The 576716-nt window shown below is 39.6% G+C and overlaps 3 protein-coding genes, 2 long non-coding RNA genes and 1 other non-coding gene across 22 annotated transcripts; 2 read left to right on the forward strand and 4 right to left on the reverse strand.

The window, feature by feature from the left end:
- On the reverse strand, nucleotides 994-17134 carry HINT3 (histidine triad nucleotide binding protein 3). Its single transcript, XM_001928728.4, has 5 exons — nucleotides 16652-17134; nucleotides 9535-9652; nucleotides 7182-7251; nucleotides 5165-5291; nucleotides 994-3165 (listed from the first exon to the last, which is right to left on the reverse strand). The coding sequence occupies exons 1-5, from the start codon at nucleotides 16850-16852 to the stop codon at nucleotides 3133-3135; spliced, it is 549 nt and encodes a 182-aa protein (XP_001928763.2). The 5' UTR covers nucleotides 16853-17134; the 3' UTR covers nucleotides 994-3132.
- Nucleotides 36734-187644, reverse strand: NCOA7 (nuclear receptor coactivator 7). 13 transcript variants are annotated; one of them, XM_021088639.1, is made up of 17 exons: nucleotides 187217-187644; nucleotides 159972-160081; nucleotides 115958-116115; nucleotides 115100-115320; nucleotides 99765-99844; nucleotides 96194-96301; nucleotides 93454-93567; nucleotides 92773-92898; nucleotides 90878-91062; nucleotides 85933-86978; nucleotides 84425-84593; nucleotides 53126-53273; nucleotides 46415-46540; nucleotides 45021-45173; nucleotides 39911-40006; nucleotides 39429-39502; nucleotides 36748-39105 (listed from the first exon to the last, which is right to left on the reverse strand). In XM_021088639.1, the coding sequence occupies exons 3-17, from the start codon at nucleotides 116080-116082 to the stop codon at nucleotides 38970-38972; spliced, it is 2907 nt and encodes a 968-aa protein (XP_020944298.1). In that variant the 5' UTR covers nucleotides 116083-116115; nucleotides 159972-160081; nucleotides 187217-187644; the 3' UTR covers nucleotides 36748-38969. The 13 variants fall into 13 exon arrangements, with proteins under 13 accessions (XP_005659268.1, XP_003353272.1, XP_020944298.1 ...); XM_021088642.1 differs by lacking the exon at nucleotides 115958-116115 and adding an exon at nucleotides 186495-186770; XM_005659208.3 differs by lacking the exons at nucleotides 115958-116115; nucleotides 187217-187644 and adding exons at nucleotides 183369-183492; nucleotides 186495-186627.
- LOC110260188 lies at nucleotides 192367-196491 on the reverse strand. Its single transcript, XR_002343030.1, has 2 exons — nucleotides 195560-196491; nucleotides 192367-194970 (listed from the first exon to the last, which is right to left on the reverse strand). It is a non-coding gene; the product is annotated as an uncharacterized LOC110260188 (long non-coding RNA).
- TRNAE-CUC lies at nucleotides 196589-196660 on the forward strand. Its single transcript has one exon. It is a non-coding gene; the product is annotated as a tRNA-Glu (tRNA).
- HEY2 (hes related family bHLH transcription factor with YRPW motif 2) lies at nucleotides 212818-224252 on the reverse strand. 3 transcript variants are annotated; one of them, XM_013992576.2, is made up of 5 exons: nucleotides 223971-224097; nucleotides 222020-222098; nucleotides 221808-221891; nucleotides 219487-219568; nucleotides 212818-214937 (listed from the first exon to the last, which is right to left on the reverse strand). In XM_013992576.2, coding segments are annotated over exons 1-5 (933 nt in total). In that variant the 5' UTR covers nucleotides 223973-224097; the 3' UTR covers nucleotides 212818-214251. The 3 variants fall into 3 exon arrangements, with proteins under 3 accessions (XP_013848030.1, XP_020941952.1, NP_001230258.1); XM_021086293.1 differs by lacking the exon at nucleotides 223971-224097 and adding an exon at nucleotides 222904-223830; NM_001243329.1 differs by having other exon boundaries at nucleotides 214094-214937; nucleotides 224025-224252.
- On the forward strand, nucleotides 224596-475662 carry LOC110260189. 3 transcript variants are annotated; one of them, XR_002343031.1, is made up of 5 exons: nucleotides 224596-224938; nucleotides 243810-243917; nucleotides 258798-258907; nucleotides 470541-470657; nucleotides 474827-475662. It is a non-coding gene; the product is annotated as an uncharacterized LOC110260189 (long non-coding RNA). The 3 variants fall into 3 exon arrangements; XR_002343032.1 differs by lacking the exons at nucleotides 470541-470657; nucleotides 474827-475662 and adding an exon at nucleotides 443270-444001; XR_002343033.1 differs by lacking the exons at nucleotides 470541-470657; nucleotides 474827-475662 and adding an exon at nucleotides 281483-282475.

Here is a 576716-nt window from a genome sequence, read left to right on the forward strand (position 1 = left end):
TTTCCAAACAATGAACTATTATTCAGTACTAAAATAGAGATGAACTATCAAGCTACGAAAACACATGGGGAACCTTAAATTCATATTACCAAGTAAAACAAGCCAGTCAGGAATGTTACATACTGTATGATTCCAACTATATAACATTCTGGAAAAGACAAAACTATGGAAACAGTAAAAAATCAGTAGTTGCCAGGGGATAAAGAAGGAGGGATGAGCAGGCAGAGGACCTTAAGGGCACTGAAAATACATAGTCTAGATGATACTATAATGCTACGTGGCATTACACATTTGTCCAAAACCAGAGAGTATACAGTGCTGAGTGAACCCTAAGATAAAGTATGATGTGGACTTTTAGGTGATTATATCAGTATAGGTTAGGGTTTTTTTTTTATTTTTTTGGGTTTTTTTGTTTTGTCTTTTGTCTTTTTAGGGCCACGCCCATGGCATATAGAGGTTCCCAGGCTAGAGGTCAAATTGTAGCTGTAGCTGCTGGCCTAGGCCACAGCCACAGCAACATGGGAATATCAGTGTAGGTTAATCAGTTGTAACAAATGCACCACTCTGATAGGGAATGTTGATAATGGAAGAGACTGCATGTGTGGGGGCGGGGGGTATATAGGAAACTCAATTTTGCTATGAACCTAAATCTGCTCTATAAAAGTAGTCTTGGAGTTCCCATCATGGCGCAGTGGTTAACGAATCCAACTAGGAACCATGAGGTTGCTGGTTCAATCCCTGGCCTTGCTCAGTGGGCTAAGGATCACAGTGTTGCTGTGAGCTGTGGTGAGGGTCGCAGACTCAGCTCGGATCCTGCGTTGCTGTGGCTCTGGCATAGGCTGGTGGCTACAGCTCTGATTGGACCCCTAGCCTGGGAACCTCCATATGCCGAGGGAGCGGCCCTAGAAAAGGCAAAAAGACAAAAAAATAAAAAATAAAAAAGTAAAGTCTTTCAAAAACAAAAGAAAACCTTTCAAGTCCAGAGAGGCAAAATTTTACACAGTATTTTCCCATATTTATTTAGCAGAAATTAAGTGAACAGTTTGAAATAGTTTATTATTTATAATTTTACAATTCTGTAGTTACAAAAAACAGTATCACAACATGCATAAATAATGCTCTTGATAGTACTTTAAACATTTTTAAGACAGGTTATGAGTTATCTTTGTATTGAGCTAAAGTTATATATAGCCAGAAAGTTACCAAGTAATTAAACTACTGAAAAGAATGAGTGAATTTTAATTGTCATAATTCGATTATTAATCTTTACAAGAAAAGTGCCACTAAAAATGTAAGGTTCCAAGGGTTTTCCAACAAAGGAGGAAAAAAACTTACTATGAGGGTATAATTCCATATAAATTAAATCAAATGGCTAATAAAATTTTTCTTTCTCTCTCTCTCTCTCTTTTTTTTTTTTTTTTTTTTTTTTTGCTGCACCGGTGACATACGGAAGTTCCCAGGCCAGGAATTGAATAGGAGCCATAGCTTCAACCTACGCCACAGCTGTGGCAATGCCGGATCCTTAAACCACTGTGCCACAGCAGGAACTCCTCAAAGGGCTAACAACATTTTTTAAGAGGTCCATAAGGCATTTAAAAATTCTTTAGGAGTTCCAGTCGTGGCTCAGTGGTTAACGAATCTGACTAGGAACCATGAGGTTGAGGGTTCGATCCCTGGCCTTGCTCAGTGGGTTAAGGATCCGGCTTTGCCATGAGCTGTGGTGTAGGTCGCAGACATGGCTCAGATCCCGCATTGCTGTGGCTGTGGCGTAGGCCGGTGGCAACAGCTCCGATGAGACCCCTAGCCTGGGAATCTCCATATGCCGCAGAAGCAGCCCTAGAAAAAGGCAAAAGACAAAAAAAAAAAAAAAATTCTTTAGATACCTTACAGTTATTATCATAATATTGTCAATTACATCACTCTAAGTTCACATAGTACAACATGTTGCACATATTGAACATTCTTTTTCTGAAGCTGGTCACAGTTGAAGTGATTTATGGAAATGTGAAACTGCTAATCTGTGAAGGTGCTCAGTGAGCTACTTAATAAAGCAGTGCTGAAACACTTGTAAATCTAATTTTGAGAGCCCATAACCCCTACTTCCAGATCCCTCTGTCCACCTCCAGTGAATAAAATAGAATTTGGACATTCAACTGTAAAGTGAATAATAATGGAAGCAGAACTCCAGAAAAATGCATGTTGGTCTCAGCCTAAACTTCCACTCTCTACTACCAATGAGTCTCAAATACTCAGTTCTACTGCCACTTCTCTCAAAAGGGTTTTCCTCTCCACGGCCTCATCTATGAACATTTTTGCACCCAACATACTAAATTGTACTCACTGGTTTTGTAATTAAAGGCAGACTGTCCTTCCTCACTTCTCTGTTTTCTGATCCTGGCAGTGTCTGGTACATACTAAATGCTTAGCAAATGTTTGTTGAATAAATAAATGAACAAATGAACTAAACTATTGTTTCCAGTGGTTGTAGCTCAACATTATAGTATTTAATTACTTATAACTATTTTTTAATATCATGCCCCCCAAAAAGGAAGGAAAAAAAAAAAAAACCTAGTCTTCTCAGCCTATTTCTAAAGTCAATACTTTAATCCTTACGTTCATTTATATTCACGTACATGGTACTTTTATATACTGGCACAATGTAAGATTAACTTTCAGTACTTACTCTTCATTAACATTCATTATTGTTAGTGTGGATTAGCACCAAAAGACAATTCCTAAAGAAATATGTCTCATGAAATGATTTATCAATATTAACATTGTTATTAAAATAAACTTTTTCATCCAACCCTATCTATCTCCACTTTCAAATCAGTACTTTTTCATGATAAAAGATAGGTCTAACCACTTTTTAATTCTAATTTTCCTCTGGAACAATAAACAAGCCATAAAGCAACAGTTTCTGCCAGTTTTAATACATTAACATAACCACTTTATGTTTCTTTCCCATTTACAGTCTTACAGATAAAATTCCATTACAATGCATTTAAGTCTACTCAGTAATAGCTTCCCATAAAACCCAATGAACCTTACAATTGTAATTAGACTTCATAGAGACGAAGATATTAGTTTATGTTGAGCCAAGATTGCAAAAATCTTCCACTGCTGACATTTTCATGTTCTTAATTTTTCAATCAAATAATCAGCCTGTAATTAAAATATAACATTTTTATTCTAGTTATCATAGCTCACATGAAATAATTCTACTGGAATCCCTATTATAATAATCCACAGCAGAAGAGCTGGATACTACATATTCTGTTCCTAAAAATATCTTACAGAAAACTCTCCATATAATAGTTTTTATAGTAAAGGTTATTTTTTCTATATTATATATAAATAGGCAGGTTTTCATCCACATTGCCTACTTGTTAGGAAGTTTTAATAAGGAAAATAAATATAGTACTAAAATTTAAAAAAGTAAACTAGACATGGAAGAACCTGAAATTAATTTTACTAAGTGAAAGAAGCTAATCTGAAAAAGCTACATATTGTATGATTCTAATTATTTGATACTGAGGAAAAGGCAAAACTGGATACATTAAAAAGATCAGTAGTTACCATGGATTAAGGGGGAGGGAGAAATGAATGGTCAGAGCAGAAAGGCTTGTCAGGGCAGTTAAGCTATTCTGTATGATAGTGTAATTGTGGATACATGTCATTATACACTTCTCCAAACCCACAGAATGTACATCAAGGATGAACCCTAATGTAAACTACGGACTTTGAGTGACAATGATGTGTCAATTCAGTTTCATGGATTATAACAAATTTAGCACTGTGGTATAGGATGATGACAGTAGGGGAGATTTTGAGTATATGGGGACAGAGCGTATGTGGGAACTCCCTGTATTTTCCATTCAATTTTGCTGTCACCTAAAACTGCTCTAAAAAAATTAATCAATTGAAAAGTTAAAAGTAAACTGATGTCTTCTAATTATATCATTTCAGATACATGTCTAAATCATCTTATACATTATATAATATTTTAGAATAAACTTTAATATCTCTATCTTGATTTTTTTCAAAGGCTCATAATATATACTTAAATACTTAGATTTAAGAAGAGTTCAGATTCCCAGGGTGAACCATTAGCAGATCTCATAACCCTGTTCACTCATTTTTTTATCCCCAACTAAAATATATAATAAATAGTTTAAAAATTATAAAAATGTATTTTTAATTATTTTTATTATAAAAACATATAGTGTAGAATATTAGAAGTACAAATATTAGAAATATTTGTGTCATACTAATTTTTTTTAAAGAGACCACATCAACTTCCTAAAAAATGTCCAACACACATACACACTTTAAATATACTCTTAAATACATAAAATTGTCCAGACAAGATGAGGAGAGGGATAGCAAGTTTGAAATATGAAATTTCTAGAAATCAGATACTTTTTAATTTATGCTATGACTAATAATTATATGCATTAACTAATGATAATTATTTAATTTATAATTTGATGATCATTCAGATTATTTGACTGTCAGGTTATAAGGCTATAACCAACTGAATTCTGTTCTACTTTTCCCCTAGCAAAGCAAAATTCTGCAATTTTTTAGGTTCAAAGTTTAAACCTGAGATCTAGCAGCTGATGCTTTACTGGCATCAATTTCTACAATGACATTCATTGATGATAGAGGCAGTGGGTAGCATCTACTGAGCCCTTACTATCTGCCAGATACAATTTTAAGTGCATCACATGTTAAATATTTCATTAATCCTCTTATCAACCCTGGAGGTAGGCTCTATTACCAATATACATGTAATAGATATATTAAGAAAAAAACAAAAACTTGGGCCTTAAAAAGTTAAGTAACTTGCACATGGTCACTCAAGTAACTAATAAAGCTAGAACTTAGAATTCTAAACTATTAATGTCATGAACTTCTATATCATATCTTCTGCTTACAATTAAGAGACTTTGCCATAGTGTCTCTTCCTACAGATTTGATTACCTGGAAAGACCCTCAAATTAAAAATATTATTTTAGATATGTGCAAATAGTAGGCTAAAACAAAGGACCAAGTCTCTAAGAGCTGTAAGTACCTACTGTTGACAAGAAAAAGTACAACAAAAAGGATAAATATGCTATATATTTTTCTATGTTGCTAGCATAACAATAACAACACTTACTGTGATAAACCAATAGGAATTCTCTTTATAAACCAATCTTGATAAGAAGCTAAGATGATCGACTGGTGCCAAAACATGAAGGTGCAAGTGGGAAATGGAACAAAACGGTGGGATATGGAAACCCATTCTAAAATAGAAAGAGATAGTTGACAAATTTAGTGTGACAAGAGTTTAAGGCTGTATTTTCATGTTAAAACACATAAACAGTAAAGACAACCAAATAGGTTGCCTAAAGTAGATAGATTACTACTCAAACATCTCTTTCACTGTTTTTCTTTATGAACTTCAAGGTACTCACACAGTTCTTTTCATGTTGATATTCACCGTAAGATAAACTCTTCACTGAGAGTTTACAGCATATTATGCCTCTGCATAACCTTTATGAATTCTGAGCTGGGATTATATCTTATTACTTCAGTTCTTATGACATTAAGCTTTAATTCTCCTAAAAGATACCTCTGCAATGACACTTAAAATTACTGGGCACTCAAGTAGTTAAGCACCATTCTCTTTTCCAAGACATAGCCAGTAGATGGCATGCTTTCTCCTTTAATAAAGTAGTCATTTCCTTACCACCACTAAAAAGACTGGATCATCACTTAAGCTTCTTGAATACTGAAAATAAATTAGATGATAACTATTTACAATTACTTACTTTAAAAAACATTTACAAGAGAATTCCTTTGGTAAAAAATAAATTGTAATATTATTTAACCTCTTAAAATCCATTTACAAACAGTCCACTGACTCTGAATGGAGCAAGGCACACCTGTAACAATAATCTAAGCCTAGAAATATTTGCCTGTTCAAACTAGAAGTGAGTCTCAGTTTTAAAAATAAGGACTAAAAGTGACTGGGAATGTGGAAGAAGGCACGGGAGAGATGCTATATTGTATCAATACAGGACAGACTGGGTGAAGTCAGATTCACAACATGTACTGAAAAGCTTCCACCACTACCCAGAAAAGGAGACAAAGTTTTTCCTCCAGGAAACAGGAGCCATATAATGGTATCATGCAATCTAATAGCCAGAAGCAAATCAAGGGTTCATTCAACCTTTTTGTTTTAAAGATGGGAACACCAAGACCCAAAAAGTTGAGGAGACTTCCTATGGTCACAATGCTAGGCAGTGGTTAAGCTAGAATTGAGACTCAGGGCTCTTGATTCCTACTCCAATGTTCATTCTTCTAATAAGCACTCCTATGACTGGGGCAGGAACTTGCTGCTTTTGACCAAAGAGTCTCAAATACCACCTGTTCAATGGATATGGTACGTTAACAGCTTGCACAGTATTTTCACACGCACAATCTCAGGTTTGAGCCTATAAGTAGGCAGTGCAGGTATTACCTTGGAGAGGTTAAATGACTTATTTAAAGTAACCTAACAAGTACAAGTACAGTAAACACAGCCAATACAAGTATAGTTACAGCGAGTAGCATGAGAGCATTAGAATTCAGGTCACTCTAAATTCCAGTTCAGAAGTAATCTCCACACTGCCTGCATTGGTACTGCTTTGATCATACAAGGCAAAATGAGAAATCTTATTAAAAGAAAAAACAATTTAATTAAAAATATTACCAGATTGAACACTGTGCTTTTGCTCAAACTTTGGAGAATACCAGAGTTCTGTTCAGCAGGCAACAAATTCAAGTTACTTTCAGGCTAGAAGCATAATAATGTATTTTTAAACCACATAAAATATGTTTTTTCCTAAGGAAACTCAATTTACACACAATTTTACAGGAATGCATACTCTGAACAAAGAAAAATGGACTAAGTAATTAATTTTACCTACCCACTGCTTGAGTATACTTGTCAGTCCAAATGGTAAGTAGTGATTATTAGAAGATGTTGAGACATGAAAAGTTGTTTGGTTTATTAAATTTACCAATGAACAATATGCTCACTTTCAGAAAAACTGCATTTGAACCATGAACTCTACTTTCATTTTCCTGAGGAAATAACACTTAAGAAAAATCAACTGCATATATTGATTTCTATCTAGAGGTATACATACCTAATATTGTTGAAGTCAGTGAAATTATTCCTTTCAAGAATGGTTTTTCCAACAGTTACCATGTTCTCAACTATAAAACAGGAAAGAAGCTACATTATACTATAGGAGACATAAGGTTCACTACGTAGTTATTAATCTCAACTTTTAGGGTCCTTGTAAAACATCATATCAAATGGATACACATTTAAAGACACATTCAATAGCTCTAAGTTACTGAGAGGTTTCCTCTATTGTTTCTTTCCTATTTCACTGACATCGACCCTATTATTTCCTTCTTTATACTTTGGTCTGATTTGCTTGCCTCTTTCTAGCGTCCTAAACTGAAAACTTAGGTCATTGATTTTATACCTCCTTTTCTAGTATAAGTACTTAAAGCTAAAAATTTCCTTCTAGGCACTGCTTGAGCTACATTCTATGAATTCTTATATTTTTGTAATCAATCAATTCAAAATATTATCTTTTTGACCTGTTTATTTAGAAGTTATGTGAGGGAGTTCCTGTTGTGGCTCAGTGGTTAACAAAACCGACTTGGAACCATGAGGTTACAGGTTCGATCCCTGGCCTTGCTCAGTGGGTTAAGGATCCGGTGTTGCCGTGAGCTGTGGTATAGGTTGCAGACACGGCTCGGATCCTGCATTGCTGTGGCTCTGGCATAGGCCGATAGCTACAGCTCTGATTAGACCCCTAGGCTGGGAACCTACATATGCCTCGGGAGCAGCCCTAGAAAAGGCAAAAAAACAAAACAACAACAACAAAAAAGTTATGTAAAACTGTATTAATTTTAAAATATTTAGTTCTAGACTAGATTTTATCATTTTTAAATTTAATTCCACTGTCATCAGATGACATATTTTGATCTTTTGAAATGTACGGAGACTTGTTTTATTGTCCAGAATATGGTCTATCTTGTTGAACATGTGCTCATAAAAAGTGTATTCTATAGTTAAGTGACTATAATTAATGTCAATTATAGTCACAGTGCTTGCTAATGTTCTTGAGCTCTTCCATACACTTATTATTTCCCCAACTTTACTGCCTATATAAAGATATTAATTCAAAAACTTTTACTGTACAAATAAATAATCAGAAAGAACTGTATGTAAAGAGAAATCTCCAAATATCCACCATGGTGCTTCAAAATGCAATTCAATTTACAATAGTTACAAAAACTTTTAACAAGACATACTAGAAAAAGAAAAGCAAGGATAAACACATTTCTCTCTCTTCAAGAAAAACCATATAAAAGGAAATACTTAAGGCTATGGTAGCTGTTGCCTAGTTCTAAATATCAGATACCGACTCACAGACTTTGAAAAACTTATGGTTTCCAAATGAGACAGTTTGGGGGGTGGGGGGATGCATTGAGGGTTTGGGATGGAAATGCTGTAAAATTTGGTTGTGATGATTGTTGTACACCTATAAATGTAATAAAATTAAAAAAAATAGTGCATGTATATTGGCCTCCATCTGTTGGAATGAGCATGAAACACCAACACAACTTAAAGAGAACTAAGGAACTTTGCAATATTTAGAAAAAAATAGTTTAAAAAAACTGGTAATTCAACAGTCTAAATACTAACAAAGCACAAGTCAAGGTTTTCATCAAAGAGATTTCTTAGTAACCTTCAAAAATCTGGCCCAACTTATCTATCTTGCCAAGCTACCTTAAAGTTCTGACCAAACTAATCCAGATCCTGATGACAATGGCCAACCAAGCATATTGGAAATCAACTTAGAAATGTCTTAGTAAACGGTAGCTGACAAGTCACAAAAATCATGAATAAGAAAATACAGGATAATCCTGCAAGAGATATGACTCCAGAATCTCTTTTTCAGAGGCTGAAAGTCCATCACTAAAATCTCATAATCTTTTGTCCTAGCTCATCATATAGGAAACTACAAGGCAAGTATCAATAAGGTCTCACTTTCAGGCAATATGAACTCATATGTCATACCATAACTTATTTGTTTATAACTTTTTGTGCACCTTTTACTTTCAGAGTCAAGAAAGCCATCATTTAAAAAATATAAAGAGGCATTATCTTTTAGATTTCAAAGGTTAAATAACATGATGTCTGGGATTTGCTTCAAACCCACTGTGGGAGAAGGTTAGTACATGTAAAAAGATCATTCACAAGTTAATAAATGTTGCAGCTGGCTGAAAAATACATGAAGATTATTACTATTTTCTTTATTTTTGTATATATTTGAACTTTTTCAGAATGAAAGTTTCAAAAAGCCACAATGCTCCTTTATTATATTACCCGGCTAAACTGTTTTTTTCGATTGTTACTGCCATCACTGATGCCAATTCAACATGATATAACCATTATGAATACGGCCATCATCTTACCCAGCCCTATTTGATCTTTCTTTAAATAGTTGCAATTTACAATATGCTTCTTTGGTGCCACAAGATAATGATGAGGTGCCGCTGGTTTGATATCTTTGAAGCAAACTAGGTCTTCATTCTGAAGGAAAAAAATGTATCATTTGTTAGTGAATTTTTAAAAATAATTTCCTAATACTGTTCTGGTATGTCTTAAATATCATAAATCTCAGCCCAATAAGGAAATATTACAACTAAAACCCATTGGACAATTTTGTGATTTTGCATTAAATCTATAAAGACAGGCTTTAGCTTCCTTCATGAGATGCTCATTTATTCCAGAGGAAAAAAAGACACATACAAAGTCAATTTCAGGAAAAAAAATTATGAATGAAGTTTATTAAAAACTTCATTGCCATAATCCCAGAATTTTTAAAACTTCATTATATACTTCTCCGTCTCTACCCTAAGATTTTTCCACTTCTTTTTTTTTTTTTTTTTTTTTTTTTTTTGTCTTTTTTGCTATTTCTTTGGGCCGCTCCCGCGGCATACAGAGGTTCCCAGGCTAGGGGTCGAATCGGAGCTGTAGCCACTGGCCTATGCCAGAGCCACAGCAACGCGGGACCCGAGCCGCGTCTGCAACCTACACCACAGCTCACGGGCAACGCCGGATCGTTAACCCACTGAGCAAGGGCAGGGATCAAACCCACGACCTCATGGTTCCTAGTCGGATTCGTTAACCACTGCACCACGACAGGAACTCCGATTTTTCCACTTCTAACATGTACTTTTAGAGGTCTGAATACAGAATCACAGCAAGATTGACAAATCCTTTTTTATATTTAACTTTTTCCAAGGTGACATTTTCTTCGATTATAACATCATCTAACATCTACATATCTAGGGCTTACATTTTGAAACACATTTTATACTACTTACAAATACTTTTTGTTTATGTTTACTTGCTACTTTCCAGCATTAAAAAGACTTGGAGGAGTTCCCATTGTGGCGTAGAGGAAATAAATCCCACTAGTACTCATGAGGATGTGGGTTTGATCCCTGGCCTCGCTCAGTGGGTTAAGGATCCAGCACTGCTGAGAGCTATGGTGTGGGTAACAGATATGACTCAGGTCCCATGTTGCTGTGGCTGTGGTGCAGGCTAGCAGCTGTAGCTCTGATTTGACCCCTAGCGTGGAACTTCCACATGCTGCAAGTGCAGCCTCAAAAAGCAAAAAAAAAAAAAAAAAAAAGACTCCAAAATGTTGAAACAAACTCCAGCATATTGTACTAAGTTATGTGCACATCCATTACATGTGTGGCATCAATTCTCTGGTTTACATACTCCACACAGCAATGTAAGGAAAAAAAGGAAAAGGAAACAAAAAAGGGACTCTTTCAACCTATTAAGTTTTAATCTTTTCCAAGAGAAAAATCTGTATCCCCTGAATAACCTTATTTAATATCTTAGAATTTAAAAATTAGTCAAAATTAAACAGAATCAGTAGCAATAAGCATAGTTTCCTTCAGAAAAATTCCTAGAATGCTCTGTTGTTCATTAGTTCTCCATTCCAAGAACCAAAATTCAGTTTGAACGAGAGCCTTATATCCATGCCAAAAATTTTGATTTGAGCGAGAATAATAATGAAAGGCAACTGTATATGCTGTACTTGAACTTTCTTATCAGTATCTATACTGCTCATCTAAGCTTCAAATGACTGACAGTGAGACCCGAGTTCAGTGAATGGGACTTTCTGTCAACTTTAAGCGCCAGCAGAGTCCTGACTGAAATGGAAGGCAGCAAAAGCAAGGTATTATGTGTCCCTTTTGTACCTCAAGGCTTCTATAAAATGCCCACAATATCACTTTATTAAAATATTGTTAAAAATGTTGATTTTGTTGCTGTTCTCACTTACATACCTTTATCTTAGAGCTGATAAAATGTGGAGGCACAACAACACAAAACTATCAATTATTTTTTCCCACTATTAAGTGTAACCTGCCTATAAAATGAGACTGGAGAAGGGAAAAAAAATATAGCTTTTAAGATCTTGAGGCAAACACAGTGATGGGTCAAATGAATGTAGCAGGAGCTAGGAGAAAAGTACACAAACAAAAAGTGAACTGAAGTGCCTGCCGACAGAAACAGGGATCTGATGCTGTGTTTAAAAAATATGAGCGTCCTAATTGCCCCCAGACTTTCAGGAAAATCTACAGCAACTGTTGCTTTGTGTCACCTATCAGGAAAAGGAAAGGAAAAGAATCTGCTGCTCTCTTTGGCTGATGCAAGACAAAGGTCTGAAGCTGAGATAAAAAATTTAATAGAAAGAGAAAATCATGAGAAGTGACTAGGGATAATGTATGAAGAATCCTCTCCCCAGCTCCAAGAAAAAAATCTTCTGAAATGCTGGGGACAGTGATGGGTTTCTTGAAACTCATGGATTGAGACTCAGACCAGGGTGTGTGTGTGTGTGTGTGTGTGTGTGTGTGTGTGTGTGTGTGTGTGTGTGTGTGTGTTTGCAAGCGCACCCAAGCACACATGCACACACATACATATGTATGCAAATGTGTGTGTGTGTGTGTGTGCAAGCGCACCCAAGCACACATGCACACACATACATATGTATGCAAATATGCATACGTGTGTGAGTCTATGTATAGTCATGTAGGGAAATCCCAAGAGCTAACCCTAACCCTAAAATAACCAACCTCACAATTATTATCAATTTTAATCCATTTTTATTATGGTTTTCCTATCTAGTAGTAACCTTTTTTTTTTTTTTAACGGCCTGTGGCATATGCAAGATCCCAAGCTAGGAGTTGAATCAGCTGTAGCTGCTGGCCTACACCACAGTTTGTGGCAACACTGGATCCTTAACCCACTAAGCGAGGCCAGGGATCGAACCTGCAACCTCATGGTTCCTAGTCGGATTCTTTTCTGCTGTGCCATGATGGGAACTCCACTGATGACTGTTTTTAGACAAAGCTTTCCACAGCTACTGGTATCTATTTTCTATTACTTTTCTTCAACATTAGTACTAGAGCATGTGAAATTTAAAAGCAGTTTCTGGAGTTCCCATTGTAGCTCAGTGGTAAAGAACTCAACTAGTATCCATGAGGATGTCGGTTCCATCCCTGGCCTCACTCAGTTGGTTAAGGATCCGGTGTTGCCATGTGCTGCAGTGTAGGTTGAAGACGTAGCTTGGTGTAGGCCAGCAGCTGTAGCTCCAGTTAGACCCTTAGCCTGGGAACTTCCATTTGCCAAGGGTGCAGCCCTAAAAATAAAAAAAAAAATAAATAAATAAATTCCGTTTCCAAGAATCTAAGGAACACTGAACACTGTGAGGTGAGAAAACTCACCTGACCTCTTGCTTTCTTCACTTTATTTTATTTTTTGTCTTTTCTAAGCCTGCTCCCAAGGCATATGGAGGTTCCCAGGATAGGGGTCGAATTGGAGCTGTAGCCCCTGGCCCACATCAGAGCCACAGCAATGCCAAATCCGAGCTGCGTCTGTGACCTACACCACAGCTCACGGCAACGCCGGATCCCTAACCCACTAAGCAAGGCCAGGGATTGAACCTGCAACCCCATGGTTCCTAGTCAGAGTGGTTAACCACTGCGCCGTGATGGGAACTCCCTCTTCATTTTAAATTTCGTAAAATAAGGAATGAATGAAGAGGCAGAGCTCAGTCCCTTCTGACTCTATGGATCAGCTCAGCAGATGCCTCTTTTACAGACAAACAACTGATATCTGTAGCCTTTCTCCCTGTCAGCTGCTCTCTGTTCTCATTTTCTTCTAGTCACTCTTTCTCTGGCCATAAATTCTTATCTTGGCCCCACCACACTTCAGTAACAACTACACGGCTGGACTCCAACCCTGATACACCTGCTGACCTTATCTAAAACTAGACTTCAGCTGCTGCCGGAGGGGAGGAAAAAAAATCACACGGCCGAGCATTCTCAACCTCAGCTGATCCTCATCACTGCACCAGAATCCTTATTTCCCTGATGCTCTCTCCTTTGCCTCCAGAGGTGCTACTTCAAACTTTTTCACTTTAAAATTAACCATACACTTGGCTTCTTCGCCTCCTTCAGGGCTTCATTCAAGTGCCATCTTCTTAGTGCAGCTTTTCGAGATTAAAAATTTTAAATTGCATCCCTTTTCTCTTTCTCTCTCTCTTTTTTTTTTTTTTTGTTTATTTTTGGTCTTTTGTCTTTTTTTAGGCCTGCACCCACCGCATATGGAGGTCCCCAGGCTAGGGGTTGAATCGGAGCTATAGCTGCCAAGCCTACGCCAGAGCCACAGCAACACGGGATCGGAGCCACGTCTGCAACCTACACAGCTCACAACAATGCGGGATCCTTAACTCCCTGAGTGGGGCCAGGGGTTGAAACTGCATCTTCATGGATACTAGTCTGGTTTGTTAACCACTGAGCCATGATGGGAATTCCTCCCATTTTTATTGTTCACCATCTAATAAACTACGAATTTCACTTATTATGTGTTTCATTTGTTATCTATTTCCTGTAAGTAGAATGTAAGCTCCATGAGGACAGGGATTTCTGCACATTTTATTTACTGCTGTGTCCCAGTGTCTCCAACAGTGCCTGGTACACAAAAGGCACCTATTCAAATATTGAATAATGGATGAGTGGCTGGGTTTCCTCTTTCCCAGGGACAAAGCTCTACCACCCTGAACCATTTTAAACCTCTCTCCATTGGCACCTTCCCATCAGCATTTAAACACACCAGTTTTCACTGTTTTTAAACGCTTTCTCTTAACCCACTTCGTCCTATAGTTAACACTCCACTTCCCTTCTCCCCAAGAGTGCTAAACTTCCTTCAAAAGTTGTCTATATTTGCTGCCTTCAATTTTTCATCCTCCAAGTTCTTATCAACTACAATCTGCTTTCTGCTCATGATTGCACCACAACTGCTTTCCTAAAGGTCAGTGACCATCATTCTGGGGACAAAACCAGTTCTAATCTAGCTTGGCCTCTCTGTAAGCAGAGTGGAGAGCTACCTAACCCTGATTGGAGGATTTGGGAAGGCTCAAACAGTTACCAATTCCTATCTTCTTGACATAGTTTCCCCTCTATTTCTTCGTCCCCTTTTCAGATCCTCTGCCTCTCTCTTATGTTGCTAGTGTTCTTTAGAGTTCAGTGTAGGGGTCCTTTCACATCTTACTCCACATATACTCCTAGGTGGTCTCATTAATTCTCCTCTTTTCAATTTCAATCTATAAACTGGCAGTTCCTATAGTCTAGGCTGGAAATGCAGATCTTGCCAGTGTCAGACTCCTAAATATCCTTAAATTGATGCCCTTTTCTTCATCCCACTACATTCTATTATTATTCTTTATTTCAGGCCGTCATCAAGGTGGATTACTTGAAAAGCCTCATAACCAAACTCCATGCCTTCAGATTGGTCCTCTCCAAATCATTCTCCACAATAGTGCCAGATGATCTTTCAAAGAGCAATCCCTTTCTTGTAACTCCTCATCCTCTTCCTTCCCACCCAGCATGAATGGTAGCATTAAACATTCTACTGTAGAGCTTCTCTTCACTCTTCAAATAAAGCCAAAACTCCTTAACATGAATTACAATATCCTTAATAATATGGCCCCTTGCCTACCTCTCCAGCCTCGTCTTTCATGACTCATCCCCGCAAACTTTATGCTCCAGTTAGACTGAATTTCTTTCTGTTCTCCTATAGCAGAAACCAAACCACTTGAGGTCCTCTTAGAGGGAACTTCTCTCCTCCTCCTCACCTGGCCAATACCTATTTATTTTTTCATGCCTCACTTCCTCTGGAAAACCTTCCCCAACCCTTCAAATCTGGGTCAGGTACCCCTCCACAGGGGAGCCTTGCAAAATAGTACAGGTGGTAAAACTATTTCACCACAGCACAGGGCACTGGAATCAGCTGCCTCCTCTGTCTGTATTCATTCCACCCTTTAGATTATAAAATCTAGACAGGGACTATCCTTTACCTTGCTCACCACTGAATCTCCAACAGTGCTTGGAAGGAATTCAATTTACTTTTAACAAGTGAATGGGAGTTCTCTGGTGGACTAGCAGTTAAGGACTCAGTGTTGTCACCGCAACCTTGGGTTTATCCTGACCTGGGAACTTCCGAGTGCTATGCCATGGCCAAAAAAAAAAAAAAAAAAAAAGGATAAAATAAAACAAAAACAAGTGAATGAATGTTTACTTCAAAAACAAAACAAGACCAGACTCTGGAGCTGATTCTCTCAAAAGACTGTTTCTTCAAAGGTAAGCAGAGTTGGTAGAAGAAAGTGACTAACAGATATGTGTTTTAAAATATTTGGGGAGTTCCCATCGTGGCACAGTGGTTAACGAATCTGACTAGGAACCATGAGGTTGCGGGTTCCATCCCTAGCCTTGCTCAGTGGGTTAAGGATCCGGCGTTACCATGAGCTGTGGTGTAGGTCGCAGACACGGCTCTGATCCCGTGTTGCTGTGGCTCTGGCATAGGCTTGGCAGCTACAGCTCTGATTAGACCCCTAGCCTGGGAACCTCCATATGCAGCGGGAGCGGCCCTAGAAAAGTCGAAAAGACTAAATAAATAAATACATACATACATACATAAAATACCTGGGTAAAGTCTTAATGCTCTGAAAATGTCCATACATTCCAATTAATAACACTTCTAAAGCACTGGACCCTTTAGTGGAAATCATTACTAAGTAGCAGTTCGTACTAATAGTGGACCCGCTCCTGCCAGCCTATTTTCAATCAATCTAACAGACTTTTCACGATTACCATTATCTATTTTCTACTAGTTTTATCTTCAGTATCAGTATTAAGAGTGCATAACGTAAAAGCAATATCTAAAAAGGAGAGACTGGGAGGGAGAGAACCCTTTAATAAAATGAGGCCATACGTGCTATTTTCTACCAATTATCACTACATGTTCTCCCCTAAGAACAGCAAAGAGGCCGCAGGTGACCCTCCCCGCCCCTAGAGAAGCAACTCCGTCGCGAACACTAGAACACCCGGGCGCCCCCCGCTTCATTTACATAGGACCCTCCCACCCGATCCCCCCCATCGAGGCCCTCCTGGCGGAGTCCCCAGGAGCGATCAGGCCCCCACCCACGCCCAGTCGCGCGTTGCCGCCCACCTCACAGTACAGGAGTTCCGTGCCGGGTTCCTGCTGCCCCGCGATCCGGCAGAACACGCACTTTCTACTGTAGCCCTCGCGCTCCGATGACTCTGCGGCGACCGTGGTGGTCCCCGCTGGAGACCCCGAGGTGTCTGCAGTCGCTGCTGCTTCAAGGCGTGCACATGACTTCGCAAAATCGCCTTCCCACTCCTCCGCCATCTCTGCCCCCGCGCGGCTCAAAGCCTCAGGCTTCTCCCGGACAGCGGGGCCCACGTAGAGTTCCCCTCCTGCACCTCCTCGATTTCACCTCGAGGCGTCGCCTCTAGCCTGGCGCTTGGCGAGTCAGCGCGTTGGGCGCCCGCGCAGTTGGAGGCTGACGCCAGAGCTAGAGCGACTCTCGGCGGAGCTGCAAAGCCATAGGCTGTGGCCCACACGCCAGCAACCACGAGGGGGCGTGAGAGGGCGCGACCGGCAGGAGCCGGAGGCCTTGGCGGCAGTCGCCCCGCCCCTTGCGTCTCCCTGGTAACAGCGCACGACGTCCCCCAAAACGCAGACTCGCGCCGCACGTCACAGTGACCGCACCGGCGCGCGGTATCCTGGGTCCAGAAGGAACTTGGCAGTTTTCAGCGTCGTTTCGCAGAACCCTGTAACGTATAAGGTGTCCCGGAGTGAATTATGATGTCGTAAGAAAAAGTTTTTTAAAACTTAGGATTTAAGAGAATGAACAAAATTTCCAGAACTTTGTTTCAACTCAGATCATATTTGAAGCTTTGTTTATGCATTTTCAGCCAGGATAATTTTGGGTGCTAAGCTCAAAATATGAAACTGAACGTCACCTCTGTCTTTGCCTTTTTTTTTTTTTTTTTAAGGGCCGTAGCTACGACTTATGGAATTTCCCAGGTTAGGGCATTGGTCTTCTGTTGTTGTAAACAGCACCAACTAGATCAAAATAGTGGGCTTTAATCTCATTCTTCATACCCAGGAAATTCGGAATCCTATAGTTTATAGTCCGAAATATTCCAGAAATTCACTGCGAGTGCTTTTTTTTTGCCTCACTTGGACAACTGCAATATCTTTCAGACTCTTTTCCCTCCTTGATTTTTCTGCCACTTGGACAAAAATCCTGTGTTTCCAACCTGGGTTCCTGGACTCCTCACTCAGTAGAAATTGCTAAGAGGCCAGATAAGAAATTCGGGCATGACTTTACTGGGGCTGTGCTATAGTGCACCAGAGAGGGAAAACAAGAAACAGGTTTCCTTGCATGCTCCCTGGGGTGCACAGGGCAAGCTGGTTCCTTAAATGTGATGAGGATAGGGGTGAATACATGAGTCTGGCCAGAAGGATGGCTCACGTGGTCTTCCCATCCCTTTAGTGGTGCTTTGTGTAGCCGTCTTGCACAATAACCTGCTTTTGCTCCCTTTACCTCAGAGGTGGCAGTTGGGTTTTTGGTCTTTTTGTTTATTGTTTTTTTTACAATTTGCCCCAGCGGTAGAGGCACAGTTGTTTTTAGTCCCTTATAGTTTCTTTGTAGTTTGTTGCTCAGGAAATGTTTGGGGAGAAGTTTTGTCCAGGTATAAGCACTGCAACAAAGGGTCCCAGGTCCAATCCCTCTCACCTGCAGTAACTATCTAGCCTGAAAAAGTACCAGCTCCTTAGCTTGACATTCAAGGTGGACTCTGATTTAACCTCAGCTTTTCATTTTGTAATACTTAGCATTTTCTGAATGCCTAAAACATGCCATGATTTTCTCTATCAGAACAAGTAAGGTTGGTTTTATAATTCCTGCTACAGAGATGAAGAAACAAACTTGAAAGATTTGTCTAATACCATACAATAATTATTGGTAGCGATGGAATTCAGATAAGGGTTTGTGTAACTACAGAATTCATCAGCCTTTTGAACACGGGATTCCTTTTATTAACACTGCAAACTTTCTTAGACTAGCTCATCATAGTAGTTCTACACTTGGTATTTATTGATTTAGAAAGTATATAACAGTGTTCTATTATGAATTCAGTAGCGTTTTTGAAGGAATTTATGTTATATTAATCAAAAGCACTAATGTGTTTTTAAATTAGTTGTAATATGTGTTTAAGACATTTGTCAGTCTTTTTATATTTTGCCAGTATTTTGGAAAAGCACTGTAACAGCTTCATAGTCCTTCAGGAGTCCAAGGCAGGATTCAGAATCAGTACATTACTTTGCTCAACTTAAGCATCCAATGTTTCCGTGTGTGTAGCACACTTTCACTTCTTTCTGCTTTTATCTACACTCTCCCCTCTGAAATATGCTTTCTTCTCTTTCTGCACATCCAAATTCCATCTTCCAAGCCACTCCTCAAGTGTTTCCTCCTTCATGAAATTTTCTTTACTTAATCAAACTGAAACATTTCCTCTTGTGAATTCACTTAGCAATTTTTCAATACTTTTCTTACAGAACTTATCACTTTGTAATGTATACTCTTTGTGTGCATATTTTTCTTACTGGAAATTATGTTCCTTGATAAAAAGAGCAAGTTCTTAGCATCTCCTGTAGCACCTAGTACAGTGCTTTCCATGTAGTTGTCTAATGAACCAAAGACTGATTAGGAGTAAGGCAGCTGCATAGGAGTATTCAGGTTGTCCACTGTACAAGAACATCACAATTAAGAATGTCCTAATTGACATCGTAAGACATGTATTAATATATATAAAAGCACAGACAGGCCTGGAGATTCCAGACCTCTTGGCCAAGTTCTGGAGCAGTGGAAAGTTGACTCGTACAAAAACCCACATTGGCTGCATATGGACACACACACATACTCAGGAAACCATTCATCTGTATACTGCCACACACCTGCATGAGGTGTACCTGTTCTGACCATGTTCCTAGTGACACCTGGGATTGCTTCGCCCAGTTTCCTGATACTTTCACCAAAACCTGCTTCCAATTCCCCAACCTTGGACTTGATGTAGTTCCCTACAGTAAAGGAGGAACAGTAAAAAGTATTTAAAGATTGCGTGGAGTATGTGTCCTGGTGTGGAAGCAGGCAAAAGTATAGGCATCGTATGTGTACAGGTAGAGTGGCTGCCAGCTGTTTTTCTGGATAGAGCCCCTTGGAAATAGTCATTTGGGTTGTGTGACAAGAAACTAACTTTAAATTTTATTTGCAAAATGGAGTGCTGTTTAGCACTGTTTTCTAATTGCCAAAGGGCACTGTATGGGCTAGTAGCAGCCCTGCTTCAGAGCATGCCTTGGGGTTAGACAGCCACATAGCTTATCATCTGTGAAGACCTGGCTAAGTTTTCATCTCTTTCTGCTGAGGCTTTCTATTTCTTCATGTATACAGTGAGGATAATAATAATGCCTAATGCAAACTTTTTTTGTGAGAACTAAAGCCTGGCCGCTTGGCACAAAACCGTCAATGAATGTTAACAATTATTACCAATAGTAGTGATTGTATGTAAAATGATTTAAGTCATCAGATGGTTCACTTTCACTTGAATACAGAAGCTGTAGTGCTCCTATCTATAACAGAGACCAGGTTGTGCTTTGGCAATGTCTTTTATCCTGTGTGATGCTAACTGGAATAAACGTAAAGCAATTAATCATCTGGTTTTTACTTTAGAAAATAATGTTTCCATTTAGAGTCAAGGTTCTTATTTGCCGAAGTGTTTCCTATATAATAACTGAACAACTTGTAAATTTGAGTAATGGGAAATTTACCTATCATTCTTATATATTTAGCTACTTTTTTAGTTAAAATCACCACGGAGCAGAGGAGGGTGGGAACGTGAATGTATTGTATGTAGAGAGATGTATCAGAATGTCATCTTATTTGAAAATAATTTACCATGTGTATGTAAGTCACATTACCGTTAATCAGTAGCAAACATGGTAAGAGCCAACTTTGAACATCATACTATAATTAAAACACACCTTCATTCGTCTGTGCTTTTCTGTCACCTACTGATCCATTTCTCTGTCCTTCATTGTAACCAAAGTCCCCCCCCAAAGTTGGCTATACTCTTTTCTTTCCCTCTCCCCGCTTCTCTCACGCTGTCCCCCATCAGACTTTCCGTGCCATCATTCTACCCAAACGGTTGTGTCAAGGTGACCAGTGACCTCCATGTCACCAGATCTGATGGTCTCTTCTCAGTGCTCATCTTTTCAGCAAAAGTTGACTATTACCTCCCCCTTGATAAACTTTTCTTCTCTTGGTTTCCAGGATACCACACTTCCTCAGCTTTCCTCCTACTCGACTTGTTATTCTTTCTCAAGTCTCCTTGGCTGCTTCCCTTCTCCCAAACCTCTCTCATCACCAACGAGCTTTTGTCCTAGGTTTCTCTCTCCCTCTCTCGCTCGCTCTCTCTCTCTCATAAAAAATTATATACGTATTTAACATATACAACTTGATGATACCCTTTAGCTACGTGCACTTCCTAGGTGATCTCACACAGCCAGATGTCATCCCATTAGTCAGTGACAGCTGAGATCCAAACCCAGGCAGACTGACAGGCACCTGTTCTCTTAAATCACAGTACGCCGACACGTACATATGTTCAGTAGGTTACAAGATGGTATATGTCCAGTGTGAGTCATGTGTATTAAACATACATATGAATTTGTAAGAAATATGCCTGAAAGGGTATATACCAAATATATTTGCTCTGTGATCTCTGGATGGATAAATTGTGGCTTGATGTTTTTCCTTCTTTTGGTTTATCTATATTGTTATCCTCAAGAATGAAAATATGTTACATTTGTCATTAGGAAGAACATTTTAACAGATTTTTAAAATTCGATATTCCAGATAAACTTCATTTCCTTTAATCATTCTGTTTTGTAAACAGTCTCATTCCGTAAACTTTTGAGTTGTTTGACCCTGATGTCAAAAGCCATGAGGCATTTTTTAGGCAGATTTCTTGGTATTTATGGTAGAGATAGACAGTGGAGCTGCTGCAGCCATATGTCTGGTACAGTGCAGTGTTTAGTCTATTTTATAGTGGGAATATGGAAAGTGTGTTGGTGAATTTGTCTTAGTCTCATGAAGTATCATCTCGACAGTAGACTCCCCTCTTCTACAACCTTAATAGAAATTTCCTTAACATAAATACAAATACCTTCTTTGACCTATATTTAATAAATAGGAATAATTTTTGCTGTTTTACAGTGTCTCAAGGAAATTAGATTATTCTGAAGGTAAAATAAAAACAAGCATGGACACATTTCTCCCTTCTTTAGAAAACAAGTATAAAAGAAAATACTTACGGTTAAAGTGGCTGTTGCATATATTGACCTACATTTGTTGAAACTAGTAAAATATCTAACAGACGAGAAGGCGGGAGAATGCTGGTGTGTGGGAAAGGAGAGAAATTTCCAGTTTCTGATTATTAAACTACCTTATTTAGAGCTGTCTTTGAACAAATATTGGCAAGTGGCCAGAGTTCCAACTTGTGGCTGTTTGAGCTTTCCTGAAGGACTTTAAGGGAAGACCTGATCACTTGTCCTGAACTGGAAACTGTGTAAATTATTCATAATGGAGAGAATGACAATAGAAAAAAAAAAATCCCATCTCCTTATAATGACTTTCCTATTCCTGCCACTTCCCTGATAAATTATTTTATGTACTTGTTTACAGAGTATAATGCACACACTTCTGCTTTTTTTTTTTAATATTTTTTCTCTTTTGCCCTTTTAGGGCGGTACCTACAGCATATGGAGGTTCCCAAACTAGGGGTGGAATTGGAGCTGTAGCTGCCAGCCTACACCGCACACACAACCATGTCAGATCTGAGCTGCACCTGCAACCTACACCACAGCTTGCGACAATGCCAAATCCTTAACCCACTGATCAGGGCCAGGGATTGAACCTGTGTCCTCATGGATGCTAGTCAGATTCATTTGCACTGAGTCATGATGGGAACTTGGTTTTTTTTTTTGTTTGTTTTTGTTTTTGTTTTTGAAAGAAATTTCTACTCTTACCAGGAACAAAATTACACTTGGACTTTGCATTTCTGATAAAGAGTTCAGCATAGACAAAGCTTGACGTCCTAACACCAACACCATAATAAGTACTTCCTTCCTTTTTTTGGTCTAACCTGTGGCATATGAGCGTACCCCAGACAGGGATTGAATCTGAGCCACACCTGCAGCCTACACCACAACTGCAGCAGCACCAGATCCTTAAGCCACTGCACTTGCCCAGGGATCGAACCCGTACCTCCTCAGCAAATTGAGCCACGGCAGAGACAACACCAGATCCTTAACCTGCTGTGCCACAGTGGGAACTCCAGTACTACCTTACTTTTGTCTGTCATTTTGCAATTTTTAAGGCACTTTCATATATGTAAATTAATTTGATTCTCATGGCAACTCAGAGAAGTAGATATTATTACCCCTATTATAGAAATGGAGAAAATGGGACACAGGAAGATGGGTCAGCCTACTCTGGATCATTTAGTTGGTGTATGAAGTCCATCTTTCAGACCTTAGTAGGGTCAGAGACACTTCCTATCTCCCTAAACCAACAGAAAACAAATACCATGTAAATCAACACAGCTCCATCATCTTGAAGTTAATGTCAATTTTCTTATGAAATTCATACCAGTATTTTTTCATAATCTCAAGGCCAATAAATCTCATCTTCACCATTCATTCTCTTTCTTATTTTAAAAATTTAAAAAATTCCGGGGGAGTTCTGTCGTCACAGTGGTTAACGAATCTGACTAGGAACCATAAGGTTGTGGGTTCAATCCCTGGCCTCGCTCAGTGGGTTAAGGATCCCGCGTTGCCATGAGCTGTGGTGTAGGTTGCAGATGCGGCTCGGATCCCACATTGCTCTGGTTCTGGCATAGGCCAGCATCTATAGCACCAATTAGCCCCCTAGCCTGGGAACCTCCATATGTCTCGGGAGCGCCCTAGAAAAGACAAAAAAAAAAAAAAATTAAAAAAATAAAAACCTAAAAATTCCTATTTACTCATACCCAAATTGTCCTGTGCTTCTTTTTTCTCTCCCTTTTTCCACTTCTGACCTCTGAGAATCTCTCTCCACTGTCAAAGCCACTATTTGATTGTAAGCTTCCTAATCTCCATCCCCAGCCTCCTCACAAAACTGAAACCTTCACCTTCCAACATGCTAAGAGAGATTTGGAAGCAGTGTTGGCATTCTCCTAGTTTATAACTCCCAGTTCAGATGAATCCCATTCTTGCCTGTATGTAACTCTCCACACTCTGCACCTTTTGAGTCTCATGGTATAGCATGAAGCATAACCAACATCATGTACCAGCTTCTTGTTCACTCCCCAGAGTAACAGATCTTCAATACCTGGCCCACAAAAGGTGCCAGCCTCTCTAGTTACCTCAGACAACCTCAGCATTTATGATTCACAGGTTCTCAAGCAACTGAATTCCAGTGCCCTTTGCCTCAATTCCTCTTTAACACAACTCATTCCTATAGCAAAACCCTAATTTGACATTTAGCGAGATGCTCAGAAAACCTGAACTTCAGTGGCTCTTCACACCCCTGAAAGCACGTTTCCTCACAACTTTCACACTCTCCTAACTTGTTAGTGATTTTTTTTTTTTTTTTTTTTTTTTTTTTTTTTTTTTTTTTTGGCCGCCCTGAGGTATGGGAGTTCTTGGGCCAGGGATCAGATCTGAGCTGCAGTTGAGACCTAAGCAGCTGCGGCAACACCAGATCCTTAACCCACAGTTTGGGGCAGGGGATCAAACCTGATCCCAGTGCTCCCAAGACACTGCAGAGCTTGCTGCACCACAGCAGGAATTCTGTGATTTCTTTCCTTGCTCTTTCTCTGGTGTTCCCACCTCACTTTCTTCCCTACCCAGAATAAACCCAAGTCTCATTAATTCACCAAATTGCTTCTGGGCATCCACCATGCCCTCCCTTTATTTGTGCTGTACTCTCAACTAACTTGTTGTCGCCTGTGGTTATCTAAGTGGTTAAAGCATGGGCTGGTGAGTCAGACTCGCAGAATTTGAAGCCTGTTTCTACCATTTAGTGATTCTACCTTAGACAAATCATTAATTTTTCAGGGCTTCCATTTCCTCAGCTGGGGAATAGTAATAGAATACTTAACTTCATGACCATCACAGATTATTATGAAGATTGAGATAATATATGTGTGTATAAATATTCTTTTTTCAGATTCTTTTCCCTTATAGATTATTGCACAATATTGAGTATAGCTCCCTGTGTTCTACAGTAGGGCCTTGTTGGTTATCTGTTTTATATATAGTAAAGTGTATATGTCAATCTCAAACTTCTAATTTATTCCCTCCCTTGGCTTTTCTCTTTGGCAACTATAGATTTGTTTTCTGTGTCCGTGGGTCTATTTTCATTTTGCATATGAATTCATTTTACCATTTTTTTTAGGTTCTGCATGTAAGTGATATCATATGATATTTGCCTTTCTCTGACTTTATGGTATAATAATCTCTAGGTCCATCTGTATTACTGTAAATGGTATTATTTTATTTGTTTTTTGTGCAAATGAAAATACTGAATTGTATTCCACTGTGCGTGTGTGTGTGTGTGTACACACTTCATCTTTATCCATTCATCTATCAGTGGACATTTAGGCGTTTCTATGTCTTGCCTATTGTAAATAGTGCTACAGTAAATACTGGGGAGCATGTATCTCTTCAGATTATAGTTTCTTCAGATATACTGCCCAGAGGTGGAATTCTAGGATCATATGGTAGCACTGTTTTTAGATTTTTTTAAGGAGCCTCCATGTTATTCTCCACAGTGGCTATACCAGTTTTCATTCCCACTAACAGTGTAGAAGGGTTCCTTTTTCTCCACACCTCTCCAGTATTTATTATTTGTAGATTTTTTAAAAATAAATTTTATTGGCATATAGTTGATTTACAAAGTTTTGTTAGTTTCAGGTGTACAATGAAGTAAATCTGTTATAGATATACATTTATCCATTCTTCTTCAGATTTCCCCGTATAGGTTATTACACAGCATTGAGTAGGTTACCCTGTGCTATACAATAGTTTCTTTTTATCCATCTGTTTTATATACAGCAGTGTGCATATGTCAATCCTAATCCCCTAGTTTATCCTTTCCCCACCCAACATTTCCCCTTTGGTAAACATATATTTGGTTTCAAAATCTTTGCCTCTATTTCTGTTTTCTAAGCTTTTTTTGTATCATTTTTCATTAGATTTTACATATGAGTGACCTCATATGATATTTGTCTTTCTCTGTCTGACTATGTCACTTAGTATGATGATTTCTAGGCCCATTCATATTGTTTCATTCTTTTTTATGGCTGAATACTATTCCATTGTATATATGTACCACATTTTCTTTATCCAATCCTCTGTTGATGGACATTTACATTGCTTCCATGTATTGGCTATTGTAAATAGTGCTGCAGTGAACATTGGGGTACATGTATCATTTTGAATTATGGTTTTTCTCTTGAATATTTGCCCAGGAGTGGGATTGCTGGATCATATGGTAATTCTACATTTAGTTTCTTTAAGGAATCTCCATACTGATCTCCATAGTGGTTTCACTAGCTTATATTCCCACCAACAGTATAAGAGGGTTCTCTTTTCTCCACATCCTCTCCAGCATTTACTGTTTGTAGATGTTTTAATGATGGCCATTCTCACTGGTCTAATATGGTGCCTCATTGTGGTTTCGATTTGCATTTCTCAAATAATTAGTGATATTCATCATCTTTTCATGTGCGTTTTGGCCATATGTCTTCTTTGGAGAGAGGTATATTTAGATCTTCTGACCATTTGAAAAAAATTTGTTTGGTATAGAGTTATCTTTTAATTTTATTTAAAGTTTCCTTTGCTGTACAAAAGCTCTTAAGTTAAATTAGGTCCCATTTGTTTATTTTTGTTTTTATTTTCATTACTTTAGGAGGAGGGTCAAAAAAGACATTGCTGCAACTTATGTTAAAGAATATTCTGCCTTTGTTTTCCTCTAAGAGTTTTATAATATTGAGTTTTACATTTAGGTCTTTCATCCATTTTGAGTCTATTTTTGTGTATGGTGTTAAAGTGTTCTGATTTCATTCTTGTACATATAGCTGTTTAGTTTCCCCAGTACCACTTGTTGAAGAGACTGTCTTTTCTCCATTGTATATTCTTGCCTCCTTTGTTACAGAGTAATTGACCATAGGTTCATAGGTTTATATATGGGCTTTCCATCCTATTTCATTGACCTATATTTTTGTTTTTGTACCAGTACCATACTACTTTGATTACTCTAGCTTTGTAGTATAGTCTAAACTCAGGGAGCCTGATTCTTCTGGCTGCATTTTTCTTTCTCAAGATTACTTTGGCTATTTGATGTATTTTGTGTTTACATACAAATTTTAAAGTTTTTTGTTCTAATTCTATGAAGAATGCCATTGGTAATTTGATAGGGATCACATTGAATCTTTAGATTGCCTTGGTCGATTTAGTCATTTTGACAATATTGATTCTTCCAATCCAAGACTATGGTATATCTTTTTAATCTCTTTGTGTCATCTTTGATTTCTCTCATCATCTTACATTTTTCAGAATATAGGTCTTTTGCCTTCTTAAGTAAGTTTTTTCCTAGATGTATTATTCTTTTTTTTTTTTTTTTGGTCTTTTTTGTCTTTTTATGGCCACACCCACAGCATATGGAGCCTCCCAGACTAGGGGTCCAATCAGAGCTGAAGCCACTGGCCTAAACCACAGCCACAACGCAGAATCGTGCTGTGTCTGTGACCTACACCACAGCTCATGGCAATGCCAGATCCTTAACCCACTGAGTGAGGCCAGGGATCAAACCCACAACCTCATGGTTCCTAGTTGGATTTGTTTCTGCTGCACCATGATGGGAACTCCATATTATTCTTTTTGATGCAATGGCAAATGAGATCATTTTCTTAATTTCCCTTTCTGATCTTTCATTGTTGCTGTATAGAAATGCAACAGATTTCTGCATGTTATTTTTGTATCCTGCAACTTGACCAGAATCATTGATGAGCTCTAGTCATTTTCTTTCAGCATCTTTAGGACTTTCTATGTATAATGACATATCATCTGCAAACAGTGACAATTTTTACTTCTTTTCCAATTCAGATCTCTTTTATTTCTTTTTCTTCTCTGATTACTGTGGCTAGAACTTCCAAAACTCTGCTGAATGAAAATGAGAGGGAGTTACCATTGTTGCTCAGTGGAAATAAATCTGACTAATATCCATGAGTACATAGGTTGGAGCCCTGGCCCCACTCAGTGGGTTAGAGATCCAGCATTGCTGTGAGCTGTGGTGTAGGTCACAGATGTGGCTTGGATCTAGCATTGCTGTGGTTGCGGCTTAGGCCAGTGGCTACAGCTCCAATTAGACCCCTAGCCTGGGAACCTCCATATGCCACAGGTGCAGCACTAAAAAGACAAAAAAAAAAAAAAAAAAAAAAAAGGTTGTAAGAGTGGAAATCCTTGTATTGTTCCTGATCCTAGAGGCAATGCTCTTACATTTTCACCATTAAGTATGATGTTAGCTTTGTGTTTTTCATACATGGTCTTTATTATGTTGAGATATGTTCCCTATATGCCCACTTTCTGAAGAGGTTTTTAACCATAAATGGATATTGAATTTAATCTGTAACTATTGAGATGATCATATGAGATGATCATATGGTTTTCATTTTTCAATTTGTTAATATAGTATATCACAGCTGATTGATGTGCAAATACTAAAAAATATCCTTGCATTCCTATAATAAACCTCACTTGATCATGATGTATGATCCTTTTTATATATTGTTGGATTTGGTTTGCCAGTACTTTGCTGAGGATCTTTACATCTATGTTTATCAGTGGTGTTGGCCTGTAATTTTCTTTTTCTGTGATATCTTTGGCTTGGTATCAGGGTAATGGTGGCCTCATAGAATAAGTTGGAAAGTTTTCCTTCCTCTGAAGTTTTTTGGAATAGTTTCAGAAGAATAAATGTTAACTCTTCTCTAAATGTTTGGTAGAATTTGCCTGCAAAGCCATCTGGTCCTGGAATTTTGTTTGTTAGGAGTTTTTAATCACAGATTTAATTTCAGTGCTTGTAATTTGTCTGTTCATATTTTCTATTTCTTCCTGGTTCAGTCTTGGGAGAATGTACGTTTCTGAGTATTTGTCCATTTCTTCCAGGTTGTCCATTTTATTGGCCTGTAGTTGCTTGTAGTAGTCTCTCTCTCTTTTTTTTTTTTTTTTTTTTTTTATCTTTATAGGACTGCACCCATGGCATATGGAGGTTCCCAGGCTAGGGGTCCAATCAGAGCTACAACTGCCGGCCTACGCCAAAGGCACAGCAATGCCAGATCTGAGCCACATCTGCAACCTACAGCACAGCTCATGGCAACGCCAGATCCTTAACCCACTAAGCGAGGCCAGGAATCGAACCCGCAACCTTATGGTTCCTAGTCGGATTCTTTTCTGCTGCGCCAGGACAGGAACTCCAAAGAGGTCTTTTCTTTTTTTTTTCTATCATTTTTTAGGGCCACACCTGCAACATATGGAGGTTCCTAGGCTAGGGGTAGAATCAGAGCTGTAGCCGACAGACTACACACAACCCCAGCAACGCAGGATGCAAGCCACATCTGTGACCTACATCACAGCTCACGGCAATGCTGGATCATTAACTCACTGAGTGAGGCCAGGGATTGAACCTGCATCCTCATGGATACTAGTTGAGTTCGTAATCACTGAGCCACGACAGGAACTCCTCTAGTAGTCTCTTATAGTCCTTTGTATTTCTGTGGTGTTGGCTGTAACTTCTTTTTCATTTCTAATTTTATTGATTTGTGCCCATTATCTTTTCTCGATAATTCTGGGTAAAAGTTTATCAATTTTGTTTATCTTTTCAAAGAATTATTTTTTAGTTTCGTTGATCTTTTCTACTGTTTTCTTCATCTATATTTCATTTATTTCTGTTCTGATCTTTATGATTTCTTTCCTTCTAATAATTGGGGGTTTTGTTTTTTTCTTTTTTTTCTAATGCGTAAGGTTGGGTTGTGTTAGATTTTTCTTATTTCTGAGCTTGTATCTCTGTGGATTTCCTTCTTAGAACTGTTTTTGCTGCCTCCCATGTTTTGGATTGTCATGTTTTCATTTTCATTTTTCTCTATTTTTTTATTTCCTCTTTGATTTCTTCAGTGATCCATTGGTTGTTTAGTTGCATATTGTTTAGCCTCCATGTGTTTGTGATTTTTTGCAGATTTTTTTCTTTGTAGTTAATTTCTAATCTTATAGTGTTGTGGTCAGAAGAGATGGTTGATTATGATTTCAGTTTTCTTAAATTTACTGAGGCTTGCTTTATGGACCACCTTGTGATCTCTTCTGTAGAATGTTTTGTGTGCATTTGAAGAGAATGTGTATTCTACTGCTTTCTGATGGAACATGCTATAGATATCAATTAAGTCCATCTAGTCTAATATGTCATTTAAGGCCTGTATTTCCTTACTGATTTTCTGTCTGGATGATCTCTCCATTGATGTGAGTGGCTGTTAGATTCCCCCACTATTATTTTGTTACTGTCAGTTTCTCCTTTTATATCTCTTAATTTTCTGTTTCAAATGTGACCTTTTCTTTTCTGCCTAGAGAAATTCCTTTAGCATTTGTTGTAAAGCTGGTTTATTGGTGCTGGATTTTTTTTTTCTTTTTGCAACTGCACTTTCAGCATAAGGGCTAGGGGTCGAATCAGAGCCACAGCTGCCAGCCTATGCCACGGCCACAGTGATGCAGGATTAAGGCCACATTTACTACCTACCCTGCAGCTTGTGGCAATGCCACTGAGCAAGGCCAGGGATCGAACCTGCATACTCATAGATACTGGTAAGGTTCTTAACCTGCTAAGCCACAGCTGGAACTCTGCTGCTGAATTCTTTGAGCTTTTGCCTATGTAGCTTTTGATTTCTCTGTCAAATATGAATGAGAGCCTTGCTGGGTAGAGTGTTCTTTGTTGTATGTTTTTCCTTTTCATCACTTTAAAAATATCATGCCACTCTCTTTCAGTCTGCAGAGTTTCTGCTGAAAAATCAGCTGGTAACCTCATGGGAATTACCTTGTGTGTTATTTGTTTCTTTTCCATTGTTGCTTTTAATATTTTCTCTTGACCTTTAATTTTTGTCAGCTTGATTACTATGTGTCTCGACATGTTCCTCCTTGGCTTAATCCTGTATGGAACTCTGTACTTCCTGGAATTGGGTGACTGTTTCCTTTCACTTGTTATGGAAGTTTTCAACTAGTATCTCTTCAAATGTTTTCTCAGACAGTTTCTCTCTCTCTTCTCGTTTTGGGACCCCTGTAATGAGTTTCTCTTGATCTTCTACTTCTGGGACCCCCATAATATTGGTGCATTTGAAGTTGACCCAGAAGCCTCTTAAATCATCCTCATTTCTTTTCTCTTTTTCTTTCTTCCTCAGCAGTGATTTCCACCACTCTGTCTTCCAGCTCATTTATCCACTTTTCTGCCTCATTTATTCTGCTATTGATTCCTTCTAATGTATTTTTCATTTCAGTTATTTTACTCTTCCACTCTAGTTGTACTTTATATTTTCTAACTCTTTGTTTAAAAGTTCTTATAACATCTTTCTCTGTGCATCCATTCTTTACCAAGTTCTTGGCTCATCTTTATGATCATTATCTGAACTCCTTCTCAGGTAGATTGCATGTCTCTACTTTGCTTAGTTGTTCTGGAGATTATTTCTTCATCCGGAACATATTCCTTTGTCATCTCATTTTGTTTATATTCTATTTGTATTTTTATGTATGTAGTAGGCTAATTACATTTCTTGACCTTGGAGAAGTGGACCTCTGTAGGGGATGTCCTGTGTGTCCCACCAGTATTCTCCTCTCTTGTTGCCCAAGGGCCTAGGACCAGCTCATCCCAGGGTAGGTTCTGACCTGTATTTGTGGACTCAGTTATGCAGTCTGCAGAATTATAGTTTTTTTACTTCTGTATCTCCCTCTGGTGGGTGAGGCTGGTCTAGAGGCCAGTGCAGGCCTCCTGGTGGGCAGGGCCAGTGCCTGTCCACTAGTGGATGGAGATGTTCTTGGTCCTCTGGTGGCCAGGTCCATGTCAAAGGGCATGTCTAATGGTAGCTGTGGGCTCAGCAAGTTTTTAGGCAGCCTCTCTGCTGATGGATGGGGCTTTATTCCTGCCCTGTTGGTTGTTTAGCCTGAGGCATCCCAGCACTGGAGCCTATAGGCTATTTGGTTGGGCTGGGTCTTGGTACTAATTATCCAAGTAGCTTGTGTCTAGCAAGAGTTCATTAGATAAACACTCCCTGAGATTTTTTCCACCTGCTGTTACAACCCCAGAGAGCACCCCAGCTGCCCCCACCCTCTTTAGACACCTTCTAGGAACAGCAAGCAGGTCTGCAACAGGCTCCTAAGAAGTCACTGCTTTTGCCCTGGGTCCCATTGTACATGAGAAGTCTTGTGCACTCTCCCAGAGTGGAGTCTTCCCCACTCCTGTGGAGCTCCTGCAGTCAAGCCCTGTGGACCATCAAAGCCAAATGGTCTGGGGGTTCCTCCTCCCAATGCCAAACTCCCAGACTGGGGAGCCTGACATGGGGCTCAGAACTCTCATTCTGGTGGGAGAGCTTCTGCGATATAACTATTCTACAGTTTATCGGTCGCCCACCCTGGAGTGTAGGATTTGATTATATCATAAGTGCAACTCTCCTACCATCTAGTGATTTCTTCTTTGTTTTTGGATGTATAATATCTTTTTTTTTTTTTTTGGTAGGTTGTAGTCTTTTTTTTAATCAATGGTTGTTCAGCTCATAGTTGTGATTTTGGTGTTCTTGTGAGAGGAATTGAGCTCAAGGTCCTTCTGCTCTGCCATCTTGTGCGTAGTAGAAATGGTCTGTAAAGAATTGTAGATGCTTTTACCTCACATTACAATCCTGTTATCCTTTCAAGAGCTTTGTAAATATTAGGACTCATAGTCACCCTGCTCAGAAGGTACCAGCTCACTCCAGGGGAAGTTCTTAGCCTGTGATGGCCTTTCAGAGTTATCCCGTAATTGAGATAATATATGTAAAGTGCTTGGAATAATACTTAAGGCATAAGTGCTCAACAAGTGTTTACTGTTATTACAAATGAATTGCTTGACGCTGCTTCTAAAAAAAAAAAAATCACATAATCAAATTAATAAGTGCCAATGCATGCCCAGATATTCAAAACAAAACACAAATCAGCAAACATCCTCCTTTTTCACAGCTTTACCTAGATATTGCCCACTTAAGGGAGATGCCTGTAAAGTCTGAGAACCTCTGATAGCCTCATGTCAACTATTTGTCTTCCTCATCAAAATTAAATGGAATTAATGAGGAACTGACTAATGCCTATTGTTCTTAAAGCTGTAACAGCAAGGATTTCACGTGACCTCTTCCCAGAAGACAGACTAGAAGAAACAAGCATAACGAAGTTCTCGTTGTGACTCAGCAGTAATGAGCCTGGCTACTAGTATCCATGAGGATGTGGATTTGATCCCTGATCTTGCTCAGTGGGTTAAGGATCTGGCATTTCTGTGAGCTGTGGTGTAGGCCACAGATGCAACTTGGATCCCAAGTTGCTATGACTGTGGTGTAGGAACTTCCATATGTCACGGGTATGGTCCTAAAAAGAAAAGAAAAGAAACAGGTCTAAGATACGAATAGACATCTCACAAAGAAGAAAACGTAAATGGCTAAGACCTATATTAAAAGGTACACATCCTCACTATGATGGAGAAAAAGAAAGCCCTGTGGAACACATTAGGGAGATCTCCTAATCCAGCTGCTGTAGATTTTCAGATTTATTTTATTTTTGGTTTTTTAGAAAGACTAGGTAGTGAAGGACAATTCATAAGAAATAAAGACACATCTATTTTAAAGCATGAAGTATGAGCAGGGGTTGGGAGAAGAAAAACAAAAATGTACAAAGGCTAGAAGACTGAAATATCCAGTAAAATATTCAAAGACAGCAACAGGAAGCGCTAAACCTAGAGATGTAGAAAGGAAAGAGATGAAAGATAAAATTGAAAAGCAGAGAAACCGAATGCCAGAATGCCAGTGGGGTGACTATAGCAAGAGTTCACAGGAGAGCTAACTAAGGCAGTGGCAACGGGAAAAGAAAAGGTAGGGTATCTTTGTAAATTCTGTGTATTCAAGGTTCAATAAATAATGCATGACAATAGGATTTGGTGACTGATTGCTTCTGTAGGGTAAAGAAGAAAGAGAAGATTGACTCTGAGGTTTATAATTTGAGGGGTTAGATTGAAATTGATTATATAAATTGGAAATAGGGTCATTGAGAAGATTTTGTGGTTAAATTAGTGCGTTTAATTTTGGCCATAACTTGGTTAAGAAATCTGCCTGCCATCTCTTTGGTGTTGCCTAGAAGAGTGGAAATATATGTGGAACTCAAATATCATAATGTTAAAGGACAATTCTAGAAGAATCCTCTCCATCACACAACCATGTAGCAATTTTTTCTTTTCATGGAAGGCAAATGGAATTAATAATGTTAACTATTTCTACTGCTCTTAAGTAAGCGATTGTCACTATGTGATTGCTTGGCCTTTCCAAAAAGATAGGCTGGCTGCTTCTCTTTCATTAAGAGATTACACAATATCGGCAAATCTCGTACTTAAAGCCATTTTACTTAGAAATCATGCTTGTTTATCTTTGTATATTTATGCCTAAATAAATAACTTGTGGGAAAATATGTCCCTTTGAATATTGAATAAAGCCAAACAAAATTAAAAAAAAAAAAGGTACACATCCTCATAGTAATCAGGGAAATGCAAATTAGAACGACAGTGAAATAACATTACATACCCTAGAAATTGGCCAAAACTAAGAAATCTAATAATATGAGATATTGGACAGAATATTTTAATAGGCATGTAAATGGTATAATCACTTTGTGAAACATTGAGGGGTTATCTTGTAACATCAAGTACTCACATATTCCATGGACCATCCATTCCATCTCAGTGAAGTTCTCTCACATGGGCCTCAGGACAATGTCAGAGCAAGATAAACCTGCAAGCACCTTTCTCCACCGACAGGAGAGTGGCATAAATAGTGATATAGTGGTACATTCACACGGAATAATATAAAATACACACAAACGAAATAACAAAGAATCTTAGAAACAATGTTGAAGGGAAAACAACATATCTCTAACAAATAAGTGTGTGTAGTACAATAGTATTTTACATATATTAATCCATTTAATTCTCCTGACATCTCTTTAAGGAAGGTACTCTTGCTCTCATTTTACAGATGAAGAAGCGGAGGCACAGAGAGTTTAAATAACTTGCTGGTAAGTGAAGATTCCAGGATGTATTTATTGCATCTTTACACAAGTACCACACACTTGCCTAGATTATTTATCTTATGAAAATGCTCCACATAAAATTCCTGATAAATCTTCCTTGCAAAATCGACACAATTAGTGGAGAGTCCAGTTTACCATAAGCCTTGGCACTCTTCTATCATCCCTATCACCAAAGTATAAACTCACTGGATAGTTTGGTCTTCCCTTAAACGGTCTTCTGAACTGTTTTCTAGATTGCACTTTAGGAAACATTGTGACTCATTCTCAATGCCCTGAAGCCCTGAGGCCCTGGAACTTCCTCTTCAGTTGACATTTTTCAGAATGCCAGTAACCAAGAGATCTGAAAATGAAGGAATTCTTTTCCCAGAAAGTATTCACACATACCACCACCACCTTAACTCCCCAGAAATTCCCTCCATCTTTTTCTTAACAGCCCTAAGACCCAAAGGAAAGAATTTGAGCAGCTATTGGAAAGATCATTTCTTCCTGCATCACAATCTTTAGAATAATGCTTACAAACTTGTGACTGAGTACTGTACAGCGAGGAGGGGAAGAGAGCTAGGAATCCAAAACCTGTGTTTAGTTCCAAGTTCTGCTGCTTAACTCTGCACCATTGGGTGAATTCATTAACTTCTCTGGGATACATTCCTTTAGTTATGCACTTCATTCAGTCAAACTTGACAAGCATTTTTGAAATACCTCCAAGGTGCCATGCACCTTCACTGGAGGATGGTACTTTAGCTGGACCTTCAGGTTTTGTCCCAAGACCTTTCCTGAAGATGTAGACATGTATTAATGGTATGATTACAGGCCAGTGCAAAGTAAATTGATCTTGGAAGGGGTAATTAAGCATAGAATAAACAAGAAGGTAGGAACAGAGGATATGATGTGCTGAGGTTTGGACTTCCCCTGAATGAGAACAAAGGTGTGACCTGATTGGGCAGAAGGAAGTGGTCAAAGGTACTTTTGATACTTGCACAAAGGGCGAGTATGCCTGATGTTTAGTTTCTGAAACTTCCTTTGGTTTCTGACCTCTGTACCTTTATCTGCTTATATTGGTAAAAATGGTATAGGCAACCTAAGAAGAAGATGAATTTCAGTATCTCTTTCTGGTTTAAGAGATTCTTAACACCTTCCTCAAAAGGAAGTACTTCCTTTATTAGTCCTGTTTTATATACATCTAAAACTTTAAAAGGAATTAAGGAAAGGGAAATCAAACAAAAGCTAAAAATATTTCTCACACTAGTTCAAGGTGTCCCTAGTGGCTTGTAGCGTGGGAATGTATCTAAATCATTTTCAACAGTCTGGTGAGGCATTTGGTTCCTTCCCCCCCCCCCCATCCATGTCTTTTGATGCAAACTCCCTAAGTTAAGAATTGAGAAGGAATGAACACTGCTTGAGGTCTTTATCTTTAGGGGCTAGGAGACACAATGCCCAAGAAAATTAGAGGGTAAGGTGTCTCTCACGGAAGTTAGGAGGTAGGTCAAGGGAGAAATGTTAAAAAGAGGAAGTCACTATTCAGTGAACAGCTAGGATTAAGAATAGAGAAACTAGCAGGCAGAGCCAAGACTTGTCTCATAACTATAACAGAAGCAGTTTTCATGAACTGATGAGAGAATGGTGGGTGACTACAGGGAACAAAGAGGGAATTTCCAAGGCAGCGATAAAAACTTGAGCACTGGGCTTTATTAGTCTTGGATATTTCATCATCCTTTCAATCAAGTAAACACTCTAGCATGCAGTAGAATGAATCCTCGGGAAAGAAAACCACACTTAATGCATAAATTCCTTTATTGAAAATATTGGGCTAGCACTGCATTACATATATTCAATAGCCGTAAATGAAGGGCCACACATTTCTGATTGGACAATACTGTTTTAAATAGAGAATGCAGCATCTGGATATGCTCTCACAAGTATAATATCATGGACTAAACTAAGTAAGAGTGAACTATATGCAAAATGACCATTTTGTTAATAGTATATGGTTGCAAATGGCATAAATGGTAAATGTGATCATGAGACATTCCTGATATCTCACACCAGCACATTATTTAACAAGCAGATTAAGGTTAAACTGCTAATAAGTTGTTAATCAAGGGTTCTAAATATGAGAACTTGGGTGAAAGTACACCCAGACTACAGATTTAAAATTTTACAGCGTTTAAACTTGCATGGATTGTAAGTAGAGTAAAATAATTGTTGATCTGACAGGAGGCCACTTGGCAATTTGTTCTTTTTTATAAACACTCTAAGAGAATAAGCAAAAGGGGATATCCTGCCAACTTAAGGCCAACATTCTAAGGACTTTTTTTTTTTTTTTAATGCAGGTATATAATATACTACTTTTCATTAATTTTTCCTTTCAAAGATCACTAGGGTTGTCACTTTTTTTTGCTTTTTAGGGCTGCACCTGAGGCATATGGACGTTTCCAGGCTAGGGGTCGAATTGGAGCTACAGCTGCCAGCCTACGTCACAGGCACAGCAACTTGGGATCTGAGCCATGTGTGCAATCTACACCCTGGCTCATGGCAACGCTGGATCCCTGACTCACTAAGTGAGGTCAGAGATCAAACCCACATCCTTACGGATACTAGTTGGATTCGTTTCTGCTGAGCCATGACGGGAACTCCCTGGGGATGTAATTTATGACAGATCACTTTCTCAGCTTTGGCTATTACTTGAAAATTTTTTCCATTAGCAGTCTTTGGCTTTCATAAAGTGACAATATTGTTTAAAATTTTAACAAGGCTTTATTATTAACTTTAATAAGAGTGTTTTATGATGTGAAAGTGAGTTGTATTAAAAAACAGGGTTTTTTTCCCTTTTTATTCCAAATTTGGTATTAATGCACTTCTTTGCATTGCTTTTTCTCAAGTAAAATAGCCTAGAAACCAAGGTAATAGGGCTAATTTGACATTTTTCATTTGATATAAAGTATACAGAAATTAAAATACTTAGTATTATTTAAAACAATGGCCTACTTGTTAATATACAAACTTGGGGAAAATTATGCAAAAAAATCCAATGAAAGTACAATTTTTTTTTGTTAGGAACACACATGATTTTATGAGAAGCAAAACATTTTTTTTCAAAAGCAGGGTTTGTTCTAAGTCTAGGGTCATAAAGGTATACATTCCTGTATTATTAACTTATGACTATGAGAAATGGCTTCTTTACACAATAATGTTCAGAGTAAATAACTAAAATGTACCTTTTTAATGACTAAATGGAAAGCTAGCCTACAATATTCAAATCAATAGACATTGGTGATGAGTTTTAAAAAATTTAGAATTATGTGTGTTTGTATATATATGTGTGTGTGTATATACGGACATCAAGCAGCACATACATATACATATCACCCTAAACAATCAGGGCAAAAAAAATTAATATAAAACTATATAAATCAAATGGGTTTGTTGCCAAACATAGCACAAAATGTATACATTTCTTTGAGTTGACACATTAAAAGAAATAAACTGCCAACACATTTCAGACAGTATACTAAAAATAATAAATAAAAGTTTTAAAAAATCATATATTCCCTTTAAGTGCTGTGCACTTTCAATTTTTCTAAATGAGACTAACTTTTCCATGGCAAACAATAGTATGCTGTACATTTTGGTAATGAAAATTATGTTGATAACTGTACAAGGCATGTATATATTTCCACAGTATCTTCTTTTTCACAGTTACCAAAAATAAAAATTGCATTCAACTCATACCTCTATAAATATTTGGATTCCTCACTGTATGGATTTGAAAGAAGTGCGAGTATAAAGTCTTTTGACAATCTGGACTTCAGATTTCTTTCTCTTCATCGTCTGCCTTCCACATGTACCTTTCAGAATCTCTCTGCAGTGTGATCACGCTCTGAGATGACGGCAGAAAGAAAGCACTATGATGGGATGAGGCAGTCAGGCTGGGGCTTCATCTCCCAGCCAGCCTTAGGAGGGCTGATCAAACCCAGTCTTTTTAATATTCTATTTTAAGGCAGTCTCAATTTCACTCGAATGTCCATACCTCCAGGTCTTGAACTATGAAGTCTTCCTTTTTGGATAGAATATCATTATTAAAAGTGCTGCAGGAGTTGCTTCGTCCATGGTATAAATCAGCATCTAGCCATAAACCAAATCGTCCCCTGAAAAAATTTAAAATAAGCAAAATGGTGAAATCATTTTAATCTTATGTGTACACTTTCTCTCCTCCTTTGCCCCATCTTCTTTCTTTTAAGCTATAGACAGACAAAACCAAGGGAACATTTCCTTTATTTCATTTAAATGACCCGTCTTTCCTAAAAACAGGTGGCAGTAATCCCACATTTAGACAAATAATTTTGTCTTCAATTCTTAGTGTCATGTGTTAGACCACATTGTCCTAACATAGTCTAAGTACATGGACTAGCTAAAATCAGTCAATCACTTGGGCCAAGTCAGGTGGTAATAACAACAACAAAAACCTTACCCTCCACCACCAAGTTCCAAAGAACTTAAGTCTCCATTGATAAAGTATGAGTTTTCTCCACTCCACTTAAAGACCTTAGGGTAGAAATAGAAGACAGAGAACAGACATTTCAATCTGGAGAATTAGCAAAGAGGGAGTATCAGTTATCTGTGTGGGAAAGGGCACTACCCACTGGCTGAGGAATGCCAGGATGTAATCTCCCAAGGGGTTAGGAGATACAAAAGATCCCTCAGGCACATGTTGGCTCCGACCTGCAACCCCTCCCTGGATCTCAGACCATGCAAAAGGGCAGTTTTCAAGGCCCAGGGAAGGCATCTAAGCAGCTTCTGTGGTGCAGTTATGAAGTACTGGCCGGGCTAGAGTGAGACCAGATACAGTTATAGGATGGGACAGCTGCTGCTCCAACAACAGCTCCCCACCTCCAACCCTAGACACACTCCTGACACCATGACACCAGGACGTTGGGTATTCCATCTAGGTACCTTGAAATTAGGACTGAATGTGTAGAGAAAAGTTTCGCCTGTGCCATAATAGTGATCACTGAACTTGAAGGGATGAGTTGCGTATGCTCCAAAAATCTGTCAGAAGAAAACAGAAACATTATCAATTTTCAAATATAAACCTCCCAAAGAAATGCTTGGGAAATATTTTAGCAAAATCCTGTTCTGAGATCTCACATCTCTTCTAGCAAAGATTATTACTATGTCAGAGTTCCTATATTTAAAAAAAAAAAAGACCACCAACAAACAAAACGTCCCCAGTTCTCATTAGAACCCAAGTGGCTTAGAGAATTTATCTGTCAAAGGCCAACAATTGCTCCAATTTTAAAAGATGTCTGAAGTCCTCTATAGAGGCAAGATTCCCTTTAGTGAATACAGATGACATATTGGGAACAATAAACAACAAGATGCATCTTGCACACAGAAATGAGTAGTTAAAAGGAAAAAGGCAGGTCTCTGATGTGTTTTATAAGTGTAATTATGGCCAGACATTTCCCCAGAGAAAATAAATTTTTCTCTCTTGTGATTTGCAAAAATGAGTTTTCAATATCCTTATTAAAATGGTATCCTTAACAAGGCTGATCTAATATATCTTAGTTCAAAATGGCTTCTAAGAAAAAAGTAACGATTCCATAATACTGTAGGTTTTAAAAAGGTGATTTAGATGTATCTGAATCAATGATTTTTCAGTGTTTTCTTGATGGGGGTTGGAAGGAGCAGTGTTTTCAGAATACACATGCTCACTACTTGCACTTCCCATCCTCCTGCTCAGATCCTGACCAGTACTTGCAGGAGTGAGGACTGCAAGAGTGAGAGAGTGTGTTTATGTTTATGTATCATATATATATATTACACACACACACACACATATATATATATGCCTATGAAATGTCCTTAGGTGATTCTGACATACCTTATGCTCCAATCCCACTTGAGAAACAATAATTTAAATGGAGTCTATCTGAAAAAATGTGTTAGAACTTTTCAAAATAACTTAAATTGGATTATCACTGTGGAATCTCTTCATCAATCACACTCAGTTCCTAGTTCTTGAAATACTAAAAATTAGGTAGAGGAGAAGTCTAGAAACTCTAATACTGTGTTCTTCATACCAAAATCTCTCCCTAGAGCTGCTAAGAACAAAAGAAAACAAACATCCATCCATAAATATCCACTGCCCTTCTGCTGATATTTCAATAAAAGAAAATACAACTAAGTATTTTTAAAAAAGCATGTGCTAAAATATGGCAAGGGCAATAGCCATACGTGGAAGAAAGTTAGTACCTTTCTGATCAATGAGTAGAAAAAGCCATTCCTGCTCTCTCACCCTATACAGGATTCTAATTATACTCTTTCTTGGCTAATTTTTTTTTTTTTTTGTGGCTTTTTAGGGCTGTACCCATGCATGTGGAGATTCCCAGACTAAGGGTCAAATCAGAGCTACAGCTGCAGGCCTATGCCAGGAATCAAACCCGCAACCTCGTGGTTCCTAATCAGATTGTTTCCACTGTGCCATGATGGAAACATTTTTTTTTTTTTTTTTTTTGGTCTTTTTGCCTTTTTCTTGATCTGCTCCCATGGTATATGGATGTTCCCAGGCTAGGGGTCAGATCAGAGCTGTAGCCACTGGCCTACTCCACAGCCACAGCAACTCGGGATCCGAGCCACGTCTGCGACCTACACCACAGCTCACGGCAATGCCAGATCCTTAACCCACTGAGCAAGGCCAAGGATCAAACCTGCAACCTCATGGTTCCTAGTCGGATTTGTTAACCACTGTGCCACAACGGGAACTCCTACTCCTTTTTTTTTAAGCTAAAATTTTCTTAGCAATCATGGACATCTGTTTAAGGACTGGAGATTGGATGATACTAAGAAATTCCTGTTTATTTTTAATACTGTATATAGCATTGTGGTTTTGTAAGAAAATGTCTATTATTAACTTAATTAGAAAGAAATTGTATAATATGTATATAATGGTATTGTTTGATCTATACCATCTAGAAACTTAATATATTTGATAATAATTGAACAAAGGAATCTGGGGGGAATGAATAAAGTCAGCCAGAAGTGGTAAAAGGAAATTTAATGTTACAAAACCTATAAATGCATATTTGTTTTCCTTTTTCTCTCAGATTATTTAGTAGATAAAAACTATTTTAAAAACTAGATAACAATTTATTGTTTGGTCTGTAATATATATCAATGCAAAATGTGTAAAATTACCACGAAATGTAGAAAAATGTAGTAGGGTGATATAGGAGTAACATTTCTACACTTCACTGGAATAAATTTATTAGTATAAATAAGACTCTATTACCTGATCATTGCTCTATTACTTTCCACAACGCCTTGGGGATTACTGATTCAATTAAATTTGAGCCCCTTTGCAGGGGTAGTTTCTTTGGCCAGTCTATGAAGTTTATCCTGACTCTGGGAAGGCTCTCCTTAGCTCTTTCTCTGGTTCTTTCTGGTAAACCAGATGGTCTGCAGCTTAGTTTGCTGCCTTCATGGAACCACCAGCATCCTCTTAATTGTTTCCCACCAAAATTTTCCTTATATTCTACAGAGCACTTTGGACTTCTCCATGTTCTTGTAAATAATGTCAGTTCCCTTACAGTCTGCCTCTTTCCTCTTTGGAGCTAGGGGCTGCACGAGGTCAAATCCCCTTTTATGAGCAGGATGCTGGGCAAAGGCAGGAGACCTTGTATTCTCAGCTGGCCATGCCTAAGGTAGAGCTTTGTCCTCTGAGTAGGGGCTGGTTAGAGAAAGAGAGTCCCTTACCTCTATACCACTTGCCTGAAATCTAGCTGCAGAGATACAGCTCTTGGGCAGGGCATAAGAAGTGCTGGGGACCTGCCCTTAGCAGAAGCATATCATAGCTGTTGCCTGGGAGCTGTGGGCTGAGGGAGCCTCACTTCGTCCTCATGTGCCCAAGTGAAGCTTCCGTCTGAATGGTGGTTGGGGAGGGAGCAGACTGTGCCTCAAGTGCCACAGAATCTCACTGTGATGACTGAGACTGATTAGATTTTCTTAAATAAATGATTCTTCATTTGCTGTATGCCCTTAAGACAATTTCTAGAGACATAATTTAAGTGACTATTGTTTTTATAATCTCTACCAGTAATGGTTGTTTCACTGGGAATTGATTTTGTAGAGCCTCTTATGCCTGCCATTCTGCATATGTAATGCTTTTATATTAGAATTTTATATAATTCATTTCCAGATACATTTATAGGAGTTGTTCTATCATGTTCATAAACACAGCAAAGCCACATACTTGCCTTGGGGGTAGATGGGGTGGGCAAAGTAAGAGCTTTCAAATAACACAAGTGCCTCCAGGGTACCAGATTCAGTAAGATTATACCTCTGGGCAGATGATTAACCTTCTGGACAGGTGTAGACCTCCTTTACAAATCTGATAGGAAGCTGGGCGAAACTGTGTCATCAAAACCTGCTCTATATGGCCAACACATTCCCCAACAAGTCTGTTATCTTTTGGTAAATTAGTAGGAGAACTAATCTATACTTATGGTGCAGGTGTGTATGAGGTAAAAAACCATCTAGCCCTATCTCATCTAAAACACTGTACCTAACTTTGCAAATATTTCACTAAATTCCCAAGTAATTCCATGTTAAATCTTTGTTATTGTTATTGAAATTTTTAAATTGACTCTCCCTACTATTCAGCTTGGATTATGATTAAAGTATTCTCAAGCAATAAATAATAGTAGTAACAATGATAACAGCCAACCTCTTAATCTATAATTATACTGCAATAAAGTAACAGAAAAGATCATGGCTGATAAAGACAGTGCCTTTAGTACCCACCTCTTTGCTACTTTTCCCCAAGACAAATTATGACAGCAAAAATCTATTTCTCCTAAAATGATCCCAATGATATGGCTTCACAGCAGGCTCACCAGTGCTTAATAGTGCCCCACACTTAACAGGCACTCATTATACATTTCCCAAATGAATGAATAAATGAATGGTTTTAAGTAAACCCTGCTTCAAATGTCAGAAAGAGAAAATAATGATCTCTACACCTTAAAAGTGTAAAGAAATTTCTTCTTGCTGTTATATAGACCAAATTGAAATGTATAAAGAGCAGACTTGAAAGATGCCTTCCTTTTGTGAAGCAGAAGTCAGCCTAGACGGTATATGAAAGAAACCTGGTCAGATTCCACTCATACACCAAGCTGATTGAGGGAAGAATTATTAATGCAGAGTAGAGGGAGGGCCTCCAAGACCAACTGCAACACAGGGAAGAGTGCAATAAGCAATGGTCCAGATCATTTTCTCCTGTTTCGTAACAACTAGGCCCTTCAGGTACAACACACCATGGCCTTGACTGGCTCTCCATCTCAGCAACTATACAGGCAAGGCTGGTCGGCATTACTTCAGCTACCAGGAAAAAGTTGTGGTATGTCACTAGAACTTCTTTCTGCAACTACCTCCAAATCTAGACCTGATTTTTCTTCCAGCTTCTCCAGTTTTAGGTTGCAGAATATCATTATTGCTTCCTACTCTATGGTGAGCACAGGAAAAAAATTCTTTAGAATGTAAATATATTTTGAGATATATTCCATTTCCTTTTTTAGAGATGCATTTTGAAATATGTAGGGGTCGAATGACATAATTAATTGGAGTTTACTTCAAAATACCAAAGAAAAGCCAACAAAGAATGAAGTGGGGAGTTCCCTTCATGGCTCAGTGATTAACGATCCCAACTAGGATCCATGAGGATGCGGGTTCAATCCCTGGCCTCACTCAATGGGTTAAGGATCTGGTGTTGCTGTGGGCTATGGTGTAGGTTGCAGTCACGGTTCAGATCCCACGTTGCTGTGGCTGTGGTGAAGGCCAGCAGCTACAACTCCAATTCGACCCCTAGCCTGGGAACTTCCATATACCACGAGTGCAGCCCTAAAAAGCAAAAAAAAAAAAAAAAAAAAAAAAAAGTGTCTGTGGCAAAACCTGCTAACTATGGAATGTAGGTGATGGGGGTCTATTGTACTAGTTTTTCTAGTGTTGTGTAGGTTTGAAAAACTTCATTAAAAAAAAGTTCCTCTATAAGAGGAATAAGCCTCACCTGATTGTCCATATCTTTGATGACCAATAGGACAGGACTGTCTAATGATGCAGATTTCCGGTAGAGAGTCTTCAAGCTGGTTCCATGTTCTAATGTGCTATATGCGAGTCTCCATGGATACCCCTGTACCCTTGCTGGAAGGCGTCGAGCCAGCTGTGAATCCAAAGATGGAGATGTAAATACACAGTTTGCCTACAAATAACTCATGAGCTAGTAGCACAGAACAGATACCTGTGGCTCAAACTCAAAATTCACACTTATTTCCAGATTGCTCCCCTTTACTCTAGCAGATACTTGCCACTCTAAACCAATAAGGGAAAACCATGGCTTGACAGTGTTTACTTTGGCAGGGATGCTCCCCAGAGCATGAATTTCCTCTCATGAATGATCCTGCAGGGTCACTATGCCCCTATGCACTTGAAGATATAACACCTGCCTTGATAAAGAGCTATGAATTAGACACATGCTCTCTCTTTTAGACTTCAACCTGACTTTCACCAAGCAGTTCATATTTCTCCAGTTGTTACTTCTAAACCTTCATAGGCTCAGGGCTGCTACTGACAACAGCAGCTTCCCACAGAACTGAGAACAAGAAAATATGGATGTTTTGTACTAGTAGTCAGTTGTAGTCCTCATTGCACTTGCCTCTTTCACTTACATTAATATTTAACTTAAACTTGGCTGCCATAAACATCAATAATGCATATCTCTTCAAAAAATACATAGGAGGCTATGTAAAGGGTTGAAGTCTTCAGTCTGACAGAGTTCTAGTATCAGCAAAAACTCCCTCTCTGTAACTGCTTGGTCAAGTCACTCAGCTTTCCTGGGCCTTTACAGATGCATTTGTAAGTTAAGGGATTTGAATGATGATTCTTTAAGGTCTCTGAAATTCAGGTTTCTAGTCTGACTGATGGGGGAAATACAAGAGGTCCCTTACTAAAGTTCAAATACAAGCACATTATAGTATTTCATAAAAGCTAAAATAACAGATTTTCAGAAAATATAAAGTAAACAAAATTACAGAAAAAGGAAAATCACTCTTAGTGGTAGGTGGTTTCATAAAGCAAGTAGTGTCCTTCCTATATGACTTTTACTGAGCCCAATAAATTAAAACCATCAGACCTCTGAAGTAATCATTAGGATAAATTTGGATCCTTTTAAAATACATTAGGACTATAGTAGGATACTTTAAAAATTGTTTTGAATAAGTGGCTTTTTGTTTAGGTTTGGGGAATGGATGTAGCTATCTGGCCAAGTCCTCACAGTCCCAAGAAGGTGGCAGGGATGCTGCCTTTCAGAAGCAGAGAAGCGGACACTGGCCATGGTTAGGCTGCTGGTGTTCTTCCTCTAAAACCTGGCTCATCCTTCACCCCGGGTCCCCAGGGAGAACCCACCTGCTCGATGTGCATGTTCTCCAGAAGCGCGCTGTGGGGCTGCAGGATTGGCAGGGCTGCTTCGTCCTCATCTTCATAGTAGCTGCATGTGCTCTTCCTGCGCTTTGCCTCCTCAACTGTGATGATCTGAAATGGAGAAGACAGACCAAGGAAAATGATATTGTTGCTAATCCTTCACCTGCTAAAAAGGACCTCAGGTACACAACTGTCTATAACAGATAGGGTTTTAGCAGGACATAAATTAAACCAGGACTTTGTGGGAAACTGCTAATTAAAATTTCAATTTCAGAGCAAATAAAGAATTTAACATAGTACAGATACAGCACTTAATGTACAAATTAAGTCACAAGTTTTCCAGTTTTACTATTGCTCTGCTGTCATGTCATCAGGTACAAATTAAGCATAACTCCACAAGCAAACTCCACAATTTATATCCTTGAAATGCCCTAAATTATTCTGCATTAGCCTGCATCTAAATTTGAATTGCTTAGGGACTAATCAGAGACCGTACTATGAGTAGGTCTTCTAGAAATTGGGAAATTGGGAAGATAAGATAGTTTTTTAATCAAGACTCCTAATGTTTTCTCTCAAGGTTGTGCACATAGCAACCAACCCTGACAGAAATAGCAAATGGCAACATCTACAGAGAGCAACAATACAGAGAGAGCAAGCTTTAGTTTGAATTACAATTGAGTTACAATTCTTTACTGACAATTCAGAAACCATTAAAAGTCATCTTTCCTTCAGAGCTGAGAACAGAAACATGATGTTGTATACAGCACTTATTATTTCATTGTAGATACACTTATAAACTACCAAAGTCAATTTCATGTTAAAAATCTTTTTTCCCCCTCTCTGAAAGTCTGGAGAAATCACTAAAATTGAAGGATATAGATAGAAGGTGACTAATTCACCAAAATTCCTGAGTACCAATATTAATGCGACTTTTGCACCATAGAGAAAAACATTTACATAACATCTTGTGAAGGTTGTAAGATAATGACTACTCAGTTTCCAAAAAGCTGTCATTTGAGCTTTACAGGTAAGGAAATTAGTCATTGAATTTTACCATCTTCTCAAGGAGCATTTACTTAAAAAAAAAAAAAAAAACAAACCTGTTAAAACAAAAAAAATCACAAATCCAGCATTTTAAATGTGTTAAATAAAGCACATGTTTTGGGGGAACTCTGCATTTAACACAGATACAAAAATGAAGCTGCAGAATGAAAAAAAAATCAAGTATGGGTTTTTGACTCCAAAGAAAAGTGGCAAACCACCACCACATCTATCTCGGAAGTGAGTAAAATACCTGCTCTGGCCGCAATGTCAGCACAGTCCTTTCTCTTTAGAAAGCATTTCAAAACCTACTGAGTGGCAGAGCCGGAGGATTCCTAGGCACCTGGTTCACTCTCGGACTCCAACATACCTTCACAAAAGGCTCTTGATCTGGTCTGGCACAATAGAAAATCTGAATGTCCAGGGGCAGTCTTCGGACTCTCATGGTGACGGCGTGGGAACTGCCTGCTTGCTGTCTAAAGAGGAACAGGTTTTTTCTCTATCTGCCTTCACAGTACTGTTACAGCCACGCTAAGCTACAACTGTTTATGCAGTATCTAGTTTCCTGCATGGTTGAGTTTCTTTTTCCCTTAGGAGAGGGTTCAGTATTTCTACAGGAACACACCAAATTAGGATTTAGAGCAAACACACACTTCCTGTTAAGCAGAGCTACAAGGCTGTAAAACGACACTTTCACCTTTGAAAGGGTGGTTTCCTAATAGTACAACAAAACCTCGTGTTTTTTTTTCCCTTCTTCGTCTTACACTTTTCTTCTCAATTGTCCTCCGGCTGGCTGAGCTAGCTTTTCTAGCCCTGCCTTTTCAGAGTTTTTTTTTTTTCCCCTGCATCTTCTCTAGAAGCAAACCTCCATTTTAAAACTATATGTATGTTCCCTAACATCAGTTTAAATCTCAGAGGAAGGATGAAAAGAAGCTTTTACCAGAGGTAGGTAGGTTCATTACACGTAGAACAATGGTGTTTCACTTCAATACCATGTCATATATTTTGTTTGGGTTTTTTTTTTTTTTGGTCTTTTTGCTATTTCTTGGGCCGCTCCTGCGGCATATGGAGGTTCCCAGGCTAGGGGTCGAATCGGAGCTGTAGCCACTGGCCTACACCAGAGCCACAGCAACGCAGGATCCGAGCCGAGTCTGCAACCTACACCACAGCTCACGGCAACGCCGGATCGTTAACCCACTGAGCAAGGGCAGGGACCGAACCCGCAACCTCATGGTTCCCAGTCGGATTCGTTAACCACTGCGCCACGACGGGAACTCCTTTTTTTGGTCTTTTTTAATTTCACACATGCGGCATATGGAGGTTGGAGGTTCCCAGGCTAGGGGTCAAATTGGAGCTATAGCTGCTGGCCTGCACCATTGCAACGCAGGATCCAAGCCGCATCTGCAACCTACACAACAGCTCATGGCAACACTGGATCCTTAACCCACTGAGCGAGGCCAGAGATCAAACCTGTGTTCTCATGGATACTAGTCAGATTCATTTCCACTGAGCCACAATGGGAACTCCCCATGTCATGTTTGCTGGGTGTGAGAAGCTTCAAAGAATGGAAGAACATCTGGTTTATATGAGGCTGAGAAAAATGTTACTTTAGACTCAGTTTTTCAAAACAGTTGGCAAAGTAATATTTACCTTTTTACCTTTTGAAATATTAATCTTGATGACTGCTAAGCATGATGCATATTCTACTGCCTAGATCTGATGTCAGGAGATCGGAAAGAAATGTACATCACCATTGGAGCAATTTTCAGGGATCCTTCTATGAGTTTTCCAGATCTGAAACGGCCTCTCAGTCTCTGGTACCCCAAAGGGATCAAGCGCTACTAGGTAGGTCTCCCTGGGGGTCAGTTCTAAGGAGGCTCTGGCAGATACGTGGTAACCAATCTCAGGTCAGCCAGAACTTAATGCAGGAATCTGGGCACAATCTGGGACTGAATCACTTGGATTTTGTACTAATGAGACAGCAGTCTCTTCAGTACCTGACACTTAATGACAGCTAACATTTATCGAGTGCTTTCTATATGACAGCGGATACTTGGCCAGACATGAGGACACAAAATTACAGTATACCACTGGTCAGCTCTTCAAATTAGCAAAAGTTTTAAGAAAGGAATAACAGTAATAATACTTTCTGTTGGCAGAAGCACAGTGAGAAGAAGGGTGTTCCCCACATTTCTGGCAAGTTGTCATTATATAAAAAATTAGAGGAGCCTTAAAAAATTAATACCCTTATACTAAGTAATTTCACTTCTAGGAAATCAGGGGAATAGTCAGGTCATTTCACCCTTGTGAAAAACTTTAACAAACACAACGATTCTTAAAAGTGGGGAATTGTTAAATTGAGATTTAAAATATTACGTAACCATTAAAGTGAGGCTTTGAAATCTTTAATGTGATCCATTTCTCACAAGACATCAGATGAGAAAAACTAGATAGCAACCTATACATAGAATGTGATCCCATTTTGCAAAAATAAAAAGCAAGACTCACTCTCTCAACCCATACCCCCTAGAAAACATCCTAAAATAGAAAAAAGGAGTCAAAGAAAATGTACAAAGGTGTTAAAGTGCAGTTAGATATTATTTTTAAATATTCTGCATTGTACTTTTCTGTAGTTTCCAAATTTCCTATAATAAGCAGGTGTTACTTTTACAATATTAGGAAATACAGCTTATTTTAAGAGCTCAGGCATGGAGGATGGACTGGTGGTTGGGTGGCAGGAGGTGCCCTTGAGCATCTAAGCGAAGGTTGCAGACAGCTGACTAGGGCAGTGGTCCCCACCCCACATAAGATCAGAAACAACAAATTCTAACTAGAGATGAATGACTAGATATGATGATGAAAGAAGAATCTGGGATGATATCTAGCTTTCTGGCTTGGGGTGCCACTAATTAAGATGGGAATACATGAGGAGAAACAAGTTTAGGGAAAGATGATGAGATATTTTGGACATGCTGAGGACTGGACGTGTTTGGAGACTGAAGGTTCCTCCTCCCACCCACAGAGTAGGAGCAAGGCTATTATAGTGGCTTGACCTTAAGGTAATGCCAGAGAGCAGAGTTTGCTCCTGCATGGGAAGGAGCTTGGCTGGCATGCTTCTCACTGTACTTTGTACTCTCTCCTCCATGTGGCAAAAAATAGGGATAACAGTCCAGTCATGTTTCCAGTTTTCTTTCCATTGTCCCAAGTGTTACCAAGAGCACTAGGAGCTTAGAACAGGCCAACCTATTTCTTCCTCCTTCTCCATCGCTTTTTCTTGTCCTCTTCTACCACACATCTAGAGACACCTTCTAAAGGAATTTGCCCTCTCTTTCATTCTCCTCAGCAGCTCAGTCTGCGTGGCTCACTCAAGCCCACTCTGCTCTAGATCTGGAAGGAGACCTTTCTCTCTCTGCACGCCTCTTTAGCTCCTTTTCCTCTGATGCTGGTCGGCATGGCCTCTAGTCCGACTGGAATTGTCAAGAGCTGAGATTCGAGGTTGGAATTAGTGGAAAGATACAGAACAGGCCTTAAAGAAGGCTGCTTCAGCTCAAGCTATTCAGGCCTAGTCAGGAAAGGATTGAATCCCCAGTGCAATTTTAAACCTTCTCTCTGGAACTCCATATTGGGGCAAAAGACCACAGCCTCCGTAAGAAAATATACCTTTCCTAGCTTTGCTTCCTCTGTGCACATATCTCATGGGGGGAGGAGGGAGCTCTTGGGCAGGGATGTTTAGACGAGGAGGATAGGACTTTGTGTTCCCTGGTGTCTTGGCCAGAATACCAGTGTCACAACCCTCTGCCTGGTGAGACCCAGCAATAACTGTGGGGCATCTACGTGCTCTGGAGGAGCAGCATGGAAGAAGGAGATGTGTGGTGGAAGCAGATGTGTGAGTCAGCAGCATAAACCCCAAAGGTTAATGAGCTCATTCAAGGAAGATGTAATAAATGAGAAGAAAAGATGGCCAAAGATGAAGTCCTAGAGAACACCATGAGAAAAGGAACAAATAAGTATTCTCAGACTGGCCAGAGACAGAAGGAAACACAGAAAAGAAAAAGGGGGGGGGACCTGATATGAAAAGCCGAGGGAGGGGGAGCCTAATGGTTTTAAATTTTGGTTTGTTTTGGTTTTTTTTATGCTTCACTCGAAACATATGGAAGTTCCCAGGCTAGGGGTCGAATCGGAGCTGTAGCTGCTGGCCTACACCACACCTTAACCCACTGATCAAGGCCAGGGATCGAACCTGCGTCCTCATGGATACTAGTTGGATTCATTTCCACTGAGCCACAACAGGAACTCCTAAATATTTTTAATCAATGGTTTCAAACCAGAAGCTTAGGAACTATGAGAAGAAAAACATATAAACAGGTAAACTGGTGGGCATCAGACTGCAGAGCTGTGGGCAACGGGCCGTGGGAAGATAGGAGGAGTAACCTCGACTGAAAGCATCACAGAAGTGACAGATGAGCTACAACTTAAGGATGACAGGAGTCTGCCGCAGAAAGCCGTGGGTGCGTGCATACGTTTGGGCTGGGAGGGAGTGAATAATGAAGGGACAAGCGAGGAAAGCACACATATGAAAGGACCTGGCATTCCAGAAGGAATTAGACTCAAAGGGCAGGGCTCATCCCCTCAATCATCCCAACCTGACAGAGTTCCAGCCTTGGAAGATCTGACTGCCCACGTAAGGAGTCTAAAACCAGATTGGGCAGTTTTATCGCTCAACATTGATCACTGAGAGAACCTCCTAATAGGTCTTCAAGCCTCAAGTGCTATCCAGTTCCAATCTACTGAACATTTGCCAGCAAGAGTGACCTCTCCAAAATGAGTATCTGTGTTTACTTTTCCAGGCTCAAAATAGCTCAATGCCTTCCTGCTGCACTTAGGAAAATAACCAAACTCCTACAAACGGTTCATAGGTCCTTTATGATCTGCCATTTCATTATCTCCAGCTTTCTTTCTTGCCACTTCCTCGGCTTTGCACTCTGTGATCCAGCTACACTGAACTTCCATTCATTTATTAAATATCCTGTACTCTTGGTTTCTTCCCTGGGGCATTCCTGTGCACAGACTTTTCTCTCTGGCCAGAACATGTCCCACCTTGACCCCAACTGCTTGTCCTTCCACTTTTTCTGATCTCAGCTCAGACTACTCCTGGGTGGCTTCTCCTGATCCCCCAGCACCATTCAGCTGCCTGGGTGCATGCTCTCACAGCACAGAGCACTTCGCCTACAATGACAATTATCTTATTATGTCGTACTGTCTTATCTATACTTCTTGATGCTACAGTTGACTTATTTCATCCATTGTGCCCCTAACATAAGAAGGGCTTGGTAAAGGCTCAAAAAAATTATGAGCAGTTTTTCAGGTCAAATTAAGAAGCTTGACTTTCATACTGTACGTAATGGGGACTCAGCACAGTTTCCAAAAAGGGAAGTGAAATTACTAGGTGGTAGGGGTGGTGATGGAATCTTTCTGACACATGCAACTAGCTTCAAACAGAGGAAAAGGTTTTTCTTCTTCCCAGGTAATTTCAAAGGTGTACAGGAAATCTAACTTCTTGCCAGCCAAGAAGTTCTTGAAATTTGGACACAATAACATTTGTTTGTGCACTGTACTTTAAGGACCACGACAGTCTGGCCCTCTCTTGAGTCTTACCTCCCAACTTTTAGTGGTTGGCTCACTGAAGAAGTTGTCAATCATATTCAGTTCTTCTTTTTCTACCACCACAAAGCCTTGCTCTTTGGCATCTTTCCCATAGACATCAGGAGACCACTGAACAAAGAAGGTGTACAAGTGATCCACCCTGAAAAACATGTTCATCACAGGAGTTAACATGAAATCTACTTTCCTGGCAGGCACTAGTAGGAACCTGAACATGTACAACTATCTTTTTCCTGCTTGGCAACCCACTGTGCTAATTGGGAAATCTCCCATGTTGAAGATAATCTCCATGAGTGCATTCAAAACTTGGAAAGGAGGTCAATCAATGAAGGCAGAAGCCCATAGACCCTGAGAAAAAAGTCTTTCAGTCTGAGGGAAAAGATCAAGACATGGGACGTAGAGCTTTAAAAAACAAACAAACAAACAAAAAACAACGCTGAAATATTTATACCAAATTCTTTTTCCTCATCAAGTTTTCATTTATTGGACACCTGTATTCATGGAGAAAAAATTCAACCTGAAGCTTTAGATGGGAACAAAGATAAGCAATATTCCAATGAGTCTTCACATAGATTGAAGCATTATTATATCATAATTTTAATAATATCTTTAATAACTAGAAAGAATGAGGGATAATAGTAGCTATTATTTTAACATTAGAAAGAGACAATTTTATTGATATAGGAATGTAGTTTGCTTCCAATCTCTGTTCTTTTATACATGTTTAACATCTGAGGGTTCTAAAGCATCTCCCTCTCCAGGCTTAATCAATAGAGAAGTGGCTACTTCCTGAGCAGACAGTGGGGGCTCTCATTCCTAGCACCTAAAGTACCTCCCTCCCCCCGCCCCCATGTAGGAAGAGTTACAAGACCTCTGGCCTTAGATTCCACACCTGCAACCATCACAGTGGGGGAGTGGAAGACAAATAGGATCAAATGATTCTTTAAAGTCTTTCCTAATTAAAAAGTGGTCGTTTCAATTTGAGGCTACTGTTTGGGACAACGCTAAGTTATTGCCATGTTTTTAAAAGTTCTAACTGTAAAAACATTATAACACTATTGCTCTATAGAAATTCTGTGCCCCCCTGACATTGCATATGTTGAAATCTAACCCCCAATGTGTTGGTATTTGGAGGTAGGACCTTTGGGAGGTGCTGAGGTTATGAGGCAGAGCCCTCACCAGACATCAAATCTGCCAGCACCTTAATACCTTGACCTTGGACTTCCCGGCCTCTAGAACTGTAAAGAATAAATCTCTTTTTTTTATGAGCCACCCAGTCTATGGCATACTGTCATTGTAGCCTGAACAAACTAAGACAAATATTAACAGGATGAAAACGAAAAAGATATGCCACCATATTTCTAATATTCCAATGGATCAAACAGTTTTTAGGCTCCTTGTTCTTCTCTGTTCTTGTCCACATGCACACAATTTTTTTTCATTGTTATCAGGGCTAAGACATAATTTTTGGTTTTATGTAACATTAAATAATGCATATTTACTATGTCACTAGTCTTTATACTGACTTTTAATGGCTACGTTTCATTAAAGCAATAAATTACAATTACTCAAATTCCTATGTCCTGAGGGAGATCAGTTTGTTTCCATTTCTTTGATTGTACAAACAACATTACAATGAATATCCTCATGATCTATGCCTTTTGCCATCTTCTGAATTATTTCCTTAAGATGAGTTCCCAGAAAAGGGATTATCAGGCCAAAAGGCATGATGTTATAGCTTGTGACTCACCCTGTCAAGCTGCTCTTGAAAGGCTTAGTTTACTCTGACATGAACACTGAAGTTTGCATCCAATTCTTATAACAATCTTGCTTATCATATTTTAAGTTTTATCTGACTCCCTCTGAATTTCTTCGAGTGGTAGTGGGTTGAACATTTTTCAAATGTTTTCTTCCTGGCTGCAGCTTTTCTTTCATAAGTTGGCTCTTTGTGATTATGGAGTCAATGTTTTTCTTCTTAATATGTGGAAGCTTTAATGTAAACATTCACCACTATCAAATGTCTTTCTAAGCTTTTTTTTACCTTTTTATATTAATTATACCTTTTCTTCCATAGTACAGAATTACCAATTTTCATATATTTTAAAGGTAGAGTTCCTTCGAGACATCTCCCACTCCTTCAAAACAAGGAAAGTTGCCACCCAAGACAAGGTGTGTATCCATGTGTATGATATGCTACCATTTCTATTTTTTTTAAAAAGAGATATAGATATATGTTATAATTGTACATGGAAGTGATGATTAATTTTACATGTCAACTCGGTTAGGCCATGGACAGTTTTAGTCAAACACTGGTCTAGATGTTGCTGTGCAGGGTTTTTTGGTGTGTTTTTTAAGATGTGATTAACAAGTAAGCAGCCTTTCAGTAAAGCAGATTACATTCCATAATATGAGTGGGCCTCATTCAATCAGTCAAAGGCCTTAAGAGAAGATGACTAGGGTCTCCTGAGCATGAAGGAATTCTGTCTCCATGGCCTTTAAACTGGAAACTACCATATTGACTCCTCCCATATCAATATCCAGCCTACCTTGTGAATTTTGAACCTGTCAGCCCCCCATAACCATGTAAGTGAACACCTTAAAAGAAATCTTTCGCTACACACAAACATACACACACCCCCTGGGTTCTGTTTCTCTAGAGATCCTTAACTAATACAACAGACTACGCTGAAAAGCTACATAAGAAACTGAACAAAATGGTTATCTTTGGAGAATGGAATGAAGTGTGAGTTACATTATATATGTGTGTGTGTATCTTATTTAAATTTTTGGACTTTGAGAATTAAAATTATATTTAAAAAAGCAAATAATGAGAAGTTTCTATCTCACTCACATCCAGTCATCCATCACATTCCAGATCTACCCTTTTCCCCTAAAGGTGACCAAAATTTTCTTGTTTTTATGGTGTTACTTTTATAGATCAAAATAAATATGAACATACATACTTTTTTTTTTTTTTTTGTCTGTTTGTCTTTTAGGGCCACACCTGCAGCATATGGAGGTTCCCAGGCTAGGGGTCTAATCTGAGCTGCAGCTGTGGGCCTACACCACAGCCACAGCAACACAGGATCTGAACCACGTCTGCAACCTACACCACAGCTCATGGCAATACCAGATCCTTAACCCACTGAGTGAGGCCAGGGATCAAACCTGTGTCTTCATGGATGCTAGTCGGGTTTGTTAACTGCTGAGCCACAACAGGAACTCCATGAACATAGATTTTGTCTTTCATTTCTACAAGAGAGTACTATTCTAGCTTTTTTTACCTAAAAATATAGAGAGCCAGGATATCCTTCCATATCAGTATAGAGATGGCTTCCTCATTCTTTCTTTCATAGCTACACAGCACTGTACCAAGTGGATTTCCCGTTGTTCCTATAACCGTCCTCTCTAGATGGACACTTGCTTTGTTTCCAGGACGGCACTGTTATAAACAATGCTATGATGAGTAACTCCGTATGCAAGTCATTTTGCCCATAGACACACAGAGCTGTGGGATCCATTTCCAGAAGTGGAACTGTGTCATCCAAGAAGCATTTCACTTATACTTTTGATATATACTATGTTGCCCTTTTAAGGATGATGTCATTTTTTGCCCTCCTACCAGCCATATATACACTCTTAAATCTTTGAACTATCTGAATCATGTAGTAGGACATTTCCTACTAAAAGTGAACTTAGAATAAAATAAATCACAACTCTAGAAAGGTTTGATAAGTATACAATCCTAACTCTTAGTTTTCTAACACTTAAAATTTAGTCCATCTTAACTGAATTTTGGAAAAAAGTTGAGAACCAAATATACTTCACTCTAACTTTTGGAAAAGGACACATTTATTATGTGCTTATCCGCATCAAATAAAATGGCTTTCTAAATATTTTGTTGGCTAGCTTATTTGTGATAAAGAGAAAAGCGGTCTCTGATACCTGGGAGCTAGCCTGGTCCTACTGGTCAGGCCCCAGTGTTGCACGGAGCTGGCCTGGGGCTCACAGCGAGGCCCTGGTAGTCTCCTGTTGAATGTAACTTCACAGAACATAAACATCAGGCAAAGCCACTTTATGACCATGATGAATCATGAAAGAAAAGAGACCACTCTGAGGTCTCCTATCTGAACACAAACATCGTCCAGCCACAAAAATGACCAAACATCCCTCGAATCTGGCCAATGTAAATGGCTGTACTTCTTTACCAATTATGGCATTAGCCTCTCTGGTCTTCCTACCTCCCACGTAGGATTTTATAAGATACTCAGTCATAGAATGACCTCTGCTTCCTGACGGCTTCCAATCTATAGCAAAGTCTCACTTCTTTAAGTTCTCCCTTAAATCACCTAACGTAAACCTAAACCCTGCGACTCCTTTCTGGCAACCCCTTCCTGAGATGGCCCTCGGTCCCAGGCTGTGTTCTCCTCATTGCTCAAGTCAACCCAACTCACTCCACTTCAGATGTGTTTCTGGTGGTCCCTGGCTGGAGGGCATTGCTTCCTTCAACAATACTCTCTGGGCACCCACTGAGTGCTAGTGATCCTGCCCTTGAGGAGCTATCTTTTGGAATATTAGGGCTGGTGGGGATATAGGCTGTCATTTAATCCATTCTTTATCTATTCTTGGATATAAGAGAACAGGGCCTCTGAAGTCTATTATCAGAATCACAGCCAGGACTAGATCTCCTGAGGTGGCAATCAGCGTTCTTTGAACTACACTGCAAAGTCCTCCGCTTATCCCACATGGATTCCTGAATTGTTTCCCAGTTAACTTCCTGGTTATAACACATTTTTAAATCACTTTTTAAACTTACTTTCCATGAAGGGCTGCTCATTTGTCCTCTAACATTTTACTCTCATAGGAGAAGCCACTGTACAAGCATAAACATTGAAGAAGCATTCCAAGAAATGCTAAAAACTCATGCTGACATATAGCCCTGTGTCAGACTGCAAGGGAATGAGGGATGAGGCACAGATTTGAAGTTAAGATTTCATTTCTTCTTAGACATTGTAAGAAAACATAAATTGTGAAAACTGCAGATCAATAAAGATTTTATGGTTCGATTCTATCTTAGCAATTGCCAGTCACTTCCCTTTCTGGGACAAAGACCTGAAGTTGCCTGGGGAAACCATTTGTGCAATCCTTTTTATTATGCAGATGCAAGGAGAGTAGGACTTACTATTCTGGAGGAGAATATAATTGAGCATCCCCCGCTTGATGAAGACAACTCATTTCTACAACCCACTGGGTGGGGTAGATGGGATAGAAGATGGAAGAGAGGGAAGATCTGTGTAAGGGCCAAATGATTTCCTGAGAAAAAGGAATCTTGTGCCTAATACCTTATCTTTCAAAGTTCAAGATGATTAGAGCATCTCTGGTGAATTAAGATGGTCCTAATAGAGGACCTTTCCTTAGGAAAGGATAACACCCTTTCTTCTGCCCCATCCTTCTTGAAGAGAAACTCTTCAAGGGGGTGGGGAAAGTGGTCTGTCCTGGACTGATGACCTCGGATTCATATGAATGCCATGGTTATGTTGGGAGCAAGTTAAGCTGGACATGATGTGCTGCTGCTGAAAAAACTTCGACTAAGCACTTGTCACAGGGGACATACTATGGAGGGAAATGGCTACATATGTCACACATATTATGTGAGTCCTTAGAAGCTGTAGCAAGTGAGGGGCTGGGAGCAAGGTCTGTTTTGACCAGAGCATTCTTGGCTGCATGTGCCATTCTCTATAGAAGAAGCACGTCCACCTGGGGCAAGAATCTGGGGTGACCAAGCAAGGAGGTTTATTCCAAGTCTCTTCTCTTGGGACTGCCAGGTTTCCAATGAGTGGTTAATCAAGCCTCTGGATTGGTTGGTCGCCAGAGTGAGTGGTCTATTCCACAGCAGTCAGTGGTGGGTCAAGAGCAGCCAAGGCCAGCCCTTTAAACTGGGTAAGCACTTATCGAGTTTGTCGAACTTATAACAAAAGTAAATATCTAGAAAGGAGCAAAAAGGCATTCTCAAGATACCACAGAAAGGAGGGTCAGAGTCATAAAAATTTTAATGTTAAACAGAAACAACCTTATGGTTTAAGCAATGATGATGAAATATATCAGCTACCTAAAATGTGATTCCCTGCCTTAAGGACCTCACAGTGCACAACAGCTCAAAAAGGCAAGCATTATTATACCCAGTTTAAAGATAGGGAAACTGAGGCTCAGAAGATTGAATACCATGGAAATGCCCAGCCAGTCTAAGCTCACTGCCTCTTTTATGAATGTTGGACCCCAAGCAGGGTGGGACATTTTTATACCTGCCCACAGTCAGAGGTTTCACAGTATAGGTCAACTACTTCCTTGGCTTTGAGTTTTATTAAGTTTAAGTAAGTGTGAGATGCCCTGGGTGGCCCTTAGGGCACATGCTGCCCACTTCCCAGCCCTCCTGCTCCATCTTCCACGCTCAGTTCCACGCCCAGAACTGTCAGCACTGTGCTCCATGCCTGGGGACCATCATGGGGGCCACCCCGCCTCAGCCATGCTCCTGGGAATGGTTCTCCACTGGCTGCAACAGGCAAGTTGCATCAACCCATCTCCCAGGCAGTGGGCTCTATTTCTGCAGCCAAGAAAGTCACCCCAGCCTCGAGAAGCCTCAGGTCAGATGAGGTGAGATGGGAAACCTCCAAAGGAGGTTCCGCAATGGGGAAACCTGAAGGAAGTGCTCCTGCTTCTTCTCTCTGACATCCAGGGCATTGGCACACCCCTACTTCCCTTAACAACAGCCTCTCACATAAACACTCCCCATTCTCTTATGTAGAGAAACCTTCACACTATCCCCTGGGCGAAAAGCAGAGGAGTGAACAATTAAAATGGCCTATTTCAAAAATAATGCCATTTGTAGCATTTGCATGGAAAACCAGAGGCTCTCATAGTAAGTGAAGTAAGTCAGAAGGAGAAAGACAAATAGCATATGATATCACTTATATCTGGAATCTAATACAGAAAAGAAACAAACTCATGGACATAGAGAACAGACTTGTGTTTGCCAAGAGGGAGGGGGAGGGAGTGGGGGGGACTGAGAGTTTGGGGTTAGTAGATGCAAACTTGCATTTGGAATGGATAAGCAATGAGATTCTGCTATATAGCACAGGGAACTACATCTGATCACTTGTGATGGAACATGATGGAGGATAATGTGAAAGAATATATATATAATATATATATATGTACACACACACTTATATATAAATAACTGGGTCACTTTGCTGTACAGTAGAAATTGACAGAACATTATAAATCAAGTATAATAAAAATTTAAAAAAAAATAAAAATAAATAAAATGGCTTGTTTCCACAAGAGAAAATTAAAGTTGATTTGGAACTAATTTGATTGCTTAATTCTTAGGCCTTCAAAGACCAAAGAGAAGAGGATGTAACTTCATCTTTTTCCTTCTAGATTAGAGGAGCCCTAAGTTTATTTAACCTAATTCTTGGAATGGTTCTTTTGGCTCATTTAACTGGGTATTCCTGGAGGTTAGTTCCCAGAACTGAACCCTGCCCCCTTGGAAACAGGCCTCAATTTCTGAAAATTCCCCTCCTTGTTCCTCTGCTTCCGCTTCACCCACTGCTTCCTCAAGTTCATATCAGTTCTGCTCTCACCTTGACCCTCATGCCTCCTTTCCCCAGCATTAGCCCCTCCTGGATTCACACACTTCCAGGCCAGTCTTTCCACTTTACACGCACCGGCGCCCCCTAGAGGCACACAGCTTTGATCTCCCATTGGACCTGCCCTTCCCATACCTACTCACAGAAACAGAAACAAGCATCATTCTAACTCCTCTCATGGAGTGAGGGATGTCCCTGGGTTCGCTTATTTGTGCTTGATGGAACCACTGCAAGTCAAAGGCACCTAACGTTGGCCAGGAAAAAACCCTCCCTGGTGGGGCTGCCTACTCTCCTCTAGCTCTCTTCCTTGACCACTCCACACAGCAGCTATTCCAGACCTCTACTGCCTCTCTTTTTTTCCTTTTTTTTAGGGCCGCACCCACGGCATAAAGAGGTTCCTGGGGTTGGGGCTGAATTGGAGCTGTAGCTGCTGGCCTACACCACAGCCACGCCAGATCCGAGCCATGTCTGTGACCTACATCACAGCTCGTGGCAACGCTGGATCCTTAATTCACTGATCAAGGCCAGGGATCGAACCTGATACTAGTCAGATTTGTTTCTGTTGAGCCATGATGGGAACTCCTATCTCCTTCATCTTAACCCCCAACCTTACTTGCACATCTCCATCCTTAAAAAAATAAGTCTCCAGATTTTGTTTCTCCCTAAAGCTTCCCTCCTATACGTCATCTTCCCTTCAGATTATATTGTTAACATTTGGGTTAGTATTTTTTTTTCAAACTCCTTTTCATAACTAGTTGTATTAACCTTTTATATATCCTTTGTTAAGCCTGCCTCAGATACTATCTGTAAGGAGACAGGATTTTTAAATTTTTGCCCTTCCTCACCACTTTAACTTTAGTGGAGCTGATTTTCTCAAGTGTGACCTATTGTGGGACTTAACTGTATCCCAGTGGTCATTTGTCTTGTCCTGTGAAAGCCTGTTGACAGTTTTTTTTGAAACTCAGTGACTCAGCCTGTAGTCTCCAATGAGTCACTGAACTTCTGGCCTCAGTTACTCAGAACACTATCTATGGCCTCTGGCCAAGCCAACACGATTACCAGTAATTACTACCATGCTGGCTACCATGTGGTCAGGAAGAAAGAAATGGGGTAACCTGTGTGAGCAGGGAACTCATGGGTCAGAAACCGGGTCCCAGAAAAAAGCTAACACTAAAGGAAGATGCAGTAGAAGTCGTCCTGGAAGGAAGCCAAGAGGAACTGGCAGAGAGATAGAAGGGAGCTGAGAATGCAAATCTGATCACTTTACCCAACTGTGTAAAATCCTCCCCATCTCCCTGTATGTTTTAGGATAATTTCAAACTTGGGGCAGCCTTCAAGCTTTGTTGTGTCCCACTTTCCCAAATGTGCTCTTTGCTGCAGCCAGAGGCTCTTGTGTCTGTTCTCCGACATCCATTCTAGACTCTGGGCTCAAGCTGTTACCTCTTTTCTTTATTGTTATTATAATTATGTATCATTTCAAGAAGACTGACCATAACAGTAAGCCCAGAGGAGAATCATCTCACCCTGAGAATCATCTCACCCAGGGAAGTCTTCCCAGGGGCCAAGGTTAAGGTGAGCTCTGAGGAAAGAGGAAAAGTCATTTAAAGGAGGAAGGGGACACGGTCTGTTACCGAGGGAACATGTGTACAGGGATCTGGCATCTTAAGAGCAGGGTGATCCTGGAAGGAGGTCAAACTAGACAGGGCAGAGGGAAAGAGAGATACTGCAGTCATGTCCCCAATACTTTCTGATAGAGGATTCTGTCATAGGGACAGGGCTCCTGACACACAGGCCCTGCCCCAAGGGATCCAGGCCCTGCCCTAGAGCCATCACGTTGAAGGGAATGAGCAAAAAATCCTAACACAGTTCCAACAGCACAGTGACAGAAGCCAGCAGCCACTTGAGCTGGGATTTCCGTGTTGAACAGGAACTCCTCAGGCAGGTTAGGAATTCCTGACAGGTAGAATGAAACAGCAAGTTTTATTCTTTGTATAATGGAGAGGCAGGAGGTTTAAAAAAAAAAAAAAAAGCCAGAGGGGCTGGGTCACGGGTCATGGAAAGTCCTGGACACGGGATAAAATGCCTTGACCTTATCCTGAGACCATTATTTCTCAAAGTGCAACAAAGGAGTTCCAGGGACTATTCAGAGAATACACAGAGGAACATATTTTCATAGGTACATATTCATTTAAAGCGTATTAAGAGTAAATACAATTGGCATATACTTCAGATTTCACAGATATCACTGCTCAAAAATAGGCTAAGTTAAAACAATAAAAAAAGATCTGATCTAAATCCTTTGAAGATAACATATAAGTCCATAGTAGTAGGAGTGTTTTGCAGATGTGGGGATATTTGTGAAGGAAGCTTGAGTTGAGAAGCACTGCTGGCTGAGGCAACACCCGTGCCTCCAGCAGCCCGGGAGCCCCGGCTAGATTAAGAGTGGAGTCAAGGAGGGAAGGTCAGGAAAAGACAGGACTGATTAGAAACAAAGGCTTTGTGGAAAAGGCTACGAGGTGATAGAGCCAAGAGCTGATCAACGCCAGAGCCCAGGTGAGGCAGTGGACATATGGGAAAGCTTGGTGTCCACACATTTCCAGGCACAAAATCAGTTCCCTCCCATCCAGCAACCGTTAATACCCAAACCCAGCACTCAAGCTTTGTTTAGGTTTTCCAATTACAAATTTGGGATTCATCAGATTTCTTGAGAAGCCTTAAGGCTCCTGTAGGGATTCACCCCAAAGGAGGCACTGTATTCAAGTTACGAATCCCCATTTTGCAGAGAAAGTGGTCATCTCTGAAAAAGAAATTCAAAGATAAGTGATAGAGGTTCTTGGAAGGCACCACTTACATCAGAGGCAACAAAGCACTGCTGATTATAGGAAAGGAAGCAGCAGCAGCAGCAACTAATGTTCATTTAATGTGTGGATAAGCTCATTTGTTTCTCCTGATAACCTCAGGAGACAGCTGCTCTAATTATTGGTCCTATTTAATGCTGGAAAAAACTGATGCTTACATAGATTAACTAACTTGCCCAGAGCCACACAGTGTGTTAGGGATGGACCTGGCATCAAACTCAGGGCAGTTCATGGTCTCAACCAATATGCTTCTCCATGTTCTTTCTAGTTAGTCTCACTGTCCTGGTTTTTACAAGCCCATAATAGTCCGTCCCTGACAAAGCTGTAGGGTCAAGAGATGTAACCCCTAATGACAAATATGAGATGATGCTTGGAACAAAACGTTATTCTAACTATTCATAGTTTAGGCATATGGGTTTTAGGTATGATTATCATTTATGCTTTCAAACAAGACTACTAGTTATGATGGAATTTTATTAACTGTTGTGTTTTTTGGTTTTATAACATAATCATGAGGTAAAATACAAACAGCATATGTTTCTAAGTTAAAGACCTGAACTCCCAAATTGGTCACACTTGTTATCAGCTGGAGGCTTTGAGAAAGTTCCTTAATCTCCTTGAGCTTCTCAAATGAAGATAAGAAAATCTAGCTCCTTATATGGGTATCTGGAGCATTAAATGTGTAAGTTCATTCTACTTTTGGAACAGACCTTTTAGAAAGTCCCTTCCATGTGATTATCTAAAATCCTGCAACCACATAAACCAACAAACTTGATGAAAATGACCTAGAAGCAGTTAGGCACTCTTGTCTTTTCAATGGTAAGAAAAGAAATTAGAGCAATACACAGCAAGATATAACCCCCCAAACCACCCACTTGATTTAAAAGCTATAAGCAGGAAACCACTGAAAAATTTAATGGCTATTGCATTAAAAATATACTTTAGAGTATATTATGGCACAGAGAGTAGGAAATAAGGGAAGAAGAAAAAAATGTGACCTAGAGAGTTTTGAAATATATACACATGCAGCCCCACTGTTCACGTGAGCAGTTCTGACTATAAATTAAAGCTGTTCCGATGCATTTCAGCCTAAAACCTTCCCAGGCTCCTCCCCTTCTGATTATAGCCACAGAAGCCCAAACTATCACCTTTTAAAACCCACTTTCCAATGGCCTGACACAAGGACCTTATATAAAAGGGGTCATTTTACTTGCTTGTAAGGCCCCTTCTGGATTCAATATTCTACAACTCCAAATAAAATTGATGGTTAGTAATGCCCTGGGGCTCATTCTTAAAGGGCCTTAGGGTGTCTATATAGAGAAAACTTTACTTACAAAGCACCAACTAAATAAGCTGCTTTGTTCTGGTTCACCAAATACAATAGAAAAGTTCTTTTGAAAATCATTGATCAAAGCAAAGATTTTAGCTATAAAAAGGATCACTCAAAAATAAGTAAAAACTGGAGTTCCCATTGTGGCTCAGTGGTTAACGAATCCGACTAGGAACCATGAGGTTGTGGTTTCAATCCCTGCCCTTGCTCAGTGGGTTAAGGATCCCGCGTGCCGTGAGCTGTGGTGTAGGTTGCAGACGCGGCTCGGATCCCGTGTTGCTGTGGCTCTGGTGTAGGCCGGTGGCTACAGCTCCGATTCGACCCCTAGCCTGAGAACCTCCATATGCCGCCAGAGCAGCCCTAGAAAAGGCAAAAAGAAAAGAAAAATAAGTAAAAACTGCAAGTTCATATTAATACCCATGCTGGAGGCCTACGATTGGCAGCCTGAAGTCTGTGTGCTTTTTGGACTGCTTGCTGCTTTAAAAAAAAATTAAACAGTGGCTAATACTTTAAAATTGGGGAAATTTGACACACATAACCTATAGTTCAGTTTCTTTTGAAAAAAATGGGAAGAGGCAACAACACCAGGTTCATGTTCCCACATAGCAACACTAGGTTGGAGGTACAGAGTCATTCAGCATCAGATCCCCAGAGCAGGTAATCAACACAGGGCCCTGAGCTTCCCTCCCTCCGTTCCTTTATCTGGCCTCTGCAAACATTTAGCCTGCAATAATTACTGTGTCTGCATACTTACTCCCAAACACTATGTGCAGCACCCATTGGCAGGGATTAATTATCCTGCAGTGGAAAAAAGGCGACAAGCTACTCTTCAAAGGGCTGGCACCTACTCCTCCACCAAAAGGCACAGCCACCAGAATGAAGAGCTCACTTTTAAAGCAGCTTGTTTTCTCATGCACTTAAGTCTGACTACAGAGTCACTGATTAACTCAAGGCATTTGCCAAAGCAGTTAGTGAAGTTACTGAAGCGTGGCTGCCTAACAAGGCTGCTTCTAGAAAATGATGATGAATTTCTAGAACTTTAAGTTGGTGAAACAAAAGGCAAAATGACCAGGAAAAGAATGAGAGGGAGCAAGGTCACATCAAAACATTTTAAAGTATTAAAAGAAGAAGTGAGAATATTTATATATGTTGACTAATAATCTTATAACTTACATTTGTTCAGTAGTTTCCCAAGACTTGGAATTTGTGTTAAATACAAAGATAGAAAGATAATTCCTTTAGGAATTATTTTGGAGACTTTGATGACTTTTTTCTTTGTTAATGACATTCATTATAAGACTATAGTTTGACATAATGGTATGTGATACATAAAAACCATCCAATTTGTATTATGAAAAATATACCTAATTTGGCTAAGGAGGCCCAAGTTGTTCTAGAAAGTTCCTGGCACTGACAGTCATTAAAGATTTCAGTTTAGCCCTGATACCATTAAAGGCAAGATGACTTTTGATCAGAAAATTCAGCATTAACTATGGTTAAAGATTTCATGGTAGGGACTTCCCGTTGTGGCACAGCAGAAACAAATCCAACTAGGAATGATGAGTTTCGGGTTTGATCCCTGGCCTCGCTCAGTTGGTTAAGGATCTGGTGTTGCCACAAGCTGTAGTATAGGACGCAGACGCAGCTTGTACCCTGCATTGCTGTGGCTGTGGCTGTGGCATAGGCAGCAGCTGTAGCTCTGATTTAAGCCCTAGCCTGGGAACCTCCATATGCCAAGCCACGGATGCAGCCCTAAAAAGCAGTAATAATAATAATAACAATAATAAAAGATTTCTTGGTAGAAAACTAAGTCAGTCTGTGTGATTCCTTTAATTCACCTCTTTTTCTCTAAGGGAAATGTAAAGAGTTTTGCTTAGTTCTTCATGAGAGTCCTTAGGACTTGGGTACCTTCCTATTGAAAAGTGAGTTTAATAGGAGAATCAATTTTTTTTAAATGATTTTACTTCTTGGTAACAAAAGTAATGCATGTTCACTAAATGTATGCAGATATAGAACATTTAATGGCAGAGAAGGATACGCTTAAGTAAAAGCAGTTTACAGAATAGTGTTATGTGTGTGTATACATACACAATGTATAGATGTATATTACATTATTATTGCATTAATACACGCATAGAAAAGAGGCTGAAAGGCTACAAAAATAAATTGTAGTCAGCTTTATGCAACAAAATTATGTACTTTTTGCTTCTTTGTATTCTTCTAAATACTATATAAAGTTTATGCATTATTTTAATTACTAGTGATTAGTTATTTATAACGTTTTTATCTATTAAACTATAGGCTAATGTATTCATGCACTCGTCTAACTAATATTTAGGAATATATTATATTCTAGACCCTACGCTGTTTCTAGGACACAGTGTCATAAGACTTGGTCTCTGCCCTCAGAAGGTTAAAGTCCAGTAGGAAAAAGCCAAGAGCAGAAGAGAGTTTGTAGAAGAGCATAGTAAGTCCTGTGACAGAGGTAAGAGTACAGTTGGAGGGAGGAGGTGGGAAGGGTGGTATTCTAAACCAGACAGGGAAAGTTCTCAGAGAAGACGTCTGAACTAATATGTGCACTTAGGTGATATGGATCAAGGGACAGGAGGTGGGCATCCCAAGCAAGCCAGCTACTAAGTCTCATTCATGTTTCTTTTTTTTTTTAATTTATTTTTTTTATTGTTTTTATTTTGGCCACGCTTGTGGCATGTGGAATTTCCTAGGCCAGGGATCGAACCCACGACACAGCAGTGACAACACTGGGTCCTTAACTGCTAGGCCACCAGGGAATTCCTAATTCACATTTCTTAACATTGAAACACAGAAAGGTCACAGTGGGAGCAAGGGTTCCTAGAGATATTGAGTGGATAGAATCAGCATGGGAGATGACCAAGAAGCAAAACAGTCTGCCTTTGGGGACTGAAAGGTTGGTGGTACCAGTTACTATGATGGAAAAAAACAGGAGTTCGGGGGATAGTGGCAAGGACATAGATGGAAATAAGGAACCAAGTTTAAGGGCATGATATGCTTTGAGGGTATCTGATCCATGGATGATCCAAATATTGAAAGTAATTAGGTATATATTGTTTGGGGCTTAGTAAAAAGTTTTAGACTAAAGACGGCTGGAAATGGTTGGTACATAATAAAGATTAAGTGTAGGCAATTGTATATACAATGAGAAAGAGTCATTTAAAGGGCAACATTTAATGAAGCAACAGACTGGGAAGGGATGATGGAAAGAAGGTGTTAGAGAAATGGGGGCTGGTCAATGGAATAAAATGCTGTGGACTGTTAAAATAAGAAAAAGTAATGCCCATGTATACATCACAACACAGAGAATGACTATCAGTTTCTAGCATTCAATGCAAATCCAAAGTAACAGAATGTTCAGAGAAGGACTTGCCACCATGTGCGTTTAAAGGCTCCTGGATGAGGAGTGAAACAGAATACATTCCTCCACAGGCTTTAGGCCCCAACATTTCTAAATTTAGAAACGAAGGAAGACTGCTCCTGTAAGAGGAAAAGGTGCCAGACTTCACATCCTCTCTGCAGTACCTCTGTGCCTTGGGTTGTACACCTGTCAAGGGCAGGCTGGATGAGCACTATAATGATCAGCCTAGGGAGGAATCATGCAGGGTGCACTGTTTTGGGAAACATGGATTTACCCAGGTAGAAGAGAGGAGCGAACCACCTAAGTTCAGGAATATAATACTTCAAAAAATTTTATTAAAGTATAGTTAATGTACAGTGTTCTGTGAATTTCTGCTAAACAGCAACACATATAGTATTTTTAAAGCTGCCAAGCTAGAAAGGTTCTAGGTGTACTGCGGGAAAGCCCATAAACTGACTAATCTCTGTGAAAACCCACAGTCAGGCATATGAGGAAAAAGCTAGAAAGGTAGGCCAGTCTGCAAAGACTTTTAAAAAACAAACAAACAGGAGTTCCCGTCGTGGTGCAGTGGTTAACGAATCCGACTAGGAACCATGAGGTTGCGGGTTCGGTCCCTGCCCTTGCTCAGTGGGTTAACGATCCGGCGTTGCCGTGAGCTGTGGTGTAGGTTGCAGACGCGGCTCGGATCCCGCGTTGCTGTGGCTCTGGCGTAGGCAGGTGGATACAGCTCCGACTGGACCCCTAGCCTGGGAACCTCCATATGCAGCGGGAGCGGCCCAAGAAATAGCAACAACAACAAAAGACAAAAGAAACAAACAAACAAACAAACAAATGGTTTAGACTTGAATCCTGAAGACAAGATATTCCGGGGCAGAGGGGGGCAATGTAACAAGATCAAAATATCTTTTTAGAAGATGTGAGAAAGGAATTTTAATCAAGCTTGATTTCCAAACAATATTTCAATTAGACCACTTCAATTCAACTAATGAGTACCCATGGAGTATCATCCATAAAATATCAGTCACTTCCTCTCCTCGCAATTGCCAAAATACATCTAGTCAGGTAGAAGATACTTTGTCAAAGTCTGAGTTGAATAAATTGGAGGACACTACAAATTTTCATTCCCTCACCAGCCAACAAATGACTGAGTGTATGACGTATCCCTTTCTCACTCCCATTTCAGTGATTTGTCAGCCCAAAGAATATAATCAATACAGTATCAACTCCCTGCTCTGGCATGGGGTTATAAGAATGGGATTTGAAATCAAATGGATTTGAGTGGAAAACCTGGATTCGCCATCTGCCAGTTTGAGCAAGGTGTTGAAACTCAGTGTGTCCCAGTTTTTCCACTTGTAAAATGAGGAATAATGCTACATAGCTCACAGAACTATCATGAGTAACGCATGAGATAACCCATGCAAAACAGCATCCAGAGTACCATGCCCAGCAAAGAGTCAAGAACATCGACTGAGTGTCCTGCTTGCTCTCTTAGTCTTCTGACTTAGAGCTGGGGAAACTGATAGTTGAGCTGGTGAGTTAATTTCTTTGATATTCCCCTTTGAGTTTCTAAGAGTACAATCATACTTTAGATGATGAAGATATCATAAAAGCATCTTTGTAAAGGTAGGTGCTCAACCAGAAGTATCTGATGCATTTTAGATTCATTTTAGATTAGTTGCAATTCAGGCACCAAAATTATATTAGGGTCCAAAGAAACTCAGACCCATAGTTGAAAAATGAACTAAGATTTCATTGGAATGAGATAGCAATGAGATCCTGCTGTGTAGCACTGGGAACTATGTCTGGTCACTTATGATGGAGCCTGATAATCTGAGAAAGAAGAACGTATACATGTATGTGAAGCTGGGTCACCATGCTGTACAGTAGAAAATTGACAGAACACTGTAAACCAGCTATACCAGAAAAAATATCATTATATACATAAAAAAAGAAAAAAAATCCCTTGAAATAATAAAAAAAAAGATGAATAAGATTTCAGATAGATGGCACATCATGAAAACCTCAGTATGCATGACTTTCAGGATTTACTCTATAAATATTCCAAAACTAGGAAAGAATACTTGTTAGAGATGAGAGAACAATAAAAAGAGAGTGGAAAAGTAGGTCCTGACTAGGATCTGGCATCAACCAGTCCCTCCTAAAAACACAAAATAGCTTTGATGGCCAATACAAAATAATCTTTGTATGTATGGCTGCTACTTCTAGAAATGTGAAAAATAAAATAAATCTCAATTTGTATTTACTATAGTATAGAACCAACAGAGATTTGACTAAAATGGTTTCATATGTGTATGTCTGTGTGTGCGCATGTGCATGTATGTATATCCAAGTATCTCATAAAATTAAAACCTGATTAGAGATTTGAAAAGTTTTAATCAGTTATATTCCATTATACCAGTACCAGGAAAAATAGTAAAGAACAGAAAATAAAATTAAGAATATTTACAGGGGAGTTCCCGTCGTGGCGCAGTGGTTAACGAATCCGACTAGGAACCATGAGGTTGCAGGTTCGGTCCCTGTCCTTGCTCAGTGGGTTAACGATCCGGCGTTGCCATGAGCTGTGGTGTAGGTTGCAGACGTGGCTTGGATCCCGCGTTGCTGTGGCTCTGGCCTAGGCTGGCAGCTACAGTTCCGATTAGACCCCTAGCCTGGGAAGCTCCATATGCCGCGGGAGCGGCCCAAGAAATGGCAAAAAAAGACAAAAAAAAAAAAAAAGAAAAGAAAAGAATACTTACAAAAGTTTATTTAGAAAATAGTAACTATGAGCATAAAGCTCTAGATAAAGGAGTTCTCATCATGGCTCAGTGGTAGCAAATTTGACTAGCATCCATGAGGATGCTGGTTCAATCCCTGGCCTTGCTCAGTGGGTTAAGGATCACATGTTGCGGTGAGCTGTGGTGTGGGACACAGACACAGCTCAGATCCCAAGCTGCTGTGGCTGTGGCGTAGAATGGAAGCTGTAGCTCTGATTTGACCCTTGGCCTGGGAACTTCCATATGCTAAAAAGTCAAGGAAAAAAAAAAAAAAAAAAAAAACCACCTCTGGATAGAGCTAAGAACTAACTAACTAACTACGAAACATATTTAACTATGAAACACTTATTACTTACTTATCCCTGGATTGAGGTTTCCATTGCATATCTTTGGGGGAAATGCTGACCTTAAAAAAAAGCCACCCTTCCTATAAAGGAGGCTTTTACCACTTGCTTTTCTTTGGGCTAGGCAACTATGGAGAAGTTTGGAGAGAGAATACACGCACAGGAGGAAGTAATACCACCACTCACAAACTGGATCTGAGAAACAGGCATACGACATGGAGAGCATCTTTTAAATGGACAGGCATACATTACTTAGATGTTTAAAGTATACAAAAAAAAATTCAACTATTACAAATGCTTGGGAACTTCAGTTATTCCTGACATTGTGTAAAGAAATACCATGCTTTCTAAAACAGAATCAACTTAACAGGTGTGATGAGTTTATTCTAAATGTAGAAAGGCACAACATGTTAAATATCCCACGTAAACCAAGGGGCTTGGTGATCTTAATTAGAAACAGATTATAAAAACATGGTATTGTAGGGAGTTCCCATCATGGCTCAGTGGTTAACAAATCTAAGAACCATGAGGTTGGGGGTTCGATCCCTAGCCTTGCTCAGTGGGTTAAGGATCCTGCATTGCCATGAGCTGTGGTATACGCTGCAGATGCGGCTCAGATCCTGTGTTGCTGCGGCTCTGGCGTAGGCTGGCGGCTATAGCTCCAATTCGACCCCTAGCCTGGGAACCTCCATATGCCGCGAGAGTGGCCCTAGAAAGGCAAAAAGCCAAAACAAACAAACAACAGACATGGTATTATAGAATAATTTTTTAACAAATAAGTATCAAGGTATAAATTAATTTCTTATTAAAGCAATCACATAGAATAAAAATTCACGTCACTACTGACTTAACTCTCTATCAAACAAATATTATACAACGAGTATTCAGACAACTTTAAAATAAAACTTTTTTTTTGCTTTTTAGGGCCACACTCATGGCATATGGAAGTTCCCAGACGAGGGATCGAATGGAAGCTACAGCTGCCGGCCTATGCCACAGCCACAACAACAGCAACACGGGATCCGAGCCACGTCTGGGACCTACACCACAGCTCACTACAATGCTGGATCCCCAACCCACTGAGTCAAGCAAGGTATTAAACCCACATCCTCAATGGATACTAGTCAGATTCATTTCCACTGAGCCACAACAGGAACTTCCAAAATAAAATATTTTAAAAGCTACATTTGCTTCATCTCTTATCTACTAAATGAATAAAGAAAAGAATCATACCACTTAAGATTTCCCAGTATGTGAGGAAAAGGGCACTCACGCTGGTGGTGTATAAACTACTATACATTTTCATGTGCAACCTGTATTTCAAAGCCTTAAATATATCTTTTGACTTGGTAAGACAACCTGAAGGATTTTCCAAAGGTGTTTAATGTGCTTATAATGGGAAAAAAAAAATTGGAACAACCTAATTTCCAAATCAGGAACATAATTAAATCAACCAGGAAACACAATGAGGGTGCTAATTATATTGTTCACATATCTACAATATTATAGTATATAATGTGGAAAAGACACATAACATATTAAGCTGGGGAAAGAAGCAAACTGCCAATAGATTCCCTCCCCTTCCCGCTTATCTGTATGTTCAAGTGTTGCTAAAACTATCTAAGCATAATTATTTTCAAGTTTAAAAATACTTAAAAATACCCACAGGCTTTTCCTCTCCCCTTCTCTTATCCGCTTACTTATTACAAAAGTCATACTAACCAATTAATTCACCTTGGATTAAACATTTACACATGATTTGGCAAATTTTACATATAATTCCTGCTGTTTAATTCCATTTCCATCTTATTTATTTTAAAAGCTGGTTAGTACAAAATCAACTATTAGGAAATATTTCAGAGATTAAGGGATCATAACCTGAAAAAAATTAGAAAAGTTTTATTTATTTATTTTTTTTTGTCTTTTTGCCATTTCTTGGGCCGCTTCCCTCGGCATATGGAGGTTCCCAGGCTAGGGGTCTAATTGGAGCTGTAGCCACCGGCCTACGCCAGAGCCACAGTAACGTTGGATCCGAGCCACGTCTGCAACCTACACCACAGCTCACGGCAATGCCGGATTGTTAACCCACTGAGCAAGGGCAGGGACCGAACCCGCAACCTCATGGTTCCTAGTCGGATTCGTTAACCACTGTGCCACGACAGGAACTCCAGAAAAGTTTTAATTCGAATAGGAATTATAGGTTCTTTCTAAGACAGGAAATGATCTCTCAGTGTTAGGAAAAAAGACAAAAAGACTTTTTTTTTTTTACATAGAACAGTATTCAAATGATTGGAATACAATCTATATTAAGTCTCCAGAAAGTGCTGGAAATTATTTTCATAAAATCCTCAGGATAGGAGTTCCCATTGTGGCTCAGTGGTAATGAACCCAACCAGTATCCATGAGGATGTGGGTTTGACCCCTAGCCTCAGTGGGTTAAGGATCCGGTGTTGCTGTGAACAGCTGTGTAGGTCATAGATTCAGCTCGGATCCTGCATGGCTGTGGGTGTGCCGTGATTCCATCCCCAGCCTGGGAACTTCCACATGACACAGATCCGGTCCTCAAAAAAAAAAAAAAAAAAAGAAAATCCTTAGGGTGGTGTCCCAGTCTGATTTACTTATAACCAGCCCAGTGCCTGCCAGGATGTACACACTCAAAAAATGTTTGTTCAAATATGATCTACTTACTTAACACTCACCATGACCCATTTTTCAAATTAGGAAATCATGTTTCAAATGGCTAAAGTATCTCATTCTAGGGCCCACAATTCCTAGGGATTGTCACTCATCTCTGTCCAGTGCTGGGGCTTATTATTCCACTGGCCAGAGCAGGGCAGCCCAAGGCTCCATGTCTCTTCCAGAGCAGGACAGGACTCTTTTTGTACTTCAGATAGCTTCCAGCACAGGCTTGCACAAGCAAAGGTGAAAAAATAGATGCTTGTCAATACCAACAATCTTACTGCCTGTGGTACTTTATCAATTTAGGATTATCTTCCAGATAAAATATTCCTTTAGGAACAACAGTGTTGTTTTTTGTTTTATTTTCAAATTGTAGTCTAAATGACTTACACCATTCTTTTAGTTTCAGGTGTACAACACAGTGTTTCGATATTTTATACATTATGAAATGATTGCCACAGGAAGTCTAGTTACCATCAAAGTTATCTATCATAGGTTTTTGATTTTGTGGTTATCATTGGATTCATGTATGTTGACCTATAACTACATCCACTTGTTTTAAAGAGGCAGCCATTTAAGTTCAAACACATTTGAAAAGATTTACCCTTTTACCCCCTCTCCCATTTTGTGTTTCTGATGTCATATTTGACATCTTAATGCTTATCCCTAAACTATTTGTGGTAGTTGATTTTACAACTGCTGGTCTTTGAATCTTCATACTGGCTTATTTAAATGGTTGCTCCACAGCCTTTACTATATATGTGCCTTTACTAGGGGAATTTTCCTTTCCTATAAATTCCAACTCTTGTTGGAGTCCTTTTTTTCCTGGCTGCACTCGCAGCGTATGGAAGTTCCCGGGTCAGGGAAAACCCATGCCACAGCAGCATCTCCAGCTGCTGCAGTGAAACGCCAGATGCTTAACCTGCTGCACCACAAGAGAATACCTGGACCTTTTCTTTTCTCCTTAGAGAAGACACTTTGACATCTCTTTTAGGGTAGATTTAACATTGATGAACTGCTTTAGTTTTTGCTTATCTGAGAAGTTCTTGTCTTTTTTTTTTTTTTTGACTTTTATTATTATTTTTGTTAATAGTTATTTCCCCAATACAATTTTTTGTCTACTGTACAGCATGGTGACCCAGTACACATACATGTACACATTCTATTTTTGCACATTATCATGCTCCGTCATTAGTGAGTAGACATAGTTCCCAGTGCTACATATCTGAGAAGTTCTTTATCTCTCCCTCTATTCTGAATGATAATCTTGCCAGGGAGAGTATCCTTAGCTATAGGTTTTTCCCTTTTAGCACTCCAAAATTTCATGCCACTCCTTTCTGGCTTGCAAAGTTTCGGCAGACAAATCAGCTGATAGCCTTATGGCAATTCTGTTGTGACATTCTTCTCACTGCCATTAGAGTTCTCTCTTTAATTTATGCCATTTTAATTATGATGTGTTGGTGTGGGTCTCTTTGGGTTCACTTTGTTTGGGACCCTCTGGGATTCCTGTACCTGGATATTTGCTTCCTTCTTCAGGTTTGGGAAGTTCTCTGCCATAATTTTATCAAATACACTTTTGACCCTTTTCTCTCCCTTCTCCTTCTGGGACCCCTAATGGTACACCTGATGTTGCCCCAAAGGTCTCTTAAACTGTTCTCATTTTTGTTTTTCTTTTTGCTCTTCTGATTGGGTGATTTCCATCATTCTATCTTCCAGATCACTCATGCATGCCTCTGTATCACCCAGTCTACTGCTAATTCCTTCTAGTGTGCTTTTAATTTCAGCTACTGTAGTCTTCAGTTCTGACTGCTTTTTATATTTTCTAGTTTCTTGTTAAAATTCTCACTCTGTTCATCTGTTCTTTTCCCTAGTTCAGTTAGCATTCTTATTACTAATGTTTTGAACTCTTTATCTGATACATTTATGCATCTGTGCCATTAGTTTTTTGGTTTTTTTTTTTCAGAGAGTTTTCTTGTTCTTCTGTGTGAAACAAATTCCTCTCTTCTTCCTGTTTTGCTTAACTTTATGAAGTTAGGTGAAACAGTAGGTAGAGGTATACACTTATCTTGAAGGAGTGCCCTTATTTGGGAAAGTCCTGATAACAGTCTGCATGTGGCTCCGGATGGAGAGCTGAATAAAGTGAGCACAGGTCATGTCTTTCCTCAAGGTGTGCTGTCAGCTCTCACCTTGGTGGGTGGTGGAGCTGCCAGTGGAGGGGCTAGAGCCAGAGCCAAGTATGAGCTGGGGCCTCTCCTGGGATCAGTAGCTAAGTACCACCCTACTGGGGGTAGGGACAGGTCCCAAGGTGCTGAAGTAGAAGCCCTGAGGTTCAGGTCTGAGCTGGTTTTGTTCCAAGTATTTGCTGTCCTAGCTTCCAACATTAGCACCTTTGCCCCAGAGGGGAGCAGCATTGGAGCAAGAGGCTGGAAGTGTGAGTTACATGTGTGTATTAGTGGGCTGCAGCACTGTAAATAATGCAGTGAACACTGGGGTGCATATATCTTTTTGAATTAATGTTTTCTTCAGATAAATACCAAGAAGTAGAATTACTGGATCGTATGGTAGTTCTATTTTTAATATTTTTGCAGAACCTCCATACTGTTGACCATAGTGGTTATAACAATTTGCATTCCCACCAATAGCGCATGAAGCTTCCCTTTCCCCACATCCTCACCAACATTTTTTACATCTTATATTTTTGATGACAGCCATTCTGACAGGTGTGAGGTCCGTAGCTCATCCTGGTTTTGATTTGCATTTCCCTGATGATTAGTGATTTAAGCAACTTTTCACATACCTGTAGGATATCTGTATATCTTCCTTGGAAAAATGTCTATTCAGATCCTTCACCCACTTTTTAATTGAATTGTTTTCTCTGAGTTATAAGAGTTCTTTATGTTTTCAATATTAACCACTTATCACACATACAATTTGAAAATATCTTCTTCCAGAAGGTTGCCTTTCCAATTTGTTGATGGTTTACTTCACTGTGAAAAACCTTGTTTGATGTAGTCCCATTAGTTTATTTTTGCTTCTGTTGGCTTTGCCCAAGGGGACATAGCCAAAAAAATATTGCTGAGACCTATGTCAAAGATCTTACTGCTTATGTTTTCCTCAAGGAGTATTATTGTTTCAGGTCTTACATTTACATCTTTAGTTTACTTTATTTTCGTATGTGATGTAAGAAAGTGGTACAGTTTTCCCAACACCATTTATTGAAGAGACTGTCTTTGCCTCATATTCTTGTCTCCTTATTTATAGATTAATTGACCATAACAGTGTGGGTTTATTTGGGGGCTCTCCATTCTGTTCCACTGATCCATGTATGTTTTGTACCAGTGCCATACTGTTTTGATTATGATAGCTTTGCTGTATAGTTTAAAATCAAGAAGTGTGATGCCCCAGCTTTATTGTTCTTTCTCAAGCTTGCTTTGGTTATTGAGGGGTTTTATGGTACCATAGAAATTTTAAGATTATTTGTTCTATTTCTTTGAAAAATGCTACTGGAATTTTGATAGGTATTGCATTAAACTTGTAGTATGGATATTTTAACAATATTAATTTTTCCAAATAAGGAGCATGGGATAGCTTTCCATTTATTTGTGCCTTCAATTTCTTTTATCAATGTCTTACAGTTTTCAGAATTCAAGTCTTTCACTTCCTTGGTTAAGTTTATAAATAGGCATTTTATTTTCTTTAATACAATCATAACTGGAATTTTCTTAATTTCTTTCTGATAATTTATTATGAATATATAAAAATGCAACTGCTTTTTTATATTGGTTTTTGTATTCTGAAACGTTACTGAATCATTTACTAGTTTTTATTGGTGGAGTCTTTTGGGTTTTCTATATATGATATTGTGTTATCTACAAATTGTGCAGTTTTAGCTCTTCCTTTCCAGTTTAGATGCCTTTTCTTTTTCTTGTCTAATTGCTATAGTGAGGACTTTTAATACTATGTTGAATAAAAGTGGCAAAAATGGGTATCCTTGTCTTGTTCCTAACCTTAGAGAAAAGCTTTTCAACTGAAGTGAGTCTTTTGTAAGTAGTATATAGATGGGTCTTGTGCATTTTTTTAAAAAAATACATTCAACCATGCTGTCTTTCATGATTGGAACATTTAGTCCAACTAAAGTGATTACTGATAGATATGTACTTATAGCCATTTCTTCCCACTGTTTTCTGGATGTTTTTGTATTTCTTCTCTGTCCCCTTCTACTCTTGGTCTCTTCCCCTGTGGTTTAGTAATTTTCTTTAGTGCTATGTTTAGGTTCCTTTCTCTTTTTGTGTCTCTATTGTAGGTTTTTAATTAATTAATTAATTAATTTTTTGTCTTTTTGTCTTTTTAGGGCCACACCCACAGCATACGGAGGTTCCCAGGCTAGGGATCCAATTGGAGCTATAGCCGCCAGCCTATGCCACAGCCACAGCAACAACGGATCCAAGCCATGTCTGTGACCTACATCACAGCTCATAGCAGCACAGACTCCTTAACCCACTGAGCGAGGCCAGGGCTCAAACCTGCATCCTCAGGGATGCTAGTTGGGCTCACTAACCACTGAGCCACAACAGGAACTCCTTTTATTTTATTATTTATTCATTTTTGTCTTTTTAGGGCCACACCCATGGCACATGGAGGTTCCCAGGCTAGGGGTCCAACTGGAGCTGTAGCCATAGGCCTACACGACGGCCATAGCAAAGTCATATTGTAGGTTTTTGTTTGTGGTACTATGAGGATCATACATATTGACCTATGTATTTGTGTGTGTGTATGTGTGTGAGTTATACGTGTGTATTATATGCATGTGTATCATTGATTTTAATCTGATAGTCACTTAAGTTCAAACATATCCCCAAAGCACATTTCTACAACTTCCCTCCACATGTTATGTTTTTGACATCCTCTTTTAACTTTCATTTTGTGTATTCCTTAACTATTTATTGCAGTGACAGTTGATTTTCCTCACTTTATCTTTTAACCTTCATATTAGCTTTTGAAGTAGTTAATCCTCCACTGCCTTTATTACATATTTGCCTTTACCAGTAAGATTTTTTTTCTTACATATATTTTTAAATTTCTAATTATGGCCTTTTCTATTTAAAGACCTTTTAACATTTCTTGTAAAGCCTGTTAAACAGTGATTAATTTCTTTAGTTTTTGCTTGTCTGGGAAGCTCTGTTTCTCACCTTCAATTCTAAATGATAACCTTGCTGGGTAGAGTATTCTTGATTGTATGTATTTTTCTTTTCTACACTTTAAATATACCCTACTATTCCTTCTGGCTTACAAAGTTTCTCCTGGAAAATCAGTGGATAGCCTCATAGGCGTCCTTTGTATGTAACTAGTTGTTTTTCTCTTGCTGCCTTCAAAATTCCCTTTAACGTCTGTCTACATTTTTAATTGCGATGTATCTTGGTTATAGATGTCTTTAGGTTCATCTTTCTTGGGACTCTGTGATTTCTGGATCTGGATGTCTGTTTCCCTCCCCAGATTAGGAAAGTTTTCTGCCATTATATCTTCAGCTAAGTTTTCTGCCATTTTCTCTCTCCTTTTTCTGGGACCCTTCCTAGGCAAATGTTAGCATATTCAATGTTGTCCCAGAGGTCCCTCAAACTATCCTCAATTAATTTTTTTTCTTTTTGATGTTCTTATTGGGTTATTTCCATTATGTCTTCCAGATCACTGATCTATTCTTCTGTATCATCTAATCTGATGTTGATTCCCTTTAGTGTGTTTTTCTTTTCTTCTCTCTCTCTTTTTTTTTTTTTTTTTGTCTTTTGTCTTCTTTTATAGGGCTGCACCTGAGGCATATGGAGATTCCCAGGCTAGGGATCTAATTGGAGCTGTTACTGCTGGCCTATGCCAGAGCCACAGTAAAGCCAGATCCAAGCATCTGTGACCTACACCACAGCTCACAGAAACACCAGATCCTTAACCCACTGAGAGAGGCCAGGGATCAAACCCACAACCTGGTGATTCCTAGTCAGGTTCGTTTCCACTGTGCCATGAAGGGAACTCCTTAGTGTATTTTTCATTTCTGTTACTATATTCTTCAACTCCGATTGGTTTATTCTTATATTTTCTAACTCTTTTTTGAAGTTTTCACTGTGTTCTTCCATTATTCTCCCGAGTTCAGTGAGCATCTTTATAAACATTACTTTGAACATTTTATCAGGTAAATTACCTATGTCCATTTCATTAGGGTTTTTCTGGGGACTTACCTTATTCTTTTGTTTGGGACATAATCCATTGTCTCTTCATTTTGTTTGACTTTATCTATTTGTTTCCATGAATTGAATGAAACAGCTATCTCTACCAGTCTTGAAGGTATGTTCTTGTGTAGTCATATCTGCTGTGTAGACTCGGTGGCTCTGGCAGGCTAGATAGAGCAAGTACAGGCAAGGATGTTTTGGGGTGTGTTCACTGGGGCCACCTTGACAGGATGGCTGGAGCTGGAGAGAGCTTGGGCTATTATGGCTGATAATCACTTTTTAAATGGCATATCATCCCCAGTATAATAGTCCAATACTTACAATGTTTCTCAATTTCGTCCCTCAGGGGATATTTGGCAAGGCTGAGAGACACTTTTGGTTGTCACAATTGGAGATGTACTACTGTCGTCTAGTAGATAAAGATGACTGATGCTGCTAAACATCCTGCCGTGCACAGGATTTCCCCTCAAAGAATTATGCAGCTAAAATTATGCAGCTAAACCCTCAGTAGTGCTAAGGTTGAGAAATCCTGTACTACATGATTAAAATAAGAAATTATCCACTGTCTTGATGTTTAATTTATCAAGAAGAAAGCAGGAAAAGCCTGGATGCCCTAGGTTTATAAGTTAAATTCTGGATACTGTGCACATCTCTCAAACACACCACTGTCACCTTTAGCTGATTCAAGAGAAGCACATGATTCTTCAAATTGCATTGGCAACAGGAAGGGTTTAAAGTTGGTATGTACTTTATCCTCAGTGAATGTGGGCAGATCTCAAATAGAAAAATATGAGTGTGCTTCTAAAAACACTACCAGCTTTTCTGGATCCATGATGGTCTTAGCTCTCTTGACAACTTCTACCAAGTTAAATAAAGCTATTATGTATTTAGGCAGTTCTTAACTACACACGACTGATTTCTAGGATCTAAAATTTTAATAACTGATGTTACAGGGGAAGAAGTCCACCAAAAACAAAGGATATAAATAGAGACCATACGCAGGACTCCATCTTTGCTTCCCCTGCCTTCAACTGTTCCCAGCCTTGTACTTTGGGGACTATTCATTCAGTGACAGCATTGAGGAAGCCATAAAGCACATTATAAATGATGAAGGAATGTTTTAGTAGACTTAATTTCTTAGTAATAATAATAATAAAGGAAAAAATCTTTTAAAAGTACTAGGAACATAGAGAGGAATAGTGAAACATGTTTTTGAACATATGTCAACAGGAAAACACTAATCTCCTATGACAAAGAGCTATAGTGCGTTGCACTAGTCGAAACCTGCCAATGAGAGTAATTGTCACCTCTAGAAGGTCTATGAGAGTACCCTGTGACCTAGAAAAAAAAGCCACTGCTAGGCGACTTCACTCTGCTACAAAAAGTCCAATGATCCAAGGATCCATTAAAAAGAAAGGCAAGTAGAAATGCTCAGTTTGATGTACTAAGGGAATCCAGAAATTAGAGTGAGAAAAGCACCACAGGCCACTACCTACCTCCTTAAGGACTTCATTGAGCCTAATATCCTAAGGAATTTCATCAAGTGGAAATAAAAATGAACTTTCCTTATTTCTCATTGTGTACTTGGAGTGCTGAGTGGAAATGCCTGGACGGAATTTCTTCATTTTTTCCCAGTCTTAAACTAAAATGTAGCTTCCTTTAGGATAGGTAGAGGCGGAAATATATAAAGGAACAACTGAAAAAAATTTCCTAACATCTACACACACAGGAAAAAATTAGCATAGTGAGATATAATGTCTCCCAGAAAATCTTTGGTTAATTAATAATTAGTTTAAGAAAGAAAACTAAGTATGTTAGGCTATTTGCTAGCCAAAGAGAGGTAAGTCATGGACACTATAAAATGCAATATAGGCATTCCCACTGTGGCTCAGTGGGTTAAGAACTCGACTAGCATCCATGAGGATGAAGGTTTGATCCCTGACCTTGCTCAGTGAGTTAAGGATCTGGTGTTGCCACAAGCTGTGGCATAGGCCACAGAGGCAGTTTGAATTCCACATTGCTGTGGCTGTGGTGTAGACCAGCAGCTGCACTCTGACTGGACCCTTAGCCTGGGAATTTCTATCTGCGGCAGGTGCAGCCCTAAACAGAAACCCACCCCCACCCCCACAAAAAAAACAATAGAATTCAACACATGACCTATGTTAAAAAGTTCACAAAAACTACTTGTATATAAGGTCCAAGAGAAGTACTATTCCAACATTACAGATTTATACCGGATTAAAGAATGACAGTAAAATAACTATATAGGTCTGATCGCAAAAACTACTCTGGAAGATTCCTTGGTACATACAGTCTCATTAAATAAAATTGAAAAAAAACCCTAATTTCCTTATATCATATTTTTTTCCAGAGGAAAAAAAATATGATGTATGGTAAGTAGTTTTTCCAGTAGACCAGGAAATCCACATAACCTAAATGTGGCTGAAAGTTTCAGTGCTTTGTTTTCCCTATCTATAAAATCAGGAATTGGCCTAAACGCTAAGGTATTGTTGATTTATGAAATCTGTTTCTACAACTCTGATTTTAACAGGGCTTCAGAAGTTTATTATTTAAAAGTATTTTAAACAGAAGCAATGTGAAAGACACGCATTTTCTATCTCTACATAGTTTAATGTTTCAATGGGATAGTTTAAAGTTTCAATGAGATAGTATTGAGTTTGCAAGCATAGGGAGAGGAGTATATTTTATAAATTCAAAACAAATTACTTTTAACATCTATGTTAACATGGGTTTGTGTCTAAGACAGAAAAGATATTAGCAAATGCATTAATTAAAACCCTTTTCACTCTTTTCACATTAAACTATGACTTATTAAAATCAGGCAACTTTTGATGAGCGCTATCATTCTGGGTGCTAATCAGTCTAAACATGTGATTATGCCTGGAATTTAATTTTGCCCTAAGAAAGATTAATGCTGAAGGAAGCTGAGTGTATTTGTTCTTGGTAGGTATGTTAGCCAAAAGGTCTGCCCAGATGATGATACTTGATGACTAGTCAGGAAAAGGAAAAATGTCTGAGTTTAACAACTTTGAAAACTAATTGCAAGGCCTTTGTAAAGATATTTTTATTCTATCACATTGAAAAGAAAACCTTTTTTTTTCCTAAAAATAATGTTTCCTAAATATTTATATCATAAAGATGTCCTCAGTGATGTACTGCTGAAGATTGTCTATGCCACTATTCCTGCTATCCTAGACTGGCACATCACAAAAAAAAAAAAAAAAAAAAAGCCTTCCTTTGCCAATTTGAAAATACCAGTCTCTTGAGAGGTACATAGCCCCTTGAGCTCACCCAGGTGATCTCATGATGTCACGTTTCCCACTCTGCTTGCTAAGCCACAGACACTTTCTTCATAAAGAAAAAGTAATCTTTGGAGTTCCCATCATGGCACAGGGGAAATGAATCCCACTAGGAACCATGAGGATGAGGGCTCGATCTCTGGCCTCGCTCAGTGGGTTAGGGATCCGGCATTGCTGTGAGCTGTGGTATAGGTCACCAAAGTGGCTCAGATCCCTCATTGCTGTGGCTGTGGTGTAGGCCGGCAATTGTAGCTACGATTCGACTCCTAGCCTGGGAATTTCCATATGCCTCCAGTGCGGCCGATAAAAGCCAAAAAAGAGAGAGAGAGAGAGAAAGCAATCTTTAGTCCCCCAGAATAATGGGCATTTTTAAACCATGCCTCTCTACTGCACTTGGGGTTTGGATCTGTTCCATAACACTCCTTTATTTCCAACAGACTAGCACTTGCGAATATCCCAATCTTCCTTCATTTAAAATTCAACTGGGTAGAAAGTTTTAAAAGTGGTTCAGCACACAGTATCTGTAGTGACCCCAAATTTGCTATATTGAGGCTACCCTTTAGCAGAAAGCTCCTGAAATAATACCCTTCTAGAAATTCCAAAATGTACAATTAAGAGAAATTTAAGCATTAAATTTCAGGAATAAAATTAAGTATTCCAAGATTAAATTAAAAATCAAGAGGCAAGTAGAATTTAACTGACCACCAGATTTCCAATTCTAGCCCACACCTACCTCTCCCGAGGAACAGCAAACCAGTATTCTGGTTGCTTTCTTCGTTTGCCATACTGCTGGACCATGGCTGCAGTGTGAGTGGCAAAGGACTTTCTCATTGGTTTTCCTACTTTAATGCACAGAAACATGGGTGGAGTCTTACTTTTCTCTTCTTTTGAAGGAAGTATATCTGAATCACACATCAAAAAAAAAAAAAAAACCAAAAAACCTTCCTCATTATTGACAATATTGGTGATAGTAAAACATTTCAGCTTACATAGAATAGTGTCCAGTCCTCTCTTAAAGGTGAAAAGTGAAAACATTTAACACAAACATCATCATATTAGGACTAATTAAGTTGTTCAAACTTTCAGCACAAAAGGAAAAAGCTATGGATATTACAGGTTGGTATACATCGTACCAAGATGCTACAAACTAGGAATAAGGATAAAAACCAACACTACAGCAAAGAGTGTACCCTAACCCAAAGGGTACATATGAATGAACAGTACTGAGGACCTAATCACACCATAATGCAATTCGGTTCAGAACTGAAATAGCTTCAAAAAGCTTTTAAACTCCTTTAGATTTAGAAATTCAAAGTAAAAATGGAAGTTACTTGAAAGAGTTAAAAAGGTACATGACTTTTGAGATTGAATGTTCAAAACAGACAGCATATATTGCTAATTTTTCCCTATTACAGGCAACCCTTGAACAGCAAGGGTTTAAAGGTGCTGAACCCACATGGTTAAAAATCCATGTATAACTCAACTTTAGAGTCGGCCCTCCATATCCCTCCTCCATGGATTCAACCAACCATGGATAGTATAGCACTGCGTTTCATATTTCTTGAAAAAAAAAGTCTGTGTGTAAATGGACCTGTTCAAACTCCTCTAATTTGAAAACACTGTTCTCAAATAATTTGTACTACTTCTGCTACTGCATGTGCAAATTTTATTTATTTTTTTTTATTTTTGGCCACACTCACAGCACATGGAAGTTTCCAGGCCAGGGATTGAACCCACACCACAGAGTTAATCTGCTGTACCACAAGGGAACTTCCTGCACATGCAGATTTTAAAAAGGCAACTATATAGGCGTACTTTGGAGATATTGTGGGTTTGGTTCCAGACCACTACAACAAGGTAAATATCACAATCAAATGAATTAACACCCTTTTTTCTGGTTTCCCAGTGCATGGAAAAGTTATGTTTATACTCTACTTTAGTCTATTAAATGTGCAATAGCATTATGTATAAAAAAATACATACCTTAATTAAAGAATCGTTTATTGTTAAAAAATGATATAATCTAAGCCTTCCCTTCTGTGGTTGTAACGAAGATCACTGATGATATATATACATATATAAAGATCATCATAACAGATATAATAATGAAAAAGTCTGAAGTAATTGTAAGAATTACCAAAATGTGACACAGAAAATAAAGTGAGCAAATGCTGTTGAAAAAAGAACTTGCTTGACACAGATCTTTGATTTTTGTAAAAAAAAAAATTAAAAATGGCTTACCTTCAATGGGTACCTGAATTCTCTTCAATAGCCATAACTGAATTTCAGATTTATTATCCATTTGTGCACCTTGGCAGCTATTATCCAGAGTCGATTCCAAAGAGGAGTCTGGATAGTCTTTATTCATGTTTTCTTCTGTAGCAGAGCCTAGTTGCAATGGAAGAGATGCTCTTTCTTTCACCCGGGTTTTATCTGGCTCTTTAGTGCCTTTAATTGGGGGATCACCTTCTTGGGGAAGAGAACTACTAAGCGTGATGTCTATTCCCACTGGCTCAATATTTTTGTCATCATGTAATTCGTCCTTCTGCGAGTTATCAGATAACTGGGTCCCTTCCTTGTTCTTATTAAGGTAATATTCGATAAGTTTAACTTTATCTAGATCTTCATGTATGTTCAGCGTGTTTTCCACCTGGCTCTCTGGGGAACCAGACTGCTTGTCTACCTCTGGCATCATATCTTGCTTCTCACAGGTTTCTAAATCTAGGGCTCCCTTCAGTTCAGCATCACACTCTGTTCCTGAAACGTTCTGGGCTGACTGTACCTGTGTTTCCATAGTTGAACTGATTTTTTGTGGTTTCGTCTTCCTTAGCTCCTCTGGGTCAAGAGAAAGGCACTCCTTTGAAGTGTCTGTTTTGTCCATTCCACTATCAGTTTGAGAAGAAAGTTCTTCTAAGTCAACAAAGTCATCATCTTCCCCTAAAAGAGAATTTTCTTTGGCTATAGATTTAAATGCAGCCCGAGTGTCAGAAGATGCCGTGAGGACGTTAGCCACTGGGATAGATCTGGTGGTCGCCTCTGTAGAGGACTCTAGTTTCTTTAACTTGCCTGAGCCAGAGCTATCTGAGGGTCTCGATTGTGTATATTCTGTTGACTTCTCTAAAGGTCTTGTTGATTTAGAATCTGAAGTGATGGCTCTCTCTACATCCTGCTGCCGCTTTTCTTTGTTGAGAGATTTGAACTTACTGAATGGGTTGATATCCTTTTCCGAAGCCAGGTCTTCCCATTCTCCAGGCCTGTACAGAGGACAAAGATCCTGAGGTAGGTCACTGTGGGGGGAGAAATGGTGGGTGCACATGGAATGTTAAAAACAAAAACCAAAAGCAAAATGGATGAAAAGCAAAAACTCAAACAAAACCCAACCAAAAACCAAAACGTAAATACACCACAACTTAAAATTTATGTTTAAAGGACTTTGCAATAAGGAAATAAAATCAAGAAACTGACTTCAGAATGAAAAATAAATCAACTAAAAAGAGTGGTAAAACAAAGAACCATGAGCGTTGTTGGCATGTCCTATTAGAAGCAAATGAATGGCATCTGAGGTCATTTATGAACATGGAGATGTCACCCACCAGATTTTTAATGATGAAATAATGTTTCTGATGTTCATGAAGGACAAAGGAGAGGGAACGTTTTAGGAGTATGACAAATTTCTTAAACAGTCAAGGCTTTTCCTTTTTACCAGCACAATATACAAACCAACTACATTAGTTCTGAATGGCTCACTGGCTGAGTAGTTCTACAAAGTGACCAACACTGAACCCTAATTCCAGGTTTCATGGTTTAGGATCTGATGCTTCCAATTAGAGACATCCTCCTTCTGTTCCTGAGGGAGATGCAAGAGGATGTTTCCTCTACTCTTGTGATATCGAGCACCTGCTCCATTTTACGTTTAAAAATTTATAGAAAAGCAAACCAAATAAGAAATTTACGTGAGTTAATATAAGAGCTTAACTCTTTCATTTTATTACAATATCATTTTAACTTTATAGCCACGAGCAACTGTTTTATCAGCTAAAACATACTACCCTGGGACACAGTTAATTGTTTTCCTTAGTAACAGATGTTGTACTACCCAGATTTGAATTACACAAAAGTATTAATTAAACATGTTCTCCAAAGTGTACAATAAATTGTCAAGAAACATTTTAAACTGTGATTGGATATATCTTGAGCAATCTGTTATTTTCACTCATCTCAGTGGCGATACTGGGTTAAAACACAGATATAAAAACCCTTTTCAAAAATAACGTTTTCAAATTTCAGAAATAAATTTTCTAGAAAGGCTAGATCATATGCAGGTAATATTTTATTATTCTGGCTTTGAAATAATCATGACAGTAAAGCAACAAATTGCCAGGAACTTCTCAAATTATAAGACTGTCTCCCCAAAGTTACTCAAAAAATCACTTACATGGAATGTGCATGCTTTTACCAATGTAAAATAAAAGCCTGTGTAATTGTTAGGCTCTGACAAATGCTTCAAGGAGCGTCTTTAATTCACAATTCATTTCAACTCAATAACCATTCATTCAGTCCCTAAATGCCACATGCTAAAAGATAATTGTGACAGTGTCTCTGTTCTACAAAACCTCCATACACAAAAATGTTCTGCCCAACATGAGCATCCCACAAGACATTAAAGATACTTCAAATAAATTAGTGTAATGTAGTATAATTTCCATTTTCAGACCCCAAATTTAAGCTGGGCATATTAAAGGCTTTAAAAAGTCCTGTAACAAAGGAGCCCAGCTCTTCACATACTTAATTAGCAGATCATTTAAAAAGACTGTCTTCCGTGAAAACTCAAGCCCCTTTCTCCTCTCTCTAGCTAGCTTGATCCCCACAAAGAATGCATTTGACCACATGCTAATCACCCTCTTATATCACCTTCTGGTCTACCCCTCCCTTCTTGTTCTACCTAATCCAAGCCAGGATTAATTTAGCCATCTGTTTTTTCTGCATTGCAGCTGCCAAGCTCTGCTGGGGCAAAGTACATACAGGTGTCAATTGGCTCTGCTGTTCATTAATGTTTTCTAGACTCAGTCAAGCATCCACTGATGACCAATCACTCCCTCGGTTGTTGCCTTCCCAGTTTCCGTGGCAAGTGAAGTTACAAAACATCTTCCACAAAATATACAAAGCTTTAAAATGGGGATGGAGAGATTTTACACATACACACACCTTTAAAAACTATTTGCATGTGGCGGCTAGATAATTGGCACTTGTTTTACCATACAACTTCAAATAACGAAATTTAAACTACTTTAAACTGGGAAATAGCTGATGGATTTCCGAAATCGATACCAAGTTCATTTCACACTGATTCCACTAACACATTCTATTCTGCTCATTGGTGCACATATTGTTCATTAGACAAAAATATCTTTATATACCTGCATCCCACAGCAGGAACCACTGTATAACTCTGAAATAACAGCAACACAACTGGAGCCAATTCTCAACTCCTCTCTTTCCCATCATCTCCAGCGTTAACCCCGGATTGTTAAACACAATCTCACATTGAGAGAAATCTTCCCGTAAGGATATACCTTCCCTATTATTAAAAGAATAGTTAACATCCTAAGCTAAAGGTGTGCAATAGTATTATTCTATTAGAAGCCATCACTGGGCAAGAAATGCGCCCATCTACCTGGCCATCCACTTCCAAACTTAACTGTATCCTTACCTACTTACTCTTCTTTCCTCTTGTCACAAAGAACCCCATATTCATACTTCCTTTCAAAACCACCTCTTTCACTCTCTTATCATCAAGGATTCCAAAGCAGCTGGATACTCCTTCACATGGGTTTCATGGAATTAGGGGTGCACTTCTGTGTTTTGGGGCCATTCAATTACCACTCTGTCTACCTGTCATCCCCAGTAGACCCACACACATTTATATCCTTGCCACACAAGAGGCATGCACTAAGATGCATGAGAAGCCTCAATCTGCATGGATAAAAGATTCCCACAGAATAATGAACAGAGAGTTTTGGATATGAATTGAAGGTTCAAAGAAATCATCTATACATTTTAGGCCCCAGGCTGTTGTCTAAGAGGTTTTGGTATATCAATGCTTTTAGTTCTTGTAACAGTTCTGCAAGCTGAAAAATACTGTTAAATCCATTTTACAGATGAGAAAACTGAGGCTTGAGATTGAGTCACTCATAAAGTTCATGGAGCCATAAATGCTAGAGCCAGAGAAACTCAGGCAGTGTGGCTCTAGACCTCATCATCATGTAGGACTGTCTCCTACACCTCTGGCTTAGACACTTCAGCCAGAGCTTAGAAACCACCTTGGTGGCCATGTTCTGATGGTTGCTTCAGTGGCTTGACATTGTGTAAGGACTCAGTGGACCAGATGCGAAGGATTACAGAAGTCCAGGGGAACTTGCTGGCATAAACTCCTAGGGACTTTGGGTTATTTTCCTAGTTTCTTTCCCTTTTCTTCACGAGTCCAATGGCCCTTTGTACTGCTGGACCCACTGCTTTGCCTCTGCCTCCCATCACTGAGAGTTTTTAGAGCTTTTGACTGCTAGCATATATAGTATACAGAAGGAAACACATGGACAAATGACAGAATCACAGTATCCCTGTAAGTGAATCAATTCCCTGGGCTTTAACTCCTTTTCAAAGGAAGCTTCATTTTTTTAAAACAAACAAACAAAAAATCAGTTATATAAGGCAAAAGTACTCAGAACTAAAGCAATATCTATCCATCTACACTTCAGAGACAAAAACAAACTAGTAATACTCCCTTTCCACACCACTTAAGGCAGTCTGGCTATAGGGCAGTATCTCTGCACCAACCACTCTCAGCTGGGAAGATGGTCTGGCCTAGAATCTGAATGTGGAAGAAGGGAACGCTGCTTACCAATTTAACCAAATAAAAAATAAACCATTTTAACGTGCTGGCTTTTCGATTTTCTCCTTTCATCCTTGTATGTTCCATTCTTCCTTATTATTGACTTTACCATTTCCATTTCCTCTCACTTTCATATTTTTTAAACTTTAGGGCACAAACCTTCTAGCTTCAAACTCACCACTACACGATCTCTCACTCCTATCAAGTCCCTCCTATAATTTTTGAACTGCATTTAATTCTCCCAACACCACCACCACCTCCCTTCTTTTTCCTGGTAAACAAAGGAATGTCTCTTACGATGGCAAGGCATCTTTGATCTTCATGTGCGAGATGTCATTGTACAGGGCGATGGAAACGACCTCTTCCATGGGGCAAATGAGGCCGTACTCCTCGCACCCATTTTCAATGACCAGGGGATCAGACTTGTGAGGGTCAAACATGATGTTGTTAGGAGTGACGATCATGACGCCTCCAACCACACCCTGAAGAAAAAGACAGGACAGAGTTGAACAGGCAAGACGCCACCACCACAGAAGCTTTGCTTTTCTTTTTGCCTTTTTAGGGCCCCACCCATGGCATATGTAAGTTCCCTGGCTGGGGTCGAATCAGAGCTGCAGCTGCTGGCCTACACCATAGCCACAGCAATGCCAGATCCGAGCTGTGTCTTCAAGCTATACAGCATCTCACAGCAACACCAGATCCCTAACACACTGAGCAGAGCCAGGGATCGAACCCACATCCTCATGGATCCTAGTCAGGGTCGTTACCACTGAGCCACAATGGGAACTCCCCACAGCAGTTTTAATGAACTCGAGTTGCCACTACATTGACTATGTGAACCACGGTATCCTACAAGACAACTGCACTCTCTCTACAAGGACTGGAAAAACAGGCTGAAGAAATGCAAAGGTGTGTGCTGAGGCAGACCAACAGATTGCCTCGCTGGTACAACTTGGGTAGGATCTTGGGCTTCCCAGGAACATCTCAGTTTCCCCAATTCCCTGTCTGTAAGAACAAAGGGCTGTCCCAGGTGCTCTCCTGCCTGAGAACTGGGTACTTTACAGTTCTCTCAGCACGCATTCACCACATGTCCAACAAGTGCGTGGTGGTGTGCTCTGGAAGCAGCTGGTTCAGAGCCACGGGGCCAAAGAACACTCATGATAGTTCACTCTAAAATGCTTAGAAAGGGCACATTCAGCAAAATTCAACACAAATCAGAATATGAGATCTTTGCGGACAAAAGTGAATATATCTGAACTATGGAAACCGAAAGCAAACAGTAGCTTGGTGGAAACCCAAAGCCTGCAACTTGGTCAGTTTACATGGTAGACCTTGCTGGCCACACAGATGTTATCTACCAGGGATGGCAGGATAGAAATGACCCCCCCCCCTTTAGGTAAATAATTTATTTTGATGCTCTTAATGAGTTTAGTGATCATCTTCGCAAAAAAAAAGTGTTGCATTCCAGACATTACTTAATTCTTCACTGCAAAAGTTTTAAGTGCATATCAATAATGTATTTCCCTACCATTTGAACCTGGCAATGATGCCTCTACTATGAGCACAGGAATTCACTTTATATCATTACTCCTTCTTCAGAGGCTCACTAAAAGTTACATTTGTTCTATGTACAAAACACCAACAACCAAAAAACTGAAAACATGACATAACGTTTATCATACCAGCTTCTCTAACAACAAATGGGTTGAGAACTTAACCATTTTCCAGTTTAGGTGTTAAATTCTTTACATGAATTAGCTTTTAAATATAACACACTAATTAGTTAAATTTTATTATTGTTCCTATTTTATAGTTGAGAGAAACAGAAGCTTAGGAAATTTAAATGCTTTGCCCATGGTCTCAGAACTAGTGATGATAGAGCTGGAGTTTAAATTCAGAGAGTCTGACTCTAGCATTTGCTATGAAACATATTCTACACTGTCTCCCTAACAATTTACAGGCTAAGAACCAAAATAGAAGTGACAAATCCAAGGTCACAAAGAATCGCATTTCCACTCAATGATCCTTCCCTTGGTAAGTAAAATGCCAGGGATCCAAGAGGGGACAGCTGAGAACTCTTAAGCTGAAAATTTGGGTAAGATATTTTCATGTAGCCTGTCTTCAGTAATTTGGAACCTAATTAGATTTTCCATAGATTTCAAGAAAAGGAAAGAAATTTCATAGCCATATACCTTTCCATCGGTGAAGTATCGACAGTTCATTTTTAAAAATTTTACCACGCCTGGCTCGTCTTCTTCAGAAGTAGATGATAAGACTCTCTCGATGGGTTTTAAGGCCTTTCTTGCTAAGTCAGCATCCTTCAGAAAGCAAAAGTTTCCAAAATCAAATAGAAGCACTTTTTCAAAAGATTACTTATCTAATCATATGAATCAAGTCATCTGAGTTCCCTGTAAGTAACCTATTTCTACTTAAGTTGAACATAAAAAGGCAAACATCTTTCCTCCTCCAAAAATATCACAGATACCCAAATCGAACTAAGATTTTACAAAAGTACTTATGCATGAACCCATACCTCATCAAATATCTTTAGAAAATACCTAACATGAAATAATTTATATTTGACTCATGGTTTAAATTCTTTGGAAAAAGGAGTAAAAGTAGAACAAATAAACTATCGCTCTCAATGAGAGTTTAACATCATACTTCTATGTAAACAAGGAATGCATTTCTGTCTTTGGGACCTTAAATGTGAACAGGTTTCTTCTCTCAACTAATGACAAACTACTTAACCCCACCTCTTGTGGGGGTGGGGAGAGTTTCAAATGAACCCATGAAAAATAACATGTAGCATTCTATTACTCAAAAGCTATGGTTGATAAATATGAGCTTGAGTGCACGACTGACATACATACAGGCAGTTTATCATATTCTGCATCTGATGATGATGGAGAGACAGTAGCACCAGGACTGGATGATGATAATCTTAAGGTACTGGAAGGAAAGTTGGCATCTGGCACAAAAAGAACCTGAGAATGGGAAAGAAAAGCTAGATGAGTCCCAAGAATTGGGCAAACCACGAGGCAGTTTTTATAACACTTGGTCTCCACACAGTATCATTCTTGGTGCAATGACTAAGACCTAGTTGGCTTTCACAGAACTCCTGAGCAACCTGGGGTCTCACAGAGCAATCCATGAAACAATACTCAGCAATATGAATGTGTGCTGAACACAATGCAGGAGCTCACAGAAGGGGTGAGAAAGATGGGCAGGTATTCTGAACAGGTCAAATGAAGCAGGTGGGTCCATGGGAAACTTTGAACAGTATGTAGGATTTGGATAGAAAGGGAAGAGCCTTTCAGGGAAGGCACTAATAGCACAAAGGAATAGAGCAAGATTAGCACCGGCATGCCTGCAAAAATAACACCTGGAGTTTCCGTCATAGCTTAGTGGTTAACGAACCCGATGAGTATCCATGAGGATGCAGGTTCAATCCCTGGTCTTGCTCAGTGAGTTAAGGATCCAGCGTTGCTGTGAGCTGGGGTGTAGGTCACAGATGTGGATCAGATCTGGCGTTCCTGTGCCTGTGGCATAGGCCAGCAGCTACAGCTTCGATTAGACCCCTAGCCTGGGAATCTCCATATGCCACAGGTATGGCCCTAAAAAAGCAAAAAATAAATAAAAAACAAATAAAATGCATTAAGATGGAAAAATCAACATCAAAGAGAAATAAAATGAGGACTGATTATACTGAAAACACGTTCTCCAAAATTACCATGAAAACTGGCTCAAAGTTTCCAAATAACCAATAAGAAGAAACAGATATCCTAAGTTAGCAGAATTCAATGTCCCTAAAATAAAAAGTTTCTCAGAAGTACAAGTATTCTCCCATGAAATCTCATAGAAAAGTGTCTCATACTGTACCATTTGTCCCTGATGACAAACTGACAGTAAATATAGTAACCCTGATGACAAACTGACGGTTTTGGAGGACTGTTCTTCACAACATCTTCGAAATGGGTCAGTGGCAAATGTCAACACTTTAGAGTTCCTACTGTATAGCAAAGGGACCTATATTCAATATCCTATAATAAACTATAATGAAAAAGATTTTTTTTCTCTCTTTTTAGGGCCATACCTGAGGCATATAGAGGTTCTCAGGCTAGGGGTCAAATTGGAGCTACAGCTGCCAGCTTATGGCACAGCCACAGCAACATCAGATTGGAGCAGCATCTGCAACCTACACCACAGCTCACGGCAATGCTGGATCGTTAACCCACTGAGCAAGGCCAGGGATCAAAGGATACTAGACCAGTTTGTTATTGCTGCCACAATGAGAACTCCAGAAAAGAATATTTTGAAAAAGAATATATGTATAACTGAATCCTTTTATGTATAGTAAAAATCAACAACACTGTAAATCAACTGTACTTCAATTAAAAAAAAAAAAAGGATTAGGAGTTCCCTGGTGACTCAGTGGGTTAAGGATCCAGCATTATCACTTCTGTGGCCTGGGTTCAACTCCTGGCCCAGGGAACTCCTACATGCCCTGGTCTGGGCAAAAAAAAAAAGTTTAGAGTTCCATAAAATCAGTTTACAGAAGGCTAAAATAACATGGTCTTGGTATACAGCTCTCTTATTTATTGCATGTATCTAGACTAGAGGGATGAATAGATATCATTTCTTCATCCTCCATTAATATTTTTCATACCTGAGCTTTTGACAAGCGTTGGGCAACATAGGTTGAGGTTTCATTGTTTTATACTCTCTATGTCAAATCAAATGATAATTCCTATGCTTAAACAGTTCATTGCGCCATGGATGGAAGTGACAGCAGAACACTGGGAAGCTCAACCAGAATATGTTCTGCCTTAACATGGAAGTGTTCCTGGATCACTCTTCTCAATTCCTGATCTGTGCCAGCAAAACTGTGAGTATAGCCAGCTCCTGGGACAATCAACAGCACATAACTGCTTAGTTCTATGAGGGTAAGACAGCCCAGTAAAGGCTAGAAGGGACATCTGAGATAAAGCAGTGCAGCCCCTCATTTCAGAGCTAAGGAAATGGAGGTCAGACTTGGGCTTATCAGACACAACCTAGAATAGATTTACAAGGAGATCCTGCTGAATAGCATTGAGAACTATGTCTAGATACTCATGTTGCAACAGAAGAAAGAGTGGGGGAAAAACTGTAATTGCAATGTATACATGTAAGGATAACCTGACCCCCTTGCTGTACAGTGGGAAAATAAAAAAAAAAAAAAAAAAAAAAAAAGGAAGTGACGTGCCCAGTTGAAGGAAATGAGGCTTTGGGGCAAACTGGATTAAACTGAAACTTGTCATTCTCGATTCGACATTCTAAGAATATCTGTATGAAATGCTACAAGGAGAAAGTTATATTAATTTAGCTTTTCTGGATGGAAGCATCTATAACATAAATAGTTAAATAAACTGGTTTAATTATTTGCAAATCATTCATCTCTGATCAGTTCATAAGTACCAGGATGTGTTCAGAAGTCTTGGATCTAAATGAAAGACTAAAACAACACACAGTATCATTAATGATAATCCTGTGACACTAAGAATAAGTCATTAAAAATGGCAATAAAAATAAATGCACAATTTCTAGAGTAAAGGTCAACAAGAAAATCATTACCTGGCCTGGAACAATAGTATGTGTGAAAAGCTTATTCAGCTCCACTAGTTTATTGGGAGTGATGTTAAATTTCAGTGCTATAGAGTTTAGGGTGTCCTGGATTTCAGCCTAGAATAATCAAACAAACAAGATTCAAAACACAGAGCAAAAACAAACAAAATCTTCCTTTCAATAGTCAACAGTAATCATTTGTAATATGCAAGCATACATCCAAAGGTATTATGAAAAAGGTGAACAGATGTTCAATTCTTAATAAAAAGTCTTGAATATTATTCATTTCTGGACTCCCTTATCTTCAGATTTTATTGTCTACTAATAGATTTCTAAGCTTACTCTGGTACAATTTGGGGGTATGGAGTAGAGGGTTCATGAGATATAATACAAAACTAAGAAGAAACAGAACATACACACAGTACTGCTAATAGGGGAAATGGGACTACTCTCTCCCTCTTTGCATTTTTCTGTCTATTCACCTGTCTCTTCACTGCACTTTAGGCTCCTGGATTGTAGCCTGTTAGTGGCCTTTTTCCCCTAACTCACAGAAGGCACTTAAATATTTGATAAATGAATAGAGATGAATGCAGTGAAAGGCAGGGAAATCATCCAAGAACTTCAGCTTAGCTACTAGAAATTATTCACCGACTTTAAAATGACAATTTCCCCTGGTCAGCCAAATTAATGTTACCTCTAAAACTTGTGACATCAGTCTCAAGTGAATGCTTCTTTCCTTCTCTAATAGAGGGGGAATAGAAATAAAGAGGGCAGGAAGAAGATGTGAAACTTCAGAGAAAAAGCTCCACCCAAAAAGAAGTCTGCTGCCTCTGGTCAGGTCAACTGCCCAGGACAGACTCCCTATCCAGGGTCCCTGGATGGGACTTGTTAGTAGGAACTCACTCTGCGGAATGTCACAGAGAAGTTCCCAATTATAGCCCTGAGTCAACACTGGTGGCTGTCCCTATAAGAAGAACTGGCTTTACCAGAGGAGGCTTGACTTATGGGTGGAGATTGGTGGTGGCTTCAGAAAGTTGTGGACAGGTGAAAAGATACTTGCCACTCACTGCCCTTGAGGATTAAAAACCCACCAACAAGAAGAACTATCTCAGGCTAACCAGGTAGAGATTGCACTAAAATTACCTCAAAGCATTTCTGGAACAAGATGTAAATTAATATAATTTTAAAATCATTGAAAACTTAAAATATGCCCCTACCTTTACCCTGAACAAAATCACTTGTACTAAAAATGGAAAAAATGTTTGAAATATACATATATACGTATATTCAAAATGTTATATATTTACATAATATATTAAAATCCAGGGGTATTCCAGGGTTTAGAGTCAGTAAAAGACATAGATTCATAATACAGACTAGAGCCAACTGTTGGATCTGAAGTCTGTATCTGCCCCTTGCCAGCTTGTGCCCTTGGGTCATTTGGTTAACTTTTCTGTACCTTGATTTCTTTATTCAAATAGGGATCATGCAATTGTAATTTCTACTTTAGAGCACTAACTCCATGCAAATGATCAATACATTTGCTTCGTGTTTTCATGCAAAAACTTGAAGATACTATGTATAAGGGGTTCAGGGAAGGAGAGAAACTTTCAACAATCAGGAATTATTACACACGGATAAGATATACATATAAACCCAAATTACAGATGCTGGGAGGAATACTAGTATCATTAAATACTTGAAAATAAACAAAATTTTTGAATAGCCACAGCTCTGGAGCAACACAAGCAATCTGGTAAGTGGTTTTGGTCATGATTCTCTAAACACGAACTTACGGATCATCTTTTATTTCCAATGATAAGTAAACAAAATAACCTGCCAACTAAAACTAATTTCTATAACATAAATCAACGGGCAGATCTGTATTACTAATTCGACCATTTACTTATATGAATTAATGTGGGGTTGATTTTTTCACTCTTACAGCATTGCTTAGTCTATGCCATGGGAAGCATCTCCTAGCAAACAATACTACTCATTTCCTTGGAGGGGCTTGTGAATCACACTGCTGGATACATACATGGCTTTAGAAGTAATACTGTTATTAATGATAAATAATCCAGCACCTCCTCAGTATTTTCTATGAAGTAAGGCACCATGCTAGGTGTTACGGAGTATCAACAAATATTGTAGACAGTGGTAATGTAAGATATATAACCATCCCAAATCCTTTCTGGAGGGGATCAAGCCTATCAACTACAGAAAGATGCCTAAGGATGTTCGCAGAGCACCAGCATGAAATGCCGGTGCAGGGGCTTTTCAATGTGACCCTACAGAGACTTGGAGAAGATTTACCATTATAGATGAAATGCCAGGGAAAGACAAGTCTTGCTGTTTGTGTAATACAGAGCCTGGCATGGCACACAAAAAATGAGTAAAAAATAAACACACATGAGGAAAATACAAGGGCAATGGCAACAGCATTTAATTTCTTCCCTAGAAGTCACAACACTCCCCGGCAATGTTAGTTCAAAGCGAATTAAAACAGATCCCTGGCCAAATGCCCACTCTGTATCAGGCCTGGGATGAGGACACAGCTCCTGGCCTCCAAGAGCTCAGGGAGCAAGGAGAGAGGCGAGTACATGGCACACAAGGAGGAGGGAGCAGTAGCGGACACACACATCGTATTACTCCTGTGTTGATACAACCATATGGAGGCCTATATCCTGCAAGCACCATCAATAGAATGGTGACCAAAAAGAGGTCTAGTTTCTCTTCACAGGCATGTAAATTAAGGCACAAGGTAGACATTAAAGTAACAACCATACTAGTGAGTCAATAATGTTAAACTGAGATAAATTATGTAAAGGAAGATGAGTCAGTGAGGGAGTAAAATGAAGGGATCCGGCTTCAATTTGCTGGACGGTCCCAGAAAGGAAGCATGCACATGGAGGATGATAGGAAGAAGATGGTAAGGATAAGGTTCTGGTTTGTAGGAATGGACAGATGATGGCGCCACTGCTTTTTGACAAAACAGGAAGCTTGGAGGTCAAAGTGGATATGTTGAGCAGACAACTTAATTTATAGTTTGGGAACTCAGAAAGCACATCTGGGATGGAGACCTAAAATTGGCCATCAATGGCATATCAAAGGTCATTCAAGTAACAGGTTTACATGAGTTTGCCCAGGGTAAAAATAAGGAAGGAAGAGAAATGAGTTAGAATGGGTCTTAAGGAGGAGTTCCCATTGTGGCTCAGGGGTTAATGAACCGACTAGCACCTATGAGGACACAGGTTCGACCCTTGGCCTCGCTCAGTGGGTTAAGGATCCAGCATTGCTGTGAGCTGCGCTGTAGGTCACAATCGCAGCTCGGATCCCGCATTGCTGTGGCTGTGGCATAACGTAGGCCAGTGGCTACAGCTCTGACTAGACCCCTAGGCTGGGAGCCTCCATGTGCCATGGGTGTGGCCCTAAAAAAAATAAAAAAGAATGGGTCTTAAGGAGCTTTGCTATTTAATGGCTACACAAGAGGAAGGCAGCAAAGGGGCAGGATGTGTCAGGAAGCAACATTATGTAAATCTAGTGATATTAAATCTTCGTATTATCTATTTATACTTACAGTGTACTCCATAGTACCATGGGGCTTCTGAACCACCATCTTCTTTTCTTTTTTATCGTGTGTTTTGTTTTGATTGTCATCTGAAGAACAAAAGGTATGTAAGCAAATGATTTCATTTTTAGGAATTGAGGGTAGGGTCACATACAGTATATTAAAACCCACTTTGAAATCGATTTTGAGAAAAAAAGAATCTAAAGGGGAGTTCCCATCGTGGCTCAGCGGTTAAGGAATCTGACTAGGAACCATGAGGTTGCGGATTTGATCCCTGGCCTTGCTTAGTGGATTAAGGATCCGGCGTTGCCATGAGCTGTGGTATAGGCCACAGACTTGGCTTGGATCCTCTGTTGGGGTGGCTCTGGTGTAGGCCGGTGGCTACAGCTCCGATGAGACCCCTAGCCTGGGAACTTCAATATGCCGTAGGAGTGGTCCAATAAATAGCAAAAAGACAAAAAAAAAAAAAAAAAAAAAAGAAAAGAAAAAAGAATCTAAAGGAAAAATGGACTAAAGGCACAAACAGATCATACTCATAAAAATATATTGTTCATCAAGGAGTCCTTGAATAGATGATTAATGTTCATCATAATCAAATAGTACAAACAATAATGAGTTTCTGTTGTATAGTTATTAAAGGATTAGTTTAAATGATGAAGTATAATGAGGAAGTTAAAGTAAAACTAGTACAGTCACAATATAAACAATGTATAATGTAAACCAGTGTAGCACTTTAAGAAGGTGGTTTGTCCATATGTAACAAATGCCATAAAAAGTTCATCTTTTGACTCAGTAATCTTTCCCTTATCTATCCTAAAGAAAAATTCAAAAGAAAAATGCTATGCACAGCATGTGTTTACTGCAATATTATTTTTAATAATGGAAACATGGAAAGACCTATACGTCCAACAACATATTAAGTAGGACCATAGATTTTGTGGTTTTTAAAGGTCAAAATGGTCAACCTGGAGTTCCTGTTATGGCTCAGCAGTAATGAATATGAGTAGCATCCATGAGGATGCAGGTTCAATCTCTGGCCTCCCTAAGTGAGGTAAGGATCTCGGCATTGCTGTGAGTTGTGGTACAGGTCACAGGCATGACTCAGATCCCGTGTTGTTGTGGCTGTGGTATAGGTCGGCAGCTGCAGCTCCAATTCGACCCCTAGCCTGGGACCTTCCATATGCCATGGGTGTGGCCCTAAAAAGGACCAAAACGCCCCCCCAAGACCAAAAAAAAAAAAAACGGTCTACCTAATAGTTTGGCAGCTGCACATGATTCAACCTAATTGTTATGATTAAACACATTTTAATATAATCAACCCAGACATCGAAAACTAGAGAGACATAGTTCAAATGGATACCAATTTAAGTGACAAAAATACAAAACCTAATTGACGATGAAAAGATGCTCTTACTTGCACGATATCAGAAAAATGCGAATTAAGACAGTGTATCGTGTTACATCTATTAGCATGACAAAAATCAGGAAGCTGGATGATTCTAGTGTTGACAAAGATGTGAACTGCTCCTAGGAATGTACACTGGTACAGACATTCATTCCATCAGAGTAAGTGTACATAGCCCATCTGACTCAGCAAACCAGCTCATAGACATCCATGCTCCCCTGGGAGACATCATAAAGTGACCTGTTTGAGGGTGTACACAGCAGCCTTACCTGTGGCGGTGGGAAGCAGGAGGGTGAGCCAAACATGCTCTGGGATTCTAGGCAGTAATTAGAAACAACAAGCCGGAAGTACACATGCAACATGTTTATATCGAGAGGGACAGAATGGGATGTGCAGAACGATAACATTATGTACATTTAAAAGAGGTGCACGCAAAAATACAAACTCTCTTCAAGGCCACATTCAAATAAAAGACTATGCACACTGAACACACTAGAATGGAGTGGAGCAGACAGAGAAATGGGGGTGCGGAATGAGGATAAAGAGGAACTCAGGAATCAGCAGCAAGGGGTCCAGGTCTGACCAGTGATGACAAGCCATGAGCTCTGACGTGTGATTAACACATCCCTCTAAGTCTAAGGTCCTATAATCTCCCCGCCCCCACACACGGACCAACAATATCATCTACATAACAAATATTGGTGAACTGCGTGAGAACTGGAAAGTAACACAGAAAATATTTAAAAGCAGATGAATGCCATGTGAATTAAGTATTTCCTTTATGCTATTTTAACATTAAGAACCAAGAAAAAATAATAAATGCTGCTATTAGAGTCCTTTTCTGGTGATTTAACCAGAGACACTGTGAAAATCCCTCTGGCCCGTAAAAAGTGACCTCCCTTTTTTCAGGTGAGCACACCTAAATCACCTTAGGAAGGTGGGACCACACTGACTGCGTTTTAGATCTCCAGCCTCTGCAGCTTAGGAGCTTCCCCACAGCCTGCTGAAAAACCCAATCATAGTGGTTTAGAACTCTCGAGACCTACCTGGTATTCCCTCCTTTTAATATCTCAGCTCCACACTCTGTCCCACATGACTGCCCTTCTCCGTGTCACCATAAACAGCTGTCCCTTTAGGTCTGCATGTTTTCAGCACAGTCTTCGTAACCTTCTGTAGGTGCTTCCTATTTCTAGAGTCTAAGTGGCTGCTTCCCACCCAGGCAGCTCTAGCCCCTGCCCTTCCATCTGCTGTGCCTAATTCTCTCTGGCCTCACTGGGGGTACTGCCACCAAATCATGAGCGTTCCCGTATTGTTCAGCTGCCAAGGAAAAACAGGTGCTGGCTGAACTTTTCAGGGTAAAGTCTTAACTATGTACACCTGAAATACTATGAAAAGTAAATTACTTTCCTTTGGTACAGGTGGGTGGGTCAGAAAAATGGCAAACAGGGTAATATTACAAAAAGAAAAAAAAAGCCAAAAACCTTTCTTCCAGGGTCTAAGATTTTGAAATACTTGAGGAAAGGACCGCAACGTACCCATCTTTGAACGTCTTGTGCCTTCACGTGATACCCATTATATATGCAGGCATGAGCTTTCCAATACAGATCAAGGAGCCCAACGTGTTGGATTGCAGGCAACAACGTTTCACTGATAGATCATCACACCAGAAAACCATCTGAACCAATCAGCCATAAACTGGACACTGTCTTACAGTTGATGGAATATAGAAAGCAGAGAACTGGCACATGCTAAGGACTTGACTGAACTGTCTTCATATCATTATAGCATAAGATCAGGTTTTGCATTGCTTCTCAAATTTTTTTTTTGCAGCAAGTCTTAAAGACGGCCAAAAAAAAAAAAAAAGATGGTCAGCTATTGTCTTGGTAAGTGAAGCTCATAGATGTGCGATATCAACCCTCATAGCTGTGCAATATTAAACATGTCACTTGATATATTTATGTCTTCATTTCCTTATCTCTAAAATGAAGATCTCACAAAGTTGTTTGAGAGATTAAATGAGATAATAGATGGTGTTTTTATCTCAGAGCCTGGCACAAGTTAAGTATTTAATAAATGCTATTAATAATAACGCAGTCAACATAAGTAAGCAGCAATTAGAATAGGGTAGGGTGTTGGAAGAATTACACCCTAAGCAAAAAGGTATCATTCCAGAACATAGGAGTGAATTATGACATATATTATGTCACACACACACACACACACACACACACACAGGCACACATTCTTTTTCTCATATTATCTTCCATCGTGTTCTATCCCAAGAGATTGGATATAGTTCCCTGCATACATTAGGATCTCATTGCATATCCATTCTAAATATAATAGTTTGCATCTACTAACCCCAAACTCCCAGTCCATCCCACTCCCTTCCCCTCCCCCCTTGACAACCAAAGGAAGAAAGGAAGAAACATACTCACAGACATTATATTTTTACAAAGAACAAAATTTTAAAAAATCCAACTGTTAGAAAACTAAGAATAAGAATGACTGTCCTTACATGATGAAAAATGTTTAGTTACTCTTTGATATTCATTAGAAATATGCTTCTGAACAAGCAGTGGGTTCCTAAAGAGTGTATATCAAAAGAAATTTCCTCATAAGAGCAAAAACTGAATGAGTTCATGATATCACTTCCAGGACTGCAGGGGCTCGTTCATCATCTAAACGCAGCCTAAACTAAAGCACTAGTGAGGCCCCCACCCCTGCCTTAGAGAAGAAGGATTGCAGGGTGTGCAGTGGAAGAGAGACCCACAAGCACTGGCTCCACCCATTCTTTTTATTCCTGTTGTTCTGTGAAGACAAGTGCCTGAGAGCACTTCCAGCGAAGCTTTTAAGGCTTCTGGGCATAATATCTCCCATTCCACTAAACTACAACAAAGAGGCTAACCTAATGTGATGCAAGGCTAAACCACAAGTATTTAAGGTCATAAAAATAAACTCTGTAGTGGAGATGAAAGCAGAAACACTTCAAACATAAGGAGACAGCTTGGAAACCCGGAGGAGGAAGAGGGGACCCCTGCCATTTTCAGGAGGCCACCTTTTCTTTCTGTAAGGCAACACGTGTGCAGAAAGGACACCAGGCACCCACTTGTTCCCTGATGGCCTCTAGAAATTATAAGCACTATAAGCACGCTTCTAAATGCTCCAAAAGTATACCTGAGTAAATGGAGATGAATTCTTGTAACAGAAATATAAAAAGTAAAACACTAACCAAAATAAATGCAGGAATTCCTACCACCAAGTTTATACTCAACTTTGTTCTGGAATCTCTAGTCAAAAAAGCAACACATAAAAGAGTTTTGACTACTGGAAAGAAAGAAATGAAAATCTAATTATTAGCAGATGAATTATCTACCTAAAGAGCAAACATCATAAAAACCTTCAGAAATCATAAAGCGGTTCAGTAAGGTGGCCAGATTTGTCTTTTATGCATATGATAGAAATGTATTTGGAAAAGTCCCAGGCACAATGGTATCAAACTAGAAAATACCTAGGAGTGAATACAGCGATAATGGCAAGAGATACATAAAGGAATTTGTAAAGGTTCTCTGAAGTCTATAGATGGAAGCTTGACTAAATGGTGGTATATACACAATATTCCTAAATAGGAAATCTCATTCCTGTGAATATTTCACTTTCTCTTCAAATTAATTTTTAAATTAAATGCAATCTAGGTCACAAGATAAAAAACATTTTGGAGAGGGGAAACATGTCAAGTTGAAAACCAGGTTTACCCAGAAGCATTAAATACATAAGACTCTCCAAAATTATTTTTGGAAGAGAAATGAGGGATGAGGATAGGTATACTGTATTGATGCTAAAACACATGATTATAAAGCCACAGCAATTAAAATATTATGGTGAAATACTAAAAATAGAGTTGTATTGAAAGAATTTCGTGTAAAATAAAAGTGCCTCTATAAAGCAGAAAGAAAAGGCTGAGTTTTCACATAAATGTCTTAACTCCACGTTACAGAGGAGGCTCTGGCATCAGGCAGAGTCTCCCTCTGTCCCTGGCTCACAGTGTGACCTTGGACAAGCGACTGTACTTAATCAGAGACAGTTTCCCAGGGCGTAAAACGGGAATGCTAACTGGACTCCCACAGAGGGTCAGTGTAAGGGTGAGATTATGTAAAGCTCTCTGCCGTGTGTGAAGAAAGGGCTCAGGCAACCTTAAGGATTATTACGAAGTGATGTTGGTGAACTAGCTTACATCTGGAGAAAAACCCAGATCACTCTCAAATCAATGCAGATGGATCAAAGATTTAATAGTAATAAGTAAAGTCATAAATGTCTTTGAAGAAACCTGTTGTGGCTCAGTGGGTTAAGTATCCAACTAGTATCCACTAGGATGCAGGTTCTCTTCCTGGCCTCCTTCAGTGGGTTAAGGATCCGGCATTGCTGTGAGCCGAGGTGTAGGCTGCAGACACAGCTCGGATCTGGCATTGCTGTGGCTCTGGCGTAGGCCAGCAGCTGCAGCTCTGATTCAACCCCTAGCCTGGGAACTTCCATATGCTGTGGGTTCAGGCCTAAAAAGACAAAAAAGAAAAGAAAGAAAGAAAGAAAAAAAGGTAGGAACTAAAGAAGTAACATCTACCTTACTGGTGATTATACCCATGCAATGCAACTAAAATATTAAATATTATTATTTAGTATTCTAAGCATAACTTCTAAAATACCTGAATCACTGTTAACAATAAAATTTTAAATAGCTACGTCATGAAGAGCCTTCCTCTCCTGAGCGTAGAGGGGGCAGGACTGTGAGGAAAAACCCTCTACTCTGGGGAACTCTATATTTCATCCTCTGTTGACACAAAGGGAAACCAGGGATTATTTTCCTTCCTTTAAGCACTACACAGGCACGACAGTCTTTGACCAAAATTAGTCACACAGAAGCAAAACCTCAACTGGGAGAAGGGCAGAGGAGTTGCCCACCACAGAACGTTCTTACCTCAGAGCTCAGTACCTGCCTCGGCTCTGAGCAAGCCCTCAATTTTTTGTGGAATGAATAAACTAGTCTCACTCTGACTCCGAAGAACCAGGTTATTTTGGTTGTTCCATCGACATTTGATGTCACTGTAAGAACAGTGAGTGTTCTGAATGTAACTACATATGTGACAAGGTCAAGAGGTTAAGCCCAGAGAGAACTTTCAACCTTATCATCAGTTACTACAGCTCCGGGGAAAAGGAAATTCCGTGTATAGCTAACTTTTTCTTCCTTACTAAGATCCAACCATGTTCTTGGGGCAGTGGAAAAAACATTACAATCTTATTTACTAACTTTTTGCCTTAATTTTCTCTCAGAGTTGATTCAGGGGAAACAGACTGATGTGGGAGGCTTCACTTGGGCTTTGGTACCACACAGCTGGGCTTGAACCCTACTTCATGCTGGCCCTCGGTGGGACCTCTTGCAGGCTTTTCAGCTTCTAGGTGTTCTCACTTGTAAAGGAGGCTACTGCTGCCTGCAGTAGATCATGATGAGAAGGAAATTAATGAAATAAAGCATCTAGTCCACAGGAGATATTCACCCAGAACAGAACCTTTCTGCTTTTCCTCAAGCCTGGATACTGCTTCTCCTCTCCTTCCCAAGCTCTTTCCCACCTTCTGAAAACTCTTTCAAAATGGCTTTTGTTTTTCTTTTTTATAAATGGATCTAGGGCTTAATTGAGTAAATTTAAACTTTAGGAGAAAGTTGAGGAACTATGAAAAATAATTCTATATGAATCAAAACTATATATGGTCAGAGTTCCCATTGTGGCACAGTGGAAATGAATCCAACTAGTAACTGTGAGGTTGCGGGTTTGATCCCTGACCTTGCTCAGTGGGTAAAGGATCCAGTGTTGCTGTAAGCTGTGGTATAGGCCAACAGCTGTAGCTCGAGTTCAGTCCCCAGTATGGGAATCTCCAAATGCTATAGGTGTGGCCCTAAAAAGGGGAAAAAAAAAAAAACCAAAAAAAACCAAACAAACAAACCCTATATATAATCATCTTAAAATACAGTTGAACAGGAGTTCTCGCCATGGCTCAGCAGTAACAAACCTGACTAGGAAGGACTCCTGAGAACATGGGTTCGACCCCGGCCTTGCTCAGTGGGTTAAGGATGCTGTTGCCATGAACTGTGGTGTAGGTTGTAGACATGGCTGGGATCCCGCATTGCTGTGGCTGAGGCTGTGGCTGGCAGCTGCAACTCCGATTCAGCCCCTAGTCTGGGAACGTCCATATGCTGTGAGTGCCACCCTAAAAAGACCGAAAAACAAACAAACAAACAAACAAACAAAAAAACCAGTTGAACAAAAGAAGAAAATATCAATCACCCATTTTATCCACATTGAGAGAGAACCAATGTTGCATTCTGGTAAATACACCTCCAGTAGCTCACTTCTTTTAAACAAAAACAGAGTCATGATCTGTACACTACTGCCAAACTGCTTTTCTACAAAATTTCCCACGTGATTGACTGTGTTCCTCCGTCATTAAAAAGAGGCACAGAGTATTCCATTTTAAGTTATTTATGTTATTTTTACTTTCCCAGTATTTTAAACAATGAAGTGATAGTCACTGCAGTCAAATCTATTATGCTCATGATCATTTCCTTAGGGTAAGTTTCTGCAAACAGAATTGTTGGGTCAAAGGGCATGCAAAAGTAAAGCTCTGGATAAAAATGGCCAAAATGCCTTCTAAAAAAAAAAAATTCAACCACATTACTCTCCCACTAGCAATATATTAAGAGTGTTTTTCCCTTGCACACTCCCCAGTTCACTTCTAATTTGATTTTTCTTTTTTTCTTTCTTTTTTTTTTTTTTTTGGTAGGCTAAGTATTTATTTATTTATTTTATATAATGATTTTTGTTTTTTTCATTATAGCTGGTTTACAGTGTTCTGTCAATTTTCTACTGTACAGCATGGTGACCCAGTTACACATACACATATAGATTCTTTTAATTTGATTTTTCAAACTCACTCAAACTGAAAAATCACTCACCTTATTTAGTCTAATCTGTTGTCCTCCCCTCAGCCCAAACCACATTTGGGTGTTTCTTTTACAGAGATTTCTCATAATACAAATGTGATCTCACATTCTGACAAGCTGGATAGGAAATGAGATTTGCATGATGCCACGACTATGATCATAACAGGACTAGACTCGGAACTCACAGGACAGCAGTAGACACAGCTGCTGGGTTCCGTGACTAAAATGGATTACAACATACTGTGTTAACGGGAGGGTTGGAGTTGTGAGAAGAAAAGGAGGGGGTTCCCTTTAGGTCCCTTAAGTGACACTCAGCCAGGTGGCCAGGGGCTGTGAAGGTGTGAGGGAAATGGAAAAGTTGCTAAGAGAGTAGATCTTAACTGTTCTCACCACACAGAAGAAATGGAATTGTGTGACCAGAAGGTGCTAGCTAATGTTATGGTGGTAATTATGTTGCAACATATCCATGTATCAAATTGCTGTATACCTTAGCCTTATACAACGTTATGTCCATTTTATCTCAATAAATAAAGCTGGAAGAAAAGAATTACGATGCCTTTTTATATTCATGCTTATAACCATATTTATGTATTTTTCACTTCGTGTTTAACTAGTTGCAATGCTGACCGCCACTTCTTCCATAAAATGACATTTTCCCTCTGTCTCTCTTTTTTTTTTTTTCTTTTTGGCAGCTGCAGCTTGTGGAAGTTCTCAGGCCAGGGAATGAACCTGTACCACAGCAGAGACAATCCTAGATCCTTAACCTGCTGTGCCACCAAGGCAGTCCAATTTTTTCATTCTTGAGGACTACATTTTGACATGTATCTCAGAAAAGAATATCCCTTCCTCTCACTAACTGTTTTAGGAGAGCTATGACACAAACAGTATGTTTTCTGAGACCTTAGTATGTCTGAGGATATCTCTTGTTCTCTTTTGAGCCTGAAAAGCAACTTTCTTCACAATTCTGAAGGTTTAATTCCTCTGGTTTTCACTACTGTGGAGGAGTCTGTGCCTCTCTTCTTTGCTCCTTTGTAGGCAACATTTTAAAAAAGTTTTTCTTTTTTTTCCTTTTTTTTCTTTTCTTTTTTTTTTTTTTTTTTTTTTTTTTGCCTGTTGTTCGTTTGTTTGACCATTTAACCATGCCACAGTTTATCTGAGGGCAGTTCCCCCCTTAATTCTGCTTAACTAGGAACCATGAGGTTGCAGGTTCGATCCCTGGCCTTGCTCAGCAGGCTAAGGACCAGCGTTGCTGTGACCTGTGGTGTAGGTCGTAGATGGGGCTCGGACCCTGCATTGCTGTGGCTGTGGTGTAGGCTGGCTGCAACAGCTCCAATTAGACCCCTAGCCTGGGAACCTCCATATGCCTCGGGAAGTGGTCCTAGAAAAAGGCAAAAAGACAAAAAAAAAAAAAGATTCTACCTAAATATGGTGAGCTCTTCTGATTTCTTAAGTCCGGTATGAGTTTTACCTCCCAAAAGCACTTCTTATACTAAGTCTTATTCCCATTGTTCTGACCTACTCGCCAAGAACACCTTTAATTCATAGACTCTTCATTCATGCCTCCCATATGTGACATCTCTCCTAACACTTCTTCTGCAACAATCCTAAGCATCTTTTGGGCACCACTCAGATTGGACCTGGTCACCACTTAGGTTTTCATGGTGTAACTTCACTTTAAACATTAATCTGACTTCCTTGATGGCCCCAAGAAGCACAGGCCTAATTATTTCCATCCTAATAATTTCAGTTTATTTTATAGCCAAGTTCCTCAAGTGTTTATATTCCGTCTGATTTTACAAAATATGAATTAAGTTCTTGATATCTCTTTCCACTTCAAAGGCCATTTTAATCTTTTAATTTGAGCTCTAAAGTACTAGAAAGATCATTACTTTTAAACAGAAGAGTGATGCTGTTGTATGTGGCTTGACCTACTTTTATGTTTGGGAATGAAATTTATCAAAATAGCCTAACTTTGGCTTTCTGAACTTGCTTTGTGAAACACAGACAAATGACAGGAAATCTTCAAATACGTGGTTAAAAAATACCCTAAAAAATGTAATCTGTATGAGGGAAAGTGTCAGGGTTGCCATTGTGGGAAATAATTCAGTAGTTGGTTAATTTCATCCTGTAGTAAACCCCTCAAATGTTTAACAAACGAAAAGCAGAGAATTCATAGATTTTACTCTTAAGTTTCTTTTAAACTCGGGAAGGAAAATTATGATTGAAATGATTTAGACATTACAGACTTATTATTGAAAAGCTAAATTCATTCTTTACATTGAAGAAGTTTTCTCTAAATAAATTTGTGCAACCATAACCACAAAACTGACCATACTCTTACTTAAGTGTCTTCTGTTTATTAAATAACCTCCCAATTCTCTTAAAATATCCTCTTTACTATTAGGATTCTTAGTATTAATCTTTTATATTAAAATACTACAAAAGCATAATAATATACTTTATTCCAATTTAGGTTTGCCTTCCATATGTATAAAATTTCTCTATCTCTTTTGCCTTATGCTTACATATCTGTGTTTCAGTTAAATGACTTCCCACTGAGAAGTTATCCACATTTGTAAAATTCTCATTCCTGCCTCCACATCCATAGAAGCAAAGATGTATACTATTCCAGGATTAAAGAATAATGTATTCCTTTAATACAAAAGAATTTGGGGATATAATTCCTGACATTTAATATATTTTGATACTGTAATATGGACCAAACAGCTTCTGAAATGTATGTAATCATTCCTACCTACTTGTGCCAAATTTAATTACAACTTAAAAGCTAATTTTCAAAAGTATACTAGGATATATTGTCAATTCCTTAAGGGCTTATATAAATAAATAGAATAAGTGACTAAGGAAGTAAATACAAGTATATGTGCTCAACAGGAGGGTTGAGTTCACTTATTCTAGAAGTTTTTATCTGGATGCTTACTTACCGTGTACCCGCTGCTATACTAGGTGTTAGATCTAGATTTATCTGAAGCCATCTGCCTCAATGTTATTACTCTACTTCCTTTCTCCTGCTTCCCGTCTCAAAAACAAAACATTCTTAGAACTGGCACCGCTTTGTTACAAGGCAACTCTAGTGACTCAATCTTTCCATAATATCTTTTATCAGTACTTTAGCTGCTGTGTTCTTCTAAATATAAGGAGAAAGTAATGAACTATTACCCAAGGCTTATATGAGGCATAGATAAATCTAAGTTAACAAGTCAAAAACATTATTTTGTTAAAATACGCTCCCTTAGATCAGGTAGGTATTGTTATAGATGCAGAAATAGGTATCTACAGAAAATAATTATTTTCTTTCACATTGATTACAGAACAATTTTCTGATTAATATTAAAAATAATTTTTAGATGTGTACTGTACAAAAAAATGAAGAAAACAAAACTTCCTTGTAAATTCTGTACCCAGAGGAAACAATAATCAATGTATTGTATATAGATCCTTCCAGTCTGTTTTTCTATAAATCCATTATCATTTGCCATCTATTAACTCTTTGTTTTAACTTTCTGTGCATTCCTTGGATTACTTCTTCTGCACATATTTAATCTCACACCTTAAGTAGCAATTTCCAGCCGTTTCACCTGGGATCCAGGCCCCTCTAGACAAATCCACTTGGTACTTCTAAAACACCTCCACACGCAAATTCATTATTTTTCTCCTTTCTTTCTGAGTTTTCTAGTTTGTCAATTCTTGATTCTGTTCTTTTTCTCCCTCGTATACTACACTGGTCACAAAATACTGCTGTCTCTATGAACAAAATCTCTTCTTCAGGTGCTATTTCTCCTCTGCCCAAATCCCAACAAGCACAACCTGCCTTCAGGTTCACTTCCACCCACTGTCCTTAGATTTATCCTCTTAAATAGAGGGTTAATGGAATTCACCCAAAGGCTTCCCACTGATACCAGATAAAGTCTAAATCTTTAATGTGGCTGACAAGATCCTCCCATTTTAGCATCTCTCCTCCCCAGATTAGAGCTACCAAAAAGAACTCGAATTGGATTATTTTTGACTTGAGGTCTAACGCTCCACCTAGTGGTACAGGACAACATCTGGGATGGGAATCAAGGGACTATGCCAGGTCAGCTCTGTGAGAGCAAGCTAACCTGCCAGCACCGGTGTTGACCACCTAGAGTCAGATGCGAAAGGGGACAAGGAATCTAGTAGTTTTCTATAAATACTGTATTCTTTTAAGGAAATGCCTCAAACCTCCACATCAGTTATCATTGCCATTCTCGAGAGAAGATAAAAAGTTTTGATGGCATCTCTTTATGTATTATCACCAAATAAAATCACAGAATAATTTTGACCCAGCTAATGTACTGTACAGCCTATATACTTCCAGAATTTTCAAGAAATTCAAATGAATCAGAGTATTCATTTATCTGTGTATATAATTCATCTACTCAGTGCACATTTAAAGAGCACCTGTAATGCAGATACTACATTAAGCTAATAATAGGGGGTCCATGCCATGACAGCCCTAAACAGGAAAGCAGATAGATAAATCCATGATGATCATGCAGAAGGGAAGTTAACTTCTTCCCTTCATGGAGGGCTTCCTGGAAGAAATGATGACTGAGGAGATTTTGCGAATTATCTGGTAGGAATTACTTAGGTAAAGAGTAGAGTGAAGGGCATTGTTTCAGACTCAAAGCGTTATACATCCAACAGAGTGCAGCATGTTAAAAAGCTATCCTAGTATAGCATCCACAGTTAGCAAAGCATCATGAAGAAAGCAACCTCAATGGATAGGACTCGATCAGCCTCTTTCAGGGAAACCCTATGGAGCAAAATGTCTCCATTTTAAAATACTTCATAAGCAACAGCAGTTAAAGTAGGATGAGAAAAGATAGTATTTTAAACGCACAACTGGGAGTTCCCGTCGTGGTGCAGTGGTTAACGAATCCGACTGGGAACCATGAGGTTGCGGTTCGATCCCTGCCCTTGCTCAGTGAGTTAACAATCCGGCGTTGCTGTGAGCTGTGGTGTAGGTCGCAGACACAGCTCGGTTCCCTCATTGCTGTGGCTCTGGCGTAGGCTGGCAGCTACAGCTCCGATGAGACCCCTAGCCTGGGAACCTCCATATGCCACGGGAGCAGCCCAAGAAATGGCAAAAAGACCAAAAAAATAAATAAAAAATAAAAAAAAATAAACACACAACTGTAAAAACTACACATTTGCAAATGTCCCATGTGTACAAATCATATGTAAAATATGAGAGATGGAATTTTCCTTACTTCTCTTTCCCTCTTAGGAAATAAGGGATAATACTCAACACTTTAAAGAGGAAGTTTAGTAAGCATCCAGAAATCTCTTTCATTAGGTTGACAGTTACAGTTTTCTATAAAATGTGAATGAAAAAAAAAAAAAAAAAGACAAAAAAAAAAAAAGGAGTTCCCGTCGTGGCGCAGTGGTTAACGAATCCGACTAGGAACCATGAGGTTGCGGGTTCGGTCCCTGCCCTTGCTCAGTGGGTTAACGATCCGGCGTTGCCGTGAGCTGTGGTGTAGGTTGCAGACGCGGCTCGGATCCCGCGTTGCTGTGGCTCTGGCGTAGGCCGGTGGCTACAGCTCCGATTGGACCCCTAGCCTGGGAACCTCCATATGCCGCGGGAGCGGCCCAAGAAATAGCAACAACAACAACAACAAAAAAAAAAAAAAAAAAAAAAAAAAGATAAAATGTGAATGGCTTCAGATTAAAAGCATCAATAAAGCCATGTAATATGTGACATAATCACAGGAACCCACTGGAATGCTATAAACCACAGGTTCTCCACTGCAAACACCCATGCACCTCTGTTGGAGAGACGTCATCAAAACGTTCTTCCAATGGCAGCCCATTTTATCTTTGATGAGCACTAGTAGAAAATTATATTAAACACAGAGACAAGATATGTCTCTTGGTAACCGGTAACTCTGGCATTTACTGGGACCAAGCTTGGACCTCTGTGGACCAAGTCCCTGCTACCAGACAGGCTTCATAGACTGGAAGGAGGTCTCAGAGACCTCCTTCGTCTCCTCTCTCTGAGCCTAGCCATGTCAAGAACACCATAACCTGGTTGCCATACCAAGTTAGTTTCATCTCCAGGTTCCCTTTCTTTGCATTCTCTTTTGAACCTACTCCAGGTCTGCATGTGACAGGAGCAGCAGGAATGAGACAGATGATAAAGTAAGACAGGATTGTCACCTCTGTGATGCCAGACCTGCCATTTGTGCTAATGCAGCAGCAGATACAACGACTAGCCTCAGAAACCATATACACTGTGGACTCACTTTATGATTCCCCTTAATTCAACTACCAAGTCTTCATAGGCATATGGAGGTTTCCAGCTAGAGGTCGAATCAGAGGTATAGCCACTGGCCTACGCTACAGCCTCAGCAACATGGGATCTGAGCTGTGTCTGCAACCTACACCACAGCTCACAGCAACACTGGATCCTTAACCCACTGAGTGAGGCCAGGGATCGAACCTGCTTCCTCATGGATACTAGTCAGATATATTTCTGCTGAACCACGATGGAAACTCCTAAGCCTGCCTCTTCCATCTCCTATTGCCTGGTTGATACCAAACAGTGCAGGCATTTCTAGCAATACTTTTATGGATATGTCTGTATACACTAAGGAAAGTATTTCTCATACAAGAAAAGTGACCATTCATTTAATAAATATTATGAGCAGACACTATACTCTAGGCACTGTGTTAGATGCTGGGAACATAAAATGAAACAAGACACACTAATGTTACTTATTCCCTTTATACAAGATTATGTATATAAAACAAGGGCTGGAGGCACTTAGTACTTGCTCAATAAACTGTTACTATGATGATGATGATAAATTATAATGTTTATATAGTATGACCAGTTAAAATTAGCATCTTTTAAAAATTATTACAGATTTTTAAAATGAAAATACTGCCACCAATACTCACCAATACTATAATATCTCTTTAGTTCTGTACGCCTGATCTCCTTTAACTGGTTACTTTTTCTCTTTTTTTTCTCATCAGTAATATATTCCTCTTCCACAGCAATGTTGCACTTGTCTTGCTCTAAAATGACTGTGTTAGCATCTTCTTTTCCAGTATGAGTCCTTGTGGCCATTGCTGAGGCTGTCTCTGCATTTTGTTTGGCTTGCTTTTTCTTTTTCAGTCTAGGAATGAGGGGAAAAAAGGAAAAACATGGGAGAAATAATTTGCTAGGAGAAATTATGCTAATTCCATGCTATTGGGCTTCGAGAAACTGATATTGAAAACATTTTCTTTATATTATTGTTAGTTAGACTTTCCTGTTGTTTTTTTTTTTTTCATTTCTAATTACTTAACAATTCTTCTGTGGTGATCTGTGGCTTTCCCTCAGTTTTAAGTCCTCGATACTTGTGTCTCAAAAAATTACTGGGAAATGCTCTAGACTTAAGGAAAAACTAGATTCTTCTATGGGCTACAAAAAGTTGAGTATTTTTTTATCCAGATATATAGTTACCCTACTATAATGCCATGTTTGGTGTGTTACACTTTTTTTACTTCTTAAAGTTTTATTGAAGTATAGTTGATTTATAATGCTGTGATCGTTTCTGCCATATGACAAAGTGATTCAGTTATACACACATACACACACACACACACACACACACATGCACACGTGCACACACACACACGTACACATACATTCTTTTTCAGATTCTTTTCCCATATGTATTATCACAGCATGCTGGACAGAGTTCCCCACAGCAGGTCCCCATTGACCAGTCATTCCAACACTTTAAAAAGTGTTTCTTGTTTCAAAAGTACCTCTGGTCTGATGGGCAAGCACATTTATGAAAACAAATCCCTTGTAATTGGCTCACACACTGAGTATAAAGGTTTGGCCAGGTGTGAACTGGTTCAGGTCTGCGTAATTCTTTTCCTTTATTCATATGATAGCAGTACTGAAGAAAGAGCTGCACTTCCTGAGAAAGAGAATGTCATAATGACAATACATAGTTGTGATGGTTACTAATATAATAGTTCATTGACACATTAGTGAACATATTTGATGTTCTCAATTCTTCACTCCGGAGTCAAAAACATAAAAGATGAAGTTTATCATAATTCACTGAAATTTAATAACTCCAAATATTTTCCAGTTTATGTATCACTCTGATTTTTTTTTCTTCTATTTTAGGGCCACACCTGTGGCATATGGAAGTTCCCAGGCCAGGGGTCGAATCGGAGCTACAGCCACCAGCCTACGACATAGCCACAGCAACATGGAATCCTAGCCACGTCTGCAAACTACACCACAGTTCATGGCAATGCCAGAGCCTTAACCTACTGAGCGAGGCCAGGGATTGAACTCAAGTCCTCATGGATCCTGGTTCGTTAACCACTCCCAATGTATCTTTCTGATTAATTGTCATGTCACTCTGTATTCAGCAGTCCTTCTTAAGAATGTTTTTACCTTCCCAGAATGTAAAGAATAAGGGTCTTGGCTTCTACTCTATGTGGCAGTCTGGTTATATATAAACATTTTTAAAATTGGGATCCTTTCCTCCCCTTCTATCTAGGCAGTCAGCTTTCTCTCACATGTTTCTACTTCCTTTGTTCTTTTGAGCATCTCTAGAATGTGATGTTGGGCAATGGATGAGGAAATGTTTTGGGAGAGAAAGGAAATAACTACAGAATCAAACAGGGACTAAGGTTTGATTTTATGCTGTTTTGCTCTGTAATGTTGGAAAATCAATTTAACAGTCTAAAGAGGCTCATCACCTAGGCTCAGTAATCTAAAAGGGTTTTCATTAAAATTAACTGAAGGAGTTCCCTTCATGGCTCAGCAGTAATGAACCTGACTAGGATCCATGAGCGTGCAGGTTCAACCTCTGGCCTTGTTCAGCAGGTTAAGGATCCGGCATTGCTGTGAGCTGTGGTGTAGGTCACAGATGAAGCTTGAATCTTGTGTGGCTGTGGCTGTGGCTGTGGCTGTGGCAGACAGCTGTAGCTCTGATTTGACCCCTAGCCTGGGAACTTGCAAATGCAGCGGGCGTGGCCCTAAAAGAACAAAAAGATAAAATAAAAAATTTTTTAAATTTAAAAATTTAAAAATAAACTGAAATAATGTGTCAACAGTAGAACACAAACCAAGAGAAACAGAATATACCCAATCATTTGAAGACATGAGAACGACACATGGTTCCACATACAACACGTTCAGCTTTTGAGATAACGGTCCCATGTTCTAACAAAATATTTCAACTAGCTGTTATTCATTGAACACTGAGCAGCCAAGTTCTTAGATTTTTCACTGGCGAATAAATGAGTACATGGCTAGGAGAAAGAACAGCTGGAAAAAAAAAATCTTAGATGAATGTATTCCCCACCTCTTGGTTTAGCTATTTCTTTAGGTTTACCTGTTAAAAAACAAGCAAAGCAAACAAGAACACAAACTAAACAAAATTGGAAACTCATAAAAAAAAAACTGTATCTAGTAAACATTTTTATCTTCTATCTTCAGATTTTAAACTTTTTTTTTTTTTCTGGTAAAAGAGTAGGTGGCTCTTTGCAAAAGTGAGTCAGATAATACTCCTAATAAGATGATTTCTCCTGATCAAGATTTCTGTACAAGGCTGAAATTAATATGCAGTAACCTAGAAACCATACAGAGATCAGCTCTTTGCTTAGGGAGGTCTCTACAAAGAGGTAATCTCTGTATCCAGAAGGACATGCAGATCTTGTTCAGATAAATTGGTTTAAGAAAAACATGCCTGAGATAAATGTTACTGGCTACTTCCAAAAAAGATTCTTTGGGGAGGAAAGAAAAGAGACTTAAAAAAGGAGTTCTATGCAGCCTGAGATATACTGTTGCTTCTTAATCTTCTGAATTTTTCCACTGTAAGCTAATTTAAATGTCCTCATTTCACTGTCCCCACAATAATTAAACTCACTCAGATCTGGGGCACATGTTTTGATGAAGAGCAGCACTGTTTGGGGACATCTCATGAGAGACTGATTTTCACAGGCGCAAATTTAAAAAATGGGATACATTGTTTCATTCATTTCCCTCCCTTTCCACACAGATGGTTATTGTTAACCCATATAGCCAAAGGCAGTTGTTATTTCAGGGAGGAAAAAAAAGCTAGATAATAGCAATACCAAACTTGTTTAAGGGAAGACAGAGTTCACCTTAATACTTCAGTAATTTTACAACCAGCTACATCTTTTGTTTTGACTAGAGAACTCATGAGAATTTGTTTCTCTGGGGGTGATCAATATGAGTGAAACATTCTGATGTTGTAACTGGCAATCAGTTGTGAATTCTGGAAGCCCACCATAAAATCCTTCTTCAAAGCATGGAAATACATTTTTAACACCTCTGACACCTTTTCTAAGGAGGATGAACTGCCAATCTAATGAACATGGAAACCGTTAATGTTCTTCAAACATTCATTTTTAGGCTTTTATCTTTTAGGCCTTCTCTTTTGTTCTTTAAGTCAATATCTGTCATTATAAGACATTCTCACAAAACGGTTTTGTTATCACTAAACTAAGGTAAACTGGAATCAAAAGGTTATATAAGAAAATAAACTCCCTTTATTTCACCCAAGCTTTTTTAATGACCCCCCCAAATGCACATGTTTATTTGGTGGTCTAAAAAAATATACCTGGCAAATCATTTCAAACAGATTGAAAATATTGAGACAGAAGTTTCTGCTGTGGCTCAATGGGTTAAGAATCTGACTGCAGCAGCTCAGGTTGCTGTGGAGGTACAGGTTTGATTCCAGGCCCATTGCCACGGGTTAAAGGATCTTGCACTGCCACAACTATGGCAGAGATTCAATCCCTGGCCCAGGAATTTCCGTATGCCACAGGTGTGGCTGTAAAGAAAAGGAAAGAAAATAATGAGACATATTTAACATTTCATATCTGTGAATGCAAAAAAAATCCCCCCAAAACTAAAAATCAAAAGTCCTTTGTGATGATACATTTGTCTTTTTAAAAAATAGGTCACAATTACATAAAACAAGTGTTTATCACTCAATCTCCTCTCACCACTGTAATGAAGCCCTGTCAATTTTATTTCCTGAATCTTTCTCAAATTCACCTTCTCTTCTTGGTATCTGCTCCCATGGAATGATTTCAGGGTTTCATCATCTCTCTGATTAAGCTTTTTTTTAAAATATAATTTATCATTCTTTGTTTTATTATGAAAATAATACATGTTCATGCTAGGAAATTTTGAAAATACAGAAAAGTAAAAAGAATAACAGTTAAATCCAGTGAAATGCCAACACTCAGAAGTAATCGATGTTTGGGGGAAAGAATGTAAACTAGGGGCAACTTCCCCAAGGGCAGAAGAATAAGGCAGTATGTCTCCCACCCCATCATGATTCTGAGCTTCCTACACATACTTTCCATAAAGGAATATTAAAGAGCTTATTTTGGAATCTCTTGGCTCTTTTTACATTAAAATTGTATGCAGTTGAAAGACACATGCACTCCTCATTTTTTTCCTACTCATATCCTAACAAGGAGTTCGCCAACTGAAGAAATCAGTAAGGTGATACTGCTAAAGAAAGCCTTTTTTAGTAGCTAAATAAAACTGTTTTCCTTTGAAGGAAACTGTTTTTCATTTACTAAAGGAAGTTCAGAGAAAGCCAGGGCCTGGAGCAAGCTCCTTTCTCTGTCTCTTCTATTGCTCATTGATATCCAGTGGAACACAACACCAAAAGGCACCAAGTGGAGGCAGGAAGTTTTCATTAGCACTAGAGGGAAAGCTTCATGAGGTCAGGGATTTGTCCAAGTTTGGTTTTTTATTTTTTTGTTTGTTTTTTTAGGGCCACACCTGCAACATATGGAAGTTTCCAGGCTAGGGGTAGAATCAGAGCTACAGCTGCCAGCCTACACCACAGCCACAGAAAACCCAGAATCTGAGCCATGTCTGTGACCTACACCACAGCTCACAATAACGCTGGACCCCCAACCCACTGAGTGAGGCCAGGGATTGAACCCATATCCTCATGGATCCTAGGCGGGTTTGCTAACCACTGAGCCATGACGGCAACTCCCTATCCACGTTTTGTTAAATGCCATACTCCTATGCATGGTAGACATCAGATAATAAATACTTTTTGAATAGGTAAATGGATGAATGAGGCATATGTTCTGATTTGTTTGAGATCCGTTCCCCTACAAACACGCCATTTCTCATTTTTATTTTTTTCTTTTTTTCTCTTGGTCTTGCCCACAGCATATGGAAGTTCCCAGGCCAGGGATCAATCCCACACCACAGCAGAAACCCCAGCCACTGCAGAGACAGCACCAGATCCTTAACTCTCTATGCCATAAGGGAACTCCATCACAGCTTTCTCTGATTGGCAACATGTTCTAAAAAATAAACTACCATCTCCTTATTTAGATACTTAAAAAGAAAATAAATTAGCCACATGTAATCGGAAATGCATTAAATAGTGGACTCATATCATTAATATTAAACCAATGGTTCTCTATAACTCTTTCCTTAATTGCAAAATTTGATGTCCATGTGTTTTTTTAAAAAGTGCTATAGACTTAAGTACCTAGCACACCATTGTCTAATGTGGAGGCCACTAACTAGCCACCTGTGGTTATTAAATTTAATAAAAATTAAATAAAATTTTTAAAATCAGTTCTTCATCTGCAAGAGCCATATTTTAAGAACTCAAGAGACTCAGGTGCTCGTGCACTGTACTGAACACATAGGTATAGAACACTTTCATCATCATAGAAAGTACAGGATGGTATTGACCTAGAGCTTCTGACTCAACAGTTAGCTTTATTAGTTAAGAGTCTAGAGTGAAGAGGGAAAATAGAGATCATTTCATATTTAAAGCTTATTGAGTATGCTCATAGAATATATCTATAAGAATGCAACAAAAAAATTGGTCAAGTGAGTTTCCAGCAAAAGAAAGGTAGTCACTGTGGGAAAAGAGTGAGAAAAATTACTTTTCACTGTGTTCTCTTTTGTATATTTTGGATTTTAAACCACATAAAACAGTCGGTACAAAAATTTTTTTAGGTATTTAATCTTTGAAGTCTCCTTCCCACAGTAATTTAGTATTGTCAGATATTTAAAACTGAGTTTTACTTAAACTCATATTGTCAGATTTTTTAAAACTGAGTTTTACTTAAAAAAAAAAAAAAAAAACGATTATGAAAAGATTGGAAGAGCTTTCTTCTGACAGCAACTCCTACTGAGTTGACCAGGGAACCAGGCACTGTGTTATGTACTTTACAAATATTATCCCACCCTCACAAAAGGCCAAGGAGATAGGCAATCTTATCTCCATGTTACAGGTAACAAAAGGAAGGCTGAGAAAAATCAGGGCCATTTTGCAAGGTCACAGGGTTTAGTTAAGTTGTGGAACAGGAATCACAATGGTCAAAGGGCCTCCCAGGACCTCTCCAAAAAATATCCTATGGCATATGTGCATATCCTGACTTTAAAATAAAATCCACTGGACTTTGGAAATTCTTTGAACTATTTTGGGGAAAATGGTTTGGCAATCTAGTGGGTTTCAATGGAGAGCAGGTTCACAGGAAGGAAAGAGTTAGATCTGGGCTTGGCTGTCTGGTAATCAGTTGTGACCTTCTTTGGAAATAAGATAAACTTTCCAGGACTTCTAAGGTAAACAAAAGCAAGGGGCTGACATGATTTTCAAGGTCCTGTCTGGCTTTAACAGTTGGCTGAGATTAAGAAATGTGCTAAAGCTATTTTTGAGCTTAAAAAAAAAAATCTTTTTTTTTTTTTTTAAACTAAACCTTCCTAAGAGTCTGCACGTCCCTATGCTCCCTCACATCTCATAATGTTTTCCCTCCACTGCAGAGCTTCCAGCCCTGGGAAAATCCAGAGGCCAAGAAAGAACACCCTTCACATACAAAAGATTAAAAGAAGAAAAAAAGCAAAGACACTCTGATCTACAATTTGGAGCTAATAACTCCATGAAGAAAAGTAGAAAATGTCAAAACTGATGAGCCATGGAGGCAATATAATCTTTTTTCTTTTAGTTTTTGGGGTTCTTTTTTTAAGCCTTTTTTCATTTTTTAATTTTCTTAAGCATACCGCTTAGTGGCTCATTTTATCCAGTTAGAGAAGAGAGGATGAGATTTGGTCTGTGGAACTCTAGAGAACACATTAAGAAATGAGAGAAAGTCACAGGGAAATAAACGTTAGTTCATATATCACTTTCTAATAGAGCAATACAATAACGGAATGGGCTGCCTCATAAAGAAGTGAACGCCCCATCACTGGAAGCATACAAGCAGGTCAGATCCAAGTTGTGGCCTCCCACATCACATGTAATAGCCCCGTCTATTTTTTTTTTTAATTGGGATATGTGACAGAAAACATTATATTAGTTGCAGGTATATAACATAATGACTCAATATATGTATATATTACAAAATGACCACTGTAAGTCTAGTTAACATCCATCACCACATACAGATACAATTTTTTTATTGTGATGAGAATTTTTAAGATCTACTCTCTTAGTGACCTGCAAAATATACAATATGGTATTATATGTTATTTTTATTTTTATTTTTTTGTCTTTTTAGGGCCACAGCTGTGACATAAAAGTTTCTAGGCAAGGGGTCAAATCAGAATTGTAACTGCCAGCCACAGCCACAGCCACAGCAATGCAAGATTTGAGCCACATCTGTGACCTACACCACAGTTTGCGGCAACACAGGATCCTTAACCCACTGAATGAGGCCAGGGATTGAACCCACATCCTCATGATACTAGCTGAGTTCTTACCCTGCTGAGCCACAATGGGAACCCCCTACAATACAGTATTATTAACTATAGCCACCATGCTGCAAATTACATCCCCAGAACTTATTTCAAAACTGGCAGTTTGTACCTTTTGATCATCCTCACCCATTTCACACACAATCTTTTTTTTTTTTTTTTGGCTTTTTGCCATTTCTTGGGCCGCTCCTGCGGCATATGGAGGTTCCCAGGCTAGGGGTCGAATCGGAGCCATAGCCACCAGCCTATGCCAGAGCCACAGCAATGCGGGATCTGAGCCATGTCTGCAACCTACACCACAGCTCATGGCCATGCCGGATCCTTAACCCACTGAGCAAGGCCAGGGATCGAACCCGCAACCTCATGGTTCCTAGTTGGATTTGTTAACCATTGAGCCACGAAGGGAACTCCCATAGTCTTCTTTAATATGAAGATTTTCCCTCAAATTGCTTCCGTAAGGAAATAAGAATTCTAACATAAAAGATGTCCATGTAATATTATTTCATTAAAAAATTATAGAACCGTATTACAGCATGACCCTATTTTTGTGAAATAGAACAAAACATAAAGGAAACCCCTCCAAGACCAACAACTATTCTATTCAGCTCTATGTGTTCACAGGTTTAGAAATTAAAGTCAGGACAGTGGTTGGTCAATGGGGAAGGAGCGAAGAGGAGCCACTTTTTGCTTTACCTTCAAATAATTTAGTGTTGCTACATTTTTTTGGTACAGCAAGCACATATATTACTTTTGTAATTATAAGACAAATATACTTTTAAAAACTAGACAACTGCAGCTATGACACCATTTCGCTAAATCACATTCAGGGGTTTATTCTATCCCAGCAAACTGGGGCGTTGCAGCCCCAACTCCCTTCTTTATCAAGGCAGAACTGGTCTGTGGCCCTCAGGGGACCTTCTCTCAGTTCTCGTTCTGAGTTGTTCCACCACAACCTTGTCACTGCATTGTCCTGATCTTCAGAGTCCAGGCTGTTTTTTCCTGGTTACTTAAACCTAACTCTTGCCATTTCTAGACTCAGGGAAATGGGGTGTTGCTGCGGACCACACCCGGGCTGTGGGCCAGAAACTCCGGGTTTGACTCTTCATTACTCTGTATTAGGTAAGTAACAAAATCTCAGCCTCAGGTTCCCTGTCTGTGAAACGGAAATGGCGACTCAGACAGGGTTTTTTGATGATTAAACTGAGTAGTATAGGGAAAGTTTACTTGCACAACCCCTGCCTGGTTCTCCGTAAGAGCTCAATAACCAGAGGTTACTACCTGGTTGGGCCACTGTTGCTGTCACTACTTGGGGACTTCTCAGGGACCAAAAAAAAAAAGAAGTAACAAAACAAGCAATAAAATACCACAAAAAAGGCATCTGAGAGATTCCAGACATTCTTCTCACTGGACATAAATATTAATTTTTGTTAACTGTTATAAATTAACAAGCACAAAGCTATTTTTTCTAGGAGAACACCACTTGTGGTATTCCCTTTCATTTTGTGACTTCACAAATGCAAGGTTAGTTTTCAGTTTCCACTACAAATTCCCAACTGGGATAAATGCCAAATAAAATCAAACTTAAAGCTGGGGGTGGGGTGAGGGTGGGGGAAATCACTGAAAAGGGAAAAAAAAAAAATTCCAAAACACTCACCTAATGAAAATTCTCTCTCAGAGTTATGATCAAATAAAACCAAAAAGTTTAGACATTTATTTGTAATCCCTGGAAAAATATGTAAATGTACCTGATCCCAGTGTCACCCTTTGAAATGTGCATGTATTTTTTTACTTTAAGTTTGATAATGAAATTCTCCCCACTCCAAGAGAATTCATCAGTACAAATGGAAACACTCTGGTTCCAAACAACCAATACAGTTAGAAAAAGAGATCCTTTGGCTTTCAATTCAACAACCAGCAATATGCCCATAGAAGTGAATAGACATAAGACAATTTCCCTTGGCCTCACAAAACAACTGCATTCCAACAAAGACTGCTAAACAGATTGCTAATCGGGGACACACCACAAAATATTCCCTTTTCCAGGACTTCTTTGGGCTATTTTAACAGTAAGGGAATCAGCAGATCTTAGGGAACTCTGGTCATCAGCATGCAAGTACCAGGAGTGGACGTCAACAAAGTGTCACACTCTCAGAGGAGCCTGGAGGTGGGTTCATAATGGACATTTCAGAGGACCTTACATGCTCCCCCCAGTACCAGGATGACAATGGCACTGCCACAAAAATGGATGCCCACTGTGTAGAATGTTTGCCTTGTATTTATGAAACAAGACAGGCTTTTGTTGCTATATAGATTGCCCATGTGGGAGTCTGGTTCCCTTTTCTAAAAATCAGGATGCTGAGTCACAGCCTAAAAAAGTTACAGGGAAATCAACAGCACCAACAATGGTAATATATACTTCGGCTATAAACTGAAGAGGGGAACCAGAAAAGGGAACTTGCTCCGTGAGATAAAGAGAATTGCCTTGTGTTCAGAGTAATCAGCAAAAGTCTTATGAATATAATATTTAAATCTTAGCAGTTTTACTGATTAGCAATCATGAATAAGCTGGTAAACACAGCAACCCAGAAGTCAACCAAAATCTGCAAATAGAAATTGAAAAAAAATTTTTAAAAATTTATTTTTGTAAATAGAAATGTTAAGAAATAACTACATATTGGGCAGTTTTTAAATCACCTTTTAAATAATTATAAATTCTTATTTATAATACTAATTTAATAAACCATATTAGGGTTTATTTAACTTAAGGGCATCAAACTAAGTCGCTGTCTTAGCTTCCTAGGGCTGCTGTTGTGAATTACCACAAACTTGGTAGCTTAAAACAACACACACAAGTATTCTCTTACAATTCTGAAGGTCAGAAGTCCGAAATCAGCTGCAAGGCCACACTCCCCGAAGAGGCTTTTTCCCTGCCTTTTCCAGCTGCAAGCCCCTTCCTCCATCTTCAAAGCCAGCAGCATAGGATCTGGTTTCAATGTCATACTGCATTCTTCTCTGCAGTCAGACCTCCCTCTGCCTCCTTCTTATATGGACACTGAGATTGCATTTAAGAAGTCTATCCAGATCATCCGGATAATTTCCCCAACTCATGAGCCTTAATCTTATCTCTCCAAGGTCTTTTAGCCAGAGTAGGTAACATTCCCAGGTCCCGGGGGATTAGAGCCTGGATAGCTCTGGGGGTCATTATTCAGCCTGCCACACTGGCTAAGTCAGCTTTTGTGTCATAAATAATCATAAACTGAGCAGCCTATTGCTGGAGTGCCTTAGTTTCCCATGTCTGAATGACTACGAGGCCTATGCAATGTATTGTCAATGTGACTTGAAAAAGTTCACTGCTGGCGATGACCGACAGTTAAGCACTTATTTCTCAAGGAAAAAAAGTTTACGCAGGACTATCCTGAAATCTAAAGGTGCAATGAAAATACTACAGACATAAACTCTAATGTTATGTGGGGTGACTGCAAAACAGCCTGTGGAGGGGGAGGTACTGGAAGGAAAATTTTTAATGGACATTGTCATATCTGATTACCTTAATCTTCACTGAAACTAGTTAGTCTCTGTTTATGATGACTTACAAAGCCAAGAAATCCTCCAAATATTTTTTCCTTTTACTAAAGCCCATTAGCATGCTCAGAAATCTTTTTTAAAAGTCAGTTAAATTGTTATAAATTTTTTTTATTTTTTATTTTTTGCTTTTTAGGGCCACCCCCTGGCGGTATATGGAGATTCCCAGGCTAGGGGTTGAATTGGAGCTACAGTCTATATCACAGCCACAGCAATGCCAGATCCAAGCTGCGTTTGAGACCTATACCACAGCTCAAGGCAGCACTGGATCCTTAACCCACTGAGCAAGGCCAGGGATAGAACCCGCATCCTTGTGGATCCTAGTCAGGTTTGTTAACTGCTGAACTACGAAGGGAACTCCTAAATATTTTTTAAAACATTTTTTACTCAAAATGAATCATATGCTCAGCCTCCCCAGTGACATTTACAGGCAATAGCACTGGGATATATATTTCAATAACAAAATATTTCAGTATAACAGCAACATAATTCAAGGACACACTTCTGAAGAAACAGAAAATTCTGATTTATTGAAGACAGCAAAACAAGCAACTAATTAAGGCATAGCTCCTTTGGAAACTTTCAAGCTGAAACACAAAAATGCCAGAGATGTTGTTCTCAGATTTTAACATAATTCCCTATGAACTGCTTAAAGTAGAAACATGGAAGGAAAATAAGCTTCTTTTAAAAAAACACAATCCTGAAAACAATCAATTTAGTATATAAATTAACATTCTTCTGAAGGCCTAGTGAGTGAGCTATAATATTTATGATCAGCAGACATGGTCTGCTGACAGAAAATAATTATGAGTGGCATAAAATTATAATATGCTCTAACAACTTCTCTCCCCCTTCCAGCCTTTAAAATATATTCTAATAATTTTTAACTGCTTTCAAACAACTTTAGACATACACATATACTTAGCCTTTTACGATAATGTCATTTCAGTGTCATAAACTAGACATGGCCTCATAACTCCTATCGTTATAGGTACTTGCAGAAAGAACAACCTTCTATGAGGCATAAAATTTTTCAAATTATTTTGGCAGATGCCCACAATTCAGCTGGTCTGCATCCAGTATGTAAATGTATTGTTTGCAATTAATATATACAAGTTGTGTCCTTGGGAAATGACATCGCTCAAAAATAGGATTTAGGAAAAGAATACTTAGGTGTTTTTTTGTTTGTTTGTTTGTTTGTTTGTCTTTTTTAGGGTCATACCCGTGGCATATGGAGGTTCCCAGGCTAGGGGCCCAATTAGAGCTGTAGCTGCCTGCCTACGCCACAGCCACAGCAATGCAGGATCCGAGCTGTGCCTGTGACCCACACCACAGCAATGCCAGATCCTTAACCCACTGAGACAGGCCAGGGATCGAACCCACATCCTCATGGATACTAGCGGGGTTTGTTAAAACCACTGAGCCATGATGGAACTCCAGAAAAATAATATTTAAAAAGTGAATGTATATATACATATATAAACTATATATATATATATATATGACTAAATCACTTTGCTGAACAGCAGAAGTTAGCACAACACTGTAAGTCAACTATACTTTAATAAAAAATTTAAAAAATAGGCCTTAGGGAGTGGGAGACTAGTAATACCTAATTTGAAATTATTCCCTCCTAAAATTAGAATAAAACTCTGGGCTAATTCATGTGTAAGGGTGAACCAAACAGATTTTTGAAGAAAAATCCTGGCCGTGCTTTCCTGTATCCGAGGGCCCATCTGTAGCGTAAAGATCTTCTGACCACATAGCAGTCTTGGTCATGACCTTCAAAAAACCTCATCAGTGGTCATCTCTCAAGTATAATAGTTTGTTCTTAACCAACCAAAAAAGAAGACCTGTGGTTTGATAAGAAATACTATTTGACCTTTTTCCTCCCTTGGTTTCTGGCATGGAATTCCCAGAATACTTGGTATCTCCTGAGAGATAAGAATGTCTTTGTATGCTAATCAGATAGCTCCTGGTCTGCATGGGGAGGAGCCTGGGAAGGGAGTGAGCCTAGATAGCTCCAAAATAAAGGCTGGTCACCTGAAGCACCAAGACTTGATTAGAATCTTGGAACTTTCAGCACCGCTCCCAGACCTCAGGAGAAAGGAGAGAGGAGAGGGCCTAGAGAGGAGTTCAATCACCAATGGCCAATGATCCAATCAATCATGCCCACCCAATGAAGCCTCTCTAAAAGCCCTTAAATGAGAGAGTTCAGAGAGCTTCCAGGCTGGTGAACACACTGGTATTCTAGGAGGTGGCACACCCACAGAGCACAGGGAAGCTCTCCTCATCCCCACCCGGATACTTTGCCCTATGCTTGTCTTCTGTCGCTCTGTTCCTGAGTTACAGCCTTTATAAAAAAAAAAAAAAAAAACTGGTAAAGTGTTTTCCTGAGTTCTATGAGTCATTCTAGCAAATTCAAAATCAAGAAGGGGAATCACAGGAACCCCCAAATTTGCAGCCAAGTTGGCTGTGTGTATGACTGACCAGGGATGTGGAACTGATAAGGAGCATCTGGAATGAGGGCAGTCTTGAGAAAATGAGCCCTTAAACCAGTGGAGTCTGACACTGACTCAAAGCTGTTGGTGTCAGAACTGAATTGCATAGTTGGACACCCAGCTCGTGCTGGAGAATCACAGAATACCAGATTCTAGACTTGGCCAGAGAGCCAATCTTGAGCACAGCAGAGAAGATGAGGTAAGGCTGACAAAGCCTTGTGTGAAAAACAGCCTTCCTTTGATGAGAGCTGGATGGCTGGACGCCTGCTGGCAAGTTCTGCTTGGGCCACAAGCATTTTCTAAAAATCCGAAAGACCAAATGATGAGCACTTAAAGTGGGGACATTTCACAATAAAATCTAGATTTCAGGCTCACCTTGAAGAATAAAAAGATGAACCAGTGATGGACTAGAGCCCCATGTGGCAAAAGAGGACAAAGCAGAGTGACAGCAGCCTCCCTGCCCTGAAAAGGCAAGTGCTGTCCAGTCACCAGTCTCTTCCTTCCATGCTGTGTTGTCACCCGCTCCCGCCACCTGAGCCTGGCAGCTACTACCTGTCATCCATTCATTGACATCACCGCTTTGGTCCCTAGGGTCACTCTTTGCATTTTTTGCTACAGAGAGCATAAAGTTTTATTCTTAGGTCAATTCAGATCATCAGGAAGCTGTAGTCTGGTGCTATAGTGTGTTGGCCTACTGTAGAATGTCTTTAACTGAGTCCTATTTTGGCATCATATCCTCTTTTCACTGACAGTCACTGCAATAAATTGCTTTTATGGATGTTAAAGATGGTAACACTACATTTTTTATTATTAGCACCACGCTCTAACCAACTGAGCTAACCCTGGCCACCTAACACTACATTTTTTAGTGTTCCTTTTATCTAAGATGTGAAGTCCTGATATATTATTTTAAAACTAAAGGTTAGGAAGGCCTTTGTCACCTAGGGAACTGGTATGTGCCCCACTCCTGATTAGGGATTGAACCTGTGTCCTGGTGCTGTAGAGACACTGCTAACCCCACTGCGCCACAGGGAGAACTCCCTGTATTAAGTTTTTTGAGTCACAGTTGGATGAATCCAGGGATGCAGGATCCACAGACACAGAAGGCTGACTGCATATTTATTGAAAAAAATATGCATATAAGTGGATCAAGCATGTTGTTTAAAAATCCATGTTGTTTAAAGGTCAACTGTAGTCCTGAGTCAACTCTACAACTAATAACATGCAGTTTTGCGTTCTGGTTTTCATCTCAATTTGTACATGCCCTAGCCTGAACTTTGCATTTTTAATTAGGATTTTACAGTTTTTTATAAGGGCAACAAAGAGAAAATATGTTAATATGTGGATAACTGCAACCCCATTCCTTGTGCTACCTCCAAAGGGAAACTCTGGGTTTGAGTCTCAGCTTTTTCCCATCCCCTAGTTCTGGGCTTATTGTCACAAATGTGAAAAATAAATAAATAAATAAGGAGAAAGGGATAAGTAGAGAACATACAGTGAGAGAAGAAAAGATACCTCTGAGTTCCTGTTGTGGCTCAGCGGTACGAACCCAGCTAGTATCCATGAGGACACAGGTTTGATCCCTGGCTTCACTCAGTGGGTTAAGGACCTGGTGTTGCTGTGAGCTGTGGTGTAGGTCACAGATGCCACTTGGATCTGTCATTGCTGTGACTGTGGTGTAGGCCAGCAGCTATGGCTCCGATTTGACCCCTGGCCTGGGAACTTCCATGTGTCGCATGTGTGGGCCTAAAAAGCAAAAAAAAAAAAAAAGAAGCGGGAAAGAAGGGGAAATTTTGAGGAGACCTTGTGGGTAGGTTTTAGGAAGAACAGAAAGTTAGGGAAATAGCTGACAACCATGTTAAAGTTCAGGGAGATGGGAGAGAAGATTTTTTTTTTTAAGTTCAATTATATATACTGCATTTACTCCATTCTTAGATGTTTTCTGAGACATGAAGTAAATTATTTGAATTATTTTCAATTCTTTTCACTGTCATACTTATTCCTTTGAATGTGACTTACTTTAGGACTGGACCAAAACAAGGCTGCTGGTACATATTTGGGTTATATATATGTAGTTTTTTAATAAGGCATCTCAAATCTCTATGGAATAAGATGGAACATGAATGAATGGACAGATAAAAAATGAAAAAAATCTCAGTCCTGGAATGATAAAGCAGACTAATTATAAGTTGAGATCTATGTCAAATTTCACAAATTGATAAAAGCCTTGAATCCCACCACGTCCCGTGGACTAAAAGGGACTAATACTGCAAGGGAGGTTGTTTCACACCTTTACAATGACAGACATCAAACTCCACCCAACGCCAATCTCCCAATTTAAAGAATATACGATGCTTTGAGGGAGACACCTAACAACTTCCCCACCAGTCGAACACTTACCCATTTCCCCAAATAAAAAAAGGACTTTCCTATCATTAACTCTTCTTCATACCTACAATGTCCCAGAGCACAATGAAGTAAAACAAATTTCATGATATGCCACTAACTGAGTAATCAAGCCACCCTCTCCTAGAGCAGTCCTTCCCAAGAAACTTCCACTGTTATTTCGTTACATTTTTCTTTTTTTTTTTTTTTTTTTTTTTGTCTTTTTGCTATTTCTTTGGGCCGCTCCCGCGGCATATGGAGATTCCCAGGCTAGGGGTTGAATCAGAGCTGTAGCCACTGGCCTACACCGGAGCCACAGCAACGCGGGATCCGAGCTGCGTCTGCAACCTACACCACAGCTCACGGCAACGCCAGATCGTTAACCCACTGAGCAAGGGCAGGGACCGAACCCGCAACCTCATGGTTCCTAGTCAGATTCGTTAACCACTGCACCACGACGGGAACTCCTACATTTTCTTTTAAGGCAAGGTAATCTAAGATAGATGTACATTTGTTTTTTTGTTTTTTTTGTTTTGTTTTGTTTTGTTTTTTTCAATGATTGAGAATTCCACGATGGAAACTCCCTTTTTATTTATTTATTTATTTATTTATTTAGTCTTCTATCTTTTCTAGGGCTGCACCCGCAGCATATGGAGGTTCCCAGGCTAGGGGTCGAATCAGAGCTGTAGACGCTGGTCTATCCCAGAGCCACAGCCACGCGGGATCCGAGCCACGTCTGTAACCTACACCACAGCTCACAGCAATGCCAGATCCTTTACCCACTGAGTGAGGCCAGGGATCGAACCCACAACCTCATGGTTCCTAGTTGGATTTGTTAACCACTGCGTCATGACAGGAACTCCAGATGTGCGTTTGTTTATGTAGTTTTAAATGTTCTGCTCTGAGAAATTCCTTTTAATTTTCATATACATCATAGAACTCTTTTACTGCTTTAAAATCTTAAAACAATAACCATTCAAATTTCCTATGGATTTGTATGCTCCTGCACTAAGCTATAAGAAAACTCAGCTGGGAGTTCCCGTCCTGGCGCAGCGGAAACAAATCTGACTAGAAACCATGAGGTTGCGGGTTCTATCCCTGGACTCGCTCAGTGGATCAGTTGGTACCAGCACTGGTGTGAGCTGTGGTGTAGGTCACAGATGTGGCTCAGGTCCCACGTTGCTGTGGCTGTGGCCAGCAGTTACAGCTCCGATTAGACCCCTACCTAGCCCAGGAAACTTCCTATGCCTCGGGTGCGGCTCTTAAAAAAAAAAGAAAAAAGAAAGAAAACTCAGCTGGACTTTATTTTGGCTCAGATTGAAGAAAGTGTCTGAACAAAACCAAAATGTAACGATACCAGTATTTTATAAAACAAAGGAAAATAAATATGTTTTTAAATGTCGCTAAGATTGTCTGCAAGGAATATATTAGGTACAGTTCAAATCAAAGTCATATAAAAGAGTTTTATTGCTGTTTATATGGATTAGGGCAAAGAAACTCCAATCAATCAGTAAAAAGCAAGGCTCAATATTTAACCCAGTATACAAATTACAATTTCCAGCAACATGGGCAAAAACTAAAATTCAGCACTTAACTATTATATCCATAGTAAAACTACTAGACACAGAAAAATAAGGTGTTTATAGTTCTCTTATGGCTCAGCAGGTTAAGGATCTGGTGTTATCACTGCTGTGGCTCTAGTTACAGCTATGGCGTGGGTTTAATTCCTGACCCAGGAACTTCAATGTGCCACAGGTATAGTAAAAACAAAACAAAACAAAACAAAAAAAAAACCCCACACATATAAGGTGTTCTTCATATATACGTGTGTGCGTACATATATATATATATAATCTTTTTTATGGCTGTTCCAGCGGCATATGGAAGTTTCCAGGCTAGGAGTCGAATCGGAGCTACAGCTGCCAGCCTACACACAGCCACAGAAAAACCAGATCCAAGCCTCGTCTGCAACCTATACCTCAGCTCACAGCAATGCCGGATCCTTAACCCACCTCATCAATATATATCAATTCCTCTATATTCAGATACTGTTTTAGGGGACTTGTGATATTAAAGAAAGCAAGAATTGAGTTTTCAGAATTCTACATATAACTGTCAAAATATTTAAAATTTTAAAATGGTAAAATAACAATAATTTAAAATAATAGTTACCTAAGCTAATAAAGAAGTGTCTTTTCCAGAGTTCCCGTCATGACTTAGCAGTAACAAACCCGACTAGTATCCGTAAGGATGCAGGCCTTGCTCAGTGGATTAAGGATCTGGCATTGCCATGAGCTGTAGGTTGCAGATGTGGTTTGGACCCTGTGCTGCTGTGGCTGAGTAGGCTGGTGGCAGCAGCTCTGATTTGACCCTTAGCCTAAGAACTTCCATATGCCACAGGAGCAGCCCTAAAAAAGAAAAAAAAAAAAAAAAAAAAAAAGAAGAAGAAGAAAAAGAAGCATCTTTTCTATTTTGTTTTTCAAGAAGCACAAATCATAAAATTTCAGGTAAGAAACTCCTTAAAAGACATTTCATTGAATTATCCAATGATGAACTCTTTTATTTCTAGCCTCTTTCAAAACAGTGCCTAGAAATTCACCAAGATTCAACATATATCATTCCTCTTTTTAAAAACTTCAACCCCAGTGCCCGGTTCAGGGTCTGACACACCACAGATAATTGTAGTAGGCTTTTGTTGACCTCCCTACAATCTTTTCCTCCTTCTTTTGCCATCAAAGACCAATTTTCAATAAATACACCCTTCCTCCACTTTTAATACCATATCGGGTAGGGGTCCACCCCAGCTCCATTGATGAAAAATGCAGTTGACTCATGAACAATACAGGTTAGAACTGCTATGGGTCCACTCCTATGGGGATTTTTTCCAACAGTAAATACTATGGTATTACTGATCCAAAGTTGGTTGAACCATGGATATAGCAGAATCGCAGATTTCAACCCACATAAGTCATATGTGGGTTTTTGACTACTTGGAAGGTTGGGGCCCTTACTCTTGTGTTGGTCAAGGGTCAACTGCATTTGACCCAGCCCAGTCAAAGCACTGAGGACCCCCTACCCAGCTGCAGTGAATCCTCCAAGAACCAGTACATGATCTAAGCTGGTCCAATCAGAGTGAGTCTCAGGACTCCCATGAACTATCAGTAACACACTCACTTTGCCCACTGTTGCACAGGGGAAATCCTGTGTTGTCAGTGTTTGCCAAGAAGGAAGACAAAAGAATGGAAGAGCTTAGGGAGTTCCCATTGTGGCTCAGGGGTTTATGAACGATTAGTATCCTTGAGGATGCAGGTTCAATCCCTGGCCTGGCTCGGTGGGTTAATGATCCAGCGTTGCTGTGAGCTGTGGTGTAGTCTGCAGACACAGCTCAGATCCCATGTTGCTATGGGTGTGGTGTGGGCTGGCAGATACAGCTCCAATTTGACCCCTACCATGGAAACTTCCATATGCCTCTGGTGCAGCCCAAAAAAGAAAAAAGAAAAAAAAAAAAAAGAAGAAGAAGAAGGGAAGAGATTATATACAGAGAAACTGAGTCATGATGACATTCTTTGGGCCCCAAATCCCAGTATTCCTTAATCCCAGGACTTTTAATTTATGGATGCCAGTAAATCCCCCAACTCCTTTTTCTCCCCTAGGGTGGTCTGATCTGTTTTCTGTTACTACATGCATGCATGCACCCCCGCCCCCAAGAGAGTCCAGACTACTATATAAATTTACACGTGAATGACCAAAACATGTGGACTAGCTAAGCTGAGGTTGAATGGCAGCTGGGAAGTTGGCCACTTTCATCATGTGACAATAAAATGGATGCCTGCTGTATCTTAAAACTACATTGTGTGTCTATCAGGACTGCATTATTAGGGGACTTAAGAGAATTTTTAGGATTCTGGAGTAAACTGTATACTTATTTAGCCTTTAGTAAGGTCTTACAAAAGACCAGTTTGGACTGTAACTGACCTGCTAAAAGTAGGGCCAGATGAAAACACAATTCTGAGCAGAAAAAACCTTGGTTTGTTGTTTGCAATAACTGTGGGTCCAGTGACCTAGAGTCTTATACAGGTGGAAAGGCCAAATTATCTGCTCCAAACTGAAGTTAGTACAAGGAAAGTAGGGGACTTTGCTGTCCTGAGATGAGGATTTGTGAGAAGCTGATCTTTCTCAGGCCCCTCCCAAACATCTCCATGTATTCCCAGACACACATGATGATGGCTGCACTGCACAGATGAAGTGAGACGATAGTTCAGGGCTCCTAAGAAGGTAATCAGTAGTGCCTCCCCACCTCAGGCCACTGCCCTGAAGCAGAGACCCAGAGGGCAGCACTCCTCTCAAAACTGTGGAGAGGGGGTTAGTGCCTTCCCATGGTGGAGAAACCAAATTCCATTTCCATCCAAAGACCACGGCTCCCCTAAGTCTATGGTTCTGGTTCCCAGCTATGGTGTATGGCCAGAATGAAAGCCTGCTAAATTTTTTAAATGGAATTGCATTGCCAGAAAAAAAATAAACACCCTGATTTGTCAAACAAAATGGACTTGTAATTGATCAGCTTCCAAAGGAATCCCTTGGTCCCCAAATCTATGCCATCAGAAGACAGCCACTGGAGAAATCCAGCTCCCAGAAGATTCATCCCCCATGTTGCCAAAACAGTGGACAAAGTAAGTGGCTTGAGCAGAACTGGGGCTGCCCTAAGGCTGCCCAGGGAACTGATCCACTGCCAGAGCAGCAGAACCTGCCGTTCCTGCTCAGCAAGACGGGCTGGTGCAGCAGACCCCTGGCCACTGTGTACTCCTCCCCAGGCTCCCTTCCCAAAGCGGAGTTTTTCACTTCAGCCCCATCAGGGCGCCTCTGAGGCTGACAACTAGGTGAGATCCCTCCTACCCAGGAAGATGTGAGGCTGGCACTCAGGCTGTCTTCCTGTCACCATAGAATGAGGGTCTAGAGCCACTACAGCAACTCAGTGTGGAGTCTGAGAATGACGAGGAAACAGCTGAGAGATGTTGTGTACGAACCCAGAAGTCCTTTCTTAATGTCCTATTTACTTGTTGAGATTTTTTTTTCCATGTGCATGAAAAGGAACACTAACTGAACAATGATTCCTTATAAATAAATAAATGGCATTTATAAAGTTCTTCACTAGGCCAAATGCCAGAATCTGCCTCTGAAGTTTCCATCCATTGGTTTGGCTTCTCATCTGTACCACAAAGAACTGAGATTTCTGCTCCTTGTTGTGTCACGCTTTCAAAATGTGAGACAGAGAGCTCACCCACTCTCACATCAAGTTTTTTTTTTCCTTATTCATCTGGCTAAACACCTCCAGTCCCTTCCACTTCTCTTCACACAAGATATGTAAGTGCTCCTGTTACACTCATTGCTCTCAAATGAACATGGTCCAGTGCCTGCAGTATCTTATCCAGGGCTGGAGCAGGCAGGCATGAAACTCTATTACCCACTCCTCAAGGTGACACTAGCTGTTTAGCGATGTTACAGCACACTGTCGAGGGTGGAACAGCCTCTTGGTAAATACTGATGACTGGATAGGTAAAAAAGGAGAAGGGGAGAAAATGAAGGAGAGGAGTTCCCTCTGTGCAGGGGGTTAAGAATGAAGGAGAGGAGTTCCCTCTGTGCAGGGGGTTAAGAATCCAACTGCCATGGCTCTGGTGGTTGTGGAGGCACAGGTTCGGTCCCTGGCCAGCACAATGTGTTAAAAAATCCAGTGTTGGAGTTCCCCTTATGGCTCAGGAGGTTAAGAACCTGACTAGTATGCATGAAGATGTAGGTTCGATCCCTGGTCTCGTTCAGTGGGTTAAGAAGGTGGAGGTGCTGCAAGCTGCAGCAAAGGTTGCATATGTGGCTTGGATCCCGTGTTGCCGTGGCTGTGGTGCAGGCCGGCAGCTGCAGCTCTGATTCGACCACTAGCCTGGGAATTTCCATATGCTACAAGTATGGCCCTAAAAAGAAAAAAGAAGAAAGAAAAAAAAATTCTAGTGTTGTGGCAGCAATAGTTTGAATTCAATCCATGGCCCAGGAACCGCAGGTGTCACCACTAAAAAGAAGAAAGAAAGGAAGGAAGGAGAGAAAGAAGAGAGAAAAATAAGAAAGACATAAAATGAGGAAAGAAAGACAAAAAGAGGAGTTCCCATTTTGGCTCAGTGGTAACAACTCGACTAGAATCCATGAGGACACATGTTTAATTCCTGGCCTTGCTTAGTGGATTAAGGATCCAGCATTGTGCTCAGATCTGGTATTGTTCCACTTGCTGGAACAGAAAAAAAAAAAAAAAAAAGGAAAGAAAGACACAAAGACAGGAAAGGGGAAGGAAGGGAGAAGGTGAATAGACCGAGATGTCCCCAAAGTAGCAGAATAGTAGCATCCTACAAAAACACTGCTTGTGGGAGTTCATTCAAACTGTGGCAAAAATTTTTAGATGGCAATTTGGAGTAAATTTCAAAATTTTAACTGTACATAGGTTTTAATCACTGCTAGGATTATTTTTAAGTTTATGGCCGCGCCCCTGGCATATGGAAGTTCTTGGACCAGGGACTGAATCTGAGCCACAGCTAATACCTATGCTACAGCTTTGACAATGCTGGATACTTTAACCTACCGCACCAAGGGGAGATCGAATCCACAGCTCCTCAGCGACCCAAGCCACTAAAGTTGGATTCTTTTTTTTTTTTTTTTTTTTTTTTTTGCCTTTTCTAGAGCTGCTCCTGTGGCATATGGAGGTTCCCAGGCTAAGGGTCTAATCAGAGCTGTAGCCGATGGCCTACACCAGAGCCACAGCAACGCGGGATCCGAGCTATGTCTGCGACCTACACCACAGTTCAAGGCAACGCCAGATCTTTAACCCACTGAGCAAGGCCAGGGATCAAGCCTATAACTTCATGGTTCCTAGTTGGATTTGTTTTTTTTTTTTTTTTTTTTTGTCTTTTTTGCTATTTCTTGGGCCGCCCCTGCGGCATATGGAGGTTCCCAGGCTAGGGGTCGAATCGGAGCCATAGCCACCGGCCTACGCCAGAGCCACAGCAACGCGGGATCCAAGCCGCGTCTGCAACCTACACCACAGCTCACGGCAACGCCGGATCGTTAACCCACTGAGCAAGGGCAGGGACCGAACCCGCAACCTCATGGTTCCTAGTCAGATTCGTTAACCACTGCGCCACGACGGGAACTCCCCTAGTTGGATTTGTTAACCACTGAGCCACGACAGGAACTCCTGAAGTTGGATTCTTAACTCACTGTGCCATGGATTTTTTTTTTTTTAATTTTGAATTTTTTGTCCATGCCCATGCAGAAGTTTCCAGGCCAGGGATCGAACCTGCACCATAGCAGTGATCACAGTGAATCCTTAACTGCTGAGCCATCAGGAGACTCCCAACTGTTAGGAATTTTTCCTACAGAAATGTTTGCACAAAAACACAAAGTTATATATACAATGCAATTCAATGTATCATAGCAATAGAAAAAAATAGAGCCATCATGTAAAAATGTCTTTATACATGTTAAGTTAAAAAAAAGGAAGCTATAGAGCAATAAGAGTCAATTTATAGGGGTAAGGGAGAAAACATAGGTATGATCCTATTATCCAGATTACCTTTGGGGAATAGAAATTGCAGAAGACTCAGTAACTCATCTCTACCAAGAAGTTAGCTTAAGCAGTTTTTAAGGTATTTTCTAGCCCTAAATATCTATAAACATTAAAAAGTAAGTAAATAACAAATATAAATCACATGGAGATTATTCAGAAAACAAAAATCATTATTCTTTTGAAATTTTTTTTTTATTTTCTTATAGCTGCAGAGGACTAACTATTCTCTGCCCCCTTGTATTTAATACATATTATTTACACTTTTAAGTCATTTCAGTTGTATGTAGTGATTTCAGACACACAGATAAGTGTTTCATGAGAACTGGATAAAGCCAAACAGTTTTGCTTATTAAAAAACAAAAACAAAATAAGCCACCCACATGTTTCTTTTAATACTCTCCCACTGTGTATCAAAGTACACATCTTACTTTTAAAGATTATCATTTCTTGATAATCTACCTACCAAATGTTTTCGCATGCATTATGATTTTTAAAAAACAGTGAAAAATTCACAGCTTAACATGACAGTTTTTTTTTTTTTAAATCCATTATTATTTCTCAGAGGAAACAATTTTGTAGAACCAACAAAAAGGAAGGAAGAGACAGAGGGAAGGAGGCCTTTCTTAAGCTAGCAACCACTCTATAATTTCTCCACGGGAAGAAGTGAGGGGCAGAACTGAGTTTTGGAGGGGTTAGGGAAGACTTGGGGACTTGCCTGCATGAGCTGAGAAGGCAGACTCCTCTTAGATATGCCTGCATGTTTATTTGAAGTGGCACAGGGAGGTACTAAAACCCCAAAGCACCTCCTTCCTCCTTCCTTATTGACAGAAAAGACCAGCTCCACTTATTCCTTCTAAGCATTTTAGTTGTCTGCCTAGACAACCAAATGTTTTATGTGTCTGTGTGATCTTCACTATGAGCACATTTGTCTTTCCGGGTTTCTGCTTTTTTCTTAATTTACCATTTTCTCTACAATGAGGTTAAACTATAAGAATGTCTTAAAAGTGCATGACCTCAAATTAATATGTCACTACATTTCTAGGGCCAACAGATTAATTTTTTATCTTGAAAAAAATGTGTTTCATTAAACACTATTTCTAGAAGTTGTAAAATAATTTATGTAAGATGCAAGGAGGAAAAGGATTCAGTGGCTTCAGACAGAAACTGAACCTAGTAAGGGAATTTTGGTGGCAGAACCCACGGCGGGGAGAGAGCAGGCACAGAGAGCCGCCATGTTGGGATGCAGGACGATGACCTCACTCGGCTGTGGGCTCTGGAAGCCCAAGGCTGGGGAAAAACAACAAAAGCTGCTGAGAGATCCTAGCTGTCCTTCAGAGGCCTGCCAGACAAGTTCCCACTTCCCCAGGAGGTTAACTGGGTGCTGAGTTTCACTATAACAGGTTGTGAATTCCGAGTGGCCGATCAGCCAAAGCTGAAGAAAAAACCATCAACCTTGGAGCATTGTGTCGTGCTAGACCCACAGGGTCGATAAATGAAGACTCTTTACTGACCAATGACAAATGGGACTCGTTAAAACCAGTTGTTTGTGGGTTTATGGACTCATTCCTCCTCTCTAGAATGCAAATTCCAATCCTTCATTAGCATAACTAATCAATTGCTGTGTGGGTCTCTTGCCTAGCAGGTAATAAATTAATTCAATGCTTGTTTTATTGATCACTTTAACAGTTGAAAAACAAGGAGTAAAGTACTGGGTGCTCCCTGTGGGGGTGTGTGTGAAAGCAACCAAAGTTTGACCAGGTGGAGTTAATTCGGACAAAGTAGCAGAGAATCTCCTAAGAGTTATCAAACTGTCAGTCAAGAGGAACTTGTCCAGACACAGAACATGTGTTGATCTACAATGGAAAAAACCTGAAATGATTCTCTAGTATCTTTGAAGTTCTGGGTAGAAAATCTTATGGATGTGGGTCTTCAATGATGTGTTCCCCTTACCTTTCAACTGAAGATTGGGACTATAAATCAAAAGACAGACATGGAAACAAACAGTAGATAGTGCAAGACAACTGACCCAAATGACAGAAGGAAATTTCTCTTTGTGTCCCAGTCACATGGAACCCCAAGCATTTTCATATGACCATGCATCTACAGTTTTCCCTCTGTGTGAAATGAAGCTCCCCTCCTTCATTCTCTCTTCCTGGTATCTGGAGACAACCAGATGTCCAGGCTCTTCTGGACAGTCACTTCTTCTGCCCCACACTCACAGCACTTGACAGTCACATTAGTTCCAATATGTATCCCACTGTTACCACTTTATAAGGATCCTACTGTTATTACACCAGATGGTGCATTTCTACAAATGTCTGCTGAGGGGAAAGACAGATAAGTATGACTTCAAGGCCAAAGTCTAAACGAGAAATGGCTCAAGAGGCATATGTTCTTTCAAAACAAATTCTGCCAACTCCATTACAAATGAGTCTGTTGAAGTGGCAAAGCAGAAAGCATCTCCAGAAACAAATCTTCCCTGAAGAACTCACGTTTTCAATGAACATGCATAAAAGATGGCAGAAAGGCACGTAATAAAAGGTCAAACAAAAGCAGAGAGCAAATGACAGAAATCTGTAAGAACAATGGAAAGCTGAAGATCAGAATGAGCAGAAGTTTGTAAACAATGTAAAGGTGAAAAAGCAACAAAAACATTTTAGGATGTTGAGAGGATGAAGGGAGGATAAGCAATAGGCCCCACTGCCTCTGGCACCATGGATGAAGTTAATTTACAAGAGAGAGAAAGTAGATCTAGTCCAATCCCTTTTTGCAGCTCTATCAAACAGACTAAATGAAAAAACTAAGAAGAATAGAGCATCCTGGCTAAGAAGAAAATGAAATCCAGGATGAAGTCTCTAGCCCTACAAGAAGCAACTCCTTGAGTGGTAGAACCATTGATGGTAATCTCTGGAGAATCATGGAGAAAGATTAAAAGAAAAAAAAATACCCTTTTTAAAAAACAAACAAATAGTCTAGATATGACACACTAATCAGCTTGATATATACTCCCAGAAAATAAACTGACAGATACCAGACAAATCATTTGTGATTACTTGAATTATTGACTACTAGGAGCCACCATGAGTATGCCAAAAATGAGTGAATCCAAACTAAAATAATTCCTTTTTTTTTTTTTTTTTTTTTTTGTCTTTTCCTAGGGCTGCACCTGCAGCATACGGAGGTTCGTTCCCAGGCAAGGGGTCTAATCGGAGCTGTAGCCGCCCGGCCTACACCACAGCCATAGCAACTCAGGATCCGAACCGCATATGTGACCTACACTACAGCTCACGGCAACGCAGGATCCTTAACCCACTGAGCAAGACCAGGGATCGAACCGGAAACCTCGTGGTTCCTAGTCAGATTTGTTAACCGCTGCGCCACAACAGGAACTCCGAAAATAACTCTCTTTTTAATAGGGCTGCTAGATTTGGCATATTGATGGGCATGTCACAGGAGCCAATATTCAAGATTTCACTAAGGCTCTTGAAAATGTCTGTTACTACCTTTGAGCTAGAGAATTTGGTTAAGTGAACTTAGAAAAAATTGATTTACAGCTAGTTAACAGACTTAAAGATAACTGTTTAATTCACTGATGGTACTACTATGCCATAATGCATAAAGCTCTCTAATTCAGCATTTTTATCAACTATCTGGATAAGGGCAAAGAAGGTATGCTGTTCAGGTGGTATATTTTGGCCCAAGCTGGAAAAGACAGCAAATATGTCTGATGTTAAGTATCAGGCTTCAAATATTCTGGAAATTAGAACAATGGATGGAAAATAAGATAAAATTGAAATTCCAATTTACAAGGAAAAACTTTTTTTTTTCCCTTGGTGTGAATATGACTGTCAACAAACTAATTAAACATGATGCTTATTAACAAAAATAAAAAGATACAAGTAATATTCCTATAAATATATTAATTAGATATACCAAGATGGTGAAGAATCTGAAAACTGTTTTAGTTGAAGAGATTTAGAAACTTAGGATAGTCAGCCTGGAAAAGAGAAGGTTCAGAGAAAACACTATGTTATCATCAAATACATGTGATGATATTATAGGAAAGGAGGATTTGATTTATCTTGTATAGATCCTAAGTAACCGGAAGTGAGTAGAATAAGTTGCAAGGAAATAATTTTAACTGAAATTTAAAAAAAACAACTGTCCACTAACAAGAGTTTCAAGAAGAAACAAATAGCCTTGGGAGTCCTTGGGGCATTCCTATAGCTGGAAAAGCTAAAATCCAGGTTGGAAAAAATCCTATTTGTCAGATGCAGCAGAGTTTCTGGCGTGATGACCCAGAGGACCTCTGTCTTTCAATTAAAAGATTTTATGGTAGTAAAGTCAGACGTGGTGCCCGTACTAAGATGAGGAAGAAGAAAAAGGAGATGCCACGTTAACATAAACTTGACTCCTGGTTAAGAAAATGCTGTCCTTTCTTTCTAATCTCTCAATCACTTCTTTCAAGCCCTCAGGGCATTCATTATATAGTTATTATATAACCTGGTGCTTCCACATCCCAGACCTACTCTTAGAGAATTTCTTAGATGATGTGCCTATAAAATTAAGTTGTTGTGAAATAGTGCACTAAACAAAAGTCATGGAGATACTCATTAGATTGTTGGGGCTTTTTCTCTTTTCTTTTTTTTTTTTTTTTGGCTTTTTAGGGCCACACCCTTGGCATGGAAGTTTCCGGGCTAGGGGTTGAATCAGAGCTATAGCTGCCAGTCTGAGCCAAAGCCACAGCAATGCAGGATCCCAGACGCGTCTGCAAAATGCACCACAGCTCACCGCAACACCAGATCCCAGACCCAATGAGCAAGGCCAGAGATCGAACCCACAACCTCATGGATACTAGTGGGATTCCTTTCTGCTGCACCACAGCACACAACAGGACCTCCCTCATTAGATTGTTGAATGCAGGAAAAGAAATGTACCAGCTGTTAGCCAAGTTGCAGCCTCTCCAGTGCACATTATTACTTGACAATGCAAGAATATTTGCTAGTGCCTCGCTTTCTGTACATAGAAGCAGATACTACAACAGGTCCGACAAGCCCTTCTCATCAAACATACTGTCCATCAAGCTCCTACACAGATGTTACTGCCCACAGAATTAAGATGAGCATTTTTCATTTAAAATAGACATAAACGATTGATGCTCACCTACAAGAATAACGATATTAAAACCTCGGTATTTTAAAGTTCAGTCATTTACAGTTTATTTTTAAAATGCACACGTGCAAAAAGTTAATACTACCAAGGTACTCTAATGCCAAGCTTGTACATCTGTTTCTTAAAATAATACACAAAAGCTCTACTCAGTAAACTTAGACTCTTAGGAATTCTCCAACTACCTTTGGACATATACTACACAAAGGGGATATTCTAAAAAAAATTGTTTTTACTAACTGTTAAAAAATCTTTTATGGGAAAATTTCTATAAAGTTTTCAGTGAAGATACTACCATTGAAAATTTCTATTATGGAACAGATTTACCTACTTGTATCAGACCATATAAAAACCAAATGTAAATTTAAAGATTTTCCTGTGCATTAAAAATAAACAGGAAGGAGGTAAAGATTACATACATTAGGTTTATAATTCAACCAATTTTATTTTTTTTTTCAATGACCTGTTAGGACAGTGCACATTGCACCTAAAGATAAATATATGTGTTTATAACTAATTCATTTATTTTAAAGGTCCACATACTCTTATAAAAGAAAAGTTCAGAGTTGCAGTTAAAAAAAATAAACGTCTCTCATTAGCTAGTGAAAGCAGTTGATTTGGCAAAGTAAAAGGAAATACCCCCCACTTAAAAAAATTATGGTGCTATTGAAATGGAGATGGCTCACTCCCTGATGACCTCACCAGCATCTGCTTCAATTACCTTCTGAAAATGAAATAACCAAATTACCATTGAGTTTTCTGCTGTGCTAACAAAATTAATCTGAAATATCAAAATCATCTGCTTTAAATTATACATTACACAACTTCTAAAACAAAACCCCTTCAAGCTCTAAATTATGAAGAACAAGCACCAAGGTTGTCATAATCAACAGTAACATATTCTCACATACACAGGAAACATTAATGGAAAGATTAATGACTTAGCTCAAATCATCCTTGACAGTAATTTGTTTTTTTGTTATTTTGGGGTTTTTTTTTGTTTGTTTGTTTGTTTTTTTGTCTTTTTGCCATTTTCTTGGGCCGCTCCCACAGGGGTCGAATCAGAGCCACAGCAACACGGGATCGGAGCCGTGTCTGCAACCTACACCACAGCTCACTGCAATGCCGGATTCTCAACCCACTGATTAAGGGCAGGGACCGAACCCGCAACCTCATGGTTCCTAGTCAGATTCGTCAACCACTGAGCCACGGGAACTCCATCCTTGACAGTAATTTGATTCAAATCATTCCACCTATTCAGAAGTGAGATCAATCCATTTTGAATCTATTTTGCTTCATATAACAGATGTGTTCCTGGACATGCATGTGCAAACTGTATGTTAAATGGCATGGAGTGATTTAGAAATATAATTAGGTTTCATGGTCTTTTTAGAAAATAATATTTTAAGCATGAATAACTGCCCTCTAATTTAACTGTTTCCTAAGTTCACAGGATCATGTTTTGGACATCTGGTCTGTCATGTAGCTCATAAACACATTAATAAATACCATTTTAAATTTTTTGTCTTTCTTTTTAAGGCCTCATCCTTGGTATATCAAGTTCCCAGGCCAGGGATTGAATCAGAGCTGCAGCTTCCAGCCACAGCCACAGCCACAGCAACACTGGATCCAGACAACATCTGCAACCTACACTGCAGCTTGCGGCAACACTGGATCCTTAAACCACTGAGTGAGGCCAGGAACGGAACCAGCGTCCTCATGGATACTATGTCAGATTCTTAACCCACTGAACCACAATGGGAACTCCCCATTTTTAAATTCCGATATAACCCACAGCCTTGTTCTCTGATTCTTCTGTATATACATCATACTCTCTGTTCACACCTAAACAAACCATGCCTCCGAACCACCAAGCAACATTTCTCCTTGCAGTCTATGATATGGCTACCTCAAAGTCACTTTTGATTCCTCTTCAAGTGAAATTCAGATGCATGGTTCCAGTGGCAGAACTAATAAGAAAAGCCCTCCTTCTTGCTCTCCACCACCTTCTGCCTCAGCAGATGCCAGATCATGTCTTGCTTTGGAAAGAGAACCAGGAGGTCCTGCAATCTAACTAACATCTTCTCTTCTCATCCTTAGGACACTTAGATTCATGCTCAGTGGTGCAGACTCACCTGTCTGTTTTATTTGGTGCTGAATCACATTTGCAAACTATGAGCCACCCTCTGCTTTCTCAGTCTCTTTAGACCTAGCCTACTATCCTTTCCAATACTGTTTCCATTTACATGTGAGAAGCAAAAAGCTAAGAAAAGTAAGACTGCCTAAGGCCTGCTTCATGTTCACTGATATAATATACCGCAAAATGATGATAAAGATAGATGGGGCATTGAACATTTTGTTTATGCAAACTTGATTTAAAATGGTAAACAAAGGTGAAGCGGGAAGTGAAAATGCATGAACACGTGCCCTGTGACTCAAGCATGAGGTTATTGCCTTTACAACAGAAGTAACCAAGCTGGGAGAATTTCACATGTGAGGACCTCCGACTCTGAATCTAGAGGAGAAATAATAGGGGAATTCTTGATATACTCCCCAAATACAGAGGGAGGTCAGAAAATTGCTGACTTTTTGTTGATAATAGGGACCTACAAAGTTTCCATGAGAGAGCAGAGATTCCTCAGCTTGTTCCGAAGTTCCCAATAATTCCTTCACACCGAAAATCAGAAAATGTCAGTTTAGTTCTTAAATACACTGAATTATTTTATAATTTAGATCAGTGAATCCTCTTTATCCTTATATGAGTAATTGATAGGGTTCTGTAAAATTCAACTCAACATAGTTTAATGAAGAATGTGACATAATAATTAAGAACATGGTCTCTGAGATCAGGCACGCCAGGGTTGAGTCCTAGATATGCTACTTCATAGTTATATGACCTTGGGCAAATTACATAATATCTATGATACAGCTTAGCATCTTTGTCTGTAATTAGGATGATAACAGGGTAATTATGAGATTACCTGAGTACGCAAATCAGTCTCTGTTTTATAGTATATGTTCAACCAATGTTAGTTATTCAGAGTGAATGACTGTCAGTGCAGGGCATGAAGCTAGACGCTAGAAGGAATAGAAAAATGAAAAAGAACTGACAATAAATCACACAAGCAAATAAGGCAGAGAAGATGACCGTGCAAAGACAGACCACATCAAGGGCTCCAAGAGAAGGCATAAGGAAGCCTAGCAATGCCTTGGGTCCAGTGGCAAAGGAGGGCATATCTAGTTATATGCGAAGGTGGTGGTGAGAATTAAATGAAACACGAGAGGCCTCAGTTAAAGATGGGCTTTCCAGAGTGGTAGGTTTGACATCACTGAAAATAAAAGAGGATCATGTCTCTGCCCTTGCTCAGTGGGTCGGGGATCTGGCATTGCCGAGAGTTGTGGTGTAGGTGGCAGACCACTGAGATCCTGCGTTCCTATGGCTGTGGTGTAGGTCAGCAGCTGTAGCTATGATTGGACCCCGAGCGTGGGAACTTCCATAGGCCAAGTATGCAGTCCTAAAAACCAAAAAAAAAAAAAAAAAGAGGATCATGAAGAGCAGTATAATGAAAGCAAAGTTCTGAAGGGGCAAAAAGTAATACATGTAGAGAAAATCAAAGTAGGAGATAAAGACAGAAAGGTAGAAATAAGCCAGATTGCACAGAACCTCAAATTCATGAGAAGCACTGGGAATGCAGACGTGACATATCTGGAGGGTGTATCAGGAAGACTAATCTGGGAGGATGTGTTGGAGGATATGCAATTAGCATCTGACTTATGAGTTAGAGGGGGTGAAGGCTGTTGGAGTTTTCAGATATGAATCTGGGGAAAAAAAGAAAAATTTCTACTAAAATCACGAACAGCTGGAGTATGAGCATAAGTTACGAACTTTCAAAGCTATGAGCAGAGAGCATTTTCTAATTTCAGACCTCAATTTTTCTCCTGGTGAACAGTTATGGTACCAGCAACAATGAAAGGTTTCAACTGGAAGTGACAAAAATATCTTGAACTGGTAGTGCCAAGTTTAAGTCCAAACTCAGAAGTGAGTCCAGTTGAAGTCTTTTTTCACTGTCAGCAACCTAAAGATGGAAGGAGGCAGCCTAAATCATTTACTTTCCATGTGCTTTGGTCTTTTCTGTGTCTTGGAGTCATGTCTTGGACTTTCACTGAAGGCTGAGACCAGAGCATGGTCAAGTTTCAACAGATAGATAAAGTCCCTGAAATGTACACTAGATTTGTGCCTATGTATTTATTCTTAATTTTTCTCAGTTTCTCTTTTATTCCTGTATTCCTTATTTACCCATGATGTGTTTTTTGGGTTTTTGTTTTGTTTTGTTTTGTTTTGTCTTTTTGTGCTTTTAGGGCTGCACCAGCAGCATACGGAGGTTCCCAGGCTAGGGGTCAAATCAGAGCTGCAGCTACAGCAACTCGAGATCTGAGCGGCGTCTGCAACCTACACCACAGTTCATGGCAACACCGGATCCTCAACCCACTGATTGAGGCCAGGGAGCAAACTCAAGTCATCATGGACGCTAGTCGGGTTCGTTAACTGCTGAGCCACAGTGGGAACTCCCCATGATGTTTTTGCATTAAAATTCATCACCGATTATTTTTCTGTAGTTCTTATTGCAAATACTTTATATATTTTAAGTCAGTCAATCCTCTCAACAATCTTGTAAGGTTGGTACTATTATTATTCTCATTTAAGAGAAAAGAAAACTATATAGCCCTTATAGCTAGCAAGTAGTTCTACAGAGATGAAACCTGAAAGAGGTCCCAAAGCAGAAAGTGCCCAAGCTTAGTTCCTTCTGGTGGTTTGTTGAATTAGTTTCCCTCAGTCTCACTCCAGGATTTGGGACAGTCCATATCAGCAAGGGATTTCAGCTTAAAATAGACAAGCCTGTCACTCATCCTTAAAATTAGTTTTACAGTGGCCCATTACATTATACTGTGAGAAACTATATTTACATAACAAGTAGTTTATGTACAGGGGTCCTTAAACAATTGGTTAATGTGTGTGAGATCAACAATTGTCGAGGAAATATGTTTTTCAGTGAGGAAAAATAACCTCACTCCCAGGACACTAGCCTCCAAAAAAATCCTCTAAGTCAATGATTATTCGATACGGCCCACAAAAATTTTTTTTTCTAAATTGTGATTCAATTACAAGTATTTAAAACAAAATTTTCATGAAATATTATTTATTCTGACTACATATAACACACACTGCTATTTTCTATTCAGTCTAGATCAGTCCAGACTAACCTATTCTATTTCATTCCATTAAAACAATACTGGTTCCTATCCACTAAATTAATTTCATGACGTCCCTATGGGCTAGTAACCTACAGCCTGAAGAGCAGAATTCTACATGGAATTAAATAAAGGAACTCTGCCTGTTCTTTAAAAATGAAGCAAAAAGCATGGAGCCTGTTAATGGCTAAATGTTTATATGCCTTTTTTTAATCCGTAAAGAAAAAAAAGGTTAATGATTTCCTGAAAGTGTTAGCAGGTCCAACTTGACCATAGATGTTTTTCTCAATAATGAATGACAAACAATATGTAAATATTCCCTCAAGAGCCACCTGATATGAACTCAAACCAAGAAAATAGGAAACAGAAGCCTTAAAAAAACATTACAGCTCATGCAAGAGCTTACTTGGTAATGAGTAATATTTTCAAATAAGGCACATATAACTTTTTCATATGAAATAGTTTTAAAATATTCTTTAGTTCTTTCATATTAATAAAATTCCTGAATACTGAAAATGTTATAGTGATAAAAATTAAGACTCACTAACCATTGTATCCTACATTGAAGAAGCTGTTTTTAGCACTATTGACAATATCCAAGACATGGAAGCAACCTAAATGTCCATCAGCAGATGAATGGATAAAGACAATGTGGGATACATACATACACACACACACACACACACAATGCAATAGTACTCAATCATAAAAAATAGTGAAATAATGCCATTTGCAGCAACATGGATGGATCTAGAGATTACCATACTAAGTGAAGTTAGTCAGTCAAAGAAAAATACCATATGATATTGCTTATATGTGGAATCTAAAATATGACACAAATAAATTAATTTGTAAAGCAGAAATAGACTCACAAACATAGAAAACAAACTTATGATTACCAAAGGGGAAATGAGGCAGGGGTGAGGATAAGTTAGGAGTTTGGGATTAACATGTACACACTACTATGTATAAAACAGGTAAACAATAAGGACCTACTACACAGCACAGTGAACTACGTTCAATATCTTGTAATAACCTATAGCGGAAAGGAATCTGAAAAACAATATACATATTATACATATATATGTATAATATATATTACATACATATATATGTATAATTGAATCACTCTGCTATATACATGAAATATTGTACATCAACTTCATTGCAATTTAAAAAAAAACTTTAAAAAAGAAATTGTTTTAAATAAATATCTGCAGTCTATCAGTTGGTCAAAAAATACTTAATATTTGTTATATGTCAACCAGTATTTAATTAGGAACATGGACGGAGCACCAAACTATTTCTGAGTTCCTTCCCTCCAGCTGACCCATTTGGAGGTAGAATGACTGTAAACACAAACATAAACCAGCAGATAAGAGCTGTGTTCTTGGGGAGGGCTATGGATCATTTCAGGTGTGTCTTTAACAGCAACAACAGTTCTCTGGGATGGCTCCTAGCCGTTGAAATCAGATAAGGTTTCCAATAAAGTCAGCTAGAACACTCTACTTCCAAATCCACATACAACATTTCCTACTTATCACAGTATGATGCTACAAATATGTTCTTCCTCTCAAGTAAAAATTAATGCTTAATGCAATTTAAACTGAGATAACATGGGATGAAGAAAAATAAGCAGTGATACAAACAAAGCAGGCTGGTATTCAGCGCTCAGATCCTCCACTGAAAGGCTAAATGACTGGAGGCAAGCTGTCTAACCTTCTGAACTATAGCTTCATCATCCACATTTACATCCACTCATAGGATCATGCTGAGGTTCAAGTGAGGGGATGTTATAAAGTACCACAAATGCTATTAGTAATAACCTTATTAGAATCTATAAGCATAGTTAAAACTGAAAAGATATTAACCAAGTATTAAGATAGAGAGTTAACATGTACCAAGCACTTAAAATGGTTCTATTTGCCTTTCATATATCAACTCAATAAAAACCTGTAGTATGACCAAATATCTGAAATCCAACAGCTGGCAACAATAAGGTTTTTCCTCAAATTGGGGACATACTAAGGTTCTTCTCTAATGGCCCTTGGCCGGCAGGAAAAAACAATCCAGAGACTGTTAATTAAAGGAAGGGCAAGAGTTCACATCACACCACTCCACCCATGTGGTGTATGTATTCTTAGCACAGGCAGCCATACCACAAGGAGACAGCTCTTTCTTAAGGTTCAAAGTCTGCCTCTGTGGGGAGGAATGGGGAGCACTCCCTGTGTCCTCAGCAGTGCTGCTGATCAACCAGCCAGACCCATTCAGGTGACACCTTCCACTGCATCTTAGACTTTGTACTTGACCAAGAGGGCAAGCAGACATAGTCTGTCCAAATGTATTTCTGCATTCATTTCAATTATAGGCAACTACGTTTTAGACAGGAGGCACTCCTAGGGTGTAAAGTGAATCACTGTAACGCAAACCCTTAACTTAACACAGGTCAGGTATTCAACCTACATATTTTCTACTGCCTTGATTGGTTAATACTCTGACATTAACCATACTATGTGTGGATGAAGGTGATAAGACATCGATATAGGATGTCTTCAAGTTGTAAACAAGTTGCTTTTAGAAAAGATCACTTGTAAGTTAGAGTCTTAGAATCTGGGAGGCGTTTCTACACATTAACTTATAGTGGTATAAATTGATGTTAAGTTGCTAGAATCATCCACAGAAATCCAATCAATGTGAGAAGCAGCAGGTCAGATAACTTGTATCTATGGGGCCCCCTCTGCCACTGAGTTGCCACATGGCCCTGGACAGCATCCAGAGCACATGCTCTGAACGGGAGAGGACAGAGCTGGGTGCAAATGCTGCCTCACCCACCAACCCCTCTGAGTCCAAATTTCCACAGGAGTCAAATCCTATTTGGGGATGAAAATTTTTATATATCAGAGACTTGATATAAAGATTAAAGATCCAAACTATGGATGAATTCTCCTAACTCTTTGCATATCAAAACATGCACAAAAGAGGAAAAATACTTCATACTGCACACTGGGGTAAAACGCTGCTCATGGCTAAAGATAACCAGCCCAGCTCTCTGGGGCTGAGGTGTGTCTCTGCCATGAGACAAGAGATTATGTCACACAACCCCAGCAGTGAGACTGATTAGCAGTTAATACACATAAAGCACCCTGGTCTAGGGCCAACCCATAATTGACACCTCTTCCTCATGAACTTAGGGTCCAACTGGTAAATAAAAGGGTGCCAGAGATTTTTCAAAGCCTCCTAGACTACCTAAATGCCCCTCATATTCCAGAACCTAACTTGGTCTCAAAATATACTTTTGGGAAACCGATTCCACTTTGGTCTATAGTAATAGCCCTTTGCTCCCTGATCTATCTGAAGAGGAACAGCCCATGAGGTGGGAGTGGTAAGGATTCTTTTGGGTGAAGATGAAGGTGCAGGTAGCAATAGGAGAAAGGTCAGAAATGAACTGTCTTTAAAGGAATGATTCAGTACTCGCTGTGCCAGGCACTCTATGGTACCTCAACCTTCACAGCCATCTTGGTTTGGTTTAAATGAGAGCTACATAGTTGACTGCGTATACTTAACAAAAAGACTATCCAGTGGGTTCAAATATCAGATTCCAGATACTCCTCCCTGAAGAAGAGGTCTCCATCAGTGTGGACAAGGGGCCAGCTCTGGTTCAGTTCTGGACCTCCTTGCTGTGTCCCATTTGGGCCTCTCCTCTCTGGTCCTCTCAGCTCTGGGCTGAGAGACTTCCTTCTTTAAAGCCATTTTGGGAGTTCCCCTCGTGGCTCAGTGGTTAACGAATCCGACTAGGAACCATGAGGTTGTGGGTTTGATCCCTGACCTTGCTCAGTGGGTTAAGGATCCAACGTTGCCATGAGCTGTGGTGTAGGTTGCAAATGCCAGCTCAGATCCTGCGTTGCTGTGGCATAGGCCAGCGGCTACAGCTCTGATATGACTCCTCGTCTGGGAACCTCCATATGTCACAGGTGCAGCCCTAAAAAGACTGAAAAAATAAAAAATAAATAAAGCCATTTTGTTAGTGGTTTATTATCAGCCACACTTAACAATTGAAGAAATGCAGGGTGAAATTCAGAAAGCTTAGCCAATGTATCCATTGGGGGGATGTTTAAACACGAGGCATTCTGCTAATGGGTCAGAGGACCAGGATTGAAGAATTGCTGGGGCAGAGGCTGGAGATCAAGTGGGAGGCGCCAGGGAAGTGGGGACAGGAGCTAAGAAGTGTTCTATATGCTGCATCCTTTGGGAATTGTGGGGCAATGAAGCAAAAAGAAGAAAATCATCTCCCTCCCCACTGCATACCACTCTCTGAAGGCCATGGGTGGGTGGGTAAGAGGAGAGCAGACACAGCAGCAGTCCTGTTTTTCCTGACAATCAGGGAAGGGGCAGGGAGGGGGCGGCAAGCCTAGGATAGCAGGACCCACAAGGACCACACAGTCTCTGATGACTTCTAACATCAGTGTCTCATCACAGGCTCTCTCAGACCTGTCAGCAGAAAGGTAAGTCTACAAAACACCACTCTGGGTTGACAAAAAAAAAAATTTTTTTTGATATACTAAATTAAGCTCTGATCCTGAAAAAACACCTTTTGAAAGAATTTTCAAACACATATACAAAGAGCACAAAGGGACCCACACAAAAATCACTAAAAGGGTTCTAAAGTGTGCAGCTGCCAAACAATGTCAAAATGAGTGTGGAAGAGGAGAGCCCCCATGTCACTCTGAAAAAAGTACCTGCATTCTAAGGACGAGGGAAGGAAGAGGGAGCAGCGGCCATGGTGGATAATGATCATGCTGGAGGATAGTACAGAAAGTACTTTAAGAATAAAGTACTTGCTTTAATAATTTGGTTTTTCATTTGGTTTCAAGACCTGTCAAGTATATTAGTCAAGAATATTAGTATATAATATACTGATAATATACACATATACTAATTTTGTATACACAAATTATTCACAAAAGTATGGGATAATGTCTCATGAATCATTTGATATGGAACAAACAACTCATACAAAACACTAAAAATGCTGGAGTTCTCGTCGTGGCGCAGTGGTTAACGAATCCGACAAGGAACCAAGAGGTTGCAGGTTTGATTCCTGCCCTTGCTCAGTGGGTTAACGATCCGGTGTTGCCGTGAGCTGTGGTGTAGGTCGCAGACAAAGCTCGGATCCCGCGTTGCTGTGGCTCTGGCGTAGGCTGGTGGCTACAGCTCTGATTAGACCCCTAGCCTGGGAACCTCCATATTGCCGAGGGAGCAGCCCAAGAAATGGCAAAAAGACAAAAAAAAAAAAAAAAAAAAAAACCACTAAAAATGCTGAAAATGAGGTGGGCCAAGGCCAGGAGATGCTGAAAATTCCTTAGGGCTGATAACAGAAGAGATTATCTAGTAGTGATGCTAATGCACACTTCCATTTAGGGATGCACAGGCATATTTCAAGATAAAGCAATAGAAAGCAACTATTAGGTGATCCTCAAATCAGGAGTTTCAATCCAAAATTATTAAGATAAGGTCTTTGAAACTTAACTTTTTGGTTTTTTTTTTTTTTTTCCTTTTTTTTTTTTTGTCTTTTATCTTTTTAGGGCCACACCTGCAGCATGTGGAGGTTCCCAGGCTAGGGGTCCAATTGGAGCTGTAGCCGCTGGCCTACGCCACAGCCACAGCAATGCCAGATCCGAGCTGTGTCTGCGATCTATACCACCATTCACGGCAACACTGGATCCTTAACCCACTGAGCGAGGCCTGGGATCGAACCCACAATTTCTTGGTTCCTAGTTGGATTCATGTCCGCTGCACCACCACGGAAACTCCGAAACTTAACTTTTTATTTATTCATTTACTTATTTGTTTATTTATTTATTAGGGTCTCAGCCACAGCATATGGAGGTTCCCAGGCAGGCATCAAATTGGAGCTGTAGCTGCCAGCCTACACCACAGCCACAGGGGCCACAGCTACAGCCACAGGGGCCTACGCCACAGTCACAGCAACACAGGATTCTTAATCCATTGAGTAAGGCCAGGGACTGAACCTGCTTCTATATGGACACTAGTTGGGTTTGTTAACCCCTGAGCCACAATGGGAACTCTGAAACTTAACTTTAGTTTGATGTTAACGATGTTATCAGAGAGAGAGAGAACCATCAGCAAAGCAGGTAGATAAAGGATTATTTACTAAACACAATCATACAATGTTTATGAAACCACAGGGTAAAAGAGGGCAATAGGAAAACAGAGACTAACTACTCAGGAAGGAAAAGAGATGGGGTTGTGGGGGGGAGAGTTTAAAAGCAGTTTTTAGGATTTCTGATACATACTGCGGTAGCAGGCAAAAATCAGGGCAAATCTTCCCTTTGCTCTCCTCTGCACACCAGTAGAGATTTGTGCAACGTGGTGCGGCCGTATGGGTTTGGCCTAACCCTTTCCTGACTTTACATTTCTCCCTGGAGCTCTTGCATGGGTACATGCCACAGAGCAAACTGCCCTAGGTTGTCACAGGCTGGCTTTTAAGCAGGTTCTGTTGGTAATTCCACTTTATGGAATTAAGTCAGAGGCATTTGAAAAGCTTTAATCACTTGGGCTGCCTCTTTTCTGATAATGTTTGTTTGTTTGTTTTTGCTTTCAGTAGCTTGATGCATTCTAATAGCCAAACTGCAAGTTTATCTTTTCTCAATCTTTCTCTCATTTCCTCGTAATTAATCATGGTGATTTACTATTTTAATAGTACCACTGATTGTTGGCCTTGTCCTGCTATCCCCATGCTCCTGAAGTGACATTCCTTCGGATATGTTTTTCTTTTTCACTGCTAATCTTCACAAAAGGTCAAGGCAAGCATGACAATTAAATCGTGCATTTCTGAGTTGAAATAACTACGCTGTTCTTTCATCTTGCATTCTCAGCTTAAGCAGCCCCCTCACTCTACATTTTAGGAACAACTGAGTAGGTTTTCATGAACCAAGGTCACTCTTACTATCAGAATCAGTTCGGATGCAGACTGAGAAGGTGCTAGAGCTTTTGGAATCACTATGTAGAACATCCGTAAGTAAAAAAGAACCCTGATCTAAATTCACATCTTATATAAAACCTAACACAAGATGAATCACCAACTTAAACATGAAACACAATACTGCATATGTTTAGAAAAAAATGAAAGAAAATCTTCAGGACCTAGGGCTGGGCAAAGGGTTGTTAGACTTAATGCCCAAAGCATAATCCATAAAAGGAGAAACTAATAAACTGAATTACATCAAAATTAAAAACTTTTGCTTTGCAAAGACTCTGTTTGAAAAGCCACAAACTGAAAGAAAATATTGGCAAACCACATATCAAAGGACTCATTTCTAGTCTGTATAAAAAACTCTCAACACTGCCCAATAGGAGAATAAACAAGCCAGCTTGAACCCAGGCAAATGACATGAAAAGACATTGCATTAAAGAAGATGGATACCACGTGAAAAGATGTTCAACTTCATTAGTCATTAAAGAAATGCAAACTAAAATCACAATGAGATGTCACTACAAACCTATAAGTATGGTTCAAATAAGAGTGACAATACCAAATGCTGACAAGGATGCCAAGAAACTGGATCATTTATACACTGCTGGTAAGAAGGAATGGAAAATGGTATAGTCACTCTAGAAAAGAGTCTGGAAGTTTCTTACAAAATTAAACATATCCTTATCATTTGACTCAGCTATTCCACTGGGCATTTATCCCAGATAAATTGAAACTGATATTCACACACAAAACATTTTTACACAAATGATCCTAGCTTTATTTGTAATAGTCCCAAGCTGGAAACAACCCAAATGTCCTTCGGTGGGTGAATGGTTTAAAAATTTTGATACATCCAGTAAGAAAAAGGAACAAACTATTGATACTTGCAACACCTTGGCCAGATCTCAAATGCTATGAGCTGAATGTCTGTGTCTCCCAAAACTTCATACTTTGGAACCTTATGCCCAATGTGATGGTATTAGGAGGTACAGGCCTTTGGGAGGTGATTAGGCCATGAGGGGAGAACTCTTATGACTGGGATTAGTGCACTTATGAAAGAGGTCTTGCCCTTTTCACCACGTGAGGGTACAGTGAGAAGAGGGCCTTTGATGAACCACGAAGAGGGTTTTCACCAGATATAGAACCTGACCATGATGGCACCCTGACCTTGGACTTCCAGCCACCAGAACTGTGAGCAATAAATTGTTGTTGCTTATAAGCCATTCAGTCTGTGGTATTTTGTTAGACCAGTCTGAATAGACTAATATACTAAGGGAACTCAGCTAAGTGAAAAAACCCAATCTCAAAAGGTTAGATACTGTATGACTGCATGAATATAGTCTTTTTGAAATGACAAGCTATAGAAATGGAGAACAGATTAGTGGTTGTCAGGAGTGATGAGCAGAAGGAAGGAGGTGAAAATAGCTCTTTGATGGAACTGTTATGTTTCTTGTCTGTGATGGTGGCCACACAAATCTCCATGTAATAAAACTGAGCAGAACTAAATACATACACACACACACTCACACATAAATGAGCACTTATAAACCTGGCAAAATCTGAATAAGATCAGTGGATTGTATCAATTTCAACTTCTGAGTTGTGATATTTATTATATGATAGTTATGTAAGATGAGAAACTGAATGAAGGGTATAAGATATCTCTGTATTATTTCTTAGAACTACATATGAATCAAAAATGAAAAAAAGAAAAAAAAAGAACTACATGAGAATCTATAATTACCTCAAAATAGACATTTTTGAAAATCACTATATAGTTTTAATTCATTGTAAGTGTCCTAACTTTCTATGTTTCACCCATTAGATGCCTGATTTCTTCCTTCCCCAATCTTGCTACTCTCTGTGATCCTAAACGGGAAAATAATTCCTTACAATTAGTAGTTTAACTCTTGCTTTCCCAAAACTCTTATTTATGGTTTACCAATACCAAGTGACAAATGTCCTTTGGATATAACCTTATATTTGAATATTGACTCTCGGAGTTCCTCTCATGGCTCAGTGGTTAACGAATCCGATTAGGAACCATGAGGTTGCAGGTTCGATCCCTGGCGTTGCTCAGTGGGTTAAGGATCCACATTGCCGTCAGCTGCGGTGTAGGTTGCAGACGCGGCTCAGATCCCACGTTGCTGTGGCTGTGGTGTAGGCCAGCAGCTACAGCTCTGATTCCACCCCTAGCCTGGGAACCTCCATATGCCTTGGGAGCGGCCCTAGGAAAGGCAAAAAGACAAAATAAATAAAGAAAGAAAAGAAAAGAAAAAGAAATTATCACAACATGGTCAATCAACTATACTTCAATAAAACGTTAAAAAACGAAAAAAAAAATGTACTTTTAGGATTTCTTGCTGTGGTGCAGTGGGTTAAGATGGAGAAGCAAATTTAATTTAATTGTGACGTAGGCCGGCGGCTACAGCTCCAATAAGACCCCAGCCCAGGAACCTCCATATGCTGAGGGAACAGCCCTAGAAAAAGGCAAAAAGACAAAAAAAAAAAAGGAATATTGACTCTTACACTATATAAAATGGAGAAAACACTTTCTGAGTTATTTCATCAGTAAAATGGGGAAAACCTATTTCAGAAAAAGTTTATTGTGAAGAAAGTAAAGTTAGTAAGTGAAGTACTTGTCACACAGTGGTTCCTTAAATGTTCATTCCCTTTGTTTTCCCATTAACAATCAAAAAGCTAACTTAATTTCTGGAGAAAAACCTCAACAAAAAACTTTGGTTTTTGGTTTCCAAGATTTATATTTGTAAAATAGGAAATGCATCTTTAACAAGCATAGACAGGCGGTTGCGGATGTGGCGAGGCTGAATTCATTTCTTAAAAAATGGTTCAGTTTGGGAGACTATAATGACCATTTCAAGCCTCTGTTCTCGCTCTGAGTCTGAACATTCCAGCCATCAAAATGATTTATACATGTTTTAGCATACCATTTATGTTATTTTGATTAGTGAGTGGCTGCCACAGAGATGTTTAAATCTGTAAATGGTAACCAGTCAACACTAGATTGCTTCTATTCAGACACCAACACATGTATGTATGTTGGACAAGTTGAAGCTTTAAAAATCACAAGGACTCTAATGATACAATTTCATCCAAAATTTACCTGCAAAGATACTTCTTCATAATGAACTGCCCATGCAGTCATAAGCTTTAAATATGTCATAAATTTTTTAATATAGCTCAGCTAATTAAGCCACAGAGCAGCAGGAACTAAGTCCTTAGGATTTAAAATGCAATGTCAATGGCTAAACATGAGATTCTCAGCAATCTGCAGTTCTAGTGCATAATGATCACTAGATTCCCTGAGCAGCACTGACCTGAGAGAACTGTCAAAGGTGTAAAGAGAAGAAATAAATGTTATTTCTCTAGTGTAAATTAGAGAAAAGATGAAATGAAGTATATCTAACTTCTACCAATTATCTTCTCTGTTTATGAATGGTCACAAATCACAAAATGCCAAGTAACACTTAAGGACAAAGTCCCCTCAAAAAAATTTTTAAGTACTTATATAATTTTGCAAAACAAATGCTTACCGAGCAAAATAACTTTGTTTCCGTTCCTTCTTCTCCTCCTTGGTATCCATAATATGCTATCAAAAGTGCAAAGTATTTGGAAAGTCCTTTTTAATCAATGAGTCATAACCCTGTAATAAAAAAAAATGACCTTAAATTAAGTAGTTTATAATGGCCAATGTGAAGAATTAAGCAGAGTAGAATTACATGGCCCCAACAAATGGAAGCTAAACTTTAACCAGTAAGCACAGTCACATGAGCATACATGAAACACAAATGCCCCTGCAGGAAAAGAGGGGTCAGGAAACTACAATTAGAACAGAGGTGTCAAACTGTAAAATAAAAAGTGCCCAGGAAAATAAACTGAAGCATTTTCCTCCTAATTAACAATTATTTCAAAATGTGCTAAAACAAAAATCACTGACTTTGGAAGTTCTGGGGCTAGCTGTGCAGGAGCTAATTTTTTTTTTTTTTAATTCACTCTTTTCAAGCCACTAATGACAAACATGTCTCATAAGTAATGATGGATCACTTTGGCATTTTACAAGAATGCTTTTTCTTCAAAAATAAAAATAACATCATGTGTTTTATTTTGGAAACATGCCAATGAGTACATCCCACTTGAGCAAATGTGGAAATAAAAGTACAAAGCCCCAGGAGTTCCCGTCGCAGTGCAGCGAAAACGAATCCGACCAGGAACCAGGATGTTTCGGGTTCGATCCCAGGCCTCACACAGTGGGTTAAGGATCCTGTGTTGTCGTGAGCTGTGGTGTAGGTTACAGATGTGGCTCGGATCTGGTGTTGCTGTGCCTGTGGCGTAGGTTGGAAGCAACAGCTCCAATTAGACCCCTAGTCTGGGAATCTCCATATGCCGTGGGCGTGGCCCTAAAAGGACAAAAGACAAAAAAAAAAAAAAATACAAAGCCCCAGGAAGCTATTCTTCAGAAGGGCTTTAGACATGAGCCTCCTGCCCTCCTCCTCTCCCACCCCTGCAATCCTCACCTGTGTTTCCCAGGAGCAACCCAGTTTAAACCTATAATAAGAGGTTGTCTCCAGATCAATCTTCCTTAAATACCACTTTCATCAGGACATGCCTCTGCTCAAAAATTTCCAATGCTGTAGTTCCTGTTGTGGCTCAGCAGGTTAAGAATCCAACTAGAAGCCATGAGGATAGGGGTTCGATCCCTGGCCTCGCTCAGTTGGTTGAGGATCCAGCGCTGCCATGAGCTGTGGTGTAGGCTACAGATGCAGCTCGGATCCCAAGTTGCTATGGCTGTGGTACAGGTCAGCAGCTGAGGCTCCAATTCAACCCCCAGCCTGGGAATTTCCATATGCCACAGGCAAGGCCCTAAAAAGGTTAAAAAAAAAAAAAAATTACCGATGTCTACTTACTGCCTGATTCACTAATCTAAATTTTCTGCGGAGCATTAACCTTTCCTTAACTGCTTTTTTACCCTGAATGGGTCTCAAAGTGAAAGCAAAGAATGTTCATCAATCAAAATTAGTTACTAATTCATTTCAACTCCATAAACAACTGAATTCACAATACACATTCCAAGAAAGGTACTGTGATAAGTATCAGAGACCAGAGATAAATAAGACATGATATTTGCCCTAATGGAATGGACTGTTTTGTGAAGGAGACACTTAGGATTTCAGGTCATTGGGATACGAACTGCTATGGAGAAGGCACAGAGCCTAGAGGAAGAACACTTAGCCTTATGCAGGGCCCACCCCACTCAAGATCTGAAAGAGAGTATGGGTTCCTAGTTACAGGGTATAGGAAGCAGGTCCAGCTTGGACAAAAGCAAGAAAACACAATATCACTCTGCTGCTCCAGGATCAACTGTGAAGCAGGGCAACAGTGGGAGTTGAGGATGAAGACACGGGCAGGACGAGGGCCATGCTGCCAAAGAGCTTGCACTTCACCCTCTCCATGCACTGTGTGCTGCCCACTGCCTTCGCTGTACATCTGGAGCACCTGTGTCACTAAGTGGTTATGCTGACCCAGCAGACATTACCAAAGGGAGGGAGGGAGTGTAAGAGGCACAATGACAGAAGATGGACTCGAGAGGATCACAGCAGGGTGAACAGACCTATTAGAAAGATATTACAGTAATATGAGTTGAGAGAGCAAGGCCCACACTTAGGCCAGCAGTACTGGACACAGTAAGAGGGGCCATGACTTCAAAAAATATTTAGAAGGCAAATGAGTCCAGTTTGGGTGACTCATTCCATGTAGACAATAGGGAACAGGAAGGAATGACAAATGCCCTCCAAGTTTCTATTTAGGGACTGGGTAGACTGTGATACCACAGATAGGGCACAATCTAGGAAGGGGGCATGTGTGTGGGATGGGGGAGCAGAGCTAGATGAAAGATCGGATTTGGACATGTTGCCTCTGAATGTCCACGGAATAGTCAGGTGCAGGTATTCACCAGATGTTTGGTTTCATGGAAAGCACAGGAGTGCAGGGAGGGCTTGAGAAAAAGAATTAGAAATTATCAGCACATGGCGGAAGTTAAGGAAAAAGAAAAAAACACTACAATGAGGAGAACACCCTGCATGCAGAACTACTGTACCCAAGGCCCTACATGGAAACAATGGGGGACAAGGTCTCAATTGCTACTGGTTTATCTCTGCATCCTTGACATGGTGCCGCCCTCAAGGAATTTACCAACCAGTACGGAAAATAAGATGTGTGCCAGTTAACTAAAATGTAGGGTTAGTAACCGTGAGCTGTCCAAAGAATTAACACTCAGAATCCAGAAGACACTAAGTTCCATTTTGACTGAGGTGACAAAGTCAACCTTCCAGCGTGGTGAGGATTTCAATCGGTAACGAATAAAGAGAGACAGCATTCCAGACAGAGGGGACACCGAGCATACGTACGAACATGAAAGGGCAAGACACATTAGGTAAGACGGGGAGAGTAGCCTCTGAGCTGGGAAAAGGAAGCAGCGGTGATGCCTGCTTGCCATGTCATTATTCCAACAGATCCGAGTGTCCTTTCTTTTTATCCTAACACCCACATTACGACGTAGGTATCTTTACTTCCCTTAAACTGAGGCTGAGAGACACTAATTTCCCAAGTTCAACATTACCAGCTATGGTGGAGCAGGGATTTAAATCTGGTTTGGTGTACATTTCAATGCCTTTTGATAACCTTTTGGGGCCAGAAAGCATTTAGAGATAATCTAGGAAAAGTGGCCTGGAATCAGCAGCATCTGATGCCTTGGCATAGATTCTACAGGTTAAGACAAAGGTACCTGGCCACAGGCAGGGAGGGGCTCATTGAGACCTTCAACAGGACCTCCCAGGTGGAGCAGCAGGAATGAAGCCGTGCCTCAGTGAATCGGGGTGGTACTCATTCAAGAATGTGGGCAATGATGGGGGGGGCATAAGCTGGGGTTGTGGGATGGAAATCCTATAAAATTGGATTGTGATGCTCATTGTACAACTACAAATGTAATAAATTCATTGAGTTTAAAAAAAAAAAAAAAGAATCAGGCCTGGAATAAGTACGTAGGTAAATAAATAAATAATTTGAGCAATGAAAGAAGGAAAAGAAAAGATGTTGGCCAAGTGTCCAAGCCTCTCACACTGTGACCTGAACCCACTGGGCTCCTCCCCTACTCTGTACCTTAATCCTGACTCTCTTCCCAAGCTTGAGGTAGCCTTGCCACACTCCTTCTCTGACCAGATCTAGCATAAGCCCCCATCCTGCTGCAAAGCCTTCCCTGATTACTTGCAGGCCCTTCCCTCTCTTTCTTATGAGTTTATTTCACATGTCACCTACCACTGACTGTGAGGCGCTGAACCATATGCTAGCTGACAATGCCACTTCACTCCACCTTCTCAGCCCCAAACAAACCACAGTTCCTTCAAGTCAAAAACCACCATGTTTCATATTTTCCTTATACTTCCCTAAATACCTAATGCAGAACTAGGCGGAAACTCCACACAAAAGCACAAAGAGGAACTAATCTAGTCCTGGGGATAAGGTCAATTTTTTGGCAGACTGATATCAACCCAAGGATTCCTCTCAAATTAACAATTACTTGGAAATGGGGAAGGGAGGCTCAAGCCAGGCTCTCTCAAACTCCAGAAAGAATTAGAATCCTGGCTCTCCAACCCCACCCTGGGCCAGGTGGTTTATTTTAAAGTTCCTCTCCTGCGTGCCACCATATGTGATGATCTCTGTTTATTAGATTTCCTCTCATGAATAAAAATGAAGTCATAACAATCTAATTGGAAAATTTTTATATTTCAGGCTGAGCCAGAAACTAATATTTGGTTCTAGTGGAAAAATATTGACAAAATAAGCACGAGAGAAAAAGATTAAGTGATCCAAGAACTGACATCTGGTGCTGCTGTGTCCATTTAGAACTGGCAGAGCTCTTTATCCATTTTCTACTTGATAAATTAAAAATATCCTAATCTTTGGTTTCTTTTAAATTTCTGGGTAGGTATATATTTCTTAAACAAGACAGATATGGTCCTTTCAGATCCAGACACACCAACAGATTAACCAGAAAGAGACTGGCAAAGGATGTTATAAAAATGATTTGCACAGAGCACCACCCAGCAGCTTTCACGCTTCAGTGAAGAACCGGAGCTCCCTAAATCAATCTCTAATGGGAACTACATTTTCCATTATATGTGGTTATAATGGGCTTCTTAAAAGCCCTTCTTTCACTTAGTGTTGACTTTTCCCTCACATCAATAAACCCTAGACTCATCCAAATACTGCATTATAAGAGTCTCCTGCATTTACAGTTTATTACAGGCCAAAAAGAATTTTATGGGGGAGCACAAGATGTTTCTTCTCTCTAAACATTTCTTGTTGTGATCTTAAATCAGGATGGTCAATTTAGACCTAAATTCAGTTCATTATTTAAAAAAAAAAAAAAAAAAGTCAATACGAGTCCTTACCTCATAAAAGCTGTGTGGAATACAGAGAATTTTCTGTATTATTAACAAATGTCTGATGCTCCTCATGACACTACTTAGAAGAGATTTAAGGACAGTGCTATCAGACCCCCTAACTACAGCAATCCAGTGTGGACCCACACAGCCCAGAGTGGCTTTTTGGTTTCATTCTAACACGCTGCAGCTCTGTTCACTCAGATACAACCAGTTGGGACTAGAAAAACACTGGAGCACCCGTGATGTCCATCACTTGTTTTCCCAACAACATGTTTCCTATTATACAAATGAAATAATGACAAGAACATGCTTTGAGGCTTGGTCATACTAAATTTGGCCACATAAGGAACAGACTAAAATGTACCTTTGTATGCAGACATTTCCACCTAGAAAATACTTCATTTATACTAAAAGATGACAGATGTGTAGTTTTTCTCAAAGCCACACAGCCATCTAAACATAGAAAGGGCATTCAAATATCAGCATTAACCAAAGTTCAGAAATTTGAATAGTCTCTTTAACAAGAAACCTGGGAAGAAAGACATAGAAATAGAACAAAAGTGCATCACAAACATATAAGGCGAGCCATCTAGGAGATAATGCCCCCAGATAAACAAATGTGTGTCACAGAAACAAAGCAACAGAAAACAGAACTTAACAGCAACAAAGATGGAAAAAGTTTTGCCTGAATCAAAGTGATGATCGGGAGTTCCCGTTGTGGCACAGTGGTTAATGAATCCAACTAGGAACCATGAGGCTGCAGGTTCGATCCCTGGCCTTGCCCAGTGGGTTAAGGATCTGGTGTTGCTGTGAGCTGTGGTGTAGTTTGCAGACATGGTTTGGGTCCCGCGTTGCTGTGGCTCTGGTATAGGCCGGCGGCTACAGCTCCGATTTGACCCCTAGCCTGGGAACCTCCATATGCCACAGAACGGCCCAAGAAAATGGCAAAAAGACAAAAAACAAACAAAAAAACAAACAAAAAAAACCAAAGTGATGATCAAGGACAGGCCCGTGGTCTACTGCCTGAACGGGACAATAGATGGCAAAATGCATGGAGACCACATCAACCCTTAGTCCACTACACTTTGTCTAGGGAATTGAAATTAGACCTGAAAAGAATTAAATAAATGAGGGTTTCGGTGCCCTTTTACCTAAGATGAGTACGGGATTTCATTAAAGTTCCTAGGTACTCTAAACGAAGACCCATTTCTGGGCTAAACCAATCACTTCATAAATTCTCCCTAGGAAGAGAATGTGCAAATGACATTTCTAAAACATCACTGGCAGGGTCAGGAATTGTTGAACATGTGGTGGAAAGTGCCAAAAGCCTGACAAGAGGCAAATACATTTCAATTCTCAACAAGAGTTATAAAAGGGAGTGTGCAAATTATACACTGGAGATCATCATAGATCCCCAGCAAAACTTTAGACATAATAATTTAGGGCAAGGACTTGGAAGAGGCAGCAGTGAACCCTGAGATCCAGGCTGTTCACAGAAAACCAGCCATTCAGCAGAACAACAGCAAGTAGATCTCTTTTTGAAGCATCTGCCATGGACCAAGTATTCTGCTGGAGAAAACGAAGATGCAGGCGGCATTCACAGGCCAGGAAGCTCAGGTGCAATAGGCAACTGACACCCATCGGCTAGGAAGACGAGCAGCAAATGGTGACACTGGTGATACAAGGAACCACCCAGCACAGAGGGGAAGCAACTACTCTGCCAGGAAGGGAAGGAGGGTCAGAGACACCCCTGCAGATGAGGCCAGAGCTGACTATGAAGAATAGAATTTGATGCTGAACACAGAGGAGGTTGACCTCATCAGGCAGAATGAGGATGTACAAGCCACGAGGAGGGCATGTGTAGTCTCAGGGAGGCCTGCATGGTTGGGGTGGCTGGAGTGCAGGGCTGGTGGAGGGGAGGAAGTTCAAGGAACGGTGACTTAGCCAAATTACATTGACCTAATTTCCCTCTCGGACATAGTTACTGTGCTAGGGCATCAAGGAAATTAGGTAGACACAGTGTAACTGTAGATAAAAGGCACTTACTTGATAAGTTTCTCTTGATCTGCTTACAAATAAGATTGACAAATGTGGCCCAGACATGGATGGATGCTTCTAGGATTAGATGGATCAAGGCAAGCATTGAACCATTGTACCAAGAAGTATGTGCTGACCAACTGACTGGCCTCAACCCAGAGCTGGGAGCTGGCCTTCATCCTTAGCCTGGAGGGAGGATGTTAACAACGTAATGCAGCATTCATTCTTAAGCTTTGTCCTCATTAGTAAATTTACTACTGACTTAATGAAAATAGGGGCTTTATTAGACTTTTTGGAGAGATAAATACAATCCTGGATAACAGTGTTTGGATTCAGACAGAAGTCAGCTGTCTGTAGATGAATTTTGGGCTCTATTCCTGGGCAATGTGCTAAAGAATGAAAGAGAGGGAGAACCTAGCATTGGTTTGAGTAAGATAGGCATTCTCAGGAGACGCTAAGATCCATATACCCAGTGTGTGATTTCACTGTTCCACATCCATCCCCCCAAAAACACTAGTGCAATCAACCCCTAATAAAAAAGACTATGATGGTCTATCCCACCCTTACTGAGGATTAGAATACATCAAGGTATTGCATTTAGCTCTGGGTTTCCAACCACAGGAGAACTATAAGGAAACTGGAGCAAATAGAATGATTAAGTAACAAAAAACTAAATTTTAAGAATATTAGTCAAAGGATCTGGTCAGGCTGGGCATGGAAAGAGTTGAGATGAAATGACAGCTAGTCTCAAATCTCTCAAGGATCTTACCTGGGAGAGGATTAAGGCTTGTACCAATAGACCTTCAAGGGTGTACCTAGGACCAGGCACCGGATATTGGGGGGTGGGGGGGGTTGGCTCAACAGAAGGGCTTGATGCAAACACCTGCCTCCAGAGACAGCAGCTTCCTAATGTGCAAACGTGATCAAGCACAAGCTGGACGACCATGTCATGGGATGGCTGCAGACTAGCAGTTCTCCGTCTTATCAAAAACCAACACCCCACCCCTAAAGTAGTACGGCTGACCCTTGAACAACAGGGATTTGAACTTTGTGGGTCCATCAGATTTTTCAGTAAATATACTATAATAATACTAGACGACCTGTGGATACAGAGGAATTGCATATATGGAGGGCCCACTGTAAGTTATACACATTTTTTTAACTACACGGAGGGTTGGTACCCCAAACCCCCACCTTTTTCACTGGTCAGTAGAATATAAACATTTTATTACATGCCCATTATAGGAGTTCCTGTTGTGGCTCAGCAGAAACGAATCTGACTAGCATCCATGTGGACACAGGTTTGATCCCTGGCCTTGCTCAGTGGGTTAAGAATCCAGCATTGCCGTGAGCTGTGGTGTAGGTTACAGACATGGCTTGGATTCTGCACTGCTGTGACTGTGGTATAGGCCAGCAGCTACAGCTCTGATTCAACCCCCGGCCTGGGAACTTTCATATCTTGCTGGTGTGGCCCTAAAATGACAAAAGAAAAAAAAAAAGCCCATTATAATGTTGAAATGAAGTTCATAGATGATATAACCTACCCATACACTTAATTTTGTGAAGCTGATGTAATTCCCCAGAGGAAAGTGATAACAATACATAAATTCCCAGGTTTCAAAAATCAATATAACGCCAAAAGAAAAGTAACTTATAACAGGTAAGTTATAATTTTTTTTTTTTGTCTTTTGTTCTTTTTAGGGCTGCTCCCACAGCATATGGAGGTTCCCAGGCAAGGGGGTCAAATCCGAGCTGTAGCTGCCAGCCTACACCACAGCCACAGCAACAGGGGACCTGAGCCATGCCTGCGACCTACTCCACAGCTCACAGCAATGCTGGATCCTTAACCCACTGAGCGAGGCCAGGGATCAAACCTGAAACCTCATGGTTCTTAGTCAGATTCATTTCTGCTGTGTCACAACAGGAGCTTCCTGTTAATCATTCTTAATAATAAGTTCTCAGGCCCAAGTTCATTACACAACAAAATACTCAAAGGCTTATACCAACTTATAAGGCACAAGTTTAGCTACAGGTGAAATGAGATGAGAAATAACTTCATTACATAAGAGAAGTACAGGAGATGACAGAGCAAAGATGAGGGGTTGGGAGGGGATGGGTAATGGGGAGGTGGGGGTGCACAGAACATCAGAATAAAACTAGTGCTATGAATAATTACCAAATAGATGTTTCTAATACATAGTAATTTAGAACCAATCTCTCTTTTCTTCAGAATGACCCAATAAATACTCATGTAGGACCTAGAGATGATATGAAATTCTCAAATATAAGGGACAGGTATGTGTTGTCTAGAATTGTCCTGCTCATTGCAGGGCACCTGGCACCTCTGTTTCCCCCAACTAAAAGCAAGGGCCCTTCCCCCAAAACCATGTCAACCAAACTGAATTCTGGTGGGTGAATCTACACTGAAAACCACTACTGTAAAGTCAAGTTCTATGGATAAACCGTATCTTTTTTCATTTTACTTTTCAAGTCTGCGCCTGAGGCATATGGAGGTTGCCAGGCTAGGGGTCAAATCCGAGCTACAGCTGCTGGCCTATGCCAGAACTATAGCAACGTGGGATCCAAGCTATGTCTGCGACCTACACCACAGCTCATGGCAATGTCGGATCCTTAACCCACTGAGCGAGGACAGGGATCAAACCCACAACCTCATGGTTCCCAGTCGGGTTTGTTAACCGCTGAGCTGCGAAGGGAACTCCAGTATCTTTATTTTTTAATATAAAAAATTTTAACTTCAAAAATTCCTTCAGGAGTTCTTGTCATGGTGCAGTGGCAATGAATCTGACCAGGAAGCATGAGGTTGCAGGTGAGAAGTTAGAGCCAGAAAGATCAGCTCTGTCTGATGCCAAAGTCAAAACCACTAACAAAGGCCTCTAATGTAAGACTCTACTACTCTACCGAATATGCACATCAATTGCCTAGTTCTTCCAGGATCCACCCACCATTAAAAGAACAAGAAGGTGAACACCAGTTTTCCGGTCAACCATCCTTTAGGACATCAATCCTAAACTGTATTCAAGTTAATCCATTACTATTCATTAATAAATGCACAGCACTGAACATGTCCCCATGCATTTCAAACACACTGATTAGCCTGAATTAGATTTTCAAAGAGCTATGTGGGAACCACATTCCCTTAATTCACTAACTTCTTAAGTTTTAAGGACAGAAGTAATGTATAACTTTGAACATGCCAGAAGTATTTCCCTTAGCAGTTGGCAATGTTTTCGTTTCCGTTGTTTTGGAAAGGAATCTTCTGCCAGCCCAATCATTTCTCCAGTGAAAATGCAATTAGTAAATACAGAGAATCAGAATTTTAAAACTGAATTTTGCTCTTTTAAAAAATAACATTTGGCACTCCTGTTGTGGCGCAATGGACAAATCTGACTGGGAACCATGAGGTTGCAGGTTCAATCCCTGGCCTTGCTCAGTGGCTTAAGGATCCGGTGTGGCTGTGAGCTGTCGCAGATGCGGCTCGGATCTGGCATTTCTGTGGCTGTGGCGTAGGCCAGTAGCTGTAGTCTGATTAGACCCCTCGCCTGGGAACTTCCATATGCCACAGGTGCGGCCCTAAAAAGCGAGGAAAAAAAAAAAAAGTAAAATAAAATAAAAATAACATTTCTTTATTAAGTTACAAATGTCCCCTTTTTCTAAGAACTAAAACTGAAGGTCCTTTTTAGAACTCAAAATTATGACTCTATAAAAATTCCACTAGAGGTTTTTTAATATATTGCATGCATGTCCTCGTTAATACTTATAAGGATATAAGAAATCAGTTTTGAACAGTTTTCTGCTTGTACACAAAGACATATTAAATGGGGAAAATATGCAGAAAGTCATATAAAGTTACTGGGGACAATGAAAACAGGAAAGTTTACTCTGCTGATCTCATGTCTCAACCATAAGAGAAAAGTTCTTTCTCACCATCAGTCACTATTTACTGGATGTCTGCTACATGAATATGATTATCCCTACCTTCACAAGAGCTGAAAAAAATCTGATGCCTGCATCACCACTGATTCCAGGGATACCCCCTACTATTGCTCCAGCTCCGTAAGATCACTTCAGGCAATCTCCAAAATGAATCTAAAGGTGGTAAGCCCCCAATGGCATCAATAAATAAACAGGTGACATGAGAAGAAAAATTTCTCTTCAGTTACTTCTGGAATTCATTTTAATATTGTTATATCCACTGCTAAAATCCTAAGATCCCTGGCCAGTTTGATTTTCTTTGCAGATATTTTCTAGCTCTGGCCCCAAAGAAATAAGCTCTCCAGTGTTCTAGAGCCTGAAAGAACACAAGCCTATCCCCCAGGGCTTCCACAGGGTAGGCACGAAGATGAATCACTGCACCAGCTGCTTGTGCTCACAGCAAATGCCATCACCACTGCTGGGGTTCTGATCTTGCACTATGCCTCAGCTGCTCCAATTGTAGGACAGAACAGGAGTTCTCTCATGACACAGCAGGTTAAGGATCCAGCATTGTCACTGCAGTAGCTTGGGTTGCTGCTATGATGCAGATTTAACCCCTGGCCCAGGAAACTTCCACATGGCACAGGTGTGGCCCCCCAAAATATTTTAGGACAAAAATAAGTGTGAGTAGTGGTTACTACTTTATTATTTGGTGGCAGTATCTATTTGATGGATCCAAATTAGAGTTCATTGATGCAAACAAAACCAACAAAATTTGATGGATGAAAGATGTAATAAAAAGAATGCCTTTCCAAAGAACATACAGTTTATGGGCTGCGAACACTAGTTTCGAAGAATTAAATTTGAGTGTCTTTTGAGACTATCAAGAGATATAAAGTTCACTTAACCAGATAAATTGCCATTTCACTAAGGAAAAACCACATGCTTCTCTGCGTTCATGTGGATGGTGTTGGCAACTGAATGCATTTTCATAATACACTAGCATATACTGGCATGCTACTTGTAGAAATGCAAATAAAAATAATTGAATTATCACTCTTTTTTAATATGCTTTCAGCATATTTATTTACATGGAATGAACAGGTGGCTATAAACAATTTACACTTACTTCAAAAAAGTGCCTTGTCACATACTGACAAGCAGTCTCTTCAATTCAGCAAGCATTTACTAAGAACTCGTTTAATGCCTACCACTGTACTATTTATCCAAAACCTATGCATATAAAAAGGACTCAATGTACTCTAAGAAAACTTCAAGTTTTGACAAGGAAATGAAATTTACATAAATAAAACAACCTGAAAGAAAAGGTAAGATGGAAAGTAATGCCAAATAAAATGTTATCTGCACAGAGAAGTGCTAACAGAAAGAAAAAGGCCAAATCACTCAGGCCAGTGTTCTTAGGGAAGGGGTCTGAAGTGGGGCAGCACCAAAACCACCCTTCATGATTACAGGTCAACACTGCTACACACTCAGCCATCACCTCTGTAAAGCAAAAAGAGTTTCATCCTTAATGAAAAGGTTTTCTATCAGAGCACGCTCAAGAGGACCACAATGCCAGCTGACTCTGCCTCAGGTGCGTGGGATAAAGATGGAGAAGGGCATGTGGTACTTTGGTAGGTATGGTACAAACTGTGGCAAATAGGCAACTGTGGGTTCAGGAAGAAGGCACATGAAAAGTGTCTGAGGGGCAGGAAATCTGCCCAACACAAAATTAAACCAACGCTGGGGAGTCCTTTGACCTCTATTTCAAAAATGCATAGGATACAATTCTCGCTTTCGAAGCAACTGGGTGAAGAAATGAAGTCTATGGCTTAAGTATGTTTTCTTTTAAAGATTTATTAAGCTAGAGTTCCCAAAATGGCTCAGTGGTTAATGAACCCAAATAGGATCCATGAGGATGAGGGTTCGATCCCTGACCTCACTCGGTGGGTTAAGGATCCAGCGTTACCATGAGCTATGGTGTAGGTCACAGATGCAGCTTGGATCTGGTGTTGCTGTGGCTGTGGCGTAGGCCTGCGGCTACAGCTCCGATTTGACCCCTAGCCTGGGAACTTCCATGTGCCACAGGTGTGGCCCTAAAAAGACAAAAAAAAAAAAATTTATTAGGTTGTTTGACATAAAAATTCATGTAGAATTCAAAGTAAAAGGGCTCTTTGGCCATCTGGCAGGACTGGATTGTTGTCTCAATCTTGCACCCCCCTCCTTGTAAGAGAAGCGTACACTCATCTCCTGTGCTACACCCTTGGCGGTACTTTGCCTGAGCACACAGAATACACTTTTCCACCTCATTGGCCATGTGGCTTGTTTTGACCAACAGACTGAAGATTAACCATGTACCCATTTCAGCTTGAGGCTCTAAGAAGCCTGGCAAGGGTCTGTTTTCAGTTGGAAGAGGATGCCCCAGGGAGCGGCTTTTCCTTCTTCAGCACAGGTCCCAGGATGAAGCCGTGTGGATCAGACCTGAACTCCTACCTCAGCTTTGGAGTGCAGCCCAGCCCACTGGACCCAGCCAAGCGTAGCCAAACCGCAGTCAACCTGCAGATTCATGAATGTGAAATAAATATTTGTGGTTCTAAGCCACTAAGATTTGGAGGCTATTGTGCAGTATTATCACACACACACACACACACACACACACAAACCCCAATACCCCTTTAGAAATATCCTGATCCACAAATCACCTTGTGGATTTTTACCAGGAAGATCAAAGCCACATAGTACATATTATTGTCTATAGATATAATTCTACTCAGCCTGGAATACCAGAGCCCAGAAACAGAAGCAGCCAATTAAAAAAGTTGCCAAGAAAGCATCTTTTCCTTCCAGTTGTCATTTACCCCATAACCAATGTGCAGAGCTACAGAAAGTTCAGCTGTAAGGAGGCATCATTTGACACCAAGCGTGACTTATGCACATCTTGGTACATTCATCTACAGGATGTGATATTGTTATGGGTTGAACTGTGTCACCCCCTCTGTACACGCTGAAGTAGTAACCACCGCATCCAAGGATGTGACCTTATTTGGAAAGAGGGTCACTGCAGAGGTAATCAGTTAAGAGGAAGTCATACTGAAGTAGGGTGGGCCTCTAATCCGATATGACCAGTGTCTTTATAAGAAAGTGGCCGTGGGAAGATCAAGACACACAGGGAACACACCACCTGAAGACAGAAGTAGAGTTAGAGTTAGGCAGTTCCAAGCCAAGGAATGCCAAGGACAGCCAGCAGATCACCAGAGGCCAGAAGAGGAAGGATTCCTCTACAGGTTTCAGAGACATGGTCCTCCCAACATCTTAATTTTAGGCCTCTATCCTCCAGAATTGTGAGACAATGAAGTTCTATTGTTTTAAGCTACTCGGTTTTGGGTACTTTGTCAGAGCAGCCCTAGGAAACTAATTCACTTTAAATCTTACACACTACCACTGTTCCTAAAGGATACTGCATCGAAAATAGTATGACCTTCCCATCATGTCTATTCTGCCACTTTCTTTCATAATTTAAAGGAAATGCGGACATGTAATTGAGAGCATTGGTAAGTATTATTTTTTCTTTTTTTTTTTTTTTTTTTTTTTGTTTTTTTGCTATTTCTTGGGCCACTCCCACAGCATATGGAGGTTCCCAGGCTAGGGGTCTAATGGGAGCTATAGCTGCCAGCCTACGCCAGAGCCACAGCAACGCAGGATCCGAGCTGCGTCTGCAACCTACACCACAGCTCATGGCAACACCAGATGGTTAACCCACTGAGCAAGGGCAGGGATTGAACCCGCAACCTCATGGTTCCTAGTTGGATTCGTTAACCACTGCGCCATGACGGGAACTCCGGTAAGTATTATTTTGAATATTCGTACAAAAAAGCTCCCACAGTTAATATCTGTACTCAGAAGATAATTTAAGCACAGCTTATTTGAGCAGATGGACTAAGAACTGACCTGATTATCAAGGAAAAAAATTTTAAGAAAAAAATTTTTTTCTTTTTATGGTAGCACCTGTGGCATATGGAAGTTCTCAGGCTAGGGGGCAAATGGGAGCTACAGCTGCCAGCCTCGCCACAGCCAGTCATGCCAGATCTGAGCCACGTCTGAGACCTACACTGCAGCTTGTAGCAACACCAGATCCTTAACCCACTGAGGCCAGTGGATGGAACCCTCATCCTCACAGACACTATGTCAGTTTATTTTTTGGGTTTTTTTTTTTTTTTTTTTTTGTCATTTTGCCATTTTCTTGGGCAAGGTTCCCAGGCTAGGGGTCGAATCGGAGCTGTAGCCGCTGGCCTATGCCAGAGCCACAGCAACACAGGATCCGAGCCGTGTCTGAGACCTACACCACAGCTCACAGCAACGCTGGATCCTTAACCCATCGAGCAAGGCCAGGGATCGAACCCGCAACCCCATGGTTCCTAGTCGGATTCGTTAACCACTGGGCCATGACGGGAACTCCATATGTCAGGTGCTTGACCCACTGAGACACGACAAGAACTCCTCAAGGAAAATTCTTAACATAGAGAGGGTTTTTAAATATTCTGAGACTGTGGCCTCACCATGTATTATGCCACTCTTACAATGATTTTAGTCTAACAAATTCATACGGCTAAGTTTCTCACATACACACTTATGCTATCTCGTACCATCGTCTAATTAATTGCCCTCATGCCCACATTCCTTTCAAACAGACTGTAAGCTCTCAAAAGGCAGGGCCCGTGTCTTGTTTTACATGCATGAACAAGACTGCCTGTGTGTACACACACACATACACACATTACAATTCTTAGTTCGGGTCAGATATAGTATTTACCTTTAGTAAGTTGATTTTTTATTTATCATGGCTAAATTCATGACAGAAATTGACTTCAGGCTATAGAACAATAAGATCTTGCCTTTATCTTTCTGTATAGCGCAGGGAACTATATCCAATCACCTGTGATAGAACATGATGGAAGATAATATGAGAAAAAGAATGCATATAGATATATGACTAGGTCACTCTGCTGTACAGAAGAAACTGACACAACATTGTAAATCAACTATACATTAATTAAAAATTATTTTAAAGTGTGTATAAAAATTCTTGCCTTATATTTAAATTAGTGGTCTCCATTTTTTAAAAGTTATATTCTACATCAATAAAAATATCTGAGCATAAAATCCCAATGTATGGTTCATATAAAACAGGTCCTCTGCACTAATATATGCATTATAAAACATGTAACAAAAAAAGAAGTCATGAAAAGGTGGTATAAACCTTCTAACAATTTCTTTCTATACCCTCAAGGGGCACATGAACCCCAGCTGGGAAACTACTGGTCCAGACTAAGAGAGCAGATACATGAAAACATTTCCAAGGATTTGGTCCTTTCTAGGAAACACAAGATCTACAAGAATCTAACATATTCATGAACTTTAAGCACATTCTCTGGCAGGTTCATGAAACTGTCTTGATCCAACAAGCAATATTTTAGAGTCAATGGATAGAGTTATCCTTTCAACTAGCAGTAGTTTAAGTAAATTGCCCTAACTGTAAATGCATTTGCTAACTGTCGTGTTCTTTGCAGCTGGACCCTTTAGCTTTTAGACTTTAGGAATGAAAATTGACTATCAAAATTTCAGGCAAATATCTATAAGACATAGTGAGCCAAGTGATATAACATTCTGATCTTGAAAATAAAGGAATGAGAAGGAGGGGCAAAAGGAAAAATGGAACAAAAGACTTATAAATCATCTCCTCAGAATACTATCAACACGGCAATATTCAATCTTCCTGTGCCCCATGTCCATGTATGTGGACAACATTGTGCTCGAAACCTGAGGGCACGGAGTGATAGAAAATGCAAACCCTATCAGCTTACTGTAAGAACTACTAAGCCATAAAGCAAGACTATATTCAATTTGCAGTAAATAGTTAAGCGCCAAAAGAAACTAAAATCGGGAGTAGAATAAATGTCTTAGAAAGTGTTGATAGACTTAAGTTTCGACCTGGTGCAGAATATTGGCTTTAAAGGAAGAAGTGTGTGAGGAGGAGTTCCCATCGTGGCTCAGTGGTTAACGAATCCGACTAGGAACCATGAGGTTGTGGGTTGTGGGTTCAACCCCTAGCCTTGCTCAGTGGGTTAAGGATCCAGCATTGCCGTGAGCTGTGGTGTAGGTTGCAGACATGGTTTGGATCCTGAGTTGCTGTGGCTCTGGCGTAGGCCAGTGGCTATAGCTCCAATTAGACCCCCAGCCTGGGAACCTCCATATGCCACAGGAGCAGCCCTAGAAATGGCAAAAAGATGAAAAAAAATAAAATAAAATAAATGTGTGAGGAAATTAAGACAGAGCAGGCAAGAACTTCCATTTGATCCAGCAATCCTACTCTTGGGCATCTACCCAGAGAAAACCACGACTTGCAAAGACACATGTACTCCAATGTTCATTGCAGCACTATTTACAATAGCCAAGACATGGAAACAACCTAAATGTCCATCGACAGAGGAGTGGATCAAGAAGATGTGGTACATATACACAATGGAATATTACTCAGCCATTAAAAAGAACGAAATACCAGCATTTTTTGCAACATGGATGGACCTAGAAACTATCATGCTAAGTAAAGTCAGCCATACAATGAGACACCAACATCAGATGCTTTCACTGACATGTGGAATCTGAAAAAAGGACAGACTGAACTTTGCAGAACAGATGCTGACTCACAGACACTGAAAAACTTAAGGTCTCTGGAGGAGACAGTTTGGGGGGTGGGGGGATGTGCTTGGGCTGTGGGATGGAAATCCTGTGAAATCAGATTGTTATAATCATTATACAACTACAGATGTGATAAATTCATTTGAGTAATTAAAAAAAAAAAAAAAAAAAAAAGACAGAGCAGGCAGCCAAAAGCCTGAATGCAGGAATTACCCTGTGTTTGTGAGGGGTACTGAGGATTCTTCTGACCCTACTAAAGTGCTGAGTTTATGCAGGTGGGGAGTGGGAAATAAAGCTGAGAGCCTGAAATGTGGAGAGGATACATACAGTGCCATTATCACCCAAATAGCATTCTTTGGCTTCAATTTCCCAGAGAAAGTCACCACCACTAAAATCTCATAAATCCTTTCACTTGGTCTATTTATTCTTGAAAAGCTAGCCTTAGTTGATCTATACACAAAACAAGCAAGCAAGCTAAACGCAAGAAAATACCAAGCAGATGGCGTGTGGGTGAAGATATGGAGGAAGTGAAATATTAGCTTTGAAAAGAGGAAGAGAAAGTAAAATATGTCAAAGTGAATATGCATTTGATAAAAGAGAAGTCAAGAATATAAGAATCCTATGATATATCAATTTTAATTACTTCTGACAATTATCATTGTAATACATACGGATTAACAAATAAAATGCAAAAATAGAAATCGCCTATGATCCCATCAATGGAGACAGGAGTCTCAATATTTTGTCACTTTCCTGTCTTTTCTTCTGTGCTGCTATTTTAAAATCAGCATCTTTTTGTACACAGTTTGGTGTACCATCTCATAAAAAAGACTCCACTGTTGCATATGTCTCCAATTTTCACAATACCACCTTTGCTAACAACTAATACTTACATAGTTGCTTACTCTGTGGTAGAGTCTCAAGTACTTTTCATATATTAACTTACCTAATTCTTAATACAATGTGGAAAGTGGATACTATGATTATCTTCATTTCACAGATGAAAAAACCAAGGAGAAATTAACTTGCCTAGGTCCTCCAGGCTCATAAGTGGTAGCAAAGGACTCCAAGCCAGGCAACTGGCTCTAGCATCACCGCTCTTTACTCACCCACAATACCACCTGCCTCCCAGAGACCGTGTACTCATCCGTGTAATTAAGCCTCATCTCTGATTTTTTTTTTTTTTTTATGATGTACTCTTACAACAGAATCACTGGTGCCAAGGAATTCTATGAACTAGACTGTTTTCCCTTAGAGGCATAATACCCCCATTACCCTCCTACCATCTATGAAAAGGGAGTATCACCCAACCTCAACCTTACTGGCATTGCTATGGACTTTTAAAATCTAATTATAGGCGTTCCCATTGTGGTGCAGTGTAAATGAATCCAACTAGGAACCATGAGGTTGCAGCCTCGCTCAGTGGGTTAAGAATCCGGCGTTGTGGTGAGCTCTGGTGTAGGTCGCAGACCCGGCTGGGATCTGGTGTTGCTGTGCCTCTGGTGTAGGCTGGTGGCTACAGTTCTGATTAGACCCTAGCTTGGGAACCTCCATATGCTGTGAGTGCAGCCCTCAAAAAGACAAAAGACAAAAAAGTAAATAAATAAGGTAAAATCTAATTATAGTCTGCATTTCTTTGATACAATGAAGGTGAATTTTTTTTAATGTTTTGTCCATCTGCAGTTCCTGTGTAGTGAAATTTCTACTCCTGCTATATATATATATATAGTAGACTGTTTGTGTCCCCCTCCCCCACCCCAAATTCATATGTTAAAAACTTAACCCTGTGGGTGATGGTAAGAGGTAAGAGGTAGGGTATTCAGGAGGTGATTAGGTCATGAAGGCTCTGCCCTCATGGGATTAGTACCCTCATAAAGGAGGCTCAGAGAGACTCCTAGCCCCTTCCACCATCTGAGGACACAAGAAGTCCATAATCTACAACCTGGAAGAGGGTGCTTACTAGAGCCTGACCATGTTAGCAGCCTGATCTTGGACTTCCAGCCTCAAGAACTAGGAGCAATAAATTTCTGTTTTTTATAAGCCACCCAGTCCATGGTATTTTGTTACAGCAGCCCAAATGGACTAAAACAATTTCTTCCTAGACTGCTTTTTAAAAAGTTCAAGTGTGTTAAATTGAAACTATTTTAGAAGGCGCTATAATTGAAGATATCGGAAGGTTGCTAACTAGTTGTTTAGTGGGAAGCTATAGACGGGCAAGTACCTTAGGGGAATCACCAGGACCCAGGCTGAGAGTTCAGCTATAAACACCTGGGACCATAAGGACTGAGCAGGCCCTCCCAACAGACTAACAGCCTGAAACTTTACACCATACATCAGGGGCTGTACTTATCCAATACCTGGAACAGTCATTACTGCTACTCAGGGCACACGCGATTCCTCGCATCAGCATGTCTGGGGAAACAAATCAGTAAATGTGATGTTTGCTTAGTGAGGTCAGAATTACAGAAAGAAAATGAAAGATCGCAAGGGATCGCACACCTCAGGAGCAGTCTCACACGTTTTTCCTATTTAACATGGCTAGTTTGGTTAGAGATCACAATCCCCACTAGTCAGGGAATTCCACAGGAACAGTGTTGAACAAGCAATAATAAATGCTAAATCCTCTGCTAATCAGTCAACAGCAATTTACCTCGTGCCAGTCACTTTGCCATAAAACCAGGCACCTGGGACACTCTGATTACTTGGCTTAGAAAGAAAAAAACACACTTCAGCCACATATTTAGGAGTCACTTTTTAGGATGGGCTATTATCTCCAGATGGTTCATGTTAATTACCAAGGATGATGGTTAACACTTTTGATTTTTTGAGAGTAACACCATACTTGGAGGGTTTCACCAACTTCTGAGGCAAACCCAGGGACAGAGGCATAAAAGGCACTCTCTCAAAAAAAAAAAAAGAAAAAGAAAAAGAGTTCCCATCATGGCTTATCAGTAATGAACCCGACTAGGATGCGGGAGGTTCGATCCCTGGCCTCGATCCCTGGCCTCATTCAGGGAGTGTTGCCGTGAACTGTGGTATAGGTGACAGATGCGGCTCTGATCCCCAAGTGGCTATGGCTGTGGCATAGGCTGGCCAATTGGACCCCTAGCCTGGGGACTTCCATATGCCGCATGTGCAGCCCCCAAAAGCAAAAACGAAAAAACAATGTGTGTTAACACAATGTTTGAGAGAGAATTAGTAAATTAAGGCAAGGACGCTAAAGAAATGATATGTATTCTGCTTTGGGGGGGGGTGTAGGAGGGTAGAGAGGGATGAATAGTTATGTAAAAGCTGCAGCCTTGGGCTTTTTTTTTGACCAATCATAGCATGTTATCCAAAATCATAATTAATTTTTACTAGAAGGGCAATTTTGCTATTTATGAGAAATGCCTGTTCCCAGTATGGAAACCTACCTGGGACATAACATGTGGAAAGCTCTGTGAGTTTATGGAATCTCAAGTAAGAATGGCCCTAGAGATGACACCAGATCTGAATGTAGGTCACTAATGAAAACAGGAGGACAGAGTGTTCCATGTTTCCTCTTAAACAGCATGGAGAAAAGTCAAATGCAACGCACATGCAGGAAGTGACAAACAGTTTTGCATTACCAAAACAGAGATTTTGAACTTGGGTCCATAAACTGGGACATGTAGGCTAAATGGTGTGTTTAGTGTGTGATGAGACCATGAACTTTCATCAGATTTTTTTAAAGGGTCCCTGCCTGATGGAGGGTGGGGAGGGTGAGTTAAGAACAATTGTGAGCCAAATGCACGACAGGGAGGGGCAGAGGACAAGAGATGAATTCCTCAGGGCCCAAGAGTCCAGGCTAAGATTCATGGTAGACGCCTTCTGTGCAAGATGGGAACGCCTCAGAAGGCTGAAAAAGGAAGTTCAGAAGGAAGACGGGGTGAAATGTAGGGAAAAGTAAAGTGCAGGCAACAGTCCAAAGCATCTGAGGAGCCAAACAAGGGCAGTGGGAATGGAGAGAAGGGAATTGCAGAACAGATGAGAAGATAAAATGAGCAGGCTGAATGTTCACATTTGCTTGTATACGCATAAAATGTCACTGGAGACGTTTGAATTAACTGAAAACACTGGTTGCCAGTGGACAGGAGAAGCAGGTAACCAGGGAAAGAGGATGAGAAGGAGTCCTTTACTCATTCGTACCTTCTGAATCACATTAAGGTATTACCTACCACAAAAATTAAAAAAAAAAAAAATTAAATGGAGGTTATCGGAATGTGATGCCTCTATGTAAAAATCTGCCCACATCTCTCTCCAAACCCCATCCAGTGTTTCAAATTGCTGTCCTGAATTCACATTATTTTTACCTCAAAGGCTCCTGGACTGCACCAATCTCTTGAGAAGGGCCAGTCTCTCTGCTGACCTGGGTGATAAATGTATGAAACCGAAGTTGACACCATACAGATATAAATAACTATTTACCCCGTTAAATTCAACCAACTTAAGAGGTAGTTGTCAAAATACCAGAATGAAGAAAGTCTGATCAATTAACTCAGGGTGCTCAGTCTTTTATGGTAACTAAGAGAGGCTCAAAGAAAAATCTCTGATTTATTAAAACAAAGATGAATCAAATAAATCAGGAATGTGAAAGAGGTCAGATGTGAGGGCCAGTGTGATGAGTGTTAATTTAGGCTAGCCCTTTGGCTAAAAGTGATTTAAAAAAAATTAAATGGAATGAATCTCCTGATCAGCCTAATAATATCATATAAGGCAGGTACTCCAGAAATAACTGACTTAAACTGGTTTGATCAATTTTAAATTAGTCAATAGTAGACATAAATACAATAGTTAAAAAAATAAGTGGAACTAAGTTTTGCAAAACTATGTAACATTGTTTTCCATTTGGCTATATAAGCTCAAATATAGTAAACTTTGGCAATACTTGCTCAAAACATATTTAATGGAAACTATTAAACGTGTTAATCAAAAACATACTGTGTCCAGAGATCAAATCTGCAAATGTTTTCATTTAGTGATTTTGTTTTATATTTTGCCTTGTTCTACAAAGGAAGTGAGTCAGCTTAAAAATAATAAATTCAATAAAATGGGAAAATATAATTAGATAAAAATTGGAATTAAAAAAAAACAAAAAACGGGAGTTCCCTTTGTGGTGCAGCTGAAACTAATCTGACTAGTATCCATGAGGATGTAGGTTTGATCCCTGGCTTTGCTCAGTGGGTCGGGGATCAGCATTAATGTGAGCGTGGTGTAGATCACAGATGCCACTTGGATCCCGCACTGCTGAGGCTGTGGCGTGGGCTGGCATCTGTAGCTCCAATTGGATCCCTAGCCTGGGAACTTCCATATGCCTCGGGTGTGGCTCTAAAAAGAAAAAAGAAAAAAAAAAAAAAAAAAAACCAACAGAGTAGAACAGAAGCTTAAGACCAAAGAAAGGGAAGGTTAGATCATCAATATTAGGTCACAGATTTTTACAGGGTTATTAAAATTAACTTGTAAATTTGACTCCGCATTTCCTAGTTGCCAAATCAGAAAGGGAAATAAAATCAATTATCTAATTCTAGTTTTGCATGATGAAAAAAAAGACACTCAATAGTTGTTCAGGGGAAGTAAAGCTTTTCTTTGGCATTAGATCTGGATGGAACTTGCAAATAAGATGGAACTTGCAAATAAGAGCTGTAGCAGAACTACGATCTTAACCACATCTCTTAAGTAGCATAACAGTAGATTTCTTGAGACTATCTTTATTAATAGAACGCTTCCGTGTGAGCACTGTTTTGGAGGAGGGGTGCAAAGGATACAAAACAAGGTAACCAAAGCCCAAGGTTTCTGAGGACCCACCTAGAACTGGAGGGGACTAGGTAGCCATCATGGCCTTTGTTCAGCCAACTCTCTATAAACATCATTTCTCTCAATTGAGCTCTTGATCAAATTTATGAGCAGACAATTCATGGTCTCTGGCATTCTATATAAAGGGAGACAGTAGGCAACAATTATCTTTCAACCATTAGTTCTCTGTAGTTGAAATTCAACTTTATACAAATTTTCTTTTTTATACTTTTTCTGCATCAATAACAATTTTTCTTCTAACATATGTGAATTGAGTGGATCCTACTGGATGTAAACAATAACAATGAAAACTGGGCTGGGAGAAAAAAGGACAATATGCATTTTTTGGCAAAGAAGGGATAAAGTTTTTGGTAATAAAACCTTAGGAAAGATACAGAAAGAAAAAAAAAAGATAGGGTAAATTCAGGTTTTAGGCTTGCATTCCAGTGGTGCATGTGGAGGCAGGGTGCCTGGAGCTCAGGAGTCAGGACCCAGGTGGTGAGTCATTCAATCGCAGAGGCGCTGCGCATTGAATGCAGGACGAACACAGAAAAATGCCCCCTCCCTTCTGACAAACCGACTGCAAGGCCAGGAGTGCCAGCATAGTCTAAGTATTCGACTTCTCTTTGTTCAATAAACAAATAAGTGTTTATTATCTGCAACAAAGTAAAGAGAGTTTACTGTAACTATAGGGGAGGGCTCTTTTGAGATGTTTAAAGTGAGCAAGGAAGAACAATGTAAATTAAATGCTCAATCTCCTTGACTATATATTTAAGATGTGTAAAACGTAATTATCTTTATTTCATGGGAGAACTTTTGCTCTGTTTGAATAAATTGTGACATATTTTTCAAAGCTCCCTCCCACTGCTGGTTCCCCCAATCTCACGGCATTTTACATAAACGTGTTACTCCCTCACCAGCCAGGAAGAGCCCAACTAGGCTGGAGAAGCAATAGTAATAACTTATAGCTTACCATAGTTTTGTGAAAACAAGGCATTTGGTGAGTATGTAGTAAGGATGGTGAAGACATATTAAAATGACCAAAAAGAAGGAAAGAAAGAAAATAAGTGACCGGGCCATTCCCAGATAATTTTGTTGAACAAAGTGACTGGCTCATAAAACTTACATAACCAGAAAATAAAACAAAATCAAAATAGGAAATATCATAGTGTAAGAGAAAAAAAAAACATGTAAAGTGATGCAGTTATCCTAGATTATTTCAAGATAACATAAACTTAAAAGCAGAAGGGCACTAAATCTTCCAAACCCTTGATTTCACAACGACCCTGGTTGTCAAACTTGAAAACTGATATGCTTCTATACTGAGAAAACCCGTACAATTGAAAATGTATATCTATACCATGTATTTTGAATCATTTAGGCATCACAGACACTTCTAAATGCTTTATTTTTGCCTCTACCTGTAATAAAATACATTATAATTAGGTCAACCACAACAACTCAACTCTAAATTGAGTTAATATGTCACTTATTAACCAAATCACTGTTACCTCTGGAGTAACCTAGAATCTCCTTTCAACATGAATTGTACTTTTTAATTGTATTTTAGAGTTTAATTAAAATAAGTTCGATTACCAATTGGGGAAAAAATGTAAGCTTATAAATGAAAGTAACTTATATTAAGATTTGGGCTGAATTACCTTATTTAATAACACAGAGAAGAATACATATGGTCCTAAAATTATCAAAATTCAACTTGTGTTGGAATAACTGAATTGGACTATTAAAAAAAAAGAAATAATTTTAAAATCCAGTTAAACCTCAATGGCCAGAGGACAAATACATTTTAATCCTAAATTGTCTTTAGATGAAGTTTGAAATATAGTTTATTCAAAAAAAAAAAAATAACTAATGAGTTCCCATCGTGGCTCATGGGAAACGAATCTGTCCATGAGGACACAGGTTCTACCCCTGGCCTCACTCTCTGTTGCCCTGAGCTGTGGTGTAGGTCAAAGAAGGGGCTCAGATCTGGCGTGGCTGTGGCTGTGGCTGGCGGCTACAGATTCAATCCTTAACCTGGGAACCTCCATATGTCGCAGGTGTGTCCCTAAAAAGACAAAATACAAACATACATATCATACGTACATACATACAAAATAGAATAACTAATGAGCGCTCATTGTGCACCAGGCCAAGGGGTTACAAGATTGAACAAGAGGAAGGCTCTGTCCTGGAGTTTCCACAGGTTCATCTTCCAAAGCTCTAAAATCATAATACGTTAATAAAAAGAGTTTACAATCATCCACTTTCCAAAACTCTAAACCTTATTGCTTGATACAAAACTGAAAAATGATTGCCTTTGAAGAGATAATCTTGCCAAAAGCCCTGATATATGAACTTTACACTTGGGAGAGAAAGAATTCATAACCAGTTCCTCAGAAATACATGCGCCCAAGGCTGCCTCTGCTGGCCAACTCCGAGCATCCTTCCAGCAGATTCCCAACTCCCTACACCTGTATCAAACTTACCTCGCTCCTTAAACGCATCCCTTCACGAAAGCAAGAGGCTCCCAAGTAGGCAGCACAGGAATACCCCAGCCTCATCTATCTCCTGAATGTTCGACTTCTAGAAGGGCCTCCTTTAACTGGCCCCAAAATGCTGACTGTAAGGGTTTGAGATATCAGTCTTACATATCAGTCAGCCAGCTCTGAAATACACAAAATCCAGAGCGACTTCTATATGCCGCTAAATTAACGCTTTGAGCGGCTATATATTGGGAGAAAACAGGAAGAAGGCATCTGTTTATCAAGCCGAAAAAAATACGGTGACACATTTCCACCTGAGCTGCTGAAAATCAAACGCTCCCCCCAACCCCCAATAACCCACAAACCAACTCGTCCTCCCCACCCTCGCCCGCAGCGCGCACCCCACCGGGCCCAGGAGGTGGGCGGGGAAGGGTCAAGCTCTCCTTCGCCACCGCTCGGCCTCCGGAGCTCCAGAAGAGGTGGTCAGGTATCCAGGGGCTGTGCCCAGCGCCATTAGCACACCTCCGAGAGCCGCACCGAGCCCCGGCAGGAGGCAAGTTTGACGGGTCCTGGCCCCAGCCCCCCGCCCCTCCCCAGCGGCAGCATCAGCCGCGGGCGGCGGCGAGGGCTGGTCCCCTCCTCACCTACCTACCTACAGGGCGGCTGCGCCGGCTCCTCGGGTCCCGGAGAAGGGGATCCAGTGCACGCATTTCTGGGAGCCGTGGCCTCTGCCGCTGGGCGCGGGGGAGCGCATCCTCCAGGGTGGGTGGAAGGAGGGGTCGGGGGAGGACCGTGTGGTGACGAGGAGCTAGGGCAGGAGGGAGGAACGCCCAGGCGCGCGCCCCGGGGGACCAGCGTCCGGAGCTGCTGGACGCTGCCGCCGCCGGGACTCCTCAGGCCTCTTCCCAAGAGCGGCGCCTGGCCAACCCTGCAGATGCGCCACCGGTCAGGACATCGGCCACGACTGACTCCCTGGCCGGCCGGAGGCGGAGAGCTGCGGGTGGCGCGACGCGGTGCAGACGCCCGCCTCTAGCTCCGCCCGGCCGGTGCCACGCTCTGCGCCCCTCCGCTGCGGCGGGCGCCGGGGAGCTCCGCGGACCCGCTTGGCAGCTCGGGCTGCAGCTGCAGCATCCTCTCCGCCCCGGCGACCTCCGAGCTGGGAGGCTGGGCACCCCCCGCCACCCCCCACCCGCCCCGGCGGCTGCAGCCTCCGCTAAGCCGGCGCAGCCTCAGCCCGGGCCGGGCGGCTCCGCCCCGGAGAGCTGCGCGCGCGGCCTCCGCAGGCCTCGGCCCTTTGTGACGCCTCCCGGGAGCGAGCTCGTTCCGCTCAGGCGGCCGGACTTGGGGCGGCGGATCCTGAGAGGGTCTTCTTACCTCGCCCCGGACCGCACCCCGTGCCGCTAACAGGCAGTAGCCTTCACTCTTCGTGGAGATTAAGCTTTGAGAGCAGAGCTGGAGTTAGAGGGTCTCCCCGAGCTTTAAAGCCTTGAGTTTCCTTCCAACTCGGGGATCACTGGTCACAATAAATTCATCCTGTCTTTTCTGGCGTTGTGTTTTGCAAAGGGGCCCAACATCTCCTCCCCCTTCCCGCTCCTGTCCTCTGTACAGCATCCCGGATGCTGTCAAATTGCAACCATTACAGCAAATTGAGCCCTCCAGGCCAACTCTTGGCAGAGACCCGAGAGAGCCTGGGCTGGGAAGATTTGCATCAGCAACGGGGCAGTGCCTGTTAGCTTCCCATCCCCATTTGGGAGCCGTTCCCTCTACAGTCCCGTGACCAGCACTGCAAGATGATTAGGAGGATTTGGCCATGAGGTTTACCCTCACACACAGAAAAAAAAAAAAAAAAAAAAAAAAAAAAAACACTTCATGGTGGAGCCTGCAGCTGGTCTGATAACATTGGTGTGTCAGAGGCCAAACACCCAGGCACACTAGATAGCGGCCTCCTCTGGCTAGTTGATGCTGCTTATGCTCTAAGAGCCTCCCCAGGAAGGCGGAGTGAAGCGTTTAACAGTGATGGCTTTGGGATTTCAGTTGCAAGTGGTCAAGTTATACTATCTTGCAAAATATGGAATAATCGCCCAATTCTGCACTAAGCATGTATAAAACTGGACCTCGGGCTTACATCTTTTTGGTTTGAATGTGAAGAATTGGGTATTTTTCTTTTTTTCCTTTAGGTATTATGTTAATTGTAAATTATTTTCCAAGGGATATTAGGCTCCTAAAATATAAAGAGCTGATTTCATTGAATCAAAAGAACATGGTTTGGGATCTCCAGAGAAACTGGGCCACTTTCTTTGATGATTCTGAAATCTAAGATTAAATTTTTAAAAAACAGCAAAGAAAAGACAAGTTCTATAGCAGCACAAACTGTGATAAAATCACTAAGACTTCTGGAGATGCATTCTTTTAAATAAAGTGGACATCAGGTGGGGAGCAGGGTAGGAGCTGCATTGTGTATGTGGGTCAGGAAATAGGGCACAGGACTTGACCATTTCCAGGGACTCTGATTGGATCTAGAACCCCAGTTTATTTTCAAAAGATACCTATTATTATTCATGATATTTTGCCCCGTATTCAGAACATGACTATAAGAAGGTATATGTATATATATGATGAATAAGTGACAGAATGAAGTCAATGAGAACTTGGCAGTTGTTTACTCTAAAAACATTTGAAGGAGTTCCCATCCTGACTCAGTGGAAATGAATATGACCAGCATCCATGAGGACACAGGTTCGATCCCTGGCCTCACTCAGTGGGTTAAGGATCTGGCATTGTCACAAGCTGTGATGTAGGTTGCAGATGCAGCTTGGATCCGGCATTGCTGCGGCTGTGTCCTAGGCCAGCGGCTACAGTTCCAATCTGACCCCTAGCCCAGGAATTTCCATAAGTGTAGGGTGCAGCCCTAAAAAGACAAAAAAAACAAAAGCAAAATAAAAAAACAAAAAACATTTATAAAGAGGTCTGCTGTAGAGTGCAGTTTCTGCAGGAAATGCCCATTTAGTTGCAATTCTTAACCATTTTCATCCCTTCATCACACCTTATTGTTTTTCTCTCTATGGATTCCATATTTTGTCAAGAAATAATTAAGCAGTGATCTTTTTTATTAGGCAAAGCTATAACTATGTATTTAAAGTAGAAGCCATCATTGCCACAGCTGTGGTGGAGGTCCCAGCTACAGCTTAGATTTGATCCCTTGCCCAGGAACTTCCATATGCTGTGGGTATGGCCAAAAAACAAAGAAAAAAAGCAGTAGCCAGCAATTATAAAAGATTGTCAGCCTTTCAAAAAACACTGCTTGTAATTTATAGATCCTCTTTATTATCTCCATGAACTCCTCTAGACGGCAGGCTGTATCATATGCTTATTATAAGGTTTTATTACAGTGAAAGTCCTGGTATAATGAGGATTTCAGCTCTTTAGTTTAAAGGTGAGAAAATTCCCCCTTAAAGACTGTTCATTCTTTGTCATTAACTCAGCATTTACTGATCTCCCTAAGCCTTGTCTTCACAGAGAATCAGAAGAAATAAAACCATTCCTTATCCTCTAGATCCATGCGATCCAATACAGTACCCACCAGCCACATGTGGCCATTGAAATTTAAATTAAATTTAAAATGTAGCTTTTCATTCCACTATCCATATATCAAGTGCTAAAGAGCCACACATGGCTAGAGACCACTCACTGGACAGCACAGAATAAAATATTTCCATTATTGCAGCAAATTCTTCTGGACAGCACTGTTCTAAATAGAAGGTGAAATTTTAATTGGGAGATAAGATATAGTATATAAAGTTACTTGGGAAATCTTAGTATGCTCCAGACCAAACCTCATTAGAACGTACTTTTTAAGAACAGGGTAAGCTCTAAAACTTCAGGCTCTGGCTTCAGTCACATCACATGCTGACCTTGGGTACATTATTTAACCTCTGTAAAATTATTTAACCTCTGTAAAAAAAATATTTAATATCTGTAAAAGGGGGATGATAATAGTAACAAATTTCAGGATGGATATAAGGATTACATGAGATAATCCACGAATGATGCTTAGGCTAAAGTCTAGAACATGACCTTCAAGAAAAGTTAGGTATTTTTTGGAGTTCCTGTCATGGCTCAGTGGTTAACAAATCTGACTAGGAATCATGAGGTTGTGGGCTCGATCCCTGGCCTTGCTCAGTGGGTTAAGGATCCAGCATTGGCCTGAGCTGTGGTGTAGGTTGCAGATGCAGCTCGGATCTGGTATTGCTGTGGCTCTGGCACAGTCTGGCAGCTGTAGCTCTGATTTGACCCCTAGCCTGGGAACCTCCACATGCTGCGGGAGTGGCCCTAGAAAAGGCAAAAAAACAAAAAATAAACAAATAAATAAAAAGGAGGAGGAGTCTGCCAGAGCATACTGAGAAAGTAATATATAGGAACAGATTGCTGTCCAGGTACACATATTAGTGACTGGAACTTGTGACTGATTATTTAGAATAAGCCCAATAAATTTGCCCTTTTCTTTTATGCACACCTAATTAAAAAGTTTCTACCGTTGGACAGTTTCTGCTGTCTTATTTCTGCTAGAAATAGTCTATTTAAATAGCTTGAGAATAGCTTGCATTTTACATATATATATAATTTTTCTTTATCTTTTTTGGGGGGCCACACTTGCGGCATATACAGTAAGTTCCTAGGCAAGGGGTTGAATCAGAGCTGCAGTTGCCAGCCTACACCACAGCCACGACAACACCAGATCTGAGCCGCATTTTGACCTACACCAGAACTCACGGCAACACAGTATACTCAACCCTCTAAGTGTGGCCAGGGATAGAACCTGCATCCTCCTGGATACTAGTCGGGTTTGTGACTGCTGAGCCACAGCAGGAACTCCAAGAATGGATATATATTTTTTATACTTTCTGAAAAACATATTTAAATAATCTAATGCTAAGATATAATTTAAAATTCTGAAGTGAGGGAGTTCCTGTTGTAGTGAAGCAGAAAAGAATCCAACTAGTATCCATGATGACATGGGTTGGATCCCTGGCCTTGCTCAGTGGGTTGGGGATCCAGCGTTGTTGTGGCTGTGATGTAGGCCAGCAGCTGCAGGTCTGATTTGACCCCTAGTGTGGGAACTTCCATATACTGCAAGTGGGGCCCTAAAAAGAAAAAAAAATCTGAAGTGGATCCCTAAACTCAAAGTGACATTAAGTGGTAATTTTTGCTTGTATTTATCGGGTAAAAGAAATTTACAGTGCTACAAGCAGAAAAGGAGTTTGTCTAAGGACATAATTAGAGATTCACAAAAAGTTGTTAAAAATGTACTGGGAAGTCCCAGGTTTCCCTCCAGTTATATGCCAGTGATAACATCTTGTACAACTACAGTACAATAGCAAAACCAGAACACTGACATGGGTATGACCTTTAGAGCTCAGTGAGATTTCACCAGCTTTACACATACTTTTGCTTGCTTGTGAGTGTGTGTGATTTTTATGCAATTTTATCATCTGTATAGATTCTTCTACTTACACCACAATAACGTACAGGACCGTTCTATCCCTCCCACAGAGGTACCACACATACCCTTTCACAGTGACCTCCATCCTCCTCCCCACCACATCTCTAATTCCTGTCAATCACTAATCTATTCCCATCTCTATAATTTCAAAAATTCTATATAAATGAGATCATACAATTTATCATCTTTTGGATGGACTTTTTTTTTTTTTCCACTCAGCATAATTCCCTTGGGATCCATCCAAGTTGTTATGTGTATCAATAGTATGTTTCTTTCTTGATAAATCTTCCACGGTACAGGGGTACTACAGTTTAACCATTCACCCACTGAAGGATGTTTGAGCTGATTCTAGTTTTAGGCTATTATGAATGAGGCTGCTGTAAATATTCATGTGCAGATTTTATGTGAACATAAGTTTTCATTTCTCTGGTATAAGTGCCTAAGGGTACAATTGATGAGTCATATATTAAATGCATACTGAGCTTTATAAGAAACTGCCAAACTATTTTCCAGAGTGGCTGTACCATTTTACATTCCTATCAACAGAGTATGCATAATAAATGATGTTTTGGAACTTATTAAATTGAATTATAGTCAAAAGTTTCTTTTACTATTCACCACTCTACAAACTGTAATTGCTTGTTTACTTGAATCCTGCCAGACTAAGCTTCAAGTTCAGGCATCCTGTACCTAACATAGTGACTTACATATAATAGATAGTCAATAAATGTTTGTTCAGTGAATGAACAAATTAATGAATAGAAGAATAGCTGAGTCAAGTTAAAATCAAATTGAAAAATTAAACTGTTGAAAAATTAAAACTATACCTGAATTTGAATTAGATGCCGTGATTTTTCTCCCAATACATAACATTCTTAAGTCAGAAACTGGCACTCTATAAAGTAAGTTAGTTGTGTGGCAATTAATAAAAACTAAATGACAAATTATATTGGGCCAAGATTATTCATTGTAATACTTTGGAAATAGCAAAAAAAAAAAAAAAAGAGAGAATAATCTAAATGACTAATGATGTAAAATTGCTTTAATAGAATGGAATACTACATAGTTATCCAAACAATAAGAAACCTCTATATGTAAAGAATAGACATCTTTTAAAAGAAATTAATTTTTAAAAAGTTACAGAACAGTATGTTGAGTATGCCCCACCTTGTGTAAAATTTTTAAAAAGGAAATTAAAAGAGAAAAGATATATGCATAAAGATGTTTATTCTCCCTACATCAATTTATAAAGTACAGGATGTGCCTGGACCATCTTGTGCCAGAAGGTAAAGAAGTGTTCAAAAATTTATGGGGACATGTCAAACGAATATAGAAGCCAGCACAAAGGGACTCTCTCTGGCCAAACTTGGGACAATTTAAGTATTAAATGAATAAGGACAGCAGTAGATTATAACACACTGACTAGAAACACAAAAATACAAAAAAGAATATGAATCCAAACTGACATTTTAAAATTAAATAAAGAATAAAAAGAGGGAGGAGAGAAAGGAAAGTTTTTACACGAGAATGATAAAATAACACCATTTTGCATGCACTAGAATAATGATTGATTCAGGCAAGGATCATTAGCAGATGCTAAAGCCAGTTAGTGGAATTTTTCTGGGGAACAGAAAATCCATATATTTTCAAAATATAACTTTCACAGGTGATATTTGCTATCTTTTAAAAAATATTTGTAAATTACAAGTGTAAAAGGTAACTTTACCATGGAAAGGAGTTCTGGCTAAGGCACAGCGGGTTAAGGATCCCCGTGTTATCTCTGCGGCAGTGCCAGTTGGCTCCCCAGCCAGTGCGGTGGGTTAAGGATCCAGCGTTGTGGTAAAGGTTGCAGCTGTGATATAGGTGACTCAGATTTGATCGCTGGCCAGACATCTTCCATGAGCCGGGGGTATGGCCAAAAAAGAAAAAAACCAAAACCAAAACCAAACCAAACCAAACCATACAAAACAACAACAAAAAAAGGAGAAATATGGCAGACACCTTCACCAAATTATCAGACTTACTGTATTGGTTTCCTACTGGTACTGCAAAAATTTACCACAAACTCAATGGCTTACAACAGCACAAATTTATATCTAACAGTCCTGTAGTCCAGAATTTTGATGGAGGTCTCACTAGGCTAAACCCTAGGTGCTGGCAGGGCTGTTTTCTTTCTGGAGGCTCTAGGGAAGAACCCCATTTCCTTGCCTTTCTCTGCTTCTAGAGGCCCCCTGCATTCCTTAGTTCATGGTCCCCTTCCTCTGTCTTCAAAGCCTCCTGGCATTATATCACTGGGACTCCAACTCTCCAACCTCCCTCCTTGTCTTAGAAGGATCCCTGTGATGATTTTGGATGTACCCCCCCTCCCATAACATAGGATAATTTTTGCTCTCTCAAAACCCTTAATTAATCACATTTGCAAAACTCCTACTGCCACAGGAAGCATTCATTATTCTGGAGATTAGGACAGAAACATCTCCTGCGGGACATTATTCTGCCTACCCAATTCACCATTAGACATAACACAATACATCAGCAGTATTTGAATTCTGATGTAATGCCCTGAGAAGGACACATCACTTAAGACAGTTTTTCTAACAAAAGAAATATTTATTTAAATGGAGGGAGTTTCTGAAGCAACTGTCCTCCACTATTCAAAAAGGTCAATGCTGTAAAAACAAAACAAAACAAAACAAAAACAAAAACAAACAAAAAAAACAGGATTGGAGAATTGTTTCAGATCAAAAGGAGACTACAGGAGTTCCCGTCGTGGCTCAGTGGTTAACGAATACGACTAGGAACCGTGAGGTTAAGGATCTGGCGTTGCCGTGAGCTGGGGTGTAGGTTGCAGACGCAGCTCGGATACCGCGTTGCTGTGGCTCTGGCGTAGGCTGGCAGCTATAGCTCCCATTAGACCCCTAGCCTGGGAACCTCCATATGCTGTGGGAGCAGCCCAAGAAATGGCAAAAAACAAAAAAATAAATAAATAATAAAAGACTACAGAAACATGACAACTAAATGCACTGTTTAATCCTTGAGTGGATCCTGGATAAAAAGGAAAAAATATAAAAAGTGTTAGGACAATGGGAAAATTTGACTAGGAACTGTACAATAAATAATGTTGAATTAAATTTAATTTCCTGAGTGACAACTGTATTGCTTGTTCTTTGGAAATAAATGATATAGTAGTTGGAAGTTAAATTTCATGATGTCTGCAACTAACCTCAAATGGTTTCAAATAAAAGATCAAAAGAAAGCAAATTATGGCAAAATGTTAACTACTGAATCTAGATTAGCACTATAAAATAGAAATATAAGGCAAACAGTATATACAACTTAAAATAATCTAGTAGCTACATTAAAAAAAGGAAAATGATGTTAATATTTTAACTCAGTCTTTAGCATTTAGAATGTAATCAATGTAAACGTTATTAACATTTTACATACTTTTTTCTTCATACTAATGCTTAAAAATCCAGTATGTATTCAACAGTTACAGAACACCTCAATTCTTACTCACCACAATGCAGTGGACAAAGTCACATGAAGGAGGCTGGTGTTAATTAGACAGCACAGGTCTAGATGAAGTATATAGGTCATGTGTTCATTGTTTTATACTTGCAGGTTTCTGTAGGTTTGGTATGTTTCAAGTCAAAAATTTGGGGAAAAAAGAAATAGCTATTAAATAAATAAGAAATAAAATAAATAAAATGAAAGATAGCATTTTAACAGAAAAAACTTAACATTGGTTAACTCTGGAAAGAAGAAATAAGGACTGATTAGGGCATAAAAGCAGGATGATGGTTCTCCCTGTACCTTGCTATACCTATTGTACAAGATTGTGACTCTACCTATTAAAACTTAAATTTTTTCTGAAAGTAATATCTGCTTTATTTTTTTTAATTCAAAACTAGGTATTCTTATGCTAAGCAAGTGCTGGTAATCCCCAGTTAAGAGGTAAGAGCTCCACCTACTGCACTCGAGTTCCTAAAAATTCCTTGATATAGGAAAGAGGTGTGTGTCCCATCTAAAATACAGTAATTAAGTTTAGAAATTTCTTCTGGTGATGGTTCCATCTTTACTTATTAGTCTTAATAAGTCATTCTAATCTTCCTGCTTGCATATTATTAAATAATTTCAGATAAATTTTAATCAATAAGCTAAACATCACTTCCCAATTGCTGAAAACCGGAAAAAATAATCCAGTTCAGCCTCACCTATATTCTATGGTGCTGGACAAAGGCTGTAATTCACAGTGGCGCCGGATATTGCGAGCAAGTTCATTACACATTTATGTCTATTTTACTTAAGCCTCCTTTCATCTTGCAGCGGAGCGGGATCTCTTGGGTTACATTTATTCAACTGTAATGGTTGGCACTTTCAAAGTTACATTCTCTTGCCGTCTGCTCCTATTTCATGCGAGTTTCTGAACTGATGGCGGGCTAGAAGGTTTCTTGACTTCTTTGGTAATTGCATCATTTCCTGGTCGTGTCTCGCTCACGACGCGGAGAGGGGAAGCAATTGCCGAGATAATAACACCGTTTGAAAAAACAGGAAGATAATGGAAACAGTGGGTTTTCAGGGTTTTCTTGGATCAGGGTGCAGAGGCCCCAGTTCTTCACTAAGCAAATCACCCACAGCTATCTCAGCTTCTTTAATCTTACTCTCACACAAGTAAATAGAAACAGCCGCGTCCTACGAGGCCAAGAGGCCCTTCCTCACTCGCATTTACAGTGCTCTGTGCCAGGGACGTGTGCAGTGTCGCACCCAGCTCTACAACCGGAAACGCTCTCCGCCGGCGGCAGTCTGTCGTTAGATTTAGCAAAATGTTTAGTGGGAGAGAGGGCAAAACAGAAAGACATATACAGAGACAGAGGTCAGATTCAGCAAGAGCAGCTAAAATGATCGAGAAAATAATAAAGCAAATTACAAGGTTCTGGACAGTACTCTCACTTTGGCTAAGTATAGATATTTACATTTAACACAGTTGGGACGAAGTCTAAGGATGCCTTTTCCAGCATGGCAGTCGGAAGAAGATTCTGTTTGGAAGATCTGGCTTTTTTTTCTTGGGAGCCGCTGCCGAGCTCGCCGAGTGCGCAGCGCGAATTTGATGGAGTTTAGGAGACTGAAACCTAAAATAAGAACGAGGTGGGCAGGGCTTACAAGCAGTCTTACTTTCCACTGGTCACGCCTAGGTGACGATTTGTAAAGAAGCAAATGCACTCTGAAGAGCAGCCTAAGCAGGTTCCCTGGTGGTCTAGTGGTTAGGATTCGGCGCTCTCACCGCCGCGGCCCGGGTTCGATTCCCGGTCAGGGAATTACCTCTTTTCCTCAATGGTAACTGAGTCGCGTTTTGTTACTCTTTCATTCGTGATTTGCTACTTTTTCCATTATAGAAATTCAATTCGTTTTTAATATTACTGAATCTAAAATTTAGAATACATAATGCTTTTTTAAACAGATGTTATTTACAATCAACTAATAAAAAGGAACTTGACTCTAAAGTACTCTAAATACAACTTAAGCCACTTCTAAAATTGCATTTTCCAGTTTTTGAAGATAATTCAGATATGTATACAAGCATTAATTTTTTAAGTCTTTGTTAACCTGTAACTTCGTTTGACTAATAAATAATTATAGGAGGGCTATTTCCTATTTTGCATGATGCTTAAAGTCAAGTTACACATACTCAGATTAGGTGCTTCTAGATTGAATGTACTGAAGCCTTTCTTATCCTCCTGTTCTCCTATATGAATCTAAGATTTTTTTTTTTTTTGACTTATGCTGTTGGTTAGTTATCAATCAGCTGCCTTATATTTTCTCCTACGAACCCATTTTAGTTAATTATTTTATATTTTAACTTTTCTCAAAGAGATTCACACAAACATGGCAAATTTCTTGCATCCAGTGTGTTGGTTCTCTGAAGGTAAAACATACAGGCTTCACAGAAAATGAAGGTAAGTATCATTTGGAATTCTTACTTTTCTGGCAAAGAAGGACTCTAGGAGTTCCCCAAAAGAAAATATGAAAATGTTGGAGTCAAAAAGAAGACAAAATGGTGCTACATAGACATTCTTTTTTTTTAATCCTGAAATTTCAAAATTATTCTAACCTTTGCTACTTTTTTTTTTTTTTTTTTTTTTTTTTTGTCTTTTTGCTATTTCTTGGGCCGCTCCCGCGGCATATGGAGGTTCCCAGGCTAGGGGTCCAATCAGAGCTGTAGTCTCCGGCCTACGCCAGAGCCACAGCAACGCAGGATCCGATCCGCATCTGCGGCCTACACCACAGCTCACGGCACGCGGGATCCTTAACCCACTGAGCAAGGGCAGGGACCGAACCGCAAACTCATGGTTCCTAGTTGGATTCGCTAACCACTGCGCCACAACGGGAACTCTCCCTTTGCTACTTTTTAAGTTATTGCGTTTTGGCCATTTCATTTTAAACTTGAAATTTCTTAAGAAATAGACAAAGGGCTTGATTACAGCTAATATGGATTTGTCTTCCTTTCATTTCAGCTGTGCTGAGACTAGTTTGGAAGAGGAAAATGAGGAGTATTTATTAATGGTCCAAGGGGCTTAAAAAGGAGAAGTGTTTTAGGAGTCTCTCATTGGGGAATTGAGACAAATATATTTGTTATTATCACCATTAACAAAAACAATAGGAAACACTAATCCACTGCTGTGTGATAGGTACTTTAATTAAAATACGTGGTGAGTGGAGGGAGAAAGAGCTGGATATGAGAATGAAAACAAAATGGGAAAACTGGTTCTCTGAATAACCTAAAGGCTGGTAGGATGTGGACAGTCTGTTTACAGGAGAATGGGCCTTCAATATTAGGGGATCCAGGATGACCTGAATGGCCTGGCCTCTGCACGGAGGGAGGCTATATCAGGCTGGCTATAGATGGGGACCTGTTCTAGGAACACTGCAGCTCCAGGTCAGTCAGGTTCCTATTGCCAGATCATGGAGGACCCTAGACAAGCTAAAGAGTTACAAAGGGAATGGAAGAAGCCTTGATGTTTGATAGGATAGAAAAGCTGAGAATGACTGGGAAGAATCAGTAGTGACTCTATGAGCTGGGTTCTATGTGGTTAGTCAAGTTGGAATGGCATGGCTATTAGTAGGAAGGTTGTGGTGGGGAAACAGACTAGGGAGAGAAGGTAGAGTTGGATCCTGACAGAGGCAGCACAGCCAAATGGTGATTGGCAATACAGGTTGGAACTTAAGAAGGTAAGGATTTGGGAGCTATTAGCTTAGAAGTTTGAGACAATTTGGGCTCTATCAAAAAGACACTGTATATGCAAACTATTACATTTAGAATGGGTAAGCAATGAGGTCCTACTGTATAGCAGATGGAACTATATCCAATCTCTTGGGATAGACTATGATGGAAGACTATATAAAAAAAGGAATACACACACACACACACACATAACTAGGTTACTTTGCTCTACAGCAGAAATTGTCACAATATCGTAAACCAACTATCCTTTAATAATAAACAAATAAATACATACATAAATAAAATCTCTAAAGGACAGAAGACAAAGGAATAAACCAAGGTGAGAATATAAGAGAATGGGAAGAAGTAGAATACCTGTAAAGGAAAGAGCAAAGAAGAAGTAAGAGAGTTTATAACCAGATCAGAGAAATTCAGGAAGGAAGTAGCAGTGAAGAGAACAGGATATTATAAAATATCGAGGAGAAGATGAAGGAGATTAAGCAAACATGGGTGGTGAGATATAGCTGTTGGGTGCAGAAAAGACCAGTGCAATCCAGACCATAGTAAGCAAGTCTGTCCAGGAGGCCAGAGCTATAAACAGGACTCCAGGTGCTCAGGGTCTGAACTAGTGTGAAAAAGAGACAGCAAACCTCTCAATAACTAGATATTGCAGAAGAGCAAATGTGGAGAAGAAAAAGAGTTTTTCAGAAAGCAAAGAAAATACTCTTGTACAGGAGTCAGAGACTGAATTAATCCTGTTAATAGCAGCTGAGTTACCTTGAGTAAATGACTCAGCTTCTCTGAGCCTCTGGATCTTTACCTGTACAGTGGAGATGCTAATAGCTCCCATGCACACTTCACAGAGTTATTGTCATTCATTCATTCATTCATTTATTCACTGATTCAGCAAACACGGAATTTTTACTCTATGCCAGTCACTGTTGTAGGCATAGGTAAGAAGTGGCATAAGACTGTCCATCACAGTTGAGTAGGAATCAAAGGAGAAAATGATGAAAGTTTTGATTATGGTCTATTGATTTGGAAAGAGTATTGATTCAGAGTGATGCAGAGCAGGAAGTCCAGTTGCATTGAGGTTTGGACTAAAAAGAGGTCATCCAAGTGAAACTGTCCTGTACATGGGTTGATATTTTTGACTAATGATGATAGATTTGGAGGAGATTCAGCTTTGAAGTGAGAACTGAAACCTCAAGAGGGGAAATGCTGGCCAAGAGATTGAGTGCAGCAAAAAAAAAAAAAAAAAAAAAAAAGGCTGAGGTTTGCAGGCTGACTGGCTAGAGGAGGACAAACAAGGAAAGTCTTCTGAGCAGAGTCAGAGCAAATCAGGGACAAAGACGTCAGGGAAGAATGAGTCTGGAGATTGCAGCACAGCCATTAATAGCAAGAGCATATTTCTTTTCTTTTCTTTTTTTTTCTTCTTCTTAATGGCAGCACCTGTGGCATATGGAAGTTCCCAGACTAGGGGCTGAATCAGAGCTGCCCCTGGAGCCTATGCCACAGCCACAGCAATGCTGGATCCAAGCTGCATCTGGGACCTACATCATAGCTTACAGCAATGCTGGATCCTTAACCCACTGAGTGAGGCCAGGGATTGAACCCAAGTCCTCATGGACACTATGTCAGGTTCTTGACCCATTGAACCACAATGAGAACTCCTGATTTATTTATTTAGTGGAGTTTTATTTGATTACGGTTAGAATCATTTTAATTGAACTTTACCTATTCTATCGTAATTTTTAGTCAGAGAAGTACATTTTTCTACATGATATTGTCATTTAGACATAGAAATATGTCATACAAGCTACACATAGCACAAAATTGCTGCATTGTAGAGCCAGAATATAGTGCTCCATTCTGTGCTTTTGAAGAATGGGAAATGCTGAAGGGCTGTTTGCAGAAATACTCATATGAATAGGTTCCTTAAAGGTAAAGGAATACAAATGATCTAACCTGCACAAAATAGAGCAAAGGTTAGTAGCTGCATACCAAAAATAGTTTCCTGGACTTGTCAAATTACTTTATTTAAATACAAAATTGTTATTCATCTAGGGTTGGGCTACTGCAGTGGATCTTGACTTGGGCTGACAAATGCTAGAATTATAAGGATGTCTGAGAGTAACCAAGGGTGGGGAGAAAGGATGGGAAGGACTTTCAACAGCATCTAATACAGTGCTTGATATATGGCTGGTGCTTAATGAACAAATTAAATAATCAGTCAAGCCAAGAAGTAGATTGCTAGGTCTTCACTTGAAAGTGCACCCCTCATAATAATTTTTATGAATCATACTATATTTCCACTGACAGGAGAACGTGAAAATAGAATTAAATTGAATCATCCTGAATAATGTCTACCTCTTATTGTGTTCTTTTAGATACATTTCTAAATTATTTCTACAAATTTCTATAATATGTACAACATAACATATAGTATTTTTCATAATTTGCTATTGTTTTGTGTATGTTATGCTTTTTGAACTTGAACTGAACACTTTATTGACAATATTAGAATCAATTCTTACAAGTATCTTTGCTTTGTAGCTTAGGAAACTTAGAAAGTTTATAACTTAAAGTCACGTAAGTGTGTGTAAGAACCAAAATTTCAACCTGGAAGGGCCCAACCTAAATCCTGTATTCTTTAAGACTCCTTATAGTACAAGAAATTTTTGAGTGGCACTACAGAGTGTTCTTTAGAGTAGTCTTTACAAATAGGGTGGTTCATGGGGAGTGTTGCATAGAAGGAAAAAGTTTTAGATGCTATTTCATGTTCTCTTTCAAGTGTGTACTTGAACTCTGTGCATTACAACTTGGTGAGAGTCAATCCTAGTAGCTGCTTATTGGTGGTTATCAGATTCCCAGAAAGTTGGGGAAAACTTTCAGTTAAGAAATAGGTTTTAGGAGTTCCCGTCGTGGCACAGTGGTTAACGAATCCGACTAGGAACCATGAGGTTGCGGGTTCTATCCCTGCCCTTGCTCAGTGGGTTGACGATCCGACGTTGCCGTGAGCTGTGGTGCAGGGTCGATCCGACGTTGCCGTGAGCTGTGGTGCAGGTTGCAGACGCGGCTCGGATCACGCGTTGCTGTGGCTCTGGCGTAGGCCAGGGGCTATAGCTCTGATTCGACCCCTAGCCTGGGAATCTCCATACGCCACGGGAGCGGCCCAAGAAACAGCAAAAAGACAAAAAAAAAAAAAAAAAGTTTTAATAGCAAACACTGTGTACTTACATTAATTGGATAAGCATGTTGATGTGTAAAAGTGTTTCTTTCTTCAGTATCACTTTTAGTTAATCAAAACTAATCTTTACCACATCTCCATGTTGATCACTATTATTTTATTGACATAAATAAAAATGGTTCTTTTTCCCCCCATTTTGCTCCTTTAATGAGTAGGCTATAGAAAAAAAAAAGTTTTTATATTAGTTATATAAAAGTGATTTAGGAGTTCCCGTCGTGGCGCAGTGGTTAACCAATCGGACTAGGAACCATGAGGTTGTGGGTTCGATCCCTGGCCTTGCTCAGTGGGTTAACGATCCGGCGTTGCCATGACCTGTGGTGTAGGTCACAGACGCGGCTCGGATCCCGCGTTGCTGTGGCTCTGGTGTAGGCCAGTAGCTACAGCTCCGATGAGACCCCTAGCCTGGGAACGTCCATATGCCGCGGGAGCGGCCCAAGAAATGGCAAAAAGACAAAAAAAAAAAAAAAAAAAAAGTGATTTAAATGTAAACCATGGACACACTTGATCAATTATTGCTTTTTGTTTATTACCTCCTCTGATTTTCTATAATTATATAACATAATATATAATACTTTGCTATTGTTGTGTGTAAGTTATGGTTTTATAAATTCCTTGAGGTCAGAGTTCATAAAATATACTTCTGTCTTACAAAGGGATAATCATATAATTTGTGCGCAAAATTTTTGGTTTTTTTTTTTTCTTGATAATTAGTATGATCCCTGAAGGTAATAAAGTGATGGTAAGCCAAGAGTTTCAAAAAAAAGGGTCTATGGAGTTCCCGTCGTGGTTCAGTGGTTAAAAAATCTGACTAGGAACCATGAGGTTGTGGGTTTGATCCCTGGCCTTGCTCAGTGGGTTAAGGATCCAGCGTTGCAGTGAGCTGTGGTGTAGGTTGAAGACGAGGCTCAGATCCCCCATTGCTGTGGCTGTGGCGTAGGCCGGAGGCTACAGCCCTGATTCGACCCCTAGCCTGGGAACCTCCATATGCCACTGGAGCAGCCCAAGAAATGGCAAAAAGACAAAAAAAAAAAAAAAAAAAAAAAAAAAAAAAAAAAAAGGGTCTATGTCATATTCATCTTTGTTTCCTCTGGACAATGACAGTATTTGGCATGTAGCAGCAATTCAAATGACTCTTGAGTGGATAAATGGAAGAATGAGACAAAAAACTGTAACTGGCAGTGTTCAGGAGAAACATGGGTCACCAATAAACCTTTGAAAAGAGGACTGCTTTCTTGTGTAGTCAAGAAAAGCAAATTAAAATGTTTCTTTTTACAGCCACAAAGTAGCAAAATGGAAAAAATATAACAATATCAACTGTTGATAACGATTTAGAACTGAAACTCCTATACACTAATGGTGGGAGTATAAATTGGAGCAATAAGGTAACTTTGAAAAACAATTTGAGTCTCTAGTTCCATCCATGTTGCTGGAGTGAATAAGCAATAAGATCCTGCTATATAGCACAGGGAACAATATGTAGTCACTTACAATGGAACATGATGGAGGATAATGTGAGAAAAAGAATGTATACATATGAGTGACTAGGTCACTTTGCTGTGCAATAGAAATTGACACAACACTGTAAACCAAGTATAATGGAAAAAAAATCATTAAGAAAAAAAAGAAAGAAAAACAATTAGATATTATCTAGCAAAGTGGAGATTCTGATGCCCAGCAATTCAATTCCTGGGAGAAAGCCTGCATGCCAGTACCAGAAGATATATACAAGAATGTTCACCCTAGCACTATCATAATAGACCCAAACTGGAAGCAACCTAAATGTCCATCAAGAGTAGAATAGCTAGGAGTTCCCATAATGATGCTGTGAGTTGAGAACCCGACTAGTATCCATGAAGATTAGGGTTTCGATCCCTGGCCTTGTTCAGTGGGTTAAGGATCCCGCATTGCTGTGAACTGTCTCTGGCTTGGAACCAGCATTGCTGTTGCATAGACCGGCAGCTGCAGCTCTGATTTGACCCCTAGCCTGGGAATTTCCAGATGCCACAGGTGTGGCCCTAAAAAGGAAAAAAAAAAAAAAAAGCAAAAAAGAGTAGAATAGTTAAACATACTGTAGTATAGTCATACAGTGAAATACTATGGAGCAGTGAAAACAAACGGATCACAGCTGCTCTTATTAACATGATGAATCACAGGAAAATACTATTTAATTTAAAAAGCAGGGGGAGTTCCTGTTGTGGCTCAGTGGTTAACGAATCCGACTAGGAATCATGAGGTTGCAGGTTGGATCCCTAGCCTTGCTCAGTGGGTTAAGGATCCGGCATTGCCTTGAGCTGTGGTGTAGGTTGCAGATTCGGCTCGGATCCTGTGTTGCTGTGGCTCTGGCATAGGCTGGTGGCTACAGCTCCAACTGGACCCCTAGCCTGGGAACCTCCGTATGCCGCGGGAGCAGCCCAAGAAATGGCAAAAAGACAAAAAAAATAAAAAAAAAATAAAATAAATAAAAAGCAGGGAGTTCCTCTGTGGCTCAGTGGGTTAGGGACCTGGTATTGTCACTACTGCTCCTTGGGCCACTGCTGTGGCACAAGTTTGGTCTTTGGCCAGGGAACTTCCAAATACTGTGGGCGTGGCTGAAAGAAGAATAGAAAAGCAAATTAAATACAGTGATCTCATTTCATATAAAGCTTTACAATGCCAAATTAAAACTATTACTTATTGATAGGTACATGGATGGTAAACTATAAATAAAAGCAAAGTAGTGGGTATGCCTGGTTAATGGAGATGTAAAAAAGATTCAGCATGGAGTTCCCATCGTGGCACAGTGGTTAACAAATCCGACTAGAAACCATGAGGTTGCGGGTTCGATCCCTGGCCTTGCTCAGTGGGTTAAGGATCTGGCGTTGCCGTGAGCTGTGGTGTAGGTCTCAGACGCGGCTCGGATCTGGCGTTGCTGTGGCTGTGGTGTAGGCCGGTGGCTACAGCTCTGATTCAACCCCTAGCTCAGGAACCTCCACATGCCGCCAGTGCGGCCCTAGAAAAGGCAAAAAGACAAAAAAAAAAAAAAAAAAAAAAAAAAAGATTCAGCATAGAGTTCCTGTCCCAGCTCAGCGGTTAGCAAATCCGACTAGGAACCATGAGGTGGAGGGTTCAATCCTTGGCCTCGCTCAGTGGGTTAAGGATCTGGCATTGCCATGAGCTGTGGTGTGGGTTGCAGACTCGGCTCGGATCCCTCGTTGCTGTTTCTCTGGCGTAGGCTAGTGGCTACAACTCCGATTAGACCCCTAGCCTGGGAATCTCCATATGCCGCAGGAGTGGCCCTAGAATAAGACAAAAAAAAAAAAAAACAAACAAAAACAAAAAAAAACAAACCAAAACAAACAAACAAACAAAAGATTCAGCATGTACACAAGTGTCTTTCAAAATACTGGTAGTGCTAAGCTGGGTGTGGGTACGCAGGTGTTAATTCTCTTTTCATTGTAACACATATATCAACACTGTTTTTCTCTACTAATTTAATATTTAAAATAAAAAGGAATGAATGATAATGTTTGAATACAGCCTTTGTGATAATGACAATGCAGGTAGTATCTAGCTGAGCAAAAAATCCTTTCTACTGCTTTTCATTTTTAATGGTGTTTTTTATTTCTAAAATAGCCAAATTCCGGGCAGGTTGAAAATGATAAATATGAATATAAACCACAAGGTGGCGTCCTAGCCTCATGTGTCTCAGACACATTTAATCCAAGTAACTGATGCTTAACCTTAGATATGCTGAATATAGTTAAAATCTAGAGTTGATTGTATTCATAGGAAGCAACGGAGGATTTTTTTCTTTTAGCTTCTTTCTTTTCATTTTATCAATTAATTATGCTTGATTTTATTTGCATATATATTGTGCTATCAGATAAAAGTTTGTGGGAAAGCAATTTAGATAAACAATGAAATAAGTATGCAGGTCCAGCATATGACATTTATTCATTCATTCCTTACTCACTCAATCCATCAGTCATGCATTCATATACTCGGTCATTTAACGTCCACACATATTTTTGAGCTTCTCTTCTATACCAGACACAGGGCAAAAAGGCCCTGGAAACTTAATGTTGAACAAAAACGTAGTCGCTATCATTTACTTTCTGTGTAGTGGTGGAGACAAATTAGTCATATCATCACAAATTTAAATTGCAACAGATGAATTCTGTGTAGGAGAACTATGTGGTTCACAAGATTCCACAACATGGTTTTGAACCAATAGGAGATGTCGAAGGAATGACCCATCTGTTGAGATCTGAAAAATGAAGACGAGTAACCTAAGTAAAAAGAACATTTTGAATAGAAAGAACATGAGCAGGGCCTTGCAGCAGGAGAAAGCAATGAAAAGAAGGTGGGAAAAAAAGGAGGATGACTGGGGTGGCAAGTCAGAGGCAGCAGAGATGGGTGAGGAGAGGCCTAAGAAGGGGGCAAGGAAAAGATCTAGCCTGGCCTTAAGCCTGAGGTTGAGAATTTTGTCTTCATACTAAGAGCACTATGGAACCACAGAAAGGAGGGTGGAAACAGCTCAAAGTCCCTGTCTAGTCACTAGTAACTCAGTAGCTTTATCAGTGGATGTGAAGGATTCTGCCTTAAGTGCATGACTCTGTTCGCCTAGGTGTGATTAGCTTTTTGATAGTGAAGGACATCATTTAAAAACAGTAGCAGAATTTCAACCGCAGCCATATTTATTCTATTTAAGATTTTTCTCTTCCTTCCTCCCTTCCTTCCTTCCTCCCTCCCACCCTTCCCTCCCTCCTTTCTTTCTTTCTTTCTTTCTTTCTTTCTTTCTTTCTTTCTTTCTTTCTTTCTTTCTTTCTTTCTTTCTTTCTTTCTTTCTTCTTTCATCTTTTGAGGGCCGCACCCATGGCACATGGAGGTTCCCAGGCTAGGGGTAGAATCGGAGCTGGAGCTGCCGGCCATAGCCACAGCCACAGCCACAGCCACAGCAATGCGGGATCTGAGCCACATCTGTGACCTACACCACAGCTCATGGCAATGCCAGATCCTTAACCCACTGAGGCCAGGAATCCAACCTGCTTCCTCATGGATACTAGTCAGATTTGTTTCCACTGAGCCACAATGGGAACTCCAGGTGTTGCTTTTTAAATCCTACTTTACTGATGAGAAAAACAAAGCTTTCGCAGATACAGTTATTTGTCCAACATCACCCAGTTACTATAGCTCAAGATGTATCCAGGTCCATCTGATTTCAGAACTTGTCCTTTTAGTCACTATACTATGTATTTTACTCACTGAAGAGTTAGGATTTTAAAATGACTTATCAATATTGATAGACTAGAGAGAAATTCACTAGAATTATAAATAGAGATTTCAAATTATTTATAAATGATCTGAATAAGGACCAAAATTTTTAATAGGCTGCCACATCTTAAACAAAACTGCTTAATAGACCTGATTTAACTAGTTAAATATGCAGTGTCCTGGATAGGACTATAAAGTGGCACAATTGTTCAGCAAACCACCTCCTTGTTCATATGTCTCTCCTGTGTCAGCCGTGGATATACCTACAGACTTTGACTCCTAAGCCACACATTTAAAAGGAGCAATTAAATAACTTTTACACTTCTCTCACTCCTCCTGTCCTGAAAAAAAACAATGGTGAACTTTGTTTCTCCTTCTGTCTCAGGCTCCTAATACCCAAAGCAAGTACACTGCCTGCTGGACTTTGGTGTCTGGAGAAGTGGCTAAATGCATTTACATTGAGTCATTCACTGCTCCTGTGTTGTTTTGTCTGTGGCTCCTACTGTTGGGCATGCTTGGGGTTTGACAGTTACATCAAAGGGGTAGCTGTGCTGTGAGAACTGGTTAAGTGTGGGCCAGATAATTCATAGGTTTATTGCTAAGACCTCTTCCCATGATAGTCATGGTCAGATGGTACTTGGTGTTTAAGCCTGTTCTCTTGGTGTAACACATATGCCTTGAGCCTGCCTAATGGTTCAGCAGTCGTGGACTCATGGATATCTTTTGGGGGGCTTTCTGAACCTTGAAAGGGGACACAACAACCCCTCCAGCCTCCTTGTACTAGCAGTAAAAAGGATGTTTGTCACCATAGGCAACACTTGCCCACTGAGCTTGACTGTACCCTTGTCTGAGGGTCACCAGGCTGTATGTGGGTTTTGATGTCACCACACTTGACCATTTGCACTATGCTATGCTTATCTTTCTGCCGTCAGAAATATGTCAAAATAACAAAATAAATTTAACAGTGGCTGCTTGTGAGACAAAAAAGTGACTGGCATAGTTCCTGTTTAGGAGGTGGCTGGCGACTGTGACAGAGAAATGTGTTATGATGACAATAAAATGTGGTCTGTGTGCCTCTATGTTTTGCCCTCCTGACAGCGAACACGCCTCCATCATCTTGCCAGACCCCAAGAGAAGCCTATTTAAAGCCGCTGTGCTGAGACAGACTGGCTAGGATGTGGGAAGAGGCCAGCTATGGCTGGCCCAGGAGAAAGGCTACACAAACAGAGTTACACAAAGCTCTGGTGCCTGTTGTTTTTGGTGAAGAAAAAAGAAAGTCTTTAGGGTCTCTGCAATTAATGACAAAGGTTAAAAAAAAAAAAAAAGAAAAGAAAAGAAAAGAAGAGAAGCAGCAATGAGTGATCTAGGAAGCAGAGCTTTATACTTTTATAGTACCGTAAATAATATTCAACTTGGTAATTTATGATCAGGAAAGGAGGGGTTAACTCAAGATTCTCAGTTGTTTTAGGACTTTATGAGCAATATAAAATTTATCACCCCACTTACACAAGCGAAACATTACGAATAATAGCCATTCTTTGCAAAACTGTTTTTCTTCCGCATGAGAAAAGCTGACTTTGTTTTCATTGCAATGAAAATATAAAACTATCACAATGCACACTTAACGCAAGAAACTTTAGAGTTAACTTGCCTCTTTCTACTCCTTAGAAAATAAGCTTATAAGGCATCCTATTACATGCATATTCCATTTCATATGCATAAACCTCTTCATTCCCACAGACTAATAGAATGGCAACAGAGGTCAAGGAAATGGAATATACAGTTCTCGGAAGACTGAGAATTTAGAGGCATATAAAAATGTCTCTGGATATGAGATTTTTGAAAAGTTATATACATATAAACTGTTAACTGCTATAGAAAGCATGCTTAACTGCAGGCCGGAGTTTAGGTTAGTTAAAAAGCCCTTCCTGATAACAAAACTCATTAAAGTGAATGGATTACTGAGCGGGCCAAATGAAGAATGTTGTTTTATGACATGAGGGACCTGGAATGTATAAACATTCAGAATAATCCAGCATTTTCCCTCACAAAAATCTATCTTTTACATCTAATGGAAGACTGAGAATTTTTTTTTCCCTCAAACCCAATTTACTCAGTTATCTAGTCACTATTTTGCCTCACTGTTGTCAACCACCTTGACCGAGATCATATAGAATCCTCTTTGGTAGTGTTTATAGAGGGTAACTTTACTGATAAAGACAGGCAGTTTAAAACCTTAACTCTCAACTGCTTGACAGGTGAAAGTTAAAACTAGTGAACTGTCAAAATAATTTCCCTTTATGTTGTACTATAGAATAAGGCAGAGTTCTTTTTCTTTTCTTAAAAATCTTTCGTATATTAAAAGGGTGAGATGGTGGAGATTTTTATGCTAATACTATAGACATTTACTGTTGTCTTCAGCTCAAAGTGATTTCAGGCAGGATGAAATGCTGAAAGTCTGAATGAGTGAGTCCAGAAGAAGGGCCAAAAGCCACAGCCTAGAGGTCAAAGGTACAGGCTTAAGAATCAGACAGGCCTGGGCTGAGTCATAACTCAACCTACCAGGTGTGACCTCGGAAAATCAACCTTTTATTCTCCCATTCCTAATATGTAAAGGTGATAATCTATAGGACAGTTAGCCAGGCTTAAATGAGCTAACAGATTCCAAACACTTAGCATGGAGCTTAGCACAGAGAACTCAACAGTTAATATTACATTTTATATTCATGTTTAGACCTATGACTTAGAGTGGGGATTGATTCTATCAGTTATAACAGAGGACCTGATTCTCTGATCAACCCCATCCCTGTGAAGTTAGGAGGGAGAAAGTGCCACCTAGTACCTAAGGAGCCATTTCTCATCTGCCTTTGGACTCTCGTAAAATATTGTCTATGGAAGCTAAAAGATTTCTCTTCTTTTAAAGATCTCTCATCCAAGTTCAAAGACTTATCCTTCCTTCCAAAGAATATGAACTATAGCCATAGTTTATGATGTCATCTTTGCTGCAAAGCTTTGTTGTAGTTACTGAAATATTCACAACCTCAGTTATTGCTTAGATCTTAAAAGAATTACAAGGGGAAGCCTAACTCCATTCTTCAGGAAAACACAGAACTATGAATAGTCCCATTGGGCCATAAAAACATGAAACACTTTAAAAATACATCTTTAGATCATTAAGCCATTACAAAGTCAACCCAGATTCTTTGATTTGACTAAGACCCTAAGCTGATGAGATGTTTTTAAGTAAGCTAAATCACTTACATTTTAATCTATATACATTTCTAGCCATGAGTTTTTAAATTGCATTTGAGTGTAATATTATAGTATTGCCTCAAATACAAGATGCACTTTTTTTTTTTTTTTTTTGTCTTTTTGCTATTTCTTGGGCCGCTCCCGCGGCATATGGACGTTCCCAGGCTAGGGGTCTCATCGGCTCTCTAGCCACTGGCCTACACCAGAGCCACAGCAACGCGGGATCCGAGCCGCGCCTGCAACCTACACCACAGCTCACGGCAACGCTGGATCCTTAACCCACTGAGCAAGGCCAGGGATCGAACCGGCAACCTCATGGTTCCTAGTAGGATTTGTTAACCACTGCACCACGACGGGAACTCCCAAGATGCACTTTTTAAAGAAGTTTTACTGTGGAAATTGGGATGGGTAGAGTTATGCTGTGTTTTCCTTAAAAAACTGACCTTAAACCAACACTACATCTTGCAACGGACAGACTTATGGAAATATGAAATTCTAAAATCATCTTGCTTTGTGATGATGTTACCTAAGGTAATATTACTCCTACTCTGTATTAATTATTGGCAAAAGGGACAAGTTGAATACATAAGGATGGTAGTTAAAAAGGCTTCATTAAGATTGATGATACATATGTAAATATAGATCAGAGTCATCACTCTAGCTAATATTTGAACTATTTTAAAAGTCCCTCAGATTTGTCCAAATATGATATGAAACAACACGTTTGTAATTACAAAAGACCCCAAGGAGAGGAAAAGCCTCCTTGACCAGTTCCTAGAAACCCCTTTCCTCATTCTCTGGGCCCCTCCTTGTTTTGAGGGTCCCTATAAACAGCCACGGTGGCAGCCACACCTCTATCACTGTCAGGCTGCAGGATCACACCTTTCAATGCTACTACACACCATCAGAAGGCTGATACACAGCACAGTGCTGGGCACAAAGTGGTTATTCAATAAGTACATTCTAGCTCACTGATGTAAAACATCAAACTGTTCTAATTAGATATCATATAGCTTCTATCATTTGGGAAAACCAAATTTCTAAAAATGTCCTCTTATTCCTTTTTTTCCTTTCCTCTTTCCACACCAAAAATCCTTTGAGTTAACTTTGGGACTAACTTTTACACAAACGAAAGCCACCAATAAATCAAACCCCAAAAGTTCTTTTTCCCTTAAACTGCAGAAAATAAACTTTTTCATATTTTGGTAGCAAACATGAAAATATATGGAAACGCAGAACACTACTCTCACAAAACACTGGATCAGAGATGGAAAACTCAATAGTAATGTTAATAGAGTGAAATATGATGTTAAAAACTGATGATGTGAAACAGTGATCAAGAACCAATTAACTTTAAACAAATGCAATGACTGACAGTGTATTTAAGGACACCGATAACCTTAGGAACTATTTAGCAAGTTGGTTGGCCAATATTTTAATCAATTAAACTGAAAAATAATAACCCACATGTAACTGGAAGGAAAAAAAGAAAAAAAAAAAAAAAGGAAGAGAAAGGGAGGAAAGAAGGGTGTTTATCTTAAAATACTTAATCCAATTTTAAAAGAAATTCCTGATCGATAAAACAGTTTACATTCCAAAAACAGGAAAAATGGCTATTTGAATGCTGATATTATAGTAGGCACAGAATCAGCTATGAGTTCCTAACTAGAAATATTTCTATGCCTCTTGTCCATAAATCATGATTAAAAAGCAAACTCCAAATACCTCTAAATCCATTTTCTTATTTGTTACCTAATCCCAACTGAAGATATAATAACCATGGAGCTTTTGGACAAGAGGAACGAGATGATTTGTTTTTGTTCATTTTTTTTTAACCCACTTACACAGACAAAAAAAATTAGATAAAGTACATGCCTGATTTTTTGGAACGAAAATAATGTAAGAGGTCTCTCACTTTTTCCTTTAAGTATAATTGATAAACTTAATAAAAACATTCTTTTTCTTCTCATGTTTGGTGCGACAGCTTCAGGAACACTGAAACAGTATATTTTAGGCTTCTTGGAAGAAGGAGGGATAGCTGCATAACTCCCAATGCATCAAAGCAATCTTGAGGTAGGTGCGGAGGGTTTATCATCAGGCAGCATATATATACCCACTATGTATGCGTGTGATGTTTTATAAACATTCTACAAACACTTCTAAGTTACAAAATCTATGGCATGTTCAAGTTTATTACCCTACGTTCAGTATACTATTATTTGGAGTTCTGGTAGTTTCACTTTTCCAAGAACCACGGTTAAGAATAAAAGATGGAAGAAAAAGATCACTTCCTTCCTCCAAATAATGTCATAGTTGCCTATACTTAACTGATTTACAAGCTCGGAAAAATGCTATTTTCAAGCAAGCTATGAGTTGTATCAAATGACTTTGAAAGAGAAAGAGAAAAGCCATGGCTTAACTAGTTGGTGAAAGAAGGCCTTGCTTGAAATTCATGTCAACCTTTGATTCTGCAAAGCAACTCATCCACATAAAAATGGTCAAAAAGGACTTCATTTAATTAGTGGTATGTAGACTTTTGCATAGAAAAAGGTTACAAAGTAATGCAAAAAAAAGAGACTAGGTACAGTAATTTTAAAACAAATATTTTAAGGTATAATTTTGCATAATGTTTAACATTCTCATAATGTTTATTGCTTTCTCCACACAGCAGAGAAATGAAGTGCATAATACATGCTGTGTCTTTATTTCTCAAACATAAAATCTCACGTGCTTAATTTCAAAGTATTAAGAGATTATTTTGTCAATAAACGAAATAAAAACAAAAAAAAAAACCAAAACACCATTATGTAGCACTAGTCTAGGCATGGACAAAAATAATTTATGTACATCCCATTTGCATACATTCATCTTGATTTGGGATCAAACACAATCACAAGCTTGACAAAGAACATTTAAAAATCGTGGCTTTGCGCTTCCCAATATTCTTTCCCTGTCTCATCACCTCCAGAAATGCAACTGCTCCCCAAAAGGTGACAAGAATAGATATTATGCGGTATCGGGATGAAATGAAGACGATAAGTATGAAAAAAATAGTCCAAATGAAGCTGAATAAATTAATCTGAACTTTTACAAACTGGAGAGTTTTCAAGTTGGCATGAATCAAAGAGTGGCTGATGGGCACACAGTAGGCAACTGCTTCTAGGTGCACCCTATAAACATATGGTTTATATAAAGATGCACCATATTTTGAGCCATGAAAAAAAGTGCCTGGGGGTTTGCAGGCAGGGCAGAAATGCTTGTTAATCTGAGCACTGATGTAATAATTGCTTATACTAATGCATTGCTAAATGTCACCACTTGGCAAGTCTGTACAAAGAAAGCAAACTAAGATAAAACTAGGTCTTTCAACTTGAAAATTATTTTCAGCAATTCTTTTGGCCAATAAAAACCTGTTGGTTTCAACAGAGTGCTCCTCTCTGATACTGTATTAAAATGTCTGCAGCCAAATGCAAGACTTCTCTCCCTTTCCTTTCTCAATCTAATCTCTACACTCTTTATTTGTGCAATGTTATTATGTTCAAAACAAAACTTTACTAGCTTAGGCACTTATGAAACATGAATATTGTTTTCCATCTAGCTTCAAGAGAATTCAGTCAGGGCACTTTTCCTCCCCAATTCAGGCATCCTGATGCACTGCTGGATAATATAGTTCATGTATTTTCCAGGAAACTTCTAAATGGAAACGAGTGTGAAAGTTGCTGATGTCAGTTACCAAACTGCCTTAAGTCAAAAAAGAGAAAAAAGATAATACCACATTTCCACATGTGAGGTTTGTGTCTCAAATTTAGCTTTAGTGTTCCTTTGTGGATCTGCAGGCAGAATCTGTATGGCTACTTTCAGGGTGCAGAAGTTTTGAGCTGACTCTGAAATTAAGGACATTCAGTTACTGTTGCAAGAAGTTCAGTGAAAACTTAAAAAGCTCCCACTTCTGTCCCCCAGGGTCGGTAAGGTTTATTGTTTGTTCCACTGCTTGTCTGCTGAGGGCTGGACGTGGCTGATACTGACAAGGGGGGGCTGATGGCGGTCGCGGCTGCCACTGCCGCAGCTGCATTTGGGGGGAGCATGGGGAATGCCCCAGCGAAGGACAGAGGGAAGCTGTGTGCAGCTGCCGTGGCTGCGGCGGCGGCCGCATGGACAGTGGCTGACAGGGACAAGAGAGAAGTGGAAAGAGGTGGCACGCAGGGGGCCACGCTGCCCGTCGATGGCATCCGAAGGGCAGAATCTGCGTGGGCAAACGTGGCCGTGAGGAGGGCGGAGCCGTGGGCAGGAGGCACTTCTGAAGCGGTGGAGAGGCGACAAGGCGTGGACTCGGAGGTGTGGAGTCCACTGGGTTGGAACAGGGCTGCCGGGAGATGGTGGAATGCGGCCGCCCAGTGGTGCGGATGCAGGGGGTGGTGGTGATGGGCCAGAGAGGAAGTCATTGCCGCCGCCTCTCGCTGCGAGGCACAGGTGCTGAGATGAGAGACCAGGCGCACCCGCAGTGGGTCGGAGGAGTCCAGGCCTTCCACGGAGCTCAAGTACCTTGCCACTTCTGTTAAGCACTCTCGGAATCCAATGCTCATGAAGTCCATGGCGAGAGCATGTGCGTCAAAGTAGCCTGAAACCAGGTGGGGGCATAGTGGGGGCCAGGAGAGAGAGCAAGAGAGAGAATGTACAGTTACAAAGGGTAACCACCAACTACCTACCTTCCACTCTGTCCTGCAGAGATTTAAGCAGAGCACTATCCTTTCTGAAAAGTTGCCAGCTATTTATGGTTGTAATTTGTGCAGAAGTTAAGAAAGTGTACTTTGCAATTCACATGTGTGACAACTCTGGCAATGCTATACACTACAGTTGTTCTTGCAACCAAATATCACTGTGGGGGAAAAAATTGAGAACATCTGTGTTTCAAACACTTTCGGGGAAAAAAAAAAAAAACGGTGCCTCTTCTTTTGTATTGTGGGACAGTGAAATTCTCTAGTAAACTTTTTCACGGTAATACAGAGTACCAGTCTCTCTGTCTCTGTCACATGAGTTGGAGATTAAAGGGTTTATCTGAAACCTCCTCACTCTCCCTGCATTTATAACAGAGATGTGAAATGCATAGGAGCAGTTTGAGGGCTTTTTCAGAAATATGCTAGAATCTCTTTATAAATTCATAAATGCTTCTTGACTTGTAGTGTTGTTTAATCAACAAAATGAAAACGTCATTTCTTTGTATGAAAAAATTTAAACTAAGTAAAATGATTTTTAAAAAATTTTGGGGAGTTCCCGTCGTGGCGCAGTGGTTAACGAATCCGACTAGGAACCATGAGGTTGCGGGTTCAGTCCCTGCCCTTGCTCAGTGGGTTAAGGATCCAGTGTTGCCGTGAGCTGTGGTGTAGGTTGCAGACGCGGCTCGGATCCCATGTTGCTGTGGCTCTGGTGTAGGCTGGTGGCTACAGCTCCGATTGGACCCCTAGCCTGGGAACCTCCATATGCTGCGGGAGTGGCCCAAAGAAATAGTAAAAAGACAAAATAAATAAATAAATAAAAAATTTGGTTACTAATTTGAAGATCTTATTTTTCCATCAGGCAATATAAGGCTCCTTTACTGATACGAGATTCCTAAAACTCAGTTTTCCTGAAGTTCAAATAAATATATATTTCTTTCACTGGCTAGCTCACTTTTTCCTGGCATCCACCCAAGAAAAAAATGTATATTACTTGTGTCAGTGTGTATGCATGGACCTTCACACCTAAGTTTATTACCATAAAAATGGCTAGAGCTGGTCACATTTATGAGAATTCCTTTTTATCCAAAGATAATACATTAAAATAGAAAATAGTAATGTCTGATTAGAATCAGTGCCAATTTAGGGTACTGATAATAATAAGACATTTGGGGACATGTCACCACTTTGAATTAATGACCTCTAATATGTATAAATGTAGCCCTTTTAGATTTTTTTCTCATTTGCAACTTTTTTTTTTTTTTTTTTTTGTCTTTTTGCCATCTCTAGGGCCACTCCCATGGCATATGGAGGTTCCCAAGCTAGGGGTCAAATCGGAGTTGTAGCCGCTGGCCTACACCACAGCCACGGCTATGCCAGATCTGAGCCGAGTCTGCGACCTACACCACAGCCCATGGCAACGCCGGATCCTTAACCCACTGAGCAAGGCCAGGGATCATACCCGCAACCTCACGGTTCCTAGTCAGATTCTTTAACCACTGAGCCACGATGGGAACACCTACACCTTTTTTTTTAAAGCAATTTTCAAAGTAAAATTTAGTCTACTCACTTTTGGGATGTGTGAATACATAAAGGAGAAATATCACATCTAAACAAGATTATTTTCATCTAAGGCATTGATTACATTCTCTTTTTTGTGTTTCTAGAGATCAAAGTATTACCTGTTCCATTTGTCATCAATTAACAATTAAACTTAGTTATTGTGCCATCAAAGCACTTTGGAAAAGAGTAGTCACAATATTATAAAGTCTAAGAGCTAGAATACCAACAGAAATTTGGAAATCCCAAAGAGAAATTTGGGGCAAAAATATATACCATTAAGACAGTAACAACAACAGCACAAAGTTGATATAAGAGAATATCATGAAACGTGGAAGATCAGCAATAAAAACAGTTATCACCCCAGGACATGTGCATAGTTAGCCATAAAGCTCCGGCATTAGGAGAGAAACTCTTCCTAAAGAAGATGCCGCCAAAGACTTCACATGAGTCCTCAGGGTTTTCTGTAAAGCTCTGCAGATTACTGACGTCTATGAGAGAAGAAGGGAGGGGAGGTAATCACCAGAGTAGACAGAGTCCAGAAACCCAGAGGGATCCAGAAATTTAGGCTACTCTACTAAATTCTCTCTAGAAACTATCGCAATACCAATACAGACTGAAGAATGGACCAACAAAACTGAACCCCAGAACCTTCCAAGACACAAACTTGTGACTTGCCAGCTATATGCTGTTGTGTATGGCTGAGTCCTCTGTTGCATCTTAAGGAATATAGGTGTGGAATTCCTATTCTGTTGCTGACAGCAGAAGGAAATGATGATAAACAGCTGCTTCCTATGAATGGCTCTTGGGCCAATAATAATAGCACACAGGTCTAACTTCCATCCCTGCCCTACTGGGTTTAAGCAAATAAATTCAACAACCTTGTGAAGTGAACACTATCACTGGTCTCATTTTGCAGATGAAGAAACTGGGGCTCAGAGAAGGTTAGTCATTTTGCCAGGGTCACAGAGCTTAAAAAAACATGGCAGAGTCAGGATTTGAAACCAAGCAACCCAACTGCAGAGTCTCTGCCCCTCACCCGGACATTTGGAGGCCCCAGTAGCAGTTGTGAGTCCAACAATTTGAGCCCACGCTGCCAGCCCCCCTTGTTCAGGGCCCACACATTCTCCTGAGAGATGACCTCTCTAATGACCTGGCAGTCAGGAGACTCGTGTGCAGCTTGCTCGGAAATGTCGGTTCACAAACTATTTTGGGACGTATTTTAGGACTGTTCAGGTAGCCAAGAATAGCAACCAAGATGGAACTTAGTTTTTATAATAAGGCATAAGAACAATATTACTCTTTAGAAGTATAATTCCTGCCAAATATTTGAAACACCGATAAAAATTCTTAGCCTTGTAGCCAGCAATGCCAAGGGAGGTAATGCAGTCAAACAACTTTTCCTGTACCATCACTCACTTGATCTGTCTGCTAAGATCCTGTGGTTGTAGGTGAGAGACAGAATCACGGGGCTGGAGGGGCCTGGAGAGGTCTGAGTGCTAGGGCAGGCCTCACAGTGCAGCTCAGCACTTTTGTCCCAGCTTACAGGGGAGGCAGTGACCAAGCTGGGCTGGATCACTGGCTTGTAAGATTTCATCCAGTTCTCTTCTCTATTATGTAAGAATATTTGCATCCTGTGCTGAGGGTTACATTTGAATGAGTAGAAATCACAATTCTCTACCCACTCGGGATGCTTTTCATTCAAGATGGTTCCTTGAGAAGATACCACAGAGGCTGAGTCACACCATGTGTGAGAGCTTCTCCTTTATAATGATCGCCTCCTACCTGACATGAGTAAAAGATGGTGAAGGTCAGGGCTGATGCTCCACAGATCCTCAGCAGCATGGCCATACTGGAGTTAAATACTGAAACACTTCCACACCAACTGGAATGGAAGCAGTAGCTTCCCTCCAATGCCCTATCCAGGCCCCAATTGAGAGCAGGCTATGATACTACATAGTTACAAGGCTAATGCTGAGCAGAGGGAGGCCTGCAGGGTGCACCTGCAGCACTTAGCCCCTCTCCTTACTCAGTTATCAAGGAGGAACAGGACCCTGGGCCAAGATGATTACCAAAGGCCTGCTTGAAGGGTGGAAAAAGACAGAAGAGGGCAAAATCAAGTCTGAGGTATGTGTGAGAAGTGGGATAATGAAATCTGAATGAACAGTCAGCTTTCAGGATCTCAAGTTCATTCTTAGTATGAAGTGAATGAAGGTCCCTGACTCTCTGGATGATTCTTCCCTAAATCACTACCCAATACAGAAGACATCTCTCCAGGGCACCAGGCTCAGGGCATCTGCTCCTGTCTGCTCTCCACAGGTATGCCTGCTCCATCAGCGGTTTTCAAGGCAGAGATTCACCACCTGGCACTTCAAAAGCTCTGTGTAGTTTAAATCCAAGACCAACCAAACTCTGAAAACGACAATGAAAATTCACTTCCTTTGGGATAGCTGCATTACACTGAGTCCTATCCCTGATTTAATGAGGTGCAGGGTGGGGGTTAGGGGAAGGGAAAGAAGAAGAGAAAAAGATTGCCTCTAACCTCCTGTTTATGTTTGGATGTTTGTGTGTTTGTTTTGTCTTTCTGTACAAATTCCAGCATGCGCTTCTGAAAGTCCCAAACAAATCTCTGACCAGGCTGCTGTGAATGAAGCTTTACTCCCACAGTATTATGAAAGCAAACACAAGCCCAGGGTCAAGTGCTTCTTTTGTTCCAGAAGTTCTTTCCCACGAGTTCAATCCTGCCATTAGCATTGATTTCCATGGCTTTAATCTGGGACCTCCTATCTCAGCTTGTTAAAGAACTGTTCAACTATGACTTCCTTACAATCTTAGGGAGAAAAAAATGAAAAGAAAAAGGTGGAGAGGGGGAAAAAAATGAAGTCACCTACTTACCTTTACCCCCGGTTGCCTGGAGCATTTTTAAATGATCCACTGTCATTTGCAATATTTCGGCCTTTTCTAACTTTGCAGATCCCTGTATAAACAAATAAACTCTTATAAGTTCCATAGGAAAAAATGGAACAATTTACCCTGAATTTTTAATTTGCCCTCTCACTAGAAAATTATGTTCATTTTTTTCATAGGAAAAATCTGAAGTTTTTCCAGCCTTTCCACGAAAACACTAATTATGTCCCACTTAATGACAGATATTTGACATTTTACAGATATTTTACTACTGCAAAAATCTCAAACTTTGCATCCAATTTCTGCCCTGGTTAATAACATACTTTATTTTACTAGGGGACATACAATAGTCTTATGTAACCCTGAAGTCTAGATCAGGTGAGTTTAACTCTGGAGGAAAAGGAGATATGATTGCAACAAATTATTGTTATAATATGTTCTAATATGTCTTTAAGGTGATTCATACTATACCACTGGTAAGTAGAACCAAAAGTGCAAAGACTTTCAAGGTTTTTTTTCCTTCTCGATAATTACCAGCAGGTGTCACTGTAAATTCCAAGTTCATAAAAAAGAAAGCATAATCTTCCTCTTATCTAATAAACATCAAGAATGCTTAAGAATATTGGAACTCTTTAAAATAGTTCTTAACAAAATTGTCTTGGAAATATATTTTATGCCCCTCCCTCCATTTTAGAAGAAGGCTACCTCTGGAAACGAACTGAAACACAAATGTGCCACCTCAAACTGTGGATATGTATGGCTTCTAATTTCTTGGTAGAGCTAAGTAATTAAATCAGTTTTTTAATTTTTTTTTTTTTTTGAAAAGGAAACTGAAGTTTATTTCAGGTTCCTATGCTTTCCTTTTTTTGTGAAAATTTCCAGCACCCAGTACCTGGTGAGGGTGCCAGAGTTATTTAAAGTGCTCGAAAGAACAGTCTTCTAATCATATTGTGACAGGGCCAGCTCGCTAGGGTTGGTCGCCAAGCTCAGCAAATGGGAAAGCCTGTGTTTATGGTAACAAACTGCCAAACAACTGAGGTTTGCTTTTAAGGTTTGTTTTAAGTTGACATTTTAAGAGAAAAAAAAAAATCTAACAAACCAAGGAAAAAAAAAAAATCACCAAACTGTTTCTCACAACTGTTGATGCTTCAGTACTCAAAGTAAAAATATCATTGATTACTGATATTTTTATCTTTAGTCTGTTGTCATGAGAAATGCTAGTAATCAAAACCGCAATTTGCATGTTACATTTAGCTTATCAAAGACAATTTCAGTATATAGAAGGGGTGCCTTTTCTCCCTTCGAAATCGATAGCATATGGCATCTTGTACTTGCCTCAATGTTCAGTTTTTCCATGAAGATGTACAGTAGTTTCAGCAAAAGTGAGTAATAATAAAACTGCAGTTTCTGGATAATTTCCAAGGGCTTTGTAGGGTTTGCTTTATAGTGTTTGCGGTTCATGAAGTAAACAACAAATTGGAATAAACAAACAACTGCTGTCGTATACCCTATTTGAATTTAATTGAAAGCATTTTCAAAAGGGTATGATGTCACAGTCTTTGAAAGATGCTCTTAGAAATCTGACCATCAGCCCTTGAGGCAGGAGGAAAAACACAATTTTTCCAAAATGATAAAGGAAGATTTAAACATCTGGCTTCCCACCTAAGTGTGCAAAATCTTTCTTTCTTTTTCTTTTTTTTGTAAAGACATACTTGAATTCCGAAAAGGGAAATGTATAGCTAGCTTGATTTTTACAAAATTTGCACAAAGCTGCCTCAAATCAAACATCATTCTATTAACCCAAGGATTAAAAACGAAACTAAGTAGTTCAGTAAACAAATTTTGTTAGTATTATTACTTAGAAAATAGAGATAGAGATATCACTTCGTTGGCTTTGGTTTTTTTTTTTTAGACAAAAAGCTTACTTTTTCTTTTAACAGTTTGAGACAAAAATGAAACTTCACATATGATATCTTTTTTTTTTTTTTTTTTAAATAAGTACTACATACAGCTCGGTTTTTTAAACAAAACCACTACTGGTATTCATAGAAAGAACAGAGAAAGCATGAACATGTTACCCTTAAGGGGGAAATAAGCTAGAGAATGGAAATGTTTTTCAACTTCATGATGGATTATGTTTTTAATAGTTTTGCCACAACAAAGCATTTTATTGAAATAGCTGCTCTGTGCCAGATCAGGGCACATACACCATTATTTTAATGAGCTTTAACAAGAACCCACATTCCCAGATGAGAGAATCAGATTTTTTCAGCTCTTTGGTGGGGTGGTCAGGGGTGGGGGCAGCTTACTTGTTTTTCAAAAGCGGTTGGCACCAGTCGTCTCAACTCAGATAAACTGTTATTTATCCGATCTCGACGCCTTTTCTCTATTATCTATTCCCCGAAAAGCAAAACAACAACAAAACTTTGTGAATACACATGTGATAAAATTACTCATAATGGAAAAATACAACTGCTACACATTAGGCTAGATTAAATGAAATAAAAAAAAAATCACATACCCCTCTCCTTTTCTTTCTTGCCATAATCTGAGATGTCGTTGTTGGAGAATTCGATCTAATCACAGAGCTAGTACTTTGCCTATGAAATAAGAAAAGTCTGTCAGGTGCTGCGTTGACAGTTGTTTCTTTTGGGGGCTTGATGGCATGCATTAAACATTCAGATTAGTTTAGGTCAGTTTTTTTTTTATTCTTGGTCAGTGTTTTTTTATTCTTCATTCTTGCTCTTAACAGACTTTGCTTTCAACCCTTTTATCTCTTTTCAGGTAGGAATCATGCCTTTTTTCCTTTCAATTTTAATGAGTAATCCAGATGCCAAATCCACTGGCAACAATGTCCCTAAACTTTTATTAAGTCTCCCAGTGAAATAATTATTGGCAGTCGGGGTGAGAAATTAGGCATTAGCACTTTCTAGTTTCCCTCATAAATGTTTCTTAAAAGTCAAATAATCTCTAATAGCATCCCTCCTCCTCCATCTGGGCAGACCCACTGAACAAAGCAAAGCTATTTTAAAATAAAGGCCATGTTCAGCACCACTATCAAACAGATATACAGTCATCCCATGTCAATGTGTTGTCCCTAGATGCAATCTTTAAAATAAACAGAAGTTACCCTACTATTTCAAAACTTCAATTAGTCATACAGGAGAAAAAAATGACAAATTCAATGTTTTCTATACTAATCTTTCAAAAGAATGCCCCCAAATTAAATACGCCACTGATAGAAAAAGTAAATTAGATGAACTACTAGGTGAAAGTTTTACTTTGAAAATAAAACTCTGAGTATTTCTCAGCCTTCAATCTAAGCTTAAACCTTTCAGAGTTGTAGTCCATCTTGAGCGTGCTAATGAAAAATATTTTATATTGCAAGTTCAGTCAAATCACTACCTTGTCACTTTTAATTTTTACAATCCTTTCTAGCTTGTATCTGCTTCTCTTCATAATTCATGGATACTGCTTCTTCATGTTCTCAAATTCTCCAGGTTCCTGTTATTCTCTTTCATTTTAGAAATGTTGCACACACCAGGTTCTTATTACCTCACCTTCTCACTTCTGGATCTTATTTCTGAATTAACTGTTCCCTTCATTCCCACCCCTTCTCAACTGGTGTCACCTTTCACATGACATCTTTTGTTTTTCAGATCTCATTTTTTAAGATGACACAACACTTTAATGATTAGAAGATACTTTGCAAACAACGTTTCATGTAAGTGTCTTTGCTTCTGCTGATTCCAGACTAAAGTTTGTACATATTAAAATAATAATATTGAAAGAAAACTAGTTTTCCAAAGGTGGAAAGAATTTTGCTCTTTGAGTGACAGCTGCAGATAAATAATTAAGGTGCTTCTGGGGATGCCAATTAGAAGCAATTATCATCTGACCCGCCTCCGCACTAAAACGCCTCCGTAACCTCTGTCACTGGAAAGTGGAGGTCTGGCTTTCCTGATCACGACCCCGATCTTTTTCCAGACTTAAGAACAAGCAAAGATGATGCCCGAAACGATCCTTCCATCTGTCACCCACTCTCCCGTCAGCCAAGTCACAGAGGATCAACCTGGAAATCTCAACCTACTTATCCTTAACATAGCAACTTGCTTTAATTTCTCCAAAAAGCAAGCCATCTTTCGGTCCCTTTTTTAAAAAAATCAATTTTAAAAATCTTCGTCTGGCTTATTTTGAAAATGTTTCTAAAGACAATTTCGGTGTCTCCCGGACGTGCCAGTCCGCGCGCCCAACGCTGACAGCCGAGGACCCTCCTTCGCCAACTCCTGCACTCTTTCGGCCGCGTCCAGAGTCCTCTCCGCCCCACCCCTACAGTGAAAACCCAAATGCCTCGCCCCACCCCAACGCGCGCTCCGCGAGCGCCCACCACTCAGTCTTTCCGGCAAAAGCTTCCCCCCTCGGCTAGGACTGGGCGGAGAGGAACCTCGGGATTTCCAAGGAGCCGCTCGTACATGAAACTCCCGGACGCCTTGGGCTCCAGACAGCTCCGCCGAGCCCGCGCTCACCCCGAGTAATTGTTTTCGCTCCCCACGTCGATAGTCTCGTCCATGTCGCTCTCAGAGGTGGTCTCCTCGCAAGGGCGCTTCATTGCGGCCCAGACCGCGCGGAGCGCAGCCCGGCCAAAACTAGGGACGCCGAGGTGGATGCAGCGTCCTCCCGGTCTGCCTGCCTCCTCCCTGGAACCGGCGACAGCGCGGTCCCGCGGCGGCGCGCTCGGCTCCTCGCCGCTCTTTCCCACGCCGCAGCCCAGCGCGGCCGCAAGAGCCGGCGCCAGCCACGCCTCCCCGCGCGGGCGGGGGCCCCTCTCCCGCCTCCGCGCGCAGGCCCCCGTGGCCGGGTCTGGCACCGCCTCCTTGAGGGTCGGCGTGGCCCGCGATTGGCTTGAGCGGAGGGGCGGGGCCGCGCTCGCCAATGCCCGCCTCGGACCTGGGACGGAGGCGTGGGAACGCGTTCGCGCATCTGGGCCCAGAGAGCTGAGCGCGGGCTGGGAGAGGCCGCGGCGGGCGTGAGCGCGAAGTTGCTAACTCTAGATAGGGAAGCGCGCGGACGTGGGCGCGGGCGCGGGCGCGGAGGGAAGGGGGCGGGCCGGGTGGGGCGGGCTCTGGACCGCAGGTTTTGGCGCTCCTTCGCACCGGGCTCTCTGCGGCCGAAGTTTCAGGCGTATGCTAATAACCCCCGGCGCGTGGCTGAGTGTGAGCGAGCGTGTGGGACGTCGGGAGGCGTCGTGGATTAACTGAACCGCCACACTCGGCTGTCCCTTGTCTGGACCAAAACTGCTGACTGACCCTGGCGGTCACATTTGCCCTCTGGGGTTTTTGAAAACCTTAAATCAAAGTTACTTTTCTCCCTGGCAACTCCCAAGGCTACTTCCGCGGCCTCTGGGCTGTGAACTGATAAGGACGTGAGTTTTCCCGACCAGGTACTTAACCGCTGGCGGTCGGAGGGTCTGAGAGACCGGCCACCAGGCGATTTTCGATTTGCTCTGAATCAGTTCTTTCCATTTAACCACTGGGGCTGTGGATGATAGATCCCGCTGAGTAGACTGTGGGCTGGAGTTTTGTCTACTCTGGAGGCAGAAAGGACTAGAGCAGTGATGCGGGTATTTCAGGACAGTTTTAGTAGTTCTTCAAGTTCGAGTCTTCCGGGCTTGGATTATCCAGATAATTGTAGTTCTCCACACCCCTGGGTTTGTGTAGTCGCAGCGGTAGAGTTAATTAGAATCCCGGAGTGAAAAAAAAATCGCGCTTGAAAAATTCGTGTCCAGTTTTTAGTGCATTGGACAGTGTGCGTTGTATAAAACTCTAGATGTGCTTTTAAAACATGTTTTTAAGCTGTTCTTTCTCTCCATGCTGAGTTTTGGGGGTTTTTGTTTTTGTTTTGAACCGCCTACGCCGCTGTATCTCTGTGAGGGCAGCCCGGGTCGGTTTGCCAGCCCGGGCGCCGCGGTAGCGGTCTGCGCTCACCGGCTTGGTCGCGGTCGAGCCCGAGACTCCACTCTTTGCCCTGGGACAGCTCTGTGCTTAGTGCGGAAAACCGTCAGAGAGAGGCGTCTATCAATATTCACCACGACCCCACGCCACAGACGATTCTTATTTTATTGGGGATCTGCTTAGGGCGTCCTTCTGACATTACATTCTCTCCCCGGACAAGAGCGGCGCAGGGCGGAGAGAAGAGGAAGGACTTAAATACACCGGTCCGGGCGGGGGTGGGCCAGGGGAGAGCGGGAAGGACCTGTAGCCCGCGTGTTAAGCCCTTGTTAAACCACAAAACCCCTTCCCCACACGCCCTCGCCTCTTTTGTGTTGTTCCCACCGCGGCGCCTGCAATAACAGTGTGAACAGAAACCCGAACCGTTTCATCCTGACTTCTGAAACTTAACACCGGGCCAAGCACACAGTCGGCGGGGCCGGGCGGGGCCTAGTGGGACTGGACTGGGTCAGCTCCGGGCTGCGGGGGGAGGTGACCCCCCAGCTCTGCCGTGGGCCTTGGGGCAGGTGTCCGGCCCGAGCAGGTCTCCAGGCCTTTGCCTCACTGCAGCCCGGGCTACCAGAGCCTGCTGCGCAGAGCTGAGCGGGTTCGCGCCACATCGGCTGCGACATCCCCCGGCGCCGATCGGCTCCCGGTTCATAGCCCGGAGAGGGATGTGCCCGACGCGCGCAAATTGCGGGTCCCACCTCTGCGGAGGATGCGCAGGAGGCTAGTCCCCTCGGGCCACGGGGGACACGTCGCTTCAGGCCTGGCGCGAGCTCAGCTTTCGTAACTTTCCTCAAAAAGTTTCCTCAAAGGCGGCGCATTTTTCTGAATGCCTACAGGTGCAGTTAACCTTGGCCACTGGCGATTCCAGACGCCTGGGGTAAATTCTAAGATCTTCACCGGAAAGGAAAAAAAAAAAAAAAAAAAAAAAAAAGTCGAGTTCTTTCTCACTGTACTAGTGTATTTAATTCAATACTTGCGGGAAAAAATTGCGAAGAGGGAAATGGTTTGCTTGCAATAAAGTAGCAACTGGTTAAAAATTTTCCATATTTGTCTTTTAAGACTTAACCACCGTACCATGTAATAAAGAAAAAGATGGCAGGGACGTCCGAAAAGCACACACGGATTTAATATAGCTTAGAGAATATGTTTTTAAAGTGTTTAGAACAGTGGTACGTGGCAAGTGCTATATACGTCTGTTGGACAAGAATGCAAAAGGCAAAAGACCTCGGCGTTTTGAACACTGCCAAAACAATAATATGCTCACTTATCTCCAAAATACTTAATCGCAATTAGGCAGCATGGGGTTTTTTAATAGGTCTTTAATTCCGCTCAAATATCCCATTTATCTATCCCCTAGTCAGGCGACTTATCTAAGACTGAAAGTGCTTCTCGGGAGGGAGAAACGGAGGAAACTCTGTAAAATGTCCCAGCATACCTAAAAACAGTGGTTGATTGTCAGGGGTAGGGGAGCGAGGTGTAGGGTTGGCTTCTGCGGAGAAAAAGAAAAGAGAATGAGAAAACCGCGGGATTTCAAGTTTCCTCGCCCCCCAGACGTTCTTTTCATCGAAAGTTGGTTGGAGGCTTAGTAAGAGCCCAGGCAGAAGAAAAGACGTCCGCGTGCAGAGCAAACCACAATTCTTTCCTTTTCAAAGATTTGTAAGAGATACTTAGACCAAAAGATACGGAGAACTTTCCTGCAAACCATTTTCCTGAACTGCCATTAGGAAGGAAGTCCAGAAAGATCTAAAGGAAATGGAGGAAGGAAGACAGATGCCTTCCTGAATCTGGTCCTCTCATCCCCGTTTTGTCCTCGTGCGATTTAACTCACTTTTGACATGAGAGTGACATGTCAAATGTCGAGATCTGGAAACATCAAACTGAGTGGTGCCCATCCTCCTCCCCAACTCTTCCTGCACCCATTTAATGTAAAGTTACAGTTTTTGCACCTGTGTATCTGGCCATCTTGACCATCTTGACCCGGTCGTATCTTGTCCCATGAAATTTGAGTTTTGTTGCATAAATGAATGACATGATTACTTTGCAGCATTTTAAACCTCTCCTTGTGGCATTTTTGGAAGGAACCGGGATTTTTTTTTTTTTTTAAATTCTTGTCTGCTTTTTCCTCATTAGAGCACTGATTTTTCAGGATTAACGGTCACACTTTGTTATTTGTTGCTTCTCTGAATCCTTTGAGACGCTGCTTACAGTTACTTAAAAAGTGTTGGCGACTTGAGTCTTTGGGTTCCTTAGAAAGTCACCAAGGCATGACACCAGTTTTTAAAAATGTTTTAACTTAGCTTCTCAGTGAAATACAGGCAGCTCTGTTGTTTAAATGCTTTATGTTAGTTTGAGAAGGCTAAATGCACATAGTTCAAATTGAGAAATCAATTTTGCCCTTTCTGAAATATAAGTATTTACACAGCTTTTCTTGCAAAAGGAAGGCAAGGGGATCATCCCAGACAAGCTGATCTTATTTACAATTGCTGGGGCAGGTGACATGCACGTGCATCTGTGGGCGGCCTTGTTGGGCTGGCTTCCTTGACTACAAGGCTATTGTGAATTGGCAATGCTTTTAAGTGTGTGAGAATGCTGCACCCTGAGTAGAGGCCAAGGGCAAGATCCTTATAAATTTCAATACTTTTCTCAACATCGGGCAGGCAGCAGGCAGGCCAGAGTAGGGTCACTGTGTAACACATATTTGCAAACCAGTAATGCAAAACAAAGCTGGAAGCAAGGGCAAATTTAGGCCCACCAACCTTGAAGTCATCCATAAATGGGAACTGCTTTACCAGTTAACAATTATCCTTGCCTGGTTAGCGACACAAAGCGAAATGTATTTCTTGGCCTTCCTCAATAGGTGTTACTTATCACATCAGAAGCTCCAAGGTAGGAAATCTAAGACCCAAAGGCCCCCTTCTTGGAAGATAGAATGTTTAAATTGATCTCTGTTATTAAGGGGTAATTTATGTAAAAGTTTTCTTTCATGAGTGATGTTATTAAAACTTAGCACATGCCCAAGGATGAAGGCTGGTTTTATTCTAGGACCCTTGAGAAGACGGGGTTGTATAGTCAAGTAACCAGTTTTCCATAACCTCCTAAGCAACAGTCAAAAGATAACTATACTTACCATGTTAACTTCCTCCTTGAGAGGCTGAAATTGATGTGAGCAGGCTTTGCTTTTAAGGAAGTTCTTCAAAATTTTAATTTTCTCGAAGTTAGTTTGATCAGCAGATTCCCCCCCACCCCCCCACACTTAAGAATACAGTCAGGTATATTCACTTCTCTTATGAAAATCATCTTTAACCAACTGTATCCTCATCCTCTAGAATAGAATAGTACTTGACACATAATGGTCATAATAAATGGCCTGGAATGAATTTCTTACTGAAATTAGTGTGCTCTGCTTCTTTCCCTATATATAAAACTTGGATAAATTGGAATAATGAAATAAACAACCATGAAATTTAAAAAATTATGAAAAATGAAGAGAATATACTTAATGTTAGCAGGAAAGCATTTACTGTAAATGTGCTCTTAGTTCAGCCCTGAGCTTCCTGGCAGCCAAGTCAGAAAGAAAAGCAGAGTGAGTTTTCTTATTTCTAATTTCCAATTTCAGGAAAGAGGAAGCACATTATTTTTCCAAAAAAGAAAAACTATCCAGCTACTGAATTCTAAAAGAACTATATGATTGCCCTGTTCACAGATTATAAATTTTTAAGACAAGTATTTTCTTTGTCTAAAATTCTTCCCCAAGTATCTACATTATTTCATGAACATGAACAATAACACTCCTATTATGTGTAAATAAAGACAGTAGTTTATCTCCTAATAGCTGAATAAGTCATTCCCTATGCTCTCAAGATTAGTTGACATTAATAGGACCAGTGCCTCACAGAGTTACAAAAATTGATTCTTTATAGGGAAGTTTCTGCTTTCAGTTTTAGAAAAAAAAAAAATCAAATAGTCCTGAATCTTGCTGGTTGGCATTTCTAGATGAAAGTGAAAGAAAAGGCTGTACAGCTTTCTGAAACATTAAGTGTTATGGAAAAATTTAAGATTAAAAGTATTTCCCACTAGAATGCAAATGAACATTTATATCTTTTCTTAGCACTTTTATTAGAATACTTTTATTAGATGTGTGCACATTTATGCCCTTATATGCTTAGTTTTAAATTGACAGAGACTTTATGGGGGAAAAAACCCTCATAGGTTAGAAATAAGAAGTTGCTAATTTTACTTATCATGGAAAAATACATGCTATTTTTGGAACTTCATGCTTTGTAAACCTATTGAAGTAATACTTTATAAGAAACAGAAAACTAACAAGCTTGGCATCTATTGGTTAAAGGGACAGCCCAACTTTAACTTTCAGAATAATTTAATAATGTCAGAATGTACTGGGAACATGTGACTAAAATTTTTAAGTGACAGATTAAGTAGTGGGTCTTAAGTAATAGGTCATTCCATTTCTAGGAAATGAATAGGGAAAACTGTTCTGTGAGGAACTGCAGTATTCATTAGGGCACTGCAATCTGCTTGGAAACGAAATGTCATGGTGCTTAGTGATGATGATCAGCTGAAGCATGGAGAAGGGCTGTGTACTATGCCTTGAATATGTGGGAAAGGTGCACTGACCATACATTTCCATAGCACTTTTAATCTGAGAATCCTAGGGCAGTATTGAATCATGAATCAAAACACAGCATTGCAGGATTCACTTGTTAAGGCTGGCTATCAGGATTTTGCTAGACTAACAGTCTCAACAGGAACATGAATGAAGTCTGAAAATAGAAGACCAAGTTAGGAATAGAAAACATAAAACAAATAAAAATGATTTAGGTGGGTATTTATATATGTATGTATGTATCCACCTACCTACAAATGGATAGAAGTTATTTCTGCTTAGATAGCTATAAAAGGCACAAAATAAAGGTTTTTTTTTTTAATTGACATGACCTAATTGTTAACATGTTAAAGTCAATTATAATATCTGGCACTGACCAGTAGCTCACATCACAGAGGAGAAGTCTGTATTTGGTAATTAAACCACCATTTGTAATGTGATATTTACAAAGTGTGTATTTTTGTGTATATTTTCTCTACTTTAAAATTGCATTCACTTATTCCATTTATATTATTTTAGATACTAAAATATATTATCTTTTATCTGTTCCATTGTCTACATTTTAAATTAGTTTCCTTATGCAATTTAAAAAAATGTAGATCCTTAGAAAAGCAGACTTTAGAGTTGACCCCCTTGATGCAATGTTATATTAAAGGCTTTTGTTAGGTTAAAAGTTGGGGAGTGTGGTCTTGCTGGTGTTCAGGTGAACAACTGAAATATCATGTTCTTTTTACATGAACCCATGAAATATTGATAAGTTAATGATATACTGCATGTATGGCTTCTAGTTGAGATAAAGATTTGAGCAAAATTTTAGATGAAAGCACTCTTTTCTTTCTTTTTTTTTTTTTTTTTGTCTTTTTGCCATTTCTTGGGCTGCTTCCCTCGGCATATGGAGGCTCCCAGGCTTGGGTTCTCATCGGAGCTGTAGCTGCCAGCCTACACCAGAGCCACAGCAACGCGGGATCTGAGCTGCGTCTGCAACCTACACCACAGCTCACGGCAACGCCAGATCCTTAACCCACTGAGCAAGGGCAGGGATTGAACCTGCAACCTCATGGTTCCTAGTCAGATACGTTAACCACTGCGCCATGACAGGAACTCCAAAAGCACTCTTTTCATTTTTTAAAGTTTTATTGAAGTATAGTTGATTTACCATGTTGTGATAATTTCTGGCTGTATATGACAAAGTGATTTACTTATACATATGCACACATCCATTCTTTCTCAGATTCTTTTCCCATATGTAAAATGAAAACATTCTAGCCATAAATTTGTGTGTGTGTGTATTGGGAAAAAATGTCTGTACTTTAATATTAACAGTGAAGCATTTTTTTCTCATTCAAAAATGTAGTTTGAGAACTAATAGGGTGGTTAGGAGCATCACAGTGGGGACGAAATGAACAGAACTGTGGGAGGAAATGATCTGAAACTAAAGCTGAAGAGATTATAGACAGTGATCACTGGCAGAACTATTAGTGTGGGTACTTGAAAGTAATAAGGCTACCTTATTAATCATGGCCCGATTCATCAGATTGTGCCTCTCTTCATTTGTCTGGTCTCATATTCAGGCCACGAAGTACTGAACACCTACTTTGAACAATGCTCTCTGTTAGGCAGCTTGGTTGATACCTGATGAAGAAGCCTCAATTCCTGTTCTCATGAAATAGTGGAAATAATGTATTAGCCTAAACAAAAACAACTGTTACCAAGATGGGATGTATTCAAGGCCGAAGTTAAAAGTAAACTGCGTGCTATGGGCACAAAGAGAAAGAAGATTCATTTTAAATGAGATATTTCATCCATGACAGCTCTTAAATTTTTATGTAAGATTAGAGGTAGCAATCCTGTTGGAAGGGTAGGAGTGACCCAGGGATTTTTGTTTTCAAATTCTTTTTATATGACAATCATGCTGTTTTTATTTAGGTAGTATGTTTATTGAGATATCTTTGTATTGCTGTTTAACATGAGAAGGGGAGGTTTCTAATCCCTTATCTATCCTTTGGTGCAATCATGGGATTAAGGGAAGAAGTGAGTTTGAGCAGAGCCTTGAAGGATGTCCACCATAACTACAGTCTTTTTTTTCTTTTTTTTTTCTAAACTTTATTATCTTTTTTTTTTTTAATTTTTATTTTTTTTTAATTTTCCCACTGTATAGCAAGGGGGTCAGGTTATCCTTACATGTATACATTGCAGTTACAGTTTTTCCCCCACCCTTTCTTCTGTTGCAACATGAGTATCTAGACATAGTTCTCAATGCTATTCAGCAGGATCTCCTTGTAAATCTATTATAACTACAGTCTTGACATGGTGTCTGTGAGAGGGACCAGCATTTGCAAAGACACATGGAGGCTGAAAAATGCAAGTGATTCTTAGGGCAAGATGGGTGATTCTTTGTTGCAATGGAAGATATGGGGGAAATGTAGGTAGAAGGGAGAGAGTTTAGGCTGTAGCTAGATCTTGGTGGAGATTTCGTGCCCACCGGGTGTTTTGAAGTCATTTGAGAGTCACTGGAGGTTTCTAAGAGAAGTGATGTGTTTAGAGCTATAATTCATTAGACTGCTCCAGTCAAGTTTCTTCCTTGTTTTAGTTGTTGTCACTAACTTGTTTTTTGTTTTTCTTTTTTGTCTTTCTGCCATTTCTTGGGCTGCTTCCCTCGGCATATGGAGGCTCCTAGGCTAGGGGTTGAATCAGAGTTGTAGCCACTGGCCTACACCAGAGCCACAGCAACACCAGATCCGAGCTGCATCTGCAACCTACACCACAGCTCACGGCAACGCCGGATAGTTAACCCACTGAGCAAGGGCAGGGATCGAACCCGCAACCCTATGGTTCCTAGTTGAGTTCATTAGCCACTGAGCCAGGATGGGAACTCCATCACTAACTTATTTTTCATTTTTTTTTTTTTTTTTTTGGCTGTGCCTGCAGCGTATAAAAATTCCCAGGCCAGGGTTCAAACCCATGCCACAGCAGCAACCTAAGCCACTGCAATGACAACCCTGGATTCTTAACCCACTGCCCCCTAAGAGAACTCATGTTGTCACTAATTTGACTTGAAAGTATTATAGTCGAAAAAGAATTCCAGGACAATTTATAAATGAAATTCTTAATCTTTTTTTCTCAGTGCAAGTCATTTAGCCACTAGAAGAATATTGTTAAGTAGGACTGTTAACTCAGCTCTTGGGCAACTCATTGCTTTTAATTGGGTTCCTGGGGTTTATAATATGATGAAAAAACATGTTCACTACCTGTTTTGTAGAGTATTCACAGACTTATCAGGACTTGCACACCGATATTTATAGATTTGTTTCACAATCTGTCTTGTCACAATTAAAATCAGCACACTGTTATACTCTCAAGGATTAAGAGAACTTTCTAAAGTGAGGTTTTCACCTTCATCAACTTCAAAGTAACACATAGAATGGGAAGGCTGCTAGCTATTTCAGATTTATCCAGATTGAATACTTTAAGTGAGGGATTGAGCTGGGATTCTTTCCTGCTGCTTTCTTGTGAAAGAGAGAAATAGGTTACAGTTACTTTTCTGCAGGGTGCTATAGATAAATATTCATGGATGTTACTGTTCAAGTGTTACTTAACTTTTTATTTTTTACTTATGTATTTTAAAACTATTTTTAGACCAGTAAAGTTATACATCCTTTCCTGAAAGGCCTTGTCGAAATGGCAGTAATTTGCATGTAAATATTGGATATTCAATGGGTGAACAGCAATAATGTTTAATTAGGAAATGCAAGACAGGTTAAAATCATGATTTTCTTTTAGTCACTGCACTGGAGATGAGAATAAAACAAGGCTACAATTAGTGAACCAAGGTTAGCCAGATAGGGTTCTAGTTGAAGTTGAATCAGAGCAGAGATCTTGCAGTGCAGAGACTTCCCATCAGACAGCCTTTCACATCCAGCTTCATCCTCTGATCAATCATCTAGTGCGCTCATCAGGGAATTGAAAAGCAACATAACATGTGATTTTTTGCCTTTGGAGAGTTTACTATCCAGAGAAAACATTTGAGTAACTGCCATTTATCAAGTACTTGCTATGTGTCAGGCACTTAGCTAAGAGAGCACTATGTGGATTAGTTCATTTTATCCTCACCAGAACTCCTTGAGGTCGGACAATCATTGTAAGTATGTATGATGTATGTGAGTTTAGATTTATTTATAAAAATTTTTTTTCTGGTTTTATTGAGATATAATTGACAAAGTATTCAGTGTAATGATTCAACTTACATACATCATGAACTTATTGATACAATGAGTGTAGTGAACAGCCATCATATCACATAGTTACGAAATTAAAGGAATAGGAAAAATTTTTCCTTGTGGTAAAAACTGTTAGGAATTACTTTCTTAACAACTTTTGTGTATAACATATAGGAGTGTTCATTTTAACATATTGTACATTACATCCTTAGTCCCTGTTTTTATTATAACTGGAAGTTTCATTATCTTTTATCTTACTGGTGAGGAATCAGACCCACTGATGTTAAGTACCTGCCTGGGGTTTTATGGGTATTAAGGGATATGTAAAGTTTGACCTAGGGAATCTAATTCTGGGCTAGTGCTCTTACCCATTGCTGGATATTGCCTCTGAGAAGAATTTATGTGACACCGACACAGACTGAAAATTGATAGAAGTGATGCACAGTATAAGAAAAATTTGTTTCCCAAAGACCATTTGTAGGTGTGTTGTTTGAAATCCAAAAACATTTTCTCATAGAATCTGTCATACCTGGTGGTTACTTTTCTGAGTCTATCCTCAAAAGGCCGTGTTACTCCATAACAGACCCAGGAAAGTTTGTGGTTAAGAATATAAGCTTTAGCATCAGACACTGGCCGGGGTGGGGGGTGGGGTAGGGTGGGCATTCCTAGGTTTGCCTCTAGTTCCATGGCCTTGAACATGCTCTTTTTTCTGAAACCAGGACCTCATTCATGGGCTTAATGATACCTAATGAAGGATAAGGATCAAATAAAATAGGGGATGTCAAGTCCTTCGTAATGTGCTTGACTCAGGGAAAAAGAGATATTACAATCATGGGTCCTAAGAACAGGGGACCAACTTCCTTGTTACTTTCTTTCCTTAAGAAATTTAGGAGTCCGTCGTGGCGGGTTCGATGATAGGAACAGGTTGGGTTGTTGCCTTGTCAGTGTTACGATGGCGTTGCGTGAGCTGTGTGTAGGTTGCAGACGGCTCGATTGGTTGCTGTGGTCTGGGTAGGCTGGTACACTCGATTCAATAGCTAACTCATATGGCAGAAAAAACAAAAAAAAAAAAAAAAAAAAAAAAAAAAAAAAAAAAAAAAAAAAATTTAAAGCATCTTGTATTGCTTTTATATTGTAGTAGCAATACATGCTCATTGCAGAAAAATTAGTAGATTGTGTTAGCAATAATATTTAAATTGCAATTTAACCTGACAATCAGAGAGGATCATTATTAGAGCTTTGATAATTATTCTTTCAGTTTTTGTGTTTTTTCCTATTCACAAAACATGGAATAATTTTGCCTAGTAATATTTGATAATCTGTTTTTAGACCTAAATGTGTGTAATGAACATTTCCCTCATTTCGCTAAAAATACCTGTAACTTTTTTTTCTGATACAGTAGTAATCTTTGGTATGGATGTACCTTAAATTTACTTAACCATTTCTTCTTCTTATTTTGTTTGTTTGTTTGGCATCACCTGAGGCATATGCAAGTTCTCAGGCCAGGGACTGAATCTGAGCCTCAGCTACAACCTCACCACAGCTGCAGCAACACCAGATTCTTAATCCACTCTGCTGGACTGGATATTGAATCTGTGCCTCAGCAGCAACCCAAGCCTCCACAGAGTCAATGCTGGATCCTTAATGCAGTGTGCCACAGTGGGAACTCGTATTACTGGGCATTTAAATGTTTTTAAATCTTTCTATTATAAACAATGCTAAAAAAATCTTGTAAGTAAAAAGCATATACATTTTATTAATTGTTTTTAGTCTAAATTATTAAAAATAGAATCAGATGACCAAATGGTATTCACATATTAAACATTTTTGGCATTTCCTGCCAAATTACCTTTCATAACAGTTGGAACAATTTATATCCCTTCCGGCAGTGTTAGAACCCTCATTTCTCTAAATAATCACCAACACTAGATAGTTTGATGGTTGCCAACCTGATAGGTGAAACAGTATCTATCATTTTGATTTTAGGTTTTTTTTTTTTTTTTTTTTTTTTAATCTTTTTAGAGCTGTACCTGCGGCATATAGAGGTTCCCAGGCTAGGGGTCAAATCTGAGCTGTAGCTGCTGGCCTACACTGAATCCTGCACTGCAGGATCTGAGCTGCATCTGCAACTTACACCACAATTCATGGCAATGCCAGATTCTTAACCCACTGAGCAATGCCAGAGATGGATCTTGGGTCCTCATGGATACTAGTCGGGTTCATTAACCACTGAGCCATGATGGGACCTCCAGTTTTAGGATTTTTTTGATTATTGATGATGTAGGGATTTTTTCATGGTCTTACTGGCCATTTGTAGTTTTTCATGAGTGTTGATACACTTTATTTCTCTTTCGAGGGAGTTGTCCTTTTATTATTGCATTACAAGTGCTAATTATAAATCAAAGCACCTAATGTTTATCTTATATATTGCATATATATTTTTTTCAGCTTCTCTTCTTTTAAATCTTATTTATGCAAAATTTAGTGTGCATATATAGAGGTTTTTACTTTTTCATTGCTCAGTACTTGACATTTTTTTCCCAGTTAAAAAAAAACTTTATTCAATCCAGATTTTTTTTAAAATTTTATTCAATATAGAATTCATTCTGGTATGTTTTATTATATAGGGATGAATTTTAGTTCATTCAACAAACATTAACTACATGCTTACAATGTACCAGGTGTCATATACTTTTGCTTGATGGATAATTGCTTGAGGGATACAAGGCAGGCAGAATCCTGCCCTCAGGAGGCAACTCCTCTTTCAAGTGGCTCATTAATTGATAGTCATACATTACTTTTCTTTCATTGACTTAAATTACTCCTTCATTACATACCAAAAACATGTATATAATCAGGTCTGCCCATAGGCTTTCTATTTGATACAATTAATTTGTTTCTTTGTTTCTGTGTCAGTATCTCACTATTTTAGTGATCATAATTTTAAAATAGTATATTTTAATAAATAGCAAGGCTTGGACTAGTTTCATTTCTCTTGCTTTTTTCTTTAGTTGTTTTCTTGACTTGTTCTTTCTATTTTTTTTATTACTATTTTAAAATCGTGACATGATATGCACAACATAAAATATTCCATTTTAACCATTTTAAAGTCTACAATTCAGTGGCATTAATTATGTTTACAACATTCTACAGCCATCACAACTATCTTTTTCCAAAATTTATCATCACCTCAAACAGAAACTCTGTGTCCATTAAGCAATAACTTCTTACAGCCCTTTTGCCCCAGTCCCTGGTAACCTCTAATCTGCTTTCTCTCTCTCAATAAATATGCCTATTCTAGATATTTTATATAAGTGGAATCATAGAGTATTTATCCTTTTATGCCTGGCTTATTTCACTTAGCGTTATGTTTTTTAGGTTCATCCATGTTGTAGCATGTGTCAGAACCTAATTCCTTTCTATGGCTGAGTAATATTCCATTGTAAGTAATACCGCATTTTGGGTATCCATTCACCTGTCAGTGGTATCCCTTGTGTATATACTTCCTGAAGAACTTCAGAATCATTTTGTCAAATATCTCCCCCAAATCCTCTAATGTCTTCTTAGCATCCTCTCATTTTCCTTTCTATCTATCTTTCTTTCTACTAACCCTAGCTCTCCTGGTTATTTGTCCTGAATACCTTCACACTGGTCTGAGCCTCGCCTTGTACCTTGATTCTTGAACTTTCTGCAAGCTGCCCCATGTTTCAGAATTAGCTACCTCCATCTTCATTCTTCTAAAAAATTGGTCAGTTCTTCAGTGCAATTGATTTCCTAGAAGTATTGGGAAAAAAATCTTAATTATCCCTAAGTTGTGAAAGTAAGATGCCTCTTGGTGGAATGTATATTTTAGGAAAAGAGTGTGAACTAAATGATTTGGCTTTTTTTCCCAAATTCCAAGAGCATAACAGTGTATCTTTAAAAAGTTCAATTTACAGGAGGACAACTTAATTTTGAGTTGAGAGTCAGCTTTTTGAGTCTGCCTGTCCATCATGGTATCTTAAGGCATTCCCATTTTGTCAGTTATTGTCTTTGTTTACACTGAGGAACCCATTCACTTTCTTTCCTTTTGGAATTCCTACCGTAGTAATGGCATTATTGACCCCAGTGATGGTGGAAGCATTGGAGGTAGTTTGTGTGTCTGATTGGCGGTAGGTAGGTGTAAATTAGGTACTGTTTTAAAATAGAGGCTTCCTGTAAATAATCAAATGCTAAACTGTGTATTCTGGTCCACAATTCATGGATAGAAAAGAGAAATGAGGGCTGGCATGGTGTGAGATGGCTTCATGAATATTTCAAGAATAATTTATTTGAAATCAACAACAAAACCAAGAATAATTTATTTGAAAAAGATATGTTTTATTCTGTTCTTTGCAAAAGTAAGGACAAGCTCCTAGAAGAAAGAAACTACTAGACTGGTGGTGCTATTAGTGCACTGTTGTACACGTAGTGGAAAGGGCAATGGCTCTAGAATCATGCAATCTTGGCTTAAGTTCTCGGCTCTGTCCCTTGGTAGCCCATGTTAACTCAACCAAATTAATGTTTCCACTAAACCTTAGTTTCCTCAACTATAAAATATACCTCACTGAGTTGTTTTAAAGATCAAATAAAATAATATGAGACCTCCTAGCAATATGTAGTCCATTGTATACAGTTGGTGAAGATCAATTTCCTTTTCCTTCATTCCCTAAATAACAACAAACATAGTCTGCATGAGGAAAAGCATTTGTGGTACTGAATGTCAACCCTTGGTTAATGACTGAATAAAGATTATCTCTTAATTTTTCAAAATGCTTCAACTTTCCTATGTGTAGCTTTCATTTCATGCTTCGCTAAATTATGATGCTTGCAAAGTGCCTTGAACTTTTCCAGTACAAAGCATACTGTAAGCAGGATGGAATTAACATTATCCCTGGTCTATAAAGTATCGTACCGGCATTCTTAGTGATTGACAGGATATAAGTTTATACAGTTGATGTCGCCTAGGGACATATTCTTGCCTGAGTCCTACAGCAGTGTTTTGCCACCTGTAACTGGGCTGAATAAAAGTGGTCCCATCTATCATTTCTGTAGCTTTTCCTCATAGAAGCGGACTTGATAAGGATAAGACATCCAGGACGTCATAGTATCAACAATCTTTTCCTCTTCAAAGGCATCTTTCAGACCAGGCTCTAGCAGTCCCTTACAAACACTAATTATATAAATCTTACACACTATTGCTTTGTGGGAGGTGAAGTGTTTAGTAAAAATGATCATCTGAACAGAGGTTGGCTATTTCTAGCAGGATAGAAATTTAGAACGTGTGAAGAAGGTGCACACATTCAGCAGATACCAGCTGCACGCTTGACTGGTCCTGTGTACACTTCTGCTAGGTTTTTGACTAATATATACAATTCAGGCTGTTTTTTTGTAGAGAAATGTGCAAATGGTATGAGCTACTTAAATGCTAAAGATATTAATTCTTAAGGTTAATTCTGCATATATCCAGTGGCACCCTGAGGTTTGGGATTGATTGCCCTGTGTCATATGATGAAGAAACAACCCCAGGTTGAGCTCAGATTGAGTCAGGGAGGCTCAGTCTGATTCCTGTAGGGAATTAAATGACAAATAAGAAATTTGGAAGCCCTTTATCAGAGTATGTCTTCTTGCTGGAAAGTGATTTAGTGGAGGATTGAGCTTTAAAGTTAATAGCAATAATGTATAAGATTTATATGATATATGTATTTATATTTGTGTCTATACTTTTTGTTTTATTTTGATCATTGTTCCTAATTTGAGGCCCTCATGTCACTAGTGATTCACAACAGTAGTCAGTATTTTTTGTGGGGAGGAGAGCCATTATTTCTAAAAGCCTAAGAGATGTTTTATATATATATATATATATATACACATACACATACATACAGACACTATTAAGTTAAACTTTAAAAAATACTTTTGCTTTTTAGGCTACTAGAAATTATGTTATCAATTTATTTATATCAAAATGATACTGAATAGACTAATAAAAATGTCACCTGTCTTCAAAGTTTCAGCACTGGTCATTTTTTACCTTTTTGGATTTCTTAAAATTTATATCATTTTTTATCTTTTAGGATTTCTTTTAGCTTATGTGTCTGATTAATCTTTAAGAAAACAAGTTAGTGGCTTTGTAGTTTGGTAGGTAATATTTTTTTGCAATGTAGAATTAGTGAAGAAAAATAATAAAGAGATCCTTACTGTCCAGAACCTAGCATAGCACCTGGTATATGTAAGCACTCTGGTATATTTAAATACTCAAATAATATTTGCTAAATGAATCAGAACTATGGCCATACACCATTTTCTGTAGCTTAAATACTTGCTAATTTGATTCTTTGATTTGTTTCAGATAAATTCATTATTTCTGTATTTTTAAAAACATAATTTATAACATAAGGTTTTTTTTTTTCTGGTGAAAATCTTATACTTTCCCATAGTTATACTTGCCCAGAAGATATGAGCTGCTGTGACAATTCATATGAGCTACTTGTAGTGAACATCAGTTATCTTCCCAGTAGCCAATACCCCTTTTCCTTTCTTCCTTGCAGTACTTAGATTTTCCTCAGGACAGCCACCCCTCTTCTTTGTGGAGTGGGGTGGGATTGAACTGCTTTCAGTCCAGGGGTGGGGTTTGAATTGGTCTAGACCAATCAGGACATGCTTGTGTTTGGCTTCCTATAGGCTTGTGTACGCATGTGCAGCAGTCCTAGCCACTGAGATCATGCCTGGGAAGTTCAGTCAGTGAGCTGATTGAGGGATATGAGCGAGAACATGTGAAACCCACCTTCCTGGGAGACTTGTTTTGCAATCATGAGGGGTGCCTGAAGGTGACATTATGGAGAAGGGCAAAACCAAGGAAATCATAGAAAAACAGAGACATGTTCCTGATTGAGCTATTTCTGAAACGAGTCCTAAGTCATAATAGTTATGTGAATCACTTTTGGTTTTTAAACTATTTTGTAAGGGATTACCAATCTTTTGTAAGGGGGATAAAACCCACCCTAATTGGTATATAGCCTTATCTTAATTGTATCATTTTATAGGTAAATATTTAAAAATACTAGATTTTCCACAAAATATTTCAAGATTTGTTTTTAGAGAGAGGCACAATTAATTTCAAAAGTACAATAGCTTCTCTCTGACTAGAAGACAAAAATACATTTACGTATTTCAGATAACAAAACCACCAGAAACGCAGGTTGAAACTTATGAGAAACTCATCATTTTTTTTTTTTTCCACAAGTACCTAAGGTGTTAAGGGCTTTTGCATGGCACGGTCATTCATCTGTCATTGCATACACCAGATATTTATCATTGTACATTTTACACACTATTCATGGGGGTAACCTCATTGTGAAGGAAGTTAGGAAAAAGAAATAGTCATGTCAACAAAAAGTCCATTTAGGTAAACTTCATGGAGTTGGTGTTTTTTCATGTCAACAAGTCTTTGGCTTTATATTCTGCTTTGGTTTCCATCATTGTTCATTTTAAAACCTCCCCAGGTCAGACTTTCCATGAAGAATCAACCAAAACAATATATTTGGCATTCTGCTTCTTATGACCTAGTTGTATCACAAGAGGGATCAAAGAGGTTTTGTTCTGTTTCTATAATCAGCTATTTCTTTGAGAGGGCAGATTCATAAGAGTTTGAATTATGCTTAGAAATGCATACAAGGCAAGCAGCTACATGGCATTTTAATTATCTCCCTCCTCTCCAATGAAAAAAACACCAGGCTCAAACAACAGATGTCTAAAGTTAAATTCAGTTTTATTGTCTTAACATAGGAAATAATTGCACTGTTTCCTTTCTTCCTAGGGTTTCTTTTTTCTTTTTTTTCCTGTCCTTAGTCTATTTGCTCCTTAGCCCTTCTTTTTTTTCCCCTATGCCTTCACCTCTTGCTAATGTTAAGAAAATTTCTACTTGACAGATTCTTCTTGCTAGACTCTATAGGATATAATATTAATACTCACAAAGGGAACAGATGGCTGCCTTTGGAATCCACCAATTATAGTAGTACTTTGCTTAATCTGAATTGACTAATTAAAATACTCAATTAACTGGAATTAATAATTCAGCATACATGACCCCTACAGTGACCTCGTGATGTAGTGAGCTTGCTAATGAGTACTTAGAATTATTTTTCTGCCCTTTGTCACATGGACATGAAAACAAAAGGCAAGGAAATTGACTCATGTAAGGGATTTATTAAAATTCTTAAAAAAAAAATCAAACCCTGGTATGTAAGATTTGTTATGAAATCAGAATACATCTAACCTAAGTTTCCATATTTTCAACATAGACATAGGTAACTTTGTTCTTTTCAATCATTATTGAAATTTAGATTAATTACTAGGACTTTGAGATTTCCCATTTTTTTCATTCAATTTGATGAGCATTTATTAGCCTTCCAAAATATTCAAAATACTATGCTAACTGTCAAAAAAAAAAGAGTTTTCCAGTTACTATTATTGTCCAAGAAATCACTCTAAAACTAATGGCTTAAGATAATAGCAGTCACTTTCTTATGAGCACGGGTTCTATGAGACAGGAATTGAGGAAGGGCTTACTCAGATGAGTGGTTATAGCATTGGGTTGCACTCAGTGGTTGGAGTTGGAACAGCAAGAGCTAGAGGAGCTGAGGACTCTGTTTTCCTTCAAGTAGCTTCAGAGCCCATTAATATAGTCTCTTTGAGTGGGCTAGTCTGGACTTCCTTACAGCATGGTGACATCAAGGCTGTTGGATTTTTTACATGGCAGCTCAGAGCAAGGGTTCCAGGTAACAAGGTGTGTGGTCCATCACCTGTTATGACCCCCGACTTGAAAGTCATGCAGTGTCATTGCCACTGCATTCCTTTGATTACAAATGAGTCAACAGTCCATTCAAATTCAAGCGGAAGGGAATTAGACTTTGTATCTCATGGAGAGAGTGGTAAGTTTCTAGAAAAGTATGTGGGGCTGGAATGTGGTAATTTTTGGAGAATATAATTTGCCAATGATGAATGGGACACAGTATATTTTCCAAAGAAATCGGTACTCTATTATGTAGAACCACAGTTCTCAAATTGTACACTGAGTTATCCCAGATCTCTGGCAAATATACAAGGTAGCTGCCAGATACTTTACATTTCTGAGGGAAACAATGTGACATCTGTCAGATACCGTGTGAATTACTACTATTAAGTAGTTTGGATTTACTTAATAAATGGAACTGTTAGGTATTTCTTGTGTCCTAGTTATTCCATGCCATACAAAGACACTAAAAAATTACAGAGGTAGAGAAAGTTTAGGAACCTCTGGGTTAAAAACAATGCGTGGACATCCAGCTACAGTATTAGCAGGTTCATACTGACATGTGTAAGGTCTGGGGCATTACAGCCTAAGAGCTCTCGCTTAATTGCCAGGCTCTGTACCTTCTCTACCCCACTGTAATAACAGCTTCTTCTTGGTCTTAGGGGTGAGCATACCAGTGACAAATCAGCTCTCTAGAGGAAGGACCAGGCTAAGAAGCCCATGAAGAAGCAGATTGGTATGCATTTAAGCAAGGAATTCTGGAGTCCCAGGTATGTGATCTAGGAAAGGAAACCAGGGCTCTGGATGAGTGTGTGCCCCATTGTGCCCACAGACCTCCAGCCTGTTTGGAAGGATGTGGCTGGAGAGCCTTATTTTATTTTATTTTATTTTTGGTCTTTTTGCCTTTTCTAGGGCCGCTCTTGCGGCATATGGAGGTTCCCAGGCTAGGGGTCCAATTGGAGCTGCAGCCGCCGGCCTACACCAGAGCCACAGCAACGTGGGATCTGAGCCCTGTCTGCGACCTACACCACAGCTCACGGCAATGCTGGATCCGTAACCCACTGAGCAAGGCCAGGGATCGAACCCGCATTGGAGGGCCTTTTAAAATTCAGCGGCCTGGGAGTTCCCGTTGTGGCGCGGTGGTTAAAGAATCTGACTAGGAACCATGAGGTTGCTGGTTCGATCCCTGGCCTTGCTCAGTGGGTTAAGGATCTGGTGTTGCCGTGAGCTGTGATGTAGGTCGCAGACGCGGCTCAGATCCTGTGTTGCTGTGGCTCTGGTGTAGGCCGGCAGCTACAGCTCCGATTAGACCCCTAGCCTAGGAATGTCCATATGCCGCAGGAGCGGCCCTAGAAAAGGCAAAAAAAAAAAAAAAAAAGAGTTCTGGCTATGGCACAGTGGGTTATGATCCAGTGTTGTCTCTATGGTGGCATGGGTTCAATCCCCAGCAGTGGGTTAAGGATCCAGCATTGGTATGGCTGTGGCTCATATTCAATCCCTGGCCTGGGATTGCCACAATCCAGCCAAAAAGGAATAAAATGATAATTAAATAAAGTTATAAAATATTAAAAAAAATAATAAAAATGAGCAAGGCCTGGGCCAAGGGGGGTACAGACCCCACACAGAACTCAGCATATAATTGATCCTCAATATACATATGACATATAAATTAATCCAGGGCAGATTCTGATAAATATAATGTCAGAGGCAAGTACTGGCTGCTGTGAAAATTGCAAAAAAAAAAAAAAAAAAAAAAAAAAAAAGGCGATTAATTCTGACTAGGTATCTTGGGAAGACTTCTGTGTATTTACTTTCAAGGAAGAGAGATTGAAGAGGTAGGGGAAAATGGGATGAGAAGTCAGGAAAATGCAGGGATTAATGAAGCTGCTAGAGGCAAGCATCAAAAGCAAATCTAAAACTATGCTCCCTGTCAGGGTGCATCTGAGTTTAATGGCTTCCTGAAGCATATACAATTTGAGGGACCTTCTTTCAAAAAAAGAATACAAAATTAGGTACACGTACACATGCAAATTACAAATATATGAAAGCTTATAAAGCCACGAAAACCAAAATGAAAATCTAGAAAGAGTAATTTTTAAATTAATAGTATGGCACACCTCTATACTGCTTTTTTTTTTTTTTTTTTTTTTAGGGTTTCACCTGAGGCATATGGAAATCCCCAGGCTAGAGGATGAATCAAACCTGCAGCCGCCAGCCTATGATACAGCCACAGCCACAGCAACACCAGATTCGAGCTGCCTCTGCAACCTAATACTGCAGCTTGATGCAACGCTGGATCCTTAACCCACTGAGTGAGGCCAGGGATTGAACCTGCATCCTCATGGATACTAGTCAGGTTCTTAACCTGCTGAGGCACAATAGGAACTTCCTATACTGCTTTTAAAAAAATACTGTCTTGGCTGTATATTCTTCGCTTTTTACTAAATGTCAATTTTATGTTTTAGACTAGAAAGATGTTTTAGTCTTGATAGAATATTTTTAAAAAGTAAAAATTTTAGCATTATCATTGTTAGTAATGTCATAACATTGTACAGCTGTTGTCAAATTGGGAAAACCTTTTGCCATGCTATTGAACAGTGATAGATCTGCTCTCTATTTTTAATATAGTTAATGGTTTGTTCCCTTCAAATCTAGAAGTTCTAATAAATTCTGTCTCACACAATTATCACAAACTGAGAGAAATATGGGCCTTTTATAATTGTAGTTACTGCTTTTAAAAATATATTCCTGACAAGATAACATCCGTTTTGATTAGATCTTGATGAGAACCAAATTCTCTGTTAAAATTTTATACATTTGGTGATTGAAAAAATTTTGTACAAATTAGCTTCTGGCTCCATACATTTCAAGCTCATTTCTCCACAGTCCCATGCTATTAGAGCTGAGCTATGAAGGAGTCAGCCTTTAGTCCTGCACCTCTATGTCAGGAGATCAGGGAGGTAAGGGGATTCTTAGAACCTATACCTGCCTAGGGATAGCTGGTGATGACTTTCATGGGGCTATCTGTGAACCATGTCCATATATGACAATGTACTCAAACTGTATGTATCTCCAACTGAATGAACCGCCCCTTAATCATATCTCCAAAAGGCACATGGCCACCCAGTGCCACCTAGTAGGAAGGGAAGCTGGAGTGCAAAGAGATAGTGGCTTTAACCAATTTCTGTTAAAAAAATATTACTTTGCACATTTTGCAAATTCAGGTGCCTGTGTGAACCCAATGCTGTGGCTCTCTAAGGACCTTAAAAAGAGCCCATGCAAATTAGGCCCTTGAAGCTTAAACTTCATTCACTTAAATTCACCTCTGCTCGCATTCTCTCTATATTCACTAAAGGAGAGAAATAGCCCAAACTGAGAAAGCTTGTTCTGTGAGAGAAAGGACACTGATCTAGAGCCTGGAGGATGTGAGCTTTGTCCCAGCTCTCCCAGCTCTGTTCCTTTGGGCCACCATCTGGGATTTACTGTTGTAATCTGTTAAGTGTTGGCTCTTCCTCAATTGCAAAAGGAAGTGAGAAATCAGAATTCTAGTCATGGGACCCTTTGTGGCCCTACCTGGAAGGTAAATCAAATTAAATCATGGCAATTATGTACTTTTTTTTTTTTTTCCTGGGGCCACACCTGTGGTATATAGAAGTTCCCAGGCAAGGTGTCAAACTGAAGCTGCAGCTGCTAGTCTACACAACAGCTATAGCAAAGCCAGATCCGAGCTGCATCTGTGACCTACAGCCACAGCTCGCAGCAATGCCTTATCTTGAATCCACTGACTGGGGCCAGGGATTGAACCTGCATTCTCATAGATACTAGTCAGGTTTCCTTCCGCTGAACCACAATGGGATCTCCCCCATTATGTATGTTTTAATCTTTATTGTTTCCATCAGTTAATACTGCCGTTTCTATAGCTCACATTAATGTTATCATTTAAACAATGAGCAAGAACTTAAACATGGTCTGACTTGACCATAGCAAGATAGCTATAGCACAAAGCACTAATAAGAAGGGAGAACAAACAAGTTATCTTTCTGGATACTATCATTAAAAGTATACTGGAGCATTTTTTCCCCCCAGTTTTAAACAAGTCTGCCTTCCAAAAAATTGCAAAAGTCACACAAGCTCCTTATAAAAACAATTCAAATGCAGAAATTTATATAGCAAAAAAGAAAGGTCTCATCTCCAAAATCCACTCCTGAGAATTACTGCTAACAGTTCAGACAAGTATAGCCTTCCAGTGCTAGTCTGTGCCCACAGAGTGGTAAGATGACATTTTGAAATGTTAATTGAGGGTTTTTTCCCCCACTGTATTTCCTGGTGGTCCTGGCCTTTCACCCATTCCATCACTTGCCTCAGGGAAAAGATGACCCAACTGAATGCACTTAAAAAAGGAAGTCGTCAACTTTTGAGACTCAACATTTTGAGCCCTTGTGGGAATAGAAAAAGACCCAGGGGATAAAAAGCATTTTTGAAGAAGATAGGGAAAGTCAGAAGACGCCTTAACGCTTTCAAGTTTAGATAAAAAAAAGAGAACAATTCTTGTGAGATGAAAGAGATTTTAGAGAGGAAGAAAGAACCTCTAGTGGCTTATGCAGCTTCATTCTGAAAATTAGAAAAATGCCATATTTTGGTGTATGAATTACCATAAAGTGCCTTGTTGAGTGGATCCTTCTCAAGGATAGTAGCTTAAGTGGCTGACAACACCTTTGTATACATTTGTACAAAAGCCCGTCCTCCTTCCAACAGCCTCGGCTTTCTAGATTTTCTCCCCACTCATACTCAAGCAATACCTTTGTGCATTATTCAAACCACACGACTGTATGTGACATCCTTTCTTAAGGGTCCTGGGAAAGAAGGTCCTCTGCCTTGACTCCCCAGTTCAGGTGAACATGGTGGTGTAGAGACAGGACTCAAACCAATTTATTGAATCGAATCTGAAGGTGGAGTGGTTGTGCCCACTTTCCTGGTAGACCTTCGGGCAAGGTGTCAAGATCCCAGGAAATGCCACTGGGGTTTGTCTAGACCCATGGGACTTTAGATAGTCTCTGGGAATTTCCTATAGCCTAGCAAGAATGGAATGACTCTTGGGAACAACATGGCAGTAGCTGGGAGAGCCACACTCAGGGAGGAGAGGATGCAGAAATGACTAGCGTGATCCTAAGATGTGTGACCAGACAGGGTGAAATGTACCTAGGACCTAGTACTGAGCGAGGAGAAAATCCAAGACCAGATGTCTCTTCACCCATATCTTGACCGTAGACCATCTTTCCCGGGACACAACTGCAATATCAGTAATTAACTTTCTATTATCACATAAAAATAAGGTTATAACAGAAAATAAGTTCGTTGTTTTTAGGAAGTTACATTTCTTGTACATCTGAATTTGTAAATTGAGATTCACACTTTGTTAGTCTTGTAATGCTAATAAAATTGTAGGTATATTAGACAGTAATCTTTTTGATGGGCACATATTAATCAACTTCCTTAAAAAAATTCCCTTCATAATTTGGCTTGGGGTAGCATTTACCTAACCATTCCCTGGATGTTTAAGTTGTATCAGTGTTTCACTCTTATGAATGTTACAGCAATATTTATCTTTTTACATAAACCAACTCTTGTTAGCACAGCCTCTTTGAATAATCTTTTTGTGTACCTAGATGCAAGGTATTGAGAGAACTACATCCCAACTGAAAACGCACACACACACACACACACACAGACATACACAGACACACATTTTTTTCTTGAGAAATCATGTTTGGTTTAATTTTTTTTTTTTTTTTTTAGCACCGATCTTTTTATCAAATGAACTGCTATTTTGTGGTGTCTGTATCTTAGTGCAGTGAAGTGGAGGCACTCTGTATGGGTGGAGGTACAAAGCCAGGAGATCTGCTGCTTTGATCAATTTGCTCCCCTCCCCAGGGCCTCACCTTTTCCCTGCCCCCGCCTCTGAGTCAGTTCGAAGGTATAAGAATGATACCTAATCCCTTTCCGTGTTCACAGAAATACCGCAGACAAGGCTTTGGATGTTAGTCTGGAAGAGGGATGGAAATCAGGTGTCTTTTATAACTTTTTTGACTCTTGCCTCTGTGAGTGAGTATCAACTGCTGTGAGGTTAATCATGCTGTCCTTTGTGTTTCTATAATACTTAGTATATAATTCAATTACTGCACTTACCACATTGTTCTTCACCAAAAATACTGTTCCAGAAGAGGAACATTTCCTTTAGCCCTAAAATCTGCAGAACTTAACCATAAAACTTGATGAGTACTAGTTTTTCCATGAAGACCTTGTGAATGAAAGAATGAATGAATGAGTCATACACATTTGCGCAGTGCTTTAGTATAGTGTAGACAAGCCCTTCTCCAAATACGTAGATATTTTTTAAAAAGTACAAATGGTCCTATTTTAGCCTTCCTTAGTCATCTTTAGATGGACTATGTAGGTGTCTAAGAGTTCCTGCTTTAGAGTAGATTTATAGAAAAGGATTGGAATTGGCCCAAATGTCTCACATCATATTCCTGCAGCCACCTTTGGTAGATGACATAATGAGAGCAGCATATGTACCTATAACAACTACTACTGTGTGCGAAGGATGGATTTGCTACATGTTAAACAAAAATGGAAATATGTCTGCTTTTTACATCTAAGCGTAAGGAGAATTAAAGGCTGCCCACTCCACCCAAACTTTCAATTTTGTTACCAGGATGTGTAGGCGGAAGATCCCATAGAATGCAACACAGATGGAGTAGAGTAGAGTATAGAGCCTACGATAAATGCTTAGTACGCAATGGCGATATCATCCCCAAGAGGATAATAGTATTTTCTCCTCTGTGTTTTTATTTTGACCTAATTTCAAATTTCAGAAAAGTTGCCAGACAATTGCAGAGAATTTACTTATACTCTTTACCTAGAGTCTCAAAAAGGTAGAAATTGAAACTGGCAGACATGATACCACTTACCCCTACTTATTTCAAGTGTGTATACTAAAATCGAGGACATTCTCTTACATAACTAAGCGTAATTATCAAAATCTGGAAATTTAACACTGATACCTCACTATTACCTAATATACAGATAGATTTTTCAGATTGTCCAAACAAAAAAGCAAAAACACAACACCAGCCAAAAACCCAAAAACAACCCCCCCAAAAACCCCTGCAGAATCTCACATTGCATTCAGTTTAGTCTCCTTTAACTTGAAACAATTCTTCAGTATTGCTTTGTATTTTATGATACTGACATTTTTGAAGTGTGTGGCCAATTATGTTTTGGAATGTTCTTTAATTTGAATTTGATGTTTCCTCATGATTAGATTCAGTGTATACATTTTCAGCAGGAATCTCCTAGGAGTGATGCTATGTCCTTCTCAGGGCATCATATCATTAGGCATGTGATGTTGATGCACCATTACTGATAATGTTTGGTTATTTGATTAAGGAGGTGTCTGCCAGTTTTCTCCAATGAAAAGTTACTATTTTATTCATTGTAGTTAATAAATCTTTTATGGAAGAAACTTTTAAAGACTATGTAAATACTCTATTACTCATCAAATTCACATATACTAGTTTAGCACCCATTAATGATTCTTGCCTGAATCAATTGTTTCAATGATGGTTGCTAATGGTGGCTTTCTAAGTCCATCATTTTTTCTATATTTATTAATTCGTTTCATACTATGAGGAAGAACTTTCTCTTTATATGTATATATGTATGAATAATACTGTGGACTCATGGATTCTTTTTTTTTTTTTTACAGCCACACCCACAGCATGTGAAGTTCCTGGGTTAGGAGTTGAATTGGAGCTATAGCTGCTGGCCTACACCACAGCCACAGCAACACCATATCTGAGCCGGTCTGTGACCTATACCACAGCTCATGGCAATGGTGGATCCCCAGCTCACTGAACGAGGCCAGGGATTGAACCTGCATCCTCATGGATACTAATTGGATTTGTCTCTGCTGCACCACAATGGGAACTCCCATATTCTTATTTTATTCAATGGGTTATAATAAGTTACTGTTATTATTATTTTTTATTTTTATTTTTTTGTCTTTTTGCTATTTCTTGGGCCGCTCCTGCAGCATATGGAGGTTCCCAGGCTAGGGGTCCAATTGGAGCTGTAGCCACCGGCCTACGCCAGGGCCACAGCAACGCGGGATCTGAGCCGCGTCTGCAACCTACACCACAGCTCATGGCAACGCTGGATCGTTAACCCACTGAGCAAGGGCAGGGACCGAACCCGCAACCTCATGGTTCCTAATCGGATTGGTTAATCACTGCGCCACGACGGGAACTCCCTATTATTTTTTTTAAAGTTAAAGTGTAGTTGATTTACAATGTTGTGCCAGTTTCTGTTGTATAGCAAAGTGACCCAGCTACACATATGTATACATTATTTTTCTCGTATTATCTTCCATCATGTTCTATCATAAGAGATTGGATATAGTTCCCTGTGCTATACAGCAGGATTTCATTGCTTATCCATTCTAAATGTAATAATTTGCATCTACTAAATCCTAAACTCCCAGTTCCTTGCATTTCCTCCCGTACTCTGTGGCAACCATAAATCTGTTCTCCATGTCTACGAGTCTGTTTCTGTATTGTAGATAGGTTCATTTGTGCCACATCTTTGATGCCACATATAAGTGATATGATATGGTGTTTGTATTTCTCTTTCTGACTTACTTTGCTTAGTATGAGAATCTCTTTTTGCATCCATGTTGCTGAAAATGGCATTATTTTTGGTTATTTTTTATGGCTGAGTAGTATTCCATTGTGTACATATACCACACCGTCTTAATCCATTCATCTGTTGATGGACATTTAGGTGGTTTCCATGTCTTGGCTATTGTGAATAGTGCTGTAATGAACATATGGTTGCATGTTATCTTTTTGAATTGTAGTTTTGTCTGGCTATGTGTCCAGGAGTGGGATTTCTGAATCATTCTATATTTAGTTTTCTGAGGAACCTCCATACTGTTTTCCATAGTGGTTGTACCAACAGTGTAGGAGGGTTCTAGTCGCCTCAGCAAGTGGTGCTGGCAAAACTGGATCGCCCCATGTAAATCAATAAAACTAGAACTCACCCTCACGTCATGCACAAACTCATAATGGCTTAAAGCGTTAAACATAAGATAAGACACCATAAAACTCCTAGAAGAGAACATAGGAAAACATTCTCTGACATTAACTGTGCAAATGTTTTTCTTAAGTCAGTCTCCCAAAGCAATAGAAATACAAACATAAATAAACATACGGGACCTAGTCAACTTACAAGCTTTTGCGTAGCAAAGGAAACCATAAACAAAATGAAAAGACAACCTACAGAATGGGAGAAAATAGTTGTAAATGATGCATCTGACAAGTGTTTAATATCCAAAATATACAAACAACTCATGCAACTCAACAACAAAAAACAAACAACCCAACTGAAAAATGAGAGGACGATCTAGACATTTCTCCAGAGAAGACATACAGATGGCCAGAGAACTCATGAAAAGATGCCCAACATTACTAATTATTAGAGAAATGTAAATCAAAACTACGGTGAAGTACCACATCACACCAGTCATAATGGCCATCACTAATAAATTAGCAAATGCTGGAGAGGATGTGGAGAAAAGGGAACTTTCCTATACTGTTGTTATTATTTTGGTACTTAAATTTCCAAGGTTTGACTTGTGGGAAACTCTTTAAGTTAGCTTCTTTGCCCTTTTGGTATGTCCCCATCATTTCTTTGAGCAATTCCTTATTTTCTGCCGCAAAAAGATTTTCCAGACCAAAGTTGTCCTTTCCACACCCCAGACTTGTTTTGTTTTGTGAGTGGAGAATGGGTGTCACTGCTTCTAAGCCTTCTCAGCTGACAGAGCTGGGAAAAACCCCAGGGATCATTTAGACCTTCCCTCTTTTCAACTTTTGTAACTCTTCTTTGTCAGTGAGAAATCAGGCTCCCCTGACCACCATATATGTACTTATTTGCTTAATCCTAGAATATACAGAAAATAGTTTCATGTCTACATGTCAGTGAGAAAAAGAAACCCTGTCGATTAGAGTTCAGTAATTGTTAATGCTTTTTGCTTTTAGCCCAAAGGTATGTACTCCAGCTATTTCACTTAAAAATTACTTGAATTAGTTTTCTCCCCATCCCCCAGTGTGGCTCATTTGTTCATGTTTGCATTCCGTTTAGTTTTTTCCCATCCTTGTTTTCTTGAGTACATGAATCATTCAAATGATTCCACCAGTCAGGATTATACAAAAAGTGATATAATTTCCTACCATTCCTTTTATTCCTTTCACTGGTATCATTAGTTTCTATTTTATCCTATGTTTCTTTATGTGTAGATGAGTAGATGTATGCATCTTTTCTAAATTTCTCTTCTTTCTTACACAAAAATAACTAGATATGCTTTTCTTTTTTCATTTAACAATATATCCTAGAGAGCACTCCATATTGGTTCCATAGATATCTTACTCATTCTTTTTACAGCTGCCTAGTACTCCACTGTGTGCCTACACAATTGTTTATTCAACTGCTTTCCTATAAGTGGGCATTCTGGCTGTTTCCTATATTTAAAAATTATAAGCAATACTGCAATGAATAATTTGAATAATATTGTGTGTGTATATATATATATATTTTTTTTTTTTGGAGGTGTATTTTCAGGGTAAAATTCCTAGTAGTGGTATTGAGGAGTTAAATGTTAGACACATATGTAGTTTTGTTAGATATTGCAAATCCCTGTCCATAAAGGCTTTGTACACCCTGATTAGCCATGTATGAGAGTGCCTGTTTTAAACTTTTGTCATATGATAGATGAGAAATATTTTATTGTAATTTTAATTTATATTTATCTTACTACGAGTGAGTTTTATTGTAGTTTAATATGTTTATGGGCCATTTGTATATCTTTTTGATGAATCATCTACTTATAGTTTCTGGGGACAATATTTAGTTGTCCTATGGAATAACTGGAGTAAGTGAAATAAATGTGTTCCTCTTGAAACCTTTTTTGAGAGAGAGACCAACTCTATGTTCAGAGGATTGTAGGTTTCCTCATCTATAGTCTGCTGTCTACTCTAAGTATCTCAGAGTGAGGAGAATCCACTTGGGTTTAAAGAGTATCCAAAGCAGGAAGTTCTGTAACAACTAGAGACATTGTACCGATGTTTGCAATTGAGTGTGAGAAGTCAGGAAGAAAGAATGAAAATAAGAGCTGGTTTTTCCACTTAGTCGAGTGGTTGAATTAGCTGACCTTTAAGGTCTCGTCCACCCTGAGTTTTATGATTCCATGAATCATTCCCCTGATTCAAGCCAAGTGAGTGATGAAATGGCTGGGGAGGTATAGGGGTCAGAGGTGAGCTGGAGATGTGGTAAGTGGGTGAGAACAAGGGGAAGAGGGGAGAGATTTTAAATGAGAGTACAGAGTTAGGAAAAAAATAATTTTTTTTCTTTCAAAACCCAGTATTAGAAGGAGGAGCAAAAGATGTCCATTGGTGGAAAGGAATACTGAGTGGATAGGGAATGGCAGGGGGGTGGTAGCGTGGTTGTGGTAGGGACTGGATTCAGAGGGTTGGACAGGATTTTAGGATGAATAGGATGACAAAAGCATCACTGGCCACTATTCCAACAGGGAGAACAAAGCAGTTATGGGGACGCACAAAGTCCTTAGTCTAATCCCAACCTCCTTCTTCCAATCCCAACTGCTTTGTAAAAACGTATATTTAAAAAACTACTTTGGATAAAATGAACCTTTAACATTTTCTGAATAGAAACAAATTCACTGCCTTTTGGAAAGCTATTCCAGATTTTAAGGCCATCCTTGGAGAGAGACATTAAGGGAGAAGTGAGAATCTTCTAGAGGTTAAGGTTTTATAAGAGATTGAAAGTGACTTGAAGCTGCTTCATGTTATTTAGCTCTTCAATTGTGGAGGATGTTTTCCTTCAGTTGACCAGGGAGAGGGTAAGTTTGGAAATCATTATGAAACTGGACATGCCATTTTCCTTTTGTCTTAAAAAATATTCAAAATAAAGCTATACAAAGGAGAAATAAACCTGGAGAATGATATCGGTGACTATATGTTTGCCTGTTGTAGCAATGATGATGATGATGATGATGATAGTAATAAGAAAGAAACTCCCTGGAAAGCCCGGGCTGTTTTTTTACAGGTATGATGGAATCTTTCTATCACCACAGGAGTGAAAAAAGTCTCAGAGTGCAAGCAGCACCAAGATTGCATAAATAAGGAAATAATATTCCCTTTAAAGTGACCTCCATGGTTCCCTTGTCCTTCTGTGTTGGTTTCACTTTGCTCAACTCCTGAAAGTTTGAGCTGTAGAAGATGAGTTCTTGGTGTCCTTTTATTGCTCTCATACTTTTTCTCCCTCTCCTCCTATCACAATGTGCTTTCAGGACTTTCTTTACATTTGAGTATATGGGTCCACTAAGTTTGACATGCTGTTTCCCGCCTGAGCATTTCTAAGAGCAGAAGTACTAAGATCAAGGAGTAAACCTCTAGCTGGAGAATCTCAGTCGCTAGCTAATGGAACATGTTTGAGGGGAAAAGAATCTTTAAAAATGCTCCTTAACTTATACCACTTTATCCATCCATTCATTTCTCAAGGATTTATTGGGTACATAATGGGTTTGTTGCAGGCTGTGTTCTCTGGAAGCATCTGGAGTCCAAGATGTTTATTAGGGACCAACACCTGTGAAAAGAAGAGGGCAGCAGCAGAATTGGGCCAAGAGAGAAGTCAAATTGCAAAGCAGAACTGACAAGATCTTGGCCCGTTTGGCAGGGAACTCTGAAGTCAGACTGCCCATCAGAGCTGACTCACATCAGCCTCAGGCCTTTATCCTTCAGCGCCACTCTCCTCTCTTTGCTCTGTTACTGGATGCAGGCTTTTGGAACAGGGCGTGATATCAGGTGAGGCAATTTTTAATCTACAGCTGAGGGTAACCTTGTTGGAAGTGGCAGCTGAAGGCTGACCACGATCCGGCAGCTGGGCAGCAAGACTTTCCTTGAAGGTACATTGGTGTGTCTCCTACAGGTTCCAGACCCTGGGCTAAATGCAAGGAGTAAGTAGATAGTCCCTTTGCTCAAGGAGAAATAGTTCCACATGATCTATCAATGGTTACCTCTGACTGCTTTTTTCCTTCGTGATTTTTGATTGCCCAAAGCCCTAGATAAGGGGCTTTCCTATTCATGAGCAAACAGTAACGGTGTATTGAAAATAGCACAGATAGACCTGGGTTTGTCCTTGGAGAAGTCACTTTTCCTGAGTCTCTCTTTTTTTTTAAATCTATGTGATGAATATAATAATATCCTTTAGAGAGTGTTTTAAAAATGAAACAATTTCTTACAAAAGTGTTCTAATACTTAGTAAGTACTCAACAAATAGTAGCTATTATTACTATCCTCTTGATCCTTATTGGATTCATGGCCACCACCATCAGCCTTCTCTATAAACCCACCATGGTGGGCTTGAGTTGTTTTTTCCATCCTTTATTTTGACCATGACATATCCTTTCAAATATATCTGGGTCCTCTCCTCCTATTTCAAAGCTCTTTGGCACTCTGATTCTTATGAGTTTACTTCTGTCCATTTTCCCCACCCCTGCTGCTTTTATTTGCTCCTTTCTGAGCAAAAAATTCCTTAATGCTTCTATTCCATCCTTAAGTTTTATCTCCTCAGCTAAAACTCATTTCTAGGAAGTTTGCACCCTTTAGCTCAGTAGGCATTCTTACACATTAAGACATCCTATTTTTTCATAAATTTCTCCAGGGTGACTGGAAAAGAACAGCAAATTCTCACTGACACATATCCTTCATGATTCCCTTTTTACTATTATCAACTATATCTTACTGCATATGTTTTCTACTTGGCTTACCTACAGCATTCACAAAGTTCATTACCAAGGACAGAGAATCATATAGTTATAAAGCCAGAAGAAATCTGAAAAACTTTTGGCTTCATCTGTCACATTTAGAAGATGGGGAAATAGTTTCTAGATAAGTTAATTAAGTTGCTCATATTCACACAACTAGTTAAGCAGACACGAGGACTCTGATGTTTAAAGTTGTTTACATCTGTGCTCCCTGTCTGTTTTTTATTTCCTGTGCCCTTAATGTCATCTTAAATTTATGTTCCTAAGGTATAAATAAATGAATCAATATAGTCAGTGGAGAATTACTCTTTAAGAACTTAATAAACACGTGAGGGGAGAAGTCCTCACTTATCTTATGTTTTCCCAGTTAGTTATCCCAGAGTGAGAGGAGATGGGCAGTCTTGAGCTGGGAGCTGTCTTTGTCTCCATCCTCCCTCCCTTTTCCCCTTTACATACACCTCTGCCAGGGACCCCATACCACTAGTTAGGCTATCTCTGTCAAGTGATGCTTCGGGAAGAATTAAGATTCTTTGCTAATCTCAGGTTCTGATCATCCTATAATCCCAGGTCTTAGATAGCAATTTCCTGAGACCTTCTTTTTTTTTTTTTTTTTTGCTTTTTAGGGCCACACCCACAGCATATGGAAGTTCCCAGGCTCTAGGGGTCCAATTGGAGCTACAGCTGCTGTCCTACACCATAGCCACAGCAACATCAGATCTGAGCCATGTCTTCAACCTATGCCACAGCTCACAGCAACACCGGATCCTTAACCCACTGAGTGAGGCCAGGGATTGAACTGGCAACCTCATGGTTCCTAGTCGGATTCACTTCCACTATACCACGACTCTCCTCCTGACACCTTCTTTTAAGATGAGGGTAGGGCCCTATACTGCAAGACTCAGAGCAGATATGAGAATCAATAAGTCCAACAAGTGCTCTCTCAAAACTGAGCAGCTCAGAAGAATGCATACTTCACCTGCGATAAAGAAAGGGAAATCATTCCAGTTTTGTGCTCATGAAGAGGTTTTGCTGGGGCTTGGATGGACACATTTTAAACAGGTGGTTGTGTGCCCTCTCCCTAAAACAACTCATGGAACCAGTGACTTCAGAGGGCTATGGAGTTTTCTCTTTGTTCGAGTTCTAGGTTGTGGTGCTCTTTGCTGACAGTTTTATGTATATTCAGAAAAATTCAGTTTGGCTTGGGTCAGGTCCAAACCACAAACCTACTTTGCATTCCTGCCCTCTCTACTGTATCTTCTGTGGGGTTTGTAGAGGAGGATGAGACTATTTAGAGAAAAAAAAATTTTTTTTTGTATTTATTAATCATAATGATAAATTTGTCAAGTTGGGAAGTTTAAGTCAAAAGGTAGATACCAAAGACCATGTAAGTGAGAAATCTCAGGCTGTCTCAGGTGTTTCTGAACGATGCAATTTAGGTTTCTACAACTTCCTCTGAATAACTCAGCAAGTTTCAAATGGGGTATCCTTTCAAAATAATGGTTGTTTGGGAAATTCTTTTCTTTAACTTTTGGGGTCATAGGTTCAGCAAACATATCTTTCCCATTGTGTTTCAAAGCCCAGGCACTGCTTTTGCTCATTAATTGATAATGAACTGGTTTATATTATTGAGGTTGCTAAGAATATCAATGCTACTTTATAGTTGTCAAAAGCCATAGAGTTTTACCTTACTCTTTTTCCCAGTAAAGAGGTCATGGCACACTTTCTTCTTATTATAAACATCTTGTCACAGGGATGGAATGGGGACTAAGGAATGAATTGTCCCTGTCCTCATGAAATTTAAAGTCTGGAGAGAAACTGGACATTGAGCAGGCAATCATGTGCCAGGAAGAGATCATCTCTGTAAGTACTGAATGTTGTTTAATAAGATTACAATTGAACACCGAGTAAGAATGATTAGAAATGACCAAAGAGATAAATGCACCTAAGAATATTTCCATCTATGTGGAATACTGTGGTGATTGCTCAGCAACATTTACTTAAGAGGGTTGGAGAAGAAAAGTGAAAATTTTTATAAAGCGAACTCTTGTTTTTAAGTTTGTAGTTTCTCCCTTTCTCAAAGGAAACCTTGGTAATGACCTTTAGGCTTCGTTTCAGAGCATAACTCTTTAATCTGGTTGTTCCTGGAATGGCCTGGGGAGTCACAGTGGGCAGGGAGGGAATGTTGGCCTGGCTTCATCTTTACTTGCACAGATTCAAAACACTGACTTCTTTTCAGAGACCCTGAAGCTATTTTATTTAAAAAATAAATTAATAAATAGGAACAATGGGAACCTCAAGAAAAGAGACTGTATCTGAATATCAAGAAGGCTATATCAGTCAGATCTGCCAGCCTCTGGAAGAGCTTGTCTCGGGAAGTATGAGAAACCCTGTTGCTCACTATCATTTCAAACTAGAGTAACTAATCGGATAGTAAAACAAAAGAGATCATAGCTTGCATCAGCAAAAGAATAGATGAAAAGAGTAAAGCTTTTCTACTTCTACGTTTTTTGCTGTAGTTTTTGTGTTTGACCCTTGCCAGCACAGTAAAGATAATCATTTCCTAGTTTAATAGGCTTTTATTAGATGTATATTCTCATAAACACATGGCACAATAATAAAGAACAAGAAATTTTGAAATCATTACATGACAATAAAATTACAGTAAGGCATGTATTTGATCTGCACATATGGAATAAATATCACCCAGAAAAAAAGAGCTATTGGGTGAGTTTTCAGTCTGTTTTAATTCTAGAAGCGCATGGTGGATATACTGTATTAGAGTCTTCTTTTGCTTTCATAACAGATAGAAACACACAAATGTGGCACCATAGTAAAATAGTAGCTGGGGGTCCCCTGTCATCCTTCTACCCCTATCCATCCCAAGCACTTGGTATCATTTTTGAAATTTAACCCAGGATGCAGAAGTCAGATTCACTGTATTGTACACCTTCAGAATGCATTGTTTTCAACCTTTTAACAGTTTGTATTTATTATTGTTTATAGAATGAATGTAGGAAGATATTTGCTTCTATATAGTAAATGAATAAAAATATATACATATATATATATTTTTTTTTAACTGGAAGAAAAAAAAAAGATGACAAATATTGGATACGTCTGGAATATGTTTCATTAGTACAAGGAAATTTTAACATTTAAACAAGTTAGAAAGGATCCAGTATTTCAGGAGAATCAGGAGATTGTTCTAAAATATGCAGACCAGGGTGTGGACTGCATCAGGCCAGGGCATTTGGTCAAAGTTCTAGAAATAGAAACAGGGCTGGGCATTTTAGGTAGGAAGCTCTAAGGCACAGAAGAGCTTGGTACTTGAGCAGGAATGGTCAAGCAGAATCCTATAGCCATAAGTCAACAGGCCCACCTTCTGGGAGGCTAGTAGATCAGGAGACACTCAAGGTAAGCAGTGAAAAAAAGACAGAAGCAATTTGTTCTTGGCCGGTCTCCTTTTGAACTTCTGCTATGTGGGTGGGCCAGGGCTTGCAGGTGTCTGTAGCCAGGAGAGAAGGGCCTCTCTAGGATCAGCTTTCAGTTTTCTGTTATCCTCACCCCTTGTCTCAAGCTATTCAGCAATATTGCATCTTTAATGGTTAAGCTCTGGGGCAGGTGGCTATTTGTAAGGCTACTAATTAGATAAAGGGACTGATTTGCACCAGGATGCAGATAATGCATGGAATTGTGCCAAGACCCACAGCTCAGGAGTTTATGACCCCCAGCTACCATGGCGACCATGTCTATTCAGTCGGAAGAGCCTTTTTGTTGTGGGATAGGAAGTAGCACCGGGCAGAGCATCAGCTTCTGTGGGGTTTGAAATTGAAAACTGAAAATGGAAGAAAAGAGACAAGAGGCAAGAGGGCATTAGATTTATACCCAAATGGGTAGATTATTCTGTGGGTTCACTTCTCTTTGCTTATTAGAAAAAACAGGGCCTTTCCTTGAGGGCAACTGTCTGATAAGCCTGAGATTTGCAAGGAAACATGTATTTTTGAATCATTTCTTGCATTGTCTTCACACTTCACAATCCTTACCTCTATGCCTCTGATTTCATATTCTTATCTTTGATTTTTCCAATTAAAAAATATTTACTAAACAGAATATCATAAACAGCAAGCTCATGACTCCAGAAAAAACTGAGATCTATTTTCTGGTTTTAATGTGTGTAATATGTTTTAGAAATAGAAGAGGCTACAGAGATAGATGGTTACATGCCCAATTTCACTGGGACTGTCCTGTTATCTTAGTGCGAGAGTCAACAGCTCCTTGTTTTTACCTTCAAAAGCAACCTGGTTAGGGGCAATGACTCTCCTAGTTAGAGATTAGGTTATCCAACTCTTCATTTTGTAGACAAAGAAAGGCCCAGGGTATTTAAGAAACTTGAACACCAGACTGAGGAGTCAGAACTCTTAGAAATGGAGAGAACTTTTATAAAAGGGAGAACATAAAGATGGATGAAGTGAAAGACTATTGAATCTAGGCTGGATTGGGGAGAAAAGAAATCAGAAAAAGGCTGAAATGTGGGGAAAAGCAGGAGAGGGAGGGATCCGGCACAGAAATGGAGAAAGATAGATTAAGAGTCATAGAAGTAGAAAACTGAAAGGGTAGGAAGCTGTGGTCAAAGATTGGGGTATTGCGTTTATTTCAAAGATTAAGCAATAATGGTTTGGCCTGGGGCTGTGGAGGTCCTAGCAGGAAAAAAAATGACCCACATAAGCATAAGGATAACTTGGAAAGATTTTAATAAAGGGATTGTTTAAAGGTGTGAGCAGGTACCCAAAAAGGGATGGTGATACATTCAGGAATGACAGAAAGCCAAGCTATTTTCATCCCTAGGCCTGAGGAACCAAGCAGAGGGAGTGGTGTTATTGAACCTTAGCTGTTACTTAGCCATGGCAGAGGTATTGTTCTTTGGCCATAACTAGATGGAATGCAGCTACTGGCAAAACTTTGGCTAGAAAAGGATGTATGAAGATGAGATCAAGGAGTCCTTCTACTCTTGGATCTCCTTCCAGGACCCCTTTAATTAAATCTAAACAGAAGGTAGGAAGAAACAGAGAAACTCAGAGGATGGATCTGACAAGCTTGTAAAAAATAATCAACACTTTGAAGTATTGTGAAAATAGAGAATTGCAGCAATTTTCTGTAGATATTGGTTTCACCAAGGATGATAGTGAAATGGGGAGGGGGTGGAGAAAAGATGTAATAGTCTCTCTCAGAAGCTTATATACATTCAATTTTATTCTGCAGAATTCTTTTTTTTTTTTTTTTTGTCTTTTCTAGGGCTGCTCCCGAGGTATATGGAGGTTCCCAGGCTAGGGGTCGAATCGGAGTTGTAGCCACTGGCCTACACCAGAGTCACAGCAATACCAGATCCGAGCCGCATCTGTGACCTACACCACAGCTCAAGGCAACGCTGGATCCTTAACCCACTGAGCGAGGCCAGGGATCGAACCAGCAACCTCATGGTTCCTACTTGGATTCATTAACCACTGAGCCACAATGGGAACTCCTTATTCTGCAGAATTCTAATGTATGATAACTGCTTCTTAGAAATATGACCAAAAGAACACTCTACAGTTTTGAAGTCTCATAAAAAGTAAAGTTTTAGTCAGATAGTTTTGGATGTTATCTGTGTTTTGTATTCCTATTGTTTACAAATTTTATAAATCTTTATGTAGGTCATTATAGAGTAAGGGACTGGATGTACATCCTAAAAAACCAGAGAAAATATATGAAGCAATGGTTTTTAGTCATAGTCAAAGGCAGCTCAGGAGAGTGATCCCTGAGAGAAGGGGCGCAATTAGTAGAACACGATTTCCACAGTTTAATGCTTGGGAGAGATTCTAGGCTGCAAACTATGGCATGGAATCCAAGGAGAGCCTGCATAATTTTCTGAATTAAGAAGATAAAGTTGCAGTTCAGGAATGTCAACATAGCTAGGATTTGCAGAGAAATATGCCAGAAAGGAGGGAACTACAAAATGAGAAAGAATTCAAAGAGATTTACGGAGGGGTTCCCTCGAGCCTTTAACTGAATACTTTTATGAACATGCATATAAAAAACTATTCAGGCTGGGAAAAGAACCATTGTAAAGGAGTAGGTAGAATATTCTTTGGAGTTTAGACAGACTAGGAATTGTTCAGGTTTCCATCAGTGGGAGTAGAAAGACCTCCCAATGCCTGGGGCATTATGTAGAATTCTTTAGAAGGACCAAATTAGTTGTAGACTAAAGACTACTCTGGACTTAGCCTGATACATTTTATTTGTTTATTTATTTTTTGTCTTTTTGCCTTTTCTAGGGCTGCTCCCGTGGCATATGGAGGTTCCCAGGCTTGGGGTCTAATTGGAGCTGTAGCCGCTGGCCTATGCCAGAGCCACAGCAACGTGGGATCCGAGCCGCGTCTGCGACCTACACCACAGCTCACAGCAACACCAGATCCTTAACCCACTGAGCAAGGCCAGGAATCAAACCTGCAACCTCATGATTCCTAGTCAGATTCATTAACCACTGCACCACGACAGGAACTCCATACCCAAACCATTTTAAAAGTAAGCACCAATAGAATCAAAATGATTTCAAACTGTGCCCCAGAAAAACTTTGTAATATTAAAAGACTACAACAAAATTCATCATCTAAAAGCATAATATATGCTAGGTCTGTCATACAAATAAAAAGATAATCAGAGGAGTTCCCACTGTGGTACAGTGGAAATGAATCCAACTAGTATCCATGAGGATGAGGGATCAATCCCTGGCCTGGCTCAGTGGGTCAGCATCCAGTGTTGCTGTGATCCATGGTATAAGTCACAGATATGGGTCAGATCCCGCATTGCTGTGGCTGTGGCATAGGCCAGCAGCTGTAGCTTCGATTCGACCCCTAGCCTGGGAACTTAACACATGCCATGGGTGCAGCCCTAAAAAAGCAAAAAAAAAAAAAAAAAAAAAAAAAAAAAAATCAAACATTCAAAGAAACAGGAAAATATGACTCCAGAACAACAATTTTTAGGGAGTTGCCATCCATGAGGATGTGGGCTCGATCCCTGCCCTTGCTCAGTGGGTTAAGTATCCGGCATTCCTGCAAGCTGTGGCATACAGTCACAGATGGCTAAGATCCAGCATTGCCATGGCTATGCATAGGCCTGTAGCTGCAGGTTCAGTTTGACCCCACCCTGGGAACTTCCATATGCCACAGATGTGGCCATAACCCCCCCTCAGCAATTATAAATTGAAAAAGATAAAAAACAACATGAAGGCAATGAGTAGTGGAGATATAAGATATAAAAAAGACAAAAGTGAATTTTCTAGAGTTGAAAAATACAAGTCTGAAATAAAAAACACAATGGAAGTAATTAACACCATGTTAGATACTGCAAAAGAAAAGACAAGTGAATTCAGGAGTTCCCATCATGGCACAGTGGTTAATGAATCTGACTAAGAACTGTGAGGTTGCACGTTCAATCCCTGGCCTTGCTTAGTGGGTTAAGGATCTGGCGTTGCATTGCTGTGAGCTGTGGTGGTCACAGACGTGGCTCAGATCCCGCGTTGCCGTGTCTCTGGCGTAGGCTGGCGGCTACAGCTCCGATTAGACCCCAAGCCTGGGAACCTCCATATGCCACGGGAGCGGCCCTAGAAAAGGCAAAAAGACCAAAAAAATAAATAAAAATAAAAATTAAAAAAGACAAGTGAATTCAAAGACATGATGATAGAGTATCCAAATGGAAATACAGAAAGAAAAAATGACTAAGAAAAAGTGAACAAAACATTCATCACATGTGGGACATAATGTGAGAAAATATCAAGTCATCTAATGTAGATGTAAAAAGGGAAGGGCAAGAAAATATTAAAATAATAATCAATGAAAAATTTCTAAATTTGATGAAAACTGTATATCCATAGATCCAAGAGTCTCCATGACAAGCAGAAGAAATATTAAGAAAACTACACCAAGGCAGATTATAATAACATTAAAATCACTCAAAACTGGCATTAAAGAGACATTTTTGGAAGCAGGTAGTGGGAAAAAGACCTCTTAAATACAGAGGAACAAAGATAAAGGTACCAGTTGATTTGTCATTGAAAACAATGCAAGTCAAGAGTCAGTGGAGCAACATTTTTAACTTGTTTGAAAGAAAAAAACTTGTCAGACTAGGATTCTTTGCACAGTGAAAAGATCATTTGAAGTCAAAGGAGGAATAAAGCCTTTTTCAGACATACAGATGCTGAGAAAAAAATTTTAACAGCATATCTACATTACAGGAAATATTAAAGGAAATTTAAACTTCCTTCAGGTAGAAGAAAAATGATACCGTATAGGAATCTGGATCTGCACAAAGGAAAGAAGAGCTCTGGAAATCACACTTTGTGGGTTAAAAAAAATGTTTTCATTTTATTTAAATCCTTTTAAAAGATAATGAACTTTTATGACTACAGAGACAAATATGCAAATATCTATCCCAGAGCTCGTTATCACTCAGAAAAACTACAACACAACAATGAAGAAAGTAAACTTTGCACAGATAAAAACCAATGGAATAAACTCAATAGTGTATTTTTGATAGTATATTATCAATGAAAATATATTTTCAATGATGTATTTTTAAAAGGTATTTTATTAATTGAGTAGTGCATATCAGATCAGAAAATTTTGTAAACAGATGGATTAGGAAAATATTTAAAATTACCTAAATCCCTATAGATGAGCATTTTGTAGTGTCCTTGCATCTAACTTTTATATGGAGAGGCAAAAATACCCAGAGTAGCCAACATCATATGAAAGGAGAAGAACAAAAGTTGAAGGATTGATGCTACCCAACTTCAAGTCTTATTATAAAGCTACAGTAAAATGAAACTGGACACAGACCTTATATACTTCACAAAAAACTCAAAGTGGACCATAGACCTAAATGTAAAATACAAAACTATCCTAGAAGATAACATAGGAGAAAACTTAGATAATCTTGGATATGGTGATGACTTTTTAGATCTAATGCCAAAGGTACAATCCACAAAAAAATAAAAATAATCAATAAACTGGACTTCATTAAAATTAAAAATTTCTGCTCTGTGATAGACAATGTGAAGCGAATGAGAAGACAAGCCACACACTGGGGGAAAATATTTGCAAAAGACACATTTGATGAAGGATTGTTTTCCAAAATATACAAAGCACTTGTAAAACTCAATAATGCTCAACATCACTAATTACTAGAGAAATGAAAATCAAAACTACAATGAGGTACCACCTCACACTAGTCAGAATGGCCATCATTAACAAGTCAACAAAAAGCAAGTGTTAGAGAGGGTGTGAAGGAAAGGTACCCTCCTTCTTTGCTGATAGGAGTGTAAATGGTACAACCACTATGGAAAACATTATGGAGGTACCTCAGGAAACTAAATATAGAACTACTATATGACCCAGCAATCCTACTCCTGGACATATATCAAGACAAAACTTTCATTGAAAAATATACATGCATCCCTATGTTCATCACAGCACTATTCACAATAGCCAAGACATGGAAACCACCTAAATGTCCATCTGCAGAGGAATGAATTAAGAAGATGTGGTATATATACACAATGGAATAGTACTCAGTCATAAAAAGAACAAAATAATGCCAGTTGCAGCAACATGGATGCAACTAGACTCTCATACTGAGTGAAGTACATCAGAAAGAGAAAGACAAATACCATATGATATCACTTATATCTGGAATCTATGGCACAAATGAACCTATCTACAGAAAGGAAACAAACTCATGGACTTGGAGAACTGACTTGTGGTTGCCAAGGGCGGGGGGCGGGGAGGGAGTGGAATGGACTGGGAGTTTGGGGTTAGTAGATGCAAACTATTACATTTGGAGTGGATAAGCAATAAGGATCTTGCTGTATAGCACTTGGAACTATATCTAGTCACTTATGTTGGAACATGATGGAGGAAAATGTGAGAAAAAGAATATGTACATATTCATTCACTGGGTCACTTTGCTGTACAGTAGAAATTGACAGAACATTGTAAAGCAACTACAATAGAAAAAATAAGAATCTTAAAAAAACCTCAATAATAAGAAAATGAACAACCCAGGTAAAAAATGGGCCAAAGATCTTAGCAGACATCTCACTAAAGAAGCCTATATATGGCTATACAGATGACAAACAGGCCTATGGAAAGATGCTCCACTACCTATGTCATCAGAGAAATGCACATTACAACAATGAAATGCCACTATATACCTACTGGAGTGAGCAAAATCTGGAACACTGACAACACCAAATGCTAGCAAGGACGTGGAGCAACAGAAACTCTCATTTATTGCTGATGGGAGTTCAGAGTAGAATAGCCACTTTGGAAGACAGTTTGGCTGTTTCTTATAAAACTAAGCATATACTTACCATATGATCCAGCAATCATGCTCCTTGGTGTTCACCCAAAGAAGCTGAACACATAAGCCCACATGAAACCCTGTGCATGTTGCGGGTTCAATCCCTGGCCTTGCTCAGTGGATCTGGCGTTGCTGTGAGCTGTGGTATAGGCTGGCAGCTGTAGCTCTGATTTGACTCCTGGCCTGGGAACCTCCATATGTGGTGGGTGTGGCCCTAAAAAGTGGAAAAAAAAAGTCAAATATTGTCAGATTTAAGAAAACTAAGATATATATCACTATATATCATCTATAAGAAACACAAATTAATGTAAAGATACAGATGTTATAAGGAATATAAGAATATATTCAATTCGACCCTCAGCAAAAAAAAATTTGGAGTCACTATATTAATATTGAAGTAAATTTTAGAATAAGAAATATACCAGGAATAAGCAGAGATATTTCATAAGAACGAAGTGGTAAATTCATCATGAGACTTAATAATAAGCATAAATGTTCATGTACATAATAAAAGAGCTTCAAAATATATGAAATGAATCTGATAAAAATGTAAAGAGAATTAGATAAACCACAATTATAGTTGGAGATTTTAATAGTCTTCTTTATTGATAGAATAAGTAGGAAAGTCATTGATGAAAAGGAGACCAACACAATCAGCAAAATTGACCTAATTACATTTATGGAACCATTTATTCAACAACAGCAGAATAAATATTCCCTTCATATACACATGGAATATTCACCAAGGTATATCATATTCTGGGCCATAAACCAAATTTAATAAAATTAAAAATCATCATCTAATCGCAATGATTTTAAGTGAGAATGTAATAATAGGTAGGTATCTATTTGAGGAATCTTCAAATATTTGAAAATGAACTCAATTTTTTAAAACCTGTGGGATGAAGAAAGAAATCACAGAGAAAATTAGAAATTATTTTGAACTGAAAACAAATTAAAACACAATATGCCAAAATATGTAGGATGCAATGAAAACAGTGTTTAGATGAAAATTTAAAGCATTAATTTCTATTAAATACACAAGACAATTCTCAAATCCATGACTTGAGTTTCTACCTTAAGAAATTAAAAAAAAATGAGAGAAAATTAAATACAAAGTAAGCACAGGAAGGAAATAATAAAGATTAGAGCAGAAATCAATGAAAGAAAATAGAGAAAGATCAATGTAGCATGTTAACATGTTTCACTATAACTCCACTCCTAGGTACTTACTGAGGAAAAATGAAAATATACATCTACAGGAAAATTTATACTTGAACTTAGAGTAGCAGCTTTGTTTATAATAGTTAACAGTTGGAATGATCCCAAATGTCTATCAGTTGGTAACTGGGTTAACAATGGTATATGCATACAATAGAATATTACTCATCAGTGAAATGGATTAAACTACAGATACAGATAACGATATAGGTGAATCTTAATACTATTATGCTAATCAAAAAAAGAAGCAAAATTTAATTTTATATGATTACATTAAATGAAATTCTAGAAAAAGCAAAACTAGTGAAATAAAGCAAATCAGTGGTTTCTAGGACCCAGGGATAATGTTGTGGGATTGGTAGTAAAGGGGCAGGAGCAAATTTCAGAGGTGATGGAGATATTCTACGTCATTATTATGATGGTAGTTACATGACTGTATACATTTGTCATAATTCAAATTGCTACTTAGAAGCAGTGAATGTTATTGTATACAAATTTTACTTCAATAAAAGTTATTTAGGAAAAACAGAAACTTTGAGCTATAGATGATGCTATATTACAAGTTAGCTTTTTAAAATTTCATGTTTACATTGCTTATTTAAAGGAAAAAATCAAACAGAACAAAAGGGTATAAAATGAAAAGTAAAAATCATTTCCTCCTCAAATTCTCACTTCTTGGGGATTTTTTTTACTAAAAACAATTTCTTATGGAAATTTTCAGAAATTTTCTGTTATTTCTACTGTTTGTTAGAAACAATCATTTATCATATGTACCTTATGCTTTAATGTTTTCTCTTTCTTCTTTTCTTTCCTTTCCCTTCCTTTCTTTCTTTCTCTCTCTCTTTCCTTCCTTCCCTTCCCTTCCCTTCTTTCCTTCTTTCCTCTCTCTTTGTTTTTACAAGTAGACTCATATTTACTCATGTTTTTTTGAATACAGAAATGGGTGGATTTACTTTATTCCCTCTTCTTACTGGCTGCATATCCTTCTACTGAATGGATTATTCAGATTCATTTAGTCATTCCTCTACTGTTAAATATTTAGATTTCTTCCATGTTTTGTTAGATTAAAAAAATGCTACAATAGATACTCATAGGTATGTATATGTTTTTGTCTCTTGTGCCTAGTCATGTAATTGTGGGGTCATTTTTAATGCAAATTGAAAATTTTTATGCAAATTAAAAAATTTGATGAATAAGCATTTCCAATATCTTACTTACCCATTCCAACTCTATTTCCTCTCATTTGCACAAACTCTGGGAATTATCAAACTTTCTAATCTTCACCAGTCAGAAAGGGGGAAAATGCTACTTTCTTGTTTTTTACCAATGTCATTTTCCTCACAACCAAACACAGCACAAGATCATAGGCGTGTCTGATAATTGATAGACTTCAGAATGACCGTGTTTGCTTTTCAGAATTTTTGATGAAGACCTAAGTGGCTCTGTGCACACAGCTGCTGAGAGAAATCACCTTCATTTCCAGGAATCTCTCCTCTTTTCCCTTCATGATCATACCGCAGTATGTTTTCTGTCTTGACCTACATGTTTAGATCTCACAGGAGTAGACCATATATCCACATGTCTCTTGGAATTCATGCTTTTAGTCTCTTTTTAAAAATGCCTTTGCTCTCCCCAGTGTTCCTTTCCCGAATGGGTATTTAATCATGCATACGACACACCAGTGACTCTCCTAGTAAAGCCATATGGTTTCCCTGAATGGGGATGGATGGAGGAATTTATGGACTTTGATCATTGCACTCTAACAAATACAATTATGGCATGGGAAATTTCCTACTAGAGTTCAAGAGAAAATGGGGTAAGCCCCTCCTCTGGATGATTTGTGTGTCTGAATGCATCTGGAGGTTTTCCCCAGATCCCATCCTCTTTTATATATAATCATGGATATGAGGTGCCCATGTGCATTACTGGTGAAACATTTCTCTCCACCCCCACTGCCAATCAAATAATCACTCCTTTAAAACAGAAGGAATGATTTAGCAGTGGAAGTGTTGGCTTTGAAACATTGAGACTTGGTGGCATCTTTCAAAATTTCATCCGGATTGATTTATTCCTCCATTTTGGAATTATCACAACCATATGAAATTTTTTTTTTTTTTGGTCTTTTTGCTATTTCTTGGGTCGCCCCCACGGCATATGGAGGTTCCCAGGCTAGGGGTCGAATCGGAGCTTTATCTGCCGGCCTACACCACAGCCACAGCAGCTCGGGATCCGAGCCGCATCTGTGACCTACACCACAGCTCACGGCAACACCGGATCCTTAACCCACTGAGCAAGGCCATGGATCTAACCCATGTCCTCATCGATACTAGTTAGATTCGTTAGCCACTGCGCCACGACGGGAACTCCAACCACATGGAATCTTAAGCCATGACTGAAGAGCTCTCTCAGAAACTCTAAACTTGGGGGCCCTATTTCCGCTGAGATTGTCGAACATGCAAATCATCATTTTCTGAATTGTGTCCTTATTGGACAAACTAAGAACCATCAGATTCTGACCTTAATTATCCCTGGTAGGCTTCAGAATTTTAAACAGGGAATGTAAATTATATATTCAGTTCAATTTTTAACTCACAATGCTGTAGCATTTTCACATATAGTGCTTTTATGCTTTTTAGAGTTCTATAGATTTCCCTATGAATAAATAGGTCACTGTGTTTAGGTAATTCACTGTTTGAGGATTGCTTTCTGAAACTCTAGCAAAATTTAGCCTTCTGTTTAATTCGTGTTCTAAAAAAAGGGAAAAGAGGGAAGCTAAGTAAGTTTCAAATCCAGGACATCCAGTTAAAATTCCTGCTTTTTGCATTGTCTCCAATGAAGTGAATTACCAGTGAGTTGGATGCACCTTCACCCTTGGCCTGACCTCTTTGTGGCTGATCACTGTCATTATGACCCATAGCCTCAGTCGAATAACAAAGAATGGAAGAAGTCTTGAGAGCCCACAAAGCAATGTCGTATGTAGCACAGCATCCAAGGGAGGCATGCAGAGGTGGGAAGCAAAGGGTGAAACAAAGGTCACTGAATACAAGGAGATGCCTTTGTGGGAGAGGCACAACCTGCTGTGTGATTGCCAAGATCTCTTTGGAGAAGAATCAACCAAATTTGTTCTCACACTTGATGGGATAGGAAGGGTTCTCGTGGCTATGTAGTCCATTAGGTGGCTGGGTCACCGAGAATCACAGGAGCCCACTTAGCCCAGACCAGCACTAAAACCCATTAAAACAATAAAAATATAGCAGCTCTGCCCCTTTCTTTCAGGCTTCATCTAAATGTCAACAGTTCTGTGTTTCTTGGTAGCCCTGAAGCTTTGGCCCCTGTGGTCCAAGGAGTCTGGCATCTCACAAAGTTAGAGTGGTTCAGACCATCATCGTCTGCACTCTCACTCTGAGGTGGCGATTTCCCTGGCCTCCTGGGCTCCTGGGTAGTTTCTGATATGTTTTTCTTTTGGATGATGTGCTTGTGTTCTTATTTGGTGAGTCTGCGGCAAATCCTCCCAGCCTTGGGAACAAAGTGGTTCCGATAAGGGTCTCTTCAGTGGCAAATCTCTCCCAAACAATACATGCCTTTTCTTTTTTTGTTTCTAATACCCTGCTGGTTGCCAATGGCACCAGGTCCCCCTAATCCAAATACCACGGGGGAATGATATCCTTGTGCATTTTCTTTATAAAGCAGTCTGTAGGTTTCAATAAGGACTCTTTCTTAACATCAGTCACCATCCTGTTGAGAGGCCTTGACAGACCATTTTAATTGACCAGAACCAAATCCACTTGTTCATCATGGAAAATGAATGCTTTTAGATTGACTTCCCTTTGCATACTTTACAGAGCTAAGATTAAATATATAAACACTCTGTTACTACGATATAATAAGCCAAGTAATTTCAAGGGCTTTTTTCATTTTTAAAATTGGATGGAATTCTAAGCATCACGATGAAAATATTCTCTGTGCTAATAGAGGGTTCTATGTATCTTTATTTTTCCCTTATATAACTGACATGATGTAGCATGGACAAATCATTAAGAGCTCTGTTTAACTGGAACTACAAACTTGAACATGTTTTCTAGTTACACTGAGGCTCAGTCTTCTCCTCTGTAAAATGGGAATACTGATAGCACCTATCTCCCAGAGACTTTATGAAGATTTAATGAAATGATTCATGCACGATGACTTCCGTGTAGTAAAAAAAATACATACTAGCCACAAAAGTTTCCTTAGAATAAGTATGCAGAAATTTCATAGCTGGCTAAATGCATTTGATTAAAATAAACATATAAAATTGAAGCTTTAAAAAATTACAGGGGGAAAAATTATAGTTTTGTGGCCTCCATTCAGTGGGTTGTGTCATTACGCTAGATAAAATAAATACTTTTTTGTTGTCTCTCCACACCACCCCCACCTCCCCCAGGGTTGATGTATCTGGTGTTTGTTAACTCATTAGGGAGAATCATGAGTGTATGTGACTGATTTTGTTTTTTCACTCCCTTCTCGGAGTCCATGTCTCCTGTGCGTATATCTCTCATAGCACTTACTAAATTGTATTGGGATCGTGTGTTCCTCTGTCTGAATTATCCACTAAGATGAGAGCTTTTTGAGGATAGAGACTGTGTCTTATTATCTTTGTCTCGCTGAGCAACTTTTCTAGCACTTGGCACTTGGTACCATGGTAGGTCCTGAATAAATGTTTGATGACTGACCGAGGGTATTTTTAAGGACTTTCTGCCAGCTGACAGCAGTAGAAAAAATAAAATAAAGCATAAAATGTGTTCATGTTGAGAAAATATTATTCCAGTGACAAATCTATCATATTTTTAATATCAAGTAATTTTAAGATAGTTTTAAAATTTTGAAATATTTCAGACACTTTGAAAAGTTCAGAAACTAACAGATGCCCATTTATCTATCACTAGAATTAAACAAATGTAAATGCTTTGGCTCTCTATATATGCTTATAAAAACATAATGTTAAAGAGAGAAGCCTCCCCTTTACTTCCCCCTCCCGTCCTCTCTGGAGGTAACTGATATCCTGAAATAGTATTTATTTTCTCCATAGTAAAAGTGCAAAACTATTCAAAGTTTTTTTTTTTTAATCAAAGTAGAGTCTTTTAAATACAAAACCTTTTTTTTTTTTAACTTTTTCTCTCTCTCTGGTTTTTTTTTTTTTTTTTTTCAGTGACATGCTTTTTCTCACCTCAAAAGATTGTGCTAACTAGGACAGGGGAAAAATGTCACAGCACGTCTTTGGCTAGAGGGCCTGATTAGGGAGGGGTGCAGATTTAAAATTAAACATAACTATGCCTTGACTTTTGTTTGCTTAATAAAACAGTGTGATCTAGGAATTGAAACACCTTGCATTTCTTGGTCTTAAAACCACAAATGGCACTAGGCACTAGGCACTTCATTTTTCACAGTCTGCATCAGTTCTGGAAATAGTCACTAACCTCCTTGTCATGGGTGTATAAGAATTTTTCTGTCAGAAGGGGGAAAAATACTGATTTTGTTCATTTTTAAAGTGATAGACCTCCACCTGTCTTCTTCTACTTTACCTGGACTGCATGCATGTATCACTGAAGATACAGTCCATTTTACACAACTTGTTACTCTCTAGATTCAGATTTTTAAAAATTGGGGTTTAATTCACATCATGAAAATCATCCTTTTAAGGTATACAATTCGGTGTTTTTAATATATTCAGTCCAATTATCCTCACTTATACCAGGACATTTTCATTAACCCAAAAAGAAACCCTGGACCCATTAGCAGTTACTCCCCACTTCCCCTTCTCTCTCCAAGTAACCACTCATTTACTTTCTGTCATTATGAGTTTGCTTATCCTGGACATTTCATGTAAGTGGAATTATTATGATCCGTGACCTTTTGAGACTGTCTTCTTTCAAGGTTGTAGAATGTACCAGTACTTCATTCCTTTTAAAGACTGAGTAATAGTCCATTTATTTAACCTTTCATTGACAGACATTTGTGTTGTTTCTACTTTTTAGCTATTATAAATAATGCTGTTATAAACATTTATGTACCGGTTTTTATGTGACATGTATTTTCAGTTCTCTTGGCTATATTGACCTAAAAGTGCAATTGCAGGGTCATGTGGTAACTCTATGTTTAATTTTTTGAAGAAATGCCAAATTATTTTCTAAAGTGGCTGCAACATTTTAAACTCCCACCAGCACTGGATGAATGTTCCAGTTTCTCCACATCCTCAGCAACACTGTTATTTTATTTTTTTATATAACCATCTACTTGTTATAAAGTAGTATTTCATGGCTTTGATTTGCATCTCTCTAATGACTAAGGAGATTGAGCATCTTTTCATGTGTTTATTGGCTATTTATATATGTTATTTAGAGAAATGCCCATTCGAATTCTTTGCTCGTATATTAATTGGATTGTCTTTCATTATGTATTTTGGAAACCAAATCCTTTTCAGACATGAAATATAAATATTTTCTTCTATCTTATGCTTTATCTTTTCACTTTTAATAGTGTCCTTTGATGTAAAATATTTTAATTTTGATGAAATTCTGCTTATACATTTTTTCTTTAGTTGCTTGTGCTTCTGGTGTCATAGCTAGGAAACCATGAATTAATCCATGGTCATGAAGATTTAGTCCTGTGTTATCTTCTAGAGTTTGATAATTTAGCTGTTACATTTAGGTCTTTGATTCATTTTGGGCTAATTTTTGTATGTAGTATGAGATAGAGGTACAACTTCATTCTTTAAATGTGGATATTCTGTTGTCCCAGCACCATTTGTTGAAAAGTCTATTCTTTCCCCCATGAATGATTGGCATTCTTGTCAAAATCAACTGATCATAATTGCTTAGGTTTATTTCTGGACTCATTATTCTGTTCTACTAATCTATTTGTTTGTCCTTATGCCAGTACCACGCAAAAGTCACTACTATAGCTTTGTGTCAAGTACTGTAGCTTTGAAATTGAGAGAAATAAGTCCTCCAACTTTGCTGTAATTTTTCAAGATTTTTTTTGTTAGTATGAGTCTTCTGTATTTCCATATGACTTTTGGGATCAGCTTTTAGTTTCTGCAAAAAAGGTAGCTGAGATTTTTATAAGGATTGTGCTGAATTAATTTGGAGAGTATTGCTATCTTAATAGTATTTATTTATTTATTTATTTTTGTCTTTTTGCCATTTCTTGGGCTGCTCCTGCAGCATATGGAAGTTCCCAGGCTAGGGGTTCAATCAGAGCTGTAGCTGCCTGCCTATGCCACAGCCACAGTGTTGCAGGATCGGAGCTGCGTCTGCAACCTGCATCACAGCTCATGGCAACGCCAGATCCTTAATCCACTGAGCAAGGTCAGGGATCGAACCCTCAACCTCATGGTTCCTAGTGGCATTCGTTAACCACTGAGCCATGACAGGAGCTCCATTAATAGTATTTATTAATTCTTCCAATCCATGAACACAATATCTTTCCATTTATTTAGGTATTCTTTACTTTTAAATATTTTGTATTTTTCAAAGTGTATATTTTACACTTCTTTTGTTAAGTTTATTCTTAAGTATTATACTCTTTTGAGATTTTATTTTATTTTATTTTTTTTATTTATTTTTATTTTATTTTATTTTATTTTTTTGTCTTTTTGCCATTTCTTGGGCCGCTCCTGCGGCATATGGAGGTTCCCGGGCTAGGGGTGGAATCGGAGCTGTAGCTGCCAGCCTACGCCAGAGCCACAGCAACGCAGGATCCGAGCCGCATCTGCGACCTACACCACAGCGCACGGCAACGCCGGAACCTCAACCCACTGAGAAAGGCCAGGGATCGAACCCGCAACCTCATGGTTCCTAGTCAGATTCGTTAACCACTGCGCCACGACGGGAACTCCCTCTTTTGAGATTTTATAAATGAAATTTTAAAAATTTTATTTTCCATTTATTGGAAGTATAGAGAAATACAATTTCTTTTTGTGAATTAATCTTGTACCCCGCAACCTTGCTGAACTCATTTATTAGCTCTAAAAAGTTTGTGTGTGTGTATTTCTTAGGATTTAATATACTCAAGAGTGTAATCTGAAATACATGTAATTTTAATTCTTCCTTTTCAATCTGAAAGCATCATATCTTTTTTCTGGTCTGCTTGCCCCAGTTAGAATCGTGAATAACACAAGAGGCCAAAGTGGACATTTTGACTTAAGGGGAAAATCTTTCAGTCTTTTACCATTGACTATATGATTAACTGTGGGTTTTTCATAGATGCCTTTTATTGGGTTGAGGAATTTCCTTTCCTTGTTGAGTTTTTTGGTTTGTTTGTTTTTTGTTTTGCTTTTAGTGACAAAAGGGTGTTGGATTTTGTCAAATGCTTTTCTATGTCTATTGAATGAGCATTAAAAAAATTGTCCTTTATTCTATTAATACAGTGTAATACATTGATCTGTTGATATATTGAATCAAATTTTTTTTTTTTTTGTCTTTTTGTTATCTTAGGGCTACACCCGTGGCATATGGAGGTTCCCAGGCTAGGGGTCTAATTGGAGCAGTAGCTGCCAGCCTATGCCAGAGCCACAACAATGCCAGATCCCAGCCGCGTCTGACCTGCACCATAGCTCATGGCAACGCCAGATCCTTAACCCACTGAGCAAGGCCAGGGATCAAACCCACAACCTCATGGTTCCTAGTCGGATTCATTTCTGCTGTGCCATGACGGGAATTCCTGAATCAGTTTTACATTTCTCAGATACATCACTTTGTCATGGTGTATAATCATTTTTATATGTTGAATGCAGCTTGCTAATATTTCATTGAGAATTTTTGCATTTATATTTTTGAATGTAATATTAGTCTATAGTTTTCTTGTGCTATCTTTGTCTGGTTTTAGAATAATTCTCGTAGTGTTCCCCTCTTCCTATTTTTGGGAAGAATTTGTGAGGGATTTGTGTTAATTTTCTTCTTTAAACATTTGGTAAAATTTACTTGTGAAGCCATTTTGTTCTGGACTTTTCTTTGTGGGAAATGTTTTGATTATAATTCAATTTTTTGATTTGTCCTATGTTCAGATTTTCTATTTCTTCTTGACTCAGTTTACTTAGACTGTGTCTTTTTAGGAGTTTATCCATTTCACCTAGTTATCAATTTGTCAGCATGTAATTGTTCATAGGATTTCCTTAGAATCTTTTTTATTTCTGTAAGACTAAATAATGTCCCCCTTTTCACTCCTGATTCAGCAATTCGAGCATTTTCTCTCTTTCTCTCTCTCTCTCTCTTTTTTTTTTTTTTTTTTTTTTGGTCTTTTTGCCATTTCTTGGGAGGCTCCTGTGGCATATGGAGGTTCCAAGGCTAGGGGTTGAATTGGAGCTGCAGCCGCTGGCCTATGTCAGAGCCACAGCAACATGGGATCCGAGCTGCATCTGCAACCTACACCACAGCTCACGGCAATGCTGGATCCTTAACCCACTGAGCAAGGCCAGGGATCGAACCCTCAACCTCATGGTTCCTAGTTGAATTTGTTAACCACTGAGCCACAACGGGAACTCCGAGTATTTTCTCTTTTTTATTAGTCACTTCACCTAGAGGTTTGTTGACTTTGTTGATATTTTCAAAGAACTGACTTTTGGTTCTGTTGATTTTGTCTATTTTTAAATTATCTATTTTACTCATTTCTATGCTAATATTTATTATTTCCTTCATTTTTCTCACTCTGGGTTTAATTTAATCTTTCTTTTCTAGTCTCTTATGGTAAAAGTGTAGGTTACTGACTAGGGATTTTTCTTCATTTTTGAGTTAAGCATTTACAGTTATAAATTTTATTCTGAGCACTACTTTCATTGCATCCCATACATTTTGGTATGTTATGCTGTAGTGTGTGTGGGGGTATGTTGTGTTTTGAGTGTGTGTGTGTGTGTGTGTTGTGTTTTATCTCAAAATGTTTTCCATCTCCTTTGTGATTTCTTCTTTGACTCATTGGTTGTTTGAGGTGTGACAAAAGGAAGTTGATTTCTAATTTACTTCCATTGTGGCCATACATGTGTTGATTTCAATCCTTTTACATTTATTGAGTCTTGTTTTATGGCCTATATATATGATCTATCCTGGAGAATATTCCATCTGCACTTGAAAAGAATGGATATTCTTCTATTGTTAAATGAAGTGTTCAATAGATAGGTTAGGTTGAGTCGGTCTGTAGTGTCGTTCAAACTTTCTATTTCCTTGCTAATCTTCTGTCTAGTTGCTCTATTCATTTTTTAAAGTGGAGTATGGAAGTTGAATTTATCTTTTCAGTTCTGATAGTTTTGCTGAGGTATTTTGGAGCTCGGTTGTTCTGGCACATGTATTTATAACAGTACAGATTCAGATTAGGAATGTGTCAAGTCATGTCAGGCAAAGCAACTGTATGCAGACTCAGTTTCAGAGCTGGAGCCCACCTTGGTCTTTATCTAGCACTGTTACAGATGAGAAAAAACTGGGATACACAAAACTTAAATGAATTTCCAAAGTGATAGAGATACCAGTCATTGCTAGAGGCAGGGTTAGAATTAAGGTCTTCTGACTCATAGACACTCATCTCAACTAATGCCCAATAGCAGCCAAGAGCTATTTTTTGAAAAGTATACATACATTACCTTATTACTAACCCTAGACAATGATCTTTTTCAGTGTTAAGAGACAGATGAAAAGCTATTTGTCCAGTTTTCCTAATGGAGAATTTTATAGAGTCAATATTCAAAAATCTTAAACAGGCACTACATGGGGAAAGAATGTGGCTAAATGATAATAATGGATTTTATGTTTCTGATGGAAAACCTGAATTTTTAAAATACTAGATAAAAGGCAAAATTCAGACTAACCTGTGTCAAAATAATGAAATGTAATGGAAAAGTAATCAAGGTATTAAATAGTTCTTGCAATCCAGACATGTTACGTCAAGAAAGATTTTAACCTCAAAAAAAAAAAAAAGTTTAAAATTATTGTTGGAGTTCCCATCGTGGCACAGTGGAAATGAATCCGACTAGGAACCATGGTGTTGCGGGCTCGATCCCTGGCCTCTCTCAGTGAGTTAAGGATCTGGCATTGCCGTGAGCTGAGGTGTAGGTCAGAGACGTGGGTCGGGTCTGACATTGCTGTGGTGTAGGTTGGGGGCAACAGCTCCGATTAGATCCCCATCCTGGGAACCTCTATATGCTGTGGGTGTGGCCCTAAAAAGACAAAAGACAGATAAATAAATAAATAAATAAATAAATAAATAAATAATAAAATTATTGTCAACTATTGATTTGCATTAGTGGCTTCTTTTTTGGTTGCTTGTTTGTTTTCAGCAGAACTTAAGATCTTTGGGCTAGCAAAAGCCAATTAACTCTAGATTAGGGATGAATTTTTCTACTAGGAAAGAAAAAAGACAAAAATATATAAAACAAATGTTTTGAAGAAGAAGAAGTTTCGAAGTAGCATTAACTTTGATTTATTTCCCAATGTGTCTGTGAATCTTTCTCTTAAAGTTCATTTTGTTTTCAACAGTCTATGATTTCAATTAAATACATTAAAATTGGTAGTGATTTAAATGTCAAATACTTTTTGTATCCTTTTCTCTGTTTATTTTCATAGCCACTTAAGTATAGTTATTGGCCTGATGTAACTTAGGGTGTGTCTTTTTTTATTCCGTAAGTTAAATAGCCTTTTTTCCTAGAGGTGTGGATTTAAACTAAAGTCGTTACGTTTCATGCATGGCTCACAGTTGTATTTCTTTTCTTAAACTATATTTTTTATACTTTTTAAAAATTTTTTTTGTCTTTTTTTTTTGCTATTTCTTTGGGCCGCTTCCGCGGCATATGGAGGCTCCCAGGCTAGGGGTCGAATTGGAGCTGTAGCCACAGGCTTACGCCAGAGCCACAGCAACGCGGGATCCGAGCCGCATCTGCAACCTACACCACAGCTCACGGCAACGCCGGATCCTTAACCCACTGAGCAAGGGCAGGGACCAAACCCGCAACCTCATGGTTCCTAGTCGGATTTGTTAACCACTGCGCCACGATGGGAACTCCTATACTTTTTTTTTAATCTTAGGCACATAATTCAGATTTGAATTTGCCAGAGTTCACCAATATTTCTATATTCCCTTGCTTTTGTACACTAGCAATTATTTTCCCAAAGTGATTTGTTTGCTATACTGGCATTCTCCTTTGGTGATCATTTGTAAGAACCCAAATGGACAATGAGAAAGCCCAGTAAACTTAAGACTTTGGGGGAAATTTGGCTGAGATTGAAGGTGTGTAAATAAAGGATTACCTTTCGTTTATTCAACAAATATTACATGTTGCTCCCCATCATTCAAGTGTTAGCAAAACTGACAGTTTCTGGCCTTATGGAGCTTATGTTGTAGTTATGGGGAAAAGATAATAAAGAAATAAACAAATAAATACATGGGACTGGTGTTAATAAGTTCTAAAAAGAAAAATAAAGCAGGTCAGGGGAATAATATTTAAACAGAATGTATGTTTAGGGAAGGCCTTTCTGATAAGTCATTGATCTGAAATCTGAATAAAGTGAAAAGTGAGCTGTATGGCCATAGGATGAAAAAACAAGTCTTTGAGGTAGGAGTTGTCTGGGTGAATTCAAGGAGCAACACAGAGGCCAGTGTGGCTGGAGATGGAAGAGGGGAACCAGCAGATGAAAGCAGAGAGGTAACAGAACCAGGTCATTTAGGGCCTTGCCACACATGGTAAGAACTCCCAGTTTTCTTTGAGTTGGGTAAGAGCCTTGGAGATTTTGAGCAGATCAGTGACAAGATCTAATTTAGGCTTTAAAAGGATCACACTTTTTTTTTTTTTTTTCTTTCCAGAAAACACAATGTGGCGGGATAGAAGCAGAGAGACAAATAAGGAAACTATTATTCCAGGCAACTGGAATGGTACTGGTTTTGACCATAATGGTAGAAGGAGAAGTTCCAGCGGGTAAATACTAAGTACTGTTAGTTTGGATTGGTGAGAGGGAAATGGACGTGTAAAGCAGCCAAGGGACTTTTCTTACTTTTAGTTTTGTTTGTTTATAGAATTTACGGGAATGATGTAAAGATTTACAGTAAAATGACACGTGACTATTCATGTGTTCATTTAGTCAGTCATACTTGACCAGATTAAGAAAGAAAAATATTGCCAATACCATAAAACCCTCTGTGATCTCCTTCCTTATCTCCCCCCCACCACCTCCCAGACTAACCGTTGTCCTGCCTTGTTTTGATCATTCTTTTATGCTTCTTTATAGATTTGCCAATTAGGTATATATATATAAATTCTATGACAAGCACAAACCTAGCTGTGCAGAGAAAGGAAAATACCGCCACTATGAGACAGAGGCTTCTGGCAGAAGATGAGTGACCAGAACTGTGTGATCACAATGGGACTTCAGCCTTTCTGAAAGCTTCCAAGGTCCCTCACCTGGTGCAGTCTTTGGGTGTGGTCTTGAGTGTATCTTGGGAAGCATTGGGCTGCCTTACTGGAGCTGGGTCAGCAAGCAGGACTTTATTGGGAGCTAGGTTCTAGATGTTTAGCAGGAAAATGAGAGGGGGGTAAGTGGCTCTTTATTTTTGGCTTCTAAGCTGAGCACTGCTGCTAAGCGTTGGAGCTTACCTTCAGTTCTCAGGAGCAGGTTGAAGCAGAACACTTCTATGGAGTGAATTGAGTATCTTCAGCTGATCTAGGCTGCAGGGCATGGAGTAGGGAGTCGTAACTTACTCAGCACGTAGTTGGGAGAAGCCAAGTATAATTAAAGTTCAGACTGCCTCACCAAGGCATTCTCAACTCTTTTTTTTTTTTTTTTGTTGTTGTTGTTGTTGCTGTTGTTGCTATTTCTTGGGCCGCTCCCTCGGCATATGGAGGTTCCCAGGCTAGGGGTTGAATCGGAGCTGTAGCCACCGGCCTACGCCAGAGCCACAGCAACGCGGGATCCGAGCCACGTCTGCAACCTACACCACAGCTCACGGCAACGCCGGACCGTTAACCCCCTGAGCAAGGGCAGGGACCGAACCCGCAACCTCATGGTTCCTAGTCGGATTCGTTAACCACTGCGCCACGACGGGAACTCCGCATTCTCAACTCTTGATGAAAAGGAGACATGATCGTAGAGTCTTCAGTGTGGACCTGTATCATTTTTTAAATTGCTGTAGTTCATTTACAATGTTTTGTCAATTTTCTGCTGTACAGCAAAGTGACTCTTGTATGACATTGTTCCAATCTTAACTAATTTCTTTCTCCTTCCAGTATAGCTCTCATCCTGGTATCTCCCTTCACTGACTTTCTTGAGGTTCCTTCAGTTTTATCCTGTGTTTTTTGAGATTTGAGCTTCACTCTACCATTTTATATTCTTTCATAATCATTTAGTTTAACCAATATACAATTTCTTGATGCTCTCTATTCCTTCTTATATCTTTATTTTTCTATCTGGGACCGTTTCCTTTTTGTCTGAGATCACTCTTCAGAATTTCTTTGGTGCATGTCTGCTAATGGTCAGTGCTTTTGGAGTTCTTTTTCCTATTGTAAAAATGTCTTCATTTTATCTTTATTCTGCATTGAGAATCAGCCATATTTAAAAAAATTTTTTTCTTGTAAACATTTATTGACCTTCACCTGACTTTCTTTTTTCCAGTGTTATTTGTTTGAACCAATTTGGCCCTGCGTGACTGGCTCTTTTGTGCCACATTCAGCCATCTGGCTCTACTGAAATGGGAACTTTGGCATCTTTTCATCATTCCCATCCTCCTTCTTTCCTGGCTTGCCCTGTTCCATATGGAGGGTTTACCTCCTGATCTTTTAGACTTTCCTGTCTTTCTCTTCCCCTTACCTTTTGACCTCACCTCACATTCTCCTTTTTGGTGGTCTTGCTCTGTTCCTTCAGAACACGCTTGACACAGTTTCTTGGCAAAGCTCTCGACTCCCTCCTTGATTGTTACATAAGTTCGCTTCCAGCTCTTCTGCATCTAGCCACTCTGGATACATCTCTCCAGGCTTAGATCCTGGAGGCTAAGATTCAAGTACAGTTTCTATAGGTATAACTTTTGGTAGGTTGGTTTAAAAATTCAGATTCTGGTTGATGATACATTTAATTTAAAAAGGGTAGAGAGGATCTTGGGGTGGTTAGGAGAAATTCCTTTGCAATTTATCAAGGTAGAAATGTAAACATTACTTAGAAAAAAAATGAAATCCCAACACATATATACAACCTTATTTCAGTGGATATAAATTTTACCTGGAATTTGTCTTTTTGTCTTTTTAGGGATGCACCGGCGGCATATGGAGGTTCCCAGACTAGGGGTCTAATTGGAGCTGTAGCCATCAGCCTACGCCAGAGCCACAGCAACATTGGATCTGAGCCAAGTCTGTGACCTACACCACAGCTCATGGCAACGCCAGATCCTTAATCCACTGAGCGAGGCCAGGGATCAAACTCACATCCTCATGGATGCTAGTCAGGTTTGCTAACCATTGAGCCATGATGGAAACACCTTATCAGTAATGTTTAGGCTATTTTCCTGTATTAGGGGTTTAGGGCAATGTTTCATAATTTTTAAGTCTCACTATAAACAAGCAAAAATTTTTTCTTAGAATAATTAGCTATGATTATACCTTGCAAATTTATTGAATCATTGTAACTAGAAGGTGAGTTGGTAAAGGGAAAGACACATCATCAAATAATTTTCAAATTGGAGTTCTCATTGTGGCACAGTGGAAATGAATCCTACTAGGAACCATGAGGTTGTAGGTTTGATCCCTGGCCTCGTTCAGTGGGTTAAGGATCCGGCGTTGCTATAAGCTGTGGTGTAGGTCACAAATGTGGCTTGGATCTGGCATTCTTGTGACTGTGGCATAGGCTGGCAGCTGTAGCTTTGATTTGACCCCTAGCCTGGGAACCTCCATATGCCACAGTGTGGCCCTAATAATAATAATAATAATAATAATAATTTTCAAATTGTTGCAAATGAATTAAAATTTGGTCTAAAACGTATTATTCAGAGTACTGTTATAATCTATTTGATAGTAAATTTATTTGACTGATTGAATGCTTTTAAATAAAAGCTAATTTCTTTTGAGAAAAGTATACTACCAAGAAAGTAACTTTTATAGCAGGTGTGAAAAAAAAGTTGCAACTCAGTTTGTGGCTCTGGTTTTCCATGTGTTTGAAGGGATTGCTTTACTGGTCTGGATCTCACTTTCCTCAGCTCTAATAAGGGGAGACTAATTGTTGCAAAGTGTTAGGAGAAGCTCACATGGAAGATAGCTATCCAAGTTGAAATAATAACCAGACATTTTACTACATTTATGTTCATCTGATTTTGAAATTTGTGCTCTTTTTCCAGTTTATAGAGGAAACACCATCTACATATTTCATCCTGTTGTGATGAATTATAAGAAGGGATGTGGAAATCAGCTCTGAATTTCCTTTCCTTTTGCTGTGTGTAAACCAGTCTTTAATGTTATTGCCCTGTTGTTTTTGTGGTTTCCTTTCCTCTACGTCAACCACATTCGTGTGAAGGGCCTTCTCCAAGATTAAACATTTGCCTCATTGGCAGCACTTCTGAATTTTCATCTGCCAGACTCTTCATATACAGACTACATAAAGCCACTTTTTTTCCCAACTGAAAACCTGATGATATCCTGGCACCTCATCACTGTCAGGATCTTGACAGAGGAGCCAGGCAACTGTTGCAATGCAGTACTGAATATGAAGATAAATTTTTTTTTTTTTGTCTTTTTGCCATTTCTTGGGCTGCTCCCGTGGCATATGGAGGTTTCCAGGCTAGGGGTCTAATCGGAGCTGTAGCTGCCAGCCTATGCCAGTGCCATAGCAACGTGGGATCCGAGCCGCATCTGCAACCTACACCACAGCTCACGGCAACGCCGGATCCTTAACCCACTGAGCAAGGGCAGGGATCGAACCCGCAACCTCATGGTTCCTAGTCGGATTCATTAACCACTGAGCCACGATAGGAACTCCTGAAGATGAAATTGTTATGTGGGGAAGGAAGTGGAAGAGTACTAAAGCAAAGTTCTTCCTATTAATATGAAAGAGAAATCCTTTTTATCCAAAAGTCTGATTGGACAGAGAAATGGTATTGGTAATAATAAGACAGATGCAGAAGTCAGGCAAACTGAGAACAGTGGGTGTATCTGGGGTATTCCTCTAGTCAAGAAAGCCACTGCACTTTTGGAAACTGGAGATGGTCTCTGAACTTGTGAGGCTAGTGCTGCAGCTGGGAGGCTTAATCTGTGGGCTCTGCGGTATATGGAGAATGTGTTTGATTAGTTTCCCCACTTGGGGTTGAAGAAGGGGGCATAAAAAGAATATGATTGAACTACACTGAAAGTACCAGTTGAGTTCTGGGGAATAAATCTTAGGTTGCATTTAGATTCTAGAGAATTTCCCTGTTGGAGTCTTTTGCTACAGAAAAAGTTTGATTTTTTGAAATTTTCAGTATATGAAAAGCATACAGAATGTTTTAGTGCCTCCATAAACATTTGCAAGTCTCCTATCAATCCCCTCCCCACATCTCCAGGAATCTGACACCAGCTTTGCCATTTGGGAAAATAATATGGAAAGAAGCATGATAATGATCTTCAAGACCTTATTATATCCTTGACCACCAAGAGATGCTAGTTAGAAATAGCTTTGATAAAGCACAGATCTGAAATCCCACTTTTTCATTTGAAAGAAACTTGGGTAGAAGCCTATTAATAAAGCTTATTTCTTTTATCCACCTTCCCTAGTAAGTTCAAGAACTCCATAGACATTTTTTCTCACAGCATACCCAAGCAATAACATAGCCTAATACCAAGGGTATCCTCATGTGTGTAGATCTTATTTCTGTGGGTGTATAACTAGCCCAAGGCCACCCAGGATCTTGGAGGAGAAATTGGGACCAAGCCAGAGCCCTGATCTTAAAGTTTGTACAAATAACTTTCAGCAGCAACCTTAAAACTTGTGGACAGATGATGCAAGATATTCTTATGGGAAAGAAACAAAAGGGCGGTAATACAGCCAGGTACTTTCTTTGTGCAAAGAGTGCCCAAGTAGATTATTTTGTTGGACTCGGGAGACCTGAATTCTCGAACTAATTCTGTTACTATCTAGCTGGTGCTGGACAAACCACTTAGTTGTTTCGCGACTCAGTTTACTCATTCGAAAAGGAGCTTGGTGATGCTTGTCTATCTCTTGGAATAGGGCTATTCTGAGGATTCAAGGAAATCGTGTGAAAAATGAAGTATTGTGATATTCGGCCTTGGCACCATATTAGATAAGGGCAATGTATTTTGCTTTGAATAGGTTCTTGGTGAAGTCCACAAATGAATAAGGAATTGCAGAATTGAAGCAGGAGGAGGAGCCCTTGCTAATGATGGGAAACCAAGGCCCAGAGGACTTAGCCAGCTTTCATACCTTGTTCATGGCAGGGTCCCTTGTCATACCCGCACGTCCCTGACTCCTGTTTTATTGCTCTTCCTAATATAACACATTACATCCCTTAGGCACCAGCATGGCAACTTATTTCCTAGATGCAAAATTAAATAACACTGAATTCTGGCTACAGGTAATATTTTTAAAAAGGTTTTAAAATTACCTCTATGAGCTATTTTAAACTATCTTATCCCCCCCTTTCTTTTTTTCTTTTCTCCTATAGCTCAGCCCTCAGAGAAATACTTTAAACACAGGCATGAAGAAACAAACATTTACTGTAAATTAATTACTGTTTCCATTTCAAAAAGTTGTGAAAGGTTTATAGAACTCCCCAAGATTTACTGGAGTTGGTTTCTAAGAATATTTTCCTATAATTATAAACATGAAATTATAGGAGTGGTTGGGAGGATAAAGATTATTTCAAACTTTTTTCCCCTCTTGTTTCTTTCTAAGGGCACAAAATCCCATATCAACAACACATTGTTTGTTATTAAAAAATATTAATGTAACATTAAAAGATGTTAGTCAGAATAGGAAATGCAAATCTTGTAAATGCAATAAATCCACATTTATCAGAGTCAGGACTATATATGCTTATTTAATTTTGAATATTCTGTAAATTACATACAGAAGATTTGAAGAGGAATCAAGGAAAAGTACTCATTTCAAGCCAAACTAGAAGCAAAATATATTTGAAACATTCAGAAATGTTCATTTTCAGTTAGGTTCTACCTAAATTTAGGAGAGCCAGATACAGTTTCTAACCATCACTGATAAAAATTCATCTCGTTAAACCTTTTTTTAGCTCAATGAATCATATGCCAGTTTTGAGTCTTGATCATGAGGTGATTTTGAACACAGTAATAATGGCTCCTTAGTCCTATTCAAACTACATTCAAGCAATTGTTTTATGCTTGATGACAATATCATGTAACACTGGCAAATTAAGAGACACTAATTCAAATTTAAAAAAAGAAAGGAAGGAAGAAAAACAAGCTAGAAACGTTGGAATTTCTTTGTTTAAAGCTGTGAAGGAAAACACACAATAAGACATTTATAACCACCACTCCATTATTCAAAACATTGCTTCTTGGATGGATCTGACTCAGTCACGAAGTGAGTTCGGCAGGACAACTCCCTTTGGCAAGGCAAGAAGAAGGGAAAATAAGCCAGTGTTCACAAAGGCATTTCACAAATGAAGATCATACTATAGAGGTATTTATTTAAAATGTATATATTCTGAGCCCTTTTAAAAATATGTTGAATCTACAAGTGTTTTGTCTGTGCTGTGTTGAACCCCACAATCTGAGAGTTCAGTTGGCCACACCACGGCATTTAAGACCCTATTCTGCCAAGGTGAGCACATTCATCTTCATTCTTGATTTTTACCTCCTCAGGAAAAGCCACAACATAGTCAGCACCTGGGGCAGAAGGTGGCTAGATGGCCACCATCTGCTGTCACCTAATTGACCAAAGTACATGGAATCTTTAGGAATGTAGAAGCAGAGTGAAGGTGGATATTAGCAACACCTTTGGGATATTTCCATGATTTTCTTCATTAGCTGCTAGAAGCAAATTCCAGAGAGAGTAGACATAAACTAGCAGTAAAATGGGTGGCGATAACGTCCTGGGCTGAATACAGTCTGAAAGGCCCCATTTCTAGATGGAGGGTTTTATATGCCACTTGGGAGTTCTTTGGCATTCTTTTGAAAAATGAACTCATTCTCAGTGTTCTGAGGCACTTGTTCCTTGACCCAATTGAAATCAGCCTTGGAGACTTCATTTTCTGTTTTGGTTAGCTCTCTGGACTTTGGTTGAGGATACAGTAATGAATCGGCTTGATTATGGCATACAGAGTTTGGAGTGAGAAATAAAATAACAAGTTTTGCCAGAACCAAGTGTGTAATTTTAGAAGAATGACAGTGTGTCCATTTGGAGGTACCAAGATCCCACCATATGCATGGTCTGCATATTTGGAAGATAAAGAAGGAATAATTGATATGGGAAAGAGAGGCAAATCTAGAGAAACAAGTCAACACTGAAGTTGCTTCTGGGAGTGAGGACCACCAATTGATAGCAGACCCTGTCATGTTTCCTTAATTTGCTACTCTAAATTTCATAGCAAAAGGTTCCGAAGGAGCTAGGAACCAGATCACCAGGGTTTTCTGGTTATTTATTCTGGTTTTGATGAATTCTGGAAGGTATACTTAGCATCACAAACCTCTATGACACAGATATTTCCTCCATGTTTATGGAAGAGGTGCGTCATAATTTGGGTTCTCCAAAAACAGCCTCTGAGATTTATGTACGGTAAATGCGTTGGGAAGTGCTCTTGGCAACTGTACTGTTGAGGCGCAAGGAAAGCAGGATTAGGCAGAGAAGAAGCTGAATTATAATGCTCTTGCAATAAAAGTCTTGGCTATTCCTACTGGGAGCTATAAAGCTGGAGTAGTCCTTGAGAGTTATTCCAAATTGGGGTGAGGGCATCGCTTCTGAATAAAACCTGGTCACAGAATGCACAAAGAAAAGATTTTTATCCCTATTGGGCAGATATAGGAAAAATAAAGGTAAAGTAAATGCCCCATGTTACACAGCTTCTAAGCAGAATAGCTGGGGGCTGTCCCTATTGCTGCTGAATTCCAGCCCCATGGTCACAGCCAGATTAATACATCACCCCTGGCAGAAGAGGACAGAGTGTGGTCTCCCATTTGAGCACTGACCTAAGAAGCAACTAAACTAAGAAGTAAAAACCTCCGAGATTTTTTTTTTTTTTTTTGTCTTTTTGCCTTTTCTAGGGCCACTCCCGCGGCATATGGAGGTTCCCAGGCTAGGGGTCCAATTGGAGCTTTAGCCACTGGCCTACGCCAGAGCCACAGCAATGCAGGATCCGAGCTGCGTCTGTGACCTACACCACAGCCCATGGCAACGCCGGATCCTTAACCCACTGAGCAAGGGCAGGGATCGAACCCGCAACCTCATGGTTCCTAGTCGGATTTGTTAACCACTGAGCCATGACGGGAACTCCCAAAAAACTCTGAGATTTTTAAAAATTATCTGATATGCGTATCTTTTGGTTTTATGTAAAAGTAATAGCACATACTTTATTAAAATTTATTTTTATTGATAAAATTTTTGAACAATTTTCTTTGCCACTAAAATTTTCTTTTACAATTTTGTTAACTTATGGTCTAATAGAACTTCAAATAATACTTTTCTTTTGGTCTCATGTTTATCTTTTATTTAAAATAAGCCAGAAATCCATCACAATGTTTGTACTGCTCTCCTGTGAGTTAAGGTACATCATAATAAACAGCAAACATATAAAACATTGGGCTTTTGTAGTTTAGAGTTTTCTACATACTCCACACAGAAGCTTTGTGAGTTTGAGTAACTATAGCCAGAGCATAAATGTGGAATCTATGGTTCTGAGAGGTTCTGAGATTTGTCTGAGGTTATATCGTCCAAGCAGGTGATCCAAGTCTGCCTTTCCCTTTTTGGGATATGAATATCCCATGTGCTCCTTATACCCTGCCTCACCCTAAGAAACATTCCTTCATGGCTCCGCTATATCTAGGAAGTCACGTGTTGTACTACGTGAGTCAATGGAAGAACCAGGGCCAGTGTATTTTCAATGCAAGGGGTGCAGCCAAAACCTCTGCAAAGACGCATTGCGACTCTGATCTCTCATGAGCTCTTAAGAAAAACAATTTCTCTGGGAAGGCATTAAGAGTTTCAAAAGAACTCCTTATCTATTTTCTTTGGATGAACTCTGTTTTTAGTCAACGTGATTGGGCTTGGGTACTACATTAGAACCAGTAAACAGAAAATACTGATCCTGCAATACTGTGAGAAGCATGAAACAGGCTTCCATAAATGGATTCTAGTTACTTAAAGATTTCTTAATTATTATTTGAAAGGGATCCAGCTAAAACAGCATTTGCTTGGATTCTTGGGTCAACAATTTCACTTCTAGTGGCAGAAAACATACAACATAAAAAGACTATGTCTAATTTTTTTAAACTTTCTTTTCCTCTTTGGTCACTTAGCCAAAGTGAGTTCTTGGAAAATATTCTCCACATGCTCACGTGTGGAGAAAATGTGTGTGTATGTATGTGTGTGTGTGTGAGAGAGAGAGGGAGAGAGTGCGAGAGAGGGAGGAAGGGAGGGAGAGAGGGAGAGGACAAGTGAATTAGGTACAGCTGGATGTATTATAGCAGGAAGAATGGCTTGTTCAATAGACCAAACCTGTTAGGAACAGCTTTGAGACTGGCGGAGGTTTGGTTTGGGCTGCCTACTAAGTGCTGTTTTAGTAATGTGTGTATCACGTGGTGAATGTTGGGAGATGGATAAGGATGGAAATACTGATCCAGTCTGTGATACTGCTCTGGCAGGAATCAGGCTCTGTCTTCTTCAGAGAGGTTGTCTCACACAGTACCAATGGCCATGGCACATGCAGGGCCATGCCATATATATTGGGGACAATGACCAAAGATATGTTGCCGTCAGTAATTAAGGTAGACCTTTTTATTTTTATTTTATTTTATTTTATTTTTTTGGTCTTTTTGCCATTTCTTGGGGCGCTCCTATGGCATATGGAGGTTCCCAGGCTAGGGGTCGAATCGGAGATGTAGCCTCCGGCCTACACCAGAGCCACAGCAACACAGGATCCAAGCTGTGTCTGCAGCCTATACCACAGCTCACGGCAACGCCGGATACTTAACTTGCTGAGCAAGGCCAGGGATCGAACCTGCAACCTCATGGTTCCTAGTCGGATTCGTTAACCACTGCACCACGATGGGAACTCCAAGGTAGACATTTTTAGAGCAGATGGACAGCACAGGAAGGGCAATTGACAGTTTCTAAGTTCAGAGGGACTTGAGTTTACAACGAAAGCATTCTTGGTAGAGATTGAAATGTCCATGGTTATGCATATAAAATTACTAGATATTGTTAAGAATTAAGAGCACCAACCTTACTAAATAACCCAGGAAATAAAATACCAGCATTTGACAGTCATTTTAAAGAGAATGATTAGGTCCTGGAAATTGAGGGCCACAGAAAATTTTCAGAGCTGGACCAAAAAATTGTGTTGTAGATTATAGTATCAAAAACTTTAAAAATGTTGTGAACTTGATTGAGCAATTGTTTCTAGGAATTTATCCTAAATAAATTGTTAAAAATATGTGTAATTAACTCTAAGAATTGTCTTTGAATCTGAAAGAGAATTGATGTGGGTACATGTATAACTGAATCACTTAGTTGTACAGCAGGAATGATCACAACCTTGTAACTCTACTTCAAAAAACTTAAAAAAAAATGAAACAAATTTACAAAGAAAAAAAGAATTGTCTTTGAAACTTCTTGTCAGTTAAAAATTGGAATAAATAAAATATTGAAAGACAGGAATTTGTTAAATAGGTTGTTGTAAATCCATGTAATATAATCAGGTTTAGTCATTAAATATGAGATTGAAATATATCTTATATTTATACATAAATGTAAATATATATATATTACTTTGAAACATTTCAAACACACAGAAAAGTTGAAAGAAGAGTGCACTCAGATCTGTTAATAACTTGCCATGCATTCTTTTTCTCTCCCCGTCTCTCTCTGTAGATGCACATTCTTTCCTTTTGCTCACTCTACTGAGCGCAGGCTACCAATATCATGACGGTGTACCTCTTAGAGCTTCATCACACCTCTCCCAAGAGTAAGAGTATTTTCTCTTCCACAACACTGTTACCACACCTAGGAAAATCATCATTAATTCAATAACACTGTTCACAAACATATTTAAATTTTCCTGAAGAATTTCTTTATTATTCTTTTTTTCTGATCCAAATTCCAATGAAGTTTCATTCATGGCATTGGCTGTTACATCTTTTCCGTTCCCCTCGATCTGAAACACTGTCCCTCTGTGTTTGCAAGACATCAAACCCTGTGTAAAAGTCCAGACCAGCTTTCATACGGAATGCCTCACATTCTGGATCAATTAATTTTTTTCATGGTTAAATTCAGGTCATACATTTCAGGCAAAACCTCCTACTACATTATGTCCGGAAGCACATAGTATGAGGCAATTGCATCATTGACAAAGCCTGGCTTGACTGGTAAGTGCCTTTATTTAAAGGCACATTTTCAATAAACTGTGGACTGAGATTTTGAAGTGCAGATCTATGTTTATCAATATGGAATGATGTTCATGCTCTATAGATAAAAAATTACAAACTGCAAGGATCTCAGGTTTGTTAAAAAGACTTCACACACACACACACACACACACACACACACACACACACGGAATGGTCTAGGAGGATATAAATCCCAAGTCATTTACTGTGGTTATATCAAGGTTGTGTGACTCTAGGTGATTTTTTTTATTTTTCCCTTTTTTATTTGCTTATTTTTCTTAATTTTTATAATGACTGTGAAACTGACAGTATTAATGGCTTGAACCTATCCAGAACACAGATTGGGACTTGAACCCATGTGCCGAGACTCGAACCTGGCCAAAACCCAGATTGGGACTTAAATCCACGGTTTTAAATTAGAATCACTCACCCTGTGTCTGGACTCACTGAGGTTCAGGTTCTTCATGTCTCAGTGCAGAAGGAATTCAGTGAGAGACAAAGCGATAGGCAAGAAATAGATTTATTAGGATAGGATGCTTGTGAGAGATGCAAGCAGGCAGGCACCGAAGCTCTGCCCCAGGATCAAGGATCGGTGGGCTACAGTTTTATCTTCCAAGGGGAGTGAGGGTTGGAAAAGCCCGCCTCTTCCTTTCTGGAAGTAGTAGCTCCCTAGCATTAGGTGCGGTATGTATTCAAATCCCAAATTCGCAGAAGGGTGGTTCTCAAACTCTCGCCCTTGGTCTGAATATGAATGCAGGCCTCATCCCATCCCCCACCCAAGGACCTGAGGCAATTCTCAAGGCTCCACTAATGTAGCAAGCCTTGTTCTGATTGCTTTTTTGAGCAATTATTTACTTACAGTGATCTCCCAGTGTCCCCTGAGTTTCCCTGTTATCTGTGGTCCTTTATTTGCACTTCTAAAAATACCTGTGTCTACTCCATCCCTATCAAACTGCATTTAACTTACATATTTTTAAAAGTTAATAAAATGGATTGGATGCCACTGATGTTTTACAGTCTATTTTAAATAGGTGAACACTGTGTGTGTTCTCCTCTTACCCCTCCTAGCTTTGGTGATGGTTATGTTAAATACTTCATCTGCAGAGTTGGAGCTACTTTTATTATTATGCCAGATCCTACTGGGCATATTTCCCTAGGACGGAATGGTTAAATTAATTCAAGGACAAAATTCTCATACTTCTTTCCAGAATTTCAACATGTATATTTTAATAAGCCCAGTATACTTTCAAGAATATATTGTAACTTATAATTTAAAATGAAGTGTTTACAGAATTTAAAGCATTTGTTTATCTCTTGCTTCAGGATAGCATGATAATGCTGTGATTCTGGCCAGCATTTATGCATTTTGCCTTTCAAAGTGATACATATGGTTGTGGCTTAAGGTCACTCGCCCTCTGGGCAGATGTCCTCTGGCTATCTGAGTAAAGGACTAACCTTTATTCAGCATAATCACAGGGATCTGGTGAGTCAAGGAGGAGTGAATCTTGTCTGCTGACCTGTTAGTGTACGTATACCAGGTGGTAGGGCCACCAATGACCAGAGGCTTTGGGCTTTAGGGCAAGGCTCAGAGCCATCTTGGCTAAATGACAGAGTTGAAGATCACAGCCTCCTGTCGCCTTTGTTATGGATACGAAGCGTGTTGTTGCTGGAAGCAAAGGCTGCCACTGGTGTTCCAGGGAAGCTGACCAGGCAAGAGGCACTGATGTTGGGTTCTCTCCTTGGGGAAATCTTCATTTCATCCCTGGGAAGGCAGACAAGCTGGTGCAAAAGGAAACCCACACCTAGTAACTGATACACAGAAGTGACCTCCTGCTGGGAAATCTGCAGAACAGGGCTAGAAGGAATTCTGCATTCCATTAACTGTAAGCAGGATGTGAGGGATTAAAAGGGAGTTGGAGTGGGCAGCACAAGGCTAAACATTATCTACTAGAATCAGTGATATTTTCTCTTGAAAACTTTATAAAAAGCACCCTTTGTGTGTATTTGCAGGAATAAATCCTCTTCTTCTGGGAATATGATAAGGTTGGCTCGAGGCAAAACTGATGAGTAGGTGATATAATTTTTATAGTACACTACTTCTATTGGAATGCCTGTCTCCACCAACCCTGCTGCTCCATTTTTCTTAGTGCTGTATTCCTTTCCATTGAAGACTCTATTCTGTATTTTATACCTTTGAATTCAGGGAGCAAATGTACTCTGAGAAACCTTGGTAGAAGTGAGACAACTCTAAGCTCAAGTTTCAACTCCATTACATCCTGGTTCTATGGACTTGGGCAGATAGCTTAGCTTTTCTGAGCCTCAGTTTTATCATCCATAAGTGGGAATCATAATCCAATATTTAAAATACATGTTAGTACATAGTAGAGGAAGGAAGGCAATGAAAACTAATGCTTGCTGGGCATCTCCCGTGTGCCAGAATCTGTACTGGGCTAACTTGTGTGACACAAATCTCAGCTTGAGCCCAGGCAATGGTCACCATTTGGAGTAGGCAGTGGCTAGGTGTGTTTGGTGGCCTGGTAAAATGGACTTTCTAGAAGTTTGGAGGAACCGAGACGTCTCTGGGAAGAGAATTTATCTCAAGGGAAAAACAAGCTCAACAGTCAGCTTGGTTCTAAAACACATATTTTAGCAGAGAGGAGTTTGTAAGTAAAGCAGAGTGTTTGTCACTCATAGATATCTAAATCCAACGTCTTATGGATTTACATCTGAGGTCTGTGAATAAGTGGAGCTATGTGTGAAAAAAGGTATGTGTGTGTGTGTGTGTGTGTATATTTATTTAATTGTAAGAGAGTAAGGCACAAACAACACTGCTTTTACACATTTGTGGAGAAAATGTTACCTGGTGCAGGAAGTATGGCATTTTTTTCTATTATATCCCAGATGGCCACCATCTATCTCTTTCTTTCTCCTACCTCCCCACCTCACTTTGAAACTGGACTGGCTCTAGTGACTTGTTTGATTAATAGTATGTAGCAGAAGTGATATTCAGGGATTTCTGAGATTGAGTCCTAAGAAACCTACATCTTCCTTTTGGATCTATTGGAATGACCTTCCTTCTCCACTCTACACATCCATGTAAGAAGCACATCTCATGACCATCATTCATGAAAAGTCCAAGCCACGTGGAGAGGGCTTAGTGACAATGTGTGCAGAGAGTCCAAGGAGCACTGAGGCACCAGATGTTTGATGAAGAATCACTGTAGAAGAGGGGTCTTAATCTCCAGCTGCCAGGGATTAGAGAACTACACAGCTAAGCTCTCCCCACAAAATTAGGAGCAAAATATAGTAGTTTTAAGTCATTAAGTGGCCTTAAAAGGAAGACTCTGTGTGTGTTTGTGTGTGTGTGTATGCTTCCCGTGTCCTAGAAAAAAAGTTTGAAAGCTATTTCTATAAAATAAAACAAGCTTTAAATGCCATTTCTGTGAAATGATGTAGAAAAACTATGGGTGGGAGAGAGGAGATGGTTGAGTTGAGTGCTAATGGGAGAGGACATGTAGCCAGCTACAGACATTTTAACCATGAGCATCTGGTTATGCCTGGGCTTCCATAGGAAGAACTTTTAAATTAAGGCATGAGGCTGGTGGTGTCTTGGGAGGTTTATGTATAAGTTTTCATGGATTCCTGAGTCAGTTCAAATCAAGAAAGCTTTGAGAGAACCTAGCTCCTTCACATCCAGAATTGGCCCTGGCATTCCAAGTTATGCAGGAATGGGGTTATATTGATGTTGGTTGAGTATAAGGATGCAAAGGGGCTCTGGGGTAAAAGGCACACTCTTGATAAGCCTGTGACTTGACTTTATGTATTCAGAATAAGAGCTCCTTTATTATGTAGGAGACCCAGCTGAATTGGGAGGTCTCCTTATGAGGGAGTTAAAATGAAAATAAAAACCATGTGAAAAATGGTTGCATATAAGGAAAGGCATCAGATCCTTTTGACCAAAAACTTGGTTTGGAGAAGACTCAGGATGCTATCTCACCCTTGCCGTGGCCAGAATATTGGATACAGACATGAGAGGCCAAGGGCCCCCGTTCCATAGGTTGGACTCATCAACTGACAGCACACAGACTGTGTACCCCGGAAGGATATGGTCCTGCAGTTGAGGAGAGGCTCTCTTGGCAAATTGTACTTCTGTTTAAGGATTGAAGGACTAATCAAGCGATAATTCGGATGCACTGTTAGAAGTACAAGGGAGTCAGTGTACTGAGTGTCTGCAGATAGAGAGATACGTTCATTCCAGGGTTCGTGGAGAGGTTATCAGAGCGCTTCTATATTACAAGATTATGGCAGGGACTTCCTCAAGGAAACATTTTCTAGCTGCTGGGCTAGCCATGGAGATACACCAGTCCTGAAGAAGGAGACTTTGAGGCAATAATTATTCACTGAGGTGCATTTCTTATATTTGACCATGCTTTACCCTTGGATATTGTGTGTGTTGAATCACTTTCTTCACATTAGCCATGCAAATGTTCACACTTCATTGGAGAGTCATTGTGGTCTATGTTTCTGTGATTTTAATTTTTTTAAAAATTGCTTTTGAGTAACTTAAAAACTGTGTTTACAGGTTCCAGGTTGTCTGTCCACTTGTGAGTGGAGTCTTGGGTCAGGTCACTAAGATTCTCACAGGATTCATTACTCACCTACATTGTGGTCTGCAATGTACACCATACGCCACTTGGAGGTAACTATATAGCAGCCTTTTGTCTGCAATGAAGGAGCAGGAAATCAGAGGCAGCAACTGCTTCCTGACCAATTCAGCTCTCTCTGTCATGGAGTAGATGTTCGTTTGATTACTTAAACATAGAGGGGAAAAACAAGTTCCAACCTCCGCGGGCAAGCTTTGGCCAGGACGCTATCTGAGCCCTTGTGAGGCCACATGTCAGCCCTTGTTTTTATCCAAGTCCATTGAAGTGTAAGAGAAACTTTCTATAGGAAATTAGTAATTGAATATGTTCATTGTCAGAACATGCAGGAGATTTTGTTAACAATCACTGCACGAGATGGAGGGGGAAGGGTGGTCAAAATGGGATTTTCTCTTTATGCCTAATATCCCTGAGATCAGTCCGGGCACCCAGGGCAAGCTCTGTCACACCTCCTGCACTGCCACCTGAATGGAAGAGTTTATCTCGCTGAGGTTTCAAGCCACATGAATGGAAGACATGGCTTCCCAGGTCTACACAGCCCAACGTACAATGAAAAGGCAGCATGCATTCTGCTTATACACCTTCTAAAAAAGCAGAGAAAGTATGTGCGTTGGGGTGTAAACCAAGGCTTCATACAATTGGGAGAGGATAACTACATGAACATGCCAATGATGCCAGTGATGTCTTGGGCAGAAGAGAGACATAGAAAACAAAACACCCAAATTTACACATACTTTGCAGGGGCGCTCGAAGAACTGTGTCTGAGATGAATATTACTGTTCGGTTGATGTGCAAAACTTTGCCAGCACTTTGAGGTTACTTCTGCAGAAATTTAAGGAAAGAAAAGAAGAAACTAGCAACCCAGGAGAGACACATGAGAGGCACAGTATCTGGTGGGTGAAGAGCTAAACCCTAAGTTCCTATGACTGAGATCCCACATTCTGGCATGTTCCAAACAAATTTAAGAAAGGATAGAAATTATTCTATGGAAGGAAAAGTGTGGAAGGAGACAGAAGATAAAGGAGAATAGAAAGGATCAGGAAGCTCCATTGAAAGCTTCTGTTCAAGACCCAGAAGCAGAGGGGGTGTGTAGGAATCATACCCCAGTCCATCTACTCATCCATCCTTTCATCTGTCTGTGTAGGAAAGAGAATAGCAGAAACCAAGGCTTGCTGCCCCACACCATCCTCTGAAAGTAGTTTGCTTATTTTAATGCTTCCCAGATGGATGCTTTAAAAGATTCTACATGGTCCGTTCAAAACATAGCATGTTGATTGTTGGGGAGGGGTGGGGGGAAGCAGGGGATTCAGTATTTAATGCTAACAACCCTTTGTTGTGAAGCTATGAGGAGCAGCCAGGAGTCAAGGGGTGAAGGGACACAGACCTCCTTCTCCTTGATTGCTGGCTGGGGACACATTTGGTGAAGCCCAAGGGGGAAACTATCCCTGTCAATGTCATTGGGACGAATAGAGAGCTTTTGTCTCTTAGGATGTCAGTCCAGCACCTTCCATCAGAATTACGTTCACTCAAAAATGTAAATCGCCCCACCCCTACCACCTCTCCTACATCCCAGAAGGATTGTATTGCTGTAATCAGAGTAACTCCAGATAGCGAAGGCCTTGCAGGTTATCTGGTTCATCCTCTGTTAGTGCAGGGTTTCCTCCTTCAGCGTCTTGGTTACTGTTGTGCTGTCTGGTTTCTGGTGTCCTGCATGAGGAAGCCTCCTGCCTTCCCCTGGGGAGACCATTCTCTAATCCAGCAGTTCACACTGCCAGGAAGTCTTTTCTGATACTCATCTCCAGTGAATTTTCCCTTCTTCAACCGGGTCCCCTTACTGCCAGGTATTGCCTTTGTACTAAGCCTCACTCTGGTGGCTACCTGCTGTTTCCCCCTTCACCCCTACACAGATTCAAGCCTTTATGTCATTCACTCTCCTTTCCACATCCTGCCTCAGTTGTGGAACATCCAAGTCGCATTCTGGGATTCCTTATACCGTGTTTTTTGTTTTGTTATGTTTTGTTTTCTTTTTTGTCTTTCCTCATGTGTGAGCAAGGAACAGAAGTCTAGTTTTCTTAATAAAGTGGGATGCTATTAAAAACTTATTTTGTAACGTTAGGAATTCTAATTCCTATTGCCCCTAAAAACTAGCTATAAATCTCTTGCATGTTGCCACATAGGCTTACTCTTAACAAGTCAGCTTTGTGATACACTTGATGATGACAAATTCATGTTTGTAGAGGTACATTTGGAAAAGAAAGACAAATGTTCTTAAGCAACAAGATGAAAAGTCAATCTCAGGGAAGAGCCTGCAGAATCATCCGCAGTGTGACTTGTTAGATTGTGTGTTGTCAGGGGTCTTGAAGTAAGCGCACTTTTTTTTTTTTTTTTTTTTTTTGTCTTTTTTTGCCTTTTCTAGGGCTGCTCCCGTGGCATATGGAGTTCCCAGGCTAGGGGTCTAATCAGAGCTGTAGCCACTGGCCTACACCACAGCCACAGCAATGTGGAACCCGAGCCGTGCCTGCAACCTACACCACAGCTCACGGCAATGCCAAATCCTTAACCCACTGAGCAAGGCCAGGGATCGAACCCTCAACCTCATGGTTCCTAGTCAGATTCATTAACCACTGTGCCACGATGGGAACTCCAGTAAGTGCACTTTTGTCATCAGCAAATGGTCTCAGGGGCTGTTTAGTGCCACTACCTCACAGGCTTGGTGGTTGCATGTGAATGGCACCCTGAGCCCTGAAGACCAAGGGCACTCAGATTTCTGAGTCTTTCCAGGCTGTTCCAGGTGGACTGTCTAATCAGACAGGTTCTTAACCTCATCTCATGGGGAGAGAAATCCCTTTAAGAAGGGAGAATCTTAGAAGACATGGCAAGTCTGTCACCGTTCTTATTTTTAAAAAGTCTTGGAGTTCCCGTCGTGGCGCAGTGGTTAACAAATCCGACTAGGAACCATGAGGTTGCGGGTTCGATCCCTGGCCTTGCTCAGTGGTTAAGGATCCGGCGTTGCCGTGAGCTGTGGTGTAGGTCGCAGATGTGGCTTGGATCCTGCGTTGCTGTGGCTCTGGGTAGGCTGGTGGCTACACCTCCGATTGGACCCCTAGCCTGGGAACCTCCATATGCCGCGGGAGTGGCCCAAGAAATGGCAAAAAGCCAAAAAAAAAAAAAAAAAAAAAAAAAAGTCTTGGCTCTCAGGACAGACTGAATGTGTTTGAATCCTGGCTCTGTTACTTCTGTGTGAACTTGGGCAAAAAAATCTACCTTTCACTAAATTTTTCTAATCTGTAAAAGGAACTATTAATGGAGATTATCTCATAAGCTTTGGCAGGGATTGAAGTAATGTTTGCAAACAAAAGCACAGTGTTTGGCACCTAGTAAACACTCATAACATGCTCTGAGTTTCCCGGGAACATCTTTCGGAAAGTTAAAAAAGGCTTTGCCAAATTATGTAAAAGGAAGTTCTTGTAGCATTGTTTATAACAGCTGAAAAAAAATTGGAGGAGTTCCATTGTAGCTCAGCAGATTAAGGACCCAATGTTGTCTCTGCAAGAATGCAGTTTCGATCCCTAGCCTTGCTCAGTGGGTTAAGGATCCGGCATTGTAGCAGGCTTCGACATAGGTCACAGATGTGGCTCGGATCCAGTGTTGCCATGGCTGTGGTGTAGGCCACAGCTGCAGCTCCAATTCACCCGTGGCCCAGAGACTTCCACATGCTACAGGTGCGGCCATAATAAAAAAGAAAAAAAAATGGAAATAATCAACATATTAGTAATGGAGGATTGAAGTCTGGAAAATTTCATTAATAATTTATGTTAATTTAGAAGAGCAGAGTGCAAAGATGTACAGTTTCATATATATACACACACATATATATATGGAAATATACAATATAATACATCACAAAAGATTGGATGTAAATGAATCAAAGTGTTAACAGTGGATCTTTAAGAATGATGTAACTATGGCTAATACTTTTTCTGTTATTAGCAGGTATTAGTTTTATTTTGCTATTTCCAGAGATGGGATGTTTCATAATCTGGGGACATACGGTCTCTGTGCAAGAACATATATAATTTATGTTTATATATGTATATATTTTAGAGTGATAAATCTCCCTAGTCTAAGCCTCTGAAAAGCCCTGCTGCTTTATATTCAGCATCTAGATGTGCTTTTTATAATCAGCAAAAAGGAGACGTGAAAGATGATGTGCTTTATCAGTAGCATCTTGCAGCTGTTATTCTGTGACTCCTTGGAGGTAGGCCCTGTGCAGGCCTCAGTCTTACTGGTTCCTGGCCTCTGAGCTCTCTCTGCTCTCTTTCTTGGGACGCTCTGAGTCACCTTCTGCAGAAAAACAAAGTGTATATTTATTGACTTTTAAATCAGCAGATCTAAATTTGAACTCTAGCCTTGACACGTGGGAGTCTCACATCCTTGAGTATGAGGACAGAAGGAAGCAAGAGTGCCTGGTTATGGGGTGCGCCAGGATGTACTTCATGGAAAAGTTAAACTTGGACTGGATAGCTGGGTGGGAGGACAGTGAATCCAACCTGTCTTCTCGTCTCACATCCATGCTCTTTTCTCTGCATCCAGCAGTTGGCTTCTTGCAAATCTTTTTTTTTTTTTTTTTTTTTGTCTACAATGTGGGAATGATAGTGAGGGGATAAAGTAATGTAACATATTTGGGAGTCCATGGAACGTGATGCAGTCCAGTTTGGAATAGTGGGATGGCAGTCTAAATGAAGACACTGAAAGGGCTGACTTAGAGACAGGAACAGACGTCAGGCTCCTGATTCCTGCACTGGTAATCTCTTTACCACCATTGGCACACATCGTCTGACATGTACTCTAATTATTTCCATGAAGCAAAAAATTCAGAAGTAAATACAGTGCTATTGTTCCTTTTTTTTTTTTTTTTTTTTTTGGTTTTGTTGTTCTTCTAGTAATATTTCATGTTCAGGTCAAATTTTTTTGACCTGATAAAGCTTCCCCCATCCTCCCTCAGTCTACTCTATTTGTGTTCATAGTCATATCATAAAAGATATTTTGAGTGAAAAAATTGACTGATACTGATGGATTTACAAATAAAACCATATGTCAAATTATGCCTCATGAACATAATTGGAACTCCTTCTGATGTTTTTTTCAGCCTTTGTCTTGTTTGGTGTCTTTATTCACAGAATAAAGCAGAATGGTCAGGAGCTAGGTCTTTTATAGGATTTGCCAGTCCCTCAGAGTAGCTGCTGCGTGCTCAAAGAAATGAAAGTCCAGTGATAGATGCACTTATTGGAGCATCAAGTAGGTGACTGCCACTTTTACTGGACCCTGCTCTGGGCTACAATTAGCTATAGTTTCATTTCCTCATCTCGAATAGGAGACATTTGACAAGTTATGTTTTGCAAGTGTTTAAAAAAAATTTTTTTTTTTTGCTTTTTGCTTTTTAGGGCTGCACCCTCGGCACAGCAGATGGAAGTTCCAGGCTAGGGATCGATTCAAAGCTCCAGCTGTTGCCTCTGCCACAGCCACAGCTATTTGGATCCAAGCCTCATCTTCGACCTACACGTGACTCATGGCAACCTGGATCCTTAACCCACTGAGCGAACCCATGTCCTCATAGATACTAGTCAGGTTTGTTACCCCTGAGCCACTTCGGGAACTCCTGAAAATGGTTATTTTGAGTAGCTGAGACGCCATATCTGATATGGCCCATGGTCATGATATTTATATTATGAGTAATATCACTTTTCTTGTTTTTTTATTATAATCCTTTTTCCTGCCAATTCAAAATGGCTGATGGAGTGCTGCTGGCTCCCGCAGCGGCTAAGAGCTGCCAATATGCTTTGTGTCTGCTCCCGTGACCTCGGGAACACAAAGTAGGCTTCTAAGATTCCACTGTTTGCTTCAAGCCTCATGCTGGGTCCCTGCTGTTGACCACATTTGAATGTTTTTCTAATGATTTTTCAACTACTTCCGTGAAAAAAACAGTTTCATTTCTGAATCATCTGTTGGTAATTAGGATGACCAAACTACGCGTCTTCTGTTACAAGGCCTAGAACATGATTTCATGGGCAGAGCATTCAGAGTCACTTTGTATTGTAGCAGAGTATTGGTTCATTGGGAGAGTCGGGGAATCACTTAGATTATATTATATGGAGGCTCTCAGTCAATACATGGTAAAGTTGTCGATTATGATGTAATTGGAATTTATAGTGATGTATAGTTACAAAGCAAGTCCGTGAATATTAATTTATCCAATGGAAATTCTCTTTATACAACAGAATTTCCTCAAGTTAAATTACTCAATTCTGTTTATCTAACAGAATTTCCTAAGCTCTACTATATGCTACTATAATTTTCTAAGGTCTAAATATTAGTAGAACATGGTCCTACTCTCACAAAATTCATAGAGAAGTAAACTGCAGTAATTTATTTGGTCCTCAAAATAACCCTGTGAAGTAGGATTTATTTTTTTCTCAGGTGTGATTATTTAGGCTGGGAGAAGTTGTTTATGTTGGTGTTTCACATTTGGAAGGGCTGTGCAGGTCCTCAAATCTAGGCTTCTTTGCTCGAAGTTCTTGCTCTTTCCCATGAGCCAGGACTCTGAACTCAGAGTCTGCATTTTCCTTCTGAGCTCCACCACTAACAAGCTGTGAGACTTCACAAAATTTGCTTAGCCTCTTTTAGCTTTGGTCTCCCCACCTGTAAAATCAGGAAATAATCTTCTTGCCTCCAGTGTTATTGTGAGGGTCACAGAAGATAAGCTTGTGATGCACTTAGCACAGTGCCTGGTGCTTAGCAAATCTCAACAAATTCTACCTGTGATGGGAATAACAAGAGTCATGAGTCATCATGATTACAGCTCCAGTAGGAAGCTCTCCTAGTAGACATTCTTAGAAGCTCCTGGAGAAAAATCTCATGTCTACAGAGGGGCAGTGGGACCAAGAAGGTTATGTCTTTCCATTTTTTCCTAGTGATTATGGCCATGTGTATATATATATATTCATTTCTTCAATAATTAATATTTATTAAACACATAGGCCAAGCATATCTAGGTGCTGGAAGCTTATATTCAGGAGCTAGTTAATCTTCAGAATAATCTCTTGAAAGACAGTTATTTTCAATGCCTACATTTTACATGTGAAGAAAATGAGACTTGGAAAGTTGTGTAATTATATATCACATCTCTCTCTCTATGTACATGCACACATGTACTCACACACACATGAAATTTGCTTACAGTCATCTGGCTGGTAAATGGCAGAGCCAGAATGCGAATTCAGGCCCTCTGCCACCAAGTCTAGTTCTCTTTCTATTACTCTCTGCAGCAAGAGAGCTCTTTCACTCTAGAATCTGCTTTCTTTCTTTGCTGAAAGGATGGAGGTGATCATAGAACACCATATATTTTCTGCAAATCTAAAGTTTTAGATGGCTATAATTATAATTTATAGATTGCTATAATATAAAATATAATTTATATTTATCATAATTTATTCCAAACAAAAATTTTTAATTTAAAAAGATAATGGTTTAGATGAAGCTAATATGGTAGAGTCCCTCTTTTCAAGTAGATTCATTCTATAGACAGGTGGATATTTATCCTTAAAATCACCAAAGATATTCCATAATTATTTTTTTCTCATAACCAGAACGTTTCACTAATAACATACATGCACAGAAATCTCTTCTTTTTGTACAACATAAATAACATAAATGTGAGCTGTCACAGGCTAAGGTAAATGTGAGACTTTTACATGGCACATGTTAAACTGAATTAGATTCTTTCATTCTAGAAGCAGTGGAATTGAATATCAGCTGATCTACTCTCTTCTCATAAGATCATCGTTTATATATAATACTTGAAGATTTATTTAATCCATCAGATTAGTTTTTTCTTTGGTAAATAAATTCTAAATCCTATGCTTTTTCCTTTTGGCAATTTTTTTATTATTATTTTACTGTTTTAAATTTGTCTTTGAGATTTAGCCTCAGTCACACACCTAAGGTGCTTAATTTCAGGCCAGGGATTTCAGACAGAATTGCTCCCTGTCTGGAACTGCTCTTTCTCTTTCATAGCTTGAGGCAGCCTGGTCCTGGAAGCCACTCTTGAAACTGTAGCTTGTCCAATACTCTTGAAGGTAGGGGCTTGAGAACCAATAGATAAATTGCAGGGTGAACCTTAAACACCTTGAAGAACCAGAAACTTACCATAAGTTCACGTGGAACGCAGTCCTGCTTCATAATTAATTCATTCATAATTTCATTTATCCATCTGTCTTTTTCTACAGAGCACTCTAAAAACCTATAACCGGTCTACCCACTCACCGTATAGTAACACTAAGTTCCAGTTAAATATAGTGGGATCATTGCTAAACTCCTATGATTGTTTTGAATCTTAATCCTGAATTCTAACCTTCAAAATCAGATGACTTTAAGTAGCATATTTTTCTTTACCTATTTCACTGATAAGCATCTCGAATCAGTCAGGTATAAGGCAGACCCTCTACAGAACATCAGAGTCTTTCCCCGCCACTTGGCCACACATACCCAACTATATCTGAATCCCACTTAGACTCAAGTTCTGATCTTGACTACATGGTCCCAAGTGGTTGACAAATTATTTATAAATATGTTAGGGAAACCACTTAATTGTAATATCAGTGATTTAAAAACATTCACATGGGAATGAAATCATACCCCTCTGGGGCAGAAGAATGAAAGAAATGAAACTATGTTTGAATTTCAAGACGATGGAATAATAATAGTAGAGAGTGAACAATTCTGCGTTTCATAGACATGACATTCCTGCTTAATAAAAACCTCAATGAAATGCCACATATTGTTACAGTATATGAACATTTATATAGAAATAGAGATGTCTAAACACCATGCTCTGATATCTGTTATACATAACAGATATTTCCCAGGGGAATTAAAAAATTAATCATGGTGTAAAGTAGTGGAGAATGTTTCTCACGAACCTTGAGTCTGCCTCCTAGTGATGGGGTATTGTGGGAGATGATCATGAGCAAGCATAGCCTTGATGCCCTCATCCATCTGGCTGAGCACATTGGATGGGTGTCAGGTTGTTCCAGGAGTGTGGATAGAAGGGACAGCTGCCCCTGAGCAGGACTGAAATCATCACTCAGGCAGTCGCCAGTGAAAGGCTTGGGTGAAAGCTCCTAAAACCCAAGTATCCATTGAAAAGTTAATTGCATTTGACGTTGGAAACACACATTCTGGATCTCATGTGGATGACTTTCCTTTGAGGTCTACAGTGCTCACTGCTGTGCTGCAGATGTGCTCAGCCCCTTGTAACTACAAAATGTAGTCGGGATGGTCCAAATCTTATAGTTGGATGATGAGAACCAATCGTCAGAAAGCAGGAAATGGGGTGAATCTGAAAGTTCTATGGCACAATTCCCCAAAGCATTTAAGAACATGCAATTAGTCTCAAACACATTCTCACTTTGATGGTAGCCACCACAATCATCTGTAGTAATACGAAGAACTATTCTGGGTTAAAGCGCTGGTTTTCCTTGAAAGCCTTCTTTGGGTAGTAAAGTTCATATATCCCTTCTCTGTTTCTCTGCCTTTCATCTTAATTATAGGTTTATAGATTCAATGCTTAAAAACTGCAAGTTTAATCCTGGAAGTGGAGGATGAAATTTTGTGTTTTTTTTTTTTTTTAAATAAAAATTTGTGTGTGTGTTGGTAAACTAATATTTCTTCAAAATTAGAAAGAGTTGTTTCCAGCTTTATTGAGACATAATTGAAATTCTGTATTTTAAGTAACATTTTGGGGTTCCTGGGCAGCCGCTTTCCCCTGTTTTGACCCTGTGGCATCACATCACAGAAAGGAGTCGGGGGCACTTTACTGCCCACACTTGTGCTTGTCATCCTTTCAGAGACTTTGCGCTATTTCTCTAAGCAGTCCAGCATCACTTGGCTACCACACTGGGCTCCCACCATTCGTCTGTCATGTGTTGTGACATTATTGGACCTTTTGGGGTATTTTTGGCTTGGCTTGCTGAATCTCTGAGCAGGTTGTTTTCGGATAGTGTCGAGAATTTGGCAGATGGCTGTGTCAGACATCTTTGTGTCTTGAATGAGATGAGAAAATAAACTGTAAAGTTTTACTTAGTGATGATCCTAAGTTCCAGTGAGTTTACAAAGCTATCCTGTAAGCTCAGTGTTCAGTGTTCCCCTTCCTTTCTGTTAGGATAACATCATTCCTCTCGAGGACAATCATTGGAGCAATTAGTGATTTAGTTATTTAGGCAAAGTAAAACTCCACATCTCTGCAAAAAGTCTAGCTTTTAAAATTCTCGGTGTACCTGAGACTTTCACACTGATTTAGTTAAATAACCCAATCAATAATTTAGTATTAAAGTCTTTGCAAAGTTACAGAAAGAAAGAAAGAATGGGGAAGAAAGGAAGGGATGGAGGAAGGAAGGCAGAAAGAAAGAAAGAAAGAAAGAAAGAAAGAAAGAAAGGAAGGAAGGAAGGAAGGAAGGAAGAGAGAGAGAAAGAAGGAAAGGAAGGAAGGAAAAAAAAAAAAGGAAAGAAAGAAAAAGAAGAAAGGGAACCTTGCTCCTTGCCAGCCCCTCAATCCCCAACACCACCAAAAGCTTCCAAAGTCCTAAATTTGCTTTCCATTAAGACAGTGGTTAGACAGCAGCTGTTCAGCCTCTTAAGAGAATACACGATACAGTAATAAACATCATTTCAGAAATATGCTTTTGTCCACTTTACTGGGAAGCACAATAATGAGCTCTGCATGTTCACTACAGTTTTTACTCCAGGCCCTGACTTTAATGAGGGGGCTCACTGCAATCGGTTCACTCCCTACCTAGCAAATGGAAATGTTTGTTTGTCTTTCAATTCCAGCCACCCCTGACTTGAGTTCTTTTATGCAGTGCATTGTAAAATGCTCTTTGAAGTTCATGTGTCATCCATTTAGAATGAACACCGCAGGTCGGCATGTGCGGCTCCTGTCTCCAATTGTGCTTGGTGTCCCAGTTTCTCTGGGAAGGTTCAAATCTGACAAAACCCTTCACTTAGGGTATAGAAATTAATGTAAGGCTGGGCTTGCCAGATGGAATCTAAGATTTTATGGCTGCTTGCTTGCTGTTTGTGTAGAGAATTCATTTATAGGGAAATAGAAGGGTGATGATTTTAATGCAATGAAATGCCTTCAAAAGTACTTCCTGGATGTCTTATGCTATAGGCTCAGCTGGTTGAAACAATAGATGTGGCCTCTCTTTCTCTACAGCACTGGGCAGTCCTGGGGCAAGTAGAGACAAGAAAGATTTGGTTCAGGACAGTTGCTTGTGGATGGAGATGTGTGTGGAAGGGAGAAAGATATGGAATTTGAAGATGCTCCAATATATTTTTAGGACTCTATTTGGAGTCCACAGAAGCAACCAGTTATGTTCTGTATGATAATGTTGAGTCTGGATATCTTAAAGGTTGCAAGTAAAATATTCTTTAGAAGACCTTACACTTTGCTCTAAGTGGGCATAGTGCCTTATGGTTTATAAGACACACACACACACACACACACACACACACATAAAGGTATAGGTGATTTACAGTGTTGTGTCAATTTCTGCTGAACAGCGTAGTGACCCAGTCATACATATACATACATTCTTTTTCTTCTATTATCATCTAGTCTCTTGGGACAGACCGTGATGAAAGATAATACAAGGCTCTTTTTAAAAGATGTATTTTCCCATTTAATCCTCAGAACATTGTTCTGGAGTTAAAACTAATGCTTCTCTTTTCCAAACAAGAACAGAGCATGGGTTTCGGAGGAACGATGTTGGGTTCAGATTCCTGTTCTGCCATCTCATCTAACCTCTCTAGGCATTTAACTAGACAACTTTGAAAAAGTGCCTGGCACATAATAGGGGCTCAATTAATATTTTGCTTACCTTCCCTCTCCCTTCCATCTTTACTAGCTAGATAGGTTAACTTCGAGGAAAGAGCTTGATTGTATGGCTAAAGCTAAACACTATTTGTATATTGGATAATCAAAGTATGAATTCTTTAGACTTGTTTCTGATCACAATCAAGGTGGTACAGAATGGGCTTTCACCTGTGGGTGAAATTAGTCATGAAGAAAAGCAAACTGGAGGACTCCAAAGAACTTGAGGGATATTGCTTGAATATTTTTGAGATATTATGTATGAATGAGTTGATGCATTTTAACAAGGGATTTAATTTTTCTAATGTAAATTTAAGTCTGTAATCCACTTAACTCTTTGAGCTTGAGTTTCTCATTCATAAAATAGAATGGTCTGACCCGTCATTACTGTATTGATGGAAACTCTGAAAATTGTTTTACCACCCCCTTCATCATACAGACAGAGGAGCATGAGTTAGTCAAGGCCAAGCAGATGAAACTGGACCTGAATGCACAGCTCTGTGACTAATACTCTTTCCATTATAAATTGCAGGGAAATCAACTCATTTCTCTGTGTTGAGAAGTGGTTATAAATTTTAACATGTGGACCTTATCTGGTTTCTTACACAAACAAACTGCTTTTTAAAAATGGATGAAATTCAAGAGACCATTGTGAATTTAAATACTGAACAGATATTAAAGAATGATTATGTTTTAAAATGTGGTCAAGGTAGTGTGGTTAAATTGAGAAAATGTAGACGTTATTTTTAAGAGATCTCTTTCAATCATATAGTGGGAGTAGAAAGTGAGGAGATAGGGCAGATACAGAAAAAGCAAGATTTGCTGCGAGTTGATAATAGTTGAGTTGTGTGGTGGGTTCATTATGTTATCCTATTTTTATACTTGTTTGAAATGTGCCATAATTAAATATATATATATGATTGATTATATTTCTGTATACACTTGGTGTTTCCACTGCTAGGCTTTTCCATTTTGTCTTCTGATCTTGTTTGCATGAGAAAACATAAGTTTCTCTTTGTGCTTTTCCCGAGAATTTTTATTTTTTTCTGAAAGACATTGAATCATGGAGTTAATTTGTTGCCCTTTTTGTTTTGGATGTTAGGAAGCTTAGGACAAAATGTGTGGTGTACCACATTCATTTATTTTTTCATTCATTTGATAGAGCTGAGGTGATACTGAGATGGACTTCTTTGTTTTCTACCAAATTTTTCATGAGCAGGGGTTCTAGAGAATTAATATTGTAAGCTGCATGATGCAGTGGTTAAAATTCCAAGAATTGGGCTGTCTGGGCTTGAAGTCCAGCTTCGCCACTTATCAACAATTTAGCTTCTATGAAGCTCAGTGTAAGCATCCGTACAATGGGGATAATAATAGAATTCACCTCCATGGTATATGTGCTTTATTGCCCTTAGAGACTGGTTATAGCACATAAAAACACTCTTTAGATTTTTGCTTTTATTATAAATCAATAATTGTTGAGTACCTGCTACATGCTAAGTGCTAAGCTGGGAAGGAAGCTTCAACTGGTTTCCTAACTCACTTTGGTTATCTCATAACTTTGTCACATTTATTTTTTAATTCAATAATTTTAAAGTTTATCTTTTCTTGTATTTTTTGTATTTAAGCATTCATAAATTTTGAAATACTGTATTTTTGTTTTTTGTTTTTTTTTGTCTTTTTAGCTATTTCTTGGGCCGCTCCCGCAGCATATGGAGGTTCCCAGGCTAGGGGTCGAAGTGGAGCTGCAGCCACTGGCCTACACCAGAGCTACAGCAACTCGGGATCCAAGCCGTGTCTGTAACCTACACCACAGCTCACGACAACGCCGGATCCTTAACCCACTGAGCAAGGCCAGGGATTGAACCCGCAACCTCATGGTTCCTAGTCGGATTCATTAACCACTGCGCCACGATGGGAACTCCTGAAATACTGTATTTTTGATACGGTTGGATAGAAATAAAAATATTGCTTCTGAGATTATGTTCATGTCTAATTTTAGGCATTTTTAAGTAATATTTGATGAGTAAAATATTTGATAATGGAGCACCCCAGGTAATTGTATAATTGAAAACTAAAAAACACAGTACTGTGTTAACATGTGGACCTTATCTGGTTTCTTATACAAACAAACTGTTTTTTAAAAATGGATGAAATTCAAGAGACCATTGTGAATTTAAATACTGAACAGATATTAAAGAATGATTATGTTTTTAAATGTGGTCAAGGTAGGGTGGTTAAGAACCAAAATATGGAGTCAATGAATGCTGAAATCTGAGAAAGAGAATTGTTTAGTTTCTAAATTGAAATTTATCTATTAATTGGTTGGTACTCCTCTCTCTCTGATATAAATCACTGTTTTCGTATAGTCCACACATTTCATTTTGCCAATTTTATTTTATTATTTATTTTGGGGCTGTACCACTTCATATGGAAGTTCCCATGCCTGGAATTGAATCCGAGCTGCAGCTGCGACCTGCACCATGGCTGCACCAGATCCTTAACCCACTGAACCAGGCTGGAGATCAAACCTATGCCTCAGCAGCAACCCAAGCCACTGTAGAGACAATGCTGGATCCTTTACCTGCTGCACCATAGCAGGAACTCCCAATTTTGCCAACTTTTAAAAATGTGATCAGGGGTCAGGTGTGACATCATAGCAACAGCTCTCTAGGGAGTTAATAAGATTTGACCCACGTATTATCATGCAACTCTTCCCACTAATATGAGGTATACACTTAAAAACAGATACTAGCTGTAGGATACTTACAGCCCAGTGTTCGTAGCAGCATTATTTACAATTGCCAAGATATGGAAGAAATCTAAGTGCCCATCAAAATATGAAAGGATAAAGAGGATTGGTATATATATGTATATACACAATGGAATGCTACTCAGCCATTAAAAAAAAAATTGCCAATTGCAACAAAATGGATGGACTTGGAGTGTATTATCCTAAGTGAAATACGTCAGAGGGAGACAAATACTGTATGATATTGCTTATACGTGGAATCTAAAAAATACAACTAGTAAATATAACAACAACAACAAAAGAAACAAACTCACAGATAAAGAGAACAAACTAGTGGTTGCCAGTGGGGAGAGAGAAGTAAGTGGGAAGGGGCAAGATAGGCGTATAAGATTAAGAAGTACAAACTGCTATGTATAAAAGAAGCTACAAAAATATATTGTATATTGTAGCCAGTAGTTTATAACTACAAATGGAGTATCTCTTTTAAAAACTGTGAATTATTGTATTGTGCATATGCAACTTAGATAACAGATGTAACTTACATCAACTATACTTCAATTAAAAAAAAGAAAAAAGTAACTATCATTAGTACATAGTATCAAGGTTAAATTTCCTGATTTTGGTAAGTGATAATTATGTCCTTGCTCCTGTGTCTAGGAGATACACACTGAAGTGTGTGGGGGTAAAAGGACATGATGTCTTCAATTTACTCTCAAATGGTTGAGAGAGACAAAGAATGGGAAGAAATATAAACAATTTGTTATCTGGGTAAAGGGTATATGGAGGCTCCTTGCCTTACTAATTCTTACAGCTTTTATGTATATTTAAAATCAGATCAAAGTAAAAAGTTCTAAAAGGTAACCATAGAACTTTTTACTTAAAATGTGAGCCATTTTTTGGTGTTATGTTTCAATCTAGAAGGTTTTCCCTCCCCACCGTCCCTCCCTCATCCATGGTCACTGTTAAGGTTGTTCTCTATCCACAGGCAAGGGAAATGCCTATTAACACTAGTATACTCTGGCATTCAATATTAAGCTTAAATTGGGAGTGGACCTTGGAAAAAGGATGCAGTAATGGTGACATCATGATTATCGTAAACCGGTTACAAGGATTGTCCTCATTTTACAGATCATAGAGTTAAAAAGCTTAACTGAATCACTGGAGCCCGTTTACTCTCATGGAACACAATGTTATGGTAACAACTCTAGATGCAACAAGCCATATCCTTCACTTTAAGTCCATTATGATGTTGTGCTGGGCAGAGGCAAAGGGGCTGCTTTATCCTTTGCCAGTTTTTCTAACAGCAAAGCTTCTTGTGCAAATTTCAGACTTTTGAGGCTTTAGATCAAGAGGGCTTCCTCAAATGGTCTATTACCTAGTCTTCTCACCTTTGGGGAGATACACTGAGAGTAAAACCAACAATTTTCCCTTGAGCTAAGCATTGCTTCCTGTTGCTTATATTCAACTCTTATTTTAATGTCACTGTGCATGAGTGTGCATCAGGGTTGGAATTCTTTGAAAATACACGCAAATGGCCGGAAAAATTACAGCAGAGTCCTGGATGTTGCAAGCTAAAATCACACTGAAAGATTGATTAGCAGTAATTTTTCTTCTTCACAGTGTGCAGTGGCTTGATACGGGATTTCTGTTCCCAGGGATTAAATCCAGGCCTCAGTGGTGAAAGCACTGAGTCCTAACTACTAGGCCACCAGGGAACTCCTGGTTAATGGTAATTTCAAGCAGTTATTAGAATAATGATATCTCCACACATATGAAATAAAAATCTATTGTATGAAATATAGGAGAAATGAAAGGGAAGACTAATGTCTGATTTCTCTGGTCAGACTGCCTATAATTCTAATGGGACTACAAGATGAACACACATAAGGCAACAAAGACCAAATTGGTGGGTTGAAGAGCACTAGTCCAGGAGTTGGTGGTCTCAGCTTGGTCCCTGATTAACTGTGACTTCAGGAAAGTTCACCACCATCTGCAGTTCTCTTATTTGTGCCTTGAGGAGTTGATCAAATTCCCTTCTAACTCTAAATTGTACGTTCAATAATAGCATTACAAACTTTGGTTTCTCAAATAGTGAAGATATTGTTAGCAATATAGAGAGATACTTTTTCAAAATCTACTAGTCTTATACAATATAAGGAATTGTTTCTGAGATTTTTTTTAAAGTTAAAAAGGTCAGTCTCCTAAAGTTTTTAGTAATCTTCACTCTAGAAGATGAGAAACACTTTTGGATTCATATTTTAGCTCATGCCGGCATTCAAACCCTGAGTCATTCTATTTGAAAACATTGCTTTTTAAATGCCAGAATATGAAATATTTATAAGGCATATCTACAGTGATTGAACAAGCTATTCATATAATGCTAACACAAATAAAGCGAAGTGCATGTTATCACAATCCTAGCGAAAAGAAGGGAATTTAGAAGTTCAGATAGGTCAGAGGAGTTAGAAGCCCCCATAAGCAGTAGCAATAATTACAGTAGTGACATTCTGAGAACTTTAGACTGGTGTGTGTGTGTGTGTGTGTGTGTGTGTGTGTGTGTGTGTGTGCAATTGCTCCTCCCCTAAAACCAAAGAGAGAACTGATAAATCATGCCTGTTACTTCAGAGTTTCATAGTTACTCCTCAGTGTTACAGATTACAAACTTTGGTCTGCTCTTTGCTGATTTTCATAATACGGATAGGCCCACTTTAAGAAATTCTGATCTGTGAAAGTTCCTACTTACAAAACACATCACTTCTGGAATGATCATTTCTTTGACAAGGTTACTTTACACAGCCAGCCTTGTAGGCAAATAGAACATGTAATTTGATTGTCAAACACATTTACATTTAAAGTGAAGTATAAGTAATCTTTCTTTGAAGAATCCCCAAATGGAGCAAACAAAAAACCCCAGACATCAAAAAGAACCCCTTCAAAACTCAGAAATGCTAAACTAAAGAATTGCTTAGTAAATTAATTTTATGGATAGTCTAAAGACAAGGCTATTTTCAAATGGCAATATATTAGGTCCATAATCCCTTAGATACAATTCTGAAATCCAAAAGCCTTGGAAAAATAGGTTTTTTTTTTTTTTCCCCAATTTTCTTTGGTGGCGAACTTGAGCTGGCCTGAACAAATTTGGTAGAAAACCTGACTTGAACCAATGTGAGTCTATTTATAGTCTTATTTACTTCGGTTAGTGTGAATATTTGTGCTTTTTGCTGCAAAAAATATTAATGTGTTTGATTACAGGAAATAGTGCCAGACTTGGCTGATTTGTTATGTAACTGGGGGCAGATGTGCTGTATTACCTTTGTAAAATCCCCCACTTCTGAAGTTTGAAATCCATATGGCCACCTGGATTTCAGCTAAGGGACTATGGACTATAATACAATATAATCTGGTTCTTTGATCTTCCATTGAATCCTTTACATAGATTTGTGTAGAATTTATGGAGATTTTTTTAAAAAAAAATCAGTGGTTCACAAATATTGTAGATTTGTTTTCATTTATAGGTATTTCTCCCTTTGCCTCTTTTAGGTTCCTGAAGAGTTGACCATAAAATGAATTTCAATATAAATCACATTTTCCTGTGGATTACTTTAGATCCTAAAGATAGCAGAAACCCACAGATACTACCAATATAGGATAAACATGACTATATATACAACTTTGGTTTCTTTCTTTCTTTTTTTTTTTTTTGGTCTTTTTGGATCTGAGCCGCGTCTGTGACTTATATCACAGCTCACAGCAATGCTGAATCCTTAACCCACTGAGCGAGGCCAAGGATGGAACCTGTGTCCTCATGGATGCTAGTTGGATTTGCTAGCCACTGAGCCATGATGGGAACTCCTGGTTTCATTTTATAATAAAAATAACTTTAACTTAGGATATCATACTTATAAAATCATATAATTCAAAACAGAAGTTAATGACATTCATTAAAACAAATTGAGAAATAAAAAATATACTCAGCATATTTCTCAAAATCCAAGAGATTCAAAATCTTTGAGATTCAACTCATATGTGAAAGATATTTACTCTTTATCTTGTGAAGACTTGCCTGATATTTCTCTTATGCCAAATGAATGTACATGGTTAAAATGTAAAATGTTTAGTAGCTTGCTACAGGAAATAGTGCACAGGAAAATTTTTTCTTTTGATCCTGCTGCAAACTTTCTGAATGACCTAGACCAAGCTAGATTTCTCCCTTTAAAATGATAGATAATTTCTAATTTCTTTTGAGATTTAAGTTTATAAATCTGTTTTTCCATATTTCCATTTTAAAAGTTTATTATGTTCTGGTTAACCAAAAAATAACAACATTCTGGAGTACCTGTTGTGGCTTGGCAAATTAAGAACCCGACTAGTAACCCTGAGGATGTGGGTTCAATCCCTGGCCTCACTCAGTGGGTTGAGGATCTGCTGTGAGCTGTGTTGTAGGTCACAGACATAGCTTGGATCCTGCAGTTCTGTGGCTGTGGCTTAGGCTGGCAGCTATAGCTCTGATTCGACCCCTAGCCTGAGAACTTCCATATGCCGTGACAAAATAAAATAAAATAAAAAACAACATTCTGATATTCGCAGGAGTTTTAGAAACAACAGATCTCTTTAATATGTACATAAAAATGGGCTGTACTGCCCAGGGAGATTCCACAGGCTCATGAGAAGCTGTTCTAAGGATCAGAGCTCAGGGTGCTAGAAAAGCAGAGATGGGAAGAAATGTGTGCCCTTGCCCTATGGGGAAAGGGCTGACATAGGTGGATTACCTGGAAAATACTAAATAAAACTAGTTGTGTTCTTTCTTTGGAGGCTTCTGATTATAAAAGGGAAAACTGAGGAAAAACTGATTATTTAGGTGGGTGCTAAGTGTATTGGAAAGACATAAAGCTTTTCTTAGAATAGACAGAAAGCAAATGCATATATGGTCATTTTTCCAGGGCCATTAGGATCATGATAGGACAAAATATCAGAGGTTTCAGTACCTGAAAAATGTGCTAGGGGTCCTTGAGCTGTAGCAGAGACTTGATCAGCCCAAGGCAAAACTAAAGGAAATGTATGGCGAATAATATTATTTCACATTTGTAGCATAAGGCAGAATGACTAAGCAGTAATTGAGAACAATGAAAGAATAAAGGATTTCTGTGTTTCTTGAAAGCTTTCTTTAAATAGTGTGTATCATCCTTTAAATCTTACTATCACAGGTAGACTATGTTTCCATGTAATGGAGAATAGAAATATCAACTATATTAATGTCAAAGAAGAAATAGATTCACCCTCTTAAAGGAATATTTCACAGAGCAAAAGCTTTTAATTTTGATAAAATTTAATTGATCAATTTTACTTTTAAGGCTTTTGCTTTTGATGTCAAGTTTCAGGACTCTTTACCTAGTTCTAGATACAAAAGAATTTCTCCTGTTTTTTCTTCTTTTTTTTTTAATAAAAGTTTTAAGTTTTAAATTTAAGTCCGTGATCCATTTTGAGTATATTTTTGTGTGAGCTGTGAGATTTGGGTTGAGGTTTTTTTTTTTTTTTTGTCTTTTGCTATTTCTTTGGGCCGCTCCCGTGGCATATGGAGGTTCCCAGGCTAGGGGTCCAATCGGAGCTGTAGCCACTGGCCTACACCAGAGCCACAGCAACGCGGGATCCGAGCCGCGTCTGCAACCTAAACCACAGCTCACGGCGGCAACGCCGGATCGTCAACCCACTGAGCAGGGGCAGGGACCGAACCCGCAACCTCACGGTTCCTAGTTGGATTCGTTAACCACTGCATCATGATGGGAACTCCTGGGTTGAGGTTTTGTTTTCACCTGTGGGTGTCCAGTTGCTCAAACATCGTTTGTTGTAAAAGCAATCTTTCATCTGCTGCATTACTTTTGTGTCTTTGTAAGAAATTAGTTGAATATATTTGTGTGGGTCTATTTCTAGGTTGTCTGTTCTGTTCCATTGATCTATGTGTGGTCTACTCCCCTAGACCACACCGTTTTGAGTAGCTAATCATCCTTAAATTGGGCAGACTGATTCCTCACACTTAGTTTTCTTTTTCAAAATTATTTTTTTGCCTTTCCATATAAATTGTGGAATAATCTTATCTATACTTACAAAAAATCTTGCTGGGCTTTTGATAGAAACTGTATTAAACTTTTGGATTAATTTGGGGAAAATTGACATCTTTACTGCCTTGAGTCTTCCAATCCATGAACATATAATATGTATGTCTTTCTTTTTATTAAGATCTTTGGTTTCTTTCATTGACTTTGTATTTAGCTTTCAGCATACATGTTCTATACATGCTTTTTTTTTTAGATTTTTCACTTAAATGTCTTTTTTTCTGAGTGATTACAGATGGTATTATAATTTTAATTTCAGTGTCCAGAAGTTCATTGCTAGTATACAGAAATTAATTAATTTTGTATGTTTATCTTACATCCTTATTAGTTTTAGGACTTTTTTTTTAAGATCTTGGGAGATAGTGTCTTATTGTTTTCTTTTTTTTATAATACTGTCTTTACCTGGTTTGGATTTCAAGGTAATACCAGCTTCATAAAATTAATTGGAAAGTGTTTTCTCCTCTTCTATTTTCTGGAAGAGATTGTGCAGAATTGGTATTAATTCTTCAACTATTTGGTAGAATGTCCAGTGAAATCATGTGGGCCTGGAGATTTCTTTATTGAGCATCTTAAAATTACAAACTCATTTTCAAGCAAGTAATAGAAGTTTGTGCTTTTCAGGGAATAGGTTCAGTTCATCTAAGTTGCCAGTTTTATGTATGTAGAGTTGTTCAGAGTATCCTCTTATCTATTTTTTTTTTCTTTTTCTTTTCATGGCCTCACTTGTGGCATATAGAAGTTCTCAGGCCAGGAGTCAAATCGGAGCTGTAGCTGCCAGCCTACTCCACAGCCACATCAATGCCAGATCTGAGTGGCACCTGTGACCTACACTGAAGCTTGCAGCAACACCTGATCCTTAACCTATTGAGCAAGGCCAGGGATCGAACCTGCATTCTCATGGATACTAGTCGGGTTCTTAACCCACTGACCCACAATAGGAACTACCTCCCTCCTCAAAAATACAGATGTATTTTTAAAATTATTTTTTTTATTACTCAAATGAATTTATCACATCTGTAGTTATATAATGATCATAACAATCCAATTTCACAGGATTTCCATCCCACAACCCCTGCACATCCCCCACCCCCAAACTGTCTCCTCCAGAGACCATAAATTTTTCAATGTCTGTGAGTCAGCATCTGTTCTGCAAAGAAGTTCAGTCTGTCATTTTTTTCAGATTCCACATGTCAGTGAAAGCATTTGATGTTGGTGTCTCACTGTATGGCCGATTTCACTCAGCATGATAATTTCTAGGTCCATCCATGTTGCTAAAAATGCTGGTATTTTGTTCCTTTTAATGGCTGAGTAATATTCCATTGTGTATATGTACCACCTCTTCTTGATCCACTCCTCTGTCAATGGACATTTAGGTTGTTTTCATGTCTTGGCTATTGAAAAGAGTGCTGCAATGAACATTGGAGTACATGTGTCTTTGCCAGTCATGGTTTTCTCGGGAGAGATGCCCAGGAGTGGGATTGCTGGGTCAAATGGTAGTTCTACTTTTAGTTTTCTGAGGAATCTCCATACTGTTTTCCACAGTGGTTGCACCAATTTACAATCCCACGAGCAGTGTAACAGGGTTCCTTTTTCTCCACACCCTCTCCAGCACTTACTGTTTGTAGACTTTGTTGATGATGGCCATTCTGGCTGGTGTAAGGTGGTACCTCATAGAGGTTTTGTTTTGCATTTCTCTAATAATGAGTGATGTTGAACATCTTCTCATGTGTGTTTTGGCCATCATGTATTTTTGATGTCTGTAGGGTCTATAGTAATATGCTCTTTCACTCCTGACATTGGTAATTTTTACCTCCTCTGTTTTTCATTGTCAGTCTTGCTAGTGTTTGGTCAAATTTATTGCTCTTTTCCAAAACCTAGCTTTTTCTTTGGCTAATTTTTCTGCCTAAATTTCACTGATTTTTGCCCTTACCTTTATTATTTCTTTCCTTCTGATTGCTTTGGGTTTATTTTGTCCTCTTTGTATAGATTCTTTAGATGGGAGCTTAGATATTTGACTTGAGACTTTTCCTCTTTTCTAATGTAACCATTTAAAGCTATCAATGTCCTTCACAGCACTGTTTTAAATGTGTCCCACAAATTTTGATCTGTTGCATCTTTATTTTCAGTTGAATGCATTTTTAAAGTTTCCTTTGACATGTCCAGTTTGGTCTGTCCCTGTTCATTTTTTAAAAAATGTACAGTTCAGAGATTTTCAGTATATTCACAATGTTATGCAGCCATCATCATGGTTTAACCTGTGACTATTTTCATCATTGGGAAAAGAAACCCCGACTCATTATCAGTCATTCCTCCTTCCTCCTTCCAGCCCCTTGCTTCCACTAGTCTACCTTCTGTCTCTATGGATTTGCCTATTCTGGAGGGTTCCTACAAACAGAATCATACAGGATGTGTGTGGCATTTTGTGTCTGGCTCCTTTCATTTAGCATATTGTTTTTAAGGTTTATTTGTTTGTAGCATGTACTCCATTACTTTTTATGACTGTGTAATATTCTATTGTTTGGATATACCACATTTTGTTTATTCAGTCAACAGTTGAAGGACATTGGCATTATCTCCATCCTTTGCCTATTATGAATAATGCTGCAATGAACAGTCACATACACGAATGTCTTTGTATAAATATATATTTTTAATTCTCTTGGATTACATCTCTAGGAGTGGAATTGCTGGGTCGTATGGTATCTATGTTTAACTTTTTAAGGAACTAACAAACTGTTTTCCAAAACAGCTATTCCATGTTTTATAAAATAATTTGGTCACATTTTCTTCTTGGACTCATTATTTCTTTTAAAAATATATTTAAACCTTATATTTATCTTGAATTTTGTTGTGAGATCAGAGGTGAATTAGGAAAAAAGTAAACTTTTTTCCTAAAAGTGGCTACCTATTCATCTGGGCACTGGTTTTTCATCATTGGTTAAAAAAATCATATAAACTAATTTCTCATTGGTAATTACAATCTATTTTTTGACTTCATGCATTTTGTTTCATTAACTGATTGTCTATTATAAATATGGTAGGAATCATATGGTACCTATGTGGAAGGAACTGGTTCCATATTCTTTTAATTATTATATTTTTCTTATGTATTATAATTTTCAAAAAAAAATTTTCAACTCTTCTTTATCCACTTTTCTTAACTTGATTAATTCATTTAACCCTAGAATTTCTTGGGAGTATTCACTTCTATCTCTGAAAAAAGTCAAGAGAGAAAAGCTTTCCAGGGTGAGGTCTAATCTTGTCACTTGCTTTGCTGGAGAATATAATATGGAATATAATATTAATTTAAATATTAGCCCTTTTTAGCCTGAGACCTTTCTTGCTTGTTGCCTCATCAATTTACTATCTAGGTAATGAGTATCTCCACAAAGGATGGTACATCTAGATTGGAACAGTATATCTTTCCTTTTTTTTTTTGTCCACTCTGGACATTGGGTAAATGATTCTAAATTTTGTTTACTTCTATTCGATTTAGGTTTAAGGCTTTAAGAGATTCTCTTAATTCAGGACTTCGTTCTCTGTGGATGATGAAACCAACTCTATGAAAAGAAGTACCTACAGGGACTTCCTGCCGTGGCTCAGTGGTTAACAAATCTGACTAGGAACCATGAGGTTGTGGGTTTGATCCCTGGCCTTGCTCAGTGGGTTAAGGATCTGGCGTTGCTATGAGCTGTGGTGTAGGTTGGAGACATGGCTTAGATCCCGTGTTGCTATGGCTCTGGCGTAGGCCGGAGGCTACAGCTCTGATTAGACCTCTAGCCTGGGACCCTCCATATGCTGTAGGAGTGGCCCTAGAAATGACAAAAAGACAAAAAAAAAAAAAAAGTACCTGCAATTTACTAGACATTTACCTAAATAATAATAATAATTTAATAATACTACTTCATACTGTTTAGCTTTACATGCTGAATTATATGTAGATATGTGGGCCCATTATTGGTTTTAAGCAGACCAATTACTTGCTGGAAGTCACCACATTTTACAAAGAAAATCTGACAATTGTACATTAAAGATTTGGAATGGAAGAGAGGCTGGACACAGGAAGGTCAGAAAATAGTTATTGGAGCAAAATGCTTTAGGGGCCTGGTGGTGGTAGTAAGAAAAGCAATTTTGAAAAATAGCTCAAAAGGAAAGGTGAAGATAGATTCAAAGGAACTTGATAATTAGAATTATTGGGCAATTGGGATATAAGTATATAGAGGTATTATCGATGATTTTGTTCACAGGTTACCTCTTCTAGGAGGTCTGTTTACATGTTGCTTCTCTCCATTTTTGCTTGTGCTTTATTGCTTTCCAATTTATAATGACATTTACACCGTGATAAGCCGTTGCTTTCACAAAAATGTCATGATGTTCCTGTATTAGTCTGTGCTCCTCAAAAGCAAGGGTTATTTTGCTTATCTCTCTATATTTCATGGAGTCTAATGCTGCTGCTCTGCATACCACAGGGTTTTAATAAATATTGTTGACTGATAAGATGACCTAAAGGGGAAAGAGAATGCAAGACAAGGGGAACTGGTACAACACAGGAAGGTTCAGGAAAATAGACTGTATTCTTTCTGATGACAAAAGTAGAAATAATGAAAGGAGACTCCCTGTGTGAAGTGGATTCTTCTAGAGTGGACCACCCTGCCATTTCATCAAGTCTGGTCAGTGTCCCAGGGAGCCTTTTCTTCAGGCTACAGCCTGGTCCACAGCCCTGGGCCAAGAGCCTCCCACACTTCATTAACACATGGGACACACACACACACACCAACACACACACCAACTGGTCAAAAAAGAAACCTGATCAAATGAGAAAAATCTATAGCAAGGAAAGGAGACTGTTTATACATTTTAGCTTCTCAACATCTGCGTCTGTCATCTGTTTTCAGTTTGGTAATTTTTATTAAGGCAAAGTGGCACATGCTGTCATAGGAACGGCTCCAGCTCACGCTCCCCAGCAGGTCACCGGGTATCCCCTGGTGTGCTGAGACATGATATGCTTTCTGCCTGTGGATGAGGTGGAGAGAAAGCTCTGCTCAGCATTAATTTCTGGTTCTACACGGAAACAGGCAAGCCATGGGCAGACGTGGAAAATGCAGAGAACAATTACTCCCTTTAAAGAGTTTGCCCATTAATTTCACAAATAATTATGCAGCACTCATAGTCCCTCACGGTGATTTTATTTCCCCGAGGAGGTTAAGATCATCAGCCTGCTATCAGCAGTGTGATCTTTTGGACTGCGATCGTCCCTTGTGGTCCATTCACATGCCCAGGCTGTTCCTTTATAACCCAGTCTGTATCTGGGACCAAGCTGCCTGGGTTTGGGGATGTGGTGGTCAGAGGCAAGATGCACTTTATAACCAAATCAGTGGTTCTCAGGTTCCTGAGTACCAACTATGTGAGTTGACAACAATGATTTGGGAGTGGAGCCTGGTCCTTGAAATTTGATCCCTGGAAAACTTTGGGATTAATTCATAATTTTATATGCGTTGAAGGAATATCTGGTAGTAGCTGTGGCAATCTGTGTGGATCTTCTCCCAAGAACGTCTCACCCAACAATAGTGAAGAATGAAGTAATGCTGCAAACACATTTTCCTAGAGTAAGAACTGGCTGTCACTGACTTGGAGAGTGACCATGTTTCCCCCCAGTGCTGAGAAGATGAGGAGGAATCAAGATGGAGTCTGAGACTAGAGATTGCTATATACTTGGCAGTCTCTCTTGGTGCCCTGCAGGCCACAAGGCAACATGATACTCTCAGAAGATGGGCAGTGGAGAGTTCTAGACAGAGATCAGTGGAGACCCTTTAATGACATAAACTAGCTTGGCCTGAGCTGTTTCTCCTTAAAAGCAAACAGAAGCCTTTCTCCCAATGTCTGAGAAATTGTGCTATAGCTGGTCTATTGATGCTATGACAATGAGCTTCATAAGATTTTTGGACTCCAAATGCTATCATTTCTGGTACATAGCTCGAATCCTTCAACTGAAGGTTGAATGGCAACCAGGACCCCTTAATACTTGCAGGTAGAATATATACAGTCCCTGCCATGTTGTCCTGGTGTAACTGTTAAAACTTTCACTCGTGGTAAGATGGATTGAGAGGTTGGTAGAAGGAGAGATATTGGCTCGCACAGTATATTGGCTGGTATTGAGAAGTATGATGGAAATTGTAACTATAGGAACTTTGGAATTGGATGGCTGCTGCTTAGCACAACTGATTCATCAAAGAGGTATAATGACAAGCTTAGGGTGATTAATTAGCAATTCAAGGCAGAATGTGAAAATTAGAGGACCTCATTGGCAGTATTTAGGGAAATCCTAATCTTTTGCAGCGGGAGGGCAGACAAAGTGGAGGACCAAGTTGAGGACTTAAACATAAGAGTACTGGTGCTTAAGAAAAGGCTGAACTCATATCCTGGCAGTTCTCCTGAGCCAATGTCAGGGCCTAACTAGGAGAGGAGTGGACTCCTAAGACTTGGGCAGAAGATATCTGGGCAAGTGTGGCTGTGAATTTTGTCTGATTATATTGAATCTTCTGGGCTTGCAGAAATGATTCATCTTCCCATATTAGAAGATAGTGGCTTTACTTTGCTTGAAGGTCATGCAAACGACTTCGAAATGAGGGAAATGCTTGCTCTCCTTCTCTCAGTATCTACCCTTTCTTTCCCTTCCTGAGATCAAACAAATGACAACAGTCAAATCTCACCACACAAACCATCCATCATGTTCCTTGGTATTTTACCCAAAGAAGTTGAAAACTGACGCCACCACAAAAACTTGTATGTGGATGTTTGTAGAAAGTTTGTTCATAATTGCCAAACTTGGAAGAAACCAAGATGTCCTACAGTAGATGCGTGGATAAATAAATGATGTTATATTCAGACAATGGACGGTTATTCAGCGCTAAAAAGAAATGAGCTATCAAGCCATAAAAAGACATGGAGGAACCGTAAATGCATGTCACTAATTGAAAGAAGCCAATCTGTAAAGGCCACATCCCTATATGATTCCAATTATATGACATTCTGGAAAAGGCAAAACTGTGGGGACAATAAAAAGATCATTGTTGACCAGGTACCAAGGATTGGTAGGTGGGGGTGTTTGGAATGAATAGGCAGGTCACAGAAGATTTTTAGGGCAGGAAAAATACTCTGTATGCGACTGTAATGATGGTTACATGTCATTATACTTTCCTCCAAAACCACAGAATGTACAATACCAAGGGTAAATCCTAAGTTAAACTATGGACTTTGGTGATTATGCTGTGTTAATATAGGTTCTATAATAGTAAGAAGTTGATTACTCTGAATCTCTTTCCCCCCGGAAAAGGCAGCAGTTCATTTTTACTGGAATCATCACATATTCTGGGGTATGAGTTTGGCTTTCCTGCCCAAAGAAACTGCCCGGTGCCACCTTCTGAGCACTTACAGAGGGTTTGATTCATCAACATGGAATACTGCATAATATTGCATTGGACCAAAAGTCCCATTTCACAGCAAAGGATGTACATCTTTGGACCCATGATTATGGATCCATTGGTCCCATCACACATAGAAGCTGCTGACCTGAGAGAGTGGTGTCAGGGTCTTTTAAATACATAAGTGAGGTGCCAGCTTGGAGATGATACTGTCTGAGGATGGGGCACCATCCTACAAAATGCAGCCTGTAATCTCAGCTTTAGGCCCTGTGGGTCTATAGGTCCCAGCTCCCAAAGGAAGAATGTTTCCGTGAGGGAACAGTAGGAGTGCCACAAACCTGAAATATAGTTGACATCACTCCAGGTTCCTTTTGCAAAGAGGCCAACAGGAAAGAGTCACCATACTGGCAGGAGAGATTGAACTTGATTGTCAAGAGAAGGTAGCACTGCTGCTAGACAGCACTGGGAAGGATATTTTCAGTGTTTCCACACCTGTTTGCAATGGTATACGGACAAGTAAATCGGTCTTGGCCGAGGAAATGCCTGGTGACCAGGAATAAACATCTGGGTCATCATGCCAGGCAAGTTGTCTAGACTGGCAGAGATATCAGTTGAGCATGAGAAGAATCTAGAATGGAAGATAGAGGAGGAATGATGACTATCAGTAATGGCCTTGAGATCAGCTGCAGCAGCAGTGGCTTGATTTATCCCATGTCCTTTCTAAAATGTCCCCAGGAAACAAGATCAGCCAGAGTCTGGAGAAACTGTTCCCAGATAGGAGATGCAAGTGGATCAGAATGGTGCAAAGCATGGGCTTAGTGGAAGTTCTGGCTTTCTGCCCTGATTCCTCTTTAGGACTGATACATCTCTGCCCCCTCCCACCCCACCCCACCCAATGCTGGGTCTGTTGGCTGCTGAGGGCTCACATCCGTGCCCTTATAGAAGCTGACCTGGTAGCATGGAACTGCCTCACTCAAGGTTATATTTTCTCCCACGGGGTGGTCTCTGGTCAATGACTGTCTTCTATCAACATTCAAAATCCAGTTCCTCACCTCGATTTGGCATAACTGTGAAGACTTTTCAGCCCCAAAGCTTCCTATGGGATAAACTGAAGTCTTGGCTGTTACTTCATTGTGGATCAGCTTCTCTCTCTGCATGATCCAAGCCTCCCTTCTTCCTTACAGGTGTATCTCCCAAGAATACTGTCCAATAAGTTTTTCGTATGCTGTTCTCCATCTCAAGGTCTATTACCAAGGAACCCAAGTGGAGTTAATATATAAAGCTCACAACACTGTGCTGGGACATGGGAGACATCCAGTGTCAGACTCATCTCTTCCTCTATACTTATTTCTTACTTGAAACCACAGCCCCAGTCTGCAATCTCATAAACATTTGTCCAATAGTCATCATATAATGGATCCTGGTAAGAGAGAAGGATGAGAATGTAATTGTCACAAATCCGAGAGCCTTATAGCCAAAGCAAAGAACAGCCCTAGTCCTGAGCACCCTTCCTGGGTCAGGTATTTTACTACTCAGGTTGTATACATCACCTCTTTAATCTTCTGAGGTGGGTATGATTCTTCTCACATGGAATCTGTCCACTTTCTAGAATGCCATATTGCTTCCACAAAGCCCTCTCATTTCACAAGTAATTGTGTTTTCTTGGCAGCAGGTCATTACCCAGTAAATCACTCCTTACAGCAAGCAGTTCAGATTTTCTGGGCTGTAGTGCATAGTGATCTGAAAGAGGAGGTGTACAGTATTGCACCCTAAATCTGAACTCTCAAGGTATAATGTTCATTGCAGCACTATTCACAATAGCCAAGACATGGGAACAACCTAAATGTCAATCGACAGATGAATAGATCAAGAAGATGTGGTATATATACACAATGGAATACTACTCAGCCATAAAAAAGAATAGCATAATGTCATTTGCAGCAACATGGATGGAACTAGAGACTCTCATACTAAGTGAAGTAAGTCAGAAAGAGAAAGACAAATACCATATGATTTCACTTATATCTGGAATCTAATATATGGCACAAATGAACCTTTGCACAGAAAAGAAAACCATGGATATGGAGAACAGACTTGTGGTTGCCAAGGGGGAGGGGAAAGGACTGGGATGGACTGGGAATTTGGGGTTAATAGATGCAAACTATTGCCTTCGGAATGGATAAGCAATGAGATCCTGCTGTATAGCACTGGGAACTATATCTAGTCACTTATGATGGAGCATGATAATGTGAGAAAAAAGAATGTATACATGTATGTGTAACTGGGTCACCTTGCTGTACAGTAGAAAATCAACAGAATGCTGTAAACCAGCTATACTGGAAAAAATAAAAATCATTATAAAATTTAAAAAGACCAAAAAAAAAAAAATCCAGAGAGTGAGCTGTTCTTCTAAACTCAAACTCTAATAAAAACAATCCTGGTGACAGAAAGTCAAACTTTTTTTGGTGGTGCTGGGGGGCAGATGCGGGTGGAGTGAATACTCTCTGGGTTATTTGGCTTAGCAGGAATGGTATAATTACTTCTTGCAATATTTGTTAGCAAGGGCATATGGAAGGATTAACTGCAAGAATCTTAGTTTTGGACGTGGTCTTCCCTATAGGACTCACCGCAGTTTCTTTCTCTGTTTTTTCATTACATCAAAGTCTGATGGGCCATATTCCCCTGAGTAATACATATCTGGATAGCTATTGGAGGATCTAGAGAGAAATGGGTTGTGGTTTGTTTTTTGTTTTGTCTTTTTGTCTTTTTAGGGCCACACCTGTGGCATATGGAGGTTCCCAGACTAAGGGTCCAATTGGAGCTGTTGCTGCTGGCCTATGCCACAGCCACAGCCACTCCAGATCCAAGCTGCGTCTATGACCCACACCACAGCTCACGGCAATGGAGCAAGGCCAGGGATCGAACCTGCAACCTTATGGTTCCTAGTCAAATTTGTTTCCACTGCGCCATGACGGGAACTCCCAAGGAATGTGTTTTGGTTCGTGACTTGTAGCAGGTGGGGAACCACAGAGAGAAACAGAGAGACAAGAGCAGAGAAACGAGAAAGAGAGCAGTGGAGGCGAGGGAAAGGCTGGGAAGGGCTGAGGAGAGCAAAAGAGACCGAGTGAAGGGAAAAATAAGTCCTTGCCTTCTCCCTCTCATGCCCAATAGGTCTGTGCTGCCCCCAGGAGCATTTGGCAGACAGACGGTCACAGTCAGTGACAGCAGTAAGAGAGCTGTGGCTTGGGGCCAGCGGGTGGTGGGCTGCATGGCAGATGGGCACTGAGCATGGGTGAGGGGCTGGCAGAGGTTGGAAGGACTGGAGGAAAATTGTTGGATCTAGCACAGAGATTTGGCAGCTATAGTTTAAGGTCTGTATGACAAGGAATGAGACACTGAAAAATCCTCTTGAAGCTTCTGTTGGATTTGAGGCGAATGTGTGTTTCTGGTACAGTTGCTGAAATGAAAAAGGTTTAAGGTTACAGGGCTGTACATTTGTGGCCCTTGTGTCTGCTGTAGGAACAGATGCTTTCTTAGTAAAACAGAAGGATCTGGAGTCTGCCTCCCCCTCCCAGGCCACCTTCTCCCTCAGACAATTGCATAAAAGTCTGGTGTCTTCTGCTGAGTTAGGCCGGGCACCAGCTTGCTTCTCTGCTATTGTGTCCATCTCCCCATGTAACCCCAGCCTCTGCTGCCTCTGCCACTCCTGGAACTTCAGACAGTCTTGCTCTTGCTTTGTTCCCCAAGGTACTGCTACTCCAAGGCTTTGGTGTAAAGCAGCTTTCAGTGAAGGCCTGGGGACAAACAAGAGTGATCACAGAACAGGCGATGGCTTGAAGCTTCTCAGAGCGTGTTCTTGCCTCCAGTCTTCACCAGTGGCTGTGGGGCTGGGCCTCCTCTTCTCTGACCTCTTGGCATATTCTCTTCTTCTTTCTGTTCCTGGTTCCAATTGCAGTCCCTCCTCCCTCTATCCTCGGGGGCTGCTGTCAAACCGCAGGCCCAGGTTCTCTGGTTCCACTGTGGCCAGGCTTCTTTTGGATTAGGGCTCTCCGATTCGCCCCTTCGCTCTGCCAAAGTCCCTCTTGTAATGAGGCTCTGATACCCTCACTTGTTACCATGTTGCCCCAAGCAGGTTCCTCAATCTCAGGGTGAAACAGGAGTCCTTTGAGTGTTTTGTTTTTTGTTTTTGTTTTTTTGTTTGCTTTTTAGGGCCTCACCCACGCATATGGAAGTTCCCAGGCTAGGGGTTGAATTGGAGTTGCAACTGCTGGCTGCACCACAGCCACAGCAACACCGGAACCAAGCTGTGTCTGCAACCTACACCACAGCTTTAGGCAACACCGAATCCTTAACCCACTGAGCAAGGCCAGGGATCAAACCCATCTCCTCACGGGTACTATTTGGGTTTGTTACCACTGAGCCACAATGGGAACTCCCAGGAGTCCTGAAGTTCTAATTCTTCCCTTGATGATCTCTGTTCACTTTTCTTTTGCCATTTCTGTGGGTGCTGAGCCCTCCGGTTTATATCAAGCTAACCTCCATGGCCTGTGCTGGGGCATCGGTTCCTTTGTGAGCAAAATAGGAAGACTTTGATCTAGCATTTCCCCTTTTAACATCCCACCCACAGCCTAGAAAAATTAAATATATGTATATATATGTGTGTGTGTGTGTGTGTGTGTGTGTGTGTGTGTGTATATATGATTCTTCATTTTAGCTCAGATTATAGTAGAAAAAAGTTGAAAAGAATTTAACTGTCCATCAACACAGGAAGGGTGAATTAGGTTAAGGTCCCTAATAAAATAAAATACCATGCAACCTGCCGTGGGTGCAGCCCTAAAAAAAAAAAGGAAAAAAAAATACCATGCAACCTTTAAAAAAAAGAAGTCTCTCATTATTATGCTTATTATTGTGCTTATCTCTAATATTGTCAATAGTTTATTGAAATTGAAAAAACACTTTCTAGGAGTTTCCTGGTGGCTCAGTGGGTTAAGGTTCTGGCATTGTCACTGCTGTGGTACAAGTTAAATCCCTGGCCCCAGAACTTTCAAATGCCATGGGTGCAGCAAAATAAACAAACAAACAAAACAAAACAAAACAAAAAAACCTACTTCCTAAATCAAAAGGTGGAAGAGGATTAAAAAAAAATGCTTCCATGCTTCCTCTCCTTTCTTCTCTCTCTCTCAATATAGAGATATCTCAACAGAGGAAAAAGAAAGAGAAGGCTCCAAGCTGCTTGTGAGCAGTGGAGTGGGAGAGGCAGCATGCTTTAATAACTTACTGTATAAAGTTTTTCGTGATAGTGATTGAGTTGTGAAATTATGAATATCTTTTTAGTTTTTCATATTTTCAAGTAAAAAAATTTACAAATATAGTATAATATGAAGCCAGCTGGTAACAATAAAGGGATCAGATTAAATATTTTCTAGATACTTTTGTAAGTTTTATTTTTCTGAGAATATGCATTTCCATATGAGGAACAAATAAAAATTTTAAAATATAAAGTGCTTAAAATAATTCCTGGAAAAGTTTAAGCATTTGTAACATGTAAGTCTTAGCCCCAAAGTTAATTGTATCATTTAGTGTATTCTTTTGCTTCTCATGTTCTTTTTCATTATGATGATGTTTGAAGATGTTCATTAATTTAAGAGCATTAGTGAAACTGAAACTTTTCTCTAACTACTCTAGCTATTTAATACTTAAATGTAACTTATATAAATCATTTCTTTCTTGATTTATTTAGTATTTGGCTGAGCACATGTATACTATTTAGCAATCTTTTTTTTTTTTTTTTTTTTTTTTTAATGGCCGCACGTTTGGCACATGGCAGGTCCCAGGCTAGGGGTCAAATAGGAGCTGCAGCTGCTGGCCTACACCACAGCCATGCACGCAATGCCAGATCCAAGCTGACCTACATGCTGCAGCTTGCAGCAATGCTGGATCCTCAAACAACTGAGTGAGATCAGGGATCAAACTCAAATCCTCATGGATACTAGTTTGGGTCTTAACCCACTGAGCCACAATGGAACTCCCGTATTTAGCAATCTTAATTCACCAAGAAGTTAACCATACAACATATCTGTGATCAAGGTGGGGCTATGACAGGAAGGTACAGCTCTGAGCCCTGGGCTCAGAGATTAGCAGTCTCCTTGTGCCATTCTTACCACAGGTAGTGGCCTTACTATGTAATGGCTGGAGGTTTGGGGCAACTGCCAGCTGACTTGTCCTCCTCTTGTCCCATCCAGGACCACTGTGTTTAAGAGACAAGTAAATGGCCATGAGGAGAGAGACAGGACTAATCTTTCAGGAATATATCCATCAATGAAGCTATTTACTCTCCGCCATAGGTCTTTCTCACATTCCATGACTACCAGACTACCCAGCTTTGATCCGATGTGAACCTATGTAATCCTAGGTCTAGCACTTTGACCCATGCTGTTGAACCCACAGTCTTCCCACATATATACAACTTACTAGATTTGGCCCTTTAAGAAACTGAATTAGCTCTTTCAGATCAAAACAAGGGTCTACTTATTTCACAGAAGCAGTAATTCAGTTATAGTTGTCCTGGTGGCCTAAAAAAGTCAATGCTGCTTCCAGAGGTGCCTGATTTACTCCCTGAATGTAATTTATGTACTGGGAAAAATCTGATTTGGTGAGTCTTTGTTTTGTGTCACTCAGAAACAGGTCAAAATTGAGAATTCACAACATGACCTTGGAATTTGTGGCAAGGATGCAGCACCACTCAAAATGAAAATAATAAATCCTCCACATTCTGGAAGAGATCTTTTTTGGGGGCGGCGGGGGGCATGCATTTTTCTTGCTCAATTTTGCAACCCTTGCTCTAGGGAAGAGTTTCTCTGACGAGAGGCTGCTGCCAGCATGACAATTCATTCCCACAGTATCTAATGCAACTCAAATCACTGTGTGACAGTTGCTGAAGAAAAAACATAGCAATGACTCACACCAAAACCCTCTTTTAATTCTGGAGTATGGGCCCTTTCCTTTCAGTTATTCTCTTGTCTTGTTTGTTTTCAGTGTGTCCAGGGAATCTTAGAGATTTGGAGTTAGGCGTGTGTCGTCACTTAGGTGGCAAATGTTCTCATTTCTTACCTCGCCAAAGATGACAAAGCACATGCCTGGAGAAGATGAAAAGGTTGTAGTTTGTCACCAGGAAGTCGTCTCTCTGGGATCCCTTCTCCTGTAATCTTTTCTACAACCCTGCCCTTCCGTCTTTTAGCCTTGATTTTAGTGTTGGGCTTTTGTTGTTGTCGTTGTTAGTTAATGGGTGGTGTTTTTGAGTTAGACATTCTATGGAAGCATGAAAAAAAAAAAAAAAAAGTGAGGTCCCTTCTCAGAGAATGCCTGTAACCAAAGGGGTCCATATCCTATAATCTTTTTCCTTTCTGATTTGAAAAATTTAAGGAATGTCACTCAACTGTCTTCCTCCTTTATCACAGTAAGATGATCACATTTTATTTTTCATCAGGAAGCTGTGGAATAACTCAGAAAGTTTAAAGATATTAATTAGCAGTAGCCATGTTTGAGTCAGGCAGAATCTCATTCCTACAACCTTGGGACTGAGAGCTTGGATAACAAGGAATTTTGGCCAGCATGGTCAACAAGGGGGGGAGCTGGTAACTTTTTTTAAGCTTAAAAAAAAACCCCAAAACACCCAAATGAAGCATCCTTTGGTTTTGTCACCAGGCTGTATGCTGACAAAGTGGGTTTCTAAGGTAGATGTTCTCCATTTGGAGCAGTCAACAATGTTTAGCAATCTGGACTTTCCACAACTCCAGAGACAAGCTGGATGCTCCAGGGAGGAAGCTAGGGTACTAATATCCAAAACATATCGGTGCTGAGTAGGGCATGAGGTTCAGGATATGGTTTCCAGCCCTTCAGCTATCTCAGGACTATACATACAAACCACATCGTGACCATTTTTTTTTTATTCTAAAGACTGGAGGATGTATGTATGTGAACATTTTATACACCTGCTACTTCATCTTTCCCATGGCTTATGTGCCCTTGGACACTGTCTTCCAGGTAGTAGTCATGCATTTAGGTTAGCAAAGCAAAGAAATTTTCTATCTCCCAGGAAAGTCAAGGGAAGATTCATATAACTCTTTGATTCCCTTATGGTTCCTGGCGGGTAGCAGGTGCTCAAACACACACTTATTGATTAAATCAGATTTTGAACAAATAAAATCTGGAGAAAGAAATTAGCTGTCATAGCTCAAAGATTGTCATCCTCTCCTTTAGGTGAGCAGAAAATCAGTTTCCATTTAGCTTAATCATCTGCATTTTTCCTTTCTTATTGACACTTACTGGTTAGTGACTATGCTTTGAAGTAGAAAGGAGACTGATGAAGAGATGGGTGAGCCCTGCCATATTTAGGTTCATTCTGTATTGCAAACTGCTTTGAGTTCAGAACAACGCAAAGCATGTCTGGCAAAGCACTTTCCCTCAATGTTTTAAGAGCATGTGGACTTAGATGGAAATTTAATCTGCATGTTCATTTACACGTAACTCATCAAAACATTTTAAACAGCTCTTTGAAGTCTGCAGAGCCTTTTCAATCCATCTTATGGAAACTTTTCAAGCATTTTGGGAGTTTTCCTAGGAAGCTGTGTTTGGCTAAGACCAAATGTACTGGATACTGAAACTGCTTACCCTCCAAATATTTCATATTGAGCTAAATCCCATATCTTATATTCATATGAGCTAAATTACTTGGCCAACCCATTTCTTTATTTCTAAATCGATGTCACCTGTTAAACGTTATGGAGAGAGGGGCAAATAATTGAAACTTGATGGACAAAAGCTGAACATAATAATATTCTAATTATGAATAAAGGATCCATGGATAATTCAAATTGACCAAAAGGAAAAAAAAAATTCATTTGGTTTGAGAATAACTAGTATCTCTATTAAATGATGAAACTTCTCATTCCCAGAAACATTTGTTTACTTTCAGTTAGACCCATAAAATAATGACAGCTTTTTGGCAGAGAGTGGCACGGTCATGTTTGCATTTTGGTAGGAAGTTGTTCCAGCAGTAGAGGATGGATCTGAGGGCTGCCTGATTTAGATGCAGTGGTCTAGGTGATGAGGTGATGAAGTGGAAAGACAGGCAGAGATTCCAGGGATATTTAGAAAGTCAGTTGCCAGGACTGGAGAATGATGCGTTAGCTTGGGTGAGTAGGTGGGTGGCAGTGATAAGTGAGGTGAGGAATATAGGAAGAAGAGTGGGTTTAGGATGAGAGAGAGATGGCCAACTCCATTACAGACATGTACACTGAAATACTGAAATGTAATGAGGTATTAGACTCAGGATTCTGAAGCTATGAGGGGAGATCTGGGCTAGATAGAAATTTGTCAGTTACCAGCTTATAGCTGGGTAGTCGTAGGTGAGAGGTGGATGAGCTTACCTGTGAAGATTAGCAGACCAAGTCTGCAATTGAGGAGATAGAGGAGGAATGGGGGAGGACATGGCATAAAGAAAAGGGGCTTTTCTGGGTGATGGAAATATATGCATGTTTTTAAGCCGAGGAAATGGAACCTGCTGAGAGAATGGAGAGTCTGAAGAGTTAGGGTTGAAGTGGGATTTCTCAGGGAAAAATGATAGAAACAGTGTGGGTCTAGACTAGGTGGAGTCTTGCCCTGTTCGAGAGAGAGCACATCCTCTGAGACTGGAGGGAAGAAGATGAGAGAGAAGAAGAATTTTAAGATAGATGCATATGTACGTATGAGTGTTGAGGTTTTAATTTTCTCAAGAAGTGGTAGACAATGTGGTTGGTCAACAACTATAAATATGAACACGCTTGAAATATGAGAAAGCTTGAGAATCGTGAGCAGTAAATATATATTGATATGAGTAAAACATATATGGAATATTTGCTCAAGGAAATAATAGACAACTGACCCAGCACAGGCAAAAGGCCTTGAATTAGCCATTTGCAGTGTCTTTCTGCTGTGATGAAAAAGTAAACCAAGTCTTAAAATAAAAACAGAAACGAATATATATTGGCCTACATGATTAGACATCAAACAGTGTCCACAGGAATTTTCAGGCTCTGAGTTTTCCTAATGGTAAAGCAGGTGATCCTTTGTGGTAGCAGCAGATCCAGACTTTCACTCTACTTGGAAGGATAAGATTGAGTTTGAGATGCTAGAGGTAAGATTTGCGATATGGAACACTATTCAGGGTGACATATTGCAGAGTCTGGCCTTGCAAAGAGTTATTTCAAGTAAAGTAGAGGTAGAAGTAGTGTGAGCTGAGGAAGTACAAGGTTAGGGTCAGCATTTCTCCCAAGGACACATTCAGAATGACAGTGGAGTTGGGGTAAGAAGGACCGCTTTGAAATACATGCCAATTTTCTACGAATGAAAAGGAGTGACTGAGAAATTGCTAGATGACCGTAACAAGAAAGAATGGTACATGCCATAAACAGATGGCACAAGTGGGTGGTTTTTTCTTCCAAAAAGGAAAAAGGATCATGTTTGAAGGAGCAGTAGGAGTTAGAGAATGCTGACTTCCGAGTGATAGAAATCCAAGTCTAATTCATTTAGATTAAGGAGAATTTATGGATAAATGTGGCCCAGCTGAGAGGGTGTGAATAGATGGAGTTGCTCCTGGGTGATCAGAATCAAGAATGCCCCCATCAATGGCACTATCTTTCTCTACCACTCTTTTTGCATCTCTTCTCCTTTTGGCTTCTATTTCATATTTTCCAGCTTTGCTACATAAGAACTTTCCCTCTTCTTTTAGCTCTAGTGTGAAAATTTGGGGAGTGAGAAAACAGGCATAGCCCAGTTAGGTGCCTGTTGTTGGGTCTAATACTGTGGCCAGTGATGTGGGGAGGCTATGATTCGTCCAGTTAGGATCAAGAGTCCGCTGTAGGAGTTCCCACTGTGGCTCAGCGTAACGATCCTGACTAGTATCCACGAGGATGTGGGTTTCCTCCCTGGCCCCTCTCAGTGGGTTAAGGATCCAGTGTTGCCCTGACCTGTGGTGTAGGTCACAGACTGCTGGCTCAGATCTGGTGTTGCTGTGGCTGGGCATAGGTGGCAGCTATGGCTCTGATTTGACCTCTAGTCTGGGAACCTCCATATACCTGGGTGTGGCCCTTAAAAAAAAAAGAAAAGAAAAAAGATTCCAACTGTAGACCAATCACGGTGCTTAGGGAGGCAAGATCTGTAGAACTGTTTTCAGAATAAAAGTTCAAGGTCTTACCATGTCTTATAGGCCATGCCATGTCCATCAGATTCCCTGCCAGCTCTTCCACTACCTCCACATTCCTGCCATACAGTTCTCCCTGCCCTTCCTTGAATGCATCACATGTGCTTGTGGATCAGGATTTCTGCCTCTGCTGTTCCACAGAAATGCTTTCCCTCAAGATGCCCGTGTGATTCAGTTCTTCACTTCGTTCAGGGCTCTACCCACAGGTCCCCTCCCAGAGAGATCTTCTCTGACTGCTCTGTTCCAAGCAACACTACCAACTGTCTAATCTCTAGCCTCCCCTGCCTGTTTCCTCATAATATTGGTTACCTCCTGACATTGTATATTCATTGATCTTGTCTCCCCCAAGAGAAGGGCAGCCCCATGGGAGTAGGGGTGCTGTCTGTTTGGTGTAGTGCTGTATGTTCAGCACTTTGGATGGTGCCTGGCCCCCTCTGCCTCAAGGTGGAGAACATCAGTCATGTAGACTGTAGAGCCCCTCTGCCTGCAGTCAGGCAAGGACCACATCCTTGTCCAGCTTCACCCTCTTCCCTGACCTGCTTCCCTCCCTCCCTTGCAAGAGTTTCTGAGAATGTCCCCACAATAAATTCAGTATAACTGAGTCCTATTCAGGATCTGCTTCCAGAACATCCAACTTGATACATCTCTATTAAAGTTACCTGTTTTTTTGTATGTATGATTTGCTGATAATCTTTAAATAAAGTCTTCTCCTCCATAAATTGGTACATATTAAAATTACCTAAAACAAACAAGGAAGATAAAGCCATTTTTGAACAATAAGTTTGGGGGTCTGGTGGGGGAGGAGTATGCCAGCAGATGAGGGTGGTGCCGATCTAGGCAAACAAAATGTTCCAGTATTCCAATTCTCTTTTCAATGCTTTTTCCTGGCCCATGGAACATGGAAGACTGAATAGAAGCCTCTGCTGCAGCTGCATCTGGAGGAAAAGCCCAGTTATAATTAAGGCAAAGGAGTGAAGGAAATGAACATGCAATAAAGAGGTAGAGGGTATGGAGATTTTTGTTTAGCTTTGCATGGAGGATCTAGAGGGAAAAGTGGAAAGGTTTAGAAGTTCGGAGAGAAGGTGGAGGAGAGGAGGGGAAGCAGAACAGCACAGAGAGGAGAGTTTGAGGAGAAGAGACTTCTGGAGGGTGTTACATTTTAGGTGGTAACAAGCCATGACAGGGAGGGGATGCTACTAATTCTACATGGGATTAAATCTGGGCCTCCCTTGCTTTTGAGTCAGCCTTGTTCCAGGCTAGGGTGAGCTGAATGGCTGTAAACAAGAGATTGTAGCTTCCTGGCATCAACCTTGCAGCTTCAAGGACAGGGGAAAGGTGGGCCCACAATGCCTGGAGGGATGGAGAAACCTGCATTTGGGTAAAGTGTTAGTAGATTTTGCTCCACATATTAAATATGGAGGATGACAAGAATTAAAAATATTGTTAGCGCTAACTTTCTCTCTTTTTTTTTTTTTTTTTTTTTTTTTGTCTTTTTAGGGCTGTACCTGCAGCATGTGGAAGTTCCCAGGCTGTGGGTTGAATTGGAGCTACGGCTTCCAGCCTACGCCACAGCCACAGCCATGCCAGATCTGAGCTGCATCTGCGACCTACCCCACAGCTCATGGTAATGCACCATCCTTAACCCACTGAGCAAGGCCAGGGATCTAACCTGCGTCCTCATGGATACTAGTCGGGTTTGTTACTGCTGAGCCACAATGGGAACTCTCTCTTAGCCCTAACTTAGCAACACTAAATACAAGTGATTTTCAATCCTTTGAATGGTGGGTTATATTAGTATAAGCCAGAAATTCATTTTTTTCTTTTTTTTCTTTTTTTTTGTCTTTTTGTATTTTCTAGGGCTGCTCCCATGGCACATGGAGGTTCCCAGGCTAGGGATCTAATCAGAGCTGTAGACACCAGCCTACGCCAGAGCCACAACAACGTGGGATCAGAGACATGTCTGCAACCTACACCACAGCTCAGGGCAACGCCGGATCCTCAACCCACTGAGCAAGGCCAGGGATGGAACCCGCAACCTCATGGTTCCTAGTTGGATTCGTTAACCACTGGGCCAGATGGGAACTCCTAAGCCAGAAATTCTTTACTTGGGATCTAGAATTTACTTCAGCATCTAACAAAATTTCTTAAAATTCATGCAAAATATTGTACATATGAGTTTTGTGCCTATTTCAGCGAGAGGATCCCTAAGTTTCATCAAATTCCTAAAAGCGTCAAGGATTCCAAGTGATTAAGAGCCATTGTTCTAACCTCAGTGGATGGACATACCTCTCTTCCGGTTCTTTGGAAGATTTGATGTTAGCCCCTTCTCTCTGGCTACTTACCTAACACTGACAACTGTTTGAGGAATGCTGACTATGTGCAGATTTACCCTGTGATGTATGTTTTGTTTGAGATGTATTAAATTATTTGGCATTCCTTTCTAATCAGTAGCTAGATAACAGGGAGAAGCATTTTGCATGTGGGGTAGTAAGGTGAAAACTCTATTTTAAAATGTTCTGTAGACAGGACATAAAGCAGGTAACTCTAATACAGTTGTCTTAGTGAGGTTGCCCAAAGGCGATCCTCAGACAAGGTTTCAGTTGTGTGTGACTTCATCGATGGGCATTTCTCAGGAAACCCCGGTAAGGGAGGCAGGGAAGGAAGATAAGAAAGGAGAAGGAGCAGGGCAAGGGTGTGATCCTTGATCTGATTGTGGGAAGTTTAAATCTCACTGCAAAGCTGCTCCACCTTGATCCTAAGGGGTCAGGCTTTGTATCTTCCCATCACTCATTGGCCACCTGCTGGGGGTGGGGAGTCGGGTACACATGTGATAGTGGGGATGGTGGTTGTGGTGTAAACTCCTAAGCCCCACCTCAGCCCCATCCCCATGAAGTGGTTCCAGTCAGCCCAAGACAAGTCTCTGGAAAATGTAACAGGTGTAAGCCTTTAGTGCAGCACTGGCAGCAGCTGGGGCAGTGGGTGCACCGGCTGGTAAAGGGGACCTGGGAGAGTCACCAATATCATCTTCCTTCTATCTGGAATACAATTCTACTGTGAAGTATCTGAAAATTCTGAAAGTCAATAAATGATCAAATCGTGAATCTCTATTATGTGTAAGATATGATTTTAATTGATCTCTCCCCCATGACCTCTCTACTTAGTAGCAACATGACTATCATTTGCTAAACTGATAAAAGTTAATGATCTCATTTGAAGTTATCAGTTGGTCTGTCTGGGCTGCTGTCAATGTCCAACATTAGAAAAAGCCGGTGTGCTTTGGAAACATTAAGCATGCGGATTTGTGAAATCCTTGTCCCTAGCCTCAGTCTGTCTAGGACAGTGGTTCTCTAACTGCAGCATGCATTGGAAGCTCTAGAGGCCTCGTCAAAGCCCTTGTCTTCCACCTCCCTCACCCAGTTTCTGCTTCATTAAGGTCTGGGGTGGGTCTGCAGACTTGGCATTGCTAACATGTTACCAGATGCTGCTGCTGCTGCTGGTGATCCCACTCTACTGCTGTGGAAGTTGAGTAGCTTTTATTTTGAGCTACCAAGGATGGTTGAGGCAAACTTTTCTTCCTGGTCCTACTTGCCCCCCAGCCCTCCCTCCCACCACGGAGACTACTTAATGTGCATTTCCCTATTTACTTGTATTCTTTATGGCTGTGTCCTTAAGAGTGTCACCTCTATCCAGGTGGACATTATAGAGACAACAAGAAAACTATTCATAAAAATATGAAACTATTCATAAAAAACTATTAAAAAAAAGAATCTAGGTCAGTTCTGTACAGTAGGAAGACAATGCAAGCCACATAAATCATTTAAAAATTTCTAGTAGGCACACTCAAAAAAAGTAAAAAGAAAATGGTGAAATTCATTTTAATAATTATTTCATTTACTCTGATAATCCAAAATATTACCATTTCAGTAGGTAATCAATAAAAAATTATTGAGCCATTTGGTTGTCCTTTTTGAAACTAGCTCTTAGAAATCTGTTATACAGTGGATCTCAATGTGCTCTGGCCACTTTTCAAATGCTCAGTATCCACATGTGGGTAGTAGTTACCATGTTGATAGCACAGAAGATGGGCTGCTTTTGTCAGCTCATTTAACTAGTGATCTCATTAATTCTGGAGAAAGTGTGGATTTCTCTCTGTTATCGTCTGAATTCTCCCATTTTTGTCCAGTAGGTAGAAATACACTCCTCAAGAGCTTAACAATGTGAATAATAATGAAGGGGCCTGCAAACAGTGCTGAGGGTATGGGTATGCAAGCGTTGTGAATGCTTGCCTGCAGAATGCAAGGGAGAAGCAATAGTTCTTTTAAAAATAGTTTATGGTTATGATTTTGATAAATACAATGAGTTGGGAGCCCCCGTCATCAAGGACGGGATGCTTCCCAATAATTGCAAATGCTGAGTCAGTCCCGTGTACCAAGCGGAAGACAAAATCACCCACACTTTATTTTAGCCATTCCACTGGCCTGAGGTCTGAGGATGCAAGTCTGAGGACTCCAAGCACATGGAAGCAGCCCAATGGGAAGCTGTCAAATGTTGGTTCCAATTAGTCAGAGGTTAGCAAGAGGTTTAGTTTCATTCTTGCCTTGAGGCAGGATGCTAAAACTCATGTAATGCAAATGAAAAAATAATGAAAGCAATTTATATATATAGGGCTTCCATATAAAATGGGTTGAGCCTGGAGTTGATCCCAAGTTTTCTTATTGCTGTCTAATCCCCTTGTACCTAGACATTGCCTTCGAAGCACACACAATGTGGGTACTTGGGGGTGCGAGATATGGAGAAAACAAAGCCTCAAATCATTCCACAGTTGTGTGATAGCAGGAATTTTCTGATATATATTTTTTCCTTTTTGATAAACTCTAAGTGGAAGGACCTTACGGTGCTTTGATTTTACCTCTGGAAAGTTGAAATTTTCTGGATATTATTTTGGTGTAGATATTACACATGTGTGTTTCCTTCCCAAGCTTTTCCAGAAATCACTGATGGAAAAACCAGACAGCTGAGAAATTGTCCCTCGGCCTGCTCTTGGCAGAGCCTACCCACTCTCACGACTTCCCCAAACCCCTGTGACCTCTGCCCAAGATGGGGAACTTGAACTGGAATCCAGGGCCTCATCTCACCTTCAGGTTGTAAAAGAACGGGAGAGTTTTATGTCCTCTTGAGTGAGACCCCAAGGCACAGAGGATGAGGCAGTTCCAAGTTCAAATACAAAGCTTTTAAAGTCATGTGACTTGCAGGATACGAGCTAAATGAACTAGCTGTGACCAGGAAGTTTCCAAACTCTCAAACTTGTCATGTTAGAAATACCTGATGGAGGAGTTGATTAGAAGACTATGGTGTTGCCCAGGCCTACCCCACAGACATTCTGAGTTCACAGATCTGAGGTGAAACCCTGGGCATTGGGATCTTAGGGGATTCTAACGTGAGACCCAAGTCAAGAAGCACTGGAAAGTAAACACTTTTTTTTTTTTTTTTGTAAAGTAAAAATATATGTTTGTTATCCCTCCTTGTCCACACTAAATTTCCAGGATTTCTAGGAACATCAAACTTCATTTTAGAAATGCAGTTTGTTTAAAAAGAAAACAAACTGCCTTCATATTTAGAAAGAACTGCAAATCTTTTTGGAGGGCAGATTCAAACAGGTCATAATTCACCCTGCTGTCTTAGTGTGACCCTGGAGAACTTGCAGGTGGAACGAGTCATGAAGTGGTGACTGCTAACAAAGTGTCCCCCAATTTTTCCTCTTCCCTTTGTCTCTCTCTGTTAACTAGTGACATTAATTACTAGGCAGAAGCTTCTGTTATCATATTATTTACTATTTCTTTAGAATGGAGTTTTATATTCTTGGTCTTAGTTTTGGATAAGTGAAAGATTACATAAAACCCGAGTTTCTGTCCCCACTTTTCCTCTTCCATGCTGTATGGTCAGTGAGTAGTTTCCCTAAATCTCTAGTCTTTGATATCTTTGCCTGAAAATGGGGACAATAACAATTATCTCATTTGGTTGTTATGAAGATTAAACCAGATTATGAATAAAGAGTGTTTAACACTGAGTAAGGAGCGTTGCATTTAATGAAGTATCAAGAAGTAGCAGCTATTATTACTCTTTATTAGTTCTTAGTTTTCCCACTGCAGTAAGTCAACATACAGCAGACAGATGCCCAACAATCTTACTTTTTCCTAGTCCTCCTCCTGGCCTGAGTTCTCTTTAAGAAACTTGAAACAATATCTCTCCATGCGCACCAACCCTGATCCCAAACCTATGCAATTTTTTGCCGTTTTCTTACATGGCTCTTGGTTTCTTCTGAAAGTCAGTGTCGCTTAATAGAAAATCTTTCACTTAATTGACCTTGTTTTCCTCTAAAACCCAATATTGGTTTGCATGGAGTGAGTTTTTCTATTCCATATCACCAGCTTTGGGAACCCATATCACTGGGACCTGCCTACTGAATCACATATGCCCTCCTTTTCATTTCAAGTAATTTTATACAACAGTCAGCAGATAAAACTGATTCCTTGCCTTCAAGAATGGCTTTCCTTTTTCAGCTTTCAGATATATTGTCTTGCTCGACCCCCCCACCCCCCAGCCACATCCTATTCCTTCCCCCAAACCAACTTCTTTAGTAAGATTTGCCACATAAGGCCGCCCAAATTATACTTTTTATTTTGGAGGGTAAAGTCTACACTTAGGCTAGGATGTAAGTAGTGCTTCCTGGAAGTTTGCTGTGCACTGTTTTGTAACCATAGCCTTTAGTATGCCCCCCAGCCTCATTATTATAGATTTATCAAGAGATACTGTTTTCCAAAGTGGTTGTACCATTTGCCATAATCACCAGCACTGATGCATGTGAGTTTCCCTTCCTGCAGGTTCTCACCAACACTTGGAATGGCCAGTTTCTGCGATTTTAGCCCTTCTAATAGGTGTGTAGTGGTATCTCACAGTGGTTTTAACTCACATTTCCCTAATAGCTAGTGATGTTAAACATCTTTTCACGTGCTTATTTGCTACTCTTAATTTTTGGTGAAGGGTCTGTTCCCGTCTTTTTCCCACTCTTTAAATTGGGTTGTTTGTTTTCTTAATTTTGAGTTTTGAGACAGACATGCATAGATGTTTATACCTTCTGTGTACATATACATTTTACGCATACACACACACACACACACGCATTTGAGTTTTTATATCTTCTTGCCAACTTGTAAATTCCCTCCAGCAAGAGAGTTCCTTAAGAACAGAAAACGCATTATAATATGTAAATTCATGGCATCCAGTTGAGATTTAAGGGCTTGATGGATTCTTCCTAAGCATTTCATGGTGGTGAGGACCATTCCGCATGTCTCTCTCACGCATTTGGAGGCCATGCTACACAGTCAAACACTTTTGAACATTAAGACTGAAGATTAGTCTAATCCAATTTAAAAAACTCTGTACGCATAGCATGTTATACCAATTGCAGCAGAAGTACTTTTAATTTTTAGAGAATGAAAATTTGGTAGTTTCCCCCAAGTGGTTAAATTAGGAAGCATTTGCTTCTAAATTATTAGCAATCTACTTGGAGTCCTAGTTTAATATTTCCAGTAGACTGTCTTTGTAGATAATTTTAAGTAATAAATAAACAATTTTACAGGAACTAGTGTCTGTTTACCAAATGTAGAATGTGCTACTTGGTTGTATTGCCAAAGGGTAGAATCATGGTTTCTGAAAATAACTTTAAGAAGTTCAGACCATTGGCAACCCAAACTGAACTCTCTTACAGAGCATAAAGTCGTTTGGGATAAATGCCATTTGAAAAGTGAGTAAGAATAGTGTATTAAACTGGGTGTAACAGCTCTGCCTTCTTCTCCAATTGACTCAGTCATGTACAGGTTGGTAGCAGCAATCTCCATAAGCTGTGAGAAAAAATTATTCTATTAGATCAATGATGCCCCATGCCACATTGTGGCATACAACACCGGTCCTTATAATTTGAGTTTGATTTCATTTTTAGGCATAATGAACAATTTCCAGTCGGACATTGTCACCTTGATGGATTTCCTGGTTCTTCCTCACTCTTCTAGTGTGCTGTCGGCTAACCAAACCCAGAATTTCCACTCACTGAACCACCCAAGGGGATGCCAGTTTTGTTTTATCCTCTGACTCTGATGTCTTATAACCAGAAATCTTTCTGGTTGCAAGTTTAGGTCTTTTTTTTAAATCTCATTCTCAGAGTCCAGCTATTTCATTCTGCCTGCACAGCATAGCATCATGTAGGGACTTGCTAATTTGCCAGCTACATGATTGAATACTCAACCTACTTTATGAAAAGGAATTAGTTTGTCGAAACTTTCTTATTTTCATAATATTATTTATATATGAAGCTATAGGCTTGCTTTCTATTATTTGGAGGCTGAATTAAACTAGAATCTTAAAATAATCACCACCATCCCATGAAAATTCATAAAGTGTTTGTAAGTCCCAGACACTTTTCACATGTTATCGCTAATCTTGACAATAATTTCATAAGATAGATCATAAGCCACTGATTTTTCAGATGAGAAAAATAAATTACTTGCCCCAGATTATACAGACAACAAGTGGCAAAGTTTATTATTTTTATTACCAGTAGCAGCAGTCTTTTTTTTGGGGGGGTTGTTAAAGTTTTGTCCTAGAATTTGGAAAAAATAATGGTGAAAGCACTGCTATCATTATTAATACGTTTTGAAAAAAGTTTATCATACACTGGAGAAGATGGTTGTAACTGAAATCATTTGCATGATTTCAAAGACATGAAATGGAAATTAAGGGCTTTAAGGCTCCTGAAAACCTCTACAAATCTCAAAGAATCAAGCATTTTGACATCTATTATCACCAATTTTTCCACTTGGTAAAGAAAGAAAAGGTTTGCTTATTTACATACACAGGTATACAAAGTTTGTTATTTTGGATCTTTTATTTGGGGGGTTGAAAATAAAATTCTTTTATGTTTTAAAATTAATTTTTAAAAAATTTGCTATTTTGCACATTTCACAAGTGTATGTTATTTCAGGTAGAGGTCTTGGAAAATGGCCACTTAGAACATTTATCATTCACTTTAGATACAAATAAAGAGGGCAGATTTTTAAAGCAGAAGGTAACCTTCTAGTGAAGTATATTCAGAAGTTGGGAACAAAGCTGTTATAAGGTGGATGTTGTTTGCAGGAGCTGGCAAGGTCAGATTCGTTAGAAACTGATAACTTACAAAACTTATCATATATTTCTTATATGAAGAAATGAAGGGAATTAATATCATGTTATTGAGTTGTGATTGAAGTTTATGAACTGAGTATATAAGTGTTACTAAATTCAAGACGGGCACAGTTTTGGGGAAGCTTTATTCAACTCTTTGATGTACATTAACCCTTCAAGTTATGCCCTCCTCCACCATCCCCAGCCCCCTACCCCCGAAATCAGTGCTATGGCTCCATATAAGGGCACTTCTGAGAGATGCATTTAGAAATCCTTATGTCCTCATGACATACTATAACTCCTCTTCACAATACTTACACAATACTAAAGTTATTCAGTTATTTGAGATCAGTCAACCAAGGATCAGCTTTCTCACTGGACTTCGAGCTTCTTGATGGCCTGAACCACATTTATTTTGCTTATCATTGTATCTGCCTGACATGGTTTCTGGCACATCACCTCTGCTCATTCACATACTACTTGTTAAATAACTGTTAAATGAGGGGCAAATCCCTTTTCTCCTGGGACTATAGTTTGAGAAGGAGGCTAGCCGACAGGACACCTCTATAACTCTCGGCCTCCCAAAAGGGGATGAGGACATGCTGGTGGCTTGTGTGCCCCCAAGCAGCTCCACATCCCTTTCAATTCTTGCCAGCAAGTGGAAGGAGGGTGGGTTAGAGCATCAGGAATATCCATATTGTGGTCAGAGTGAAGAAAAGTGACTTTCAGTCCCTTGGAGAAAAGGGGAACTTTCTCATCTGTGTGGGGGTCAATGTCCCAGGCCCAGGGTGTTCAGTACCCTTTTTAGGAGAGACAGGACTCCCCTCATAAAGTCCTGTGGGGCCACCTCTCTTCTGCTGTCCTCCTGTCCAGCTAAGGTCAGTGCTGGGCAAGCTGTTAAGGATCCCCCTTTTCACTTCCTTTAAAAGAGAGGAAACAGGAGCTCCTGTTATGGCTCAGTGGTTAAGACTAGTATCCACGAGGACGTGGGTTCGATACCTGGCCTTGCTTAGTGGGTTAAGGATCTGGCATTGACATGAGCTGTGGTGTAGGTCGCAGACACAGCTTGGATCCCGTGTTGCTGTTGCTGTGGCCAGCAGCTGCAGCTCTGATTCGACCCCTGGCCTGGGAACTTCTATGTGCTGTGGATGCAGCCCTAAAAAAAAAAAGGAGACAGAGTTCTAGGTTGAGCATAGAAATCAGTATGGAAGTGGACTCTACATATGGACTTTTTGTAGCCATATTGGTGAAATATTGAGCGCATATATTGAGGGACAGTGGTTGGCAACAAGAATTCAACTTGAATAGATTTCAGCCTAATTAAAGAAGGATATGAGAAAATAAGCCTTTGCTTTCAATATAGAAAACTTTGTGTTGTAGAGAGACACTGTTTATGTTGGTTTGTATTTCTATTTTAAAAGACATGATTAATTCTTAGAATAATGAACAAAATAATGAAACAAACGTAAAATAAACCACACGAGCTATAGAAAAACCCTGTTTTTTTTCTCCTAAATACATAGGCATTGGAGTTCCCCTTGTGGCTCAGTGGGTTAAGAATCCAACTAGTATCTGTGAGAATGTGGGTTTGATCCCCGGCCTCGTTCAGTGGGTTAAATATCCAGTATTGCCACAAGCTGCAGCGTAGGTCAAAGATGCTGCTCGGATCCAGTGTTGCTGTGGCTGTGGGGTAGGTCTGAACTGCAGCTCTGATTTGACCACTAGCCCGGAAACTTCCATATGCCACAGGTGTGGCCCTAAAGAGGATAAGAAAAAAAGAAAATAAAAATACATAGGTAGGTAAAAGCTTTAGTCACAATGAAGTTGTAGCAGCAGTAAAGGCATACATTATAACTTGATATGTGATTTCTCTTTTAAGTGATCTCATTATTAAAAGGCCTTTGGGATGACATGACAAAGAAAAGAGGAGCTCTACAAGAACAGAGAAAGCAATGAATTCCTTCTTTGGAGCATACTCTGCCTCCAGATTGCTGAAGTCTGAATCTGGGACGAGTGAATGGAACCTGGCTTATTCCATTTGCCAGGGAGCTGCACAGAAAGCTGACCCCAGAGGCTTGTAGTTCTGAAGAAAGGACTTCTGGACTCTAACAGCTCCCTCATGATACTTTTGTTGTGGAGTTTCTCCCTCTATCCCTTTATCCAGGTTGTCATTTTTACTCTCCCTAGACCCAATTGATGAGTTCAATGATTTCTCCGCAATAATCCTCGGGTTCTGGTTCTGATCAGCAAACTAGATGCTTGTTTCATTTTTGAGACATTCCCTTGATTGGTTCCTGGTTCCCAGTCTCCATATTTTGCATTTTTTCCTAAAAGAACAGCATTTGCCATATGCCATATCAATCCTATAATTGATCCAAGTCCTTTTATATTTGATTATACTGCTGAAAGCTATGATAGTGTCTTTTGCTCTCTTAAAAAAATTGTCTGTTTTCCTCGGGTGTCTGTCTGTATTCCAGTGCAGCTAAGATCCTTGAATTTGTGATGCCCACAATGGGCACACTATCTGAACGAATAGATACTCATTTACATCCATGAGTTCTCCTTTGAAAATTCATGGCCAACATGCAATATTTACAAATTCTAATTTCCCTAAGGAGAGGATTTATAAACCCAGTAAGTTGACAGTTTCACCCTTCTATGTGTACTTCTTTGTAATTCTCTTTGGGTGTAAGTTTCCCCCCAAATAAGCCATTACCATAAAAAATGTTTAATTAAGTGAAATTAATTGATACAGTATTGCTTTTTGATACTTAGAGTAGGAAGAAGACCTACTGATAGAAATTGATGTAGAATCAGAATTTCAGAAGGAGAAAGAATTTTTGAGCATCTGGTCATGCATTCTTCATTTTTCAAAGAATTGAAGTATTTTGTTAGTGCTCACCCTATGGGCTAGGAATGAAAAATAGACTTGTCCAAATTTATATAGTTATTAGCATCTGAGTTGAAAATGGACCAAACTCTCCAGACTCAGTCATCATGCTCCTTCACCAGCTGAACACATACATTAATTTATTAGGTAAACATGCTGTCCTTCTGTATAAGCAGACACATGGAGATGGAGATGAGTATAGGTGAGTGTTTGAGTAGTTGCACAAGAGGGTAAATAATTATATTTCTTCCATCTGCTTTTTACAAATAAATAAATTTTTGAACTCACTTAAGGAGGTTGTCTTGACTATAGGAAAATTAGATGATTTAAGATGATGTAACATTATCTAAGCTTGTGTAAAATCCATCTAGGTTCAAATCTATCCTCAAGTTGAAATGCTGTTAGTTTTCCTGAAAAGTATACTGATGTTCAAGAAACTTTCTAATAATTCCTTTTCTGGTACAGATTAAAAAAGCAGCAGAGTGAACTTATACTGATTATTTGATTAATAAGAGCCACTTTTCTAACATGGTCATCTTTTGCTTCATCAAAAGAAATAATATTACAAGTGAGGAAAATGGTAGTCCAAGGGAGACATGACTCTTGAGATGACACTCAACAGTCTTCCAGGTTCAAGTTTATTTGTTTGTTTGTTTATTTGTTTATTTATTTATTTATTGCTTTTTTTTTAGGGCCACACTGTGGCATATGGAGGTTCCCAGGCTAGGGGTTGAATCTGAGCTGCAGCTGCCAGCCTATACCATAGCCACAGCAACGTGGAATCTGAGCCACGTCTGTGACCTATGCCACAGCTCGTGGAAACGCTGGATCCTTAACCCACTGAGTGAGACCAGGGATCAAGCCTGAGTCCTCAAGGATACTTGTCAGGTTTGTTACTGCTAAGCCACAATGGGAACTCCCCAGCTACAAGTTTAAGTAACCCTATCACTACTTATCTAAGCATCATCTGAATTCCACCTACATTGAGACTTCAAAACTTCTTGGAAATCTCCTCCTCCATTCTTAGTTTTTCTTTTAGTCCTCTTTCTTCAGTCCTCATGATTGGCAGCTGTGAGGGGCAAAAATACCAGGCCTTCACCTTTGTCCAAGTTCAAGTGAACACAAGATCCCATGAATGAGAGTGGACATGAGAGGTTTGCAGCATCCAGAACCAAATCAGCTAAGCTTTCCAAGTAATTCTTTGGATTGATTTTGTGTGTATAAGTGCACGGTTTTTTTTTTTTAATTTTTTTAAAAAGCAAATGTAAAATAATAAAACTAGGTTTTAGGGCATTAAGTAGATAAATTGGGGAAAATTTTTTAACCCAGAATAATTATGCTTCATTTAGATCTCATGAGCTATTGCTATTTGACAAAGCAACTGCAGTTTTAAGAAATGGCCAAGTGGGAGCTATATATCCACTTTCCATGGTAGGAGTTGATTATAAATATTGACATATTGCTCAAAGCAACACATTAGCCAGCCCCTTCTTTGATGGAAAAAATACATACATAGAATCCTTTCAAAACCCCTATGGGATATGAGTGCTGGGGAGATGGGGGGCTGGAGGTGGGGTAGTGTAGGGTGCTGTATCTATATGTGTATGTTTAAGGGATGGGTTGCCAGGCCCCCAGAGAGGCCTTACTAAAGGCAGTCTGTGTTGTTGTAAGAACAATATGTTGAATATTCCTACATTCAAATTTGACAAATCTCAAATAAGTTCATGTTATAACAAGGCTTTAAAAATGTTTTAACATAATTTTTTTAAAAGATAAGTTGATTTAAAAACTATCTTAACTAGCACAGTTGCCAGACATATTATAGGGCATCTAGTTAAATTTGGAATTTCAGACAAATAGCCAATAAATGTTAAGCATAAGTTTATCCCAAATATTGCGTGGCACATACTTATACAAAAGATTTATTACTGTTTGGCTGAAATCCAGATTTAACTGGGCATTCTGAATTTTTATTTGCTAAACCTGGTAACCAAGTAATTAAGTAATAATTCAGTCAGTCATTCTTTCAGAATCATTTAGTACCTCATAGCTTGAATGTGCTCTTTCAAAATAAGGGAGCTGTCTCACAACACTTGAGAAAGTTCTGATCTGCTGCTGTGTCAATACCAAAAAGCTCATGTGCCTCATTTTTGCCTCTTTCTTGTTTTATTTCATTAAACAATTGCACTCCCAAACCCTCGCAGTTGCAAGCATTCGCTTTGAGGGAGGACTCCACGTTTTAAGCTCTCTCCTTTTTCTTGGAGACAAAAGCTTTGAAAAATTAGGACCATGTTTGAGTCGCAGATTCATAAAGTATGCTCTCCAGCAAAATGCGATGTATTGTTTCAAGCTGATTTTTCCCCCCTTTTCCTTGGGAGAAAAGTACAGCATCTTAAACTAAAGCACACTTCAGTGGTCCCCCTGCTTGCTTGGTGCCAGCAGCCACAACACAGGGCTTTCATCTGGGCTTCAAAGTGCGGCGGTGGAGGGAGTTTGGGGGATGGGAGTGGGGAAGAAAGGGAGGGCAAGTTGAATGCAAAGAGGGAAACAAACAAACAAAAAAGAAAAATGGGATGGGTGGGGAGAGGGAGAAGCCTCCTATCTTTCAAATATCACATCCCCCGTGGCCGGGCTGGGAGATGCAGAGCCCTCACAGTTTTCCCCTGTTGTGTATTTTTTGTTACTGCCACTTCCCATGCTGAGAAGATTCTTGTCATCCCTCACATATTTTATCCACAGAAAAGGCTGCCCTGCCCTGGGCTTGGTGATTGAGGCTGTGCTCCTGGTGTGCCACTCTATCAGTGGTTCCCAAGGCTGTCTAGCCTGGGAAAAGCTGCATGGACACGTTCCAAAATCAGCATTACATGCATCATTGTTCTTACTCTCCCTGATTAGAGCGCACACAATGAAAACAACAGCAACAGCCTCGTTTTCTAGCCCTCCTCCCAGCACAGGGCAGTTCTTAGTCTGTTTTTCTTTCTCTGGGTCTTCCTACAAGTTAACTGCTTCAGTGCTGGGGGAGCCCCAGACCTCACAGCAACTGCCCCACCACCTCCTTTGTGCTTCTGGGAGGTCACTCACAGCTCTGGGGCAGTGGGGGAGAGGGCAGGCTTGTCCTTCTCCTGGAAATCTGGGCAGAGTAACTAACTAACAGGCAAAAAGTCAAAAGCTGTGTGTGGTGCCCCAGGTTGACTGGCTATGGGCTCCTATTGCAGGATGGCCCTTCGCAGCCTCGGATTGGCTGGGAGCTCATTTCTCAATGTGGGGACAGATGTAGAGAGGTGAGTAGGGATCCTGGTGTTTTAATTCTTAAAACCACAAAAATCTATCTGCATTAAATCTGTTGGGTCGCAATTATCCATAGGAAATGATTCTCAACCTTTTTTGGAACTTTTGAATAAAATCTTTGTAAACATTTGCAAGTATGTGGGGATATTGGGAGAAGGTGGCCATTTTTACTTCAAAAACTATAGGGTGGGGCAAATCCAAGTCCTTTTACAATAAATATTAAAATAAAAGATGTTACCTTTCCCCAAATCTGAATAAAAAAGAAAGAAAGAAAAAAATTCCAACACACAACTCATGACATTTAAAATAATGGAGGATATATGACATTCCAGTGAAAAATCTGGATGTGCCTCTGGATTATATTGTAACATAACTGATTTTTTATTTAAGGGTATGGGCGGCTGATGGGTGCTCAGGACTACGTTGAGCGTGTGTCAGTACATTCAAAGCAATAACTCAAACTCTTCCTCAGCTGCACAAATGTCATGGGTCTGGAGAACTCGCCCACATGCTCAGAGTCACAGCTCTAATGGAGAAGGTCTTTAATGCAGATGTGGAGACAGACATGATCTGCCGTGTTTCTGGTGTCTGTCCTGAGACCAAATATGACATGCATTTATGGTCTGGATGGAGGATTGGTCATGAATTTGCCTTCAGCCCAGTCAGAAAGATGAAAGGCTGAGGTTCCTCTTTGAGTCACTATCCTTGACTTTTAAGGACTTTTAGGAGATGAAGCTGATAGCAAATAACCCTAAGCTTTGTTAGTTCTTAGAAACACAGTACTTCACTGCTTCTGTGCCAAGGACTGACTCTTCCTGGTTGAGACTGGATATTACTCTCCTGCTGCTTTATTTATTTACCTCTTTTGGCTGTACCACGGCATGCATAAGTTCCACTTTCAAGGGTTGAACCTGTGCCACAGCAGTGACAATACTGGATCCTTAACCTGCTGAGTCACCAGGGAACTCCTGCCACTTTAATAAAGATTCATATGGGGAGTTCCTGTTGTGGCTCAATGGGTTAAGTACCTGACTGCCATCTATGATGATGTGGGTTTGATCCCTGGCCTCGCTCAGTGGGTTAGGGATCCAGTGTTGCTGCAAGCTGTAGTGTAGGTTGCAGATACGGCTTGGATTTGGCATTGTTGTGGATGTGGTATAGGCTGGCAGCTACAGCTCTAATTCAACCCCTAGCCTGGGAACTTCCATATGCCACAGACATGCCCCCCCCCCCCAAAAGATCCGTAAGCTTGCTAGTAGGAAACCCCCATTGTCTGTTGATCTGTACAAGTGGAGAGCCTTTCTTCCTCTTCCTCCTTCCCAACCACCCCCTCACTCCACTTTTTCCACACAGGCTAGAAGCATGGTACAGTTGTAATTAAAATTATGACATTAGCTGATTTTTGATAAATGGCATTTTTGACCATATACCACATTATTTCAAGAAGTTGATTCCTATTCTTCTGCTTGTTGCTCAGCTATTTGTCTCCCTGCAACTACCTACATGAGCTTTACAGTGCTTCAGGAAAAAAAAAAAAAAGACAAAAACAAACACTCCAAACCAAAAACAACAAAAACTGAATTGTGTCACTTGCCTGAGGCATGATTTTTCTTACCAACCATAAAAATCCCACAATAAGAATTGAGATAGTAAAATATAGGATGGTGCGTGAGGTAAGAGGAGACCCAGCTTGTTTAAGAGAAGCTGAGTTGGTTCTGGTTTCCAAGGCTGTAAATATCCCTTTTTTCAAAGAAAGCTTATTTTTTCAGACTCGGGAGACAGCTCAGGAGGAGATGCAACAGCATATCATTTTATAGGCTCTTTTTTTCTACTCCCCAAATCTCTGAATATAAATATTTGTTGGAATGAATTAGACTGTTTACATTACGCATTATATCACTAATATTTCTTTCCTGGAAGTAGAACTACTTGCTGGCACTTGCACTAATAGCTCACATCCATTTTTCTTGAGCACACACATAAGCAATTTCAGTGCAGAGATCGTTCTCATCTATAACCTCAATTTATCCTGAATGCGTCTCAGCAGACATGAGCTGTTAGAGTTACCAATGGGGCGGAATGCAGGCAACAGTGCAGGATTTAGAGTCGGAAGTCTCTGATTTGACTTTTACTCTATCACTGGGTAACTTTGGGACAATCAACACTCTTCTCATGATTCCCACCTCCCAGAACTGGTGTGAGGGTTGTATGAGATAATGGATAAAAATGCCTTATAAAGTATACTCAAATATTAGTTGCTAAAATCTTTTCGTTGTGTGAAAACTGTGAAAATGAGATTTACTGTTGAACCAAATTGGTTTATAGTATGTAAAATTTATAGTCTTATTTTTTTAAATGCAGCTTTGCATTAGGCATTATTTTTGAGGCTATTTAAGCTTACACACACACACACACACACACACACACACACCCCATTTAAACCTTAATAGTATCCTTTTCCTAAGGCTGCCTAGTTTCCTAGGGCTGTTTTAAGTGACTACAAACAGGTAGCTTAAAACAACAGAAATTTATGCTCTCATAGTTGTTAAGGCTAAAAGTCTAAAGTCAAGGTGTTGTCAAGGCATGCTCCCTCTGGGATTCTTGGTGGAATCTTCCTTGCTTCTTCCTAGCTTCTGGTGGTGGCCGTGATCCTTGGCCTTCATTGGCTTGCAGCTGAGTAACTCCTATCTCTGCTTCCATCTTCACGTGTTGTTCTCCTGTGTCGCTGTGTCTTCACATGACTATCTCTTCCTATAGGGACACCAATCCTGCTGGATTAAGGCCCACTCTATTGATGTTATCATGATTCCATCTGCAAAGATGCAATTTCCAAATAAGGTCACATTCATAGTGACCAGGGGTTAAGACTTTTTCAGTATCTCTTTTAGGGGTACCTAGTTCAACCCATAATAATTCCTCAGAAAATAATCTGCTTTCTCACTGGCTGGGGACCTGGCTGCCAGGCTGAAATTTCCCATTAATTTGTTAACTAAGTTATAGGTAAATGAAGGAGTTGGAATAGACCTCTTTGGATAGTTTTCAATTTTAATTTCTAAAATCCTATCATTTTAGTATTCTTCCACTAATACTTCTTTCCAACCATGATGGTACTTGTTACACACCAAGTCCAGCCATAGAAGGAATGCAGTTTCTCTGAGCCCATCCAGCAGAATTTTCCTTTCTTCGGTGTCATCACAGTGAACATCTCACTCCAATCCCTCACTTTCTCATGCCTGGACTGTTGCAATAGTCTCTCAGCTGCCTTGAATCTCTTCCTCCTACCTATCTGGGGCTGCCAGAATGAGCTTTTAGAAACAAACCTTGTCACATCACACCCTGCATGACACCCTTTAAAGGCTCCCATGTGTGCTGTATGGGTTACAATGCCAAGCATGACACTCAGGGCTCTGTAAATAGTAACTGCTCACCCAGATGCATTTGTTCAAGAATTAACCTCAATAAATCTAATCTACACATTTTTCTCCCACTGCATTTTGCACTTCATATTTTGGTGCATTATATTCCCTCTGTTAGGCCTTTCCCCTCTCTTTTCTGCCTAGAGAGTTTTTATTTATCCTACAAATTCCAGTTCAAATTTTGGGGAAGCCATTCCTCACTACCAGGAGTAATCAGAGGTAACTTCTTTTTTCTGTTTCACGATGTAGTTCATATTTATTTCCTTTTTTGCACCTATTGTTGAATTAATGTGTGTATGTGTTCCTGCTAGGTAGGATGTTGCTTACCAGTTAGGGTGATGTTTTTGTCTTTGGATCAGGGCATGTGCCTTCTTAATTTCCAGGTGTCAAACACATATTTGGTACACAAAAATGTTTTATCTTCACTTTTATTTTTTTGCTTTTAGGGCCACACCTGCAGCATATGGAAGTTCCCAGGTTAGGGGTCAAATCAGAGCTGCAGCTGCCAGCCTATGCCACAGCCCAGCAACATGGGATCTGAGCTGCATCTGTGACTTACAATGCCAGATCCTTAACCCACTAAGCCAGACCAGGGATCAAACCCACAGCTTTATAGATACAAGTCAGGTTCATAACTCAATGAGCCGCAAAGGGAACTCCCCAAAAATGTTTTATTAATTGAATTAAATAACCAGTTCTTGACAAAGAACTGAAACCAGCAGTCAGGGTCAAATAGCTTTTTTTTTTTTTTATGTGGGTTGCTTTTGAATTAATGAAACAGTAGGACGTGCTTTGGCACAGCTGTCTGGCATACCTAGGTTAAGTTCTAGTGCAAACAGCTGTGTTGCTATAACTTGCTGTAAAACACCCACTTCACACAGGGCTGATGTGCTAGGGGGCCCATGGAAGGGAGCCAGGCCCAGGGCTGGCAGTTACCTGAAAAACAGTTGGGTTAAGTTTCTATTGCCATGGCAGTTAGACAGTTTCTTGAAATTATTCCCTTCCACTGGCAGCCTTGCCTCATAGGATAAATTCTACTAGGGCTAGATTCCCACACAGGCACTTTTGCTGGCCACCTTAAATGTTTCACTGCTGAGGACTGCCCCCAGGTTGCCTGGCAGCTGACTTGCAAATAGACTAAGCCCATGTTACAGGACTGCAAGTTGTAAATTATCAAGTGCATTGATAGACACAGTCACCAATTAGAAGAAGAGAACCCCAGGAGTTTCCTGGTGGCTCAGTGGGCTGAGGATCCAGCATTGTCACCTCTGCGGCTCAGCTTGCTGTGGTATTGCAGGTTTGGTCCCTGGCCCGGGCACTTCCACATGCCATGGGTGCAGCCAAATAAATAGCTAAATAAAAGGGTTAAGAGAATCAGCACACTTGAGGACCTGTTTCTAAAAATTTTCTGTATGAAAATGTAATACTACAGGAAGGAACATCACCTAAACACAGGCCTCAAATTGCTTGTCAGGGAGTGTCTGTCAGGTGGGCAGCATGGCTCTTTATATACTAATGGGTCCCCAGTGGTGTTTCACAACTAACAAAGCTGACAAGATACAACAGGCTTGTGGTACCTACAAATCATTTCCTTCCTGTTGCAAAATGCCAGTGCCGTCTGACTGCCTTGCATACACAGCAAACTGTTCCAGCGCTCCATCCTAGTAGGAAGCCTGCCTATCACAAAGGCCTAGGAGTCCATCCTATGAAATGTCAAAATATTGTAAATATTAGTGATGGGCCAACCTCAGAAGTGATGGAGGTTTAGTCTGGGAAGAGATCCAAGGTTTTGTGAGCTTATATAAACACTTTTGATCTTGAAAAATTGGTCAGCAAATCTTGCAAGAACAGGTTCCCTCTCAAGGCTTACAGTATTATTTTGGTTTGGTGTACCTTACATGGTATTTTTTGGAGAAATTTTGGTATTTATTCCTTTCTATATTTAGTATTCTGACCAAAACAAAATGCACCAAGATATATGTGTTTTATAAGAAAAACAGATTGATTTTTACTTAGCAAAAGAATAATTTTATCTCTCAAAATTGAGCAAGAAGCTATTCACCAATTCTTTTTTGTTTGTTTTGTTTTTGTTTTTTAGGGGTGCACCCATGGCATATGAAGTTCCCAGGCTAAGGGTTGCATCCGAGCTGTAGCCGCCAGACTGTACCATGGCCATAGCAACGCGGGATCTGAGCCCACGTCTGTAACCTACACCACAGCTCAGACCAATTTGGATCCTGACCCACAAAGCGAGGCCAGGGATTGAACCCACATCCTCATGGATACTAGTCGGATTCGTTTCCGCTGAGCCACAATGGAAACTCCCTTGCCAATTCTTATTAAAGTTAATTCCACATCTCTGGTAAATTGTAACACGCACATTATATTTAGGAAGAAAATAAATAACACTGAGCTTCTCATGGTGGATATGAACAGATGTGAGTTGATATTAAGGCTAAAACCACACATTGTTAGCATTTTTATATTGCATTTAATTCACACTTTTTGGACATATGTACATAATATCCTCTGTAACATTTAAATACAATATGTGTATGTAAAGAGCACATCCAGTCTAACACATCACTGAGAGTGCATTTCCCAATGCTCATTTGTAAGTAAACTGTAGAAATGTGGTTTTTATTTATTTTTTTGCTTCTATTTATTTATTTTTTAGAGCTGCACCTGTAGCATATGGAAATTCCTAGGCTAGGGGTCCAATCAGAGCTACAGCTGCTGGCCCACACCACAGACACAGCAACACAGGATCCGAGCCACATTTGCTACTTACTCTACAGGGGCAACACTGGACTCTAAACCCACTGAGTGAGGCCACGGTTCCAACCTGCATCCTCGTGGTTACTAGTCAGATTGGTTACCCCTGAGCCGGAACAGGAACTCCAGAAATGTGGTTATTAAAAGAAGAATCTACTAGAATTCAGTTTTGTATATAGTAAAATCTAGAGGAGGAAAAATACAGTGCAGAATCTCTCAATTGTGTTCTTTGGGATATAAATACATATAAATAGTGTTCTATGGCGTAGGATTTGGAACTGTAGTCTAAGCACAGTTCATTACCATAGGACTCTGCAGAACCTTTAAAATGCAGTTGTTGGGTTGAATTTTTCAAGTGGAAGATCATCCTGAGAGGCCAGGTATTCATGAACCAGATTTGGGAGCATGATCGTATGATGGAACGTGCATTATAATTTTTTTTTTAATTTATGGCTGCACTCACAGCATATGGAAGTTCCTGGGCTAGGGATCAAATTCAAGCCGCAGCTGCGACCTTACCACAGCAGTGGCAACACTAGATCCTTAACCCACGCACCACAGTGGGAACTCCATAATTAGGGTTTAAAAAGGTAGATTCATGGCCTGATTCTGCCATTCTCTTGAAGTGTGGCTTTGAGAAAGCTACCGAATCTAAAACAAATAGGTTAGATGAAATATTAAGTATTTTTTTTTTTTTAGCATTTTATGTTAGGTTTCTATACCAAGGCTGTATGCTGTTTTCTTACTCCTTAGAGGCCTAGCATAGTACCTTACACTGAGGAGGCTTTTGATACATGTTGATTAAGTTGAACATAGCCTTTTAATTTTTAGGAATTAAGTCATCCATCTTTTTACCAGCTGCATTGCTTTGAGCAAATCATTTATTCTCTCTGAACTTCATTTTCCTCACCTATAAAAGTTAGGCCTTTGACTATTAGATTTCAAGGTTTTTTTTTTTTTTTTTTTAATTGTTAGCAATATTATTAACATTCCCAGTATCACATGACACCTTCTCAAATGAAACCTTACACAAAAGTCCAGTATGTAAAACAGGTCAAAAGTGGAGCTTCTCAGGAGTTGTCATTGTGGCTCAGCAGCTTATGAACTTGACTAGTATTCATGAGGATGTGGGTTTGATCCCTGGCCTCGCTCAGTGGGTTAAGGATCCAGCGTTGCCATGAGCTGCAGCATAGGTCACAAATGAGGCTTGGATCCCACACTGCTGTGGCTGTGGTGCAGGCTGGCAGCTGAAGCTCTAATTTGACCTCTAGCCTGGGAACTTCCAAGCCACAGGTGAGGCCCTAAAAAAAAAAGAGGTGGAGCTCCTCTGGTTGAGCATCTGGGGGCTCCACTAGCCATCTCTCCACCTTCCCCCATCTCAGTCTGCACTGACTTTTTTCCTTGCCCCTCTCTTCAGATATGTCTGAGGAACTCCTTTGGCTCCTCTGAGCAATACTGATATCAGTAATCTCTAAAACTTCTTTTAGGTCAAACATCTTAGATTTTTCTGGGAAAATATTAAATTCTTATTCCCCGGACTAATAAGCTTTGGAGGAAATAAATGTAATCATATCCCCTCTCGGCTTGAAAAAAACTTGACCCTTTTCATGAACCACGTCTGAAACAGATACAAAAAAAAATCTAGCATGTGCAAAAACTAGAAATGGCAGATCCAGTTTTGGCTTAATTTGAAAATCAAAAAGGATATTTTTATTTCATTAGGTATAAATGGTTAAAAACTCATAAGAGGAGTTCCCGTCATGGCTCAGCAGAAACAAATCTGACTAGCATCCATGAGGACGCAGGCTTGATCCCTGGCCTCAGTCAGTGGGTTAAGAATCTGGTGTTGCCGTGAGCTGTGGTGTAGGTTGTAAACACAACTTGGATCCAGCATTGCTGTGGCTGTGGTGTAGGCTGGCAGCTACAACTCTGATTGGACCCCTAGCCTGGGAACCTGCATATGCTGCAGGTGGGGTCCTAAAAAAATTTTTTTATTTGTAAGAATTTCCATCCTTGGAGTAACCTTTATGCCAAAATTGAAAAAAAAATTGTACTTTATCATGGTTTGATAGTCCCTTATCACTATAATTCATATAACCAAGACCAGAAATATATAGATTTATAAAGTTGAAAGTGGAAGTCAGTTTACTAGTTATCAATGCATGTAAGAATAGCTAAAAACCTAGTTTAGCATTCCATTAATATCTGGTAAAATGCTAGTGGAAAAAATCGCTTTCAGGGAAAAATAGCTGCTGAGGAATCATTAGAAAACATTCAGTGACATTTTTACAAGAGACCTTAGGGCTTTCTTTCTGATGCGTATTTTTTAAAAAGAAAAAATAAACAAGACTGTAGACTCTGGGTCTGAATCGGCCTCTTGGAAGAAGACAGCTCTGGGAGATTCAAGGGTGAGCATCCCTGATGCTGCAGTGGACAGCAGCCCTGCTTAAAACCCAGGGCCCTAGGCTCTGGCTCCACACTTTCAAGTTGTGGGAATCTTGTGTGTTTATGGAATCTCTGCTTTCCTCCCTCTAGATAGAGCAGCATTGAGGCAAGGCTGGTTCCGTCACTGAAGCAATTAATTTCATCCAGCTCAGTTTTCTCATCTGCAAATGACATCAAATTTATGTCAGGAGCTTGATTTAAAAAACAACTGGCCTAGCACTTTATAGATGATATTTTTATATGAAATTTTGCACCAGCTACACTTGGGGACTGGGCTCCAGCATTATTTTCAGGTCACTGTGGTATCCTAGGGAAATATTTTATTCTACAGGTTGTGATCCTGGAATCATGTTCAAAGCTTCGGGCAGGGGAACAGAGCAAATGCAAAGGATGCAGATGCCTCCAAAGTGAGGGACAGGCAAAAACAAAGCCCACCCAGGTCTGAGATTAAGAGGGAGAGACAAAGTGGTCAATTCAAGAAAAACAGACCATGCATTTCTAAATTATAATCTGGGTATGCAAAAAAATAAATACATAAATAAAAATCTTGAGATTATCTTCTGTGCTAAAAAGGCAATGTGTTAGAGTATGTGCTTTTTTTGCGTGCAGTATGTGGAATTTAGAATATAAGAAGGGAAGGTAAGAGTCTTTAAATAGTCTTCATGTCTTAGTGTGGGCACATTGCGACTATTTCTGGGCTTCACAACTTGAGAGAAATAAAACTTGGAGGGTCTTCAAAGGTGATTTAAAGGATGGAAAATAAATCTTTGGAAGAAAGGATTAAGGAATGGGCATGAATTTAAAGGAAAATGAAAGGAAAAGCCCTTTGAACATGAACGTATTTAAATAATTTTAAAGAACTCATTTAGCTTTTTGGTCCAGATTATTTCATGGAGAATTTCTATTCAATAGAAGATCACTAATGTGTTACAATATTTCCATAACCAAAGTGTGAGTAACCAAACACAGAAAATGAATTAAAGTTAGTTCCAGAGGTACTAACTATGGTTGTGTATTAGTTATTTGTGTAGAATGTGGAATTTGCAACCTTGTAGTTAAAGTATGTTTATACTACGGTATCTGTTTGATTGTTGGGTCTGCTCTTCTACAGGTATGTTATGTTCAGATACTCTGTCGGGTTAACTTCTCTATGTGTTAGTACTGATCTACAACAGACCAGTAGAAGAATAATTCAGAAATTTACTTTCCAAAAAATCTTTATGACATGTTGAGAAACAGCTCAGCTCTAAGAATTAGTTTGATGAAGCAAGTATCCAATAGAATTAAAATTAGTTTTATGCGGGAGTTCCCGTTGTGGTGCAGTGGTTAACGAACCCGACTAGGAACCATGAGGTTGCGGGTTCGATCCCTGCCCTTGCTCAGTGGGTTAACGATCCGGCGTTGCCGTGAGCTGTGGTGTAGGTTGCAGACGCGGCTCGGATCCCGCGTGGCTGTGGCTCTGGCGTAGGCCGGTGGCTACAGCTCCGATTCGACCCCTAGCCTGGGAACCTCCACATGCCGCGAGAGCGGCCCAAGAAAATGGCAAAAAGACAAAAAAAAAAAAAAATTAGTTTTATGCAATACAGCCAAGATGGATGGAGGATGCTGTATGTATGTAAGGGTCTAAGAGTGAATCTTGGTTCCTGGCCCTTGGCCTTGGGCAAGGTGTTTAAAATTCTCTGTATCTTAGAATTATCATCTGTGTCATAAGAATCACCATATAAATCTGTGATGTTATTCTTGGCTAATGAAATAAAGCTTCTGATAGGATTGCTGCAAGAATTAAATGAGTTAATTCATGTAAAGTATTTCAGGATTGCCTTGCATTCAGTAAGCTCATAATAAATATTGGGTATTTTTGTTGTTGTTGTTATCATTTAAGAAGGAATCTAACACAATGCCCAGCACATAGTAGGAACTCAAAAGTATTAGTTAAATCTAAATCTAATAAACAGATTAAAAAGAAATAGAGGGGTTCCTCAACACAGAAATACAAGTATTAAAAGGAATGTTTTAGAAATAATGCTCATAGCATACTCTCACCTGCTGGGGGCTGTTATCATGGAGACTAATGCGCCCGTCCAGTCTGGTGCATAGCATGGAGGAATCCGAGTTCATTTGTTTTTGCTCATATAGGAACTATGAGCATTCCTAGTCATGGCTTGATAGATCACCTGAGGCCATTGGTCTCTGAGGATGGCAGAATGAACTTCCAGGGTGGGTTTCCCAAGAACTCCTTGCACATTAGCAACTGAGTGGATACTTTCCCAATACAAAAGGGCAACTAACATTTGGGCAGCCTGCCTCTCTGTCCAGCTGGATATAAACTGACCTTCTGAATCTAAATGTATTAAGTAGAAGGGACAGGAATAGTAGAAATACAAAAAGCCTGCCTCAAAAAAAAAAAAAAAGTATTTGAACTTAAAGACACTGAAAACATGAAAACTAGCAAACCTAAGAGATGACTCCAATAATTTCCCCAGTTCTGATTTGTCATTCAAGTAGATATTTTTGGATCTGCATTATGCATCAGACCAAACATCTATCTTATTTTGGAAGAAAAAAAAAAAGATTTAAAAAAGAAAGGATGGGACAGCAAATTCATGATCTTTCTGCAGAAATGCTAATCACTTGAATAACATTTGAGAAAGAGCAAGCCGAGATAATGAGAGATAATCAGCAACACAAAAAGTCAGCTCGAGAATTTGCTCCTTTAACCCTGTACCCAGAACTGGAGAGATTTCTCATTAAAAATTGTTTCCAAAGTGCCATTGCCATCCTTCCAGCAAGCCAGGGGAAGAGAGAACAAAAATTGTAGGTGGGGCCTGTGGGTTTCCAGTCTATAACAAAGTTTCTTTTGCCCTGCTTTAGGATTAACCTTCCCCAGTGCTGAGAGCAAGGCCTGTAATGTATTTTTAAGCTTCCTACTCCCACAACCATAATAAAAAGAACCACACCAAAATGTCAGGACAAACAGTAGATAACAGAAAGCACTCCCGTCAATCATTTGCATTTTGGTTGGCTTCCAAGTCTTGTCTAGGTCATATTATGACTCCTTTATTAGTGTTGAAGGTCACCAGGAGACAGGCAAGTGCATCCTATATCAGGAAGTGTAGTGAGCCTCAGGAGTGAGATATTTGGCTTTAGTAGGCATTGTGGCTGTGACTCGGAAATCCAGGGAAATGAGTTAAGCTCAGTCAGACTCCAGGCGCCGTGCTGCCTCACAGCAGATAGAAAGAAGTAGAATAATAGAAGCTTTCCTGCCATTCTCCACATTGGGTTGAATTCCGGTCAGCCCTTCCAGTTGAGTTTCTGGAGGCTGATTTCTATTCAGCCCCCGTACTGCAGGCTGTAACTCATGGGACAGGACTCCAGGGAAAGGCTGGCCCCAAGTTTAGGCTGGATGATGCCAGGGCCACCCTCCTGCAGGAAGACAGATTAAGGGGCAAGTGTACCCATTTAGTGGGTGAGTGCAAAATTTACTGCCTACATTAGGCTCCCAGAGAAATGATGGCCTGGCCGATTTAGACTTGGAAACCACACATGAACTCAAATACATTTCCACACGCTCTCTGACGTGGTGATTGACCACATCTGCTTAACTCTAACGGAGAAGGAAAGAAAGGCAGCAATCGCCATCTCCTCCACCCACGGGGAGCCTATGTCCTGGTAAGATAAGCTCTCAGCTCGTCTGGTATGAGCTAGGCTCATTCTATTCAGAGTACGATTCCTACTTTAGGTCCTAAAACTTCAGATGACCTCATTGCCATAGGTCTCGGTAGCCTGAAAACGTTTCCTTTAAGGTATGATAGTAAAATGCAGTTGTTAAAGAGACATGGAAAAGCTAGCAAAAGTAAGAAAGGAAGCTTTCTCTTTCTATCAGCTGATAAAAGTAAATATCACAAAGGCGAAGTTGCCAGAAATGGATTACTACCTTCTCACATTAAGACCTAAAAGCATCAGTAAAATATTCAACATGCAGAACGTTGTGAGGTAATTCTTCACTGTGATACTTGCAGTACTAGAGTTTATATAAATGGTCATACATTTGATCTTCGATGTTGCAAAGAGGAATGATTTTAAGCTGAGGAAACGTTTTTAAGAAAAAGCAAGAAGTACTTGTGACTCAGGCTTGGGGAGCCCTTTACCTCCTCTCTGCTTTGCCTCCATGTGCATTTTTTTTTTTTTTTTTTTTTTTTTGGTATGTTAGCATTGAAGTTTTCAGAAGCTTAAATATAGAACCCTTAAAAAAAAAAAAAGAAGGGAGTTCCTGTCGTGGCACAGTGGTTAAAGAATCCGACTAGGAACGATGAGGTTGCGGGTTCAGTCCCTGGCCTTGCTCAGAGGGTTAAGGATCTGGCGTTGCTGTGAGCTGTGGTGTATGTAGGTCACAGACACAGCTCGGATCCTGCATTGCTGTGGCTCTGGCATAGGCCGGCGGCTTCAGCTCCGATCAGACCCCTAGCCTGGGAACTTCCATATGCCAAGGGAGTGGCCCTAGAAAAGGCAAAATGACAAAAAAAAAAAAAAAGAATTTTTCTGGTTAGTTGACCTCTTTTAATGTTGACCTCTCATCACCCTCCTCCATCTCTCCAGGATGTTTCTCTGCAGTTCTCTGCAGGGTGGGGCTCTGTGCTAGCTGGCAGATGCTCTTTTATTAACTAAACAGAGTTCATTGACAGACATAGATCAGTATAAGTTTTCTTTGTCTCCTCTGAATTCCAAAATGCCATCCAAAGGTCAATAGGAAAACTAACAGAACTACAGTCCACAAATCAAAACAAGAGGGCCGTCAGCAAAATTTATTGATAGATGCCTTGGGGATGAAACTGGGTTCCCCAAAGTCATCTGTGACTTTGCAATCTGTTGACCTCTGCAGCTCTGCTTATTTGCCATTGACATCATTTGTTGTTTCACAAGGGCACAGTGCCAGTAGTGAGAGGACCCTGAGCTGTCAGCTTTCAGTGGGCAGGGAATACATGTGTAGCTCTTGCAAGGACAGGCTTGCCTTTGAAAGCCCCAGGGTCTAGCAGGGTGTCTGACACAAGCAAGATGATCAGCAAAGTTTACTGAGAGACTGATGAGTGGAGAAGCCGACTAAGGCCATATGTCACTAACATTACAAAGAAAGAACAAATACAGAAATAAAACAGTTTACACTTGCAGATGTAAGGGGAGTCGAGATTACATGATCTTCAAGACCAATTCCAGTGCTAAATCTGAAATGCTTTTTTTTTGGAAATAATAGACTGAATTTTCTTCTCATTGTGGATATTTAAGTAAGCATTCTGAGATCTTCTTTTGAAGGACTTGAGAAGATGGTAGAAAGTTCTCTACTGGTAGGATTTGCAAGGGCCTGAGCAGTGGATGGTGTCACTGTCCTGATACATGGGGCTTACCGAATTGAGAGCTTGTTTGGAAGGAATCATAAAGAGACTGCATGCATGATGAGAACGCTGGTCTGGGGGCCCGTTTATGTCTGCTTGTGCTACAGGCATGGGAGTGGCTGTGGTGTCATGTGTGAATGCTAGATGAAAGAAGTTTCAGAGCTCTGCTCCCAGCGCCTAGGGACATCCACTGTGGACACAGACCTCAGGCGAGGGGACAGTGCAGAGTGTGTGGTCATGCCTCCTGAGCAGTTGAGGCCCTTGGAGCATGCATAGCCCCCAGCAACCTGCTGCCCCAGGCCTTGTATTTTATCCCACTCCAAAATCATGACAATGGAGGGCTGAAAGCTCTGACATTTGGTCATTTGAAAGTACGGCAGGTAAATAAAAACACAACTTCTTGATTATGGCCAGTGCTGTGGAGGGGCAGATAGGCTGGGGGTGGGGGAATTGTGATAATGACCTAAAACCCCACAAGTCGTTCTGGACATCAAACATCAATTACCAAGTACCACTTTGATGAGTTAAGAGTAAGTGAATCAGAACCAGATGGATTAAATTCTCCTTGAAATACACCCAGATTAAAAATTGAGAAGTAGTGCTAGACACATTGCACTGTTTCAAATGCTAGCCAGAACACTTGAAACAAAATTCACTAGAGATATTTGAAAATGAAGCGCCTGTGCACCCACGTATAGATTCTAAATCATGTTTTGGCTGCAAACCTAGTTGGAGAAGTTCTTGTGTGTATGAAATATAAAGATGTTTACCGGAAAACCAAGAGTGGGCAAAAGAGTCAAAATTCTTTCAGTGTGTATTGCATTTACTTGCTTAGGTAAATCAGTTAATGTGAAATTCCATAGAAAATGTTTATCAAGTTAACAGTGGATAAACATGGAGAGTTGCATGTGTATGCATACAGACTGGCCCAGGCACTTAATTAAAGACATTTGATCATGTTTGACAGGTCTCAATAGGTACTTAAAATGTGCACACGCACGCAAAGGCATCCACAGGTCCACGTGATGCGTCCTGACCCTGATGTGTTGATCGGCCCTTCAGAGCGTTGCTTTTCTTAGTGATTACTCACTGACACATGACCCTCCACACTGCCTGTCTCTCTTGTGACAGCAGGCAGGGCTGAACAGCAGGCTTCTCAAGCACGAGCCTGGCATCTCAGTGCCCTCTGGCTTCCACACACAGGCTGCTGAATAAACAAACAAGGGGTTCCAATTTTATTGAACCTAGTAGCCTCAGTGGTGTTTCTGCAGTAGAATTTGCTCTGTTTATATACTCACAAGGCTCCCTTAGGAGTATTTGAACCAAAGGGTTTGGATTCCCAGAAAGTCTGTAAAGAGATAGTGATTCTTGCCTTATTAGTCCGATGCACAAAATATCAGTTTATACATGGGTATGCCACTAAAAGCTCATGCAACAAAAGAAGAAAATAGATAAACTGAACTACATCAAAATTAAAAACTCTTTGAATTAAAGGACACAATCAACAGAGTGGAAAGGCAATCCACAGAGTGGGAGAAAATATTTGCAAACCATATATCTGATAAGTTTGAATCAGAAATATACAAAGAACTATGACTCAACAACAGAAGAAACTCAAGCAATCTGATTTAGAAATGGACAAAGGTCTTGAGCAGACATTTCTTTGAAGAAGATATGCAAATGGCCAACAAGCACATGAGAAGAATCTTAAACCTCATTAATCACTAGGGAAATGTAAATAAAAACTACAGCGAGATACTATTTCACACCCATTAGGGTAGCTCCTATCAACAAAACCAGAAATAACAACAAGCATTGGTGATGATGGGGAGAAATTGGAACCCTTGTGAACTCTTGGTGGGAATGTAAAATGTAATGCTATGGAAGACAGGATTGGAAGTTTCTCAAAAAATTAAAAATAGAATTATCATGTGACCAGCAATTCTATTTCTGGTTGTATACCCAAAAGAGTTGAAATCAAGGCCTCCAAGAGATATTTTTATGTCCATGGTCATAGCAACATTATTCGCAGTAGCCGAAAGTGGTAGCGATGCTAGCACGGATTGACAAATGAATGGATAAAACCAAATGTGGTATACACACAATGGGGTATTGCTCAGTCTTAAAAAGGAAGGAAATTCTGACCCATGATACAACATGGATGAATCTTGAGGACATTATTCTCAGTGAAATAAGCCAGTCACAAAAGGACAAAGACCGTATGATTACTCAGGTGGGGCACAGAGAATAGTCTGGTTCACAGAGATAGAGAGTAGAAAGGTGACTGGCAGGGTCTGGGGAAGGAGAATGCAAAGTTGTTTCATGAGTATGGAGTTTCAATTCTGCAAGATAAAGAATTCTGCCCAATGTGATTATATTTCACACTACTGAATGGTACATTTAAAAATGGCTAAGAGGAGTTCTCGCTGTGGCTCAGTGGTAACCAACCCGACTAGTATCCATGAGGGTTCGATCCCTGGCCTCACTCAGTGGGTTAAGGATCCGGCATTGCTGTGAGCTGTGGTACAGGCCGGCAGCTCCAGCTTGGATTCAACCCCTAGCCTGGGAACTTCCATATGCTGCAGATGCTACCCTAAAAAGCAAAACAAATAAACAAATAAATACAATAAAAATGGCTAAGATGGTGAATTTTATATTATGTGTTCTACTATGATTTTTTAAAACATCAGTTTAAATGAGAGAGTTTTGTCATTGTTTTTGTTTTGGTAAGGGACGTACCTGCGACATATGGGAATTCCCAGACTAGGGATTGAATCCAAGCTGGAGCTGCCAGTCTACACCCTAGCTCACAGCAATGCTGGATCCTTAACCCACTGAGCAAGGCCAGGGATGGAACCCACATCATCATGGATACTAGTTGGACTCTTTACTGTTGAGCCACAATGGGAACTCCCAAAACTTCCCATATGTTTACCATGAGAAAGTCTGTGTCATCCGACCATGAAGACTTTGCTCCTACCACTTCGAGCACAAGCATGTCCATTTTGGTATGGAAACTATGAGTTTTAGGGGAAAACCCCTATTTCTCTGATCTGTGTTCTGGATTTGGAAGCTTCTGTAGGTTTTCCCAAACAGCCACAGCTGTGAGCCATGGCCCTGTGTCATTATCTGTGCCATGCTCTGGGCACAGGAAATCCTGTGTAAGGCTGGCAGGGGGACAGAGGGAATGAAGAGATCGCATTCATCAGAACAAGCTGGTCAGTTTCCTCAAGTAAGGAGTTTGTCTAACATCCAGTGGTTTCCTCCAAAAAAGATAGTGTACTTTCTTAACTTAAAGATAAGATTAGTACACAGAATCACTGTCTGCAGACCTAGGCTGCCTTTCGGTTGTATTCTTCCTGTGACTTTGGAGCTCTTTTAGACATACACAAAGTGCAAATCTCAATGTTCACAATCTGTCAAATAATAAGCTAGCCTATAATACTATGGTACTATTTCCCAATCACTATTTACTGGTAGAAATCTATTAAACTTAATGTATTTTAAACTAAATTTCTGATCTCTGTGATCTGACTTCTCCTACCTGTTGTCTCCCCATCTCTGGTAATGATAATTTCATCTTTATGGTTGCTTAGGTCAAAAAGTTCTGTCATCTGGAATTCCCATTGTGGCTCAGTGGTAATGATCCCAACTAGTATCCATGAGGACGTGGGTTTGATCCCTAGTCTCGCTCAGTGGGTTAAGGATCTGGCATTGCCACAAGCTGTGGTGTAGGTCACAGACACGGCTCCTATCCCACGTTGCTGTGGCTGTGGAGTAGGCCGGCAGCTGTAGCTCCTGTTAGACCTGAATTTCTATATGCCATGGTACAGCCTTACAAAAGAAAAAAAAAAAATTCTGCTGTCCTTAACTCTGCTTTCATTCTCATCTCACATCCAGTCCATTAGGAAATCCTGCCAGTTCTACTTTCAGAATTGGTCCATAATCTGATTCCTTTGCCCCACCTCCACTCCTACTACTCTGGTGGAGCTGCCAGCATCTCTTGCTTGGATGAAGCGACCTCCTGATTCCTCGCCCTTAGTATCCCACCCACCCTCCAACACGCACACACTCACACGCACACACACACAGAGTCGTCTCCACAGGGCAGCCAGAGAGATTCTTTTAAATTGGAAGCCAGGTCGTTCAAGTTCTCTGTTCAGAAACTTTCAGATGACTCTTCACTTTGCTGTGAATAAAATCCCAAGCCCATACAGGGGCCTGTAAAGTTCTTGTTACCTTTCTGACCTCACTATCTATTCCTTTCTTCTTCTTACTCAGATCCTGCCCCAGGGACTACCTTGTTGCTCCAGGATCACATTATGCTCTTGTTATATGCTATTTGCTCCTTAATACTTTCTCTTTGATGTCTGCTTCGATAACTTTTTTTTTTTTTCTCAAGACTTACTCCAATGTCTCCTCTTCAGTAAGGTCCTCTAAGAAAACCCCATTTTTATTGCCACTTCCCCATCCATTTTAATTGTTTAATTGTTTGATAACACTTATTGCCTTCAAGCATATGAGGTAATTCACTTACTGTGTTTCTTGTCCCTCCCACTTAGTACTAGAATAGAAGCCCCATGGAGGCAGGAACCATTGATGTACCTCGAGCACCTAGAACAATGTATAGCACATAGTAAGCATTTTATGTATGTTTGCTGGAAGAATGAATGACATCTGTACATGATGAGGTTGATTCTTTGATGCCTATGAAACAGACTTGGGTGATCAACCTCTCTGAAGACTGAGGCTGCAGAAGGCACTTTCTTAACAAGAGGGATGTGGTGGCAGGAAAGAATTGGACCCTGAGGAGAAGACTTTCCTGAAAGTGAACCAAAAAGTAAAGAAAGGAATCTTGAAATGACAGGCCTGGTAAACTCTTCCCGTGTTATGTTTCAGGAGGATTGACTTGGGGGTGGAGAACGCTCTGTTTTTGGAGTTAGGACTTGTCCTTATTTTTAATTAGAATCTGAGTGACTGAGAAAGTGGTGTGGATCGAGTTCCCTGCCTCCTGCACAAATATTTCCTGGTCTGGTTTCAGGTATCCCTTCCCTTAGGTGGGTTTGCCATTGAGGGATTAAAGCTTCATGTGGTGCAGAGCCTGGGCTGTCCCAGGGATGCTGACACATGTGCAGTATCTGGGATTTCTATTCCCTTCCTCATTCACACTCACCTGTGGGCTCAAACGGTGAACTTGGTCAGTGGAACAAAATGCCTGAACCTGCGTGGCCGGGATTTTTTGCTGTCTGTCCTCTGATCCCAGGACTGGTCTGCCTCTGCCAGAATTAAAGTGCGGTGGGAAGGGCAGGGACACAGGGAAAAGCAGTGGCTGGAAGGAGGCGAATAAATGGAAAGAACAGATGCATTGAAACTGGGAGAGGAGAAGGCCAGCTGAGAGGTGGGGGAGAGCAGAGTTGTTCATTTTCTGCGTGTGCCCCTGCCTTCCTGGCATTTTCACACATTATGCTCCCTGGTGACACGAGAACCACGCTATTTTATTTTTTTCCCACAAAACAGGGAAAAAGCTACTTCATCATTCAGCTTGGAAACCTTTGCCAATAGGGAAGAAAATCCTTTGCCAAAGTCTTCCAGCAGGCTGCTTTAAAAATGTAATGATTAAAAGACTCTCAAATGACCCTCGGACCACTAACACAATTTCCAAGATATTCCACATTGGCCTTGCAGCCTAACCAAGATTTGTTTTACATCCAAATCGAGCCGCTGCACTCCACCTTTCTCAAGCTGGTTTCAGTCACCAGGAAATTTATGAACAGCAAATGCGCCTTGCTCAGTTGCCTCCTGAATATCTGTACACTACCAGAGTAGCAGGCATCGTGAGGGACCAAGGGATTGACAGAAGGAAAAAATATTTTTCTTCCAAAAAATGAAGAATCTCTATGAAAGAGACTTTCAGATTTTGGGAGTGTCCCAGCAGCCTGTTGACAGGCCTGTGTTGTCCAAACAGCCTCCTGGGGAGTAATTGCCATAGCAGCCCATATAAAAGAAACAGTGGAAAGGTGCAAAAGTCATTAACAGGGGAGAAATAGGAAGCAATCAGCGACACATTAAACAAATTATTACCATGAAATTACACTCTCAGCTTGAGATAAGTGTCCTGGATCTGTTAAAGCTATATACACCTCACTGCTTTAAATGAGATGAGGAAAGTGTTCCTTTTGGGTAATTTATTAAGTGTTAAACCACGACGGATTGTGAGGCCTGAGCCAAGGGGTGGGGGGAATGCAGGTTTCTTCCCAGGCTTCCTTTAAAGACAAAGTACCTGCACAGGAGGCTTAGGCAGAGAGGCTTTTCAAATACCTGCCTAAACAAGAGGCTACCTTTTGGGATGAAATGGAAACCTATTGGACAGATTGTATTTTATGCAGAAGTTGTTTTGAGGAGAAAAGCCCAAGACTTTGTCCTGTATTGCCATGGGAGTGGGAACAGGGGCGTTGGCTGCTGGGTCCTGCCTGCCCTTCCTCCCGTGGCCACGGGCCTCGGGGGAGCTGCAGTAAAAAGGTGGCTTTGCCCTTTCCAACCTGGCTTTAGGTTAGGTCCTATCCTCCCCTCTGGCCTCTCCTTCGGAATCAACATTGCAAAATGTTCCCAGTTCCAGGTGACTCAGACTCTGGTTGCTGTTTGCTTCTCCACCCACCATCCTGGAAAGCTCTGGATCCTCCAACTGCTGGCTGTTCTCAGACTGGTCTCCTGCCCCTGCCGCCCCAGCAACAGCAGCTCAGACCGTGGCGCTGGGGAGGAGGTTCGCTTACTCACTGCAGCACAGTTGTCTGCTTTTGAACCTCTGTCTGTGCCAAGGGGCTACCTCCTCCTGATGTGCTCCTCACAGAATCGAGCTGTTGCCCTGGGGCCCTGGATGCTTGAAGTACAGAGATGAGTTTTTCTGGCAACCACCTTAGTGTCTCTCCTTATGCCCCTGGCATGTGCCCAATACTCTTCAGTTAACGTTTGTTTCCTGGATGCATCATTCCAGTTATTGATGGCCAGCTCAGAGGTAGTGCTAGTTCTTAGCTATGGTTTCCCTTTTTGCCTTCTTTTTTTAGCCACAGGGAAATCTGTCAGCAAATAAGGCTTTGATTTTCTTTTAAAACTTGAAGTTGAAACTTAGGCACTCGCTTTTGCTGAGAAGTGGGAAGGGATGTGTAGCATACACAGTGTATAACGGATTCAGATATATGGAAGAGGAAGGTTTTTTAAAGGGACCATGAATAAAGTTAATGAATCTTGATGCCGTTGTAATAGGGACCCTTCTTGTCCATACTCACAAAAATCTTGGCATTTTAAGGTATTAGCATTGAGAGGGAATGTAGAAATTATCATGTGTAATCGCAAAATGAAAAGTGATAGTACCATCTATACATACTTGAAATGGTCTTATCCAGTCTCTTAAACCATCTGGAGACAAGGAACTTTGAATCTTACTAAAAAGCCCACTCCAGTTAAAACAGCCCCAACGGTGTTGGATAATTCATCCTCATGTTTAAATGCCTCCAAGTAATTCCATTCTGCTGTTTTGTTTTGCCTTCTAGAAACATGTGAAAAATTAATAACGCAATCCTCTGGTTGGGAGAAATAAAGACAAAATTCTATTATATATAAAAATTCCTCAGCTCATTTTTTTTCCAAATGATACGTCTTTACTTCTTTCAGTTCTCAAATTACATGACATGGTTTCAGATGGTTCTACAGTTTATTTTCCATCTTTGGATTCAATTCCTATTAAAATTTGGTCCCCAAGTGTCATAGTAGTGATAGTCACTGTTCAATTGTTAAGGAAGATTTGTAGGATTAAAATAACAAAGCTTGTGAGTCTATGTTTTATTAAGGCAAAAAGATACTGTATAAGAACAACATTAAAATAAGAATACCCTAGCAGCAAGGGGTCTGGAAAGATTGGGTCAGGCTCTAATTATCTTCCCTCTGTAAGGGCCATTCTAGTTATGCACAGATTGAGAACCATTAATATATTCCAATGCTTTCATTTCAAAGAGAAATATTTGAAGACCACAGATATTAGAGATTTCCATAGCATCAGTCTGAATGCCGAGTTTATTTTATTGTTTGTACCCCTGAGGATACAATAAAACAGAAATATCAGGTTATCAAATGACCAAATCTATATGACTTATTTCCATTCTACTAAATTCAACTTAACTTGCATATTTGAGAATCCACCGCATGCAAGCACTATTGGTCACACCCATAATTATAATGCCAGATATTAAGACTAGCTTAGTAAAAAAATAAAAATGTAGAGTTTTTAAGGTGGGTGTATTAGTCAGGGTCAAGGTCTCGAGACAAATAGAAAAAATATATATATACACACGCACACATACACTCTTTCGTGTGTATGTGTGTGTGTGTTTGTGTGTGTGTGAGAGAGAGAGAGCGAGGGAGAGAGATTAATTTATTGGCTTTTATTAAAGAATTGGGTCACACAATTGTAATGGTTGGCAAGTTCAAAACCTGAAGGGCAGGCAAGCAGGATGGAAAGCCAGGAAAGAGCTGATGTTACAGCTCAAGTCTGGGGGCCATTGGAAGGCAGGATTCCCTTTTCCTTGGAAGTTACATTTTAGCCCTTAAGGTTTTCAGCTGATTGGGTGAGGCCCACCCACATTGTAGAGGGCAATCTGCTTTATCCAAAGTCTAGACATTTAGATGTTAATCTCATCTAAAAAATCTTCATAGGGACATCTAGATTGGTATTTGATCAAACTTCAGGATATCATGGTCTAGCCAGCTTGACCTAAAGGGTGAAATTTTTATTTACTTCTTACAGGCCAGTTTAACTGCTCATTCTTGTTTCTGTATTTTGTTTTCTTCAAAGTTGTGTTTGTTTTTATTTTCAATGTTATCAAAGAATTGTGTTTACTACTCAACTATTTACTTATGGCATTTCTAATTATTAGAGAACATAAAAATTTTAGTAACAGCAGTAATGCTTTGATTGTTATGGCCACAAAGTGAAAAACAATATTTTTCTGGGTAATGACTAAAAAAGGAAAGCTAGCTGCTTTTTATCACATGTATATAATATATATAGAAATAAAAATAAATGAACAAATAAATAAAAATAAACAACTATATCTAAATATATATTTAAAATAAATAAAATAATAATAAATATATATTTAAAGCATACTGAATAATGGTTTAATTTACATATATTGTGAAATTATTACAATAGCTTCAGCTACCCATCTTCTCATATAAATACAATGAAAAGAAAGAAGGGGGAAAAAAGGGGAAACATCTCCTTGTGATGCGAACTCTTTGGATACACTGTCTTAACAACTTTCCTATGTATCACAAAGCAGTATTAACTGTAGTCATCTCAACCATATTTTTGAGATCTCTCATGTCCTAGCCTCTAGGGAGCTCCTGGAAAACAGATCAAAATGAGAAATGGACTTAGCTTTAAGGAATCTGGCATGGTAAGAACAGTATAAAAGAAACTGAATCCCAGAAGCTGGGGGCACAAGATAGAGGTGATGTGTCTTAATGGTCTTAGGTTGGCTGGCTGCAGGAAAGGGCAAGGGCACCTTTATAGAGAACATGATGCTAAGCTGGGTGTTGGAGGATGAATGTAACTTCATTGGGAAAAGGATGAGACAGGCTTCTAGGCAGAGGGGTCAGGTGAGCAATGTCCAGCAGGTTTGAGGTACCTGGGGTGACCTGGGAAGGCCAGCAAGACCAGAATGGTTGGGAGGGTATGTGTAGGTGGAAGAGAAGGAAGTGAAATGGAAAGGTAGATGAACCAGTAGAGTCTGCTTGCTGATCATTTCAGTACTACTTGAATTTATTGTTTCCACATTTATTTCTTATTCCTTGATTTTTACAGAAGAGTGCATGCTAGTTGTAAAAATCCGTATCTCTTTTAAGCATATTTTTTTTGTAAGGTAGAAGTAGCTAAAGACCAAAAGGTTAAAATTCACTGTCCTATTCATTTCCTTAGGCCACTGCAGTGCCTGACTTCAGTTGGTTTAACACAGAAGTATATCCATCATGTACTGGCCATAGAAATCCTTGTAACACCTCCTTTAACTGATATAGTAGACAACAAATGAAAGCTGAGCAGCTTTTGATAGAAAGGGCTTGCCATATATTTGAATATTTGGAGCTAGCAAGTGTGTACAAATAAGTTCTTATCAGAGAGCCACACTGCATGGCCTCGAATAACCAATAAAGCAGTTAAACAGCATGTTATGACCAATTGCATACAAATTAAGTGTTCTCTAGTACTGCAATAACAATTCCAAAGCAATTGGAAACAATCATATTTGTTTGAGATTATTTTAATACATAGCCTTGAACTATTTTTAATATTTAAACCATCTTTTTGAAAAAAAAAGAATTGTGTTGGAAGAATCCCTAAGAATTCATCCTGCTATTATTTGGTAACATCCACATTAATGGAGTAAGAATCCATTAAAAAGCACAGAGAAATAGATTCTACAACTGACAAACTAGTAAGAATGGACATCATTAACAAGTCTACAAATAACAAACGCTGGAGAGGGAATGGAGAAAAGGGAACCCTCCTTCACTGTTGGCGGGAATGTAAATTGGAACAACCACTATGGAAAACAGTATGGAGGTTCTTCAGAAAACTAAATATAGAACTACCATATAATCCAGTAATCCCACTCCTGGGCATATATGTGGACAAAAACTAATTCAAAGAGACACATGCACCTCTATTTTCATTGCAGCACTTTTCACAATAGCCAAGACATGGAAACAACATAAATGTCCATTGACAGATGAATGGATTAAGAAGATAGGGTACAATACTATGAACAACTGTATGGCAACAAGTTTGACAATCTGGAAGAAATGGACAATTTTCTAGAATCTTACAGCCTGCCAAAACTGAATCAAGCAGAAACAGACCAACTGAACAGACCGATCACTAGAAATGAAATTGAAGAGGTCATAAAATCACTCCCTACAAATAAAAGTCCAGGACCAGATGGCTTCACAGGTGAATTCTATCAAACATATAAAGAGGAATTGGTGCCCATCCTCCTTAAACTCTTTCAAAAGGTTGAAGAAGAAGGAATACTCCCAAAGACATTCTATGAGGCCACCATCACCCTCATTCCAAAACCAGACAGAGATACCACCAAAAACGAAAACTATCGCCCAATATCATTGATGAATATAGATGCAAAAATTCTCAACAAAATCTTAGCCAACCGAATCCAACAACATATCAAAAAAATTATACACCATGACCAGGTTGGGTTCATCCCAGGTTCACAAGGATGGTTCAACATACGCAAATCAATCAGCATCATACACCACATTAACAAAAAAAAGGTCAAAAATCATATGATCATCTCAATAGATGCAGAAAAAGCATTTGACAAAGTCCAACATCCATTCATGATCAAGACCCTCGCCAAAGTGGGTATAGAGGGAACATTCCTGAATATAATCAAAGCCATTTATGATAAACCCACAGCAAATATAATCCTCAATGGGGAAAAACTGAAAGCCTTCTCACTCAAATCTGGAACAAGACAGGGATGCCCACTCTCACCACTGCTCTTCAACATCGTTTTGGAAGTCTTAGCCACAGCAATTAGACAAACAAAAGAAATAAAAGGCATCCATATAGGAAGAGAAGAGATCAAACTGTCACTGTATGCAGATGATATGATACTATACCTAGAAAACCCTAAGGACTCAACCCCAAAATTCCTTGAACTGATTAATAAATTCAGCAAAGTGGCAGGATATAAGATTAACATTCAGAAGTCAGTTGCATTTCTGTATACCAGCAATGAAACATTAGAAAAGGAATACAAAAATATGATACCTTTTAAAATTGTACCTCACAAAATCAAATACCTCGGAATACAGCTGACCAAAGAGGTAAAGGACCTATATGCCGAGAACTATAAAACTTTAATCAAAGAAATCAAAGAAGATGTAAAGAAATGGAAAGATATTCCATGGTCCTGGATTGGAAAAATCAATATTGTGAAAATGGCCATACTACCCAAAGCAATCTACAGATTCAATGCAATCCCTATCAAATTACCCATGACATTTTTCACAGAACTAGAACAAACAATCCAAACATTTATATGGAACCACAAAAGACCCAGAATCGCCAAAGCAATCCTGAGAAACAAAAACCAAGCAGGAGGCATAAAACTCCCAGACTTCAAGAAATACTACAAAGCCACAGTCATCAAAACAGTGTGGTACTGGTATCAAAACAGACAGACAGACCAATGGAACAGAATAGAGAATCCGGAAATAAACCCTGACACCTATGGTCAATTAATCTTTGACAAGGGAGGCAAAACATAAAATGGGAAAAGGAAAGTCTATTCAGCAAGCATTGCTGGGAAACCTGGACAGCTGTATGCAAAGCAATGAAACGAGAACACACCCTCACACCATGCACAAAAATAAACTCCAAATGGCTGAAAGACTTAAATATATGACAGGATACCATCAAACTCCTAGAAGAAAACATAGGCAAAACACTCTCTGACATCAACATCATGAATGTTTTCTCAGGTCAGTCTCCCAAAGCAATAGAAATCAGAGCAAAAATAAACCCATGGGACCTCATCAAACTGAAAAGCTTTTGCATAGCAAAGGAAACCAAAAAGAAAACAAAAAGACAACTTACAGAATGGGAGAAAATAGTTTCAAATGATGCAACTGACAAGGGCTTAATCTCTAGAATATATAAGCAACTTATACAACTCTACAGCAAAAAAACCAATCAATCAATGGAAAAATGGGCAAAAGACCTGAGTAGACATTTCTCCAAAGAAGATATACAGATGGCCAACAAACACATGAAAAAATGCTCAACATCGCTGATTATAAGAGAAATGCAAATCAAAACTACCATGAGATACCACCTCACACCAGTCAGAATGGCCATCATTAATAAATCCACAAATAACAAGTGCTGGAGGGGCTGTGGAGAAAAGGGAACCCTCCTGCACTGCTGGTGGGAATGTAAACTGGTACAGCCACTATGGAGAACAGTTTGGAGATACCTTAGAAATCTATACATAGAACTTCCATATGACCCTGCAATCCCACTCTTGGGCATCTATCCGGACAAAGCTCTACTTAAAAGAGACACATGCACCCGCATGTTCATTGCAGCACTATTCACAATAGCCAGGACATGGAAACAACTCAAATGTCCATCGACAGATGATTGGATTCGGAAGAGGTGGTATATATACACAATGGAATACTACTCAGCCATAAAAAAGGATGACATAATGCCATTTGCAGCAACATGGATGGAACTAGAGAATCTCCTACTGAGTGAAATGAGCCAGAAAGACAAAGACAAATACCATATGATATCACTTATAACTGGAATCTAATATCCAGCACAAATGAACATCTCCTCAGAAAAGAAAATCATGGACTTGGAGAAGAGACTTGTGGTTGCCTGATGGGAGGGGGAGGGAGTGGGAGGGATCGGGAGCTTGGGCTTATCAGACACAACCTAGAATAGATTTACAAGGAGATCCTGCTGAATAGCATTGAGAACTATGTCTAGATACTCATGTTGCAACAGAAGAAAGGGTGGGGGAAAAAACTGTAACTCCAATGTATACATCTAAGGATAATGTGACCCCCTTGCTGTACAGCGGGAAAATAAAAAAAAAAAAAAAAAAAAAAAAAAAAGATAGGGTACACACACACAATGGAATACTACTCAGCCATTAAAATGAACAAAATAATGCCATTTGCAGCAACATGGATTCAACTAGAGATTCTAATACCAAGTCAAGTCAGAAAGACAAAGATAAATATCATATGCTATTAACCAGATGTGGAATCTAAAATATGGCACAAATGAACCTATGTACAAAATAGAAATAGATTCCTGGACATAGAGAACAGACTTGTGGGTGCCAAGAAGGAGGGAAGAGGGACTGGGATGGGTGGGGAGTATGGGGTTAGTAAATTCAAACTGTTAAACTTAGAATGTATAAACAAAGATGTCCTACTGTACAGCACAGGGAACTGTATCCAATCTCTTAGGATAGAACATGATGGAAGAAAGTATGAGAAAAAAAATGTATATATATGTATGACTGGGTCACTATGCTATACAGCAGAAGTAGCACAACGCTGTAAATCAACTATACCTTAAGTAATTAATGAAGTTAAAAAACTACCACAGGGCCTACTTGCTAAAGAATTTGTTCCCAGGATATTATTTGTAGTAAAGCTTCTATTTGTGGGGTCATGTTTCAGGGTTCTCAAATGATACCCTTAAACCACTCTATAGTTTATTCATTTTTTAATGTGGAAGGATCAAGAGTCCCTTTACATTAGATATTTCCTTAGACTCTAGGCAATAGGAACGGAAAATATATTGAATTGAAAAAAAGCATTCGGAGGAATAACCCATATCCGGTAGCACACTTGAATAATGCAAGAGCAAGTCTTGATGCTGTCTTTCCCCCATCTTATACCAGAGCCCCGTGGTACTCATTCTCACTAGTTTTTCAGTATTATGATATAAGGCTACTTTTGATTAGGATAATGACCCAAGATTTGTACCCAGAACTCCTAATAGAGATTTGAATGTACCAGCGTAGTGATTGAGAGAAAGGCAAGAGCAAGGGGATGTGTCTTGTGTGGAAAATGGAGGCAGGAGATCCTGAGCATTATTCTCACCCTCAAAGGACCAGGCATCTCTCAAATGTGCTCTAATCTTGGTGTGTCATATGCGTTGTGGTTTGCAGAGGAAAAAACTAATGAAGACACAGGGAAGCATCCACCTCTATCCACTGGCGCTCTTTTCTACAGGATATTTCTCCTTAGTTTAGTAGGATCTGAATCAGAAGAGTAGAATCAGAAGGGTTTCTGGCTTAATTCTGGCTCTTCTCACAGCCATGTGATAGCCCAGCTTATCTTACCAGGCGGTGTTTCTGAGACTTCTTCTTATATGTGACTCCAAAATGTGAATCTTCTCCTGAAATACTTGCATGGATGTGGTACCCAAGGTCAGAGCTGCTAGGGTCTGAGGGATTTTATGTGTCTAGAATACAGGACAATCCCTACTGTCTTGTTTCTGTGATAACCCAGAGAAACAAGATGGCAGATGGAGCATTCCTTTCATTGTTGGGGCTTGAGGGTGGGGAATGAGCTGGAGGGTGGAGTGAGGGCAAGGAGCGGGAGAGGAAGGAGACCTGGGGAGGAGGAGAAGGGACTGGGAAGTGAGCCCAGGGCTGGTATCTGGGGAAAGGAGAACCAATACCTCTTTTGTTGTCAGGAAAGCCCTGGACACAAAGGGTGAGTTTGAGTTTCACTTCAGGTCAGTTCAGGGCATTGTGAAAAGGCAGTTTTCAGACAGCGAGCTTAACTGACTGACTCTGAGGTAATTAAATCACTACATTAGGCTGCTGACCATGAAAGCAGAAAAACACAAGCACACAAAAGAAGAAAACAAAAAACCTTGCATTTGTATCTAATTATGTAATTAAAATGTTTACTGTTCCATGTAATAATTATGTGGCTCGTATTTGATCATGTTGGTGTTTCCCTAATTGGGTAAAAGTTTTACCCATTTTTCTTGTGGGACAAAATTTGCTTTTATTTAGTCATTTTTCATTCAGGCATGTAAGACTTCCATGCCATCTGACGTTGTTTTCTTCTGGCTGGGGTTTTGGCAACTTATGTGGTACTTTTCAGTTTATTTCCTCTCTTTAGTGATGTCTGTAATTGTGGATAGCCAGTTACCTGAGGAAAGGACTTTTTCTTGGTCCTCCATTTGCTTACTTTATGTGAACTTTGTTTCTCAGACCCCACGACACACAGTAGGCATCAAACCAGGGCAGGTACTCTGAGGCTCTGAGAAGGTCCCCTACAGAGGACCTGTTGGCCTCTGCAGTTCCACTGTGACTGGCTCATTTTTCCTCCTTCCATCATCATTATCGTGCTTTCTGCAGCTTTAGATCTTGATTATTCAGGGACTAATTACTTTGTAAATTATCCAGCTACTTTGTCTTCTTCCTCATCTTCTATTTCCTTTTAAGTTTTTATTTATCTACTTGTGTTTTTCCCTTTCATAGATGAACTCTGGCAATTATCAGAATAAGGCACATAGGAAGAAAAATGATAAAAGGAAAAGCAGTTGCATGTTGTGTTTGCTTATTGCTCTGGTTAATGGTAGTAGGAGACAGTGCTGGAATTTAGGACTAAAGTTAGATTTTACTTTTAGTTGTGGAGTTCAATGATCTATTGTCTGTTATTTCAAATAAATACAGTTTGGTGGGAGCAGTGGGTTTATAATGGTGTATTGAGAATGCTTCACAATCTAATTTGGGATTGTTTCCTTTATATAAGGTAGTTGCCACTACTGAGAATCTGTAGTTGGGCATCCAGAATGGAAAATGAACCAACTCGGGCTGGGAATAAACCTTACCACTCACATAACATGCTATTTCTGTTGGAAACATCACTTTGATGTGGCAGAAAACTCTGTCCCATCAGAGGAAACTCAGACCATGGAGGTGGGCCGGTCAGTTCTGCCCTGCTGCATTGCATCCTGGAAGCTGGGAATGGGGGTGGGGGAACATGGGTTGGGTGGTGTGTGCGTGGAGGGGGGGGGATGGGAGACATGCTGGGAGGGTGGACCTAGCTGAACTTGAGAAACACTTGGGGTTTTTGACCTGGTATGTATCTTTCGCTCACCTTGGTCTCACTGAAACCTACTCACTTCAGAGAGGGCTCTTGGTAACTTTTAACGTGACAATACATTCATAAACTATTTTTTCTCCTTCTCCAATGTGTTAATGAGAAAAGATGAGAGTAGGGATTCTCAACCTGGGATGGTTTTGCCCCCCATGGGACATTTGACAATATTCAAGGTCATTTTCCATTGTTACTCTTGGAGGTCACTACTGGCATTGACATTGAGTGGTTCGAGGCCAGAGATGATGCTAAACATTCTACAGCAGAGGACAGATCTGCACAATGAAAAATTATCCGGCCCCCAAATATCAATAGTGTTGAGTTTAGAAATTTCCGAGTAGAGGTATCTATTCTGAGTCCTTAATCCCCCTTGTTGAAAAATACTTTTCTGAAGACACTCATCATTCATCTCTCAGTGTTCTCAAGAGAAGAGAACAACTATATACATATTTAAGCAGGCCCTTGAAGAACCTCATGAATGATTTGAGGCTGAGCAATCTTCAACCAAAGGGACCATAAACCCTCAAAAAGATATCCTACTCAAGAAGATAAAGAGGAGGCCACATCAAGAGGTAGGAGGGGCGATTACACGATATAAGCAACCCCATACCTCACGGGTGGGAAGCCCCACAGACTGGAAAGTAATTGTTTCACAGAGACTCACCTACAGGAGTGAGAGTTCTGAGCCCCACATCAAACTCCCACATGTGGGGATCTGGCACTGGGAGAAAGTGCCCCTGGAGCATCTGGCATTGAAGGCCAGGGGGGCTTGTGCACAGGAGCTCCACAGGACTGGGGGAAGCAGAGACCCCATTCTTAAAAGACACACACAGACTTTCACATGCACTGGGTCCCAGGGCAAAGCAGTCTCCATAGGAATCTGGGTCAAACCTGACTGCAGTTCTTGGAGGACCTCCTGGGAAAATGGGGTGAATGTGGCTTGTTGTGGGGGAAGGACATTGGAAACAAAGCTCTCAGGAATATTCATCAGTGGGCCTTTGTCTGGAGGCAGCTGTTTTGGGAAAATCCAGCCCCATCCATCAGTAAACAGGCTGCCTAAAGACCCCCCAGGCACATAGCCACCTCTAATCTCACCCAGAGACAAATCCCCACCCACCAGAGGGATAAGAATCAGCTCCACCTACCAGTGGGCAGAGATCAGTCCCTCCCATCAAAAGCCTACAACAAGCCCCCCATACAAACTTCAGCCACAAGGGGGGCAGACACCAGAAGTAAGAGAGGCTATAACTCTATTATAATCTGTAAAAAGGTCACCACGCCAAAAACCTATAAAAATGAAAAGACAGAGGACTATAACTCAGATGAGGGAGAAAAAAAAAAAAAAAAACCCAGAAAAACATCTAAGTGATCAGGAGATTCTCAGCCTCCAGGAAAAAGACTTTAGATTGTTGATGCTGAAGATGATGCAAGACATTGGAAATAAACTGGAGGCAAAGATGGATAATTTACAGGAAACACTGAGCAGAGATACAAGACATAAAACTTAAGAAGAGATGCAAAATACGATAACTGCAATAAAAAATTCATTAGAAGCAGCCAACAGCAGAATACAGGAGGCAAAAGAACGAATAAGCGAGGTGGAGGACAGATTAGTGGAGACTACAAATGCAGAACAGAAAAGAGAAAAAAGATTGAAAACAAATGAAGAGAGTCTCAGAGAACTCTGGGACAACGTTAAACACACCACCATCCATATTATAGGGGTGCCAGAAGGAGAAGAGAGGGAGAAGGGAACAGAAAAAATATTTGAAGAGATAGCTGAAAACTTCCCCTAACATGGGAAAGGAACAACTCACTCAAATCCAGGAAGTGCAACGAGTACCATACAAAATAAACCCAAGGAGGAACACCCCAAGACACATATTAATCAAACTGACCAAAATTAAAGACAAAGAGAAAATATTGAAAGCACCTAGGGAAAAGAAATAAATAACATACAAGGGAACCCCAATAAGGTTATCAGCATATTTCTCAGCAGAAACTCTGCAGGCCAGAAGTAAGTGGCATGATATACTTAACATGATGAAAGGAAAAAACCTCCAACCAAGACTACTTTACCCAGCAAGGCTCTCATTCAGATTTGAAGGAGAAATCAAAAGTTTCACAGATAAGCAAAAGCTAAGAGAGTTCAGCCAACACTAAACCAGCCTTACAGCAAATACTAAAGGAACTTCCCTAGGCAGAAAAGAAAAAGCCGCAACAAGAAACAAAAATATCACAAATGACAAGGCTCACCAGTAAAGGTATATCTACAGTAAAGATATGAAATCATCCATGCACAATTATGCCACCAAAATCAGAAATCATGAGAAGAGGTGGGTACAAATGCAGGACACTGGAGTTGCACTTGCAATTAAGACACCAACAACTTAAAACAATCTCTTATATATATATAGACTCATATAAAAACTTCAGAATAAATGCAAACCAAAAATCTACAATTGATATACAAACAAATACGAAAAATCAAATACAACACTAAAGATAGTCATCAAACCAAAAGAAGAGAGAACAAGAGAAGGGAAGAAAACAAGAGAAGAAGAGAAGGGAAGAAAAAAGAGCAACAAACACAAATCCAAAGCAATTAATAAAATGGCAGTAAGAACATACATACTAATAATTATCTTACATGTTAATGGACTAAATGCCCCAACCAAAAGACAAAACTGGCTGAATGGATACAAAAACAAGACCCATATATATGCTGTCTTCAAGAGACCCACTTCACTTCTAGGGACACATACAAATTGAAAGTGAGAGAATGGTAGAAAATATTCCATGTGAACAGGAATCAAAAGAAAGCTGGAGTAGCAATACTCATATCAGACAAAATAGACTTTAAAATGAAGAATATTTTAAGGGACAAGGAAGGTCACTACCTAATGATCAAAGGATCAATCCAAGAAGAAGATAAAACAATTTTAAGTATCTACGCACCCAACATAGGTTCACCACAATATATAAGGCAACTGCTAACAACCTTAAAAGGACAAATCGACAATAACACAATAATAGTGGGGGACTTTAACATCCCACTTGCAGCAATGGACAGATCACCCAGAAAGAAAATCAGTAAAGAAAAACAGGCCCTGAATGAAGCATTAGACCAGATGGACTTAATACATATTCATAGGACATTCCATCCCAAAGCAACAGAATACACATTCTTCTCAAGTGCACATGGAACATTCTCTAAGATTGATCACATCCTGGGCTACAAATCCAACCTCGGTAACTTTAAGAAAATTGAAATCATATCAAGCATCTTTTCTGACCACAATGCTACATGACTGGAAATCAACAACAAGAAAAAAACTGAAAAAAACACAAACACGTGGAGACTCAAAAATATGCTACTAAACAGCAAATGGATCACTGAAGAAGTCAAAGAGGACATTAAAAAATACCTAGAAGCAAATGATAACAAAGATATGGCACTCCAAAACATATGGGATGCAATAAAAGCTGTTCTAAGAGGAAAGTTTATAGCAATATAAGCCCACCTCAGGAAACAAGAAAAAGCTCAAATAAACAAGCTAACTTTACATCTAAAGCAGCTCGAGAGAGAATAACAGACAATACCTAAGGTTAGTAGAAGGAAAGAAATCATAAAGATCAGAGCAGAAATCAATGAAATAGAAATGAAGAAAACCATAGAAAAGATCAATGAAATGAAAAACTGATTCTTTGAAAAGATCAACAAAATTGATAAACCCTTAGCCAGACTTATCAAGAAAAAAAGAGAGGACTCAAATCAATAAAATTAGAAATGAAAAAGGAGAACTAACAACGAACACCACAGAAATACAAAGGATCATAAGAAACTACTCTATGCAACTGTATGCCAACAAAATGGAAAACCTAGAAGAAATGGACAAATTCTTAGAAAAATACAATCTTCCAAGACTAAACCAAGAAAATAGAAAAGATGAACAGACCAATCACAGAACTGAAATTGAAACTGTGATTAAAAAACTTCAACAAACAAAAAAGTCCAGGACCAGATGGCTTCACATGGTAAGTCTATCAAACATTTAGAGAAGAGCTAACACCTATCCTTCTGAAACTATTCCCAAAAATTGCAGAGGAAGGGACACTCCCAAACTCATTCTATGAAGCCACCATCACCCTTATACCAAAACCAGACAAAGATACCACAAAAAAAGAAAACTACAGGCTAATTTTACTGATGAACATAGATGCAAATATCCTCAACAAAATACTAGTAAACCACTTTCAACAATGCATTAAAAAGATTGTACATCATGATCACGTGGGATTTATCCCAGGGACACAAGTTTCTTCAATATCCGCAAATCAATCAGTGTGATATACCACATTAACAAACTGAAGAATAAAAACCATATGATCCCCTCAATAGATGCAGAAAAAGCCTTTGACAAAATCCAACACCCATTTCTGATAAAAACCCTTCAGAAAGTGGGAATAGAGGGAACCTACCTCAACATAATAAAGGCCATATATGACAAACCCAGAGCTAACAACATGCTCAATGGTGAAAAGTTGAAAGAATTCCCACTGAGATCAGGAACAAGACATGCATGTCCTCTCTCCCCACTATTATTCAACATAGTTCGGAAGTCCTAGCCACAGCAATCAGAGAAGATAAAGAAATAAAAGGAATCCAAATTGGAAAGGAAGAAGTAAAACTATCACTATTTGCAGGTGACATGATGCTATACCTAGAGAATCCTAAAGACTCTACCAGAAGAAAATTGTTAGAGCTCATCCACGAATTTGGCAAAGTCACAGGATACAAAATTAATACACAGAAATCAACTGCATTTCTCTACACTAACAATGAAAGATCAGAAAGAGAAATTAGGGAAGCAATTTCTAAATTACCTAGAGACAAAAGACCTGTACTCTGAAAACTATGACACTGATGAAAGAAATCAAAGATGATACAAATAGATGGAAAGACATACCATGCTCTTGGATTGGAAGAGTCAATATTATCCAAATGACTATACTACCCAAGGCAATCTACAGATTCAAGGCAATCTACAGATTCAATGCAATCCCTATCAAATTACCAAGGACATTTGTCACAGGACTCAAACAAAATAGTTTAAAGTTTATTTGGAAGAAAAAAATACCCCACATAGCCAAAGACATCCTGAAAAAGAAAAATGGAGCTGAAGGAATCAGGCTCCCTGACTTCAGACTATACCACAAAGCAACAGTCATCAAAACCATGTGGTACTGGCACAAAGATAGACATATAGATCAGTGGAACAGGATAGAAAGCCCAGAATTAAACCCACGCTCCTACAGTCAACTCATCTATGATAAAGGAGGCAAGAATATACAATGGAGAAAAGACAGCCTAAAAGCTGGACAGCCACATGTAAATGAATGAAATTAGAACACTCCCTAACACCATACACAAAAATAAACTCAAAATGGATGAAAGACCCAGATATAAGACCAGATACTACAAAACTCTTAGAGGAAAACATAGGCCAAGCACTCTCCAACATAAACAACAGCAACATCTTCTAGATCCACCTCTTAAAGCAATGACAATAAAAACAAAAATGAACAAATGGGACTTAATTAAACTTAAAAGTTTCTGCACAGCAAAGGAAACCCTAAACAAAATGAAAAGACAACCCACAGAATGGGAGAAGACATTTGCAAAGGAACCGACTGAAAAGGGGTTCATCTCCAAAATTTATAAACACCTCCTACCACTCAATACCAAAAAAACAAACAACCCCATCGAAAAATGGACAGAAGATCTAAACAGACAAGTCTCCGAAGAAGACATATGGATAGCCAAAAAACCCATGAAAAGATGTTCAGTATCACTCATTATTGGAGAAATGCAAATCAGAACTTCTATGAGGTACCAGCTTACACCAGCCAGAATGGCCATCATCAAAAAGCCTACAAACAGTAAGTGCTAGAGAGGGTGTGCAGAAAAAGGAACCTTATTGCACTGTTGGTGGGAATGTAAATTGGTGCAGCCACTGTGGAAAACAGTATGGAGATTCCTCAGAAAACTGAAAATAGAATTACCATTTGACCCAGCAATCCCACTCTTGGGCATCTATCCAGAGAAAACCATGACTTGAAAAGACACATGTATTCCAGTGTTCATTGCAGCACTATTCACAATAGCCAAGACATGGAAACAACCTAAATGTCCATTGACAGAGAAGTGGATCAAAAAATGTGGTATATATATATATACACACACACACACAATGGAATATTAGCCATTAAAATGAACGCAATACCGGCATTTTTAGCAACATGGATGGACCTAGAAATTATCATGCTAAGTGAAGTCAGTCAATGAGACACCAACCTCACATGCTATCACTGACATGTGGAATCTGAAAAAAGGACACAACAAACTTCTTTGCAGAAGAGATGCTGATTCACAGACTTTGAAAAACTTATGGCTTCCAAAGGAGATAGTTCGGGGGGTGGGGGGATGTGCTTGGGTTGTGGGATGGAAATCTTATAAAATTGGATTGTGATGATCATTGTAGAACTATAAATGTAATAAATTCATTGAGTAATAAAAAAAAAAAGTTCCGCCTTATTAGAAGGCTGTAATCTTCTCATAACAGACACAAAAAGAATTTCTAATTTGGGGAGATTATCTCAGGAAATTGAATTCATGAGTGAACATTTAAAAATGAAAAGTCAATCTATAGCTATACCTGGCAAAAATAGGAAAACCTGTGGTTGTGTTGCTGTTCTGAGGGTAGATATATATACATATCTGAGGGAGGTCAGTATTTTTTTTCTCCGAGGCACATTTGTGTGTAACCATTGTTAATGAAAAAAGTCAATCTGCTAAACTCATTGGTTATTCCTCAGGATTCTTTTTAAAGCTCTTTCTTGGTCTAATTGACGGCATACTTTTCTCTATTCTATCTGTGGCCATCCAGTGTCTTCACAGAAAAGTCTTAATTTGTTGTAGCCTCAGGGGAGACACCCAAGCACTAGGCTCTCTGTATTAGTTTCCTCGGTTGCCATAACAGATTACTGCAAACTGGGTGGCTGAAGACAACAGCAATTTATTCCCATAGTTCTGGAGACCAGAAGTCTGAAAGTCAAGGTGTTGGCAGGGCTGTGCTCCCTCCAGAGGCTCCTGGGTAGATTCTGTTCCTTTTGTCTCTCAGCTTCTGGTGAGTATTACCATCACTCCAATCTGTACCTCTTGTTTTGTTTTTTTATTTTTCTTTCTTTTTAGGGCTGCACCTGTGGCATATGGAAGTTCCCAGGTCAGGGGCTGAATTAAAGCTGTAGCTGCCAGCCCACACCACAGCCGCAGCTACATGGGATCTGAGCTGCATTTGTGACCTATGCTGCAGCTTGCAGCAATGCCAGATCTTTAACCCACTGATCAGGCCAGGGATCGAACCTGAATCCTTACGGAGACTATGTTGGGTTCTTAACCCTCTGAGCCGCAATGGAACTCTTGCCTCTGCTCTTATATCACTTGTCCAATGTGTCTCTGTGTCCTCTCCTCTTCTGTGGTGGCTGACACTGCATTCAGGGCCCACCCTAAACCCAGGATGATCTCAAGATCTTCATTTACATCTGCAAAGACCTTTTTTTCCAGATAAGGTCACATTCATAGGTTGGGGGGCTTAGGGTGTGGACATAGCTTCCAGGGAGGACACCATCCAACCCACTAGAATCACCTTTCCACAAACAGTACAGTCAGCTGTGCAGACTCGTGAGGCTGACCCACTGTCCTGGTTTTCCCCAAACGAAACTTCCTGGCAGCTGAGCTTTCAGCGCTAAACCAGAGGAAGGAGCATCCGGGTAAACTGGGATGGTTGGTCACCTTAGAACGGAACAAAGTGCCTGTGTGACCAACATCCCCATCCTGGAATCTTGGAAGTCACTGTTGCCCAATGCCAATTCAGGAGAAGGCAAAAAAAAACTCTGAGGAAAGGTGGATTGGCCCTGAGGTTCCTCTTCTCCGTCTGACCTGTGATGAGTAAGTCGGAGGCTTTGGCAGCTGGGATGAGTAAATCGGAGGCTTCTGCTGGAAGGAGAGACCTTAGAGCAGTTCTGTCTATCAGAGCCATGCTCCAGACTTCATTTCTGCTCATCTCATTCCTTGTGGCACCCCTCAGCTGTTGGTGTCTCTAAAAGCAGCTGTGACAGAGGCAACAGATTGATTGGTTACGGTTACATTTTCAATCACCTGGCCAGTGATGCATCCACAAAGTGTTTTCTTGTGGACCCAGCAATGATTTACATTGTACCAAAATGGCCTCCCTTTTTCTCCCACCCCCTCCTTCATTAACTGCCCTTCAGCCTCCTCAGAGGAGCGTCAAGGGGAGCAGTGAGGAAATCCAGGACTTTGATCTCCCAAAAGGCAGTGTGTCTTTCTCTGTCCACTTGGGCCAGAGGTCACTGGGTGAGGAGCCACAGAGCTGACCTCGGCCCCAGGGCCCACATGTCTCCCTCTTTGAAGAGTTCACTGCAGCCAAGGACAAGGAAAGGGGTCTGGTGTTTGCTGGCTGTGGAGTTGTCTGGGATCCTCAGCCCTCTGCCTTGTTCTAATGACTTCTGTCTTGAACAAGATAATCCACCTTCAAACCAACTTTATGGGCTTCTGAAGCTTCATAGGAATGGGGCTGTGTCTGGTTGCATTTTTAACCCTATTTTATTCTCCATGCTGAAAAAGATAAGATTCTTTTGTGGGAAAACAGCTGCTTTGGATCAAGTTAGAAGCAGTAAATTAAAAGACAAAAGTAACATCAATGAAATGATGGGATCAGGACATGATTTTAAGGATGAAATGACCACACTTTCTGCTTTTGCCATAGTTAAGCCAATTGCATCTTTCATTTACACTGATTTTATCCTTTTTCATGATTAAACATTTTAATTACTTAATTCAATACTTCATAAAAATCTTTTATCATGGTCACATATAAATGCGGTTGTTTAAAAAATTATATGCAATAATTTTTTTGTTGAAAGCAAGATTTAAAAAAATTAACTATTCCTAAGAACCAGTTTCCATTCATTCATTCCCTCATTCCATCTTGACTGATTTATAGCCTTGTGGAGTAAATAGCTTCGTATACTTTTCTTAGTGGCCTTATTGTTTCTGAGTCTAGATATAAACTCATCTCTCCTGGGCCCTGTTGACACTGGAGAAAAAGATGTAGGCGTGGGGGTTGGGGAAGGATTCTGCTTGGATTCTACTTCCTCCTTCTTGCTACCCCTGCATCCTCTGCTCCAGTGCCTCCTGACAACTCTTACCACCTCCTTGGTGGTGATTGGGGGTGGAGATCAACTCTTCACTGAATCCTACTGATGGAGCGGGAAATGAGGAACCAGAGTATGGATCAGACTTACTTTGCACTTTTTCATTCTGACTCATTGGTGCCAGGTAGTGAATGCGAGATTAGCTTATGACTCAGCCCAACCAATACTTTCTGGCAAGAAATTGTATGTCCCATTCATTCATTTATTTAAGTAGAATTTATTGAACATTTATTATGTTTCCCAGAGATTAAAGAAGATGCATAAGATCAGTAAGGAATAAAGACAAAGTTGGATCTCTTGCTTTGTGGAATTTACAGTCTAAGAGTTAGATAATAATTAAATACATTTCTAAATATTTAAAATGTGTAAACTACCAAGAGGACTTACAAAGGGAAGAGTAGAGAAGTCTTCATAGAGAAAATGCTATTTCGGTATATATTGTGTCATTTGCAGTTGACTTCTCGGAGGATGTTTCAGGGAGAAGGAAAGAATAGTTGCTGCAAAGATCATGAATTAGGAAGGGCTTGGCATCAGATCAACATTGTCAAATAGAACTAAGATACAAGCAACATACCATATAATGTAAAATTTTCTAGTAGTCACAATAAAAAAGTAAAAGGGAACAAATGAAGTTAATCTTATTTTGGAGGGAGGGGCCACACACAGAGCATGTGGAATTTCTGGGCCCAGGGATTGGAAGCCATGCCACAGCAGTAACAACTCTGGATCCTTAACCACTAGGTCACTGGGGAATTCCAAAATGAGGTTAATATTAATGATACATACATTCTATTTAACCTCAAATATCTACAGATATTATCATTTTAACATGTGATCCACACAAAAAGTTAATAAAATAGTCTATATTCTTGTTTTTCATACCAAGTCTTTGAAATCCAATGTGTCTTTTATACTTCTAGGGCATCTTGGTTTGGACTAGTCATGTTTCAATTGCTTGATAGTCATATCAATTAGTGGCTGCCATATTGAATAGCACAGTTCTACAGTATAACAGATCTTAGTGGAGTGATGGATGTTGAAATTTCAGGCTTAAATCAGAGATAGAATCATAATTCCTGTGTCACTGGGGTGGTTGGACCTGGGGAGACTTGGACCAGGCCTTTACAATATTCCAGATGAGAGGTAGTTAGGCAGTGAAGACAAGAGTAGTTTGGAGGGATACTTCAGAGAGACAATCATGGGAATCCACAAGATTCAGAGACTGATTTGTTGTGGTGATGGCGTAGGGTTCTGGTAAGAGCATATTTCCAACTGATGCTAGCAACACTGGAGTAGGAGCAGGCTGGCATAAGAGGGATGTTTGTTTTAGACAAGTTGAGACCAACGTGTTAACTAAGACCTCCAGCAGAAAGAGATGGTAATTACTGCTCATTCTGGGGGCCAACACAGACTCAACAGAGAGGAGGACTCCCATACATGACCTTAGTTTAGTACCAATTACCCAGGAAGCAGGGAATAAAAGAAATGACTCCAAAAATGACACTTTCATGCAACAACATCAACAACAATGTATCAATCACATGTAAAACAACATTGAGAGAGACCAGAGAATCAATTTTTTTTTTTTTAAATCTAACAACAATGTAGATGCTCATGTTACTGGTGATAGTTTTTGGAAGCAACAGAGAGTCTTACTGTCACTTCTCAAAAATTTCTTCCAAGCCATGAGTTAAAGGACTGACAACAAAGAAGAGGTTGTGTGGACAGCCCCTGTGTGGGCTTTTCTTCTATTTTCCAGCAGTAACAGTTTCTCTGACACTGCCTGCTGTTTTGCTCATTCCTGATTCTGCCTCCTCATCTTTGTTTTAGTTCACCAGCTGGGCTGAGCGGCCATATAATATAGTGAACACCATGCAGCCTTGACTTTTTAGGAGAAAAAGCAGTATTAGAAGAATTAATGTGAGATTCTGAATGCAAAGCTCCCATCACAACTCAGGAGCTCCCAGGGGCATGGTGTCCACCCTCCATTATTGCATTACTTGGGACAGGAACCGGGAAATAGTGATAGTGTATATTTAGGAAGCATTTGCTAGCATCAAACCTTACACTGGGAGCTCTGCGAACACTGTCATATCACATGTAAAACAACAGTGAGAGAGACCAGAGAATCAACTCTCACAACATATTTACATTTTCTGCTTTTTATGATAGAAGACGTTAACTCTCACAACATATTTACATTTTCTGCTTTTTATGATAGAAGATGTTGAAGTTCAAAAGGTTGGGTATCTCGTCACAGGTCATGGAGGCGGAAAGTGTCAGAAACTCAGATCTGAACCAAGTTTTAGCTGGTACGAAAACCCTCACTCTGGAGTTCCCGTCGTGATGCAGTGGTTAATGAATCCGACTAGGAACCATGAGGTTGCGGTTGGATCCCTGGCCTTGCTCAGTGGGTTAACGATCCGGCATTGCCGTGAGCTGTGGTGTGGGTCGAAGACGCAGCTTAGATCCAGTGTTGCTGTGGCTGTGGCATAGGCCAGCGTCTATAGCTCCGATTCAACCCCTAGCCTGGGAACCTCCATATGCCATGGGAGCGGCTCAAGAAAAGGCAGAAAGGAAGGAAAGAAGGAAGGAAGGAAGGAAGGAAGGAAGGAAGGAAGAAAAGAAAGAAAGAAAAAGAAAAGAAAAGAAAGCCCTCACTTTTCATGCTGCACTAGACTCTGTAAATCTGTTTGGTGAAGGCTCACCATTGAAGGGCAAAACATCATCACATGTGTCTCTCTTGTGAAACCACTGTTCCAGGGAACATGGTATCATGTAGGTGTGAGGCTCTGGTGATAATGTGAGCAAAGGTAGTTAGACAATCTGTAGGTTCTGAGGTTTGACTCCCAGGATGAAGAGGCTTAGAAAAAGACGTGAAGGGGTTTGTAAAGGAAAGTTGAGTATTAGATAAAGGCTGGTACCTTGGGTGGGCAGGGAGTTCTGCTGATTAAAAATATAAGACACTTCTGGAACACTAAAGCACATTGGCCAAAAGATGCATTTTAGAATTAACACTGTGTGGTACCTACTGAAATATTCTTGCATTGATAAGCAGAAAAATAAATTTCCTCATATTGTTTGGAGGAAGTAAGTAAAACAGAGATGGAAAAGGTAAGAAAACTGTGAGTGGAACACCTGATTTGAAAGCTTAGTTAAAGGACTGCAACTGGTTCTTAAGGACAACCATAGCTGTGTGACCTTGGTAAGTTACCTAACCAACCAAAGGCCAAACTCCTTACTCATAAAATGGGGAGAGTGGTATTGACCCTGTGTGGTGGTCTTTGGGATTAAATGAGACTGTGCCAGAGCCACTTGGTACAATAAAGTTAATTCTCCTTCTCTCTTGCCTTTTTTCCATCTTCCCCTCCCTTGATTGAACAGCACTTGTGTGTTATCGTCCAGAACTCTTATGGTCATTACTATTTGAAATTTTCTGTATTGAAAACCTAAGTTCCCATTCAGTTAGAAACTTGATTTGGTATGAAGAATCTCTGGTTTACAATCAGAATAATTAATAGGAACCCCTTAGTTGCAGTTTTTCAGGCCAAAAACCTTGGGGTCATCCATGATTTAACTCTTTCTCAAATCCCACATCCAAAATTAACAAATCTTGTTGGTTTTACCTTCCAGATCTATTCAGAATCTGACCACCTCTCATCGCCTTTGCTGCTAACACTCTGGCAACAGCCATTATCGTCTTTTACTTGGAATAATGCAACAGATTCCTAAGTGGTCTCTTTGTTCCCCTTTGGGAAACTCTGCTCTCTTTTGGTCCAGCCATTCTCACCATTCTCAACGCAATAACTAAGGATATTTTTTTTTAACTTTTATGCATAATTCATATTATCTGCTCCAAACTCTTCTGTGGGTCCCCATCTCATGAAGCGTAGAAGTCCTTACAATGGTGTGTAAGGCCCTTCACAGTCTGAGGTCCTTATTTCTTCTCTGATTTCACCTTTTACTACTGTTGTCCTTCATCCTGTTCCAGCTCCATTGGCCTTGAATCCCCAAAGCATGACTGGGCGCCTTCCTGTCTCAGGGTATTGGTGTCTGTAGTTTCCTCTGCCTAGAATGCTCCATGTGGCTTGTTCCCTCATCTTTTTTAAGTCTCCAGTGGTACCTTTTTAGTAAAACTGTTTGTCCCTGACCACATTATTAAAATTTATAATACTTCACTCTGTCCTTTTTTTTTTTTTTTTTTTTTTTTTTTTTTGGTCTTTTTAGGGATGCATCCGCAGCAAATAGAAGTTCACAGGCTAAGATCGAATCGGAGCCACAGCCGGCCTATGCAAGAACCACAGTAATGTGGAATCTGAGCTGCATCTGCAGCCTATGCCACAACTTGAGGAAATGCCAGATCCTTAACCCACTGAGTGAGGCCAGGGATTGAACCCGCATCCTCATGGATACTCAGGTTCTTAACCCACAGAGCCACAACAGGAACTCTCTTACTCTCTATTCCTTGAAAGTATTTATTACTCTCTAATAGTTACTGTATTTTGTTGAACCCTAAATGCTACCCCTACAGTTTTGTATTATTATTTTATAGCCCACCATAAAGAAAAAAAAATCACCAAATAAAATATGACTCACTATCATTTTAAAATGCATACTATTGGAGTTCCCACTGTGGCTCGGTTGGTTAAGACCCAACGAATATCCATGAGGATGTGGGTTTGATGTCTGGCCTCGCTCACAGGGTTAAGGATCCAGCATTGCCACATGCCGTGGCTTGGATCCATCATTGCTGTGGCTGTGGCAAAGGCCAGCAGCTGTGGCTCTGATTCAACCCTTAGCCTGGGAACTTCCATATGCCACAAGTGTGGTCCTAAAAAAAAAGAAAGGGGGAAAAAAAGCATACTATTGTGTAAACTCCATGAAAGAAAGGACTTTGGTGAGTTTGTTCATTGTCTGGAAGAGGGTCTGGTCTCTAGCAGGTCCTCAATGCAAAGTTATTGAATGAATGTGCAAGGCCTGTCTCCCGCCAAAAAGTAACTGCAGTGATAAGACCTCAACATTTAAAAATAGGCATTGCATAATGAATGTCAGTTCAGTAGCAGTGCCCCAAGCCAATGCTCTGGGAACCTCAGAGGAAGGGAACAAAATATTCTTGCTAAAGCTTTTATTTTAATTACAAACATATTGAGCAGCTAAACCTGATATGTGTTAATACATAGCAACAAGATACACCTCCATTCTTTCCATCCCAGGACCTTAGAACATTTAGAAAGGAAAAGGAGAGAAGATTTAGGAGTAGATTAAGGATTCATTTTGGATTCATTTTTCCATCCACCATACAGCACAAACTTTTTTTCGCTCATGTGCCCACACTTGACCTCTTGTCCCCCTCTTTCACCCTGGACCTCTGTAACAGCTCCTTGACAAGGGCATCTAATCATTTCTAGCATGCGACAACATTTGGTTCAGATTCCCTTATCAGCATTACCTTTTTTTTTCTCTCCTCTTTGCCCCACCTCCACCTTAAAGGAGACCCAGAATGGACCTCAGAGATCAGCAACACGTCCACCACTTCTTCAAACACTTCATGTAGAAAGTCTTTCGGAGATGTGATTGTGGGATGCTAGACCTGGAAAATAACTGTCATCGAGACCTTTACATCTGTTAAAGGAATTCATTCCAGTGACATTGCTTGGCCTAGATTTATTGCTAGTAATGCACACCCACACACAAACACACACACACACACACACACACGCGCGCGCACACACACACACACGCGCGCGCACACACACGTGCACACACATGGGGTTTTTCTACACCTTTAAAATAAATTCATCTAAACTCATTTATTTCCATTGGGCAATTATAAATCAGTTTATTTAAATAATTTGAGAACTCCAATTAGGTTTTTCTTAATAACATGTATAAAAGAAGGTGTCAGCTAGATTTTTGAAAAGTTGGTTTTCTGCCTTTGAAAAATGTGTGGATAGCATTAATTTTTAAATATGTTGCATATATTTAATGCATCTTTTTTATATGCAATGCATATTCAGTAAGCTGAAATTAAGTTATATCTAGTATGTGTTTTGTTACTTCCCATTATAATTGCCTTATTGGTGTTCAGGGTAAAAGATCCAACTAAAATGAGACATTAAACATGGCTTTTAATTTTCACTTTAAAGGAAACTTTAAGCTGCTGAAAATGTTGCCTTTTAAAATTAGAATTACTTCCAGATTTCTATAGTACTCTGACTATGAAAATACTTTAAATATGTCAAATTATTGTGGTGGGAAAATATTTGAAATTTCTATCTTTTTATTGACTTTTAAAGGCTTTCTTTATGATTCATCTAAGAAAGTATTACTTTTTTAAAAGTCAAGTTATTTTCTAAAGCTAATGTGTAAATCCATGTTAGCTTATTCACTGTGGTCTATGGTCTTTAATCAGAAAAGTGTGTTAGGAGAATTCCTCCTATATAAATGTGAATTTTCCCTTTACCAACCCAACTTTCTAAATAAGGTGAGAAAATAATACACAATTAATGCATAAGCATTGTTCAATTCATACAATTCTTAGGCAATCTTTAAAATAGAATCCTTTATTTTTCATGAAGTTATAGAATAAGAGACATATAGTACCTAATATTAATTGTGTGACTCTATGCTTGAATTGTGTATTTTCTCTAATTTGTTTTTTTTTTTTTTTTTTTTTTTTGGTCTTTTTTGCTATTTCTTGGGCCGCTGCCACGGCGTATGGAGGTTTCCAGGCTAGGGGTCGAATCGGAGCTGTAGCCACAGGCCTACGCCAGAGCCACAGCAACGCGGGATCCGAGCCGCGTCTGCAACCTACACCATAGCTCACGGCAACGCCGGATCATTAACCCACTGAGCAAGGGCAGGGACCGAACCGGCAACCTCATGGTTCCTAGTCGGATTCGTTAACCACTGCACCACGACGGGAACTCCTAATTTGTTTTTTAAACACCAGAATGGTGGAAGAAATCTGAAGCAATTTGAAATAAAATTAATTTGGAGTCATTGAAACAAGTATTGCATTACAGTGAAAGTTTTAAATTTGAAGTGTCCTTTCTTTATTGTAAAGACATTGTAATAACATGTTTTTAGAATTATTTTATAGTTCCCGCCTTGGCGCAGTGGAAATGAATCCGACCAGGAACCATGAGGTTTCGGGTCCGATCCCTGGTATCTTTCAGTGGGTTAAGGATCCGGCCTTGCTGTGAGTGTGATGTAGGTTACATTCGCGGCTCAGATCTGGCGCTGCTGTGGCTCTGGCGTAGGCCGGCAGCTACAGCTCCGATTAGACCGCTAGCCTGGGAACCTCCATATGCCTCTAGTACAGCCCTCAAAAGACAAATAAATAAATAAATAAATAATAAAATAAATAAATAAAATTATTTTAATTCAATTATTTTAATTTTATTTTTAAAAAACACTTTATTGGTTGTACAATGATCATCACAATCCAATTTTATAGGATTTCACTGTACAACTATAAATGTAATAATTCATTGAGTAATAAAAAAATTTAAAAAACCCCACTTTATTGGGAATTCCTGTTGTGGCTCAGCAGTTAACGAACCCGACTAGTGTCTATGAGGACATGGGTTTGATCTCTGGCCTCACTCAGTGGGTTAAGGATCTCGAGTTACTGTGGTTGTGATGTAGGCCAGCAGCTATAGTTCTTATTCGACCCCTAGGCTGGTAACTTCCATATGCCACAGGTGCAGCCCTAAAAAAAAGACAAAAAAAATAAATAAAAAACACTTTATTGCAGTACGATTGACATACTATTTTGATCTTAAATCTGCCTTCAACTTTATTTTTTTTTAATTTTTTATTAAAGTATAGTTGACTTACAATTTCTGTTGTACAATGAAGTGACCCAGTATACATGTGTACTTTTTTTTCATACTGTCTTCCATCATGTTCTAACCCAAGAGGCTGGACCCAGTTCCCTGTGCTGTACAGTGAAATGTAGTTTAGATGTAGTTTCAACTGCTGCAAAGTACTTTCTAGTCATGTTTATAAAGATAAGGTAGTGATGACAAATATAAATTTAAGCGAGAAAAAATTAAACAAGGGCACTGTGAGTTAAATAAAATTAATCTGGAAGAGATTTTAATAGCAATTAAAATATACATGTTTCTGGTAATCATAAGCCAAAAACTGCTACTAGATACACAAAAAATAAAGAGAAAGTAATACAAACAAAAATACTTGTAAATATATAGGTACTCAGTGTCAGAGTACATAAATACATAGAGCAAATATTAATAGATGTAAAGGGAGGAATTGACAGTAAAACAATAATAGTAGGGAGCTTTCCTATTACATCAATGAATAGATCATCCAGACAGAAAATCAATAAGGAAACACTGGTAATAAAGGACACATCAAACCAGATCAACTTTATATATGATATCTATCTATCTATCTATGTATCCATCCATCCAGAAATAAACCCATGCTTATATGGTTAATTAATCTACAACAAAGGAGGCATGAATATATGATGGGGAAAGATAGCATCCTTAGTAATTAGTGTTGAGAATACAACAGTTACGCACAAAATAATCAAATGAGTGTTTTTCTTGCATCATATACAAAAATAAATTCAAAATGGATTAAAGGCTTAAATATACCTGAAACCCTAAAACTCTTCGTAGAACACATAGAGACATCATCTTAGCAATATTTTGGAGGACTCTGTCTTCTCAGGCAAGGGCAACAGAAGCAAAAATAAACAAATGGGACAACACCAAACCAAAAGCTTTTGCACAGTGAAGGGCAACATCCACCAAACAAAAAGGCAACCTACTGATTGAAAGAGGACGTTTTTAAATGATATCTCCAAGAAGGGATTAAAATCCAAATTATATAAAAAAATCATATGACTCAATATAAAAACCCAAACAATCTAAATAAAAAATGGACAGAGGACCTGAATAGACATTTCTCCAAAGAAGACATACGAATGGCCAATAGACACATGAAAAGATGCTCAACATCACTAATCATCAGGGTAATGCAAATCAACACCATGATGAAATATCACCACCTCATGCTTGTTAGAATGGCTATCATCAAAAAGACAAGAGAGAATAAATGCTGATGAGGATATGGAGAAAAGGAGATCCTTGTGTACTATTGGTGGGAATGTAAATTGCTACAGCCACTGTGAAAAACCTGAAAGGCTTTGGAACCTTCAAACCTGGAAAACTTTGAAGGTTCTTCAAAAACGTAAAAATAGAACTACCATAAAATCAAGCAATTCTACTTCTGGATATTTACTTGAAGAAAACAAAAGCACTAATTCAAAAAGATATACGCATCCTATTCATTGCAGCATTATTTACAAGAGCCAAGATAAGGTAGCAACATAGTATCCACTGATAGATGAATAAAGAAGGTGAGGTATATATAGTGGAATATTCCATCATTTAAAAAAAAATGACATCCTGCCAATTGGCACACTGTGGATGGGCCTGGAGAATATTATCTAAATGAACTTAGAAAAAAGACAAGTACCATATGTATGATCTTATCTTTATGTGGAGTGTAAAAAATAAAACAAATGAACAAACAAAACAAAACAGAAACAGACTCACAGATACTGAGAGCAAACTGGTGGTTGCCAGAGAGGAGGAGGAGAGGCTGAGTGAAAAAGGTGAAGGGGATTAAGAGGGATAAATTTTCAGGTATAAAATAAATAAGTCAGGAGTTCCCATTGTGGCTCAGCAGAAATGAGCCCAACTAGTATCCATGAAGAAGCTGGTTTGATCCCTGGCCTTGCTCAGTGGGTTAAGGATCTGGTGTTGCGGTGGCTGTGGTACAGGCCAGCAGCTGTAGCTCCGATTTGACCCCATATCCTGGGAACTTCCTTATCCCACAGGTGCAACCCTAAAAAGCAATACATAAATAAATTAATGACAGTGATAGAATATTCAGCATAAGGATATTGTTAATAATACCACAATAATTTTGCATAGTGATAGGCTAGACATACTGAGGTTATTGTTTTGTAATATATTTGATTGTCAAATCACTGTTGTATACTTGAAACTAATTTAATATCATATGTCAACTATACTTCGTTAATTATACATTAGTTTCTCTTAAGCAAAGACCTACAGATACACCTTTCTGAAAATTTTAAATTACCGCAAGTTAACTTATTTTTACATTAGAATTAAACAGCATTATCTATTAACATCTATTTGTTTCGCAAAATAATTTTCTAAAATTTTGCACTTTAGAGAGTTCCCATTGTGGCTCAGCAGGTTAAGAATCCGACTAGTATCCATGAGGCTGTGGGTTCGATCCCTGGCCTTGCTCAGTGGGTTAGGATCCAGCTTTGCCACAAACTGTAGTATAGGTCGCAGATGTGGCTGGGATCCTACATTGCTGTGACTGTGCTGTAGGCTGGCAGCTGCAACTCAGATTGGACACCTAACCTGGGAACTTCCATATGCTGTATGTAGGTGCAGCCCTAAAACAAGGAAAAAATAAAAATAGAATCTGGCACTTTAGAAATCATAGGAAAATATTTTGTTTGCATAATAAGTATATTTACTGAATGAATGTATTCTGAGAAATAATATTTTATCTATTTGTAAATATTTAATTGTAAAATACAGGATTCTTTAAGGTAGCTTAAGAAGGAAAACCATTCGCAAACCAAAATGTCAAATATTGATGCTATAAAGCCTGAATATAATTGCCAATACATAATTAATGAAAGCATGTGTTAGAATCCCCTTCTGAAATGAAATTTCATAAAGTCGCTAGTATTTTCAACCCTAAATTAAAAAGACGCCCTGATCACTACATTACTGAATAGCCAATTGCAATTCGTTGAACATATCATGTAACAAGTTATAGTTGGCATACATGCTTTATCTTTTTGGTTTCTTAACTACATGTATTAGGAGCCCTTTATTTGCCATTATTTTTATACAATTTCTATTGATTGATTAGAAAAGTCTAAAATTCTATAAATACAAATACTTATGTTAACTAAATATTTATGTCAGGGACAACCTAAACTAAGAATTGGAAACAAAATGCAATATAAATTAATTACCTTTCATTTAAAGTGGTTTGAGTATATTTTAGCACATTTAAAAATTCAACTGTCAAACATAATTACATTTTAGTGATATAGTTATATATTTTAAAAACCCTTTAAATAATCTTTACTGTTTTGTTAGTGTTTTGTTTTTAAGTAGGATTGGTTTATTTTTATTTTTTATTTTTTTGCTTTTTTAGGACTGCACTCCAGCATATACAAGTTCCCAGGCTAGGGGTCGAATTGGAGCTGCAGCTGCCAGCCACAGCCACAGCCACAGCAACTCAGGATCTGAGCTGCATCTGCAAGGTACATGGCAACACTGGATCCTCAACCCCCTGACCAAGGCTAGGGATCAAACTTGCATCCTCATGGATGCTAGTCAGATTCATTACCGCTGTGCCACAATCGGACATCCCGTTTTTGTTTTTTGGTTTGTTTGCTTTTTTTTTTTTTTTTTTTTTTTTTTTTTACTTTCTGTGAGCTAATGAGCTCTTTCTAGTTAATATAGCACTAATTCAATCTTTTAAAATTAACGATGTTATTGAGAAATAATTCAAAAACCATGCAATTCGTCCATTTAATGTGTGCAATTCAGAGTTCCCTGGTGGCCTAGTGGTTAACAATTCAGCGTTGTTACTGCTATGGCTCTGGGTTCGATCCCTGGCCTGGGAACTTCTGCATTCCAAGGTCATGGACAATAATAATAATAATAATATAATAATAATAATAATAAAGTGTACAATTCAGTGGTTTAAGTATATTCACAGAGTTGGGCAACCACCAGCACAATCAATTGTGAAACATTTTCATCACTCCAAAAGGAACCTGTACCTATTAATAATCTCTCCCCGTTTCCCCTCATTCTATCTAGGCCTCGGCAATCACTCACTTTCTGCCTTAGAATTTATCCATTCTGAACATTTCTTATAAATGGAATCATGTCGTATGTGCCCTTTTGTGACTGGCTTCTTTCATCTGGCATAATATTTCAAGATTCACCCATGCTGTAGCATTTCATCAGTACTTCATTCCTTTTCACTATAGAATAATTACTGTGTAGATATATCACATTTTGTTTAGCCGCTCATCAGTTGATAGATATTGGGGTTGTTTCCACTTTTCAGCTATTGTTAATCCTGCTGCCATGAACATCAGTGTGCAAATTGTTATGTGAACATATGTTTTTATTTCTTTTGGGTGTATTTCTAATAGTAGAATTGCTGGGTTACATGGTAACTTTGATGCTAACTCTAATGGTAACTCTCACAATTTTGAGGCCCTCCTAGTCTCTTTTCCAATGTGCCCGCTCCCTTTTATGTTCCCAGTCATGGTGTACAAGTGTTCTAAAATTTCCTCTGTATTCTCACCAACATTTGTTGTTGTCTTTGTCTTTTTGGTCACAGTCTTCCCAGTGTGTATGCAGTGGTATTTTACCATGGTCTTGACTTGCATTTCACTGATGGCTGCTAATCCAATCTTAGTCTAAACCAGAAAGGCATATTTTCAACAACTAAAATACATTTCTAGAATTTCAAATTTTTTTCCAGAAAAATGTATGCATGGAACGAATTCATAAATATGCTCTCTATTTTACTAATTCTCAAAGTGTGAAGGTTGGGTTGGCAGACTGGAGATTTTCAGACCTAGCTCTCATTTCTCTCTTTCTATGGACTCATTAAATCTTTTTCCTATACTCAGTCCTAGAACCCAAAATTTCTGGACTCTTCAAAAAAGAGTAACTAATATCATTTGATTCTGTGTCAGTTATTCACATACGCTGGTTCCTTTAATTCTTATCACAATGCTGGAACAGGTATCATCATTCTCATTTCGAGTTGACAGAATGATGTAATTTGGCCAAGGCTACACATCTAGGTCCTTGATATATATCGTCTCTTTAAACATGCACAGCAAGTTCTTTAAATAGTCCTGAAGCAATTTATAGCCTAGCTGGAGAGATGAGATATATATTAGAGTGTACGAAATAACATTAAAACAGAGAGACAAATAATAATACATGGCATCATTAAGCATTATGTGATCCATTTCTAAGTGAATCATATAATGTGAAAGTCTCCCATGCTCTTTCTGGTGCTAATGCTTCTCCTTCTTAGAAACAACCTGAATCCAAAGTAGATGGCCATACTCCATCCTCTGCTGTAGTCATAATTTCCATGGTAGCACTGGAACACTTTCTTGAAAGTAAATATAGCATAATGACTCTTTGTGTTATGAATATGGAAATCATCCTAAAGATGAAAACTCAGGAAGTAAGTGAATATGTTGGTCGCTAACGGAAACCCTTGAGTCACCAGTTTTGTGGAGGATGGATTTGACTGTGCCTTTCTGCCCAAGCGAGGTGAGTCAATTTAGGCTATTCTCCCAGAGGGTGCTCACTGGTTTATTGAGCAGCCAAGAGTGCTGATTAGTTATCAACACCCAACCCTCCACTTCCCCACCCCCAGCCAGATGTAATAAGAGCCTCCACACCATTTCAGATAGGTCCAGTTTGAAGTTTTTCTCCTGCCTCAAATACTGGGTTTACCATTGTTGAATTCAGTAGGTAGAAGTTTTAAGACTTCACTGATTCCGCTCTAGATCCATATTGGGGCAGGGAACCTGGGGCTGGGCTGCTTGTGGGAGTTAGGGGTTGGGTAGGAGCAAGTAGCAAAGGCTTTTAAGACAGGAAAGCCCTGTAAAGGGCTCTGGACTACTTAATGAGCAGAGTCTGAAGAGCAAGAGTTTCTGTTTGGGCAACGCTAATCCCCACTATCATCCCAGCAGCAGACTGCTGTGAGGGAAAGTAACTGTGTCAAGATACCAGTGTGCAATGGAGTTCCTGTTGTGGCTCAAGGGGTTAAGAACCTAATATAGTATCTGTGAGGATGCTGGTTTGATCCCTGGCCTTGCTCAGTGGGTTCAAGAGTGGGCGTTGCTGCAAGCTGGGGTGTAGGTCTCAGATGTAGCTCGGATCAGGTGCTGTGGTGCCTCCAATTCAACTCCTAGCTGGGAAACTTCTGTATGCTGCAGGTGCCCTAAAAAGAAAAAAAATTCCAGCGTGCAGGGCAAGATGCCATTCTGGACCTTTCAACAAGTATGCTCTCCTCCACTAGTCCTCCATCAGGCCCTAACTGATGCCTCTAGGAAACTATTTGAATCATGAGGAAAATCTGAAGGCTTAGCAGTAGTTTAATTAACTGCCTAAATGTGAGTCAGGAGAAGATAACTAGTTGTTCTTTCGAAATGAGTTATGATCATATTTTCAAAGAGGTGCTTGTAGGGCTTACAAAAACCAGTAGATGCTTTTTTTTTCAGCTTTTTTATTCTTTCCAGTTGTGGCCACCTAATACACAGGCTAAGCTTCTAGGTACAATTACAATCTGGAAGAGCCATACTGGATATAGGTAAAGAGCATTGCTGCTAATTGCAAGCCTTGGGCAAGTTGCTGAATGCTCGGGTTCTTGGTTTCCTTACCTGCAAAATGGGACAGTAGTAGTACTCTAGCTAGTGGGGTCATTGGAAGAATGAAGGGTTAAGAACTTGGAACAGTGCCTGGCTCAGAGTAGGTGCTCCATATGTTTTAGGTGCTCTTGGATCTTAAGCAACAACAACAATATTTTTTTTTTTTTTACTATTTTAATTCTTTATACCATTTAAAATGGTTTCTCTAATTCTTTGACATATTCTTACAGTTGTTATAACATTTTATTTACACTTGCTTGTGTTTTCACTTAATTTCTGCCGAGAGGTAAATTTTATGGGCTTCTTAGAAACATTCATTGCATAAACAAAAGAAAATTTTATGTTTAAAAGATATTTCTGGAGTTCCCGTCGTGGCGCAGTGGTTAACGAATCCGACTAGGAACCATGAGGTTGCGGGTTCGAGCCCTGCCCTTGCTCAGTGGGTTAACGATCCGGCGTTGCTGTGAGCTGTGGTGTAGGTTGCAGATGCGGCTTGGATCCCACGTTGCTGTGGCTCTGGCGTAGGCCAATGGCTACAGCTCCCATTCAATCCCTAGCCTGGGAACCTCCATATGCCACGGGAGTGGCCCAAGAAATGGCAAAAAGACAAAAAAAAAAAAAAAAAAAAAAAGATATTTCTAAAAAGTTGGATGCACTATTTTAGGCTCTTTCGCACCATTTGCTTTATTCATATAACTGTAATATAGTTACCATTTTCATCTCTGTGTAAAATGATTCATTTAATTCATTTCAGTTTACACACTGTGTTTCCAGAAACCTGTCCGTTATGGAATGCAAGGCAGCCTTATAAATGACGTTCCTGTAGTCAGGGTCTCTGATAACAGTCCTGAACTTTGTCCTTCAGTCACCAAGCAGTAGGGAAGCAGCAGCTGCTACCCTTCCAGTATTCTTTTTACAAATATATTATGTTTATAGGTGTTTTCACATTGATGCTAATTTGGAAGAAGGGCTGGGAAAGTGTTTCTGAGTCAATTAGCTTTCTTGGATGATTTGAAGCTCCTGGCAGCAGCTAGGGGACTGTGGCAGATTCATAGACAGCAGCAGGCTCACAGAGACGAAGAAAAGAGCAAAGGAGCTTCCCCCGCTTTTTTGGGGTGGGTGGGTGGGGAGAGTGGGTAAAATATACACAGCATGAAATTTACCATTTTAACCACTTTTAAGTGAATCGTTCTATATTAAGTACATTCGCATTGTTGTGCAGTCATCACTATCACTCATCTCCAGAACTTTTCTTCCACTGCATTTTGAGCCAGTCCTGCCCCATTTTAGGGGAGCCTGGTGATTGAGAAGGGAGCAAAACAGATTCAGAGCCATGTTCTTTTCTGGTGGAGAGAGACTTTTCTTGAAATGCCTATTCAAATACAACGAGAAAACATAAGTGCTTTAGTTTCTTTTCTCAGGCTTTTCATGTCCTCTTTCTGTCTTATAATATTTGAATATTAGTAACTTGAAAAGGAATGTGGATTTTCAGGTAAACTTGCTAAGCATCATGAAAACCCAGATACATCCCTCTGTAGAAAATACTGAAATGTGAGCCTCTGCTTGTCATGTTAAACTTATCAGAGAATAGCTGAAAGGTTTTGTGTTCTATCTATGTGACAACCTCTTTCCCTAATCATATAGAATTATAAGAGTAGCCCAGTTTATTGCAGGAGGACAGAGTAAGCTTGGAATATGTTGTAGATTTACAACATGCTTTTAAAAAAATGTTTGCTTTGAACTTGCTGGGCAACCATATGAGTGATTGGATAAGACAACCTACCAGGAGAGACATGTGATGGGAATGACTACAACATAAAATAAAATAAAAGCCAATTAAAATGATTCATCAGTGCTGTTAATGGTGATAAAATAGGTACTGAAAAATCCTGCTAATGGAGAATAAGTTGGTAAACCTGTGGAGAAATTTTTTATGTATATCTTTAATGTACATTTATTTATATATAAATTATTTATGCAAGCCATATATTTATTTATATGATATATTATATATAATGAATATAGAGAATAAATCAGGGGAGATTATATATATCAAAGTCTATAGATAGGTAGATAGATATATAGATATAGATACATACACCAAGAACCAAACATTGATTTTTTGCCAGTTTTATTGAGATCTAATTGATGTATCTTACTATGTAAGTTTAAAGAGTACAACATAATGTCTTGATATATATATATATATAACTACTAAGGTAAGTTTAATTAACACTCAAGTACCAAACACTTTGATATAATTTCACTTCTAGGGAATTATTTTAAGCAAGTGGTCAGATAAAGTTTAACACATTAAAGTTATCACAGTATTTATAATAACTAAATCATAGGTAATTTAAACAAATGTCCCAAACTGGAAAGTAGTATATTACAACTGATTTATTTGAGATAATATGATATTGCAATTGTTATTTGTTAATAAAGGATTTCAATGACATGTAAAGATGCTCATGATAGAGGGATTGTTAAATGGGAAAAGAATTTAATTTTTCTATGCAGTGTAACCTCAACTATGTAAAAATATGTACAGAAAAAAGCTGGTTATATCTGGACGTGGGAATCTGCATTCCTACATCCAGATTCCCACATTTGAACCAATATAATTTCCTTTTTTTTTTCATATGCTGAGCTCCATTTTATGAGAAAGAAACAAATCAAAAGTAACTAATTAATGTGAAGAATTGGTTTAAAACTGCACATCCCAGGGTAGGTCTGTGGGGAGTGGATTTATTCTTCCACTACTCTTAAAAATGACATGTTTAATGGTGACCCTGAGGCTCATTGCATTCTGAGCCGCTCTGAATCAAGACTGGTTTTACTCACTATGGTTTTCATATGAGGTGAGCATATTGTCCTCTAATTTTTTGAAATTAATGGCCTATGTATGAGATCTACACAACTGTAAGTGGAAGATCCAATTAATAGAACACTGTGTTCTCTCATCTTTATGGATATCTGGGGCTTACAATCTTGTGGCTGCAGTTTTATTCACTTAAGGAATTACATTTATATTAATAATTTTTTAATTAGTGGATCGACTTCACCCCAAACAGTCTCCCACATGAGAAAGTCTACATCTGAATGATGAGAATAAAGCATTCCAAGTTTCTTTAGGCAATGTAAAATACCAGCTCATGACAACTGAAGGGCCAGTTTGCACCATTGATACATGAAACAATGGAAAAAGAGACAGACTACCAGGGTATTTCACACTATCCACTGCATCTTTCCCATCTGCCTCTCCAGTATTACCGATAGAAGACTAGCATCTCTCCAGGAAGTGAAAGACTTCTTTTCTTATGCTGAGATGCCATATGTTTCCAGTCGATGTGGATACTTTAAAGGTTTTGTAAGGTGGCCATGGACCACTTTGCTTGTACATGTACCTTTGGAGCTGTTTCTGAAGACTACCCCACCGTGGCCATCCTGGGTATTTTAATAGCTTTGTTTGCAATTTGGGATATAGATTTAGGGCTAGGATCAATTACAAACTGTAAATGGAAGACAAACATTTGAATTAGCCATCAAAAATGCTTTCCTTCAAAGTGGGTCCAAAATGGCAGCCTAATTTTGTGTGGCATCTTTTTGGGTCCCATAGGCAGGACCCCTAAGCTTTCCAGATCCAGGTATTTCAAGAATTCTTTTTTCCAACTCTTGATCTGACAGTATTTCAAATGATTCTCATTCATCATGTAAGTTCCCTGGATTTTGTCCCTTTGACACCTGAAGTGCGTTAGACTGGATGTATTATTTGGGGTCCATGTTAGACTTGAGCCAAGACAACAGTTTTCCTCATTCTAACATCTTCTGGGTGAGGAGATGCTTTCAGTTGAGTTTGTCATATGGCCAACATTTTGCTGAATGTCTGATGAACAATGTGTTGGTTCCAGGGGGCAGGAATGAGCTTAGGGAGAAGTGATGGAGGTTTTCACATTTGAGTTGAAGGAATGTACATCCCAGAATCCCAGAATGAACCCAGTAGATGGCTCTGTGTTTAGTAGATTATTGAATAAATGAGTAAATGTACATTACATGAGAAAGACAGTAATAAAACAATGTCCTGGATGGACAGTTTACATGGTACAAAATGATACATGGTGAAAATTAAGACTGTAAAAATGGTTGGAGTGAGTTTAGATTTAAATGCAGCAGTTGTGGAGTTTCTCTGTGACCCAGTGGGTTCAGGATTCAGTGTTGTCACTGCAGCAACTTGGGTTGCTGCTGTGGTGCAAGTTTGATCCCTAGCCCAGGAACTTCCACATGCCATGTATGTATGGGTGGCGGTGGGGGGCCAACACAGCAGTTGTGAGGAGAGTAGAAGAAGGTCTTACTTCGTTGTAAGTATCTAGACAAAGTTCTCAGTGCTACACAGCAGGATCTCATTGTTAGTCCATTCCAAAAGCAATAGTTTGCATCTGTTAACCCCAAACTCCCAATCCCTCCCACTCCCTCCCCCTCCCCCCGGAGCAATCACAAGTCTATTCTCCAAGTCCATGATTTTTTTTTCTGTGGAAAGATTCATTTGTGCTGTATATCAGGTACCAGATATGAATGATATCATAAGGTATTTGTCTTTCTCTTTCTGACTTACTTCACTCAGTATGAGAGTCTCTAGTAACAATAAAAAAAATAAAAATTTTTAAAAAAGAAGTTCTTAAAGAAACTAAACTAAGTCTACTTTTTGGAATATCCATTGGAACAGAAACTGTTTGTTTCAACATAACAGTGGAAAAGTACTCTTTACAGGACAAAGAATTTTTTGCTGATTATGCTCAGGCCTTTCCAGTCATGAGCAGGACAAAGAATGCTCACATACGCAGCAAACTCCAGCCTGCATTTAAGTTACTTTCACGGATTCTTAAAAAATCCTTCCTACCATTGGCCAAAATCTACCTTTTCTTATTATAGAAATCAAAATATTCTTTTTCAACTGTTTCCATTACACTTATCTTTTTTTTTCATGAATTCATTAATTTATTTATTTTCTAAGTATTTATGGAGAATCTACTCTATTCCAGATTCTGTGATTAGTTCTGAGAATGCAAAAAAGGCAGGGTCCCTGACCTCTAGGAGCTTGATGTTTAGGGAATATAAGCAAATAGACAAAATACATTGTTCCTAAAACATCTTTGTTGTACTTATTTATTTAGATGTCTGCTTCTATTTATTTAGATGACTCAGTTTGAACTATTTGAGCACAGAGACTGGACCTCTCATACATATTTGATTCCCTAATATCTGGGACATATATACTTAAGTAAATTTATTGAATTTATTTTAACTGAGTAAAATCTAGCATATGATGGATCTAGGAGTAGCATCAGTTTGTTATTTTTTTGCTCATATTATTATAGAACTTTTGTATTTTGGAGTCTAAATTGATTCACACTTGATTCCAAAATGTCATTTTGCTTTTTAAAACTTATTGTACATATAACATCATATGGGTTTCTCCAAAGTGAGAGTGAGGCAGGACAGAAGTGGGAGTGAGATTTGGGCAGATTGCATATAATAGATCTACTTCAATAATCCCAGCTCTCTAAACATTGGCGTCCTGGTTCTTCCAAGGGCAATTGTGATATTTCAGCCTCATTTACTGGTTCAAAATTAACCAGCTAAGGAAATCGTTCTGCAGAGGTTCTCAACCTTATGCCTGTTAGGAATATCTGGGGCAGCTTGAAAATTGCTGGTGCACAGGCTATATCCCAGAAAATTCAATCAGGATCTCTGGGGATGGACCCAAGCATCATTAGTATTTTTCAGTAGAGTGTGCTACCAAGGTTGAGAACCACTGTGATAGGCTTAGGTGAGCATACCCAGGTCAATACATTCAGTTCCACCCAACTTTTTGTTTTCTGTTCCTTGGTCCAATCTATTTATATCCACATTTCCCAAGATCCTACTTATTAAAGGCTGAATTGTGTCAATCCTAAATTCATATATTGAAGTCCTAACCCTTAGGTACCTCAGAATGTAATCAACTCTGCCCACACCTTGACCTCAGATTTGTAGCCTCCAGCACTGTGAGAAAAAAAAAAAATTCTCTTGTTTAAGCCACGACTCTGTGGTATTTGTTATGGTAGCCATAGCAAAGGAATACACTGTTAATAAGTATTTGCATGATCTCATAACTCCTTTAGTGAACAAGCTGGGTCTCCTCAGGAGCAAACCTTGCAATTCTTCTTATTCTTTTTTTTTTAATTGAAATTTATTTTGAGATAATTGTATTCACATGTAGTTGTAAGAAATAATACAGAGTGATCTCATTTACCCTTTACCTAGTTTCCTCCAATGACAGAATCTTGCAAAACTACTGTACCATATCACAATGAGGACATTGACCTTGATGCAGTCAATGTAAAAATATTTCCATCACCATAGGGATCCCTCATGTTGCTCTTTTTTTTAATTTTAATGATTTTTATTTTTTTCCATTATAGCTGGTTTACAGTGTTCTGTCAGTTTTCTACTATACAGCCAGGTGACCCAGTCACACATACATATATACATTCTTTTTTCTCACATTATCATGCTTCATCATAAGTGACTAGCTATGGTTCCCAGTGTTATACAGCAGGCTCTTTTTAAAAAAAAATTATTTTTATTAATGCAATTATTCTTCTAAACCACACTGACATTTAACTCTCCTCATAAGGTTGTAGGCTGTGTGTGTGGTGTGTATGTGTGCATGTGTGGTGTGCAGGGTCTTTGTGGGGATAGAACTAGGTCTCGAGAAGCATGGGTATCACCTTAGGCAACATCTGCTCCAGATGAACTCACTGAAAGTGAGGGAAGGCTTGCTTTTACTTAGCTGGAGGGGTGGCTACTTTGTAGTAGATCTAGAACTGTGGTTCTCAAATTGTAGCTTTGGGTCCAGCAGTTAGGGCCTCACCCGGTAAATGTTAGAAATGCACATTTTTGGACCACACCCCCTGACCTACCCAATTGGAGACTCTTCGGGTCAGGCCCAGTGATCTCCTCTAAGGCCGTGGCTCTCAAACTTTATCCAGTATCAAAATCATTGGAGAGTTTGTTAAAATCACAGATGCTTAGGCCCATCCTCTGAATTTCTCACTGGGTTGGAGCCCATAAATGAGCATATCTCACAAGTTCCCAGGTGATGCTGATGTGGCCAGTCTGGGGACCACATGGGAGAACTGCGTCTCTCTAAGAATTAGTGCTCCCTTAGGTCTGAACAAGCAAGGGAAGAAAATCATGGAACTGGAGTCCAGCGAGCACGGGAGTCTCAAAGGAGACTCTGCCTGACAGAGGATGACAGCAGGAAATAAATACACCAGTTTCTGTCTCCTCCCTTGCTCCCATCTCTTCCTACCTCCCATCGGCCAAGAGGAAGACATCTCGAGGGGAATCCAATGATGCCACACGTCTGACTTCCGTCGTGGCTCACAACAATGATACCATGCATGGGGGTCAGCCTCCAGGGACGCAGAGCTGGGCCGAGAATGGACTGAGGTAGTGGAGCTAAAGGAAAGTAAATAGCAGATTGGGCCATTCCAATAGGAACCTTGGACCCCTGCTTTGTTTGATTTACCACTTAATCTAGTTCAGCCTTTCAAATCAAACTTGTCTATAACTCAGCCAAAGTCGACGAATGGTCAGTTGTAGACCCAGTAGTAGAACCAGGTCTTTCCACCACGTCAACAGGACTTTAAGCTCAGAAGTCTGGAAAGGCCATAGGAAGTAGACTAGCAGTGTGTTCATGAGTTTATCTCTGTGTTGGAGGTGGTGGTAGAGGGCTTCTGAAAACTAGAGAAGCAGTTCAGAGCTTGTTGCAAGAACTCAGATATGAAACTGTGAAACACAGGACCAGGGTGAAGGTAGCAGGAATAGAAATGAAGAAGTGAGTTGTGAAAATCTTTGAAAGGAAGTGTTGCTTGATGTCTTGAGTGAGTTAAAGAATCAATAAATGTTATCTTTTTCTAATATGTGCTTAGGTAACTTTTTATATAGAAATAGGATATTTTATTAGATCAAGCTTTTATAGATATTCTAAGATCCTCTGGAATTGTTAAGAAGCATGGAGATTTTAGGTTTGTTATTTGAGAAGACTTTTTCACTGTGAGTCTTATTTTATGGTGACGATTCTCGATAAAATTGCAAAGTCCAATGTTTATATCATTTAGAAGCTCTACTAGCCTTTATATTCAAAATTTGAATGTGAAGGCAATTCCTGTCCTCAGCAGGAAGAATTTAGACATTCAATATTTTTTCACTTTCCACATCTTGTTCTTTTTTTAAAGTTCCCCATGATATGTCACTAAGTAGTCTAGAATTAGCCAAAAAATGGATTTCAAATGATCTTAATATCTTCCGGAGTTTTCTAGCATTGAAAGTCAGCAGGTAAGCTGTTATGCTAGTTCCATAGGATTTAATGAAATAGTTGTTAGTGAAAAATTAGAAATTAAATCATGAGGAAATTAATGCATATTTACTGCAGTTGGATTGCATTTATGTTCAAAAACCATGATTCAAAGAACTACCGATAACGAGCTTTAAAGACAATTTACTGCATTAAACAACTACACTTGTTGTCTCATTCAGCTTGTGCAGCAACTTGGAAGTAGGTGACAAATTCCCATTTTATGGATGCGGAAACTGAGGACTCAAAGTAGTTAATAATTTGTTAAGGTCACTAGCCTAGCAGGTAGTGAATCTGGCCTAGAAGCCAAGTCTGTCTGATTCCAAAGCTGAGGCTCTTTCCCTTACATCTGTCACCCTGAGTGATGAGCAGCAGCATTAAGGACAGCCATCTAGATCTGGAAGAGTGAGTCCCAGCTTGGGGAAAGTCGATAGGAAATGAATCACGATCAACCTTATAGAGAAGGGCTGCGGTGTTTTACGAGAAAAGATAAGCAACGACCCTTTCGCCTTAAATAAATATTTCTTGGGCCAGTCATCACCCTGGGTACTTGAAAATTCTGGCACTGAAAACGTTTCTTTTGTTTGTCATGTTTAAAATATTTTCAGAAAATGTCACAATGCAGCCCTGTTTGTTAACATCTTTGTGGTAATTAATACTAATTAACTTGTTCTCCAGAAGACAATTCCCGGGAATGGTAAAGGGAAAATGCAATGCAAAGGAACTAAATTATGATACTCTGGAAGGTGGAAAAGAAAGTTTTGGGGGAGAAACTATGCAAGAATGTCAGGATAAGGTGGGGGATTGCAGTGAATGACTTCTGCTAATCTAAGAGTTAGTTCCAGGGTGGGGAGAGGGGCCACCAAGGGGTATGTACCTCCTTGTTTTTTAATTCTTAGCCAAGGCTGGCTCTGAATTAGAGTTCGGGGCACATGGGATGGAGAAATTTGATTGGGAGCAGAGTACCAGTTAATCTTAGTTATCATCCAGTTTACCTTGGAAATGAGCTGAAGATCTTGAGGCTATTGCCATCCCTAAAATCAGGCCCTGGGAGACAGCAGGCCTGGAGGCTGATAACAGAAATGAGGCAGACGGGAAGATTAGAAAGATTCTGCCGGCTGGTCACACAGGTGGGAGCCGCCTCCTGGGGTGAAATGGGAAGCCAGTGAGACAGCAGGACGAGACCACCCTGAAAAGGAAAGGATGTGCAGAAGGGAAGGAAGACTCAGGACCTGGGTTTTGAGCCTACATTCAAAAGGAAAATGAAGCCTGCTGCTGTGGAGTGAGGAAGGATGTTTCTGTTAGCACGGAGAGCTGGGAAAAGCCACCGAGGCTGTGGGAGGCCTTCTGGCATGTTCTGCTTGACCTCCCACTTGACTGTGGCACCTTGCCTGTGATGGACACCATGAACCACCCCCAGGCCTCCACTTGTGAGTGTTGAAGTGTTAGTCCCATAATCCAGCCTACAAGTGGCCAGTAAGATGGGGTGCATGGGGCACCGTGCAAATTCCAGCCCCTTTGATAAGTCGTCCGTGGTCTGGAGGCTGCCTGATCAAAAGGTGCAGACTGGGATTAAGACCCCAGATAAGTAGAAGGAGTGTCTGGGGAGAGGTCCATTCAGTGCTTTGAGGCCGAGGATTGTAACTTGTGATCTTTATTTAACTCATGTAGATGTAGAAGAGGTAGGGATTCTTTTCTATTTTGGCTCAGTTTAGCGGACAGCCCAGCTCTTTCATGGCCTGAAATATAAATACTCTGCACACCAAAGCGAGGTATTTCCCCATGTAATGCCGAAGGCTGGTTTTTGAATCTCCTCTAAATACCATAAATGTTTGGTTACAAAAATACTGGGCTCTGTTATCTGCTCCTCATCTGGGCCACATAATGAAATGAATTAACTGCCTCTGGGCCAGAATCCTACCTTCCTTTCATGTGTAGCCTATTCGCTGGCTGCGGAGGACCTCATCATAGGACACTTCGACAATGAAAAAATTATCTCAGTGACTCATTATTTAATGCTTTCATTGCATATGTGTCTAAAATTGTAATTTGGATAAAATAGATAACCTGAGAAAAATGAAATATCTCAGGAAGGAGATGTTGTAATAACTGAGTGGCAAAACTGTCATGGAAAAATCCTGATACAGGAGACTGACTCCATCCTGAGAAGTCCAGAGAAGGAGCAAGGACATGAGTGTAAGATGTGGTCCTAGAGAACATGGATTTACATGGATCAAGAACTGTTATTGACACACTACTATATATAACATAGGCAATCAAGAAGGACTTACTGTATAGCCAGGGAACTCTACTCAGTATTGTGAAATAATTATACAGGAAAAGAATCTAGAAAAAGATGGATATAAGTATAAAGGGGAAAAAAAAAGAATTATTATCAGTGGAAGTAAAACGGCTCTTTCTCTTTCACATGCTGAGGAAGCTTTCTCTTTTCATGATGACTCCCTCTTCCCAATGAAGCTAATTCTGGAATACTTCTAGCTAAGCTTCAGTGTATTTACTTGTTCAAGAGCCAGAGATGGAAAAACCCATTGCTCAGATTTATTTACTCATACTGATTTTTCCCAAAGTTTCCTTATAAATCTCATTCAATCTAGAAATATGTCAAGTAATGAAAATAATTGACTCCTTATTAATATGGTGATTCACATAGCGTCACCAGAGACCTCCAAGGAATACTTTGGAAGGAATTGGCCATCTCAGACCTGAGAAGGAGCAAGCAGAGGCTCGGAATTGGAAATTGTTTAGACTGAAGGAAAAAAAAAGAAAGAAATTGTTCAGACTGAAAATTATTATTAACTGAGTTAATGATGTCAAGTCATTTGCAAGCAATTATGCAATTTGCATTTCTTTCATTGGACAGCTGAAAAACGATGTACCTGCTCGGCTGTCTGGATTTCTAGCAGTTCTAACATGTCTGACCTCTTTGAGGCGACAGCATCAGAGTGACATGCTAGTAAAGTTTACTTAATTAGAGAAACTAAATAAAGAGATAATACTAGTTAATTTCCTATACTGGAAAATATGTCTCTTTGCCTTCATTGCTCTTTTTGATTTTATACATTATTATAGATTGGTTGAAACATGACAAGTCGGCAGATTACTATAAGGAACACTTCTTTACCCACCACACCCCCAGACATCAGTAGCTCATCATCAGTCTTGTTTCATATAAACCTCCATAACGCACCTCTCTTTATGTTGAAGCACAGCTCAAAAGTCATTTCATTTAATCCTTAAATATTTCAGAATATTTTAGAGGTTTTTTAAATCCAAATATAGAACAATGACTTTACCCCAGCTATAAAAGAATCTGTGAAAAAAAAAATCCTCTTTTGAAAGAGAAATGGCCCTCTATGTTTAACAGAATGTCTCCTCTAAAATGACTTTTATTAATCTTATTTTTGTGGGGATGGGGAAGGGTCCCTGAAAAGGCTTGTACAACTTAAGTTTGCTCCTGGTCCTAAGTGGTAGGGACCACTGTTTTCTTGACTTCTAAACAGAGACTGGTTCCATACTTAAAATGTGTACCAAGATCAGCAGCTTTATAGCATGGGGGTGGCACAGGCCATGCCTTAATCCTTTAATGAAAAACACAACTTTATTTGAAATAGGGGAATTTGATATGTTTCTATTACATTTGTCCTTTAAAACTTTCTACTCTACTAACAGAAACCTGGAAGTTTAAACGTCCCTAGCAGCCACATTGCCCTTTAAAACTTGAAATAAACAAAATCTCTTTGATGAGTGACCCTTAGTGTCATAACTGGTGGGAAAAGAGTAATGAAAGGAGCTTGAAAAAACCATAAAAATTTTATGGAACAAATGCTACCAAAATAGAGCCATGTACCTCTGCTGGGTGACAGTCAACGAAATAAGTGTGATTTTCGATACATCACTTAGGGACACCAAGCTGAAGTCCTTTGTCAGCTCTCGCTCGGTTCACTTTATTGGAATCATGCTTTAAAAAAAAAAAAATGCCTTGGATTACAAAAGTTAGCCATTGTGTGGCTTAGTCCTTCAATGTCATATGGACCACAGTGTTCCTCCCACTTATTTTTGGAAATCAACACATAAACCTGGCGTCGACATTTCCATGGTAAATAAAAAAGCATCACATTTCTCTTTCCCTGGGCCAGCTACTTTCCCATTTCCCTCTCCTCGGGCTCAAGAAAACAACCCAGGATTTGAGCGCCTGTGAGAACCTGCCTGATTCAAACTCTGCCAGGAAAACATGAAGTGGTTTACCTTACACTACAATACAGGTTGGCTGAATAGCAGGCTGATCAAAAAGGATAACAGGCTGGAGCTCTGAATAGAACCACAAGGAAATCCATTCCTAAGCGGGTTTCACTCGGTATCCCTGCGTCCTGTGCTTGGTTTCAGATCTCTGTTGAGCTCCCTTTAAATTCAGCTCAGTTGATTTGTTTAGTTAATTTAAAAGCAGTGAGAGCATGTTGAAAAACCAGAAAGCAAATGGGACAGTCACAGCTTCCTTTCCCAAAGATGGTTATCAGCACTATCAGACATCTCCAGTCTTCACTCCTGGGAACAAGCCTTCGTGTAGATAGTGTCTGACGATTAATTGGCAAGAAGCTGTCTCCTGATATTGAGTTTCTTCCTTCCCTAGCTGACAAGCAAACACCACTCCCCCCGGGTTACTGTGATATTCTGGTGCTTGAGAGTGGTTCTGAAATAGCGCCGGCAGACCTGCCTTCCTCCACATTGTCGTGCACCTACTGGCCAATTCCCAGAGACCAGAATATGGTTAGAAAGAAAAACAATGGCCCTCAGTGCCGCAGTGTAGAATGGCAATGAGAGGAAATGACAGAGACACAGGAAACAGGGAGAGAGGTTTTCTTACACAAACAAGCCCAGGAGGAATCAGACTAGGAAAACAAAGGTAAAGCTAGAGAAAGCAGCAACAGAGCCCCGGGGAGAATGTGGTCAAGGCCAGGGTCCCCCAAGCAGTGGAGCCAGGGACCCGGCGCCTGTGGCACTTCAGTGACCAAGCCTTCAGGGGCTCCTGAGATCTGAGGCAGCTGAGAGGTCAAGCAGGAAACCTAAGAACATACTTATCCCCAGGGTCCGGAGCCTCTGTGAAGGGCTCACTCCACCCCTGAGGGAGCTAGGGGCAAGCTGCCGCCCCTCCTGCCTCCCCATGTAGCAGCAGGGCATAAGCACTGTCTTGCACAGCTCCTGCGCCATGGTTTGAACAGACCTCTGGGCCATGGTTGGGACAGACCTCTGGAACTGCCTGCATGATAATTCTCTTCTTGCAAAAGCTGGCGTTTCTAGCCTCTCTAATTGATGCTGCACCATTGCTCCATCCTTGCTGGTTTCCCTGGGATGGAGCCCTGCCTCAGTTGCTCCTATATCTGCATTCCCATAAATTCTCTCAGAGCCTGCATGCCCTCTTGTCATTGCTTCTTGCTCACTCCCCTCTGGAATCCAGGACCTCAGCACAGGGCTGCACTTAGTAGGTGCTCAGGGAAGGCTTGCTGACATGAAGTTCATTGAACTTGCTGCCTTCACTCTTGCTTCCAAAGTAGAACCTTGGGTTTCTGAGGCTAGCCCCTCCCTGGTGACCCCTCATGGCTCCCTGGTGACCCCTCTTGGCCAATTGTAACATTCACTTACCTTTTCTTTCATAACGGGGCCATAGGAAATCCTTCTGCCCACTCCCTACTTTGAGGGTAGCCTGCTAACCGGTAAGACTACTATCTAGACATTCCTGCCATCTCTAATATTCCTCCGCGGAATTAGTCTTGAAAGGTTTTCCCTCTCCCCCACCCCAGAGGAAATGATACATCCTGGGGCAGATCCAAGGCCGGCTAGGGGTGGGGGGATGGGGGCGGGTGACTATTGCTGTTTTTAAGTGTGATATTAATAAAAAGCATTTTACCAATCTAAGCTGGAGTTTCCAAAAGGCAGCTGGAAACTTAAAGAAGGGGCTTTCAAAGTGAAACGGAAGACTCTCTGAGCCCAGAGGATGTTGTTCAGAACAAATTTACTCCCTTACAGAGAGTTTCATTCTGGGGGTAATCTCGCCTTAAGCTCTGATGTCATATTTAGCATACGGGGTTCTTTTTTGGTTATTTGTGGGGGGGGGGGCCGGTTGTTTGTTTTTGCTTTTTAGGGCTGCATGTGCAGCATATGAAGTTCCCAGGCTGGGGGTTGAATTGCAGCTGCAGCTGCTGGCCTACACCACAGACACAGCAATGTGGGATCCAAGCCGCGTCTGTAACCTACACCACAGCTCAAGGCTACTCTGGATCCTTAACCCATTGAGCAAAGCTAGCCCGCATCCTCATGGATACTAATCAGGCCACGACAGGAACTTCCTAGTGTACAGTTTGACATTTCCTCCTTCATATTTTGTGATTCCCCTTAATTTTGCACTCCTGTTCAGTGACATTTACATGTCCATACACCTTTGTGTGGTGAGGTTCTGGAGGAAGGAAGAGATGGGCCAGCAAATGGAAGTGAGACCTTTCTTCTCCTGCCCTTGAGGAGGAAGCAGAATTTCGCAGAGTCCTCGATAAGTAGCATCAGCCAGGTGGCCCATGGTGGCACAGGAAGGAGCCTTCAGCTCAAGGAGAAATGGACAACTGGATGCTTTGTAAGCAGGTGTGAGAGAGAGGAAGCTGATGCCAGGGTGGATGGAAAAAAACCACCACTGGAATCACAAGTTAAATGTGTGAATAGCTCTTTAATGTATTAAATTACAAGCCCCTTTCATTAAATTATAAATTCTATCTGGGTAGTGACTATTTCCAGGGTCACATTCAATAAATATTTGTTGAGCAGGTGAATAGATACATTTATTACACTACCAACTTAATAGTTTCTTATTTACTTGTTCATTTAATCATTTTAAAAAAAACCCCACAAAATCATGGAGTTCCCTGGTGGCCTAGTGTTAAGGATTTGGCATTGTCACTGCTGTGGCTCTGGTTACAGCTGTAGTGAAGGTTCAGTCCCTGGCCTGGGATGTTTTGCATGCCACTGGGCAGCCAGAAATAAAAATTAAAAAATAACAAAGAAACAAACAAAAAACCCCACAAAAGCACATTGACTTTCATCTCTGGGTTGAACACTAGAGAGACACTAAGAATAGTGTAGAGCAAACAAATAAATGAAATTGCCCCACTAGGATGTGCTTCTCTGCTAGGAGTCCCCAGACTCATAGAGCTTGCCCATAGATTTCAGCCCGGCAAAAATTACTTGTCTTTATCCTGCTGGAAACCAGCCCCTGCATATGTGGCTCCTATTTACTGGATTTGTCGATGACTTCCCTGTTTCTCCCAGTTGGAATTATCTCACTCCTTCATTTTTCTTTTTTTCCTTTTCTAGGGCTGCTCCCATGGCATATGGAGGTTCCCAGACTAGGGGTCCAATCGGAGCTGTAGCCACCGGCCTACGCCAGAGCCACAGCAACTCGGGATCCGAGCTGCGTCTGCAACCTACACCACAGCTCACGGCAACGCCAGATCGTCAACCCACTGAGCAAGGGCAGGGACCGAACCCGCAACCTCTTGGTTCCTAGTCGGGTTCTTTAACCACTGCACCAGGACGGGAACTCCTCCTTTATCTTTCTAAAGGTCAATTAGGATTCTCAGGAACTTGAGCTCCTTTCTCTCACAAACTCCTGAGGCATGGACACCTGTGCCAGGTGGGTTGGATTAAAGTGCATTTCTATTTCGTTCTGAACGAAATACCAGCATTTTTAGCAACATGGTTGGACCTAGAAACTATCATGCTAAGTGAAGTCAGGCATGCAATGAGACACCAACATCAAATGCTTTCACTGACATGTGGAATCTGAAAAAAGGACAGACTGAACTTCTTTGCAGAACAGATAGATGCTGACTCACAGACATTGAAAAACTTACGATCTCCGGAGGAGACAGTTTGGGGGGGTGGGGGGAGATTCTTGGGTTATAGGATGGAAATCCTGTGAAATTGGATTGTTATGATCATTATATAACTACAGATGTGATAAATTCATTTGAGTAATAAAAAAATAAATAAAAAAATAAAGTGCATTTCTAAAATTTGGACCCATCTCCATTCCTGTGAAGGTGGTGAGGAGATGAGCTTACTAGATCTGACTGTGAGATAATAAACACAACACTATTTTCTAAATGGTGGGAAATGAGAAAGTTGATTATCTCTAAGTCTTGGGCAAAGACATATAGGGTGTGGATTTTGAAACCAGAAAGAAATCTGAAAAGAACCTGCAGGTTTCCTCATTTTATAAATAAAAAGAGAAGACAGAGTGGGACTTAACTTCTATTTTTAGCTCTGCTACTCCTTATTTGGTTGTCCTCTGACAATTCCACCCTAACATCTTGGTTTTATCAGTATATGCCTTATCTACCACATATCTTAAAGAGATTATAGATATGGAAGAACTCAAAGAGATTTAAAGCGCCACGTTTATGTAATGCCTCTGAAAATTTAGGTGGGGCATGATTCTATTTTTCAGTACCTGCGAAGGGGTTTCAGATAAAGCTAATCAAGCCTATTTCTTTAAATAAGATAATATATGTAAAGCTCTTAGTGTAGTCTCAGGCCTATTGTGGCTGCTCAATAAATATTTGCTATTCCTTTCTTTCCCATCCTGAAAAATATAGTCGGTTCAGAGCACTACCAATTATACTCAAAAATAAACCTATCTTGGTTTATACTGAAAAGTCAGTATGTGCATGGAATATCTTTATTTTGACTGCCACAACATGTTCAAAAGCAATATTTTCATGCTGAAGGAATAAAATGCATGCATTAGAATTGGAATTAGGAGTTCCTGTTGTGGCTCAGCAAGTTAAGAACCGACATATTGTCCTTGAAGATGCAAGTTCAATCCCTGGCCTTGCTCAGTGGGTCAGTGGATTAGGTATGCTGCAATGTAGGTCACAAATGTGGCTTGAATCCTTCATGGCTGTGGCACAGGCCAGCAGCTGCAGGTCCAATTCAACCCCTAGCCTAGGGAACTTCTATATGCCCCAGGTGCTGCCATAAAAAGAATTGGAATTAATTCCAGAGAGCAAATTCCTTTTATTTCATCCCTCAGTAAGTTCTTATATTTCTTTGTCTGTATTATTTACCTAAAGTATCTTGGGTGAAATCTTTGTTCTGAAGGATCAGATTTAAAATGATATTCTGTGACTCCAATGGTTTGGGTATAATAGGGTATGTATTTCTGTAAGTGTTCCTACAAGTCCAGAATTTCGGGGGAGTATGGATAATCACAATACTCCTAGCTTTTCTGTACCATTTAAATAACTGGGAACACAAAGGTGAGGTAATCTTTGCCAAGTAATTGGAGCTTCAAAGAATAAGTTCCTTATTTATTTATTTATTTTAAATCTCACTTTTGGAAGAGGTTTGCATCAATTTTTTAATCTAAGTACACAAGCTGGTGAGTAGGAATATTTGTTCTTTAAGTGGAGACATGCAAAGACCATGTGAATGTGTAGTTTTAAAGGTGATTCTAGGAGTTCCCGCCATGGTGCAGTGGGTTAAGAATCCTACTGCAGCAGCTCGGGTTGCTGCAGTGGTGCGGGTTTCGTCCCTCATGCAGTGGGTTAAAAAATTCAGCATTGCCTCAGCTGTGGTGAAGGTTGCAGCTGAGGCTTGGATTGGGAATGTCCATATGCTGTGGGTGCAGCCAAAAAATAAAAAAAGAGAAAAAAAGTGATTCTAAGGGAAACTTATAAAAATCTCAGACCACTATTAGCCATTTTATAAACTTCTCCAATTTGTGCTTTTCCTCTTCTTGCGTCAGGGCTGATGTTTCTTTGGGGCTGCACTATTACTCAAGCTTCTAATTTGGCATTTGACTTCGATTGCATTTTAATTAAAATAGATCAGAACTGAGTTGAGATGCCCTCTGAGAGAGTGAATGCCATCCTTGGATGTTTAGTCAACTCCTGGATGGCTGTATGGTTTGGAAGCTGAAGAGAACTTCCTTTGGGATATGGTGACTAGAATCATTGCCAATTCCTGGGATGTTGTTCTATAGATCCAAATTAACATTGTCACATTTATTTTTCACTCTTATTGTCTACCTGTTCCAATTTTATGAGATATTTGGCATTTTACTTAATTTTACGCTGCCGGTTCTTTTTCTATTTATACAACTGCATACTTCTTTTTATTATTCAATGAATTTATTACATTTATAGTTGTACAATGAGCATCATAATCCAATTTTATACGACTTCACAACCCCAGCACATCCCCCAACCCCTGAACTGTCTCCTTTGGAAACCATAAGTTTTTCAAAGTCTGTCAGTCGGTATCTGTTCTGCTAAGTTCACTGTGTCCTTTTTTCAGACTCCACATGTCAGTGATAGCATTTGAGGATAGTGTCTCAATTGTCTGACTGACTTCATGTAGCATAATAATTTCTAGGTCCATCCATGTTGCTAAAAATGCCAGTATTTCATTCCTTTTAATGGCTGAGTAATATTCCATTGTGTATGTATATATATATACATATATATGTGTGTGTGTATATATATATATATACCACATCTTTTTTTTTTTTTTTTTTTTTTTTTTTTTGCCTTTTCTAGGGCTGCTCCCATGGCATATGGAGGTTACCAGGCCAGGGGTCTAATCGGAGCTGTAGCCACTGGCCTATGCCGGAGCCACAGCAACAAGGGATCCAAGCCGTGTCTGCAACCTACACCACAGCTCACAGCAATGCCGGATACTTAACCCACTGAGCAAGGGCAGGGATCGAACCTGCAACCTCATGGTTCCTAGTTGGATTCGTTAACCCCTGTGCCACGATGGGAACTCCTGTACCATGTCTTCTTGATCCACTCCTCCATTGATGGACATTTAGGTTGTTTACGTGTCTTGGCTATTGAAAAGAGTGCTGCAATGAACACTGGAATACATGTGTCTTTTCAAGTCATGGTTTTCTCTGGATAGATGCCCAAGAGTGGGATTGCTGGGTCAAATGGTAATTCTATTTTCAGTTTTCTGAGGAATCTCCATACTGTTTTCCACAGTGGTTGCACAAATTTACATTCCCACCAACAGTGCAATAAGGTTCCTTTTTCTGCACACCCTCTCTAGCACTTACTGTTTGTAGGCTTTTTGATGATGGCCATTCTGGCTGGTGTAAGCTGGTACCTCATAGAAGTTCTGATTTGCATTTCTCCAATAATGAGTGATACTGAACATCTTTTCATGGGTTTTTTGGCTATCCATATGTCTTCTTCGGAGACTTGTCTGTTTAGATCTTCTGTCCATTTTTCGATGGGGTTGTTTGTTTTTTTGGTATTGAGTGGTAGGAGGTGTTTATAAATTTTGGAGATGAACCCCTTTTCAGTCGGTTCCTTTGCAAATGTCTTCTCCCATTCTGTGGGTTGTCTTTTCATTTTGTTTAGGGTTTCCTTTGCTGTGCAGAAACCTTTAAGTTTAATTAAGTCCCATTTGTTTATTTTTGTTTTTATTGTCATTACTCTAAGAGGTGGATCTGAGAAGATGTTGCTGTTGTTTATGTTGGAGAGTGTTTGGTCTATGTTTTCCTCTAAGAGTTTTGTAGTATCTGGTCTTATATCTGGGTCTTTCATCCATTTTGAGTTTATTTTTGTGTATGGTGTTAGGGAGTGTTCTAATTTCATTCATTTACATGTGGCTGTCCAGCTTTTAGGCTGTCTTTTCTCCATTGTATATTCTTGCCTCCTTTATCATAGATGAGTTGACTGTAGGAGCGTGGGTTTAATTCTGGGCTTTCTATCCTGTTCCACTGATCTATATGTCTATCTTTGTGCCAGTACCACATGGTTTTGATGACTGTTGCTTTGTGGTATAGTCTGAAGTCAGGGAGCCTGATTCCTTCAGCTCCATTTTTCTTTTTCAGGATATCTTTGGCTATGTGGGGTCTTTTTTTCTTCCAAATAAACTTTAAACTATGTTTGTTTGAGTTCTGTGACAAATGTCCTTGGTAATTTGATAGGGATTGCCTTGAATCTGTAGACTGCCTTGGGTGGAATAGTCATTTTGATAATATTGACTCTTCCAATCCAAGAGCATGGTGTGTCTTTCCATCTATTTGTGTCATCTTTGATTTCTTTCATCAGTGTCTTATAGTTTTCAGAGTACAGGTCTTTTGTCTCTTTAGGTAGATTTACTCCTAGGTATTTTATTCTTTTGGATGCAATGGTAAATAGGATTGCTTCCCTAATTTCTCTTTCTGATCTTTCATTGTTAGTATAGAGAAATGCAGTTGATTTCTGTGTATTAATTTTGTATCCTGTGACTTTGCCAAATTCATGGATGAGCTCTAACAGTTTTCTGGTAGAGTCGTTAGGATTCTCTAGGTATAGTATCATGTCATCTGCAAATAGTGATAATTTTCCTCTTCCTTTCCAATTTGGATTCCTTTTATTTCTTTATCTTCTCTGATTGCTGCGGCTAGGACTTCCAAAACTATGTTGAATGGTAGTGGGGAGAGCAGACATGCTTGTCTTGTTCCTGATCTCATTGGGAATTTTTTCAGCTTTTCCCCATTGTGAATTATGTTAGCTCTGGGTTTGTCATATATGGCCTTTATTATGTTGAGGAAGCTTCCCTCTACTCCCACTTTCTGAAGGGTTTTTATCAGAAATGGGTGTTGGATTTTGTCAAAGGCTTTTTCTGCATCTATTGAGGGGATCATATGGTTTTTATTCTTCAGTTTGTTAATGTGGTATATCACATTGACGGATTTGTGGATATTAAAGAACCTTGTATCCCTGGGATAAATCCCACCTGGTCATGATGTACAGCCCTTTTAATGTATTGTTGGATACAGTTTGCTAGTATTCTGTTGAGGATTTTTGCATCTATGTTCATCAGTGAAATTGACCTGTACTTTTCTTTTTTTTTTTGTGGTATCTTTGTCTGGTTTTGGTATAAGGGTGATGGTGGCTTCATAGAATGAGTTTGGGAGTGTCCCATCCTCTGTGATTTTTGGGAATAGTTTCAGAAGGATAGGTGTTAGCTCTTCTCTAAATGTTTAATAGAATTCACCTGTGAAGCCATCTGGTCCTGGACTTTTGTTTGTTGGAAGTTTTTTAATCACAGCTGCATACTCAAATTTATAATTTTTTTCAATTTAATGTAATTTTTATTTTATACTAAAGTATAGCTGATTTGCAATGTTGTATCATTTTCAGGTGTATAGCAAAGTGATTCAGTTATATGCATACTTGATTTTAAAACCACTTGAGAATTGTTGGTTATGCCTTAGCAGTTGTCACAAAGAGTGCCTCCCAAGACTATTCTCCAGTGGAAGAGCTCCCAAGGGGAAGATGAGCAAGTCCAGAATAATGGAACTAGGACTCTAGAAAGTTGGTGTAGGGAGCTGGATGCAGGAAGGCAGAAAGGGAACAGAGAGATGATTTAGATTCCTATTCAGACGCCAAAAACTAAGATAGTGAGATTTGTAGAGATTATCGAGGTTTTTCTCAAGGTAAGTAGAGGAAGCACATCTCAGCTGGTGACCAGCAGAGTTGTATTTATTCAGTGCAGCCTTGTTCATAACAAAAAAAATGTATTGGGGTCCTAACTGCCTAATAGGGTTGTTCTATCACTGCAATGTCTTCTCCCTGCTGCTATTTCAGTGAAGTTCTCTGTTTTTCTTGGGTTGGTTCAGTTCCTGTATATGGCCCTGCTTTTATTCTCCCAGAGCTCTCCAAGGATACAGGTCTTATGAAATTGTGTCCCTGGGTAATTGAGCAGATACTCAACCACTTGCTTTTCTGTCTCAGAGTGGGAGAATCAGCAGCAGTGGCCAGTTGCTGGATTTCTTTTTCTACCATTTTGGAAAGATGTGGGGGCAGTAAGGAGCTGTGAATCAAGTCTTTAGGTAAATGAGAGAAGGATTAACTGAGAAACTTGGTGGTGATGGATGTTAACTAGACTTCTTGTGGTGATGATTTTGCAATACATTCAAAGAGCAAATCATCATGTCACACGCCCAAAACTAATATTCTGTTATATGTCGGATAGATCTAAATTTAAAAAAAGAAAATGGGATCCTAAACTACTAAACATTAAGATCTTAGAACCAGCTGTCTTAGAGATTATCTTACTCACTGATTCTTCACCTTGACTATACATTAGAACCATTTTGTTTGCTTTAAAAAACAATACCTATAGTGTGCTGTCACCCCAAAAGATTAATTCCCTTGTCCTTGATTTGGCTTCATGGAATCATCTGTTTTTTTCTGACAAAAAAAAAAAAAAAAAAAAAAAGGCCTGCAGGTTCTGTTAATGCAGCAGTTTCCAGAGTAAGTGGTGGCAGAGTGGGGACAACACTGCTAGCCTCGGGGTAGGATGATCCCACTAGAAAACACTTTTTTTAAAGTCCTATTTTTCTCTTCTATCTCATTTTTCTAGTTCCAAGTAGAAATGTTGATCCTCCATTTTTGTCACCCCATTTTGTCACCTCTGCAGTCACCAAACACCAGCAGCATCTTTGAAGAATTCCTCTTGCAAATAACTTAGAAACTCCAGACAGTTTTGCTTATTTAAAGGGCCCCTGGAGTTCCCTGGTGGCTCAGCAAATTAAGGATCCAGACTCAGGTCACTACTGTGGCTTAGGTTTGATCCCTGGTCTGGCCTGGGAACTTCCTCATGCTATGGGTGCGGCCATGAAAATAAATAAAATAAAAGATAAAGGGTCTCTGACCAGGGACATTTTGGATAAAACAAGTTCCCCATGTTAACGGACATGCATCTTGAAAACAAACTGAACATTTGAGGGGTTCAGAAGGGTAAGAAACCTGATCAGAATGGGTTAAAGGCAAGGAGGGCCTTCCTGTCTTTGCCTCTCCCTGAATTTTGACCAGTACTCTTCAGTCTGGTTAAGTGGGTCACCCAAGCGGCTCCCAGGTGGCCCAGTCAACCTAGAGAGGAGACATTGGGGCCCTGCTGACTGAGGGCAGCGTTTTCCATTACAGAAGTGAAATGTGGCCCCAGGGCTGGAAAGGGGGCATTGTCATTGGGACATTGCTGACTTTTACAACCCCTAGCAAAAACTCAAAAGCTTTCAGTCTTCCCTCACCCCCTTCCCACCGCATTTTGTTTCAAAAAGCAACAAATTCTGGCTGGTTATCACTTAGGCTCCACCCCATTCTTCTAAGTCAGCTTTTGTGCAGGAAAATAGAGAACTATTTTCATTGCCTTATCAGTGTCCCAGGAAAGGGGAAAGGAGCGTCTGGCCTGCTATCTGCGCCTTGCCTGGGGACAATGAATCGCTGAAAGCCGGCTCCAAGGGCGAGGGGCTGCCACTTCAGACCATAGTAGAGTGTCTGCAAGGACCAGGGAAGGAGGTGGTGGAGGAGGGGCTCTGCTTAGCCTGCTGAAAACATAATAGCTCCTGGGGTGGGCTGCTGCAAACAGGAAGGGTGTGGGCAGGATCTGAGTGCAGCTGCCATTCTGCTCCTGCCGCCCATTCCCACAGCCTTTGATCAGCAGGCAAGTGGCATTTTGTGCCCTGGGATAAATGCCTGGTCAGAGGGTGTGGGTGGCTATGGAAGGGGATAAGGGTTCATGATGAAGGTGGCTTACAGCCTGCCTTAAGGATGTGTATTTCAAATCTGGGATCAGGGAGGTACTTTAGGTGCAAGGGCACAGAAAGGTTTGCCATGGATACATTCATTCATTCATCAAACATTTTTTTTTTTACACCCAGTAAGTTCAAGGCTCTATGCTAGACATTGTAGGGGATGCAATGGTGAATAATAGACACGCTGTTTCTAGTCTAATATGGAAAATCTTAAGCATGCGAAGGCTATTTGGGATGTCAGAAATTGGAGGGTTGGGTAGCAAGAGATGAGGTACTCTTTTTTTTTTTTTTTTTTTAAGGGCCTCACCTGTGGCATATGGAAGTTTCTAGGCTAGGGATTAAATCAGAGCTGCAGCTGCTGGCCTACACCACAGCCAGAGCAATGCTGGATCCGAGTTGCGTCTGTGACCTACACCACAGCTCACAGCAATGCCAAATGCTTAACCCACCAAGCAGGACCAGAGGTCCTCTTGGCCCCAACCTCATGGATACTGGTTGGGTTGTTACACTGCGCCACAACAGGAACTCTGGGGTGGGGTACCCTTTCAGCCTATATACATTCTCCCCCACCATAGACTCAGACATTCCCCACCCCCATTCTCACCCCTTCCCACCTTGGGATGTGTGCCCTTCAGTTGCGAATCACTGTGAACTAGGAACGCTCTGGGCATGTGAACTGGATGGAAGCTGATTAGTAAAAACAATGGAAACTGCTGCTGGGTCTAATAGAGAAGTTAAAGTTTATACAAAAGCAAATAAACCATAAGAACCCAAACAAACAACTCAAACCTCCAAATACACAGTAAAGAGTGTTCTTGCGAGGAGATCTTAAGCAGTGAGAAGGAAGAGGAGAGGTCCCTTCCAGCCAGGGTGGTGGTGGTGATTGTAATGGTGGGCTTGGGAAGAAGAGCTTCATGGAAGGGCGACTCCTGGAGAAGCCATGAAGGATGAGGAGGTGGGGATGGACAAGGGGTGCCAGGAAGAATGGGAAGAAAGAACACTTGGGGTGGGGGGGGGCAAACGAAATATCATAAATAGAGCATCACGGCTAGGGGGAGCACACTAGTAGAAAATAGCTCCCTTTGGCTTAGAATGTATAGCTTTACCCCAGGAGAGAGAAGGCTGGCAAGTAAGAGTGGAGCCATTCTCTGGCGTGTTTCAGAGGCAGACTAAGAACTGTGAACCTGGGATCAGGCCACAGTGAGTGGGAGTTTTATCCTCTTATCCATCATGTACCAACCCTAGACGTTCCCACGGCCTGAAGGAAGTCCCCCAGACCCTGCGGTATAATGCCTTGCCTCTGGGCCACACACAAAATCTGAGGGCCACACACCATAAAAAGTTCAATAAATGACCTAAGCCTTTTCAGAAATCCTAGACAGAGGCCTCTTACCATTCAGTGATTCCAAAAAAACAAATCTCTCAGAGGTGTCCTATTTTAACTCATAGTTTATAATTAAAGCATAATGTATAATGCATAACTGGATTAAAATTTTTAATTTCAAAATTTACAATTGAATAATGTCCTGGCATGGTTCCAGCCCAGAAATACAAAATCCTACCCCCCAAGGAGTTGACATTCTAACTAGAGATAAGCAGCCAACAAACAGATGTAGCAAGTCAGGGTTATGAGGAAGAAGAACAGCAGGTAAGACATTAAAGATGGTGTTGGTGAGTTAGTTTATGTAGGGTGGTCAGGGAGGCCTCTCTGGTAACAGAGTGATATTTGGGCAGCAACATGACTGAAGTGAGGGAAAAGCGTTCCAGGCAAAGGATCTTGATTCATTCTATTGCCGCCGTAAGCAAGAGGGAACTTGCCAAATTCCCTTAGATACACGCATCACCCCTCCAGACGTGAGGAGACAGGTGAGGCAAAGGCCATGTCATGTACTTGACCTGGAAATGATCACACTGCCTTTGGAAACTTTGCCCCGTGGTGACCAAGCCTATGTTGCTTAGTGTATAGTGGTTTGGTAGGATTTCAGATCCACTTGTTTGCGAGAAAAATGAAGTTGTTTTTAAGAGGAAAGTGGTTTTCAGAGTGAAGTTATTCTTTTGATACTAAAGTGAGATTGTGTGTCAGGATGTCATCATGCACCTCTGTGGCTGCTGATAAGAACTCTATAGTCAGCTGCTGAAGCTTATCAATAAGGACATAGAAAGAAGTAACTGTGGCCCTGGGACCAGTTTACAAATACCCAGAGTTTGTGAGGACTCTTGGAGAATGTTCAGTCTGGGAATGGGCACCCTTTGCTGATCTAAATACCTCTTGGAAGACCTTGGGACATCAGCTCCTGCCTTGTTAAAGGCTATTCTTTGACTGGCCGTGGCGAAAGCCAAACCCTGACTGTAGGAAGGTCATCCTGCCGGTCCAGTACCCTCGTTCCCTAGCAACGTGTTCTAGCAAAAGGGACTTTTGTTTTCCTCAACTTATCTAAAGGTACACCTCAAATTCAATTTGGACTTGATTCTTTCATCTCTCCCTGCCTGAAATGGTAGTGCCATTAATCGCTCATTGGTGTGGTGTCTGTTATTTCACCAGGTTATTAAGAGACTTTTCCCTGTATGCTATTGGCTAGTGAAATGTTGATAATTCCCACAGTGAACCTGTGTTAAATAGAAAAATTGGCTAAGATACCTCAGTTTCTGAGAATAATTTTGTGTTCCTCTAAACAAAACACTCAGAACCTTCTTAGGATGGAGGCAAACATGCTTTACCCAAAATATCTTCATAGGCCCTGATGTGGGTGGGTAGTCTTGGATTAGGAAAACGTGGTTTAGAATCCTTCCGTGAGGAGTTCCCGTCGTGGCGCAGTGGTTAACGAATCTGACTGGGAGCCATGAGGTTGCGGGTTCAATCCCTGGCCTTGCTCAGTGGGTTAGGGATCCGGCGTTGCCATGAGCTGTGGTGTAGGTTGCAGACACAGCTCGGATCCCCGAGTTGCTGTGGCCCTGGCATAGGCTGGCGGCTACAGCTCCGATTCTACCCCTAGCCTGGGAAACCTCCATATGCCGCGGGAGCGGCCCTAGAAAAGGCAAAAAGACAAAATAAATAAATTTAAAAAAAAAAAAAAAAAAAAAAAAAAAAGAATCCTTCCGTGACACTGAAGGTGGATTTGGAAGGAGACTATGAAATTTTAAAAGGGTGTTGAATGTTGGAGGTGGGAAAGGCCCTTCCTATAAGTCAGTTCCTCATGAATCCAAAAAAGGTTTCTCCTTTGAGGTATAAAGGCAGATGACATCTCTCTTGCCTGCTTGAGAGCCAGCCACCCATCAGTAAAGGATTCATGAATGTCAGAGTTTTCTTTGGCAACTGAAATTGCCAAAGAAATTTGAAACACTGCAAAGTTTGGTATATTTCTCCCTGCCCTACAATTGCCTGTTGCTTTCCCAAACCTATGTAAATATAGTTAGAAGAGTCCAAAAAAGCATGTGTGATAAAGGAAGAGTGGTATATGATGTGCTCCTGAAAATGAGAAAGTTGAACCATGGGTGTACTCATTTCCTGAGGGCTAAACTATTTTTTTTAAATCCTTATTTTTTAAGAAAAATTTAGACCTAATTCAAGAGCCATTGTCAATATCAATTAAGGTTGAGAGTGATTCCTCTTACAGCTAGTATCAGCCTTTTAAAAATATTTTTATCTCAGTTTCATAAAATAAGAGAAAATTGTAATTTTAAAGGAATATCAGAACTTTATTCTTTCCATTCTTTCCTTCTCTTCTTTTTGTTTTGTTTTGTTTTGTTTTTTTGTTTCTTGTAATGACAGTGCTTTAAATGTGCTCATACTGGGAAGACCTCTTTTTAAGGTGTAATGCATCTTTCTTCAGCTACTTCTTAGGTCTGAGAAATTGGGTAGGTAACAACTTCCTTGAGCGTCTACTATGGCTCAATAATGGGTAGCAGTTTCTTCCTTCCAGTGGTACTGGGAGGCTTAAATGAGACACTCTGTGAGGCACCATTATCATTAATAGTACAGAGTGCCTTGCCTGATGCATGTGGATCCCCCCTCCCTTATCTATGAACAGGCATAAGCTCAGGTGCTGTGACTATGAGCATAGGCTCGGGTGCTGTGACTATAGAGCCATACTCTGTTCTCAGACCCACCTGACATATGAACACACAATAGTAACTATTTCAGAAATAGTTCCGAAATCATTTGAAATTCTACTTTCTTAAATCAGCATTAATTCATTCAACATGAAGGTTGGCTAGTCCCTGCTAAGTTCTGGAAATGTCAATGAAGTACAGTCCCTATCTTAAAGCAGTTCTGAGTTTAGAAGAAACCTTAGCATGTAACAGACAAGGATTGCTCCAAGGATTCTTGGAGTCAATCAGGCAAGAAGGATGGAGGACGGAAAATGCTTTGAGAGTGGGGATCATTTTTAATGAGGACACTAGAGGATTCAGATGAAGGTTCTGAAAGGAACATACTTGAAAACAACACTGCTCTCAAATACATTCATTCCAGAGGTCTTAATTTTTATGAGTAACATGGCTCTCTTGTAACGAACTAAAAATGAAATGAAATAAAATAAAATAAAATAAAATAAAATAAAATAAAATAAAATAAAGTCAGCGGACTTTATCACCCTGTATCTGTCTTATTACGTGTTCCTACATTTTTGTGTGTGTGATCTCCAAGCCTATTTACCAAGAAATACATTTTCCAATCATTACATTAAGCAAACAAACAAGCAACACCCCCAAGCACCCAGATCATTAAATTTACTTAGATTCCTCAGAAACATAAACTTCTGTGACTATGTCCCCTAAGCTGCCAGGATTGTGCCGCAGTCTCTGAGTGCTACCAACACGTGCAAGTTCACTGATTTGATATGAGAGGGTACATGCCTGATCTCAGTTGCTTGTCGGTGCCTAGTGTTCATTCGTTTGAATAAAAGAGCATTAAGTGTGTACCATGGGCATCCTTTTGTTTGAATTTTGCTATTGTAATGATTTGGGGGTTCAAATTGTGTTTATATAGCACCATGACAAACAAATTTAAAAGTGAAAAAAATTTAGCAGACTGGCTGATGATGCTACCTTCTTGTCACACCAACGATTTCTAACTTTAACAGAACGAGTAAGTCTTTTGGTTGCTTGCAGGTACAGATATGTATTAAGTATTCCATCTGGTGCACGTTATTTTTGTTACAGCTTATCTTCATAAAGATCGATTTTGTAAGTCGTGTGGGTGCACTTGCATGAGGCTTGGTACTTACTTTTACAAAAACTTTAAACTCCACATACGGATTGAGGTGCCCAGCTTCACCATATCCTGGTTTATTTACAGTAAAATGGCCTTTTAGGCTGGAGGTGGGATTGCTGATGTAGCAGTGTTGACGTTCACTGTTTTGATTTGTCACAGTGTCTGGAGGAGGGGTAAGTAATATACTCCTGCAAGGTGGAGCTGATTGCTGGCTTCTTTCAATAGATTTTTTTTTTTTCCATTGAAATGGCCTGTGAGATGCAGATGGCTAAGTGATTCCGTTATGCATGGCGTCTCACACATCTTAACCAATTAGAAAGGGCTGTAGAGAATTACATGGAATTAATCCCATCCAGAAGGCCTAGGGACAGCCTCAACTACTCAAACTCTAGTTACTTGGTTTACAATGTCACAAGAGCCCTTGATGGGATTAAAGCTGTGTATCTCCAGGCAGTTTGTCTATTATTTCTTGTGAACAGTGTCTCTGTGTGTATGTGTGTGTGTGTGTGTGTGTGTGTGTGTGTGTGTGTGTGTGTACAACTGTGTCAGCATTCGTCAGGGGTTAACCTTAAGCTCTCACATTCATTTTATTCAATCTGCCAAGCAAAGAGGTCCTTTGAAAATGGTCATTTATTTTACATTTATAAAGACCATGCCATTGAGTTGACTTCTCTTGGCTTTTTCGAGTGTTTGTTTTGAAGTTTCATTTTATACAGGAAATAGACATAATCACCAATAAATTTAACTTTAATAACTTAGACCCTGGGAGCCTTTCCTGGTTGGCAAAAAAGTTCCCTGCGTGCTGCAAATCCTCCTTATGGGATATCCTATTTCTTATCTAGAGTTGAAAGTCAGGATTAATCCACATGATTAAGAAAATCTTTCTAAAAGATACCCTGCATCCTCTTTAATATTAAACTCTGCTTGGAAGTTGCTTTCTTTTCTTACTACAATCATAGTCTCAATGATTAAAAATAAAAGTAGATCATAGGAATCTTGGTTTTCTATAGGTATTTTTTAAACTCAAAGACAGTGGGATCCTACCCATTAATTATACCACAAAAATGGCATTAGAATATAATTTTGAATCAACTGATTATTAACAATAAATATTCATTTGGCAATGTACCCCATAGATCAGAGAAGTTAGGGAGTAGATAAAGGAAAAACTTTGGATTCTTTCCATTATATTATCCATTTGAAAAATTTGTGCATCCTATATACTGCATATATGTGCTTGAGTGGACACACACTCATATATACACACAGAGTGCATCTGCTTTATACATTCTGAAAGCCAGAAACCCTTCTGTAGATGATATTACTGAAAGTTTCTTGTCTTTCCCTTTTGCTTTCTAAGGCGCGGAGCAGCATGGCTCCTTCCCAGACAGTCAGACGTGCTATAAAAAGTAACATCAGCCATGGGAATTATAAAGGCAGAAGGGATATGCCATAAACAGGGATAAACATCTTCCTTTATGCAAAGCCGCCAGATCCCTTTAAGCAGGGAACTGCTCCTTGTCCTCACGGTGGCCCCCTCTTTCCTGTCCAGGGACCAATGAAGCGGGGCTTTCCCTCCTCAGTGACCCATCGTGAGAGGCTTAGATAAGGCACAAATTTGCCCTCAATAGACTTCAAACCCCCATCTCCGGGACAAAGTGGGAAAGCTATACTTTTGTTACCACTCTATCGAGGAGGTAAAAAAAACCAAAGAAAACATCCACTAGACAAAGCCCACTTTGTGTGCTGAGAAACCCTGATCCTTGCCTATTGTCTCCCTCCTGCTTATGCAACAGAGATGATTTTTCAGAGGTTTAGCAAAGTTATCAGCAGGCGGTTTTAATACTCTGTGTTTATTTGCTTAGCACATTCTCTATTTTCTAGGGAAGGCAAACCTTCAAGCAACTTTCTTTAAACAAAATTTACAGGGGGAAAATTATAACGTTCACTTCTGCATAGGGAAGTCCTCTCTTTGTGAAATGCTCTGATGTGATAAGAAATAAACTTTATGTCAAGCCTTAAGAAACTTATTCTATACACGAGGTGTAGATAAAATATTATATATTTATCTTTTTATTATATAGTGTATATTACTGTATAATATACATCATGATTTTAATTCTTTTGTATGTGAACAAGGGCATGTTCTAGACATGATGGTTTTTTTCTGACTAACCCTCAAGTCCAAATATGTTTTAAATTATGTGTAATGCGTTCAGGTTGTGGGGGATGTAGGGGATGGCATGAGAGGTGGAGAGTGCCAGAGACAGAGAGATGGAGGAAGAAAAGCATGGGGCTTGGGGGCTTCATGGTCCATGTTCTGTATCTTGATTCCACACCCTACTCATTAATAGACCCTAATAAGTATTATTTTGATTTTTGAGCTATAATAATGGGATAAGAATATCTCCCTTATGGACTTACAGTTACACTTATAAAAACTTCCATTGTAAAGTCATCATAAAAAATAAGCTTTAAAGGTGGTTATGTACCAAAAGGTAGATAACTTTGGAATGACTTAGCTTTCTATTCCATGTCCCCTTGAGAGGCAGAGGGAGTTTTGAGACGCCTTTGCTACATTAAGCCACTGAATTGTCAAACTAGCATCCGTTATCCAGTCAACAAATATGTACTGCCAGTTCTATGCCAGGCATTGTGCCAGGTACCAGAGAGATTTTGAAGTATGCTTCAAGGAGCCACAAACGTTTGTTTTGAATTTTATTCTATGCACATATTTTAATGATTTGAAAAAGAATAGCAATGGCCTGTATTTCAATATGCTATACACTAAATTTTAACTCTCGACATCACTGCTGCCTTAACTTGTGTCCTCAGGTTAACTCATTTTTGTGTTGATTCAAAATACAGCTTCTCCCTCCCCTCTCACAGTTTCCCCTTTTGTAGCCCTAAATTTGATTTCAAAATCTGTTTCTTTTTTATAAATAAGTTCCTTTGTATCATTTTTTATTAGATCCCACATATAATAAGATGTATACACTAGTATATATGAAATAGATAACTAACAAGGACCTACTGTTAGCACAGGGAAGTCTACTCAATGTTCTGCAATAACCTATATGGGAAAAAAGAATGGATATATGTATATGCAAAGCTCTTTCACTTTGCTATAAACCTGAAGCTAATGCAACATTGTAAATCAACTATACCCCAATAAAAAAAGGGAGGTTGGTCCCCAAACATTATGTAGCATACTTCATCTAATTACAATGGTTTGACGGTAAATTAGGCTTTCAGTAAAGGATTCTCATGCAAAAAGATTCATGAAGTTGATGAAACACTAGATTCTTTTTATGGAATAAAAGAATAATTACATCTCTAATTTTAGAGCAGTTGCTCTTCAGGTTCAGCTGAATATTCATGTTTGTATAATAGTATCTGTGTATCATAATCCCATTATAAACTCATTTCTGGTCATTAATGATATAGTGTATAATAAAGCATGTATAATTGCTCATTTTAAAAAACAAAACAAAAAACAAAATACAGCTTCTCCTGACTTCTCTGAAAAGAGTTTTCCTTTTCCTAAATGTGCCATTGATCAGGAATTACGAGCTTAAATATTCCTTTAAAATGTCAGGCTTGCTCAAGAGTACTCATGTAAAACTGTAAAAGTAATTGACAGTGTTATATGAATGTTGGGCTGAATTAAATTATAAGTCAGGCCTGGCTATCTGCTCAGAACGTGCTGTTTCCAGGATAACTGCACAATTGTGCAAAAATAAGACTATTTTGTTCGATACAATTTGAGACTCTCTCTATATTTTTTTTTTTCTTTTTATGGCTGCATCCACAGCATATGGATGTTCCCAGACTAGGGGTCGAAAGGGAGCTGCAGCTGCTGGCCTACACCACAGCCCCGGCAACACCAGATCCGACCAGCTTGCAGCCATGCCGGATGGATCCTTAACCCACTGAGTGAGGCCAGGGATAGAACCTGCATCTTCATGGATATTGTTGGGTTCTTAACCTTACTGAGCCACAATGCAAACACCTACTGTAAATATTGGATGCTTCTCTTCTGACTTTTATATTTATGAGAAGGAGAGAAGAGTTATTTCATATTGTTGGTGATTCGGTTTTTAAAATGAAATGCTCTTCATTTTTCTTGAGGAATATGTTAATGTGGCAAGAGAAGCCATGCACAGGTTTCATCATTTGTAAAGACATGTAGGGTTGGATTAGGAATTTTCTCAGTAGTGTGCGAGTGAAACCAATACAGCAAAGAAGAAGTCGCTGGGGCCGAGTTCAAATTATTTTTTAAACTGAAATCCTGGTTGTGCCCAATAATTTATTTCATAGTAACTCAATATTATAAATTAATTATATAAAAGAAGTACACTAATAAAATAATGTTTTGTCTGCTTATAGGCTGGGTCATAAAGTGCTATTAAATAAGCATATAAACCATGGTTCCATGTATGACTTTCTCTAAAAGCAGGGTTGTGTGGAAGAGAGCAGCTAACCTGTTACAGAAGCTCTAAGACAGGGCTGTTTTCCTTTCTTCTGGATAAAATGGAAACTTAAACTCCAAACATGTAGGTTGTATAGTAACAGCAGCATGGGCATTTTACAACACAACTAGATGTCGTATAGAATTGTGAGTGAGATCATCTTGATACAATCATGTTTTCCTCATTTTATGCATGAGGGTCCTTTTGTAAAAGCATTATCAAATTGTCCCCCCCCCCCCCCCCCCGCCGCCTTCCTTCAAGCTCAATACCCTGTGTGTATCTGGATAAGGGTCTTGTGGACGCTTCTGGTTCCGTGGGGCTTATTTCTCCTTTAACCCACACACCGGTTTATCCCTGATTCTTTAAAGATCACAAGAAAAATCATTTAGATGTTTAAAAACAAAAGTACCGCTTTGTCAGTGTCCCTGTGGGAATGTTTGCCCTTGCTGTGGTCAACACTTAGAGTTGAGTACATCATCACTGTTCTAAACACCAAGGAGTAAACACCGCTTCCTGTTCCCAGATCTTACAAACTGCAAGGAAGGAAAGAAGAAATAGGGAACCACCTGTCGGCGTCTGAAGCTCATGCTTCCCTTAGATGATGAAGATCGGTTGGAAGCCATGAATTGTCTCAAAAGTGTTTGTGCATTTGGGGGTGGGGTGGGGGAGACGTGTTAGAAGACCCTTTATTAATGCAGTGCCCTGTGTGAGTAGCGGTGTTCGTTCATTACTCCATGTATAGTCTTGAGAGTTTAAACGTTGGCCTTTATATTGGTGATGATTTACAGTTACTTTTTGACCTGTGGCTCCTGTACTAGGCAATTAAATAGATGCAAATTTCCATTTATAAGCTAGAATATATTTTATTTTACCTTCTTCTCTAGAACATTGGTGCAACAAAATTGCTTTCATCACCTGGTTGCCTTTTCCCTTTGATCCTCCTGGTCCAGAGAGGTTACATACCACTCCTGAAATCTGTTTGCAAATTAGCATTAGCATCTTTTTATTTCTCAGTCTCTCCCTTCCTCTCTTGCCCCTTCTTCTTGTGGACTTGCCCTATATTTTGTTTGTTTTTCTGAAAGGAACATTATTTTCTCTTTCTATGATTATTCTCTTCTGTACTCTTCTGCCAATGTTCAGAGGTATTTATGGAATTCTCTTGCATAGAACCCAAATGACCTGACCTAAATTCTGCCATTTTTTCATTTGGGAACTGCTCTCCCCACCCCAAGGCCAGGTTAAGATGATCAGTACGTTTAAGGCTCTCAGGATTGGAAGAGTCCCTGGGATCACCACCCAACTAGACTGAACAGGAACCGTGACTAGGCAGTGGAAAGATTCTTGATCATCCGATCTCTCTCATCCCCTACACGAGACGCTTTAAACAAAGACACTCAGAGCTAATCATCTGAAAATCCTGCCAATGTAAAAACAGGCAAAACTTCAAAAACGTGTTAAAACAGGTGGGAAGGGATATATCCTTATGCTTAGTGGGGTATACATTTAAAATCATTGTTTTCCTTTTTACAATAAATGTGTGGGGGCAAGAGTAGCCTAGAGGTTAGCTTTGGTCTGAGTCTTTGAGATATAAGCTTGATTGGGACTTATTCTGTGTCCTCTAGCAAGTCACTCCTTGCATCTATTTCCCTAAACCATGAAGTGGAAATAATGCCTCCATCCCGAGGGTCCTGGGGTTTACTGTTAGTGAAGTGCTTTGGAATCCACTGCTGAAAGGCACTCAGCAAGTTCAAAGCACCAGTATTAAGAAAGGTTTATCATATTTATAAACCAGTAAATCCTTCCCATGGGTGTAAAATGATTCTTGATTCTTCCTAGTTTGATTCCTTACACAGACAAAAAAAAAAAAAGTCTTGAGATTCTTCCATACCATCAGCTTAACAGTATACTCCAGCTGTGTACAGGCACACAGCTCTTCCCATCCTTTTCTGATGTGTGGCATGTGCTGAGCCCAAGACAAAAGAACACACTATTCGCAAGTGTGACTCATGTGAAAATTGAAACTTCATGCTCCATTTTATTAAGGGCCTTGCTTTCTTTCTGTGGGTTAGAATAATTCGGAATAAAGATAAACACTGTGAAATAAACATGAACGCTGAGTCCAATAAAGTAAATTGGAATCAATCATTCACTGGTGATCCTAATGGACAAATGAGGAAACTACAATAGTTGAAAGCTGGTGATGAACCCGATCCATTGTTTCAGTGGGCATTTTGTGTAAATACATCATTTTAATTAATAGAAACAAGCCCAGTTACAGAACACATGGTGATTGTAGTAACCGTGTTTTAGGTCGGAGGAGAGGGAGCCCAGAAGAGAAGAGTGCACCTGGCCGGCAGCATGGATGAAGGACAGCAGAATGGATGGAGGAGGTCCCACAGAAGTGATGGTATCACAGGTTAGAGGGGAAAAGAAAGAAAGGCGACCTGCAGTGTGGGCCAAGTTTGTGGCTGGCAACATGCTGAGCACCTAACGTGCACTATCTCATCTCATCCAAATAATGACTTTACAAGATAGATATTATGATGGCTTCCATTTTGTTGAAGCTGAGAGCTAAGTCCTTTTTTTAGGGTAATGGAACTACTAAATGATAGAACAAGAATTCCTGCCTGGTTTCATACAACTCTCAGTCTAACTCCTTATCCCGTACCCTGGTACCATTTGAAGAAAAAAAACTCTGTTGATCCTCAAAACCATGGTTAGTTTTCTTATTATGACTTGGTAACAAGCACACTAAAATAATACTATTAGTTTTCATCTTGGCCTAATGTGTCTTTTATTCTGTGAGGCCATATTCCCTTTTCCTAAATCGTATATGGATTGAAAATCTGTTTTTTTTTGTGTGTGTGTGTGGGTTTTTTTGAATAATTAGATTGAACTCTATGTTAAATATGATGTTGGTAGTGGAAATGTACACATTTAGAGTGTAATGTTCGGTGTGTCCCTTGTGCCCTAATGATTAGGGTGGAGAGATGAAATTTGAGGATTTTAGAGAAATTCTTGCATAAAATATATAAAAATAAAACCCTGTTTTGTTTCAGAATTTTTTTTTTTTTTGTCTTTTTGTCTTTTTGCCATCTCTAGGGCCACTCCCTCGGCATATGGAGGTTCCCAGGCTAGGGGTCTAATCAGAGTTGTAGCCACAGGCCTACGCCACAGCCACAACAACGTGGGATCCGAGCAGTGTCTGCGACCTACACCACAGCTCATGGCAATGCTGGGTCCTTAACCCACTGAGCAAGGCCTGGGATCAACCCCGCAAACTCATGGTTCCTAGTTGGATTCGTTAACCACTGAGTCACAATGGGAACTCCTGTTTCAGAAAATTTTTTCTGAGTTGTATACTAGGAATGGAAAACTGTAGTTCTGGGAATCTGGATTGCTCTGAAGAGAGCAGTTTTTGCCCCCCAAGTATTTGTACCCCTCAATGTCTGCATCCAGAAAGTCTCTAGAAAGGAGCTTTACCTTGTGAAACTAGTCCCTAACTGCTTCCACACTTACTAGTGTCTCAGCATTCACTTCATTAATCCACCCTCTCCTCTGCCTTCTAGTTACCTCTTTCTCTACTTCTCAGATCTCTGGTTTTAGCTTCCTGACTAAAGTTTATCTCTTCCCCTATAGCCTGGGGCTATGAATTTCCTTTGGTTCTGTACTAGATCCCTATAATTTGATATGCTTCTGGGTTCTCTCCCTTTCATCCACAAACTAAAGGATGGACAAGGGAAGGAATCAACAAGGTTTCTTCCTCGGTGACCAGAAGAACAGTGAGATGTATCTTCATCATGGCCTGGGCAGGAGCAAGGATCTAGTAACTGAGAGTTCCTATGAGAAATAAATTTCTGTTTTCTATAAGACCCCAATCTATAGCATGCTAGTACAGCAGCCAGAAGGGACTAAGACATCTATACAGTGGAATATTACTCAAGGATTAAAACAAACAAACCCCGAACTATTGATACATCAACAACTTGATGGATTTCCAGGGAATTACGCCGCATAATAAAAGCCTACTCAGGTAGCACCCCAGAAGTCATCAGGATCTTTGACAGCTGCCCCTCCACCACAGCTCACCCCTACCCCCATACCTGTAGGGAGAACATGCAGGCCCCACCTGCCCCTCGGAGTGGTTCCACAGCAGGGTGGGAGCTGCAGAGGCTGGGGATAGTGATCAGCTGTGAGAGACTTGCCCTCAAGGCAGAGTGGAGAGACATCTGCTGCAGATGTCTTGCCATGGCCTTGCCTGTGTCCCAGCCAGAGCTGAACAAACACACTAGCCCCACACACTCCATGCCATAGTGCAGCACTGGATCTGGGCTGCTCATCGCCAAGGAAAAGACTCAACCATGGGATCCATAGGTGACCTAGTCCTGAGGTGGAGCCTGGGTGGGGTAGTGGCAGCCATTGTTGGCACTTACTCAACCCCCCAAGGTGACAGCTATCAGCACACCCTGAAGAAAGACAGGACTTGCATTCATGTCAAATCCAACCCTCCCACCAAAGACACTGGCCACACACAGAGTATATAGGGATGCTCCCACATGAGATCACCCCATCTAGACCTCATAAGTAACTGTTTGACTTAAATTCATAGAAGCAGAGAAAGTTAAGCAAAATAAAAAGGCAGAGTAACTAGTCTCAACTTAAAGAGAAAAACTCTGAAAAAAATAACTACACAGAAATAAATGATTTACCAGATAAAAATAATTCAAAACATTGGTGATAAAATATTAACTAAATTGGGGAAAAGAATTGATGTAAACAGAGAACATTTTAATAAGAAACTATAAAATATAAAAAAGATCGTATCAGAAATGAATAAATCAACAGGAGAGGACAAGATGGCGGAGGAGTAGGAAGACACGCTCGCCCTCTCCCACAAACACAACAAAAAAAGCACATCTACAGAATAAATGACTCGCACAGAACAGCAACCAATCGCTGGCAGAGGAACCTAAACTCCAATAACGGCAAGAAATTCGTGACATTATTGGGCAGAACAGGAGAAAAGAGGAGAGTGAGAGAAGGCGAATCCGAGCGAGATGGGGGCTCCCAAAAGGGAACTGCGGAGGAGAAAGGGATCCCGCACCCTAGAAAGTCACCTACCGGGCGAAAGATCAAACGAACCGGAGGAATCTCCAGATGCAGAGAAGAGTGTAGCAGTAAGTTGGAGTACGGAAAAGCCGATCAAGAAGCCAACGGACCATCTGAACTACGGGCAGAGTCACCAAAAATTGAGACGCCTGGGTGGGGGCTGGGAACCGAGACCTCGCCGCCGCCAAAGGTTAGTCCCCGAGAGGGAGCCCGGGGACGCCTGGGTGGGGGCTGAACACCGAGACCTCGCCTCCGAAGGTTAATCCCTGAGAAAGGGCCGGGGGACGCCCGGGTGGGGGCTGGGCACTGAGACCTCGGCTCCAGAGATTAGTCCCCGGGCTAGGGGGGCGGGGCAGAGCGGAAACTGCTTGGGAGGTCTAGAAACCAGTTGACGGGGCAGAGACTGCCTGGGAGACTAGAAAACAAAGCTGTCGCAGAGGAAGGGAGCAATACTCCAGGAGTGGGGAAGGGGAAAGCCACATCAGAGGGAACCTGGGAGAAGAGCCTGGTCTGCGCCCATGCTGGGGAGGGGAGAGAAGAAGGGGTGGGTCCCCATAGAATACCCCCCACGCCACAGCAAGCTTACAGGCCCGCTAGCTAGCTGAAAACTCTGCTTCCCAGTGCATCCCCTCCCCCCACCCCCGCCACGCCCTACGCTCTCACGGACCTGGGGCTGCCTGCCATCCAGGAGGGCTGGCCTCAACAATTGCCTGAAGCCTACCACCGCAGGGGCTGTCCCTGCACAGGCCTGCTTGCCCTTTGGAGGGGCTACACTTCCGCAGAGCAGCACCAAACAGCACCAGCCCCCGAGAAAAGGCCTGCACCCTAGAAAACCTAGAACAAGCTTAGCCAGGCTGTGAATAGATCGGCCTAATTCTCGGACGGTTTTTCTGAGTCGGGTTGCCCCGGGGAGGAGCCTCTTCGGTTTCCAAAGGCCCTGCTACCCGCCCAAGCCCCCAGGGGATGCTCTAGTGGACCAGCTGCATAGGACTGCCAGCTCCAGGCAGGACCCCCTGCAGCCCAGAAAAACTGCAACAAGCTCAGCCAGACTGTGAAAAGATCCGCCTACATTCTCAGGCTGTCCTTCTGAGTTGGGCTGCCCTAGGGAAGAGCCTCTCAGGTTCTCAGTGCCCCAGATAGCTGCTCCAGCCCCCAGGGGGTGATGCACCCCTAAAAAGCAGCTGCCCAACACCGCCAACCCCCTGCAAGAACCCCACAGCCTAAAAACACCAGAGCAAGCTCTGCATGGCCAAGTGAAATCTGCTACCATCGAGGTGTGGACCTCTCAGTCCTGTCTGCCCTCAGGAAGTCCTCCTTTGCTTCAAAGAAACACTGTTAGCCCCATCAACACTCCAGAAAAGCCACACTGCCTCAAAAAAGATTGACCAACAACGCCAGCCCTCAGGAAATATTCCACGGCAGTGACAAGGCAAACACTGCCCGATCACGGAGAGTACAACTCCCTCAGGAGAAAGAAAACAACAAGCAAGATGAGGAAGCTGAGAAACCACTCCCAGTCAAACCAACAGGAGAACTCACCTAAAACAGTCAACAATGAAACAGATCTCGGCAGTCTGACAGACCTGGAGTTCAAAAGAGAAATAGTGAAAATACTGAAGGAATTAAGAGAAGATATGAACAGTAATGCAGATACCCTCAGAAAGGAACTAGAAAATATAAGGAGGAGCCAAGAAAAACTAGAACATTCATTTGCAGAGATGCAAACTGAACTAGGGGCAGTAAAAACCAGAATGAATAATGCAGAACGAATCCGTGATATGGAAGATAGAATAATGGAAATCACTCAATCTGGTCAACAGACAGAAAACCGAATCAAAAAACTGGAAAGCAATATAAGAGACCTATGGGATAATATAAAGCGGGCCAATCTACGCATAATAGGAATTCCAGAAGGAGTAGAAAAAGATAAGGGAATGGAAAATATATTTGAAGAAATTATTGCTGGAAACTTCCCAAATCTAAAGGATACTGGATTCAAGATACAAGAAGCACAGAGGGCCCCAAACAAACTGAACCCAAACAGACCCACACCAAGACACATCGTAATAAAAATGGCAAAAGTTAGTGATAAAGAGAGGATCCTCAAGGCAGCAAGAGAAAAACAGAATGTTACCTACAAGGGAACCCCCATAAGAATATCAGCTGATTTCTCTACAGAAACACTACAGGCCAGGAGGGAATGGCAAGAGATATTTAAAGTGCTAAAAGGAAAAAATATGCAACCTAGAATACTCTATCCAGCAAGAATATCATTTAAAATAGAAGGGGAAATAAAAATTTTTCCCAACAAACAAAAACTTAAAGAATACAGCAACACAAAACCCAGGTTAAAGGAAATATTGAAAGGGCTTCTCTAAACCAAAAAGAAAGGAAGGAAAGGGAAGAAAAAAGAAAAGAAAAAAAAAAAAAAAAAAAAAGAAGAAGAAGAAGAGGAAGAACTAGGACTGAGGAAACTGCAATCAGAGAGAAGTCACTCAAATAAGCCAGCATACAGATTTAATCATGAACATGCTTCAAACAAAATAAAATTAAAAAGAAAAAAATAAAAAAGAGTCATCAAAACCATAAAATGTGGGCAAGGGATGTCAGGAGGTAAATAACCCTTTTTGTTTATATGTATGTCTCTCTTCTTAATTTTAATATAGTAATGAAGTGTTTGAACTTACAGGACCATCAGGCTAAAACACACATTTATGGGAAGGGGTTAGCATACTTAAAAAACAGGGCAATCACAAGCCAAAACCAAATATTGCATTTGCAAAAAATGAAAAAAAAACCACTCAAGCAGATAATAACAGAAGACCATCCAACCAAAAAAAAAAAAAAAAAAAAATGGAGAACCATAGAATCAACTGGAACACGAGGTTCAAATGGTAATAAATAATCATCTATCAATTATCACCTTAAATGTCAATGGACTGAATGCCCCAATCAAAAAACACAGAGTGGCTGAGTGGATAAAAAGGCAAAAACCTTCAATATTCAGAAGATGTGGTATATATACACAATGGAATACTACTCAGCCATAAAAAAGGATGACATCATGCCATTTGCAGCAACATGGATGGAACTAGAGAATCTCATACTGAGTGAAATGAGCCAGAAAGACAAAGACAAATACCATATGACATCACTTATAACTGGAATCTAATATCCAGCACAAATGAACATCTCCTCGGAAAAGAAAATCATGGACTTGGAGAAGAGACTTGTGGTTGCCTGATGGGAGGGGGAGGGAGTGGGAGGGATCGGGAGCTTGGGCTTATCAGACACAACCTAGAATAGATTTATAAGGAGATCCTGCTGAATAGCATTGAGAACTATGTCTAGATACTCATGTCGCAACAGAAGAAAGGGTGGGGGAAAAAACTGTAACTGCAATGTATACATCTAAGGATGACCTGACCCCCTTGCTGTACAGTGGGAAAAAAAAAAAAAAAAAAAATCTTAACAAAAAACTTCTTTGGATATAAAAAAAAAAAAGAATAAATCAATAGCTGAAAATTAAAAACACACTTGAAGGAATTAATAGCAAACAAAGTGATACAAAAGAATGCATAAGTGATTTGGAAGATGGAATAATGGAAATCACCCAGTCAGAGCAGCAAAAAAAACCCCCAAATTTTAAAAATGAAAACAATTTAAGAGATCTCAAGGATAACATTAAGCATACTAATATTTGTATTATAGGGGTCTCAGAATAAGAAGAGAGAGAAGGAGATTGAAAATGTTTTTGAGGAGTTCCCATTGTGACTCAGGGGTAATGAACCTGACTTGTATCCATGAGGATGTGGGTTTGTGGGTTTCCTTAGCCTCATTTGGGGAGGTAAAGTATCAGGCATTGCTGTGGGCTCTGGTGTAGATTGCAGATGTGGCTTGGAACACACATTGCTGTAGCTGTGGTGTAGGCTGGCAGCTGCAGCTCTAATTTGACCCCTAGCCTGGGCACTTCCATATGCCACATGTGCAGCTCTGAAAAGCAAAAAACAAACAAACAAACAAACAAAAAAACAAAAAAGGAGAAGGCAAAGAAGAAGGAAGGAAGGAAGGAAATAAGGAAATTATGGCTAAAAACTTCCCAAATCTGATAAAGGAAATAGATTTCCAGGTACGGGTAGCCCTGAAGTTCCCAAACAAGAGGAACTCACACAAAGAAATATCATAATTAAAATGGCAAAAGATAAAGAGAGAATTCTAAAGGCAATAAAAGAAAAACAAAGAGTCATATACAAAGGAATCCCCATAAGACTATCAACTGATTTCTCTGCAGAAATTTTGCAGGCCAGAAAGGAGTGACATGATATATTCAAAGTACTGAAAGGGAGAAACCTACAATCTAAGATAATCTATCCAGCAAGATTATCACTTAGAATAGGGGAGATAAAGAACAGACAAATGAAAACTAAATGAATTCATCAGTACTAAACCTATCCTAGAAGAAATACTGAAGAGTCTTTCTCGAAGTGAAAAAGAAGAAGCTATAGGCAAAAGAAAATCCCACTAGGAAAGGCAAATATATGGAAGTTCCTGCTGTGGTGCAGTGGGTTAAGGATCCAGTATTGTCTCTGTGGTGGCATGGGTTCAATCCCTGGCCTGGTGCAGTGGGTTAAGGATCAGGCATTTGCTGCAACTGTAGAATAAGTTGGCAGCTGTGGCTTGGATTCAATCTCTGGCCTGGAAACTTCCATAAGCTACGGGTGTGGCCAAAAAAAAAAAAAAAAGAAAATGTGTGTGTGTGTGTGTGTGTGTGTGTGTGTGTGAATAATATACATAGAATAAGGACTGAGGATCATCTGCTTAAATAAGCCATATACTCTGAAAAATATAAAACATTGATGATGGAAATCAAAGATGATTCAAAGAAATGGAAAGCTATCTATGCTCTCAGATTGGAATAATTAAAATTGTTAAAATGCTCACACTACTCAAAGCAATCTACAGATTTAATACAATCCCTATCAAAATACAAAGTGCATTTTTCACAGAATTAGAATCTAAAATTTCTGTGGAACCACAGAAAACCCCAAACTGCTAAAGTGATCTTGAGAAAAAAGAACAAAGCTGGAGGTATCATGCTCCCAGGCTTTAGACTATACTACAAAGCTGCATTAATCAAAGTAGCATGGTACTGGCACAAAAACAGACACATGGATTCATGGAGGAGAGTAGAACCTAGAAATAAACCCAGGCACACATGGTCTATTAACGGACAACAAAGAAGGCAAGAATACACAATGAAAAAAAACATAGTCTCTTCAACAAGTGGTGCTTGGAAAACTGGACAGCTACATGTAAATAATGAGATTAGAATTACTCATACCACATACAAAAAATAAACTCAAAATGGATTAAAGATTTAAAGACCTGAAATCATAAAAGTCTTAGGAGAGAACATAGGCAGTACATGCTGACATAACTCATAGCAATATATATATTTTTTTTTTTGGTCTATCTCCTAAGGCAAAAGAAATGAAAGCAAAAATAAACAAAGGGGACCTAATTAAACTTAAAAGATTTTCCACAGCAAAATAAACCACTGACAAAATGAAAAGACAACCTATAAAATGGGAGAAAATATTTTGAAATGATATGACTAACAAATGGTTAATATTCAAAATACATCAATAGCTCATACTACTCAATATCAAAAAAACCCCAAATAACCCCATCAAAAAATGTGCAGAAGACCTGAATAGACATTTTTCCAAAGAAGATATGCATATGAGTAATAAATACATGAAAAGATGCTTAGTATCACTAATTACTAGAGAAATGCAAATCAAAATAACAATGAGGTATCATCTCATAACTGTCACAGTGGCTATCATCAAAATTTCTACAAATAACAAATGTTGGTGAGGATGCGAAGAAAAGGGGACTTTTGTACACAATTGTTGGAAATGTAAATTGGTGCAGCCCATGAGGAAAATAGTATGGAGGTTCCTTAAGAAACTAAAAATAGAACTACCATATGATCCGGAAATTCCACTTCTGGGCATATATCCAGAAAAAATGAAAATATTAATTTAAAAAGATACATACACCTCAATGTTCATAGCAGCACTATTTATAATATCATGATATAAAAGCAACCTAAGTGTTCATGAACAGATGAATGGATAAAGAAGATGTGATATATTTATACAACAAAATATTACTCAGCTGTAAAAAAGAATGAATTTCTGCTATTTGCAGCAATGTGGGTGAACTTAGAGAATATTATGCTTAGTGAAATAAATTAGAAAGAGATACTATATGATCTCACTTACATATAGAATCTAAAAATGATACAAAGAAATGTATATGCACATTAGAAACAGACTTACAGATATAGAAAACAAACTGGTAGTTACCAGAGGGGAAAGGGAAGGGAAGAGGGGCAAGTTAAGGGTATGAGATTAAGAGATAAAAACTACTATGTATTAAAATATATAAGCAACAAGGATATATTGTATAATAGCACAGGGAATTATAGCCATTCTTTTGTAATAACTTTTAATTGAGTATAATCTGTAAAATTACTGAAACACTATGTTATATACCTAAGACAATATACTACTGTAAATCAACTATGCTTCAAGTAAAAAAATACTAGGTTCTGCCAAGCAGCTTTTTTTTTCATTTCCCTTTGTTCTTACTCCTAAGCTCCTGAAGAAAAGTTTCACATTCCCGTCGTGGCGCAGTGGTTAACGAATCCGACTAGGAACCATGAGGTTGAGGGTTCGGTCCCTGCCCTTGCTCAGTGGGTTGACGATCCGGCATTGCCGTGAGCTGTGGTGTAGGTTGCAGACGCGGCTCGGATCCCACGTTGCTGTGGCTCTGGCCTGGGCCAGTGGCTACAGCTCCTATTCAACCCCTAGCCTGAAAACCTCCATATGCCGCGGGAGCGGCCCAAGAAATAGCAAAAAGACACAAAAAGAAAGAAAGAAAAAATTAACCTAAAACATAAAGTATAATCCATATTGTTTCAGTATCTCTCAATCAAGTACAGTACTGTTCCAAAGTAGAGCATAATAAAACTTAAGACTTGACAAGTAATGCATTTATTCATTCTTCATTTTCTATCCCATTCTACTGACTAATGAAGATGGGAGAATTTTCATTCTTCAGGTAAATTGCAAAGTTTTAAAACTCATAGCTTTGTTTTGTAAGCTTGTTGAATAGGAAGAGGTCTGTAGTTGTTTAGCAACCTTAATTATCTCTTTTCACTGACAAAATCTAAGCAAGCTACTTACTACCGCCAAATCTTTAGGAATGAACAGTTGCTCTTTTGACTTTCGCTGCCAGAATCAGTGACTTTAAATCTTTGCCAGCACAGGTTAAGAGATCAACTTTTCTCTCAGTGCCCATAGAAGCCAGACTCCTGACTTGTAAAAAGTGTTTGATTTTGTCCTCCTTTTCATTCATTTCCTTCTACATTCCCCCAAGCATTTTCATTCTGTGTAAAACATACAAGCTTATAAGAAGGCAAATCCATTGTGTGTTGGCCCAATTCACCTGCCACATCTGCCCCAGCCCCACACAAAAGCAAGAGTTTGAGCATAACTAACTGCCCAAGTTTTGCTGGGGACACTCAGGGATGGAGACGTCTAAGGTTATTTTAGAACAAGTTGCTCTAAACCCCTCCTTCCAATCACTTCTTAAGTGGTGATGGAAGTGCTGTGACCCCAAGCTTTCCAGAAGGACTGCTTATCCAGAGATTTCCCAAAGGGATAATATTGGAAATCTCTTCAGTGACATGTGGGGGTAGGGGCGAAGGGAACATTAATACTACCAATTTGTTTTTAGGATTGCCAGCACACGGTGATAATAAAAAACACGCTGACTTTTAGTTGATTTTTGTCATTGTTTTAAGTTCTCTGGAGACAGTGCATCCTCTTGTTGCCCGTACTTGGGAAAACTACCCCTATCCTCCTCCCTCACTTCTCTGTGCAGAAGAAAATCCTGCTGTCGTCTTTCTAGACAAACTGAAGGAGACTCAAATACGACCCAGAGTGTAAACTCTGAAAAAGACCATAAGAGGTAACCATTTGGAGTTCTCTTGAGGTGTAGCTAGTTAAGGATCCAGCATTGTCACTGCAGGGTCTTGGGTCACTGTTGTGGTAAGGGTTTGATCCCTGGCCTGGGATCTTCCAAATGCCACTGGTGAAGCCAAAAAAAAAAAGTAACCTTTTTTTTTGCATGCTGAGAGATGACTCAACAAAATGGATTTTGCTGCAATTAACTGAAAAGTAAATTCCACATTATTACGAGTACCAACTGAAACTTTATCATGTATGTAAAGTCTCTTACTCATTGGAAGAAGCTTAAGCCAAAAATATTAAAACCAAGATATTCAGTAATGACCATTGCTGACTATTAATTTACTCTTTAATACTTCTAGTCTCATATCAGCCACTGTTTCCTCCAAAAAGTTCTTGACCACCAGAACTAGAGAAGGGTCTATCCTGGGCTGTGTTCACTGGCAGCAGAGCCTGAGACAAGAATGTTGATGCATGTGATTTATTGAGAGTCCTCTCAGGAGAAAGGGAGTGAGAGAAGCCAGATAGGGCAGGGAAGGGGCTAAACAAGAAGGTAGGCTCAGTTGGAGCTATCTTCAGCCTCATCCCATGGGGAGCTCTGGAGCATTACACTGTGTACTTGGGTCAGATTTATACTTGAATACATCACGCCAGTCCTTGACTGCAGGTTGCTCTGGTTAGGGGGAGGCCTATATTACCTCTCAGGAGAGGTATTCCCATTTGATCAAGTGCAATTTTCCGGATAAGAGAGCATCTCTGAGTCATTAGCAGACAAACTGTAGCTACCGGATAAGTGCAGTGGTCTGGGAAAAAGGGATCTTGGCAAGGCACCAGCAGCATCTATGACACGCTATTCCTTGTGCCACTCATATCCGGTGGTTTCTCAAATGAAATTCTCTCCATTCAGGAACATATTTTCCAAGACCTGGTTAGCCAATGGGGTGGTGTCTAGTTGACCAACATCAACTGGCTGAGTCATTGTGTCCACAGTCGTTTCATGACTAGGGAATTCAGTGGCGCTGAGGGAAATCATGATCCAGCCATCGTTTAAGTTTGTGGCACCAATCTCTCCACTTCCCTCTGGGATGTGATATTATTTTAGATACAGTATCTTGGAAGTCTCAGGTTTATTCAATTGGTGTCTTCCTACTGTAATAGCTCTTTCTCTACCAGGCTGAAAAAGGGACACTTGACAGGGCAAAGCAACAGCATCCACTACCAGGTCTTTCCTTCCTGCCTCAGATCCCTGCTATGTGGCTTTATCTTAGTCTTTAACATAGTGATATTATTTGTTTACATGACTGTATCCCTCACTAGGGCAAAGATCTTTTCAAATCAACTAAAGACGTTCATCTCTATTTATCTTTGTATCCTCCAAACTTAGGATAATGTCTTTTAGGTAATAGGTATTCAATAAATACTTGTTGATTTGAACTCTCACCAATAATAATATAGCAATACAATAATGAGTGAGGTAAGAATATATGTATGTGTAGATTACTTTATCTTTTGGGGGCTGAAAGACAATACAATCCCTACAAAACAGTGACAATTCCCCAAACAAAAAAAGAAAACAAACTGCACATGAAATTAAGGTGCAAAGCTATTTGCTATTGGAGAAAGTAATTTTTACATACTTACAAATCCTTTCACTCTAATAAATATAAGTACAATTCTAAGACTCTTATCAAATGATATCCTCTAAATAAAATTTTTAATATGATAGAAATTCATCAATGGTTCTAACATCTCTCGATTCTTTCCAAGTTTCTCAAAGGTATTAACATTCTGAAAGTAAAATCAGCAATTCCGTAAGCTCTAGGGTACATTCAGGGTTTAATCCTTGAACAAGTCCCCCTCAAGCCACAGAATCTGTAAATTATTCTTTTGAAAGACACATGAAATAGGAGAGTATCGCTTGGTGGAAGAGTGAGGGGGTGGTGATCCAGCCACCCAGGTAAACCCAAAGACAAAGTAGGTCCTAATGTGTATGTGTGATACTGACAGAAAGACTTTGGGAAACTTGAAACTTCAGAAAAGGAAATTATTCTGTATACTCAAGGCTTCTTTTATGGTGTAGGTTTAATCTCAACACTGAAGTGCTTTCGTAATGGAGTCTGTATGTTTTCCCTGAGCCCTGTGCTAATCATGGCTTTGATCAACTTTGTTTTCCTTGCTATACAACTTTTGCAAAGATTATCTTTCCAATTCATACAGCTCATGACAAATGACTGTTAATTTTCTTTCTGGTTAAAAAGCATCCATGATTCTTGTAGCAAATTTGAAAAGTAAAGAAAAACATAAAGGAAAAATAATTGAACTATACTACCTGAAGACAACCAATATTAATAATTGCACTGACTTCCAATCATTCCCCTGTGTGTGTGTGCATATATATATATATATATATATATATATATATATATCTTATTTTTTACTTAACATTATTTTTTGAATTTTATCATGCCATTAAAAATAATATTTGTAAGACTTCTTTTTTTTTTTTTTTTTGCCATTTCTAGGGCCGCTCTCGTGGCATATGGAGATTCCCAGGCTAGGGGTCCAATCGGAGCTGTAGACGCCGGCCTACGCCAGGGCCACAGCAACGTGGCATCGGAGCCATGTCTGCAATCTACACCATAGCTCACAGCAACACCGGATCCTTAACCCATTGAGCAAGGCTGGGGATTGAACCTGCAACCTCATGGTTCCTAGTTGGATTCACTAACCACTGAGCCATGACAGGAACTCCATAAGACCCTCTTAAATGACTATACTATACATTGTCATACGATTGTACTATTATTAATTTATTTAAAAGTTCCCCAGTTTTGGACATCTAGATTTTTGTTAATATTATAGTGTTATTATCAATAGTACCATAGTGAACAGTTTTTGGTCTACTGTCCTAGTCACTTCATTTATTCAGTATTCATTTAGTCAAAAGATACTTAATTAGTCTCTATTACAAGTCAAAGGCACAGTGCAACCAATTAAGCATACAGCAAAAGACAAGCCAGTCCACTCTCTGCCCTTTCTGCCATCATGAAGATTTTGATCTGCCAGGAAAGAAAATCCTGAAGTAATTGCAGTTACAAGTGTGATGACTATTACAGAGGGAGCGTGCAATGGGTATTGTGTGTTAGCTCAGCTGTCATAACAAAATAGCTTAGACTAGGTGGCTTAAACAACATTATTTTCTCAGTCTAGAGGCTGGGAGTCCAACATCAGGATGCCAGTATGGTCGGTTCTGGTGAGTGATTTCTTTATGGCTTGCAGGCGATCCCTTCTTATTGAGAAGTTATGTCTCATCTGTGCCTTGGTACACATGCTTAAAGAAAGACATCTCCCGGAGTTCCCATCGTGGCTCAGCAGTTAATGAACCCAACTAGTATCCATGAGGACACAGGTTTGATTCCTGGCCTTGCTCAGTGGGTTAAGGATCCGGCATTACCTTTAGCTGTGGTGTAGGTTGCAGATTTGGCTCGGATCTAGGGTTGCTGTGGCTGTGGCATAGGCTGGCGGCTATAGCTCTGATTTGACCCCTAGCCTGGGAACCTCCATATGCTGTGGGTGCAGGCCTAAAAGTAAAAAAAAAAAAAAAAAAAAAAAAAAACAAAAAGAAAAAAGAAAGACATCTCCCTCTCTTCCTCCTACTACAAGGCCACCAATTCTATTGGGTTAGGACCCCACCATCATGACCTCATCTAACCTTAGTTATCTCCTAAAAAGCTTATATTCAAATACAGTCACATTGGGGGTTAGGGCATCAATACATGAATTTGAGGGTAGGGGACCCAATTCAGTCCACAGAATGTTAGGAGAGAGTCTAGTTGAATATTTTCTTCAAGTGGTTAAAAAATTTAAAGGTTTTACTGATTTTATTTTGAATTTGGATGTGCCCTTTAGGGCTGCTAGATTTAGCAAATAAAAATCCAGAATGTCCAGATGCATTTGAATTTCAGATAAACAACAAACAAACAAACAAACAAAAAAACCATTTAGTATGTCCCACACACTATTTGGTGTTGTGTATTTTCTCTGGCAATCCTATCCTTTGTGCTGTAATATGACCAATGGTACTTTTTTGTCCAGTAAGGGATTATATATTATGTATTTGTTATTCTTCAGGACACCTATATTAAGTGTTTATTGAACTGACATGTTAGCAGTGAGATTAAGTATTTTTAAGTATCCAGGTAAAATTTATTGATACACGTGACAGACATTTCTGAGGGTAAACACTTAAAAGAAAAGTTATTTTTCTCTCTCTCCCTCTATCTTTTTCAACCTAATGTGTAAGCCTTTATTATTATTTGACTGGAAAACTTTGTTAATTAATCATCGGTTCCTAAATCATCAAAACATATATTTTTCTTCACTTTAACATAAAATATTACACTCCTATATATAAAATAGATAACTAACAAGGACCTACTGTACAGCACAGGGAAATCTATGTGATATTCTGTAATAAGCTGTGGGGGAAAGAATCTGAAAAAGAATGTATGTATGTATTATATGCATAACTGATTCACTTTGCTGTACATCTGAAACTAATACAGCACTGTAAGTCAATTATACTCCATAAAATGTATTTATTTATTCCTTTAAATTTTTATGGCTACATCTGTGGCATATGGAAGTTCCCGGGCTAGGGGCTGAATCAGTTTCAGCTGAGGCCTACGCCACAGCTACAGCAACACTGGATCCGAGCCACATCTGTGATCTGTGCTGCAGTTTGTGGCAATGCTGGATCCTTAACCCACTGAGTGAGCCAGGGATTGAACCCACATCCTACGGTGTGTTCTTATCCCACTGAACTACCACTGGAATACCTCCAGTAAAATTTAAACATAAAGAAACAGAAAAAAAATCCTAAAATTTTAAATGGAGGGAGTCTTGTTTAAGAAAAAGTGTTTTCAATTCCTTAATAATTCTTCACAGAACCTCCACTATCAGGTAAACACTTAACTTTCCTTGAAATGTTCATACTCCTGGAGAACTACTTTTTGTAAATACTCAGAACAATGTGGCAATGGCATAGGGTTTTCAGAAGATGTGTTGATGGCACGTCTTCACATTAATTCTTTGTCCCAAGGCTGCCATTCACTGAATTTTAGGCAAGCCACCTCTTATCTCAAGAGTAGGGTTTCAGCTGCTAGAATACTTTGTGACTCTTAGCCACTTTCTCTGCTTTAAAGGCTTTGTAACTGTTCCTTAAAAAACACTCAAGCCAAGAAGGTGGCACAATTAGCATTTGCTTCAATACTCTCACAGAAGCTCTACCTGAGATAATTTTACACTCACCCACAGACACATTATACGATTTTTTTCAAGGGGTTACCAATTGGAAATGAGAGCTGAAATGTATCCTATACAGTACAATTGTACGTACAAAGTACTAACGTCTTAAGAGCACAATGTCACCATATCTATGGAATCTAGCTGCCCAACGAAATATTCAGCAAATATTTATTACATGGAACTATCTGATTTGAATGCCAATGTCCTGTAAAGTACCTTATTGGTCTCCAAACTCCTTTTCAGATTTCCCAAGATTGCTTTTTGTTCTCCTCACACCCCTAAGTCCATAAACACCATGCATTGTCTTGCTTATCCTCTCTAAAGAAGTACATTCTACCTGAATGACCCAAGTTCCTAGCTAGCAAATGCTGAATTGTAAGCCTTTGAAGATGGAGAACACAGACTGTAAAACTATGTTTCCCTCTTTTAATTAGGTTTGGATTTAATCAATTCAGAGACTGGGAAGCTGTGAGTTAAAAACATTCTTTGGAAGGGTTGAGAGAAGTCCCTTAGTGTTCTATATTCAAAGGAGACATGTTTATTTTAGCAGTTTGAACTACAAATGTCTTAATACAGTTTCAAGTGACAGCTGTTTTGCCATGTACTTTCTTTGCCTAGCAGTGACTTCCAAGCTCTACAGTTCTTTTAGAACCTAAGCTTCGTTGGGATCATAAATTTTAGTTATTTTGCTCGCTTCTCTATTTCTAGTGCCTAGAGCAGTCTTTGGCATGTAGTATAGTCCCTTGAAACGTTTATTGGGTGTATAAATAAATAAAATACAGCAGAAAAAAAAAAAGTGTGCTTGGTTTGACCTCCCTGGTGTATAGTCATGAACAAATGCTTGGTGAAGTAAGAGAGATACTGATAATTAGCACTAATTTCTTTTCTGCTGTCGAGGTGGGTGTTCATCGGGCATACCAACTCTTTCTAATTGATGTTTTGCAAACTCCCCTTGCCAAACATTAGTGACTTTTGTCCTGCCATGTTTACATACCTGAGACCAAGTAGAGGCACTTTTTGAAGTTAATTAAAGATTCACTTATGTTAAACATTTCCGGATGATAGCAAGAGACCAACTTGGCAGACAATAGAAATAATCTCTAGTACTTCCCTCTGTGATTCTTCTCCGACAGGTCTTGAAGGGTCTGGTCCTAATGGGATTGATAGATGCAAGATGGGGTGATGGGGAGATGCCATGCTACTGTCTACAGCCAGAGAATACAAGAGAATTCAGGGGCAAAATCACTCAAGTCATCCCTAGCATGTATCTGAATGCACATTATCCAGGACAAAATAAAATCCCCTAACTGGCTTCTGCCTGCCACCAAGCACCTGTCTGGTATGCCTTCCATTCATTTGTTGTTGTGTGTTTGAAGGCTGATTTCATACCAGCTTGAAAGATAACCTTATATTGCTTCCCAATTTTTCACCTGATCAACTAGGTTTTAAAAGATTTTATCTATTTTAAAATGGTATTTATAAACTAGTATTTAATTTTTCATTTTTATTTTATTTTAGAAACTTTGCTTATCAGAGTTTCTCCACAGAAAATGATAAGCTGTTACCATAAAGTGTCGATTTATTTCCAGCCAAGAGCAAAGATACTCTGTGTGAACCCTGAGGAAGTTTATCATGAGTGAAATATATGACTGGCCTTAGGCTATTTTAAATATTCAAAGTAGCTCCTATGGATGGCTGCAGGTCCCAGGCTGAGAATTACATTACATCGCACATTGGACCAATGAGGGAGATTAAAAATACTGTTGCCCAGATCCCATTCCTGACCAATGAAACTAAAATTTTTCTGGGCCCTGGAGTAATTTTTTTTTAACTAATAAATTCATGTGGTTAAAAAGTCCAACAATGCTGAAGAGTGATTTTAATGCATGACTAGGGTTAAAACCACTACACAGTGTAGCATATCTAAAGCAAATGTTAAAAACAAAACAAAAGTAAACAATAGAAAGGAAAGGGGAAAAAGGAAAAAGCCTGCCTTGGAAGATGCATCAGTAACTGTTAGAAAGTCTTTTGGAATCAGGTGGTCCAACCTCTATCTTGCTCATGGCAATTTCTGAACATGAGGGCTCAAGTGCCCCTTACCCTGAAATACTCCCTTCCCAGGGCACATCTCAGTAATAGAACAAGGCACTGCCAAATGCTGCAGGAGACAGGAGAGTGAGCTCTGACTCAAGATGTCTCGGGACTAAATTTCCTGCATTCAATTAAATACCTGTGGGTTCTGTTAATTTCTCAATGGGTGTTCCTCTGGCCAAACAATCCTGCATTTGCTAATGGCTTTGGCGTCATTCCTCCTGTCAAGTACAATCTTTGGTGACAACTAAGGTTACAAAGCTGCCTAGTAGTGAGGGTCAGGCATCTCTTCGAGATTTTCTACTCTCCCTGTGGTCTCCCAGATCTCAGCCCTGGGCCCCTTGCTCCTGACTGGTGACCATTCAAAACCTCAGGAGAAGTTGTGTTTATTAAAAATGTCCTGGATTACCCCTCAGGCTCTGCAGATGAACAGAAACATTCCAAGTGAGTAGGGATATTATTCCTGCTGGAAATATTCCCCATAAAGGACAAAATCATTAAGAAAAAGTAATAAAATGAATATTGAACATTGTAGGAAGTGTGAAAATTCTGATTTAATATATTTGCAACTCTCTTGTAAAAATAAAGAGAAGACTTCCATGGATTCTCTTTGATGAATTTAGTATATCTAATAGTACCTCATTGATTTGAAAAAATAAATGCCCATGCTTTTTTCATTTATCATGTCTTTTTTAAAACCTGAGAATAGTAAGAGACCTAAAAAAAAAAAAAAAAAAATCGCTGGACTCAGCTCTCTGGCTAAGTTAGGGAATATAGAAATTGTTTAGTGACTGCCCTCAGAGGCAGCTTTGCCGGCTGGACAGAACAAAGGTTTTGGAGAAAAACAGACCTGGGGTTGAACCAATGTTCTGTTCTTTATGAGCTATGTGATTTTAGGCAAATCACTTAAACTTAATCAGGCTCAGATTCCATATCTATACAGTGAGACTGATAATATCTGTCTCACAGAGTTGTTGGAAGGATTAAATGAGCACAGTCTGCAAAGCTTGCTGAGTCTGTTGGTGAGGGATAATTCACACATATTGCAGCTGTTATTATTGTTATTCAAAAAAAGAGGGCATTCCCTTTTCTCAAAGATTTATAATCATTTGAAGGTAAGGGTTGATGCCAAAAAATAATACAAGTTAGAATATAATAAAGCTCTCAACTAAGAAGAAAGATAAAGGGATTCTGGATTAATGTCAAGACTGTGGTCTAGCTCTGGGATGGACTATATGACCTTGGGCAAATTACTTAACCTCTCAGAGCCTCTCATTTCCTTAGCCATGAAATGCAATTATTAAAGTACATCAGGTGTTTCCAACTTCTAAGAGCCCATGAGTAGTGAGAATTCTCAAACTGCTTTTAATGTTTCAAAAAGATCAATAAAATCAGATTTTGTATTATGATAAAGGTGCTCGGACATACTAAACTGTCAAAATTCTTTTCGTTGTCAGGATTTTAAAAAATCACTTTAGAATAATAATATTAGTTTTCATGCAGATGAGAAGTTATGGTCAGCCATAACATTAAGGAAATTTGCAAAAGAGATGATAAAGTGGATTCTTGATTATTAAAAGATTAAAAATGATTGTAGGACTTAAAATTTTCCAACACTCTTTCCTATTTGATTTTAATCACCTGTCAAAAGCACATGTTCTTAAAAAATATGTGAAATGGATTTTCAATTTTCTAAATTTTGACTCCCTAACAAAAACCTCTGCCCTGATAGTGCTTGGTTTTTGCCCCAGCCTTTCTCCCTCTCTCTCTTTTTTTTTCAATTACTCAATGAATTTTATTACATTTATAGTTGTACAACAATCATCACAACCAAATTTTGTAGCATTTCCATCCCATACCCTCAGTGCATCCTTCCACCCCCAACCTGTCTCATTTGGAAACTGTAAGTTTTTCAAATTCTGTGAGTCAGTGTCTCTTCTGCAAAGAAGTTCATTGTGTCCTTTTAGATTCCACATGCAAGTGATAGCATTTGATGTTGATGTCTCATTGTCTGGACATTTAGGTTGTTTCCATGTCTTGGCTATTGTATATAGTGCTGCAATGAACACTGGAATACATGTGTCTTTTCAAGTCATGGTTTTCTCTGGATAGATGCCCAAGAGTGGGATTGCTGGGTCAAATGGTAATTCTATTTTCAGTTTTCTGAGGAATCTCCATACTGTTTTCCACAGTGGTTGCACAAATTTACATTGCCACCAACAGTGCAAGAGGGTTCCTTTTTCTCCACACCCTCTCCAGCACTTACTGTTTGTAGGCTTTTTGATGATGGCCATTCTGGCTGGTGTAAGCTGGTACCTCATAGATGTTCTGATTTGCATTTCTCCAATGATGAGTGATACTGAACATCTTTTCATGGGTTTTTTGGCTATCCATATGTCTTCTTCGGAGACTTGTCTGTTTAGATCTTCTGTCCATTTTTCGATGGGGTTGTTTGTTTTTTTGGTATTGAGTGGTAGGAGGTGTTTATAAATTTTGGAGATGAACCCCTTGTCAGTCGGTTCCTTTGCAAATGTCTTCTCCCATTCTGTGGGTTGTCTTTTTAGGGTTTCCTTTGCTGTGCTGAAACCTTTAAGTTTAATTAAGTCCCATTTGTTTATTTTTGTTTTTATTGTCATTACTCTAAGAGGTGGATCTGAGAAGATGTTGCTGTTGTTTATGTCAGAGAGTGTTTGGCCTATGCTTTCCTCTAAGAGTTTTATAGTATCTGGTCTTATATTGAGGACTTTAATCCATTTTTAGTATTTTTGTGTATGGTGTGGGGAAGTGATCTAATTTCTTTTTTTTTTTTTTTTTTTTTTTGGTCTTTTTTTTGCTATTTCTTGAGCCGCTCCCGCGGCATATGGAAGTTCCCAGGCTAGGGGTCCAATCGGAGCTGTAGCCACCGGCCTGGGCCAGAGCCACAGCAACGCTGGATCCGAGCCACGTCTGCAACCTACACCACAGCTCATGGCAACGCCGGATCGTTAACCCACTGAGCAAGGGCAGGGACCGAACCCGCAACCTCATGGTTCCTAGTTGGATTCGTTAATCACTGCACCATGACGGGAACTCCTAATTTCATTCTTTTGCATGTGGCTGTCCAGTTTTCCTAGCACCACTTATTGAACGGGCTGTCTTTTCTCCATTGTATATTCTTGCTTCCTTTGTCATAGATTGGTTGACTGTAGGTGAGTGGGTTTAATTCTGTTGCCCCAGCTTTCCAAGTCTAAATCTTCCTCATGTTTCAGCTAGCTTGAAATCCAAAGTACCCCAAGTCACACTTCTCTCAACAGGTATAGGGCTTCAGTTCACCACCAGCCTGATACTTTATCATACGGTTCATTTTCTACTTCATATCTATTTCTTGCTTTCCCAATAGACTATAAACTCAAGGGTCAATCAGGTTTTTTTTGGTTTTGTTTTTTTCTTTTTAGGGCCTTACCTGCAGCATATGGAAATTCCCAGGCTAGGGGTCAAATTGAAGCTGCAGCTGCTGGCCTGTGCCACAGCCACAGCAATGCCAGATCTGAGCCCTGTCTGTGACCTATGTAGCAGCTCATAGCAACACCGGATCCTCAACCTACTGAGTGGGGCCAGGGATTGAACTTGCATCCTCATGGATAATAGTTAGGTTCTTAATCCACTGAGCCACACAGGAACTGTGCTGATCATTGTTTTAGATTCATTTTCTAGCTCTTATTTTCCATAAAATTCATGGATTTTATTTAAATGAATTGTCATACCCACACATTTTCAAATTATGTTTTTCCGAGAATATCTTGGTTCTCTAAGATGAAAAAGTATTTTTTAAAATATATTTGTAGTGGTTAATTAAGTAACAGTCTATATGGGAGCAAATATTAAAAAAGAAACTGAAGTTTGCTCAGAATGTCAAACTGGGGAGTTCCCGTCATGGCGCAGTGGTTAACGAATCCGATTAGGAACCATGAGGTTGCGGGTTCGGTCCCTGCCCTTGCTCAGTGGGTTAACGATCCGGCGTTGCCATGAGCTGTGGTGTAGGTCGCAGACGCGGCTCAGATTCCGCGTTGCTGTGGCTCTGGCGTCGTGTGTGTGTGTACGCCTGGAGTAGGCCGGAGGCTAAAGCTCCGATTTGACCCCTAGCCTGGGAACCTCCATATGCCGTGGGATCGGCCCAAGAAATAACTAAAAAGACAAAAAAAAAAAAAAAAGAATGTCAAACTGAACTGTAAAATGTATATTTATATTATTATGTATTTTGGATCTTGGGACCAAGTCTAAATGGGGCAGTATATATAATGGCACTTATATATTTAATTACATATATGGAATAGAAAACCTTGGAGATGGACAAAATGACCATTAGGAAAAATCCAATATGTTCCAACATGTGCAATTTAAATTCACGTTGTTTTATACTATATATTCCCAGGTTCATAGAATAAACTAATTATATCATGTGCCGTGTGAAATGGGTTTTTTACATCCCTGTTGACCTAATATGCCACTTGTTCAGAGTGAGATTTTACAAGATTTCACAATTGCACCACTCTTAACAAGAAAGCCTAATTTTTCTGTGCACAGGAAGAGAGTTTCGCTAATTGCCTTGAAAGAAAGTATTGTTATTTTTTTATCATTTGATCCCCCGTTTCTTTCACCATTTGCCATTTCTTCTGACTATAGGTATGTTCCTGTCTTCATATATTCAAATTTACTCTGTTTTTAAAAGTAAATGTTCAATGTCAGACTAAAATTATTAAATGTAGATATTTTACAAAAGATTTAAAATATTTCCAATGTAGTTCCCATCGTCACTGTGATTTCCTCAAACTGATCTTTTAGCATAAGTTCTCACAATGAAAAACAGTGATGAATTATTTCATATTGGACAAAAAAACATGACTACTGAAATTGTTGTACTATACTAAATTGGGAGGATTAGAAAAAAATTTTAATTAACTTAAAATACAAAACTAGCCAAATTCTTTAAATTCTTTAAATTTTTAAATCTTTAATGAGGACTCCTTCTGGGACTGAGAACTCAGCTAGCATTGTTGGCTAGCCCAGGGACAAGGAGGTAAGCTCCTTCACTGCGGTTGGAAGAGCCAAGCACTGAGGATTTAGCCCATGTGGTTAGGGGATTGGTTATGCACAGGGGCCTGAATAAGTAACTAAATATATGGAGCATAATGAGAGCCAGGCTTCTCACTGTTGGAGACTGAAGTTACAAATATGGAACGGGGGAAGGCCAGAATAAACCCTGGATTGGAATCTGCAGTATCAGTGGAAACTCATGAGTTGTTTTCTTTGATATAAATAGAAGCAGATATAGATATAGGTATAGCTAGAAATACGGACATAGACCTAGGTGAGATACAATTACATTAGTCTGCTTGGGCTACCATAACAAAATACCACAAACTGAGTAGCTTAAACAACATAAACTTATTTTCTTATAGTTCTGAAGGCTGGAAGTCCAATCTCAGGGTGCCATCAATGGTCAGATTCAGGGGAGAGAGCTCTCTTCCTGGCTTGTAAACAACTGCCTCTTCATATATCCTCACATGGCCTTTCCTCTGTGCTTGCTTTTTTATGGCCTCATCTGTGGCATGTGAAAGTTCCCAGGCTAGGGGTCAAACTGGAGCTGCAGCTGCCAGCATATGCCACAGCCACAGCCACACCAGATCCAAGCTACGCCTGCAACCTACACCACAACTCACAGCAATGCCAGATCCTTAACCCACTGAGCAAGGCCAGGGATCGAACCCACATCCTCATGGATACTAGTTGGGTTCATTACCACTGTGCCATGATGGGAACTCCTCTGATATCTCTTTTTGTAAGGACACTAATCCTGTTGGGTCAAGGTATCACCCTTATAACCTAATTTAGCCTTTATTATCTCCTTCTAAGCCCTATCTCCAAATATGGCTGCAAAGGGAGATTGGGTTTAACATAGGAATTTGGGGGGTGGACACAGAGTTCAGTCCTTAACATCAATATATATGTATTTATCAATAAACATACCCAGAATCCAAATCCTGGTTCACTAAAAAGAACCAGGACTCCTTAGAGAAATGGCTGATTCTAGGGGTAGGACAAATAAAATTTGACATGTGTCTAGAATATCTTACTGAGTCAGATAGTAAGAAAGTGTTCAAATGATGATATAAAAGACAGTTGGAATACTCTTCCACTTGCCAAATATGGGATAATTTAAGTATTAAAATAAGTAATACAAATAATGGATTCTAATTCACTGAATAAAATAGAAAACCATCTTCTATTTATATCTCTGTAGATAGATAGATAATAGGTAGATAAAAAGACCAGAGGGAGAACTTTACCTTAAAGCAGAAAGAATGATAGAATTAGAAAATTACCACTCAGAAAGTACAATTATACTAATCAATTCAGGCAAAAAAAAAAAAAAATCATTGCTGGATGCCAAACTAGCTAGTGATAATTTGATGAGCATCAAGATATTCACAGTGTTAATATATATCTTACCAAAATATTTGTTTACCACTTATTAATAAACAGGACCAAAACCTGGCAGGTATCAATGTAGCCATGTGATAAAAGTTGATAGTGTCCATCACGGACAAATGGACATCAATGTGCTTCCTCATGTGACACTCCAAAAACACAGCATCGCTGCTGTGATATTCCTGTCATAAAGCATATCCTGAATCTGACCATGAGGAAAAATCAAAATCTTCAGGTTGAAGAACACTGCCCCAAATGTTCCTATATTCTTAAAAACATCAAGTATGGATTTCCCGTTGTGGCTCAGCAGGTTAAGAACCTGACATAAGCTCCTTGAGGATTTGGGTTCAATCCCTGGCCTTGCTCAGTGGGTTAAGGATCCAGTGTTGCTTCAAGCCTCAGTGTGGGTCATGGATGCGGCTTGGATCTGACCCCTGGCCTGGGAACTTTATGTGCCGCAGGGTGGCCAAAAAAGAAAGAAAAAAGTATATGAAATACATAAAACCCAAGGAAAGATTGAAGAATTTTTCTAAGTTAAAGAACTAGAGAGACTTAGCAGCTAAACACAAAAAGTAATCCTAGATTAGATCCTCAATTGATAACGGTACTATTATAAAAATCATGAGGGGTAATGGAACATTATGTATGCTACTTACTCTTGAATAGTTCAGAAAAATTATCTATATTATGTAGAATAATTAGTGTGATATTAGATATGTGTACATATTTTATTTAAATGTGACATATGATATACATGTATATATAGAGAGAGCAAGAGAGAGAAAAAATGTGATAAAATGTGAACAGCTGGCCAATCTGCCTGTAGGTTACATAGGAGTTCTTTGTACCATTCTTGCAACTTTTTTGTATGTTTGAAATTATTTCAAAAGAAAAGATTAAAAAATTAATACATTTCAGTACAAACGACATAGGAAATTAACTTAAATCATTTACCTAAAACTAAGAATTAACAAGTGTAATAGAAATTATCCTGGGAGAACACTCTAAGGTGATAAATTAAAAACGCTCAGACTTAATAAAAAAATTATTTGGGGAAGAATCACAATCTACTGATAAAGAAAAATAAGCTGAAATGAAATCAAGAGGTGTCAGAGCTTTTGCAACTTCACTGCTGAAATTATATATGGTTTTTCCTTACCCATTCTAAAATAAAATATACTGAGGTGTTGACTTACTGGACAAAATAGTCACTAGATATGCTTGAAAATTAAATGTAATTACTTTCTAACTTTCCTGAGCGACCTAGGAAAAATACTGCTGGATTCACATCGTGCAATTACTTGGCCCAGCCCCATGTATGTGGTATATTTCTCCATAGAAATGACTATGGGAATGGACACTCAATATATTTTTTCTTTAACCATAAACAGTACCTAATATATAGGCAATTGGAACTGCATAGTGTGAGAACTGGAGTGGTCCCTTCTTACTGGGATCAAGAAAATGGAGGGACAGGATGCTTGTTGTAAGACCATGTCCTTTTAAACCCTGCCCAACAAATACAGATGGCTCAGTACATTTAGCTCAAAGTCTGTTTTATATCAGTGGTTCTCAAACGCTGGTCCCCAAGGCTACAGCATTGCCTGGCAACATGTTAGAAATGCAGATATCCAGGCCCCGCCCTGGACCTACTGAATCAGGGATGCTAGGATTGGGGCTCAGCAAGCAATCTGAATTTATTAAGTTCGTCAGGAAATTCTGAAGGTTTGGAGGCACAGAAAACTCATCCACTCAGCAAGTTTGAAAGAACGTTGTTAAGAAATACTCAGGCACCTGTGTCTCCTCAGAAAAGGGACTAATTCCCAATTTCCTTACAGTTAAAAGCCTTCAGAAAGAATCACCATAATTTAAATGGCTCAAGCTCTCAGAGAACTGCTTAATATGACCATAAATAAAAATTTAAAAACAATTAGAGAGGCACCAGAAGCTCTTTTTATCCTCTTGTGATCCTCTAAATGCACCGCGGACTTGCCACTTGGCTATTATAATTTAAATCCACCTCTATATTAAGGTTCTTGGTTTGCAGCATTTGCTTTTGGGAACCAAATGCCTGTCATTTTATGGCACCATAGAATGATTAATACAAGCTTTTATATAATGCACTGGATCACTTTGTGAACACATCCTGCTCGTTAAATGAAAATGGCTCAATGCAATACCTATAGGCCAGTGAGCACAGAATTCTTCTACAGGGGTAAGCAGAGGTGGGGAGTCTAAAGCAAGATTTAAGTGAAAGCAAGATCGGAAAGTACAGACAACTTTATGTGAGCTGTGGAAGGGATGAGGGATGAGCAGAAGAGGGAAGGGTGCTTCTCAGTTCCCATCTGCCTGGACTGAGAGCAGAGGTAGGGCTCAGTGGAGGTGCTCTGCCCGCCACCCGTCAGATTCCTGAGCAGCTCAGATGCATTCAGAAAGGATGCAAGAGCAATCCAGTCACATTTTATTTGGTTGTTTCTAACACAGTGTTTTAATCGGTTCGGGTCACTGTACCAAAAATACTATATACTGAAGTAGCTTAAACAGCAAATGTTTATTTCTCACAGTTCTCGAGGCTGAGAGGTCCAAGTTCAAGAATGAAGCAGATTTGGTGTTTGATGAGAGCCTGCTTCCTGCTTTACAGATGGCCCTCTTCTCCCTGTATCCTCCCATGGCTGAAAAGGGTAAGAAAGCTCTCTGAGGTCTCTTTTATAGGGGTACAAAGCAGATTCCTGAGGGCCTCACCCTCATAACCGAATCACCTCCCCAAAGACTAATGTCCAAATACCATCACATCCGGGATTAGGTTCCAGCATATGAATTTTGGGGAGGGAGACACACCATTCAGTGTCTAGTAGGTAGCTTTTTCAAAATTTAGGAATCTTGCTGATTTGAAAAGAGAAGATGCTTACGTAGGTAATATGGATTGGCCATTCTCTCTTGCCAAAGGATAATCCTCATGACTCTGAGAGCTTTGAGGGTAAAAATGTTTGCCTTCCAGCTGAATTCTGCCTGAGGTCTCTGCCCTGACACCTGGAAAAAGTCATTTTACCTTCATTAAGAAACTGCTTCTCGGGAGTTCCTATTGTGGTGCAGTGGTTAATGAATCCAACTAGGAACCATGAGGTCACGGGTTCGATCCCTGGCCTTGCTCAGTGGGTTAAGGATCTGGTGTTGCTGTGGCTGTGGTGTAGGCCATCGGCTATAGCTCTGATTAGACCCCTAGCCTGGGAACCTCCATATGCCATGGGAAGCGACCCTAGAAAAGGCAAAAAGACAAAAAAAAAAAAAAAAAAGAAAGAAAGAAAGAAACAACTTCTCTGTGTTAGAAGCAAAACCAGCTCTTGTTAATAAACTGTGTTAATAGACCTGTGCCACAGGTAATTATTATCAGTTCCATTTTATTGTCCCTTTACTGGCATTCCTAGACTTGAATCCCCCCGGACCAAAGATCCCACACATAGCATGACTCTCCCAGTCCTGAGACACAGGCAAGACTAAAAGTTTCATTCACTTGGTGGACAGTCGATCCAGGAGGGTCATCCCCAGGCCAAAGGATGCAGTGAGTTTTCTGACCCTGCAACTTTAGATCATTTAAATGGTGCCCTGGAGGAAGTTCTGTGCATCAGTGCTCCTGGAACTTTGGGGACCACAGACCTACTATAGGACTCCCAGCTATGGGGCCAGTTATCTTAAATCCAGCCCTGACTGCTCATCCCTGCCACTTCCTGGGCTCCACCTTACCTTTCTCCTAGCACTTAAATCTTTTCCCTCTGATAAGGTTGACTACTCTAAATTCATAATGCCTTCTAATGCCATAAACACCCACCAACAACCCTTTGGAAGGCAAACCAGTTTTAATGGGTAGTCTACTGTATTACATAGTTTGGTGTGATGTACAATTCCTGGCCTACACGGCAGCTGGAAGAAGTGAGCACAGTTCATTTTAATTACATTTATCCTCTATGCTCCCACCAGTTTGAACTATTTGCTTTTCCTGGAACATTCAGGAATATGCTATGTAATTTTTTTACCTCCGATTCTTTGAACATACTGTTCCATCATCATCAACATCATAGCTAACCTTTATGGAGCCTCTACTATGTGCCTGATGCTTTCCTAAGAATACTACACATCTGTGTTCATTTAAACCTGACAGCACTTTGTGGGTAGACACTATGGATGGATATGTCGTTTTCTGATAAGGACATTAAAGCTCAGGGGATTGTATAACTTGCCAAGGGCTTATAGCTTGTTCGTGGTAGAATCAAAATCAAATCTGGTTATTGTGACAGGGTGTCTCCCCCAGCCCAGCCAAACTCTCACTCATCCTCTAGATTAGCGTCCTCTATTGCACAAGCTTTCTATGGCGCCTGTGTCTCCACCTGCATGGCCCTCGCCACAGCATCACTGCGGGGCTTTCTCTTATACCTGCTGCTCATCTCTTGCTTCTGGCTTGGGCCTCAGCTGGCGAGTGGGACTCGTGACCATCATGACATGACATATTGTGAATATTTTTTGCCTTTAGGAGATCTGTGTTTTTAGACTGCAGTTGTGTAGAAGTCCTGTTTTTAGCTTATTGATGAAATGTGCTGACAATGCTTGAATTCTATCTGATTACCGAAAAATCTTAGGTGTTCAGACCAAAGGTAGGAAATACTTAAAAGAAGGGCAAGGGGAGTTTTTCCAGGTTTGGGGTATCTGAGAGGCCAGAGCATGTGGGAAATTCTAATTCGTCTGCTCTTTGAAGTCGGGCTGCTTGGCAGGGTGGAAACAGTGTATTTGGAAATGGGAGACCAGGGCCCTAATCCCAGAACCACCTCTCCCTGGCTGTGAGACTTGAAGCAGAATAATTCAAATTCTCTGAGTATCACTTTTCTTTATTAAGAATTTTTTAGTTCTAAACCTATATCATTTCCATCAAAAATTTATTTGATAACACTGAATATGAAAAAAATTATCTCTTAAAAAAAGCAGGGCAAATGAGGATAACTATTCTTACACAGAACATCAAATTCTGACATTCTCGTTTCAAAAAAATGCATGGACTGAGAGAAAAATAATACGTGTTTGCAAATAACCGTTTTCTGGTGCCCTTGCATTCGTAGTTCATAGAAAAAGCAAAAAAGTACCTTTATAGGCCTATTTAGAAATAACCCCAAAGGGCTGAGTATGCATACTTTAGAGTCCTGTGATTTTTTATCAGCCATCGCTAGCTGACAAAAGCAGATTTAGAAGGCTGGGTGTTTCGCAGAGGTGTGGGCAGCATTCTAGGGCCTTGTCTCCCATAGACCAACCGAACCCTTCCCTTGTGAGTCTTATGTACAGTTTCTCTGTTAACCTTGAGCCAATATTCTGGGAAAGTCTGTAAAACAAAAAGTCCAGGACGTGATTTGGACAGATCGCCGACTGTTTTTCACAGGCTGGATTTTATGACCTCTTCCATGTATGACAACGTTTTGTCTTGGTGTTAATGTATTCCATGGTGGAGGGATACTGAACCAACCATTGTGGTGAGGCTCACAAAGATGTAATAGAATCCGGAGCCGGACACAGAGAGGGGTTCATTATGTGCCAGGAGTGAGATTCCGAGGATATATATTCAAAAGAGGACACTGTCGTTAAAAATTGAATATGTTGAGATGAAAATGCTGCAATTTATCAGCAGGTCATGCCCTCAGATGGTAAAACAGACTGTTTCTACAGTGAAGGGCAGGAAGAAGGAAAGACCCTCCGTGCTGGATAACTAAACATCAGACACCACACCTCAGCAGAGTTTCAGAGACACTGTTTCTGTAGACGTTTTCATTCCTAGCTGTTGCTATATCTCTTCTTTCAGAAGCCAACAACCCATTCAGTCAGAAATGTACCTGGGGGGAGTGTCCATCGTGGCTTAGCGGTAAGGAATCCGACTAGTATCAATGAGGACATGGGTTCGATCCCTGGCCTTGCTCAGAGGGTTAGGGATCCAGCCTTGCCCTCAGCGGTGGTGGAGGTCACAGACATGGCTTTGATATGGTGTGGGGTAGGCCAGCAGCTGTAGCTCCCATTTGACCCCTAGCCTGGGAACTTCCATATGCCTTCAGTGGGGCCCTAGAGAGAAAAAAAAGCTAGGTGTTTGTATGGAAAATGACCAGAATTTTCCACTTTCAACCTGGATATTGTTGGGATGTATACTTATAGTCACAGGCTTAATGTATTTTTTTCTCCACCTTTATTTGTGGAAGACAGGCCTTAGTATTTCGATCTGATATAACCTAAATTTTGAACTTCTAAAAAATGGGAAAATTTTCTGGAAAGAACACAGAAAATAACTATAATGTTTAATAGTCTTTGAGCATTTGCTGTTTTCCAGCACTGTATTAAGTGTTTTACATGCATTTAGTTAATCCTTAAAACAACCATATAGGTAAATGTTATCATTATTGCAGTTGAGACTTAGGGACATAAAAGACCTTCCCAGCATCCCATAGCTAGGAAATAGCAGAGCTGGAATTTGAACTGAAGTATGCCTAGCCCCACATCCTTAACTCCTAGCCACTGCAAGAGATGTTAAAACTCTGTACCAAAAAATATGGAAACAAGGGCAAATGTGGTACAGACGACTCCGTGAGCTTTTATGGAGACACAGAATAAAGAAAGAGAGTTTGTTAATAATGATGCTTTGGGGATAAAATTTGAATATTTTTCATTGATCATAATGAACATAAAATCTTACCAAAGAACACAGTGTGGAGACTGGAATATAGTGGTGCGTACGTCAATCCTTAAACAACAGGGGTTTGAATGGCATGGGTCCACTCATAAGTGGATTTTTATCAAAATATACAGTTGGTGCTCTGTATCCATGCAGGTCTGCATCTGAAAATTCAGCCAATCAAGGATTACAACGTAATGCATGATGGGTGGTTGATTGAATCCCTGGATGCAGAACCACAATGCAGAGGGCTGACTATGGGATGTGAGTATGTGGGGATTTGGGTATCCCCTATGTATCCTGGAACCAATCCCCCAAGGACGCTGAGGGACTAGGACTGTATATTTTATGGAGTTTCTACCACTAAACCTTGTCCCTTTTTAATCTATCTTCCTCCCTAACCATGCTGCCCTTCCCCCTCCCTATTTTGCCCTATTCTGCGCTGAGTTATTGCCTGAAAACCTGAAAGAAATGGGAATGGGCTTTTAGTGTAGACTTGGATTCTGTCCTTTTTATCTGAAGAAGTGGTGTTATGTGGATAAAGGGATTTATTTTCCGAGTAACCAGCTTCCAGACTTGACGGTGGCCACTTCCTTCTCACTGGCCCACTTTCCTCCACCTCTGGGCCCAGGCGATCCAGATGATGGAGTGAGGCCAGTGCCTTCATCTCTTGCACCAAGTTACCTCACCCTTTGAAATCTGCTGCACTTTCCTTTGTTCCCTCTACATAGGCCGGGCTGCTCGGGGCCCTTTTATGGGGCTCTTTATCTGGTCCCTGGGGTCTGTAATGAATCTCTTCCCTTCCTCATGCTCCCGTCACTTTGCCCAAACCTATCTCCTCAGCATTCACTTCATCTTGTTTGACCGAACAGACCCCACTCTTTCATCTAAGCCATTCCCAGGTTTCATCCCGCCGTCTCTCTATTGGGAAACGTCCTTTCTTAGCTCCTCCCTGATCTGATTGATAACTGCTCTCTCTTTTTGGGCTTGCTGTTCCTGGCAATGAAAACCTGAGAGAAGATGTTAAACTTAGGGATCACTTGGGTTCATGCTGCTGTATGGATGGTCCTATGCACCTGCTCCTTGTACCATAGAGTGTGTGGTTGCATACCTCACGTTGTGGTATGACCATGTTGAATTTTTGATTTTAAACTTCCAGGGAGCAGGAACCCTGTCTACTTTGCTTCCTGTTGAAATGTTTTAAGCTGCACTGTGTGTATCTAGGCAATTGAATCCCATTTGACTATTAGAACCAATGGAATACAATTTAAAGCAAAACAAGATAATACTAATTTTTGGACTGCTTGTAAGGAATTCATTTATTTTTCTTTCTGGGTTTTGGCTAGCACATGTGAATTTTATGGTAGAGTCATACAGATTCTAAATAATTAAATAGAATAGGCTGAAGGGGTGAAAATGCCAGATTGCATTCATCTAAAAATGAGAACAGTTGTATCACTTTCAAGAATGTATAATGATATGAATCATTTATAAAGTATTAACAATATTTGTTCAGTGAGACCTACAATATTACCATTAGAGTCAGGAGGCCATATATTACATCAAATGCAGAAAGACCTACATTTGAATCCCTATTTGCCACGTAAAAACTTTATGTTCCTGGACAAGTCCTTCACCCTTCAGCCTGTGCATGTCTTCTCCCAAATCAATAGTGAGGATTCACTGAGATACTGTAAACAAAGCACTTAATGTGTGTGTTGAACAAATGATATAAATATTCAAAACATTAACTAATATTACTATTTTAACTTGCTTTCTAAAAAGGTGCTTCAAACATACTTCCTTTCTTTTTCCCTATAATCCCGACTATATGTATACTTTACTCCCCAAACTCTTTCTTCCCAGTGTTTTGTCTGAATGATCTGTACATTTTCCTTAGGAGATTTCAGGAGTTCCCTGGTGGCCCAGTAGTTAAGGATCAAAAATTGTCACTACTGTGACTTGGGTCACTGCTGTGGCTCAGGTTCAATCCCTGGCCTGGAAACTTCCACATGCCATGGGCAAGGCAAAAAAAAAAAAGTAAAAAATGTAATTCACATGAGCTAGGTGGAATACAGATGAGAGAACTTTTTCTCTGCTTCCTCACCCCCCTGCATCTCTCCTCAGATGTGATTTGTGTGAGCAGGGTATTAGAGAGGCAGGAAGTGGGAGCCATGATAGCCTCTCCCTTGCACATCATGGTTCACAGTGACACTCAGAATTGAAACCTTGGAGTTCCTGCTGTGGTGCAATGGGTTAAGGATCCAATGTTGCTGCAGTTATGGTGTCAGTTACAGCTGCAGCTCATATTTGATCCCTGGCCCAGGAACTTTCATATGTCTCCGATTCAGTGAAAAAGATTAAAAAATAAAACAAAACAAAGCAAACAATTGAAGTCTTCCTGCCAGGAGTCCTTCTCTCCTTTTCTAGTCCAACTTTGCCCACACGCTGTCTCGAAATTTTTGTACAAGTGGGAATGATGACACTGTGGAGGCAACTTGCTGGATAGAGATAAGATGTGGGGCTTGAAACTCACTCTCCGGCCAACAGTGTCAAAATGCAAATGAGCAGTATGTCAGAGCAGACACTGCACAAGGCTGCAGCAGCTTTGTCATGAGTGTTTGTTTAATAGGGAGTTGTGGAAAAGGTCTGTAAGATGCCTGAGGATTTCATGAGCATTTCTGTGTTGGTAAGGAGGGGTTGGGGAGCTTGTTTCAAAAGGTTTAGGATTTACCAGTTGGGAGAACAAGTTGGATTCAGTGCTCACCCATTAAAAAGCGATGATGCCTGATGGCTGGATTAGTTTTCTCATTTTTCCACTGAGGCAACTTTCTCACAGTTACTTAAATCCCACTACCGGTAGCTGATGGGACCAATGGAGGGCAGAGCCCAGCACCACAAACGCCTTTGCGGGCTTGGTGCTTTTATTTGTGAGAAAGCCATTAATTCAGAGACTCTGGAAGATATCCTGCATCAAAATAGCTTTACTTATTTATTTATTTATGTTATAATACTCTTATAGTAAAGTTTATTACTATTTTTTATCAAAATTTCTGACACATATAAAATCTTTTCTTTTTTTTTTTGACTGTGCTGGTGGCATGTGGAAGTTCCCTGGCCAGGGATCGAACCCATGCCACAGCAGTGATGATGATGGATCCTTAACCTGCTGAGTCATCAGGGAACTCCTATAAAATCTTTCAATGACCTTTAGGATAAGTGAATTGCTTTCTTCCCCCCCATTTCTCTGCAATGTTGTACTGTACATTTGCCTGGTACTTTTCCACAACAGTTATTCTAACACAGAGGCTTCTTAATGACTTTTCTGCATCTCAAATCTACATGTGACATTAATGAGAATGTGGATTTCATTTTTGTTTTCATTAATAATATAAGCCTTTTCTAAATATAAATTCCCTGAAATGAATTTAGGCATGGTGGGAGTAGATGAGTTATATTGAATCGCTTCTAGAATCAAAGAAGTGTTCTGAGAGACTGGACTTATAAAATATTTCTTTGCCTTTCATATTCATTTTACTTAGAGGATAGACAACATGTAAACATTTTTCATTCAAGTTTGGCACAGTGACAGAGAAAGCAAACCACAACCAAGTCCCCTTAGGCAAATGCAAATGCAACCATGTAAATGTCCACATGGGTCAATTAGCTAAGGAGAACTATCTTAATTAACCTACAGTATATTTACTACACATAAACAAAACTTTTAAAAAATGTTATTGAAGTATAGTTGATTTATAATGGTGTGTTAATTTCTACTGTACAGCAGTGACTCACTTATACATATTCATATTCTTTTTCATATTCTTTTCCATTATGGTTTATCACAGGATATTGCATAGAGTTCCCTGTGCTATACAGTAGGCCCTTGTGCTAATCTGCTAATCCCAACCCCCAACCCTTCCTTTCCCCACCTTCCCTCCTCCTTGACAACCACAGGTCTGTTCTCTATGTCTGTGAATCTGTTTCTGTTTCATAGATGTGTTGATGTGTGTCATATTTTAGATTCCACTTATAAGTAATATTATAAAAAATAACACCTTTTGAAATTGTTTTTACTTTAACATCTATGGAATTCTTCCAAAAGTTCTGGAGGTCTTGCACATGTTCAAGTTTCCTATGCATTTTCCTGTCCCTCCCCCAGAGTGATTTTTCTAAATGGCAAATCTAATCATGCCATTTCCCTACTTAATGGTCCCTCTTTGCATATAGAATAAATCCAAATGATGTGCAGCCAGTTTGCACCTTTGAGAACTGCCTCATAACCCCCCATTTTCCTTGTTGCCCCCTATGCCACATTCCTGTGGATTAGCTTGTAGACTTGTGAATGTGCCCGTAGCTTCACTCTTCGTTCAAGGCTTTCCACCTGAACCACACTGGCCCTTGCTTCCTCTCCCCTCTGTCTGCCCAGGGACCCTCCACTCTTTCTTTACAACTCAGTTCAAACATCGCTTCCTCTCTCAGTCCAGGCAGAGCTGTCCTTCTTGCCTCTCTATCGCCATCATTGTTTCACATCCTTCTCGGACCACACCTCGCAGTTATGTTGCATCCTATCTTCCCAACTCGCTTAAGCTCCTTGAAAGAAAGATCCAGCCACAGTATTCATTTTGTATCCCAGCACCGGGCACTTAGGTAGTTCTCCAAAGGTGTATGTTGACTAAATGGTTGATTAGGTGAGTAAAGGCAGAAGGGGATTAAAAATGATGTTCACTTACAATAATAGGTGATGATTCCCTGCCAGTAACTGTCATCAATAGCTATTTCCTAGACTGTCTCCAACCCTTCCATTTGTGATACTGCTGCAGGTTTTAGGGAATCACAAACAGCCCCGAGTTGATGGTCAGAAATTTATCATTATCTCCAGGGCTTTCTGTGGTTTGACACCAGAGTTCTTTGCCCACTAGTAAGTAAAAGAAAAAAAAAAAAAGCAACTAGGAAATGTTTCTGCAAAGCATTAAAGAAATCTCAGCTCATTCTTACTTGGGCTTGAGACTTTCTAAAAATCTCCATGCTCGAGGACAATGGTACTACTACAATTGAACCTTCTGGAATTGATCCATTCAACCGGGGTGTAATTTTTTCAGGAATTAAAGGTTGGAGCCTGGGTGGTAGAAAATAGCATGTGTCTGTGTGTGTGTATGTCCGTGTGTCTGTGTGTGTGGTGTCTGTGTGTGTGTGTGTTAAGAAAGGGAGCTTATCTTACATGTCAGAGAGCAAGGGAAAAAGTTATAGATTTAGTGAACTGATAACATGTCCCAAACTGAAATCCTAGTACCTTTCAGTGCCAAACCTCTTGCCCTTTTCCCTGCCTCAGTTAATGGCAACTCTATTCTATTAATCACTCAGGTCAAAATCCTTGCTGTCATCTTCGGATCCCCTATTTGGGATCCAGTCGCTTCCCTCCCACCCCACAGCTACCTTCTTTGCTCCAAGCCACCACCCTATCTCGGCTGGGTCATTCCATTTGCCTTCTATCCAGAGTCCCGTAACTGCCCAGCTTCAGTGTGTTTTTGACACAGTACCCAGAGCAATCTTGTTAAAACACGTCAGCTCCCGTTGCTCCCCTGCTTACAACCCTCCGACGTGATGCATCTCATTCAGAGTAAAAGCCAAAATCTTGCCTATGAGCCCCAAGCCCCGCATCATCTGGCCCCCTTGGACCACATTTCTGCCCACCTTCCTGGCTTACTCTACTCCTGCTGTAACAGCCTTCCCCTCTCCATTCCTCCGGCCTCTAGGTACATGGCTGCCGCAAACCCTCTACACTTGCTGTTCCTGTGCTTCAGATCTCTTGCCCTCTTGGGTAGATCACTCACACCCTTCAGATCTTTCTTCCAAAGCTATCTTCTTGGTGCAGATTCCCTGATTAAGTTTCACCCTCCATCGGCACTTCATACCCCCCTTCCCTTTCTTCCTCAGTACGGACCATGCCACTCTTCACTGCTATATCCTTAGCACTTAGAGCCATGCTTGGCACCTAAGAGATGCTCAGTAAATATTTGCGGAATTATTATTGGATATTTTATTATATATATATATTTTTTCTGTTTACTAAGAGTTTTGTTTTTTGGTTTTTTTTAATTACTCAATGAATTTTATTACATTTATAGTTGTACAACCATCATCACAATCAACTTTTATAGACTATTGGATATTTTAAATCACTACTTTCTGGAGGAGAAGAAGCATGATTTTTCTTTTGGCTGACATTCAGAACATTATTTTCAGGCGGAGACTTTGGAAATTTATTATGATCTGAGGGTGGGAGGAAAAAGGGAGAGGGAAGAGATTATGTTTCCTGACTACAATTTGGTTTTGTTTGTTCGTTTTATTTTGTTTTTGATTTTTAGGTCTGCACCCACGGCATATGGAGAGTCCCAGGCTACGGGTCAAATTGGAGGCTACAGATGCTGGCCTATGCCACAGCCACAGCAACTTGGGATCCAAGCCTTTGCTGTGACATTCACCACAGCTCTCGGAAATGCCCGATCCTTAACCCACTGAGTAAGGCCAGGGATTGAACCTGCAACCTCATGGATACTAGTCAGATTTGTTACCACTGCGCCACAACGGGAACACCCCTGATTATACTTTGTAATTGTGGGTGGCTCTTCTTAGATGGTGACTTGGAGGCTTTGCTCTCTTAGAAAGCCTTTCGTCAGATTCTTAGATGGGTGAGAGGGCAGAAGGAGGAGATTTCAACACAATGGTGTCAGCATCAAGAACTGTGTATTCCAAGATGCAAATTACACTGGATTTTTTTTTTTTTTTTTTTTTTTTAGTTTTTTTTGAAGTGAACCGTCACTCTGTTTTTGAAACTGTACTTTAATAAAAGCAAAAAAATTGAGCATCAGTGAATGTGGCCACAAAATGGCATGCACTCAGAATAAAAACTGCCAGGGGGGTGTTTCTGCAGAGGTGAAGAGGACAGGCTGGGATGGGGCAGAATGGAGACCCTGTGCTGGAATGGTGGGAACACTGAGGGGCTCCCTCCCCTGACCAGTGGCATTGCTGCTCCTCATTCCCTCAAGGGTGTTTCCAAGGGTATCTGGGGAATCTGCAAGTTTGCTGCTTTGTCTCTAGATAAAATGCCAGACAGCAAGCAAGCTCTAGAGTCAGACACCCGCTGACCAGACAGGCCCTGCTTTCCTGCTGGGGGTGGGGGGTGGTGGCATTCAGAATAGCTGTCCCATCTCTCCTTACCGATCACCCCAGTGTCACTATGTGTAAGGCAAATACATCTGGACTTTAGGTTTTAGGCCGAGTATCTTCTGAAAGGCTTTCAGCCAACCTGCAGCATTTACAAATTTGTGCAATTATTTGTATCTAGGGCCCTCTATCTTGATAACACTTTGCTAAGAGATGTTTTCTCTTCTTTATAATTGATCTTTGAGTGCGACTTAAAATCTGCTGCCAGAGAAATGAGTGCAGTGGACATTTGATTGCATGTTACTGTTTTGGTCTGAAAGAGTTCAAGATTTTTGTCTCTAGTAAAAGGGCTCCAAATCAGTTTCCAATACTTGATTAAGTATGTGTGCACCACAAGATTAAAGGTATGTGTGAAAATCTATCGTCAGATTTGGATGAATAAATTAAGAAACGATTGAACTGTTTTATTTATTTTTAGTTAAACCTGAATGTTTTTAAAGGCAAATGAGCCTACTGTAACATATGTTGAACTTCTCCCAGGAGCCACTTTTCCCTTTACACAAATCTGTCACATTTACTCAAAGACTCTCCACTCTCCCAGGAAAGGGTAGATTTCAGTGTCTATAAGGAGAGTTAAGGTAATTTTTATTTGGGGAAAGAATGGGTTCTGGAAGCCTTGACATTCTTCTTCAAGTATGTGATGGGCTGCATGTGGTTAAGGGATAAGCATTCTAAATTGCTCCAAAGAGAAGAGTTAAGACATCAAGGGGAGATTAGAAATGAGCAAGACTTGAGTGTTGATCTTGACTAAGGCTCTCTAAATGTGGAAGAGCTTTATTGGAAAGTACCGAGTTCTTTGTTTCTGGAAGTATGTTGATTGACAGATCCCATAGATATAAAAGAGAAGAATGTCTGTTTTGTATATTTTTTTCTAAATTTATACATATTTTATGTATATTTTAAATATACATTTTTTTCTAAATTTTCATGGTTGAAATGAGATGAACTGCTGAACTGAAGGGTTTTGTTTGTTTGTTTATGATTACAGACATCTATTTATCCTAACATTTTTAAAACTGCTATGTTGAATCCAAATGAAGGCTATTTTTTGTCTTTTTTGGGGGGGCGGGGGGATTAAGCTTTATCTGGCAGTTTCTCTTTGAATGAGCTCTCCTACACTGACAGAAATTTTCCTAAAAGTTCCTAAGGTCCATACCTACTTGCCAGGGTTGCTGGACAAGGAGCTCTTAGCCTGGTGGAAGATAAGAGTGAGAAAGGAAATGGCACTGTGCCAGGTACTTGATACACATCATTTCATTTAAGTAGCTTTGTAAGTTATGTAATATCATCTTTGTCTTAGAGGTGAAGAAACTGCAGCTAGGTGATGCTGTAAAACTTCCACAAGCTTATAAAGCTGCTAAATACAGTTGCTAAACAGCAATGGAGATGCACACCTGCCCCCCCCCCCATGGCCTCCTCTTCCGCCCCTTGCACTCAGATGTAAGCTGTCTGCACGGAGAGGCTGTGCATTGAGGGAACGATGCTAAAAGGTGGGAAGATAGATGGAAAGAATCTGGCATAAAGGCCAACAGACTGAATTCTTAAAATTAGAAGTTGCTCATGTTGGAAAAGATCTTAGAAAACATTTTCATTCTGCCCTGTTCCATTGCTGATGAGTAAACTGTGCCCCAGAGAGTTGAATGAGCTGCCCATGGGCACAGCCTGATGAATGACAGAACCAGAGAGGCCACCTGCCTAATGACACCTCATCTAGAATTCTCTTCATCCTCAAACAACCTGCTCTAACACGTGGGTGATCCCCCAGGAGAGAAAATAAAGGCCTGAAAAAAGACCCCAAATTAAAATAAGTGCCAAATCGTTTAAGTTAGTGACATCATTGACCTTTCAAAGGTCTTGGAGGGGTACATCCAATTTTTAATTTATGATTTTAGGTCAGGCTTCTCACAGTGTTTCAAGGTAAGGAGAAACACACTGGTGAAGTAGCAGCTATCACCACTACAAATGCTATGTCCATCTTGGCAACAACAACAAAAAAATGCCAAGTAAATATTTACATGTTTTGGTTCTGCTTTGTTTTGGGATTCTGTCCTGGTCACATTCTTAGCTGAAAAGAACTGATAAAGAGAGTATCAAGAGTCACCAATGTTTCTCCTCTCCTGCAGACAAGCATAGACATTAAGTAGAATATTTTCTTTCTCCAAGAGCAACCCCCAGTTTGGTTCTCAAAGGGGAGAAAAAAGCCAGCATTTGTTTTACCAACCTCTACGGTGTTTTCAGCCATCCTCACTCTTCCATGCTCCATAGTTGATGAAGACAGGGAGCAGCGTTCAGATATCGGAAAGAGTATATTTCTTTCCAAATAACTAAGAATCTGTTTCCAGTGTTCCCCATCCTCGTATCTTCTCTGTGGCTCTATTTCCAGGCACTAGTCTCAATTTTAAATGGATGTTACATTACGTGTTGAAAAATGTTAAGATATTATACATAGAGGCGGGGGGGAGGAGGTCCTATAATGATTGATTTAAGAGTTGCCATATTCTTACCTTTACGGTCCCCTAAAGAGGGGAATGGCTTCCTTGTAATTTTATTTCTTTCCATAACATAGAAGACGCTTGTCAATGCTGTACATCCTCAGTCTACATACTCCTTGGCTCACAGGCCTGGCTACTGCTTCCTGGAGAATGCTGACTCACATTTCCATTAGGCACATCCAAGTGGACTTGGTGGGTTGCCTTTCAGCCACTTAGTTCTGCTTTGGGTGGCTGAGATCCCAGCTTTGGACCACAGTTTCTGAGCTCTCAGGAAAATCTGGCTGAGTTGAAAACGGTCTGATAAAATATCTCCTTACACTAATACCAGCTTCTTCAGATGAATCCTAAACCTCAGTAACCATAATGAATTGAATTCACACACTGCAAAACCCTAACCTCGTTCAGTTCTGCTTCTGGAGTATAATCATCTAAAGTTTAGGTTCTTTTCAGAGCTCTGGCCAGAAAGGAGCCTACCAGCTTAGCCAAAGTAGTGGTATTTAGGGACTCAGAGATCTGAGGGTGGGAAGCTCATTTGGATGTTGTAAAACATGTGCATTCCATTTAAGACCCTTCTCTTGAGAATGGCTCTGACTCCTGTGCAAAAGGAACATGAAATGAACATACTTCTCTCAGCTGTATAAATATCATTTGGCAAAAGATATGAGCCAGCATGCCAACAATGAAAATACAGCCTTTCATCTCATCATGGTCTCAGCTAGGCTGTCTGCCTATATTTGACCTCCTTCCTGGGCTCTTAGGCTTCATTTTGGCCAGTAAGCATGCTACTGCATCATAGACATCAAGAGCACTACAGCGCTAGAGATGAAGAGCGAGCTGACGAGGGGACTCCAGGAGAGCTCCCGTAATAGCCTCAGTGATGCACAGATTAGCAGTGGGTTCTCTGCTTGCTGTAAACGTTGGAGTATTTTCCCAAATTTTCTTTTTTTAAAAATTGTTTATTATAGTTGATTTACATTGTTCTGTCAATTTGAGTTTCCCACAATTTTCAATCAAAACTAAAGAACTGTAGTTGAGATGCGACCTAAGTCCTATTTTTCCATCCCCCCTACTTGACTGGTTCCCATACAGACAAGATTTCCTTTCCTTCCTGAATTGAAAAAGTCTTGTCCAAACACAGATGAGACACGATATCCATTTCTATTCAGTACCTAGTGCAGAGGTTATTGAACTGTCGTGGTTCACGATCTCCTTAGTGTCTTTGCAACTTTTTTTAAAGATGTTAAAAAAAAAAAACCTCCGCATTTAATAAGTAGAAGTATTCAAACAACTTGATAGTAGTGGGTTACTCAGTGACCAACATGAACATGTCACCGTATGAAAATACCTTGCCTCGCCCCTTGTGAGTTTGCTAACAAGGCACCCAGGAGCTCCTCACAGCACTACTGGGTGCTGTACTATGCACAAGAAGGAGTTTGACAGGATTACATCTATCTAAACAATCTAGCAGAGAAAAAAAAATAAAAGTAAATGTGTTGTAGGGCAAAGCTACTGTTTACAGTAGGAAAGACATTTTATGTTACAGTAAGAAAGATATTTTATCGGTTAAGATGTTTACTTGCAAGAGTTTCCACCACAGCAGTGTGGGTTAAGAATACAACTGCAGTGGCTCAGGTTGCTGAAGAGTTTACAGATTCAATTCCCCACCCAGAGCAATGGGTTAAAGGATCCTGCATTGCTGGAAGTTGCAGCTCGGATTCAATCCCTGGCCGGGAACTTCCATATGCTGTGAGGGCATATGGAATTTTTTTCTTAAATTTTATGGCCAATTTTTTTTTTTTTAAAGATGTTTAATTGCAGAGAACAGAATCCATCCAACATACTTTGAGTACAAAGGGATTATTAAAGAGTATTAGGTTGTGCATGGAATTTCTAGAAAGGTCAAGGAAGCAAAGTTAGATGCTACACAGCCAAGAGAATTGTTCAACCATTCTCCAAAATTGTTTAAGTAGATCTCATTGATGTGGCCTTTGCTATCTTCTACTCAGCACTTTTTGACCCTTGGAGACTCTATACGCCTACCTCAGAAGAATGAAATACCTCCCTGAGTGCAGCAGTTTCCTTACATTAATGACTTCTGCCTCCCAAGAATCATGGGAACCCAATCATTTACTTGGGGAACTTAGATCATAGAGAAAAGCCTTAGCTGGGAAGGAGTCTGGGGTCAATAGCTCTTTAGTTTTCCAGCTTCTTCAGATAAAAATGCAGTCCACGAGGGCTAAGATCAGTGCCACATGATCTAATCTGCCATATCTGCCATGGGTCCAAATGAACACAGTGGTTTCAAGGAAAGAATAAGTGGTCAGACTCAATTGTGGGATGATGGGAATTGCTCCATCAATGGTGGACATAGGGTTTGAACCAGGCCTTGGGAGAATGGTGGTATCTCAAGAGGAAGATATGTGGGTGGCCAGTCATGGTGGTAAAAATAAGACAAGCAAAGGTGTCTTCTTTTCAGAGGCAAGAAAGTGTGGGGTAAGATGGAGATAGTCCTTTGGAGCAGACTCTAGCAAGGAAGGAGACTTGTAATGTTGGGAACTTGGGATGCGCCAATGTAATGATAGTCTTACTTTGGTAGGAAGAGTCTCCAAGTACATGATAAGGGTGCCCTAAAGGGTTTTTGTTTGTTTGTTTTCTTTTTCCTTGTCAGGGCTGCATCTGCAGCATATGAAAGTTCTTAGGCCAGGGGTTGAATTAGAGCTGTAGCTGCCGGCCTACACCATAGCCGCAGCAACACCAGATCCTTAACCCACTGAGTGAGGCCAGCGATTGAACCCATATCCTCATGGATACTATTCAGGTTCATTACCATTGGGCCATAATGGGAACTCCAGGTTTTGGATTAAAAATTAAACAGAATTTTAGAAATGGAAAAATGCCTGGACATCTTTCTCTAGGCTCACTCCCCAGGAATTTAACTCCTACCATCCAAATGCACAAGACCCCACATTCCTATATCAACCCAGAGCCCTCTTCTGAGTCTGTTATTTATATATCCAACTGCCTGTTCCACGTGATAGAAACATAGATAGACATCTCTCACTAAACATGTCCAAACTGGAACTCCTGATTTCCTTCCTCCTTATATACCTCCTCACGGTCTTCCCATCTTAGTACAATTGTAGATTCAAACCTTTTGTTCTCAGGCTAAAGATAACAGTGTTATCCTTGACTCTTCTCTTTCTCTTACATGCATATTAACAGTCAGCTAATGCTGTATATTCTTCAAAAGACATCCAGATACCTTCTCATTACCTCCTCCACTGCTACCCCACCCTCAGCCACGATCATCTTTTGCCCAGATTACCACAGGGGCTCCTAATTAACCGTCTAGCTTCCAAACATTCTCCACACAGCAACCAGATTGTTTTCACAACCAGTCGAGTCGAATCATACCACAACTCTGTTCAAAATCCTCTAGTGGCTTCTTATCTCATCAGAAGAAAAAAAAGAAAAAGAAAAAAACAACAAAGTCCTATTTGGTGCCACACAGTTTGACCTCACCTACTTATTCAACATTCCCCCTACCCCCGCCCCCCCACACACTGCTCTTCCTCACTCACTGTGCTCCAGCTTTGGGCATCTTTGCTGTTCTTCAAACATCCCAAGCACATTTCTGCCTCAGACATTTGCATTTCTCTCTTCCCTCTACTCTAAACACTCTTTTTGCTGATAGTTTTGTGGTTCTTTCACAAGCAACTTTCTTCTGTGTTCTGCTCAAATACCACATTATCAAAGAGGACTTCTATAACTGCACCGTGTGAAATAACACTGGACACTCTCTCATTTTTATTTGCATTTATCACCATATACCACATAATACATATATCTGAAAAAAATTATTGACCCTTCCCATGAATTAGGGCAGTGCCTGGTATGTAGTACAAGTTCAATATTTGTTGAATGAATATAATCAATCAAGGGCAGATTCAGAATAAGCACATAATGTAAAATAAAGAAATATGTAGAAAAATGGTAGATGATTTTTCACTTCCGTAAGTCTGGATCTTCACTCTATCACTCAATCCATGAAAAATCTGCAAGGAAATCGTGAAAAGTATGTATACCACATGAAGCAAGACATTTACCAGCTCTAGATGTAGAATAGCATGGTTTGGAGATCAAGCAGGTGGCCAATTACACTTCCACCTTGTTAACCCCTGGCAGATTACATAGCTTTTCACATTCATCTTCTAAGCATATCCTCACAATAACACCAGAAATCAGTTGGGTGCATTGTCCTCATTTTTTAAAACGAGGAACACAACGTTTAGCGAGATAAAGTTACTTCACTTGGTCACAGGGCAAGAAGGTGGCACGTGAGGAGGACCTCAGATGCATCTGAGAAACTCCCAGTTCTTAGCCTTTTCCCATCCCACCACATGCATGGACACTAAATGCATAGTCAGAATGTAGCTCATTACTTAACACACTCTCTTTGTTTCCCATAGTTGAACAGCTGTACCAAAGTAACCAGTAACTTTTGGGTTGGCACAGCTGCTGAATTCAAGAGAAACTGACCTGGAATTTGTAGGGTGTGCTTGGTGTGGCAGCATCTTCTACATCCATGCCTGATGTGTGAAATCACTGTGTTTGGATTAGGAGTGACTTAGAACATGACTTTGTTCAGACTGATTGAAGGATACATTCTGCTGGTAGAAAGAAATCTGGCAGTGAGTGAATATGGATGAGGACTTTGAGGAAGTTTCTGTATCAACAGGTGCAACACTGCTGTATAATGTTTACATCATTTGTGCGCACTTCTTGAGCAAAAGCATCATTTGGTGGATCCAGAGGAGATGTGTTTTCCTTAATGCAGTCGTGGTCTTGGTTAGAGAAGGAAGATCTTTCTGAGGTGTATTAAAGAGGACCTCCTGGATAGGTTTCCTAGAGTAACTGTAGCTCTCCAACCCCCTGAGAGAGAGGAGAAAAGGAGTGAGTGTCCTCCAGCTCAGCCCACAGATAGTAGCCTGGATACAGCCAAGTATTATTACTGGGAGGACTGGAGACTGAAGTCTAAAGGCTAAAAAATCAGTGTTTCTGGGAAAGTTAAGATTTCCCCTGTTTCCAGTTGCCTGGCACATGAAGACAGCTGAGAGAGACAGATTGGCTTCATGTGGAAAATGGGAGTATGAGAGAGGACAAAGGCATGGAAACTATAATTAGGCAGAGTTTAATTTTCCCTACAATTGACAGTTCAAAAACTAACATATATTCTGTAAAAAATAGAAAACAGGGAGCTTTTAACATAACAGTATATCATTCATTGTCATAGAAATATTTTTCAGGAGTTCCCTTTGTGGCTTGGTATGTTAAGGACCTGACGTTGTCTCTGTGAGGATGTGGGTTCAATCCCTGCCCTCTCTCAGTGGGTTAAGGATCCAGCATTGCCATAAACTGTGGCGTAGGTCATGGCTGCAGCTCCCCAATTCTACCCTGGACTTCCATGTGCCATAGGTACAGCCGTAAAAGGAAAAAAAAGTTTTTTTCAAAGAAATTACTAGCAAAAGATTGGTAATGAGGAGGAACCTATTTTCTCTGGACCTTGCCCACGTACAATTAATGAAGGATTTAGGCAATTACCTGTACAATTGAAATTTTCTACTTCACCTCTATTCCTGGAGTTCTCAGGTAGAAGATTTCTGAACCTAGACCATCACCAAAATCTATAAGTCTCTGTTTGCTTACATGGGTAAATAGAACCATATGACAGTATGTTTGTACTGAAAAAACAAAACAAAACAAAATCTTGGTCCAAACTCCTCTCACCTGAGTGTCTTTTTTCATAAAGATGCTCATACCTTACCTCTAAAGATTCTGATTTAGTAGACTTGGATGAGGCTATAGAAATCTAGGTGGGAAAGAGCTTGCAGGGTAATTTTGATTTTAAGCTAACTTAGGGATGCACAAAACCATAGTGTCCACTGCCTGGGGTGGTATGCAGTGTGATGTTTTAAAAAACTCCAGCTCTCATTTGCTTTCTTATTATTTTCCTAGCCGGTTGAGCAGAAAAATGTTGCACTTATTTGGAAAGTCCAGTTAACTGGATTTCCGTGTGTTAACGTGGTTCTGAACTTTCCACTGGATTTTTTCCCCCTCGGAGTGTATTTGTCTTTGCAGTGTCCAGCCTCTAGCATCTATAGCTTCAGCGTATCATAGTCTAGTGAGAGGGCACAATGCTGCCTCATCTTTTTTTCTCAACCTTCAAAAAAAGTGACCTGCCTTTTCATGATTTTTTTCCTTTTTCAGTTTGATATTTCTCTTTCCATTAAGAATAGAAGGGGGTGAGAAGGGATACATTAGGAATGAGGGATTAACAGATACATACCACTGCATATAAAACAAATAAACAAGGGCCTACTGTATAGCAGAGGAACTATATTTAGTATCTGATAATAGTGTATAATGGAAAAGAATCTGATAAATAATACATATATATTATATATCTGACTGAATCACTTTGCTGTACACCTGAAACTAATACAACATTGTAAATCAAGTATACTTCAATTTTCAAAGAAGAATAGAAAGGCTGCATCCTCCATCAAAAGGAAAAGTAAATAAATAAAAGAAAAGGTACATTGATGTGCCTCCTGAGAAAACAGCAGATCATGACAAGGGCAACTTTGAGTGGGATTTCAGTCTTACTCAAAAACAACTCCCTTTACTCAGCGAAGAGCACAATATTCAACCTTTTCATGGAAGGATTTAGTATTCTTTTCAAAGCTACATATCAAAAACCCACACACAATGGAAACATTCCCTCTCACTGGGGCATCAAAGAAGAGAGAACTTGCATACAGACTTTCTCAAATGAAATCTTTTCATTTGCAGCCTCAGATATGTTCTCTGGGGATCATTGACTTAAAACCATGAAGATGAGGGTGAGGGGCCATCATGCCATTTCCATTAAAAGCAGTTGTTGAACCCATTTTCCCATTTTCTTTCCCTTCTCCCTTCTTTTGCAGTAATTCTTGCATTCCAATAAAATGAGTTTTCCTGCAATCGGCCAGGCAACTCTGCTCTTCCCTCTAATGCCGGTTGCTTTTCAAGTGGGTGGTGGGATAACTAAGAACATTTGTTACTGGGGCAGAGTCTCTTCAAAACTTATTAAAACAAAGTATTCTGCCTTTCCCTTTTGTGGGGATTTTTTTTTTTCTCTATAAAATTTAATTTAATTTCTTTAGGGAGAAGACCAGTGGTCAGTTAAAAGTCACAATCATTCCATCCCCACAACCAAAGTGAGACAGGGATGGAGACTTTCCATTTAACCCAGAGCTCTGTTAGGTTGACCTTATCCTGGGTACTAAGAAATGCATAGGGACATGTTGCGGCATAAATGATTGTATATATTTTGTTGTTGTTTGCCGCAACTAGTACCAGGCTGTGGCAGTCGCACTCCTGAAAAGGCTCCAGTGATCCCTGCCTCCTTGAATTCATGCCCTTGGGGAATTCCCTCCCCTTGCGTGTGAGCTGAACCAAATGACTGGCTCCTAATGAACAGACATGGGCAAAGTAATGGGATATCCCTTCCATGATCAGGTTACAAAGGGCTGTGAATCCCATCTTGCCAGAATTCTCTCATGTTGTTAGGCTGTGAGATGCTCTATGGAGAGGCCTCTGGGGTAAAGAATGAACGGAGACTTCCGGCCAGTAGCTCCGAAGGCATGGACTCCAGCCAATAACCTGCAGGGACCTGAATCCTGCCACCAACTCCAGGAGTGACCTAGATACAGATGCTTCCTAGTTGAACCTTGAGATGACGGTAGCCTTGTGAGGGACCCAGAGAGAGACCAAAGACCCAGCGATGCCCTACCTGGATTCTTGACTCATAGAAACTGTGAGATAATAAATGTATCTTAAGCAGTTGTTTTGAGATAATTTCTTACAGTGCAATTGATAACTATTATACATGCATTATTTTTGTAAATACTATCTTTGAACATATATAGAAAAGTACACAAATCATTAGGGCACAGGTCAATGAATTTTTATATAGGGAACACACATATAATTATCATCCAAATAATAAAATAGAACATGCCAGTGTCCCAAAAAAGCCTCTCTGTACCCTCTGTACCCTTTCCTAAGATAATCATTGTTTTGATTTCTATCATTATAGGTTAATTTGCCTCTTCTTAGGTTTTATGCTTGTTTGGAATTAAGCATTATTATATACTTTTTTGTATCTGCCTTTTTCCCCCCTCTAATCATTATGTTTTTTGATAGTCATCCTTTGCTTCAGGTAACAGTATTTATGTTTATTGCCATATATCATAACTTTTAAAAATCCTTTCTACTTTGATGGGCAGTTGGGTTTTGTTTTTATTTTATTTTATACTGCTTATTAGAAATAATGCTGCTATGAATATCCTTATGCATGTCTTTTGATACATATATTTTGGATTTCAATGGGAGAGGAATTTGTAGATCAATGGGTATGTATTTGCTCAGCCCTAGCAACACTACCTAATTATTTTCCAAGGTGGATGTACCAATTACAATGCTGCCAGCAGTGTACGAATGTTTGAAACACTACTTATCCTTATCCATGCATGATATTCCCAGTTTATTTTGAATTTTAGCCAATCTCAAGGAATACAATAGCATCTCATTGCAGTTTAGTCTATATTTTTTGAAAAATTAATATGTTAAGTACTTTTTCCTATTTATTGAAACGAATGTTTTCATTCATAAAATATCGATATATTTTTATCCTCTTTAAAGTGATACTAAGATATTTTTTAAAATATGGGTATTCAATATACCTAGCATGATTTGTTGAAAAATCATTATTCCTACTTCATTGCAGTGATCTTGCATGTTTGCTAGGCCTGTCCTAACAAAGTACCATATCTACGTGGCTTATAACAGAAGTTTATTGTCTCACAGTTCTGGAGACTGCAAGTGCAAAATCAAGTTGTCAGCAGGGCCACATTCCTTCTGAAACCTGTAGTTGAGAATATTTCTCTGCCTCTTTCTAGATTCTGGTGGTAGCTGACAATCTTTGATATTCCTCAGTGTTCATCTTTGCCTCATCAATGCACAGTTCTCTCCTACCAAGTGTTCATGTCTGTGCTCAAATGTCCCTCTTCTTATAAGGACACCAGTAATACTAGATTAAGGGCCCATCTGACTCCTATAAGCCTTCATCCTAACTAATTACATCTACCATCTCCCCCTTTCCAAATCAGATCACACTCTGAGGTACCAGGAGTTAGGGCTTTGATGGGGTGGGGTGGCAAGGGGAAGACATAATTCAACCCAAAACAGGAATTTTTGTCATAAATCAAGTGGCTGTAAATATATGTGCCTGTTTGGGACTTTCTATTTATTTCCTGGGCTTTCTATATTTTGTCCATGGGACTATTAGTCCATGCTTATATCATAACTACAGTGTCTGTATTACTGTAACTTTATTTTTTATGTTTATTTTAATTTTTTGTCTCTGACTTTTCTAAGGCCGGTCCCATGGCATATGGAGGTTCCCAGGTTAGGGGTCTAATCAGAGCTGTAGCCGCCAGCCTACACCACAGCAACGCGGGATCCGAGCCACATCTGCAACCTCCACCACAGCTCACGGCAACGTAGGATCCTTAACCCAATGAGCAAGGCCAGGGATTGAACCTGCAATCTAACGGTTCCTAGTTGAATTTGTTAACCACTGAGCCACGATGGGAACTCCATGTGTTACTGTAACTTTAAAATAAATCTTCATATCGTCTATCTTGAATTTCCTATGTGGGATAACTTTCTTTCTACCTGAAGAATTCCCATTACTGTATGTTTGGTGTAGGTATGCTGGTAACAAATTCTCTGTAAACAACTTTATTTTCTCTTCAATTTTGATAAGTATTTTTCCAAATATAGAACACTGGGTTGGCATTTCATTCTAAAAATGCAATGACTTTCTCTTGGCTTTTATAATTTCTGTTGAAAAGGCAAGCAGAAATTTTACTTTTACTGCTTTAGAGGGAATGTGTCTGTTTTTCTGAATACTCACTGGAATTTCTCTCTCTCTTTCTCTTTGATGTTACACGGTTTAACTCTGATGCCCAGGTATGGATTTCTTAGGATTTACCTTTCTTGGAAGTTCTGGATAAGGCCTTTTATCAGTTTTTGGAAGTGATGAATATTTAAATATGCAAGATATTACGTATATTACATCTGCCTTATCTTCTTTCCCCCCAAGTTAGAGTCTAATGGCATGTATATTTGATCTTTTCTCTATGTCCCATCTGCCTTTAATTCTCTTTTCTAGATGTACCATCCTTCTTTCTCAGTGTGTTCCAATCTGGATATATTCTAAAGACTCACACTCCAGCTCAAAAAAACTTCTTTTCTTCTGTATCTAATCTTCTGTTGAACCTGTCCAGTGAGTTCTTAGTTTTTATTGTTCACTTGTAGAATTTTCATTTGAATCTTTTTTTTTAACCATGTGTTATGCTCCATGCTATGTGCCTTATATTCATTATTTCATTTGAACCCTCATGAATACCCTATGAGGAAAGGACTGTTAGTACCTGTATTTTCAGAGAAGGATAACAGAAGCTCAGAGAGAGATGAAAATGCCCAGTGGATTGATGATACTGGAATTCAAGTCCAGGAAGTCTGATTAAGAATGAGCTTTCTGGAGTTCCCATTGTGGCACAGTGGTTAAGGAACCATGAGGTTGTGTGTTCAATCCCTGGCCTTGCTCAGTGGGTTAAGGATCCGGGGTTGCCATGATCTGTGGTGTAGGTTGCAGATGAGGCTTGGATCCCGCGTTGCTGTGGCTCTGGGGTAGGCCAGTGACTACAGCTCCGATTGGACCCCTAGCCTGGGAACCTCCATATGCTGTGGGAGTGGCAAAAAGACAAAAAAAAAAAAAAGAATGAGCTTTCTTAGCATTGTTCCTAAGAAGTGCGTCATTGCTAACATCTCTATAGAGGTTACTATATGCCTAATATTGTTCTAAGCACTTTACATATATTAACTTATCAGATTCTCACTATGACCTTGAAGTAGGTACTGTTGTTATTGCCATTCCACAGGTAAGAACACTGAGGCTCAGAAAAAGTAAAGCTTGCCCAGGTTTCACAGCTGCTAAGTGCAGGTCAGGATTCCATCTAAGGAAGTCTGCAACCAAAACTCATGCCCTTAACTGCTACACCAAACTGTCTCCCAGCAAAATAAGAGAAGGAATAACTCTGAGAATTGAGATCCAGCACAGGCAAGGGAGGGAATGGCGTCCCAAATCTGATCACCAAAAAATTAATAAAGTGCTTAGAAACAGTGCAGAGAACATGCTTTGGCTTTTTTTTTTTTTTTTTTTTTTTTTTTTTGCTGTTTCCTTGGGCCGTTCCCAAGGCATATGGAGGTTCCCAGGCTAGGGGTCGAATCAGAGCTGCACCCACTGGCCTACACCAGAGCCACAGCAACGCAGGATCCGAGCCGCGTCTGCAACCTACACCACAGCTCACGGCAACGCCGGATCGTTAACCCACTGAGCAAGGGCAGGGACCGAACCCGCAACCTCATGGTTCCTAGTCGGATTCGTTAACCATTGCGCCACTACGGGAACTCCAGAGAACATGCTTTGGAAAGGCAAAGTGAGTCCAAGATTAGGAGTTTGATGTAGGACAAGGAAGAAAAGAAAAGGGCAATACAGAGGACAGGATAATTAAATAAACTATGAATAAGTACATGCTGCATACAGCTTGGGAGAGAGCATTCTTTGGAATATGGTTGGCACAGTCCTAATGTGGAGGACACAGCTGTCAGCAGCAGGGTAAGAGGAACCAGGGGCTCTTTAATGCTGAGTCCTGGCAAGTCCTTAAGGCCAGAAGGTTCTGACCACTATGGTGGCAGTGGAGATTTGGTTGATAATTGCCAGGTTGGAAAGATAAGTATCATGAAGGCAAAGATGTGGTCAGGAGGGTCCTCAGGGGTCCCAGCAAAGCAGTGGGAATCTGAAAACTAGAACTGAGGAGGCAGGGGTAAACTCTCTTAGCTCTGGGCTGTAATTACCAAACCACTTCCCAGTCTTTCTCAAAACACAGAGATATATATTTAATAACTGTGTTGGGGAGTTTACAAAAGGCATTTTGTTTGTAATAAGTGACATTAGGCAAAGTTTTCCTGTCAGCAAATAGGACTGCCATTTCTATTCCTGTGTTGCTGCGTGTAAATAACTCGATCCTTTTATGTAACCCATTTTGAGATTCCTGTAAACGCTGGGGATAAAGAACTTGTTTTCCTGTTTCCTTGAGACAAACCACATGAAGAACCCAGGCACCAGAGTGGCATCTGGGACCCTCCCCCATCCTAGAAATGCAGAGCTGAAAAGGACTCTTAGTACAAGGATTAATGGAGGAGCACATCTCTGCCAATTAGCCTCCTCGGAAAGGAGAGTATCCTACTTCACTTTAGGAAAGCAGGCCAACATTTAGCATCCTTCATCATTAGAAATGGCCATCTAAATCTCTTTGTTGAAACTGAAGCCTTTCTCCCCCGTTCTCAGGGGAAACAAAGAACACGAAACCAGATTGCAGGTCCACATTAGGTTCCTCCTTTAATCTCACTCATATTCTCTTCCTTCATAGCCCACAGCATAGTTTGCAACCACATGCTTATACATATACTTATTTGTTTACTGTCTCTCTCTGTCCTCATTTATGGTCTAGTACCCTAGGGCAAGGAACATGTCTGTTTTGTTCACCATTGTGTGCCCACAGCACAGTTCTGTCCCAGCTCCATAGTGGGCTGTCAACAGGTATTTGTTCAATACATGTGAGAGGGAAGGGAAGGTCTTTAATATTGGATCTATCCTAGTTCTTTGCTTAATGCCAGTGCATACAGTGGGCATTGAATGTCTGCCACTGCCATGCTAAATGCAGTCAGTAAGCCACCCTGTTTTTTCATCAACTCCCTTCATTGCATCTCCAGAGATTGCTCAAAATACTACTCCAAAGTCCCTCACCTGGGCATGTGAGGCCCATAACTAGCCTCTAGTTTTTCTCTTAACAAACAATCTCACACAGTTATAACAGTTGAAAGTTTAAAAATACTTCTCTTTAGTAAAGTGCACCAACATTTAGCATCCCTTATCACTAGATATGCCAAAATCTAAATCTTTTTGTTACAATTGAAGTCTTTCCCCTTGTTCTCAGGGAAAACAAAGAACATGACACATGAAACAAAGAACATTTAAGGCTTGAATGAACTGTGAGGTACTGGATTAAAGTTGGAGACATGATTATGAACTCAAGGTTGGCTTAATATAAATACAGATGCATCTGTATAGAAATAAATCATTATAGAAATGTGTGTACACATGGTCGCATATATTTTTTTAAACATGGCCTATACTTAGTGACTTGGTTCTAAAGATTACTGTAAAGAGAAACCTGGTAAATGCCACTTTAGCCAGGTTATCAAGATTAGCATCGTCAGTGTTAAGTCATGTTGATAGCATGAGTTCTTAAGATGATTTATGGAGAATGGCATCTTCCCTCTCTGGTCTTTCTCCAAAATCAATAACCCCAGTCTAATCATGAGAAAAACACCTGACAAATCTCAGTTGAGGGATATTCCTCAAAATACATGACCAGTGCTCCTCAGACTATCAAGGTCTTACAAGCAAGGAGAGTCTGAGAAATTGTCACAGTTCGGGAGCACTTAAAGAAGCATAATGACTAAAGGTAATGTGGTCTTATGGTTGGGATTCCTGAACAGAAAAATAGCATTCGGTGAAAATTAACAAAATGCAAATAAAGTAGGGAGCTTAATTACTAATGTGTCCATATCAGTTGAGAGTAGGAGTTTAACGACAGAGTGAAAGGTGCTCAGGTTCTGGGTTTAAGGATATGGTCGGCAGGATTTGATGATAGATTTTATCTTCAGAGTGAGAGGGAGCATGGCATCAAGGATATTTCCAAGGGATTTTTCCAGAACAACTGGGTGAAATGGAGGTACCATTTACTGAGATGAGAACAATGGAGAAAGAGTAGGTTTGAGCGGCATAACTGTCTGCTTTAACACTGGGGCAGAGACAGCTTGTTGTCCACAAAATCTGTCCTCCTTCCATAGAGTAGAGTTGTATTACGAAAGCAGCTACCCAGCCAGAGTCCAGTTTTTACAGTCCCCTGTGCATCTCAATATAGCCACGTGACCAATCTCACCAATACCATGCAAGTAGAAACGATTGTCTCTCTTATTGGCTAAAGCTTTTAAGAAAGGAATAGATATGCCTTCTCCATCTCTCTTTCCATTTTCTCAGTTGGATGCAGAGAATACTGAGCCACAAGGAGTAATGAACTTGGTTCCCTGAATCACCACAAGGAAGAAAGCTCCCCAACAATCCAGGAAAGGTTACTTGAATCAGTCATAAAATTCTATTGTGTTAAATCACTTATGTTTTGGGTTTCTTCTTATTCTTCTCTTCTACTATTCCTCTTCCACCTGGAATTAACCTAACTAATACAAAAATAAAAACATCGAGATGCCCCTTTGACATAAATGTGGAAGTGTCAAGCTGGCATTTAGATACAGTGTTAGGTGCTCGATGAACAGTCATTGAAAAAAAAGGGCACTCTATTGGACTTTGCCCAAAGTGTCAAGCGAGGAGATGACAGAATCACACCATCTAACCATACCATAGATGCTTCTATTTTTTTGTTGTTGTTGTTGATGGGGTTATTACCAGACAGTTATTTCAGGGAAATGTGGAAGATGTAGTATAGCTGAGCTCTAAAACTTTGCATGTAACAAAATCTTATCATTAGAGCCTATACAATGGGAGAAAAAGTGATATGTGGTTTGATTGCCTGGTCATTTAGAAGTCAGCAAATGGTCAAAATACTGGATATAAAGAATCCTGACTGATGATTTGTATTTTGATGGGTGTTTCTGGTGCCATGGTGTGGGACCTCTGGATGGATCCCGATCCTCTTAACATAGTTATCCATGTCTTGGTGGTCAATGCAGAGGATAACCTCACAATCTCCACTAATGACAGGGAGACAAAAAGTTTTGAAATTCACTGGGCAGCAGGGTTAGAATATGATTTAACAAATGTCAGAAGTAGTCTGAATCTAACAAGATAAACTTGTACAGGGCCTCAAAAGACAAATGTTCAAATATAGGAGGGTGGAACCTTAGTAGAAATATGTGTGAAAAACAATTAAGGGACTATAGACACCAACTGATTCAATTTGAGTGAAAACAAAAAGTGGCTACCTTAAAAGTTATGCTGCTTTAATTTGCTCTTACAGAAGCATAGTATGCTTATTCAGGAAAGGGATATTCTTTTTTTCATGATGCATTTAACAGATGATGCTGGAAGCAGTGAATTCTATGTATCCATTATATATTTCATATATATATAGGATATATAATGTAAATGCATGGTATAATGGTATGTGGTGCTCTTTTTTTTTTTTTTTTTTTTGTCTTTTTGCCATTTCTAAGGCTGCTCCCACAGCATATGGAGGTTCCCAGGCTAGGGGTCTAATCGGAGCTATAGCTGCCAGCCTACACCAGAGCCATAGCAATGCGGGCTCCAAGCTGTATCTGCAACCTACACCACAGCTCATGGCATCGCCAGATCCTTAACCCACTGAGCAAGGCCAGGGATCGAACCCGCAACCTCATGGTTCCTAGTTGGATTTGTTAACCACTGAGCCATGACGGGAACTCTCTATGGTATTCTATTTTGAATGCCTCACCTTGAATGGAATAGACAAATGAAAGAGTAATAAATATAAAAAATAATCTAATAATCTTTGAATATTTAATGCATGCCAAGTATGCTAAGCATTTTACTTATATTGTTTCATTTAACCTTCCTAGTCACTTAGGATCTGGGCATTATAACTGTCCTTCAGTTTACATATGAGGAGATCAAGCCTCTGGAAAGTTGAGTAATGTACACAAAGCCACACAACTAGTAAAATATGAAGCCAAGATTAAAATCTAGGTGGACTGACTGAAAGCCCACTCTCTCATCTACTTCCCTGTGGAACTTAGGATGCTGTTCTTTGAAGATAAGATGAAATAACAAGGAGTAAACTGGCTCAAGGACCAGCTGACTTGAGAGATATGATAGCTGTCCCCAGATACTGGAAGGTCTCTCAGATGTAAGGGTTAAACTTGGGCCCAAAGAAGAAAGGGAGGCAAGTTTTACCTAAATTAAAAGAATGATTTTCTAACAAAAAGAACTGCTCATGCTAGAGTTCCCGTTGTGGCTCAGTGGGTTACAAACCCCACTAGTATCCATCCATGAGGATGAAGGTTTGACCTCTGGCCTCGTTCAGTGGGTTAGGGATCCAGTGTTGCCATGAGCTGTGGTGTAGATTGCAGACACAGCTTGGATCTGGCAGTGTTTCTGTGGCTGTGGCATAGGCCAGCAGCTCTAGCTTTGATTCAGCCCCTAGCCCGGGAATTTCCATATGTGGGTGTGGCCCTAAAAAGAAAAAAAAAAAAAAAAAAAAAAACCAGAAAAGAAAAAAAGTAACTACAGTTAGTTAGTACATGGTATTGATGTTAAACTTCCTGATTTTGATCAGTGATAATTATGTCCCTTAGCCTGGGAACTCCCATATGCCACAGATGTGGCCCTAAAAAAAGGCAAAGAAAAAAAAGGTGTTCAAAAGAGAGAATGTGGAGGGAATGTTTTTTTTTCCCAAACCATGAGTATTTCCCAATTATTAGATGTTGAAATTAATTTAATAGGATATTAACAGTATAATTTAAAAAATTAAATTAAAAAAGTAGAAAAGAAATTATCTGAGGCACAGCATATGTGGAATTTTGATTTGTGCTCATTGGATTGTGCAAATGCATTTCCTGTGAGTTATTAAGTAGGTATGAAAGCTGCTGACCTAAATAATTGGTCTCCAAACCTTGGCTGGTCTTTGAATCAAGAATGTTAATGTTGGTCAAGAATGTTAGTTCTTGATAAAGTTATCTCTGGTATTTAGTGAATAAGGGAAAATATAAGCAATGTGGTAGGTTTTTCATTAAGCTAGATTTTTTATTTAAATGGTCATCCTTTAGTCTGAGATTTTGTCCTTCTAAATATATCAGTGTCAAAATGTCCTATTTCTTTAAATGAGGGGTGGTGAATAGTATCTCCAAACATGGCCACAGCAATATTGGCCCTTTCCACATGACCTTTTGCAGTGTGATTTTGTCACTCTTCCATCGAAAGGTGGAATCTATTTTCCCTCCCCTTGAATCTGGACTGGCCCCATGACTTACAGTCAGTAACGGAACACAGCACAAGTGATGCTGTTTAATTCTGAGACTTGGATTTAAGAGATTTGTAGCTTTTACTCTCATTTCATAGAATGCTTCTTCTTGGAACTCAGCTACTATCTAGTGAGGAAACCCGAGTAACCAGGTGGAAAGGTCCATGTGGAAGAGAAGCCAAGCCCTTACCTGACAGCCCCAGCTAATTGCAAAGCCGACATGTGAGTGAGACTGCTTTTCCAACCATCCCAGCTGAAACCATGTGAGGCACACATTCTCAGACAACTTACCAAATTGTGAGAAATAATAAATTGCTGTTGTTGGAGTTCCCATCATGGCTCAGCAGAAACAAATCCATGAGGATGCAAATTCGATCCTGGCCTCCATCAGTGGGTTAAGGATCCTGTGTTACTGTGAGCTGTGTTGTAAGGTCACAGACGTGGCTCAGATCTCACATTGCTGTGGCTGTGGTGTAGGCCAGCAACTACAGCTCCAATTTGACCCTTTGCCTGAGAACATCCATATACTGAGACTGCAGCCCTAAAAAGATAAATAAATAAATAAATAAGCAAATAAATAAATAAATAAATAGCTATTGTTGTGAGCCATTAAGTTTTGGGGTAGTCTGTTATATAGCAATAGATAATGAAAGCAGATAGTGACAACAGATCCTAGCCAGCTGCCTGATTATTTGTTCTAATATCCACTCTTGTCAAAAAAGAAAAAAAAAAAAAAGATAACCTGAAGTATGTCTCCTGCTTTTTAAAGAAAACATTTTGGTTCTATGAAATTGGGTCCATGGACACCCCATGTCAGATGACCTTGCTTTCAATATTCAGATGCAAAGAGATGTCTTTCCTCTGTGAAACTTATCTGGATACTCTTAATGCTCTTGATAAATGGAACAAACAGTCTTTTCTATTAACTTCTCATAAAACTAAGACCTCACACCGCTGTGTAAGACTCTGCACTTCCATTCAGGGAACCACTTGAGGTCAGGAGCTCTGTATTATCCTTCCTAGTTTCCTCAGCAGCCGTATTAGTGCTGGGCATGTGGTGTGTTCTTAACCTAGTGGAATGGAATTTCAGCTTCATTTTAGAAATATTCTCTGTAACATCTTTTGTTACTCTCACCGGCATGCTAAGATAGAGTATACTATTATATGCATAGATGCTTATCTCATGGAAATGTAATGAGACAAGAAGAGTGCTGAAGAAGGCTACAGGAGAAGGGAAAGTCACCATGCATATGTAAGGGGTGGTATGGTCATTGCTGTTAAATATGTCCCTAAATATCAAATTACTGTTGTCCCAGAAACAAATAGGCATAAATTTATGTCAACACTGAAGAACTTCTGCAGGAAACTGAAGGAAATGCTAATTAGCAAGAGCCAATTCTTTCAACATAAATCTTCGTATTGGCATAAAAAAATCAACAACAAGAAGTTTGCCATATTAATGCTTATATTTCTGACTAGATGGGTGTATTTTTATCCTTTGCTCATGTCCTCTTTTTCACGAGACCCAAAACAGAACAGTTTTATCTGATATTTTTAGACACTAAATGGAACTGAACCAATAGTAATTAAACCATCCACTGATAATACTAGAACCATTTACTGGTTATACTAGTGTTGATTTAATCATTTAATTAAAACACCTATATTCAAATGACTGAATATGTGGTTGATCAAAAAATTTGCTGTAATTATTCACTGCTGTGAGGTCCTTGCTATTGATACAGGTTATTAATATCCACTTGAAAGCTTGCTAGAAATTGACTATCTAGAGGGGAAGGAGGGCTTAGTGAATGTCATAAAATTCATTTTATGTACACAAATACTTCTCTTCAGAAATTGTGTCTGTGATGATGGGAACCTTGACTTTATCCCTGAGGTCCCCCAGAAAAGTTTCATCTTCATTTGCATTGATTTACATTATGTTTGAACTACTGAGTTGCCCAAATTGCTAACTCTGCATAAGGTTGTGTTGAATCTATTTTTCTCCTTGATTGAAAATGACTAACTTTTGCCATAGCTAAAAAAAAAAAAAAATCCTTTATAAAAATGAAATTCTCATAGTAAATTGTAAACTGTTAAGACTTTTTGTCCTTTATTAAATGAGTGCAAAAGATCCATTGTTTTGATCTAAACTTTTACCATTCCAAGAGGAAAATTATGATGAACTGGAGAATTCTTTAATTCTGTGGTTTGGTTCCATATTATCAACAGATCTGAGAGCATCATTGTAACATTCCTCCCCAAAGAGTTCATTCATAAAGAAACCAAAAGGAGAGGAAGTGGGGAGATCGTTGGGCAATTCTTATTTTTGTAATAAGCCGTAGGTTAGTTTTGACTTTCTTGGATCTGATGATTCCCCATCATAAGGAAAAACATCTTTAACAAATTTGGAGCATTGTGGTGGTTGAGTACAGCCATTCTCTGTCCCATTTGAATGAATTAAATAAAGTATTTTCTTAAAAGGGAAATGGGAAACATTTTCATTTGAGATGTTTAACTTTTCAATTTTTCAATCACATTTTATTTGATCTTAGGACCACTGGATGTGCTAAAACTAAGAAGCTTTTCTAGAGTCCGGTCTCATGAATTTGGAGGTGGGAGTTTGTGAATTTATTTTAAAGGATATTTTATTTGTGCATAAATTCTGATCTAGCACATGATAATCTTTTCTCATTATCAAGCAAATACCATCACCCTTTATTAATATTCTTTTGGTTGGATGACATTGCACATCTTGTACATTGAAATTAGTATTATACTAAATCAAGGGGAGTGAGAAAATAATTCTGGATGTGAAAATGATGATAAAATTTTATCTGTTGTGTGTGGAGTGGTCACCAAGGAGTTTCCATAAAGGGATAATATATAACGTGAAAACATGGGAGAGGTAAGTGTTCTATAGTTTTCGTACCCAAAAGGGTTCATATAGATTCTTCTGTAAATTCAAAAAGGCAGACAGAGATCACAACTGTTGAAAAAGAAATTCTTGACTGGGGATTAGTAGCAGAGTAACAGAGTCTAATCAACTGTCATTTTCATAAACACTAAGAACTGATGAGTGATAACGTTGAAAACCGAAGACCCTCTGCAGGCTTTTCCCTAGGATGTCACTGTCCTCCTTTTGGTCCCTTCCCACCATCACATCCCCTCAACACACAAGAGCTACACAAATGCTAAGCTCCTCCAGTACCACATTCACTGGAAATTGAGATTTGGGTTTTCTAGAAGTGCCAATGGCATCTAAATATTTACCTGGATCCCTTTATCAGAGCACAGTGTCCCCTCCAATGCCTCTTCCCTCCTTCCTCAGCACTCCCTGTTCTAATCGTTTTATTGATCCTTCCTTGAGGCCCAGAAGTCACAGAATTCAGTCCAATCTCCATTCCCCAGGAACATCAATCATGCTGAGGCTCCCAGGGCTCCAGTTTAGCCCCCAGAAAACTACCCCAGGCTCTAAATCCCCACCAGAGATCCTCAGGAGAGGTCCAACCCCTCACCCACAAAGCATCATTTGCATGAACTATAAACTCTCACTAGAAAGTCATGAAAGGTTCTAGGCTCCCAGTGTCAAGTGGTGATTCTGATTTCCATTCTCATCTACCAGATTTCTACTATCCTGATGTTCACTCTCATGCCCACACCCTGTAGGCCCTCAGCCTATATCCCTGGTAGAGGTGAGATATAGCTCAGATGAGGAAAAGATACGAATTTAGAGATAAACAGTGGGTTATGACAGCTAGTTGGGTCAAGAATGTGAATTTGGAATACAAGAAGGATGGTAAAGATTAAGTGAATAAAGGCAAAGATAGATGACTTTGGATTTAAATGACTACAAGTCTTAAATGACTCCTTTCTGGATTAGGACAAGATGCAAACAGTTTAGTGAAAAAAGATTTGGGTTCCAGACAAGGGAAGTGTAGGAGACAGATAGGATATAATTATGATATTATTTTAAAATTGCAGTAAATGTAGGGTCAACCTAGGATAATTTCCCACAATGTCCTCAAGCTATGGGAGGTACAAGAGAGATACAGTAATAGAATACCCATGGTCAAGAGTGATTATGCTTTGCTCCCAAACTCAGAAAACATCAGAGACTAAATAATTGAAGAGAGACTCAGAAATTAGAGCTATGGTTCCCAGTAGCTGGCCCTGGACAGGGGCCAAGCTGGCTGCATGGGTTTACCTTGGCAACTTTAAGAAATTGGAATATCTGGACTCCATCTCCAGAGATTCCCATTCAGTAGGTTTGGGGTGGGAACCAGGAATGTGAAAATTTTTAAAGACTTCTCACTGGTTCAAATGTGCAGTCAGAGTTATAACCCACTGGGCAAGAAGCCACAGATTCTGAACTCAGTGATTAAATGTCTCCTGCTAGATTGTTGACTCTGTCTCCAAAAGTCCATGGAATAAAACAATAAGGAGCAAAAGGCATGATGTGTAGGTGTGTGAGTGTGAGGATACTTAGAGTTGGAGCAAGATGGCTAGTCTGAAGAGGGTGTGGTTAAAGAAGAAAGAAGCACCAATAAGCAAGCTCAAGATTAGCTGAGGAGTTGCAGGAAAGGTGTGCAACTTGTCTCAGTAAAAGAGGAAAGATCCTCAGAAACGTTTGCTGACAATATTTTATTTTTTGTCTTTTTGCCTTTTCTAGGGCCATACCCGTGGCTTATGGAGGTTCCCAGGCTAGGGGTCTAATCAGAGTTGTAGCCGCCGGCCCACACCAGAGCCACAGCAACCTGGGATCCAAGCCGCATCTGCGACCTACACCACAGCTCACGGCAATGCCGGATCCCTAACCCACTGAGCAAGGCCAGGGATCAAACCCTCAACCTCATGGTTCCTAGTCACATTCGTTAACCACTGAGCTATGACAGGAACTCGACGATATTTTAAAGACAGTGGTGATGAATATTAGACTACCAACAGAGCTGGTGCCGTGGGAGTGCGTATTACCTGCGTCACCATGCGTCTAGTTCCTCGGCCCAGAGGTTGGCAGTTATGGTCGTCCCACCTCACCGCTCACTCTGCCTTTCACCTCCTTCTTCACTGACACTGCATTTCTTGTTTTCAAACTCCAGTCACCATTTTTACTGGAAGATTGGGTAATATGTTCAAAGAGCCGGTGTTTGGGAGCTAGCCTTCCCCAGGTGCGAATCCTGACTCAGTTCCTGTCTTAGTCTGGGCTGCTATCACAAGACACCAGAGACTGGGTGGATTCAACAATAAAAGTTAATTTCTCACAGCTCTGGAGGCTGGAAAGTTCGAGTTCAGGGTACCAACAGGGTTGGGATCTGGGGAGGGCAATTTTACTGGTTTGCAGATGGTCAGCTTCCTGTTGTACCCTCACATGCTGAAGACCAGAGAGGAAGAAAGTACATTTTCTCACATTTGTCTCTTCTTACAAGGGAGTTTATCTCATCACGAGGGCTCTACCTTCATGAATTAATTACTTCCCAAGGGTCCCACCCCCAAGTCCTACCATATCCCAAGCTTATGTCAACATAAGAATTTTTAAAATTTCAAGATATGCACTTTGACACAAGCATGCCATTCCTTTTTTTTTTCCATTTTTTTAAATTACTCAAATGAATTTATCACATCTGTAGTTGTATAATGATCATAACAATCTGATTTCGTAGGATTTCCATCCCACAGCCCAGGCACATCCCCCCACCCCCAAACTGTCTCCTCCAGAGACCATAAGTTTTTCAATGTCTATGAGTCAGCATCTATTCTGCAAAGAAGTTCAGTCTGTCCTTTTTTCAGATTCCACATGTCAGTGAAAGCATTTGATGTTGGTGTCTCATTGTATGGCTGACTTCACTTAGCATGATAGTTTCTAGGTCCATCCATGTTGCAAAAAATGCTAGTATTTCGTTCTTTTTAATGGCTGAAGCATGCCATTCCTAAAAGTCCTTACTAGTTAGCCAACCCTAACCTGGAAGAAGTTTCCTGAATCTCCATTTCCTCATCCATTTAGAGGTTTAAAAAGTACTGTGCTAGACATTTTAAAGGTTGTCATTGCCTTTGTTTGTATTTACCTTTCTGCTATATTAGACCCTGCACTTCTTTCTTAAAACATTTTCCTTTTTATCTGCTCAGCACTACATTATTTTCTTTTTACTCCTACTCCTGTAGAATTCTGCCTTAACGTCTCCTCTTTTTATCACCTTTCACAACTGCCAAAATACGACTTCTCCTTGGCAAACTCTCCCATTTGCTTCTCTCTTCCAGGTGGAGTTAGGGTCCCTTTCCATGAAGTCCTCAACAGACCCCCTTGTCTGTGTCCCCTGATGCCCTCTGCACACTAATTGCAATGCATGTTATCTTCCTTTCTTGCCAGATGGTGAGCTTCCTAAGGGAAGGGATTAATAACCTGGGAACTATAGTTGGTACTCAGTAAATACATTTTGGAAGGAGAGATGAAAGATGGAAAGAAATGAATAAATGAAGGTCTTTCTTTCCAAAGTGTGAGAATTGCACGTTGCCTGGCCAAGTCTGCTTATCCCTTCCCTTGCCAGTGATCAATGTGGCCATGAGCAGATCTGAGCCAGTTAGACAGTGAGACACAGATGAGGCTTACTTGAGCCATATGGGCAAAAGAACCAAATTTCTTTCCATTCTATTGGGTATGGACAGGGAAGTATTGGTCCCAGTTGATGCTTATGGTCAGTTTATGAGGGAGGCTGGACTCAATGCTGTGGACACCAGAGTGGGGAAATGGGAGGAGCCTCTGTCTTCCACAATAATGTTGAGTCCCTGAATCAACTGGTCCTAAAGCCCAGTCTCTCCTTCTGGACTTTATGTTAAATGTGATATACACTTTAGTTATTGTTATTATTTACCATATATCACATATAACAGGAACAGGACATTTAATGTAACATTAGTTTCCAAGGCACAGAAGCATTGCATACTATTTCTCCCCCACTGGACACATTATCATATAGTATTTCTAAGCAGTCCTGTGGGGAGGATATTGATTCACTTTTGAGTATAATCCCTTGAACACTTAAACTCATTCTATCACTTTTTTAGATGTCATGCTTTAGACATCATCCTGAAAAACACTGGAATAAATATTAATCTCTTCCTTAAAATACTTCTTTCCTCTTGTTTAAATTCTGATCATTTTCAAGTTTTTTCTAAAACCCAGATTTCTGGGAATGGGCTGTCTAAGCTGTGGGTGGCAGCTCTCTCTTTAGAATGACTATTCCAGTTATAGCATGTGTCACTCAGAGGCTCTAGCCCTCGTTTCACCATAGACTAGGCTTTGGCTCGGGTGATAATACGGTCATGTGAAGGTGTTATCTGGGTCCTTTTTTCTGCTCTGAATACGTCTTAGGCCCCAAATACTGGCTTGAGAGTCCATGACCCAGACTGCCACTTTTATTTCCTTCGCTTATCCAGGTGAGGCCCATGTGACAGTGTGTGCTCATAACATACATGCTTGTCACATCACACGGCTTCATATCTATTGGCCTGGCAGGCACGCCTCCAATCCTTGGAGCCCAGGCCTGGGTTGGAAGCAGGCTTAGTCCTGAGAGGGAGGAGGAGGCACATTCTAGCATAGTCGCTTTCCAGATAAGTGTCAACTTGGCAGTTGTAGGAACAGACAAGAAGATGAATGAAGGAGTCTTCTGAAATATTTTGGCCAAATAGTTAGTGAAGGGCAGTATTGAGCTGAAAAACTCCACAACTGGGACATGAGGACAAGCAGGGCACTCATAAGTTATTCCGTTTTATTCAGACCTGATTGAGGAAATGATACAGTTATAAAATCCTGCCTATTGTGAAGGCACAACTCAAATCTCACGTCTGTCTCAGGCTACCTACAGTTCCCTCAGCCACTGGTGATTTCACGCTCAGAGCCCAGTTGCCTGAACCCCCCCAAAAACTCTTACTCCATTAATGTGGATGTTACCAAATAATAGCAGGATGAATTCCTAGGGACTCTTCCAATACAATTAATTTTTTTCAGAAAGATGGTTTAAATGTTAAAAATAGTTCAAGACTATGTATTAAAATAATCTCCAACAAATATGACTATTTTTAATTGCTTTGGAATTGTTATCATAGGACTAGCTGACATTTATTTTGTACTCAATCAGTTATAAGCTTCTTTTTTCCAACAGCACAATGCCTTGTAGCATAGCTACACCTGTTTTATCTCCTCGACTAGAGCATAAGTTCCTAAGGACAGTTATGCCCCTGTTTAGTATTATGTGGTGATTAAAATGTGGGCTCTGGGGTCTTTGGACTTGTATCCCTAACAAAATCCTTCGTAGATGTGTATCCTTGGGCAAGTCAGCCAATGTGAGTCTCAGTATTTTCGTCCATAAGTTGAAACAATAATAGTAGCAACAACAACAATAGTAATGATGATAGCTACTTTGTAGGGTGGGATTGTAAGGAATAAGCAAGAAATGCATGTAAAACACCACAATGATCAGTAGCAAACCAATAAATCTCAACTATGACTATTATCCTTTGAAGATCCAGTGATGCAAAGTGCACTCAAATAGCGGTGTCCAAGCAGATAGTTGTTGAATAAATTTAATGCATAAATGAATGAATGAGTCTCTTCCTGGCACCTCAGAAATGGCAGTTATGTAGAACAAGCCTTGAGGGCAGAGGATAGAGTCAGGGATGGCCAGAGGTCACGGCTCTTAAATTCCCAGCCTTAAACTGGCTTCCCACCATGTAATGATTCTGCAGATTTTATTTGGTTTCCTTTCTTTTAGGTTTTACTGTGTCCCAAAGTCATACTGGGCCTTTGGGGGACTGTTTTGAGGAAGATCACCCCAGAGTTTTTTACAACACAAGTCTTTGTTTTGAGAAATCTTGTGTAGTTTTCCACCTCCAGCATTTGAGAGGAGCCCTGATCCATGTGGACCTTCCTGCTTCCTCCCCGCTCCTGTGGATTGTGCTTTATGGTCAAAGCCATGACTTGAATTTTTCCAAAGGTGATTTCTCATTATTATAAGATATTATAATAAAAGACATCCTTCCATTCATAAAACATTTCACAAGTCTTGACAAGTTTAAAAGAACTCTGTTTCCTACAGCACAGCCTAAGCACCTTGTATATGTTTTGTCTAAGTAACCTTTGAAGCTTCCTGATCTTTCTTCAGCCTGATCTCAAGTTCAGAACTGAGGAAGCACAGGGAGAAGAGGACAGGGGGACTTAGAACATGCTCAGGAGATTCTTACAGTTTAGTCAATAGCCTAAAATGTCCTCAGCATCTGCAGTGTGGTTTTGTGAAGTATCTGAGAACTTTGCAGCACAGAAAAATCCAGATATACCTTACCCTCTGTCCCTATTTCTCCATTAGAACAGAAAGCAACAAAGAAGGAAATATGCAGAAAATCATGCACCTAAAGTGCTCACTTCCTTTGCTGATGTCCTGCAACTACGTGTGACCCAGTGAATCAGAAGAGGGAGGGCTGCAATTCGCCCCGTTAGCAACCATCCAGAAGCGGAGTTGGCAAGCTCCAAAGGGCTGCATGGAGTTCCTTTTGTGCTAGAGAGAGGTTTGCAGAGAGGAAAATTGAAATTTAAAGGGGAAGAGGTGGAGGAGCAACTTGGAGATTTCCAGGTGGCCTTTTGGGAGCTGGAGGAATTAACTAGTAAGTGTGTGATGGGAAATAACTAAGTCCCCCCAGAAATCGTTTGGCAGCTTGAGATCATGGCTGCAGCTCAGTGGAAGTATGCATCCTCCATCTCTTCACCTGAGGAGCTTTTGATGTGCCTTTTAACGGAAAACCAAAGAAATCTTTTAATTCTCTTGTCTGAAAACAACCAATGCATGTACTGTGATTTTTCTCTTAATTGTTGGACAAAGGAGGGATGTGGTTCCATTATGTCTGTCAGGGCCCTCTGTTTGGCATTGTGGTAATTTGCTGGGATCTTTGTCTCCATGTGAGGGATGCCACATACCACCCTGGTTCCCACCAGAGTCAGCGGTCTGTTTCCTCTTTGTCTTCCTTCTGAACTACCACCGCATGCCTTCCACCTCCCCAAATGTGCTGTCTTGCATTATTCAACAAAAAAGATGCTTTACCAGCACCAGCATCCTCAGATGTGGTTCCCTCAAATAGCATCGTACCAGCAACTAAACAGTAACTGGCATCCATCAGCCTCTGATGAGCGAGGGAGCTGAGAGACAAGACCGCTTCAGGCTTAAACAAACAACAATGAGAATATGTGCAGATTCCAAAAGAACACACACCAAATCTAATAAAGACTTGGTGCCTCAAGAGGCTGTGTTAGTGGATGATGCTGGCGTTCTTTTCCTCCTGGATTTTCTTGTATCAGTTTGTCTCTGGAAGCCGAGGTCCCAAATCTATAACCCCCGTTACAGGGAGTTGGTTCAGCTTTGAGCATGCTGCCTCTCAGTAGCTAAGAGCCAGAGCCAGACAAGTAAGGGGATTGTTCAAGTACTGCTCCAATGGAGCCAAAGCGTGAGCTCCAGCCCACAGAATCACTGGGTTCAGTTCCTCCAGTTGCCCACAAAGGCCTGGGATTGGCCACAGGGGCTTTGGGTTAAGGGCGTTGACGAACTTTCCATGCCACTGTGCCAAGAGAAGAACCTTAATATCATTGCTTCACTGGTAGTAGCAAAGGACTTCATAAATTTGAATAGTAGTTGTATGCAGTTGGATTTAGTCATGCAGGGTATGGAGTAGTTGTGCAGACAGAGTTTGGAGGGGAGTGAACATCTGAGGGCATCCAGGAGGCCTCATAGGGAAGGAGATATTTCAGCTAGATCTGGACAGAAGCAAGATGACACAGCTGTCCTGTGGAGTCAGAGATAAGGCATGAGCCATGAAACCCTGCTGTGTATTCAGGTTTTCCAGAGGGATTAACTTTTATTTTTTCATAAAAGTGGAGACTCAATGGCCAATTTCAAACAGTGCAGTAAAGAAAATTCTTTTCCAGGCGACACTGGGAGGGAAGGGAAAGTTTAGCTGTTTGGGAACAAGAGGAGCAGTTCGGTCCCACAAGTCTGGCCCAAAGCTCTTTCTCATTTCACATTTTCTTCTTTCTTTCTTTTCTTTCTTCCTTCCTTCCTACCTTCCTTCCTACTTTCGGGCCACACCATATGGAAGTACCCTAGTTAGGGGAGAATTGGAGCCATAGCCCCCGGCCTACACCACAGCCACAGCAACTCCAGATCTGAGCCACGTCTGCAACCCACACCACAGCTCACAGCAACACAGGATCCTTAACCCACCGAGCAAGGCCAGGGATTGAACCCATTTCCTCATGAATACTAGTCAGGCTCTTAACCCGCTGAGCCATGATGGGAACCTCATAATTTCACATTTCCTTACACTTTGGGTTTTTGAACTCTCAGATTCTCTCAAATTTTTTTTTTTTTTTAATGTGAAATTGTCATCATGGAGTAGGAGGAGGCCAGAGAGAGCAGAGAGGAAGTGCTGGGGACCCAAAGCAGTTGCAAGGCAGGTGTTGGCTGTTCAGAGCTGAGGGAGGGAGGAGGGGAGCATTGGCCTCTCTGCTCCAGGAAAGAGCTTGCTGTGCCCACAGCTCTGGCCCCAGCTTCTGCCAGCGCTGCCCACGCCTGGCCCTTGGCCCTGATTTCCCACGCTGTGCAAGCCCAGCACACTGGGCTGTTCTCTGGAATGTGCCTCAGGTCTCCAGAGGGGAGGGACGGAGGCAAAAGGAGGTAAACAACAGTCCCAGGAACTGTACACGGCCGGCCACCACTTATGTCACCATGTGACTGAATTCTCATTGGCAGGTATATGGAGCTAGAGGGTCCTATTGTGGGAAAGGGGCGGGGATGGTGGTGGCTGGATTTCCTGACTTTTTCACTGCCAGGGAAGGAAGCAAAGAAGAGTGGAAGCTCCATCTGGTCCTCAGCAAATGTCAGTGTTTCATCTGGTCTGTCTGTGTAAATCTGGTTTCCTGGCCTTGACCCTGAATGACTTGATCCTGTCAGAAGGCAGCTGCTTCAGTGGCGGGGTGCTGCTCGGCAGCCGCCCGGGGTAGGGCCAGGAGTCAGGCCGCCCTGACTCCAAGTTAGGCTGCTCTGGGTGAGCAGTGGCAGCGAGAGGTCCTGTGAAAATCATCTGGGCCGCCTCTGCTGGCTGTCCTCCAACAAGGACCATTCACAGGCCTGTTCTCAAGCAGCCTCTTTCCAGAGGCTCTAACTGGAACACAGAATGCAGAGTTCTTTTTTTTTTTTTTTTTCACCAACCTCAAAGAGATCCTTTTATGGACAGACCATGCCTGCTTCCTTTTAGAAAATCCGCCTTGAGAAGCTGACCTCCCTTGACCTGGGTGAGGCAACAGGTGACACCCCCCTGGGAGAGTCGGGGGTGGTCAAAGCAGCTCTGTCTCTGGGGTGTCTGTGGAACTGAAGACAAATAAAGCTATCATCCTGAAAGGACACAAGCATTGCCTCGGGACGTGCCCTGAGTTGGTGGTGTGTCAGGGCACTGGGACTCTTGGCTGGCCCTAACGCTTGGGGAACTCACTGGGTTATGCATGATCATGGTAGCAAATGGGAGAGCAGAGTGTGTAACTACCCTTTCGACAAAGTTCCTTGGGTTTTTACCCAAATCTATTCAGTCGCATTTGGCCTAAAAACTTATCCTCAGTATAATCTCTTCCGTGGACAGTTGCGGAGAAGAGGTTCTGAGTTAGGCCAAGACTGTCAACATCACTGACTGGATGGGAATTGATACACCAGGTTAAAGAGATTTTTCTTAAAGACTGGAGTGCCTGGGGTTTCTCAAATCTCCAAGAAAGCATTAATCTGATGTTTTTAGTTTATTAAGACATAATTAAGGATTATAACAGGAAATGGTATGAAATTCCGAATCAGCTCCAGCTACCAAAGTCATCAACTTTATGTCCAGTTCTTGTTTTAGGGAAGGACTAACTGTCCTGGGTACAACAGAAAGGCAAAAGGTTTGGTTATTTTTGGTACAAATGTACTTGAGTCAAGTTTTAATGGCCTTTCTTTAGCCATGTGTTTAGATCTCTATATTTATTTAATGTTTGTAGTGATGAAGAGGAAACCAGCTTAAAACATGCTGGTTTCTTATGTAGAAAACAAACTTGTGGTTATCAAAGCAGGGCGGGGGGACACAAATGAGAGTTATGGGATTAACAAATACATACTACTATATATAAAATTTATAGGCAATAAGGATATACTGTATAGCTCAGGGAACTATAGCCATTGTTTTGTAATAACCTACAATGGAGTGTAATCTGCAAAAATACTGAATCACTGTTTGTATCACTATCACAATCACTGAAACTGATGTAATATTGTAAGTAAGTTATACTTCCATTATTTAAAAAATGCTAAGTTCTTTTTCTGCTACTAGGAGATTTGGAATGGATGACTCTACTTTTGTGTATTTTTACTTTCAAATACTTTTTCATTTTATTTATTTATTTATTTTAATTTTTTGTCTTTCTAGGGCCACACCCAAGGCGTATGGAGGTTCCAAGGATAGGGGTCGAATTGGAGCTGTAGCCACTGGCCTACCCCACAGCCACAGCAACACCAAATCTAAGCCACATCTGAGACCTACATCAAAGCTTCAGGGCAATGCCGGATCCTTAACCCACTGAGTGAGGCCAGGGATCGGACCTGCATCCTCATGGATAGCAGTCAGATTTGTTTCAGCTGAGCCATGACAGGAACTCCTCATTTTATAGACACACACATACATAGTATGCATTTAGCACTCATATGGTGCTTTGCACTACATTTATCATTTCAACTCAGTGTTACAAATCCTGAAGATACAGTGATCATCTTCAGTGATATAAAAGGCATTAGGGAAAAAATGATGCCAAATACAGAGTTCTTACAGACCATATCACTTGGGCCTGTATATTTCACTTGATCCAGAAACTGGCAAAGCAGGCACCATGACTTTTGGGAGCTGACCCAGAGCCAGTCAGAAGTTGAGTCAAATCTTAACCCAAGTCATTTGACTTCTCCTCTTCGCTCTTTTAGCCATTGGTAAGGAGCCTAGGGAGAATCACTGGTGATTTAAAAACAACATACTATGTTCTTTCAGTGCTTGCTTGCATCTGAAAAACTGAGCCTTGATCTCGAGTGGCTGTTAGGTCCTAGATCACTCTCTATTGCCCTGTATATCTCAGCGTCTGCATTGTGAAATGGGGATACTTAAAACATATGTTATTCTTGAAGCTAGGTCTTAGGGATAACACTAATGATAGTCATTTACATAGAGATCATTCCTTACTGTTTGCAAAATTCCTTTTTGTAAAAAAAAAAAAAAAATACACAAAAGAGCTTTGAAAGGAAAAGAACTGTACAATAGCAAGTGATTACTATGCTTCCCATCTTAGAATTTCAGTTTTCCCACCAGTAAAAAATGATGGCTTGTAGCTGTCTCAAGTATTTAACAGGAGTTTGGAAAGTCTCTCAATGTCACTTGGACAGCCTTTTCTGAACTAAAGAGTTCATTCAAAAAATATTTTTTGAGCATGTATTTTTTGTTAAGTGTTGTGTTAGTAATGGAAAATTGAGCAAAACTGGATCCTTTCCCTCAAAGAGTTTATGGTCTAGATGGGGAAATAGACTTTAAAAATCAAATAAGGTCTGTTGTAACTCATGCTAGAACATAAGTTGAGATAGAACCATGAGCTTGGGGCAGCCATAGTAAGCAATGAAGACAGACAAAGGAATGGAGATGGAGAGAAAAGGCTAGAGATGCAAGAGACTCCTGGTATTTGAAAATTGGGACAATTCAATACTTGCTTCTGTATCCGCAGCCTGAAGCACATACCTGGGAGAGAGAAAATGCTCAGAAACAATGGGAACTATTAACTCTGCTGTGAGAGAGACCATCTTGCAAATTGTAGGACATTGAGAAGCAATTTTTTTCCTTATTATGGTTTAAACTCTAAGAGTTAATATTTACCCTTGTATGTGTGAGTGTGTATATATATCTGTATGACATAAAGAGAGATGAGAGAGCCATCTAACAGCATCCACTTAAGCAACCAGAAAGTGAAGAGGCACAAGTATGACTGGTCTACACTGATATGCAGATCTCAAAAGGGCCATGTCCTCAAGCAGGTATGCCTACAGACGCCTAAAAGGCATGATTCTAGACTGAGCAATTCAAGCTTAGGGAACAGGGAAGGAACTTGATTCAAAAAGGGATGATGTTCTGGAGGAAGCACATGCTCTGTGAAGACAGAGAATCTAGGATTGGAGGAATAAGGCAAGAAACTATGAAGAATTTAATTTCCAGTAAGCTTTCCCTTTGGAACATGGTACATACAAGTTTAATTTTGTCCCTTCTAGGCTGAAATTCTCTGTAGTAAACCCGGGGCTTCAGCTTTTTTATGTTGTTTGTTTCTTTCAGGGTGCATATTACCAAGTGTTATTATTTTATTTATGTTTTCTTTATTTCTTTTCTGTTTCCCCACCTAGATTGTAAGCTCTAAGAACATAATGTCTTTTCCACCATCATATCCCTAGAATTTAAGTTGGTAGACACTTGATAATTATTGGTTGATAGTAAAGACTAAACTTGTACTCTCCTGCTTTCTTCCATTTCCTGTGACTGACATTTTCATTGCTTAAATGTTTATTGAGGGCATATCTACATGTGGACTAGTTCCTGGTTGGGCACTGGAACACATAGATGAATATACATGGTTCCTGAATTAAATGAAGCCTAAAGAAGACAGATGGAAGCAGATAACTAAGAGTGCAGTGCACAGACAAGAAGGAGTACCTCTGTTAGGAGTCAAGGAAGGGTTAACACAAAAGGAAACATTGGAGTTGGACCCTGAAGGCAACTTAGGTATCTGCAAGCTGGAACACAGAGGAGGTATTATACAGACACATCCCAAGAAGTTGTATTTGGAGCCTGAGGGTTAGGGCATGAAAAGAGTTTTGAAGCTTGGTGGGAAATGAGACTGGACAGATGGACAGGAACTGAGAAATAAAGAATTTTCCCACCATAATAAAGACCCTGGGGTTTAATCCCAATGTATAAAGTGTCTTTGAAAAAATTGCAGTACTTAGGAGGATATGATTTGTTCTTCCAATTAAAAAAAAAAGGTCACTGCCATAACCCAGGCAACTTGGCAAGGGTCTGAACTAAGGTAACAGATAATTATGAACCAATTTACCATATATTTAGCAACAAACACCCGTGTGATTTTGTAGCTGTATCTATCAGGGTTTAGTCGCAGAGGATAAAATCCACTCTGGCTAGGTTAAGCAAGAAGGGATTTTAAAAAACAGGCAAAGTATAAATGACTTGCAGAATGTTTAGAAGGGCAAAAGAATCAGATTCTAGGCTAAACTTCCAGTAGTAATTCCAAGTGTCACAACAGAACTGAGCTGCCAAGGGAGTTGCTTCAGGCACAAAAACTGTGAGATTCTGGAAGTTACTAGAACCATCATGTTATTTGTTTTAATGCGCACCAGCAAAACAGATGCCCACTGTCCTGCTTCTCTTCCAACTCAACTTTGAATCAAGCTTCACCCAACTAAACCCAATGAGTCCTTTGATCTCCTCAACTCCAGGGACTTTTACCATCACCTGTCTTCGATGGTCCATACTAATTCTTACACCTTTTAGCCCTGCCAACTGAACTTTTACATTTCAGTATCCCACATTGTTAGTCTTACCTTAATGCAAACCAATTAACATAATTGAAATCCAAGACAATAGTTGCCCCATTTCACGTTACCTAATCTGTCTATGATACCATCTACTACTTGTCTATATGTCCATCAATTTTTGCATATTTACAATAATAATATCAATAGAGTTCTTTAAATTATTCTTTGTCACTTAGTATTATATCAGAAGACTTTTTTTTAAACTTTGGTAATTTTTTTTTTGCCTCATAATCTCATTCTAAGATAACTTTCTCTGTCCACTGTGGTGGATATAATGGTGGATATTTTCTTCTTCAATATCTATTCCAATCTCCTTCTATTCTTTGTTCCTGTACTAAAATGGCTTGAAAACTAAACAGTGACATTTCCCAGATGCCCTTGAAGCTAGGTCTGATTGTGATTTAGGTTCCAGCACACAAGTCACCAGGGCAAATTTAGGCCCTGGATGGGAATGATAACCACAGCCAAAGTCCTCAATAAACGAGAGAATGATTGGAGAGTGGTGGACGGTAGGAAAGAGGCAAGAAGGATGATGGCAGAATCAAAAACACAGAGTTAGCGTGAGGTTGGGAGAGCTTAAGACAATGTGGGCATTTTGTGAAATGGCCAAGGGTGCTCATGGTCCTCTATTGCCTTTTCTGCCCCTGCCCTTCCTTTCAGTACCTGAGGGGAACTTCAACTCAGTTTAGCTGCTATTCCTGTAGATCCCAAAGGGCCAAATTCTGTCATTGAGGCTCTGCCCACGCTGCTTTCCCAATGCCAAAGTGCAACTTTTTCTTCTCAGTCTACACAATTCAGGATCAACCAGAAGTTTTTCTCCTTCATGACTTCCTTGACAGTTGTGACCCCAAGAAGTGTGTGCCACATATGAGCATTTGACACAACTTAGTTTCATCTTTATCGCGGGTTCCCATCTAGTTCTCTTCAATAGTTCTCAATCTGTAAATCTTCTTACACAGCAGTAGTGTCAAAACCTTATCATTCTCTGCAAGTCTTCTACCCTGTCAATTCCGCATTCTTTCTTGGCTCTCATTTCACAGAGAAAATAAAACATATCAGTTGAAAAATCTCTCACATTTCTCCCTCCTCAAAGTCTTTCTTTCTTCGCATCTTCTTATCAAGGAGGAAGAAGTACCGTTCCATGTGTCAAAGACATACATCCTCTACTGATGTCCGGTTCTCTTCCTTATTTCCTAAGCATCCTGATGGTCTAGCACTAGTCCAGGTGCGGAGGAGAGGGTGATGAGCCACACAAACACGGCTCCTGCCTCAGGAGGTGAGAGCCTAGTACAGAGCAGGTATTCATATTCATTGTCACCAATAGGATGAATATTAGGTCACACAGGGATTCTCTCTCTCTTCCTGTCTTCCTGGAAACTCCCATCGACCAGCCCCTATCAACTTCTTTATTTCCAAGCTCTTGCTTTTTATAGTATCCCCACATCAGCATTTATATTTGCTGTCTCATCTTAAAAATAAAATAAAAATACTTTTGTGCGTATTTCCCCCTAAATATAGTCCTACATTGTCTTCCATTCCCTAGCAAAACTTCTAGAAAGAGTTGCACTGTATTCCTTTTTTTACATCCCCCTGCAACTTGGCTTCTGAAATACTTCTCACCTCCACCACTAGATCCCAGGAGCCTCTCCTGCCAAAAACAATGACTTTCATGTTGTGAATCCAGTGTGTAGTTTTCAGTTCTTATATGACCTTGCGACAATGTTTGACATTCCTTATCATCCCCTGTTTCTCCAAACCCTCTTTGTTTGGCTGCAGGCACTCCACAATCTCCTTAATTCCTCTCACCTCTCTTGCTTCTCTATTTCCATCTTCTTTGGAGGTTCTTTTCAACTGTTAGACCTGTAAGGTGCAGTTCTCCCCTCTTTTCATGGAATGTCTTCTGCGTAGGCACTTTCATCCATTCCTAAAGCCCTAAATTAACATCTTCAGGAGTTCCCGACATGGCTCAGCGGAAATGAATCTGACTAGTATCCATGAGGAGGCAGCTTTGATCCCTAGCCTCACTCAGTGAATTAAGGATCCAGCATTGCCATGAGCTCTGGTGTAGGTTTCAGACATGGCCCCGATCTGGCATTGCCGTGGCTGTGGTAGAGGCCAGCTGCTACTGCTTTGATTCACCCCCTAGCTTGGGAACCTCCATATACCGCGAGTGTGGCCCTAAAAAAAGACAATAGAAAAAAAATCTTCAGAGGGCTATTCTATATTGATACCTCTGGCTCAGATCTCTTCTCTAAATTTCACACTAGCATGTCTAACAGAGCTCGTGTAATTTCCTCTAGGACTGTTTCTTATGATTTTCAACTGGCTTAGGGCCCCTTATAGTGTGCTCCTGTATCACTGTGTTTGTTATGATTTTATTCTGTCTTTTTCCCTGAAAGGAACTCTGCAAGGGCAGGAACCCCTGTCTTATTCACCACCTTACTCACAGTATCTAGCAAAGTGCCTGGTTTGTCATTAGAATTTGTTGAAAGTTTGAATGGATAAATTTAATGATTTTCATGGACGCCATTGTAAGAGATATTTGTTCTAAAGGATGCCAAATTTAGTGTGCATTTCATCTTTTACAATATGATCTTCCTCTAATGACTTATACTTTGGTGAAATACTATTAAAACAAATTACTAGAAAAATAAAGCCAGCAATAATTACCAAAGACATACAAATTGCAAGCCCAAAGTTTTCATTATTAGATTCAACAGCCTTGACGCTAACTATAAATGCTTCTAAATGCTTACTTGAAATGTTTGCAGTTTACCTGGTGTTGAATAGTGACAGCTCACAAAGGAGCCCTAGAGAGCTGACCATACTTTGAGTAGCCCTGGATGGGATGACAGAGCTAGTCACACCTCTCATCTGTTTTGTATCTTTCCCTGGTCATTTTCTTTCCCAAGGAACATTAGAGAGTCCTTTTTGTCTTTGCAAAGCAAATAAGGAGCCGATTCTCTAATTGTCACATTGGTTAGTGAATGGAGTGTCCCTCATAGTTCAAGTGGTTGTAGAGTGTTCAGATGTCATGATGGGCCTCTGAGATGTGGGGAGCATCAGCGTGCTTGTGTGCTGTGGAGCCTGTCCAAGCCTTTAGCTGTGGATTTATTACATGATCCTCCACGGAGTGACCACTGAGTCAGTGTCCACTATTGTGCAGTCTTTTTTTTTTTTTTTTGTCTTTTTGCCATTTCTTGGGCCGCTCCCGCGGCATATGGAGGTTCCCAGGCTAGGGGTCCAATCAGAGCTGTGGCCGCCGGCCTACCCCAGAGTGACAGCAATGCAGGATCAAAGCCACCTCTGCAACCTCCACCACAGCTCACGGCAACGCCAGATCTTTAACCCACTGAGCAAGGCCAGGGATCAAACCCGCAACCTCATGGTTCCTAGTCGGATTCCTTAACCACTGAGCCACGACGGGAACTCCCACTATTGTGCAGTCTTATCCTTGACACTGAGTGCTTTAAAACCAAAAACTTCCTGAAAATACCTGCATCTTCTCACTGTTTATCAATACAACCCTCAGAACCCCTCAAACACTACCATTTTTACAGCCATTAGAAAACTTTAGCTTTGTTTCTACTAAACATATGAGAACAGCAATGTCTCAAGGAATTGCCGAAGTTTTTTTTTTTTCCCCAGAACCAAATAATCAGGGGCTCTAAAAGTTGATAGTGATTATATCTACAATTTTCCCACATAGTTTTTAACAGTAAAACTATGGGGAAGTTTCAACCTCTTCCTCTTGTCAACTTTGGAATATTTCTATGTTTAACATTGGAAGAACTAAAAAAAACCCAGCCCCATACTGGAACCTCAGTTTATCTCAGGCAGAAGTTGCTGAACAGAAGCTCTGTTTTTAATGTCCTAGGGTTACCAGATTTAACAAATAAAAATACAGGACACCCAGTTAAGTTTGAATTTCAGGCAAACAACAAAAAATGTTTTTATTATGGATGAGGCATATATCCGTTGCATGGGACACTACAAATTTATTCTCTGTTTATCTGAAATTCAAATTTAACTGAGTGTGCTGTATTTTATTTGGCAAGCCTGTCTTGTGTAAATTATTTTATTTAGATTGAACCTTTTTCCTATGTTACCACTGTGTGGGGTTTTTTTTTTTTGTTGTTGTTGTTTGTTTCTTTTTTTTGTTTTTGGTCTCTTTTCTTCGCTATTCGAACACACTTTTTAAAAGGCTTTCTGCCAGTCCCCAGCCCGTTATCAATGACATCATTAGCATCACCATAGCTCTAAATTATGTTAAAACAGGATTAGAACTACTGACAAATTGTAAAGACAAGAGGCTCCCAAGGAAGTTAGGATCAAATTATGATCAAGAAAGGAAAGGAAGGAAATGCCAAACTTCACTTGTAGATAATGCCCAGCATAGTGAATGCTCTGTGATGGAGTCCCCTGGGAGGCCGATGGGCACTCAGCCTCGCATTTCACAGATGGAGAAACCTGAACACAAAGGGAGCTGGTGACTTCTTAAGGGGCAGGAAGCAGCTGTATAAAGGAATGGGGGAAGAAAGAGAAAGAAAATCTTCTGAAACCTAGTCTTACCTGGCAGGGTGTGGAGAGGGCAGACATCACTGAAATGTGGATGTTTTATTAAAATATTTTTCTTCCAGATGAGTAGGAAAGTTTCATCTCTCTAGTCCACTCGTTATATGTGCATATCATGGAAGCAACATATTTTAAAATTTGGAAGGGACATTAGAGAATATTTACCCCAATTCCTTCATTATATTGATGGAGGAACTGAGGCCAAGAATTTGGGTGACTTTAGCCAAATTGTTTAACTTGTAGGAGTCCACCTGTGAATAGGCCTAAGGGTGTCTACTTCTTGATGTTTTTATCCAGCTGCTTTTTAATTAATAATTGATCCATAAACTATCAAAAGAAAGCCAGCGTGAATTTTCTCAACCAAGGAAAGTGACTCCATTGTATTGGGGAATAAAGGGGTTTTAAAATCTCCCTCTCTTTTCAGTAAGTTCAGGAGCTGCCATCTAAGAATGAAGTCTACTCTTCTTGTTAAAAGATAAATTCTAAAAAAGATATCATTATGACATATGCACGTATAAAACAAACACATGTCAAAGATTTAACTCATTAATTAATGAGGGAACCAGGTAAGATGTTACAAACGGTTTAAATGATAGTTTGTGTCTTCCCTACCCCACCCCCAATTCCCACCCAAATGCAAATGTTAAAGCCCTAATCCTTCACATTGACTATTTGAAGATAGGGCCTTTAAGGAGGTAATTAAAGTTAAAAAAGGACTAAAGAGTAAAGCTTTGATTTGATAGAACGGGTGTTGTTATAAAAGAGCAAGAGATTTCAGAGATCACTCTCTCTTCTTACCATGTGAGGACACAAAAGAAGGCAGCCATCCGCAAGCCAGGAAGACAGCTGTCACCAGAACTTGACCATACTGGCCAGTAGCATTTTTTTCAAGTTAGCTCCTGCATCCTTTTGATACAATTCCTGTATCAAAAAACTCTTATGCTTTTCAATATGGCATATTCCAGGTTCATCTTGTACATCCTACCCCAGGCCATTTCTTCGAGCCCTGATTTGTTTAGGAGGAAAATAGTATTTAAAATAGTATTTAAATCACAGTCTATGGATTTGAAGAATTCAGAATAACATTAACAATATTAGGGAACTCAATCCATTATTCTAAAAACTGGGAAATGATGAAAAAGGAGCAAACATCTATATTGCTTTTCATGAACAATTTGTGCTCAAGTAAGTGAACACTCTTCTTTATGAGACTTGCCAACGAATAAATACAGAAAGAATGGCAGAACTAGAATATTACCATTTTGCAAACGCTAATGAGTTAGACAATTATAATCCATGGCTGCTAAAATGGTTAAGTAGAAAGTTGATGAACAATTTATAATAGATGGATCAAGCTGACAATATCAATCATCGATCTATGGGTCAATTACAATGTTAAACAAAAGAGAAAATCATAAAGTATGTGCCTTCTGACAGGGTGTAACAGGAAGGACAAAGCATCACCGATTAAATGTCCTTGTCAAAAAAAAATAAAACTGGAACCAGATTAAGCCTCTGAATCTAACTACCAATTAGATCTGCTGATATGCTGGAGACAATAGAACATGTTAAATGACATAACAGGGGCACGATTCCACAACCTGTTTTCAAAGGACTAAAAAGGAAGGGAGAAGGAACTCATAGACTAAGAGAAACTTACCAGGAGTTCCCGTCGTGGCGCAGTGGTTAACGAATCCGACTAGGAACCATGAGGTTGCGGGTTTGATCCCTGGCCTTGCTCAGTGGGTTAAGGATCTGGCGTTGCCATGAGCTGTGGTGTAGATTGCAGACGCAGCTCGGATCCCGCGTTGATGTGGCTGTGGCGTAGGCCTGTGGCTACAACTCCGATTAGACCCCTAGCCTGGGAACCTCCATATGCCGCTGGAGCGGCCCAAGAAATAACAAAAAAAAAAAAAAGAGAAACTTACCAAACATCAACCAAATGAGTGTGTGAACCTTGCCTGATCCCGATTTGAACAAACCAACTGTACCAAATATTATGAAACTATCAGAGAAATGTCACTATTTTTGATTAATTTGATCATGTTATTTGGTTGTATTTTTAAAAGTGGAGGAGTAAGTATGAAACAAGGTTGGACATGTGCTGATAATTGTTAGGCGAACGTGATAACCACTACACTATGGAAATGCATTGTGCTGATAACCGTTAATGGTGGAAGATGGGTTCATGGGGTGTCACTCTCTAAATTTTGTAATCTCCCTATTTTTGTGTGTTTGAAGTTTTTCATAATGACAGAGTAAGAAAACTTAAAATCCATGTACCTTTTCTCTTAAGAATTGTATTTGTAGGAATTTTGTCTTGGAGATATACTTGCATTTGTGCTGAACAGCATGCATACGTGAATATTCATTGCAGCAGTGCTGCAGTATCAAAAGATTAGAGAGTGTCTAAATGTCCGTCATTAAGGTACTGTTTACATAAATTAAAATATATCCATATATTGGAATACCAGACAGTCTTTTAAAAAAGAGCAAGGTAGCATTCAATGTAAAATTAGGAGATTTTAGGTGAAAAAAGCAAGGGGAGAAGCAATTTATATATTCATATATTATTGACTCTGGATATAAGTCGAGGAGCACATTTTCCAGGTACCATGGGAAGACATTTTTCCATCATGAGGAAAGCTGGTGTGAGAACTAAGAGGATGTGAGGGCAGAGCTGAGAAGATGTCAAAGCCTTGGAACTTTTAAGTCACCTTGGTTTGGGTTTTGGTACTTGCCATCCAAAACAGCCTAATGAATGCATCATTCAAAGGACTAGTCCTACATCACCAGGAGACTATCACGGGAAGGGATGTGGTAAAGATGTAATCACCTCTTTCAAGAAGTAAGAAATTGGGAGCGCCTGCTGTGGTGCAATGGGATCAGTGGCATCTCTGGAATGCTGGGTTGGAGGTTCGATCCCCAGCCTGGCACAGTAGGTTAAGGATCCAGAACTCCATATGCCGTGGGGTGGCCACAAAAGGAAAAAAAGAGTGAGAAGTCACAGAGAGACAGTAATATTATACAGTGGATAGTGAAGTACACTGTAGAGGATTTTAAAAACTCCTTTAAAAGGTCTCTAGCATAACCCTTCAAACAAATCTGGTGTATTCAAATGCGATAGCTAAAATTCCCATCTGGTTTTCTGCCCTAAAATATTCCGATTCACTCAAACGTCCAGGAGTGCATTCTGATATCTATAACACATAGTGGGCTGGGCAAGACTGTAAAGTTTCTTGGAAACCTGAGCAAAAGTTTTCCTTTTCTGATTTTTGGTCTAAATGCTAACCCAACCCAAGTATGTGTACAGGATTTATAAACCACAAAGAATTCTGGGCCAAGTTTCAGGTGAAACTCCTTTTTCCCCCTTGGTTTCAAGTTAGGCAAAAATAAATGTTTCAAGTCCATTCAGAGTGAAAGTTATTGAGGTCAACTGACAGGAATTCAGATACAGGATTTTCCAACTCTGTAGTCTAAGCATCGAGCTGCATAGAAAAAGGTTCTTTTCTTCAGATCATTTCAGTTGGTGGCCATGATTCTCCACAGACAAAAGGGCTTTGCTTAGTTATTGTTTGTAAACTAAACTTGAAAGTAACAAAACAGATCAGGTAACTCATCCAAAGCTAAGAAAGTTTAAGGCAAAAGGATCTCAGGATTAAGTTACCCAAGCAAGCCTTTAGGGTACTCCTTTTAGATAGTTTAAATGCAGTCATTATTTACAGAGTTCACAGACTTCTGATTTGGTCTACTAAGGAATAAAAATGGCTTGTCTCTTATTTGGCTTATTAGGGTCCTATATCGTCTCAAGTTTGTAATAAAGGAATCTCGAATAACAATTTTTCCGAAAGGTCATTCAGGCCTTTAAAGTCTCTGAATTGAAATTATTCTTCTATTAACCAGATTCCTAGTCCTAAGAGGACAGGTTTCCATGCTGATCTGCAGAAGAGAGAGGTAAACGCATTTATCTCTGATTAGCAAAGGCAAGAGGGTAGAGGTTATAAAAGAGGAGACTACATGACAGATGAAGGGCTCTGATCCCAACCCAAGAGACGATTGTCTTGTCACTGCTCTGAAAGACTGAGTAGCCCTGAGAAATAGGTGCCCGCCCAGGCAAGTAATTAACATACATGTATATATATATGGACAGCAAGCCCCCAAACAAGCTTGACAGCCAAAGGATGGGAAGATCACTAAGAAAGGAGCAGGGCTACCAAATGGGAGAGTGGAAAGAGAAAGATCAGGTCAAAGAGAAGGATGAACCAGATTACCTAGAGCCTTGAAACCAAGGTCAAATGTTTAAATTCTTTTCTTTCTTTCTTTCTTTTTTTTCAGGGCCACACTCACAGCATGTGGAGGTTCCCAAGCTAGGGGTCAAATCGGAGCTACAGTGCTGGCCTACACCACAGCCACAGCATTGTCAGATCCGAGCCGCATCTGTGACCTACACCACAGCTCACAGCAATGCCGGATCCTTAACCCAGTGAGCAAGGCTAGGGATCGAACCCTGCAACCTCATGGTTACTAGTTAGATTCATTTCTGCTGTGCCACAATGGGAACTCCCAGATTCTTTTCTAATTAGAATGGAGAGCCATTGGAACATTTTAAGCAAACTGCAACTTCTCCTGGTAAAGTGGTAGGGAGTGAGTTCACTTCATAGAGTGCTTGGATCTTAGTGAGAGTTCAATAAATGGAAGCTATTGCTATTTTTTTCTTAGATGAGAAAAACACTGCCCACTTTATCACTGTTTGCTCATCAGTGCCGTATTCTTCCCATAGAGTATCTCACCTGTCCTGTATCTCATTGTGTCACAGTCAACTAACAAGCCTGAGAAAGCTACTTCTGCAGCACTGTGTGGTACGGGAACTCGTGGAGGATGGGTGTGCAGGAAAGGTGGCTTCCCAGAGGCCTTACAACATTGCTGTTCTCAGAATAAAGGACCACAAGAATCATTAGTTCTCAGTTGAAAAAAATTCCACGAGTTTAATAGTAACTCTAAGTTGAAAATGTGGGTTGAGTAGGTATCTTTGGTAGACTGACAACTCAAACACCCCCCGACCCCTAGGAGATCTCCTTAATCCCACTATAGGTCAGGCAACAGCAGTGTGGTTTTCCTAATCTTCCAGCCTGAACCAAATTAATAATGTCATGGTTCATCTTCTGTGAAAATACAGGAATGTTTCTAATACTATCTCATGTTGTTATTTTAAGTAAGAATTAAATACGACTCTTCCAGAAGAACTATTTGTAGTTTAAGTAGTCTATCCTTGGCCAACAAGTTTTTTTTGTTTGTTTTTTTTTTTTTTTTTGCAGGCTTATCACTAGCCAGGCATTAAATGTATTTAGTACAGTGGTTTTAAACTTTTTTTTAAAGGTAGAGACAGTTTTCTCAAAAAAAAACAAAAACAAAAACAAAAAAAACCATCAAGTCAATCCAATATGAAAAATAGACCAACTTTTTGAAAAAGCAGATACAGGGGTCTCAGGTCTGGGATGGGACTCTTAGATTGGCCATTGCTTTCCAAGGGGATCCCTGAAGGGTTTGGAAGTATTGAGGGCATTTAAAAACTAGTGCCTTGGGTAAATATATTTGATAATCTTCAGATACTGATAGAAAATAGATTTAAAAAAAAAATACTTGGGATGGTAGCCCAAATGTTAATTCCTCATTTTTTTTTCTCCTATAAGATGTTTGGATGGTGTTATGAATTATATATAAACTCTTTATAGTTTTAATACTCTATGTGCCTTTTTAGTCAAAGTTCCTACAATTTACTGTTCACGTAGCTCTTCTGAAACTTCTCTCTCCAAGAAGCCCCATCCCCTTTCAATCACTCATCACTGCTGCATCCTACCAATAGCATTTGGGACATAAAGTCCCACCAGGCATAAGACTTCTTCACAATATGCATAACAGATGACCAACCAGCTCCTAATATACCCCCAGTGAGGCTGGACTGATTTAAGTATATTAAAGATTAAATGGGGCATATCAAAAATTTGAAGAGTTTATTTGAGCAACAATCATTCAAACCAAGCAGCACCAAACCGAGCTGTTTGGAAGTGTTAACAGGAGCTAGGGGAAAGTCTTTTATACAGAAAAGGTGGAAGCCAGGAAAGAAGATGATTTGATTGGCTGTAGCTTAAGTATTTACCTTATTTGAAAGAGACTCGTTGGTGTGTGTGATTGGTTGTCAATTAGGTTTTAATTTCTTACTCTTGAGGCATTAGGGCTTAGGTTTTATTTGCTTACAAAGGCTGCTAAAGCTTTAGAACCTCTTATGTCTAATGGGCTCTTTGCTTAATTAATTTAACAAGCAGGAATATGGGGAGGTGGCCAGGGCTGCCATGTTCAGTCCTCGCTCCCCCACTTCCAAGAGTAGGACCTGAGGTCGGTATCTTAATTTCTCCAAGTTCGCTGTTTTCTATTCTATAAAAGAAGGAAAATAAATAACACCTCTCTTACCCAAGAACAGTGTGCGGTCAGTACTCAATAAATGTTAGTTTCCCCTTTTCACTCTCTCCTTTTCCAGTGTGTGGCACAGTGTTTCCCTTCTGGGAGCCTGCAAGGATGACGGGGAAATGGGGGAGGGCTGTGCCACTATTTATAAACTACATCCAGTGTTTTCCCATGTATGCAGCTGCCCTGGAGCAAAATAAATATAAATTCATTTAAAGTGTTTACCAAATTCAAAGTCGCCTTTAACGTATTTTTAAATTTATTTTAAAAATAAAATGCAACCACACTTATGTAAAAGGCCACAAAATCGGTTGCTATTAAGAGATCCTTCGACTTCTAAAAAATGGGCTCAGCTTTGGGATGGAGCAAAAGGGGGGGCCTCAATGCTCTGGTCCTGGTTTTAATCCTGTTGACTTTGCTCCCTCTGGTCGCGGCCTCTGCATATCCCTCTTCATGGTTATCAGCGGGTAAGTAAGGACACTAGCCTGGCTTTTCTTCACGCTGCCGGTTGGTCTCATTTGCTGGCTTCCTGGCCCTTCCCTTCCCTGTCTAAGCCCCTCTAGGGCACTTCTCAGGGGCGGGGCAGCAGGCGGGCCACGGAGTCACTGGCTCGGTGGTGGTGGCGCTGGCTCTGGACCCGACCCCGGGAGACAGCCTGGTGGCTGCGTCTGATTGCTAATGAGTCTTCTGGTGGCCGCGCCTTCTCATCAGCACCGTTTGTTTTTACAGGCCGCCAGTGTAGACTTGATGCTTGTTTTCCTTGCCTCCGAGGCCTCCAAAGTTTTTCCTCTCTGAGCCAGGCTGTCTCCAGTTCTTTTGAGACTGTGTGGGAGCTAAATTTAAACTTGATTAACAACGTTTAGTCCAAGGAGGGTCAGAATGCTATTTTCATGTTAAATGCTACTCTTTCAGGTTCTGTTTTGTTTTGTTTTAAGACACAATAGGTGCTGGCAAGGAGGACCTTCTGATTTTGTTGCTATGGTGTGAGAGACAAAAATAGCAAAAGCCTTGGGTCTTTTGATATTTTTGTCTCCATCAGAGATGGAGAGGGAACTGACCCACTGGTGAGAATATAGTCTACTATTGATAAGTTTGCGAAGCTTCAGAAATACTATTAGTAAAGACATTTTGACACCTATCTCTGAACAACTTCTTCCAATTAACATTCAGGGCCCAGCTTGACATCAGTGGTTCATGTTAACTCTCTGACCCGCCCCCCTACCACCTCCCCACCCCAGATATGCCAAGTCCTCTAGTAGGGATCTCTTTCCACACCCAGAAGGTTTCCTTTTTAGCATGTCCAAGCCTGATTAAACCATTATCATTATTTACCATCTGCCTTCTTGAGTAGCCTGTAAGTTTCACAGAGGAGGCACAGCTTCTCTGGTTCTCTACAGAAGGAAATACATATATGCATGGCCAATGGCCAGAGCACATAGGACAGTAGAATTCCTACCTTCAGCCTCTGCAGCAACCAGTTCGGGAAGTCAAACTACAACCTCTTGGTCCAGAATAATCAGGAGAATGGACAGGGCTTGGTGGTGACTACAAGCTTCTCTAATTTCATCCCTATATCCAAATTAGGACCAACCAGGGAAAGAAAAATCTACTCCCCAAACCTATCACCTATGATGCCCCACTCCCAGTCTGCCCACCTCCAGCTTCCCCCAGGCCTACAGCCTTCCCTCTTTTCACTATAATGCCGTCTCATTCCCCTGCCTGCCTTGGAGTCTTCTAAACATAAGTAATGCTTGCTGACTCCCTTGCTAGAGTGAACTCTGAATGAATGGCCTGTTTGGTCTCATTTGAATTGTCTTCATTTATTTCCCCACTACAACCTTGTCCTCAGGGTAGTGTCTGGCACATAGCAGGCACTCAAGATTATTTTTTTTAACTCAATGAATTTTGTTATATTTATATTCATACAACCATCATCACAACCTAATTTTACAACATTTCCATCCCAAATCCTCAGCTCATCCCTCCCCCTGCAACCTGTCTCCTTTGGTAACCATAAGCTTTTCAAAGCCTATGAGTCAGTTTCTGTTCTGCGAAGAAATTCATTGTATCCTTTTTCTAGCTTCCACATATAAGGGATAGCACATGACAAGATTAATTGAATGAATGGAAGAATATACATCAATCCTTTACTGGATTATAGTTCAGTTTTCCTGAACGGAAAATTCAGGAGCCAAGAAGAGCCAGGTCTTTGCCTTAAGTCCTTATGTATCTGACATAGGAATTTAAGTATCTAAGGCTTTGGAAAAGTCACTCACCATATCTAATACCATTTTTCTCAAGCTAAAAACTGGTAAGTTTTGACTAGATGATCTCCATGTTTCAAAGATCTCTCATAAAACCTCTCATTACCACCGTGAGCTCAGGACATCCACCTAAATTTCTCCATGTTGTGCTTCAAAGGGAAATGCCTTCTCTGATAATTCACCTTTGCTGAATCACAGAAGAAAAGAATGGTTTTTGAGAAAATGAGTTTGTTCCTCCTGAACTATGACTTGTTGTGCAAGGAAATAGCAAGACCATTTTTATTGTTATTTATTAAGCTATCCGCTAAAGATTCTCTGCACCTCTGCTTTCCTTTAACTTACTTCACTTGGCTAGGATGCTCCATCCTCTACTCCGATGATTCAGACCCTTCCCACTTCCAGCCTATCTCACATTCCATATTCTACATGCACTCTTCTTCAGTTAGGTTTGTTCCCGATAACCCTCTTTCTAAAATCTTATAAAACACCATTGAAAGTTTACATACAATCTTTCTAACTGGATAATAAATTGCTTGAGGAAAGGGATTATATTTTCTGATACTTCTGCATTTGGCCCAATACCTTTAGAAAGTATAAAGGAAAAGTCTCCTTGGCTGAGCCAATACTATGGGCCAGATCTTTTCCTTTCTGTCATTGGGTTTCTGACACAATCCCAGGTAATGGCCATAGACTCCATTTTACAGAAGGACAGAGTGAATTTCAGAGAGGGTGACTGAGTTCTCCAAGGCCACCTGGGCAGCAGTGCTAGGTCTCAAAGCTGATCTCCAGACCCCTGGTCCAGCACTCCACTGTTTACTCCATACATTGTAATTATTAAATCAGTTTTTGTGTTCACTGATAAATCCAGCTCAAATATCTAAAACAGTAGCACATACAGACTGGAGGACAAGTTCCAAAGTTTCAGGTTATAGTTTCAAATTCAACTGAAATTTTCAGTTAGTCATAGCATTTAAAAACAGTTTTTTCCTAGAGGTTCTGAATTTACAGGGAGATGCCTGTTTGCATAGCAAGCAATAGTCTTTAACTTATGTACTAAGTAATTTAAATATTTTGAACCCTTCTTTTTTTTTTTTTTTTTTTTTTTAAATGACCACACCTGCAGCATATGGAAGTTCCCAGACTAGCTGTCAAATCGGAGCTGCAGCTGCCGACCTATAACACAGCCACAGCAACACTGGATCTGAGCCACATCTGCAACCTATACTGCTGCTTGCGGCAACTCTGGATCCTCAACCCACTGAGTGGGGCCACGGATCGCACCTGAATCCCCACAGTGACTATGTTGGGTTCTTAACTTGCCGAGCCACAATAGCGACTCCCTATTTTGAAACTTTGTAATAGCTATTAGGCCCAAAACTAAAAACCAAAATAGGTAAACCAGAAGTAATTTCACCACAGCAGAGATTTAGTTAAAAAAAATCAATCTTCTGGATACTAGGAGATATTGCTACCTTTTATTTTTTTTTCTCCTTTAACTTCCAAAATAGAGGTGTGAAAATAAGCTAGAAGAGTATGCAAGAGGAGAACAGATTGAGTAGTGTACAATTCAGCACGGTAATTATTATTGAAAGCATTTTTAGAAGGCTACGGTGTACAATTCGAATAATGCATTTATTATTATTGGTCATAGCTTTACCAAAGCAAAAATTCTAGCTCTAGAATATAAAGTTTAAACACCTAGGGACTTTAGAGACAAATCAGAGTAGAGTCTAGAAATGTTTAAAATGATTTAAAAAAATGAACCTGGAAATTAGATTAAAGCAGTTGGGATTATTTGGCCTATAGAATACAACTCCACAACTCTGAGTGAATGAGGGCCTCCAAGAGTATTAAATACAATAAATTAGACAAATGTGAGTGGCTTACTACTTCCACTAAAGAATGCAAAATGTAAGAGAAGTGGGCATACATGTAACTGTGCCTTTCCCTCCCTCGTACTTTACAGGTACTTTTCCTGGGGTACTCACAAGTTTCTCCCAGTCTCATCAGCCACCTTCCTCTCTTACTTCCACAGGCTATTTTTTTTTTTTTTTTCTAGGACTGCACCTGTGGCATATGGAAGTTCCCAGGCTTGGGGTCCAATCGAAGCTGAAACTGCCAGTCCATACCACAGCCATAGCAACGTGGGCTCCAAGCCTTGTCTGTGACCTACAATGCAGCTCAAAGCAACACCAGATCCTTAACCCCCTGGCTGAGGCCAGGGATCAAACCTGCATCCGCATGGATACTAGTCGGGTTTGTTTCCGCTGAGCCACAATGGGAACTCCCCACAGGCTATTTTTTATTCATCTTATATTCTTACATTCTTGCACTTAGAGCAAATGGAATGAATAGAGGACAGCAGAACAGAAAGATCCAAAGGAGCCAAGTCCTGACTATGGTGGATCCAGCCAAGTTTCTGGGTTGTCTACCCTGGGCTTTTCAAATGATGAACTTATAAATTTGTGTTTTTACTTCAAGTTTGTATAAGAGGGTTCTTAAACTAGAAGAGTGCTGTTAATTATGGTAGATAACCAGGACCATCAGAACAGTAACAATGTTTAGCTGGGTTTTTAATTGGTATCTGTCCTAAGCCTGGTTTTCACTTATCATGGTCTTGTCTGGTTTTCCTATCCTCACAGCTTCAATAACCTCTATGACAATGACTCCAATATCCATCCATACTCATAGATTAGAATTTCTCCAGACCCACATACCCGGCTGCCTGCTGGCCCCTTCATGGGCACTTCAAACTCGATATTGTTAAAACAGCTTGTTTCCTTCTCTTTCAAACCTGTACATCCTCTCTTTTTTCCTACCTCTACCAGTTAAGGAATTCGGGTACCCATGTCAGTCTTTTCTAACTAAATGATCTCCTCAAGGGGGAGAGAGGTCATGATGTTTGCCTCTTGTTAGCCTTAGTTCTAGTAGCATACCTACCGCTTAATCGATGTCTCCCAATCTTTTTGCTGAATAAAATTAACAGCAACAACAAACAAAAAAAAAGAAATGGTAAAAAGTTCCCTGTTATTTAGTGATATCAAGACCAGGTCTTAATTGAAAAAGAATAAATTAGAGAACTCTTAGAATTCCTTCCAGCAAACTCATGTTTTAAAAAACAACTTCTTTGCCTTTGTTTTTCAGGTTAAAAAGGTAAACCACTTTCACAGATAAAAAGTAGGGTTTTTTTTCTTGTCTCTTTATATTTTACTTCTGAGCCATTCAACAATGTAAGTTAGATGTCTGATTTATGTTGATGCAGTATCGTTGCTAGTTTATGGACTAGTTTCTTAATCCAAAGATTTGGAGTTATCCCAAGTACCAGTAATACAATTTTGATTTAAGCTGTTCTGAAGAAATCTCTTACTTAAAAATAAACTGGGAAGAGAAGCAGGAAACTAGGGAAATAGACTAGGATGGGAATAGATGAAAAGGCTATGGGAAGACCTTAATGGCAAACAACAACTTCATATCAAAAGATAAATGTGTAAGAAAATTCAATATAAAGGAATTGTTGAGAGAAGAATAAAGAAATTATATCCTAGGGGAAATTCTAGTTTGATGAGCATTCTCTGAAGTTTATTCCAGAATATAGCATTGCATTTTTGTGTTTAAAAGAAAGTTTATAAATTAGGAGTTTGGGATTAGCAGGTACAAACTACTGCATAAATATATAACCAACAATGCCCTACTGAATAGCACAGGGAACGCTACTCAATATTCTGTAATAACTTACATGGTAAAAGAATATGAGAAAGAATATATATATATATATGTATACATACATATATATGTATAACTGAATCATTTTGCTATACACTAGAAACTAACACAACGTTGTAAATCAACTATACTTCAATTAATAATAAGTAAGTAGGAGTTCTCGCTGTGCTGCAATGGGATCAGTGACATCTCTGGAGCACTGGGACACAGGTTCCTTCCCTGGCCTGGCACAGTGGGTTAAGGATCTGGCATTGCCACAGATTTGACGTAGATAGCAACTGTGGCTTGGATCTGATCCCTGTGCCACCAAAAAAGGAACAAATACATACACACACACACATACATATATACATACATAAAACAGAATGAGCTCAAAAAAATTTAGAGACTGCAACATTTTGAGATGTTCAGATTGACTCTGGAGGTATCTTTTTTAACGTATAAATATGTGGGAAATTGGGGGTGGGGAAAAAGGAAGATTTAAAAATGGTAAAATTTTCAAAAGTCTAACTTCTTCCCAGGGAAAGTTCACTAACTCTAGGTTCAGAATAGAAATGTCACAATACCAACTCCTCCTGTGTAGTCGTTGACTACACAAGTCTTGTGTTCTGCCAGAAAAATTCTTTCTTAGTGAGCACGTTATTCCCACAACTGCTTCACCTCAGGGCTCTGAGATGCCGGTGACAACAACAGAAAGGCTAATGGTGCTGAATAAAATCATCTGATAGGTCTCACACAAGTTTCTTCTGAAAGCAACCACCTCCCAAAAGGGCAGCCATCAAATCTTTTGCAACTTAAGATCTAGCCTGGACCTAATTATCATAGTCGTCTTGCATCTTTTTTTTTTTTTTTTTTCCCCTCTAGGACAAAGTCAAAATGCCATGTTTGGGAGTTCCCGTCATGGCGCAGTGGTTAACGAATCTGACTAGGAACCATGAGGTTGCGGGTTCGATCCCTGCCCTTGCTCAGTGGGTTAACGATCCGGCGTTGCCGTGAGCTATGGTGTAGGTTGCAGACACAGCTCGGATCCCCGAGTTGCTGTGGCCCTGGCATAGGCTGGCGGCTACAGCTCCGATTAGACCACTAGCCTGGGAACCTCCATATGCTGCGGGAGCAGCCAAAGAAATAGCAAAAAAAGACAAAAAAAAAAAAAAATGCCATGTTTGTAATCAATAGTAATCTCCTCTTCAGCATACCCTATTTGCCCAAAATGGCCACCATTATGGGAAAATGTGATGGCTTATAAAAAGGACACAGAGGAGAATGACATATTTGGCAGCCAAGAACACAAACTCACGTCTGATCCTCATTGCTTAGATGTAGAACAGAGTAGTCTGGCAGGAGTCTCAACGAGATATAAATAATAGCCTGTTGTAAATCAATTATACTTTTAACTTTAAAATTAAAAAAATAAAATAAAACCCAAAAGTGAAAGAAAAAAATACCAAAAAACCCCCACCTGCCACTACTGAAGAGCCAGGAGCAAAAGAAGGATACTACGCATGCCCCCTGCACACACCACCAAAGGGGTGGGCACACCACCTTAGCAACCCCTCTGGCCTGACCCCACAGAGCAGCCCCTATTCTCATCCCATATAAGAAACCAGCTCACCCTCCCCTTGAGGAGGGAGGAAGGGAAAAGTATTACTTGTTTTCACCTCCCTCCCTGATACAGAAGGGGCCCCAATAAAGCCTTGCCTGAAAAAAAAAGTAGCCTGAGGAAACACGAATTATACCTTATTATCTTTTTGTTTGTGGGAAAATTCTCTGCTTAGTAGAAATACATTTTTTTCAATCAAGAAATCTGGGTCTCCAAAGGGCAAGTGGAATATGATTAAATGGGGGTGAAGAGGTAGAGGAGATGTCATTAAATGTAGGCACACCCTGAGGTTCATTCAGAACTTTGCTTTGGTCAGAAAATAAGTACATACAGTCCCTCTAATCACACCTCCTCTCCCCATGGTGGCTCTCATGCACATCACTCCATACACTTTAATTTTGCTATACATTGTTATAATATTCCTATGTACCATCTATCCATATATGTGTTTCAGAGTTGGTTTAGATATTCCTACTGTCTCTTTAGAATTTTGAAGGCAACCTTTATATCTAAAGTATTTTCTTTCCTTCTCTCCTGGGTTACTCTATGATTCCCTTTTTTTTGGGGGGGGTCTTTTTGCCTTTCTAGGGTCGCTCCTGTGGCATATGGAGGTTCCCAGGCTAGGGGTCTAATCAGAGCTGTAGCCACCAGCCTATGCCAGAGCCATAGCAATGTGGGATCTGAGCCTCATCTGTGACCTACATCTCACCTCACGGCAACACCAGATCCTTAACCCACTGAGAGAGGCCAGGGATTGAACCCGAAACTTCATGGTTCCTAGTTGGATTCGTTAACCACTGAGCCACGGTGGGAACTCCTATGATTCCCATTTTTGAATAAATGTTACTGACTAAGCTGTCTGTATTTTCAATCTCAGATAATTCCTTTCAAGAATAATGAGAATGTTTCGGGAATATCCGTAGCTATTAATATGACTGTGAAAGAGGAGTCCGGTTAACACAGTTGTGATTTATTTTGTTTTTGTTTATGTTTTTGTTTTTTAATTAAAGTATAGTTGATTTACAGTGTCGTGCCAATTTCTGCTATACAGCAAAGTGACCCAGTCATACATATATATACATTTTTTCTCATATTATCATTCATCATGTTCTATCACAAGAGATTAAATATCTGTGCTATATAGTAGGACCTCATTGCTTATCAATTCTAAAGGTAATATTTTGCATCTACTAGCCCCAAACTCCCAAACTCCAAACTCCCAGTCTGTATCACTACCCCTTCCCCTTGGTAACCACAAGTCTGTTCTCCATGTCTGTGTGTCTGCTTCTGTTTTGCAGATCTGTTCATTTGTGCCATATTTTAGATTCCACATGTGAGTGATATCATGGGGTATTTGTCTGTCTTTTTGGCCTACCTCACTTAGTATGAAAATCTTTAGCTGTATCTGTGTTGCTGCAAATGGCATTGTTTTGCTTTTTTTTATGGCTGAGTATTTATTATTCCATTGTATATTTGTACCAAATCTTCTTAATCCATTCTTCTGTCAATGGGCATTTAGGTTGTTTCCATGTCTTGGCTATTGTGAATAATGCTGCTATGACTATAGGGGTGCATGTATATTTTTGAATTACAGTTTTGTCCAGATATATACCCAGGAGTGGGATTGCTGGTAGTTCTATATTTAGTTTTCTGAGGAACCTCCATACTTTTTTCCGTATTGGTTGTACCAGCTTACATTCCCACCAGCAGTGAAAGAGTGTTCCTTTTTCTCCACACCCTCTCTAACATTTGTTATTTGTAGATTTATTAATGATGACCATTCTGACTGGTGTGAGAATGTGCCTCATTGCAGTTTGATTTGCATTTCACTAATAATTAGTGATGTTGAGCATCTTTTCGTGTACCTGTTGGCCATCTGTATGTCTTCTTTAGAGAAATGTCTATTTTGGTCTTCTGCCCATTTTTCTATTGGGTTGTTCGTTTTTTCGTTGTTGAGTTTATGAGTTGTTTGTATATTTTGGAGATTAAGTCCCTGTCAGTAGCATAGTCTGCAAAGATTTTCTCCCATTCCGTGGGTCATCTTTTAGTTTTAGTTTTTGTCTTCGTTTTTAATGGTGTCCTTTGCTGTGCAAAAGCTTTTGAGTATAAGTAGGTCTTATTGGTTTATTTTTGTTTTTATTGTCATTACTGTAGGAGGTGGATCAAACAAGACATTGCTGTGATTTATGTCAAAGAGCATTCTGCCTGTGTTTTCCTCTGGGAGTTTTATAGTATCTGGCCTTAGTCTAGGTCTTTAGTCCATTTTGAGTTAATTTTTGTGTATGGTGGTAGAGAGTGTTCTAATTTCATTTTTTTAACATGTAGCTGTCCAGTTTTCCCAGCACCACTTATTAAAGACATTGTCTTTCCTCCACTGTATGTTCTTGCCTCCTTTGTCATAGACTAGTTGACCATAGGTGCTTAGGTTTATTTCTGGGTTTTCTATCCTGTTTCACTGATCTTTCTTTCTGTTTTTGTGCCAGTAGCATACTTTTTTGATTACTACTGTAGCTTTATAGTATAGTCTAAAGTCAGGAAGCTTGATTCCTCTAATTTCATTTTTCTTTTTCAATATTGCTGTGGCTATTGCTTTGGCTAATTTGTTTCCATACAAATTTTAAAATATTTTGTTCTAGTTCCATGAGGAATATCACTGGTATTTTGAAAGGGATTGCATTGAATCTATAGATTGCCCCGGGTAGTATAGTCATTTTGACAATATTGATGTTTTATTTACATGCTAAGGAATATAGGTTTTTGAGGACAAAGCTACCAATTTTCATCCTATTATTCATTTGTTTTTAAAATAAATCAATTATACTCCAACATAAAATGAAATCAAATTAAAAAACCTAAGCATTTGCATATTTTGAAAAAAATTAGCTTTAACTATTGTAATCATTTTACTATGTATATATATTAAAGAGTCATATTATAAACCTTAGGTATATACAATTCTTATTTTACAATAAAATAAATAAAATAAATATTTATCAAGTTCCTGAGCATTAGGCTAGAAAAGACAATGAGATCCAAAATATTAAGACAGCCATTGACTTCTTTGTACTTTTGTTTTTAACCCTATTTTATGAATTAGGGCATCAATTATCTATTAATGTATAGCAAACAACCCCAAAACCTTGGGGCTTGAATAACAACCACTTTTTAGTTCACAATTCTGTAGGTTGGCAATTTGGGCTGGATTCAGCTCTATGGTTCATCTGGTCTCCATAGGTTCATTTATGCATCTGTGGTGAGCTGGCATGCTTGCTGAGGAATGAAAACACCAAGGCTCAGAGCAGTGCAGCATTACTTCCACTACATCTCAGTATAGTATTAAAAATAATAATAATTATTAAATAACATATTATAAATGACAATTTTAAAATTATCAAATCATATTAAGTATAATTTTTTTAACTTCATGTTTTTGTGGTCTTAGTTTTTATTTTTTCTACTTTTTTTTCATTTTTAAATTATAGTTGATTTAAGATGTTGTACCAATTTCTGCTATACAGCAAAGTGACTCAGTCATACATATATATACAGTATTTTTTTTTTAGGGCCATAGCTGCAGCATATGGAAGTTCCCAGGCTACAGGTCTAATTGGAGCTGCAGCTGCCAGCCTATGCCACAGGCACAGCAATGCCAGATCCTTAACTCACTGAGTGAGGCGAGGGATTGAACCTGCATCTTCATGGATACTAGTTGGATTCGTTTCTGCTACTCCAGAAATAGGAACTCCTACATTCTTTTTCACATATTATTTTACATCATGTTGATTTTAGTTTTTTACGGAGAATTTTTGTAGGGTCTGACAAGCCATGAACTCTTTACAAACATACATAAAATTATTATTTTTCATTACAAGCCAAATTGTAGCAAAACCAAAGACCAAACTTTGAAAGTGAGCACCAACTCTGATGCTTTAATTCTTCTTCCAGCTATAGCCTTTAATCTGTTGTCGTATCTGCAAAATACGACAACAAATTCACAAACTTGAATTTTTTTTCCCACCCCAAACTCCTATGTTGAAGCCCTAATTCCAGTGTGACTGTATTTGGAAATAGGGTCTTTAAGAAGGTAATTAAGGAAAATTAAAGTCATAATGTTGGAGCCCTAATCTGATTGGGCTGACAAGAAGAGTGAGACAGTGGAGTACTATCTCTCTCACATGTACTCTGAGCAAAGGCTATATGTGAGAACACAGAGAGAAGGCAGCCACCTGCATGCCAGGAGGAGAGTTCTCAAGAGGAACCAGCCCTGCTGGCCCTTTGATGTCTAGTCTCCAGAGCTGTAAGAAAGTTAATTTCTGTTTAAGCAACTCAGTCTGGTATTTTGTTATGGCAACTCACACAAACTAGTACATGTGAATTAATACACTTCAAAAAGATTTTGTGGGGTTCAAATTAAATTTGCAAATGAAAGAAATGTATAAACTGAAAAATAATACAATAGCTAAGTATGAATTATATTTAATGATAGTTAGAATTGGTAAATATTTATAGTTGAATTTAATAATTGAATTCAGAGTTGCCAAAGCTATGTCAACAGTTAGGACAGGCTTGGTATAAGACTGTAGAATTTATAAGCCAGTGGAGATTGCCTCTCTGCATTGCTATTGTTACTGACTCTGCTTATCATGCAAAGAAGCAGCCTAGTTTCTGGATGATGAGTAGAGGAGCCTTCATGCTTTGTCCTTTGATATACCACTCGAGGACAACCTTTCATGTCAACAAGGGATGAATGACCCCAAGGATTGAATTCCAAATTATGGAAATTATCCAAAAGCTAAATGGTTTGCTTACAATGCAACACTTCAGAGATTAGTAAACTACATAAATAAAAGTTGAAAAAGCTCCTAAGAGTAGATGAAAGAGTATTTTCTAAGATTTAGGAAAATTTAACCAGGTTCAACGGATATGTTTTCCTGGTATTTTTCTATTTTAATCCATTCAAATAAATTCATGAATGTTAACCATTGTATTATTTTTTAGATACTCACTAATTCCCCAGCAATCTCATTGTCATTATGTACTTAGAGTTTCTGAGTTTTATAATATGGTTTAAAAGATGCTCTTCATGCTTTGTCTTAGAATATAAAAGGTCATCCCATGGTCCTGGGTGTTTTCTTATATGTTAAGTAAGATTTAGTTGGCTCTTTTGCAAAACTTGAGGAGAAAACATAAGTTGCCCCACTTTTTTTTTAAAATACTTGCAACTGCTAGGCTTCTCCCTTCCTCTTGAGAGTAAAGTCAATTCCAAAATGACATACTTGTCCAGCATCATTTTCTCCAAAGAGCCTAAAATGTATTTTAAAAACCTTCTTGTTTGCATAGCTCTTGGAAAGATAGATGGCAAATATTAAGTTTACAAATAGGAAAAATTCCAGAAAAAGACTCTCTCCAGGGATTCTCATGAGAGAATAGAACTGTTCAGAGACTTTTGAATATTTTTCTCTACATTACATCCTATTACAAAATGACTGGAAAAGTATACTTTCTGTGTCTTATACCTCTTACAAATTAAAAATTGGGATATTAAACATAAAGAAAGAAGGCATATTACAGGGTAGTCAAGAGTTTACTTCCAGAATTTCTAATGGGATATGGGCAAAGGATAAATGTCATAATATTCCTGTTCCCTCAAGAATTTCTAAAAATATATAAACTAATAAAAACATCCCAATGATTTATAAGGAATGATTTTTAAAATAAATCAAGTTGAGGTGTGCATGCAGAAGGCACTGGGTCTGGATGACCATTAAGTAGCAAGACAGGGAAAGATTGCGGTCTGGTTGACGTATAAAAGGTTTGGGACCTTTTCAGCCCAGCTGGTGAAGCCATGGCCGCAATTGCTGGTTATTTCCATGAGTCATATTAGAAAGCTTAGACCAGCACTATCGTCAAAGAAGCTGTGCCTTCTGGTTGACTCTGTTTATAAATATATCACAGCTAGTTCTTGCTGGGGCCATAGAAAAAAGGATTTGCTCTTTGGGTTATTTTAATGAAATGCTGACTTTCAGTTTGTGATTCCTGGCATTATCCCAATTGCTAATAAAAAGAATTAGGAAAGAGACCCTTCTAAATATGTACCGTCATGTCCTAAATATATACCAGTATCTGAGAAACATTCCCAATGGCTCTCTGGGATGAATTTGTTTATGTCTCTGTCTATGTAAGAACCTACACATGGCTTAGAAGGAATTATCAGGCACTCGGTGATCAAAGTGTACCTTTCTTAATATGTAAACCAGTCTACAAAGCCAAACACTCATAATAGGCTTTGCTGCCTTGTAAGCAGCCCATACAGAGATTTTAGGGCAATTTTAGATATCCAAGAAGGAAAATCCTAGAAATGAGGCTATGGAGAATCACTGTTATGAATGAATGCATGGAGACTTATGTGATTGCAGTCAGGTCATTGAATCTTTCCAATTCTCAGTATCCAAGACTCCTTTCAGCTTTAAAATTCTCTGTTTTATAGTTCCCTCAAAATTGAAAATTTTAACTCCAAAATTATTGAGTTCCTAGGATGAGCCAATTATGTCCTGGAGCTACAGGGAGTCAAAATACTAAAGAATTAAATATGGTCCCTGCCTTTCAGGATTATGTACCAAACAAGACACCCACAAGAGAAACAACAGACTAATTCAGATTGAGGATGCAAATGGTAGTAGGGAGTTTCTTTCAGAGAGAGTAATGTGGCTAGAAAAATAGTTATAAAGATGTAGTTCTTCAAAGATAGGTTAGATTTGAATTAAAAACATTAAATGCAGTATGTTCTTCCTCAATGTCTTCTCTCCACTTTGGCAAGTTCCTCTTACTGGTGCCTTTCCTTCTATTGACACTAATTGGCCTAGTTGTCTCCAGTGTTTAAATGCTCTCTGGAATTTCTTTTTCTAATAAAATTCTTCTGTATATCATTCCTTCAGGACAAGTCATAGAACAGAGCAACATATATAGAGACTGAGTTTTTTGTAGGAAGAAGAAGTTTCTTCTTGGAAAGGATTTAGGTTTTAGTGGTATTTGAATCCAAGGCCTTTAAGATCATATCTGTTGGGGAGTTCTCAGCATGGCGCAGAAGAAATGAATCTGACTAGGAACTGTGAGGTTGTGGGTTTGATCCCTGGCCTTGCTCAGTGGGTTAAGGATCCGGCGTGGCGGTGAGGTGTGGTGTAGGTCGCAGAAGGATCCCGTGCTGCTGTGGCTCTGGCATTGCTGTGGCTCTGGCATAGGCCGGCAGCAACAGTTCCAATTAGATCCCTAGCCTGGGAACCTCCATATGGTGCTGGCATGGCCCTAAAGGACAAAAAAAAACAAACAAAAAAAAACAAACAAAAAAAGAGATCATATCTGTTGAGAGAAAATTCTCCATGAATCTCTTATGTATTTGCATGTTTTATGAGCAGACTTACTGATTGTGTTTTAATCATAATTTAATCTTTAATCTTTTTTTTCCTGTCTTTTTGTCTTTCAGGGCTGTACCTGCGGCATATGGAGGTTCCCAGGCTAGGGGACCAATCAGAACTGTAGCCACCAGCCTACACCAGAGCCACAGCAATGCAGGATCTGAGCCACATCTGCGACCTATACCACAGCTCACAGCAATGCTACATCCTTAACCCACTGAGCGAGGCCAGGGATTGAACCTGCATCTTCATGGATCCTAGTCAGGTTTGCTAACTGATGAGCCACAAGGGGAACTCCTCATAATTTAATCTTAATTAAGGCAAGGTGAGGTCACACACAGGTCAAAGAGAAATGGGCCTTGCAATCGTGGAAATTTATAATACTCATAGCTCCCCAGGGGAAAATTCAGCAGACCATGCAGGGCCACATGGAGAAATGCCAGGGTCAGTCATAGGCAGAGAGGAAAAAAGAGTAGAACATAGGCAAACAACTTTATTGTGGTTTCCACAGGGAAGAGGCTGTGAGGCAGGGAAGGATGCTCTGGGATCAGTTAAAAGTGATGCACCTACTGGGCAAAGAGTATTAGGAGGCCAAATGGTTAACTCAGGTCCCCAATTGTTTACTTAAGGTAACTGACATCCATCTTGAAGTGTTAAAGCATTGTTACATACACTATAAAACATAGTTGCTACAGCTTGCTTTTATTCAGAACTACTTTTTCAAGTTTGTTTATACAGAAATCAGACTAGGAAGTTAGATACAATGTCTCTCTCCAGAGCAAGAGAGTAGGCTTGTTTACTGATCAGTAACAAAGCAAAGGGCAGGCAAGGTGATTTCCCATCCTAAAACATTAGGCTTCCCTAAGTTCAGGGTTCCTTTTCACAAATGCATCCACTGCAGGCACAGGTATTAACTGGCTGTCTTTGCATGTGGGAATTAGGGCTCAGGGAGCCAGAGCAAATACTGATACTTTGGCTACTACTATGGCTGTGAGTAATGAGCTGTTCCCTGTCTATGGTCCAATGCTCTCCTGTCTTCTGCCAGCATCCAAGAAAATATGACTTGCTCACCTGTTAGCATGCAGGTAGGATAAAATCTGAGATCCTTCACAGTTTTGACAATACTTTCTGCTATCATCATTCTGTAATTTTTTAAGAGTCTGGAGATGATGCCTTCATGCATACAAAACATTCTAGGGGTAAGAATTTCAGTACTTGGTATATGATAGAGAGGTGACTTAGAGGAGATGGGAATTTGAAGAGGCTATTGGGACAAATTTCATGGACAACCATCTGTTCAGCCTCTGTCATGGCTAGTTCTAATGCAGTGAAAGATCTTTAGCACACCACTGATGGGTGTGATGAATGCCAGAAATACAGCCACTTCCCAGGTAAATTGTGTTATTTCAGATTTCTACTGGGCAAGGATGCTCTTTTTTAGAAATATGATATAACCTGAACTGTATTTGAGTTCATATAGTAATTGGTTGTATCATACAAAATTCCTCTTCTTTTATAGTAAATTGTCCCAACAATGTATGAAGGTTTATCTGGCAAACACATGACATATTAATTTTACTATCAACACCACATTACATTTTTCTTCCATGAGACCTTTCACATTAATGCAGTTGAAATAGTAAAACTATAGTGTAAGTTTAAAAAAATCAATTCTTTTTAGGAACAGTGATAAAAGAGTGATTTATTTCCTTTAAATTCCAACGGCTTTAACAAGACTGATGTCTTAATTATTACTGCTTTTTAGAACAAGTTTTTACAATTATTTTGTAAGTATTCTATCAAATTAAGGAATGTGAAACATCACATGTACCTGGGAATTTATATGTGTGTGGCCTCATATGCAACATGTGCCTATGTTGAAGTAGGATTTACTCTCTGGATTCTTCAAGTCTTGAGCTGGGTGAGAGAAAGCTATAATGAGAGTCCAACCTAACCACTCATCCCACATCTCCTGTGACTGAGTTTAGGGCTGATGTTTAGGACTGATGCTTCATCCAAGCTTGCTCTCCAATAAGGGGAAGGAGCTAGTGTAGCACCCAGACTGGAATAGGAGCAAGCAGTGCCCGAGCTCCTTGTGGACAAGTTGATAGCTGAAGACTATGAGCGCCAAACTAGTGTCTGGCTCAGAACTGCTTCTGGTCCATGACACAACACAGCCTGCACTATAAAGACTTTGAAAAATGAGAGGCAAAAAAATTTGCTTATTGAAATACTTACAGTTAGGGTGGGAAAATTGTTCTCATTGTTTATAAAAATAATACATTCCAAGAGTAGACTATGAGGGAGCTTTAATTTTCTCACTTCCCACTAAATATTCCCTCATATTTCAAGGAATAATATGGTGAAAAATGTAAACTAATAGCATGCATTCATTTGGATGGCCTGTGATTGGAGAAAGGACCATCCTAAAGAGAAAGAGTTTATTTCATGGAAGAAAAACTTTAGAGTCACTGGAAACTGAGCAGTATTTTGGTGACCTGTTAGAAGCAGGAAAACATCTGGATATATTCATGACTGATAAAACCGGAATCATTCCAACTTCTCATAAACCTTATGGGGACTGGCTAGCTTTGCAGGTCAGGCTTATTCCCCAAAGGGCTCAAGCCTCATGGACCAAGATTCAGATAAATTCATGAGGAAGATCTCCATTTCTCTATGATTCTTCTGACAAACTTGGCCCCAGTATTTTTCATGGGTCCTGTATCTAACTGGTTATGCTTCTCATTTGACAAATCAGTTTCATTCTCAGTGTTCCCTCATCTGTTCTCTGGTTCCTGGATTCATCTCTGCTTCCCATTCTTTTCCCATTTTTCTCTGTTTAAACTAGTTACTCATTCCCATTCCCAGTTTTTTGGCATCGATTCTCATCCCTCACTCCCTTTACCCCATCCATACCTGTGATTCCCACCGCAATCATCCCACTTTTGTCTAATGATTGACACAATAGTTTTCTTGCCTCTTAAATGCTTGTGAGCCTAACACCCCAGCAGTGCTTTACTTAAGCCACCCAGTTACCAACACTTGCTACAGTGATACTTATAAAGACCCTGGCAGCCTGGACTTAACTCTTCAAATTTTAACTTTTATTTATCTCTCTCACCAGAATTGGAGAAAAAATTTTTTTGAATTTGGAATTGGATTATAAGCAGAAGGATAGTATAGGCATAAATAGTTGCATTTTCTGAATAACGTATGCAAAACATATATTCATTAGGAATCAGTATTCAGACTCTTTTGACCTTTATTAATGATGTGTTAGAGAATGGGGAGTCTACTAAAACATGTAGGTAAATTAAATTCTTCTTGGAAATTAATGTCCACGTTTGAGGAAAGAATCACAAGAAAAATTCATAGAAGTATGTCATTAGTAGAAATGTGGCAAATAAATTTCAGTGTGAATAATTGTAAGGTAATGCATTTTAGAGGAAAAAAAATCAAAAAGTTACTTATGATTATTGCCTTTGAACTACCAAAGAAAATAGTCGTTGCCAAATACTACAACATCCTGCCATGACCAAAAAAGCTAAACAACATTGTTTGGTGTAAATGAGATACATAAAACAATATCACCTCCTTCATAATAAAACCCTGCATAAAACCTGGCGAATTTACACTGGAGTATGCTGTCTTGATTGATACATTTCAATTAAGAAGATACATAATGATCTAGAAGAGACCCAAAGAAAGGTAGAAAATTCTATCTATGGAAGGAGCTTTTCATAATAAGAGAAAGTAAAAATATTTAAAATAAATGGACATCAATCTCAAAAGACATAGGTGAAGAGGGCACATTTTCCTGATAACTTTTAAAAGGTGACAAAATAATTATCTTAAATCAGCAGCCACCTTTATCTTTAATGATGCCCCACCAGAGACATTCTCATTAAAAACCAGCATCATAACCATCCTAACCATCCTATCGAGCCACTGTTTCACAGAGTTAAAGCAATCAAAAAAGAATATCCACAAGGTCCCACCACCAGTTTGCTCACCTACCTGCACATGTGACTATTTACTCTTTCTTGTGTACTATTGTTATTCATGAACTGGCATGTTCCTAACTAAAGTCAGTCTTGCCGCTTGGGCCCTAGATGCCACCTACCCTTGCCCACTCCAGAATATCGCTCCAGCAATTCTTCCCAATTGCATCATGATAGTTTCCTGTTTATTATTCTAACGAGTACAGAAATATGCTGTCATTTTCTCTATTAAAACATTCTCTTTATTTGAAAGCTCAAAATTATAAAGATGTTAATTCTCTTCAAATTGATTTAAAGATTCAACGTAATTCCAATAAAAATATTTGCTCTGTGTGTGTATGTATGTGTGAAGCGATAAGCTGCTTCTAAATATTTACAAAATTAAGTAGGACTAAGAGTAACCTCAACAAGCACAGATTTGGAAAAACATTGAAGAAAAAAGTACAGAATTGGAGGAATTACACCGCTGATTACTAAAATTTTATTGTAGCATTGTAAGAGTCTTTTAGCTTCAGGAAGAACAGAGTAGAAAGGCATTGCATCCTGGATATTAAGATTTATTATGAAGTTGCCAGACTCATTATAATGTTATAAGGAGTGGTTCCCAAGAAGAACAGAGCTGAAGGAATTACGCTGCCAATTATTATAACTTTATAATTTACAGAAAATAAGAAGGTGGAGTATTTGCATAAAAATAAACAAACAGGCAAATGAAACAGAATAGAAAATACAGACAAATACCCACACATTTATGGTCACTTGATTTTTGACAAAGCCACAGGGCCCTACAGTGTCTGAAGAAGAGTCTTCAGTAAATGGTGCTGGATCAACTGGATTTTTTTTTTTTTCACACTATACACTTAAGGCTCTTTCCCATTTCAGCAAATGGACATTTTCTTTCCAGTTGCTGAGATCAAAAATTTTGGAGATATCCTGACTCCTCTGTTTCTCTTACACTTCACATTAAATGCATCAGTAAATTCTTTCAGCTCCTCTTTAAAGCATATTCAGCATTAAATCAATTATCTTCACTTTAAGTCAATGCTTTGGCCCACGTTATTATCCTGTCTGGCCTGGATTACTACCATAGTCTCCTACCTTACTTTGGGAGCCTCTGGAAACTGTCTAAGAGGGTGATCCCAGGAAGAAAGGTGAGGTAGATGGAGAATGAAACTCAGTAAGCTGAAGATGCACAAATGAACAAGGTATTGTTTGGAACATAGGAGCTCAGTTCTGCTGGGGAACCTCCCAGAGACTGTAGGAACACACCTAGCAATTATCCCACTGAGAGAAATTGCAGTCTTGATGCACAAACTCCCTTCCCCACTTGTTGAGAGTCATGCTAGGTGTAGCTCTTGGCACTTTTGCTCCTGCTGCTGTCCTCAGGCTGAGAAAGAGGAAGCAGTCAGTATGTATGAGTACTGTCTATAGGTGCCTGTTGGGGGCAAACCAAGGCTATAGGGACAACTTCTGTTCTACTTCCAAACTGGTCTTCTTGCTTCCATGCTCTTAAATCTGTTCTTAACACAGCTACCAGAATGCCAGAAGTCTAAATCAGTTCATAATCCTTTTTTAAGCTCAAAATCTTCTAATGTTTTCCCAACTCATTTCAAATAAAGCCTCCAAAGTCTTACTATGACCCACAAAGTCTTCCATGATCTAGGCCTTCATTATATATTTTAAAAATCTCATATATCGTTACTATCTTCCTGAATTACTCCAACTTCTTTACTCAGAAGATACTTTAGGGGTGTGGTCTTTTTTACTCTATCTAAAATTTCAGTATCCACCCTGGGTTACTTTTTATTTATTTATTTATTTATTTTTTATTTTATTTTTTTAAGGACTGCACCCGTGGCATATGGAAGTTCCCAGGCTAGGGGTCAAATGGAACTACGGCTGCCGGGCTATTCCACAGCAATGCAGAATCTGAGCCGCGTCTGCAACCTACACCACAGCTCATGGCAATGTCAGATCCTTAACCCATTGAGCGAGGCCAGGGATCAAACCCACAACTCATGGTTTCTAGTCAGGTTCATTTCCACTGCACCACAATGGGAACTCCCACCCTGGTCACTTTATATGACTCTTTGCTCAATTGTTTTTCCTTTGTTCTAAGCATTATCTATACTAATTTATGTTGTTTTTGTGAAAATTTGTATTGTTTTTCTTCTCTTGGCTAGAAATATACCATAGTCCTCACCACCACCCTCGGAGTTTCATGTTCCCAGTGCTTAGAACATTTGGCTAGCATATAGTAAATGCTTAATGAACATTTGTCATTGAGTGAATAAATCATAATTTATAGATTATATGACTTGCTTTTGAGAAAACCCAAGGTAATCAGTCTAATAATTAATAAAACTATGTCAATAAGCAGTTATAAAGCATAATAAACTTATAAAGCACAACAAAACATCTAATAGTCTAACAGTAAAATAATCTAGTACTACCTTATCAAGAAATGTGAGACTTATTTTAAGAAAACCATAAATAGGAGTTCCCGTTGTGGCTCGGTGGTAACAAACCTGACTAGTATCCATGAGGATGAGGGTTAGATCCCTGGTCTCACTCAGTGGGTTAAGGATTCAGTGTTGCCATGAGCTGTGGTATAGGTCACAGACGCAGTTCTAATCCCGAGTGGCTACAGTGTAGGCCAGCAGCTGTAGCTCCAGTTCAACCCCTAGTCTGGGAACTTCCATATGACACATAAGCAAAAAAAAGGGAAAAAAAAGAAAGAAAGAAAACCATAAATACAGTACTAAGATGTAAATAAAGTTTTGCTAAGAAATATACCATATTTCATGAAAGATGGAATCTGACAAATATATTAATTATTCTAAATTAATTTACATGTTTATAAAGATTAGAATAAAAAAAATCCACTGCCTAAAAAATTGTGTGGTTTTGGGACATTAAAAACTACTCTATGGCGTTTCCATCTTGGCTCAGTGCAAATGAATCTGACTAGTATCCGTGAAGACGCAAGTTCAATCCCCAGCCTCTCTCAGTAGGTTAAGGATCCCATGTTGCCATGAGCTGTGGTGTAGGTCACAGATGCAGCTCATATCTGACATTGCTGTGGCTGTGGAGTAGGCCAGAGGCTGAAGCTCCAATTCAACCCCTAGCCTGGTAACCTCCATATGCCTTGGGTGCAGCCCTAAAAAGACAAAAAAAACTACTCTAAACATTTTAGGAAGACTAAAGAGACAAACTTAGCCAAGAATATCTGGGGGTTAAAAAAAAAAAAATGGAAAGGGTAGCTAAGGTGCAATTATGTAAACATTTAATATACTGATGAAATCAGTGGATAGATCAATGTAACAGAATATATAGACCTGATGCTGACCATTGTATATAAGAATCTAGTATACAATGAATGAAGCGTCTTAAGTCAATGGGGAAGATATCATTGTCCCAGTATTTTCACCATCTGGAATTCATTCCAAGGAATTAATAAGAGAAAGTCAACAATTCATGAAAAACACATTCCTCACACATTATTTAAAATAACAAGAAGGTGGAAACAACTAATTGCCCTCTAATGCAGCCGGATGTTTAAATAAACTAAGGCACGTACATATATGAAATATTATATAGCCCTTAAAATTACATTGCTGATAATTTTCACTGATAGGGGTAAAAAATTATGATTTAATTTTAGAAACTCTAAATCATGCATGACCATAAATATATATAATTCATATCTAAATAGTATGTGTATAAAAAGACTGAAAGGATATATGTGTAATGTTATATATTTATTTTTATAAAAGGACAAAAATATGAGATATTTAAATCTATCAATTAAAAATGACTCAAAGGAGCAACTATGTGAATCCATAAAATTAATAATGGCATATATGGACAAAGTGAACACTAACTTTTCCTCTTTGAATGATAACTATTTTACACCTAGAAAAAAAATTCAAGACCACTTTAAATTATGATATTGTGTCATTATAGGTAATGTCCAGTCATTTTTGATAATCATGCCACTCAATATTGTTACAATCACACATGTCACAATTATATTTCAATTACAGAAAAAACTCAAAACTCAAAAAGTTTTTCATGTAAGTGGAACTTTAAGAGCTTTTTCTTTCTAGTTCATTTTTCTTTTTGAACACATCTAGTACATGTACATAAGATTTAAAAATATCGCCAAGATTATATTTTTGTTTTTGGACAACTAAATGCAAATTTAGATATGCCTCTGATTAGTAGATGCTATGAAAAATTATTTGGTGTAATTTTTTAGCATTAATTTGTATGTTTCTAGTTATTTTTTAATATAGTGAATGTGCAATATTAGGTTACTTTCAGGTGTACTGCAAAATGATTTGGCATTTGTATGCTTTATAAAATGATCACCGCTATAAGTCTAGTAGCTATCTATCCCTATACAATCCTATACAATATTACTATGTTAATGACCATATTCCTTATGCAATAAATTACATCTCCATGACTTATTTAGTATGTATTTAGAAGTTTGTACCTCTTTCCTCCTCACTTATTTTGTGCCACCTCCCAACCTCCTCTTCCTTTTAACAACTACTTATTTGTTCACTATGCCTATGAACCTGCTTTCATTTTGTTTCATTTGTTTCATTTTTTAGATTCTATATATAACTGAGAACATACATTATTTGTCTTTCTCTGTCTGACTTATTTCATTTAGAATAATACCCTCTAGGAGTTCCCGTCGTGGCTCAGTGGTTAGTGAATCTGACTAGGAACCATGAGGTTGTGGGTTCGATTCCTGGCCTTGCTCAGTGGGTTAAGGATCTGGATTGCCGTGAGCTGTGGTGTAGGTCGCAGATGTGGCTCGGATCCCATGCTGCTGTGGCTCTGGCATAGGCTGGTGGCTACAGCTCCGATTCGACCCCTAGCCTGGGAACCTCCATATGCCACAGGTGAGGCCCTAAAAAGACACAAAGACAAATAATAATAATAATAATAATAATTTTAAAAAAAGAATAATACCCTCTAGACAACCCATCCATGTTGTCTCAAATGGCAAGATTTCCTTTTTTATGGCTGAATAATATTCCATTGTATATATACCACATAGTCTTTATCCATTTTTGCTTCTGTATTTTGGATATTGTAAATAATGCTGCTATGAATATTGGGGTACATATTATCTTTTTGAATTAGTTTTTTTTTTCCTTAGAACAAATACCCAGAAGTGAAATGGCAGGATCACATAGCAATTCTATTTTTAATTTTTTGAGGAAGCTCGGTACTATTTTCCAAAGTGACTATACCAATTTACAATCCCACCAATAGTGCATGGATGTTCTGTTTTCTCCACATCCTTGCCAACACTTGTTTTGTTGTCTTTTTGATGATTGCCTTTCTGATACGTATAAGGTGGTATCTCATTGTGGTTTTGATTTGCAGTTCCCTTGTATCTATTGGCCACTCACAAGTCTCCTTTGGAAAAATGACTAATTGGGTCCTCTACTCATTTTTTTAATTGTGTTGTTTGCTTTTTGGATGTTGAGTTGTATAAGTTCATTGTATATATTGCTTACTCATCCCTTATTAGGATATATCATTTGCAAATAATTTCTTCCATTCAGTAGACTGCCTTTTCGTTTTCTTCATGATTTCCTTCACTGCACAAAGCTTTTTAGTTTGATACAATTTTTTTTGTTTATTTTTGCTTTTGTTTCCCTTGCCTGAGGAAACAGATCCCAAAAAAATATTGCTAAGATTGATATCAGAGAGTGTAATGCCTATGTTTTCTTCTAGGATGGTTTCAAGTCTTACATTAAATACTTTGATCCATTTTGAATTTATTTTTCTATGTGGTATGAGAAAGTAGTTCTGTTGGATTCTCTGCATGTAGCCATCCAATATTCCCAACACTATTTGAAGAGGCTATCTTTTCCCAAATGTATAGTCTTGTAAAATCTACTCCCTTGTGATAGATTAATTGATCACATATGTGTGGGTTTGTTCCTGGGCTCTCTAGTCTGTTCCATGGATCTATGTTTCTGTTTTTGTGCCAGGACCATACTGTTTTGATGACTGTCTCTCAGTAGTATAGTTAAAATTGGGGCTTATGTAACTCTAGATTAGTACTTCTTTCTCTAGATTGTTGTGGCTATTTGGGATCTTCTGCCATTTCATACATATTTTGAAGGTTCTTTTTTTTTGTAGTTCCGTGAAAAGAATGCCATTGGTATTTTAATAGGGATTCCATGGAATCTGTAGATTGCTTTGTATACTATTGTCATTTTAACAACATTAATTCTTCTAATCCATAAGCATAGTATTTCTTTCTATTTGTGTCGTATTCACTTTCTTTCATCTGTGTCTTAACAGTATGCTGAGTACAAACCTTTTACTGCTTGGTTAGGTTTATTCCTAGTATTTTTTTTTTTTTTTGGGGGGATGCAGTTGTAAATGGGATTGTTTTCTTAATTACTCTTTGTGGTAGTTTGTTATTACTGTATAGAAATGCAACAGATTTCTCTACATTAATTTCACATCCTGCAACTTTACTGAACTAATTTATTAGTTAAAATAATTTCGGGTGGTACAATAGGGATTTTCTCTATATATTATCATGTCATCTGCAAACAGTGATAATTCTACTTTTTTCTTTCCAACTTTGATGACTTCGATTTCCTTTCCTTCTCTGTTTACCTTGGCTAGTACTTCCAATACTATGTTGAATAAAAGAGCCAGAGTGAGCATTCTTATCTTATTTCTGATTATAAAGGAAATGCTTTCAGATTTTCATCATTTAGTATGATGTTGACTATAAGTTTGTCATATAGTCTTACTATGCTAAATTATGTTATCTCTGTACCCTGTTGTTGAGAGAGGCTGGAGGGACGACTCCAAAATAGCACTCATCAGTCCCAGTGTCATTGCAGTAGAACAAATTCCCCAAAATAGCTGCTGCCAATGTCTCCATTCACAGAGATGTGCCAGTTGCTTCCTGACTCTCATGGAGGCTCTCCAAGATCAGACCTGACCCAGGTTCCTTTCAAATTATTGCCTATGAGCTGGGTCTTGGAATGTGAGATTTGGTGTGTGTCCTTTAAGTGTAGAGTCTGTTTCCTACAGCTCTCCCATATGCAAGCCCCACTGGCCTTCATAGCCAGATGTTCCGTGGGCTTGTCTTCCAGATGCAGGACCCACAGGCTGAGGAGCTCAAGGTGGGGCTTGAACCCCTTACTCTTTGGGGAAAAAATTTTGCAATCATGATTATCCTCTCTTTGTGTGTTGCTTACCTCAGGAGTGTAGGTCTTGACTATGCCAGTCTCTGCCCTTCCGACCCATCTCATTGTGGTTCATTCTTTATAGCTTTAGTTGTGGAAAATCTTTTCTGCTAGTCTTCAGGTCATTCTCATGGATTGTTGCCCTGTAAATTGTTGTAATTTTGATGTGCCTGTGGGAGAAGGTGAGCTCAGGGCCTTTCTACTCAGATATCTTGCCCACACCTGCTACTTCTAAACAAAGTAAATTTCACCAAATCACTGTAAAATCAAAAAGCCTGTATAAATAGAAAAGCCTTGCAATATACAGATAGAAAAATGGGTTCTTCTGGATTAACCTGAACAATTACACACAGCTAAACTTTAAATTTATCGAAAGCCATTGTACCACTTATTTAGTACCGCGTTTTTGTGTTTTGTTTCTATTAAATTTGCTTTGATCAGGAAAATCTAGTCATCCAACTTTTCTGTTTTTACTAGGGCCCCAAATTTTTAAATAAAAAGAAAGAGAATGATATTTGCTCTTTACCTGTACCCTTAATCTCTTTGTCAGAAAAATAATGCTACAAATTCTTCTACCTGCTAATGAGCAGTCATCTAAAAATAAAAACACACTTACCCACTGCAGGCAACAAAGCTTGTGTTCTAAGGAAAAGACTGATTTCCTTGTTTTGATGATTTTAGTCTTTCATAGCCTGTCTCCACTGAAAGAGAGCTTTCAATTCCTCTCAAGACCACAAAATACCCCCACTTCTCCCTCATCATTGTGGTTACCAGTTTATTTACCAGTTGTGGCAAATGGTAACCCTTTACACCATACTTAGCTAAATACTGTTTGCTTTAGGAACAAAGCACAGAGGACAAATATTTCAATGTGGTTTTTCATTTGGGGAGGGAGTGGGACTAACACTTGAACTCCAGCTGATTCTCATCCTCTCAGCCCCATGTTATTTGGCAGCTGATGCTTCAAAGAGCCCTCAAGGCTCCAAAGACTCGGACTTGCACAGAGGAGGCAGGAATTAGATTGGGTGCAATTAACCCAAGAAGCCCATAGATTCCAGGCCCCCTAGTAAGGAGAAAGTTGGAAAGCCCACTAGAGCACCCTAAGTTAATTATTATATAAATAGTTCATAGAGAAACAGGACCTCTTCTTTTAAGGACCCACTGCAAAGGATTTTTTTTGGGGGGGGGTCAGGGTTTATGCTAATTTCAGGACATTTGGAATGAATGTTAACTCAAGCAAAATCAAAATTAAAAGAAACTACCCCTACCGAAGGCCACCCAATTTGAATCAAAGAAAATTCCCTTCAAGCTTAATATATTAGTGAGGTCAAATGGTAAAGGAGAGAATGTACTCCATCTTATTTAATTAAAAAAATATATTAGTTATGACCCACTGAATTGATTTCATGGTGCACTAATGGGTCAAAATCCTCCATTGGAAAAACACTGGTCTTACAGGAGCCCACTTATGAGTGGGAAAAGATTTAGATCTGGTGCATTGAGCCTGTGAGTACCCCAGATGCATGATTTTTTAAAGCAGAATGGCCTGAGAAAAAGGAAGTATAGGGTTGCAGGGCCACCAAGGAGGAAAACCTACTTTTTTTTTTTTTTTTTTTTTTTTTTGCTGGCATTAGATTTCCTGGAGGCAGAAGCTGGGGTGCAACCATGTGGTCTATTACATTGGTCTTACCCATTTGTTTTTCTACACATCTATCAGTCAAGTTTTTATAGGACTATCAGTTCGGGCTTTCATTTTTACCAATGAAAATGACAAAAAGCATACTACCAATGAGGGAAAAACAGAAGACTTTGAAGTACTGGATAAAAGCATAGACTATGGAGTCAAGCAGGCTTTGAATCAAATTCTGGCCCTGCCGTTTATTAGTTTGTTATCTTGACAATTTGCTTAACCTCTCTGACGCTGTTTTCTCATCAGAGTTTCATGTGACACTAAATGCTAAGCATAATACTGGGTACAGGATTCTTAATATAATAATATATGCTTAGTATATGCTTAATATAATAATATATGATGTGATTTTTTAAAGCATGGCTCTGTCACTAATAAATTATGTGACATTGTACCACACTTAACATCTGTGAGATGAGAAAAGCCATGTGACTTTCTCATCTGTATCATAAGGGAGTTGAATGAGATGGGTAATGTGCTTCCCAGCTTTAGATTTCATTAATTAATATACACTGCCACTAGGAATTTAGGGATATTGGAACCAGGTAATAGAATTGTGCATTTTAGCTAGATTTGTGAAAAATACGGTCTTTGTTTTTCTTTATCATCCAGACACTGATTTCTTTAACAAACTGCCTTGTTTGTAAAAACTCTTTAGAAATCATTTTGACAAACACATGAAAAAATGCTCAACATCGCTGATTATAAGAGAAATGCAAATCAAAACTACCATGAGATACCACCTCACACCAGTCAGAATGGCCATCATTAATAAATCCACAAACAACAAGTGCTGGAGGGGCTGTGGAGAAAAGGGAACCCTCCTGCACTGTTGGTGGGAATGTAAACTGGTACAGCCACTATGGAGAACAGTTTGGAGATACCTTAGAAATCTATACATAGAACTTCCATATGACCCTGCAATCCCACTCTTGGGCATCTATCCGGACAAAACTCTCCTTAAAAGAGACACATGCACCCGCATGTTCATTGCAGCACTATTCACAATAGCCAGGACATGGAAACAATCCAAATGTCCATCGACAGAGGATTGGATTCGGAAGAGGTGGTATATATACACAATGGAATACTACTCAGCCATAAAAAAAGGATGACATAATGCCATTTGCAGCAACATGGATGGAACTAGAGAATCTCATACTGAGTGAAATGAGCCAGAAAGACAAAGACAAATACCATATGATATCACTTATAACTGGAATCTAATGTCCAGCACGAATGAACATCTCCTCAGAAAAGAACTTGGAAAAGAGACTTGTGGTTGCCTGATGGGAGGGGGAGGGAGTGGGAGGGATCGGGAGCTTGGGCTTATCAGACACAACTGAGAATAGATTTACAAGGAGATCCTGCTGAATAGCATTGAGAACTATGTCTAGATACTCATGTTGCAACAGAAGAAAGGGTGGGGGAAAAACTGTAATTGTAATGTATACATGTAAGGATAACCTGACCCCCTTGCTGTACAGTGGGAAAATAAAAAACAAACAAACAAACAAACAAATAAGTATTCAGAAAACAAAACAAAACAAAACAAAACAAAACAAAACAAAAAAGAAATCATTTCGGAAGAATAGGGGTATAAAAGCCAAACTTCTAACTACAGTGTTTTAGCAGAAAAATAAGCAGGCTGCAAATGACATGATACTGTGTTGCTTAGATGCCAGTCGTCATGAAGGATGTTGCTACATATCACTGGTAAAGATCTAACAATGAATGAGGTTTTCCTGATCCAGTTATGATGAGAACTTCTGCCTCTTTAATCCTATAAGGATTATGTAAAGGTTCCTTTTTAATCCTATAAGGATTATGTAAAGGTGCCTCTTTTGCTTTTTTTTTTTTTTTTTTTAATCTCAACAATCAGTTTTCCATTAAAGGACATCTATTAACCATTAGAAAAATAAGTCCTGTTTTCCTTGTATCCCTATTGTACTTCCTGTTTTATTCCAGGCCAATGATCCATTGTTTAATTTAGTGAGAAGTCATTCAAAATGAAATTTTTCAGTTGTCCCTGAGCTTTTTTAGTCTTCCTCTCTCCCCTTTACTTTCTTCTTTTCTAAAAGATGTAAGTCTTCTCATGTCTATGCACTTACCTATTTGGTTAGAATCCATACCCTTCAGCTTCTCCAGCTTGGGTTACTTCCGCCTTACCTATAGCTATAAAATCTATCTTTTTATTATCCCTTCTCTATTCCTCAATTTTGGTGTAGAATTTTATTATGTCTCTCCTTTACAATTGAAACAGCATCTTAAAAGGTCACCTGGAGTTCCCATCATGCGCAGTGGTTAACGAATCCAACTAGGAACCATGAGGTTGCGGGTTCGATCCCTGGCCTTGCTCAGTGGGTTAAGGATCCCATGTTTCTGTGAGCTGTGGTGTAGGTCACAGACGTGGCTCGGATCCTGCGTTGCTGTGGCTCTGGTGTAGGCCAGTGGCTGCAGCTCCAATTCAACCCCTAGCTTACCTGACTTCTCTTTGTTTTTCCTCATTTCAGTATAGTCTTGCTACAAGTGTAAGCCAAAACTTTCTAAATCATATCACTAAGTTACAACCCTGCTTCAAAATCACCAACAGCTATTGAGTGTTAAGTAAAAGAACAATTCAACCTGGGGAACTCACCATTTCTAGGTTGCTCACTACTTATTTGCTTTTAAAATCTACCCTATCAGACTGCTGTTTCTAGCCCTGATGTTGGGACTAGTACTAAACACTCTAAGGCATAAATGACTCTACAGCTGGAAAGAAAATTAAATGAAATAACTATTTCAAACGTTTGAACATTTGAACTCCAAGAAAGGAAGAAAAGTAAAGTGTGTTCCATAATTGTTCTAAGGTACATAATCTTAAAAGTAGACAGAGAAAACAGCACATTACCTTCAGGGGAATGATAATAAAAATGCTTGTTGCCTCCTAATTAGTTATAATGGAAAAAAGAAAATGGATCATCATTTTTATTTTATGTTTATTTTATTGGAGTGTAGTTGATTTATAATGTTGTGTTAGTTTCAGATGTATCAGATATATTATATATATAATTTTTTTTCTCATACAAGCTGTTACAGAAGACTGAGTAGATTTCCCTCTGCTATGCAGTAGGTCTTTGTTAGTTATATATTTTGTATATATTAGTATGTATGTTAATCCCAAAGTCCTAATTTATCCCTCCCCACTCCACCTTTCTCCTTTGGTAACCATAAATTTGATTTCAAAATCTATGAGTCTGATTCTGTTTTGTAAATAAGTTCATTTTATCCTTTTAAAAAGTAGATTCCACATGTAGGTGGTATCATATGATATTTGTCTTTCTCTCTCTGACTTACTTCCCTGAGTATGATAATCTCTAGGTCCATCATGAGCATTTTTCTATGCTTTGGTAAATTGTCATACTCTTTTCTGAGTTTGGATCAGCCTCCCATATTTGAGAATCATCATTTTTTAAATTACTAAAAGAAAAAAGGACTGTGAACCTAGAGTGCTACAAACAGATAAAGCATCATTCGAATGAATTTGAAGTGAAGAAATTATTAGACCAACTAATTCTGAGCAATTTCATTGCCAGGAAACCTGGACTACAAGAAGTATATAAAGAAGGTCTTTAAGGAGTTCTCATGTGGCTCAGCAGGTTAAGGATCTGGCATTGTCACTGCTGTGGCTCAGGTTGCTGCTGTGATGGAGGTTCAATCCCTGGCCTGGCAATTTCCACATGCTGCAGGTATAGCCAAAAATTTTAAAAAAAGAAAAAGGAAAGAAAACACACTGATAATCCTATATCCATAGGAACAATGACTAACATATATGCATCTATTCTGGGCATTTTTCTATATATGTGTATAGAAAATAATAGTAATATTAATATACAGTCTTTTTTGTAATCTGTCCTTTTTTTTTTATACTCAAAAGCACATTGTGAGCAAGTTGATTTCTCCAAAAAGAAGTAAACATAAGACAAAAAATTTTTCTACAACATGAAAATGAAGAAAGTGAATCAATTAAGAGAGAATGGGGAGGCAGGGAAAATAATAAGTCTGAGAAAAAGAAGTTTAGAGAAGCAAAGAGAGTGTGTTCTTTTTTTACCCAGGAAATGCTGAATTTAACTCTTACTTCCTATAAAAAGTGCAGATGCTTGGAACAGCTCACTCTTCAACTTGGATTCAAGAGATCCAGTCAGCTTGAAAATCAGTGACAGATTTATTTTTCTAAAATAAGCATAATTTTTAAAAATTTAAACCCAAAACCTCTAAAAATAAACTAAGAAGAAATCAGTAATATTGGAATTATCAGTGTATTTGTTTTTTGTAAATTTTTATTTCTGTTTTTTTTTTTTTTTTTTTTTTTTTTGTCTTTTTTGTCATTTTAGGGCCATACTCGGCACATGGAGGTTCCCAGGCCAGGGGTCAAATCAGAGCAGCAGCTGCCTGCCTACGCCACAGCCACAGCCATACATGATCCAAGCCACATCTGTGTCCTACATCACAGCTCACGGCAATGTCGGATCCTTAACCCACTGAGCGAGGCCAGGGATGGAACCCACAACCTCATGGTTCCTAGTCAGATTCGTTTCCACTGCGCCACAACAGGAACTCCTATTTCTGTATTTTTTACTTATCTCTAGTCTCTATTTTCTTCTAGAATAGACATGATTTTTTTAAAATAAAAATATCAAAGGTTATAAAGAATCAACTAAGAAGACATCAAAAGAATTTTTTTTTTGTTTTTATGGCCACATCCACAACGTATGGAAGTTTCCTGGCCAGTGATTGAATCCAAGCCGTGGCTGCAACCCCTGAACACCTGTGGCAACTCTGGATCCTTTAATCCACTGTGCCCGGCAGGGGACTGAACCCATGCCTCCACAACAACCTGAGCCACTGCAGTCAGATTCTGTGCCACAGCAGGAACGCCTCAAAGGATTTTTTTAAAATTTAATTCTGTTTTATGGAAATTGAAAAGATGATTATCTGAGAAATGATTTCTGAAATATAAATTCTGTTATAAACAAGGGACGTGCTTGAAATAGTCTTAGAATATGACAATAGAAGAAGTCCCCATCTCCTTGGCTGGACTATAGTCAAATACAGTACGTTGTCACTGTGTTTAGGAGTTTGAGTCATAATATTAGAGGTAGGCCTAGTCTGGGGAAGTCACTTTAGGAAGTTGGGAAAGAGAAAGGATCTATGTGGCTGATATATAGGAAATCATGTGAAAAAAGATTAATTTCCTTTTCCTCCCAAAGTTATCAATAGTTAGAAGACAGGTTAAAATCTTTCATTAGTTCACATTTATTGATCATATAGCACTATACAAGTCTGTGCTAAGATCTTAACTCATTTGATCCTTACAACAATGCTACAAGCTAGATAGAACTATTGTCACCATTTTTCAGATGAGAAAACTGAGTCACAACATTAAGCAGGTAGTAAGTCCAGGTCTGGGATTCAAAGCTTAGCAGTCTGTCTCTTAACCATTGTGTGGTACTGCTTAGATAAATTTTAGCTAGACTTTGGCCATGTAGCAATAGAGAAGCTAATGGTTGAACTGCCACAGTGTACCATAGAATTGTCTGAGAAAACAGAAAGAACCCATTTCATTACAGAGAATATAATCACAGGAGTGAAAGGAACTTGTGAGATAACATCAGTGTCTACATTCAGGTAGGTGAATGCTTGTTCCTTGCATGACCAAGTGTTGTCTATTCTGTTCTAAAATATCTACTAATATAAATTTCTCAGCAAGATGCTGTGGAAAACAGCCCCAGGGATCCTTGCCTCCTAACATTTGTGCCTTTGCATATCCTCTGCAATGACTCTGCTTGACATATAGGATAGTGCAAATCTGATGTGATGTCACGTCTGAGATTAGGTTAGAAAGACTGTCACTGCCATCTTACTCACTCACTCTCTCTTACTTTCTTTCATTCTCTAGCTCACTTGCCCCAAGGGAAGTCTGGCTACCATGCTGTCAGCTACTTTATTAAAAGGCCTGTGGGGGAGTTCCCATTGTGGGTCAGCAGAAATGAACCTGACTAGTATCCATGAGGACACAGGTTCCATCCCTGGCCTTCCTCAGTGGGTTACAGATCCTGCATTGCTGTGGCTGTGGTGTAGGCTAGCAGCTATAAATCCAATTCAGCCCTAGCCTGGGAACTTCCATATGCCATGAGTGCAGCCCTAAAAGGACCAAAAAAAAAAAAAAAAAAAAAAAAGCCCATGGGACAAGGAACTAAAATCTTCAGTCACCAGCCAGCAAGAACTAAAGGCCTGCCAACAGCCAGGAGTCTGACCTTGAAAGTGGATCCCTTCCTCTCCCCACCTTGAGACGACTGCAGCTCCAGCTGACTCCTTAACTGCAACCTTGTGAAAGACCCGGAGCCAGAGACACTCAGCTAAGCTATTCTTGAGTTCCCGACCCACAGAAATGATGAGATAATAAAGGTTTGTTATTTTAAACTGCTAAATTTGGGGATACTTTGTCACATAACAACAGATAATTAATACCAACATAGTCACTAATCTCATTGAATCCCCTGGCAATTCTTTGGGGAAATGTCTAATTCCTTCCCAAACTATCCTAGTGTCCCAGTATCTGGTGTTTAGCAGTGCCTTGAAGATGATTCCTGGAAGGACAGGGCAAGGTCCTTAAACACACTACTAGCCTAAGGAAGAGCCATTTGACTTCTTTGGTTTTCTGTGTTCCTGCCCTCAGTTTCTGGTGTAGTCTGACAAGTTGCAGATTTTCTGCTCCATCTCCCAGCCATGCCTCTGGCACTTCCCCCACTTGGCTTCTAGCAATCAACCTTGGCTCACCCCTAACACTCCACCTCCTGGACCACAAAATAAACCCAATCTTCTGATCATAGCTTCTTCAAGACTATGTTTACCCTTTGGTTTGGCTCCGTCCAGACTTTCATCATGCCTTCAGAGCTCTCTATCCTATACCTATGGATGAAGCAAACCATTTATTCCTGAAACTATGCTAAGTAAAATCAAGTCATGTTGGAAGTAATTTAATAATGCAGAATTTCCAGAGTTATAAAATAATAAAACAATTTTATAATGACTATCTTTTTCTAATGGGTTATAAAATAAAACAGGGCCATTATTTCCAACAAATGTTGAACAAAAAATAGGGTATAAGCATTCTAAAGGAAATTGGGGGTTCTTGAGGATTCAAAGGTTAGAATTAATTTTAAGCCATACAATAAAATTGTTATTTTTCAACTCAGATCCAAAAAAAAATTTTTTTTTTTCTAGAATGGGTTTGAGGTGCTCTGTAAATCAAGAAGTTGCCTTATTCGACTCACAAAATAATCATGCAACATACATACATTCACTGAAAAGCCATGAAATGTAAGACACTGGGCTAGGATTTATAGGAACATAAAAATGAAACTAGAAAAGCTGGGGGAAGATATTTTTGAGAACTTTTCCCTCCATTTCTCCACTCTCTTGTGAAATAGTTTGAAAAAATATTTTTCTTTCTTACTCATGTTTCGCTTGAGCCTTTGATCACTGAATATAAAAAATTTAAAATTTTTGGAAAAAAAAGACTGCATATAATGTATTTTTGGTCTTCAGACTACAAACTAACAAAATAATCTGAGGGTTGTTTTAAAACTGCTAAAACTTAGGTTTTGTATATATTCCAGTTTTCTCAAATGTTTGAGGATTTTTAAAACATTTCATGGTTCTAGGATCTCAACAAGTTTTATATCTTACTCTTGGTTTAATCTGGACAGATATATTTGAGAGTATTTCAAGCAAATCATCTCTGATAAAGAAATGATGTTTTAGGGCATTTCTGATTTGCTATCCAACCTCCCACCCCCAAGATGCTAAGTTTCTTGAGAGCAAGGTTTTTTTATGAGTTTTGTCCATTGCGGTATCCCCAGTGCCTGAGAAAGTGAATGCATGGCATAGAATAGCGGTTCAATAAGTGTACTGCTTGAAAGAACAGTCGCTTCGAAAGAGGAGGGTTAGGGGTTTGTTGGCATTCTTACTCTTACTTGTCTTGCATCACATGTAGATGAACATTGAATAGATGTTCTTTCCTGCTGATATTATTGACTCTAGCTTTTAACTCCAGGGAAGAAACTATATTTTGCTTTAAACAGAAATAAACATGAAGACATTCTCAAAAGCCTGAAGTTGAAGGAAAGAAAAAAACCCTTCCCCAACCTATTATTTATCTTAATCTTTTTTAGAGTAAGCCTTCACGGTCTTCAGTCCCTTAAGCACCTTCTAAAGATAAACTAGATCAGATTCTGAAAGATGAAAGGAAGTCAAAGCCTCAGATTAGAGAACGAGCTAACAACCAAATAGGGGCACTGGCTGCAATGTGTACAGCAGGAGAAGAGCAAGTGAGTCTTGATAAGCTGAGATTCGTTTCCTTGTTGGGTCTTACCTTGGCTTTCTCTCCTTTGTTTCTTCCCTCCCCTCCCCTCCCCTCCATCTCCTTCCTTCCTTTCAAGGCTTTTCTTCCCACTGTATTTCTTTGCACTCGTATTCCATTGTGGCATGCACTAACACACGCGCACACACCCACACACCCACCCACCCACACACACATGCAGTGAGGATGGGATTATTTTTTTCTAGAATTTTCTTTTAGGGAAAAAAGAACAAATTTTAAAAAGAAAAGAAAAGGCTGATAGGACTTTTTAAAATCTCTTAAAAACAACACATTTCGGACAAAAATCTATCTTTTCTTCTGTAACCATAGCTACGTCTCCTGAGTAAGAATTAATTTGCAATATTTGGGAATATAAATTTATATAGTTCTTTAACTGTCTACAAATGTTATCTAATTTTAATCCTGAGAGTAACCCTATACAATTATAACTCAATACCAGGAAAGAAAATTTTGTTTACCACTACACAGAGAATTCCTTGTATTTCCCTCACATTTTATTTAGGCAGAATATATGTTGAAAATCACATCTGATTTTCATTGAAATTTCTTAGGCAGTTAGATGTGGGTATGAACTAGGGAATGTGTTTTCTTTGAATTCTGTAGCTCTTCTACTCATTTCTTTATGTTCCTCTTCTTTTCTTAACCATATGTTTTCATATTATATTAATGAAAAATGTGGGATCCCTTGCTGGGGGGATCAGACTTGAGGGAACTTGTTATATGTTTAGGGAGGAGGAGAGCGTGTGTGTTTGGCTTGTCTTTCCATTGTGCTATCACATTTCCCAGTGCCGATTCTGGGAGGGGAGGGATTAGCTGTAGAGCACTTCTATTAAAACAAGAATATGTTTTCTTTATTGCTGATTTGATTTTTATTTGTGTAAATGTGATAAGGACCATGTAAAATTAAATGAAAACTATTATGCCTTGAGAAACAAAATGCTGTGAAGGTATAGACATTATTTCTAAGTTCTTTAAATATAAATAGGAATTCAATCCACTTAGTGCCAAGACACGAGGCGGGTGGTGTTGAAAAAACTCGCAGTTCTTTTTAGAAGGTTGTGATTTTATTTGAATTCTTGTGATTGCTCCAGTAGCTCCTCCTACCCTCCTTTCCTCCCCCCACCCCCTTCTGCCCTTACCTCTCCTCTTAGAGGTAATTTGAGAAGGGGTGTAAAGGAAAAGAAACATTATTCTAATTCCTCACTAAAATTCCATCCACATCAAGCCCTGACTATTTCACTCCCTACTAATCTCCCAAAGAGAACAGAGCTGTCTCCTTCCCTGTGTTCACCAGGACATCTCTCTACGAGACGCAATTTGACCCCTTGCTTTCCAGATGTCATTGGAAGTGAAACCATATGTGGTTTTCTAATGAGTCAGAGTCAGTGCCTCTCACATGAGATGCCAGCCCATGGAGACGCTCGTCCATGTACTGCTCAGGAGAAGAAGAGTAAGAGTTAAAACTCAGATCCCTCTCTGCCTTGCCCAAGAAGAAGGGAGAGCGTAGAGCCACGTTGTGTGGATGGCAAAATATTTCTACTCCAGGGTAACTATTGTGTGTCCATCTTCCTCAATTGTTTGCCGATTGTAGTTGTTGTTGTCATTTAACCTGACCAGCTGTGAGGCTCTACTGATGGCCAGAGCTTCCAGAGAGGCTGTAGAGTTTACAGTACAGTGAACAACATCTGCATGGGAGAGACTGAGGTCTGGGTTACAGTAAGGCCCAATGTGATTCCATTTATTCTTTTACTCTTTAAAGACTGCGTGCCAAAGCGCTCTGCACACTGATCTGTTTTAAAAACTTAAATAAATAAATATTGTCCTGTCTCAGGCTCATCTCAACAGGCCCCCTTACGCTTTGAGCTACTTTTTTTTTCCCCCTGGTTTTTACACCTGTAGCCTAGGACTTTCCTAGGGATCAAATCAGAGCTGCCCGCCTACCCAGAGCAACACTGTATCCAAACCACATCCACATCTCAGGGCACCTCCAGATCTTTTAACCCACTAAAGGGATGAACTTTATCCTCCTGGAGACTAGTCCAATTTGTTACCGCTAAGCCACAACGGGAACTCCTTAGCTACTTTCAAGAATCGCTAATGGTTAGTCTCAGCACCTGACCAAATCGTAGCCACTTCCTTCAATTCTCTCTCCTGTTAAAGTGTTTTAGAGTCATCACCCCTTCTTTTTTGTGTCTTCCCACTATTTTCATTTCCATGGTTCTTTTGAGTGATGTTCTGCTTCTCTGTGCTGTACAGGGGTTCTCATGACCACAGTCATTACTCACCCTTCCTCTTTGTCTGCATAGTCCATGCTGATTGGAGACAATGGTCTCCACCTTTCTTAGGCCCCCCAACAAAAGCCCTCCAATGGCCATTCAAAGGAGCCTTGGCTCCTTTGTCACCAGTGGCACTTGAAGGCCAGGTTGACCCTTACTCTCATGGTCCCAAAGCCAAAGCGGCTGCACGATCAAGTTCATAAAATGTTGACTAAGCAACGTGCCATCATCCAGTGTCCTCCTATTATTTAAAACGATTTGAGTTTTTTAGCTGTTTTGCTGTCATAATATTTCCAGATTAGCTATCTCCCTGAAAGAGGTCTTTCCTGGCTGGTCAAGAAACACAGAGGTGTCCTGGAAGATGGAAGGTGAAAATTCCCGTGTTAATGTCTCTCCTCAAGGGGTTACTGAGTGCACTGCCATGTTGGAGAAAGAAGGATGATCCATTTACTTCAGAAATTCACTCGTTCCCCCACTTCCTCAAGGCATGAAATTCCTGGGGAACATTTTCACCACACAACACAGAACACCACAAAACCATCTTCTTTGGGGTCTTCACTGATTAGTCACCACAAGGTAAACAGGTCATTCCCATGATCCTGAATATGAGGTCAAATTTTGAGAGACCAGTATTCCTCCACCAACTTCTTTAAGGCAAAAATTGTTACTCTCCAGGCCACTTGGCCCATACTGAATGGTCTTCTGGGATAACTTGACTCCTTTCACATGGGTTTTCAAACTAGGGGTGCTTAGATGATAAACCAGGGCGATGAGTATAATGGGAAGAGCACTGTCACAAAAACTGGAGGGATTTCAATTGTTAAAAGGCAAAATGCCCTGTTTTGTCTCTGGTTTAAATTTAAGTTTACTGCCAAAGGTCACATGATGCAACAAGTCGTGCGGGCAGTCTTCAAGGCGCCCAAGGGACAAAGTTTGTGCTCTATGAAGTGATGTCCAGGCAGGATGCCCTTTAGAAGGTTGTGGTTTCCTCAGCAAGAGACTGAATTATGTTGCTGTCTCTAATTCCCGCTTATAAAAGCATGCAAAAAGATTATCCAAATCCTGAAGACTTTAGTAACTATATTAAAGACAGATTTGCTTTGAACATCAAGTGGCCAAAATGATCAAGGAGATGAGAGAAGACAAAAGTGGAATACAATCAGAAATTTCTGTCTACAAATAATATATCTTTAAAATTAAACTGTTGTTGTGAGATCGTCCTATATTTCTGAATTTCAGTTTGCTTTGTACTCAGCAGATAACCCTTGATCATGTCTGCAGAGAAGAGACCAAAACGTGAACAACTTGAAAATGACAAAACCAAAAACCAGATGCTCCTCTTCCCATACGAATCATCCCTGTATTGTCATTGTTGGATATTTTAACTGGATTCCCAAGGCACTCTTTAATGGCCAATCCAAGTAAACAATCTTTGGTTGTTTGGAAATATCTGTTATAGTTCCAGTCGGATGTAGCCTTCAACTCAGTATTTTCACTTTAAAAGTCTGTCCCTAAATTATATTTTTTCATTAGTGAAACGGCATATGTTTAAGATTACTCACAATTTAGAACTAGTAAATCTATTCTGAAACATCTATTCAAGGAAATAGTATATGGCTGTTAAAAAGGGCAGTGTTCATCATATATTGATATGGAAAGATCTCCAAAGTATATTGTCAAATGAAAAAAAATTCAAGGGCAATAACAGTGAAGATAGTTTTATTTTGGAAGAGAGGAATGACGAGAGAGAGGGAGAAAAGGGGACAGAAGGGAAGTAAGAGAGAAATGGAGGGGAAAGGAGGGGAAAAAGGAAGAAGGGAAGGAAAGAGGAGGGAGTGGAGAAAGAATAACATTTACTGGTATATGCTTAAAATTACTCTAGAAGCCTCATCTCCCAGGATAGCAGCTGGAAGCTGGGGAATGTACTTTTGTACCTTCTTAATAGTTTGAAAATTTTAGTGCCTTTTGAAATTTTGAAACCAAATGAATATATTACTTGTTCTAATATAAATGTGAGAAGATTGCCAGACTTCCCTCCTTCCTCTGGAGGAGCTGGAAATGGGCAGTAGTGTTTAGTCCAATGCTTTGTAAAGCATGAATATAGGATTGAACTTTTTTCTTACGTTATGATTAATACATTGTCATTTTTATTGGGGTTTGTACATGTCACATTTTTGTTGGTGGCGGTGGTGTGGTTTTTTTCTTTAATTGTTGTTGTTTTAAGAAGCTTTAAATTTCTTTCCCATGGAGCTCTAGCTCGGTGAGGGCAGATCAGTCAACAAAGATATTAATAAATTGAAGATAGCAGTAGTTTACTATAGAATACAAATATACAGATAAAACCCTGCAAATGATTTTAACAAGAACTGGCGGGGAAAAAAGTGGTACATTCAATGAGCTCTTTGATTTAAATTTCATAAATACTAAAGGTAAAAATGTAAAAATTTTGGCATTTATTTGTTAGCGATATCACTTTACAAAATATTTGAGTTACTTAATGAAGTGGGTTAACAATAATGTAAAGATAAAAAAGCCCCAGAGAAAATGCCAGGAGTTTGGGAATGGTCACAAGGTTTAACTATAAAGAAATTCTGATATCAAGTTTCTACCAATGTAGTGACCATGCTCTCAATGTTATTACTCTAAATTCAACTCAAAGGCACAGAAAATTCTTCATCATCAGTTTAAATTTACAGTTAAAAGGAGGAAAAAATAATCCATATTCTCCTCTGCTTTTGAATATTCAGCGCAATGTCCAACATCGATTTGCATTTGGAGCTTGATTTAAAAAATAAATGTCCTTTTTTTGCCTAGCAAACCTTTTCTAGTCTAAAATTTGAGTCCTTCAAGTTGAAAGTTTGAATCAGGATGAAATTATAGTCAGGAGTGATTCTTTGACTATAGGATTTTTTTTTCCTTTTTCCTTCCTTTAAAAAAAATTAGTTTCAATTGGTCTTTCCTAATCCTGGATTTTTATAGTTAGTGATTTTCATATAAATCAGAAGTAAGTTCAAATACAGAATGTATGAACTTTCTCATTCCTGAGGGAGAACTATGCTTCTGAGTGAAATCCCCCAAAGGTGGGCACACGAACTGATAGAGACAAAGAACTTGGGAGACAAGAATGGCTTCTGACTGCACATACTCCTCTGGTCATGTGACCCTGGATAAGTTTCACAACTTCTCTAACCTTAATCTTAAATTCTGTTAAGTTAGGAAAGTACTGTGTGTCTTCGATTCTAAGATATCATCGATCATAAGATGCACCATTTTTATTATTAATAATTAGTATGCAACTAACAAAGCCCAATTAAGGATTTTTTCTTTCTAAGGTGCATCCTAATTTCAGAGTTACTAGAATGTTGGGGAAGGTAGAGAGAGTACTTGTTGGAATTTTTGAAATGCAGCAAAGCTATGTAACTGTAGAATTATGAGGATTAAATGAATGAATGCATGTAAATGGTTAGCACATATTAGAATGCAGTAAGTGCTCAATAAATATTAGCTATTGTTCTTATTCATATTATCCTCAACTTGAGTAGTAACTTATCTTTGGGATGGAGTCCAGCTACATTGGAAGCAACGTGATCAACTAAAAAGGGACAGATGGAAATGTAGACCACGTAGGATGGGAACTCATTGCATCTCTTGATTCTAAGCTTATTTGCAGCCATACATGTATCCATTCATATATGGTTTGGGAATAGTCACAAGGTTTAACTATAAAGAAATTCTGATATCACGTTTCTACCAAGGTTGTTTCTATTGCTGAAACACCTGTTGTTTTTTCTTTTCCTTCTCACTTGTCTTTTCCTAAAGCCTCCAATTTAAATGTCCTTAATGGTGATAGATAATCAAATTTTATTGTGATTTTTTTCATAGGCCTCAAATTATTAGAAACACAACTAATGATTAAGAAATTTAAATTAATTGAGGTATAAGTATTATAAAACAATACAAAATACAAATAATCACAAAAAAGACCCCATAACCCTTCCCCTGCCCTCAGTTTTGTGCTTGATTAAAATAAATCTCCCAATTAATGGAGTTAGTTTTCTTGAAGAGCTCATACTTTTTATTTGAAAAGGGCAACTCCTTAGAGTCAAAATGTTAATAGGTATATAAATATAAAGACAAAGGTGAACTTATTGGTTTTATATCATTTTAATCAAACATAGAATGTCATATATTATCTCTCTTTTTACATAACAATATCAAGAAAGTATATTTATGAAATCCCAAGTTTCCTGGGAATCACAGCATTTGGATTCAGGTTGTCTCTTGATTATGTTCTTTAGCCTTTCTGAGGTTTGCTCCTTAAATTCTCTCTTTATCCAACACTAAAATTTAAAAGTGTTTAAAGTGAGAAAATATTTACCCATATAAATGGCCCAGGGCTAGGTTTATCACAGATTTTCTTTAATGATTTTGTCCAAATCAGGTCTCAGGCTGAAAAAACTTCCTTCTGTAAAGACTAGTGCCATTTATTCCAGCTAAGAGAGCGCCTTTCCTCTTGTTCCATGTTTGTGAGGTTAACCACGTGTGTATGAGGCTCTAAGAACCCTGCTCAGGAAGAGTCATTAACACCCCACCCTCCAACCTTATTTGCCAAGTTCATTTTGTTTTATTCCAAGCTGAACGGTTTCCCAGTGGTCTCGAGATGCTTTCACTGCTGGTTTTGAAATGGCTTGCTTCTTGCCCAGGAATTTCTGTTATGGGGGATTACAGTCCATATTTGGCATTTCTCTGCCATGTAGCAGTTTCAGGGGGTAAATTGCCTTCTTTTTTATTCAGTGCCATTTGCTTGAGGAAGCTTCAAGGACTACTGTCCCATCAAAGCCGCACACAGAGGGCCCTGCTTCTGCATCTATAAATTGGCTTCCTGAGTGAACACGTCAGGTCTGGCAAACCACTCTGATATGTCACAGGCACCTGCAGTGTCTGACAGGGACCTTTCTGCAAGTACACATGAGGGCCGGCCTTGTAAAGTCTTTATCACTTGCAGATTATTACACAGAGTGGCTACGAGCTGTGGTGTGATCCTGTCACACAGAGAAATGGGGCACGTTTTTCAGAGCACCAGGGAGGGGACACCTGTAGGCTTAATACTCACCGGATGTCCCCAAAAATCCGTGTTACTCTAGGAAAACAAGACTCAAATAAATTTCATCATTGATCTATAAAATAAATAAGCTGACAGGAATGCATCAATTGCCACTTTGACCTAGGATTTTCAGCCCAAATGAAAACCAGGCATAATTTTTAAAATTTATTATTATTTACCTTGATAGTTTAATAAACCTCTGAAAAGTTTCATAAAACAACTTTCTGAGTTTCCTGTGACACTTCTCCTGTGATACAAAAAGTCAATATTTGATAGCTTAAATATTGATATTGAAAGAAACACAAATATTTAACTAGAAACACAGATCTTAAAAGAACAATTCTATATGATGTAAAATATTTGAATATTTTTAAAACTCCTTGCAACAGAGATGCACTTCCCATGTGGAAAGTATTAGATATTAAAACCATCACTCATAAGTTGCTTTGTACTCCTCCCTTTTCCTCCTGGCCATTTAAAAAACCAATAGTTTGTGGTCATCTGAATTTCCTTATAGTTTTAAACTAGGAAAATGCCTGTACTTAATAATACAAAGTGGGCTTTCCCTCTCCTTTTTTCACAGATGTGTGTAGAGTTACAAGAAGAGTCTCCCCACAGGTTTTGTAAAAACTTCTTGATTCTTTAAATCCATTTTAAAAAATTCTTGTAAATCTTTAAATTAAACTTGGCTTTATTATTGTAATTTCCTCCCATCTTTGTTGTAATTAGCTACCTACTTTTTTTTTTTTCAATGTACGAAATGTCCAACCTGCAAACATACTACCAAATGAAACCAAACAATAATCCATAATGGATGGTTTTCCTTATACAGTTTCTTTTCTCATTCCTCCATTCTCTAATTCATATGACTTATTGGCTGTCTTCTCTTTTCTCTTAATAATATTGTTTTGATTCCATTGTTTATAGTGTTCTAAGAATGACATTCTAGCACAGCACCTTTTCATTACACTGTCATATAACCTATTCCCTCACCCATTCCATTCAGACATTTCTGAATTCCTCATATTTTGCTCTTCCAAACTCTTAACATTGCTCTGCTATTCTCAGGGTCCCTGTGATTTATCCTTCTATTTGTAACCATTGGGCATTCTTTCCCTTCAAAAAAATAGAGCAAATCCACAACCATCACCTTTTTTCTTTTCTTATCTCTTAACCACTCATTTCCAACTGTACATCCATTGATTCCTCTATTTGTATCTTAAGATTCCTCCACATATGTTTGCATTGTTCTCTTTTGAATTCAAGTTTATTTGCAGAAGTTTCCCTCAAAGTAGCTACAGGAGTTATTTCCCACTTTGGGGATGCAACTGCCATCTATTTATTACCCATTGATGTTATTTGACTATCTTGCCCCTTTCTCACTTCTTTCTCTTTCAGAAGAATCAACTCCTCATCATGACTTTGAGTGGAAAGGTTAAAACACTTCCTGTCGCTGCGTACTTTCCCTCTTATTCAAATGGTGGCAACAACAAAAAATAAAAGTCACTGTAAAGGGAGGCTCTAAAATCATTATCCCTAGTCTTTTGCTTCCCTTGGAAGAAAAAATCACGAGGACCCTTTACAATTTATTTACTCTATCATTCTAGAAGGCAATAAAATTCTTAAGAAGCCACACACATAGTTATTTAAAGATAAATTTGTATGTATACTGGAGTTCCCATTGTGGATCAGCAGGTTAAGCACCCAATATTGTCTCTGTGAGGATGTTGGTTCAATCCCTGGCCTTGCTCAGTAGGTTAAGGATCTGGTATGGCTGTGGCTGTGGCATAGGCCCCAGCTGCAGCTCTGATTCCACCCCTGGCCCAGGAACTTCCATGTGCCACAGGTACAGCTGTTAAAAAAAAGAAAAAAAAAGTATGTATAACTATAAATATATAGATAAATGTGAAGTAATTTAAATATAAAAATGAAGAAAATTTTAAATATCATATAAACAAGACTTGCCATGTGGTTGGCAGGCAGAATATTTCTTCAGTGAGGTTTTCTTAAAGCATAAATGTATGTAGACCACATAGCTTTTCTTTATCACATGAGATTTAATATCATATCTTTAAAAATGTCTCCATGTTCTGACACAGATTTTGGATGACAATTAAGGCAACTTATACTATATAAATGAGGCATTTTTGCCCATATACTAAAAGATATTGAAAATGCCTTGACCTTGCCAAATTATTTGATACAATCCTTATCTCGTAGGTTTTTCCCAACAACTTATGTGAATGGATTAACAGTAGGTATTATCATCCTCCCAGCACTAGATAATACAAGAAGTTCAAATGCTACATGGCTCATCCAGTGTCACAAAGTAGGTGACAGCTGGAGATCCAATGTGGTCTGCTACCAAAAAAAAGTCACAGCTCTCTTTACTCTGTGACTAGAGTAAGATGCTAGCTTCTCAGTTCATGTTCAAGTTTTAAATAAGGAGTCCCAGATGTAAAGCCGTTTCTTTGCTACTAAACCAGCTGTTTATGCTTTGCAAGAATACTTAACCTCTTTCTTCCCTCATAAAATTAGCAGGTGTTTCTCAATGGTCTCTCTTCCCTCTGCCTCTCAGAGTCTCAGATGTAAAACCACCCATGTTGATCTTTTGATAGCAATAATTTTACCACCAGCCTCAATTATATTTTTGTCTATAACTATTCATCTCTAACTCATATTACAGATTCCTCTTCACTTTATTTCATTTCTTCTCCAGGCATTAGTTTTTGCTTGGGAAGTGTGTTAAAGTTTGGTCCACAAATATTTACTCAGCATCTGCTGCATTTGATGATGTGCTGGGTACCAAGGCTGCTGATCCGAACAAGGAATCATTCCTCCTCTCAAGTCCAGAAATCACCATCCACATATGCATCACCTCAGCTCAGCCTTCCTCTCTTCTTTCCTCCAGGTTCTGGGCTGAGGAAGTCTGCATTTCATCTCACTGTCCCCCCCTTTCAAAGCTTGATAGGACTTTGAACTCACCCTCAAGCAGAATCCTTCTCACCAAGGAATCAGCACCACTGCTTTTCATTATCTTTTCCACTCTGCCAGGCTGTCTTCCTCACTTCAGGACATCCTCCCTGTTCAATTTGTAATTCACAGTTTCTCACACTCTCTTCTTGGGGCATGAAGCCAATGAGTGCTTGTACTGAGCCCTGGAGGGATGGAGAGCATCTTGCCAACATGAGCAGACAGGGGAGAGTGGATGTCACAGGCATGCTGATCTGTCTTTAGTAGCTGATGGCCTTGGCTGTGGGGAGCAGTGTAAAGTAAGATTGAGAATTCCCCATGCAAACTGCATCCGAGGGAATACTGCGTTCACGTTTCAGCTCTGACAACCTCTTCCTGAAGGAACTTACAGCAAATAACTTAACCTTCTTGTAACATAGGAGTGCTAATAGCATACATTTTAAATTCCTTTTTACTGTGCGGCTCAAATGAACTAATTTACATGGATGGACTTAGTGCGGCTTTGTGAGGTGAGCTAAAGACTTAGTTTCAGAGATGCAGCAGGGGATGCTGAGTATCTGGGAAATGAGGGAAGGAGTATGAGATGGGAGAGAGATTCAAAAAAGGAGATGAAGGGGGCACAAAAACCAATTCTGAGAGTT

The sequence above is a fragment of the Sus scrofa genome, chromosome 1, assembly GCF_000003025.6.
Source record: "Sus scrofa isolate TJ Tabasco breed Duroc chromosome 1, Sscrofa11.1, whole genome shotgun sequence".
NCBI lineage: Eukaryota > Metazoa > Chordata > Mammalia > Artiodactyla > Suidae > Sus > Sus scrofa.

Excerpts from the sequence above, each read along its gene's own strand:
- HINT3 (XM_001928728.4), bottom strand. The coding sequence starts at position 16,852 with ATGGCGGAGGAGTGGGAAGGCGATTTTGCGAAGTCATGTGCACGCCTT. Across the intron at positions 9,653-16,651 it reads CGGAACTCCTGTACTGTGAG|AATGAAGACCTAGTTTGCTT; the intron begins GTGGGCGGCAAC and ends TTTTTCCTTCAG. Across the intron at positions 5,292-7,181 it reads ACTGACTTCAACAATATTAG|AATGGGTTTCCATATCCCAC; the intron begins GTATGTATACCT and ends TTTCTATTTTAG.
- NCOA7 (XM_021088639.1), bottom strand. The coding sequence starts at position 116,082 with ATGAATAAAGGAAAAGAATTACGCAGACCTGAACCAGTTCACACCTGG. Across the intron at positions 93,568-96,193 it reads ATACTATTGTTCCAGGCCAG|GTTCTTTTTGTGCCAGATGC; the intron begins GTAATGATTTTC and ends TCCCATTCTCAG. Across the intron at positions 86,979-90,877 it reads ATCAAAGATGCCTTGCCATC|TGACCTACCTCAGGATCTTT; the intron begins GTAAGAGACATT and ends CTCCCCCCACAG.
- HEY2 (NM_001243329.1), bottom strand. The coding sequence starts at position 224,107 with ATGAAGCGCCCTTGCGAGGAGACCACCTCTGAGAGCGACATGGACGAG. Across the intron at positions 222,099-224,024 it reads AGCGAAAACAATTACTCGGG|GCAAAGTACTAGCTCTGTGA; the intron begins GTGAGCGCGGGC and ends CTTATTTCATAG. Across the intron at positions 219,569-221,807 it reads CAACCGCTTTTGAAAAACAA|GGATCTGCAAAGTTAGAAAA; the intron begins GTAAGCTGCCCC and ends TTGTTTATACAG.